Source organism: Trichosurus vulpecula, chromosome 2, assembly GCF_011100635.1.
Source record: "Trichosurus vulpecula isolate mTriVul1 chromosome 2, mTriVul1.pri, whole genome shotgun sequence".
Lineage (NCBI taxonomy): Eukaryota > Metazoa > Chordata > Mammalia > Diprotodontia > Phalangeridae > Trichosurus > Trichosurus vulpecula.
This window is the reverse complement of record NC_050574.1, coordinates 163,837,478-164,414,193: the sequence shown is the minus strand read 5'-3', so window position 1 is coordinate 164,414,193 and position 576,716 is coordinate 163,837,478. Positions and strand designations below refer to the sequence as shown.

At 41.6% G+C, this 576,716-nt stretch overlaps 5 protein-coding genes and 1 non-coding gene across 9 annotated transcripts; 2 read left to right on the top strand and 4 right to left on the bottom strand.

Annotated features, from left to right (window-relative positions):
* Positions 1-3,203: 3,203 nt before the first annotated feature.
* CHEK1 (checkpoint kinase 1) lies at positions 3,204-16,625 on the bottom strand. Its single transcript, XM_036745788.1, has 13 exons — positions 16,551-16,625; positions 15,431-15,517; positions 13,522-13,745; positions 11,976-12,040; positions 11,813-11,882; positions 9,498-9,686; positions 8,791-8,895; positions 8,219-8,314; positions 5,923-6,031; positions 5,557-5,734; positions 5,128-5,259; positions 4,813-4,914; positions 3,204-4,290 (listed from the first exon to the last, which is right to left on the bottom strand). The coding sequence occupies exons 2-13, from the start codon at positions 15,493-15,495 to the stop codon at positions 4,195-4,197; spliced, it is 1,431 nt and encodes a 476-aa protein (XP_036601683.1). The 5' UTR covers positions 15,496-15,517; positions 16,551-16,625; the 3' UTR covers positions 3,204-4,194.
* Positions 16,626-36,490: 19,865 nt separating this feature from the next.
* STT3A (STT3 oligosaccharyltransferase complex catalytic subunit A) lies at positions 36,491-62,545 on the bottom strand. The gene is made up of 18 exons (XM_036743481.1): positions 62,141-62,545; positions 59,747-59,872; positions 58,154-58,214; positions 55,998-56,119; positions 55,504-55,649; positions 53,960-54,050; positions 53,343-53,449; positions 52,378-52,542; positions 51,774-51,954; positions 50,581-50,736; positions 49,945-50,036; positions 44,899-45,054; positions 43,965-44,153; positions 42,535-42,651; positions 42,316-42,418; positions 39,326-39,514; positions 38,712-38,827; positions 36,491-36,771 (listed from the first exon to the last, which is right to left on the bottom strand). Exons 2-18 carry the CDS (start codon positions 59,832-59,834, stop codon positions 36,733-36,735), a joined length of 2,118 nt encoding a protein of 705 aa, XP_036599376.1. The 5' UTR covers positions 59,835-59,872; positions 62,141-62,545; the 3' UTR covers positions 36,491-36,732.
* Positions 62,546-70,317: 7,772 nt separating this feature from the next.
* Positions 70,318-89,197, bottom strand: EI24 (EI24 autophagy associated transmembrane protein). 3 transcript variants are annotated; one of them, XM_036744981.1, is made up of 11 exons: positions 89,112-89,197; positions 84,114-84,259; positions 83,137-83,282; positions 78,767-78,827; positions 77,858-77,924; positions 77,369-77,493; positions 76,404-76,523; positions 76,050-76,161; positions 73,139-73,250; positions 72,803-72,877; positions 70,318-72,396 (listed from the first exon to the last, which is right to left on the bottom strand). In XM_036744981.1, exons 2-11 carry the CDS (start codon positions 84,153-84,155, stop codon positions 72,234-72,236), a joined length of 1,023 nt encoding a protein of 340 aa, XP_036600876.1. In that variant the 5' UTR covers positions 84,156-84,259; positions 89,112-89,197; the 3' UTR covers positions 70,318-72,233. The 3 variants fall into 3 exon arrangements, with proteins under 3 accessions (XP_036600876.1, XP_036600874.1, XP_036600875.1); XM_036744979.1 differs by lacking the exon at positions 89,112-89,197 and adding an exon at positions 87,785-87,942; XM_036744980.1 differs by lacking the exon at positions 89,112-89,197 and adding an exon at positions 87,087-87,119.
* Positions 89,198-89,545: 348 nt separating this feature from the next.
* Positions 89,546-171,843, top strand: FEZ1 (fasciculation and elongation protein zeta 1). 2 transcript variants are annotated; one of them, XM_036747853.1, is made up of 10 exons: positions 89,546-89,564; positions 141,974-142,328; positions 148,534-148,633; positions 154,836-154,922; positions 157,822-157,990; positions 161,507-161,778; positions 162,717-162,797; positions 165,132-165,207; positions 170,689-170,754; positions 171,489-171,843. In XM_036747853.1, the coding sequence occupies exons 2-10, from the start codon at positions 142,018-142,020 to the stop codon at positions 171,503-171,505; spliced, it is 1,179 nt and encodes a 392-aa protein (XP_036603748.1). In that variant the 5' UTR covers positions 89,546-89,564; positions 141,974-142,017; the 3' UTR covers positions 171,506-171,843. The 2 variants fall into 2 exon arrangements, with proteins under 2 accessions (XP_036603748.1, XP_036603749.1); XM_036747854.1 differs by lacking the exon at positions 89,546-89,564 and adding an exon at positions 132,878-133,163.
* A 28,203-nt stretch (positions 171,844-200,046) lies between these two features.
* PKNOX2 (PBX/knotted 1 homeobox 2) lies at positions 200,047-551,213 on the bottom strand. Its single transcript, XM_036747254.1, has 13 exons — positions 551,176-551,213; positions 457,202-457,273; positions 349,288-349,397; positions 312,255-312,363; positions 284,078-284,217; positions 265,726-265,897; positions 251,557-251,745; positions 235,633-235,762; positions 234,780-234,877; positions 228,901-229,020; positions 204,553-204,629; positions 203,291-203,469; positions 200,047-202,334 (listed from the first exon to the last, which is right to left on the bottom strand). Exons 4-13 carry the CDS (start codon positions 312,339-312,341, stop codon positions 202,105-202,107), a joined length of 1,422 nt encoding a protein of 473 aa, XP_036603149.1. The 5' UTR covers positions 312,342-312,363; positions 349,288-349,397; positions 457,202-457,273; positions 551,176-551,213; the 3' UTR covers positions 200,047-202,104.
* LOC118840620 lies at positions 319,002-319,108 on the top strand. Its single transcript, XR_005009790.1, has one exon. It is a non-coding gene; the product is annotated as a U6 spliceosomal RNA (small nuclear RNA).
* Positions 551,214-576,716: the final 25,503 nt, after the last annotated feature.

The window sequence follows — 576,716 nt, the reverse complement described above, 5'->3', positions numbered from 1 at the left end:
GGCCTGCTCTTGGTTTGCTAGGGCCTGGTCTGTGCTTGCACAGCCTGTGCAGGACTGTGCTCCACTTTCACCCCAGTATGACACTTTTCCTGCCAACCTTCTAAGTTGTTTCTGACTGGAAGATTATTTCAAGCTGTCCTTTTGGGGGTTCTGCTGCTCCAAGAATTGTTTTATGGCATTATTTAAGTGTCCAGAGAAGCTTGGAGGAGAGCTCAGGCGAGTCATTGCTTTTCCTCCACCACCTTGGCTCCACCTCAGTAATTTCTTAAAAGATGATGTCTAGGCTCTTTTTTTTGTTGTTTTAGCATGGCAATTGGGGTTAAGTGACTTGCTCAAGGTCACACAGCTAGTAAATGTGTCAAGTGTCTGAGGCCAGATTTGAACTCAGGTCCTCCTGACTCTAGGGCCGGTGCTGTACTCACTGTGCCACCTAGCTGCCCCCCCCCCGGCTTTTTTTGATGGCTTTCTGGAAGTCCAAGAATTCTTAAATTACCTCTTCTTGATCTATTTTCCAAGTCAGTTGTTCAGATTTTTTTTTCTATTTTTTTGATCATTTGACTTTTTTTTTTAATTATTTCTTAATGTCTCATGGAGTCATTGGCTTCAGCATGCCTAATTCTAATTTGTAAGCAACTATTCTCTTCAGTTAGCTTTTGTATTTCCTTTTCTACTTGGCCAATTCTACTTTTTAAATTCTTTTCTTCAGTGAGTTTTTGTACACTTCTTCCATTTGGCCTATTCTGCTTTTTAAGGTGTTATTTTCTCTACTATTTTGCCTCCTTTACCAAGCTGTTGATTCATGGTTATCTTGAATCACCCTCATTTCTTTCCCATTTTTTCCTCTACCTCCCTTATTTGATTTTTTAAAATCCTTTTTGAATTCTTCCAAGAATTCTTTTTGGATCTGAGACCAATTCACATTTTCCTTGAAGATTTGGATACAGCAATTTTGACTTTGTTGTCTTCTTCTGAGTTTGTTTTTATCTTCCCTGTTACCATAGGAACTTTCTACATTCAGTTTCTTTTTTCGTTGTCTGTTCGTTTTTTCAGCCTCGAATTTTAACTTTATGTTAAAGTTGGGCTCTGCTCCCAGAGTGGAGGGGGCACTGTCCCAAGGGTTTTTGTGCAGCTGTTTACAAAACTAGTTCTGGGGGTCTTTAAGTTTTCAGTTTTTCCAAGGTGGTATGATCTAAGGAATGTTTTTACTGCTCTCCTGGCCTATGCTCTCTAGTCTGTACGTGATCATGAGCACTCTTTTCTGCCTTGGAACTGTAACCAGGGTTCCTGCTTACTTGCAGCCACAACCGGTGTGCTGGTGCTCTTCCTCACCTGGGACTGTGACCAGGAGCACCCAGTGCCAGCAAAGGGATATCTTCTGACCAGTTGTCAGACCCCCTTACTATCTATGGGCTCCAGAGGCCGCCGCCACTGCTGATTCAGTTGGCCTGCTGCTGTCCTGCCCAGGCCTTGCCTACACTAGGCTGAGCTCTACTCTCACCCCAGTGCAAAAGACCTTTCTTTATGACCTTCTTAGTCGTTTTGGGCTAGAAAATTGTTTGCCCTTTTTGTAGGTTCTGCCACTCCAGAATTTGTTTTGAGGTGTAATTTTAAAGTGATGATGAGGGAAATTTGAGAGAGCTCAGGCAAGGCCCTGCTGTTCCTCTGCCATTTTGGCTCCACCCCTCCCTACCATTCTAGTTTACTTTTCTATCACAGCCTCTTATATGCTGTGTTTCAAATTGGCCTGTCAGCCATCCCCTTATATATGATATTCCATCCCTGCTGCACAGGCAGTCTTCCAGGTATGGAATACATAATGTCCTCACCTTGAATTATATAATCTGTAGCTTTCTTCAAGAATAGCTCTGATGCCACATCCTACAGGAACCTTTATGGATCCTGAGTTGTTAGTTTCTTCTATTTCTTCAAAGTACTTCATATAATATTTTGTATTTATTTATCTATGTACATTCTGTGTTCCCTATTTAGAATGCAAGTTACTTCAAGGAATCATTTCATTTTTCATCTTTCTGTACACATCTGTAGATCTAACCAAGGCCCTTGATACTGTCAGTCATGAGAACTTATGAAAAATTATTTCAGAATTTGGTTGCCTGGAGAAGTTCATCAGCATTGTATGTCAATTTCATGACAGCATGCTTGCCCAAGCTCTGGATAATGGACAACACTCTCATGCTTTTCCAATCACCAATGGAATGAAACAAGGCTGTGTGCTTGCTCTCATGCTTTTTAGCATGATGTTGTCAGCTACGTTGTCAAATGCTTTTAATGAGGATGAACACAGCATCTTAGGAAGATTATGAAGATCACTTGGCAAGATAAGACACCAGACACCAAGGTTCTTTCTCAAACTAAACTGCCAAGCATTCAAACTCTACTTCAGAGACCATAACTCCAATGGGCTGGCCACATTGTTTGAATGCAAAATGTACACTGGCCAAAAAGATTATTCTATGGAGAACTCACAAAGGGTAAGCGCTCACATGGTGGGTCAGAAAAAGCAATGCAGGGACACTCTCAAGATCTCTCTTAAGAACTTTGGAATTGATTGTGTGACATGGGAGACACTGGCACAGGACCACTCAGCATGGTGTGCCCACATCAGAGAAGGTGCTGTGCTTTATGAGCAAAGCAGAATTGAAACAGCTCAAAGGACACACAGGATGAACAAATTTAGAGAATCCACCCCAAATGTTCATATGGACTATTTGTGCCCGACCTGTGGTAGAGCATTCTGAGCTCATATTGGTCTGATCAGCCACGGTTGAATACACTGAAACTTGACTCTAGCATAATGATGTTATTTCGTTCCCCTTGAGAATGCAGGACAACAACCAACTAACCAACCAATCCCCTGCACTTAGCACAGTGTCATGTACATGTAGGCACTTAATAAATGTTTGGAAATAAATAGCAATCAAAATATCTAAAAGCAAGTATCTGCATAACAAAGAATGAATGCAACAAACTGACTTAAAATGAAGGGCACCTATAGATGGATGGCATCACTAAGATCATCACAGGGAAAGAATCCAATAAACAGTTCAAAGGATTTATATGAATTAAGTTTACTTTATTAAATTTACAAAGCAATACAAGTTACTTCTAATATTTTATTCACAACTGGTTGGTTGGTCAGAAATAAACAATAATAACTGCAAATAGACTTTTTTTTCAAATAGAAAGCAAATTTTTAAAAACTGTTATGATAAGATATCCATAAAAGTCAGAGTACAGTAAAAGTTCACTTCTATCAAAGTTCCATCCCTAGCTCTCCCTAGTTTCATTCCTTCCCACCTACAAGGTTTGGTCATCATTGCATTCTTCAGAGTACCTGAAAATCTGATTTTTGAAGATGTTGTATAATTATAGTGATAGATAAAAATATGTATTAAACTAACCCAGAATATTTAGGATGTGCAAGAGCAAAATGAAGGTGAAAAATGCACTAGATCAGAGGCTTTTGCTCAACCTTTATCTGAAAACATCAACCAATACTTCCAAAAATATAAATTATATTGTGGAAAACACAAGTCTCATGCTATTAAACTCTACCAGATAGTCTCAACCAGCACATTTTAATTGGCAGCATAATGAGGTTAAAACAGACAAACAGGTCTAAATACTAAGAGAGGCACTTTTGAAAATTTAAGTGTAAGAATGTGAATATGTTTCAACAAACAAGATTTACCTTACTTCACATACTGGTAAATTTATTGCCCCAACCACAGGAAGAGAGTTTTTAATACATTCAGGAAATGCAGCATCCAGAAAAATCTCAAAATTTTCTGACTAAACCAAATACCAAGGACATACTAGTGTAACAAATGAACTTATTCATACTCAAAACTCGGTTTGTATACAGTGAATCTTAAATTCAACAAAATGTTTTCTTGAAGAACTTCTGCCCAATCCTCTCCCAAAGTTTTCTTTACAAATTAAATATACATGCTCCTTCTCTGATATTTTGGAAAAATATGTTTTGATATGCTTCTATGCAAAAAAAATTTTTGAACAAAAAGAATTTGAAAAACTTGGTTGGGAAAGGGAATAGATAACTCCTTAGGAACTGTTGCTTTATATTTGAGGTCTGTAAAGCAATGTAAGCTTCTCTAGGAAGAATAGTGTCAACATAGCAGCACTGCATTCACTGGGCCTACCCAGGTATATGGATCATGTGGCAGGAAGCCATACCTTCTGGCTGCTCACCACATCACTCAGCTTCCCTTTAATCTTCAGAAAGTGCCTCTTGAACTCTAAGCCATCACCCTACAGAAAGGATATTAAAAAAATGAAATGTCAAAAAAATAGCAATAAGGTATAACAAACTCTAACCTCCTTTGGAAGTAATAAGAAGCAAACATACTCAAGATAGGATATATCTGTTGCACTTTTTCAGCTTCCTTTAAGAAAGACAAAAGTGCTGATAGATGTTGGAGGAGGCAGCTATATTGTTAAACCTGATACAGTCTCCAACTTCCTCACTTAGAAATATTACGTCTCTTATATTGTGAGTATATTGTCGGTTAATAAATACTTGCCAGGTATAGCACCAGAAGAGTATAAGTCTATTTTTCTTAGATTTATTCCAACGAGATTTAGGTACTGGTTATACCAGAAAGATCCCATGTTTGGTTTCATAGGTGATTTTGTTGCCCAACCTAGATTTGAAGTATAGAATTATAATGAGACTCTAAACTCCATGGTGTGGCCAATCTATTCCTTCTACCTTCTTTAAAACCGAATATACACATCTAGTAGATCAAAAACTGCAACTGTTATTCTGTGTACCTTAGATAGCCGGAAGTCCACTAAGATTTTGTCATCCATTTCTACCAAGTTCACTTTGAAAATCAGTTTATTGTTTCTTCTATCAGTGGTCGATACTGTGACCTAAAATAATAAAGACGTCAACTCAGCTGTAAGAAGAACAATTCGAACCAAAAAAATGTATTTTCAGGTACAGTTTGATCAAAGTTTTTAAGATAAGTCCAAATTAACAAGGGGAAGAAGTAATGTCAATAGTCTAACTGAGAAAACAAAACTTTTAATTTAACCACTTAATATTTTCTTCAGGATAAAATGCAAGAGGAATTGAGATCATACCTGATTCATACAACTCTTCTTCCAATGATAGCCCAATTTCTCACAAGTCTCCTTCAGACAATGATATGACTTGTCAGCATCCAATTTGGTAAAGAACCGTGTCATCCTCTTAACTAAACGCTGCCAAGGATTCTGCATATAAGACAAAAAACATCTGAGTAAATGAATGTTGACACAAAATTCCTATCTCACAATTATTTAAGTCTCTAAGCTTTTAATCACTACTTTTCTTTAATGATGGTTATACAACCTATCTAAATCAATACCTCCTTCTCTTAACTCCCCTAACCTGCTGCAAAATCCAGAGATTATCAAAGCTGAAATTTAAAATAGCTCAACACAAACTATGAGTTAAAAAACACTTAGTTTTCAAGGGAATGAAAAGTAGAGAGCTGTGACAAAATAGTTTAAAAAAATAAATCTCTTTACCTGTGAAGAACCTGGGGTGCCAAGTAACTGACTGTTCAGAAGCATGTGGTCAGGACATGCAGGTTGGGAGAAACTGATCCCTTGTACCAGTTTGTCAATATAAGAAGGACTAGTGTCCCACAAAGAAAGACCAGTTCGAGGCTCTGGTTGAGAGCTGGAGTACTTCACTTTTTCTTCACTGAAGTGTTAAGGGAGAAAAAATTACATTCATAAGCAAAAGGCATCGATTCTTTCTTATACAACACCACTACTAACTTGATATTCATTAATGATATAACCATGTGGTACAAAAAAATAGGAAAACTTTTCTGGACCAGAGTCATTTTCACATGGAATATCACATTCAACAGAGTTTGTAATTCTTACCTGTGAGCACTATTAACTGGTGAGAAGTCCAAATTTGATTGTATGTGCTTAGAAAATCCACCTGGGGAATCTGATACTCCACCTGAAGAAGCTCGAGGCCTCTTTGCACCTATGAAAGAATAAGTCAAGAAAAATAAAAAATTTCACAAGACAACAAAGAATCATCAGCGCAGAAAAAATTTCAAATACCTTTTTATCTTTTGATTTTTTTCATCTACTTCTTAAGTGGGTTTAAGACAGAAATAATAAAAATCTGAAGACCTGAGGCAACAAATTGATGCTCATAATCTACTTTATTTAAAACTGCACACATAAAAAAGAAAAATTTGACAGTGGTTCTTCCTATATAATTTTACTAAGAAATATGCTGAAGTCTTCAACTTATTTGAACTTTTTAGGCTAGGCATCTCTGCTTCAAATACACACACACAGACACACCTACACATATATGTATCATACTGACATAGGTCTATAATATACTGTATAATATATTAATATATAGTATGTAATATATCAATATTAACATTATATAATATATTGTGTTTATAAAATATAAATTGTTTATCATGTAATAATAATAAACACATATATACACACAAGGGTCATTGTGTTACCTATAAGGATTGTAACTTTAAATACAGTCATCTCTGGTGATAGTAAAACAATGTTCTGTGAAGACAGCAACATATCTCAGGACTCCAAACATTCCAAACGTAACATTGAGAAATTGGTTTATGCTATAAATATTTTGCAATAAAAGTAAAAATCTGCTTCACCTAACTTTCTTTGGCAGATATGACAACAGCCCTGGGAATGCTCAAGTAAGGATGACTGTTTCATTTCTAATACAATATTGAATAATAGTGGTGATAATGGACATCCTTACTTCCCTGGTCTTAAAGGAAAGGCTTAGCTTCATTACAAATAAGTTTTGCGCTTGGTTTTACATAAGATATTGCTTATCATTTTGAGGAAAGCTCTGTTTACTTTTATGTGTTCTAGTGTTTTTAACAGGAGTGGGTATGGTATCTTGTCAAAAGCGTTTTCTGCAGCTAGTAATATAATCATAGTTTCTGTTGTTTTTGTCATTAATATGGTTAATAACAATTTCCCCAGGATTGAATTAGCCTTGCTTCCTAGTTTTTGTAATATGCCACTGTATTCTCCTTGCTAATGTTATTAAAATTATTTTTGCATCAATATTCCTTGGGGAAAAAAAAAGAATGAACTATTTCATAGAGAAAATGGAAAATCCAATTACCTACACTAAGGAATTTATAATTCATAAAAATAAGTTGAGTAATAACCAGAGGTAGAGATTGTAAATGTCTGGCAAGCCAATAAGTTTTCTATTTCTACCCATCTAATTATTCAAAACACGGTACCATATTCCCCATGTATAAGATGCACCCTTTTTCAAAAAATTTGGGGTCTAAAAACTGGGTGCATCTTATACAGTGGTTATAGTTTTTTTACTTGCATTTCCTGCTTTTTCCGTGCTTGTTTTTGTGCTCATTGTTGTAGATTTTTTTACTTGCATTTCTTGCTTTTTCATGCTTGTTGTCTTTGCACTCATTGTTTCACATTTGTTACCGGTATATTAGGTTACATTTTGCCACGTTCTGCCCAGAACCGCCTCAGAAAAGATTTTCATACAGTGCTGAATTCAAGTTAAAAGTGATCCAGTTTGCAAAAGTGAATGGAAATTGTGCTGCTGAATGTAAGTTTGGTCCTCCTCCAACTGAGAAAACAATCTGAGACTGGCTACGGGAAGAAGAAACCCTAATGAAAACTCCAGGGCAGAAGAAGGCCATGAGAGGCAAGTCAGCAAAATGGCCTGATTTAGAGAGGGAATTGAAGATATGGATTGAAGAGAAAAGGGCAATTGGAATTCCTGTGTCCACAAAAATGGTTCAGCATGAAGCAAGAAGAATTGCTGATGAAAAAGAAGGTACTGATTTCAAAGGAGGACACAACTGGTGCTTCAAGTTCATGAAACGGAACGGACTAAGCATGCCTACATGCACCAGACTTGCCCAAAAGATGCCTGAAAGCTATGAGCAGATGAATAAAACTTGAGTTCAATAACTTTATCTAGTACATTTTTCTTTTTCAAATTTTGGGCCCCAAAATTAAGGTGCGTCTTATACATGGTGAAACATGGTAGATGTTAATTTAAGAAATTTATCAGTATTTACCTTCTCTCCTAAAACTAGATATATTTCAAAACAACCAATTTACCACATGATAAAAATGAAAAAAGATTATGTTGTTTTATAACTTTCAAGCACTTTACCTTTCTTAAGTACTTTAGTGTACCATCTGTCTTTTTTAATATCTGGTATTGTAATTCTTGATCCTGGATTCTCAGTTAGAATTTTATGCAGCAAGGCTGAAAAAAAAAAGTTAAGACATAAATCATGTAGATCAAAGAAATCCACTTACTTGTAGTAGTAACCACCTTCCTATTTAGCTTCCTTCTTTTTAGAAAATCAGTTCTGGAAAGGGGCCAGAGCTTCTATATTACTACAATTTTTTTGGTATGTACTACCTTTGGGTTACTGACTCTAGGTTCTCAACTTTCAGCAGATAAGAAGAGTAAGAGCCAAACAGAAATCTTTTTTAAAAATTACCCACGTGACATTAACAAAGCTGTAAAATTCACAAATCAATTTCCTATTCAAAATTTATCCAGTATTTATTAATTTTAACTTTATTTCATTATAAGAGCAAAACAAGTCTTCAAACGACTTTACAGGACAATAATATGGCCCATATTTTAATTAAAAATTATCTTGGTAAGAATTCACAAAGGACAAGACTTTATTCCTCTAGAATTCAGTCATTTAAATATGATAACTCAGTTACCTAATGGGGCAGAATCAATTTTCTTCCAAGGTGTGAGGTATATTTTTTTTTCTTTCCAATCACAATACTCCTGGCAACTGTCACTGGGTTGGTCCCATGGCAATTCTAAAACCAAAAGAAATTACACTTTTTAAAGTGGTCATGTCACGTAAATATTACAAATATTAAAGGAGGAGGCAACAATTCTTAAAGTATCAAAGATTTCATTAGTTTTTTTGACTAGTAATAGAAAATGTCAACTTAAAGAAACAATAACAAAATATCACTTTCAGGGGATTTTTGTAACAGAATCATGTCCTTATCTTTCTGGTTATGTTACCTAGACATGGTTGCTGTGACTTTCACAAGAAAAGAGTATCACACTGTTAACAATTCTTTAGCATTACAGTTTCCAAGTATAGCTGCAGAAGAAAGAGTAGCAGAGTAGGAACCAGGAGAGACATAGCTTTTAAGTCTGCCACGAGCTAATTGTCTGACCTTGCAGAAGTTACATATATTTCTCCAGGACTCATTTATAAAACAAAAGTGATAGGCAAGAACTCCTTGTTTTCTCTTTGGTGCCTTCTGGGACTAATATTCTTTGAGTAAATAACTATCACTATCAAAATAATCAATAGCTCAATATAAATACACTGGTTTACATAGTTTCTTTTAATTGACCTGATTTAACATAGGGGAATTTTAATCACAAACTGAGGAGCACTTACCTCCAGCCAGCATTGCAGTAAGTACTATTCCACATGACCAAACATCAACTGGTTCTGCATGGAATTCTTTTCTCTTAAGCAGTTCTGGGGCAACATAGGGCAAAGTGCCACACATCTTATTCAATAAACGCTCACGATTATTATGCCGAAATACTGTTGCTAACCCAAAGTCTGAGATTTTGAGGTTATCTAAAAGAGAAGGCAGGGAGGTCAGTTCTGGGTAAGGCCTTGTCATATGAAAAGAGTAACATTTTTTATTATAAACTTAATGGCTAGCTAAATCAAATAGGCATCAAAAAAAGTACAAAAATCTAACTTAAAACCTATAGCCTTTAACAAAGCAAAATCAAAATTATTAAGTAGACAAAAAAGTACTTTGACCCTGTGTCTCCTAATTCCAAGTCTGACAAAAGTTTCACCAAATTTGGCTATTTTGTTTTTTAAAATATAATAGTAGTGAGCACCTTTTGGCTTTGCTGATAATACTTTGTATCATTTCCTACAGAGCTTTTCATATTTTCTCATTTCTAAAGAATGTTCACTTGAAGAGAAAGGTTATTTCATTTCTGTATTTGTATTAATCAGCACCTAGCAGAGTCTAGTAAAAAGTAGATGCTTAATAAATGCTTGTTGATGAATTCATTGTATGTTATATTTGCTACATAATATTCCATTACATTAATATACATTAGTATATCAAAATTTACTTGGCCATTTTTCAGCTATTACATCTAATTTTTTGCTATCACAAAGAGTAGCTATTAATATTTCTACACAGCTAGGCCCTTTTTTTTCCTTTTTTAATAATATTCCAGTAACCTCAGAAAATTAAAACTGTCTCTCATTTTTCTCTATGTTGTAAAACACCCTATGCATGAGTTATTTTTTCTTTAAGTTTGATAGAATTGAGAGAGCAGAGCCAAGATGGTGGAGAAAAGGCAAGAAGTTGCCTGAGCTCTCCCCAGTTTCCCTCAAAACAACTGTAAATCAACCCTAAAAAATTAATTCTGGAGCAATAGAAACCACAGGGGAAAGTGCGAAACAATTTTCCAGCCCAAGGCAACATAGAAGGATTGCAGGAAATGACTGTCTCACTTGGGTGCAGGTGTCTGGGCAAGCTAGCAGGAGGCTCCTAGTCCAGGACACATCAGCGCCCAAGGCCCCTCAATTCTGGTTCAGCAGGCCAGCTTTGAGGGCTCTGGTCCCAGCACAGTAGGTGAACTGCCAGCCCCCAAACCCCCAGCATAAGAGGCATAACTAGGCTGGGCAAGCTCAATTCAGTGAGCAAACCCGCCAGCCCCACCTGCAGAACAGGTAAGCCACCAGCACTGGAGGTCCCAGCGCAGAAAGCTAGTGATCAGGTCTCTGGCCCCAGTTCAAGAAGCTTGGGACAGTGCTCCCTGTGCCCTAGGAGCAGACCTCAATTTTAAAAATCACGAAATAGTCTGGGAAACAGCCTGGGAAATGAGCAAAAAACCAAAAAATAACTCCTGAACACAGAAAGCTACTATGGCAAGTGGGAAGATCAAAACAAACATTTAACAATGTTAAAAGGTCTCTGCGCAAAACCTCAATGAGAAATGTGAATTGGTCTCAAGCACAAAAAGTCCTGGAAGAGTTCAAAAAAGATTTTAAAAATCAAATAAGAGAAGTAGAAGAAAATTTAAGCAAAGAAATGAGAATGATACAAGAGAATCATGAAAAATGAGCTTGGAAAAATAAAACAACTCCTTAAAAAGTAGAAATGGCAAAATGGAAAAGGAAGTACAAAAGCTCACTGGAGAAAATAATTCTATAAAAGTTAGAATAGGGCAAGTGGAAGCTAATGACTCTATGAAATATAAAAAATCAATCAAACAAAACCAAAAGAATGAAAAAAAATAGAAGAAAATGTAAAATACCTCACTGAAAAAACAACTGACCTTGAAAATAGATCCAAGAAAGAAATTTAAGAATTATTGGACTACCTGAAAGCAATGATCAAAAGTTTGATAGAATACTTATGAATCTGTCTCAGTTCAGCATCCTTCTTGACAAGATATGTTTTAAAAAGTATTACGTTATTGCAGATTATCATGTCTTTATCATTACTAAATAAGTGATTTTCCTAATTCAACTTCAGGATGGACTACGAGTTCTTAATGAGACAAGTATAGAGTTAAAAGAATGGCTGAAATACGGTTACTAAAGATACAGGTTGCCATTTGTTAAATGAAAATACCAATACTTATCCCAAAGATTCTCTTAGTCATGTTGTTTTCATGTTAATAAAGAATATCAAAATGAAGAGACAAATTTTGTTGTAATGAGCTTACCTCTTTCATCTAGTAAAAGATTTTCTGGTTTAATATCCCTGTGGGTTATTCCAATACCATGAAGATACACCTGGGAGGAAAAAATAAGACTTATTTATTCATTATTCTTCATTTGTACTAAAGAATGAATTCAAATAAAAGAAACAAAGTAAACTATACCTACCACCCCTGCCATAAGCTGATGGAAGAACTTCTGAGCATCTTGTTCAGGCATACCTACATCAGGCTCTGAAAAGGTTAAATTTGAAGATGTATTGATCAATCATCAATTGCAAGAACAAGTCTCACATTTAAGATTGAATGTTAGCTACTTCTTGCCTCATGGCAAAGAAGTGGGGAAGTGCTAGGAAGGAACATGGGTATATATTTTCAGACATGGGCTTTGTGTCACATGTTTTTGCTTAACTTTTGTTCTGTCTTCACAAAAAAAAAGCTCAATCTGAAGAGTGGGAGATTGGAAATGACTGATATAAAGACAAAAAAGGTAGCAATAAAACACACACACACACACACACACACACACACACACAGAGAGAGTCTTTAAAACAATGAAGGGTTAACCAGTAATTCTGACATAAAGCAGGAATCTCCTCTCTCACTGTTTTCAAGGGCAGTCACCCATACTCTGACTATCTCTAGAAACAGAAAGATCACTTCTGCTAAAGATAGATCATTTCATTTTTAGACAGCTTTAATTCTTAGCCTAATTACATTTTCCCTCAGCAGTTCTGCTTGGTTTAACTTAAGAGAACATTGGTGCCCCACTCAAGATGAGCTGATCACCTGAAATCTCATCATCAACACTCAACACCTTCTCAACTCCATCAGATGTTTCTCCCCTCTGACTGGAGAGCTGGAGGGTGAAACAGTAAACTCCTCTCAAAGCTTCCCTTTATGGAGATCTCTGCTTGCTTTCACCTCCACAAACTATCATTCCCCTTGCCTGGTATCTTGTGGTTCTCACCTGCTTCCTACTTCCTTTTTTGTGTTGTCTTCCCCTATTAGATTGTAAACTCCTTGAGGGCAGGAACTGTCTTTCTTTTTCTTATTTGTAACCCCGGTGTTTAGCACAGTGCCTGATGCTTAATAAATGTTTATTGAATTGAACAAAGTTCTTTGTCATACTGAACAAAAATATTTCTCCTTATTAAGTTCCATCTGCTGATCTTAGTCCCATCCTTTAGAACTAAGAAGGATATTTAAATCTAAAACACACAACTGACTAAAGTCCCCCCAAAACTCTCTGGGAATTATAAGCATTTTATATAAAAGGAAAAAGAGAGAACTACAAAATCAACTCAGGAATAATTATATATGGTTAGACTATCTCTACAATACAAACAACCATCCATTTAGGCAACAAGGATATCTGACTGGTTACTAAAGTGATATTTATAGTGATTTCCCATAACAATTACTTGTCATAAACTTTACAAACCACAGTGACATTATCCTCAACTAAGATCACATGCAATTTGCAATAGTATATTTTGGGGTACAACTTTCTAGTAAACATAAATTTTTAAAAAAACACAAAGCAAATATTAATGATTTCAATATTTCACGGCTGGAGGCCATACTCAATGGATAAACAATGATCAAAATATAAATCAAATATAAGCTCAAAGGCCAAGAAAAATAAACACTTCTTATTTAGTAGCTCCATTATCTTAATCTTTAGAACATAAATTTGTCACCATTTTCCATACCTATTCGGTCAAAGAGTTCTCCCCCACTGCAGTATTCCAGAAACAGATACTGAATATTGCCTTCTCGCCGATGACCATAGAATTTCACTATGTTCTCATGGTTTAACATTTTATTGATGCAAATCTCTTTCTTAATGTTTTCTGGACAATCTATGGCACGCTTCATGTCCACAATCTTCACTGCAACTGCTTCTTCTGTTCGCCTATTTACAGCAAGCTGAACTCTATAAATTAAGTGGAAAATAATTATCTTTGCATAAATTTTTAAATATTTAAATCATTTATTGATTTCACTGCTTTGACAGTGTCTGGCATGGGGTAGGCATTTGATATGTGCTAGTTGACTAATTTGGGACACTAATGATTTAATTGTCAGTAAATGAATGTACTCTCTTTGATAGGCATTTCTTTTGCAATTTCAAAATTAAACAGAAACTGAGCACAGTGAATAGCATATAGTAGGCACTTGGAAAATGCTTGCTGATTGTTTGAAAAAAAAATTAATTCAAAAATTGCTTTACCCAGGCTAATATCCTCCCCCCAAAAAGGTAAAAAGATTTTTCTTATCACCAGCAGCTTCTGATTATGTGGCACAGGATACCTAAACGGTCCACAAAGATAGCTATGTTGGGCACACAACAGGTACCAAAAGCTTGTTGAATCTGAGTAGCAGGATTCCCAGACTTTATTACCTATAGTCATACATTCTACAGGTTTAAAAGGAAAGAAGCTAAATGAAAGGAAAATCATGATGGCTGAAGTTCTCTTCCAACCCTTTGAAAGTAGAATGTGAAAAACAAAAAAGAGCAACAAAAGGAAAAGACTGTGATACATAAAAGAAAAAAAAAGCCACCATTTTGGCTTGCTTTTCGTTGAGAAAATTCACCTTTTTTTGGCCCATAATCCCCAAATCCTTGACTTTGACAAAGTACCTGGCACAAGGTACATGCTTGATAATGAGAGCTGATTGACCTGGAACTCCTAAATGCTGATAGCTAGTTAGAATGCTACAATAATGGCTTTGACTCCCCTAGGCTAACAAAATAGTACCAACCTAATGGTGGTGTTGTCATAAGGAAAATGTTTCATCACTATTATATTTTATAATCTATACTGGATGGTGTAACATATTTAAAATAAGAGATACAATGTCCCTTCCAACCTTAGTATTCTACAAGAGACAAAATGGAACAGTGTAAGACAATGGCTGTATTGCTAAATAAAACATCATAACATTATATGTAGAGAAAACTCTGAAAGCTTCTACAATAGGAAATGTTTTTGTGATTAATTGGAGAGGGGAAGAAGTAATGATTAAATTTATTTCAAATTAGTATTATGTACCTTGACTTCCCCCAAACCTTAAGTTTAGTCATCTAAATCAGTGGTGTCAAATAGAAACGCATTCCTGCAGGCAATATATTTACTTAGAAACTACAAATGACCATCATCCATGTTGTATTGTATTTTTATTTATTTTATTAAATATTTCCCAATTACATTTTAATCTGGTATGGGGCACATTCAGTAGTTGCCTGGATGACTTTGATACCTCCAACCTAAAATCTATTGGTAGATAGCAAGCACCTAAGAAAGGGAAGGAAACAGGTGATGTAGAGAACACAAGTCTCAAGAGCCAGGAGACTTGAGATTATATCGGGTTCTGCTATTTCTAAAGAAGTCACTTAACCTGTTTAGTCTCAATTTCCACTACCTACCACATCAGGTAGTTGTGAGGATCAAGTGAGACCAAGTATGTTTGTAAACGGGCATGAATTCAGGTCAGCTCTCTTAACGTAGGGAAATCCTATACAAGTCTAAGTGGGTATTATGTATAGTGTCACAAATTTATATCTTGTGCCTGTTGAAGGACAGAAGCACCAGACACAAGAGGGGAGCTCATACTCACTCTCCATAAGCGCCTTCTCCCAAAGTCTGCACCAAATCCCAGTCTTCCACAAAGGGCACGGCCATGGCTCTACCGGTGACAGCCTCCCTGAAGCAGAGATAGCAGACACAGAGGTGGAATGATTACAAGCCTTCATTACGTTAGGGGTCGCTAAGCCACCTGCTAGCCTCTCTACCTCCGGTCCCGCGTCACCTTCAGCATCTCTCTCTCCCTCCCTCCCCAATCTTAAACTAACACGGTCTTTATTAGCGTAAACTCTGACCCCAGCGGTGATTTACCCCGTTAAATATATCCATCCTATGACTTGTATTTATTCATCAAGGAATGCTGGGACGGCTTAGTGGATACAGTGCCAGCCTCCAGGGCCAGAAAGACCTGGGTTCAAGTCCTGCCTCTGACACATTCTGACTGTCTGACTTTGGGCAAGACACTTAAAACCTCTCGGACGACTCTGGAAAAAAAAAAGAGCGTAAACTGCAGAAGTGCAATTTCCTGCTAGGATGAAATCACAGGCGGCAAAAACAAATCCCTGGTTATAAAAGCCAACCCCTCCCCTCTCAAAGCCCTTAAAGGGCAAAGTGGGGAGCCGGGGGGAAGCAGAGGGGCGGGGCTGGATTGAGTCAAGGGATTCGGGTTCGAATCCCGAGATAATGGTTTACCAGCTGTGTGACCTCAGGCAAGACCCTTCCCCTCTCTGGGCCTCGGTTTCCTCACCCGTAAAAAGAGTCGGCTTAGATGAGCTCGGTCACACGGAGAGAGGGCCGAGGCAGCCCCCCACGCCCCACTCCCCAGGGTGGGGGCGGGGCTGGGGGTGGGGGAGGGGAGGATAGGGAAGAAGGGTTGCCCCTCCTCCTCCTCTTCCTCCTCCTCCCCTTCCTCCTTCTCCTCCTCTCCTTGCGGCGCTCCCTCAGGCCGCCGGTCCGGGGGCCTCCAGTCAGGCCCTGACCAGTGAGCGGAGCCCCCACCCCACCCCCGCCCCAGCCCTGGGGCTGGCTCCGAGCCCTTCTCTACAGGCCCCTCTCACTCCCTGCCAGCCTCTGCCCGCGCCTCACAGCCCGAGCCCGCCGCTCCCCCTCCTCACGGAACCAGTCCCGGCCCGGACCCCGAGGTTCCTGCTTACCGAGCCGCCGCGGCCGCCGCTGCCACCGCAGGACGAATCCAAACGCGGAGCCTTTCCCGCCAAAATTCGCAGTCGCCTCACGACTGCGAACGTGCGCGCCGTAAAGCGAGGAGGACGTGCGCGCTCCCGCGGCCGGGGAGGGCGCTGTGCAGGGGAGGGGGCGGGGCGGGGCGGGGTTACTGCCCGAGTAAACGAAGTTGAACTGAGCCCTGGAAAAGGTAGAGTTGAAAGCCATAGCAATGAGAGGCTGGGGAAGAGCGTTTTGCCTTGGGCAGAAGTTGAGGATGACAGGGCTTCTAGAAGCACGCTGGAAGGGCATGTTAGCTGTAGGGGAGAGGGAATGTTGCCTTATTCCAGTTGCTAGGTTCATACGAGCACAGATGCTACACCCGTAGGTATCCGGGCGGTAGAGGTCAGCTGGTTAAGCAGATGCTCAGTCAGTGTGGCCAGGGCATCGCAAAACTAGCGCGTGGGTGGCTGATGCCCTGAAAGCCTCGAGGCCAGGCTGTGTCTACAAAGGCAAGGAAGCAAAGGGGTTACCATTTCCCAGTGAATTTGATCAGCGTAGACAGCCACGCTTGTGAAAGTCAGCAGCTTAGTGTCTCGAGTTCCTCCAAAGTTTTGTCTAAAACGATAATCCCCTCGACTCAGCCATGAGGATTTAGAGTCAGAGTGTCTTTGAGTTGGAAGAGACCTTAAAAATCCTCTAATTCAACCTCTCCTCCTAAGAAGGATTATCCTCCACAAAATAATCTTAAAATCTTTATGATCCTATTTTACTAGTGTCAGTTCTGCTACTTATGAGCTATGAGACCTTAATTTAGAAAGGCCAAGGTCATCCCCTGCATCCTGGGCAACTCTGCCTCACTTCAATCCAGTTCATGAGTAAGACATCACCCTCCCTTCAAGGATGAAGGACCAACTACAACGACAATAATGGAAGCTCAAGGGAGGAAGCCTGAGCCCGGGTCACATGGGCAGGGGCCCAGAGGGAGGCTCCAACGGCCTTGGCTGGTGCTGGGTTAGTCTTCTCCAGTGACCTTTCTTCCCCCGGGATGGACCCTGCCTGTTCTCCATAGCTGACTGTTTTTTCTGACATCAAACCCAAATTTGACTGCAATTTCCACCCTTTGCCCAATGAGGAAGCAAGGGAGGAAGGTGGGGAGGAAAGGAAGAAGAAAGAAAGGAAGCAGGAAAGGAAAAGAAGGAAGCAGGGAGAGAATGGAAGAAGGAAGGCAGGGAAGGAAATTATGGAAGAAGAAAAGCAGGGAGGGAGAGAAGGAAGCAGGGGAGGAAGGAAAGGTGAGCATTTATTAATCACTTATAACTTGCAAAGCAGCGTAAAGCACTGGGGATGCAAATAGAAAAGGAAGGCAGTCCCTGCTGTGAAGGAGTTCATACTCTAATTGGGAGAGACAACACATAATAGGAAGTTTCAGCTGCAAGTCAGATGGAAAGGTCCACTGGTTCCCTAGAGGAACATAGGCAAAGCAGGGGGCAAGTCCTCATCTTTTATTTAATTTCCCCAGATAAAATCATATCATTTCCTGTTGTTGACCTGCTTGACAATGCCAAAGATTTTGGGGGTGTTTTCTGGGCCTTCAGTAGTTACAGCTGTAGCACTCACAGAAACACTTGACAGGCTGCATCTCCAAGGGAGATAGAACTTTCCAAGATCACGGCTGTCCCCATTCTTTAGCCAACCTTTTCTTCCCAACTTAGATGCCCTTTTCTCCTGAAGCCTGAGCTCCTTCATGAGGCATGGGATCAGCAAATATCTTCTTCCTTAGATATCTTGATAGCATTTTATTTTGTCACTTTCATGTAATATTGTATAGTGTAGTCATTCTTGTTTTGTTGTTGTTCAGTCATGTTTGACTCTTCATGACCTCATTTGACATTTTCTTGGCAAAGATACCAGAGTGGTTTGCCATTTTCTTCTCCAGCTCATTTTACAGATGAGGAAACTGAGGCAAATAGGATCAAGTGAATTGGGGTTACACAGCTAGCAACCAATGTCTGAAGTCATATTTGAACTCAGGTTTTCCTGATTCCAGGCCCAATACTCTATCCACTGTGCCCCCTCCCTGCCCCTAGTTATTCTTGTAACTAGAACTAGACTAAGTTCTGTGAGGACAAGGACTTTATATATTCCCCAGGGCCTAGCAGAATGATTTGCATGTCATCATTTATTCTAGTTCAATAAGCATGCATACCATTAAATATTAGGTGGTATTGTAGTGGTAAGAATGAAGGGTTTGGAGTCAAAGGAACAGCTATATTTATTTCTTATGTGACTCGGAGGGAACTCTTTACTCTTATTGGTCTCACATTTCCCCCATCCCTAGAACTAGATCCTTTCCAGTTCTAAATCCTATCTCTGTCACCATCAGTAAGCACTATTCCTAGTTCTGCTATCCAGCAGCTCTGTGCCTTGCCTTCAAGTTGGTGGCTAGAAATCAGAATCCAAGCCTTGAAAAGTTCTTTTCTGAGGAACAATAAGGAGGCCGGTGTCACTGGACTGCAAAGTATATGGCAGATGTAAGATATAAGAAGACTGGAAAGTTGAGGTGGGGAACCAGGTGATAAAGGACTTTGAATGCCAACAAAGTGTTATATTTGATCCTGGAAGTGATATGAAACCACTTGAGTCACTGGGGGGTGGGAGGGGGGAAACAGTGTGAGTGGTCAACCTGCACTTTAGAAAGATAATTTTGGCAGCTGAGTGGTAGATGGCCTGGAGTGGGGAGAGATTTGTGGCAAGGAAAACAACATAGGCTATTACAATAGGCAAGACTTGAGCTGAAGGGCCAATACCAGAATGGTTGCAGTGACATAGAGAAGGAGATGAATGAGAGATTTCGTGATTGTAAGCCTTGGTAACTGGAAGAATGATGTTACTCTTGACAAAAAATAAGGAAGTTAGAGAGAGGGAAGGGTTTTGGGGGCAGCTTTGGAGTTCAGCTTTGGACATCTTGAAATGAAAACATCTATGGGACATCCATTTAGAGATGCCAGTTTGGGGTAAGCAAAGAGTTTAGGGCTAGATGAGTAGATTTGATAATCATTAGAGTAGAGATAATTGAATTCACAGAAGCTGATGAGATTACCAAATGAAATCACATAAAGGGAGAAAAGAAGAGGGTCAAAGACAGAGCCTGGTGGGATACCTATGGATAGCCCTGTGGGACCCGGATGAAAATCTAGCAAATGAGACTGAGAGTAGGTAGTCAAATAGGAAGGAGGAGAACCAAGAGAGAGTCAGGAAAACCTAGAGAGAGAAGTGTCGAGGAGAAGAGGACAATCAACAGTGTCAAAGGCTGCAGGGAAGTCAAGGATAAGAATTGAGGAAAGGTCATTAGATGTGGCAGTTAAGAGTTCATTGGTAACTGGGAGAAGACAGTTTCAATTGAATAATGAGGTCAGAAACCAGACCATAGAGAGTTAAGAAAGGAGTAAATGGAAAGGAAGAGGAGGCACCTATTTAGATGGCCTTCTCAAGGAGTTTAGCCACAAAAGGGAGGAGAGATTTGGTATAGCAACTATGAGGGACGGATGGATGGATCAAGTATTTTTTGAGAATGGGAGAGAAATGAGTATGTTTGTAGGCATTAAAGAGAGAAATTGAAACTGTTGGAAAAGGGGAATGATAGAGGGGGGAAATGTACTGGAGAAGATGGGTTAGAATACAATCACATGTATGTGTAAAGGAGTTGCCTTGACAAGGAAAAGGTCCATCTCATTATGTGAGATGAATAGAGGAGACAGTGGCAGAAAGCATCGGAGAGATGTGACTTGAGTGGGGGGTGGGGGTGGGGAAGCAAGCTCTCAGTAAATGGCCACAATTTTTTCAGTGAAATGAGGTAAAATTTTCAGCTGAGAGGATAAGGGAAAGGGGAGTTATGGGAGTTTTCAGAAGGGATAAAAAGGTTTGGAAAAGTCGCTGTATTGAGTGGGAGAATGAGCTAATCAGGGAGGTACAAAAAGGACTGCCTAGAAGCTGTGTGGGCCTAATTAACATAACTTTGTAATATACACACATACACATATAACATTGGTTGATTGGTTGTTGTCCTTCATTCTCAAAGACCAAAATGACATCACTGAAAGGCTCTTCCACTGGTCTGGGGAATGCACATGGTCCACATGAATGCACATTTGGAGTGGAGATGTCTCTGAATTTGCACGTATCAGATTTCTTTTGAGCTATTGCCATTCTGCTTTATTTTATATGGGCACCCCATGCTGGGAGGTCTTGCATCTTCCATGTCATGCAATAGATTCCAAAGTTCTTCAGAGAGACCTTGGAAATGTCCTTGTATTGCTTCTTCTGACCTCTGTGCGAGATCTCTGTAAAATAGTCTTTTAGGCAACCATACCTTTGACATTTGAACAACATGGCCAGCCCATTGGAGTTGCACTCTCTGCAGTTTAGCTTGACAAAGGACCTTAGTGTCCGGTATCTTATCTTGCCAGGTGATCTTCAGAATCTTCCTAAGACAGGTCAAATGGAAATGATTCAGTTTTCTGGTGTGGTGCTGGTTGTTTCAACAATCTGGCTAGCAGCTTCTATGGGGGTATAAGATTCACCCACAGTCAGCACCCAGAAAGCTGCCAACAGCACAGGTTCTTCCGATCTGCTTAATTAAGGAAAGCAAGTTGAAGGGGTTGACAAGCTTACTTTTAATGCAGCATTCAAATATCATTCAGTTAGTTCAGGGAAAAAAGCCAGCACCTGAACTTCAAAACAAAATGCAAACAAATTACAAACGTCAACAGACTTTGTCTGATTCAAATCCCAACACAGTTACCAGAGTTCAACAAAGTTTCAGCATCCGGGTTTACAAGCTGGAGGGCTCCTTAGCTACAGCTGCCCTGAGTCTCCTCATCAACACCATCTCCAGAGCCCCACACAAATGGCTCTGTCCTCCCTTCTTATAGGGCTTCAGACATCCTCAAACATCATCTGAATCACTAGAGCTCAGGCTCTGGTGATTGGTTCTTGAGTTGGCCCCTCCCCTTAGGACCCTGAGAGGTTCACATCCACATGGATTACGTTAACACCTAATGGGGTTTGGGCCTGGGGCTTAGGACCTAGTAAAGCTCACTGAGATAAATTGAGTCACTCAAAGAAAACAAAGGCCATTCTGGTTACACTGGTATCCTGTCCAGGTTTCACAGGCATACAACAATGAGGTCAGCACAATGGCTCTGTAGACCTTCAATTTGGTAGGCAATCTAATACTTCTTCTTTCCCATACTTTCTTTGTTAGCCTCCCAACCACTGAGCTAGCTCTGTCAATGTGTGCATCCCTGGAAAGTATACTACCAAGATAAGTGAACTTATTCACAGCATTCTAGGTCTCTCCATTTGCTGTAACTGATGGTCCCACGTGTGGATGGTGCAGTGCTAGCTGGTAGAGAACCTCTAACCTCTGTTTTCTTGATGTTAATTGTTAGACAGAGCACAAGCAGCAGAGAAATATTCCATACTTTGTTGCATCTTGGCCTCAGAGGCTGCACTGAGTGCACAATCATCTACAAAGTATCATGCACCAACTCTCTCTCCACTGGATCCTGTCACCATGGCTTTCTGATTTCCAATGCTTAGCAACAGTGCCTGGCACATAGTAGATGCTTTATATTTATCGATCAATTGATTTTTTCCAGATTCATTTGGAAACACATGAATAAGAATGAAGATAGCTAATGGTGGGAGCATTCCAGGGCAGATGTAGCAGGGCAAGACTGCAAGGGTTTCAAGAGAAGACAACAGTGTAAACTTGAACTGGTTTACTAAGGGGTCAAGATAGGAAAAGGAGAAGAGTATCTGCTGTCGGCTTACTGTATTTCGGACACCATGCTTCATATTGCAGATATCAAGTCTTATAAGACTGGCCCTTGCACTTAATGGGCTAAAAGTCTAATCGATAAGACAAGAAATGTAGATTTTTAAAGTATCTAAAAAGGGTTGAACAATCTCTTCACTTCTCCGAACCTTAGTTTACTCATCTTCAAAATGAATGATTTGGTCTCCGGGTCAAATGCTATGATTCCCTAAGGCAGGGGTGGGGCCTCCAGCCCACATGTGGCCTTAGAGGTCTTTGGGTGAGGCTTTTTGACTGAGTCCAAGTTTTACAGAACAAATCCTTTTATTAAGGGATTTGTTCTGTTAAGTTTGGATTCAGTCGAGAGGTGGAACCCAAGGTCCTAGAGTGCCACATGTGGTCCCCCACCCCTGCCCTAAGGTAACACATGGCTAAGTACCAAGTGATAGGCACAGATTCTACCAGGGTTCTGGGACTCCAAAAGAGAACCTTCCTAATCCCTCCAGTTATTAGTGCCCTCACCACCACCAGCAGCACCATATTACTTTTTGCTAACTTTAAAAAAAAAAAAAAACTTTGGATACTTAAAAAGTATCTGAAAAAAAAATTTATCTGTGTTGCCAAGCAAAAGGTACAAAATGCTACAAGCGTTCTGCAACAACTAGAGGAGAACCTTCCTGAGCCCCCCGGGTAGTAGTGCCCTCACCACCACTACCACCACAGCTATATTACTTTATATTTACTTTTTTTTCCTTTGGATTTTTAAAAATTTATCTGTGTATATGTTATTTCTCCCCAGCAGAATGTAAGCTCTTTGAGGGCAAACACCTTCATTCTTGTGTTTGTATCCACAATAAAAAGCCTGGCATATAGTAGGTGCTTAATAAATGCTTAAGTAAATTGAATTGGGAAGCAACTATCAGTGAAAACTGGAGGTCTCAGGTCTCAGAAGGAGGTGAAATAGAAACACAGGACACTTTTGGATTTAGAGGCCCTGTGCTAAAAATTTCTTGAATGAAATTATATAAAAAATAGCACCAAAGAAGAGTGAAAGATAATTTGAACCTAAAAAATAATTTAACTTTTTCTCTGCAAATGTGCTAATTATTGGTCAACAATCTAACTTTTGAGCAAGGAAGCCCAATAGAGAATAATAGTGTGCCCTCACCTTGCATTCATCTTCTGAATTACTACCTTACTCTGAGCCTTAGATGAAGATTTGGAAAGAAAGTAGTATCTGATTGCCCTGACACCTTCATTAGGAGCCCCTCATAATCTCATAATCAACAGGAAGTTGCCTGATAAGAAAGAGAGACATATACCCTATACCCTAGCATCCAAGATTAGCCAATTCTGCTTTCTTCTGCTAACCTTGAGATTTCAACTACCCAGTCATAGTGATGGCATCTAGGGTGTTAGGCAGCTACATTATATTGGGAGGTTTCTATCAGGTTTCCATGAGGCAGCCCAGCCAGAATGGCCAAGATTGTGACTGCAGTGACCTGAGATTCTTTTGGCTGGTGACTAAAACTGCCAGAGATCAGCATTTTATGGGGAGATTCTGGAGCAGATATGTGGATGGGAGCCATAACAAAAGGATATCTCAATTGCTAAAACTGCTAGTGATTATGAATCCAGTTGGACTACTGAGAGAGGAAAGGGAGATCTGTTTTCACTGTGTTCAATAAATGTAAAAAAGTAGAAGTACTGATTCTAGAGTCAGAGGGCCCAGGTTTAAATCTTTCCCCTGGTGACTTACTACCTGTATGATCTTGAACAAGTCATTTGACCACTCTAGGCCTCAGTTTTCTAGTCTCTAAAATGAGGCAGTTAGACTAGATAGTGTCTGAGGTTCCTTCTAACTCTAGGTCCTATGGGATGGGTATGTTGGGTATCTGAGTCCTATGGATGGAGGACAGGGAGTACGGGGAGAGTCAGTGCTCAAAGAAAGGAGAGTATAAAACTGGGATGAGGGCTCTAGAATTATGTACAGACCATAACCTCCATAATTTTATCATTTGAGTAATATTCTATTTCATCCCCTAGCTGAATTCCATTCTCAGCCATTTGAAGTCCTGGGTTCAGTAATGGGGTGCGCAGAATGGAAGAGGGAGAGTGGGCAGTCTAGAAATTGGCAGGCTATGTTCCTTCTGGTGGCCAATGAAGGATGCTACAGCCTTTTAGGAAGGTTCTGTCATGCATGCTCCAGAGATTCAAGACTACTATCTGGTGACAAGTAGAGCTCTACCTGGTGGGCAATTCACATATTGCACTCCTTCAGTGGCTAATTAGTTGCATTTCTATAGGCTTAAAGAAGGCAGCATTCAAACCACATGAGTTTAAATTGCCACAAGTATCACAAGTGTTAACAATAGATTTAAAAACATCCTCTTTTCTCCCTCACCAAACTGCATCTGCTATGACCATAGAGTTCCCTGAAACAAAGAATAGAGTAGGAATTACTCTCTGAAACCAGAATCCAACAATAAGTAGCTTTCAAGAAACACTTGGAACAGAAAGACACACATAAAGTAACACACACAAAGGTAAAAGGCTGGAGTGTAATCTATTATGCTTCAGCTGTGGTAAAAAAAAAAAAAAAAGCATGGGTAGTAATTATGATCTCAGACAAAGCAAAAGCAAAAATAAACCTAAGTCAAAGAGATAAGCAGGGACACTACATTTTGCTAAAGGTACCATAGACAATGAAGTAATATCAACACTAAATAATATATGCACCAAATGGTATAGCATCCAAATTCTTAAAGCAAAAGCTAAATGAGTTACAGGAGGAAATAGTAAAACTATACCAGTGAGACCTCAATTTTCCCCTCTAAGAACTAGATAAGTTTAACTACAAAAATAAACAAGAAATTAGGGAGGTAAACAGAATTTTGGAAAAGTTAGATATGATAGATCTCTGGAAAGAATTGAATGGAAATAGAAAGGAGTAAGGAGTAAGTGAGCGTGTGCTGTATTTCTCCCAATAAATGCTTCCGGCTTTGCACTGGAACTGTGCCTTCATTCCCTTTGTTCAAGCAGATGCTGTGCCTCAATTAAATGGCCTATTAATCAGTGCTAATACCTAAACCAGGAACAGCAAAAACAGAGAACGAAAACTATAGACCAATATCCCTAATGGATACTGATGCAAAAAAAAATTAAATAAAATACTAGTAAGGAAATTACAGCAATATATCACAAAGATCATACACTATAACTAGGTAGGATTTATACCAGGAATGCAAGACTGGTTCGATATTAGAAAAAGTATCAGCATAATTGACCATATCAATAACAAAATAATATAACAAAAATAATATAATCATCTCAAAAGATGTAGAAAAAACTTTTTGACAAAATACAGCACTCATTCTTTAAAAAAAAAAAAAAAAAAAAAAAACCACCAGAAGCATAGGAATAAATGGAGCTTTCCTCAAAATAAATAGCATCTAAAATCATAAGCAAGCATTATCTATAATGGGGATAAGCTTTTCCAATATGATCAGGGATGAAGCAAGGATGCCCACTATCACCACTATTATTCAATATTGTTCTAGAAATGCTAGCTATAGCAATAAGGCAAGAAAAAGAAATTGAAAGAATTAGAATAGGCAACAAGGAAACAAAACTATCACTCCTTGCAGATGATATGATGGTATATTTAGACAATCAAGTAAAAAACTGGTTGAAATAATTAACCACTTAAGCAAAGTTGTGGTATATAAAATAAACCCACCTAAATCAACAGAATTTAATGTTACCACAAAATCCAGCAGCAAGAAATAGAAACCAAAATTCCATTTAAAATAATTTGCAGATAATATAAAATATTTGGGAGTGTACCTGTCAAGACAAACCCAGGAACTATAGAACACAATTAAAAAACATTTTTCACACAGAAAGGCTACAGCTGAAAAAGAAGGGTCATGTGTGAAATATAGAAGAGAAATTGTAAAAGGCAGAATCAACAACTTGGTGACTGACTTGATGTGAGGGGATAGGAAGATTAGATGGACTTGTCGGCAAGCATACTAAGGCCTTCCCCAGCCCACCCCTGCTCCCTCTTAGAAATAGTAAGAAACCTTATTTTCTCAGTGTTTTTGTCTGAAGTCCTTGGGCTAATCTGAATGAGAAACTTCATTAACTACCTTTACTATAAAGTCCAAAATACTATTATGTACTGAAATTTTTTTTACATCATTCATTCTTTTTTTTTTTTTTTTACATCATTCTTAACAAACACCTAACCAGTTTCTAAAGGGAGACACTTGAACAGTTTAGGAAAAATTTCTCCCTGAAATTAGAGTAATGAGCACATTAAGAGGAAGAATGTAATTAATTCAATTAATAGTAATATCTCTTGTATTCACCTTTAACTAGTTGTTTCCTTAGAAAGAGTGGTTAAAGAGGGATTAAATGGTTTTAGGGAAATGATTTTTTGGAGTGCACTGGAAGTTGTTCTTTTGGATGAATCAGAAACTAATTTTTTCCCCCATTTTATCTTGATTAGGTAATTCTGCCCCTATTTTTGATCTCTATGAATTGTATGTGGAGAATAGCTTGGGCAGAAAGATTTCCAAAGGTGGTATGGATCTTTGTTTGTTAGGATTTCTAAGTAAAGATGCTTAGGATAATTTAATTAATACACTTGTTTCAGGCAGAGTTATGTCAAAAATGTGAAATGCTGAATTTTTAATCTACACCTGCAAATTTATAGATTTGGAGAATGGTGTTTTTAATAGATACAAATAGAGATTAAAAGGGAGTAGAAAGGGAAGGAAGGAGTTCAGTTGTAAGATGTTAGAACTTTGTTAGATTAATTATTGAATATTATTCAACACTACATAGTGCATAACAGACTTGTTAGGGAACTTGTTTTCTACTACTCTCACCCCCACCTACTAGGTTTGCAGCAAGGCTTGTGGGGCCGAGTCCTAGGGTTTTTCCTAGGTATGTGAATGTACAACTTAATAGACATTTCTGGGAATAGAACTTTTCAAGGTGAAGAACAGAGAAGTAGCAGACACAAAAGGTCTCTTTCTCTATGCTCTTTGTGCCCAGCAAATAAACTTTTACTTGCAGAGAAGCCACCAGCCATGAACAACAGGGTACAAGTAGAATCCTGTGCAGCCTGACTAGTTCAGGGAGAGGGGGGTGGAATGGAGAGGGAGGTGGAATTGCACATACTGTAGCCTTTTAAGAGCAGTGACTGAAAGGTCTAGTTTCTAGCAGTGCGTATGACTGACACTTTTAATCAATCGAATATTTATTAAGTATATACTGTGTGCTGGGCAAGAGGTAATAATGGTATAACCTGGCTTCAAATCCTGCCTCAGATGTTCACTAGCTATTTGACTCTGAGCAAACCACTTAGCCTAAACCTCAGTTTCTTCATCTGTAGAATGAGAGGAGTTTGATTCCATGTACATACATCCATTTTTCAGATGCTGTGGTCATTTGTTCCTCATGGATACCCCATGAATAATTCCTATGAAGATCAACTCTTCCTATAAAGTGTTTATTCATGGGTGAGTGAATTCAGTATTTAAATGATGTTATTACCTTCTTTACAATCTCATTAAAAAGCTTTTGTTTTGAACTAAGCATGCCATTTAGATGTCTGGCAAAAGTACACATATTGGCAGGAGTGAGCTGGAGTTTGAAAAAGATTCTGCCCCACCCCCCCACCCCCAAATACCCATCACCTTGGAGAGTTAATTGGATGCCCACAGGAAACACAGTTTCTGAGCTGCATTTTATTACATAGCTGTGGTCACTGTGTATATTGATCTTCAGGTTCTGCTTACTTGACTCTGCATCAGTTCATGTCAAAGCTTCCCATGCATCTCTGAATTCTTTAAATTCCCAAGTTCTGACTGCACAATAACATTCCACTATATTCATATATGACGGTTTGTTTAAATCATTTCATTTCTAGTACTTATGAGTTCCCACTTCATTTATCGTTCTTTGCTAACACACACACACACACACACACACACACACACACACACACACAAAAGTGCTGCTCTAAACAACATTTTCATAGATAATGTACCTTTGTTTCTGTCTTTGACTTCCCTGGGGTGTAGCCCAGGACTGGGATTGTTGGGTCAAAGAGTATAAACAATTTAGTCACTTTTCTTGCATAATTTCAAATTATCCAAAATAGCTGAAACAATTCTCGGGCTTTGGAATTCTCTTAGCCTGGAAATCTCTAAAACTAAGAAAGGAATCATTTTCAATGGGACAGTTTAAATAAAGTCCTGCATTAAGGCAGTATAGGATAGACTTAATAAATTAAAGCAGTCCTATATACAACAAGAGTTCTAGAATATTTAATAATAGTACTTCTAATCTTCATTTCCATTTCCATCAGCATCTTTGCTTAGACTCCAGGGAACATCATGTCTGACCCAGGACAAGTTGATCACATAAAATCATGCCACCATGGCTGGCTGACTTAGTTTTTGATACTAAACATTTTTTCTTAACTCCCTGGGTTGCCTTTCCCCTCTAATTGGAAGGCTGGAGGGTGGAGCAGCAAACTCCTCCCAAAGTCTTCCTTTATAAAGGATTTTGAACTTCTAGAACTTTCCAGGTAACTGCATTTTCCATCAGCAGCTCTGATAGTTTTCAGTTCCACAGAATGTTTTGCATGTACCCTTTCGTGCCGCACCCCACCCAACCTTTTCAAGTTTCTTTATGTGTTATCTTCCTCCACTAGACTGTAAGATTCTTGAGGGCAAGGTTTGTCTTTCTTTTCCTTATTTGTATCCCCAGTGCTTAGCACAGTAGCAGGTGCTTAATAAATGAACTGAATTCACTAAAGCAATACTTGAATCACTTCCAGTTTGGTAAGACCAACTAGAGTTTATACTCACTGGCAAAGTCTTAGAGAGCATAGGGCTGCCCCTATGCTATGATGAGGCATCAGAATAAAACTTTACTGGAGTAGCAGAATCCAAGGCCCAGCCTAGCCAAGTTCAAGAGAACCAACACTAAGGTGATTAAAATAAAAAGACCCTTTAATGAGTTGTAGAAAGGTTGTAATCAGTCAGGGGAAAGGAAACCCCCATAAAGGGAATAATAAATCCTTTAAGTATTTAAATAAATAACTTAATGCATCATCTCCTATTATTCACTAACACAGATGTAATTTTCTATTATCATGTCTCAGTCCTTTAGTGAAGAATACAATTTCAAGCATGTTGAAATAATGAAAAGGGGAGAACAAAGAAGAGATAGAGCAACTCAAAACCTAAAAGAGAATACATCCCTCTTTTAATGAAAGTGTTTTCTGATGACTTGCATAAGACAGTAGTAAAAAATAACCAGTTCCAACCTACCTTCTATCACAGAATAGTGATATATGAATATAACTGAAAGATGTAGAGAACACTTCTTATTCAATTTATTTTTGCCCTGGTGATAGTAAGATATGATTCTTCGTTTCATGTTCTTTAGAAACACTGTAAGAAATAACTATCTGCCTACACAGTACTTGTTTATTCATCAAACATTTATTGGATGTCTACCATGTGTAAGGCGCTGCTCCTGTTTACAATTCAGTAGAGGAGATGACAAGTATAAAAACAACCAAAGACAGCCAAGAACACTGGTTTAAACAACTACAGACTCAGAAGTTTGGAGTCTGTCCAATGCCCCAGCCACCTGTGTAATACTAGGCAAGCATGGTCATACCACTGAGTTGTAATTTCCTCATTTCTTGAATGAATTTAAGATGCACTTATAAACTTCAAGGCATATGCTATCACTAGTGAAACAAGGCGGTCCTTTGATAGTAACCCAAGTCATATATCTTTCCCTAGAAATGCAATGTCACTCTGAGCAATAGCTAAGGGAATGACACATTAAGATCATGTTTAAATAGCAAGCTACATTCTACAAAGTTTATTCTGGGAGGAAGAAGTAGGACCAGGGTTCCTATGGAGAAAGTGTGTATCACCCTGGAGGTGGAATGGCTCCTGGGAGGAAGTCCCAGTGGCCTTGTGCCAGTTCACGTTCCCAGCTGGTACTCTAAATAGTAAATCCTTGGCCAGGGAACAATATGTAAACATATTAAATGAAGAACTGAAGCTTGACATTCTCATTATAAAAGAAATCAGGAGATAAAAGAAAGTTGCAACTAAATGGAAAGATGGCTCACAAATCTTCCTCAAGAGAGGCAAATAAAGGAGTTGGCAGAGTTGATTTAATTATGTGCTCAAAAGACACAATGAACACCATTTCAATGGACACTTACTTGGTCATCTCATACTACAGAGCTCAAAATAAGCATCTGCAAAAAGAATGCCATGAAAATAGAGATGACCCAGTACAGAATCAAAGACAAAGCTAGATTCTCTATAGACTGTAAGATCCATCACATGCTCTTGTTGGCAGATGCCATGGTGGCTGATTCTGGGGCGGATCAAGCCCTAGAATACCGTATGGCCTCCAAAACAAGAACCTTAATCATTCAAAAGACTTTAGCCTGTTTACACTGGAAAAACCAAGTAGATAAAGAATGCCTATTGTCTATACCATGATATGCAATTCAAGGTGCAAGAGCTAGTCTATCAGTACACATAATTTGGATAGCCATTGCAGATATGGATAATGAACTAGGTTCAGAATTGACGAAGAAGAGGAAAATTGGCTCAATTGCATTTGGGAAATTGTACTGGTTTTAATGCCACTTTCTCCCTAAAACAAAGGCTTTTCTTTTTAACATCAATAATCTTCTATGTAGCCTTGAGATGTGGAACTACTCTAACTGTAGATCGAGACCATAGTCTTGAAATTAAAAATGAGTATCAATTCAGAGGGCAATGGAGAGTATGTGAGCAGGATATAACACAAGAGACTAAAAGAAATAGAATTATAATAAAGAATATCATCAAAGAAATGTATGATCTAAAAAGTTGGGTTGATCACATAGAGAGTGGGATAACCAGTGGATAGTTATGTGATCCATAAGCCCTTAACTTCATGACGTCAGGGAAAAATTGGAAGGTCCCACAATGTTGAATGGATACCCTGTGGCAAACTTATGGGACATGAACAAGGAAGTATACTACAGGATAGGCATGGATGGGTTACCATCTGCATTGTTGGAGGGAACAGCCACATCAACAAAATCAGAGATCTGGTTGAGTATTCTTGTTAGGACTTCTATGGCCATGTCCAGTGCTTTCAGCTACACTACTTCACTTTCATAAGTTTTTGTATTACAACTGTGTATAAAGTAAGAATAGATTCTGAGCTAGGGGCTTTCAAAAAACTCATGACGCTTAGTGTATGGGATTTTTAACATTCTAGAGAGACAGGGGCCCTTTTCAGAATATTTCCTGGTTCTTAGCTAGTTTTGGATAAGCAAGGATGCCATATAGTCAAATTCCAAATAGGTGAAGTATCACTGTATTGGCTTCAGGGTGGAGTATCTTTGTAGGGTATTCTGGTCGAGTTTCCTCAAAATGTTTCAGAGGAATTCATTCTAAAAATAGTGGAACTTATTGTCTTGCGTAAGGTAGATTGCCCCCCATCTTAAAAAGGGTCAGAGAGCCTCTGAGCATCTGGCTCAAGGCAAATTTAAGTGATGCACATTTTTCTAACCACCTAAGTCCTTTCCTAGTCCTATGGATAGGACAGATGCTCTTCTATCTATCTTCACTTCCTCCATAATAATACTGGGGCTCTCCATATAGGCAACAGATACTAAGTAAATGTTTGAGTTGTTTTAATGTAACTGACTACCTAGTACATTCACAACTCTGTCAACAGTTTGCAACAACAGTTTGCCATGAGTATGCCACAAGAATTACCAAGAATAACAGAGAACTATGGACCTTGTTTCCAAAAGACATATAGGGCAGGGTGAATTTTACAGTAAGCTGTACAATTAAACAATGTTTGTCTTTCTGCCACAGCCAAGTAACTACTATCTCTGTACAAAATGTAACTTGATCTCTCTAGCGATGATAATAGCTAGCATTTTGTAGCACCTACCATGCGCCAGGCACCATACTAAGTGCTTTACAACTATCTCATTTATCTTCACAACCCTGGGAGGTTAAGTGCTGTTATTACCTCCATTTTAGAGCTGAGGAAACCAAGGCAAACAGAGATTAAGTGACTTGCCCAGGGTCACACAGCTAGTAATTATCTAAGGCCAGATCTGAACTCATCTGACTCCAGAACCAGTACTCTATTCACTGTGCCACCTCGTTGCTTCAAGAGAAGGTAAAAGTGCTAAACAAACACCTTTCCACTCACTAGGGTATCAGGCGAAAGAACATTTTTTTTAAAGGACTGGTCTGCTGCATAAGGGAGGTAAAGGGGCACATTCAGAAATGAATGTAATATAAAAACAGACGGATCACTTTAAAAACACACCACTTTATTACAAAGTAGAGAAAAAAAAATCTGAACAGGCAAAAAGGAATTCTGAATGGGTCAGAGGTAGGAAAAGTGGAAGAAAAAATGTGAGAAAGGGAAGCACTAAGTAAAATTTGAGACTTTTCTGGGGGATGGGCAGGGGTTGGAGCAGGATTCTCTGAGGATGAAGCAGTTGTGTGCACTCCAAGGAATGACCCCACTGGGGATACCTCAGGAAGGGTCAAAGGAACAGAGTAGTTGTGGCGGCTGGTAATCCCCTGCTAAGAGGTACCAATTTGCTGACTTGACATTAATGATAGAGGAGTACACTGTCTTCTGGAGAAGTGTATATTGGATGAGACCAAAAACCTATGAGTTGTCAAACCAGATGACTACTACCAATTTCTGGTAATTAGCATGAAATAAGGATTCATATAGCTAGGTATAATCTAGGAAACATAACTATGTATTATTAAGTATTGGATAAAAAATTGAAGAGACAAAGGTGATTTTTTCATTCCTTTTGAAACTTGAGGGTAGAAGGAGCCTTGCAAAAGAAAAGACGATTTAGGCAGTGAACAGTTAGTTAACAATATAGTGCCTGAGAACAGGATTATGGACTATGGCTTAAAATATAGGATTTTTGGCTCTTGGCATGAAATGGAGTATAACAAATGGAAGCTGGTAAAAGCGCATTCGCCTACAATCTTGTGATTCTGACCAAGAGGGTTTGGAACTGAAAAAAGAAAAGAGGAAGAGAAAACTGCTTGTGTATTTATCTATCAAATCGCTAAAACATAAGAATAATAGTAGAAACATCAAGTAATTTCGAGCAGATAAATCCCCAAAAGAGTCAGCCATAAAACTCATAACCTCAAGTCTCCATACAAACGTACAAAATATGGTTAACAAGCAAGATGAGAGATTGTAATACAAGGCAAATTTGACCTTATGGGTATTACTGAGATGTGGTATGATGGAACTCATGACTGGAACATGGCTAAAAGGGTATATCTTAATCTGAAGGAAGAGAGAAGATAAAAAGTAGGAATGGAATATATTAAAATAATCACAAGGAAATCTAGGAACAAAAGCAGGGAACTATGGTGGAGAACATTTAGATGAGGATCAATGCAAAGAGATACAGAAATGTTATTTATCATGGGACTGCACAAATAGGCCACCTAAATAAAGATGAAAGTAGAAGGGAAATTTTGGAAAGATATCACAAGTCCACACTAAGGCATGATAGAGGGATAGAAGATTTGTTATTTAGACTTCTGCTCTAGTTCTACACCAAAAGCAGCACAGTTAATAAAGTCTTGATTTGCTTTAATAATATTTTCCCTCTTTGAAAAGATGGAGGAGAAATTAACTGGGGAACTTCTATCATGAACCTCATTCTAATCAACAAGGAAGAACTGGTTGCTGATGCAGAAACTATGAGGGGTGGATGGGAGGAGAAAGGGAAAGAGAAGCATGGACAGAAGCTCCTACCTTAGAATCTGAGACAGAGAAGAGGAAAACTGGGCATAGTATGACATGCATGGCAAGAGATTTCACAGGATCCAGAGAAAGAATAGGGGGGATCTCATAGCCTAAAATTTTATAAGTGAGATGAGACTAAGAACAGGAAACTCTAGAGAATGAAAAATCCTGTAAAAATAGTGTCGGAGGCACTAAAGATCAAAATGGGCTTAGGCTGGCAGTGAACATCAAGGGCAACAAAAAAGGGCTTTTTGAAAGCTACATTGGGGTCATGAGGAAGATCAAAGAAGGGATAGGAACACCATGATAAGGGCTAACAGAAGGCAGAATTATTTAACTCTTATTTTGTTCCTGTTTTCTCTATCAAGGAGAATTTTTTAAATTAAGAGGTTGATTGTGAAGTTAATAAACAATAGTGGAGTTGAAACCCAAGATAAGAAGAAAATAATAAGAAAAAATCCAGCTATTTTCAGTAAGTTCAGGTTATCAGGCCCAAACAAACTATACTGCAGGATACAGGAAGAAATGCTGGATGAAATGGTTGAGTTTTCAGTGTATCTTTCAATAGATAATAGAAGTATCACAAGCTTAGAGAAGATGGGCAAATATCCCTATTTTCAAGAGGATGGATTCTGCAATGTAGACTAGTGAATTTGACTTCAAATTTAGGCAAAAGTCTAGAACATATTAAAAGTATAAGCATGAATGTTTTAAAAAGGAAGCAATAGAGGCAGCTAGGTGGCCCTGGAGTCAGGAGGACCTGATTTCAAATCCAGCCTCAGACACTTACTAGCTGTGTGACCTTGGGCAAGTCATTTAACCCTGATTGCCTCCAAAAATATTCATTAATTTAAAAAAATATTAAAAAGAAAGCAATCATCACAAAGATCCAGCCTGGCCTTGTTGACAAGTCATGCCACACTAAGCACATTTCCATTTCTGACAAAACTACTAGGTTGATGGATTTCTGCAATGGATTAGATAAAATCTCATATGCTATCATTGTAAATGAGATGGATGGAGAAATGTAAGCTAGACAATGGCATAATTAGGTACATTCAAAACTGGTTGAAATGACCAGACAGACTCCTTGATAGCTTTTTGTCATCTTGGAGAGTGTTCTCAAGTGGAATGTTTCGAGAACTTTTCCACTGCCCTATGTTGTTAACCTTTTTTTTCCCCTGACTTAAATGAAAATATAGATGGCGTGATCAAATTCACAGATGACACAAAGCTAGTAGGGACAGCTAATGGATAAGAGATTCAAGATACAAAAAGATCTCAACATGCTAGAATGATGGACTGAACCAAATAAAATGAAATTCATTAGATATAAAACTAAAGTCTTTTACTTGGGGTTTAAAAAAATCACCTTCACAAATGCAGAATGTGAGGCAAGGCTAGCCAACAATTTGTGTGCAAAAGATCTGGGGATAAACTCAATATGAGTCAACAGTGTGACAAGGCAACCACAAAGCCTAATTTGATCTTAGGCCGCCTTATAAGAGGCAAAGTATCCAGAACAAGAAAGGAAGGCAAGAGTCTTGCTGAACTCTGACCTAGTTACATTAGAGCGACAATACTATACTCAATTCTGGGCAACAAAATTAAGGACTCTGGAGTCTAGCTGGAGAGCATCCAGAAGCAGGGGAACCAGGATGATGAGTGGCCATTATAGGATTAATTGAAGGAACTGGGGATGTTTAACCTGAAGAACAGATGACTTATAAGGAACATGATAATTCACTTCAAATGCTTGAAGGCTTGTAATACAGAAGAGGGATTAGAATTGTTTTTCTTGGCTCTAGAGAGCAGAACTTGGAAAAATGGGTTACAGAAAAGCCAATTTAGGCTCAAAGTTTTTCCTAACAATTAGAGTTCACCAAAAGTAGAATGGGCTGCCTTAGGAGGTAGTGTGTTTCCCCTTACTAATGGTCTTCAAGTGAAGGAAGGTTAGATGACAACTTGTTGGAGATTTAAGGACTGAGTTCCTGTACACGTACACATTTTGGACTAGATGGCCTCTGAGGTCTCTTCCAGCTCTTAGATTTTATGAAGTATCTGATCCAGTCCTTGGCAGTTTGGCTGACTTGAGTGAGTAGGGAATGGCTTTACTCTCAATTTATTTAGGAGAGGCATCTCTGTGCAAATATCAGGCTTAATATCTTCCTTTTTCTCAAAGCAATGAGAATGTCTGCCTGCTATGGGTCAGTCACATTAAGTCAAACCAAATAAGACACATTTAAAAATTTTTCTTCCCCCTTTAATTGACCATGGTAAAGCCATGACATTTCATTTGGTAACCTGCTTATAATTATAAAAATCATTCCACCTGGCCCGAACTATATTGCCCTGGGCAAAACTTCCAGGCAATTCCAATCCCATTCTGCCCTGTTCTTACAAACTGCATATAAAAACAACGTCTGTGGCATCCTAGGTGAAGACGAATTCAGTGCGATGCATATTGGAGGTGAAGATGATGATTATGTCCTTGACAAGCCTCTATTGTCCAGGTCCTTTACCTGCAAGACAAATTAGCTACATTAGCCTTTTGCAGGACCCTTTATAAAATCAGGAAGCATCACTATTCAACAAAAATTGTTAGGAAAACTAGAAAGCAGTCTGGCACAAACTAGATACATTAACATATCACACCATATATACCAAGATAAATTTCAAATGATATAAGGGTAACATCATAAATTAGAGAAGCATGGAAGAAATAACCTATGGATAATGGATCAGTCTATGGATAAGGGAAGAGTTCATAACCAAACAAGAGATAGAGAGGTTCATAGCAGGTAAAAAAGACAATTATGATTACAAAAAATTAAAAAATTTCTGTACCAACAAAACCAATCAAACTAAAATTTATAATAAGAGCCATTTCCCAATTGATAAATAATCAAGGGATATGAATAGGTAGTTTTCAGAGGAAGAAATCCAAGCTATCAATAATCTTTTGAAAAAAAATATTCTAAATCACTAATAATTAGAGAAATGAAAATTAAAACAACTCTAAGGTACCACCTTGCATTCATCAGATTGTCTAAAAAAAGGAAAATGACAAATGCTGGTAGGGCTACTTGTAGAGCTGTGAACTGGTCCAAACGTTATGGAAAACAATTTGGAGCTATTCCCAAAAAGCTACTAAATTGTGCATATCCTTTGACCCAGATAATACTACTAGGTCTATGATGCCCCAAAGTGACCAAAGAAAGAGTAAAAAGACCCGCGTGTTCAAAAATATTTCTAACAGAATTTTTTTGATGGTGACAGAGAACTAGAAACTGAGGAGGTATCCACATCAATTGGGAAATGCCTAAACAAGTTATGGTATATGAAAGTGATGGAATACTACTGTGCTGTAAGAGATAATAAAGGGGATGGTTTCAGAAAAACCTGTGAAGAACTGTATAAACTGATGCAAAGTAAAGTGAACAGAACCAGGAAAATAATTTATACAATAACACCATAAAGACTAACAACTTTAAAAGACTCAGGAACTCTCATCAACACAATGATTAACTATAATTCTAAAAGATTCATGACAAAGCATGCTGGAGACTCAGCAGATTGAGGCATTTTTTTTTGGACATGGCTAACACAGGAATTTGTTTTGCTTGACTATACATATTTACAGCAAGATTTGTTTTTCTTGCTTTCTCAGTGGGGCAAAGGGGAAGATGGTAGAGAGTAAATTTGGAGCTGAAAATGAAATAATATTGAATTTTTTATATTAAAATAAAATCAAAGAACATGTTCTTCCTTTGGTACTAGGAGTGGTTCACCCAAAAGTAACGTGAGTTGCATGTTGATACCCAATGTGGCTTCGCTATTAAGCAAAAATTTTATTTTCGTCTGAGAAACTGACTTCTCATTCCTTACTTTTGAGAATAGCTAGGACAAAATTATAAAATCAATACCCTTTAACATATATGGCCAACTCTCAAAATATATGTAAACAAACCTAATTAGAAAACTAATGCTGCAAGAAATCCTTAAAGCACATTATTTTCTTTCTACTCAACTATAACAACTCAAAATAAAATTACACACATACATATAACACACACACACACACACACACACACACACACACACACACACACATATATTCTGATTTGGTTATAAGCTTTGCTGAGGGTTGCTTATGGGAATTCTCATAAATGAAAAAGGTGAAGCCCATCAAAACCAAAGATTAATCCAAAAAAAACCACAGGAATTAGTACTGACAGAGAAGATATAAAATTCAAAACTAGAAGAGATCTTAGGGATGATCTAATCCAACTTTCTCATTTCACAAATGAGGTAAGTGAAGTCTAGAAAAATGGGTTAAGTCATATGCACCCAAATCACATAAGTAGTAAGTACTGGTACCAGGATTCAAACTCAGGTCTTTTAAACTCGGAGACAATCCCAGTGCTTTTCCCCATAATACAGCACTGTAGTATGCACTAACCTTGTATATCCTGACCAGCCAGTGTTCTGTGGTATATGCTTCTTCTAGGACATCAAGCTCGAAATCTTTGTTACCAATCTCAGCATTTCTGACCCTGTCATAGCCCGGTGGACGCTCTAGGAAAGGCAGGGAAAAAACCATGTGCTATTATTTGCATCTGAAAATATTTGCTGGAGTGTATGTTAATAAAATTATGATAGGCAAAGATGAGAAGGGGATATTACACAAAACATCCTCTCTACAAAAGGATACCCAGCAGAGTGCGGAGCTCATCCTTTCTCAAAAACACAGAACAAGCTAGCCTTCAGCCTCCTTGAGGAATTATGAAGATGATTAAAGACCCAACTAACTAGGGAGAAAGAACATGTAAACACTCCAAAAGATTCCATGAGAAACTCAGGTAGGGGTCTAAATAACATTCTTGGCACTAAAGGTTCCTTTGAGTCAAAGAAGAGATTTCAGATGTCAGGTCCCTAGACCTAGTTGAGATAGTATTAAGATATGCAGTCAACAGATGGTTTTATGGCTAAAGCAGGCACACTTGAGAAATTAGGGCCCTTGTCCTATTCCAGCCCACATCATACCCATTCTTTACCACACTGTCTTTCACTCACTGGCTTCTGTGTAGACCTGTCCAAAGCGGTAGTAACACATCTTGTACATGAGGCAGTTGAGGAGCACTGGGGAACCTTCCCGGTCAACACGGAACTCCCCAGTTGGGGTATAGTAGTCATGTTCCTTGATGTGCTTGCCTGTGTCTGTGCTCCCCCCAATCCGGACCATCCACAGAAACTTGTTAATGTCTACAAAACAAAAAGAAACCAGATTTTTTCAGACTGAAGTCAAAACTAGACAAATAAATTCTCACAAACGTCACTATTTCCAAAGAAATTTCCTCTTGAAATCAAAAGTTTTTCTCTTGCTGGAGAAGAAATATCTAATTCTATCCAGTATACCAAACAGTAGAGGGGGGTAGGGGGAGATAAGATACTATGTTTAGTATTCTATCATAAGACCTCCTTCACAGCATTTGAGACAATAAATCCTTAACATAACATCTTTAAACTGGCACTGAGGAAGAATGCATAATGATTTTCAGCTGGGGACAATGTGTAACTACAAGCCCCTCCCAGGAGATACAAAATAGGTAATAAGTCCATCCTTCCCTTATTAGCCGCAAAACCTAGAATTAGCCTCAGAAATATGAATGTATGATGACTACTGACAAAGTACATACATTAAAAACCATTCCCAACTTCTTAGCCTGTGCTAGTAATCAAGTGAGGCCACTTCATCCCTCTCAATGTTGTCCCTTTCACCAAAAACACCAGACTCAGGATTTGGAGAGTCAGACAAACTTTGTCCAAAAGTTTAGTTTGAAAGTGCTCATTGGCTCTAGCATATTAGAAGAATTGTGCTGCTTCCCACGTACATGCTTTCAGGTAGGCAATATAACATTCAAGTCAACATGACCATCTCTATCTTAACAGATGGAAAAACTGAGGTACAAGATAAGTAATTTGTCCAGATCGTATAGCCAGTTAGGAGCAAAACTAAATCTAGAATCCTAGGGTCCTGAATCCTACTCTCTAGGTATTATTAGACCAGCTGTCCACAGAACACTGGGGTTGTGGCTTCCTGTCTGGTAGTTCCAGGTGCAGAAGTCTGAGTTTATTTAGGGAAGAGAGGGTGTAGAGGATCAAAGACAACATAAAGGATAGTCCTCTACTCAAAGATGAACTGTTTAGAAGACTACAAAAAAGGAAAAGTGTGAAATGTGTGATATCACACTATCTCACACTGCTCAGGGAATCTAGACTTTGATCACATTTTCATTTTGTTTTGTGACCTGTAGGACAGCTAAAAAATAGGTATTCAATAAGAAATGAATAATAATTAAATTAAAGCAAAATATAGCTTGCAGAAATTCAATATTTTTCATGAAAGACATTGAAAGGGACTGAAATTAAGGATATTTAAGAAACCTAATATAAGAGGCATGACTATAAAGTAATTAGACAACCTATCAAGATTTAAACCCCTTGAATGATTATTATTCCCTTTAAAAAGAAGTCCCCCTCAGGATCTATACATTTATTCTAATGCTGTGCCAAAAATCAAACGTCTCTGGAGCCCCTTTTCGAAGTATCTACAGAGACTGTCACCTCCTTGAACAATCTCAGTGGTACTAAATCTTAATCACAAGAGTGGATTTGATTTTCTAAGACAATAAAAAATCATGTGACGTTCAGTCTGATGAATAAGATGGGTGGTCAAACAACACAAAGATACATTTGGTCAAAAACTTTCACAGAGTACTGTTATGGTAGAAAAGCCTATCACTGAGCTATAAGTTCTTTTCTCATTCAAATCCTTTAGAATGTCTACATAATAAGCTTAACTGGCCACAAAAGACAAAATCTGCATGAACAGTGCTAATAAAATCAAAGAAACAGATCTACAATATCATCCCCTAGGATTTTGACCTGGATACTTTACTGAGTCTAATGGATGTTGGAATTTTCCACTGCCAACTTTGACACTACTTTTGGGTTACATTACAACATTATACTTCATCACCAGTTATTATTTTCCTCAAAAAAAGCATTAAGCACATCCAACGTCCCTTGAAAGACAAGTCTTCACCATTTCTGTTTATCAGTTCAAATATATGGCATAATCTGCAGAAATTTTCTTGCAAAAGTCTGCTTCTTTAACTAAAGATAATTTTGTAGCCATCATTCTCACTGTTAATGAGACTTGCTTGAAAACTAAACCTTTAACCTTTCTGACATTCTTGTCAGTCCTATAAGGATGATTGTTTTATGTAGCACCACATTTTCCCCACCTTCTCTAAGACTTCAATGCCACTCATAAGCACTTGCTCTTGACCTACCTACATAGTTTCTTATGTTACATTAAGTATCTTATTTGCAGGTATTTTTTATAAGGCTTTGTCCTAAAACAGACACTCCTTTTAAGGACATAAAAAAGTGTATTTATATTTGGAAAGACAAGCCCAACAATACATATTGCTGCTACATGTCCCTGCTATGATGATCTTTCCTCTACTTCTACACACCCCATAAAGAAAATATCATTATTGTATAGTCACACCTAATACAATACATGAGATCTGGAGGATATAGTTGATCTCTTAAGAACCCTCCTAGCACTAAGTCTGATCCTGTGTTTTTTGTCAGTGCCGTGTGCATCAGGAAGCAGATGACAAATAAATAATGTGAACTATCTTAAGAGCACATGCTCTGATAATGTGTGTTTATTCTATTCCCATAAGGTATTTGAGTAATCTGGAGTATGGACCAGTTACAAGTTATATAGCCAGTTTCAGTACGACAATCCTAAAAATCAGCATTTCAGCACAATGCAGACAAATGGCTTCAGTTTCACCCATATCCTTGCTAGTTATTTATTTTCTATGCTGAGGCAAATACTAAGTAGTGAGCCTTTGGCTACAAATGATCAGCTTTTTCTCTAAGAGAGGCATCATTGGGAAACAAAAAAATAGAAGCTTGAATTTTAAAAGTCCTCTTTAGGAGAGTCGGCCTAGTGAAATCATCCAGAAGAGAATCAAGGACATTACCATCAGAAGAATATCCAGTGAGGCCTCCAAATATGACTAGCACATAGCTGACATCAAGCTCTCTCATGATCTCATAGGCTTTCTCTTCTGTGGATGCCATAGCCTAGAAAAATAAAGAGACATCCAAGTTTCAGATCAAGGTCATATTAATCCCCTCTAAAAAGAAGTATTTCCTACCAGGACACATATTCAGAATATGTGAAGAGTCCTGCCACCTACCTGCCCTACTCGAGAGATGTGAGTATTGTTCCAGGTATTGTTGTCTACTAAGATTGTCCTGTTTGCCATAGCTGTGATCTGGTAGCCATAATCCCACCATGACATGATCTTTGCATCCTGAAAAGACAGGAAAGAGGAAGATTAGAAACTGGGTTCCTGCTTTCATATATGCTGTCATCAGGTATGTGGGGAAATTAAAATGAAGAGAACATGTCAGTAAAAGGTTATCCAATAATCTTGAACTAAGAGCATTTTCATTCAACTATCAATCATATATGAGTATACAACATCCTATCTCTTACAGTGCTACACCCAAACTCACTTTCTGCAAGGGAGATAATGGCATGACAGTGGCTGCACTGTTACAAAGAAAATGAAGCATAGTTGAATGTAAGTCAGGAGTAGAATGTCTGACACGATGGCAACCAAACATTTACCAAGTGTTTAGGTGAAGCTAGGCACTGTGCTAGATGCTAAGATTACACAAAATTAATAATAAAGTATGATCCTGCACTGAAAAATCCAAATAACCCAGGGAGGCAAAAGTCAGGGACATAAATAACAACTGCTACTTTCACCTACATAGCACTTATATTTTCAAATTAGAATATGGCAACTGAATGGAAAAGGTAGAAAATGTTATGAGAAAACAACTTATTAAAAAAAAAAAAAAGAAAACTTGAGGAACTGGAGATATTTAATCTGGAAAAGAGACCATGGGGACAAGAATGCTGTTGTCAAATACTGGAAAGACAGGAATGTAGGAATGACAAAACTTATTTTATGTAATTACAAAGGGTAAAGGTAAATTTCACATTCATTGGTATCTCACAGTGTGACCAAGATCTCATAACTTAACTCAACTATTTTTCATTTACAAAATAATTAGGCTAGATCAGGAGTTCTTAACTTTTTATGTGTCATGGACCCTTTTGGCAGTCCAATGAAGTCAATACACCTTCTCAGGATTATATTTTTAAATGCATAAGATAAAATAAATAGGACTGCAAAGGAAACCAATTATATTGAAATACAGTTATCAAAAACATTTTTTTTAATATATTTTTTTGAAATGTATTTATTTGTGTGGGGGGGGGGGTTTGGGCAGGGCAATTGGGGTTAAGTGACTTGCCCAAGGTCACACAGCTAGTACATGTGTCAAGCGTCTGAGGCTGGATTTGAAGTCAGGTCCTCCTGACTCCAGGGCTGGTACTCTACTCACTGCGCCACCTAGCTGCCCCAGTAGCAAAATTTTTTTTAAAACAAATCGACAGATTCCTGATTAAGAGTTACTGTAATAGATGGCTCCTAATGTCCTTCCAACTGTAAGAATCTATAATTTTATTCAGTCAGAACTTAGTGTAGCTGAAAATTGCTACCCTCACCATCATGACCCATTTTCCCATTCCTTTAACGCCCCAAATCTTTACCTCTGGAGTATTGTGCCTAAGCCAGTAGTATGCCTCTCTGAAGTCATCAAATATGATCCTGCTTCCATCTCCACCTCGTGCAGAAAGCACAATAGAAGGAGAAGAGTAGGCTTCACTGGTGACCCATGTTGAGTGGAAAGTGTAAGTGATAAGGAAAAAAGCCATGACCAAGATCATCCCACTTGCCACCTGGGGAAGAAATAAATTTCTTAGAAAGACATCACCTCAAGTTTCTCATTATTCATTTCTCGAATTCTGCTCTACTACAGCAATCTCCAGGCTGGAAGCTGTCTAGTTTCTTATATATTCAATCATGCATGCTAGATGAATCAAAAAAAAAAAAAAAACTGGATTACATTCCAAATGATACAAAACTGGGTCTCTTTTGAAATAAAACAGAGAAGAAATTCCAAAGACATGAATGCTACCAAAGAAAAACTCCAATTATAATCAGTGTTTAAGAGGTTGTGAAAAGACAGGCATACAAACTGAAATTCAGTGTTAGTAGAGATATAAACTGGTCCTACCATTCTGCCAAGTAATTTCAAATTGTTCTAAGTCACTAAGATGTTCATACTCTTTGACTCTGAGATCCACCACTAGGCATATATACATATACTCAAGGGAAGGTGAGTGATAAGAAGCAAGTACTTGTTGTAGTACTGATATAGTGTGGTGTTTATAAGGCCTTTTTGTAGTGATGAAACACTAGAAATAAAGTAGATTCTCATCAACCGGGGAATGGCTAAACAAACTGTGGCTACATGAATATAATAAATTATATGAATGTAATAGGATTACTGTTGTGCTGTAAAAACATAAGAATATTAAGTATATACAGAAGCATGGGAAAACCTATATGAATTAATGCAAATTGAAGTAAGCAGCATCCGGAAACAATACACACAATGACTATAACAATTCAAACGCTCACCTCATTCTTGATAGGGTAGGTTGAGTCCTGTTGCTTCTTACTCTTCTTATCTGGACGACTGATGTCCAGGTTTTTCATGTAGGTGGAGAGGACCTGGGAGACCCCAATGCCAGAAAGAATGCACATCACAGGGGCAAGGACTAGCATCAAACGTACCTGGGAAGGAAAAAGGAAGAACAAGCAATAACATATCACCTCCACAGATAAGTAAAATTCTTTCTCTTCTCTTTTAATTCTGAGCCTATATACAATCTAGCACTAATCAACCAATCACCAGCAAATTAAATGCCTACTATATGCTACATATTATAAAAGCTGGGAATAGAAAGACAAAAATGAAATTAAGTCTCTACCTTTCAAGGAACTAACATTTCATTAAGGAAAACAATATATATACATATAAATATATACAAATGTGCACAAAGTAAATACAAGTTCATTTCCACCTGAGAGGCACTAGCAACTGAGTATGGGTTGGGAAGGCAGGGCAGAAGAAATCAGAAAGGTCTCATTTAAGAGGAGATACTTAAGCTGACCTTTGAAGGAAGCTAGGGATTCTAAGAGACAGAGGTGAGAGAGAAGTGAATTCCACCCTTGGGGGAGAGTCAGTGAAAAAACACTGAGATGATGAGAGATGGAATGCCATGTGTGAAGAACAGCAAGATCGGTTTGGCTGAACCAGCAAGTACATGAAGGGCAGTAATGTTTAAGTTTGGAAAGGTACAAGCAAGCCTTGACTTTAGATGCCAAACAGAGAAATTTATATTTGATCCTAGAAGGAAAAGGAAACCACTGGAGCTTTTTGCCCAAGGGAGTGACATGGTCGGACCTGTACTTTAAGAATATCGCGTTAGCAGCAGTACGGGTAATAAGACTGGAAGGAGAAGAGAATCGAGACTAGGAGATCAATTAAGAGACTATTACACTAGTCCAGGTGAGAGATAATGAGAACCTCAACTGCGGTATGTGGCCATCTGAGTGACAAAGAAACAGTCAGATATGAAAGATGATGTGGGGGCAATAATAACAAGACTTGCTAACTTTGTATGTGAGGTGAGGGACAGTAAGGAATTGAGAATGATTCTGAGATAAGGGTTTGGTACCCAAAATATATAGCTAATTGGCAGAAATATTTAAGACCAAAAGCCTTTCCCCAAAAGGTAAGTGATCAAAAGATCTGAATAAACAGTTTTCAAAAAAACAGCAAACCATAAACAACCAAATGAAAGAATGCTCCAAATCACTAATAAAGAGAAATGCACATCAAAACAACCCAAGGCTTCACTGCACCCCCTAAGCCCCAGAAAACTGGCAAAGATGACCAAAAATAGATATGGTCAAAGTTGGAGAAAAATGAAAAAACAGGCAAAATAATGTCCCGTTGGTAGAGTAATTAGTACAAGCAATCTGGAATTATGCAAATAAAGCAGCTAAAATGTTCACACTCTTTGACTTAAGGATTCCACTAATAGGTATATACCCCAAGAAGGTCAATGACAAAAAGACAGGCTCTATATACACCAAAATATTTCTAGCAGCTTTTTGTGGTAGTAAAGAACTGGAAACAAAGTAGATGTATATTATCATTTGGGGGAATAGCTAAACAAATTGTGGTACATTAGTGTAATGAGGTATAACTGAGCTATAAGAAATGACAAATATAATGAATATAGAGAAGCATGGAAAGGCTCACAGGAACTGATACAAATTAAAGTAAGCAGAACCAAGAAAATAATATACACAATGACAACAACATAAATGGAAAAACGACCATCACAAAATATGTGAAAATGAATGTAGCAAAATTACAAAGAACAAGCTTGGCTCCAAAGAAGAAATACGAAAAAATATTACCCCCCTATACCTTGAGGGGTGGGGTGTGGGGGGACAGGAGGAGGAGAGGGTAAAGGTCCATGGGTGTAGAACATTGCATATATTCATTGGATTTTTTTTTTTTTTGATGTATGGATCCACTTTGCTGAGCTTCTTTTCAAAAAAAATTATTTGCCATAAAGATGGTTCTCTGGAAGACGGAAGGAATGGAGGGGGAAAATTAAGTGATATAAAAATAAAAGATTATCAATAACAATTTCAAAAAAAGATAATGACTCCAAGGTTGCAAACCTGAGTGACTGGAAGGACGGTGCCCTTGGCAGAAACAGGGTAAACCAAGGTGACTAGTTAACCTTCAAGAACCCTTAGAAATATCACATCCTGATTTCCAAGAGATAGAAAGGAAGTGACTTGCTCTAAAACTCACAGTGAGGAAATACTTGGACAGAGCCTAGTTCTGTGACACAAAGTGGGAGAAAAACCTATGATAAAGAGCAGGTGGCTAACATTAACTCACTGTGCCACCCCATATTATGCTACTGAGCTGCCTTAAGTAAACCTACTACAAGCAAAGACCTCAAACCTCTCACCACTATGGTCAGCTCAGGTCCTGGCCTTGAACCAGAAGGGTGATACCATGGCCCTCTATTACCACCAACCTAGGCAGTAGGGCAGAGCTGTTTTCACTTCTTAGGAATGTTGAGAAAACCGTCTTATGGCTAGCAAATTCCCACCTCCACTTTGAAATCTTTCAGCACTGAAGGCGGCATAGGCAAGAACTTCTTCTCCAGCCACCATTCCCCACTCCTTCAAGCCTATGCTACCTTAAGTCCTATCCTTCTTTTGTCTCTTTCTTCTGGAACCCCAACTCTATCAACTCCCTTTCATATCAGACTATTTCTTACTCCTTCAGTTTTCTTACACTGACAGAAACCCAGCTCTTCCCGCAGCAGACACAGCATCCATGGACCACCAGTAATGGATGTACTTTGTTTCGTCATGCTCCCTGACATAGGTGTACACTCCTTGCTCATTTCTGCTCATAGCCCATCATTCCGTCTTTCTATGTCAGCCCATCTAAAGCTAATTTGATCTTATCAGCTGGCTCCCAGGCATTCTACCTCCTCTCAAGGAATTTAGCAACTGGATCATAGTCTTCCTCTACACCACAACTTTTGTCCTCATACAACATGCATATTAATGTGACCTCAAACACTCTGGCCTCCCAGTTCATCAACCATGCCAAATTCCATAACCCACACCTCCGCTTCACTTTAATCACGCATAGGAACAGTCATACTCTTCATGTCACCTCACCCACAGTTGTCCAGTTCCCATGATGCAGGAATCTGATATTCCTCTCCTTCCACCTCTTTCAGTCACTCCTAATCCTATTCTTCATCCTTATCACAAACTCTAGTTGTTCCCCTAGTCATTGCTCTCTCTCTCTTTAATCACCCCTGCTCTAGGCTCACTTTTCTCCTTTTGAAATATTCATTCTATAGAGTAAGCAGTTGAACTTTACACTGTCCTCTATCCTCAAATCCCCTGAATCTTTATATTACTACCACTCGTGCTTTATCAAATACTAATTCCCAATCTCCTCCATCTTTGAAAAACCTTTACTTGACCCATCTCCATCTCTCTTGCTCCTGTGGACCCCTCCTTTTATTGGGAAATTCTCAAGAATCTCCATTTTGGGGAAGGGCCCCAGACCAGTCATCCCTCATTCTCTAGTCTTAGCTACCATACCCCTGTCCAGGTATTCTTCCTACCTATATCTCCCCACTTCTCACTTTTCAGCTCCCCTTTTATGTGTTGCTTTACCCCGTTAGAATGTAAGCTCCTTGAGGACAAGGACTGGGTATTTCTGGGCTTCTCTCTCTACACTCTCTGTAATCTTATATATGTATTTGTTGTCTATGCCATTAGAACCTAAGTTCCTTGGGAATAGGAATTATTTCATTCTTTATATTTGTATCCCAAGCACAGTGCCTGGAGCATAGTAGGTGCTTAACAAATACTTGTTTATTAATTGTTCAACTATTTCTATGCAGATAACTCCCAACCTAAATATCTAACACTCATCTCTCGAGTTCTAGTTCTTTATTACCAACTACCGGCTAGACATCTACATCTACGGTAGATGTCCCATAGGTACATCAAATTCAATACATCTAAAACAAAAAGCATTCGCTTTCTCTCTAAATTTCCCCCACCCTCCAAATGACCCTGCCTGTTTCAATCACCTAGGTTTACCTCAGCCTCCTTCAACTCGTCACACTCCTTCATCCATTCATTTGCTCACATTTGTCCTCTTATCTCCAGTCATACAGCCACCACCCTAATATATGCCCATATCACCTCTAACCTGGACAACTGCAAGAGATTCCTAAGTGGTCTCCCTGCTTCCAATTCACCTTTAACAGTGCTCTCAAAACAGCCTTCCTAAACACAAGTCTGAATACATCACTCCCCTATCAAGACTTTTAAATGGCTTCCTACTGCCTCTAGAATCCAATACAAATGCCTTTGTTTGGCGATGAAAAGCCTTCAGTCTGTCCACCTTTCCATACACTTTACCGTAACCCCCCACATGCACTTTATGTTCCAGCCAAAGTGGCCTTTTTGTTCTTCATGACATTCCTTCCCTACCTTTGAACCTTAAACCAGGTTTTCTCCATGGATAGAATGCTCTCTATCCTCAACCTTATCTGTCAGTGTCCCCAACTTTTTTCAAGGTTTAGCTCACGCACCACACAGACCATAAGATGCCTTTCCTGATTCCTCCAGTTATGAGTTGTCTACACAACCCCCAAGCCCCCAATGCAAAAATGATTCAATCACTGTATTTACTTAACTGTGTACATGCTGCATTCTAAAACTGTTTTGTTCTTGTACACTTGGTGTACAACAAAATGTCTAGCAGATAGGTGATTAATGAACACATGTTGATTTAAATCATGAATCCAAGAAAGCTAAATGAGATCACTGGGATGTGTCAGTGCCTGAGGGACCATTATGAGATAGGAGTAAGACCAGTAGGACCTTACCCTGGCTTTGCTAAAAAGCTTTAAATCGAAGATCTTTATAAACTCTCAAAGAAGGCACTCTCACAACCATCTGCCAAAAATCTCTGAATATCTGGAGCCTCACCAAGCAGGAAGGAAAACATCAAGGAAATGGGGAAAAGGCACAGAAGATATTTCTCACCATGACAGCTGAGAAGTACATACTGGTCACACCATACATAATGATAAAGATCCGGGCATCGGACAAGTTGCTAAAGCAGTAATAGAGGCCAACTGCAAAAAAAAAAAAGAGAAAAATGTAGCTGAGTCCTCAAGAACTGGACAAGTAGTCATATTCACTGTAAAAAAGACATCTCAGACTGTACCTCTAGAGAGGAAAAGAATATTAAGTTCTAGCCTTAAGATATCATGCTAGGGTCTTCAAAGTTATTTCTATAGAAAGCAGCTTGGCAGGTAACCAAACTTCCTTGTGAAAGGTCCTTTAGACAGGGGCATGGAATTGTGACAATGTCTTTGAACAAATAGAATGAGTTTTGAGAAACAGCCAGAAAATATATCTTGTGCAGGGCCTTTATGGAATAAGAGTTATATGTTCTGTTTTGGATACCTGTCCCAACAAACTTGCTAGTGTTGTTCCCACCCCTCCTTTTCTCTCTCTTATTTCTATTCTCCTTCAATTATTTAAGAAATACTTTTAGACATCCTCTGCGCAACATATGGAAAAGAAAGAGCATGTCTCCTGGGAAGTTTATAGATTTTATTTCTAGTAGTAACTTCTGCCAGGGAGGCCAAGTCAGAGATTTCAAGAAAAACAGACCTGGGAACATGAAGACTAAGAGCTGCAGGTCAAAGTAGTAAGAGGACCAGGTGGTAGGTTGATGCTCAGACACAGAGGCAATGATAGGGATGTTGTTCTTAGCATAAGAAGGATCCAGCAGAGAGTAGAAACGTCCCGTCCAGGGAGAAATTTTTCCTGACAGCAAAGAGAAAAATCAGTATTTCATAAAAACTCCTGAGACAGTAAATATCTAACTCACTCAACCATATCCATTTTCTCATCCACGAAGACAATCTAAAAAGTCATCCAATACCCAAAATTAAGTTATCAGATCAAAATGCTATCAGTTTCTCATATTTTGCTTTGAAGTTTTCACTTTTTTCTCTCCATTTAAGAACAGAATGTCAGCATGCACAGAAAACAGAAAAAGACTGCATAAATAAAATGTTAAGGAAAATGGAATAAAGGGCATGTCCTTTTGTCTGACATATCACCTTCCTAAATTTGGAGGCCATTTTGATCCTAGACTCTCTGAAGAAGAGGCAATAGAGCAAACCTGATCACTGTGCTTGATTACCTTTGAACAAGACAGTAGTACTAGGACTAGGCCAGAATCAACTTTTGGGGTATATGTATATGTATGTATGTGTATGAGTATTCCAAAACATATAGAGGGATTTGGGGATACAGTAAAACAGCTGGTCTATACCACACGGACCTATATATGGAGGCCCCACCTAACCATGAGTAAGAGGAAGATAAGCCAGTATGTAGGTACGGCATAACAGATAAGGCTAAGATACATCCCCCTCCCTAAACCAATTAAAATGGACAGAGAAAATAGAAGGGAAATATCAATAAGGCAGACTAGATAGTTGTCATTCATTTAGCCAGCTACAAGTTTCCTGACATCAGGAGTCAGCCTGACAGGACATTCTCAACTGTACTCAATCCTCAGACAGTAAACAGGGCTGGACTTTGAAGAATTTTGTGTGCTTGGAACCAAATCAGAGTAACTACTCAAAACAATCCTACCTCCCAAATAAAAGGTGAGAGGAGAATGGAGAAAGAGGGAAGGGATGTGTGGAGAGAATTTTCCTTGAAGAAGGAAGGGTCATTCTCCACATAACCAATGTCCTTGAAGCTTATTATATTTCTGTGCCCAAAGAGGTAAATTTACCACTGAATAAAACAGAGATCCTTACCACTTCATGGCTAGAGGTCTTCCCTACCTGTCAGCATGAGAACAGCTCCCAGAGTGAGGAGGACAAAACCAACCAAGGAGATAACACTTCGAAAGAGGACTTCAAATTGCTGAGGATTCAGCTTGCTTCGCAGGTAATCCACAAAAGCGTGGATCTGGCAAAGACCAAAGACCCCAAAGGCTGCCATGTGCTCTGATGATAGGACAGGCTGTGAGGGAGAAGCACTGTGAATAGTAACCAAGGCATAAGGGACAGATGGATATAGCCCTCCAGTTCATGCCTAGATCAAACTCAATCCAGAGGGCTGGGTGTAGGAGTAGATACTAGGTTCCAAGGTTACCTGGAGTGACCACTCCAGAACACTCTGAAATCCATCCCCAAACCTTTCCCAAATCAGATTACTAGCCCAAATAAAAGGTGAAAGAGAAAATGCCCCATCAACAAACTGCCCTAACCAAACCTCAGTGTGTAAAGATGGTTTCCTGGGAGTAACAAAGCAGACAATACAATCCAGAATTATGCAACTATCACTTCACTCCCATCATTAGAAACTAAGTTAGGTTATTAGTCTAATCAGAGCCACCTAGGAAAAGGTTAAAAGGTTGATATTCCTACATAGCCTAAGGCTTACCTGGAAGCCCACAAAAGAGATCTGCATAGAAAGGATGGTCCCTAAGCAGTACACAGTGCAGTAAGCCACATAGATCCTGTGGGAGAAACGCCCTGTCAGCATCAGCACCAGCACGTGAAGAGGGATCAAGTTGATCAGAAACACATAACCTCCCCATGAGGAGACCTGAGCAAAGACAGAAAAAGACAATTTCTTTAAGTTTCTTCCCTTGATTCACAATCCATATGCTCTTGAAAAGTGACTGCTACTGCCCTTCAAACTCTTTGCAGTAACTATTACCTTTCTTCCAAGGAGATTACTATAAACGATGCCTGAACTCATTGGTGGGGATGCTAAATTCTTATCTATGACTATTAATCACCCCCATGCTCTTCTGAGGCTACTAAAGACAAGGCCATGCTCTTCAACTATTCCCACCCATCCCACAGAGCCCCAAGAAAAACAAAAGGTGGAAGGGAAAGGGGAGTCAACAACAATTGTAACTGTTCAATTCTATGGCCTGTACCTCACCCTCAGTGCCAGCCCAGATGCTGCCTACTCTCAGGTCACATGGAGGCCCTAGGGATGTAAGGGAAAGGTATAAGAGTGGAAGACAGAGTGCATGCATATATGCTTGAATAGAAAAAGTAGAGTAAGGAGAAATGTAAAAGAAAAGAGGAAAAGGAACAAGCTAATTAAGCAACCAGTGCCCCCAAGGTGTATAGTGTAGTACCAGATGTGAAGGTATTTAAAAAAAAAAAAGGGAAAGGACCTCCCACCCACATTTACTTACTATTAGGCTTGCTATCCACCCTTCTATTAGACCATGATCCTAGTGGGAACTAAGGAGACAGTCCATATTGTCTGCCTCAGGCCTAATGCACTTCAGGGTCTAGGAGCAATATCTGATCTCTATTAGCATCAGCTCCCAGTTGTACTCCCTTCCCACATCTGAACACAAGGCAGGAAGAAAAGAGGATGGTTACCATGTAGAAATAGGCAAGGGCACATTTGGCAGCCCAGTAGGTAGAGCCTGTCTTTACTGCCTTAATCCACATGTAGTAGGTGAGCAGCATGCAGAAGATGGCAATCCCTGCAAAGAAAGACACCACAATTCATTTGGGGAGGGACTAACATAGTTATTCACCTTCCAAATTCTACTCCCTATCAGGAAAGTCCCTAAAACAAGAGATCGTCATTTAGGAAACCAGTGTCTAACCAGATGCAGATCAGAACTCTGAAGATATCCTTTCAAATCAGACTTCTGGCTAGTCCCTGGTTTCATAAACTTCAAGCTAATTCCTTGGGGTTGAGGTTACAAAATCTTCAGAACATTATAATTGCTAGTCTTATTTCCCTAAGTGGGAGAAATAAGCAACAAATATCTCCTGGGATGATATAACATCAAGGAGATTTAACAAATGATGACCTCTGAGCAACCTCCTAGACCCCATCTGCTCTCTCCTTGTTTTCTCCCAATACCAGACACTATTTTGTTCTTAATGCAGTGTAATGGGCCTGGACCCCACTTCTTACTGCTTTTACTGAAGATATGATTAGGAAGTAGGATGAGCAGACTTCTTCAGCATTTTAAAAGACTTACCTTCATTATCATAGGAACCCGCCACAGATCGGGATATATACCCAGGAACCACAGCAATCATGGCAGCAGCAAGGAGTCCAGCACCTGCATCCTGGAAGAACAGCACAGAAGCACCAAGTTAACAGCACACCACTGGATGACAGGAGTATAGGAGATAGGTCTCTAGGTCTCTCTCTATGCTGAGTTCAGAGACAGCTAATAGGTATTCCAAGTAGTTTCAAAAGCACATATCAGATGACTAGATTAAAGCTAAGAACTACATAACCACTTTCTAAGTCGGTGGTATTACTATGGGAACAGGTGACACACATGCCGAGGACAAACAGGTCATATGATAGCAAATATCATACAAGAAGAGAAGCAGAAGTAAGATGGGCAATCATTTGGGTCATAAAACATCAAAAAATGGATTAGATAACCCACCTAGGATAAAGCTGCCAAATGACTCCTCCAAGGAAAAACTTGTAAATCTTTTAAAAATTCCCCCAAAATATACTAGGTAGGAAAAATTGCATCCTTACATGCACTTGAGCATGTAGAAGGGATGGGTGGGGGTGTGTGTTTGAGGTTCAGCAGTAAGGGTGGGGAAGTAGAGGAGACATAGGGCATGGGCTTGGGATTATAATGTCAGGTCACTATTAGGTAAATTGGGACCTCAGAGCAGATAAGCAGGACTCATAGTTTACACTGCAAAGGATACAGGACAGTGCTCCAAGAAGCTCAGAGCTGATCTGGCCTATGACCAGGACAATGAAGCAGGAGAGAAGTTCACACCAACCTGTCCTATTAATTTGCAAAAATGAAGGAGCTAGAATGTACTAACCCTCAAGTATCACCCCAAAATCATATTTGGCAGCAAGACAGTGCAGCAGAAAGGTCAAACAAATTAAGAACAGAATCTAGGAAGCCACTACTGGCAATGCTGAAATCTAAAAGGGAGGTTAAACAGCATGAAACTCAATACAGATAATAAATGGTTTATAAAATCAATGAACCTACATACATTACAGTGTCTGCTATGTGACGAACACAGCCCTAAAGGTTAACCAAATTAACCAGAAAGTGAAAAAACCCATTCAGGAAGATATCAAAGACTCAGAGTTCAGCTGGGCTGGTCACTTAACCTTTCCTAGCCTAAGGCAACTCTAAAACTAGGAGGTGCTGATCAGCAATAGCAGAAGGCCCTCACCCAGGACTTCCAATAGTGGTGAAATTATAGGTTTAAAACTGGTGTGTGTGTGTGTGTGTGTATGTGTGTGTGTGTGTGTATGAATGTACGTGTGTATATGTATATATATACATATGTATATGTATATATGCATATATATGGTGGGTTTTTTTTTTTAACATATAAATGACCAAATATCCTCTACGTTTTACAGAAAAGAATGCAGGATCACCTAGGAAGCAGCATATCCAAGGGAATAATAGGAAAGAACTCACCAATCCTAGTCTCTAGTTACTAGCCACCATTCCACCCTTTAGCCATGGCTAAACAGACCCAATACTATTCCCAAGAACCCTGCCACCTCCTAATCCTTCACCTTGAGCTCTTTGGTAAGGTGGTATGTGACGATGGTAGTGAAGGAAGAGAAGAGAGGAGCCAGGAAAACGCAGACATTCCGAATGTCAATAGTGATGTGGAAAAAATGTAGCACATGGTAGATTGTAGCAGAAGTGATCATTAAACCTGTAATGAGCAGAAGAAACTTAATTAGACAGTCCAAATTGGTTAGGGGGTTAGGAGGTAGAAAAAGCGAGGTCATTCAGTATCAACTAACTGGCTAGGGAGGTCTTGAGAATCAGAAATACTACTTTACTAAAGTCCAATAGGTTCATTTTCTCTCTTAAGGATTTAATCATACACTTCAAAAGCATGAAAGACCTTCCAATATCCTCTTTGTCTTTATGGAATCCACATTTAGTAATCTACAATCATAATAAAATTAATGAAACCCATGAAGTAAGGGTGTTAAAATTTAAAAGAGGAACTCTAAACTGAAACATGTAAATTCCATATTTGGGATTTCCTGTGCACCTGGATAAATTGTTCCTCCGATGATTCGCCCCAAAGGGTACCAGGCCCGGTCATCGAACCAGTTATGGAATTTATAAAATCCCTCCTCAGTCAGGAACCGGGTAGTTCGATAATTAAAATACCTATAGCAAGAAAGAGAAGCTTATTTCTTTACACTTCTTATACACAAATTCCTGTCACTCTCTGAACAACAAAACAATGGGCTTTGCTTTTCACATGACATGAATGAAGAATTAATCAGAACCACTGTTCTAATAAAAGCTGGTTTAATGGCACTGATGAAGTCAATTATGAAAATCATGTTACATCTTGTCATTCTTATTTTCCAGCTGCTCACCTATAACCAACATACTAATTCTCTACAAAGGAAAAACATAAAACCTTAACACTACAACAACAAAGCAGTCATGCACCTATCTACCAAAATCATGTTTTGGCAGTTACTGGAGCCAACCAGGAACTCACTGAATAACTGAACTGAGATAAGGATTGTGAATAACTCATAGTAGCCACCATGGCATTTTTCCAATGGCCGGGTTCCACAAAATGGGTATCTTACTAATACAGAATGCTGTAATGGTGGGCAGACAACTCTAGAGGGATAGTACCCCAAAGATAATAGTTTACAATCTCAAGATATATGTTATGAAAATGTTAATCCTATTCATAAAAATACTTCCCACTGTGCATGGAAATTTGAAACCTGAGGCATATTTTCATTTTATTTTAAAAACTTCTGCATGCCATATATACCATCAATGTCAACCAATGTTTAGTAAGTCACCACATATATCTAGCCTTCTCCTAGACTCTCTTGGATATATAGGATGTTCAAGGATTACCCAATACAAAATGTTTTAAGCAATACAGTGGGAGTCTAAGGTCTTCAGTTCCAAGAAGAAACTCCTTGACCTTATCTACAAGCTGGCAACAAAGGCACCTCCAATCCTCCCTTCTCTGCAACTTCTATTTAATTGTAACACTTCAAGGATCTATGATTTCCTCAGGGTGGCATACCTTACAGTGACATAGACTGCCTTAGTAGAAGATTTTCGTGAGTTGCCCCATCTAAAAAGAAAAAGTCAGCATCCAGGGGCCAACCTTCTGATGAGGAGTGTCTCTGAACTTGGTTTGGTTCTCGTCCAACAGACAAGGGCTACAGGGCCCATATGTGAAACCTCTTCAGCTTGGTAGGGCCAGCCTGAGCTTGTATACAGCTAGCATAATCTTAGAGAACCCAGGGATGCATTTATGCCACACTAAAGCACCACAGCTGAACTTCAGACCTATTCTGCATCTTGTAACAGGACAAAATGATGACTAATGTTGCCCTTGACAAACTCAGTTTGGATCTAGGAGGGAGATCCAGAATTTGGAAGCCTGATGATATTTTGTATGTTTCAAGGGAAAAATAGCAATAGATTGCCACCGAATTCTAAACTCAGGTTGATTGCCAAATACAGCAAAGACTAAGTTTATAAACAAGTACACAAAAGAGTTATAATATGCTACTGAGAGTTCACAAACATCATCAGGACTAACATATAGTGCTTTAAGATTTACAATGCACCATATATATTATCTCATTTGACCTTCACAGAAACGCTGCTAGGTGCTATTATTAGCCTCATTTTGCATATGGAGAAACTGAGGCTGGGAGACTTGCCAAAGCTCACAGAGCCGTTAAGCATCTAAGGCAGGATTCCAAGTTCAGGGTTCTGTCCTCTGTATAACCTTACTGCCTCTGAGTTCAGAGCAGAAAGGCTTCAAGGAAGATGAAACATCTGAGCTGGGCAAGATTTCAATAGGACGAGACGAGAGGTAAAGGCATGCTAGCCATTAAAAAGAATATCCTGAGCAAAGGCATAAGAATAGAAAAATGCAGAATCTGCCTGAAGAACAGTGACGAGGCCAGGCGGGTTGTCCATTAGAGCGAAACCCTGGCCAAACACAACAGGGCTGCTTCCTACCCGTCTTGAAAGATGTCAGTCTGCAAGCCTGACACCAATGCTTAAAAGCTTTACACTGCTACTTCAAACTGATGTGATAACTTTCTCCCCAAGGAAACAGCTCTCCATCACTGAAAAGTAACTGGAATCTTGACATTAAGTTTGAGAATCTATAAAAATGGCCACAAAATAAGCAAGAGTACTTACGGGTCAAACTCATGGATGACACTTTCAAATCTCAGAACTGCAAACAGGCGTGTGGAAAAAGCTACAGGAACCAGAGAATTAATGTATTAGTGGTCGCATGTGGAGACAGTTACGCTAGGTCAATACTAAGCCTACAATGAACTACAAAACTATCCTTGAACAAAATATCACATATCCTTTTGACCAAATCAAATTTAAAAAAGAAGAAAAATACACAATTCCTCTGTCAATAACCTTTCCAATTTCCCCCACATAAGTAGGATGCTTTATATAGGTATATTATCGGTAGCATGAAAAGGTCACTGGATTTATATTTAGAATATCTGCATTCAAATCCCTGCACTACCACTTAATAATTGTGTAACCTTGTGAAATTAGTTAAACTCTCTAAGGCTCAGTTTCCTCATCTATAAAATGAGGGGATTAAATGAGATGATGTTCTTTCTAATTCTAAGTCTATGATCCCAAGTCCTACTGTAAATAGTTAAACTACTGAAGAGCTTGTTTCTTTACAAAGGAAACCTCAGATTCCCAGAATTTAGAACTGGAAAGAAGGTTAGAGATTGTCTAGTTCAACCCTGTCATTTTATAGACATAGAAACTGAAGCCCAGAAAGGTAGAGTAATTTGCCAAAGGTCATTCAAGTAGCAAATGGTAGGCATGGGATTAGAACATATATCTTCTAATTCTAAATCCACTGCTTTTTCCACTCTGCCATAGATCCTCTTCTATGCTGCCTTAAACAGAATAACTGTAGAGAGAAAGCAGAGATAAGGAAAACAAAATTGTACTAATGCTTCCTGAGGAGCCAAGAAGTATATTCTGGAGGCCAGGACACAGCAGCTTTCTAAAATGTTAAAATAGGTATATGGTTTGAAGATAATTGTTTGTCTTCTTCCTACTTCATGCATCTAAGGCTCATCAGTGGCTATTTCAGAATCAGTACAGGATAGATCTATTCCTGTATACCTCCTATTCTCTCCCAAATGACCACTAGCTTTGGCTTTTATCTATCTCACTTCCTTTCCAATTCAAGTAGAGGGAATAAAAAGCAAACATCTTTTTTACTTATGTATATGCAGCTAAATTAATGAAGAAGTAGGATAATAATTTCTTTTCTTTTTTGGGGGGGAGACAATCAGGGTTAAGTGACTTAACCAGGGTCACATAGCTAGTAAGTGTATGAGGCTCATTTGAACTCGGGTTCTCCTGACTCCAGAGTTGGTGCTCTACCCACTGTGCCCCTTAGCTGCCCCTAGAATATTAATAATAGTAGTTCATTTTACAATATTTTGAGATTTGTGAAGTGCTTTACAACTATTCTCTCATTCAACATTCACATAATAACCCTCTGAGGTAGGGTTTATGAAAAGAAAACTAAGACAGAGAAAGGTTAACTGACTTTCCCAGGGGACACAGAGCTGTTTTGTGTAGGACATGAGATTCAAACCTGTGTCTTACTGAGTCTAAGCCTAAGGTTCCATCTGATGAAAAGGACAGAGTTGAGGGCAGCCTGCTCAAGGAAAAATAGAGCTTCTCTGGCTCAGATACAAGGTCTCTCTACAAACAAGGAAGATCCAGATATACACTCACATAATACAGCGGCCATTGACAGGATAAGAAGCTTCAGAAGAGTGTCTTGCTTCTCGTAGGACAGCCGCAGAAATCCCAGCTTGGTCATCTTGGCATCAAAGATAATGACGGATGGCACTCAAACAGCTAAAAGGGGAAAAAAGAAAACCAAAGATTTTTAAAACCAAGAATTTACGGAAAACTATCAGCCAACCTCCTGACTTTGCTTTTGGGAGGAAGAGACCTCAGCAGAGAAAACAAATACTTAATACTCAAAAGAGATCCAGAGTTAAACTACTGACCTCATGAGTTTTGCCTTCATTAAAAACAAACAAACAAATGAAAAAACATTGACAGAGAAGTTAGTGCAGGTCAGAAAATATAATAGCATTCACCTAAAAAGATTAAAGAGGAGTAACTTGAGCTACACTATCTACACTTCCTTATATCCCAACAACATGTTTAGAAAGTTGGCAACACTTAAGGCGTAATGAGTCTCAGTAGGAGGCACAGGAGTAGAAAAGAGAAGGAATAAGGAGAAGAAAAGGGTAAAATAAGCTCACAAGAAAAGTAAGAATATGTACTTCTTGGAAACATTAGAGGGGATATTATAAAAAGCAGCAAAACTAGGAGGGAGAGAACTAGGCAGCGGTTGCCAAGTCAGCATCATACTCAGCTCTAAATGCAAGCTCCAACTGATGCTACCATCAGTTTTTTTTTTTCCACTTCCCAAAAATCATAAAGACCCAAATGGTGGACATCCAATCTCCAAGCCCACCAAACAGAACCCCTTCAATCCTCTCATGAGTCCTGTTAGTGCACTACATTATAACTAAGCCTCCTAGTTTAAGCATTTGATTCCATGGCATCTAATAACCAGAGTAAAGAGAAGATAAATTTTCTCCCCTGAAGTGGAAAAAGGCTAAATTAACCTCAGAGTAGCTTCTCCAGAAAGCATCGATCTATCTAGCTGCATTAATGTTCAACTTTCACAACAGGTATTCCCTTGTGAGAAAAGTGAGGTGGGTATCTCTTTGCAAATGTAAAGTTGTTAAATGTTGTGATTTCGTTGGCACAGGGAACCAACACAGATCAGCATCTTCTCTGCAATTTATAATCTTAAAGAGCTGTCCAGAGCACTGAGAGATTAAAGTGATTTGTCCCTGGTGACCCCACTATACCACACTGTCTAATTGTTGGATGTACAGTGTTCATCTACATGGAAACAGTCACTAAGGTACTTAAATACATTGGGAAGTGAGCTACCTCTAGAAAATAACAATATTAAGCTTTCATGCCTTAAAACTGTATTCAGAGCTAAACCTAAAGCAATTTGTAGCATTTCATCAAGAATGTACAGAGACTCAGGGTCCTGCATCATGCCATTGATCATCCTGAAGAAAGGTTTCTTTGGACTAGGGTTATGGACATAGAGAATGAAACTGATTTCTACATCCAAAAATGTATAAATTTGAGCATTCTTGAATTTTGAACCATCCCAGTTTCTGAGGAAGCATAACCGACTGATGATCCCAAAGTATTATCACTCTGAGATCAGAAAGGCTAGATACTCCCTGATTCCTGGAATGGCCACATTTCTGCCAGGCCTACGGTAGCTTTGCACAAAACCTGGTATAGTTACTAGTCAACATGGTGACAGGAGCGGTATGCAGACCTGGGAAAACAAGGTGATGGAGAAGGAAATGGGAAGAGCTGAGAAATACCACTTAGGATGCCAGACAGACAAGTAGAAAGCCCTGAAAGAAGGCATTTGCGAACTAGGGACACAACCTACCACCTCCATCCCACCAAAGGGTAAAGAAAATAAATAAGGACATTGACCCAACTGGCTTAATTTTAGTCCTCCTTAAACCAGTGAGTTCTGCATGCCTCTACCACCTACTTTGCCCCTTGCAAGGCCTCAGGCCTCCCTGATCCTTATATCCTTCTTTCTTGTCCCCTGATCTACAAACTTCTCCATACATCGGCTCCCCGATCCCCTCCTCTCCAGCCTTTACCTCTCCTGCAAGCTCAGACCTGCCTAGCCACTACTTCCTCCTCAGAGACCAAAAGCGATTCCTGCCCCACCCCCACCCAGGTAGGGGTTCCCATCTCCCCCTTGCTCCCCTCTTGGGGGCTCCAATCCCCCTCTTCCTCTCCGAGGGGGGAGAGGGGGAAAGTGGACGCTCCCACGCCCTTGCTTCCGCAGTGCCACCTCGTACAACATCCCATTCAATCCCATTCCACTCTCCCATTCCCTCCCCTGCAGCATCCCCAGAGGCCCAGCTTCTCCATTCCCTTCAACCTGCTGACGCCTCACTCTCTAGATCCATCTACCCCAGCATGCCACCCAGCCCGCGCAGCTCTCCGTTGCACCCGCCCCTACTCCTCGGGTTATCCCCTCAGGGTCCTCACCTGGGTTGGGTATTACCGGGCTCAGCTCCTCTCCCTCAGCCATCCGTTTAGCGGCCGGCGCACCCAACCCTGACAGTCTCCTGCTCCGCCCCTCCATTGGCCACCTTAGCGCCCATCTGCCTCTTTCGGCAGTAGATTGGGTAAGATTGCTGTCTGTCAAATGTGGGGGCGGAGAGATAGAGTCTATTCCGCTGTTCCATTAGCTGATGATTGTGCCGCTTAGCAGAAACGAGGCGGGACTTTTCGCTCCCGCCGAGCTTTTATTGGCCCAAAGACGAGGTACCAAGAGAAGCCCAGAACATGCTCTAAAAAGTTTGGTTGAGGCACAAAGAGTGACGTGTCCGTCTGCGGACCGAGCTGGAACCGGGATTAGTGGGTGTGGCGAGCGTGCGCTAATCACGTGACAGGAAACGGAACCGGTACCCGGAAGATGATGGAGGCTGCCTATCCCAGCGAGCCCAGCGGCGCGAGGTTGTTTCAAGGAAGTGAATCTTTTTTTCAGCGCAGCACTCGTAAGTGTTCAGTGCAGAATTACTGCTGGCGATAGAATTCAATTCTCACCCCCTTTGTTTACCTGCACCCCGCAAACGTTTAGGTCAGCAAAAGAAGAACTGCTGCTGAGAAATACCTAATTGAGGTCCTTTCTAAACCTTAAGCTCCTCTGGGGCAGGGGCCCTGCCTGATAACTTTTGTTCGCCCCAAACTCTGGGCGGGGATCGTTGGCATAAGAGACTTATAGAATTAGAGGGAAATTCCCACTTCCTTCTTATTCAGAGGAGGCAAAAGTTGGCAGTCTCATAACACCTGTTACAAGCAGCAGAAGATCCTGCCTCTCTTCAAATTACTGGATCCGGCGGGGTCAGTTTTCTCATTTGAAAAAATGAGGGGGTCAGAGTACAAAGTCTCCGGGATCTCGTCCCAGAATGGATTTAATCAATCAAGAGGTATTTATTAAGCATCTACAATGTTCAGGCGCTAGGTGGCGCAGTGGATCGAGTGCCGGCCCTAGAATCAGGAAGACAATTTTTCTGTGTTCAAATGTGGCCGCAAACATTACTAGCTGTGTGACCATGGGCCAGTCACTTAACATGTTGGCCTCAGTTTCCTCATCCATAAAATGAGCTTGACAAGGAAATGGCAAACCACTCCAGTAACTTTCACAAGAAAACACCAAATGGAGTCACAAGGAGTTTGGACACAACTGAAAACGACTGAACAAATTAATTTTTTCCAATAAACTCTAAATTTCTTGCTGAAATCCAGATGTGCTGGATTAATTTCCTGCCTAATTTAGCTAATAGTAACGCTGACCAATTAAAAAACGTACAGAAGCCAGAGTTCCAAAAGAACTCGGGTCATTTAAGTCAACTTGCTTCTCAACAGTAATTTTCCCCACTACTTCACCTCAGAATCATCATCCATGCTTTTTTTGAAGATCTCCTGTGAGGGGAAACACACCACTATTTTTGAAGCTCATTCCATCCTGGGACAATTTTGGTAAAAATAAAGTTTTTTCATTTACAATGAACCTAAATAGGAGGCCGTGTAAAATTGATTTCTTCAGTATTTATCTCCACTGACTCCTACCCTCTTTCCACAAAAAATGTTCAGGTGTCTTGAGCCTTTAAAAAAGAGGGGGCTTTCCTTAATTTTCCTATTTCATTTAAAGATAATTCCCTCTTCTAACTGCTATACTTGTGGGGTGGGCTGGGGCGGGGAATAAAGTTCTCCAGAGAATTGTTGACTATTTCCTCACCATCTCAGCCCCTTGCAATTTGGTTTGTCCTTAACCCTTCTCCAGAAAATGCCTTCAAAGGTCACTAATGTTTCAGTTCTTGATGGCTTTGCAGAATGACTTGATCACATCCTCCTTAATACTCTTTACTTCCTTTATTTCAGACACTGATTCTCTCAGACTTTTGGGACACTCTATATACAGTCTCACTAGGCAATACCATAAATTCACATGGTTTCCAACTACCATCTTTACGCAAATGATTCTCATATTGATATATCTCAGCCTTGTACAGATGGGGAATCTGATTGTCACACTGCACTTGAAACAAAATTTGGACAATAAGCTTATCATCATTCTCCCTAAACCTGCTCCTTTCAAATTTAGTGGTACCAGTATCCACTCATTCTCCCACCTTTGAAATTCGGTGGTTTTTTTTTTTCTCTTTCCTACACCTCGATTCTACTTAGTCCTATTTTGCAATACCTCTTGCATCTACCCTCTCCCCTCTATTCTCACTACCATCACCCTAGTACAAGTTCATCACCACTCACTTGGCATATTTTTAAGTCTCCTAACAAGTTTCCCTGCCCGTTTCCTCCAATATATCTGGATGCAATTACTCTATCATATATTTAGGGTTGGTGATATCATTTCTCTGCAGTGGCTTCCCATTGTCTCATCAAGTAAGGTCCAGGCTTCCATCGACTTTGAAGGCCTTCTACAATCTGATGCTACTTCATCTTTTCAGCCTTATGTTATTCTCAGCTCTGGTCAAGCCTGACCTCTCACACTGTAGTATTCCCATTTCATGCCTTTGTTCACCTTGTTCCCTGCATTGAGTACCCTAACCTATTTTCCCTTCTTCACTTTCACCTTTAAAACCTAACTCAAATGCCTCCCATAAAGTTTCCTTGATCCCCATCAATAGTACCTTTCCCCCTTAGATCTCACATAGAACAGAACCCCAGAATTTCAGAACTAGAATAGCTCTCTAGTCCAACTCATACGTTAAAAAGAATCCCCTGTATAACACAATAAATGGACATCTAGCCTTTGCTGGAAGATCTCAGATGAGAACTCACTACATCCTAAAGATAACTGATGGGATCTCAAATTGTATTATAAAGCAGTAATTATCAGAACAATCTGATACTGGCTAAGAAACAGAGTGGTGTAAAATAAAAGTGGAATAGATTAACCACATAATACACATTAGTAAATGACCATAGTAATCTAGTGTTTGACAAATGTAAAAATCCAAGATTATGCGATAAAAAAATCACTATTGGACAAAAATTGCTGGGATAACTGGAAAGCAGTTTGGCAGAAACTAGGTATCTCACTGTATACTAACATAAGATCAAAGTGGAAACATCACTAGACATAAAGGATAATTATCAGAAGCAAATTAAGGGATCATGGAATATTTTACCTGTCAGATCCATAGATAAGGGAAGAATTTATGATCAGACAAGAGATAGGGTACATTACAGGATGTAAAATGGATAATTTTGAATATATCAAATTAAAAAGGTTTTGCACAAACAAAAGCGATGCAGCCAAGATTAGAAGGAAAACAGAAATCTGGGGGGAAATTTTTTGCAGCAAATTTCTCTAATAAAGGCCTCATTTCGGAGTCTTCCTTAAAATTAAGTAGCATCTACCTAAAACCATCAACAAGCATTATATGTAATAGTGATAAGCTAGACGCATTCCCAGTAAGATCGGGGGCGAAACAAGCATGTCCGTTATCACCCCTATTACTCAATTTGGTACTAGAAATGTTAGCTTTTGCAATGAGAAGAAAAAGAAATTGAAGGAATTAGAATAGGCAAAGAAGAAACTAAGTTATCACTCTTTGTAGACGATATGATGATTTACTTAGAGAATCAAATAAAAAACTACTTGAAATAATAAAAAACTTTAGCAAAGTTTCAGGATATAAAATAAACCTGCACAAATCCTCGGCATTCCTATATATTACTCACAAAGCCCAACAGCAACAGACACAAAGAGAAATTCTATTTAAAGTAACTGTAGACACTATAAAATATTTGGGAGTCTACCTGCCAAGACAAACCCAGGGCCTATACGAACACAATTACAAAATACTTTTCACACAAATAAAGTCAGATCTAAATAAATGGAAAAATATCAATTGCTCGTGGTTAGGCTGAGCTAATAGAATAAAAATGATAACTTTAACTAAATTAATTTACTTATTCAGTGTTATACCAATCAAACTACCAAAAATATTTTACAGAGTTGATAAAATAACAACAAAATTCAAATGGAAGAATAAAAGGTACAGAATATCGAGAGAATTAATGAAAAGAAATGCTGGGGAAAGTAGCCTAGTCATACCAGATGTTAAACTGTATTATAAAGCAGCAGTCATCAAAACTACTTGGTATTGGCTAAGAAACAGAGTGGTGGATCAGTGGAATAGGTTAGATATGCAAGACTCAGCAGTCAACAACTATAACAATCTACTCTTTGATAAACCCAAAGAATCCAGCTTCTGGGTTAAGAATTCACTATTTCACAAAAACTGCTGGGAAAATTGGAAAATGGTATGGCAGAAACTAGGCATAGACCAATTATCTTAGACCATATACCAAAATAAAGTCAAAATAGGCTCATGATTCAGGAATATAAGCAATTTAGGAGAGCAAGGAATAGTTTACCTGTCAGATTTATGGGAAAGGGAAGAATTCATGACCCAACCAGAGATAGTGTTACAAAATGCAAAATGGGTAATTCTGATTATGTTAAATTGAAAAGCTTTTGTATAAACAAAGTCAATGCAACAAAGATTAGCAGGGAAGCAGAAAATTGGGAGAAAATCTTCACAACCAGTGTCTCTGATAAAAGGCCTCATCTCTAAAATATACTGGGAACTGAACCAAATTTAAAGGAATACAAGTCATTCCCCAATGGAGAAATGGTCAAAGGAAATGAACAGACAGTTTTCAGAGGAAGAAATCAAAGATATCTATAGTCATATGAAAAAATGCTCTAGATCACTATTGATTAGAAAAATGCAAATCAAGACAACTCTTAGGTACCACATCTCTCCTGTCAGATTGGCTAACATGACAAAACAGGAAAATCATAAATGCTGGAGAGGATGTGGGAAAATTGGAATATTGTTACATTGATGGTGGAGTTGTGAACTGATCTAGCCCTTCTGGAGAGCAATTTGGAACTATGCCCAAAGGGCTATAAAAATGTGCATACCCTTTGACCCAGCAATACCACTTATAGGGCTATATCCCAAAAAGATCACTGAGAAAGGGACCTCTATGTACAAAAGTATTTATAGCAGCTCTTTTTGTGGTGGCAAAGAATTGGAAATCAAGGGGATGCCCATCAATTGGGGAATGGCTAAACAAATTATGGTATATGAATGTAATGGAATACTATTGTGCTATAAGAAATGAGCAGCAAATGGATTTCATTATAACCTGGAATGACCTCTATGAACTGATGCTGAGTGAGGGAAGCAGAACCAGATCATTATACATGATTACAGACACACAGTATCTGTAAGGACTTTGATGGACTTGACTCATCTCATCAATGCAAGGTTCAAAGACAGCTCCAAAAGACTCATGACAGAAAAAGCTATGCACATCCAGAAAAAGAACATTTTATGGAGTCTGAATGCAGATTGAGGCAAACTTTTTGCTCTCTTCTTTTTTTGGTTTCGTTTCTCCTTTTTCTAATTCATCCTACTGGTTATAATTCTTATTTACAACTGGACTATTACGTAAATAAGTTCAATGTGAAGGTATATGTAGAACCTACATTGGATTACATGCCGTCTTGGGGGGGGGGGGGGCGGGGAGGGAGGAGGAGAGAGAGGAAGAGAAAAGTTGGAACCCAAAAACTTGTGGAACTGAGAGTTGTAAACTAAAAATAAAAAATAAATTTATTTAAAAAAAAATAAGGGCCTCGTTTCTCAAATATATAGAGAAATGGGTCAAATTTAATACCACTTGTGACAAATGGTCAAAGAATATGTGAACAGGCACTTTTCAGATAAAGAAATCAAAACTATAGTCATATGAAAAAAATATTCTAAATCACTATTGATTAAAGCAAATTTAAAAAAATTGAGATACCATCTCACACCTATCAGATTAGGTAATATGACAAAGGAAAATGATAAATGTTGGAGGGGATGTGGGAAAATTGGGGCACTGATGCACTGTTGGTGGAGTTGAGAACTTATCCAACTATTCTGGAGAGCAACTTAGAACTATCCCTAAAGGGCTATCAAACTCTGCCTACCCTTTGATTCAGCAATACCACTACTAGGTCTGTATCCCAGAGATCATAAAAAAGTTTGGAAAAGGACCCACATGTACAAAAATACAAAAAACAGCTAGGGATGCCTATCAATTTAGGAATGGATAGAAAAGTTGTATACAATTGTAATGGAATATTATTGAGGCATAAGAAAATGATGAGTAGGCTGACTTACACAAACTGATGCAAAGTGAACAGAACCACAACGCTGTACGTAGTAAAACCAATATCGTACGATGAACTGTGAATGACTTCGCTATTCTCAGCATTACAATGATCCAAGACAATTCTGAAGAGCTTACGATGAAAAATGCTAACCACCTCCAGAGAAAGAAGTAATGGATCCTGAATGCAGATTGTGGCATACTTTTACCTTGTTGGGTTTTTTTTTTTTTTGGTCTATTGGGGTTTTTTGGCAATATGGTTAATGTAGAAATGCTTTGGATGACTTCACATGTATAACCTAGGTCAAATTGCTTACTATCTCAGGGAGTGGGGGAGAATTGGAACTCAAAATTAAAAAAACAAATGATAAAAATTGTTTCTACATGTAATTGAGAAAAAAATATTCTAAATTTAAAAAAAAAAGATAGCTTGGATAGACAGACTTTTTCCTTGACATCAAGCCTAAAATTGCCCCTCTGTAACTTCTACACTTTGCTCCTGGTTTCACATTCTGGGTCCAGGGAAGACATATAATTTCTCTTTTAGGTGATAACCCTTCAAATACTGGAGGACAGCTATAGTATAGTCTACCCCACCCAAATCCCCTAATCTTCAAGATAAGGCATCTCCATGTTTTCCAAATATTAGCCCTCTTAAAATAGAAGGTAGCATGTTTCAATGAAGGGAGCAAGTGAGTAAAACTTTTTTTTGGAGGAGGGAAGGCAGGGTAATTGGGGTTAAGTGACTTGCCCAAGGTCACACAGGCAGTGTCAAGTGTCTGAGGCCACATTTGAACTCAGGTCCTCCTGACTCCAGGGCTGGTGCTCTACTCACTGCACCACCTAGCTGCCCCCCCCCCCATTTTTTTTGAGTACAACTTTTAAACTCCTTTTCTGTATGTACTTAAGTAGCTGAAATCTAATATGTAATTTCAAGACAAAATTGTGGAATTAACTACCAACTTATTTCTACCTGTATACAATTTCCATTTTACTACAAAGAGGAACCAGAGGCCCCTTGAAGAGAAGTCACCATTCTGTATCTAGCTATATTCAAGTGCTGCATTTTTCTATTTTTATTTATTGTGTGAAATCTAATAATTAACCACGTTGTGGTGTTAAAAAAAATCTCCAGTCCTTTTAACTTTCTCTGGACACTTATCAGTATCCTTTCTAAGTACCCAGACCTAAACATATTTCATACATGGTCTGACCAAAACACAGGAGGACCATCACCTCCATGCTTCTGGAGGAAATGCCAATCTCCCTGAAGTTTAAGACTAGCCTTCCTGGCTGTCACATCAGCTTGCAATCCATTAAAATCCTAAGGTCTTTCATAGACTGTTAGGTAGCTGTACCCTACCTTACCCTAACCCCACACCACCCCCCTAAAAAAAATCTGACTAGCTTGATGTTTTTTTTCAATCCTAAGTGTAAGACTAGATTTATCCCTATTACATTTCATATTACTTGATATGACCCAATGTTCTAGTCTGTGAGAATCAAGGTATTACCCCCATTTTGCAGATGGGGAAACTGAGGTTATAAGGCCAAGAGGCTCGTCCGTAGTTATACAGCTAGTGTTGGAACTAGGATTCAGACCGGGTCTTTTTGACCCTAAGCAAAGCACTCTGTCCACTACACAACATCGATAATATATTAGGTGTTTGTGTCATCCTTCTACTACACCACAAGGTCCACAAGGAAAAGGACTATCTTTTACAAACTTTTTCTTTTTTCCAGTGCCCAGCATAACAGGGGCTTAATAAAGGTTTACTGCATGAATAAATGGGTGTTGATGGGTTATGTAGGAAAAAAAACCAGGGACAATAGTCCTGTTCCCATAATGCAGCCAAACACATAATACGGATCAGCATGGGGCCCTGCAGCTGGAGTCAGGTAGGTTTGAGTATGACAAAAGTAAATTACTGAACAAACAGTGCAAGTTGAGAACAACAGACTTTGAAGAACTGCTTCCAAAGGGGTTCATTTTATTGCGAAAAAAAATTTCAAAAGTTTATATTATGACTTTTCAAATTACCAAAATGCTTGACAGCTTAAACTCTCTCTCCCAAACCATTGTATAGCAGCAAGGAAAGTCCTATAAGTGGTTCTTCATAATGCTGCCTTAAAATGTTTTGTCAAAACCACAAATGATCTTATTGGAACATACCAGAGGTATTGAAATAGCCCAAGATTTCTTTAACCATATGCTTTACAAATAATTCTTGTGCACAAATTCTCATTGTATATAATTTCCAACTTAGTGCTTCTGCCTGTGAGACAAACTCGCAATCACCCACCCACAATTGTGGACAACTCTAGCATTTTATTTAACATTTGCTTGTGAAAACGTGAGAGAAGAGGTTCATCTGCTAACCAAGAGTAGTTATGTTACAGACCGCCCTCCTCAAAGGCTTTCTTAATGCTCTGAGTAAGCTGCTTCACCTTTTTCCCTTGCCTTATGGGAATTTTAAATGCATGAGGAACACTGGAATCTAAATTGATCTTTCTCCCTTTATGAAACATATACAGCAGAAATGTACATACATAAAGACACTTTACACACACAAAAGTGAATTCACCAATTCCAAACTCATCAGTTTTTGAGAACCAACCACTAAATGAGTGGACATAAGCCAATCCCCATCTATAAACTACATGAAAGAGATGAGACCTGAGTTTCAGATCAACACTTTGCAGAACCATCTCCCCATCAATTATGCTTAGTGCAATAAACTTCCCATTTACTCTAAATTCCCTTTTTCTGAACAAACCCAAACAAGACCTTGTGTTCCTTAAATACCATTATAAACTTCATGATTTTCACCAATCAGTATGTCTATTTCCATGAGAAAACAGAAGCTCCTACTTGTTTAATTTTTTCCTTCTTTTATATTGTACAATTTTTGACATGTGCTGGACCCCCAACCTTACTGTAAAATGACCCCATCCAGCCACAGGTTTAATGTTTTCCATTAAGTTTTCTAACTGTAGTTCCTGATCATGTGAAGCACCTAACATCCCCTTGAAAATCTGGATATAACTGGCAGTGGCCCTGACAAAGTAAATTTCAGAACTCCGCCTCTTTGAGTAACGGAGCTGTATCCAGTGCTTAACAAAAGATTGACTTTTCAGGGCATCCTGTGCTAATGGTGGCACTTGTCCAAAGCTGGTACATCCCCTCGAAATTAGGGAACCCTAAAAGTACCAGTGAGAGAACTCTCCTATGTCCTCTCCTCCTGCAAACAAAGGGATGGAGACACATTAGCTCTCCAAACCAACACATGTGGTGTGAGGTCTGTTCTCTACCTAGTCCTACCTCTTCAGGTTTTTTTTCTTCTTCTTTTCTGCAGTGAAGTAGGAGGGATGAAAACCTAACCTGAGTCACAAGAACCAAAGATGGTGAAGGCTGCAGAAGGAAGTAACCAGGACTAACTGAGAGACTCCCTCTCCCTCTACACCCAATGAGCTTGTTTCACCAACAAACAAACAAAAACACACACACACAAAAACAAACAAACTGGATTTACAAAATCCATTCATCCAAGGGTGGCAGAGCAAAGGGGAGGGATGGCACAGGGAGAAAAGCAAAGTGTTCAAATCAGCACAGGCACAGGGCTGGCAAAGGCTAGAAAACAGCTGCAGAAAAATCTGCGGTCACCGAGACATGTGACAGCATTAAAAATCCACACCTGGCATCAAAAAGATTCTGGCCAACACTCACAAGATAGTAAAACTCCAGATCCCACAGAGAATAACGGGAATGTGCTGAGGGCCCTTGGCAGGGTGGGTCCTGCTTTCCCTGGGTGAGGGGAAACTGAGGAAGCCACCACCAGTGCTTCCCCCCAAAGCCATCCCTCCCCTTGGAGGCAGCTCAGTGGGCTGCAGCAGCCTTCAGTTTGGCAGGAGATGGGTGAGGTGAGGGGAGCTTTTCGGCAGAGGCTGAGCTACTCAGGGCAGACTGCAGGTAGACCGTCTTGTGAAAGAGTCTGTTGCTTAGGAAGACCACCAAGGAGAAGAGGCGTAACTGGAAGAGACTGAAAGGCAAGACAACCATGTTAGACTTTGTATTATATCTGGACCATGTCAGCCCTTGCTCTTCTCACATGCTCTTCCTATGCAAGTCTGAACCTTTAATATGTTGACTGGTATGTTCAGTGTGGCATCCTCAGAGGCAGGAGTTGCACTGGAGGTTTCTCAACAGCTGGCTGACAGACTGCAAAATTCTGAGACTATAAAGGCCTGTGTTCTGATTTGTAAAGAGCCATTAGGTAAGCAGGATCTCTCGTTGGGAGAGTATCATTTGACCTCTCAACACAGGAAAGTCAAAAGAAACACCAAAAACCAAGCCAAATTGTTTATGATTGCCAGTTCTTACTCTGACAGTTAATACCTCGGGTATGGTCTCTGATCCTAGTGACCAAGTAATGGCTAAGTACTTACTACGCTTTCCCAGGGGTCTTCGCTTCATTGGCGCTGATGATGAACAGAGGGAAGAGGATAGAGAAGAGGCAGCCACTGCAGAAAAATAAAAAAAGTGAGATGGATTCACAGAAACCCCAATCTCTAAGTGGGAAGATGTGAGAAGTCAAAAGGACCCCAAAGCGCATCATTCTGACATCTTCTAACTCCCTTGAGAATCTAATGAATATATTATGGGACAGGTTAGGCAGATACTTTCTGAGAGAACAGGGACAAATCTCAAATGATTCTCCTGGATATGTTTAGGGACAAACCCCAGCTTTTATCCTCACTACTTAATTCTTTAATTCAGATTACCTGATGATGTAAGAAGACTGCATTGCTGTGAGGAACGCCAAGGGTAGACCAAATCCAAAGTAGTAAGGCCAATTCCTTTCAATGTTGGATAATCGCTGATGCATTTCAATTCCTGATGAAACACAAGTTTAAAATACAATATCTATACTGAGACAAATAATCTTAGAGACCATGCTTGAAACATTCCTGTCATCTCTAAGTACACAGAATACTTAAGAAATTCAGCTGACTTTAGCAAAGCTCCATTACAGCTATCCTAAGTAAAATCTCATGACAAATATGATCGCAAGCAGTAATCAGACTTCATTTGTTGCACGGTCTATTTTTTTAAAGAAGCAACTGGTACCAGCATGGGCACAGTAATTTAAGATTTTCATTATAATGTTATCTGCCATAACAAATTTCTATTGAAAACCATTATTAGAGAGAATGTGACTACACAGATTTAATGCAGTTAAGAGTGTGTCCTAAAAAAATATAATCTCTAGAAAGAGCCATATGGAAGAACAGAAGTCATTTTGATTCTTCCAGACCAGGATTTCTTGAATATTTCTCTATTCTCCTTTATTGGCTTCATCTCTTCAGATTCCTTGTGGGTGTTCCCTAAATTTCTGTTTACTATTCTTTTCTATTTACTCATTCTCTCTTGACAACTTCATTTACTCTTAGACCTTGAACTATTACATATATGTAAATTACTTTCTCTGTGCCTATTTTCTCTTTTAAGCTCCAGAACAGGACATCTCTAAATGACTTGTACCACTGGCACATCAAACACATTTCCAAAAGTGAATTTATTATCTTTTCCTTTCTTCTACCTCCGAAAGGCAGTTAAGATTAGAACTCAGAAAGGAGACAAGAGCTAGATATATAGATATGGAATAGAGATGTTAATTCGACTCATGGGAATTAATGAGATCACCAAATAAGACAGTTGAGAGGGAAAAGGCAGCCCAGGGCAGAGCCTTAGGAGGTCCACAGTAGGGGTATGTGTGACAAAGATGAAATGGCAGAAAGAAAAATGAAGATCAGACATGTTAAATCAAGAGCATTTAAGTGCTTAATATATGTTAGGTACTGTCCTAAGGACTGGGGATAAAAAGGAAGGCAAAACAGTTCCTACTCTCAAGAAGCCTATAATCCAATAGAGGTAGAAGAACCAACAGAGAGAGCAGGACCACAAAAACACAAGAGGACAGAGTATCCAGGAGGAAGTGGTAGTTAATGGTGAGAAATCCTCCAAGGAAGTAAAAAAAAAAAGGGGGGACCGAGAAAAAGGCCATTAGACTTGGCAATTAAGAGATCACTGGAGTTGAACCGAACCTTCAGGTGGATGGGTTGACATGCAAAGGGCTGAAACAGGCAGGGCAGCGAGGGCTGTGCTACAAGAAGCTAGTCAAATACTAATGGCTTCCCAGAGAAAGATATGGAGTGCTACTGGTGCTGTGAGTCTGGTACAGACCACTAACTAGTACAAGATTCTGGAAAATGTGTACATACATACATGAATAGCAAATTGGGGAACTGAAGACTTCGGTGGGGGGGGGGGGGACTGCTCTTCTCAGGGATTTGGTCATTCACAAGTGTAAACTGCTTAAGTGGACTTCAAGGAACTTGATGTTTAGCAGTGAGCACTTTTGAGGCATCATTTGTATAGGATAATTAAATTCCCATCTGATATATGCTGGCTGCTTATATACTGAACACAGACATAACAATTACAACAAACTGCATTGTGCCAGATTTCACAGTGAGATCAATGTGAAATATTTTTTTAAAAATTACCAAAACAAGAAGAAAGATCACGGTCACTTTGGAGAGTGCAGTTTCAGATAAATAACAAGATCAGAAGTCAGACTGCAAAGGGTTAAGAAATCGAGAGGACAAAAGTAGAGGGGCCTAACGTAGATGGCCTCTTCAATGAGTTTAGTTGTGAAAGGGAGGAGACTTAGACAACAGCTAGCATGGATAGTAGAATTGACCTAGGGTTAAGGGGAGAAGACGGTAGTGGGGACAATCTGCTGAAAATATGGGAGAATGTGATCCAGAATACATGTAGAAAGGTTGACTTTCAAAAGAAAGGCAACTTATTCATCAGAGATTGGTGTGATGTAGGAGATAGTGGGAGATGATCCAGAGGGCTGTGTTATGAAGGGGAGAAGAGAACACTCTCATTAAACAGCCTCAATTCTTTTACTGGTTAAATATGAGGCAAGGTCCTCAGATGAGTGGGCAAGGTGCTATAGAAACCTGCAGAGGTTTGGAAAAGCCACTGTGGCAAGTGACACAAAAAACTGTTAAGGGGATTTCCTTGCTGCAGTGAGGACCCGACTGAGAAGAATAATTGTTACAGCACTCAGCTATGTACTAGGCACTGTGATAAACACTTTACAGATTCTTCTTTCAATCCTTACCATAACCCTGGGAGGTAGGTGTGATTAAAATCCTCATTTTACAGATGAAAAAAACCGAGGCAAACAGAGGTTAAGTGACTTGCCCAGTGTCATACAACACTAAGAGTCTGAGGCTACATTTGAACTCAGGTCTTCCTGATTCCAGAACCAGTCCTCCATCCACTTTACCACCAGTTTCCCCTAGATTAGATAACAAATTTGCAGTGGACCTAGTCAGCATGGCTTCATGACTATATTATACTATACCATACTATACTATATTATGCTATTAACTTCTATCTTTTCCCCTTACTAACCTACAAGTTCCATAAAAGTACTAACCATGCCTTAAATCCTATCATCCATGGCTCAGCCCAAGTTCTAAGACCTGGAGGAAGGAGCCCACCTTTCTGGCAACATTTAGGAATCCCATCTTGCTCAGTAAAAAGGAAAGCCATTAACTTCTTTAAAAAGAACCTATTTAAGATATCATCTCCTCTTGAGTAGTAACCACTCACCTTTGTTGAACCAACGGTACTCAAAACAATAAAGTGAGTAGAGAAGAGACATGTGCAGGAGACTGACCAACTGGCCAATGAGATGGATCGGGAATAGACTGACAAACATGCCCTGCAGAGGAATCACAACCAACTTGAGTTCTTTTCAAGATCCAATGGCAAGAATGCCATCTTCATCCATTCCCCCAATTAATTCCATCTGTAAAGAGAGAGGCTCTCTCACTTTATTACTGAATCAGGCTTCCAGGGGAATAAAATAGACCACATCCTACCTAATGCATCTGGGCAGCACTGACCAAAGACCCCCTCCACTTTGCCACCCCTTCCTGTTTGTCATTAGAAGGGTAGTCTCACCTGGATCAGGAAAAGGGCCTGTAGTAAGAGGTTAAAAAGCATGTCGGCGATGATCTTGCTGACACTTGGGAATGGCTGAGGTTTCCTCCCAGATACCTCGAATGCCAGGTCAGCAATATCCTGCAACATAGTAGGCAGCTTACCAGAACAGAAAAGATCTAGGCCATGACTCTTAATGCAAGTGTTTGTCACCTGGGGTCTGTGAACTTAGCTTTTTAATAAATATTTTGACTAACTGTATTTGAATATAATCAGTCTCCTTTCTAATCTTAAGGTTTTTATTTTATTCACTTAAATAAATTATTCTGAGAAAGGATCAACAGGTTTTACCAACTTGACAAAGGGATTTTTGATTTCCCAAAAAGGTTAAAAACCCTTGCTCTAAAGCAGGCCTGTACAGCATATGGCCTGCAGCCACTTATGGCCCACAGGCACCAAAGCAGGGCGATATGTTGTGAAGGCCTGCCCAAGGGTATTAGGCCTCTTAATCACTCCTTCTTTAAGGGCTATCAAGCCCTATTAGCTCTATCTGATAGTTACATCTGCTACATTTTTCATGGGCCACCCAAAATCCTTTGCCGGGCCACAAACAGCTCAGGCCAAATGTGGTGCAGGCCTGTTCTAAAGCCTCAAGTCCACTGGCTCTACCAGAATTTCTATCTTGGATAGGAATCCCAAGAAAATCTTTCTCCTGATACATGAAGGTATTCAGCAACAACAGGCTGCACTATTCACTTCTAAAATATCCAGTGACTCCATTTAAAAGGAATATTAAGAATTTCCCTGCTTATGAACACAGCTAGGTGTTTCTTGGCAGTGCTATTATGCAGAGGTACATCTAAGGAAATGGCAGCTACCAACAGAACTTGTTTCCAGCTACCAACAGTTCTTGTTTCCAAACTGCTTTGAAGGCTACCAAGTTACATGTTTCAGAACCAAGAGGTTTATTTCTAACCTGGACTTACCTGAAACCATATGGCATTCACCACTTTACTGAGCACAAACAGGGGGAGAACCCACAGAGCACTAAAGATAGAGGTGAGGATAAACTCCAGCCAGGACCAGACATCTCCATGCAAAGAGGGATCTCCTAAGAGATAAAGGAAAAAGTCACTATAAGAAACAGACCTTTAATAACCCACTAGGCTCTCCTGCTTTTCATGCTTTTCTACCTTTCCTCTCCTCCTATTTCTAGCTCAAGAACCATTGAGGGTAAGTTGATCCTAGCTGCCACAATCTTACTTTCATTTTTTTGATTTTTAGTTAAAAGAAGAAAGGATCAGGAGCTTCCCTAACAAAGCAGTGCTTACTTGGAAATAGGATATGGCCTCTTTGGATGTTAGTATAAGACTTGTATAGTTAGTATAAGACTTCCCTCCTCACCCTCAGTACCCAAATGAGGAAAAAAGAAGTGTATACAGACAAAAGCAACAGAAAGCAATTTATGTACTTACCAATAATTTGAGCTGTTACTGACTGAAGCACAGGAATAAATACTCGGTAAAATAAAAGGAGACTCAGCTAAAGAAGAAAGTTAATATGATAAATATGGAAAAGATTTTCACTAAAATTACAGGTTCAAATATTCTAATCAACAGTCCTCTCTCTGGGAAAAAAAAAACAACAACAAACTTCCAACTATACAAACCCTTCTTTCTCCATTTCAAGGATTAGCCTCTACAATAAGTCATCTTTATTTGGGGATTTCTCAGCTTATTTCCACTCCCCAGGTTTCCAAATGAATATGGCTGATGGAAAAGGCAGGTCCAATATTATCCACTTCACTACAAACTAGTGAGAAGTAAATTTTGCGATACAGAAACTTAGTGGTTCAGCTAATGGTCTGGCTGAAGAGCATCTTGCTAATAGGCTGGGAGAGCTAGATCCACAAATAAAAATGCATGCTGTGAACTAAACCCTGAAACCAGGATCTAGTGGCAAAGTAAGAATGTTTGTGTAGTCTCTCAAAGAACAAGATATTTAAGTGAGCAGACTCTTATCTATTATGCATTGATTCCTAGTCCACCATAAAAGGAGCCCAAAGGAGAAATTCAAACACTATCTACCATTAAGAAGTCCAAATTAAATTAATAGTCCTATGTTCATCAATTTTCATTTGACTGTGAGGTACTTGTTCTGCTAGAGGTTTTGATGGTCAGAAGCAGTGAGATCCTTTTCCCTCAACAACATAAACAGACAGATGTAATCAACAGCATGCATATCCTTTATGAAAAATACCAATATGCGGAAGACTTAAACGGTATTTCTACCCCCTAAAGATACAATAAGGCCAAAGAAGCCAGACATTTGGAATACTTGGTTTGTGTTCTAGTCAAGGGAAAGGGTGGCAAAAGCTTACTCACCCAGAATACTCCTCCATTCCAAGCACAGCACTGGAAAATTCTGCTCACTATCCTTGGCTCACTAAAAAAGATCCCACACACAGTCTGTGAAGCAAGCAGGCTGCTCCTCATTACTAAGCAGATCTCTGTTTTTCTCTCGTATTTCTATCATATTGATCTTTCAAAAGATTTTAAAACATTGAATAGCTCACAACAACATTGGAGAGTGATAGAACGATAAGTACGCTAGTACATTTTTGGTGGAGCTGTGAATTGGCACAATCATTTGAAAAGCAACTTGGACATTATACAAATAAAGTGACCAAACGTCCATACTTTTTTAACCCAAAGATTTTACCACTAGGCATATACCAACAATGAGACCATTGATAAGAATCAAGTTCCCATATAAAACAAAAAATTTATAGCAGCATTTTTTCAAAAGTCAAGTACTTGATTGGAGAATGGTTAAATAGTGCTTTTTAAACATATTAGAATATTACTATACTATGAGAAATGATGAATATGAAGAATATACAGAGAAGCATGGGACAACTTACATGAACTGATGCAGAATGAAGTAAGCAAAGCCAAGAAAACAACATACACAATGATTACAACAATGCAAAGAGCCATCAACACAAGACAATCAAAAGTGAATGCAGCAGAATTACAAACAAGCACGGCTGCAAAGAAAAGATATGAGAAGACACCTCTTCCCACTCCTTTGCAGAAGCTGGAGATCCATGGATGTCAAACATTGTATATATTTTCAGATCTTTTTCAATGAAGTTACTGTTTTCACAGATTTCTCTCCCCAGCCCTCTTCCTCTCTTTTATTTAAAAAAAAAAAAAAACAAACCTGTTATTCGGAATGACTAGGGGGTGGAGGGGAAGTGATGCAGGGGGAAATTTACATGATGCAAGTATTTTGATTACAAGTCTATTGAAGACAGAGCATCGAAATGAGGAAGCCATTTATTGAATAGCTGTGAAAATGTTTAAGGTAAAAATGATCTGCCACTTTAATGATTCAGTAGTCACTACCCTAGAATCTCTTAGTCTTGGACCTTGGGAACGTCTGATGCACTGACTCTCAATCCCAGTTAACTCCTATCATCCAGTTCCCTTTTTCCTACTCCTAGAGTGGGAAGGAAGGGAACAGGCATTTAACTAAGCACCTACTGTGCCAGGCACTATATTAAGCACTTTACAATTATCTCTTCTGATCCTCACAACAGCCTTATAAGGTAGATGCTTATTATTATGATCATTTTAATAGTTGAGGAAACTGAGGCAGACGAAAATTAAGTGACTCGCTCAGGGTCACTGGCATCAGGGACACACAACTAGTAAATGTCTGAAGCTAGATCTGAACTCAGTTCTTCCTTCCAGGCCAATCCTTCTACCTTATTCCTGAGGCATATGGCTGCAGTAACACTGGAATCAAGCTGGTTTCATCTACTCCCTCTCCAGCCATCTCTTCCACAGCCTTCTTCACAAACTGCCTTGCTGCAGATACCACAGACCATGCCCTGGGGGACTTCTGCCCTGCCTTGCCCAAACCACCCCTGCTCCACCTATGCCCCCAAAGTGGTAACTGTCTCTCCTGTAACACTATTTCAGGAAAGCCCCACAAGCAGGCTTCAGTTCATGCCCTCTTCTTTGACCTCCTCCAGCAGACTCCTTGCCCCACTGTGAACCTGTATGCCCTTTCCTTTCCTGCACCAGTCCTGGAACCTTGAACAATGATCAAAATCAGCTCTGCTTGGATGGGGGTGTATCAATCAACTGCCCCATTTACCATCCCAGTAACTTTCAATACAAAGTATCCATCCTAGGCCATCATTACCTGTGTTGCTTTCCTCACAAGAATACAAGTTCCTTAAGGGGAAGAGAAGTCTTTGTTTTTATATTTGTAGTCCAGAGTTTAGCACAGTGCTTGGCACATTTTAAGCCCTTATATAATCATTCATTCACTGTATGTTTAAGGCGTATCACCTCAGCTTGACCTTCACTGCTACTTTTAGCAACCCTACTCAACTACTCTATCAACTCTCTACTTCATCCCTATTATTTATTCCAAACTTTTTCTTGTGCCTTGAACTTCCCCAAATACTATCCCTTTACCCATCCCTATCCTTTATAACATATGACTTAGTCTCCTATATAATTAGGATCAGAGATCTAGAGCCAGACATCAGAAGCCATTTATTCCAACCCCTACATTGTACAGACAGGAAAACAAAGGTTATAGGTGAGATCTGAACTTAGGCCTTCTTGATCCCAAGTCTAACTACTATATCATGCTGTTTCCATAAAACTGAAGGTCCCTTAAATGTCCTCCTGTACCCCAACAAACTTATCCTCTTATAGAATGAATTTTCTTTCCCTCCTGTCCCAAAGGAACAAATATCTCAACTCACTGATAAGGTTCAACCTTCTATTTGTATCCCACACCCTCTTGTTCCAGCAACTACCCTCTTTCATGAATAGATGACTTCTCCATCTTCACTGGCTCCTTACCATCTATCTAAATACATGCTCATGAAATGGGTGCTCATTGACTGGGAAAAGGGCCAAACAAGCTGCGGTAAATGAAGAGAAGACTACTGTGTAATAATCAATGACCAAAGGGGAATTCAGAGAAACACAGAAAGACATGCACACTGATGCAGAGCAAAGAAAGCAGCAACAGTCAACTATATGATAACTAACTACAGTAAGAGATGAAAACACTAAAAGGAAGTAATGATCAGTTTGGGTCCCTGAGAACAGATCATGAAACAGGCTCTCCTTCCTCCTGTTGGAAGAGAAAATTTACAGGGAGCAAAGCACTGCACCTACTCTCAGACCAATCACTGTAGCAGTTATTCTTGCTGAACTCCTTTTTTTGTTACAAAGGAATTTCAGCAAACACAATCAGTAAGGCAGATATGGCCAGAAATAACTGATATAAAAATCAAAATCATCGATAAAAGTTTAAAAATAAAATAAAAACTTGCTCAGGACTTAACCAATTCTAAAAAAAGAATACTTTGATCCTTCTATTACATCTAGCAACTGTCCTTTCTCTTCTTCCCTTCATTGGGAACCTTTGAAAATGTAATGCACATATTTCTTCCTCCTTCTCAGAACCTACTTTTTCCAAAACTATGGTTTTCATCCCCACTACTTTACTGAAACTGTTCAAAGATAGCCAATGATCTACTCACTGTCAAATACAAGGGCATTTTCAGTCTGACATCTCTGAAACATCTGATGTTGCTGACCTGCTACTTTTGGGTGATACATTGCCCCTTGGCTTCACAGACACTCTCTTGATTCTCCTCCATTTCTCACCTTTCCACACAACCTGAACTATCTCTTGTATACTCCCAAATCTATAGTTCTATCCTTAAACTCTCCCCCCTCCAAGTTCCAGGCTCCCATTTTTCAACACCTCTTTCCAACCTCATCCACCTCCATGCTCAATCTGTTCTCAATGACTTGGTATGTCTTTCCCTCCACCTATTAAATTCCTATTATTCTTTAAAGCTCATCTCCAATGCTACCTCTTCCAAAAAGCCTTCCCAGATTCATCAATCATTAGTAACCTTCCCCCCTTGACCATCATATTGCACTTTGTAACTGCAGTGAGGTTTAGTGGAAGAAGTGCTAAACTTCAAGTCTGGAGATCTGGGTTAAAATCTCCACCGATATTTTTTAGCTTTGTGACCACGGTCAAGTTATTTTAACTCTCTAAGCCTTGGTTATGGTGTTCTTATTTTATTATTTACAACTTTCACATACTTATGACAGGAATCCTGTCTTTCTCAAACACTGTACCCTACCACTGTGCCTAGCATGCTGTTCTACAAGCAATACGTGATTTATTGTATTTGAGGATTTGATATTCTCTCCAAGGTGGTGATTCCCTGAAGAGTCTACAAAATTGGTTCGTATTCATAAAGATTTTTCAGATAATCAGTGAATGTCAAAATTAAGACAAAGGTTTCTCAAATTTGGTGCTTCATCCATTACCTCATTTGGCCTTTCCCAATAAAAATATTTGCTAATCTGTTACCTAATACTTTATGTAAAGCAGTAATTTCCAATCTTTACAAGACCATATATATCTCTAGGAGTATTGCAGAAGTATCAAAAACATTCAAATGAAAGTTAAATTTATTGTATCTTAAAAATTAAATGGCATGTTATATTTTGTTAGGGAACCAGAAAAATAAATTATAAAAAAGACTCTCAGTGGTAAGGAATTACAACTCCAAAAAGATAGGGAATTATTGTGGGGTTCTCAGTCATCCTCCTCAAATATTCACATCATGTTCTTACTAGGAGCTACCATGTGAACTCCAAAAACTAATCTTACTATAATGATCTGCTCTCCTCACCTCTCCTGCTTCCGCTCCTCACTTTGGGCTCTTCTCTGTGCTAAAACACTGCTTGCCCTTCTTCGACGCTGCTCTTCCCTTTTCTGTTGGATTCGGGCGTCCAATTTGGAGATGGTGCAGATGCCCCAGATGGAGTCCTTGATTCCCTATAAGCAAAGTGTTACAATCTTTTATTTTTAAAGCAAGGAGCACGCTGGCACAACAAGGAAGGCAAGTAAAAGCAGAGGTCAACTAATAAGCAGAAAACTGGAAGCAATTCTACTCACTTCGCTGAAAGAAAAAGGGCTGGAATAGTTTAGTTTTCTCTGTAAGAAAGTTTAGTTTTCTCTGTAAGCTAACACAGAAGAAATCTATATGGATGAGGGCTAATTCATATTCAAATGTTTGCTTAAGTTAATTATTAGTATTTTCTCTCCTTTTGGCCCTCTCAATGGAACCAGCTCCACATGGGTAGAATTTGGTGGTTCTGAGTGGGAAAATGGCATAAAGATAATGGCCAATTTTTCTCTTGACTTCCCTGTTCTTGATCTGATGGGGATCTAGGGACATTTGCTAACCTTACCTAAGAGTTCCTGGCACAAGGAGGTTAAAGGGATCCTAGTTCAGTGAATCACTACAGATTCTGTAAGCTTTGCTCCTCTCATCTAGGGCGGCCACTGAATGAACTGAGTAGTAAGGTGGAGGCAGTGTGAGAGAATCGAAAGAACTGGGCATCAGGAGGCCTGGTTCCAGTCATATTCCAATTAGCTGTGTGACCAAGGAAGATACTTCATCTCTTTGGACCCCAATGTCTCATGTGTAAGAAAAAGGGCTGGAATAGTTGAGTTCTGAGTAATCTTATAGCTCTAACATTCTATGATTCTAAAAAAAAAAAATCAACTAACATGTGCAAGGTTTGGAGACTTTTAAAGTTGACTCCTTCAGCAAAAAGACCAGGAAATATCAATTCCTTCCTGAGGCATGATAGCTTTACTTACCCTGACAAGATCATGGAGAAATGTTTTGACACTGTCAGCCATCTCTACTTCTGCATAACTTCCACCACCCAAACTATCAACTACAGGGAGAAGGGAAGAGAAGAATCCCAAAATCTCTCATCGTGAAGAGCCTGGAAACACAGAGCCTGATGGAGAGAGAAAAATACGATATTGTAAAATACACAGCCAAATGCCTAGCTGAGGGATGGAAAGACCCTGCAAGAAAAGGGAAACAGACTCTGACATGCTCTAGGCCACAAGTCAACTTTTAAACTGTCTCTATAAAATCAACTGTTAGATTTCTCAATTACTCTAACCTTGTTATTGTTGTTGAGTCCTTTCAGTTATGTCCAACTCTTTGTGACCCCATTTGGGGTTTTCTAGGCAAAGATACTGGAGCGGTTTGCCATTTCCTTCTCTAGCTCATTTTACAGATGAGGAAACTGAGGCAAACAGGGTTTAGTGACCTGCCCAAGGTCGCACAGCTAATGAATGTCTGAGGTCATATTTCAACTCAAGTCCTTCTGACTCCGGGTCAGGCCCTCTATCCACTGTGCCACCTAGCCACCCCGAATCTAACGTATAGAAGACACACAGATTTACGTTACTACCTTGAATTTATAAAACACTTTCTTTCTAAAGAGCTCAAAGCAGCTGTTTCTATTTTTTTAAATTTATTTTTATGTCAGACAGGCATCATTTGACTCTATTTTATATACAGATAAAATAAAATCCAGACAGTTTAAGTCACAGAGCCTCTCGCAAGCATTCCCCTGACTGAAAGGGTCTTACTACACAAGCCTGATACCTACCATGATTCCAATGGAGCCCTGCCATATGTAACTGTACCTAAAGCACTCAGTTAACATTTGATAGAGTAAATTGACAGGATTTGTAAAAAATGACCACGAAATGATAAATTTAACCAAAGCGTGAAAAACTATTATTGGATAGTGTATTTAAAAGTCCAGACAAAGCTGAATTTCGATTCATACTGGAACAGACCCCAGACTCACCTATGCAAATGGTGACTAACAGCTTTCTTGCCTAAGAGGGCTGTATTTGTGTCTCCAGGTTCTATTGAGGTAAGATGATGACGTGAACTGTATGTCTAGCTGCTAACAGTCAAACCTTAATGGAACATGATCTCTCTTTTCGTCTCTTATTAAGCACTAACTCTCCCTACAACCACTTAAATTTTCACTTGGAAAAAGTATTCTAGTAGATGAAACACTGAATGGGGGAAGGGGAAAGAGGGGTTATTCACTTTCCCTCTCTGGGCCTTGGTTTACCCATCTATGACCAGGGAGAAGCTGCTGCTTCTCTCTTTCCTCTTATACATCCATGAAGGATTAGCCAGATAGCAGTATTATTGATGAAGAATAAATCAGAGAAATTAAAATCATTACTATTGCCCTGAGAACTTGGAGGAATACAGCCATGTATCAATAATATCTGGGGTAGTACAATAATATATTGTTCAAAAGGGGGGGAATCTATTTTAACCTTTTGTATAACCTCATTACATACGAGGTCGTTACTTCAGGATTTGAGCTCCAGTAATCTGAGCTATGTTCTTATGAAACTACTAATTAACCATACTCCTGCCACAAATAAACCTCTCCAACAAACTGCAGTAGGCACACATGAAGCTGGTCATACAAATGATGTCATCTGCCCTTCAGGGCCTTCTACATTTGAATTTTCATTTTGACATTTGTTGAGTATGTCCAAATTTAATAAGCATGTTAGATCAGATGTAATTTTCTGCAAAGGGTTAACAAAGTTCTGATGTGAAGAGTAGAAAAAGAGTAGAAAAGTCAGACTACATAGCTAAAAATATCCTTCACATTCAACTCCCAAATTCCTTGCCAACCCAAAATCCTTAATATAAAACATGTGACTGCTTTTCTTGTGTGGCTTATTATGGAAGGAAACACCTCGTGTTTCACAGCTCAAGAACAGGAGAAGATCTGTGCCTGGTAACCTTTAACCATCTCACAAAACTGCAACTGAGTTTGACACAGCTGGATATGTGTCACTCGGAACTGAAAGAGCAGGGAACAAAGTCGAGGAGGAAAGCTTGCACAACCAAGCACGTGCCTGCTCACGTCAATATGTATACACACACGTATGTGTGTGTATACATACATATATACATATGCACACACATATTTTCCTCTAGGGAAAAAAAGTTAAGAAAACCACCAGGTCTAGCAAGACTCATTCTGCTCACTACAGATTTTTCAATAAGTGTTTTAGTCATAGTGGCACAGTCATACCATCATAACCTCCTCTTCTCTGGTTGGCCCATTTTCAGTGTCTAAGGTTTTGGCTACTATTCCTTCTCATGTAATTATCTCTCCAACACCAATACCTGGCCTCTCACTCCCACAGGGTAGCATTATGATTCAGGCACTTTTTCACTAAGATAATGAATGCCTTGAGAGTCCTAGATCTGGAGTCAGGAAACACGGACTTCACCCTGTCTCTAAGAATAGTTAGATGTTCATAGAGTTAACCTCTTAAAGCCTCCCTTGTCACACCCCTAATATGGGAATGATCACACCTACAAATCACAGCATAGTTGTGAGACATAAGTCCTTGGCAAACTTTAAAGTACTATGTAAATGGGAGTTATTATTCACTCCAGCATTAAAGCAATTTTTTTCAAGTATGTATTTTCTTAACCTGCTTGATCCCACATCTCCATCAGTAAGTAGAGAGGGAGGTTATTGGCAGGCCTCTAAAATACACAATGGGGACTGCCTGGGTAGCTTCAAGAACCTAAAGACGGATGCCATTTCCTTTTAATTTTACAACAATATCTTCAAGACTTTAGTCTTTCCTCCCACACATCAATGACTGTTTTATAGAGAATGCCCCTCAGACACCTCAAAGTAATCTGGTATAATGGTGGGAAAGCAATGTATTCACCCAGGTTTAAACCTAACTTCTTGAAAATCATGTTACCTCAGAGTAGGAAGGGACCAGAGAGCTCAGTGAGGTCCTTCCTTTTCCATAAGAGAAAAGGAAGGCTCTGAGAAGTTAAATGACTGGTTCAAGGTCATTCAACTAGTTAGTGATGGTCAAGACTGGCCCTTCTCTGGGTTCAGTGCTCTTCCCACAAAAGCTCCAAAGTGAACGCTCACACATAACGCCTGCCCTTCTTTAACGACCTCCACAGCCCTGGCAAGAAAAGAAACCTTCACTTAAAGCCCCGACGCGGGGCTGCCGGGTCGGCTGCCACTGGGCCGGCCATCCCCAGATGCTCCATGGGTGGGTCGTTCCTCGGGGGTTCCGGTTACTGAACCCAAGGGCCTCCCTCCCCCCAATTCCCCTGCCCCGAGGCCTCCCCTCCTTGTCGTAGCTGCCTAGAGGCGGGGGGCGGGGGGAGGTGGGCTGTGCCCTCCAAGTGCGCTTCAATAAATCAACAGGAGCCCGCTTGTGCCCCCACACCCAATTGCACGCGCGCAGACTCAAAGTGCACAACACCACACGCACACACCCACACACACTACACACGCGCGCGCTCACGCGGCCAGCAGAAGCCCAGGGCGTGCAAGCCGTGTCCCTCACCAAGCCCGAGCCCGCCCCGCGGCCCTTCGCCGCCCCGGCCGACCCGCGCGCACGCCCGGCTCATCCCCCCCAGCCTGGCCCCCGCAGTTGACCTGCCCGCGGCCCCGCTCGGCTCCTCTGGCCCCGGCTGCCGCCGCCGCTGTCCGCCGCCTTCCAGCCGGCGCCGCTCCCCAGGCCGGGGCCCGCACCTCCCGCACTGGGCATGCCCGGGCTGCACGGGGCAGGCTGGGAAGCGAGCGGGACCGGCGCTGCGCCGAGCGGCTGCAGGAGGAGGAGGAGGAAGGGGAGGAGGAAGGGGAGGAAGAAAGCGGCGACTGGGGAGCGAGGAGGCGCATGCCCAGTCGCTGCGTGGGAAATGTAGTTCCGAGGTGTCCGCCCCGCCCCCGGCGGCGACGGCTCTGCCCACGTGCGTGTATCCCCGCCCCCTCCACACGTCCGCAGCTTCAGGCTTTCAAAGCTCTGTCTTCCCGTTCTATCTCCGCTTCCATCCTACTGAGTTAGGCAATCAATAAACTTGTATAAAGCGCCTGCCATTTGTCAGGCACTGTGTTAAGCGCTAGCCGAGGCTCTCCTTATCCTGCCTGAGCCTCGGTTTCCTCAAATGTCAATAGACTAGACATCCTCCAAGGCACTTTCCAGCTCCAAATGCGACGATCTTACGGTTCTTCCTCCGTGTCGCTTTTTCCTCCCTTTCGATTAATTTTGAGACCCACTTTCCTCTACGTTGCAAGGACAAAGAGCTTTGTGGGCCCAAAAGGTTGGGGAAGTGGGTATCTGTGACCGTCGGTCGCTATACTATGTCTACAACTTCCCAGAGGGCGGAAGAGAAAACAGACTTAAAAAAAATTCGGGGTAGATAAGAGGAGGAAGAACTGGGATGTATAGAGGTCATTAATGGATCGGGACCAGAGTAGGTGTAGTGCAGGAAATGAGCGAGTACAGTGATGACGGGGGAGAAAAGACCATCGTGGGCCCTAAAGCAGGGGTTCTTAAAGTGGGGAGCACAGACATATCAAGCAGCCCGTGAACTTAGGTGAGAAGGGGAGGAAACCACCTCTTCATTTTCACTAATCCCTAACTGAAAATTTGCATTTCCTTCAAATATTTAAAAATATCATCCCAAGAAGACTAGGTATTGGCAAACGGGCCAATCACACAAAACAGGTAAAAACTCGAAGCCTGAAGCATGAGCGATTCCACTGCCCTGCTGGACATTAACATCTCCCAGCTCTTCCCCAACAGGGCCAGCGACCCAGGGCCCTGGTCACCCTGGGGGGTGTCTTTGCAGTAGTTCCCGCGATGCCACCACAGCCTACCTGATACCCGTACACTTTCCATTTTTCCCCTTCTTTCCCCATTAGAAGATTTTTTTTTGTTGTTCCTAATAAATTTAATAATGAAAAGGAAACACACACTTACCTTCTCTACCTCCTTATTCTTGTTTTTTCTTTACTCTCTCACAACGTTTTTGCCTTACTTTTCATTCACGTGGTGAGAAAAAATGAAATTTCTGAATGAAAAGCAATTCTGGAAGAAGACCAGTAGTTTAAATCCGAGCGTCTCCAGGAGGCGGAGCCAGGATGGTCGAGTAGCAGGAAGCAGTAGAAGGAGTTTCCCCCCCCCACCCCCCACCACCAAATACTCTTCTCCAAATAGACCCAGAAAATGCACCGGATTGAATCCGATGGGAAAACCCCAGAAAAAGTCACGAGTGATTTTTCCAGTCCAGATTTGTAGCATACAGGTAGAGACTACGCACTCAATCAAAAAGAGGGTGCCAGGCCAATATGAGACACCTCCAAACCTATACTTGGACACTACAGTGGGAAAAGGTGACAACTGGCAGCTTTGTTACCCACTATCCAGTTGCAGGTAGGTTACAAATCCCAAGTGGACTGAGGAAGGGGACGGGGGGATGGGGTAGTAGAGAAGGGAATAAAGAGTATGTTAAGCACCTCCTATATGCCTGGCACTGTGCTAAGACCTTTGCAAATATCTCATTTAATTGATGCTCACAACAACTTTGGGACAGTAGGTGTTATTATTATCCCCATTTTAGAGTTAGGAAACTGAGGCAAATGGAGATTAAATGACTTGCTTGCCCAAAGTCACACAGCTAGGACAACTACTAGGCTGCATTTCAACTCATGTCTTCCAGACTCCAGGCCCCTGCTCTACCGCCGCACCACCTATCTAGGGTGAGTGGGATTGAGTTGGGAGCTGTGAAAGGCTCCAGGCAGTTTATGGAGAAGGAGCATCAGAAGCCAACAGTAACTGTGTAGTTCAGATTCCAGGAGAAGAGCAGGATCTCAGTTCTAGCTTCTAGCCTAGTTTGAATCCTGTAGAGGAAGAACCAAAAGAGGAATCCTAGATCAAAGAGAAGCATACAATTCTGTCATTCTAAACCAATTGGCTGATGAGGGTTATGTTTAGCAGGAGTCTACTGTTGCCCAGGCCAAACTCAGGTCAGGAACTTGCAGAGCTCAGATCAGGTGGGAAGCAATCAGACTGCCTTGGATCAGACCACTTTGGGAGCACTGAGAGCTTGTAAATCCCCTGTGATGTCTCACAGGAAATAGAATCTTCACAATTACCTTATTGGGAGGATCAAATGAGATAAAATTTGTACTGCACTCAGCAAAATGCCTGGCACTTAGTAGGTGCTATATAAATATTTATCCCCCCTGCCTCACCCCCTCCCAGTATAGTCACCAACCGTGATTCCCAAGGACTAATGGTGAAACATGCTACCCACCTTCTGATAGAGATGGGAAGGACTCACAGTGCAGAAGGAGACATATACTTTTTGGATATGGCCAATGCAGAAATTTGCTTTGTTGCCTACATATGTTGTCATGCAGAAAAATTAGCTCCGTCTCTGCTTTTATTTTCTGAAGTTCAGATAATGCATAGTTTTTGATTGATTTAGCTTTGTAACTAGACTTTTGGGCAGGAAACCCAGATTAACATTCACTAGATATTTACTATTTATTAAGCATTTTATTGGCTAAGCTAAGTACATTCATCTAAACTTCTAAGGATACCAAAGATCTACTTTTGCCCTCCTAGATTTCCCATTATTATTTCTCCAAAGTTCTCTCATCAATTGATATATTCAGTCACAACCTCTTTTTGAGAGCGTTTGTTAAAACTCGAATTAATAATTTGCCAATTTAATTCACATTTATAAAATGCTTACCAGATGCAGAGAAAGCAGTTGCCTCCTCAAGTACACTTGGAGTAAGCGCTTGAAGACAACAGACAAAACCAGAATAATTCCAACCCTCAAGGAGATTATATTGTATTAGGTGATGGTGGTGGGGACGAGGGAGGTGATGGAAGGGAGTGGGTAGAGAAGAGGAAAGAAAATCATTTAGTACCTACTATGTACCAGGCACTGTGCTAATGGCTTTACAAATTCGACCTTATCTTATCTTCACATCAACCTTGTAAAGTAAGATTTTTTGTTGGGGAAACTGAGTCAAATAGGGGACACATATCTAGAAAGTGTCTGAGGCTGGATGTGAACTCAGGTCTTTCTGACTCCAGACCTCCGCTCCATCTACTATGCCATCTAACTGCCACAAGTAGAGGAATATGCATTCAGGTGGAATGGAGGGAGGTGGGAGATCAGGTAAGGCGGCACCTAAACTAAACCTTGACAAATACAATAATTCTGGGTCCTACTGGTGCCCCTCATTTACACTGTATATGTCTTTGTTGTTGTTGTTCAGTCCTTTGTGGAATGTGGGTGTTCAGGGAGGACCAGCACCTCTGGTGTGAAGGCTTGCCGAGCCCTTTTCAGGACTGCTCATCCACCTTTCGGTCCACCTGATACCCAGCTCTTACCTGTAATTCCAAGAAGCTGTACCATAAGCAGTGGCCACACCCCTGTAAAACCATCTTGCCAGATGGGCTAAACCAGGTTGAGGATAACCAACTTTGAGTTAGGAGGATGTCTACCCCAAGTCTGTGAAAACATCCTGCAGTGTAATGGGTAGATGACAGCAATATGTTCCAATAAGTCATGAAGATGGCTGAAGCAGTCACTGTGGAGCACTTAGAGTTTGTTCAGACATCAGAGGCACCATGGTCTTATGCTACATTCTGGGCAATTGCCAGTCCTCTTGCTACTGAACTTCAATGACTCTGGAAGACAGAGTGTGACTGATGACTTTGCACAACTCTGCCTCACTTAAATCCAATTTACTCACAGGTCAAGACATCACCCATAATCCACTCTTTTACTATTTTATCATATAACTACTGTATTATTTTATTATGTTATTATTTTACTGTTTTACCTACCTTGAAATCCAGTGGCAATGGACAAGTGATGAAGCAACAGGTATAGATTCTCATAAGCCTGCACAGCAGCTCAGAGCATAGGGTCCTCTTCTCATTGGACTGAAACAGCAGTGGGATTAGGCAACCCCCGGGGATCTGAGCAACCCTTTTTTTTTTTGGCTTTTTTTCCCATTAATTTATTTATTTTTAGTTTACAACAATCAGTTTCACAAGCTTTTGAGTTTCAAATTTTCTCCCCCTCCTTCCCCTCCCCCCTCCCCCAGACAGCATGCAATCTGATATAGGCTCTACATATACATTCATATTAAACATATTTTCACATTAGTCATGCCACTTTTTTTTAAGGACAACTCTGCTCACTCCCTGGCAAGAGGAAGGTGCTAGGAAGGTGCTAGAAAGGTGCTCTAAAAATTCTTTCCTTCATCCAACTCTGGCCTGCTTACCAAAGCAGGTGGGGATCTCACTTTGGGGCAGAAACACACAAAAAAATGTCCAAAAATTTTTGCAAAGATGATTCCACTCACCATTGATACATGGAATATGCGCAAGCTCATGGACAGCATGAAATCCGGCAGGCTTGAAAGACAAACATCTTTTGTTTCAATAGAACTCAGAAGATACCACATCCAAATAGCAGCCCTGAGTGAAACAAGGCTGGGAGATGAAAGCCAGCTTACTTACTGAAGTTGGAGCTGGATGCACATTTTTCTAGAGTGGTGTTGTGATGAGGGATGCCATGAAACCACCATAGGTTTCAAAATCAGATCTAATCTAGTCAGCCAGTTTATATGCCTTCCAAAAGGAGTGAATGACAGGTTCATGACAATGAGACTACCACTTGTAGGAAGTGCCATGCCACTATCCTCAGTGCATATTCATGAACCCTGATGAGGTCATCAATGTGCCAAAAGAGGACAAGCTTATAATTCTGGGTGACTTAAATGGCATAGTATGCTCAGACTATTAGACAAGGCAGGGAGTCCTTGGGAGGAATGGAGTCAAAAACAGAAACAGCAGCAGTCACTTACTATTGAAGGTCATGCTTCTTATGACCTTCTTATCACCAACACTGTCTTCCACTCACCTAAGTGCAACAAAATGTCATGGATGCACCCTCACAGCAAGCACTGGCATTTAATGGACTACATCATTGTATGGAGAAGAGACAGGCAGGATGTGAGAGTGACAAAGGCAATGTGTGGCTCAGAGTGCTGGCCTGATCACAGACTTATCTTCTCCAAGCCAAACATTCACATTCAACAAAAGTGGCAGCCCCAAGGCAAAATGACTGTCAGAAGACAACATCAACATGTTAGAGCACTTCCCTGTGTGGGAACAGTTTATTGCTGACCTGGAAGGAAAGCTGAGCCAGCACACAGTTATCAACAGCGGAGCAGAAAAGGAGTGGGCAGTTGTCAGAGACTTGTGGAGCATCACATTTGCTCATCTGGGTCAGAACACTCGAAAACATCAGGATTGGTTTGACAAAAATAATGGGGAAATTCAGAAGCTGCTAAATGAAAAACAAGAACTCCACAGGGTTTATCAGCAGGACCATTTATCCACCTCTAAGAAAGCAGCATTTAACTCTATCAAAAGTAAAGTGCAATAGCTACATGACCCTGGGCAAGTCACTTAACCCTGATTGCCTCTCAAAAAAAAAAAAAAACACCAAACTAACAAACCCAAAACAAACAAAAGCAAAGTGCCAGCAAAGCTCAGAGAGATGCAGGATTCTTGGCTCAGTAAAAAGCAGATGAAAACCAGTTTTATGCAGTTAGGAACAACCAAAGTGCTTCTCTGATGCCCTGAAGACTATCTATGGGCCAAAGGCCTCTGGTGTGTCTCAGCTACTCAGCGCTGATGGAAACAGGCTGATCAGTAATAAGGAAATGATCCTGGAGAGGGAGCTGAACATTTCTAGAGTGTTCTCAATAGATTGTCATCAACCAGTGCTAAAGCCATTGACCTTATACCTTGAGTTGAAGTCAATCTCTCACTAGCCAAACTTCAAGTGAAGAAGAGGTTTTGAATGCTATTAAGCTTCTCTCACGTGGCAAAGTGCCTGATGCTGATTCCATCCCGGTAGAGATCTACAAGGAAGGGGTCCAGGGCTCATACAGAGACTGACTGAAATCTTCTGGGTTATATGCAACTCCCGGGAGATCCAGGATGCCTCTATTGTCCATCTCTATAAGAGAAAAGAAAACAGATTATCCTGTGGACAATCACGGTGGAGGTGGGGCAGGATGTCTTTCTCTTTTTCACTGCCAGCAAGATTCTTGCTAGAGTCCTGAAAGATGGTCATCCACCCAAGAGCCAGTGTGGCTTCAGAAAGGGCCAAGGAGTGGTTGATATAATGTGTCCTGCCTGTCAACTCCAGGAGAATGCCAAGAGCAGAACAGAGGTCTGTATATAGTGTTCAAGGCTTTTGATACTGTCAGTCATGAAGGTTTGTGGAAGATCATCGTGAAATTTGATTGCCTGGAGATGTATTGTACTCCAGTTTCATGATGGCAAGCTTAACCAGGTTCAGGATAAAGGACAATACTCTCACACTTTCACAGTCACCAACAGAAAGAAGCAGGGCTCTGTGCTTGATGTCTTTGCCAATGTTGTTGGATTCCTTCAAGGAGGACAAAAATGGCATCAAGTCAGCTACCACATCGATGGCAAATTATTTAACTTGACAAAACTACAAGCCAACACTAAAGTGGAGGCAGAGTTGGTGCCCAATTTTTTGTTCACAGAGGAATGTGATTGTACACACAATGAAGCTTCTGAGACTGAGATGCAACAGAGTATGGATCCATTCTCTGCCACTTGTGCTTATTTTGTCCTGACAACTAATACCAAGAAAACAACGGTGCTTCACCAGCCAGCACTGCACCATCCATACGTGGAACCATTAGTTATAACAAATGGAGAAGTTTTGAATACTATGGATAAGTTTATTTACCTTGGTAGTATACTTCCCAGGGATGGACACATGGATGATAAGGTTGATGCACGCATTGCCAGAGCTAGTTCAGTGATTGGGAAGTTCTGAAGGAAAGTGTGGGAGAGAAGCGGTATCAGGCTGTTCACCAAACTGAAGGTCTATAGAGCTATTGTGCTGATTTCACTGTTGCATACCTGTGAAACTTGGACAATGTGCCATGCCAGAAAATTGAACCACTTCCATTCAAATTGTCTTGGGAAGATTCTGAGATCACCTGGCAAGATAAGGTATTTGACATTAAGGTCCTCTTTTGAGCTGAACTGCTAGGCATTCAAACTCTACTGCAGAGAGCCCAACTTCAATGGGATGGCCATATTGTTTGAATGCCAAAAGGATATTTACCTAAAAAACTATTTTGTGCAGAACAAGGCAAGCAGTCACAGGGAGGTCAAAAGAAGCGGTGAGTATACTCTCAAGGTGTCTCTGAAGAACTTCAGGATTAATTGTGAGATATGGGAGATGCTGAAACAGGCCCTCCCCGTATAATACGACTGCATCAAAGAAGGTGCTATGCACTATGAACAAAGCAGAATCAAAGCAGCATAAAGAAAACATGAGATGTGCAAACCTAGAGACATCTCCATCCAAAATGTTCAATGGGCTATTTGCGTTCAGCCTAGGAGAGAGCCTTCCAAACTTATATTGGATTGATCAGCCACAGTCAAACACACTATACTTTGATCACGACATCATGATGTCATTGGTCCTCTTCTAGTATATATATATTTGTTGTTGTTTTTGTTCGGTCATTTTCAGTCATGTCCAACTTTTTGATACCCCATTTGGGGTTTTCTTGGCAAAAATACTGGAGTGATTTGCCATTTCCTCCTCCAGCTCATTTTACAGATGAGGAAACTAAGGCAAACAGTGTTGAGACACTTGCCCAGGGTCACACAACTAGTGCCTGAGGCCATATTTGATCTCTGGAAGAGGAGTCTTCCTGACTCCAGACCTATCACTCTGTCTACTGTGCCACCTAGCTGTGGCAATATATATGTGCTGCCATTTAGATGCATGCTTGTATCTATATGGCCTTACATATGTACAAAATTGCATGTTGAAATGCTGGGCCTGGAGTCAGGAAGACTCATCTTTCTGAGTTCAAATCTGGCCTCAGATACTTACTAGTTGTGTGACCCTGGGCAAGTCACTTTACCCTGCTTGCCTCAGTTCCTCATCTGTAGAATGTGTTGAAGAAAGAAACGGCGAACTATTTTAGTATCTTTGCCAAAAAATCCCAAGCAGAGTAACGAAGAGTCAGACATAACTGAACAATAACATCTTACGGTCTCTCTCATTAGAAGGTGAGTTCTTTGAAGGCAAGGACCCTGTTTTTGCCTTTTTGCATCCCCAGCACTTAGTACAGTCCCTGGTACATTGTAATTCTGTAATAAATATCCATTAAGGAGAAAGAGGAAGAGGAAGAGGAGGAGGAGGAGGAGGAGGAGGAAGAGGAAGAGGAGGAGGAAGAAGAGAAGGAGGAGGAGGAGGAGAAGGAGGAGGAGGAGGAATAGAAGGAGGAAAAAGAAGTAGAAAAGGAGGAAATAAGGAGGGAGTTCATTCTAGGTATATAGTGATACAGCTGCTGCTCAAGTATGGAAAGTAGTTTATGAGCCAGATTATGGAAAGCCTTAAATGCTAAACTGAGGAGTTTTTACTCTATTTTTGAAGCAGTGAGCAGCCTTGGTAAGGAGCAAGAGGTTGACATAGCTAGACCTATGCCTTAGTTAGATATTGTAAAAATTATTCTTAAATTAAACACAACCCCCCCCCCCGGAATTTTCATAAACATAGCACAACACAAAAAAGAGATCCTATGTGAAATCTTGAATATCCATTCTATAGCTTGGGTTTAAGTATATAATAAATTCTACATATTGCTTTCAAAACTGTCTTGCCTATCTGTGCTTCCTTCAGAACTTCCTTCTGTCCTCTTCTCTGCTTTTCTTTTCTTTTTTTTTTAAGGGAAACTATGTAGCTCATTGGATAGAGTGCCAGGCCTGAAGTCAGGAGCATTCATTTTCCTGAGTTCAAATCCAGCCTCTGAAACTAGCTGCGTCACCCTAGGCAAGTCACTTAACTCTGCCTCAGTTTCCTCATTTGTAAAATTGATTGGAGAAGGAAATAGCAAACTGCTCTATTATTTTTGCCAAGAAAACCTCAAATGGGGGTCTCAGAGAGTTGGACATAACAACATGCTTTTTAAAAAGGAAGGTTATTTTGTAAAGTGCGCATTGATTGGTAAGAGAAGAGACTGGAAGCAAGAAACTAATTAAGTGTCTATTACATTTGATCAGTATGAGTTGATTATGGGCTGAATTAAAGTGGTAGCCCTGAGAAATGAGAGAAGAGGAGAAAAGCAATCGATGTGAAGGTAGAGTTTAGAAGACTGACAAATGATTAAATGTGGAGGATGAAGGAAGGAGAAAGGAGAGTCAAGAATGACTCCAAGGGGACAAACCTGGGTGATTGGAAGGACGGTGGTGTCCTCAACAGAAAACGCAAAGTTTGGAGGAGAGGAGAGTTTAGGAGTATGGAAGCATATTGAGGGCCTGACCCTCCCCTCCCTCCCCCCACTTTTCTTTTTAAGCTGCGTATCACAATATAATATTATGATAGCACTTTAGTCTGGAGTCCTTGGTCTAATCTGAATATGAAATTTTTATCAATTTTTAACTGCCAAATCCCAAACAATGTCCTACAATGAAATCTTTTAAAATTATTTTGACTAAAGGCCTAGTTTGGTTTCTAAAGAGAACGGACTTATCATCCCAGGATAGGACTTCTTTCTGAAATCATTAGAGTAATGAACAGATTAAGAGAAGGAAGAAGTCTTTTTGTAAGTCTCTTAAGTACAGTTAAGTGGGATAGTGAAGAGCCAACCCTGGGGTAAAGAAAATCTGGGTTCCAAACCGACCTCAGACACTAGCTGTGTGACCCTGGCCAAGTCCCATAACACCATTTGTCTCAGTTTCCTCATCTGTAAAATGAGCTGGAGAAGGAAATGGCAAACTGTTTCAGTATATTTTCTAAGAAAACCCCAAATGGAGTCACAGAGACAGACATAACTAAAAAACGACTGAACAATAAGAAATCTGTTAAGAGAGGTATCTCTTAAGTTAACTTTTGACTAAATGGAAAGGAGAATACTTAAAGTATAGATTCTTAAACCTAAAGTCTGTAAACTTGTATTTAAAATCTTTTTACAATGATATTTCAATATTATTTGTTTTATTGTAATTTGATGTATTTTATTGTACGCATCCCTATCTATTAACAGTGCCTGGCACATAGCGATTAGTTGACTGACTGAAAAGGAAATCATAGGTTTTTACCAAACTGCCAAAGTGGTCTTTAACACCAAAAAGTTTAAGAACTCCTATCTTAGAAGGAGTGGTTAAAGAGGGATCCAATGGTTTTAGGGCCCACCAAAAGTTAAATGATTATTGTTTAGTTTGATGAATCAAAACTGTTAACTAAACTTTCACCTGAACTCTGTATAGTAGTTATTTTTCATTTTATTGTGAAATTTTGTCTTTATTTAGAAATACTATAATTTAAATTTGTCTCTGGTAGGCTTGTGCCCAAAATACAAAGTACTGATTTTTTCTTTAGAAGAAAAAATAGTTTCACTTCTAGCTTATGGAATTTGACATATCTGTAGGAATTCTGGAAATATGTGTCCAGAAGGTAGTTGATTAATGTGGGACTAGAGTCCAGGATAGAAGCTAGGAATGAATATATAGATTTGTGAGTCATCTATGCAAAGATAGTACTTAAAACCATGGGAAGCCAGAGAACATATAGAGAGATAAGAGAAGAGGGTCCAGGACAAAGAATAGGAGAAGGGGATGGATGATGATTTAATAAAGGAGATAAAGAAGAAACAGACATAGAAGGATCAGGAGAGAGCAGTGTCTCAGAAGAGAAGGGAAGAACAAGTATATAGTAGTCATCAGAGTAAAAAGCTACAAAGAAGTCAAGAAGGATGAGGCCTTTGGATTTGGCAATTAAGAAACTTTGAGAGTATTTTTTAAATAGGGTAAATGTTTAACAACCTGCTCTCTTAGGGAAAAAATGTGTGCATAAACTTTTAAGTTAAATTGGTCTTATTATCATTTTTCTCCATCACTTTCTTTAAGTCTAGAAATCAACAAAACTATAAATCAAGCCATGATGTGTGTCTAATGTAAACGCTCACTTTGAAAATTTAGCAGTGGTCTGAGAGCCAGTAAGAACTGGGTCTAACATGGCCTGGGGTGATGGAGTCAGAAGTCAGTTAACAAGGGACTCAGAAATGAATGGGTATCTCCTGAGTTGGAAAGGAAGAAAGTTTTCTTCCATCATGTTTCCTCTACCTTCCCTCAGTACAATCTGTACTATCCTAGACACAACCCTCCCCACTTATTCCCTTTTTAAAAAAAATCTTTGGATAAGGCAGTGAGAGAGGTCAAGAACTTTTCTTATCACCTTCAGAAAACTGGGAGAGCAAATGGAAAGAATGGAAGGATTAGGGGTGCGGATTAAAGCTGGATGGCTCCATGAAGGAGCACTTGGCCTTTTTCCTTTTGTTTTTGAATTGTTTAATCACTATGTAGCCCTGGCACATTGAGGACTTGTGTCTTGTGATTGTGGGATATCGTTGCATGAGAGAGGATATTCTGCTTAGCACAGTGCCTGGCAAATAGTAAGCATTCAATAAATACTTTTTTCTCTCCTTCCTTCCACACGTGGGGTTAGGTCTCAAGAGACATAGATTTCAACTTTTTTATATTTTGGGTAATGTTCCATATCATCTCCCCAGCTAAATTCCAAAGTTAATATGGCTTTAATATGATTATTGCTATCCATAAAGCTAGATGGCTTTGGCAGTTTCAGGATAAATACATTCTTGTGGCCATTGGGCATACTGCAGCCCTTTGGAAGGCTCTCTCACCCATGTGCCAAAGAGACTCCAACAAGACCACTTGGCTGGTGGCTTGAGTAGGGTGCCACCTGGTGCAGAATTCAGATATTACACTCCCTGACTAGATAATTAATCTTTTTGGTTAAGGAAAGCTACCAACTGCCACTGCTTCAGTACCATGGTGCACACAAAAAGTGTTGTAAATGTCTAATGAGAGCAGCGTTATATAATTGATAGAAAACCAGACTTGAAGACAAGAAGATCTGGGTTCAAATCCTGTCTGTGGAACATACTAGCTGCGTGACTTCTGGCAAGTCACTTCTGCTAAGTGAACTAATCATCTCTTTAAGATCTCAAATTACAGAATGTTGCTAATCTGCATTAGTGAACAGAATTCCCTATGCCAATGAAGTCACAGGTCAATATACACACATACAAATCATTTAATTTTTTCCCTTGCATGGAACCTAAACCTGCTTCTTTACCCATTGCTCCTAGTTTTGGCTTCTGGAGCAGAGAAGAACAAGTCTAATCTCTCTTTCCACATAGCAGTCCTTCAAATGATGCTGCTGTTGCTGATGATAGTTGACATTAATATGAGTGTGAAGGGTTTCAAAGCAACATGAAGATGAGGAAACTACATCTGTGGAGGGCATTTATATTCTGGGAGTTCCCCATACTGGTACAATCTGAGATATAGTCCCAGAGAAGACTTTCTAGAGGAAATGACATTTGAGTTGGACTTCAAGAGAGGGTAGGAATTTGGGTTTGAAGTAGGGGTAGCTGACAGAGGAATGAGGGTAAATGTGGATAGCCAGAAGGATATTCTAAGAATAGAGAACAGCATAGGCAAAGGTATGAATTCAGGAAAGGATAGGACATACACCGAGGATGGTAACTTGCCCAGTTTGCTTAAAACGTGGAAAATATGAAGGGAAGTAAGTGCAAGATAAGGCTAGAAAGATAGGCTGGTGCCACATTGTGGGGATCTTTGAATGTTAGGCTGGGCAGTTAGTACTTCATTACATAGGCAGTGAATAACTATTAATGGGATGTAGTGTCATCTTTTAGAGTTCTCAGTCTATGATCCTAGGAGCCCAGGAACCCAGGGATTTTGAGAAGAAAAGTAACGTGGGCATAAAGAAGGAAGTAACCATAAGGAAAACAAGTCTTACTTACAAATGTGAGAAGAACAGTTTGGAGGAGTGGAAGATTATAAGATGAGACCATGCAATGTGGCTGGGAAAATGGTTTGAAGCTATAGGCTTCGTAAGCAAAGATGGCAACTGATCTATTATTTAGTGGACAATGGAGATTCTCTTGAAGTTTTTGAGCAGAGTTTCAGAATCAGAGCTATTCACTTGAAAGCTATTCAGCCATTATGTCCAGGATTAATTGTAGCAAAGAGAAACAGGAGGCAGGGGGACCAGTTACAAGGCTCCTACAATATTCCAGGTGAGATATAATAGGAGTCTAAACCAGGATGGTGACAGTACAAGTGGACAAGATGAACAGATTCCAAAGATACTTGGGTGGAATAATTGACAGACTATGGCAACTGATTAGGTGAGGTGGGGAGAGGATAAATGAGAGGGAAGAGTTAAAGCTGATGCTAAGTTTTAAGTCGGGTGACTGGGAGAATTCTGGTAGTTCCTTTAACAGAAAAAGAGAAGTTGTAAGAATTTAGAGGGAAAGATAAAGAAGAGTTAATTTTAGAAATTTTTATCTTAAGGTGCTGACAAGACACCCGGCAAGACATAAGGAGGAGGTAACTGGAAATGGAGGAACAGAGGTTTGAGTGTCATCTGTGTAGAGGTCATAGTGAAGCCTTGGGAGTAGATAAGACTATTGAAGGAGATTAAAAGGAGAATGAAGACTAAGAAAAAATCTACCACATTTTTTTTGGTCAGTTAGTAGGTCATTGGTGACCTTTAAGAGATCAGCTTCAGTCTAGTGATGGAGGTGGAAGCCAGAGTAAAAGGAGCTGAGAAACAAATGAGTGGGTAGCAGGGAGGTGGAGCCAGCAAGTACAGACTACATTTTCTAGAAAGCTCTCATGGACAGAAAGGAATGAAATATAATGGTAGCATAAAAGTGGGGCTTTTTTAAGGATAGTTATTATAGAAGTATGCTCTAGCTCTATGATATATAATCCTAAGAAGAAGTCAATTTAGAAAGGAAGCTTGAAGGGCAGGAGAGGGCAAATGGTGAATGGGGCAAAATCTCTTAGGAGGGGGCAAGGCATGGGATTAAGGTGACAAGTGGGAAGATTAGTTTAGGCAAAAAAGAAGACCATCTCTTCGAGAACTCTATGTTAGTTCTACTTAGCTCATGCTCCAAATCTTGTCTCAGGGTGACTGAACTCTGCATTACAACAGTGGTTCTAGAGGTGGATAAGAAAATACTAGTATAGTTGGGGGGAAAGCCTGGGACTTGGAATTAGGAGACCTGGTTTCAAATCCTGGACCTGACAGTTACTAGCTATATGAACACTGGCAAATCAGTCCAGCTCTCTGAATTTCAGTTTCTCTATCTGCAAAATGGGAATAATAATATCTATCCAACCTACCTTGAGAGGTCGTGGATAAAGTGCTTGGCAAGCATTATAATTCAATAAAATGTGATCTTTTCAAAAATCATCTTATTGGCTCATTGGATCATAGACAGAACTGAAAGGGACCTTAGAGGTCATCTAGTCCAAATGCCTCTTTTTATATATGAGGAAACTGAGTCTCAGAGATGCTAGTGGTGGTCTAGAAAAGGTGGAGAAAGGGAAGTATATCATGTGGTACAGGGAAATAATAGCAGACTGATGATCTTTCAATTGAATTGGGGAAGGATGGAAGAAATTAAAGCCTCAAAAGGTAAAGAGGTGGAGGGAAAGGATAGGAAGGAGGATGGAAGATGGTGTCCTCTGGGAAGAGCCATGTTTTAGTCAAGGTTAGGAGGTGAAAAAAGAAGAAAATTTAAAATAGTTTGGATGTAAAGATAAAATTGATGGATTCCTATGATGGAAAGAGGATTTATAGCCATGTAGGAGGGGGAAAACAAACTTGGAGTGAAATACTAGTGATCTGGTGGAAGAGTATAAGTTTGAAGCGCATAATAGGACTCAGCGAAAACTAGAACTGCGTGATAAAGTCTGGATTTTTAAAACAATAATAATCATACCTTATATTTACATGGAGCGTTCACATGTATTAACTTATTTCATGTTTATAGCACCCCCTTTGAGGCAGGTAGAAGGCATTATTTTTTCCATTTTAGAGATTAGAAAACAGACACAGAAAAGAAAATGTAGTTTAAAGGTCAGAATACTAGCCTAGGTGTCAGGAGACCTTGCTTTTAGGCCCAGTTACACCACCAACTATCCTTATGAGTTTGAACAAATTGTTTAAGCTCTCTGAGCTTCCATTTCATAATCTAGAAAGTGAGGAAGTTAGACAAGACGATTTCTAAGGTCCTTCCCAGCTCTGAGCACAAAGAGAGTTAATGATATAGTCAGCACTAGCTCCCTTACTTCCAATCCTGGCTTTTTTGTGGACCTTTGTGACTTTTAGTGAAATTTGCTTTGATACTTTTCTAGTCGCAGACATTTTCAATAAAGTCTTCTACCCCAGACCTAGTACACTAATCATCATCACTCCAAATGTCTTTCCATTCCTCAGTACCACCATTCTTCTAGTCCCCCAGGTTCACAACTTTGGCATTATGCTCAACAGCTCTCTCTCCTTCACCTTACTTGGCCAATCAATACCCAAATCTTGTTATTTCTGTCTTCACAACATTTCTCTTATCCTCCTCTGCTCTTTACTCACATGGCCACCACCCTAGTTTGTACCTTTATCACCTCTTGCCTTGATTATTGTATATCCTCCTAATTGGTCTTTGTGCCTCAGGCCTAATCCTCCTCCACATAGCTGCCAAAGTAATTTTGCTGAATTATTGGTCTGACCATGCCACTCCCTACTCGATAAACTCCCGAAGTTCCCTATTACTCCTAGGATCGAAAATAAACTCTCCTGTTTGGCATTTAAGCCCTTTACAACCCGATCCCAACTTACTTTTCCAGTCTTCTCATACACTTTCTCTTTTCCTGAATGTTATAATCCAGTCAATTGGCCTTCTTCCTACTGTTCTTTGCACATGACACTCCATCTTCTATCTTTGTGCCTTTGAGTAGTCTGTCCTCCATACTTGGAATGCATTGCCTCTTCAGCTCCTTCTTTAATAATCTGGAAACTTTTCAGTCAACTGAAAATCTTTTGTAAACAGTGGATTGTAATATATACCAGACTCAGTGTGGGAATTTGATCAGCTTTAGCCCTGCTGAAGCTCAGAATTCCTGAACTTACATGGATACCAGACTCAGCCTTTCTGGCAGCAGGGATTAATGGGCATGGTGCCACCATGTTCAGTCCTTTAAAAAATTAGTTTTGGGATTGGGGGGGTGGTCAGTCAACCAGCATTTATTAAGTGTTTCCTGTGTTTCAATGTACTATGGTACAATACCACATGTACTATGTGCTAAGCTCTGGGGACACAAAGAAAGGTTAAAAATAGTCCCTGCCCTCAGAGAACTCTCACTGTAATGGGGGGAGACAACGTACAAACAACTATGTATAAGCAAGATATAAAAAGGATAACTTGGAGATAATCACAGAGGGAAGGCATTGACTTTAAGGGAGTCCAGGAAAGTGGGATTCGATCTGAGAACTGAAGGAAGCTAGAAGGCAGAGACAAGGAGGGAGAACATTTCAAACACTGAAGAACCAGAGCAAAGACACAGAGTCAAGAGATGGTCTGGGGCCTAGGCTAAGCAGCCAGCCAGTGGTTTTAAGTGGCTTTAGGGCCCCAGGGCTGGATCAGGAATAGTCCAACTTGCTCTGACTCTGTCTGTAGATCTCTGCAGGGAAGGGGACTGGTCTCCCTCAATATTAAGAAAGTACCTTTGGCATGAAGAACTCAAGCTGGCGTGCTTTGTCTCGTTTGCATATTTTAGTCTATAGGCTGGAAGGTAGTGTATAGGGCACTGAGCCCAGCCCTTTCATTTTACATATGAGGAAATTGAGACTGAAAAGTTGTACAACTCTGCCTGATGATAATATCATAACCCTATTATTTGCATAAGACTTTCTAGTTGAAATGTCTACAATGGCTTTTATGTAGCAAGACTTGACCACGTAAATAGAAGCTCTAGTGGGTTAACTTACTGGCAAAACCATTCTGCAAGAAAGAATTAAAAGATAGTATTAACAGGTAGATAAATAACGTGGGTTAAAAAATAGTGTTTGTAGGCTTTCAGTCTCACTTATATCTCCAGTCATGGCCATGATTTAGCATGTTTATTAACAGAAGTAGGCTAAATTTATACAGTACAAATTTTTCCTGCTTCTGTGAAATCCATATCATTGAGGTTTTGATGCTACTCTTCCAATTTTAAGACAGCAGGAACAGAGCTGATGAACAGTATTCTGTTTTCCAAATACAAGATCTGTGTTTCCATGAGAAAGTACTTGCGCAGTGCCATGCATGTGGTAAGGATTTCAGGGACTTAACCAAGGGAGGAATGCTTGAGAAAGCCATCTACCCAGCCTCTTTCTTGCTTTCCTGGCAGATTTGCCTGGCTTTCCCTTTGGTTCTACATGTGTTGGCCTTGGAAAAGTCATTTAAACCTCTGTGAGACTCAGTTTCCTAATATATAAAATGAAGTAGGTGGTTACTGAGGGGTAATATCGTATAGTGGGTAGATTGCTGGGCCTACCATCAGGAAGACCTGAGTTCAAATGCCTTAGTCATTGTGTGACTCTGGGCACATCTCTTAAACCTCTCTGAGTTTCTGCTTCCTCATCTGCAAAATGAGGGGGTTAGGCTAAGTAGCCTCTAGGGGTCTCTTCCACCTCGAAATCTGTGATTCTAGAACTCATCTTTAATGGCCCTTCTAGTTACAAACCCTATAATCCTAAGAAATGAATGAAATAAAATTTTGGTTAACAGGTAAAAATTAGAAATTTGGATCTGAAGTAGCTTAGACCCAAGAACTGAAAGAGAAGTAAAATGGCTTCTCAAAAAGTAACTAGAGGTTGAAAACAAAAGGTCAAGTCTAATTGTTTTTTGTTTTTGCTTTCACTTTTCACTTTAAGCAGCCAGAAGCTTGTTAAGGCCTAATACCCTAGCATTTTGTATAGCCACTTAGGCATCTGAAACAAGCAGGGGGGATGTTTAGCCCATCAGGAGCTCTGAATAAAGTGAAATGTGGCTTCCAAATTTATTGTGTGATCTAAGATGGTCTAAGTTGGGGGTCAGACATTTGAAGGAAAAACAGATGCTTCAACATGATATCTCAGAGAGGGGAGGGTCGGGGAGCACGTTTGGTACTTTGCAATTTTCTTTGTGAGACAAAGAGATTGGATACATTAACATATTCACATATTAACATTATCCTCACAATGAGATGCCTATTTGGACCCCACATCAGGCCAAACAATAGACTTGGGCAAATGCCAGACCTCTCAGCATCTCAAATTTAGATGAAAGGAAACTAGAATGGGCAGGGTTTTGGTTCAGATTCTTCTCTCAAAATGAGATCAATAATAGCAGATTCACCCTCCCATCCCTCTTGTGCCCCCTTCTACCTCTGGGGGGCTAGAACCAATTGGTCCCTTTTTCTCTTTGCTAGTCATGATTCTGCCCTTGGGAATGCAGCAGCCCTTGCTCAGTTACTATGGGAACCCTATTGGCATGGCAACAAGGCTGCCATGTGAGAGGCAGTAGCAGTGTGAGCAGTTGAGGTGGGGGGGGGTGTTGGGAGAGCAGCAGAGTGGAGGAGGGAAGCTGCCATCCAACTGAGGAAAAAGGAAGAGGAGAGATGGCCAGCTGGTCCCTTATCTCTCTGGATGGCCCCTATGAGGAGCCCTGGTGAGTTCAACTCTGTGAAAACCTCTCCCAGCTCTTTTCCCCAGGATGGAAGCAGCCCAGGGCAGGAATATAGACCAGTGGTTGTTTTTGGTTCTTTCCACCCCTATCCTGAGCCACTGGGAAGGGCACAACAACAGTGGGAAAGCTTCATTAGGCTAGCAACAGAGGCTTCGGGGTATGAGTGAAAAAGAACTGAGGACATGTGGGTAGATTTTGACATTAAGTTTAAATTATTATCAAAACCAGATAACTTAATACTTTTTGTTTGGTTGTCAATAGCCTATACTTTTTGAAGCCAATGTCTAGGGCTCAAAATGAAGTGCCTTGATAAAAACTGGTAAACACCTGAAACAAAAAAGCAAGTCTTTAAAGCAGGATAGAATGAGGCTGAACGAGTGGCCAGAGATCCTGGGGAGAAAGCCAGACAGGGCAGCTGATGAAGAAATGTGAGTGATTAGCAAAGCAGGTAGTGGTATCCTTCTTCATGTCTGCTAGCTTCCTTAGAATTTATGCACTGACTCAACTCCTCAGGGAGAGGGAGGTGAGGAAGCTTCCACTACCTCTGGATCCAAAGTACTGGCCCTGATATGCCTCATTTGGAAGGCTGTGTTGGAAATGAAAGCTTTACAATATCATAAAATATTAGAACTAGAAAAGAGCTCATAGGTCATCCTGACTTACAGATGAGGAGAATGAGGCTCCTAAGTTTGGTCTGTCCAAGATCACACGGGAGCAGAAGAGATACTTGAGCCTTCCTGTCCTAACTCCCAGTTCATTGATTTTTCCACTCCATTCCATTGTTTTTTGGGGGCATACCAAATTTTATTGTAGACACAGATTTTGGAAGTGTAGAACCCAGAGTAAGCAGTTGTCTGCCAAGCCACAGGGTTCTTTATAATGTAATTGGTTAAGGGGATGCAGCATGACGAAGGTTTGGCGTCAAAGGCCTTAAGGCTTAAGTCCTATCTGTGCCACTTAATATCTGTATGATTTGGGTAAAGTCATTCACTACTGTAGGCCTCAGATTCCTCAGCTTTAAAATGATGGCATTGTCTAGGCAACTTCTAAGGTCCCTTCCAGCTCTAAATCTATGATTCCAAGGAAGTGACAAATATGAAAAAGATTCTAAGTTCAAATATAAGCGGGTTCTAGGTTCTCAGTCAGAGAGTACACCAGACAAACTATAGTAAACTCTAGAGAATCTTTTTATGGAAATGTATTATCACCTTGATGCATGTAATGCAATCTGCTGAATGAGTAAAGGTATGTTGGCTTTGTGGATAGAATTACTTTTTGATTTTCATAACAGCGTCTCCCTGTGTGTGTATGTATATGAATGTTTCAGACTAGACCTATAATTTCATAGGTTTAGGAAAATCTCTTTACCATTGTAGATAAGCATTTGTTCTGCAACTTAAAGTCTTAGAGAATTGCCTAAGGAACTGAGGTTAGTTGGCTTATACATAGTCAGTATGTGTCAGAGGCAGGACTGAAGCCCTGCCTACTATCCCATGCTTCCCTTCCATGCTTATTTTTAAAATTATTTTATTTTATAATTAACAAGCATTTATTGTCTCTTCTTCACTTTGTCTTCCATCCCTGTATCCCCATGTGGGAAAACAAAAACAAAAACTTTGTAACTAGTATATATAGGCAAATAAAACAAAATTTCCACATTAGCTGTGTCTAAAAATGTATATCTCATCCTGCATCTGGAGTATATCATCTCTCTGTCAGGAAGTAGGAAGTTTGCTTCATTATTAGTTCTCTGGATTTATGGTTAGTTATTGCATCCATCAGAGTTAAGTCTTTCAAAGTTGTCTTTACATTATTATTGTTATTGCATAAATTCTGCTGGTTTTACTCACTTCACTCTGTGTCAGTTCATACAGTCTTCCAGGTTTCACTGAAACCATCCTTTTTATCATTTCTAATGGTACACTAGCACTCCATCATATTCATATGCCATATTTTATTCTCTTCCTCAACTGATGGCAGCCTCTTATTTTCCAGGTCTTTACCAACACAAAAGACCTTATATAAATATTTTTGTATGTACGTCCTTTTCCTTTTTTTTGAGGTATAGGCCTAGTACTGGGTCAAAGGTATACAGTTTAATGACTTTTGGAGCATAGTTCCAAATTAATTTCCAAAATGGCTGGACAATTCACAGCTTTATCAATAGTGCATCAATTTACCTACTTTTTTGCAGCCCCTCCAACATTTATCATTTTCCTCTTTTGTCAGCTTTGCCAATCAAATGGGCGTGTTGCTTTAACTTGCACTTCTCTAATTATTAATAATTCAGAGCATTTTTAAATATAGCTGTTGATAACTTGGATTTCTTCCTTCTAAAACTGCTCGTTTATATCCTTAAACTATCAATTAGGGAGTGGCTCTTAGTCGATAAATTTGAATCGATTCTTCGTATATCTTATATCTTTACCAGAGAAACTTGCTGCATATGTCCATCCTTCCACAATCCCTCCAACAATCATTATATCCATCTTTTGCCATCTTTGCCAATTGACTGAAAACTCGGTTATCTTGATTTGCATTTTTCTTTTTATTAGCGAATTAGAGCATTCTATCATATGATTAGTAGTTTGCAATTCTTCTTTTGAAAACTGTTTGTTCATATCCTTTGAACACTTGTGCATTGAGGGATTACTTTTAGTCTTATGTATTTTTGTTACTTGCCTATGCAGACCCTTATCAGAGATATTTGATTATAAAGATTTTTTTCCTCAGGCTACCTCTTTCTTTTTTATCCTTGTTGCATTAATTTTGTTCATGCGAAAGCTTTATACTTCACTCAGATTAAAAGCAAGCAAACCTTTACTTTTAAATCTACAAATGATTAGACCTTCTTGAAATGTTCATACATACAAGATAGTTTGAACTAGGTTCATCTCCCGTGTAAAACACATCATCTTCTATTCAGCGAAGAATCTAGAATTACTTTTAAGAAATAATTGGTTCTTGGTTAAAAAACAAACAAAAACAATTGGTTCCTCTCCTGAGGACCCATAAAAGTCTGAGTTTGCCTGTTAGAGTCAGTCTAGGCTGTTAGCAGCCATGTGCCTTTGTAGCATATAGGCTTTGAGTTCACTCTCCCAACTCCTCACTCAGAGGTCAGTTGGCTACATTTCTCCTTGGACTTCTAGGGATACCACTTGACAGACTGGGGATAGTTGTCTAGGACTATCGTTCTTCCTTCCATCTGTTGTTTTCCCCCAATATATCTCTCCAGTGTCATCTAACTAGATGATTTCTCTTCAGTATCAATCAACCAATTAACATCACTTAGCTTTCACAAAGGGATATTTCTTAAGAAAGTTTAGTACAAACTGAAGTACAACCATCTCTGAAACTGGAGGCCTACTCCTTTCCACCATCTCCTTTCCAGGAGAGAGTGGACTCAAACTTAAAGTGGTGGTTATCAATCATTACTACTACCAAGTTTACTTCTGGGCAAGGCATAGATAGGGGAATGGTTGTTCCCTTGCTAGCAGGATTCATGTCTCTGCTGCTGCACTGATTTGCCATTGGACTGTGTCAGGCAGGTTGCTCCTCAGGGGTATCTCATCATTTGGCTCAGCTGCTGTGGCTACTGGCAGACTTTGCTATAGACCCTAGTTGCTGGCCCTCTGGTGATTCTTCTGATCTCTCAAAGCTTATAAGGTCACAACCTGGTCCATCTGTCTCTAATACTCATTTACCTAAGATCAAGAAGGAATACAACAATCAATAAAAAAATTTATTAAGCAACTACTATGTGCCTAGCACTGTGATAAGTGCTGGACAGAGACAGAAACAGAGGTGGCACCATGTATCCATGGCTATATGGTGCCTGGGATGGGAGATCAAACAGCTGTTGGTAGCAGGCCACTGTTATCACTGCTCTTATCTCTCCCTGCACCTAGCTGCTTATAGCATTTCTTCCTCTTCACTTGAAAGCTAACTAGAAGGAAGACAATCCTTCTCTTTGTTTAAGTCTTTTTTCACTATGCACAGTCAGTTCCACAGTCAGCACCTAAAAGTCTTTTCATCACAATGTAGTAAATTAGCAAGAAGCAGTTAGAGGGCATCTGCGTATGCTCTCAGTCTGGGAAGGGAAGGGCCTCTCCATCATGCCCTTGTGGCAGTAGATTCACCCCACTTCCAGGTGGTGTGAAGCACAAAGAGAATATTGTATATGCTCCTAAGGACTGAGCTCTTCATTGGCCAACCTTCTATTACACCTATTACCAGAAGAGATGAAAGAGGATTTTCTCTCCTATCTCACCCCCATTAGCACTGGTGTGTTGGTGAAGCCATTCACACAGTAGGAGACATTGCATTCCTCAAGGAGCAGTCACATACTCTCCAATCAGACACAGATATAGAGAAGCAGTATTTAAGTAGCTTCAAGGAGCGAGACTTCTGACAACAAAGAGAATGCCGCGGACTCAAGAGAAAATGAGCTATGGCATTTGAAAGTGGAGCTGCAGAGAGGTGCAAACTATGGAAATCTATCTGAGCAAATTTCTCAGCAGAGACTTCAGAACAAGAGAAAAGATATTGAGATCCTACAGTACCAGAGGCCTAGATTGCCTTGGTCACATAAGTTTTCCTGTATGTGTACCTAACCTTCACTGAGTCTATCATTGGACTCAAAATATGTTCCCACTCTCCCCACTGATGCTTGCTTATATTTGTGAGAAAATGCAACCCAGGTTTATGGGGAAAATCTTTTACAGCAATTTTTATACTGTACTGCCTTCATAAATACCTTTGCTTTGAGCTAATCATGTCTACTTACTGGCTAGTAAAAGGAGGCACACCAAAGGGGGCTTGTGAACTGTATGTAGTGTTAGGAGTACAGGAGTTCCCTGTGAACCTGGGAGTAGTAGCTGCCCTGTGGGGGCCCACCCAGTGAGTACAAGCCCAAGTTGAATGAGTGGCCCAGAAATGCTACTATGCCCGTTTATATGAGGCAAAAGAGATGTTGGAATTTTAGAAATTTCCAAGCCTCCAAATCTTTTGATTTTAGTTGTATTCTTCAACTTTTTTCACTATGGCTATTTCTGAAACAGCTATTGGTGCCATATGAAGCCTCATCCTTCCCTCACATATTCCAGAGATCTGATTAATCTCTCATCTCTGATAGTTTCCATTCTTCCAGCTCTCAGAAACACCAACAAAATAACAACAGCAAAAGCAACAATTAGCAGCAACAATGAATGATAACGGCTCGTATATGTGTAGCTTTGTAGTTTACAAAGCACTTCCATTACTATCCATGGAGAGTGGTAGAAAGAGTCCTGGGCAGGGATTCTTGACCTTCTTGTGGCTTTGATCTCTTTGGCAGCCTGGTGAAACTATGGACCCCTTCTCAGAATAATATTTTTGAATGTATAAAAGGAAAGGAAAACCATTCTAGTGAAATCAATTATCAAAATATTTTTTAAAAACATGTTCCCAGACTCAAGGTTAGGAATCTCTATAAAGACCTAGGCTCATACTCTGGTTTTAATGTTTACTAGTTAGTGTGACCCTAGGCAAGTCACTCAAGTTTCTGAGGCTCAGTTTCCTCATCTGTAAGATGAGGATAATCATACTTTCGCTACTTACTTCTCAAGATTGTTATAAAGAAATTTCACCAGAGTGGAGGGGCACAGAACTAAACATCAAAACAGAAAGGAATTTTTGTACCCTATACCACACCCACAGCAAGCTGCGTAAAAGGTGCCCTCACTTGATAGGGAGACATACAGGATGCCAATCAATAAACCAATATAAAGATACTGCTCAGGAGATTGTGGTAGAGGAGGAGCTAATTCCAGAGCAGTGAAAGATTTCAAGTACTAAATTCCATATCTAAATTTGGTGCCCAGAGGAAAAGTTCTGATCTCCCTGCCCAGTTTATGGCTCTGTTCAACATTTTTAATTTTCAGGGTAGAGAGGCTGTAACGATTCAGGATGTCTTCCTTGAAGAGAATGAAGAGAAGAGCTATAGTTCAAATGCCCGCTTGTCAATGTCTTTTCGATTTAGGAGATCATGGCAAGAATGGCTTTTTTTCCAGGCTAGAATATCATAATGAAATGAAATCCAACCTTAGCATTTTCTTTTTCCCATTTCTGACTCACCAAATGTATTTAAATGAGTCCCCAAAAGGGCTAAAAAGTAAGAAGTTTGGAGAAAAGGATCAGAAATTTCATTGGTAAATGGTGTAGTCATGTGAACTGACCGTTGCAAGTATAACAAAAATATAACCTAGAAATGGATGTAACTCTAAATAAGTGTCACGTGCTCCCTTCTCCATTTAGCTACCTCTGTTCCTCCCTTTGAAAGCAGTGATCCAGTCACTCTGGAGTCTCTTTGGAATGTTGGTAGGTTGGAAGAAGTGGGAATGACAAGACATGACAACTACCTCTTCATGTTAGTCTTTTTCTTGCCAACACCCATCCTCTGAATCCATCCACGTAGGATAGTACAGGTTGACAAATCACTTGATACTACATTATAACTTCTCGATTCTTCCATATTTATTTCCCATAACCTGCTCCTACAACTCCATCTCAGCAACACACAGTGATTATACACTTGATCTTTCCATCAACCCCAACTGTTTGACTCCCATGCTCATGAACACTGAAATCCCTTTTATCTGCTCATACTGTTATCATTCCACCTCTTTCTCTGCCTTGCATCCTCTAAACCTGTCCATCTCCACTATGACCTCCATTCCCTCTACCCTTGAATTCTTTCCTCAGCCAACGTGGCTGCATAGGCTACACTCTCTTCCCTTACTCCTTTTGACCCTGTGGTGAACCAGTTCAATTCCATACTGTCCTCTTCTTTAGGGTATCTTGTCCCCTTATCCTATTGTTCATCTTGCCCTACCAACAAGCTTCAGACTTGGATTACTCTCACCATCTACTTACCTTTTCTCCTGGACCATCTCCACTCGTTCTGATCTATATCTTGCCACTGGATCCAGATGGCTGCAGAGGAGAGAGTGAGGCTAGTGACTTTGCACAGCCCTCCCTTACTTAAATCCAATTCACTTGCAAGTCATAGCATCACCTTCCCGATGTCATGGTCCTCTTCAAGAGTGAAGGAAAAACAACTACTTGTGAGTAGCTGCCCCCCTGGGGATCCAACTGGTCAGTTCCAATTGGGCAATGCAGTTCCTTCCTTCTTTCCTTCCTTGCTTCCTTCCTTCTTTCCTTTTCTCCCTCTCTCTTTCGTTCCCTCCCTCCTTTCCCTCTGTCCATATAGGGTATTATACACTTACCTGCAGGTGCTCTGCCCAAAGGAATATACATTTTGATCACTGAAATCTCACAAGATATCTTAGGGTTTACTGGCACTCTCAGTCCATACTCTCTCTATCTGGAGGTAGATAGCATGTGTCCTCATTGAGTCCTCTGGAATTGTGGTGGGTCATTGTGCTGATCAAGTTCTTAAGTCTTTCAAAGTTGATTATCTTTACAATATTGTTACTATTGTATAAATATTTCTCCTGGTTCTGCATACCTCAGTTCATACAGGTTTTTCTGAAATCATCCCCTTCATTATTTCTTATAGCATAATAGTATTCCATAGAATTTATTTGCCATAATTCATTCAGCCATTCTCTAATGGATGGGCGTTCCATCAGTTTCCAATTCTTTGCCACTACCAAAAGAACTGCTAATATGTACATATATATATATATATATACACATATACATACACACATATTATACACACACACACACACACACACACACACACACACACATGCACAGCTCCTTCTCCCCACCCTTTTAAAAATCTCTTTGGGATATAGCTATAGTAGTGGTATCCCTGGGTCAAAGGATATGCAGTTTTATTGCTTTTTGGGCATAGTTCCAATTGCTTTCCAGAATGGTTGGACTAATTCATAGCTCCATCAACAGTGCATTAATGTACCTGTTTCCCATAACCCCTCCAGCATTCCTCATTTCTTATTTTTTTCTTTCTAGTCAATATGATAGGTGTGAGGTGGGACCTCAGCATTGTTTTAATGCGTGTTTCTCTAATTATTAGGATGCAGAGCATTTTTTTCATATGGCTATTGACAGGTTAGATTTCTTCCTCTGAAAACTGCCTACTCATATCTTTGACCACCTATCAATCGGAGAATGGCTCTTAGTTTTGTAAAATTAATAATTTCCCTATGAGGTGAACATTACAGACTTTACAATTACTTCTGGCTATGAGGGACTGATTTATGGTCAACTCATGAAATTGCATGTTCCTGCTGTGGCAACAGAAATTCATTCACATGCCTGCTGGAAGTGCTCTCAGGTATAAAATAATTACCTACGAGCTAGTTAGATGATGGCAAAGAAGTTTCAAATCTCATGGAATTTGCTATTTCCCCTGTGGAAAGAAATCAGGTTAATCAACCCTGGAGATTAAAGATGGAAAGGAATATAGATCTGAATTAAATGCTGGTTTGTTTGAAGAGGACTGGGGACAGAAAAAAATGAACAGCAGTCTTTACTTCTTATATGGCAGAGACTGGATATTTAAGTACTGCACAGAGCATAATGTCAGTGCTCAACCAGGTTGCTCAATTCCACATTGGAATCTAAAGACTAAGCCTTTTTGTTAAAGTTTTATTGCTGCTTTTGGCTTTTTATAGCAGTCGTTTCTTAATATGTACCTCTCCCTTCCTCTCCCACTGAACCCTCTTTTTATAACCAAGAAAAACAATCATGTACTACAATAGCCATTCCCCAATTGATGGACATTGCCTCAATTTCCAATTCTTTGCCACCACAAAAAGAGCTGCTATAATTTTTTTTTTGTACAAATAGGTTGACACGCCCTTCCCCCTTTTTTTTAACTCTTTGGGATACAAAGCTAGTATTGGTACTGCTGGTTGGAGGAATATGCACAATTTTTTAGCCCTTTGGACATAGTTCCAAATTGCTCTCCCAGAATGGTTGGATCAGTTCACAACTCAACCAATAATGCATTAGTGTCCCAATTTTCCCATATACCCTCCAACATTTATTGTTTTCCCTTTCTGTCATATCAGCCAACCTGATAGGTGTAAGGTGGTATGTTGGTTAGCAAAATGGGCTCCTTAGCACTTAGTTCAACAAGTGCCCTTGAAGAGTTTGGCTTTTGTTTGCTTTGAGTAATTCAGTGTATTTCATTAAGTCTTACTAAGTACTAAGCCCCAGGCCCAAACCCCTATTAGGTATAAAACCTTAGTGGGTGTGGATTGGCAACTAAGGTGGGGCCCAAGGTGGAGCTAACTCCAGGGAGGGCCTAGTTTACATGTCTGGGACAGCAGAGGCTTTTAGACCACGTGGGTTTAAGTCGCCTCTTTGTGACGATTCTAGGTCACATGGGTGAGTCGCATGTATGACTCACCCCTGACGCTGAAAAAGATATAAAACCAGGGGTTGGCCTCCTCTTCCTTGGAGCTCTTTGCTGCAGCAGTTGTGGCGCAAGTGACTCTGGGCCAGCCCTTGTTCCGAGCTTCCGGGCTGAACCTAGAGGTTGGTAACTATAAATCTGTATTTGGTCTGTCTGTTGATGTTTGTAACTTGTTTTGTATTTTGCTCTGAAGTTCAGTGTGCTGGCTTTCCCCCCTGAGCTAAGTGAATGATATTTGTGTGCTGAATTAAAGTAAGCTTGTCAACCCCTTAACCTTGCTTTCCTTAGTTAAGCAGATCAAAAGAACCTGTGCTGTTGGCAGCTTTCTGGGTGCTGGCTGGATCTTGAACCCCCATAGAAGCTGCTAGCCGGATTGTTGAAACAGGTGGTACCTCAGAGTTGTTTTAATTTGCATTTCTCTAATCAATAGTGATTTAGAGCATTTTTTATATGACAATAAATAGTTTTGATTACTTTGTCTGAAAACGGCCTGTTCTTATTTATCATTTGACAATTTATCAATTGGGAAACGACTTGTGTTCTTATAAATCTGATGCAGTTCTCTATGTATTTGAGAAAAGAGGCCTTTATCAGAGATAATCTTTCCCCAGCTTTCTGCTTTCCTTCTAATCTTGGTTGCATTGGTTTTATTTATGCAAAACCATTTTAATTTAATATAATCAAAATTATCCATTTTACATCCTATAATGCACTTACTCCTGTTTGCTCATAAATTCTTCCCTTATCCATAGATCTGACAGATAAACTACTCCTTTAATTTGCTTATGGTTTCACTCTTTATGTCTAAATCACATACCTATTTTGACTTTATCTTGGTATATGGTATAAAAAGTTGGTCTATACCTAATTTCTGCCATGCTGTTTTCAAGTTTTCCAGCAGTCTTTGTCAAATAGTGAGTTCTTGTCCCAAAAGCTTATGTCTTTGGATTTATCAAACACTAGATTACTTTGGTCATTTACTACCATGGATTATGTACCTAATCTATTCTATTGATACACCACTCTATTTCTTAGCCAGTACCAGATATTTTCAATGATTATCACTTTACAATATAGTTTGAGGTCTGGTGCTGCTAGGCTACCTTCTTTCACTTTTTTTATCATTAATTCTCTTGATATTCTTGACATTTTGTTCTTCCAGGTGAATTTTGTTCTTATTTTTTTCTAGCTCTGTAAAATAATTTTTGGAACTTTGATTGGTGTGGCATTGAATGAGTAAATTAATTTAGGTAGAATTGTCATTTTATTACAATGGCTTGGCCTACACATGAACGATTGATATTTTTCCAATTATTTGAAATTGACTTCAATTGTAAAGTTTTGTAATTGTGTTCATGTAGTTGCTGAGTTGGTCTTGGCAGATAGACTCTCAAGAATCTTATATTGTCTGCAACCATTTTAAATGGAATTTCTCTTTATTTCACTTGCTACTGGATTTTATTGGTAATATATAGAAAGGCTGATGATTTATGTGGGTTTATTTTATATCCTCCAACTTTTCTAAAGTTGTTAATTATTTCAACTAGTTTTTTTTTTTGTTTGATTCTCTAGGATTCTCTAAGTATACCATCATATCATCTACAAAGAGGGATAGTTTTGTTTCCTCACTGCCTATTCTAATTCCTTCGATTTCTTTTTCTTCTCTTATTTCTATAGCTAACATTTCTGGTATAATATTGAATAATAGTGGTGATAATATGCATCCTTGTTTCATCCCTGATCTTATTGGGAAAGCTACTGGCTTATCCCCATTACAGCTAAAGCTTGCTAATGGATTTAGATAGATACTACTTATCATTTTACGGAAAGCTCCATTTATTCCTGTGCTCTATGGTGTTTTTAATAGGAATGGGTGTTATATTTTGTCAAAAGTTTTTTCTGCATCTATTGAGATAATCATATGATTTCTGTTGGTTTTGTTATTGATATGGTCCATTATGCTGATAGTTTCCCTAATACTGAACCAACTCTACATTCCTGGTATAAATTCCACCTAGTCATAGTGTATGATCTTTGTGATACATTGCTGTAATCTCCTTGCTAGTATTTTATTTAAATTATTTGCATCAATATGCATTAGGGAAATTGGTCTATAGTTTTCTTTCTCTGTTTTTGCTCTTCTTGATTTAGGTATCAGTACCATGTTTGTGTCATAAAAGGAATTTGGTAGGATTCCTTCATTGTTTATTTTTCCACATAGATAATATAGTATTAGAATTAATTATTCTATAGATATTTGGTAGAATTTACTTATGAATCCATCTGGCCCTGGGGATTTTTTCTTAGGGAGTTCATTAATGGCTTTTTCAATTTCTTTTGCTAAGATAGGGACATCTAAGTATTCTATTTCCTGTTCCATTAATCTGGGCAATTAATTTTTTTGTTAATATTTGTTTCATTTAGATTGCCAAATTTATGGGCATATAATTGGGTAAAATAGCTCCTAATAATTGCTTTAATTTCCTCTTCATTGGTGGTGAATTCACCTTTTTTTCATTTTTTATACTGGTAATTTGGCTTTCTCTTTCTTTTTTTAATCAAATTAACCAATAGTTTATCTATTTTTTTCATAAAACCATCTCCTAGTTTTATTTATTAGTTCAATGGTTTTCTTACTTTCATTTGTATTAATCTCTCCTTTGATTTTCAGGATTCCAACTTGGTGTTTAATTGGGGATTTTTAATTTGTTCTTTTTTCTAGTTTTTTTTTTTTACTTGTACATCTAATTCATTGGTCTGCTCTTTTTCTATTTTATTTATGTAAGCATTGAGAGATATAAAAGTTCCTCTGAGTACTCCTTTGGCTGCATTTTATAAATGTTGGTATGTTTTCTCATTGTTGTCATTCTCTTTAATAAAATTATTGTTTGTTTCTATGATTTCTTTTTGACCCACTCATTCTTTAGGGTAAGATTATTTAGTTTCCAATTAATTTTTAGTCTATCTTTCCATGGCCCTTTAAGGAATGTCATTTTTGTTGCATTATGATCTGAAAATGACACATTTTATTTCTGCTTTTCTGCATTTTATTGCCTTAATACACAGCCAATCTTTTGTACCAATGTACCACTTAGAAAAAACTTTCTCCAGAGGTCTATCATATCTAACTTTTCTAAAATTCTATTCACTTCCCTAACTTCTTTCTTGTTTATTTTGTGGTTAGATTTATACAGTTCTGAGAAGGGAAAGTTGAAATCCCCTATTAGTATACTTTTACTGTCTATTTCTTGTAACTCATTTAGTGTCTCCTTTAAGAATTTGGATGCTATATCATTTAGTGCATTTATGTTTAGTATTGATATTACTTCATTGTCTATGGTACCCATTGGCAAAATGTAGTTTTCATCCTTACCTCTTTTAATTAGATCTGTTTTGTCTTTGCTTTGTCTGAGATCATGATTGCTACCCCCCATTTATGTTTTTGTTTTTAGTTCAGCTGATATGTAATGGAATCTGATCCAGCCCCTTATCTTTATTTTGTGTGTGTCTTTCCTGCTTCAGATGTGTTTATTGTAAACAACATATTGTAGGATTCTTATTTTTAATCTAGTCTGTTATCCACTTCCATTTTATGGGTGAGTTCATCCTATTCACATTCACAGTTATGATTTCAAATTGTGTATTTCTCTCCATTTTATTTTTCCCCTTTTTATGCTTCTCTCTCTTTCTTTCTCAGTGTCTCTGTCTCTCTCTGTCTGTCTCGCCCATGCTCCCTCCCTCTCCTTTCACCCTGTCCATCCTCAAAATTGTTTTGCTTCTGACTACTACCTCTTCCAATCTGCCTTCCCTTCTATCCACTCCCCCTTCTATCATCCCTTTCCCTACTATTTTCCTGTAGTGTAAGACAGATTTTTATACCCACCTGAGTATGTATGCTATTCCCTCTTTGAGACAATTTGGATGAGAGCATTGTCCATCCCACCCCCTATCTTTCCCTCTATTTTAAAATCTCTTTCACATCTCTTCATGTGAGATAATTTACCCCATTCTATCTCTCTCTTCCCTCTCCTCCCAGTGCATTCCTCTTTCTCACCCCTTAATATTGTTTTTGTTTATATCATCCCATCATAGTCAGTTTATACCCTTGCCCTCTGTGTATGTATTCTCCTTCCAACTGCCCTAATAGTGATAAAGTTCTTAAGAGTTACAAGTATTATCTTCCCATTTAGAAATATAAAGAGTTTAACCTTATTGAGTCCCTTATGTTTTAACTTTACTATTTACCTTTTTATGCTTCTCTTAAATCTTATATTTGAAAGTTAAATTTTTTGTTTAGCTTTGGTCTTTTCATTAGGAATGCTTAAAAATCCTCTATTTGTTGAATGTCCATTTTTCCTTTGAAAGATTATACTCAGTTTCACTGGGTAGGTGATTCTTAATTATAATCTTAGTCCCTTTAACTTCTAGAATATGATATTCCAAGCCCTCCATTCCTTCAATGTGGAAGCTGCTAAATCCTGTGTAATCCTGACTGTGGCTCCATGACATATGAATTGTTTCTTTCTGGCTGCTTGCAATATTTTCTCCTTGACCTGGGAGGTCTGGAATTTGGCTATGATACTTCTGGGAGTTTTCATTTGGGATCTCTTTCAGGAGGTGATCCGTGGGATTTATTCCATTTCTATTTTACCCTCTGGTTCTAGGATATCAGGGCAGTTTTCTTTGACTCTTTTTTTGATCGTGACTTTCAGGTAGTCCAATAATTCTTAAATTATTTCTCCTGGTTCTGTTTTCCAGGTTAGTTGTTTTTCTAGTGAGATACTTCACACTTTCTTCTATTTTTTTTATTTTGATTTCAGCTTATTGTTTCTTTTTATTTAATATTTTAATTTTTCCCCAATTACAAATAAAAACAATTTTTAACATTCAGTTTTTGAAAATTTGAGTTTTAAATGCTCTCCCTCCTTCCTTCCCACCCCTGTCTCTTCACTGAGAAGGCAAGCAACTTGATACAGGTTATACATGTGCAGTCATGCAAAACATATTTCCATAATAGTCATGTTGTGAGAGAAAACACAGATCCTCTCAAAATAGAAAAAAAAATTTTTAAAAAGTGTTATTTGATTTACATTGATTTCATCAGCTCTTTTGCTGGAGCTGGATAGCATTTTTCATCATAAGTATTGTCTTGGATCATCGTATTGCTAAGAATAGCTAAGTCATTTGCAGCTGATCGTCGTACAATATTGGTATTACTGTGTGCACTTTTCTCCTTGTTCCACTGCCTTCACTTTGCATCAGTTCATGTAAGTCTTTCCAGGTTTTTTTGAGGACATCCTGCTCATTATTTCTTATAACATAATAGTATTCCATCACAATCATACACCACAACTTGTACATCCATTCCCCAATTGATGGGCATTCCCTCAATGTCCAATTCTTTGCCACCACTAAGAGAGCTGTTATATATAAATATTTTTGTACTTATGAATCCTTTTCCTTTTTGTTTTTTATGTCTTTAGGATGCATTACTAGTAGTGGTATTGCTAGGTCAAATGGTATACACATTTTTATATCCCTTTGGGCATAGTTCCAAATTACAGAATAGTTGGAGCAATTCACAACTCCCCCAACATTGCATTAGTGTCCCAGTTTTCCCACATACCCTCCAACATTTATAATTTTCTTTTTCTGTCATATTAGCCAATCTGATAGGTGTGAAGTGGTACTTCAGACTTGTTTTAATTTGTGTTTCTCTAATCAATAGTGATTTAGAGAAATTTTTCATATGACTATAGATAGCTTTTATTCTTTGTCTAAAAATTGCCTGTTCATATCCTTTGACTGTTTATCAATTGGGGAATGGTTCTTATTTTTATAAATTTTATTCAGTTCTCTATATATTTGAGCAAACTGATTTAATGGAAAATTTGATGGAAAATACTATCCACATTCAGAGAAAGAACTATGAAATCTCAATGCAGATCAAAGCATGCTATTTTCACTTTTTTTTGTTTTTTTTCTTTCCTGTGTTTTTTTCCTTTTGTTCTTATTCTTCTTTTACAACATGACTAATATGAAAATGTGTTTAACATGATCGTACATGTATAATCTATATTAGATTTCTTGCTTTCTTGGGGAGGGGGAGAGAAGGGAGGGGAAGAGAAAATTTGGAAGTCAAAATCATATGAAAGGGAATGCTGAAAACAATCTTTACATGTAATTGGAAAAATAAAATACTATTAAGTAGAAAAAATAAAGTTAAAGCACATATACTTCCTTTTAAAAAATAAATAATAAACTATACTTTTTAGGTATGAAGTATTAATCACAATCATTTCTTTATGGTGTTTTCCTTAACTATTTTCAAATAGAAGGGGGAGGGGCAGCTAGGTGGTGCAGTGGATAGAGCATCAGCCCAGGAGTCAGGAGGATCTGAGTTCAAATTTGACCTCAGACACTTGACACTTACTAGCTATGTGACCCTGGCCAAGTCACTTAACCCTAACTGCTTGCAAAACAAAACAAATAGAAGGGGGATTCTCAGTGCATATTGTGTGTATGTGTGGCCCTAGGAGTCCTCTAATGTAAGGCAAGGCATTCTCAATAGACTGTCATCAGCTAATGCTGAAGACGTTGACACCTCAAGTTGAAGTCAATCCCTCTCTAGCTGAACTTCCAACTGAAGAAGAGATTTTGAATGTCATTAGGCTCTCTTATGTGACACAACACCTGATGTCGATTTTATTCCAGTTGAGATTTACAAGGCAAGGGGTCCACTGCTCATGCAAAAGCTGACTGAAATCTTCTGGGTTATATGGCAACGGGAGGCTATCCCTCAGGAGTTCAAGGATGCCTCCATTGTCCATCTGTATAAAGGAAAAGGAAATAGGTTGTCCAGTGATGATCACTGGGTCTCTCTCTCTCTCTCTCTCTCTCTCTCTCTCTCTCTCTCTCTCTCTCTCTCTCTCTCTCTTTGCCAGCAAGATTCTTTTCAGAGTTCTCCTTAATAGACTGATCCTTCATCTGGAAGATGGTCATCTACTTGAGAGCCAGTGTGGCTTCAGAAAGGGTTGAGGAACACTCAGTGGCCTTTGCTGCCTGTCAACTCCAGGAGAAATGCCAGAAGCAGAACAGTGGTCTATACCCATTTGTTAATCTGACAAAAGTTTTTGATACTGTCAGTTATAAGGGCTTGTGGAAGATCATGGCAAAATTTGGTTGCCTGGAGAAGTTCACGAGTATTGCACACCAGTTCTATGATAGCATGCTTGCATAGGTTCTAGATAATAGATGATGCTCTTTCACTTTCCCAGTTACCAATGGAATGAAGCAGGGCTATGTGCTTGTTCCCATGCTTTTTAGCATGATGTTTTTTGCAATGTTGTCAGACCCCTTTAATGAGAATGAAAATGGCATCAAGATCAGCTACCTCACTGATGGTAAATTATTAACTCGAAAAGGCTACAAGCCAAGACTAAAGTTGAGGGAGAGTTGTTATGTGACTTTTTGTTCACAGATGATTATACTCAATGATGCACTCAGTGCAACTTCTGAGGCTGAGATGCAACAGAGTATGGATCCATTCTCTGCCACTTGTGCTAATTTTGGCCTGACAATTAACACTAAGAAAACAGAGGTCCTCTACCAGCCAGCACCATGCCATCCATATGTGGAACCATTAGTTACAGCAAATGGAGAGATTTTGAAAGCTGCTGATAAGTTAACTTATCTTGGCTGTATTTCCAGGAATGTACACACAGATAATGAGGTTGATACATACATTGGCAGAGCTAGCTTGGTGTTTGGGAGGCTCCAAAAGAAAGTGTGGAAGGGAAGAGGTATTAGTCTGCCTACAAAACTGAAGGTCTGCAGAGCCATTGTTGTGACCTCATTGTTGTGCACCTGTGAAAGCTGGATAGTATACCAGCGCCATGCCAGAAATCTGAATCTCTTCCATTTGAACTGCCTTAAGAAGATTCTGAAGATTACCTGGCAAAATAAGGTACTGGACACTAAGTCCTTTCTCAAGCTGAACTGTCAAGCATTCAAATTCTACTGCAGAGAGAGCAACTCTGATAGATTGGCCATATTGTTTGGATGCCAAACATATATTTGGCTAAAAGACTTTTATGCAGAACCCACACAAGGCAAGTGCTCACACCAAAGTCAGAAGAATAAGTACGAGGACACTCTCTAGGTATCTCTCAAGAGATTACCTGACCAGAAATATATCTATCTGCTGCTCCTAAACATTGTTGGTCTAAAGGAAATCATTTTAGGTTCAAGGCGTACTTCTGATTGCTATCCTTTAATGGGGATGAAGTGCCCCCAACTATATATCCAAAGCCTTGACTCTTTTCCCACCAAATGCCAGTTACACAAAGATCACATATAGCTATGAAGCGAACCCATTTATCTAAGCCAATAAGAAACAGAAATCAGAGAAGTTATACAGATGAGAATGTATCAGACAATATGGTGTGAATGAACTCTCCCACTGGGAGCAAGATAGCTCAACTAAAAGAAAGTCCTAGATCTCATCCAAGAAGACATTCCTCAAAGTCCTTAGAGTGGTAAGCTAGAAATATTCAAGGATGACTAGCTGGTGTGAGGGCTGGCCAAGCCCTTTTCAGGGCTGCTTATCCACCTTTGGTGTCTACCTGGCACTCAGTGCTCACCTGTGGCTCCTAGAAGCTTTAGCACTGGAAGTGGCCACACCCTAGTAAAAACATCTCAGCAGACAGGATAAACCAGGTTGAGGGTAAGAGATAGGCCTCAAACCTAGGGAGTGTGTATGTAAAGCATGTAAAGCATGTAAAGACGGGTGTGGGTGGATGTTGTTCCAACAGCTGGGAAGGTGGCTGAAGCAGGTTCTGTGGAGCACTTAGAGCTCGGTCAGACATCAAAGACACCAAGGTCATCCACTACATCCAGGCAATCGCTAGTCATCCTGACTTTTGTCTTGCTACTGGACTTTGATGTCTCCGGAAGAGACAGTGTGGCTGACAACTTTGTGCAACTCTGCCTCACTTAGATCCAATGATGGTTGAATCAAGACATCACTATGTGATGTCATTGGTCCTCTTCAAAAATGAAGAATAGACAACAATCCACTTCCATTATCTAGCTATACGAAGGATAAATTGGAGATAATCTCAGAGGAAAGGTGCTAACATTAAGGAAAACCAGAAAACCTTATTTTAGCTGAGACTTGAAGGAAAAAAAGGGAATTTATGAGGCAATAAGGAGGAAGAGAATTCCAATCATGGGGGACAGCCAGTGAAAATGTAGAGTTGAGAGATGAAGAGTGTTGTGCAGCAGTACAGAAGGGATAGCAAGGAGGCCAGAGTCTCTGAACCTCAGTTCACATTGGACTGTCTGAGATTTACAAAATTGTAGAAGAATCTCTCTCTCTGTCTCTCTGTCTCTTTGTCTCTGTCTCTCTCTCTCTCCCAGTTTTTTTTTATACCTTCAGTGTATACATTAGGGCAAAGAACAAAATTTATTTTAAACTGGACACAATCTTACTGCTAAACTTGGGCAGCACTGAGTAATCCCTGGGTGGGGGTAGGAGGTGTCCTTTGCATACTCACTCCCACAGCACCAAGTCACCATGAAAATGTGGAACAATCAGTGCTAAAAGACCCCCTCCAGCTACATAAGTATTGTACGTTGGAGGGACTTTCACTATAAGTTTTGGAGGGTTATGCAATGTATCAACACAAAATATATTTTTATGACTTAAGAATATCTATCAGTAGTTGTTAATCTCTCAATTATTTCATTAAGGTGATACCATTCATGATTTTTTCTATTTTCTCAGTAGTTTGCCTTATCCAAAATGTCTTGTAAAGTAAGCCCTAGATGCTCTCAAGATTGTGTTGGATTTCTGTGGTTTATTTTTGGTCTGAAATCACCATTCCTCCTTACTTGCCAACTTCTTAAATGCCACTTTAATTTACTTGTATAGTACATGAGGGATTGAAGTGTTGGGGTCCAAATCTGATGGTTTCACTACCACTGGTGATTAAAATAGATAGTTATAGAAATGCATACAAATTTGTTCCACTTTCCCTCTACTTTTTGTCCTCTTGCCAGTTTCATCTATGAGCGCTCTGGGATGATGTGGCTCATTTGGGTCTTATGCCAAGCTTTCTGTGGACATATTTTTATTTCAACTGCTTTTTACTGTTTTATGAAGTGATGATGATTATAGTTTTCTGCTGTCCTCCTCTGCAATGTTTTACAAGTGGGTTTATACACTAAACTGATGTTGCCCTTGGCTGCTATTTTTCTTGCTCTGGCAAAGAGATTAAGTGTTTGTGGTTGGAGACAGTTACCTGCCTCTTTTGGCCTCCTGGTCATGATGACTACTTTGCACCAATTCGACTGTTGCATGAAATGGTGATAATAAGGGTCACTATCTTTGCTTTTTTCCAATCCCTTTTTTTCATCCTTTGAATAGGTCAGGTTGAAGTTGTACTATTGTTGACAGTCTCATGTCCTTATCTTTATCCTTCTAATGTTATACTGATTTTGATCATTGTTCCAACTAGTCAATAGTCTGACTGCGTGTAGAGAGCTGATACTGATACGACTCCCATCAAAGTAACTGGTTGTTTCATGTCTGTGAAAATATAATAAAGTTCATTTTCATAATGTTATTTGGTGCTCATACTGCATAGTGCCTTCTTACCTCTTTTGGTGGAAAGTGTTTATGACATATAGGTATGCAGTTTCTGAATAGGCTACTAACCTTTGACCACTTTCATTTTTTAAGTCTGAACCATATTTTCAAACATTTTTTCCAACATATTTTTCATGATCCTCCCCTTGGCCCACTTTTGTACTGAAGTTATGAAGTATCAAAGTATATATTGACCTACTTTGGATGACCTTATCAAATTCTTCAAAGAATTTCTCTACCTTTAAATCCTCTGCAATAGGTTATTGCATGTAAGTGCAATTATCTTCATAGTTGTTCCTTTGCAAATGCTCACCATGAGCCCTGTAATGTGAGATGGACAAGTATCCCATGAAATGATATTTCTCTTTCCTTTGAACACATAGTAAAGCCAACTCTTTTGTTATCTTTCCCCAGTGAGAACCTGTGAACTATCTTTCCATTTAGCTGAATCTTTTTTCTATCTGCTGGCTCCATTTACTGCAAGAGTATCAATATTGGCCTGATTCATTTTTAACAGTATTTTATCAGTTTGTTGGTAATTGGAAACATTGCATGTTTAGAATAGGTTCAGTTATTATTTATAGATGATCTGAAAACTGTGATTGTTAGGACCTTCTGCCCACTTTTCTGCTTCTCCATCAGTCAATCAACCAGCATTTATTAAGCACTTACTATATACTGGTCACTATGCTAAGTGCTGAGAATATGGAGACAAAAATAGTCCTTTCCCTCAAAGAGTTTACATTATTATTATGTTTTAAAATAGATGTCATTGCTATCTTTTCTTTTTATATTGACTCAATTTCCTCATGTATCCCTCCCCTGGAGTGGATAGCGTGCCAGGCCTGGAGTCAGGAAAACTCATTGTTCTGAATTCAAATCTTGCCTCAGACACTTACTAGCTGTGTGATCCTGGGGAAGTCACTTAATTCTGTTTGCCTCAGTTTTCTCATCTGTAAAATTAGCTGGAGAAGGAAATGGCAGACCACTCCAGTATCTCAGCCAACGATGTCACAAACAAGTCAGACATGACTGAAAACCAACAACAATTCCTCCTTGACCTCTCTCAGAGAACCATCCCCCATAACAAAGAATTTTAAAAGAAAAAGAGGAAGAAGAGAAAAAATTTGGCAAAATTTATCAATGAATTTTTTTTAAATCCAACATTACATGCAATACCCCATACCTATGGATTCCTCATCTCTGCAAAGAAATCAGAGGAGGTATCTTCTTATATTCTTTAAGGACAATTTTGTTGTTTATAATTTCATAACATTCATTTTTGAATGGTTTGTGGTTATTGTTTTTTCCATTTACGTTGTTGTAGTCATTGTTTATTGTCTTTCTGGATCTGCTTACTTCACTTTGCATCAGTACATTTAAGTCTTTTTATCCCTCTCTCTAGTGTTCATCGTTTCTTAAAACACAGTAATATTTCATTCTATTCACATACAATGATCTGTTTAGTCATTTCCCAAACAATGGGTATCCCCTGTGTTCCCATTTCTTTGCTACCACAAAAAGTGCTGCTATATATATTTTGGTGTCTATGGAGACATATAAAAAGCTGTGTACCTACAAGATATATATATATATATATATATATATATTATATATATATAATATATATATGATGGAAAGCAATAAAAGAGGAGAAGGCATTGGAGGTGGGGAGGATGGAGCAGGACCAGAAAACGCCTCCTACAAGGTGGTGAGACAGCATTCGCAGGGGTGGAGGACAGCCAGTGCAGGGGTACAGATATGAGAGATGGAGCATCATATTTGAGAAACCGCAAGTAGGCCAATATTAATGGGTCATAAAGTACAAATGTTTAAGAAGGCTGAAAATGTAGAAAGGGGGCCAGGTTATGAAAAGACTTAAATGCCTAACAAGAAGTTCAGTTTTGCTCCTGGAAGTCATAGGAAACTCACTGAGCAGTGAATGACATAGTCAGGCCTTCACGTTAGAAAAAATCACCCTGGTGAAGGTGAGTGGATAGATTGGAGTAGAGAGAGAGAGAGACTTGAGGCACAGAGACCCTTTAGAAGGATATTGAGATAGTCCGGTTGAGAGGAGACAAGAGCTTGAACTAAGAGGCTGTGTCTGTATGATTGGAGGGATGGGGATATATACAAGACAATGAAGGCAGAAATAACAAGATGTGGTAACAGATTGCTGATACAGGGTAACAGAGGGAAGAGTTGAGCATGGCACCAAAGATGCTAGCTTGAGTTACTGGGAGAATGATGGTGCCCTTGACAAGGTAGGTGGAAAGATCAAAGGGTAGAAAGATTTGGGAGGAAAGACAAAGGAGTTCTTTTTGGGACATGTTGAGTTTGAAACGTACACAGAACATCCGGTTTGAAATGTGTAATAGGCAATTGATGATGTATGATTATATCAGGAGAGAGGCAAGGGCTGGCTAAATAAATAAATAATAACAACATTAATAGTAATAATAATACTGGAATCAGAAGTGTGTTGGTAAATTTTTAATAACTGGCCCACAAGACACACTTTTAAGTTCAATCTGCATCATTAATATTTTCCCCATCCCTTCCTTAAGCCTAGAGCAGGACTGTCCAAAATACGGCCCAAAGGCCTCATGCGGCCCACAGTGTGATTTTATGCGGCCCGCCTGTGGGTTCTAATTTTCACGAGTGAAAAAAAAATAATAATTTGCATGGAATGTGTATTAGATTTTTTAATTCCGTCACTAATAAATAATCTCATTGATGCTAGTTTTCTTTGGTGTTTTTAAGCAGTATTACGGAAGGAACGTATCGCACGGAATTTTCAATGGATCTGTGGGATACGTTCTGTTTGTACAATGCAGACTAGTCAGTATGCACCTACCTTTATACTGTTGTGTTGTCATTTTGTTGTTTTGTGTTTGCTTTTATGCTTCGCACCTTTGCCTGTCGTATTGATGATGCGCGTTCCCCCACTTTCTGTTAGTGTACCGTATTTTTTATTCTGGGTACAGCCCTCAAATAATTATTTTATTTTAACGCGGCCCTAAGATAACCTAACGTTGCACAGCCCCGGCCTAGACAATCAACAAAACAGTAAGTTAAACCTTGATTTGTAGCTCTGAGATGTCAATGCTCACATGGAAATTTAACATTCAGCTCTCTAGCACACCCCTGGCTAGTACCATTTGTACAGAAATAGTTGAATCTATGGTAACTGATGAGATTAACAATTTAGGACAGAGTGAAAAAAGGTGGCACTAGACAGAGTTCTGGGTGATACCCACAGTTGGTGGACATGGCATGGATGAAAATTCAGCAAAAGAGAATGAACAAGGATGGTCAGACAGCAAGAGAAAGACATATCATGAAAACCTAGAGAGGAGAAAATATCCAGGAGGTGAGGGAGATCAACTATGTCAAATGCTGCAGAGAAGTTTAAAAGGATTAGAATTGAGAAAAGGCTATTAGATTCAGTGATTAAGAGGGTTTTTTTTTAATCTTGGAGAGGACAATTTCAGTTGAATGAGATCAAAAGTCAGATTGCACTGGATTTAGAAGAAAGTGAGAGGAAAGAAAGTGGAAGTGGCAAATATAGCCAGGATGATAACTAATGAGCATGGTGGAGGGCTTTTTTTTTTTTTTTTAAAGAATGAGAGGAAAATGGGCATTTTGTAGGCCTCAGGGAAGGAGTCAGATGATAGAGACTGAAGATAAGAGAGAGAGAATGCCAGGATGATCCATTGAAGAAGTTGAGAGAAGATAAGAGCAAGAGTGCATTAAGAGAGAAGATTTGGCTTTGGCAAGGGTCATCTGAACCTGAGACTGGAAAGGAGGAAAATAGGAGAAGACTAAATGGTGTGAGATGAGCAGAAAGGAAGTAAAGGGGTGGGGGAGCTCTCTAGTTATAGACTCATTTTTTTTTTCACCAAAGTATGAGGTGATATCTTTGGTTGAGAAGTGGGGGTAGGGTATACAGTGGAAGGATTTAGGAGAAATGAGATTTGGAACAGAGGGCGATAGAGAGCCCATTAGGGAGGAATAAAATGTTTGCCTTGCTGCTGTGAGGGTCTAGTTGAGATTAGATGACATACATTTGCAGTAAAATCAATGATAATTTCATAATTTCTTTTTCCTCTGTTCAACAGCATGTGAATAGGAGAGAAGGAGGCAAACAGTGGGAATAATCACACACTTGGGTTTTGTCAAGGCAAGATGGGTGAATTCAAGAACAGAAGGTAGTGTAGTAGTGTAAAATTGAGCTGGTTCATCAGAGGTTGAGACAGGGCAGGGAGAAGAGTATTGTCAGTGTGGTAGTAATGGCCTGAGAAAGAACAGAGAGATGGAGGGAATGGATGCCACAGTGAGGACAAAGAATAGAGTTAGGGGTTATATGACAGAGGAAAAGAGGCAATGATAAAAGATTGTGGTCAAATAAGACTTTTGCGCTTCTCAAAAAAGGAAGTGGAACCCTTGTGGGTGATGGTAAGATCAAGGCTATAACCATCTCTGTGTAGCTGTGTAGCTGAGGTGGAATGGAAGCTACACAGGACCAAAAGACATTTTTTCATGGATTGCCATGATCAAATATTTCATCTCTACCTACTTGCCAGCCTACTGATGATGAACCTGTCTGTATTTGTGAAGGGAAGGGAATAAGAATATAGTACCTACGTACCAGACACTGTGCTGCATGCTTTACAAATATTCTCATGTGACATTTGATCTTTGAACAAACCCTGACAGATAGGTACTGTCATTATCCCCTTTTTACAGCTGAAGAAATTGAGGCAAACAGAGGTTAAGTCCCAGAGCTCTATCCACTGCACCACCAGCTGCCCTACTTGGTTCTCAGACAGGGCACTTGGCCTGACATTTGAAGCCTTTCCTAAATGGCAGAACCTACCAGAGGTGAGGATCCATTGGCTTATTGTTGGATAACACAGAGTCACCTTTGCACCACAACAAAGCTTTGGAGTAGGGCTTTGTGAAGATAGTGGCATAAAGAGCACTGACCTGGGTCAAGATCCAGGCTTTGATGCTCCCTGTGTAATCTTTGTCAAATCCCTTTACTTCTGTGAATGTTTCTTCTTTTGTGAAATAAATGAAAATAGCATCTGTATTACCTTTACACAGTGTTGTTTTACAAAGTATTAGTTATTATTACAACTATTATTATTATGGTGTCCTTTGCCACACAGCTGACTCTTGCTGTCCTCGAGGGGTTTTTAATTTGGGGTTTTGTGAGCTCTTTTTAAAAAAAATATTTTGAAAACTTCATTTCAGTGTAATCAGTTTCCTTTGTATATACTTTTTAAAATATACATTAAAAAACATTATTCCGAGAAGGGTCCTAAGAAGATTAAGAATCCGTGTTCTTCCTGCACCATCTATCACAGCAAGGCTGATCTGCCCTTGGGAAGGTCTCCCTTCATTGTCCTCCTGAATCTCCTATCATCTCAAATCTTCCTTCTCAGCTTTTCCCTTTTGACCCGAAGCTTGCGATTTTAAAGTCTGGATCTTTAACATGAACTGTTTGTTGTGCTTCCGGGTGGCCGAAATACACTTGACCTAGCCTTTTCCCTCGGGATAACGTTTAACCTTAGTTATGTGTGTGCGTGCGTGCGTGCGTGTGTGTGTGTGTGTGTGTGTGTGTGTTCATCAGTTCACAATTTAGCTTCTTTATTGGACCAAGGAGTCAGACATAGATATTGGGGATTCATTGGGCAGTTCCTACCAAATTTTTTCCATGAGGAGCAGAAGAGTCTGGATAGGCAGTTAAAACTACAACTCGGATTTTGTGTAAATGCTAAATACGCATGAATGAAGCTGAGTGACCAACTGCGAGGGAAAGCGTCCATAAACCCATCAGTATTAATAAGAAGAGAAAGGCTAGGGGTTGGAGAAGGGGTGGGGGGAGGGAGTGGTGATAGTGATTGAGGCGCGTCCACGCGAGTCCGCGTGGCCTTGGGAAGTTGATGCATATTAATAACGAGGCGCCGCGGCCAGCTTCGGCTGGGACGTGGTTGCGCGCTCCTGAGAAGCCGGAGCCTGCTAAGGAGAGGGGCTGGGGCCGCCCGAGCTTGCGCGCGCGTTCCTGAAAGCCCGAGTGCGCGCTGAGGGCGGGGAGGGGGAGAGAAGGAAAGGGAGGGGGAGAGAAGTGAAGGGAGGGGGAGAGGAGCTGCTGGTGCAGCTGGGGGGAAGCGCTCTCTCCGCTTGTCACCGCCGCTCCGGCCGCCGCGGCCCCCGTGGATGGAGGTGTCCGGCTGAGCCCCGGGATCCGCCTCCCTCCGCCAGGAGCCTCACAGGTGCCGTCGCTCGTGGGGCCGCCTGGAGTTCGGACCCCCAGCTGCGTTTAGGGAGGGGTGGGGAGAGGGGTGTTGGGAAGCTGAGCGGGGGGCTGAGGAGTCTGGAGTGGGGGGGGGGAATCTCGGGCAGGACCGGCCGGGACCAGCAGCTGCGCTTCCCCCTGCATTCTGGGGCTCGCTCGGGAGGCAAGGGTACCCTCCTCTTCTCGCGGCCTGGGGACGCGCTTCTCGAGGGTCTCTGTGCCCAGAGATGTGACAGGGGGCGGCTCCCAGGGCTTCGGATATCCCAGCCGGGCCCGTTATGCATGTACGTGCATGTGTGTGCGTGTGTGTGTGTGTGTGTGTGTGTGTGCTGGGGGCTGGGGGAGGGGAAGACAAGGATAAGGGGAATGTCAATCTAAGCAGGGGTGATTTGGGGAGAGTGGTAGGGAAAGAAATCCTGTACCTTTATCTCTCTCCGCCCAACACACACCGCAAGGTTCCATCTTTGCTCTCTGGTCCTCCAAAATTCCTTCGCCCACCCATTCTCGTGGTTGGCAGAGCATCCCCCGGGACCATGCATTCCTGCAATGTCAGAACCCGAAGCTGCTGCAGCGGCTGCGGGGGTAGCATTGAGAGTGGAGAGTATTTAAAAACAAAAACACTTCAGGGAAAGGGCCGAGTGTGTTTAGGTGGGAACTGGTTGGCAGGGCCCCCCTGTCCAGTGAGCCACGGAACATGCTTGTGCTGGTCAGAGATCCAGATTTGCAAATTTTACACTCCAGCCATGCCCCTTCTTTTTTCCTCCCATCCCTTCCTCCACTCCCTTGTCTCCACCTTCCCATCTTTAGTTGCTTCTGTCATATTTGGCAAAAAGGGCAGCAGAGGCTCTGCAGCTTATGCAGAATCGTGCTGTGCCTGTTTGGAGCTCCAGCCATTGTACTGCTGGTGGAAAGGGACTCTGTGTGTACTCTAGCCCGACTGAAGCAGAATCGGAGGTGGGGAGAGGAGCAAGCTGGGAGAGAGTAAGGGAGGTCAAAGGAGGAAGAAGGGAGAACCAGAACCAGGGAGGGGTTGCTTTGCTCATTGACAATGAAATGCTCCCTTCTGGTCAAAATGTGTAGCTGTTGGATGTGAAATAAGGCTATTAAATGCTACATAAGCTTTAGAAAGGAGCCCTGGGAAATTTGGGAGTGGAGGGGATGAGGGCAGGTTTCATAGAGGGAACAGAGTGAGGGACATAGGCCCAGAGTCAGGGATGCTGAGGAGCTTGGGAACTATGTAAAGACCTTGGTGAAGCCCCATAGGCCCAGCAAGAGGCTGCTCAACCATGCTCCATTCTGGGAGAAAAGACTCATAATTGGTGCTACAGCTCCAATCTGCAGTTCATTGTCAAGACTGCAGAGAGAAGCCCACATTTTTCTTGCTAGGTCTCTGAAGAGCTCTGTGTTTAACACTTTGTATATTGGGTTTATGAGGAAGTGACTCACTGAATCAAGATGAAATAACACATTTTTTAGATTCTCCCTAGCACTCGTCTTCCCTTCAATAGATTGCAAGGTGTTTGACAGGCAATCTGTATTGCCTGTGATTCCATTGCAAAATATGTTTTCATTTCCATTTTCCACTAGGTAGAGAATAAGTCAGTAACTTGCATAATTCTCTTCTGCCTCAGGACCATACTGAGGGTGGACAGGTGGGGACAAAAGAGTGGAAGAAGGGGTGGGAGGAAAAAGGAATGCCCAAATTAGTTTCACAGAGAATACCTGGAAGCACAGTTTTGCTAGTTATTTTATATTGGGGATGGGGAGGGTGAGAGGAAGATGGCCATCTTCTGGTTATTCAACATTTATTTTTGTTTTGGGAAAATATAGGGAAGAAAGAGGAAGCGCTCTCACTCATTAACTTTGGTTTGGGTAAGAGGAGAGCTTTGAGGTGAGCTCTGAGTGCAGAGGAAGTAAACCTTGGCAGATCAGAAGTGGGAGGTTGATTCTGGCATTTTAGATAACACAAAGGCACTAAAGCTGGGGGTGCAGTGGGGGGAGGGGGTTCAGTTGGGAACAAAGCAAAGATGGCTGAGGGAAGGTTTAGTCGGTGAGAATGAAGGGTATTCTGCATGACAGGCTGGCATGAGAACCCAAAGGTCTAATAATGAAGCAGTGACAGAGAGAGAGACAGAACATTGAATCCTTGCTTCCTGCCTTGGCACAGAGGCCCTCCTGCAAGCATTAGGCCCAGTTTGTGTACTTTGAATTTGTGTGGTATGGTGGAAAGAGGTGTAGGAAGAGCCCTGGATTTGGAGCCAGGAGACCCAGATTTGAGTCTAAAGCTGGGCCCTTGGCCATTTAACATTTTTTATTAATGACTTGGAGAAAGGCATAGATGATGTGCTTATCAAATTTGCAGGTGGCAAAACTAACACACTGGATGTGTTAGGATTCAAAAATGTCTTTGCTAAACAAGGACATTGAGTCAAATCTAAAAATTTGGGGATTCTAGAAATCAGCCTCACAAGTTCAAGATGAGGGAGGTATAGTTAAAACAGAAATAATTAAAGTAGGAATATGCCAGATGGTGGGCTAGGAGCTCTTCCTTCACCCCCCCCCACTTACCCCTACCTCCCTTGTCCTCCCCCCGTCACCCCCACCCCCCTGCTCACCCACACTACTTCTCAGCGTCCTCTCTAGTAGCAGCTCCTGTGGAGGGGTCTCTATCATTTCCTCAGCAGAGGGTATGCTTGGGGCCATTAGTTCTAGGCACATTTTGTGCTACTTGCGCTAAGCACAAAAATTCCTGGTTACTACCAGACTTAGATTGAATTTGCAGACATGGTAGCCAACCTTCAAGAATCTGAAGAGGAATTAGACTTTTTTTTTCAGGTGCAGAGGTCAGAACTAGGAATAGAAGTTGCACAGAAGCAGGTTTGACATAAAGATTTCCTAAAAATCAGAGCTGTTTAAAAGAGGAATGGATTGCACTCAGGAGATAGTGGGTTCTCCCTTCTTGGGAGGGCTTCAAGCAAATGCTTGATGACTACTGGTATGGTTTGTTATGTATGAAAATCTTATTCAGGTATGGGCTAGGCTAGATGGCCTCTGAGCTTCTGTGACTGTGAATCTTACACATACTAGCAGTGTAAGAATAGGATAATCACTTGACCTAACTGTAATAAATGTTTCCTTATCTGTAAAATGAGGATATTTATACTACCTACTTCGCAGGGTTGCTGTGAGTAAAGAGCTTTGTAAATCTTACAAGATATGTTACCTAATTTTGGCATAGAGAATACAGTACGCAAGTTGGGAGTCAGGAAGAACTGAGTTCAAATCCTGTGTTAGACATTTATTAGCTGTGTGAGCCTGGGTAAGTCATTTAACCTCTAAGTTTCCTTAACTATAAAATGGGGAATAATAATACTTCTCAGGGTCGTGAAGATAAAATGAGATTACGTTTGTAAAACGCTTTGTAAACCGTAATGTTATGATTATTGTTGTCATTGTATATAGGAGTATCCAATTCCAAAATTATTCACTGAGTGTTGATTGGCTTCTATGTAATGAGTTCACTGAGACGATAAAAATATATTCAGCTTAAGATAGTGAAAGCAGTTATACATGATACTACTTTTTAAAACCCAGGGTATTGGATAGGTTTCTTCTTCATTTATTGCTTTACTGGTGAGCTAATTTTCTTCTCTGGAATCTTCCTTGGCTAATAATGGTTTAGTTTCAGTGTAGTACTGTAGTCTAGATACTTGAAACTAAATCCTGGACCTAGATGTTAGGTGGGTTGGCTTCTTGTGATGTTATTAGTCAATGGTTAGTGGTTTGGATAGTGTCCAAGGAGCCTCTTTGTAATTCTGGCATTTTCTCTGGTACAGGTTTAAAGGAAGTATGAATACCTGGACCTTTAGCTGGTTAACTTCTTGAATAGTTTCAGCCCTCTAGGATAGCACCAGTGATCCACAGGGACCTGGCTAAAGGAATTTAAAAAAAAATAAGAACTCCTTAATGAAAAAAAAAAGCTAACATTAATTTGGTGTTAATTAATTCAATAAGCCTTTATGAAACATAATTGTGTGTCTTGCATGAAGAATAAAGTATCAGTCAAGATGGGAGCTGCCCATCTTGGGCATTCATTCCTCTCTAATCCCGTATCTCAGGCCTATCCATTCCTCAAGGATGTAGCTTTTATTCCATAAAATCTTCCCAGTTCAGCACATCTATTTCCTTTGAACTCCTATAGCATTTGTTATTTGTATCAGGCTTTTGTTGTTCAGCTTAAGACAATTTTGTGACATCTGTATTGAAGTATTACCTTTTTATTTGTTTGTTCCATGTCTCCCATTAAATTGTAAACTTAAGGGCAGGGATTGCGCCTAGTACAGTAATCTTCCACACAGTAAGTGCTCAATGGCCATTGTTAATTGCTTGAGGTTCAGGGGGTAGCAGGATTATGCCAATGTCATAGGATCTTTTAGCATTATCTCTACCCTGCTCAGACCATATCTGGAGTATGGTGTTCAGTTGTGGGAGTCATATTTTTAGGAAGTTATATTGATAATTTGGAGAGTACCCAGGGGAAGGCATTTTAGATACCACAATTGACATGATGGTAGAGATGGGAGCCACGACCAGAACAGTGGAGAAATTGGAATGAATTATAGAATGACAAATACTCCCTCTAGCAAGGCATCCCATTGACTTCTTATCCTGTGCTATTCTAGCTGCATTCTTATCCATGTGTACTACGCAAGGGATCCACACAACATAAAGAGCCCTTTCTCTAGGACTTTTAACTTTATGTGGGTATGAGTGTAGCAGGCAGGTTGTCATTCTGTGATTCCTTATTCTTATTCCATGCCGAGTCCACCTCTTTTCCCAATCATTCATCTTTTGGATTTCTTTTACACCACATCTTGCTCATAAGTCGTGGGTAATATGCTGCAGCCCATTTACGTTCACTGTTACCCTTTGGGTGACTGACAGTTTTGATACTTCAGAGACTGTGGTGTTCCATGATTCAGAGCCATATAGTATCACCCGAGGAATGGTGAAAAGAGCCATCATGCCACTGATCATTTCCTTTGACCAAGAAGTGATCTGAGTCATTGGCATGCTAATAATTGATATTCTGTGAATAGTTACGAATTAAGATTTACTCAGTCTTGTATGAGAAGCATAATGTAATGTAAAGCACTCTGGATTCGGAGTCAAAGGACTAGCTTCAAATATTGGCTTTATTACTTGCTATCTGTGTAAGTTAAGGCAAGTTACTTAACCTCTGTGGGCCCAAATAGACCAGCCTCTGGCTGCACTAGATAACCTAAGTGCCTTCCAGATCTCAGTTTAAGATCTTGATTATCTAGTTCAATCCTCTTATTTTACAGATGAGGAAACTAAGACCAAGAAAATTCAGGTTTAGGTGTCTTCTTCTGTGATTTAGAATTCAGGTTTTCTTTAATTCCAGGACTCTTCCTTTTTTTTTTTGAACAGCCCTCAGTTTATAGACTGAAGCATTAATGTGGCTACACCATGCATATTACTGTTTCCATGTCTTTGCCAACCCTGTTCCTTCTGAAGTAATACCCACTAGACTCTCCAGTTATCTAAATTCTACCATTTTCCTTCAGGGATCAGCTTAAATCCTACTTCTATGAAGTTTTTCCTGACTTAATTTAGTCTACACTGATGTCCTCTTCCTCTAAACTATGGCAACTTTGATTGTCTTTCACTTCAGTTCAGCAAACATTTATTAAACATCTACTGTGTTTGAAGTACTGTAATAGACAAGGGGACACAAAAACAAAAATAAAAATTTCTCACTTCAAGGAGGTTGCATTCTACTGGAGAGATACAATATGCTGTTGTTGTGTTTGTCCTTTGTTCTCGAAGAGGATCCTGACATCAGGGAAATGATGAAATGACTTGCAGTTGACTTTGATTTGAGTGAGGGAGGGCTGTGCAAAGTCACCAGCCTCACTTTCTCCTCCAGAGCCATCTGGGTCCAGTGGCCAGATATTAATCAGGATGTCTAGAGATAGCCCCTCACAATAGGTACACATAAGTTAGTTCAAGGTAGTTTGAGATGGGAGAAAGTATTAAAAACTGGGGCGGGGGGTGGAGGAGGGGAATCAGGCTTCATACAGGAGGTAGCATCTGAATTGATCATTGAAAGAATGTAGAGGTAAGAGCATTTAAAGTATGGAGTACAGCCTGTAGGAAGGCGTGGAAATGTAAGATGGAATATTGAGTTAATAACTAACAAAACAAGATCATTGCATCGTAGACTTAGAACCAGAAGGAACCTTAGAGGACATCTAGTCCAATTCCATCATTCTGCAAGTGAGCAACTGAGGCCTAGAGAGGTTGAGTAATCTCTCTATGTATTTGTCTCCCCAATTAGACTGTAATTTCATTGAGAGCAAAAACTTCACAGACACAGAACTTTAGAGTTGAAAACATCTTAGATTTTTTTTTTCAGAGGCAGGCTTAAGTGACTTGCCTGGGGTCACGCAGCTAGTAAGTGTCCGAGGCCAAATTTGAACTCAGGTCCTCCTGATTCTAGGGCCAGCACTATATCCACTGTGCCACCTAGCTGCCCTACTTTAGGTCTTATAGTTTAGCTTCCTTATTTTACCAGTAAAGAAACAGGATCCCATAGGAGACATGTGGCTTGCTAAAGATACCCTAGATAGCCAGTGACAGACCGGGGACTAGCTTCTAGTCCATAAACACTACCTCCATACTTTTTTTCTCCCCACAGACTGCCTAGTGTTTTCCACTCTGTAGGTGCTCAGTAAATGTTTCTTGTTGATGGTAATGATATTGACTTAATGCTGGGTAAGAAGATCCATGTGGCTTGTGGAACTGAATGTTGTAAACTAAAAATAAATAAATAAAATAAAAAAAGAATATCTTGTGGTTCTGCCTAGTAACAACAGTAAGTGGCACTGACATAACAATTTATGCTTATAAAATACTTTGTGTATTTTTTCTCATTTGATCCTCATCACAGCCATGGGAAGTAGGTAGTGCAGGTTAATTAATTGGCTCTGTTTAATAGATGATGATACTTGGGGCCAGAGACATTCAGAAAACCAGCTTAAGATCATAGGAGTTAGTGCTTCAGGAAACCTTAGGAAATCCAGTCCAGCCCCCTGGTTTTGCAGCTGAGAAAACAGGTCCAGAGAAGTTAAGTGACTTGTCTAAGCAGCTGAACTGGGATTCAAACCCAGGTCTTTGGGAGTCAAACGTAGTGCTCTTTCCATGACCTCCCAGTTGCCACACCTGCCCTTGGCTTAGTGTCTTCAGAGTTCTATAGTTCACAAATGGAGCCTCTGAGAACAAAGCATATGGTTGTTGATGAATCTGCTTAGCTCTTCTTCTGCAAGGCTGTGACTACAATCATACATACCCAAATAGACTAATTACTATGGGAGCACATATGTAGGCCAGTATGGATTTGATTGCCGTTCTGTATCATAGCAGAGGAATTTGAGTATGTGGAGAGTTTGAGTCTGTTATGCCAAAAAATCTGTCATGCATGTGCCTCTTAATTCAATCAAACAAATTTATTGAACATTTATTTAAGTATCAAGTATGTGTAATGCATTGTACTGGGGTAGGGGAGAAAGATAAATGAAAAATGACACAGTATCTCCCCTCTCATTGGAAGGAAGAGAGGTGTATGCAAATAACTGTAATACTGTGATTATAGGGACACAGGAGAGGTCAACAGAATAGCATTAGAAATTCAAGTATCCCTTCTAATTGGGTGGATCAGGAAAGGGCTTGTGGAAGAGGTACTGGAGCTGCTTTAAAGAGAGAAAAGGATCTCAACAGGTAAAGTCATGGGAGGAGTTTGATCTAGGCATAGAAGGTGGCATGTGCAGATGCACAGAAGTGGGAGAATACTGTATCAAGGAATAGTTAGCAGTCCACAATGAGTGTGAACAAAGGCTAGAAAGGAATGCAGGAGACAACTTGACAAGGGCTTTGAATAATCAGCTAAGGAATTTTATATTTTATTTGCCAGGGAAAAATACTTTTCTCTCTCTCCCAGCTCCCCACCTCCCCCAGTGAAAAAGAAAGAAAAACAAAATCCTTGGAACAAATATGCAACTGTGCATTATTTGAGCTTCTGTGCAAAGACAGAATAGACCAGAAAGCCAATTAGAAGGCTGTTTCAATAGTTCACGCAAGAAGTAATGGGAGACTGAAATAGGGTGCCGATAGGGGGAGTGGAAAGGAGGAGGTACAGAAGTAGAATTGACGGGACTTAGCAACTGATTGGGTGTTTTAGGTGAGGGAGAAGAAATAGTCAAAGGTGACATACACATAGCTTCTCACACATGATGATAATACAAAGAGATACATGGTAAGTGCTGAATGAGTGGTATAGAAAATAAGCCTATAAATAAGTAAAGGCACAGGTTTCCTACAAAGTGCTTACCCGTGTTTCATATTCAGCATGGCTATGAAAGACCTTTATGGGGACATGTAGCTGGCTTAGACTGCCTCCCTACTGATGGTTAGAATCTTCAGTTAAAAAGCAACTTCAAGAAGTTATTTAGTTGTCTTTCATATTGGTGTTATTTACGAAGCCCAAGTAAGTATCCTAAATATGTGTATTACGTGTATAAGAAGTATCCTAAATGCCAAAATAGGCATCTAGAATATATGGAATGCTCAAAAGATGGTTGTTTTTCCTCCAAGGGGAATAAGGCTATTTGCAAATGGATGTTGATAAGGCTTTAGATATCCCTTAGCAGAACATAGAAAAAGAGGCCAGTCCTGGATCATATTGTTTCTTCTTTTTTTAATTTCCAGATAAGGTCAACGTGGAAGTTGCTCTTGGTCCAAACCTGCACAAAATGGAGGCCCCGTTGGTGAGCCTAGATGAAGAATTTGAGGACTTGCGACCCTGCTATACAGAGGACAGGGATGAGAAACCTCGATGTTTCTACGGCTCATCTCCCCACCACCTAGAAGACCCCTCTCTCTCTGAGCTTGAGAATTTCTCCTCTGAAATTATTAGCTTCAAGTCTATGGAGGATCTTGTGAATGAGTTTGATGAGAAGCTCAATGTCTGCTTTCGAAACTATAATGCCAAGACTGAGAACCTGGCCCCTGTGAAGAACCAATTGCAGATCCAGGAGGAGGAAGAGAATCTGCAGGATGAAGAGTAAGAAATCTTACCATACCTCCCCATACCTCCTTTGTCTCAGATTACAGCCTTTCAGCTGAGGCTCCCTGACAAAGGATCATAATGAACCCATAGATTTGTGATTGGTCACGTCCACTCCCAGACTCCCCAACAAAGCCATGCTGCACCCATTGTTCGCTCCAGTCTGTTCTTATGCCGTTGCCACTGATTCTGCCCTATAGCTGTTCTTTTTTTTGTGATCACTTTTTCCAGGGTTGAAGCCTTAGAGGAATGAATTGATTTTTAGTGAGTAAGGTTTTCCTAGCCGTGAAATGCAATGTCAGGAACATTAAATTCAGAGGAAAGTGTGGTACAGTAGACTGAGTGATGGACTTGAAGTTAGAAAGATCTGGGTTTCAATCTCACTTCACACACTAGCTATGTAGCCGTGGACAAGTTATTTAACCTCTCTGTGCCTCAGACACTTTGACCTCTAATGTCCCTTCCAGCACTAAACTGTGATCCTGTTCTCTAGTTGCATTGCACTGTGACTCTCAGAATTCCAGGACCATCTATTTCTTGGAAATTAGAAATCTTTTCCCCTCCTTTCCAAATTCATTGTGATGAAAAAAGGTCAGTCATTTATGATTATTTTTTTCTGGAGAAACACCAGCACTGTGAATTTTCTCTATATAATTAAGATGCTTTAGGGCTAGAAGATCAGTCCCAGAATGTTGTCAGTAAAACATTAAAACAAAATGATATGATAGGTATTATGAAACAAGGTATTAAAGTGTTAGAGCAGTCAAGGAAAGGAAGGATTTGAAGGAGAAGGGGTTAATTTGTTTTGAATAAGTAAGAGGAGGTGATGGAAATGGGAAAAAAAAACCTCCCAGTAAAAAGAAAAGAACATCTAGCAGCTTTCTTAAAATCATTTAAGAAAAAAAAAGTAATTCATGAGTTAGAGAAGTCAGGAACAGTAAGTCCCAGTTTTTCTCTTTTCCATGGCCTTAAGTGGGAAGAGTGTGCCCATCCATAGACTGCAGAGTGAGGAGGTAGGCTCATAGGGAGCAGAAGTTGGGGGAATTAATTAAGTGAGAATATTTCAAACATAACTGACCCATACACTATTTGCTAAAATGACAAAGCCCACTTTGCAGATAGTGTAAGTAAACTAACAGCAGTATTCTGGGGACAGAGTGCTTGACCTGGAGTCAGGAAGATCTGAGTTCAATTCTGACCTCAAAGACTTAGACAAGTCATTTAACCTCTGTTTGACTCAGCTTCTTGATCTATAAAAGGGGGATAATAATTGTACTTACCTCCCAAGGGAATCAAATTATGAGAATCAAATGAAATAACAATTGTAAAGTATGTAGCACAGTGTCTGGCACTTAGTGCTATACAAATGTTAGCTTTTAGCACCATCATTGTCATCATCATCATCATCATCATATACAGGCCTACAACACTATCCCTGTGCCTTCCTATTTTAGCAAATGTCACTGGGAAGACCTGAGCCTGAAGAAGTCCAGTACTAAAGCTGCATCTTTTTAAAATTACAATTCTTGCTCTCACACAGATTTCTCTTAGGCCTTAAGCTTGTGGCGATTTACCTGATTTCTCTTAATAGAGAAGAATAGTTGTGGACTTCATTATTATTAAGAATGATCTGGTGTGGGGAATTCTCCAAATCATTCTCCAAACCACAGGTGACTCTGATAATCTGTCATTGTGGCTCATTAAAAGTTCTGAAGAGCCAACCTCCTCCTGCCTCATCACACTTCTAGCCATCACACAGGGTTAAGAAGCTTGAAACAATGGTTACTGACACAAAGTTGTTCCTTCTTTGTTTAAATATAATTCTTGGGTTAAAGATTTCAATTCATCGGAGTCAGCGCGGTGGTGCAATTTTAAACCTTGGCACCAGTTTATAGTTGAATTTAAGCTGTGACTTAGAAACACACATGCTACCGGTCATAAGCCATAGTGTCCACCTGTGGTTTGGAGAATGATCTGGTGTGGGGAATTCTGGACTAACGGACTTTTTCTCTCTTGCCTCATTTTGTAACCTTAGGAAAATTAGTTCTTCATTTACAGGTTTGATTGTCCCATATGCCAGGCAAAAATAATACTAATCTGTACTGAATGGGAAAGCTTAAAAAGTTATTTTAAGGCATTCATTCATTTGAGGAACATTATCCCTGCCTTGTGTAGCTTACTGTCCAATGGGAGATAAGAGACCAACATAGTTACAAATAATTTAATCTATGTAATCTATGTAATCAGCTCACATTGCACGACATTGCATAGAATCACACATGCCAGTAATCGTTGGTGCTCATTGACTTCTAACATGACTTCAAGATTCCCAGCAGAGAGTATTGTCTATGTCTGGGAGGTCAGTCTTACAAATGAAGTAGGGTAGGTGCCCTAGGACTTATCCTGACAGATGTTTGTTGGGGACCAAGTTAGGATTAGTGTAGGAGTTCCACATGGATTCTTACCATACTTGGCAGGTGTGGGAAATTTCCAAGGAGTAGACAGGTAAGTAGGCCGAGTGGCCACCTTAGGATCCATACCGATCCATTTGCTTATCCCTTTTCTGGCGACTCCCCCCTTTTAGACACATCCCATTCTTCCCTAGCCTTTGGCCAGTTCTACATACATGCTAATCCAAAAGCAAAATGCCTTCAAAATAAGCTCCCTTTGATGTAGAAGGTAGCTGCTGGCTTTAGAGCCTTAGGTAGTGGGATAAAGGTAGTGGTTCAGCTGAGGGCATCTGTTTCATCTTTGTTTTCTTTTTCTTTTTCTTGGTCAGGGCAGTTGGAGTTAAGTGACTTGCCCAAGGTCACACAGCTAGTAAGTGTGTCAAGTGTCTGAGGCCGGATTTGAACTCGGGTCCTCCTGACTCCAGGGCCGGTGCTCTACTCACTGCGCCATCTAGCTGCCCCCATCTTTGTTTTCTATAAGTGTACAGTTTATAGATGCTAAAAATGAATTAAAAGATAGTATTCAAGGTTCTCCTTTCCCTAAGACAATGCCAACTTGAAAGCTCAGCTCCACAGTCCACCTTAAGGCTACCTTTTAATCGGGATAACTCCACTTTTAGAAGCTCTGCCTAGGATGCAATAGAAAGCCAGATGAATACTTCCAGCTCTCTCTTTCTCTCACAAAAAAGCTTTGTACTTCTTGCTCTTGGCCTTTTTCAGTTGGCCTTCCTCCTGCCTCTCCGCCCTCCCTTCACCCACCCCACCCCCAAGTTATTGCTGCTGCTGACTGCCTAATTTGTCTTTGCTTCCTCAGTGACGCTCACTCATTGTACTCTGAAGAGGCCAGTAGCACCCATAAGGCTTTTGCTCTGCCTTTAATAATGCAGTTCACTGCCAGGGGCCCAGGCTAGTGGCTAATGTCTGGGTGTGTATCACACGAGGGACCCCAGGCTAAAAGGGTTAGAGCATAGGTTTGCCAACTGCATACCTAGGTTTTTCTAGTACGTACAGAATTCTAGGTTTTGATTTAGTGTTTTAAAAATGTCTTCTGGAACCACTGATACATGCATGCAAGGTAGATATGAAAAAAAATGATGCAGTTGATTAGGAAGCCCTTGAAAGGTTTTTAAATGTTTTTTTTTTATTTTTAGTTCAGCAGAATCTAAGACCCGAATGAGAAGAAGTAGGGGGAGAGGGGAAGAGAGTGGGATGGAGAGAATGACAGTGTGAAAGAGCAAAATATAAAAAATCCAAAAAAGATAGAAGTGGCAAAACATGCTCAGGAGGAGAAGGCTTAGAAAGCACCATTGCAAGGCCAGAAATTGGAGAAGGAAGGCAGCTGAGTAAAACCTCAGAAAGGAGAAGTGCTCCCCAACGGACTTGAGAGCTCTCTTGGCTACCATCCTAAGGAGGTGAACATTTTCAAGGTGAAGTGAAAGTTGATGCGGTGTAATAAGGCTTTCATCTTCCTTCCTGCCCAGAATAAGGACGAAAGATTTCTGCCTGTTTTGAACTTGACTGAATTTCATTTTTTTCTTTTTGCACTTCCCACAGGGAAGATCCTGAAGGTCATTGCATTGCCCACTACAAAAATGGTTCTTGTACAGCCCTAACAACAATTCGTATAGGAGTAAGGATTTAGAGAAGGAGCTGAAGGGCACTGCTGGTGTTTTAAAAAAAATTCTGTGGGATGGTCAAGAATGGGATTCTGATGTGTGAGTGAGGGAGCCAGGGTCAACTCTGCTGGTGTGAGCACTTCTAGCAAAGTAGCCTTATCTGAGAGAGCTGATCACTTTGGTTTTTCTATACTGGAATGCTAATGGAACTCAAGTTTAAACTCATCAGGGATTGACGCAGTTGAACCAGGACTGATAAAGATTAGGAGATTGGCAATCTGGTAACACCACTGGGTTTGAGAATTCCTTTCTGAAATCTTTCTGAATAGATGTCTAATGAGTATTTGATGAGTTGGTGTCTTAAAGAGCTTCCTTGTAATGGAAGAAAAATAGAGCATAAATGGATGTCCTAAGCACTGCCATTATATTGTTATATTTTCTGGGGTGCCTCTTTTGTTTCTTTGCTAATGGTGGACAGTATGCTTCATGTTTATATATTATGCATGTGTATGATTCCTGTTTTGCATCTGTACAATATCAAATGGTTGTGCTGCAGTTTTTCCTTTGTCCTTGGCTTTTTGGGGGGGGGTGGTATTCACTAGCACATTTTTAAGTGTTTGTATTCAGTATTCTGCATGTGAATCTGCAATTGTGTATATGGCACACTATGTCCATTGAAGCCTTTATGCAGTAAAATGCAGCCATGTTACAGGCGTGCCTTCCAGTGTTATTGTGTATACAATGTTTGTACATATGTAGAATTTAAAACATTTTACATGTGGTTACATGGCACTCTTGTGTGTTCAGGCTGGGTGACAATTTTGTAGCACATTTTGGAAGGCCCTTATAGGTGTACCTTACCTTACATAATTTAACAAAATCATCTGCCTCTTCTTTGTGTGCCATCAACTCTTGGAGGTTGGTGTGTTATTTTGCACATTTAGATTTCTTGGTGTTGGCTTATGTCTGTGCAATGTTGGGACCAACATCACACACACACACACACACATGCACGCACACACACACAATACTTTGTGCCAGGAAAGGGCTATGTGTGTGCATGTAAACCATTGTTATTGCTGTTCATGTTGAATAAATAAGCATGTGCCTGTGACTTCATTTTTTATTCTAATTTGTGTTTGAAACGCTCCTGAAACATCTGTTTTTCAGAGGATGTCTTCTGGATTAGATGTGTTGGATTTTAAGACCTATCTAAAACAATTTTTCCTATAATACGTCAGATTTAAAACAAACATTTTCAACAAATGTTTATTAAGCGTTTCTTATGGATCAGGCTAAGTGCTGAGGATGAAAAGAAAAAGTAAAAACATAAAAATATAAAAGGAGAAGCAGGTCCTTCCCCCCACCCCACCCTCTGTGGAGCTAAAATGAACCGTGAAGAGATAACTGTTTCTATTAGCTGTGCACTTTTTGTGATGTATTGATACCCCGTGTGAGGCATAGAGGGCCTGCTGCTTGAGAATATCAACTTGTAGAGAGGGCAGGGTTACACCATCCCTATGTGTCTTGGGGGCAAGCCATTAATATTAAACAAGAGTTGGAGGGATCTCAATTATGCAGCTTAGCTTCTGTGAGGCAGTTAATTTTCTTGACATATTAGGTAGTAGATCTCTTGGGACCCATGCAAACTGCATGAAGGTCCCGGACCTCAGTGAGAGAGGGTCATTCATCCAGGAAATCTTCCTGCAGCTCTTTACAAACTTCTGCCTACTAATAGAAAAGGAAACCAGTAAGTTACCACCCAGGGCCACAGGATGTGAACCATGCACCTGCTCTAAGGGTAGATTTATGTTCAGGCCCAGATATAAATCACTGTTTATCTGTAGCCTTCATTGTTAGTGATTTATGACAAGAAATTGCCCTGCCTTCGGATACCTCAATCCTGAAATAGCTGACCTGGCACCAGTGTGTCTTGGGCCCTTTAGTATTGTTCCTTCTTGCTATGTTTGCCTTCTAATGTGATTCCTAGGCTGTTTTGACCAACCATGCTGGAAGGCAGATGATCTCAGCCTGGCACACAGAGAAGCCTCTCTCCTTCTCTAGCTGAGTTCTTCCTTCCCCCAGGCGGAGCCAGGCCACAGATGTCTGCTAACAAGAAGCTTTCTTTGTTTTCAGAGTTTGGGATGCTCTGACGGACAATTACATCCCTTCACTTGGGGAAGACTGGAGGGACCCAAACATCGAGGCTCTGAATGGCAACATCTCAGACACTGAGGTACCTCTCTGGGGCCTTGACAGTTGTGCTATATTGAATGGGGTTTGAGGAGATGTTGATTTCTTTAGGTAAAATGATCACCAACATAAGTAATTTGTATTATTAGTGAACAACTTCTAGCAAAAACTGTCAATCATTGCTTGAAGGAAGGGGTAAGATGGGTGGGAAGGTGGGGTAGGAAGGGTGGAAATGGAGAAGTGACAGATCAAGGGTGGCTGCTAGTTATTAGGGGTAGCTATTTTTAAGAGGTATGTATCCAGAGAGCTAACATCATTGACCTTTGTAACACAAAGTGTTACAAAGTGAATAGGTCTGAAGTGTAAGAAATCGGACAAATGTTACAGGCTATTTTTGTGCCTAGGTAATGACATTCCTTGGCAGAAGTATAACGACTCCAGTTCACCTATGTAAGAGAACTGAAGTTATCTCATTTCCCTCTCTTCCATCAAAAACGTTGTCAAAAACATTGCTGGTACTAATTGCTCACAATTATTCTGCAGGCATGATCATAGTTCTGGAGCAAGTTCTCATAGCCAGATAGATATAGGGATGTGTTCTTTAGGAAATCTGGCTGGAAGGCCTTTGAGTGGTTGAGCCAGGGTCAGACGCTTTGGCACTGAAGAGGAAGGTGCCTTGGCAAACTGAGATGAAAATCTCAAGAGAATAGGGAAAATAAAGTACAGGAATCTATTTTGAGTCTTTTGTACAGGATAGCAAGAAGTGAAATCCATCTAGGTCCAAGGTGAACATCTCAGCCAAAGCTACATATAGAAGGAAAAAAAAACATTTATTGGCTTCATTCAGTTGACTCCCTGGAAAAGGTCACTTTTTCTTTGGCTTGTTCTCTAGATTTTGCTGTCAGGGAAAACAGATGTGGCAAACTTGAAATGAACTGAAGAGTTTCATCCTGGCCCAGGTTTCCCCGTGCTGTGTCAATGTGAAATCCATCTGCAAAAATTCCCCTTGCTGGTCTACTGTTTCTGTAGGTTACCTGTCCAGAATAAGTGCTCAACCAGCAACAGGAAAAGATCTGATTTATATCTTGCTTTCTAGTTTACAAGGTCCTTTCCACATCTCAGTCTCCTGAGATAGTGTAAGTGCTACTATCCCTATAATATGGGTGAAGGAACAGAGATTCAGTGAGGTTAAATGACTTGCCTAAGGTTGCCCAGTTAGTAAGTGGGGGATCCAGGCCTTGACCTCAGCAGAACTTCTGTCTCTGAGTCTGGTGTTCCTTCCACCATACCACAGGTAAGCGTTACTGAGAAAAAATGAAATTTGCTTAACTCCTGAAATATAGAATGACACAAGAAACCCCAGACCTCAGAAAAGTTATTTGTTCATCCTTGAGGGGCTTAATTGCTCTGGGTCAGTGGTTTTAATACTTCTAGATTCCTATTAACCTGTTTGGTAAACATCCCAGGGACTGAGTACTAGGTCCTGTCTTGAGCATGAATTCTTTGTGTGACTCTTGGCTACTTGCTTTTTTTCTCTAGGCTACAATTTTTCAGTTGTCTATAGAGAAGATGTAAAGATAACTTGGGTTCATTAGATGGCCAGTACCAAAAACAAATCCTACATGTGAGGGAGCTTAGAGTGGATATATAGTTCATTTGTGTTCTGGAATTAAAATCAAACCCATCCTAGCGCTAAGGCAAATTCTGCTTTGTTATCACTTTTGCCACCTTTCTTGCTCAACCCTGGGTCAAGCTCAAGGAGACACAAGACAGCTCTTCAAAAGAACTCTAATTTATCCTCATTTGCAGATTTCCCTCAGGAGTGTTCATATTTCAGGGTGAATGGAATGACCCTGAGAAAGATGAACTTGAGACCCACACAAAATCCCTTCTATCTAATGTAAAGGAAAAGGTATTTTAAGTGAATGGAGCAAGGCTGCCCTCTTCTTCCTTTATTACTTGGCTATTTCTGACCCTTATTTGATAGAAAGCAGAGGCTGACCTAGAAGGCAAATCAAAATATCTTTTGTCTTCTTCAGGGACCTGAGCAGCCAGCTGAGCCATAGAGCTGGGGTTGGGGTGAGGGGGTGGAGGTGAGGAGAGTAAGATTGAGTCTAGAAAGTGGCATTCTTTAAGGCCTTTACCTTTGGTGTTCTATTCTGTTAGGATAGGATAGTTATCCCTTGGCTCAGGTATTCCCGAGTCGGTCATCAGTAAGAGAAAGACCACATCACTCCTTCATGGGCTGTTTTTTAACATCACAAGATGAAAAATAGATCTTGGGGGATGAATAGCTCCATGGGGCCAAACTGGTAGCTTTCTTTTGTCACCTTTGACATTTTTACCTGAAGATAAGAATTGCATTTTTTTAACTTGGAAGAAGGATGTGCCAAGGGACCTGCTATTTATGGCAATAATATAGGGGAAGGGAAATTTTGTGTAAAAGGCTGAATGTACTATAGAGATGAGTCCTTTTTTATGAATGGAGTGAACTCAAATACTTTCAAAAATAAATTCATTTAACATACCTATTCTTTGAACACAAGTACTCAACCCAGGATGATTTTATTTGCCATTGTGCATCAGGTATTAACAAACATCAGAACCATTAGTACTATTACCATGTATAGAAATTTGCATTCAACTCTATATCTTCCAGGTTCCACAGCTCTAATGAAACTCTCCTAGTCAAATCAAGGAAGGAGAAACTTCTGACTGAAACAGTCAGACACCTTGGACTTCTAGACTCAGCTCTGGGAAGGCATTAATTACTTAGACGAGTATGAATGATTCCCCTTGGAAGAGAATAGTTTATTTCAAATTCTTTTGACTTTGGGGATTGTGTGGAAGCAACTTGCAAGACTCCTCCCATCCCAAAGAGAAATGCAAAGTCTTAAAAATTTTTGATTATTTTCCTATTTTAATATCATTTTCATTTCCATATTAGCCTTTTGGCCTTCTCTACCCAAAGAGCTGTCCTTTGTAACAAAAAAAAATTAAAAAAGAAATAGAAAACAAAAGTAGTTTGGCAAAACTAAACAACACACCAATCAAGTTTGACAATATAAACAATGCAGAAACAAACACCAACTCTTGATGGCCTTGCCTGAATGTTTTTCTGGTCTATAACCACATATTAGACTAGTTCCTGTGATCTGTTTTTGGGTAGCACAGATGAGGGCAGGATTCCCTGTGACCCTTTTTGCACACTGAAATAACAATCCAATTCAGGGCACGTCAAAAGCCATATTTTTACACATGAGACATGTGGTCACATACTGGGATCATCTCATCTGCCATTTTTATACCTCCTGTAAAAGAAATTGCCTCAGGGGTCCAGGGGAGCTGCTGAATCTGTGAGGAGTTAGAGGGCTTGCTGATAAGTGGGTGAGGCAAGAGGAGAATCAGAGTGGAAGCCAAGGAGGTAGTCCAAGGCAGGGTAGAGTGAGCAAGGGAATGACTGCCAGCTTGGAATTGGAGTGTCAGGGCAGAATTGAGGTAGAACCATAGGGAGTATAGGAGCAAGACCCAGGGCTGGTTGAGAAGTGATAGAACACAGTTGAAGGAGAGTCTTCATGTTAAGAAAAGGAATCCATGTTCTAGAGAGTAGTCTGCCTAAATCCTATTCCCTGCATTAAAAAAAAAAAAACAGTGCTAGGAGGAAAAAACAGTAAGTCCAATACCACTCTCTTTTTACTAAGAGCTGCAAGTACATTTCACAGAGTCCTAATTAATTTTCACAGCCTCTTTCCTCAAACCTTGAAGATCAACCCAGTCAGGCTTTGTTTGTGTCTGAGAAACACAAAGATCATCCTTCCTGCTGCATAGCCCCAAGTACATTAACTTATAAACCACAAGGAGGATCCATCCTGAGAAGCTCCCTCCCTGCCTTCAGCAGGAAATGCCGAAACACAGAGAGAGCATCTTAGGAAGGGAAGCAGCATATTTAAAAGCTACATCATTAGTAGCCAATTATGTAAAGTCAGTGTAATTGGCCACATTTAAGAAAACGTAAACATTGCAATTATTTATAGATTTTATGCCAAAGGTTTTTCAGCACACAGAACTGCAGCTGCTGTCACAGGGATATGAGAATCAAACTGTACTTCTCAGCACGGGTCCGACTTTCGCCACAGGACTTTCTGGCCCCAGGAAAGCTCCACCATGTGAATACAGTTCTGAGCAAGTCCTGGTCCTGAGGAGTGCTGTTCTGCTTGATGGAGAACTGCTGTAACCAAGAAGCTAACACAGGTGGTGGGGTTGGCAGAGAGAGGAACATATGGGTTAAACAGCAGAAATAGATGTCACCATCTGGTTCTGTGGTACTTCCATCTCAGCTTCTCAAAATTGGCCTATAGTCTCACTGTCCTGCCTGTTAGCCATGTTCGGTACTAGCGGTGTTTTAGGCAAAAACTATTTATTTTCGTTCATATGAGCTGGCCCTGGATTTAAATGAATCCTTATTATGGGGCTTTATGGGAGCCTAAGCAATCCTCAGGATATGTGGGTGTGGTTTTTAGACTATCAAAGATGCCATACAGTTCCAGGTGCTCAATTTAGGCCTTGACAAGTGATGGATATCATCCAAAAAATGTCAGAAAGTGTGAGAGACATATAGTAGGTCCACTTGGTCTGAAATTATTCTGCTGTGCTATCAGATTAGCAGGTCCCTAGCTCCCTTGATTTTAATCTCGCTTGCTGATTGGTTGTGTTATATGGAGAGTCACTGTTGTGTAGGAGTGTTCCTTTCTGGTCCCATCCCAGAAGAGTGACTAGAAATGTGGATTAAGGCTCTGGGGAGCTGAAATGACTCCATAAGAAGAGGGGGAAAAGTGTATGAGTTGAATTTGTCTCTGGTATTCAGGACTATGGAATAAAGGGGAAAGGTAAAGTAGTTCTAGGGAGGATGGGAAAAATCTAAGTCCTAGGAAGAGCCAGAGGAGCAGCTTACCAAGTCAAAAGCTGCAAGGGTGAAGTGCCACCTCAGTTGTTTTGATGCCTAGTATGAGGGGACTTTTCAAGGAGTGCTGCTTGGGACAGATTTTTAAGTGAACTTAAAGTCAAAGTCTGAAATGTTTATGTAGTTGGGGAAGGTGATGGTTTGAATAATTGGATTTGAGCAGACATTCCCAAAGAGGCTATGAGTATAGAGATTGGAAGCTGCTGTGCTGTGGCTAAATTGTGGCCAGGAACATTGCTTCTTCTCTTCTTCAAGAATTCTCGTGACTCATCCCAGTTACTTTGGAAATAAGGATGAGGAACTCCTTGAATTGGAATGGTAAAATGCTGGCTTCTTGAGATCAGTAACTGCTTTTCATTCTATCTTTTCATCTCTATCACGTAGTACAATGTACACATAGTAGGCACTATACAGCTTACACATAGTAGGCACTTAATAAATTCTCATTGGATTGAATTAGAAATAGCATAGAGAGTAGCTCTGTTGTCTATTGGTGAGTATTTGTTCACCTAGAGTTGCTCTAATTCAGTTGAGCTTTGTTCTGAGCTCCAACCCTTTGCAAAGCCATAGGACATTGAGCTGCCATGGGTTTTCTTAGGATTATATGATCCCAGAGACTCAGAACAAATAGATTAAGTGAGCTTTTAAAATGTCATTTTATTTTTAGCTTAGTTTGACCTTCATTTGATGGTACTGGGTTATTCAGTGGCCTATCCAATGTGGATTCATTGCATGCTCCTTCTGTCATGACACCACACTTGCAACCCAGGAAAGCTATGGTGGGTCCGCACAGTCTAAAAACAGGATTATTCGGCCTGGGGCAATTCCTTCCTTTCTCCCATTTCCCTTTAAAAATACTAATAAAAATGCAATCTGGTGAGACACTCAGATTGGAACTACTCAGTGAGGTAAGTAGTTGAGCCATGATGTAGGGGGTAGTTGCAGTATCATTCACTTTGTGAAGGTACTTTGGGCTCTTTAAAATGCAGGCCCAACATTTTCAGTTTACATTTTTGAGATTTTAATATGGTTCCAAGTTTTGTGATGGGAGAGGAATCTGATAACCACAGATCATCACCAAGAAGAAACTGTCTGTGGTCAGAAGAAAAACTGTCTGTCTTCTTTATCAGAATGGACCTGTCCACACACTGCCGCCTTCCCCCTCTCCTTTTGGGCCAGACTCAGTGATGCATGCTGCGTGATGGGAGTGGAGTTCTAAAGACCAAATGGGAAAACGTGCCCCTATAATGACCAATCAGAATTCTATCTGCGTTTATTCTTTCAGATCCATGAGAAGGAAGAGGAAGAGTTCAATGAGAAGAGTGAAAATGACTCTGGTATTAATGAGGAACCTCTACTCACAGCAGATCAGGTACATTCTAACCAAGTACCTAGAGGCTTCTAATTCTTCTGAGAGAAACTTGCTGTATTCAAGAAGGTCAGAGGGGGGAATTGTGCTCTGGTGGTACTAGCAAGGCCTCAGAGTTAGAAGATTTGACTTTAATCTCTGATTGATCAAAGTCAAATCTCCTAACTCTAAGACCCTGCTAATTGGATCTTGGATGAGCAGCTTAAATCTCTTTGTGCCTCAACTTCCTCTTCTAGTTTGTGAGATCCTTTGAGAGTCATTCAGTAAATACAGACATGATATGAAACTTGACTCAAATAGAGCCACTCTTTGTTAGTAGGCAGACCTTTCCTTTAATTCATTTTGTCCTCTGAACTATAATCCATTTGTTGTACCAGAAGCGAGCGAGACACACCACAGAGTATAAGTTTTAATTGGAGAATTTATTAGCCGGCGGCCATTGGGGCACCACATCGGGCACCACAAATCAATGGCCAATGTGTTGGGGTGATGACTTGGCTTATGTAGGATATGGGGGTACAGAGTGGGGGGGAAAACAGGAACAAAGGTCCTGGCTGATCAAAAGATTCAGTCAGGTTATCGTACTAGTGGGATAATCTCATTTACATTCCTTGGTGGAGTCACGGAGCCCCAGGGATATCTGCTAGACAGGGTCTGCCAGGTCATCCTTCAGTGGGATGGTCCTATCTACTGACATTCCTTGGTGGAGTCATGGAGTCCCAGGGGGTTTGCTAAATGCCAAAGATATCTGAGTCCATTCTTTCTGGGAGTGCTTGTCAGTAGCTAGGGGTTTCTCAGGGGTTCCTAATTTTCCTTGTATTACACATTGCTCTGGGAATTGGGACTCCTTAGATCACAAAGACATCAGGCATTTGCTCTTCTTGTTCTAGATGAAAACAGAAACACACCCAAGTTCCCGATTAGTCTTTCTTTGGATTAATATTTTCCAATATTTAATTATGCATGTCTTTCATGTGTACAATAGTAGTCATAATGAAAAAGAGATGGACTATGAAGGGAAATTCTCAATATTTAGTTGAAGCAATTATATTTTAGCTGTCATAAATTAATACTAAGGGAGGATAGTGGTTAGCCTCCGGAGTCGTTAGAATATATTGTTTCTCAAAGTGGGGTCTGACATAAATTCTGGTCCAGAGGGTATCTTTTAAGAGAAAGGCACAGGGACTATGGGGGAAAGGTGGGAGTTGTCTTTACCTTTACCTGTGGTAAAAATAAAGACTGAAGGGGAGCAGATAAGGAAAGAAAACAGGGACTTATAGTTATTAGGGGGGAAAGTTAGGTCTTCAGATATCATGATTTGGTTAAGGGGGATGATAGAAGTGGAAAAGGGAGGTGTGACAGTATCAGATGCAAAAACAAGATCTTTATTGGCCAAAGACTAGGGAAACTCATAGGAGAAAAAAATGACAGGAACAATTTAGAGAAAAACATGGCTTTTTCTCCCCGAGAATTTTTTTAAAAGCTGGTTCTTTCCTCCCACCCCACCCCCACTACCTCTACCTTTGAATGTGTCTAGCTTTTTTCTAGGCCAGTCTCCTTTTCTGCATATTCTGATACATTTCAAAAAGATCTCACTGATTTCTTTACATATTCTAGCTATGGCAACCCATTGCTAAATCATCGTGTTCTCTCTAAGGATGATTAGTGAAACTTGTGCCTATGGTTCACTGAACCTTGACTTTTGAAATACGCATCTACCTGATGGTTCTCTGTGGTTGGGTTACAGATAATTGTGCTTGATTTCTCTTCCTGTAGCCTCATTGAAGTTCTAGGTTATAACCGTGAAGAAGAAATACTGCTGTTTTCATAGATCTGAACAGGAATATGAGTTGGTCATCCAATTTAACTCTGAATGTAACACTGTTTACCAAAAACAACCCCATTGTTTTGAGGCCATGGAAGTCCATTTGTTAGCCTAATGAATGGGAATAAATAATCCTTGTTTCTTTTTCTTGACCTAATGAATAAATCACATCTCTGAACCTTACTTCTTGTCTTTAAAGCAGCGGTATGTGTCCAGTTTGTATTTATTTTAGCTCTTCACATCCAAATAGCCAGACAAGGTATTATTCATAGAAACATTTTTTTTGCCCCTCCTGTTTGCCCCCTGGTTGCACAGTTGACCCCATTTGGTTTCTGAAACTTTCCTTTTCTCCTCCGTTCATTAACAGTTAATGTAAAAAGAAGTGGTCCTTCCTTAATCTCTTGGGGCACTCCTCCTTAGCACCTGCTGGGGCAAAAACTTTCTCCTATCAAGTGCTTCATTTGAGGCCAGGAACCTAGGTTTTACTTAAATTCAGAAAGCCGCAATTTAACTTTTCTGGCTGTATCATCTTTACTTTCAATTGCTCAGGAAATGGTTTTGGCCTTGCTTCCCTCCCATGTAGGTAGATCTGGATATATAGCCTTCTTCTTTACTTTAAATGTTTTCCAGCCTCTCAAATGCACCAGGAACATTTCTTTTAAGCATTACAGTAACTAATGGATTGAATCCTACCCTGAAGTTGGGTGCGTAATATATTAAAAATAAAGTGCTCAGTGCTTTGAAGTAAATGGTCTCTTCCAGTCAGACCTGCTTGGTTCCTGAAGTGTAGTTCCAGTAAAGCACTCACCTAAATGGTCTTCTTGGAAGAGATTATTATCCCAAATGGACAAGTGCTTCATGTTTGAGGAGCTGTATATTTAAGTCCCTTTAGACATGGAGCAATTTTTATTATTCTTTCATATGAAGCATCAATAATGCTTTGTGAATTTTCCAGACCATCTAATTAGAAGCTTCTTGGACTCATCAAAGTTCAGATCAGAATGACCCTCTGTACAAAGCTGGATCAGCAACTACGCCAACCTGATAACCCCTGTCTGTGTTCTGACTCCTTCCCAGGTAATTGAAGAGATTGAGGAGATGATGCAGAACTCCCCAGACCCTGAGGATGAAGAGGAGGTTTTGGAGGAGGAGGATGGAGGGGAAACTTCATCCCAGGCAGATTCCATCCTCTTGCAAGAGATGCAAGCATTGACACAGACCTTCAACAACAACTGGTCTCATGAAGGTGAAGGCTGCAAGTGGGTTGGAGCAGGGGCCTGGGGTACAGGAAGCTGGGGCATTGTCACAGAGGAGGGCCTGGAGAAATCTGGAGCGCTAGAAGCCAGGTGTGACAGGAATTTCTTACCTTCCTTCAAGAAATAAACCAAGATTAAAATACTTGAAAAAATAAAAGCAACTAAACAAAATAGAAGGGAGAAAATACTGGAAAAGGAAATTAACCAAAGGGTTATTGGAGTAGCATAGTGTAGCAGAAAGAACACTGGGTTTGGAATCAGAGGGCCTATGTTCAAAATCTGACCTTGCTACCTATTTGACCTTGGGCAAAGGTTTATTTCAAATCTCCCTTTTCTCATCTATAAAATGAGCTCTGAGGTTCCTTCCAGCTTCAAATCCTGTGACTCCATGATAAGAATACAGAAGCAAATTAAGTAGAACAATGTAAGTGATAAATACAACATGAACCTGCTACTGCCTTAAAACAGCTAAGTTTCAGGTAAATGGTATGAATAGTGGAAAGCTGACTGCAGAGACATCATAACTATGTCACTTGGAAAATAAAGTCTGGATGAATCATAAAAAGTATGAAACATGGAAAAATGTAAAATACTGGAAAGGGCATGTTTGGTAATAAATTCAGCATGACAAATTCAGGAAGGTGAATCACAACAAGTGACAACAAGGTAGCTGCTGACACAGTGGATAGAGTACTGGGCTTGGAGTCAGGAAGACCTGAGATCAAATTCAGCCTCCTGTTCTTACTAGCTGGGTGACTGACCCTAGGCAAATCACTTAACCCCTGTTTGTATCAGTTTCCTCCTTCTTAGGTGAGGGGGTTAGATTCTGTGGCCTCTAACATCCTTTCTGACTCTAAATCTATGATCCTTTGTTGTTATTGTTTTTAATTATTTTTATTTATTTTGGTAAATATTTTCCCAATTATATGTGAAAAAATTTAACAGTTATTTTTCAGAATTTTGAGTTCCAAATTCTTTCCTTCCCTTCTGCTCCTCCTCCCTTCTTGCTTTGTTAAGTACAAATGTGGGAATGGGAATAGACACTAATTGGGGAGTAAAAATCAAGTACATGAAAATGATTTAGTGTAGTCAGAGTGAGAAGAAAAAGTGTTCTGGCAGACATTGTTGTGATGGGCAGATTGATCCAACAGTGACACTGACTGGCTGACAAAAGTGACCAGTACAAATGTCATATTTAAAATCAAGTCAGAAGTCAGAGAAAGGAAGGAACATAACCCCCACACATTAAAATCAATGACTTTGAACATCAGGAGCCAGACTTATAACAAACAGAAAGACTATTCAGATGGACAGAACAATTTTGTCTGCAGCAATGCTGCATCAGGAACCAACTCCCCTGGCATGATGCCCAGGCACTCAAATATTATAGCAAAGGTAAAAGCACTAAGCAAAAGGACTGGGAAGCAGCTGAAATACATAATTAAATGGCAAAAATGGAGATGGGATGAGGGCCTAGAATAGCTGGATAAAACAGGGGAAATGAGCTCGATCAGCAAGAGATTCAAAAATAAAAACTGAGGATGAATTTAGAAAGAAGCAAGTTGGGAAATGGGAGTAGGGAAATGACTCAGAAAAGCAGCTTTACAAATGAAAAAGCCTAAATGGAAAGTAGGTTTAGTTTTCTCCAGCCCCCTTTTCTCTAAGAGAGCAGAGTTTGCGCCACCTACTGGCCGGGTTTTTATTGTTCATTCCACTTGGAGTTTTAACTCATAAAAGAGCAAAAATAAACTTTACAGTCTCTCCGCGATGTCTGTGGCTCTACGCTATGAATTTCTCTAAAGGTGAATACTATACAAAATATCTACACACATGTATATGCATCTTTCTGTAATCATCTATATAGATATATACATATGTGTGTATGTATATAAATATATAGAGAGAGACACGCAGAGAGAGACAGAGTCAGAAAGAGAGGAAGAATGAAAGAGAGAGAGAGAAGCTGGACCTGTTATTCCACTGGTCTGGGAAATTCCCAAGTGAAGAAACTTCTTCAACAGGTCAGTACCTTCTCTGCAACTTACAATCTTAGAGAGCTGTGTAGATAATGTATGTATACACATACACACAAATAGACACACCTGTGTTTAAAGGAGGCTTCAGGGTATCATGGAGGTCACCACTCAGGTGGGTTCTGTGTATTATATCTTGGTCAACCCCTGGAAATAAACAGCTCTTCCTCATTCCTTTTTAATATGGAATCTGGATTAAGCCAGATAGATATACCTAATTATTGCTCATTTGGACACCAGTGATTTTGAGGAGGTTATCTCCAAAGATTCTACCTCTCTGTTGTTTCTTGAATCCATTCCCCTCTACTCACACTGACATGGCCTGAGTTCAGGCCTTCACCTGGACTACCATAATAGCCTCCTAATTGGTTTTCCTTCTTTCTAGACTCTCCTGTCCCCAGTTCATCAATTAGCATTTATTAAGCTCCTACTGTATACCAGGCACATACTAGGCATATGGGATACAGAGAAACATGAAACAATCCATCTCCAGTTTAGTCGGCAAAATCATCTTCCTAACACAAAAGTCTGACAATGTCACCATCACCACCACTACTACCACCACTGGCACCAACAACCTTCAGTGGTTTCCTTATATTCTATAAGATAAAAACTTAGTCTGATGTTCTAGGCCCTCTGCAATTTGAGTCTGAACTGTCTTTCCAGACTTATTTTATATTACGGTGTCTACATTCCACTTAAACTGTACCATTGGCTGCTTTGGGCAGCTTCCTGCATTTGCACAGGCTTCTCCTTTTAGAATTCCTTCTCTTCTCACTTCTGCCTCTTAGAACCTTTGTCGCTTAGATGCCATCTCCTTCATGCAGCCTTCCCTGATGTTCACAGTGATTATTTGTCTCCCTTGAGTGACAATGCACTTACTTGTCTGTGTCGATTTTGTGTCTCCGCTCTTCACCCTGCCTCTCCTGCCTCCTAGAACGCAAGCTCCTTGAGGGCAGAGACAATATTGCTTTTATACTCCAGGCACAAAGTCACCAAGCCCAGTGCCTTACACATATTAACCACTTAATAGAGCACTTGAAGGAAGCAGAGTGGAAATGCATGTTCTTGCGGATGGTGATCACTCTGGGAAGCGGGTCTAGGACCAGGTTCTGTTCCTGGATCTGTCACTTAGAGAGTCTCAGAATTTGAAGAAGCCTCGGAGATCATCTCATCCAACATCCTCATTTCATAGATGAGGAAGCTGAGAGGTTCGCTGACTTTCCTGAGGTCACACACACAGCTAAGTAGTAACAGCCCCTTCATTCAAAGTCTAGGGCTCTTTTCACTGCAGCACATTGCCTTCTTCTGGGAATGATGCCATTGTCTTCCATAGAAGGTCCGGTGGGCAGTGTCCTCTAGCATGCTCTCCTGCTGTAGATCTAGCCTCACCCAGTAGATGTGTTTCCCACCTCACCTTGGTTAGGGCTGGTTTGGAAAAGGTGTAGATCTTGTTGGCCTTCTTTCTTACAGGACTGAGACATATGTCAGGGTCGGAGCTGGGTGAGCTGTTGGATCGGGTAGAAGGTGCTATCCGAGATTACTCCGAGGAACTGGTACAACAGCTTGCCAGGCGTGATGAGCTGGAGTTTGAGAAGGAAGTGAAGAATTCCTTTATCACCGTGCTTATTGAGGTCCAGAACAAACAGAAAGAGCAGAGAGAGCTGATGAAGAAGAGACGGAAAGAGAAAGGGTTGAGCCTGCAAAGTAGCCGAATAGAGAAAGGAAACCAGATGCCCCTCAAGGTAGGTGAAAAATCCCTGCAAGGGAGAAAACTACTGGGTGCCAGATCCCTCGCCCCAGCAAATGTAGGGGGTTGAGCAGTTCCATTCATCCATAGAAATCCAGGTCCCAATTCAGCCTTACAGCAAATCTGTTATTGGCAAACATTCATTATGCATTATAGGTAAAAAGGACAAAGTATAGTCCTTGATCTCAGAGGCTTCCAATCCAGTTGAAAAAACAGTATGTATGCATATGAAGATGAATAACAAGGGTAACATGTAATGCTCTTCACAAATGAACCTTGAGAAAAACGAGGGTCTTAAGTCTGGCATTTAGTTTACAATGGAGATATATTCCAGGATCCTGTGTCTCTGGCCCTGGGGCAGCTAATAGTCCTGGCTTGTCCACTCAGGCCTGATCAATGCCCCCTTGAGATCTCAAAGGTGAGAAGTGAGTGGAAGGCTGATCAGGACCTTAGCAGGATTATTTGGGCCAATGCTTCCCTGTCAATACAGGTAGGTATTAAAAGACAAGGCCATCCTACAAATAATGGTGGTTAATAATGTGCTATAATAATGGTTTCTTGAATCCTTTTTCTGTCAAAGGGTCTTGTTTCATCTGACCAAATTTTTTGGAAGTATTTATTTTTTTAATGCCCTTGCCTATTCTGAGAGATCTAAAGGAAGCAAGGTCAGAGATTCAGAGTATCCATGTACCCACTGAGATTGGGGGATCTGGCTCTCTGAGGGTGTAATGATTATTCCGGCACATAGGGCCATTCAGGCTTGGTTTGTAGCTTTAGACTGACCCAATGTCCTAAGGTACTTACCCACAGAACAACATGTAGATTGTATATAGTTCTTAGGATTCAGGAAGGACCCAGAAACCTTGAGGGTAGAAAACTGCAAAGCTCAGAAAAGGCTTTGCCTATCTAGAGTCCTGTTCTTGTCTTTTCCAGCGCTTCAGCATGGAGGGTATCTCCAACATCCTGCAGACTGGTATTCGGCAGACCTTTGGCAACTCAGGAACTGATAAACAGGTATGAGCATCATCTCTAGCACCCAGAGTCCTTTCTGGCTCCTGCAATCCAACCTCCCTGAACAAAGGGTGAGAGTGATAGATGATTCAGAAAAGTCTCTACAACATTCCTCTTTCCTTTAAGAAAGAGAATATTCCTTACCAAAAACCTGATGAAAGTCACAAAGCATAGGTGCCACATAAACTGGCTACCAAGGCAGCTTGAGAGAACTACAAGGTGAGTGATGCACCACAGACTAGGCCCAAAGAATCCCCCTTGTCTGAGATTTAGATTCCATATAAGACCTATTCTCTATTACATGAGGTCCCGTGTAGCTCTCCCATGGATCCTACTGGGCCTTCAATCCACACTAGATGTATTTAAAATTCCAAAATCATATTTTTTTAACTCCATTTGGCCATTTTCCCACTGGGGGAGCAACCTTGATATCTTTCTGGTTACTAAGGCAGTATATAAAGGATTAAAAAAATTGAATAAGTTCTTATTTTTCTTATTTTTTAAAAATTAGAATAAGTTCTTATTTGTCTAGGGAATAGACTAGATGGCCTCTCAAGTTCTCTACCAGTCATAGCTGTTAATTTACTGGGGGTCCTTGGGATGCTGGTTCGGTTGCAGAGGCACCAATAAAAACCAGCAGAGGGAGCATATCCAACACTCAGGACTACCGGCATTATTGTGCATCGCTTTCCTGTCATTTTTGACAAAGGAATCATAGATTGTTGAACTTGAGAGATGGAAGAACCTTAGAAAGGATCTGTCCTAATCTTCCCTTTACAGGTGAAGACCCCAAGGTTCACAGAGGCTTCCTCAGTGGCATGCTCAAGGTTACACAGCTAGTCAGCAGCAGGGAAAACAAGAGCTGTCTGTCATATTGTCTGTCATACTCTACTTTGAAACATAAGGAACTGCCCCTAATAAAGCATTAGTATTTTCTGAATGGCTAAAGCAGGGGTGGGAAACCTGCAGCCTTGAGGACACGTGACCATCTAGGTACTCAAGTGCAGCCCTTTGACTGAATACTAACCTCACAAGTTTAGATTCAGTCAGAGGGCCACGCTTGAGAACCTAAAGAGCCACATGTGGCCTCGAGGCTGCAGGTTCCCCATCCCTGGAATAAAGGAGAATTATTTTGTTTTCCAATTTAATTAAAATCATTTGCTGCCTAGAGTGTCCATAGCACACAGTAGGCACTGTGGATTCTGAGGACCTAGGTTTTAGTTGCCACAATAACATTTTAAAAGTTTTATAACTGTGAATCTAAGACTTCATCTCTCCAATTCTGTTTCCTCATCTGTAAAGAGGGGATCAGAATGGTTACACTGCCTCCGTGGGGCGGGGCAGGGGGGAGATAACTATGCTTTACAGAATTTAAAGCCTTATAGAAATGTGAGTTATTCTTAATAAAACAGAGTCTGCATCTGTCTTTCATACTTCTAGGACAGACTTCTACCTCTCTGCCTATTGAAATCCCCTGAAGCACATTTAGATGCTACTTCTGTCTCTACCATGAGGCCCCTCAAGTTGGAAAGATTAGGGATGGTTGCTTCATGTGGAGCCAAAAAGACCTTGGTTCATATGTCACCAACACTGATTAGCTGAGCAGTCTCTTAAGCTCTCAGAGCCTCAGTTTTTTTGTCTGTAAAATGAAGGGGTGGCATTAAGAACCCTTTCATCTCTAAACCAATTATCCTGTGATCCCCAACTCTCATACCTCTTTTGTGTACATTTTCTTTGGTGTTATATACCTTAAATCATATGCTACATTTCCCACTAAATTTTAATCTCCCTAAGGGCAAGCACTGTGTCATTTTCATCTGGGATCCCCACTAACCAGGAAGGTGCTGTGAACATAGTATAAATGTGTGTTGAATTTAAAGGAAGTAGAGAAGATAGCTGTATGAGTTGGCCATCCATCCTTAAATGTGGGCCCCTGAAGATGGGAATGAAATTGTCAGGGATTCTCTTGAAACAGGGATCTGTCATGTTATTATTGCTGTGTTTGGGTTCAGATCGTGGCTGTGTTTGAATCTGTACCCATGTGATGTTGGGCAAGTCACTAAACCTCTCTGGGCTTCCATTTCTTTATAAAATGAGGAAGCTGGATTAAAAGAAGTTTCAGGTCCCTTCCCTCAAAACTCTAAATCTTTGATTCTTTGACCCAGTTGTGAGAATGCCATATTCCCAAAGTACTAGTCTTATCTAGGAAAAAATAGCATCCTGTTCCTGGAAACAAAGAGTCCTAAGACTGTCCAAGAAGACTACAAAAGTTCCCTTCTCAGTTCTCATTCCTTCTGCCTGATTCTCCTCTTAAATGCCCTTGTATTTCCTTTGCAGTATCTGAACACAGTCATCCCCTATGAAAAGAAGGCCTCACCTCCATCAGTGGAAGATCTGCAGATGCTGACAAACAGTAAGTTCTTTTGTCCCTTCTCTGTGACCCCCTACTTTTAAATGCTTCCTCCAGGGCCCCAAGTGAAATCCCTTGGAATCAGGCTTCTGCCGCTCAGAATGTACTCCTCATAAGCTTCATCAGCCTGCTGCTTGAACGTGTAAAATTAGGATAATCAGAAGAGCCCAAGGCTGCTTTCATCTATTGCCCATAGGGGGAAAAAAGTCTTGCTTGGGAAGTCTTTCTCTAGTAGTCCCTTTATTCAGACCAGAGCAATCCATAGCTGAATTGTGTCTCTCAGCACCTGGAAATTCTCTCCCTTGCCAAGTGTTCTTTCGTTGTGTGTAAGTGTATTTAGCTGATCCATTACCAGCTTTCCCATTTCGCCTTTGTAACCTCTTTCCCCCAAAAGGGCAGGGAGCTCAGTGTGAAGAGCTCTTGTTCTGATGGAGGAGCTGGCTGTCTGGGGAGGGGCAGGGGAAGAATAGAAAGGAAAGACTCATTCTTAAGGAAGACAAGGAAAGAAAGTGCCTTTCTTTTCCTTTTTAGCAAATGGCTGTGTCCTCTTTGGGTCTACTTTCAAACATTCACAAACATTCTGAGCTGCAGGAGGAAACAGTATGTCATAAATAGTCTTTTGTAGGCAAAATAGATTTATACACATCAAACATTACAACCCCTCAAAGGGCTTGGTTGGGGGTTGGGGAAGGCATGGTGTTAGCCACTAATGCCAGCTCCACTCTTTTAAGAATAGAAATACCCAAGGCTGAGATGCTGTGACAGGCTGGGTGGATTCTGGAGAGCCTTCATCTCCCTGGCAACCGTGCACTGCAGAGAATGACACAGACCAGGCTGCCTCCCCCATTGAGGCAGTGAGCAAAGTGGGAGGGGAGTGAGCTTTGTGATGGTTTGATACCCCAGGGCTTTCTCAGAAGGAGAGGAAGAAAAGAGGAGCTATCTCTTCGGCAGAGGAAGATGCCTGCTGGGACCTAGTGCTAAAGGTGACCAAACGTTTCCGATTATATCAGTTTGGAGACCTAAAGCAGGAGGCTCCAGTGTGAGGGAAGCTCCGATATGGAAGAAAAATAGACACATCTTCAAGTGGAGAGAAATCAACAGACATCTCGTCCTTGAGAATCTGCAATTTTCATTTCAAAGCACATTGCTGTTTTCTTCTATAGTTTTTAAAGCTCTTTCTTCTGCGTATGCATTCGTAGGAAATATTTTAAGAGGCAGAAGTACAAACTTATGTATGGATGTGTATATGCATTTGTGTTTTTAGAAATTATCCTGAATTGGAAAATCTAGTCCACCTCCTTATTTAATAGGTCCAATATCATATAGATCGTTGCACTAGAACCCAGGTCAATTCTCAATTCATTCCAAGAAGCATTCAGTAAAAAACCTACTGTGTGCTAGTTACTGGGAACACAGAGACAAAACTAAAATGGCCCATGCCCAAAAAATCTTACATTCAATTACAGAGGATTCCCAATTTAATGTTCTTTCCACTACACCCAGGGGTGTGCTGGTAAATGTTCAACAACAGGCATTTTTAGGTTTAATCTGCACTATTTCACTTTTCTCTAGCACTTTCTCAAGTCTAGACAATGAACAAAACAATAACTCAAACCCTGATTTGTGGGGCTTGCCAATTTCTGAGGTGTAAACACACTGAAAATTTAATCATCCCCTTTTCCTCTCCACCCAATCTAACTAGTCTGGATCCAGCATAGTCCTGACTACAGCTATCAACAGGAGCTTAATATTTATAGTTCAACCTTCATCATTATTTAAAAAAAAAGAAATCAATTCATTATAGATAGCAATAAATAATAATTAATTAGGAATACAACATGAAATTATTACCTTTTATGAAGTTTTGTAGGTTTATTTGTATTTCTAGCAAGTTCCCATGTGTTTAAATCTCCTATGGATTATAGGATCATAGACTTGGAGTTAGAAGGAACGTTAAGGATCATGTAACATAGTGGTGGCAAATTCAAACAGGAATAGATCCCTGCAGATTCTTGGATTCACAGATTAACATTATCTGTGTTGTATTGTGGGGCAGCTAGGTAGTGAAATGGATAGAGCTCTGGGCTTAGAATCAGGAAGTTCAGATCTGGCCTTAGACACTTACTAGCTGTGTGACCCTGGGCAAGTCACTTAACCCTGTTTGCCTCAGTTTCCTCATCTGTAAAATGAGCTGGAGAAGGAAATGGCAAATCATTCTAGTATCTTGGCCAAGGAAACCCCAAAATGGAGTCATGAAGAGCCAGGCAGGATTGAAATGACTCAATAACAACAAATGTTGTATTTTTTTCTTTATTTTGCTATAACCATTTCCCAACTACATTTTAATCTGGGGAATTTTGTGGGCTGCACAGAGTTCGACACCTCTGATCTAGGCCAGTCTCTCCTTCCCCCTTTTACAGAAGCACAGAGCATGAAATGACACTGATTTGATGATGATGACAATGATAACTAACACTTATATTTGAACCAGTTGTGTGAGACCCTCTCCCTTGAGCAGCTTCCCTTGTGAATAACATCTCCTCTCTGCCACCCTTGAATCAAGGAGTCAGAGGCCAAAGATGTACACAGCTGCTGCGATGGTACAACTCATCTCAATTTAGAATTTTAAGATGGTCAGCTCTGACAATCACTGTTGGCTAAATGACATCTCTATTTTCACTTCCAGTGGAGATCTACTTTGTTTCTGTCATGCATTCTGCACATGCTGTCTTGACAGGCATTCCCAGTTGAATAGAATACCTGACAGCAGAGAGCAAAAATGGTCTAATAATAATAATAAAAATCCAGAGTTCAACCTACCAGCCGCAAGCTCCTTACTAGAAGTGGACTTAGCTCATGAGCTCTGGGCTTATCCCCAAACTTCTGTTGGCTCAAACGCCCACTTCCGCCCCACTGTAGCCATTCCTGCCTCGGTCTCACTTGGAGGTTCTCCCCTCTTGACCTAAGTTTCATTTTCCTACCTTGAGACTAGGCAAAAAAGAGGAGGCTACAGATTGCAGAAATGCAGTAATTGGGGAATAGAGGCAGAGAGTCCACCACTTTTATTGTTTCCACCCACTGTCTGTCCCCCTTTTGGATACAGCCACCTTCACGAAACATTTTCTGCAGTGACCTTCTTTGTTATGAAAACCTTTGGCAAGATATTTTGTTTAATAGGATGTCTTTCTCAATCACACATGCCCCCAACTGCTAATGCACTCCCTCCCAGACCACTTTGTATTTAACTACTTTATATTTATTTGTATTTGTTCTCTTTTTTTAATCTTTTTTTTTTGAAGGGGGGAAGGAAGGGCAGTTGGGGTTAAGTGACTTGCCCAAGGTCACACAGCTAGCAAGTGTGTCGTGTCTGAGGCCGGATTTGAACTCAGGTCTTCCTGACTTCGGGGCTGGTGGTGCTCTATGCACTGGGCCACCTAGCTGCCCCTGTATTTGTTCTCTTAATATTTATCCTGTATATACTTAGACATGTATTTGTCTCCATCATTAGAATGTAACCTTCTTAAGAATTAGGATTGTTTCATCCTTTGCATTTGTAACCCCACTGCCTGCATAGTGCCTGGCCAAACTAGTAGGTGCTTAATAAATGCTTGCTAATTGATTAAAGTCTACAGAAATAAAAGTTACCAAAACCCTTAGGCTAAAAATTGCTTAGGTTATAACATCTCACCCTTGTGAGTAGTTCTCTCTCCTTAAGAAGACTGTAAACTTGTTCAGAGGGAACTGTGTTTTAGACTTCTCTCGTTATCCTCATAAATCTACCCATGTGCTGGCAAATTGTAAATGCTTAATAATTTAAACATGTTTTTTATTTGATGTCTTTTTTATATCATTGTAATTTTTCCCAGGGTTTCCCCCCTCCCCATCACTGCCCTGAAATCCAGAGATCTACCTCATATAACAAACAGCATTTCTAAAGATTAAAAGAGTTAAAAAGAGGGGGAAAATCAGCATTACTGATCAATAGATGAAAAAAGTTTGAAAATATATGCAATATATTTTGCTAATACTTGTGGACCTCCCAGCTCTGCAAAAGGGAGGGATGGGGGGGAGTGTCATCTTACAGTGCTACTTTTGAGCTATGATGCTTAATACCTTTGTTCAGTTCAATCTCCCTGCTCTTAATGAATATGAGAAAATAATTTTAAAAATAACTTCAAGTAATTGGTCTAATCTTTGAGGATGCCTGCTAATCAGGTATCCAGTGATTTAGAGTTTTATTCTTGTTCAGAGCTTGGGTAACAATCTACAAACTTGGCTTGAGTACCTAATTTTTTTTTTTTTGCTTGTTAGCATGGGGAAAAGGATATATTAGAATTATCAGTTTATTCTCTTTGATTTGAGGTTAATGTATAAGTGTATTTTTTTGCATAGCTTTAATCAACGTATACATGCTATTTCATAATTCTGTTTTTTTCACTTACTTATTTGACATGCACATCTCCAAGTATTAATATAGTTTACATACTTGCCATTTAGTGGTAATATAGTATTTGTATTAATATGTTACAGGGGCAAGTAGGGGGTACAGTGGATAGAGTGCTGAGCCTAGAGTCAGGAAGACGAGTTCAAATTTGGCCTCAGATACTAGTTGTGTACCTTGAGGGAGTCACTTGACCTATTTCCCTCAGTTTCCTCACCTGTAAAATGGGTGGAATAGCATCACCTACCTTGCAGGGTTGTTGTGAGGATCAAATGAGATAATATTTATAAAGCACTTAGCACAGTGCCTACTATAGGTGATATATATGTGTATATATATGTATATATATACATGCATGTGTGCATGTGTGCGTGTGTGTGTGTGTGTGTGTGTGTGTCCTTCCTCCTTCCATAGTTTGAGTAGCCATTCCCTTGTTGCTGGCCACTTAGATTATTTTCAGTTTTCCTATGATATAAACATCATTGCTTTGGATATCACTTTGTATGGATTTTTTTTTCTCTTTTGGATTATTTCTTGTGGTGTATTCCCCAAAAGTGGAGTTACTGGATCAAAGGGTGTGAACCCTTATAAACTCCCAGTTCCTATTGCCAGATCGCTCTCTGGAAAGCCCAAACAGTGCTGCCAGGCGTGTGTAGGTGGATGTTTCCCTGTATCACCAACTTTGGGTTTCAATTTGCTTATTTATTTGTACTGGAGTCCCAAGCAGAGGATGGCACCCTAAGGGTCTTTGAATTTGCATTTCTGAAACTGTACATTTTTGCATTTTAGAGTTCAGCGTTAGCTACTTGTTCCTCTGTAAGCTTTTCCATCTCCTCTAACAACTTAGGATAGCTGATTTGTGACAAAGGGAACATCTTTGAGCTTTGGTGGTTAGATATTTAAGCACTGCTTGGGTTCTCATAATTACTGGCCTGGCAGTCATGCGGCGGTTGGGCAGTTTGTCGGTTGGATAATTGGCCTTAGCAAGTGAACTGCGTGCCATAAGTCAATGTCCTGCTCCATTTCTATCTCCTCTCTCCTAGTTCTCTTTGCCATGAAGGAAGATAATGAGAAGGTGCCTACATTGCTGACGGACTACATTTTAAAAGGTAAGAATAATTTTCCCATGCCACCCTGAGCAGAAGAGTCCCTCAGGGGACCCCTTATGGTTTCCTGTTCCTGGTCTTTGAAGCTAATCTGAGGTTTCTCTAGAACTCAGCAAGGTGAATCTGTGCCGGAAGAAAAGTCCTGAATAAACAGGTTTTACAGAGACAAAGCAGGTTACTCTAGATATTCAGGCTTCTGGGGAACTGAGAAATAGATCCCAGCCCCTCACAGGAGTGAGGCCAAATGTAGAGTAAATAAAATAAGAAACAGCTTGGGGAAATTGGCCAGAAGAGGACAGACAGACTGCAAGACTGAGGGCATTCTAACTTGGAAAAAAAAGCTAAGGCCGACTTTCATAATCATTTTCAAGTATATAGGAAAAACAAACCTGTAGTAAGGCATAGGAACATTGTTTCCATGGTGAGACTAGGTTGAAATTATAATGGAAAAAATTTAATTTAGATTTAGGGAAACATTTCTGCTACAAGGGTTGTAAGACAATGAAACAACTTTTCTGAGGTGACTATGGCATCTCTTTATGGGTTTTATGGGCGTGGTATCTTGCAGAGCTGGCTAATGCTAATCCAGAGGTTAGGTAGGAGTAGTTAGTTAATAGTCTAGGGGACCTCTTAAGGTTCTTTTTGATCTTTGATTCACAGAAATGGTAAATAAATTTATCATTAGCTCTTTAGAACTCCTGTACCCAACCTCATCTATCTCCTCTTCTCTTTTCTAGTGCTCTGTCCTACTTAACCTTGCCCTTTGGAGCACTCCAGCTGCAGGAGGTAGCTGGGCAAGAGTCATTCCATCGCAGGGACTGCATGACACCATGTAACCTCCGACGTGTATTTCAATGTGTATAGCATAACCTGGATTAAACATGAGCAAATGCGGGATCCTTTGCTGTTGGCTTCTAGTCCTAGTAATCATTGGATGCATGAATGAGGGGCAGGGCTAGTGACGTCTATTCCTCTCTGCCTGGGTCGGAGGAAGACAGATGCTTTTACCACTGACTATGTATTCTGGCTCCAGCCCTCAAAACACAGCTTACACTACGAGACTAATTTTGAAATAAACACTCATTTAATTAACCCTTGTCTGATTTATTGAGGTGTTGTTCAGATTTCCATCTTTCTTTCCTCTCCTCTCGATCCTAGGACCTCCATTTTAGGAAGGTCACACAATTGGCTCCTCATACTGGACAGTAGATACTAACACTATTTAGGAATCAGGAAAATATAATGTGGTGCTAAGTATTCAGTGGGGAGATATGTGGGAGGCATTGAGGATCTCTGTGAAATATATGTTGGGATGGAAGCAAGAGAAGTGAACACCATTTTAGGTGAGCCACAGAGTCACAAAAGCAGTGACATGTAATAACATTTTGGTCCTCGGTGACTTTGTGGAGAGCAGCACACCATATTTTTCAGTACCTCATTTAGAAGGCAGGGAAAAGGAGAGGGCTCTCATTTGACTACCCTTCCCTAAGGCTTTACCAAAAAATGCTGGTGGCATATGAAACATGGCAGCACTTCCTACTTGGCTCCTTAGTTTGCCACAGGTAGTAGACAGTTTTCTACTTGTAGTGAAGGTCAAATACCCCAGCTATCCCTAGAGTACATTCCCTTCTCAGCCAAGACTATGGGCAATCAACTCTGCTTTTCCTTCTTCACTACATCTCCCTATAGTGCAGACCCCACCACTTCCTAGCTGCCCTGGGTCACCTCTAGAGGAGTAGTTTCCTCAGCATTGTTTCCTTCCTATATGCTGCCTGCCTCCCCATCTTGCAGTTCTAAAACTTCAGAAGTCTTAACTTCTATTTGCCACCTGTGACATGTACTGGGATAGGAGAGTGCTGGGGGAAATCTAGACAGGTGTGTCCTGTGTTCCCACCCAACATGCAGATCTGACTTTTATCATAGTCTTGATTCCATACATCTAGTTTCCCTGACCAGAGTCCTCTTGATAGAATGTCATGAGCCCAAAGAACTGGGTTTTATTTCTGCACCTGTCACTGATTTAACCTTAGGCAAATCACTTTACCTTTCATTTCCTCATCTGTAAAACAAAGAAGTTGGGTTGGATAATATCAAAGTCTTTCCCAAATCTATTTAGCAGTTCTTTCTACTATTTCTAGCTCTCATCTCTACAACAGCCAGATGAAGGTTAAGAGGTGTGTGCATCCAATTCCCACAGAACAATCTCCAAAGAAGCCATTGTTTACCTCACATCAAGCAACCTCAGCAGAAGGTCATAGGTTACCCATATTGTCACCTAGCATGGCAGTCTTGGAAAATCACTAGTACCCAGAGTGACAGTTCTACATCTCACCTAGCCGGAAACCCTGTCTGCTTCCCTCAGACTAGAGCAGAGGATGATGTAGCCATTCCTGCTGGTTCCAGCCAGATTCTCTATTGTTCCCCTGCAGAACCTGATGCATCCATAAGAAAGGTTGAGAAGCAGCTCCATACCCTTCCCCGATTCCCCTGAGACTTTGCAGATGTAGTGCTATGGATGAAGACTGGACATGGAATCAGAGCATCTGGATCTGAGCCTCAACTCTGATCTCTTTGAATGTCTTTGAGCTTCAGTTTTCTCACTTTTAAAATGGACTAGTTATCTTAGTGTGGTTGTGGGGAAATTATATTGTAAAGAAGGGTGTGAGGGAGAAAACTGTTCAAAAAGCTAGATATCATAGAGAGTAGCTCAATAAAATAAGAAAAACAGGAGAGACTCACAGGAAATCAAGTTTTAAAAGGATCCAGGAATAAAATTGTTTAAAAGTGTGGAATAAAACAATCTTGTTATCAGAGTATGTTGTTTAAGTGAATTATCTCCCCCTATTCTGCTTGAGACTAAATACACAAAACTTGTTTGAATGCCGCCCCCCCATTCTAATGTAGACTGAATACACAAAACTCAGCTACCTTTATTCTGCTCCGACTGAATTCACAAAGCACTCTTTGTCTGCACAAGATGACCCTACAGATGTTGCATACCACTCGCCACTGGTGACTAAAGGTCCAGAGCAACTTCCCCGCAAGGACAGACTGCATTCCCTTAGTTCATTCAAAGCCCCCAAATGCTGCTCTTTAGGTATATATTTTAAGTAGTCCTGGAAAAAGCTACGGAAGCCAAAATCTGGATCCCAGGATGCTGAAACGACTGCCAAGTGTGCAAATCAATTTCTTTTCCTTTCTGTTCGGCTACTCTCTTTATTTTACCTCCATGCTTGCAAACCTGCTGTTGGTAGAATTATCCCTGAGATCTCTAGGAAACTACTCAGAGAGATTCTTTCAACAGAGGCAAGTTGAATTTAGAAAAAAGCCTAATATAAGGAGGTAAATTCACCTCATAGGTATTACTGAGACTTGTAGGGTAGTACCTGTGACCCTCTTTGGGTGGGCATGTTTTATTCAAAAGGAGTGGTAGAGGTAAAGTGGGTTGGGATGGGTAGAGTAATATTATACAAGGTGTCTGTCCCAAAAGTTATGGTGCATAAAACTTCACCAAGACATTTGGGACACCCTGCATCATGAGAATATATATGAGAAAATCTTGGAACCAGAAAAGGAAAGTTTAGCAGAGAACATTTGGGCAAAGATCAGTGAAGGCTGAAACAAAAGTGATATTGTCATCACTTAGTGTAATAAAAACCACCCAGACAGAAAGAGGAACTAGATGAGGGGTTTGGGAAACGGTTCATAAACCGTACACAGAGGCAGCAGACCATAGTGACAGGTGACTTCAATAACCCAGACTAGATGGAGATCCCACTTTGCCAAAAGCAAAGCAGCTAACATGTTTTTAGCTTGCCTTCAAGGTTATTTCATCTTTTAAAAGGGGAAGAATTCAATTCTAGGATGGGATTCTTACTGACAAGGAGGCACTGGTTGCTGGTGTGAAGGGAACGAACATTTATTAAATACCTTCTATAATGTACAAGGGATTGTGCTAAGTGCTTTAAAAATGTTATCTCGTTTGCTCCTCGCCACAACCCTGTGAGGAAAGTGCTGTTATTACTCCATTTTATATATGAGAAAACTAAGGCAGACAGGTTAAGTGACTTACCTAGGGTCACACAGATAATGAATATCTGAGACTGGATTTGAGCTCGGATCTTCTGACTCCAGGCCCAGAATGCCATCCACTGGGTCATCTAGGCTGCAATGATGGGAATCTCCAAGAGGAGTAGTGACTGCTCCATCTTAGAATTTGTGATAGAGGAGGAGAGGAAATCCAGTCACAGTTTGACATGAACCCTACAATTTTGGAGAGTAAATTACAAAATGATTCATGGAAAAGATAGGCGAGACCTCATGAATGAATTCAACCTAGATGGAATGGGAAGTTTTCAAGAAAAAATTCTGATGATGCAAAGTGAAACAATTCCAATAAGAAGAAAAGAGGACCGTTGCCTAATGAGACCAAGGTGGATGCAGTGAATGTATACACCAACTGGGATTTTAAAAGGACATTTATAGAAGGTGTAAAACAAGGGGAGAGGGAGGGAATGACCATTTATTTAGTACCTACTATGTGTCAGGCACTGTGCTAACATTTATTTAGTACCTACTATGTGTCAGGCACTGTGCTAAGCACTTTATGAATACTAACTCATTTGATCCTCACAATAACCCTGGCAAGTAGGAGCTCTTATGATCTTCATTTTGCAGTTGAGGAAACTGAGGCAGAGAGAAGTTAAGTGATTTAAATGTCACATTGGTGACACAATGTCGCACGAGGGCATGTGACAATCATTGAATAGAAAAATTTGGCACCATCCTGTAAGAAAGGTGCTCAAAAGTAGCCGAGACTAGTGAACATAAACAACAAAGAGGGTATTTTTTAAAAAAAGCAACATTTGATTGGGTGGGGAGGGGATCAAAGGTGGGACGGATAGGACCATTGCTTGAACTGAATGGGACAATGATAATGGACAAACCCGTACAACCCTTATTGTTCTGGGTTTGTCTGTTTTCTGCCAAATAGAACGCCTTTGCCTTCTGCAAAGGGACTGTAAGGGACATAATAAAAATGGGAAGTTAATCATAAGATAACTAGGGAGATAGGAAGAGTGCACTTAAGTGCTCTTGATGGGTTTGAATAATCAGACGCAGATGAACTACATCCCAGGGTCCTGAAGGAAATAACTGTTGTAAAGATGGCCATTGTGAAACAACCAGGTGGATCAGTTGATAGAGCTCTAGGCCTGGAGGCAGGAAGACTTGAGTTCAAATGTGACCTCATATACATATTAGCTGTGTAATACTGGGCAAATCATAACTTCTGTGTGTATTTTATAAAAAGACTTTATTTGTTTTAATTTCCTTCCTCCTGCCCCTAAACCAATGGAGAATACAAAGATTAAAGCCAATATGAACACGTATTGTCAATTAAAACACATCTTTACACTCTGCATTTTGAGTCCTTTGCCTCTCCATCAGGAGGTGCGTAACATGTTTCATCACTAGTCTTCTGAATTCCTGGTTGGTTATTATCCTGATAAGAGTTCAGCACAATAATATGCCATCACATTTATAACTTGTTCATTGATCCCCAAACAGCACCTTCTCAGATTCCCATTCTTTGCCACCTCAAAAAGAGCTTTAACTATACTTGTACATCCTTAGAGTTTGCTTAGGACTAATCCTTCCCTTGGGGTGGCTAGGTGGAGAGAGTGCCTGGACTGAAGAAGACTCATCTTCCTGAGTTCAAATCTGGCCTTAGACACTTACTAGCTATGTGACCCTGGGCAAGTCACTTAACCCAGTTTGCCTCAGTTCCTCATCTGTAAAATGAGCTGGAGAAGCAAATGGCAAACCACTCCAGTATCTCTGCCAAGAAAACGGAGTCATAAAGAGTTGGACACAACTGGAAAATGGCTGAATAATGATGCCTCCCTTAATTTACCCTTCATTTGATTCTCTCTCCCTGCTTCTCCCCTTTCCCTCTTCTTTCCTTGTTGAATGAAATGTATTTTTGTACCTAACTCAGTATTCATGTAGTCTTCCTTCTTTTGACCAGTTCAGATGACAACGAATTTTGAGTCTTAGCAATTTCCCCTCAATCTCTTCTTTGTTTGAATAGATGTCTGCTTGTATACCCTGACTGTGAGAGATCATTTTTCCTCCTCTTCCTTTCTCTTCCTCCCCAGTGCTTTCCTCTTCCCTTCTCTTTCCATTCTTAGGATCATCAAGATATAATAGAACCATTCCCAGACCTTGTCTAATTGGACTCCTTCTATGACACCCGATGATGCTAGGTTCCAAAGGGACACATGTATCATTTTCCTATATTTGAATGTAAGCAAATTATCCTTGTTTGGTCCTTTTTCATTGTTCACTCGTGTTTACCTTTTTATGTTTCTAACTTCACTCCTGTGTTTGAACTTCACAATTTCTCCATGGCTCCGATTTTTTCATCAAGAATGTTTAGAAAAACTCTATTTTGTTAAAAATCCATTTTTACCCTGTAGCATAATGCTGAGTTTTGCTGGGTAAGTTATTCTTGGCTGTAACTCAACATCCTTTGCCATCTGGAATATTGTATTCCAAATTCTCTGCTCCTAAATAGCAGTGGCTGCTAAATCATGTGTAATTCTGACTATGAATCCTCTGTACTTGAATTCTTTCTTTGTGTCTTCTTGAAGTATATTTTCTTTGACCTGGAAACTCTGGATTTTGGCTATGATGTTCCTCTGAGTTTTCACTTGGGGATTTCTTTCAGGAAGTGATCAATGGATTCTTTCTATTTCCACTTTGCCCTCAGGTTCTAAGAGCTCTGAGCAGTTTTCCTTTAAGATTTCTTGAAATAGAATGTCTAGACTCTTTTTTTTTTTTGGTCATGGCATTCAGATAGTTCAATGATTGAAAAATTTTTTCTCCCTAATCTTTTTTCCAGGTCAATTGTTTTTATTATGAGATTCTTCAGAATTTCTTCTTTTTTTTCAATCTTTTTATTTTGTTTTAATATTTCTTATTGCCTCATGGAGTCATTGGCTTCCATTTAGACCATTCAAATTTTAAGGGAGTTTATTGCTTGGGCAAGGTCTAATACCTCTTGCACCAAACTATTCCCTTTCCAATTTTTTCTCCATAGCTCTCATTTCTTTTCCAATTTTTCAAGTGCTCTCATTCCATTTATAAAAAATAATTTTAAACTCTTTTTTTCTTAACTCTTGCTTTATGTCTTCTGAGAATTCTCAATGAATTCATACCCAACCTGTATTTTTTTCTAAGGCTTTTCTTATAGATGTTTTGGAGTGATTCTTTTCTTTTGATTTTGTATCTTGAGCTTCTTTGCCCCTGTAATACCTCTTTATGGTGGGGTTCTTTTTTTGTTTGTTTATTCTTCCAGTCAACTTCCTAATGTAGATTTGAGGTTAAGACTAGGTTTTGCAGCATTCCTGGAAAGAAGCGCTGGCCTGGGTCTGTTGCTGCTTTCTTGGGGGTATTTAATGTTGTATTATTCCAAAATCTCAGTGACGGGTTGGAGACCTATAAAATTTCAGTGTTCCCAAAGTAACCATATCAAAGTCTGATTGCTGCCCCTCTCATCTGAGCTCTGTAAATTCCTGACCTGGGTTTGCATCTGAGTAAGAATAGATCACTGCCAGACTCCTCTCCTATCAACCAACTAGAAAGTCCAGAGGGGCAGAATTGTAGGTTCCTCCTTAGTCTTCACTTCCTGCCCTGGTCATTCTTCTGCAGACTGGAGTAGATGCTAGAAATGAGAACCTGTTCTGCACCTTGGGTCTGAGCCACAGCACTGCTGCTGCTGACAGAGGCTTCTGAGCTTTCTCTTTGCTCTATCACCCAAGGTGTCCCCACCTAGGAATGCCACCTCTGGGTGTAGGTCCCTTTCTGGGTTAGCTCTGAATCTGTGACCCAGAAATGAATAGTGGGTGACAAAGCTGCCATCTGGCATCTGTCCCCATCTCAGTGCCTTGGAATGAGTCTGGTGGTGACCCAGCAGGGGTCTGAAAGTTCCTCCGACACTGGTACACAGCCTCTCCCTCTCTGCTGGATTGTTTCAGCTGAGCAATCTTTCAGCCTGACCAATCACAGTGTCTGTAAACCTCCCTCCCCAACTCTCTATGCCAAGCTGGGCTGGACAAATGACTTATTGGGAAGTTTTAAAAAATTTTCCTTATCAGGATTCATTTTAAGGCATTTTCCAGATCTGTTTAAAGGAGGTTTTTTGGAGGTCAGCTTGCATCACTGCTTCTTACTACTTTCTCGTCTTGGCTCTGCCTCTGTCTGTGTTTCTTCAATTATAAAAGAACCTACCTCACAAGGTTGTTTACAAATAAAATAGTATTTGTGAAATACTTAGCACAGTGCCTCACATATAGTAGGTGATTAATAAATGCTTGTTTCCTTCCTTCCTGCGACATTGTCCATCAGTGATCTTTGAAAGGTCACAAAGAATGGGAGAGGAACGGGAGAGGTCCTGCAGGGATAAATAATGGAGTCTGCAAATTATATGCCAGCGACCTTGATTTTGATTTTGGCAGAATTCTACAAAGTATTACTACTAAAGCAATGGTTAATGGATATATGGGAAAGTGATTACATAAATGCGTATTCCAGACTAACTTTTTTTTTGATAGGAATATTAGATTAACAGTTCCAAGAGAATGTGTTGGTTTACCTAGATTTTGACAAAGAATTTGACAAACTCCTTTAGATTAGTCTTGTGCAGAAGATAGAGATCTAGACTAAACAGTACTGAACAGCTGGTGAGTGAACCAAGAACCTGTTGAATGGCTAGAGTTAAAGGGTGATTATTATATTGTGGTTCAATATCAATTAAAAATGTTTCTTCAAGGGATTTGTGTTTAGTCATGTACTTAATTTTTTTTATCAATAACTTGAATAAATAGCATACTTATCAAATTTACAGTGGTCACACAACTGGAAGTTGTTTTTCAGTTGTGTCTGAGTCTTCATGACCCCATTTGAGGTTTTCTTGGCAAAGATACTGGAGTGATTTGCCATTTCTTTCTCCAGCTCATTTTACAGAAGAGAAAATTGAGGCAGACAAGGTTAAGTGACTTACCCAGAGTCACACAGCTAGTAAGAGTTTAAGGCCCTATTTGAACTCATGGAGATGAGTCTCCTTACTCTAGACCCCATGCTTTATCCACTATGCCATCTAGCTGCTCTTCCCACAGCTGGTAAGGCTATATAGCTAATCCACCAGATGACAGTCAGGATTCCAAAAGATCCTGACAATTTAGAACATTGAGCTGGATTTATTAAAATGGAATTTAACAAAGGTAAATGTAAAGTTATCCCTTGGACTCAAAAAATCAACTTCACATGTGTAAGATAGAGGAAGTATGTTCTGATAGCAGTTTGTACAAAAAAAGATCTCTGGGTTTTACTAAACTATACAATATTTGTAAAAGCACTTGGTATACTCTCTGGATCATAGTAGGTGCTATAAAAATGCTTATTCCTTTCCCTCCTTTCCCAGCTACAAGTTCAATGAGGGTCAACAGTGTGACATGGCAACCAAAAACACTAATTTAGGATATGCATGTCATATGAAATACAAAATTCCTGTAGATCCCCAGCCAGACTCCATTCTTCACCTTGTACCACTCAATTCCCCATTCTCATCTGCCTTAAGTCTCCCACCCCAAAGTTTCATCTTAACTCCACCCAGCCCTTCCACTATGCTCTCTGGAATGACTGTTCCATAGGCAAAGAACTTCCCTTAATCTTAAACATATTCCTCTCCTCCTCTTTCCATCTACTAGCTATTACTGAAACCTGGCTTCTACTTGATGGCACAGCTTCCTAGGCTACTTTTTCCAGTGTCTCCCCCTCTTCTTCATCTCCTTTTACTCAGGTGCCTTCAGCCACTATCTCCTCCTTCCCCACTGTCTGACATGATGAAATGGCCTTACTCCTTACCAAGGCTAAGCCCTCTACTTGTTCAAGTGATCCCATTTCATCCTGTCTTCTCTTTTCCAATCTCCTCTGTCATTCCCACTTTTTCACTTATTCTCACTCTCCCTCTCTACTGGATCATTGTCTACTGCCTACAAACATACCCATGTTTCCCCTATCCTGAAAAAACTCTCATTTGTCCCTGCTATCGTCCTCTCTCTGCTATCATCCTATATCTCTTCTGCTCTTTGTAGCTAACTATCATTGTATATCTTTTCTGCCCTTTGTAGCTTAACTCCTCAAAAAGGTCATCTACAAAAGGTGCTTCCCTTTTCTCTCCTGTCACTCATTTCTTCATCCCTTAGAATCTGGCTTCCAATGTCATCATTCTGTCAAAACTGCTTTCTCCAAAGTTACTAATGATCTCTTAGTTGCCAAATCCAATGGGCTCTTCTCAATCCTCATTCTCAATGACCTCTCTGCAGCCTTTGACACAATTGGCCACTCTCTCCTAGATACTCTCATCTCTCTAGGTGCTTTGGGACACCACTCTTTCCTGGCTTTCTTCCTACTTTTTCCTTCTCTGTCTCCTTTGCTGAGTTTTCCAGCAGATCATGCCCTCTAACTGCAGGTATCCCTTAGAGTTCTGTCCTGAGCCCTCTTTTTCCCTGCCTCTGTATTCACTTGGCAATCTCATCAGTTCCCATAGATTTAATTTAATTACCATTTCTATGCTGATGATTTTCAAATCTATGTTTCCTGCTGCAATCTCTACGTTGATCTCACATCTTCCATCTTCAACTCTCTTTCAGACATATGGAACTGTATGTTCAGTGGACATCTTAAATTTAACATTGTCCAAAACAGAACTCATCTGTCCCCCAATCCTCTCCCCTCTCCTACCTTCCCTGTTACTTTAGAAGACAACGCCATCCTCCCAGTCCCTCTGGCTCACAACCTAGAAGTCATCCTGGATTCCTCACTATGTCTTATCCCCTATATCCAAACTATTACTAGGGCCTCTCATTTTCACCTTTGCAACATCTTTTGAATATACCCCCTCTTCTCATCTGATACTGCTACTATTCTAGTTCAGGTCCTTGTCACCTCATGCCTTTATTATTGCAACAGTCAACTGGTGGATCTACCTGCCTCGAGTCTCTCCCCACTCCAATCTATCCTCCATTCAGCCACCAAAGTAATTTTCCTAAAATGCAGATATGATCATGTCATCAATACTCCATAAATTCTAGTGTTCTCCTATTGTCTCCAAGAGCAAATACAAAATACCTTGTATGCCATTCAAAGACATTTATAACCTAGCCCCCTCCTGTGTTTCCAGTCTTCTTACACCTTACTCTCCAACTTACTCTTTGATCTAGTGACATTTGCTTCCTGGCTATTCCATAAAAAAGACACTCTATCTCTCAGTCCCGTCATCCTCTCTGGCTGTTCACCATGCCTCCAATCTCACTACTGACCTTCCAAATGAAATCCCACCTTCTACAGTACCTTCTTCCCTCTGTTAATTATTTCCAATTTATCCTCTCTATAGCTTGCTTTGCACTTATTTGTTTGCATGTTGTCTCCTCCAAGATTGTAAGCTCCTTGAGGCCAGGGAGTGTCTTTTGCCTCTTTCTGTATTTCCAGGGCTCAGCACAGTATCTGGCACGTGGTAGGTGCTTAATAAATGTTTATTGATTGGATATTGATGGATATGAGGGAAAATCGATGGAACTGAAGTTGAGTAGCCTGGAGAAGACTTAGGCAGGTAGATGATGGTTGTCTTCAAGCATTTAAAAAACAATCAAATGAAAGAATGATTCTACTTATTTTGCTTGACCCTAGAAAGCAGAACTAAAGAACAATGGGGGTGGAAGATGAAGAAAAGTTAGGCTTCAGGTGAAGAACACCTAGAACTCTCCAAAAGTGGAACAGGTTGCTTCTGATGGTGGTGTTTTAACTCACTAGAGATCTTCCAGTAAAGATGGGGTGACCATTCTTCAGATATGTAATGGAGTGCCCCAAAGCTCTTTCTAAGCTTTGGGCTGGTTTTTATCCACATATGAAAGAGCCAGGAATGTAGTTCACAGTGGGTGAGGAGATAATGACCTTGCACCCTGGGTTTAGGGTTGTTACTACAGTTTTCTTATCTCCACCCACATAGAAGAATGGAGGCTTAAAAAGAGACTTAGGGTTTGAAAACATGGACACCCTGAATCTCAGAGCTATTTAGTAGTTCTTGGACAAATAACCATTCCTCGTTTATAGTCTAACCTTCAGAGTCAAAAATTGAGAGGCATATGGAATGCGCATTATAATTTGGAATGAGGTCTTTGGCTGAAGGATTCAGGCTCTAGGACCAGAAAGAACAATCAAGGAATTCAAAGAAAAGACCAAGGCTGACTTTCTGAATGATTAATGAAAATGGGCAGTACAGTAGTTCACTGGAAAGAGCTGGCGCCTGGGGCTGAGAATCTCCTGCTGGGGAAGTGAGAAGCTTTAATTGCCATCAGAGCTATTGATCTTCAGAGCCAAGACTCTGGGGAAAACCAGCCTGGAGAACTGGAGGGAAGGCCTTTTGCTGATCCCAGGCCAAGGTTTCTGCCCTTTCTAAAACAGCTGAGAACAAAGCCTGTGCACTTTAAGCCTGAAAGATCTGGATAGTACTGACCCTTTCTGTGAAGTAGAGGTAGCTAAGGATTTAAGCTAAACCAGAAGCTGAGATGGAAGCTCTGGAGCTCCAGCAGAGCAGTGTCTGGTGGAGACTAGGACAAAAGTGGTGAATCATTTCAGTGGGAGCAGCACAATGACATCACTAGACTACATCAGCAGTCCTGCGGCATTGAAGGTGTGAGCCCTAGCCACATATGTTCTCTACGTGGGTGCCCCTTCCCAGGGGCACCCTGACCAGACTTTGTCCATAAATGCCTGGCACCTAGCAAGCACTTAATAAATGTTTAGTGATTGAGTGATTGAAATGTACCCTGGCCAGACTCATTTCCTAATTGTGCACTTCTCCATTTATGTTCTCTATACTTGTCCATCCTTCCCACTGATGTTGGGGGAATTTGTGGAATAATGTACCCCAGGCTTTTGAGGGAAATGTTTTTCTTTAACGTGTCATTTAATTAAATGCTTTTGCTTTGAATTAATTGGTACATATCCTACATGTAGAGTGGGAAGGGACCTCAGATACTATGTAGTCCAAGCCCTTCGCTTTACAGATGAGGAGGCTGAGATGCAGGAAGATTAAGTGATTTTCCCAAAGTTTCATGGGTAGTAGCTTCGGAGGCACTATTTGAATACAGGTTTTCAGACTACAGAGACAACTTGCAGTGCTGTTGTATCATCTGGCTGACTGAAAAATGGGGCCTCGTGAGATCCATCAAAGTTTAGGGGATGCGGGCCCACAGAGTACTTGGTAGTCATTTCCTAGGGCACCTGCCCAGCAAGTTGGGGGAGGGGCATCTTTTGGTGCTACAGGGAATATTCTTGTTTAGAACTAAATGGCCTTTCTGGTCCTTTCCAGTTTTGTGATTTTGTGAAATGGTGAAGCACTACAGAAATGAGGGCTTTTTTCATTATTACTGAGACCATAATAGCACAGAGCATTCAATCTGCCACTGTGATGGAAGAAGACAGAAGCAGGGCAAACTATAGTGCACCCATGCAAATTCTCAGGGACCCAATGATTAGCGTAGACATGGACCCTTGGGCAAAGAAGAATTAGAAAAACAGATGAAAAGGCCACCCTGCGTTCTTCAGGCTGCTGCCCTTCAGTGCCCACCGATTCATCATCCCTGGGATACTGGTGAGTATAAAGTCAATGTCACATTTTGCCAGCTGTTAAATTGTTAGTGTCTCTCAGGGAGGAAGGAACAGTGAACCCCCAAGAGCCTTCCTTCCTTCCTTGAGTTTTTCAAATCTGGGTCAGCCACCCTCCATTTATCCTCCCAGCAGGTGTCTGAAGAGGCAGAGACAGGGTAATCAAAGCTGCTGGCAATTTAAAAATAAATCTGGACTGACACCGAGGAGCCCAGAATAGGGAGAGGTGAGTTCAGAGTGCTGTTTCAATGGCTTCCTTTCTCCTCATTGGAAATTTGGATGAGATAGGGGTCCTGATCAGCAGAGCTTTTCCTTCCCAGGTATGAGCTGCTAGGACCAGAGGGTTCTAGATGGAAGGAAACATGTCTAGAGTCCCGCATACAATGTTTATTGTTCCGTGGTGAACCCAATTTTATTCCCTCCTCCTTCCCTTCTTCCCCGTATTTCCCCAGCCTCTGTGGGAAAGATTTTGGATTATAGTAAGTCCCCAAAGTGAGCTAAGACTCCAGCCTATGGGCTTTATTTCAGTATGTCTCAGGTAGTCTGTACTTAGTAAATAGATAGGTGATTGACTTGGGCTTGCTTCTTCCTCGTAACTGGGAGACTTGGCAGATTGTATGTGGCTCCTGTATGGCTCTGGTGATGAAGTGGATTTCCCCTAACTAAGCAGTAGAGATGGTTTTCCAAGGCCAGTCCTTGACTAAGTTCAAATCTTCTGAAAGCAATTCCACACAGCTGCCAAACTGCCATCACTCAAACATAAGTCTGACCTTGCCACTCCCCTACTACAAAACTTTTAGTGGCTCCCTATTGCTTCTATGTTAAGAGATGAAATACTCACCTTGGCCTTTACAGCCGTTCACATGATAGCTCCTACTTCTTGTAGTCATTTATTATTTCATTGCCTTTTTGAGATGCAGCATAGAGTAGCGGCTAGAATGCTGAACCTGGGATCCAGAAGACCTGGATTTTAATGCTACCTCAGACATTTAATAGCTGTGTGACCCTGGAAAAGTCATTTCATTTCTCCAAGCCTCAATTTTATCATTAGTAAAATGAGGATAATAATAGCATCTCCCTCACAGGGTTGTTGTGAAGATCAAATTAGATAATATATGAAAAGTACTTTGTAAACCTTATCTCTCTATATCCCATATATATATATATATGTATATATATATATATATATATATAATGTACCCATACTATATCTATCGATCTATCTGTCTTCTATCTGTCTCTCTATCCATGAGCGTGCGAGTGCGTGTGTGTGCACACACACACACATACACACACACACACACAAACACACACACACACACACACACTCTTCAAATTGGTTTCGATTGCTGTTACCTGTACATGACATCCCATATCTGACCTCTGTGCTTTTGGGGGAGGGGAGAGAAAAGGAGAGGAAGAAGCATTTATATAGTGTCTACTGTGTGCCAGGTACTGTGCTGAGCACTTTTTACAAATATCTCATTTGATCCTTACAGCAACCCTGTGAAGTTGGTGCTAGTAATTACCCTCATTTCACAGTTGAGGAAACTGAGGCAAACAGATTTTAGATGGCATGCCCAAGGTCACAGAGCCAGTAAGTGACTGAGGTGGAATTTGAACTCAAGTCTTCCCGACTCCAGGCCCAGAACTGTACCCACTGAGGCACTACCTGTTGTTGCTCAGCACTAGCTACCTCTTTTGTACAGCTGACTCCCTACCCAGCCCCCCAAGGACCAGTGGAACGCCTTCCCTCCTTCCCCTCTGAATTAAGGAACCCCTGGCCTCCTTTAAAACATAGTGCAGGTGCTACCTCTTATATTTGGATTTTCTAGTTTTTGCTTTCTCTCTTGGGATATTACTTTATATATACATATGTTTGTACATGGTATATTCTTCCCTCCTCTTCTAAGTAGAAATAAGCTTCCTGAGAGCAGCAATGATCTCTTTTTGTCTTTGTATCCCTGGCCCCTAATACAGTGCCCATGAAGCCTGGTATATAGTGGGAGATGAGGGTACAGTCTCGGGGAACCCCCTTGAACTCTCCTTGAATCTTCCCATTTGATCTGGCCTTCCTCTGAGGCCATAAGCCTTTAGGCCCAAATCTCTACCTGGCCTAGACCTCTATTGTCCAGCTGCTTCCCACCCTTGATCCCATCAAAATCCCATTCCCCTGTTTCCTGGAGTCTTGACCTCTAGTCACCCCAGTCCCATCCAGATCCTCCTTAGACTCCTCCTCAAGACCCTCCCTAAAGCCCTCCTCTAGTCACCCCAGACTACTGGACCACCCCCTCAATCCCTCCCACAATCTTTCTGTATATAAGCTCCATCTTGCTTTCATGAAGGCGCTCATATTCAATCTAGCTCAGATTGAATCTGGCCCGCTTGTGAAAACAAGTGTCACGAATGGTGAGGTTTCTTAAGACAACCCAATATGGCAAATCCTTAATAAACTTTGTCTTTTTCCTTCGCTGAGAAGGCTTGAGTCGAATTCATTCAGCAGGACCCAGTGTGTCAGTGTTTTGGGGTCTTAGGCACCCCTAAAAACGTATGGTTCACTCCCTCATCACGTTTTTCTTTAATCTCATCAGTGGGTGATTAATAAATGTTGAATTGAGGAGGCAGCTAGGTGGCGCAGTGAGTAGAGCACCGGTCCTGGAGTCAGGATGACCTGAGTTCAAATCTGCCCTCAGACATTTGACATACTTACTAGCTGTGTGACCTTGGGCAAGTCACTTAACCCCAATTGCCCTGTCTTCTCCCCTCCAAAAAAATATTAATTAAAAAAATGTTGAATTGAGCCAAGGAAGCAAGATTGTATCAGCATGCATCTGACCCCAAGTCACATTGTTGGAGAAAAAAGAGCTCTTGAGCTAAATATCACGGTCCTGGCCTTGAGGTCTCCCCTTCCCCTCCCCCTTCCCCATGCTCACCCCTCCTCCCTCTGACCCCTTTCCCATGGCGTTTCAGGATGGGGGACAAAAGTGAAGGTGAAGTCTCAGAAGGAGAAAATAGATAATACTTCTTAAAAATCCCTCTAAACCTTTTTCTAACTATACCAGTGGCCTTATTATTATTATTATGAATAATAACACATGGAAAATGACGGGGAAAGAGAGGAGGAAAGAGAAGGAGAGAGAGGGAGAAATGGAGGGAGGGAGAAAGGGAGAATCATTTCCGAGTTAGCAGGGAGAAATGAATCTCATCTTTGCTAGCCTCCACGTGATTAGTATGCACAGAGATGAGAATAATTAGTTGCTACTCTTGGAGAAAAGACATTTGAGTTCTTGATGGAGCCTGATTATTTACTTCCTTGTGAGAATGAGGGAACATTCATTAGGGTTTCTCTTTGATCCCCACAGCTTGTCACTCCTCCCCATTCCCCTCTCCTCTGCAATACAGCCAAGGAAGCTGAGGCAGCTCTCCTGGCCTGAAAGGTCTTTGGGCTTCACATAAATGGCTTTCTTTTTAAAAGAGCTGCACACTCCTTAGCTGGTGCCCACATCCCAGGCCCAGAAACAGTCCCTACCTTTCCGTCCCCCCCCCACCCCCTTCAGCCTAATGCATATTCATCTTGCTTGAAAGAGCACAGCATGAAATATGCAAATTGGCCAGGCAGGAGCGGGTTTGGCATTTTGATAGCTGCTTTGTCTGAAGACCCCAGAGACATACACATTCAGTCACTGGCACGCTGGAATCTCCTCTACCTTTGTCTCACCTCCCCCCTTATCCACCCCCATCCCACTTTTCCCTGGCCCTCCCCGGCCCAGCCTGCAGAAGAACGAGACTAGAATTCCAGACTCCCGGGATCAGGTTAGGGGCACATCCAGGGCTAGAGCCCGGCTCTTTATTTACTGCCCTTTCCATTGTACTCGGCCGGTTTCTCTCCTCTTCTCTTCATTCCATTAATCATTTTGGGAATTTTAAAGGAACACTTAAAGAATGTTCAAGTCAATACAAATTATTGAGCACCTGCTATGTACTTGGTGGTACATTGGATAGAGTACCCAGCCTGGAGTCAGGAAGACTCATCTTTCTGAGTTCAAATCTGGCCTCAGACACTTAGCAGTTGCGTGACCCTGTACAAGTCACTTAGCCCTGTTTGGCTCAGTTTCCTCATCTGTAAAATGAGCTAGTGAAGAAATGACAAACCACTCCAGTATCTTTACCAAGAAACCCCCAAAGGGGTCACAGAGTCAGACATGACTGAACAATAATGATACCGTGGTAGGCTTCAGGGACACAAAAGTGTGTAAGATTTGGTCCGTGCACATGCAGAACATTAAATCATGCCTGCATTTTTTCTTCCATTTGACCAAATTAATTCCCTTCATATTTGTGTTCTGGGCTTTTTTCAAAACGTGGCAGGTGGTTACAGGCTGTGAATGCCCCAGGACTCTTTGAGATTTGTCATGGGCCATCCTCAGGACCTCTTGGCATTGACCAGGTGTGATCCAGACATTAGCCTGGAGATGGTGGTCTTAGGTGTGTGTTGTCACAGCCTAATGACAAATCTTCTGGATTTGGAGCCAGAGAAGAAAGGCTCTAATCCCAGCTGAGGCATTCATTACCTGCGTGACCTTGTGCAAGTCATTGCTATTTTACCTCTTCTGTAAAATGAGGGGGTCAGAGTAGGGCATCTCTGAGGTCTCTTCCAGCTCTAAATGCAAGATCTCATGCTTTTAGAGCCAGAAGGGACCTTAGAGGCTATTGAGTCCAACTACCCAATTTTAAAGGTGAGGAGATGATGAGGATGAGGATGAGGATGAGGATGAGGATGATGAACTAATAATATGTGGCACCATGCAAAGCACGTTACAGTCATTCTCTCATTGAATCCTCACAACAACCCTGGATTCTTGTTGTCATTGCAGTCAAGTCTGACTCTTCACAAGCCCATTTGGGGTTTTCTTGGCAAGGATACCAGAACTAGAGCGATTTGCCATTTCCTTCTCCAGCTCATTTTATAGATGTGGAAATTGAGGCAGAGTTAAGAGACTTGCCCAGGGTCACACAGGTAGTAAATGTCTGAGGCCAGATTTGAACTCAGGAAGATGAATCTTCCTGACTCTAGGCCTGGCACTCTATCTACTGAGCCACCGAACAACTTTTAGAAGTAGGTGCTATTATTATGCCAATTTTACAAATGAGGAAACTGAGGAAAACAGAAGTTAAGTGACTTGCCCACAGTCACACAGTCAGTAATTATTTGAAGCAAGGTTTGAACCTGGGTTTTCTTGACTCCAAGGACAAGAGATGTATGCTATCTCTTGGTGCCTTGAGGGAGAAGCTCCACTTTCCCTTTCTCTCCCTCTCCCTTGCCTGGCGGTAATTTTCAAACCCCTTTGCCCTTAAAATCCAACAAACCAACCAACCAACCAACCAGACTCCACTTGAACTCTTCTCTATTACTGAATGAGAGAGAGAGAGAGAGAGAGAGAGAGAGAGAGAGAGAGACAGAGAGACAGAGACAGAGAGACAGAGATGGGGGGCAGGGAGGATGTAATTAGATGAAAAATTAACCAGGGAAACTGAAAATATAGAAGCCCCATTACTCTACCCTTCTCAATCATCACCCCATCTTTGTTTTCCTTAATTTCTTTCTTCCTCACCTATACATTCTGTATTCACCGCACACAGACCCACCTTTGTGAAAATTTAACAATCCAGTCTTCTGAGCTTTAAGGAGCTGGCTCCAGCACACACCTGATACCTGAGAACCAGAAACCAAATTGTGGTTTCTTCACACCATTAGGAAGTCACCAGCTGCTGATTACAATTCCCATCTCTGACCCTCTAGCTCTAAAGCCGAAGGCTCCTAGCCTGTAGTCAGATGAAGAAAGGAGATGCAAGGTGGGGTTCAAACCTAGAACATTTTATACCAGACTAAATCATTGGTCAATGTTTGGATTTTGACTTAAACAGTTTGGATGTTATGGCCCCTCTGTTCAAAGCTTTCTCAAGGTAGGGAGACTAACAGTTCCTGGGAAAGTACCCTTCATCTGTGCTGGCTGTATAAAGAACACTGGACTTGGAGTCTGAATACCTGATTGGCCTTGTATCTGCCACTTACAAGCTTGTGTGCCCATAGCCAAGTCACTTAATTTCCCTGACTCTCAGTTTCCTTACGGATAAAATGTGCTATCGACCTCACAGTGTTATTGGGAGGGAAGCATTTTGTAAAATGGAAGGAACACTCTAAAGTTGTGAATTATTATAATTATTACTCCTACCCAGCAGCCTCCCACCCCACCCACCTCACACTTGGGCTACTCCTCTGCCACAGAGGTGAGAGGAAGCAGGGAGGAGGAAGAAGAGAACTGGATCGGTCAGTTTGCACTAATTAGCATAGAAAAGCATACTATGGAGAATCCCAAGCCCACATTGTCTTTGTCCTCCAAGCCTGGAAACACAAAAGGAGCTGGGGCTTAGACAGAAATGTGCTCTAAGACCCTTTTTTCTTAGGACAAGCAGAGTTCAAAGTAGTTCCATACACAAAGGACAGTCTGACCATGCATACATGCAGTGGCCCCCGGCAAGAAGGCCAGCCCATCCTTTCTTCCACATTCTTCACATGTCAGAAACTCTCACTTTTTCCCTATTCCAGGGCCAGCTTTCCCCCCAGATCTCCATAGAGGTGTGGGCCAGCCAATGTGCAGATGAGCGCACAGGGACACCATTCTTTGAACTGCCAAAAGAAGGAAGTATTTGACCTCTAGATTATAGAGTTAGAGCTGTAAGTCTTTGCTAAGAGGTTACCCTATGCCAGGCTCTGTGTTAAACCCTGGGGAATACAAAGAAAAAGTGACCTCAAAGAGCTTACATTCTAAAGGGGGTGACATATATTCATATGTGTGTACACATAGGATGTTTCAAAAGTCTTAGTGCAGTTTTAAGCTTTAGTAGCTTGATGCACACACACACAAAATACAAATTCTATGCAAACACCCCTTCCAGAACAAACCTGATCTAGAGGGCACAAAGGCTACTCCAAAACTAAGACAATCTCTCTGCCCCACTCCCCATATCACCAGAAAGCAGTTGAGCAGCCTTACCTGATAACCTTTCTTTTGTTGCCTACAATAAAGCTAGGTAAAACCGTGTGCGTGTGTGTGTGTATGTGTGTGTGTGTGTATATGTGTGTGTGTGTGTCTATCCTTCTGTTCTTGGCAACTACCCATCAAGCTAATGCTAAATAAACCTTTTATCTTCTAGACTTGCCTTTTCATTTATTGAGCTCCAGTCAAATGGACCTAGGTGGGAGGAATTACTCTCTAGGAGAATCTCAGGATCTCTGGGCTGAAGAATTCCCCAACAATTTGGTGTTAGAAGTGGGATCACTAGAAATACTGAGTGGGACAAGTTTCCTGAGGTGACCACTGGGTAAGATTTCTTACCCATATCAGTTTCCTGGAACTGGACTGTCTCTGATGTCCCACTGGGCAGTAAAAGATTCTTTTCCCTCAAATTCTTTGTACTGTATGAGACCAACTAGAAAATAATTTGAGGAGACCTATTAGAAATTAGTCTTCTATTTAAGATAGTTGGTAGTTCCCTGTCTACCCGGAGGATAGCCTAGGCCCTAAGGTATATTTACTATACTGTGGCCCTTACTGTCAAAAGTATTGGGGGAAAATTGCCTTTCTATTTGTGTATACCTGATTACTTCCTATTTCCTCCTTTTTCCCTTTGTGTGGGGTGTGTGTGGGACGAGTGAAGACCTCTCATAAAAGGGAACAAATTAGATAAATAGAAATAAATAGGATAGTGAGTCCCATTTCTCTGCTTAGATATTTTCCTTTCTGTAAAGCTATTTCTCTACTTAGATGTTTTCCCCTCCACAAGCTTAGCTAGTGACCGTAAGGCCCCCGAGGTTAAGAACAGGACACAGGATGCTCGCATCCTGTGTATTTACCTAATGGTGAGAGGCCTGAAAGAAAGAAGGGTTGAGGTGAATTAAGTCAGCAACCATAAAATCCTCTGAAAGCAAGGATAGGACACAGGATGCTCACCCCCTGTGTACTGACCCCAGGATAAGGGACCCTCAGCTCAGCAGAAAAATGAATGAAAAGCCGGAAAGCCAGGTGCAATGTAGATGTGCAATACCAGTCAGGTATGAATGATGGGAGACAAGGTGTAAGGGTGCTGGGGATATCCGTCACAGATGTATGGGTGATGGGAAAGGCTAGTTTGCCACAGATGTGAAGATGAGGTAACCAACAACTGGCTTCTGCCTGTCACAGATAACCAAACTATTTGTTCATTGTTATTGTCATTAAGATAGATTTATCACTTCAGATTGATTGGAGAATGGGATAAGAATGGTGGGAAGTTCATGTCCGTCACCTGCTTGTCAAAATAACCATGCTGTTTGTTCCTTGCCATTGTCCCTGGGTAGATTTATCGCGTCCAGATTGTACCCTCAAAGCTTACGTCTGCAAGCTGAGAGGAAGGAGGTTGGGAGGGGGAATTGCGGTTAGGGACCTATATAAACACCCCAATTTTCTGTGTCCAGCGCGCTCTGACACTGAGAGGACCCTGAGTCCTTTCGATGTCCGGGTTGCCCTTTCCTGCAGGATCGTAATAAATTTTCCTTTCTACTTTCACCTTGAGACGCCTCTGTTGTTAATTTTTGGATTCGTAAAATCCATCCCACACAGGTGGATAACTGTGAAGACTTCACAGGGTATGTCTAAGGAGAGGTTTTGGGATTTGGCCTTGTAATTTTGGGAAGGCATGCCCTTCCCTCTCTCTCTCAGATGTTAGAAGATAATGAACTTCCTGTGAGCTATTTGTTCTCTGCTCTGGGAAGGGTCTCTCCTTCCCCCATCCCATTTCTCCTCCTAGACTTTCAGACGCCACCTTGGCAGTTGAGTTCTGATAGGGAAAAACCTGAACGAACCGGATCAATCTTGGTCCTCTGTGTAGTTTTCGCGCCTAGATTGTAAGCCCACCCCCCCCCCCAGCCAATGGTGAGAAGGGATAGAGGTGGGTGGGAATCTTCTTCATTAAGAGTATAAATTAAGGCAGGTACCCTTTTACCCTGCCTCCTCCCTTATGGAGGTGTGCCCAAGTCTTGCAAGGTTTGTGTAATAAATTTGCTTTGTTTCTCTTAAAGATGTCTCTCCTATTATTTAAAAATTCTGTCCCATACACCTTCAATGAGTTCCTTGCATTTGCAAATCTCTTAAAAACATAAACTGTTGACCAGAGCTGGGACTTTGATTTGGGTCCCATTTCTTGAGGAGCAATGTGAACTGACTCCGAAATAGAAAGGGCTCAAAGAACCCCATTCTCCAACAGGAGGGCCCCCTTGGTTTCTAAGTAACCAACCAAGGCTAGGACTAAGAGAAATCTGAACCTATGAGTGGTCACCTGGCATTCCACAGGTTGATAAGCAAGAGACCCATCTATTCTGTTTTCTCCCACATTCTTAACTTGGAATCTATGTGTTATTGTCTTGAGATGAAGGGAAAAACCTGATGATAGCTTTTTCCATATGAGAGGATTAAAAACCTCTCTGGGACAGTCTCTGAGAACAGGAGTTCTGAATTACTGAATCATGAGTAGGAAACAAAGTAAACCAAATTCGGGGTCTCCTCTGGTCGATAGGGTCAAAATTTTCTCACATTCTCCAACTTTACATTCTCAGGAAAACTCTAGTCAGCAATGGCCAGATGATGGAAGTTTTAATTCAGACAAATTAATCTATTTAGAAGGATTTATGGAAGTTCTACATTCTAAGTAGGATTGACAATATGTCCCTTAATGGTAAAAGAAGATCATAGAATTTAGAATGGAAGGGATCTTTGAGATCACCTTGTCCAATCCTCTCATTTTACAAATAAGTAAACTAAGTCCCCAAAACATGAAGTGACCTGTACAAACTCACACAGATAGTAAGAAAAAGAGCCAGGATTGGATTCAGGCCCTTTGATTCCAAAACTAGGCTCTTTGCACTACACCATTATTTTTTCCATGACCTCAGAAATTATCTGGAGAAGTGCCTGCCAATTGGCTAACTCTTTAAGGCTTACCCTAGTATTGTCCTCTGAATAGAGACCAAGAGGGGTCTGATGGTTTGCTTAGTCTCAATGCTTCCCCTCACCCAATATCTACAATTCCATAGATTGTCCCAGAAGACAATAGAATACTAAAAGAAACATCTATCTTTTCAGAGTTCAACTAAAGTCAGCCTCTCATCCCTATTATGAGCCACCAAGGCCAGTGTAGCGGGGCCTCAGTGAGTTGTTTGGTCGACATTCATCTACAATTGTAGACCCAGTCTCATCGGAGATGTCTCACACAGGTCTCACCTCGAGCTTAGGTACACCTGTAGATGGATACCTATATGGTGTTTCAAGCATTTCGGGAAGTTTCCCCTGGCATACCACCTCTAACCCCAACATCTCCCCATACCACTAGTTAATGCCTGAAATCACACAATTGGAGGCTAAATGCTTTAGAATTACACTGGCATTGTAGGGGATTTGGAGTTTGGATATCTGTCTTAGATTCCTGATTCTGGCATTTACTATCCATATAATCTGGGGCAAGTCATTAAATTTCAGTTTCATCTGTAAAATGGGCACATTAACAATTGTACTACTGCCTCATAAGAGTGTTGTGAGGAAGTTAAATCAATGTAATTATTATAAATTAGCTTACTACTTTGGTCCCTGTTAAAGTGAATATATCCTTGAGAATAGGCATACTCAGGGGCTTATCAGTCATTCACATTTTAATATGAATCCGCACAGATTCAGAGCTGGGAGGGACCTCAGAAATCATCTAGTTCAATAGCCACATTTTATAGATGAGAAAACAGGCCCAGAGAGGTCAAGCTCTCCACCCAAGGTCACACACGGGCAGTAGTGATCTGAAGAGCTGGAATTTGAAATCAGGTTCTCTGCTTCCAAATCCAGGGCCAGATCCCTTCCTAAGAGCCGGTTTAGATGAGATGGTATGGGAGGACAGGGACTAACGGGAACAAGATGACACTGATAAAGAAGGTCCATAAAAACTGGAACGGGTCCCAAACCTGGGAGAATAGGAAGTCAGCAGCTAACCTCAGCTCATCATACAAATTTACAACAGAGCTCTGTCGTGAGTGGAAGTTGTCCCATCTGAGGTTAGTGTCCACCCCCTCTACCCACCAAACAAAGACTCACCTCTTTTGAAGTTAACCTGAGGTTCAGGAGTTAAGTCAGAGGGAGTGTTTAGGAAACCACCAGCATCTCTCACAGGTGATAATTCAATGGGAAAGGGAGAGGTTTGGAACTAGGAAATTTGCCCAGGAATATAGATTCTCTGAGTTCCCTCCCCTCACTCCACTCCTAGGGAGGCAGGACATATAAGGTGTCTAAAGAAAAGGGCCTTTTCCCAGCAAGACCTGAGAAACTGATGGACCAATGTCCAAAGCAACTCACTGACCTGGCCCAGTGCTGCCAACCAAAGAGTGAACTTGCATGCACATCCCGGAAAGGTACTATCATACTGGACACAGTGCTGGCCTTCTGGAGACACAGATCGAGGGTGCCTATCTGAGAGGTGTCGTGCTTTGGTGAGTGGGCAGATAGTGACAGTGAGATGAGGGCAAGTACAGAGAATGAGCAAACCATGAGATTCAGTCTCTCCTTGGCCTCTGTTCAGAGGACAAGACCAGAATAGGCCCTACGAGTCGACAGTTGGCAGACAACCGCCTGGATGATTTCTGAAGCCGTGGAAAAGGCAGTGAGGTAGAGTGCAAAGAGCATAGGTTTTGGAATCAAAGGACCTGGGTTCAGATCCTAGCTGCTTTTTGCTCCCTGTGTGACTCTGAGCAAATCTTTCGCCTCTCTGGGGACCCACTTAAGGAAAATCAGAGTTTGCATGCTACCTCAGATTCTTATTACCTGTATGAACCTGGGCAACTCATTCAGTGATTCAGCCTCAATTCCTCCCTATGTAAAAGAGAAATAGTAATAATAACACCTAATTCACAGGGTGGTTTTTAGGATTAAGTAAAATAATACATGTAAAACTCCATACAAATTTTAGCTATTATCATATCTAGGCAGTGACACTGCGTGACCTTGGACAAAGTTATTTAAACTCTCTGAGCTTGTTTACTCATCTATAAAATGGGGATAATAATTACTCCCATCATCCACTTCATTATAAGGAAAATACATTATAAACCCTTAAAGTACTGCATTAATGCTATTTCTGCTATTGTTGTCTGAAATGGCTGGTTGTAATAAAACGCACGTCATTTCGGAAGGGCTGTAATGAGATGCAAAAATTCAGATTTGCTTGAAAATAACAAGTGAAAATGAGATGTGCACACCTGAAGGGAGTTGTCCAAATTAGGTTTGGGGTGTAATGAGATGCACAAAATTTTCCAGGAGTATAATGAGATTCAAGAAGTCACAACCCTTGTCTGAAAAGGAAAGGGTGTAAGGAGATGGTGCACACCTGAAGGGAATTGTCCTAAGTGTCTAGGTGTAATGAGATCCAATTCTTGCCTGATAATACAGGCTGTAATGCAGACACCTGAAATAAGTTGTCTCAGTGGACCAGAGTAATGAGATGCACATAATTTTCAAGGAATGTAATGAGATGCAAAATAAATCAAACACTTGTCTGAAAAAGAAAGGCTGTAATGAGATGCACACACCTGAAGGGCATTGTCCTAAATGGGCTCAATGTAATGAGATGCATTGAATTTGCAAAAGAACAGAATGAGATTGGTCCAGGGAAAAGCTGAAAATAGCAGTGTGTGATTAGAGGCAGACACCGGAAGGGGGTGTCAGGCTCTGCACATACTTTGGAGGTTACGGGAGGAGATGCCAGGGTGCAGCTAGACAGAGTTCTTTCCTATTGACCTGCCAGGCCTGGCTGATGGCCTTGGGCCTATGTCTCTCTGCAAAGTCACTGAGGGCTAATCTTGGGTGGGCTATGCTCCATGTGACAGCTGTGAAGAAGGCACAGTACCAAAGCAGGGATCTAAAAGAGGGCTTCTGAAACTTCTCCTAGAGGAAGAGCAGAGAGGATAAGTAGATGTCACGGCAATGTCAGAAATGCGATCTCTGTATTGACAATTGGGAAGGAGTCTAGCTCAGGCGGAAATATTGACTGACCACAGCAGAGGCAGAAAAGGGACGCAAGAGTTGGGGGGCTTGTAATGATCTTCCCAACACCTTCTACGAAAAGAGGATTTCAAGATTATAAGGTGTCCCCCATGGGAGGAGAGAAGCCACTTTCACCAGTTCCCAGAGACAGGACTGTAACATCATCATCCTCAGTAGTAGCAGTAGTAATGATGATGCCCTTCATTGTTAGAGTGCTTTACATGTTACAAATAATAACAGACTCCTGTTAGATTGTGAGCTCTTTGGGGGAAAGGCTATCTTTTGCCTCTTTTTGTATCCCCAGTGCTTAGTACAACATCTGGGGCATAACAGGCACTTAATAAATACTTATCGACTGGCATTACTGTAGAGTTTTAAACTTCACAAAATACTTTCCTTTGCGGTAGGTAGTGTGAATATTAAGATCTCCATTTTACCAATTGGGTCTCAGGGAGGCTAAGTGACTGATGACTGACAAACTTGTATGCTCTGGAGTCAGCTTCTTAGCTCCTACGCTGTTTGTCTTCTTTTCTAGGAATGGATGGAAACAGGGAAACCATTACTCTCATACAGGGTGAGATGCATGTGGCACCAGCCACAGGTTGCTGAATGCTGAGGAGAAATCAAGGCTTGAAAGAAAAACATGAGGGGTAGGAGTAGCCCCACAGGGGGACCCTGTGGCCAGATTCAGCAACATCCAAGTGGGGTGATATCAAGGCAGGCTTCATGGTGGGTATTGCTATTCAACTGCTAGGAATAGTTGCTTGAGTTGGGTAGGTTGGGCTACCATGGCTATGCTAGGCTCCGTGAGATTGTTGTGGGCAAATGGCACCTTCTTTCCCCCTGCAATTTGGGGACAAAGCAAGCTGAGGCCTCTTCTTCCTGAGACCCCCTCTTCTACCATCTAAGGAACCACTTCTACCTTGACTTTGCCCTTGAATATCCTCCCCTCCTCGACCCCAGGAGAAGGTTACCTTTTCTTCCTCATATTCCTCCTAGCCCTTCATTGGGAAATATCCTTCGCCCTACCAGGGGTGGGGAACCTGAGGCCTATATTCTCTTATGATTGGTTGTGTACATCTTACTACCCTTCAGAATATAAGCTCCTTCAGAGAAAAGGCTGAGTCACATCTTTATAACCCCAGTGCCTTGCACACAGTAGGAACATGAGAAAAATTTGTTAAATTGAATTGAGTTGGACAGAGTCCTGCTTGGAGGTAGGTAACATCTTGGAAGATAACATCTTGAAAATCTCAAGCTAGTGGCTTCCACTGTGCTAAAATTAGTGTAGGGAGAGATTACAGGCATGTATACTTGCCTCCTACCCCTCTCTCAGTCCCAGGGACACAGGCCATCCAACAAACTTACCTGATCTCACTGACACGATCTCCTATAGACCTGGTATTCATGGCTATGAATGAAAGATTCCTGGTACGGTACTGATCTGCCTCCCCTTTATACCCCTCTGATGGAATCCACTCCCATCTCAGGAGCAGAGGTCACCAAGAAAGTCTTAGCCCTTCTAATATGATGCCGATATATCTGGAATGACAGGGACTCTCTCCATCCTTATTACACAGTCCCTCTATTTACTCCCAGAATAACAATAGCTCACACTTCTACCGTGTTTAAGGCTTTATAAAATGCCGTCTTCACAACAACCCTGTGAGGTAGGTAGGGGAAGTATTATTATTGTCATTTTACAGAGGGGGGAAACTGAGTCTCAGGGAGGAGAGGTCACACAACTAGTTGGGGATTCAAACGCTTCCTGGCTCCAAGACAAACTCTCTTTCCACTATACCACACAGCTTATGGGAAACGGCCCCTTTGTACTAATCACCCTCTCATCACCTCATCCTCATGTCTTGGAGGTCTTTCTCTGGAGAAAGGTGAGAAGAGACGGGCTAGGGCCATGATCAGTGAGGTATGGAATTGAGGAGTCTCTTCATTTACATGAAAGGCAGCAAAAAGTCTCCTAGCTAGTTTCAGGGAGAACAAGAGGGGCAGGTATCACCAGGTCCCCAGAGGAGGGGGCACTTTTCAACTGTTGAAGAAGTGTGTGTGGGGTGGGAGGAAAGCACATCTCAAAAGGGTGGGAAGTGATTTTTATTAAGCACCTACAAAGTGCTTTGGGAGGGGTGATTTTTGCCTCTCCTTGTATCCCCAATGCTTAGTACAGTGCCCGACTCATAGTGAGCATTTAATAAATGCTGTTGACTGACAGACACACGAGGTAATAGTTTCCTAATATGACTGGTCTTTCTTGCCAACAAGGATGACAGTAATCACCAGACCATTCTTTGAAAACCCCTCCCCCCCAACCACTCCCAGCTCCCAACGTTCTACACTCATTAGGCTAAGGCCTGCCAACTTTTCCTCATTTCAAAGGCCACGGTGGTGGGAGGGGAGTCAGGGAACAGCAACAGTAGACAAACAAAGCTGGCCAACAAGGTTAAGATAGGTATTAAGATTTACTGAAAACTCCGCCTTCATGTCCAGTACTTGTTTGGTGGATACATCAGAAGAGGGTTGCATAACATTAGGCAGGGAGTGGGAAGGGGGGCAGGGTGGGGGCTATGTGTGTGTGAGAGAAGGGTGGGAGTGTCGGTCATGTTGTTGGTGGGAGGGTGTGTATGCATGTATGCATGTATGTATGTATGTGTGTATGTTGTGTGCGTGTGTGTTTAACAAGGAATATGAACCAGAAAAAGAAATGTATTTTATCCCACTGCACATTGCAAAAGTCTCACTCCAAAAAAGCTAGACTTTCTCTACCTATGGCATCAAAAGGGAGTAAAAAAAGATTGTTTGGATCACCCAGATTATAAATAAGGTTATTTGTTTTTCAAAAATCCCTATTAAAACATTAAATATCAGCTCTTCTGGGGGAGAAATACATTCATTTCAGGGCGGTCTCAGGAAAGTGACTGACCGTCCTACCAATCCGCCCCCCCTGAAAGTGTATGTGTGGGGGAAGCTAAAGGCCTAAGGTTCCCCTCAGGCTGAGCAACAACACAGCCACCCCACATCCTGCTGCTGAAGATGTCCTAATGCACAATTTACAAATGTAATTGCAAGTCCATTAAATTAAATCCCATGGAAAACACACGTTATGTTCAGTTCTGCCATTCACAGCCATGGGGGTAACAGGGAGGAGAAGAAGAGGGCCACACTCACAGGCCTGGAGACTGGGAAGGAGGGTATGAGGAGCAGGGGAGAGAATGAGGAGGTGAGCAGAACTTGTCCTCCTCCTGAGAGCCCCAGCTGCTCCAGGTGGGTATGTACGTTTTGGTAGGAGTGGGGAGGTGGAGGGAGTGGGGCTGTGGCTCCCTTTTCTCTTGTCTCTCAACAAGCCTGGAGACAAGAGGGGACAGACAGCATCTTCTCTGGCCTCTGGCTCCTCTTTCAAATAGATCCTTCTGCTTTCATGGAGTGTTAAGTAAGGGAGACAAGCCTGATAAGGTTGGGCCAGCCTATGGAGGGGGGCCCTTCTTGCAGAGAGCTAGCCAAAGATATTTTGGGCTGAGTGGAGGGTATGAACAAAATCTCAGTCAAGCCCACCCCACCCCATGCAGGTCCACAAAGAGTTGGAGCACTTAAGAAATTGACCAACTAAGCACCAGGTGGTTATGTGAGACCCCCATGTTTCTGTTGGATCTGGAGTCTTCTGTGCCCAGCTGGAAATGGTCATGGGCCCTACCTTCTTACCTTCTTGTGGACCCTGGCCTGGGTTTTTGCATACTAACTTTTGTCCAAGCCAAAGGGGCTGTTATTTTTCCTTCCATAATCTGAGCCTGTCTTTTACTCATATGCAGCTGTTTTCAGTAGGGTAGGTGAGTCCCCAGTGGGTGAGTCCTGGGTTAGAGTTTGCACTCACTCAGGGATGGGAACCCCCGGGGGAAGCTATCCCAAATCTCATTTGTCCTGTCCAATTCTGAGTTGAATGATTTGTAATTTCCAATTTAAACTCCCACCTCCCCCCAATTTTAACCATCCCCTTGGGCTAATGCCATCGGTCTCTCTTGACCTCGGGGGAATCAAAACATCCTTGGTATAGAGTCCACATACCCTTCAGTTTCTTCATTAGCAGCCCCCACCCCCACCCTCAATTCCTTTCTGGGAATGGCCCATCCCATAAACTGCACAGGGAGAGAACAGAACAAAAAAACCCAAAGCAGTCCCTGGGTCCAGGGCCTGTAAACATGAGTCCTTCACTTTAGTTCAGGAGTCTGTAAGTGCCCCCCAGTTGCCAAGGCTCCATCCAGGTCCACTTCATTGGCTTGCTCGACTGGTACTTTCCAAATGGAGTCCTCTACAGTTCTGGGGAAGGGGGGCTGGGGTCTTTTTGAAGCTTGCTGGCTGGGCAGGGGCAGGGGAACATGTCTGCAATTCCTCAGGCTGCTGATTCTGGGAGGTGAGGGCTACACTTCCTGTAGGGGGCTACCCACCTGTTCCTCCCTCCCCATGCCCTTGTCCCAGTGGGGGAATCAGCGCCAACTAGCCCCCTTGGTTACTCCAAAGAGTCACTGTGTTCCAAGCCCAGGTCACTGACATTCGTTGTCTGTAGCTCATCAGTCTCCTCCTCCAGCTCTTCCTCCTCCTCCTCTTCTTCCATTTCGTCCTCATCCTCTTCCTCCGTCCCATCCAACGAATCTTCATGTGCTGCCATCATTGCCTGCTGCATGGCCATGGTGGCATTGTCTGAGGACAGGGACTGCAGATTGTCCAAATTGATAGAGCCTATGGTGGATTGGAGAAAAGGGTAAAGGTCAGGAAAATGTCCATTTCATTCTATCATCATATACACCTACACCTATATAGAAGCATAAATGTGCAAACAACAGCAACACACTTCTGTAGCACCCTAAGGTTTACTGTCACCATAAGCCTGTAAGGTAGGTAGGGCCAGTGTTGTTACACTCAGTTCTGAGATGAAAAATTGAGGTTTGAAGAAGTTGAATAAATTGCCCAGGATGCTACGTTTGGTGTCAAAGCCGGCGCTGGAATCCAGGTCAGGGAAGCTTCAGACCACCTATGCCACACTGCCTTACACGCACCCTTTTAAGAGGATCATATGCCATACATAGGGGCATACATGAATGCCACATGATACATACATTGCAACAAACAGCCTGTTTCCTGCAAACAATCATCTTTGCATGTTAGCAATAAAATTTCTGGTTCATTGAATTATTCATTGTGTACCAAGGGATAAGCAATTCTCTGTGTGTGAGTGTGTGTGTGTGTCTATGAAGGGAATGATGGGCATAATTGGGAAAACAAAGCTCTTTCTGGCCCCCATTCATAAGCCAGCTGCCACATCATTTGTAGACAGCCACAGTTTCCAAAGAACAGCTTGGCCGCTGAGAGTGCTCAGGAATTTCTGACAGCCAAAGTGTCCTTTACTTTTGTGGTAACACACCTGCATTCTCTCACTGGGTCCCTCCAACAAACCCATTGGACAAATTAGGAAAGTGAAGCACAGGGGCAAAGTGACTTATCTAGATACATGGAATGAGGAGGCAGCAGAGCCTGGCTTTCCTAACTTTGAGCCCAGTGTGCTTTTCACTAACAGACTCTATTTTGGGGTGCCCATACCAAAATTCTCACCAGGCAGACAATTATGTCTGTAGCATTCAACTTCTACCCCTTCTTAACCAGGGCACCCTGCCATGGACTTGATCCCAACTCCTTACCATCAGGATTTGTTCCCGGGGGCCCCCCCTGCTGCTGTAGCACCCCAGCAGCAATCGAGTTGGGCCAGAATCTTTGGGTGGGCCGGTGCTGAGACTTGATCTTCTTGGCTTTGGGGGCAGGGTCTGGGTTGCTGGCATCAAGCATGGGTTGCAGGATACGCCTTCGGGCATTGATGAACCTGCGCAGGGAGAGGTGAAAACATAGTTATTTGGCATGTGTGTGTGTGTGTGTGTGTGTGTGTGTGTGGTTATACACAAACAATATGTACACATATGTAAGCACAACTTAAGGTATGGTGAGGGGGAGAATGGCTACCAGCTCCATTAGAAGGCCAGAAGGGAATGGGAAGTAAAAGGAGAGTATTATTTGAGTCTAAGAAAAGACTCAGGCACAGAGAAGTTTGGTATCTGGTGATGGAGAGCAGTAGGAATAACAGCAAGGTGTCTTAAAGAGCCCAGGGTGCCACCTGATCTTTGGGACTCCAAATAGGGATCAGGGTATACTTGTTTGTTACATTTTGGTCTTGTTTGGAATCAGGACTCTGGGAATGCCCAGGCAAGACAGAGACTGAAACAGCCTTTGGCCGCAGGGAACACAGGGCAGCCTACAATGATGCCCACAGGTCCTCTTAGCTGGCTTCTGTCCACAGATGTGGGGCTCCAAGGACCATGAATCCAGGGCTCCATTTTCTGTGGGTCGGCCTAACCCAGGAGATAGGGAAGGTCAACGTGGCTGGGGCCTTAGAGTTCTTGGTACTATCAGTTCCACAGAGAAATCACTTTCTTTTCTACTCCCTCGCCTGTGTTTCCTGGAGGATGCTGTATCTTTATTTAAATCCAGTATTGCTGAGGGGCAGGCGGATTGACTATATGGCCTCATGTTCTCTCTGGACCAAGAATGCTTACCACTTTTACCTATTTCTAGTGCTGAATTTCCTCTTAGGCAGAACCCAGACAATTTCTTTTCTGCTACATTTGCCCAGCAAGGGGCGCTCAGGAGCTATAGATAGATGCTTTGGAAGCTGGAGTGATTTATGGCTATTTTGGGTTTCAGGGCTGGATCCGGAGGATTAGGAATGGCAGCAATGGCTGAGGACAGAAGGTTAGGGACTGGGCTGGGTTGGATTAAGGTTGGGACTAGGGTTGAGGATGAGTCAGAATATTTCTGCTTGCTGTGGAGGAAGACTCTTAACTAGTCTTTCTCTAGTTGTGCTGTTCCGCTGCCTGGGCAAGAGGTCCCTTGGCAGGTGACATCAACTCACCAGTTATTGACTTGCAAGAGGGTGAGGTTCGTCTGGGCCGCAATCTGCCTCTTCTCGTCCTCTGTAGGATAGGGATGCTGAAATGAGATGTGCCAGAAGAGAAAGTGAGCACAGGTTGAAGTTGAGAATGTTAGTGTGAGCAAGCACACGTTGGCTGTCAGGAAGGGTGACCAGTGCCACATGTGGCCAGGAGCCAATGACCTAGGGACTTTACCTCCAAAGCAGGGTGGACTCTAAAGGCTGGAAGGAGTACCAGTTGTTTGGATATGTGCCCTTTTGCATGACATCCTATGCTGTTTGCAACTAAGCACCCACTCTGCCATCAGTGGGGTTCAGGGGATCTCCAACAATCCCTTCTGCTGGGGACCTCGATGATTTAGGGGCAAGTCTCTTGCCCTCTCTGTGGGAGAGGAAGGGTAGGGGTCTGGGACCTAGATCAATATAATAAACAGCTCAATTGATGTGAATGCTGGGGAAGAGACAAGAGAAGTACAAGATGAGGAGTTTATAAACCTTGTTTGCTGGGAGACAAATTTTACACACACATGGAAAGGCAGCAGGAAGCCAGAGGAGGGAGAGGTTGCTATGGACTGGAGTAGTCAGAGGGATGTTCTCTGTGCCTTTGCAAGGCATGTCCACCACGCACGCAGCCAGGTATCTGCTCCTGTACATGTTATTATCACAGCTACTGAGGACCCAAAAAAGAAAGTTTTTGCCATCAAAGTCCTTGGCACTGTCAAATGGCTCAACTGACATCAGAAACTGACATAAATTTCAGTGGAAATGACATGAAAGAAGATGTGTCACCATCTACTTTGCCGCTGTACGCTAAGGACCATCAGACTTTTCTGACTTGCAGCTTTTGAAACTTTTGACGTGTTGTCTCCCTTATTAGAATGAGGTCCTTGAGAGCAAGGAAAGTCTTACTTTTCTATTTGTATCTCTAGAGCTCAGCAGAATGCTTTGCATATAGAAAGTGATTAATAAAATCTTCCCTCCCCTCCCTCCCTCCCTTCCTCCCTTCCTTCCTTCCTTCCTTCCTTCCTTCCTGGAACGCACTGCTCCCTCACCTCCACTTAGTAGGCTCCCAAGGTCCACCTTCTTTTACACAAGGGCTACTCTAGTACTCCCCAGTTGCTACTGGCCTGCTATCAGAAATTACTATTTCCTCAGCTGTATACATTTTGTTTTCCATGAATAGAATATAAGCTATTTGTATCCTCAACACTTAGTACAGTGCCTAGCACATAGTAGGGGCTTAAAAAGTATTTGATGAATGAACAGAGGTAAGATTTAGCTGGACCTCAAGGGAAGTGTAAAATTTGTCTAGAACGTTTCCGGGTTATAGTCTCTGTCTGGATAGCCAGGGGTCCTAGGGAATCTTCCCCAAGGAATCTGTGAGGCAGAATACATAGATTATTCCAGCCTACCCACTGTCCAGGACTGGACTGATGTCAGGTTGGGGAGCTCTGAAGAAAGGATATGAGATCAGCAGCCCTGTTACTGCTCTCCTCACCAGAGACAAGACAATGACACATGTGCACTTGCCCTCAGCTTCTACCTGATGGGAACAATCAGGACTTTGTGTTGTTTAATTCACAGCTCTGACCCCAACAGCCTCACAGACTGAGATGACACTTATGATTCATACAATATTAAGGCTCTAACAAGGAAGAAATCACAGCGATGTCACAGGAGCCAATTTCTTTCTAATTGGGAAGGAGCAGCTCTAGGGACCCAGAGGAGAAGCTTCTGGCTCTCCTGGGGAGCAGGGGAGACAGAGGCAGCTGCTGAACCCAAGCACTGAGTCCCAGGCATGGGACCTATTTGTTATGAACTGGGTCATGTTATGCTAGAGACAACATGACATACACACTGAATGACATATACACTTTTCTGAAGATGCTGCGGTCCTCACACCAATGTGAAATGCTCCATGGAGCCAACACTCCCAGAGAACCCAGTAACTTCCCATTTCAGGGAAGTCCAATTAGCATACAACTGCAAAGAACAATGAGATAGAACTAACTATTCAAGTAGTGAAAACTGTGTTCTGTAACTCTACTGTGAATCTACAAGGTGTCTACCTCATCATCACTGAACCATCCTGTCACCAAACATTTATTCAGTTGCTCCCTATGCAAGGCACCATGCTAGGCACTCAGAATGATGCTCTCTACATAGTAGGCATTCAACCGATGCTTGTTGAATGAATGACTGGGGACATAGACATGGCCTGGGCACTCAAAGAACTTCTAACCTAATTAGTGAGACAGTATATACACATATTAAAATGGCAACACAAAGCAATGTATACAAAATGCCCAGAGTTTGGTACAAACGATGTGATTGGAGTTCAGAGGAGGGAGCTATCATAGAGCAATGAAACTACCGGTGTTTTTACACAGAAAGCGGAGCTTGAACTTGGCCTTGAAGGCTGGGTAAGAATCACATAAGTGAAGGGAAGGTATTCAAAGCCCAAGTAATGTCAAAGGCAGGAATTTCCTGTGTGTTTCGGAACTCAAAGGTAAAAATCTCTTCTTCTTTAAATGCTTTTAAAGAAAACCATTCCCCAGCCTCCCCTGGATGAATAACATGTGGTATCTCAAGGCAGATATGTAAGTCCCTACATGCCTATATGAGAAGCAGTGTTGAGCCATGAGGGTTGGACTTGCAGTCAGGAATACCAGGGTTCCAACTCTGCCTTTGACCGTAGGCAAGTCACTCAGTATCTCTGGGCCTCAGCCACCTAAGACTTATCTCCTAAGCTATACACTGATAGTGAATCAATTTACCCAATGAAAAAAGCAGATTCTTGACCTATTGACGCATGGTACACACGAACAGACAATATTTCTATGTAAACATAAATACATTTGCATAAACATTTCAGAATCACACCTTAGGAAAATGCTGTGTGTATGATTTTGGGGGGGGGCAGGGCAATTGGGGTTAAGTGACTTGCCCAAGGTCACACAGCTAGCACATGTGTCAAGTGTCTGAGGCCGGATTTGAACTCAGGTCCTCCTGACTCCAGGGCCGCTGCTCTCCTTACCATATCACCTAGCTGCCCCTTGTGGATATGATTAACATAGATTTAAGTAAAGCTTTCGATAAAATCTTGTATTCTTGCGGAGAAGATAGAGATATGGAGCTGATGTGAATACAATCAGATCGAGCACTGATTGGATGACCAGATTCCAGAGAGTAGTTGTTACTGGTTCAGTGTCACCACGGCATTCCACTGAATCTATTAAGATGGAATTCAATAGGGATAAATATAAAGGGACCAAAAAAATCAACTCCACCAATATAAGACAGGAGGTGATACTGTGCTCTGTTCCATTAGACCCCCATCTGGAGTACAGTGCTCAGCTTAGGGCACCTCGGTTTAAGAAGGATATTGATAAGTTGGGGAGTGTCCAAAGGAAGGAGAGAAGGCTGGTGAAGGGCCTTGATTTCATGACGTATGAATCCAGAAGAGCTGTGTTCAAATATTTGAAAGGCTGTCGTGAAGGAGGGATTTGATTTTGTCCCCAAATGGCAGAACTAGGAGTGATGAGTGGAAGATGCAAAGAGGCCAATTAAAGCTTTGATGTTCAGAAAAACTTCCTAAGCACTAAAACTGCCCCAGAGTGGAATGCTGACCTCAAGAGGTGATGGGTTCCTTCTCCCTGGAGACTTTTCAGCAAGGGCTGCACAAACACTTAGCAGAAGCTATGGAATAAGCAGGGAGCAGGCCTATCCAGTGGAGAATATGAGTATAGTAGCAACCTACATCACAGTAACACAATGATACCAATGATAAGCGGCCCGGAAAGAATTAAGAGGTGAGTTGACACTGCGCATGTGTCACCTGAATGTGTGCTCCTTATGTGTGCCCACACTTCTCACTAATGTCATGTACATTTGTGGGAGAGTACAACCCAAGTTCATGGTGGGAATTTTTTGTTGCCACTATTCTTTCTATGCCATTTCATTAGGTGACTTTGCTTCGGACTAACTTGGTCTTCTAGCTAGTAAAGATAAACACATTGGTAAGGGCTCATGAGCTCTGGTTTTAAGGATGCAGAGATTCCTTGAAACTGAGGTGGCTGTTACCTGAGTGACTTGCCTTGCAAGGTGCCCCAAAGCATTATATGATTAAATACTTAGAAGCAGTCAAAGAAGAACATAGTCAGATACCATTCCCAGAACCTAGTAGTCCCCCTCCTTTCACATTTCCAGTACTATGTGAGTACCATATATATATATAAGGGGTGGAAAAATGTTGATGGAGAAGCTGGTCAGACATGCCTGGTGTTGTAAGACATCCAAAGCAACCTAGACTGATTCTTGAGACAAAGTCAAAATAGCTCCTGGCCCTTGGACAGCCCTAGAAGTGGGGTGAGAAGGTTTTATGACCAAGGAAGGGAGGGAAGTTCAAATACTTCACTTCTCTGAAGAACTTCTTTATTGCCCTAGCTTTGGTGATAGTGGAGTTAAGACAAAGAGTGAAGCTTTCAGGATGGAAAGAATCTTTTCAGCTTAGAAAACAGGAATGGATTAAATTTATAGACTTCTCAAACTGTAATGATTTAAGGAGTCATCTAATTCCAGAAATTCTGCTCCATCTTTCTGACTCTGTGCATGATGGTCCCTATCTTTTCCAGACATCTGGTGAGGGGCCTTGACTCCAACAGTAGCCTGAAATGGTAAAAGTTAGTCTGCTCCAGCATGTGCACCTTCAGGCCCCCCCCGAACCAACATCTTGTTCAATCTTCAATGTGACAAACATCTACCCTGATGGTACGAGTTTGGCTGAAGGTCCCTGTTGTCCTGTGATAGTGAATCCCTCAAGTAGACCTCATCTTAGAAGTTAATATCCAGATATATCCTGTGGACTTTGGTGACAAGTTTTGGTTGGTGATAGCTAGTGTCTTATATCCAGGGCTGACCAATTTGAGTATGTGATGATTGGCAAGGTGTAACTGGAATGGCCTTTGTTTTCTTTGAGTGACTCAGCTTACCTCATTGAGCCTCTGGACGCTGTGGCTTGCTCTTCCGGGGCAGGAAGTCCAGCCACCATACCAGGAATCAAAAGCCAGTCATGGGGCTGGCTGAGGGGAGGTGTTAGCTCCAGAACCTGGTCTACCCTAGGGGGAGGGGCCAAGTCAAGAACCAATCGGCCCTGGTCATTCAGGCGGCGCTTGATGATGTCAAAAACTCTGTAAGAGGGGAGAGGGCAGCTTGAAGCTCTCTCTTTCCTTTTCCGGTTGGTGTGGGAGCAAGCAGGGAGCGTGACTCTGGGCCAGCCCTTGCTCTCGGGCCGAGCCCAGATGTTGGTAACTATGAATTGTATTGGGTCTGTCTGTTGATATTTGTAATTTGTTTGTATTTTGGTTTTGAGGTTCGGGGTGCTGGTTTGTTTTCCCCCGAACTAAATGAATGTTTTGAACCTCAGGGTGCTGGTTTTTTCCCCTGAAGTAAGTCAATGAATCTGTATTTGGTCTGTCTCTTGATGCTTGTCTGTATGCTCCCCTGAACTAACTGAATGCTGGCGTTTTCCCCTGAACTAAACGAATGTTGTCTGTATGCTAACTGAATGCTGGATTAAAGTAAGCTGGTCAACCCCTTCACCTTGCTTTCCTTGTTTAAGCAGATAAAAAGAACCTGTGCTTTCCCAGTGTCCCAGAAGCCTCCTGGGTCCCGGCAGCCTCCTGGGTCCCAGCAGCCCCCTGGGTGCTGGCTGTGGGGGAGGGATCTTACGCCCCCATCGAAGCTGCTAGCTGGGTTGTTAAAACACAAGGTACAAAGAAAGAAGAAACTTCCAGTTGAGCAGCACCATGGCTCTCTGTCTCATGGGGGGCCTGCCTATGCCACTCCAAGGAGATGCTAACAAACTGCCTAGTTTTGAAGTGGACTCTAGAGTTTACTAACTGAAGAAGAAATTGACCTTCAGAACCTTAATATAGGTCAAATTTTAACTACATGTAAGGTATGCCATCCTCACTTCTGTTTTTCCTTTCTGGTTTGTTCTGTTGAAGGCACTCCTATTAACTAAGCCTTACTCAAGCCTGAATAATTCTTACTCTTCTTAGTGCACTGTTCAGCTTGTAAGGAAGGTGTCTACTCCTTGGCAGAAATGATTCTTCACTCATCTTGAAGACTTGGTGTCTCTCTTGGTCGGTTTGAACAGAGTGAAAAACTGGCTATGCACCCCAATTTGAAATGGGATTGGAAGAGCTCAAGATAAGCTTGAAGGTGCTTTGTATAATTTTTAAATTAAATGTTGCTTGTTTTGGTAGGGAAAAAAATTAAAAGTTTGAAGACAGTTTCATTATTGTTCTTTAAAATCTGTGTGTGTATGTGTGTGTGTGTGTGTGTGTGTGTGTGTGTCTCACAGTGATTATTGTTAGGAAATTCCTTTTTAGCATCTAACCTAAAGTCTTGCTGCATCTTCAGTCCCTTTGTCTTCACTTATGAAGGCAACTACTTCATTATAATATATCTTTATTCCACACCAGTAGCTCCCCTGGCCCACCCCACCCCCATTTTCCCTTTTTTCACCTCACACTTCCAAGTGATCTCTTACTCAGGATGAAATGAGGTTAAATTTGTCTTTGTCTCTTCCATTTTTCCTTTGCCTTTCAATGACTTCATGCTGCTCAGATGGGAAAACTTTCCAGAGGAAGTGGGCAATTTGTGCTTTTTGCACTTTTTTGAAAGAAAATCATAGCTTCTTCCCTGGTAACTCACCAAGAGTTAATATGCCAGTGTCCAATAAGCAAAAGCGTCAAGCATGTAGCTTGTGGGCTTCATGTAGCCCATGATACTCCTGAGCACTGACCTGAACCAGATTAAAATGTAATTGGGAAACATTTAAAAAAATAAATAAAAATGCAATAAAGCATAGATAATATTAATATGTGGTTTTCCAAGGCAATATGTGGACTGCAGGGATCTTTACGTATGGTTTAGTGGCCTCTGTTTCTATTGGAGTTTGATACCACTGCCATAAGCCATTATACTATATATTATACAGACACCACTGCTCTAGAGAGTGACTTCTTTGATCTACATTACGGTTTCCCTCCTTCAAGGTCAGAGAGCAGCTTTCTTAACAATCTTCATAAAATCTTTAAAGTGAAATACCTCTCCAACTTACAGAGAGAGATATTAGTCCACTCAAGCCACAGAATCATGGAATCAGATTTGGAAGGGATCTGAAAGATCATTTGGATATAGTCCAACATTCTCAACAATATCCTTCTATAGGCTCAGCTTATGGACTTTTAGAACTCAATATGGTCAGTCTGGAGCACAATCAATATGGTGAAAAGAGTGATGAATCTGGAGTCTGGGGAATCTGGGTTCAAATTTCAGCTTTGCTACCTATTATTTGTTTGACACTACAGAAGTCATGTAACCTCTCTAGGCCTCATTATTTTGAATCTGAAAAATACTGGGGTTGGAAATGATATTTAAAGTTTCTTCAAGCTCTAAATCCTGTGACACATACTAAACTTGAAAATCATCGGGCTATTCTTGAAAAGATAAATGGACAAAGGATATGAATAGGCAGTTCTCAAAAGACAAAATCCAAGCTAGCAAAAGCCATATTAAAAAACTGCTTCAAATCATTAATAATTAGAGAAATGCAAATTAAAACAACTCTGAGGTTCCACTTCACACCCATCTAATTGGCAGAGACGACAAAAATGTAGAATGGCTATTGTTGGGGGATTTACAGGAAAATGAACACATTAATGTACAGTTGGTGGAGCTTTGAATTGCTACAGCCATTCTGGAAACCTATTTGGAACTATGCCCCGAAAGTCACAAAACTGTGCAATATCCAATGATATACTTCAAAGAGAGCAAAGAGAGAGGAAAGGCACCCATATACGCAAAAATATTTTTGTCAGCTCTTGTTATATAGCAAAGAACTTAAATCTAAGGGGGTGCCAACCATCAGGGAATAGTTGAATAAGTTGAGGTATATGAAAGTAATGAAATACTACTGTGCTAAAAGAAAGGACAAAAAGGGATAGCACTAGGAAAACTTAGAAAGACTTTCATGAACCAATGCAAAGTAAAGCAAGTAGAACCAGGAGAAAAATTTATACAATTATAACAATGTCGTAAAGACAAACAACTTTGAGACTTAAGAACTCCAATCGATGCAATGACCAACCACAATTCCAGAGGACTGATGATGAAGCATTCTTGCTACCTCCTGACAAAGACATGACGGGCTTGATGTAGAATGAGACATATATTTTTGGACATGGCTAACAAGGGTCTTTATTTTATTTAACTGTGCATATTGATTACAAAGTTTTTGTTTTTCTTTTTTCAATGAGGAGTGGGGGAAAGTGTGATGGCGAGGGGAATTAGCAAAAGAGAGTCATTGAAGCATATTTTCTAAATGCACAGAAGAGAACAGAAGGAAATACAGACAAGCAAGAAAGATTTATAAGCTACATGTTGAACTGATTACAGTTAAAAAGAAAAGGAAGCTGTATGAAATAGAAATTCACAGCTTCGTATGCAATCCTCCTTTTCTATTTTTCACATGGATATGCTCCTTTCGTTGTCATTTAGGTTTATAATAAGAAAAAAAGAAATTTTTAAAAAGAAAAAAAAAACCAAAATCACTGGACTCTGGAGTAGGCCTATAGACTCGTAAAAAATTTTTTACCTCTTATAAGCCGCATTTTATTCTCAGATAGATGGTAATGGCCTTCATGTACCTTTGTTCCCTCCACCCCCACCTCACATACAAATATATTCCATTTTTCAAATGGATTTCATTTCCCTAACACCCTGGGATCCCTCTGTCTCCTGTGCAAATACACCAGGGACATTTTCTTCCAGCTCCTGTCACAGACTCTGTAGACTAATGGCCTCTCTCAGACGCTACTGTGTGGCCCATAAATCTTGATCAGTCCATTTTTCAAACTGAGTCTTCAAGGGCTGCAGCCTCCCCCCACTTTCCCACACTGCTTTAGGCTTCCACACAGGCTGGAATGTGGTCCAGTAGTTGCTAGGTTAGGACCCAAAATTAGAGTTCTCATCTCAGTTCCAACAGTGCTGCTGTGTAGCTTTGGAAAGAATTAAATCCCATATCTGAAATGGAATGGAGGAAAACTGTGTCTCTTTCCCTAGAGGGTTTTTGAGAGACAGAGAGAGAGAGAGAGACAGAGAGAGAGAGAGAGAGAGAGACAGAGACCTGGCATTGTCTATCTTTAGAGGTCAGAGAGAATTTTCCAGATATCAGTTGAACATTTGGATGAATAAAAGCCAGTTTTGCCTTCTGGGATAAAAGAGAATACATCTAATTCCTTTTTCACTTCTTCAAATATTTGAAGACAGAGATCATGCCATACTGATATTCTGTTCTCCAGACTAAACATCACAATTTTCTTCAATCTCTCCACATAGGACACAATTTCTAGACCCCTGACTGTCCTAGTCACACTTTTCTGAACACTGTCACAGCCTTCTTTTAAAATGCAATACCCAAAACAGGACACAATATTACAGATGTTGTCTGGCAAACCATACAATATTGCAGCTGTTGTGTTATAAGAACAGACAAGCGGATTATACCAGCCACATTTATTTCTCATTTATCCGAATTCCTAGAACACATTATCTGCTCCATGTCAGTTAGCACTTGATTATATACTGTCATTTATTGACCTCTCAGTGTTCCACATGTTTATGTCTTTTCAGTCAAACTGTAAGCTCTCTGAGGGCAGGGTCCACATTTATTATACAAGTAACCTCCTAAAGAAGCCCATTTGGCAAGTTATTTGTTTGAAACACAGATCTTATCTTCCTAAAGGAACAGTTAAAATGATAGCTACCTTACACTACTACCCAAAATGAAATATTTACTCTTACTAAACTCAAGTACTAACAGTATAGGCCTCAGTTTTGAGTCAGGGGACTGTGCAATGCAGGAGGTAGGATGCGTTGCAAGGAATGGTTTTATTTTCCCCCAAACTTCCCTGGAAGCAAGGCCATTAGCCCAAGTCAAATTTTGGAAATAGGTGGTTTGTCTTCAGGATCTTTCCACCTCCTTTTCTGAACCTCTTTCCTTCTCACAGTGCCCGGTTCCACAGCTGCCTAGTACCTCCAGGCTGCCCTAAGGACTTCACTATGGCAGCCCACACAATCCTGTATGTGCACACACAAATATACATATTTGCCTATAGGAATATATATACATACAAAATATACACGAATATGTGAAAATAAGATACTGTTTGTGCTCTTTCTACATCTCCTCATAGGCCTAATACTTCCAAGTGCACATAATAGGTACTTGAAAAATATTTATTAATTAATTTATAATCCTTGTCCAGTGAAATGTGTCAGGGTTGAAGTAATTACCAGGATATACTCAATATCCATTTGACATTGGGTTATATCAAAGAGGTGTGAAATGTTAAAAATGAGTAATGGTAAAAAGGCAGGGGTACACCGAAGACAGTTTAGATTGACTGGTAAGAGCCAATTGTTGTATTTTTCAGTGTGGGCATTTATACCTGGGAAATCAGAAAATTATACAAATTTGGACCTGATTCATTATATTATGGTGGTCTAGACTTAAGAAAATGATAGAAAAAAATCTTAATAATAATGTAGATTGAGCTTAAAGAGTGTGGTGTACACACTTTCCGCCAGAGAGAGGGTTTTTAAACACTTACCAGTAGCTCACCCTTGGATATAAGAAAAATGGGCAGCCTAGAATGGACAATACCTGAGTCACCATTATAGTTTGGAGTGTGCAAGAATAAGATTCACATGTGTGCATACAACAATGTCTCTTCCAGCTGCAGCTGTCCAAGCTACAATAAGTAGTTGTTAGAACTAGACAGGCTGAAGGTAGTGCTGCCAAACAAAAACTCATCTACGTATAATCTGTTCCCATAACTTCCCATTACTTGTTTGTGCCAACCCCCTTCCCTCTACCGCCATCATTAAGGCAAAGTAATGAATGTTCACATAAACTCTTCAAGGTACATGTTACTTTTCTGTGGATTATCCCCCCTCCTTCAAGGTTGTTGTAAATATTCATTTGAATCTGATTTCTCAGGGTGGGAGAAAAATAATGGGGAGAAGGATGGTCAGATATGGAAGAGACCCTGTTCTTCCCACCTTTAATGGAATGGTCTCTTATCCCTAGTTCATACTTAGATAATGCTCTAGAGTTTTCAAAAATTATACTTTATATTAACGCCATTTTACTGATAAGGAAACTGAGGCTTAGAGAGGTTAACTGTCAAACCAGACTACTACTTTTAATGATTCATATAGGTGTAAATGATACTGTCAAAAAGAACTTAGAAAGCATTTCTAAAGATTATAAAGCATTGGGAAAGAAACTGAGAACTTGAAACTTGTAGAGTGTTTTCCTCAAATGCTCACTAGCTGTGCGACCCTAGGCAAGTCACCTAAACCTGTGTACCTCAGATCCTCAGCTGTAAAATGATTTGGAAAAGGAAATGGCAAGTATCTTTGCCAAGAAAACCCCAAATGGGGTCATAAAGAGTTGGAAATGACTGAAACAACGGAACAACAAAGTGTTTCCCTCACTGATTCCCATGGAAGATAATGGAATTAGAAGGTCGATTTGGGAAATGAATAGCTGATTAAGGAGATGGTATCTGAAAATGGGATTTGGCTTTCTGAAGAGATCATGGCTAAAACTAGGAATGACAGGTTCCTAAGCCAGGATGGAATGTACTTAACAAGAGTTCATGAGAATGTATTTGTCAAGATTCTTGAAAATGTAATAAAAAAACGGGAAAGAAAGACAGAGGGGCAAAGGGGCGGGGGAGAGAGATTGAGAGAGAGAGAGAGAGAGAGAGAGAGAGAATATATTCTCCATTCTCTATACCATAATGAATAGATACAATTACAATGTTGGAAGGAGAATAGTGATTGAGACAGCTCTCAGGAAACAAAAAACCCAAGGAAGGAGTCAGTAATGAGATCCATGGTCTAAGACACATTTATAAAAATTGACAAAGTGTGAGTAAGAAGATAAACTAGAGATCCTAATGGAGGCAGGCAAATTTGACATCAGTGGTATTATTGAGACTTAACAGTATGATACCCAGATTAGGATATAGCTTTGAAAGAGCATATACTCAAAAGCATAAGGATAGGTAAAGCCAGGTATTAGAGTAGCACTGTATTTTAAGATTTACTTACAGGTTCATGGGAGATAAATCAACAATTTCAATTATATAACCTTAAAAAGTTTTTTCACAATAAAACCAATATAGCTAAAATTAGAAGAGAAGCAGGAAATAGGGAGAAAATCTTTGTAGCAAGTTTCTCTGATAATGTTCTTATTTCTAAGAGGAATTGAATCAAATTTATAAGAGTAAGAACTATTCCTCCATTGATAAATAATCAAAGGATATGAATAGGCAGATTTCAGAGGAACCTAAGTTATCAATAACCATATTAAAGTGCTCTAAGTCAACAATGATTAGAGACATACAAATGAAAACTGAGGCACCACATCACATCCATCAAATTGGTCATGTTGAAAAAAGGAGAATGACAAATGCTGGAGAAGCTGTGAGAAAACAGGTACTTTAATGTACCGCTGGTAGAGCTATGAATTGGTCCAATTATTCTGGAAAGCAATTTGGTGCTACACCCCGAAAGCTATTATACTGGCATAATCTTTAACCTCAGCGAAATTGTTACTAGGTCTGGACCTCCAAAAGAACAAAGAAAAAGAAACTGCATGTACAAAAATATTTATAGCAGCTCTTTTTGTGGTGCCAAAGAATTAGAAACTGGGAGAGGCGGTACCCATTAATTGGGGAATGGTTAATCCAGTTATGGCATATGAATGCAGTGGAATATTTTTGTGCTAGAAGACATGATGAAGGGAATGGTTTCAGAAAACTGGAGAAGACTCATATGAATTGATACAAAGTAAAGTGAGCAGAACCAGAACAATTTATACAATAACAATACTATAAAGACAATCAACTATGAAAGACTTAGCATCTCTGATCAACACAATAACTAAACACAATTCCAGAAAACTGATGATAAAACATGCCTTCTGTTTCCAGTTAGACTCATTTGAAGCAATTTTCATCTATTTCTCTTTCTTTTTTTCTTTCTTATACCTAATGTAGAAATTTGTTTTGCATTACTAAACATATTTTGTAATGAGTTTTTTGTTTTTCTTTTCTTCTCAATAGGTGATGGAAGGGAAGGAGGTGGACAAAGAATTTGGAAAATAAAATAAAACAAAATTGAATTAAAGGAGAAAAAAAAGACATTCCTTTAAGGAAATGCAGGAGTCAGAAGAGGGAAATATGGTAGAGACCATTTTGGTACGGGTCTGTGGAGGTAGAAATGATAATATCATTGACTATAGGCCAACTAGATACAAAGAGGAAATAGATGAGAAGTTTAGAGAGCATCTCATGTCTGGCATCGAGGCATGATATAGTAGAGATGGGGGCTATCAATTATCCAGATAATCTGCTACAGACTTCTCTCTGTAAAAAGCAGAGCAACTAAGAATTTTTTAGGTTAACATCTTAAATATAGTTTAATTCTTCAAAAAGGATGAGCGAACAGAACAGAAAGACCAACAAGGGGAAATACTATCCTAGTTAACATTCTCAGCAACAAGGAGGAATTGATGGAAGGTGTGGAGGTGATAGAAACTTTGCTGACAGGTGACCACTTGATAGTCCAATTTAGAATTTTCGATAAAGTAGGAAATAATTTGATTGGCACTCTAAATTTGGGGAAAACAGATTTCAAACTGTTCAGAGATCATTAATGATACTATGGCCTAAAATTCCATACAGTGTTTAAGGTTAGGGAAGGGATAGGAAGCTCTTAAGAATAAAATTCTGAAAACACAAAAAAGGAGCAATTCTGATAGGGAGAAAAAGAAAAAGCTGTTGAAAGAGGTAAATGTGGATCCAGGGAACCAACTTAGATTTTTAAAAAAAACTGTTAGTCTGAGAAACTCCTCTACCAAAGCTGTTTATTTATAATGGAAGAAATGACTCCTAAGGAGTCTCTTGAGGCACACAGCGTGAGACCAAGGTCACATAGTTAAGTATCAGAGATGGGATTTGAACCTCAACTTCCTCACTCTAAGTCTAGAGTTAAGTACATCAAGTACAACATGCTGCTTATATAATTAAAGAAGCAACATGCAAATTATATGTCAAACAATACGCACTCAAGTATCTAATGCTTTTGGTTAACTACTTTGAACCCTTAAAGAATCACAGACTCTCAGAACTGGAGGGAACCTCTGAGGGCATGTAGGCTAATCCAATCATGATGAGAAATTTCCACTACGGCCTATTTGTTAAGTGGTTATCCAATCTCTAGTAAAATAGGCTCCCACTACATTCCAAGGAAGCCCATTCCGCAGGTAGATAGCTCTAATTATTAGGAAGTTCTTCTTCTCATTGTGTTGACATTTGCCTCCCTACAACTTCCAACCACTGTTCCTAGTTCTGCTTTGTAGGGCTAAGCAGGACAAATTTAATTCTCTTTCTCCTAACAGCCATCAAAATATAGCTATCCTGTCCCTCCTAAGTCTTGTCTTCTCCAGTCCAAACATCCTCAGTTTCTTCACCTGATCCTTATATGGCTTGGTCTTCAGTTCCCTCACCATCTTAGTCATGTGCATCTGGATCTAGGTTCCAGGTTGTCAATGTTCTTCCTAAAATATGGCACCCAGAGCTTAGTATAGTACTCCAGCTGTGGTTTGACCAAGGAAGACAATAGCAGGATGATTACTACAAACCTTGGTCCATTCTAGACAATGTGACTTTATTGATACAGCCAGTACTTTCCTGACTGTATCCAGCCTAGAGGCTGTCTTTTCTAGTCTCAAAGTTCCTTGGGGGCAGATTTCTGAGCCTCTTTGGAATATCAAGGCTCTAAACAAGGATGACTAAGTAGTGACCAAGTCAATAATAATCTTTAAGTGCTTACCATGTGCTAAGTGCTGTGCTGACTGCTGAGGATAGAAAGGAAGGTGGAAATAGTCAATTTTCTTTAGGAGCCCACACTCTAACGTGGGAAAACAGGCAAATGGTATCAATGTATGAACAAGATACAGACAGGATAACTTGGAGGTAATCTCAGAAGGAAGGCACTAGTGTTAAGGAGGTTTTGGAAAGGGGTACCAGTTACAGAAGCCCTCTTTACCCGGAGAGTCATCGAGGTAGATACTAGCTAAGAAAATCTCTCTTCCACTCCCTTAACTACTCATTCTAAAGCTTGACCTAAACTAAAAACCACGGCTGTCCTAGGCACAAAAAACAGTTATACTTACTCTTCCTTACTGTCCAAAAGTATTTTATAATATTTAATTCTCAGACCCACTTAATGCAGTTCTTCTTCTCTACTTGCAAGGGCTGATCTTTGTCTACACTAGAGGGGGTGCTGTAGTCTATTTGTTGAGATGATTAGATAAATCTTAAGTAAATAGTTCATGTTTGTAGTACGTTACAAATATCATCTCATTTTACCCTCACAACAATCATGAGAGGTAGGTGCTATTATTATCCCTGTTTTATAGATTATGAAACTGAGAGAGACATTGGTTAAAGTGACTTGTCCAGGGTCACAAAGTCAGGATGTATCTGAGGCTGGATTTGAACTCAGGACTTCTTGACTTCAAGTCCAGAACTTCTTGCCTTCAAATCCACTGTGCCACCTTGGTGCCTTTAATAGGATGTTTTAACTACTTTTTTTCTTGGGGTGGGGCATGTCTAGTTAACTGACAAATTCTATAGTCATGGGGATAGAGGACCAAAAGTCCACTACGAGGTCAGGACACTTCCTGACTGAGAGGGAGAAAAGAACTATTTCTAAGGTGGTTAATGAGCTTGATTCAACCAGATTAGAGGGTCTAATCTCAAAATCAGCTTGAGGGTGTTCTGGTGAAGATACCATTCTTGTCTGGGGACCAGGTGGAGTCTAGATGCTCCAGTCTAGAGGGAATAGGAATAGTCAAACTGGCCAAGGTAGCTATAACTAGACTCACTGGCTTAGAAGCCAAGTGCCAAATAGTCTGGATGTAGGCAGCTTGATTTTAACCATGCTCCCAATTACCTTTCCCTGGTGTACGATTCCTCAATTTGAACACTCTTCGTTTCCCTTAAAAATAAACTCTGAAAAAAATATATTTACGTGGTGTAGAGTCTGTGGAAGCAGGAGGAGAAGGAAAAGAGGAAAAAGATGCCCCAATTAGGCAATGTGTGTATGTGTGTGTATGAAGTCAAGAGAATGTAAAATCACGAAGAGCTGCTTGATTTTGTCTTATACCCCCAGCCCCTAAAAGAGGTAGGAAAAAGTAGGTACTTAATACATCTTGTGGTTATCTGTAATAGTGGCAGTGACAGGAAAAATGGGAAAGGGGCTCAGATGTGGCAGATATTTGGACCCAGGGAGCCAAAGAGGATGAAGGGCCAGAGAGTTCCATGAGGCATATATGTTCAATAATGTGGGGCAATTTAAAATGTTGTGAAAGGCTCTAGGATCAATGGCAAGGTTTCCTGGACCAGTTCTGAGAATAAGTTGAAATATTTATGAAGTTAAAGCATTTCATGCAGAATTAAGGCACAGTGTTGGCTCCATTATAGCAGCCTCCCAGGGTTTTCCCCTCTCATTGAAGGGGGTGAGGCGGGGAAATCTGAGGGACTGTGAATAAGGGGACTCATCAGAATTACAGGGTAAGTGGGTAGCAGAGACAAGAGATCTGGAAGTTTCAGGATACTGCTTTGCCTCGTTGTCTCCAATAACCTTTCAGCTCGTGTTGCCAAGACTCTTTTCCTGGTTTACTGCTTAGAAAGTCAAGCTCTCCTCCCACCCTCTTCGTTGCTTATAGCTGTCTGCCCCCAGTTAATTAGTTCCCAGAGGTTGCTATGTTTTCTTTTTCATGAAAGGGAGCAAGAAAAAGGGATAAGGGTTTGGAGCAAGGATGGGGAACCTGAGGCTATGTGTGGCCCTTTAGGTCCTAAATGCAGTCCTTTGACTGAATCCAAACTTCACAGAACAAATCCCCTCAATAAAAGGATTTGTTCTGTAAAACTTGGACTCGGTCAAAAGGCCGCACCCAAGGACCTAGAAGGCCACACGTGGCCTTGAGGCAGAAGGTTCCTGAGCCCTGGTTTGGCGTTTGGATCCATATAGCCTGGACTGATGAAGTTTCCTCATCTATGTGGTCTAGCAGAAAACAACCCCTCTCATCTGTCAAGGTCAAGTCAAGCCAAGAAGCATTTATTATGGGTTTACTATGTGTCAGGCACTATGCAAAGTGCTTAAGATAAAAAAAAAAAGCTGAAAAAAGAGTCCCTGCGTCAAGGAACTCACAATCCAATGAAGGAGACAATATGCAAATAACTACATACATACAAGATACATACAGAATAAATTGGGGGGAAAAATTTAGAATAAATTGAAGGTAATCTTAGAAGGAAGGCATTAACACTGAGGGGGACCAGGAAAAACACCTTGTGGAATCTGAGCTGAGACTTGAAGGAAACCAGGGAATACAGGAGGCAGAAATAAGTAGGAAGCATCATGTGTGAGGAAAGGCAAGGAGGCTGATATCAATGGATCACAGAGTATATGGAGGACAGTACAGAATAAATAGACTGGAAAGAAAGGAATGGGTCAGGTTATGATTTATTTGATCGTGACGATAAAAGGGGACTCCTTAAATTTATTGAGTGGTGGGATGACATGATCAGACCTGTGCTTTGGGAAGATCACTGAACTGAAGAGGAAAAGGAACTTGAGTTGTGAGGTGATGAGGGCCTGCTCACCATTGGAGGCCTTGGGAAGGAGAATAATGTACTCCCTCACACCTAGGGACACTGACTGCAGAAGTACTTTAATATCTATGTACAAGTAGGCTATAAAAATGGAGACAGCATTGGAGGAGTGGGTATAATATTTATGTGTATGGTTGTTTGTGAAGCTACTACTCGATCTGGGAGAGTTATCTGTGTTACTTCACTTCCCTTCTTCCAGGGAGCTCAAGGCACCTCCTCTGCTTTCTTTGCTGTGTCTGCACATGTGCATGCACTGGCATACACATGCACACTCACACTCTTACTTTACTAGCAAAAGACTTCCTTTACATGCTCTCTCAATCATTGGCCTCATTTTAGAGCAAAGATAACAGGGAAAAGAGATGGGGGAAGGAAAGATGAAAAAAGAACAATAGAATTGAGAGCTAGAAGTAACTTTTCAGATCTAGTCCAACTTTCTCTTGAAAGATAAGGTGATTGAGACCCAGGGACAGGGGAAAGACTTGTCCAAGGTCATAGAAGCTAGAAGTAGCAGAGCAAGGATTCAAACTCAGGGGCTCTGACCTTAAATCCTATGCTCTTCCCAGTACCTCTCACAACTTTCTCTTTTCTCTTTCCAATCAGTAGCTAAACACCTTAGTGTTTAGCCCTTAGCCCTTAGGCTGATAATTCTTTTTTTTTAAATTCAATTTTATTTTATTTTATTTTCATTTAAAAATTCTCTCTCTCCCCCTCCTCCAACCATTGAGAAGAAAAACAAAACCCATTACAAATGTGTGTGGTCATGAAAAACCAATTTTCAAGTTAGCCATGTCAGAGAGAGAGAGAGAGAGAGAGAGAGAGAGAGAGAGAGAGAGAGCGAGCTCAAGAGAGAATAAACTTCAATTTGCACTCTGAGTCACTCAGTAGGTTTCATGTTTTATTATAAATCCTTTGGAATTCTGCTTGGTCATTTACTGATCAGAATTACAAATCTTTCAAAGTTGATAATCTCTATGATATTGCTGTTATTATATGAATTGTATTCTTGGTTCTGCTCACTTCACTTTGTATTAGTTCATTGAAGTTTTCCCAGGTTTTTCTGGAACCACCTCCTTCATCATTTCTTTTACCACAATAGTATTACATGAGATTCATACACCATAACTTGTGTTCATCCATTCCTCAATTGATGGACATTGCCTTAGTTTCCAACTCTTTGCCACCTCAAAAAGAGCTGCTAGAAATATTTTTGTATGTATAGGTTCTTTTTGTCTTTCTTTGATATTTTGGGGGTACAGACCTAACAGCAGTATCACTAGGTCAAAAAGTATGCAGTTTGATGGCTTTTTGGGCATCATTCCAAATTCCAAGGGCTGATAAACTTGGCAATAACTATACCTCCAGAAATCCAGGGCAACAGAACAACAAGTCTGGGAGGAATTGGGTGACTCATTGGACTCAATCCAAGAATTTAGCTGAAGACACAATCGCATATATGAAACTACAGGAATCTGAATTTGGCATAGCAATAAGATGGAATGATCAGGGCATATAGGTCAGAGGAAAGGATGGGAACCAGAGGGCCAGGACACAGGCATCATGGCTAATAGTGGTCTCCCTTCTTATTCTCATATATCATCAGGTGGCTGGCTGTTACCATCCTCTGTTCCACATTAGGAGAGTAATAAAACCATAATCTCTACAAGTGAAAGGCCAATGGCTATGGCCATGGTTGTATATTTCATTGTGTGTGCACAACATACGAGTGATAACACTCACATCACCCTAAGACACACAGACACAGAATGAACAAGTTATCAGATGTGATGGGAGAGCCTTAAAATCACAGGCCAGTCAAGAGTCTCCTCTTCTCTCTAATAGGTTAATTCATAGAGCTATTGATGCCCTCACTAAAAAGCCTTCTCCTCTTTGGCTGACTTCAATACTCATTGTCAAAGTGTATGGTGTATATACCTTAGGTCTCCTGATTCCAATTTCAGGGCTTACTATATGTGATTCTACTCTAACACATGGGATTTGATTTATCACAAAATAAATACCAAAATCCCATGAAGAGGGAAATTTTCTGTCATTAAGTCAGTTGGTAAATAAACATTTATTAAGCACCTACTATGTTTCAGGCAGTGCCAAGTAAAGTGCTGGGCATGCAAAGAAAGGCAGTTCTTGTTCTTAAGGAACTCACAGTCTAATGGGAGAGACAATATGCAAACAACTATGTCCAAACAAATATATACAGAATGAACTGGAGATAATCCATAAAGGGAAAGTATTAGCTTTAAAAAGGATTAGGAAAGGTTTCTTGTAGAAGGTGGGACTTTAGATGGCACTTGGAGGAGGACGAGGTATCCAGGAGGCTGAGATGAGGAGGGAGAGAATTTCAGGCATGAGGGAAAGGCAGTGAAAATGTTGGCAGCTGAGAGATAGTGTTTTGTTCAAGGAACAGCAGAAAGGCCAGCATCATTGGATTGCAGAGTATGTGGGGGTGGGTAAGGCAAAAGAAAACTGGAAAGGTAGGAAGAAACCAGGTTTCTGAGGTGCTTGAATGCCAAATAGTATTTTATATTTGATGATGGAAATGATAGGGATCCAATGAGATTTGCTGAATGGTGCGTGTGTGTGTGTGTGTGTGTGTGTGTGTGTGTGTGTGTGTGCGCGTGAGAGAGAGGGAGACATGGTCAAACCTAATGGTCATGCCTAATGCATGGCTGTATTGGAAAGATCAGTTTGACAGCAGAGTTGAGGTTGAACTAGAGTGAGGAGAGACTTGAGGGAGAGAGACCAACCAGCAGGCTATTTCAATAGCTGAAGGTGTGAGGTGATGAAGGCCTCCACAAGGGTAGTGGGGGAAGTATATGAGAAAGATCTGAAATGTAAAATGGACAGGCTTTGGTGACACATTGGATGGGAGTGGACTGAGAAAGAATAAGAAGCTGATGATAACACCTAGGTTATGAACTTGGGTGACTGGGAAAATGAGGATACCTTTGATTACAATAGAGAAGGCAGGAAGAAGGGAAGGCTTTAGACTATTCAGTTTTGGATGGAGCCTTGTGGTATACCCACAGTTAGTGAGTGTAATGTGGATAGACGTTCCTGGTTAGTGTGTGTGACATGTATGAAGAACCAGCAAAAGGGAGTGTGAAGGAGCTATCAGATAGGTCATGAAAATCCAGAGAGGAGAGAGCATCCAAGGAGATGATTAATAGTGTCAAATGCTGCTGAGAGGTCAAGAAGGACGAGGACTGAGAAAACCACTAGATTTGGCAATTAGGAAGTCATTGCTAATTTTGAGAGAGTAATTTCAATTGAGTGAAGATGCATATAATCAGATTGAAAAGGATTTAGAAAAAAGTGAAAGGAGAAAGGAACTAAGCATTGATGGCTTTTACAAGAAGTTTGGTTGAGAAACAGAGATGTATAGGGTGATGATGAGCAGGGATGGTGGGATCTAGTGATTTTTTAGGATAGAAGAGACTTTATGTGTATTTGTAAGTATCAGGAAAGGAAATGAGGTAGCTAGGTGGCACAGTGAATAGAGCACTGGCCCTGGAGTCAGGAGGGCCTGACTTCAAATCCAGCCGCAGACACTTGACACACTTACTAGCTGTGTGACCTTGGGCAAGCCACTTAACTCCAATTGCCTTGCCTTCCCCCCCCCCCCAAAAAAAAAGGGAGAGAAAGGAAAAGAATCAGCAGATACCAAAGGAGACAGAGAAGGAGTGGTCACACAGGTAGGAAAAAAATGAGAGTAGTGTCCTGAAAACCTAGAGAGAACAGAGTTTTCAAGGAAAAGAAGGTGATCTACAATGTCGCAGGCTGCAGAGAGGTCAAGAAGGATGAGTACTCAGAATAGGCCATTAGATTTGGTAGTTAAATCATTGGTACCTTTGGAAAGAGCAGTTTCCTGTGGATGATGAGGTCAAAAGCCAGCCCTCAAAGAAGTAACAGGAAAGTGAGAGGAAGAGAAGCAGAGGCATTTGTTGTAGACGGCCTTCAAGGAATTTTGTCAAAAGGATTAGAGCTATGGGATGACAACTATCAGAGATGGACAAATCAAGTAGGCATTTTTTTGAGGATGGGGGAGACAAAGGTAAGATGGTAGACTACAGCGAAGCAGTCAGTAGGCAAGGAGAGATTGAAGATAAGTGAGAGTGGGAATAAGAGGGGGTAATCTGCTGTAAAAGATGGGATGAAGTAGGATCACTTGTGCATGTAGAGGGGCATTTCTCATCAAGGAGAAAGGCCAACTCATTATGTGAGATGGGGTGAAGGTGGAGACAGTGGCAAAGGCATCTGGCAGGTATGAATTGAGGAGGAGGAGAGAAGGGGAAACTCAGTGAATGGCTTCAATTTTTTCAGTGAACTATGAGGCGAAGTTCTCAGTTGAAAGGGGAAGGGGAGGGCAAACTAAGGCAGATTTGAGGAACAATAAAATAGTTGTGGTGAGTGATTCAATTAGAGAAGTATAAAAGGGTTGCCTTGTTGCAGTGAAAGCCTAGTAGTAGATCCAGTTGGCACCATTTTGTGATTTTCTCTGGCTTCATTTGTCAACATGTGAATAGGTTCAAAGGCAGTTGGTGGTGTAAGTTATCCAGAGCTGTGGCCTGGTGGAGCAAGATTGGCAACATGAAAAGGGGCAAGGGATTCAAGAAAACAGGACAGTGTAGATTTGATCTAGTTGACTAAGAGGTCAGGATGGAAAACAGAGAAGAGAGTAGTCAGAGCAGGGGTGATGGCTGGGAAAGAACTAAGCGGTCTAGGGATGGGAAGTGAATTTCAGAGTTCATAAATGTGGAAAGTGTGAAATGTGTAGGTGATAGCAAGATCAAGAGTATGACTTCTTTCTGTGTAGCTGAAGTGGGGTAGAAGAGTCGGTCATAGGAAATGAGCATGAGGAACTGAGAGGTACAGGTATTTGAGGTACTTTCGATATCTCTGTTTTGAAGTTCCCTAGTATGAGGGCAGGATTTGGGAAGGAGAGAATGATTGTGAATCAAGCACAGAGCTCATTGAAGTTTCCTGGAGGCAGTGTCCTGGAGGTCAGTAGCCCACAGCAACCAGAACTTTGACGTGTATAATACAAAGATGTGTATGATAATGGGTGATAGCTATGGATTGAGTGAATTTCAAAGGAAGAGAGATTACTGAGGAAAAGGAGGTAAAGGGAGAAGCTGGAAGTAATGATGAGCTGGAATTTTCTGGACCTAAAAATACATAATTTACAAAAAATATTAAAGATTGGCCCCTGTCATTCCTACTGTATGTATACCCCAGAGGTGGTTACTTGTAGTCCCATCTCAGCTTCTAGGCCATTCCCTGATTAGATGCTTACTTGCTCCCTTGGACACACCAGTTTTTCTGCATTTGCCAACCAATTTTTCTTCCTGGATCTGTTTCTTTAATCAGAGATCTTCCTTTACTCCCTCCCCCAATACTTACACTGGCATTCTGCTCATCCATATTTATGTGGACTGATAAACCATTTCTAGAATTGTAGGATTTACAAAGGGACAAAGAAGTCCATCCATCCCTGTATTCTACACCCCTCCCTACTGGTGCAGACATAGAATCATTGACCCTTTGCTTTAAAATCTCCACAGATGTCAGTCAGTATGAATATGATGCACCAGGGTCTTACCCTGCTCAAGTCATTCCTAATAACTAACTTAAATCCTTCTCATGCAAACAAAGCCTCCATGGTTGTGTGTATGTTCTTACAGGGCAATGTGCGTTTGGCTGTCTTAACACAGAAGGTGGATGGGTACTCTGCAGCACTGAAGCTGTTCTCAGCCAGATTGGACAAAAAGAGGCCTGGCTGGGAAGCTGTCAACTTCTCTTGTCTTTCTCTGGGGGTAGTGGGAGGAGAAGGGAGGATGATGAAGGGAAGAGCGAGAAGTGTTATTTCCAGATCAAAGATCCCTGTACAGTACAGAAACTCACCTTGTTACTACACTCTACATTTGTTTAAGTGCCTTTTAAAAACTTTTCACAGAAATTGGGTCCCAACAGTAATCTTGCAAAGTAGGTTATTTTCATTTTGCAAATGAGGAAGCTATGGATTAAGCAGTTTAAATAAATGACTTAAGGTTAAGTTTAGGAGGAGAGCTGGCACTAGAATTCAGAGGCCATGCATTGCAGTAGAAAACTCACTAGAGTCAGAGCACCTGGGTTCAAGGCATAGGTCTGCCACTTATGAACTGTGTTGACTTTGGGCAAGTCACTTCACTTCTTTGGGCCTCAGTTTCCTCCCTAGAAAATGATGGAGTTAGACAGATAACCTCTATGGTCCCTTCTAGATACAGATCTAGGACTTCTGACAGGGACCCTTCAGGCCCTCTGTCTTAGTACAACATGGCCACTGCTTAAATTATCCTCTCTTCAATGGCCTGGCCCACAAAAGAGGATATCCCTAGAAAACAGGCTCTCTCTGTTAGATCCTTCTCTGAGTGCTTATGAATGTCAACAAGGGCTAGTTCACATGGTGTTCATTCCTTCCCCTCCACCCAGACTTCAGACTCACCATGAGGTGCTGGAAGAGCCAGGAACGCATTATGTTGGTAGCGTGCTTGGGTAGGACTCCCCTTTTGTTCTTGGACTTCTTATCCTCGTTGTCCAGGAGGGAGGTGAGGTCAAGGTTAACCTTCAGGGCAGGTGGAGAGAAAAGCCGCATCAGCAGCCACACAGGGAGGGAAGGACCTGTTGCCATGGTGATGGTGGGCACACAAAGCCAGCTCCCTTTTCTGACCCATTCTCCTGCTCTGGGGACGCTACCTTCTCATGCCCCCTTGATGGAACAGCTACCCTCCCTCCAACCCCTCCTTCTTCTCCTCCCATAACATCAATTGCTTCAAGTCAAAAAGAAGGGAAAATTTGAAGATAGAGAGAAGGGGTGGGGGAAGAGTGGGAACAGGGTTATAAAGAATTTGTGGAGTATGCAGAATCTGTCATGGGATGACCCATAGTCTTTTGTCCTAGTAAGACCAGAATGAGCTCTTGCTCCTACCTCATATTCCAGGAAGAGCCAGGGAAACCTAAATCATTTCCTTAGCGGGTGGTGGAGGAACCTATACATTACTCTATTGTCCCAGGGAAGCAACTCTGTTCTGGGCTCCTGAAAATTCTCCAGTTGACTGACCTCATCAGTGCTACCTCTGTGGAGAAGACAGTCCTACTCTGTGCAGGAATAGGAATAAGGAAACTTCAGGAAGGAGGAATTTCTCCCACTAGAGTTCTGTCCCACCCAGCCCCTTGTCTTTGGATGCTTGAGAAACAAGCTACTATATTTTCTAAAGCAAACTTGACAAAGTCTATTTCTTTTGCGAAGCCTCATTTAAAGTAATTTTCTTTTTTTGATATCAGGATTGTCCCAGGAAATCTGGGATGAATAGTTGCTATAGATACAACCTACCTAACTCTCTGGAAGCCTCTTTACTTGTTTGCCCAGCCCTACGGGAGAACTAGACCCAGCACAAGGTTGCCCAATACATAGCAAGTGATGACAAAGATGTGCATGATGATGAAAAAGGAAAGGATGTGGGGAGGACGGAGGAGAGAGGATGGATGGATGGTAAGTGAGGAAAGGAGCGGGGAGTTTGAGGCTGCAAAAAATTCACTGAAACATCAACTCTAAAATCTCCACCACCACCCACTCCTCTTTTTCCCAGGTTTCATCAAAACATTCCTTCTGTATGAATAAAACATCAGGCTCCAGCCCCATGCCAGGCAGGGAGGGCTCCCTCTGGCCCAGGCTATGATATAAGGTGAGACTGGGGTTGCATACCTTGTGCTGGCATTGCAGGAGGCCTTTGGCCGGACTTGTGCCCCTGCCCTTGTGGTCCCCAAACTCCCTATTAACTATAGAGGCCAAATCTCATTTAGATGCAGTCAAGAATGTGTATCTATATGAGCGGTGGTAGCATAGGGGAAAGGAAGGAGGTTGTTTTTGGACCTTAAGCCTCCGAAAAGGTTCAAAAAGCTAACCAAGGAATCAGGAACAAAGGAAATTGGAAGACAGGAAGATGAGATAAGAATCACAGGATGAGAAGTGTCTCTGGCTGTAAGAGAGGAAGACAGTGTGATATAAAGGGTGCTGAACTTGGAATCCTAGGACCTGAGACTGCACCTCAACTTGGCCATTTCTGGGGGCAAAGTGATCTTGAGGTAATTCACTTAATCCTCTCTGGGCCTCAGCTTTCTCACCTGTAAAATGAGGGAGCTGGACTAGATGACCACTGGCCCTTAGTGCTAGCCTGAAAAGTGATCTTAAACAAAGCATTTAACCTCTCTGTGCTTCAGCTTCTTCCTCTACAAAGTGGGAGGGAACATATCCAGCCTCAAAAGTGCTTCAGAGGTTTCAGTACCAAACATGCTCTAAGAACTAAGGGTGGATTTACTGCCTCACCTACATCTAGCTGGCTTTGGGGCAAACCCATGCTTCCTTTGAGGGAGAGGATTTTCTCAGTCTGGAGGCTGGTAATGACATTAGGGAGGACTCTAGGAGGTTCAGACAACTCCAGAGAAATTCTAGGGCCTTGTCCAAGTAAGCAGACCCAAGAAACCTGTTTCAGTTTCACAGGTCTCAGTTTCCTGTCACTACTCTGTCCCTTCATTTTCTTTTCTTACTGCCCGAAGTACTTTCTTCAAAGCTTCGGAGCTTTTTAAAAATTGCACCAGTGTAAGCACTTCTTCCATCAAGGCAGATCATGCCTTGATAGAAACTTGGTGAGGTGTCATGATGAAAAAAAAAAGAGCTTAAATTAACCTTGACCTTACTTTCCTTCTGGACAACGAGGATATGAGGTTGAAGCCCAGGCTAAGCAACAACAATTAGAGAGGGGAGGGGTGGAATCTTCTGGTGATGAGCCTCCTTGAACCTGAACCTAGCTAGGCTGATCCTCAGAGAAAGACATGCAATCTACTGCTATACCTTGACTCCAACATAGTGATGTCATTTGGGTCCTCTTCTAGAACAAAGGACAACAACCAACAATCTATTGCTGGTCTTGCTAGCCTGGTCAGTGTCTGCCCTGTTGGTGTGTTCCCCGGTCCATGCAGGAGGATTTAGTGAAGGAGTCATCACCATCATGTAGGTGTTTCCTTCTCCCTACTCCACCCCCAAAGCTAGGTGGGAAGAAAATTTCTTCTGAAAAGTCTCCCCCCTCCCCATTTCTAAGGGATCCCAGGAAGCAGTCGGGGCTTAGCCCTCAATCATGTAAAAGGAAAGGAAGTAGACGTAGCATTTAGTCGTTTGCTTAGTCATCCTGGGTGTGATGAGAGAACAACAGCATTTCAGGGGGATATCTGGCTCCCCTCACTGAGAAGTGAGGGGATGGAAAGCTCCTAGGTGGAAATATGCAATAGAGAAAGATGGGGAGGAGGAGATAAAGAGCTCTACCACAGAACTAATCTCAGACTAGATAATGGTGAAAGAGATAAACCTGTTAGACACAGGAAAATTTCAAAGAAGGTTGTACACTCCCTGGGCTTAGCCCTCCCTTTTCCTTCTCATCTTCCTCTTCTCTTGTTCAGATATCATACTAGGAGTATTGGGCAGAATGGGAGCAGTAAACAATAGGCAACAGAAATGGAATACTAACCTCCTTCTGGGGGCTTTTAGGAATCATAGGATTTGACCCTTTTCGGTGAACAAAAATCTACTTTTTATCGACCTCCCACTGTTTGCATTGCAAAAAGACAAAATCCAACCCAACCCCCCAAAATACCCCCAAACTTTTAATGAATAAGTCAAGCAAAACAAATTTCTGAATTAGGTATGTCCAAAAAATATACAACTCAATCTGCACCATGAGTCTATCACCTCACAGTCAGGAAGTAGCTTTGTTTCATCATAAGTCCTCTGGAATGGTAATTGGTCATTATGTTAGGATCACAGATTTATGATAGATTAAAGCTACAATGGACTTTGGAGTCCATCTAGCCCAGTCCCTTTATTTTCTTTATTTTCCAGATGAGGAAACTGAGGCCCTGAAGATTAAATGATCTGTTTAAGGTTACACAGGTATTAAGTATCAAAGGTAAGATTTGAACCCCAGTCCTCTGATTTCAGAGCTACTATCCTTACTACCTTCCTGAAATGTCCTGACTTCTTTTCCTTTGGGATTTTGGACTGTGGGTAACCTTTTTAGTATGAAGAGCTGCTTAGGATCACAGAAAAGATGGTAGTAGTTAGAAGGGGGGTGTGGGGAGACTTTAGAAAACATCTAGCCCAATCCCTTTATGTTAAAAATGAAGTGAGAGAGGCCCAGAGAGGTAAAGGGATTTGCAAAGATCAAGTCACAGGGAAGGAGAAGATGCCCAACTTGAACCGAGATCCTAAGATGCCAAATCCAGGGCTCTCTGCACTTGTTTTACTGTCAAAAGAAAAGATAAAAAGGACTCTTCAAGTTTTCTGTTAGGCAGTTCAGCTCAATTCAACAGAACAGGAAAGGAGACAGACTGGAATTCAGGGCACACACTGACAGGAATAAAGATTGTGCATTGGGCTGCAGCATCCCCCACTATTCATTTTGGTGACTGAATGTGATGGGGCTGCTGGTAGGAACTACAAATGACACCATGGAACTGTCCTTGAATGTTGGCACTTATGCAAAGCTCCTGACCTCGAAGTTTTCCATATGAAGGGCTCCCCCACCTGAGCAGCCCTTTACACACCCAAGTTGAAATAGCATAAGAAGCGGGGTCCGGGCTGAGTAGGGAAGGATACTGACTGAGAGCTGCCCCTGAAAAACAGACTCACTGTAGTGTCAGATCCCTGGTGACATTTTTTTAATCTTAACCAAATGTCAACAGAGGTATAAACCTGTTAGGTCAGGAAGCTCCTCCTTCTCTCATTCCATGAAGTCTTAGGATTCCCCCCAACTCAGCTCAGCTTCTCTTCAAAGGCCAGGCCTCTCTGTGCCAAGGACCCTCAGAGCTGAGGGCCTGTCAGCTCCACCAAAATATTAAAAGCTGGGTGGGGGGGGGGAGGGGGAGGAGAAGGTCTAAAGAAGGGGTAAGAGGATCAGAGAATAATAAAGTAGTTTATCCTTTTCACTTTACAAGTGAAGTGGCAAGGTCACATAGGAACAGATGTAGTGATTGCGAGGTACATCTAGAAGGGCAAAACTTTATATAAAGTTGGTTCTTAATAAATATTTAATAAATTCAGTGCTTAGCACAGTATCTGGCACGTAATAAATGTTTACTAATTAATAAATGTTTAATCGAAAGTGGCAAAAAGGAGATGAGTGACGTGGTTGAGGCTGGAGGGGGCTCCTGAGGCAGAGGAGAGTATAAAGCAGTATCAATTTTAGCAACTGTTTTCTTCCAGTTTAGCCCTAAATCTAGGAAGAGCAGGAAGGGCTGAGCCCAAATGAAAGCGCCATTGTGGATACGCAGGACTGGCTGGTTGGAGGCCAGAGCTAAAGGGAAGGAGACCTGTCAGTTTCCTGTCCCTCCCTCTGCCTCAACCCTCTCTTCCCTCTGGAGCCAGGCCAGTGTTTCCTGGCTTAACCATTAGCAAAGCCTGTCTCCCTAGGTAACAGGGGAAGTGAGGGTAAGGAAGGCTTACAGGACAAAGGGGATTGGTGTGTAAGGAAATGGCCAGGCAGCTTCTCCAGGGGGGCCCTGCTCCTAACTCTAGCAAAAGGGGGAGGGGGAAAGATAATGGTGTTGAGAAAAAAAATCAGCACACAAACCTCAAATCCCATAAAGTCTTGCACTGCAAAGTACAAGGCATATAAGCCTTTCCAGACAGACTCCCAAGAGGGGGGGGAATGGGGAACAGCACCCGCTGCATCCCTCTGGTGACTGGAAGAATGCAGAGGGCTGGACCTGGATTAGACAGGGCTTCACAGCTGAGATCATTCAGAACTCTGGCTCTGGCCTCAAATGACCCTACAGAAAGTGATCCAATCCCAATTACCTGACAGTGCTCCCTTCCCCCCATTCCCCCACACCCCATGACTACCTCTGCCTTTCAGCAACTTCCATTCACTTCACCCACCCTGGAGCCTCACTTTTCTTTCAATTCCCAAGGCAATTGGGAGTGGGGAAGGAAAGCCTTCTGGGGGTTTTTTCTAGTAAACAGATTTTCCCACCTTAGGTCAAGATGGTAGGTTAGTCAGGAAGAGTACAAGCACAGTGGGATGTAATAACCGGGACTGGGCATGGAAGAAGGTACTTAGGGGAAGAGAAGCATTGGCTTCCTTGGGGAAGAGATTTCTGGGCATGGAGTGAACATGCAAATACTATGTAAATGTACATCTGTCCCTTTGGAATTGTTAGCCTAGTCCTCATTTGTACCCAACCTGCAGCCCCACCCTATACCACTGAGAATCCCTTGCTTAGTTGCTTTTTAAGAAGGTCCACCGATAGCTTCTCTCCTCTCACTTAACTTACCTGTGTATTTTGGATCTGGATAGCTCCCTGGGGGATTGCTTGGGTGACCACCTGACCCTGGGAGGTTACCATGGTAACTGGCTGGTACAAGGCTCCACCTGGAAAGAAAAAAGACTTTATATCACCAGCAATGTGGGAGGACAGATTGGCATGGGGTACTCTCCACAAACGTAGCTACTGTTTTGGACTCCCGAGCCTCCCCTGCATTCACAATGGAGACCCTTTAGCCCAACCCTTGAGGGCTCCTGCCCACCATTGACACTGTCCTAGAAAATTGCAGATTTACAGGATTCAGTGTGGGGAACCTAAAGACAGCAAGGCTCTGAGAGTTAAGATGAGGGAGCTCAACCTGGATGTTAAAAGGGGAGTCAGATGGGGGGGAACACTTCATAGCCAATGAGCCATTTGGGGGAAAGTCCCTCCTTTCTGGCTGTAATTGTCTTCATTGGGGGTCTGTGGCATTTATCTCTCAGTTTCTCCAAAGCTGAGACTTGAGGTTTCAAGAAATCTGGCAATACTGCCAACTGGTCTGCTTATACAATGAATATGAACTTCAATCCAAAGGCAGGCTAGAGATTATCTCCTTATCAGTACGTATGTGAGGCCTCCCTGACCTAAGCCCTTTTCTAGTCAGATAGTGAACAGTCAGGCGAGGAATGAACGACTCAGAGATAAATGCTGTAAGATGGATTTCAGTTCCCTCTCTGATCTGAGCCCTAGCTTTGCCTCCCAAACCTGGATTCTAGCCTGTCATCTGCTGAGTTCCCCCCACTAGCCCCATTCCCAATCCCAGCTCATAGGGGTCTCATGTGTCTTTAGTCCATACCCTTTCCTCATCCTTGTTGGTACTTACCTGAAACAACTTGTGAGTTGACTGTTGTCATGGCAATGTTGCCTTGCTGGAGTGCTGAGGCTGGGACTACAATCCCCTGGGGGTTATTGGAGACTCCTGTCATGGAATTGGGGGAATTCTGCAGGAGGTCCTAGGGCGAAGGGAGGTATGGTTTGGGTTTACACACTATTTTCCTAGATTCCACCCAAACCACCCTTGCACAGCCCCAAACTATGAGAAAGGAAAGTCTCACCAAGCCACTTTTCTATACCTCAACACCCTACCCCTATCCAACTCTAAGTTGCATTTCCCCCCATGGTGAGGAGTGTAGAAGAGATGGGCTTTAGGATATTCAGCTAATACTGTGAGCCAAGGGGCAATGGGGTGCGGTTGGGGTTAGTGGACTTCAAGTTCAATGTGAACCCAAAGTGTGACATAGTATTCTGAAGAGCTGATGTTGTATAAGGCTTCACTATGAATAGAGAAACAGTATCTAGAACAAGGGACACCATAATTCTGCTGTCTTATGTCATGGTCAGACTACAGCTGGAACATTGGGTTCACTTCATTTCTGGATTGTATATTTAGGAAGGACATTGACAAACTATGGGGCATGTCCAAAGGATGGCGAATGGGATGGTGAGAAGAATGAAGACCATGCTATATGGAAACTGGCCTAAAAAACTACGGCCGTTTGAAAATCGGCAAGTGTTTATTAAATGCTTACTGTGTTCTGGGCATAGCTTACCTGCAGAGAAGCACAGACTCAAGAAACATGATCACTATCATCAAGTCCTAAAGGGCTGTTGCACTGAAGGGAAATCAGACTTAGAATCCTGGCTTTGCTACCTGCTACTTGCCTGGCTTTGGCTAAATCACAATCTCTCTGTGACTCACTTTCCATATGCATAAAATGGCACGGCCTGGATTAAATGACCTCTTAGGTCCTATCTAACCTAAGAACTAGGGTCAATGGAAAGAAATTATAGCAGAATAGATTTGAGTTGGATATAAAGAAAACCTTCCTAATAATCAGAGTTGATCAAAGGTAGAAAGAGCTGACTTGGGAGGAACCTGAAACTCAGGGAGTAGTTAATTCCCCATCACTAGAGGTCTTGAAGCAGTGGCCATTGACCACTTGTTTCTGGCATGGTGTAGAGAGAATTCCTCTTCAGTTGTGAGTTGGTCTAGATGACTTTTGTAGATCATCACAGGATGTAAGGCTAGAAGGGAATCCATCATTCTTCCTATTATCAGGCTGAGGTCTCTTCTACCTGACGTGTTATGATTCTGCGTAAGTATCTAGGGGATGAGGGTTGGATTGACGCAGGAACTTTCAAGTCTGGGACAAACCTTCATTTCTCAATTCCCTCATAAAAAAAAATCTATGGGCAGAGAGAAATGAACTAGGAGAACAACTTACACAAGGCCAACAACATTATAAAGAAAAACAACTTTGAAAGACTTCACAATTCTGAGAAATACACTGATAAACCACAACTCCAGAGGACCCACCTTTTGAAGCAGGTAACCCGCCTCCTTGCAGAGGTTTAAAATGCAGAATAAGATAGGCATTTTTGACCAATGCAGGAATCTGTTTTGCTAAACTATGCATATTTGTTGTGAGTGTTTTATTCTTTTTAATTGTTCAATTTGGTGGTAATGGTGGGGAGAGCAGTGGGAGGGAGAACATCTTTTCAGCTTATTGCTGGAATTGCCAAAATTTTCTATAGAATTTTCCCTTAGCATGCAGATTTAAGTAGACGCTTCCAAACAATATTAGACAGTAGGAAAAGAGAAATCAGGCAATAAATCTAAAATCAATTTAATAAATTCTTTCTTTCTTTCTTTCTTTCTTCCTTCCTTCATCTCTTTCTTTCTTTTGTTCTTTCTTCCTTCTTTTTTTCTTACTTTTTGTTTTTTTTTTTAAATGGGAAAGACTGTCAGAGGATTCCATATTTGGTGGGTGAGAGAAATGGACTTTGAAGGAAGAAGATATTGGGGTGGGGGGTATCATCTCTGAATTTGCTTTTGTTTGGGTAAAAATAGTGGAAAAAGAACTGGACTCATAATAGTGAGCTCTGGGGCCTCAAACTGATGTGTAAAATGAGGAGGTGGGAGTCAATGTTGTCTAAAATTCCTTCTAGTGTGAAGTCCCATTTCCTTCTCCTTCCTTTATATTCCTGGTAACATCCTCAGATTATTCCCTAGAGTAACTGCAAGGTTTTAGTCATAGGTAAGTAGATAAGAAGAAAACACACACAAAAGAAAACTCCCACACAAAGTCTTCACTCATCTGACCCACCCATATCTTCTGGGAGGTTCAGATCTTTAACCTATAGGGAAGATTAGAGCATGTGGAGCGATGGGGCAGGCAGGAGGCTGGAATGCAGTTTAAGTGAAACCTTAAACTAGCCATCACACACTGCAATAACAAACAAAAGTGTTGCAACTACAGCTTCCCCAACGAACACCTTATAGGACCCAGGCATAGTCACATTAAGCTACCTCTACCTCCCCCTCCCCAATAGAAACCAGGGCAGTGCCCAAAGAGGTGAAGTCACTGATTTTAAATCTTTCTCAATTCAGCTGATTAATCACCTTGGCCTCAACTTTTCCTCTAGAGATGTTTCCCACCCCTTCCCCCTCCCCCTGACCAGGTCTTGGCAATGTGGCTGAATGAGGTTATCCTATAAATAAGAAGCACCAGAACAGGAGGCCTGTGAATGACCCTGCCCATCCACCTGCTCTGGCCCTCTGACTATCCCCTCTCCTTCAAGAGGGGCTGGAAGTCAGGACTCCTGGCTTCTATTCTTGGCTCCCTGTCCTCCCTGATTTGTTGTGACCTTGAGCAAAATGAACTGTCAGCTCCATGCTTTGGCTTCTTTCTCCATGGAGTGTGAGAATGACCTTTTAGTGGCACTTTAAGCATATTGGAGGAAGTAAAAACAGAGAAGGTTTATAATTCCTCAGAGTAGATTTAAGGTCTTTGAGGCCAGGGACAGACACCTGGTACTTCTTGTATCTCCCATAGTTTATAGGTACAAGGGGTGATGAATAAAGAGGTGGAAGAAACCTCAAAGATAATTTAATTCAATTTCCTTTCTACAGAAGGGGAAAGTGAGACCCAGAAAGATTAAATGTCTTGCCCAACACCACAGCAGTAGTGACAAAGTTGGGATTCAAATTTTAGTCCTTGGATTCCAAATCAAAGTTACCGTTTTACTGTGGTGTTCATTCCTCCTTTTGAAATTAATCCAATTCTATTCAGTAGTCTTCCTATTTATCCATCACGGGAGTTATAGAGGGGGAACCCTAAACATTGCTGCATAATATTGGACCAGTCATAATCTTTCTGAATGTGGTTACCTCACTGAAAACGGAAAGATTAGAATAGCAGATCTCAGAGTGGAGTGTAGCCTTGAGTCCATGAACAGCCTATGCATGAATTGCATCGATGTTTCAAGAGATCTGTGATAAGATATAAGCTCCTTTTGGGCAGGATCTGTTTTGCTGTTTGTCTTCATCACCAGAACTGAGAACTTGTGAGGCACATGCATAGTAAAGGCTTAAGAAACGCTTATTGATTGATTTCATCGTTGTGGGTTTTCTCTGGTAGACATAGTAATGGAGTTATACTGCAATCTCTCTCTGCATCGGTGAATCTTCCTAATTATTGACTGCCACAGTTTCATGAGTTACTGTTTAAAAAAATATTCAGCATCTGGTAGGCCAACCTTCCATGGCAGATACACAGTCCACTGCTAGGCCTAACTTGGTCAGACATATCAGGGCCTTCACTCCAAAAGCATATATTACCTTCAAGAACCATCGGTCACCTCCACACCACAGTAGATTATGGTAGAAGATGCCTAGGTTATTTGCCACAAATATTCAATCATAGGCTAGCTTCTTCTGGGTAACAACAGCTGACATTTATGTAGCATGTTATGGTTTGTAAAGCACTTACCTCAAAACCATCCTGAGAGGGTGGCAGTGCAAGTATTCTCGCCCCTGAGTTAGGGATAATGACATCAGGGCTCAGAGAGGTGGGTGAAGTACTTCCCTAAGCACAGCCTAGACTCAGACTCAGGTCTTCTGACTACAAGACTCGTTCTTTCCATTGTGAAATGGTTTGATGGTTAGGTGAAGCCAGATCAAATTAGAAAGGTAAAATTTCTGGAGTGGGGTGGTGAGAGAAGCAAACCTTATACAGTGCATCCTAAAACTTGAACTCAACTCTTGGGTCGTCTATTGTTTGAGATTATTCACGCTGCTCAGGTAGTAGGGAATAACTCAGAATAGTAATAGCTAACATTTATATAAAACCTTTTAAGGTTTGGGAAACACTGCGTATCATACGTTAACTCATTTGACCCTCACGACAACCTTGTGAAGCAGGTGTTAACAGCTCCATTTTACAGGTAGGAAAACTAAGGCTGAGAGAGGTTAAGTGATTTACTCATAGTGACACAGCCAGTAAGTGTCTGAGGCAGGATTAAAACTCAGGTCTTCCTGACAACAAGTCCAGCGCAGAGCTACCTAATCGCTTCATTGTTATCATCTCATGAAAAAGTTCTCCCAGCCAGTTTATTGTACTAGGAAATATCCAGGAATTAAATACAAATTAATAAGATCAGCAAAGTTTGTGATTAAACCATACATAAATTCTTACTAGTTTTGGACATGCAAGCAAGGGTTGATTTGCAAATCTAGCAGGATTCCCCCATAACTCTGGCTGTCTTCTACCTCTCCCTGCTGGGCTGGGATAGTTTTTAGGTATAATTTACCTTATTTGGAAGTGTTGCTGCTATTATTCAGTTGCGTCCAATTCTTCATGATCCCATTTGGGTTTTCCTTGACAAAGATACTGCAGTGGTTTGCCACTTCCTTCTCCAGTTCATTTTACAGATGAGGAAACGGAGGCAGGTTTAAGCGACTTGCCCAGGGTCACATAGCTAGTGTCTAAAGCCAGATTTGAACTCAGGTCTTCCTGATTCCAGGCCAGACACTCTATCCACTGCATCACCTTGGAAGTGTTAGGTTAACTAAAAGCAATTCATACGGCCTGCTCCTCCACAACCCCAAAGTTTGTAAGGTCTCAAATGGAAGGAGCTGAAGCTGCCAATCCCAGGTGCCTGGAGGGGGCCATGTTAGTGAGAAAAAGGCATTCCTGCCCAGCTATCTGACCTTCGGTAGGGGAGGGGGAGGGTGAGGGTCAGGGTTGGGCTTGTATTGGTGGGCGAAGGTAGGAAAGGAGGCAAAAGGAAAGTAAACAATTCCTAGCCACAGGAATGAGTCCCATAAGGAACACACACATTTGGTCCAACACAGCACCCTACTTTTCTGACATACCAATGTTACGAGTAGAGGTGAGTCTGTATGAACTCTCCCAATGACTTTCTCTGGGTAAACTACTGAGGGAATTTAGAGGTTTAGACACAGGATAGAATGTATAGCCTGTCTTAGGCCTTCCTCTTGAACTATGCAGGGATTCTGAAGTAAAGTTAGTGATAAGCTTCAAATTGGAATAAACTACAATGATTTTCAGAGTCCCAGAGTGAACAAAAGCAAAAATCCCCTTTCCCTCAAACCCACCTGGTTAATAACCTTAAACCATAAAATGACACAAGATATTTTGTAAAACTCCTTGTTCTGTGAAGTTTGGCTTCAGTCAAAGGGCTGCACTTGAGGACCTAGAAGGTCACACGTGGCCCTGAGGCTGAAGGTTTCCTATCCCTGCACCCATAGAGCAAAGTTCTCCAAACTAAACCTAAACCAAATCACTGTCAGACTAGGTTCTCATCCCTGTAATAAAATCCTGCAGCACTCTTTACTGAGTGAGCTTGTTGTAATGAAAAGAGCACTGGATTTTAAAGTCTGAAGACCCGGGTTTGAGTGCTGGCTCTCCTGTGTAACTATAAGCAAGCCACCTAACTTCTCCATGACTATTTGCAGTCTCTCTCATCAGGAAAGTGGGGATAATAATATTTTTATCACTTGCTTTTATAGCACTGCTGTGAAAAAAGTATTTTCTAAACCATAAACAGATATACTTACCTCAACGGACTGACATGATGATCAAATGAGATAAATATGGATGCAATGATCATTATTATTTATTAGGCACCCTGCTAAGGGCTGGGGATACAAAAATGAATGACGTAGTCACTGCTTTCCAAGAGCACCTTGCCTTTCTGCCTCACTGTTTCTCAAAACAAAGAACTGCCTCATCTACCACAGTCCTGTAGGAAACTCAACTATGAGCCCCAAATTAGAACAATGATCTATTTAGGGGAGACAAAAAGTAGCCAGATAATGACAGAGGTGCATAAGAAAAATATAAAATGCCATGAGGCTGCAGAGGAGAAAGAGAGCTGGATAGGTGTTCCCCTCTTTGCTGGAGAAGCAGATGTCTGAAGAAGAGCCCATCAACAATCTCTGAGCAAGGGTAGGATGCACAAGTCCTGATTTCCCAGCAGAATAGACTTAATTTTGTTACCATAACAATGTTTGCAAGGTATGACTCCCAAAATTCACTCTGGGTCCCAACCTCTCCCATTCTGAATTTTCATCTTAGATTTGTTTCTGACTCAGGATTAGCAGCTACCTCTTCTCTAGGCTTCAATATCCAACCACGTAGAATGAGGATAAGTATGCCCCTCTCCATCCCTGACATAGGTCAACCCAAAGGTCTGTCCCGGGGTGGAGGTGGGGGTGCATCTAGTGGAGATGTGGTCTAAACACATGGCATTATTCTATTCACAAAAGCTCCCCCTGGGTCCCACCAGACTCTAAACCAGATGAATGTTATTCTGTCTAAACACAAATAAAATAATTTCTTTTCAAGCTCCTTAGCCTCTTTAAGAACATGAGAAGCACATTTTGTAGTTTTCAAACTGAAATTTCCAAGTCACCAGGAAAAGGGGAAGGGAATTTACATAGTGCCTCCTCTGTGCCAGCCATGGTACTAAGTGCTTTTTAAAAATATTACCTTATTTGATCCTCACAAGCCTGTAAGGTAGGTGCTATTCTAACCCTCTAATTTTACAGGTGAAGAAACTGAGGCAAATAGGTTAAATGACTTATCCAGGATTGAACAGCAACTAAGTATATGAGACTGATTTTTTAAAAACAAAAACTTACATTTTATTTTTCCTCAAAGAACAAAAGAGAAAGTAAAACAAGAGTCAGTTCTGAGAAGGATAGTTAACTTTTATTGACCTTATGGTCATTAAAGAGCTTTGTGTAAATAATATGGCTTTTAGCCTTTGCTCATAGTTCAGATTTAGAAGAATCAAATTTAGTTCTTTAAAAAATTTATATATATATAATAAAAATTGAGGCTGAATTTGAACTCAGGCCTTCCTAACTCCAGGCCTCGGGGTTCTTTTTGCTGTGTCACCTGCTGCCTTCCTAGAGGCTGTCCATCCCTCACCCCCCTCGTTCTGACATGCTAGACAACCTAAAGGGAGTCTGCTGTTCGGTTGCTGTCCACTGAAGCCTCCATAAACTCGAGTCTGGGGTCACTGGTTTTGGTCAGGCTCATCACTCATGGCTTAAGCAGCTTTCAGAAAGAATCACAGCAAACTGAACAGCAGAATCATCCTGTAAGAGCAGTGCTCTAGTAATGCTCTAGGACCTGATGACTCACAAGTCATGAATAAACAAGGGTGTTTCTCTACAGCCCCCACCCTGCCCAACTCCCATATCCAGCTCATTTACTGATGCTTAGAGAGGGAAGCCTCCTTTTTAAGGTAGAAGAGCAAAGGTAAGGGTCTAAGGAGGTAAATGGCCTCACAACCTCTGCCTCCCATTCTCAATCAAACTTTGGATCACTCTTCCTTAGAAAATCACTGTGAGACCCTGAAGGGGGGAGGAGAAGGGAGAATAGAGAGGGAAGAGGACAGAAAGAAAGGGGAGAGTTTGGACACCTAGTGCATTTATGGGAGGATGGCATTCGTGACCAGAGTTGGAAATCGGGTTCTAAGTTTCACTCAGCATCTCTTTCATCTAAGTGATAATGATGGAAGGGCTGAAGAGGAAGATATGCGATGAAAAAGGAAAGGAACTGCAATTACTTCAATCCAAAGAACAGAAATTAATCAACATTCAAAGGACCGAAGCAGTGAGAGGCACAGTAGATACAATATTGGACTTGAGAGTCAGGAAAACGCAGGTTTGAATCCTGCTTCAGACAATATCTGGGTGACTTTGTGGGAGTCACTTAGCCTCTCAGTCTCAGTTTCCTTTATCTCTAAAATGAGAATAATGGCACCTGCCACACCGGACTATGAGGATCAAATGAGGTAAAGTACATGAAAGGTTTGGCAAATTGCAAAGCACTATGTAAATGCTAGCTATGCTACTACTCTTATTCATTATTATTGTTGTCGCTGAAAGGTGTGGTGGAGAGAGTTGGTCTCAAAGTCAGGAGGACCTGAATTTAAATCCTGCCTATGGATGCTTGCTGTATGACCCTGGTCAATTCACTTCACTTCTCCTGGTGCTCTGAGTAATGAGGCTGTAAGTTGCAGAGAGGGAGGTGACCTGCAAGGGTAGAGGGAGTTTCCTCACATAAGAGTTCATTATATAAATTAAATTGCGAGTCCTTAAGCTATTAATAGCTTAAAGCTTCAGACTTTGGGGGCATTCTGTCTATTGGACACCTATAAGACCACCTTCATTTCAGCTGTGTTGTTCAAGCCATTTCCCCAGAGGCCACAAGAAGAGGAAATGGACTTCAGCTGGCAAGGTAGGGATGTGACCTGAAGAGTGAGGACAATAATCCACTGAACTAAATGGGCCAATGAGGAAAAGGTAGTAAAAACTGCTTGACTTCATGTCCTTTCAAACAACATCTCGAGGGTAGAAAGGGAGATACAGTGGGCACTATAGGTAATTAATTATAAAAGCTAAACATATCAACAAAATTTATTTTAAAAAAATAATCATTTGTTTGGGATGGCTTGGGTGCCATCATGTCTAGACAGAGGAATAGACTAAATGACCTTATAAGGTCCCTTATAACTGGAGATTTGGGGAAACCAGATACCATTTCCCAGATTTAGTGGTTTTTGAAAAGAAGGCTTCCAGGCCCCAGCTGTTTGCCGTGTACTTCTCAGGCCACTAGATGTCTCTGCCGATCCACCTGGCCAAGCCATGGGCTCAAAGACTGTCTTCAGGGAAGATGGTAAGTCTTCCAGAATGAGTCAGGCTCCCAGGCCATTGGGATCCTTGCCAGGGCTCATCGTGATATCTTGAGTTCTCTAGGGAATTAGCTCAAGTCCTCCCCTTTTTTGGAAAGTTTCCCCTAACCAACACAATTTGTAGTGTTCGTAGGATAATAGTTCCACAGTATCTTTAGTACAGAGACCTTCAACCATCTAATTCAATTCCCTTACTTTACAGAGGAGGGAAACTGAGGCCCAGAAAGATGGAGTGACTTGCCAAATGTTATTAAGATAGTAAGAAGCCAAATGCAGGATTTGAACTCAGGACTTCTAACTCCTCTATCTTCCAATCTACTTCTCTCCTCCCTTTAAAATTTCAAAATACCTTATTCCCCAATAGAAAGAAAATACCTTGAGACTCAGCATTGTATAATTTGTGGTCTTTGTATCCCTAGCACATAGTGAAGAAAAGTTTGATTTCTTGACTAATGCCTGTATCCATCTGGCACACACCTCACACTGCTTCCTACTGAATATTGCTTTGTATTTGTATCCCAATCCAATTCAACAAGCATTTTTCAAGCCTCTTGGGTGCCAGGCACTGTAGGCAAAATATAAAAAGCAGTCCTTGGCTTCAAAGGGCTTACATTCTCTAGGGGAGAGGGAGAATCCAAGATGTGAAGAGATGAGCACAGCTATGATAACTTGAGGAGGGACAAAGCACTAACAAACAGGGGGCAACAGATAGAGCTTTCAACAGTAGGTGACTCAAAAACTCAGCCTTGATGGAAGACAGGGATTCTAAGAGACAGCAGTGAGGAGGGAGTGCATCCCAGGCATGGGGAACAGCCGGTGCAAAGGTGTGGGGGATGGAAGGTAGTATCAAAAGTTAAGGGACAGGAAATAGGTGAGTTTGGATGGAATGTGGTATGTGAGGAGGAGTAATGTGAAATAAGCCCAGGATGGGAAGCTGTGAAGTACTTTGGATGCCAAACTGAGTAAGTTATATTTTATCTTAAGGGGCAAGAAGTAGACCCTGAAGAGTCTTGAGCAAGGGAGTAATATTACTGGAATTGTAATTTGGGAAGATTATTTTGGCAGTGAGGAGGAAGATGGGTTGGAGGGGGCAGAGACTGGAAGCTGGAAGTCCAATTAGGAGGCTGTTACAACAGTTTAGATGAGAGGTGATGAGGAATTGAACTAGGTTGAGGCTGTGGGAGCAGACGGAAGGGGATAGAGGGCAGAGATGTTACAGAGAAAGAATCAACCAACTCAGCAACTGGCTGGATAAGAGGGAGATTCCTTATGTACCATGCAGAGCTTGTCTCTTGAGCTCAACTGTGGAATCCTTAAGAAAAAGGACTTTGTCCTTCACTTCCTTACATCTCTTCTAATATCTTGCATAATGCTTGGAACACAGTGGGTGCTTAATATTTATTTGTACATTGATCAGCTAGGAAGCTCTGGCTATCTAGTCAGCCTTTTTTTTTTTTGCCAGTCTCCCCCTCCTCTCTTTCTCTTCCCTGGGTCCAGCCAGAGGCCCCTCTAAGGCCAGGATAGGTTCCCAACCAAGAAGCCAAATGCCTATAAACAAGCCACCTAATCCTCTTTCTGTATTGCTCTGGCCAGGAGCTCTAGCCTCAAGGGAAAGGCAGCTCTGGACTGTAGGGACAAGAAACAGCTGCTGCTCTTAAGGAACATTCCTTCCCGGAAGGCTCTGCTCAGGTTTCACTGACTGAAAAGGGCTACTCTCCCTCTCTCCTGGTGTTGGGTTTGGGGAGGGAGTAAATCGGAGGGGTGGGGGGAGGAGGGAAGAGCATGGTGAGGGGCAAGGGCTTGGAGGATGGCGAACTTCATGCCTGCAAAGTATCAGGCAGCTACAGAGGTAGAGAGAGGGAGCTCCAAATGCTCAGGGGTATTGGTTGATTTGAACGTCTGACCATTTTGTAACTTCTGTCCTAGAGAGGTGTTTCTCTCCACCTCCTGCTCTATATGTTCCGCACAGAGCCCCACAACCAGTCAGGAAACTTCCCAGGATGGATAGCTTCCCCAAAGCTTGTTGGGCAGATTCTCAGAAGGTAAACTGAGTGGCTTTGACAGAGCAGTAGCATGTTTATTCCTTGAGGACAAGGGTTTTTTCATGTTTGTTTTTATATCCCGTCTGTCTAACACAATGCTCAGTACATGGTAGGTGTTTAATAAGTGCTCATTAGGTCCGATTAGATTGCACTGGATAAAAGCTGACACTATTCCCTCTTCCCATCCCTGCAAGTCCAAGGTTGCCTCATAGGCCACTGAACCAGTTCCACCATGAAACTACCTCCTCCTTCCTGGGCAGGAGATTTCTTGATCAAGCTGGTGTCTGGCCTCACAAATAGGAAGCTGCCCCTTCTTTGGTTCCCTCTGCCCACAGTCTCAGTATTGATGCTCCCTCTGTTGCTCCATGGACACCCCAGCATTGGTTGAGGTTAAGTTGTGCACCCTTTGCCCCAGGACAGGGGTATAACTTAGTGCTACTCGCCTTCAGCACACAGTTTGCTAGTTAGTGACTTGCTTGGTCCTCACAACACAAGAATTATGAGCCCATTTTGCAGGAAAGAAACTAAAATTCAATGAGATTCGATAACTTTCCTAAGGTCACACAATTAGTCGCAGAGATGGGATTCAAACTCAAGTCTTTTGATTCTGGAGTTCAATTATATTTTCTCTAAACTACAGTTCCACAATGCCAAATGCCCACTGCCTCGATAAGCAGCCTGCTCTGAGCTTCTGGCTTCTCCTACTTGGAGCGAGCCTAGGAAACCGCTGCTCTCCATGATTCATTCCCCTTCATCCACTGAAAAGAATGCCTTAGGAGAAGCAAAGTCATTCATTCAGTGGGTACATAATAAGTGTCTTCTACATACTCAGTGCTGTGGAAAAGAAAAGGAAATCTAAGACAGCACTTACTTTCAAGGAAGTTACAATCTCCTTGGACAGGCAGGACATCCAAATACAAAGATGGGAAATTCCCCTGCACTTGCTAGGCTGGGATTTTCCCAGAGAGCAAAGCAATGACAGACTCATAGAATAGTTTATTTGTAAGGGACCTTGGAGATCATTCTGTCACAATCTTACCTAAAGCATGAATTCTTTCCATAGTATCCCCGACAACAGGAAACCCAGACCCCACTCAGATCCTGCCAGGGGCAAGTATTCTTTTATTTCCCATTCCACGTTTGGACAGCCTAGTGGTCTGTATCAAAAACCACATGTTTTTTGTACTAGTTCAATTGAATTCAACTACTACTTACTGGGGAAGAGGATATAAATGATGTCTTGAGGGAGGCCCTGCCCAGGAGGAGCCTATAATTTGACTAGGACAGGAGACTAGCATTCAAGGAGTAGTTAAATAACTTTTGATAGGTATGACCTAATGCTGAATAAGTACTTTAATTGTTGAGAGAAGAAAGGGAAGGATCACCGTAGGCTGAAGTAAGCTTCATGGACAGGCCTGTGGGAGGCAGCAACAGTAGCCTGAGTCTCTTGACCCTGCTTCTGTAACCTGGCATCACCAGGAAGATACTTGTGCCCCACAAAAGAAACTTAACCTCCTTGCCTGCCCTGCCCGCCCCCTTCAATTCCCAATCAGAAAAGTCAGTAGTAGATGCAAATAGCTAAGGAGGAGGGAGCCAAAAGAGAGGTAATGTAGTGGGAGGACTGGTTTAAAAAAAACTGAAATTTCTTTCATTTTTTAACACCAATGTACAAAATTAACATATGGAGGCAAACTATGAGCCAGCATTTTGCAACAAAGCTGGCGGGGCTGGGGGCGGAAGGGGGTACAGGGAGAGAGAAGAGAGGAGTGCTGGGGGAGGGGCAGGGGGAGGAATAGGAATGTTGATCCCTTCAGATCATGTTCCAAAGGGGAGAGACCCCTCCCCAAGCCAGCCAGGCAGTGCTGCTATTTTAGGCTGGGGGGATTAAGGCTGAACCATGACGAATGTCACAGAGTACTTTTTCTTTTTCCTCTGGGGCACCCCTCCTTCCCCCAGCTCAAAAGCTCAGATCTTTACTTCTAGCTTCTACCCAGGAAAGCCACCACTCCCATTTCATAGTGTTTTCGAAGTTCATGGGAAACTCATTAAGTCAGATTCTGGTCCTTCCCAGAAAAGGACTATCCTAGCTTCCTCCTAACTCTCTTTATCTGCCTCATCCTGTCTCCCTTTCTCTGTTCCTGGCTATTTCCTAGCCTCCTTTCTTTGAGGAGATTTGAGGTTTTTGCAACTTCCGTCCTTAGGATCAGATATTTTCCCCCAGTCAGTGGTGTGAAGCTTGAAATGATAGTGATAAAAGTTGCCTCTTGCTTTTCCCAAAGATCTAAAGTCCTATGGCTAACCAGTAGGACAAGTTTTCTTGGAGATTCTGTTTACCCATAGCCCATCTTGTCTTCTCCCCTAAAGCTTCACTCCCTCAGACAACCCTGCCAGATTCTGGTCCCTAGCCCCTGAGTAGGATTCCAAAGAGGCTCTTAAACTGCTTTTGCTCACTTATTGCCTGCCCAGAAGTCATATCACTTCTCTCTTCCCCCTCCACAGTATAGCTCCTCATTGGACCTCGCCCCCCCCCCCCCCCCCCCCCCCCACTGCAGACCTAGAGGTAGAGTTGGAGGGCCCAGGAGGGGGAATCCAGTGCCTCTCTAAGGGCCTGATTATTTCCAAAGACTTGTGCTAATTTTCTGATATGATCCTCACATCTCTGTGAGGCACTAAATCCTCATTACTTTTCCTGACTGATGCATTCTAATTAGATCAACACTTAAAAAAAATTCACAATAGCCACAGGATGGCTTTCCATCTCATTAACTCCTCACTTATTATTTTCATGAAAATTACTGATAAAAATGTGCATCTCCATTTGGTGAGGCCTCACAGCCTCCTCAGCTCCTATCTCGAATCTCTCCCGTCACCGGGGCTGCGCACCGTTGCTATAGCAACCCACAATAATAGAAACTAATAAATTACAAACGAGATGCTCGTTGAGCAATTATTGTCCTCTTTTATGCAAGTTTCTTGCTAATTTTGATCATAAGGGAAAGTACAATAAGACTCTGAAGGAATGAGTCTATTTCAAGAGAATATTAGCAAACAGAAGCCTGGGCGGCTTCTTCAGATCTGTGATAAAATGATTTGGTTATTTCAGGCAATCGAAAGAGGAAATAAACTTCTTGTCCCACACTCCGTATTATCCAAAGTCTCCACCCCACACCTTTCACTTTCTCCCAGTTCCAAAAAGGTCTTACATAGCAGGGATGGTATTTGTTTGCAGGGTGAGAATCTCAGGAGATGTGACTCACTATCAAAGAAATATTCTCTTAAAAGTCATCCCCTCCTTTTGGCTGTCTCCATCCAATCTAAAAGTACCCTGGAAATATGGCTGTATGTATACAAGAGGGCTCCTGTTCTAAAAGACCTCCTGGGAATTAGATGGCACAGTCTTTCTCTGTCACCCCTTCCAGCATTTCACAGTTTGTACCCACTCCTCACCTCTCTCACCCCACCAGATGGGGTGCTTGAAGAGAATGAGTCATCACAAAGCTTCTTCAGAAGATATTTCAATATGTTTAGATTAGGAGATAAAGTCATCTTTCTACCCTTTCTCCTACAAATATCCCCAAAGTGGAGCAGGGAGAATCCAAGAAGGGAGGTATTATTCATAGGATTATAGATTCATAGTTAGAAGGGACCTTAGAAAGTCACCTGTTCCAACCCTCATTATACAGACAAGGACACTGAGCTTTAGAGAGGGTTAATACTTTGGATGAGGTGACACAGGTACTAAATGGTACAGTTGGGATTTCTACCCGAGAACTAGGACCCCTGTGCCATACTTTCTAGGAAAGGAGCCAGTTGTTGCATATAAGTAGCAAACATCACCAAAGTGAGGCTCATCCTTGGATAGAAGGTTGGTGAACAGATGTCATTAGATTTTTCCCTTACATGATGGGTTGGAGGGGTCAGCAGAGCTTTCTTTTGATGGACTTCTTAAGCTATGGGTTGAAGAATACAAGAGGGATCTATCCCAACTGGGAATACAGAATCTGCCCTTCTTCCTGCCTCCTAGCTTCTCTGAAACTGGAGTAGAGAGAGCTGAAGAGGTGGTATTGGACAATCACAATGAGCAAAGTTTTGGGGACATGTGTTGTGTGAACCCAAAATTAAACACTGATGAAGCAGTAATGGGGTGAGAAGAGGTGAGAACCATCAGAAGAGAGTGGTCAAGGAGAGATGAACTGTCCAGTAGGCAGAAAGGAGCTGAAGAATGGTCAGTTTGCCCACAGCAGCCACCACCAAGAACGTGGGCTGCCCAAGGTACTTCAGCATTAGGGTTGAAGGTATGCTGCTTGTAGTATAATCAGGAACCTGGCTACCTGGATATGAGTCTCAGTTTTGTCCCTGCTTGAGAAAAGACACTCTCCTTCTCCAAGAGAGTTGTTTCACCTATAAATAGCAACATTTTGCTCAGCATTATTTAGGAGACTTCACTCACAGCATCCCCTCTTCAGAGGCTCTTAACTACCCTCAGCTGTCAGCCGTAGGAGAGTAGATGAGATGGGGTGGGGGGAGGGCCTTGACAACTAAAGGAGCCAATGAGGCAGATACCTCTTAAAGCATCCTCAAGTATTTTCATGATGCCCACCCATTATTTTGCCAGGTCCAGGTTAGGAGTCAAAGGAGAGAGAGGGCCCCAACAACGCTGAGTGGGAGGAAGCCAGTCATGAGATGTATATTACCTGTGGGTGCAGGTTTATGGAAGGTTGGTTGGGGGAATAGGGACCTCCAAGGTCGTTCCTGAGCAGGTTGTCACTGTGCATCTTAGTCTTGAGGCAGGTGATATAACGGTTACAAAAGTCCTTGCAGAGTTCATTCACTTTCTCCAGCTCCAGCAGGTGGATTCTCAGAACCTGGATTGCTTTCACCATCTGGAGAGATGGGGAATGCAGGGAAGAAGTGAGAGGTGAGGTCACGGCATCAATTCTGATATCATGCATACCCATTCATGCCCTCCCCATTCCATCTCTAGGACCCCAAGGTCACGGGAGGAGAAGGAGCATCACTCACTGCAGCAGTAGCCAAGGGAACTGTGTGGCTTCTTAAAGAGGCCCTGTCTTCAGAAAAGCTGCCAGGGACTGGAGCAGGAGATGTAGAGATTCTCTATCTCTGAGCTAGTATGTTCTAATCCAACCTCTTCCAGGAAGCCTTCTTAGATTAACCTTATCTAATTCTCCAAAATATCCAAATAATTTCTAATCTTCAGCCCCACCCCATACATCAACATACTTTTTACAGTAATTATGTATTTTGATAACCTTTTAGGAGTTTTTGTCTCCTGGAGCCCTTTGTAAGCCCTTTGAGGTCAGTGACATGTTTGTTCTTTAAAGAAATAAAATTATTGGGGCCCTTTGTCTTTATATCACAGCCATTTCAACTTCTCCTGACTGAAGCCTCCTTTGTGAAATGAATAATATCTAATAACAATAGCTAATTATTTTGAAAGTGCTTTAAGGCATATAAAGAACTTTATAGGTTATGTCAATTGGTCCTTACAACAACCCTGTAATATAGTAGCTATTACTATCATCCCCATTTTACAGATGAGAAAAGTGAGGCTGAGAGCTGTTAAGTGACTTGTCTAGGGTCACACAGCTACATGAACACCTGAGACAGGATTCAATCTAGGTCTTCCTAAATCCACGTCCAGCACTCTACATACCACCAAATTGCAAAATTAGAACAACTAAGCAAAAAAGTTTGCTAGTCACCACATCATATTCTGTTCTAGTAGTCCCCTATTTCTCTGCTACGGGGGAACGTGATGCTTCATTATCAGTTGTCTGGGATCTTTATGGATTTTTCATTTCCTCAGTTCATCTTCTTTTATGACCTTTTGATTTACATTGTTGTAGACATGTCTAACTGGTCTCTTTGTATTGCCTATTTAAGGTGACACAGTACAGGAAGCACAGGACCTAGAATCAGCAACACCTGAGTCAAAATCCTTCCCCACATACTAATTCTGTGACCTTGGGTAAGTTACTTAACTACTGTCTGCCTCAGTTTCCTCATTTGTAAAATTGGGGTGATAGCACCTACATCCTAAGGTTGTTTTGAGGATCAAATGAAATACTAATTGTAAAGTGCTTAGCTCAGTCCTGGCACATAGTAGGCACTATGCAAATGCTATCATTATCATCATCATTATTATTATAATTCTGAATTGAAATCTAGAATATTTCAGCTGCACCACCAACAGTGTATCAATGTACCTTTCTTCTTACAGCCCCTACAACATTACCTCTTTGTCACATCATTGTGAGATGGAAACTCAGAGCTGTTTTAATTTTAATTTCTCTTATGATCAGTCATCTGGAGCATGTTTTGCTTTGTCCATGGTAACTCTTCTTTCAAAGTTCTGGATGGCTCTGGATGACACATGCTTGTTTTTGGATATCAGAATTTAATCAGTGATGTTTGATGTGACTGTGTTTGTTTTTAAATCTGTATCCTAAGCTTCTGACACAGTACTACTTCCCTTGCAGGCACTCAGTCAATATTTGTCGCACTGACTCCACTTTGGGCCAAAGGGACAGAAGTGGTCAAGAATTTAGCACTATATGATTGTCCTTAACATTATAGGTACTTATGTATCCTTGCCTACATTTGTTGCCTGTATATCTGTAATAGCAATTTATATTTGAAGGTCTTTCCCACCCATTAATAGGCCATGTGACCTGCTTACATCACAGGAAATACTGAGAGAGCAGTTACAACAGTTAGAGCTGAGGGAAAGAGCAGATGTGTGCTGGGCTGTAAGTTTGCAGCAGGGGCTGATGGTTTTGGAATGGTGAGGCTCCATATTGTGATATTGTGTTTTAAGTTCCTTGCTGTTATGACAAAGTGGGCTTATTGGTTGTGGGAGTTGGTTGCTTGGTTATGGGATCTGGTTATCTGGTGTCTGAATAAATGTTTTATTTCTTCTACCTTCTATGCGGAGAGTCTTTCATATTTTGCAATACAGAACCACATAGGCGTATTCATGATTATCGTCAATGTTCTGTTTATTGCCTTGCTGATACAGTATCTTTGTATGATTGTATGAAAGTAGTGAGGTATGTATTGGCAATTATCAGCCTCCAACTGGGCTCTGTGATTTAGGGCTGGAAGAGATGAGAAAAATCTAGTCTATGCATCTCTTTCTTACAGATTAGGAAACTGAGGCCTAGCGAGGAGAGGTGACTTGCCCAAAGTTACAGTTATTGAGTGACAAAGCTAAGATTCGAATGCGGGTTTCCTGATTCCAAATTCAGTGCTCTTCCCATTCTATCACCCTAGCACTCATTGAGATCAATCATTTGGAAAGACTATTGAACTAGATGGAAAATTCTCCAAGGGCTAAGACTGTCGACTATTTCTTTGGTTTTGTCTTAAGAGTGTTTCCCAGGGCTCTCTCTGGCTGGGGTGAGCCCTCAGGCCATGATATAGATGGACTGACAGACTGGAGGATAAAAATTCTGTCTTGCACGAAGGTCAGGTTAAAAAAAGCCAGAGGATAAACTGAGGTTATAATGAGTATTAATTTTCTGAAAAAAGTAGGGTTTGGATGAGCCTGGGCTGTTGCCTTAATTTGCCTTTTTCTGGGAGTGGAACTCTTTCTTATATGTGTCATAATGCCTAGAACGCTGCTGGGCACAAAACTGGGATATGGTCATTTGTAGCATAAAGGAATGGAATAGAAAAGCATTTAAGTGCCTACTATATGCCAAGTAAAGTGCCAAACACTTTTCTAATATTATCTAATTTGACCCTCACAAAAACCCTGGGTGGCAGATCCTATTACAATTGCCATTTTGTAGTTGAAGAAACTCAGGCAGAAAGAGAAGTAGCTTGCCCAGAGACCCAGAGCTAGTAAGTGAGGCCACATTTGAACTCAGGTCTTCCTGACTCCAGGCCCAGCAGTCTATCTCTTGTTCCACCTACCTTTTTCTGGCAAGACGATGGAATAAGAAGAAGTAAGGATCTAGGTCAGGAACACAAGATCCCGGGGTACCTAAACAGCTGTAAAGCCATCCTCATTTCTCCCATCTCTTCCATCTATTCTCCAGGCACCCTCCTTCTTCTTTTCCAGTCTTCCCTCCCTCACGTCTGGCCCAACAACTTCATAATAATTGCTCCCTTCCTCTCTCTGGTATCCTCTGAATGGCCCAGACACTGGTCTGGAAGACACTATGGTGGATCATGTGACCCAGCCCCTTGCCTTTAGGTTGATAAATATCTAAATAGTCTAGCACAGATGGTTGTCACTTCCCCTCTCGATACTATCTAGGAATAGAGACTTAGAGCCTCAGTAGGCCTCTCAAGGTTTTATCACACTGTTGGTTAAGAAGAGCATGTTTTTATGTCCAGTTAAAATCCTCCCAGCTTTAAGTTAAGCTCCTTTCCTCTTATTCAGTCTTTCCTAAACATGGAAAACAACTGATAAGCACTTCACTTATAAAATCTTCCTATGGTAGAAGATAGTGTTCAAGTCACCTTTGAGCAGCTCCTGTCTTAGAAAAAGAATTTGTTTCACTTTCTTCTCATAGAAAAGGCAGTGTGGTATGATGGAAGGAGCAAAGGATATGGAATCAAAGTACCTCAATTCAGATCCTGATCCTGCTTCTTATCACCCAGAAGCAACAATTTCTCTGGGCCACAGACCTTCTTTCACAGCTCTAAATGCTATGATCTTTGTCTACTCCCTAATCATCTTGGATGTTCTTGGCAACCTCTCTAGTTTCTCCATGTTCTTTTTAAAAGTACAATAAATGAAATGAGACATAATACGCTAGTTTGGGTCCAACCAAGAAATACAGCAGAAGGCATACAACCAACATCTTAGTATAGGGTCTGACACATAGTGAGCACCTAATAAACTAACTCTCTCTCTCTCTCCCCTCCCTTTCCCTCTCTCCCTTTTGTTCTGTCTGTATCTGTACCCCCTCCCCAGCCTTGCCATTTCCCACAACAGAAGGTCAACTATTAGCCCTAATCTTCCTCATTCTGCATTTGTGTTGTCAAGCTTTTGCTCCTAAGAATAGATCACTCTGTACCAGTTCCTGCTGAATTTCATCCTGATATGACTAGTTTTCCATGATTATTTTGAATATTGCTTTCATCTTTCAGTATAGCAACAATCCCATAGAAGACAGTATTCCCTGTAAATCTGTTAAGCATAATCCCATTTCTTTGTCCAATTATTTTTCTTTTTCCTATAAAACTTCCATACCATAAAATAGTTTTGTGACCTTGGATAAGTCAATGAGCCTCACTTTTTCTTCACCCAGAAAATGGTTAACCTAAATGTCCTTTGAGATCGCTTCCAACTATAAACTTATCATCTCTATGTTCCCTATGAAATACTTACTGCTTCCCCGTTCCCCCCCCCTGCCCATCATAGTGCAGGATTTTAGAAGCACTGAATCTTAGAATTCCAAGGGACTTCAGAGTCATTTAGTTATAATCTGCTACCGCACATAGGAATTGTCTTTACAACATCCCTGTGGGGGTTTAGCCAGCCTCTACTTGAACATTTCCAGTGAGAGGGTAGCCACTATCTTATATGGCAGCCCACTCTTCTGCCAAATGGTTCTAATAATTAAAAGTTCTTCTTCATAATGAATTTTGTCATAAAGTCATATGATATGCTACATCATATGATATAATCTCAGAGTGTTGTAGTCCAACACCTGAACCTAAGGAAGAATTCCTTCCACAATATTGCCAACAAGGGGTCATCCTGCCTCTCTGTGAAGACCTCCAGGGAGAAGGGGCTCACTGCTTCTCAAGTCCACCCATTCTACTTTCAAATAATCTAAATTTTTACCTGAAGGAAACTCTTCCTCTCTGTAACTTCCACTATTTGGTTTGAGTTTGGCAAAATAAATTAAGCTCTTATTCCATATGACATCTCTTTCAGTACTTAAAGACAATTGTCACAATCACCTCCTCTCCATTATTCCAACCCCTTCCTTTATTTTCCCTCCATTGGTTTTCGCTTTGGAGCTACTCGGAGCAAATTTAAATGCTATTTCACATGCTATCTCTTCAGATACTAGAAAACAGCTATACTGTTCTTTCTAAGAGGGAAAGGCTAAATACTCCTAGTTTCTTTACTTATTTCTCATATGACATTCTATCCTGGTTGCCCTCCTCTGGACTCATGATAAATTGTTGATGTCCCTCTTAGATTGTGGTACTCCAAACTTAAACACAGTATTCCATACGTGGTCTGACCAAAGCAAAATGCAGTTTAACTACATCTCCCTTATTTGGGATACTATGCTTCTATTAATTATTCAACCAACAAGTATTTATGAAGTGCCTACTATGTGCCGGGCTCTATGCCAAGCACTGATACAAAGAAAGGTTAAAACATCGGGTCAGCATTTTTGGCTGCCATATCATGGTAGTAAATCATGTTAAAGTTGTGGTCCACTAAGTCCCTCAGGTCTTTCTCACATGAACTGTTCTCTGGCTATGTCTTCCCCATCCAGTACTTATGTGATTAACCTTACGTGCAGGAATTTACATTTATCTCTATTAAATTTAGTCTTGTTTCCAGCCCATCATTCAAGGCTTTAGCTACTTCTCCCACATTTGTGTTATTTGAGAATTTGTTGTGTGACACGTCTTTATTTAAGTTATTAATAAAAATATTGAACCAGATAGAGGAGAAAACAGTCCCATGTCTAAAGATGTGCATCTAGGCTAACACCTATTCAATCAATACTTTGGCCATAGTTGTACAAATAAATAAGAATCCACCCACCTGTACTGGTGAAACTGGCTATCTAGTTTCCATCAATCATTCAACAAATATTACATGCTTACTATGTGCCTAGCATTGGGAATACAAAGAAAAACTGAAATATTCCCATCCCTCAAACAGCTTACATCCTATTTGGGGAGGTTTTGTTCACAAGGATATTATAAATGACTTCCTTAAATCTCAGCATATTTTCTACAGTATTTCTCTTATGTAACAGAATCAAAAACATATTTTTTTTAAAAAAGTATCTATGTTCACATATTCACAACTAGCAATTTGGCAATGATGGCAAAGGAGGAATATAGTCAATGCTGGAGGGACTGTGGAAAGACAGGCACATCAATCCACAATTGATAGAGCTTCAAATTAGTCTAGAAAGCAATTGGAATTACATTAAAAAGAAAAGGACTAAAATTTTCTTCTTACATTTTCACCAAAAGATCCCATTGCTAGACATATAACCCAATAAGGTCAAAGACAAAAAGAAAGTCCTGTATGAACCAAATATTCATATTATATTCACTTTATGGGGTAACAAAGAACTGGAACCAATAAGAACACCTATCTTTTGGGGAATGTTTAAATATTCGGGTAGAGCTTAAATGGATATTACTGTGCTCTAACAAATGCTATGGGAAGAATTCTTAGGAGTATAGAAAGACAGATAAATTGATGTTGGGTGAAATAAAAAGAACCAGGAAAATAATCCATACACGATGACTACCAAAGTGTAAAGAGAACAAAAAAAATTAAAATAAGTGCTAAATAATTACGATGGCAAAGCTCAGCCCATGAGAAGAGCTGATGAAATTTACTTTCCCCATTTCTTTGCAGAGGCGGGGGACAGGGGAACTATGGGTATGAAATATTGCACATACTATCAGATATAAGTGATGTATTTGTTGTTTTCTGCATCTTTTTTCACTTTTTTATTGATATAAGGCATGGCTTGATTTCCAGGGAAGTGGGGAGGGATATATATAGAAATGATGGACATGTGAAAAAAAGATACCCATAAAGATTTTAAAGAAAAAAGTGTTTATATTTATAGTTATCCCAATCTGAGTTTCATGTCTATTTGTTTTCCGTCCCCGTAATCCCTTAAGGTGTTAAAATCTTAGAAGGTAGGAGCTGAATTTTTTTTTCCTGTAAAATCTCCATATTGCGGCACCTAAATACTTCACAATGTGCCTTCTCCAAAATGGAAACTCAACAAATGTTTGATTGACAAAAGAATGGTTGATGGGATGGATGGATGAGTGGGTGAACGAATTTGACCTTGCAAAAAGCCCATATGCATGCTTGCCCAGTTACTCTAGGCCAGTGCGGGAAAAAAGAGGAGAGAGTTTACTCCTTATGAGTATTCTGGAAGGCTAAGATCTCTTTAAAGGTTGTTGGTGAGGTGGGCACAGATCTATCATTATTAGGGGCCCAAGAAGGGTTCAGTAAGAGGAAGAAGCAGGAGCAGGAATAATCACAGTACTCCTTTCCAAGGCAGATCTTAAAGCATCATGGAGACAGCAACAACTTGCAATACTGATTCCCAGGGTTATCTGAAAAAAAAAACTATGACATGGGGAAGTATCATGAGACAAGGCCAGAACTGAGCCAGTGGCAGGTACAGAGCTGAGTAGAGCTCAGTCTGAGGAATTGTGTTCTTCCTAAGGGTAAGGCAGCTTTACAGAGTGATCCTGGGAGTCATGAGAACTGAATTCCATTTCTGGCTCTGATTCTTGCTGTGACCCTAATCTCTGTTGATCCCAGTTTCCTGATCTGGAAAATGGGAATGAAAATAATATATGTACTATACAGCTTGCAGGGGAGCTGTGAGGAAAAGGTTTCATTAAACCCTTTAAAGCGCTATATAAAAGCAGGCTCCTTTTATATATTCCAAATGACCCACAGAGGTTTCTTCTAGTCTCATCTTTACCCACAAAGATAATACTAGCTTTCTATTCCTATGAAGGAGAGTTTATATCCATCAAAAATCTATGGCGTGCCCGTGCCCTGAGCTCTCTCTCTTTGTAAGAAGTGTTGGCAGTAAAATAATCTGCAGCCTGAGTGTAGCAATGGACAATGCCTATAAGCCACTGGTGCCATCAAAGCTGTAATGCAACTAGCAACTCCCCCAGACATCAGAGCTGAAGTAGCCTTGGAGCTAAAGAGAAATAATCATAAAATCAGAGACGCAGAGCTGAAAGGGACCTTATAGAGTATCTAGTCAAACCCCCTCATTTAACCGGAAAGGAAACCGAGGCCCAGACAGAGGATGTAACTAGCCTGAAATCACACAAGCAGTAAATGGAGGGTCCATGATTTGAAGCGAATCATCTAACTTTAAATGCAGGTTTGGAAAGGGGAAGGGGAAAGAAAAGAACAGGAATTAGAGACATTTCAGAGGATTTGGAAATCAATGTAAGAATGGACTTGTGGTAGGTTGGAAATAATTAAGAAGCATAGGTTCTAATCTCAATACTGCCACAAACTAGCTGTGTGATTTTGAATAAGTCACTTGGCCTCCCTAGCGTGTTTCTTCATCTGTAAAATGAGAGGGTGGATTAGATTACCTAAAGTTCTTAGAGATAAATTTCACAGAAGTCAGTACAGGTTTTTCTTAGGTGAAAATCTGAGATATTTTTACCTATATCACCCCTGGGCCTCAGGCTCTCTGGAGCATGAAGTAGTTTCTGACCCAGTAGGAACAATTGCCCAGACAAGGAAAGGCCTGAGCAAGGACTAAAATGAGCTGTCTCTGGGCAAGGCTCGTGAGACCCTTTACCCTGTCCTGGACCTCCTACGAAGTTGTGGTCAGGGGGCCAGCAGGCCTGAAAGTTGAGGCCCCTGCTCCAAGGCTGGCTCTGTGGTCAGGAACCATAACCTGTCCCCTGAGTCACACTGGAGCCTCATTAAAACGGGCCTCATAAATGTTAAAAAATTTACACATAAAAAAATGCCATGCATGAAACTGAACTGTACGTTTTACAGCCCTGGTTTGAAATCTTGCATAATCTATAAAACTTCGGCCCTGTTCCACCGGGGCCTGTAAATCAGATTTTATAAAACAAAAAGCCTTTACCTTTCAAAGGGGTTTGGGGAAGTTGCAAATTTTACAAACTTTACCAAGTGCCAGCCAGTGGCTTCTGGGGGGTGAAGGAGGAGGGAAGGGAGGGTAGAGAAGGTAGGGGGAAAGGAACTGGATGGGACAGACTGAAGAAGAGGTCTGTAGTTCAGGTAAAGAGGTGGTCAGATGGCCATAGGACCAGAAAGTGGGCAAGAATGAACCCTTGTCCAGAGGAGGCCACCCAAGGACAAATCGGTTAATGTCCTAGAAGAAGCACAGTTAAGGTCCTAGTATAGGTTATGAAAAATTTATTACAAGGACCTCAAGGGTTTAAATACCCTCGGGCAGATGAACATCAACCTAGAATACTGGAGACTTGAATTCAACTCTACCTTGTCAACAATCCACATTTATATAGTGCTTCGAAATGCACTTTTCCTACAACAGTCCTGTGAAGTAGGGAGTTGCAAGCAGTATCATTCCTCTGTTACAGATGAAGAAACTGAGTGAAGTATCTTGCCCAGGATCACCAAGATGGCCAGCATCTGAAGCAAGATTCAACCCCATGTTTCCTGATGATGTATGTAGTAAATGCATAATAAATGCTTGCTGATTCATTGACTCCAGGTCCAACATTCTTTCTGTTTTACCATGCTGCTCATTACATGACCTTGGGCGAGTCACTGACCTTTTCTAGGCCTCGTTTTCCTCAACTATAAAAAGAGGAGCCTGTCTCTAAGGCTCCTTCCTATTCTGACCAGGTCCCTAAGGGTGATGGATAATAGGGGGCAGATGGAAATCTCTAAGAGAGAAGGTTCTTCTGAATCCTAGGAAGCCCTACTGGATTTTCTTGGCAGCTCTGGAAAGAACTCAGCCATTCTTGGCTGGAGGCTGCTATTGCTGAGAAAATTTAGAGCATGGAAGGGATGTGGGGAAGGGAGGTATTAGGAGAGAGAAGAGAATGATAGCAGGTCGGGGAGAGAGGGGGGTGTGTTCAAATGATAATGGGAAGGAGGCGACTCCAAGCCTTACTGGACTTGGGGAAAAAATGAGGTCTAGAGGGAGGCCCAGGGTCTGGCAATGAGGTATTTCAGAGGGCCAAAGTTTCCCCAGACCCAAGTGTCCCCCTGACAATCCCATTTATGAAAGTCAATATTCAAGGGCAAAGGAAAGCTGCCCTGACACACATATATATAAAAAATAAATCTCTCAATTATCTCAGCTCATTTGCTTGGGGTCTCTCATTTTATGTCCCTGCTCGGCTGCGCAGTATATCTGTCCGGATAAAGAGTTACAGTCCGCTGGGCTACGTGTGCGGGGTTGTAAAAAATACAGATGCCAAATTAACTGACTGTGGCACTCGGCAGCTGATTGAGCTGATAATGACGCGATCTGACCTTTTTCTAATTTCTAATTATGTGCATCTCGGCTGTGCTGGCGACATGATTCTTGTTCTAATGATGGCCCCTGTGGCTGGCCTTTTCATCTCCTCCCTGACCATGTCAAGGCAGAGGATGGGAGGGGGTGGTAGGCACTGGCTGATCACCCAAAAGAAAGCCCTCACTCCCAGGCCCAGGACAGGACCCTGGTGGGTGGACAACTAAGGTGAGAGGACCAGGAAGTATGCCTAATTAATCAATCAGTCTACACAATCACCAAATCAAGTAATTGTCCAGGGAAAGCAAAAGCAGGCCTTTGGTTCCTCAGCTAGATTCTTCTATGCCCATGAGTAGACAATTTATCCACACGGACCAAAGAATTGCCCAAAGAATTAGTTGGCTATCTGTCTAGGAGGTCAAAACCCAGACCAAGCAAGCACTTAGGACATAAAACCAAGGACCAACAGAGTTTCTAGGGAAGCAGAATATTAGGATATTGGAGCTGGAAGAAACCTAAGGGAATATCTAGTTTGGATCCTCCATTTTACAGATGAAGATCCTGAGGCCTAAAAAGGGGAATTGACTTGTCTAAGGTCATACTGCCAGTTAGTAACAGATTATTCATTTCTGGTGTCTGATGCCCAACCATGCACCATCTCTCCCCTGAGGCAGGAATCTGATTCTATAGACTAGAAAAGGGTCCATACAGTCCTCTGAAATCCAGAGAGAGATGAGAAAAAAGTGCTTAGGTGATAAATTATTCGTAGTTGCCAGGCTGCAATAGGACTGTGACTAGACCATAAGCCACTGTTTCAGGGACAGTAAGAGAAGAGGTCTGAGCTCCTCATAGCGGTATCACAAGTCATGAAAGCCCAGCTTCCACAGGACTCTTGCTTTGCATTTTAGGTCTTCCTCATTACTCTGCAAATAGTGGGTTATGATCATGGCAGGGTACCAGGCATTTCCCAGTGACCTATAGGGACACATTTCTAGGGAGAGCAAAAGCAGAACAATGGTGGACACCCCTGGACAATAGGCACAGCACAGGTGCCTGGAGTTTTCTCTGGAGATACCTGTCTCTTACCATCCACAAAAGCTCCCATGCATCTATTTCACTCCTTTGCACCATGCCACACTAACCCATGAGCTTTAGGGGCTAGTCCCAGTTATTGGGCCTTGATCATTATGATAGCTAGCACTTTTATCTTCTAAACAACCCTGGGAGGTAGGTGCTATTATTATCCTAATTTCATAGTTGAGGAAACTGAGGCAAATAGAGGTAAGATGATTTGGCCAGGGTCAGAGGGTTAGTATCTTCAGGTAGCATTTGAACTCAGGTCTTCCTGATTCCAAATCCAACACTCTAGCTACTATGCCACCTAGCTGCCTTGTTCATGGACAGAGGACCCAAGGAGTGGAACAGGTTTACCTGTTGGGCCCTTAGCAGAAATTGGTAAAACTGACCTCAACAGTATGGCTCCAACCCTTCCTTTCCAGACACTTGCTGGTATTCCCCTTCGTGTATTTTACATTTCAGTCCAATTAATTAATCACTGCCCCTACTGTTCTTACTCTGCCCTCTTCACTCTTCTTGGTTTTGCTTATAATGTCCTCTATGCCTAGAATGGACATTCTTCCCTATCTCTGCAAGCTGAAATATATTCTTTCAAAACCCAAAGGCTCCTCCATGAAGCCTTCCCTGATTGAACTGGAAAAATTCCAGTTCCTTGAATTGCTCACAATGGAGACTTCTCATTTATATTTATTATATTTATATTAATAGGCTCCTTGGGGCCAGTGACTGTGTGCTTGGCTTTACTTTTATATAACACTGTACATTATAACAGACATCAGTCTAGTGCCTAACACTCTGTCCTGCACATAGTACATGCTTAATACATGCTGGTTGAATTGGGTTTAGTTGCCCTGATTGTAGAAGAACACCTCCAATCGTCATCTCAAACACTCTTTCTGGTTCATCTTCTTCCCCAGTCCAAGTTTCCAAAACTGTGAGGTCTCCTTTGCATGGAAGCTCTTTCCATAAGTACTAAGAAGTTATTTAATAACCTTTCACTCTCTGCAAAAACCAAGTGGCATGGATGATACAGAAGCCCCAGATAATCCCAAACCAACTGTATTTGTGTCTGGTTTGAGGATGCACTGGTATATGTATTTTTAAAAGTGTGCTTTCCTCATTTGGTTTTGTTTGAATGAATATTAACATGCCATTGCATGTTCTGGCTAGACAGTGGCTCAATGGTAGATGAAGACAGTTACCAACATGACAGGCTTGAGGAGAGAGATGGTCACCTAAAGATGTACTAAACATCCGTGGAAAATGAAGAGTTTGAACAATTCGACCTTGACTATTTATGAAAATTGTAAGCAGAACACATGTGTATGTGCTCTCTCTCTCTCTCTCTCTCTCTCTCTCTCTCAGAACCTCAATGGAGAGAGAAGAAGCCTTGAAAATCCATCCTGGGAAAGACCTCTCTAGGCTTTCCCTTGACTTATTTGGCTGTCTAGGTTTCTCTCTCCTGTTCGCAAATGCTCACACATTCCTGTTCTACTCTCTGCATCACACCACACTCGCTCTGGGTTCTAGGCCTAGCTCTGCTCCTAGCTAGCTATGCCAGTCAATAAGCATTTATGGCAAATAACTTCCCCTCTCTGAGACTCTGTTTCCTTATCTGTGAAGTGAGATGAGTGACCTCTGCCACTTGAACTTTCTATGAGAACATTCTATAGTTCTTCTTAAGAGCCCGTGGAGTGCAATGGTCAGAGAGTCAGCCTCAGAGTCAGCAAGACCTTGAATCAAGTCCCACTTGTCACACATACTAGCTTTGTGCCCCAGGCTAAGTCACTTAACTTGCAACTAGGTGGCACAATGGATGGAGAAATGGTCATAGAGTCAGGAAGACCTGAGCTCAAACCCAGCCTCAATCACTTAGTAGCTGTGTGGCCCTGGGCAAGTCATTTAACCTGTCCCTCAATTTCCTGAACTGTAAAATGGAGGGTAATAATAGCACATATTTCCCAGGGTTGTTGTGAAGATCAAATGAGACATTTGTAAAGCACTTAGCTCAGTGTCTGGTACATCCTAGGGGATTAATCGATGCTTGTTCCGCTTCATCCTCCAAAAAACTTTAAGACCAGATAAACTGCAGAACAGTTGCTGATCTGCACTGGGGCAAGAGTTTCCTTAATAGCTCACAGAAAAGACAAAAAAAAATTCTTTCTTGGGAGAGGAAAATGGTACTTATCCAAGCTGGGGGTAGCAGAAGAGCTCCCCACTCCACTATAGTCACCTCTATTGCATCTCTCCTCTTCAGCTACAGACACTAAGAATCACATGATCACAGATTTAGAACCCGATAGGACCTTCAAGATAAAGCCCAGCCTTGCTCTGTGTTTCACAAATGAAGAAAGCAAGTTCCAAAGAGGTGAACTAGCCCAATGGCAGCAGAGGAGAGCAGGTGGCCCATAATCAGGATTTCTTAAGTGCTTACAAGGGAAAACCTTTGCAGTCAGACCTGTGGCTGGTGCGGGGGCCTGATGGTGACTTCAGTTTCAGGGAGTAATAAGGATAAGGGCAGTGGCTTTGGGAAGGGGTTGGGGACGAGGAGCCTGCCTGCAGGGAGAAAGAAGACTTTACCAGGTTGTCCAGTTCCGGGTCATCACTGAAGAAGGGCTTATGCTCCTGCTCTTGCTGATGAACGAAGTTCTCGATGTCCACGTCAAAGCTGGCTGAGGTGATGCACTCAGAGCCCTGGGTGGCCTGTTCACACTTCTCAAACAGCAGCGTCAGGAGTGGGAAGAGAGGGTGCCTGTAGGGGACACCAACAGTGCACACACACAGACACACAGAGGCCATATTGCTTAGTAGGCAATCCCAGGGTCTCCTTACCACCCTGGAGACTCTTACCCTCACTTCTGCAACCTCTCCTCCCTTAGAAGGAAGCCCTATAATCCTGGCTCATCCTCTCAAGTATTTAAGAATGTGCTGAAGGAATGCATTCTCTCCCCTGGATATGGATGGGTCCAGGCTGGATGACCCTAGCAAGGGATCAGAAGTTCCTGAAGCCTGGCTGGCTGAGCAGCTCCCAGGAGGCTTCAGCTGTTGCTCAACTGGTACCTCTATTTTTTATCTTTAAAGACGTTTCAGGAGTCAAGAACCCACCAATGGAGGAAGTGCCTAATTTTTGTACAGTCAACCCCAGAAGGAAATAATATGGGCACCCACCTGCAGGATAAAATTAAAACTTGGTATTCAAGGCCCTCCACAATTAGGGGCTAACCTACCTATCTAGTCTCATCTTACAGCCTCCTCTGGCCACCAAATCCTGCTTCTTTCTCTGTGGATAATCCCTAGCTGCTATGAGAAAGGGAAGTGTATATCTACAGAGGTCTACAGAACATCTCCCTACTAAACACAAATTCCTGGTCAACAGAAGCAGACCTTCCCTCTTCCCTATAACTCTACACCTTGGGAAAAATGGAGCATTAACTATCCCATGAACATACCCCATGCTCTCCTACTTCTATGACTTCTCTCCTAGCACCATTCTCTACACTAAAAGGAGCCTCCCAGATTCTGATTGCTCTCTCTCTCATATCCACTTTTCAAATCTAGTTCTGAGAACAATAATCAACTCTCCTAAACACTCCTAAAAAGGATGTATCAGCAATTCCCCCTCTGAATTCAATCACCATCCCCTCTGTCTAAAACAATCTATGGATACTATTCACTTGTAGCTTTCTTCCCCTATAAGAACGTAGAGACTATTTTACTTGCTTGTATTTATATCCATAGCACTTAGTACGGTGTTGGGCATATAGAGTAATTGCTTAAAACTTTTTCAGCCATTCATTCCAACTATTGAAATTGTATTTGTTCTTTAAGGCCCAACTGTGGGAACACTTCCTCCTGACAGTCCTTCCTAGTCCTATCAGATGGAAGTGAGACCTTCCTCCTGTAATCTCAATACCCTCCATATGTGTCTCTTATATACTTATATTCTATTTTATATAATCATTATTTGTGTCCCTGTCTTATCTTCACCTCGAATATAAGCTCTTGAAGGTAGACACCATGTCTTACTCACTTTGAATTTTCCTCAGCACCTAGTGCATTTCATAGATAATCCATTTTTTAAGACCAGGCGAGGGCAGGCACTCCCTCCATTGAAACCAACCTGGCAATAAGCCTCTCCAAACTTAGTTGGGTTTTTCCTTGAGCAGCAGATATAACATATCACTAGACCTGTACCCCAAGGTGGGGCTGGCCAGAGTTTCGCTGACATAGCTTTTGATAACTCAGTCTCATCTCCATTCCACAGGAGGTATTGGATGAGGACTCTAGGAAGTGATTAATAGGGTACACACTAGGTGCTTAATAAATGCTCATTGAATTACCAAATTGAAGCTCCAGAACTGAGCACAGTGGGAAGTCAGAAATCTGACTAGTCATTGGTTATCTGGAGCTACCTGTTCTTGAGGCTTTGGATGTGGAAGAGCACATCTGTATGTGGATGTGTGTCCACTTAGACACTTCCTCTGCAGACTTAGGTGGCTGTGATCTTGCTGTCCATAGACAGTCACTGTTATTGCTTGTATATGCACACGTGTGAGCATGAGTTCAGGTATTTGCACAAACGAATGCAAGCATGGCATTTTGGCAGCTTCTGTACTGCATTCATGTCTATATGGACATTTGTAGTATATATGCCTGTGCTTGCTTGCATGTCTAGTTCACATTTCTATTGAATGAATAAAAGTCCAACATATCTCAAAATCAGAGAGAGAGAAAGAGAGAGAGAGTGTGTACATGTGCGTGTGTGTGTGTGTGTGTGTGTGTGTGTGACCTTGGATACTTCCATTATTAATAGCCCATTCCCTTCCCTGGGGTTCAGAAAAGCATCTGCAAATCCCTCCCTAGCCTATCTCCTCAGCCTCCTGTGGCCGCCAAATCCTGCTCCTTTCTCTCTGGCTAATCCCTAGCTGCTTGGAGAAAGGGAGGTGTGCATGGGAGTCTATGGAGCATCTCCCTACCAAACACAAATTCCCCGTCCACAGAAGCAGATGATGTGTTGTTTATCTACTGTTGTCTATCTTCTTTCCACATATACTGAATAACTGAACACAGGAAGGAGGAGAGAGCATCTTGTCTGGTGAGGCAAGGCCTAGGAGCCCAGGGAGGGTGTGGAGAAAACAGGGAGAAGAGGAAGAGGAAAGAGGACCTCCATGATCTCTTCTAAGTCTAAGAGACTATTACTGAGAAAAAAGAATAGAGAACCCTTCAATCATCCCTATAGCCACTCTCCCCAAACACTCCAACACACCTGGCTGGTTGGACCCAGGGACAGTGGGGAATGAGGAACAATAAATTCCTGCCTTCCGCTGAACTGCTTAGCTTGGCAGAGAGCATCCCTGTGACACCAGCTTCCCTCTAGTTTGGGGGAGGGGGTGGTACAGTGCATAAACAGCTGGGCATTGAGGCTATAAGCAGGTGTGCATCCCGCAGTTAAAGGGCTGGCATCTCGGGGCGGCCCAACCCTGCCATCCATCGAGCTGGGAGAACTATTCAGCACAGGCAGGAGAGTCCTGAGGGAAGGTGGGGGAAAACAATGGCTTAGACGACCAACAGGCTGAAGACAAAGGGAGAACCAGGTGAAGGGTTAAACTCCAGTATAAGTCTTCATTTGCAGCCACTAATACCACAGCATATTATAGTCTAATCTAACCTGATCCCAGTTTAATGCAAGATTCTCAGGGCCCTGAGCAGAATACCAAAGAAAGCCTCAGTGGCTGTAATTTAAGCAGAGCCCTGCAGTGGTTTAGCTGAGGGACATGAAAGGCAAATTCCAGACGGTGTTATGAATTATTGCGCCTTATGAACCTTTCTACTCTCAACAGATGCCTGCTGCCATTTAAACAGCCACTAGATCAATTAGGAATGAAAGGCACAAATCGACTCTGTACAAGGGCACTAAATTACCAGGAACTAATAATCCGCAGCAGTCATGCCAGGTGGTGGGAGTGCAGCCCCGAGCCCCCCAACCTTACCACTGCTCTCCACACTTTCTTTTTCTATTGGGCAGAGCCGACTGTGTGCGCTTCTACCCAGCAGTGTGTGTGTGTGTGTGTGTGTGTGTGTGTGTGTGTGTGTGTTTGTGTAGGGTTGTGTGTGTGCGGTATATGAAGTACGGTATATGCTGTGGGTTGTAGTATGTGTAACGAGGTGTTGTGTGGCGTATGTATTCAATGTACTTGTATACTGGGTATGTCATACGTGATGTGTGGTGTTATTGGATTTTGAGTCAGAGATCCTGGGTTCTAATCCTGGCTTTGCTACTCTGTACCTATGTGCCAGTCACTTATTCTCTCTGGACCCATTTTCTGATCTGTAAAGTAAGTTGGTGGGGCTGGGTAACAAGCTCTGGGGACCCCTTTAAGTGTGAAGCTATGATTCTGACGTACATGAGGCTGTACAGAGACATGGTGTGTGGATGTTATATTTGCCTGGAGCATGTTATTTAGGTCTGTATCTAGTTTGGGGTAGAACGCACGCGTCCCACAAGCTGCTCCTTGTCCTCCTCGGCCCCTGGGAGCTTGTTCCTCAGCTGGATTTAGAACCTTTAGCAGCCCGATTGCCTTTAAAATGAATGGCCCTACACCAAGGCAGGGCAATGGAGGCTAAGCGGCAGAGAGAAGGGTGATGTTATACTCTCATCCACCCTCCCTAGGGGACTGCCTGGAAGAGCAGGGCTGGGGCTAAGGTTGTGCTAAGGGATTGATTATCTCTAACTGGTAGCCTAGGGGCAGGTAGGTGGTCAGGAGCTCATCTTCCTGAATTCAAATCCGGCATGGGACACTTACTAGCTGTGTGGTCCTAGGTAAGTCACTTAACCCTGTTTGCCAGAGTCCTCATCTGTAAAATGAGTTGGAGAAGGAAATGGCGAACCACTCCAGGATCTTTGCAAGAAAACCCCAAATGGGGTCATGAGGAGTCGAAAACGACTGAACAACAACTAATAGCCTGCCTTACTAGTTGAAGGAAGTCATGCTCATGGGGTAGATAGAAACTAGCAAGAGGTTTAGGGGTAGTTGGGATGGCTATGCTGTTAACTCATCCCATCACCACAGAGTGATAGTACTGGAGCATAATAATAGCATTTTATAGTATGTTTAACCACTCCAAAGGGATCTTGCATAGTAAGTAGTGTGGTTCAGTGGAAAGACCAATGGCTTTGAGGGATCTGGGTTCAAATCCCAGTTTAGCCATTTATTTCCTGTGTGACTTGAAGCAAATCACTTCACCTTTTTAGGCCTCAGTTTCTTCAAGTTTAAAGTGAGCTGACTGGATGAGGTGACCTCTAAGGTCATTTTAATTCTAAATTCTCATTTTACTAACCTTGCCTCCCTTACATGCCTAAAAGTCAGTCTGGATCTGAATTAGTTCTGAGGTATAGGAGTGGACTGGGGAATTTGGGGAGTTCCCATATGGAAGACTGGGATGGTTCCCCAGGTCCCCACGGCACTACAAAGCTAGGGAGCCAAATCAAGGGTCTAGTTCAATTTAGAAGTCTCAGGCTCAACTCTCTGATCATGAACTTCATGGGCTGGTTACTCTGTAAAGAAGCAGTTAACATAGCATGGGCCAGCTTGAGAGGCCATGGAGGCCTTAGAATGAGGAGCCCAGCTGGGCAGAGGCAATCACTGAGTATCTTGGCATTCAGGGAACCATTCTGCAGTGAGCTTAGTGAAGTCTGGAAGTCTGCCACTCTGGGCTGCTGGGCAGGCAGGCTGGGCTCACACTATGCATCAGGAGCAGCCAGGCAGTAAGTAAGGGGCATCATCCCTCATTTTAGCCCAGGGTCTGGTGATGGGGAATGTGCTTACAGGTAACATCATGCTTTCAGGGGTGCCAGGGGAAGGGTTCATTTTTAACTCTTCTCAAGCTAGGCACCTTTGGCTTCAAGGCAGAAATTGCATGGATATTGATAAAGCACCCTCTCTGCACCCCCTGTCCCCTACCAAACCTCAAACTCATTCCCAGTCCAACCTCATTCTCTGCTAAGTATCACAGAAAAAAAGACCCAAGAAAACATGGGTTTTAGTACCGGTAGTGGCTGGCACTTATTAACTATGTGACATCGGGCATTTAACTTCTTGAGGCCTCAATTTCCTGATCTGAAAATAATAATGCTATGTGACTTATTTACTTCACAGAGTGGTTGTTGAGGAAAGTGTTCTGTAAACTTTAAAGAACCATGTAAAAAGCAGTTATTATTCTTATCTTGTGACTTAAGGTTCATAAAGTTAAGCTCTGCTGAATATTACACCCAACCTAAGAGCCAATAGGTATTTTTCCCTCACATTTTTTCCGGCATTGGAAGGTTCCAGCGTTTACCTCTTGCTCAGTAACAGGGAATAAATGGGGAATGAATAGCCGTTGGCTTCTCTCTGCCTCAGTCTGTCCATCTGTAAAATGGGCCCAAACCAATTTCACTTCCCGATGGCCCCCACCACAACTCTCCATAAAGGGCTGGAAAAACAAACATGGGAATATAGTACAAACCCCTTGAAAGAAGATGTGAGAGATCTGGAGGATGATCATTAGGTTTTATTTCTTGGGTCTTCAGAGCATTTGACCTCCACCAGAGCTCAACCAAGCCTCTCCCCCTCCCTACTTTCTTCCATCTCTCCTCGTTCCTCACTCCCGACTCTCTCCCTCCCACTCTACCCTCTCTTAAGCCGTTCAAAATTTGGAGGAAATAAATCTCACAGCACTAATTCAGGGAGAGTTTGAGCCTCGTCAGTGCAGAACAAATAAAAGGGCTGAACTGGCATGACATTTTACTGCAGAAGAGAGGTCGTTTCCAGCCACTAATAAAAAGGATTTGACACAGACTAATAAAGAGAAATGAATTTCTCTAATGGCCTAATTTAGCACATTCAGCACTGTGCTGCTGCTGCCTGGGATCCGGGAGGGGAATGGAACAGTGAGTGTGGATGGAGGTAGGAGGGGAGACCAAGAGACAGCTTGCTCATGGGAGGAAGGTAGAAAGAAATTATTTCAAATAATGTTTTATTATTTCTTTTTCCATTTGCATCCTGTCCCCTTCCCCTTTCCCTCCCCCCTCACGAGGAGCATCTGAACGAAAATCAAGCTCAGGATATTGTGAGGGCCTGATGATTCAAAGAAAGAGCCCCTTCAACAGAACTGTAGTACTAGCTTAAGAAAGTGATTAAACTGGATATGTTGATTTCTATGGGGGTTTAAGCTATAGTTTGGTTTAATTACATCGGACATTTTTTTTCTTTTGACTTCTGTACATCTCATCTAAACTTCCCAGCTAGGTCTGCCCAGCCTGGAGGCAGGTCATGGGCTGGGGCCTTCAAGGCTGCCTGGGAGAGGGGCAAGACCCTGTGACTGCAGCCCTTAAGGCAGTATTAAGAGTACAGGTCTATGGTTGGTCCCCTTCTTTTCCTATGCCTTATAAAGGTTTTGACTTTTCACCCCATGTCTATTTTTCACTCTGGGCAAAGTGGTCCTGACCTTCTTGGTTAAGATTCACTAAAAGTTCCTCAGGCAAGGAAAAGAACTCCTCAAAGGTCATCTGGTCCCTCCCCCTGGCTCTGAGGAGCTGTCCTTAACAGAGACTTGACAGAGAGAGCTCTTGACCATTTTCATAAACCTACAGAAAACTAACTGTCACAACATCCCTTGGTTAGGAACTCTCTCTATATATATATACTATCTAAGCAAGAAACATCAGGGTGTAGTGGAGGAGAAAAGCAATGCACTTGGAGTTAGGAAGTACGCGTTTAGATCCTGTATCTTCTGTTCCAAGAGTCATAAGCAATAGCATTTAAGGTTGAAATGAATCTTAGAAATCGTTTAACACAGCATCCTTACACCGTAGATAAGAAAACTTGGACCAAAAAAGTTTAAGTTGCCTTTTCCAATGTCCCAGATGATACATGGGAGACTCAGAATTCAAACCCAAGAACTCTGAGTCCAAACGCCTGCTTTTCCCACTACGTTATACTGGTGTGTGACCTTTGGAAAATCATTCATCCTCGTTGAGTGCCAGTGTCCTCATCTATAGAAGGGAGACAATAATACTCCTACCACCTACCTCACAGGTTTGTTATTAGGAAAGTATTTTCTAAGCCTTAAAGTGCTATAGGGACAAGAGTTGTTACTATCTGGAAGTCCATTCATAAGTCAAACTAAAATCCCTCTATAATGGCTTAAGTCCATTTTCTCGTGTTCAAGACTCAGTGAAGGAAAGCTGAGACCTCTTCAAACTGTCCCAACTTCATCCCCAATCCAAGCCGGTGTTAATTAAGCCTTTGCTATACTCTGTAGGAGAGACGAAAAGATAATGTCATACCTTAGAAGCAAGGGATGGAGACAGCGAGACAGAGATAGAAAAAGACAGAGACAGAGGCAAAGATAGAATAAAGTCAGAGAGATTTTTTTTTTTATAAAAAGGGAGAGAAAGAAAGGATGAGAGGCAGAGTCAAAGAGAGACTGGTCATACACAGGGGGAGACATTAACGTTGAGTTCTCTTTCTGGGTGATAAACCTCATGATTCACGGTCACACGGCGCCGTCCCTTCCGAATCGCTCAGCCATCCCCTCCATCACGACCTTGGCCAGGACGGCAGACCTCAATTACAGGCCCAGCCAACTGTGTGGCAGTCTGCCCACCCAGCCTACATCCTTGGCTCTCCCTGTACCTGACCTTGGGGGCTCCCTGAAAAAGCTAACACTTCTCCCCATAGGAGCACTAGAAGTAGGGAAGGGTAGCAGAGGAATGGGGAACTCCCAGAGCCCCCAACATCATTCACCTCATCTGGGTAGCTCATAGTTAGTTCAGTGGATAGGGATACAGAATTCTTGGGCTGTCTGGAGTCTCTTAGTGACTAGAATAATGGGGTGGGATGAGGCTAGTGGAGAGAGTCAGGCTCAGAGGGTATTTGTCTAATGGCCTATGAAGTGTCCTTTTTAGGGATGAAGGAGGACTAGTCAGTGACCAAACTTGACCCCTGACAGTGATATGTGTTAGCCTTTTTCTCCAGCAAAACTCAGTGCCACACCCCCCCCCCCACCCTAAAACATCATAATCATTCTGAAGGCTCAATTCAAAACCACCTCCATTACCAATATTCTCTTCCTTCTTCTCATCTCTTTCCAGTGGCATGGCAATATAAGACTATCCGGGAAACATTGGAGACTATTCTGGAACAAATACGCCCTGATCAACTCTTATTAGTTACTTATATTTTCATGGTACTTTTAGGGTTTACAGAGCACTTTGCTCACAGGAATTTGGAATCAGATGGCTTGGGTTCAAATCCTAGTTCTGCTATTTATAACCTTTATGACCTTGGACAAGTCACTTCAATGACCTAGGCCTCAATTTCCTCCTTTGCAAAACTGAGGAGGTTGGGTTAGACAATCTCCAAGTTTCCTCCCAGCTCTAAATACGTTGATCCTATGGGTATGCTTATGAGGAAGCCTAGCCCAAATGTTATCATTCTCCTTTTCCCAATGAGGACAGTAAAGCTCAGAGAGCCTAGTTAAATGACAAACCTGCAGTCACTGAGGCAGGGTTCATACTGAGAACTTTTGGACTCCTAAGGCCAATGCTCTTCCTCTACTCCACGCTCATCTATCTAGCTCCTCTGGGCTGTGCTTCCATTCACTGTGCCGACACTGCCCTCACCCTCCCCCCCCCCCATCTGAGAACACAAAGCAGCTGCCAACTCTGAGACTTCAACAACAGGATCCACCCTGGCACTGTGCCGCTCCTTTCCTCTCCAAAGGCAACATTTCAAGGCCGTAGGCTCAGATTTCAGCTTCTAAAGGGCCATGGAATGGGCCTGGTTTCTGATGAGCTTTGCTGGACTGAAGCAAGCCGGGAGGAGAGGGAGAAGTTGAAAATGTCCCAGAGGCTTTGCTTAGCCCTTGGCCCCCACCCCTGCCCCTAACCCTAGCTCATATACACATCTACAACAGATAGGGAATGGTGAGCGGAGGCAGTGTGAATGAGGGAGAGCTAGGCAAATGGTAACAGGTCATATTTTTATCCCAGGTATGACGCTGTAGCCATGAGGGTGTATTTTTAGAGAGTACATTTTTAGATGTGTATGGTGGGCGGTTGGTTCCCCCAGGTTTCCTTGGAGAGGGCATCTTCTCTGCTGTTAAGATGGAGTGGTATGTTGGAAATATGATGTATTGGAAAATAATGCTGGATTTGGTGTTAGAAGAACTGACTTCAAATACCAACTCTGCTAACCTACTACCCGTGTGACTCTGGGCAAATCTGAGGCCTTTACTTGGCCTCAAGCTTCCTCTTCTGCAAAATGAGGGTATCAGAGCAAATGGTCCCTAAAATTATTTCCTGAACCATCTATAATGTTCCAGGAACCTATAGAGTTAAATGAGTTTTATCTTTTTGGAGCCCAAACACCCCTGGGTCAGAGGTTAGAAAAATTCCCTTTCAGACACTTCATTAGGAAGCTCTAGTTCCCAGAGAGCAGACCAAAGAGATTTCATGGGAGCAAAATCACAGGAGGGTCTTTGTTTCTCCTTTGTCCTCACTTGCTTGGGCTGGTGCTGCCCAATACCTCCCTCCCCCCTCCACCTAGAGTTTCTATCTCCAGCTCTTCTGGGGCTCATTCATTCATTCATTCATTCATTCATTCATTCATCCATTATTTTAACAACAGGCAGCATGGATAAAGAGATGACTTCAGCATCAGACAAAAGTTAAGGGCTCAAGTCCACTGCTGACATAAAGTGGTTGAATGACCCTAGGCAAGTCACAAATTCTCAGTGCCCCCAGGCAACTCTCCAAGACTGGAAGCAGCAGACCAGTAGTCGCATTAATTTTTTTTTTTAAAGATTAGTCATTGGTTTTTTGTGGGGGAGGGGAGGGGAGGAGGCAATCAAAGTTAAGTGACTTGCCCAGAGTCACACAGTTGGTAAGTGTCTGAGGCCAGATTTGAACTCAGGCTCTCCTGACTCTGGGGCTGGTGCTACCTTCTTTGAATGAGTGAAGTAAGTTATGACAAATCAAAGTTCTAGATTCCTTTCCCCTTCTGGGATTAAAAAAAAGACTACTGCCTACCCCCAAAAGTGGATCAATTAAACCCCTTTCAGTTAATAAATGTCCCAAGGGGACCTTGAGCCACAATTAGAATCACATAATATCCATAAAGACTTGGATCTAAACAAAATTTCTCTACAATTTTCCCCTGGAGCAGGGGTGGGGAACCTGCCTTGAGGGCACATGTGGCCTTCTTGGTGCTTGGGTGTGGCTTTTTGACTGAGTCCAAGTTTTCAGAACAAATCCTTTTATTAAAGGGATTTCTTCAGTGAAATTTGGATTCCTTCAAAGGGCTGCACTTGAGCACTTAGAGGGCCCAGGTTCCCCACTCCCGCCCTGGAGCATTTGGAGTCTGGTTAGAGACTACTCTGTAGAGTAGTTCTCCTTGTGGCCTAAGTCATGGGATCAGGTTCAGAGATCTTCACCAATTATCAATGCCATTCATGGCTGGGAACCAAAAATGAGCGCTGAAGAAGAGTCCTGAGTTCCAAGAAACAGAGAACCTCAAAGTCTCAAGATCCTACATCAGAACCTAAATCTAAATTCCTTTGCCTTGCTATGAAGAACCTTCTATAATCTGGCTTCACTTCAGCCTTCCAACTTTCTCTCCAGCATACACATTTCACTGTAACAGGACGGTCTCCTATGTTGTCCTATGAAAACATTGCTGATTTTCAATCACTTTTTCTCCCTGACCTGAAATGTCCTATTCTTTCCTGTGCTGTTCCAAAATCTACCTACTATTAAGCCCTGCCTCAAATCTCACTGCATTTGTGCTTCTTCCAGCCTTCATTGACATCCCTCCTGATTTCCTTGGAACTCTTAAGGTAAATATTAGATTCTGGATTCATCATTTCTTACCTATATATTATAGGGACCTCCTAAATGGCCTCTCTGTTTCCACAAAATTTTCCCTTTCCAATTTATCTTTCACATAATTGTCAAAATAGTATTCCTAATACTCCTCTCTAATCATGTCACTCTTCAACTTAAAAACCTCCGGTGATTCCCAAGTAAAATATAAATTACTTATCTTGGCATTCAAGATCCTACCTAATCTGTACTGTGATAATAACCTACCTTTTTAGCTTTAGGGTTCCTCTTCCAGATTGTATGCTTCAGCCAAGGAGGACTAGCTGTTTGTTTCCTGATCTTGACCTTATGTATACCATCACCCTCCTCTGCCTTCTGCCACCATCTTTACTGATATCTTTGTTCTTTTCTGAAGACTAGCTCAAATGCCACCTCTTTACTGATGCTTTCATTGATCCCTGAAAAGGAATTCTTCCTTTCTTGAATTTCTCAGATCATTCTATGCTGATCATTTCTAACTTTCTATGTCTAGAGTAAGTTTTAAGCTCCCTGAGAGGAATCACTGTGCCTAGCTGCCTAGTCCAGTTCCTTGCACACAGCAGGCCCTTAATAAATGTTTGCTTAATAGAAGTATGTTTTTTCTAAACTCCACAGTACAGTATCAGATCTTAAAACTACATTATAAAGCAGCAATCATCAAAACTATCTTGTAGTGGCTGAGAAGTACAGTAGTAGATCAGTGGAATAGGTTAGGTACACAAGACACAGCAGTAAATGACTGTAGCAGTCTGTTTGATAAACCCAAAGACCCCAGCTTATGGGACAAAAACTATTTGACAAAAACTGCTGGGAAAATTGGAAAACAGTATGGCAGAAACTAGGTATAGACCAACATTTTACATTATATACTAAGATGAGGTCAAAATGGGTACATGATTTAGACATAAAGGGTGATATCATAAGCAAATTAGGAGAGTAAGAAAGAGTTTATCTGTCAGATCTATGGAGAACAGAAGCATATGTGACCAAACAAGAGATAGAGAGCATTATAAGATATAAAATGGATACAATTTTGATTATATTAAAAAAGGTTTGCACAAACAAAACTAATGTAGCCAAAATTAGAAGGAAAGCAGAACGCTAGGAAACAATTTTGACAGCAAGTATGTCTGATAAAGGCCACATTTCTCAAAAATATAGACAATTGAGTCAAATTTATAAGAATACAAGTCACTCCCCAATTGATAAAGGGTCAGAGGATATGAATAGGCAGTTTTCAGAATAAGAAATCAAAGCTAGCTATAGTCCTCTGAAAAATGCTCTAAATCACTATGGATTAGAGAAATGCAGATTAAAACAACTCTGAGGTACTACTTCACACCCATCAGATTAGCTAATATGACAGAAAAAAAATGATAAATGTTGGAGGGGATGTGGGGAAACTGGGACACTAAAGCACTGTTGGTAGAGTTGTGAACTGATCCAACTATTGTGGAGAGCAATTTGGAACTATGCCCAAAGGGCTATCAAACTATTCATACCCTATGATCCAGCAATACCACTCCTAGTTCTGTACCCCAAAGACACCCTCCAAAAGGGAAAAGAAACTATTTGTAAAAAAAAATACTTATGGCAGCTCTTTTTGTGATGGCAAAAAATTAGAAATTGAGGGGATGTCTATTAATTGGGGAATGGCTGAAGAGACTGTGGTATATGTATGTAATGGAATACTATTCTGCTATAAGAAATGACAAGCAGGCAGATTTCAGAAAAAACTGGAAAGACATACACGAACTGATGCAATGTGAAGAAAACCAGGAGAACATGATACAGAGTAACAGCTGCACCATACAATGATCAGCTATGAATGACTTAGCTATTATTCTCAGCAATACAATGATCCAAGACTATTCCAATAGACTTGTGATGAAAAATGCTATCCATATCCGGAGAAAGAACTGACAGAGTCTGAATGCAGATCGAAGCATACTATTTTTACTTTATTATTTTTTATGTCTTTTTTTCCTTTTGGTCTGTTTCTTCTTTCACAATATGACCAACAAGGAAACATGTTTTACATGAACACACACATACACATAAAAATTGGGAACTCAAAATTTTTAAAAAATAAATTTTAAAAATTGTTTTTACATGTAACTGGAAAAAAATATTATTAAAAATAAACTCCACAGCAGAGTGGGGCATCTACCATAGTGCAAAGCACCTAGTAAGCACTCAAGAAATAACTCATGTGTAAATAACACTTACATCTCTGCAGAGCACTTCATACATATATATATATATATATATATATATATATATATATATATATTGCCTCATTTGATCCTCACAACAACCCTGAGGTAAAGACTATTATTATCCCCACATAACAGATAAGGAAAGTGGGGCTCAGAAAGGCCTTGATCCAGGATCGCACAGCTAGTCTGAGGTAACAGTCTTCTAGACTCTTAATCCAAGACTATCTACTGCTCTAGGCTTTTTTTTCTTGTCTGTTGATTAACCTCAGTTGAATGAAAGTAAATGAAAACTTATCATATCCCACACATGGATTAGTTTACCTTATTCTGAGGCTGGGAGCTATTAATCAGCTATTTCCTATAGATGCTATAATGAATAACTTCCTCAGACTCTACAGACAGAGGGGATGAGCCAGGGGGTCTAGGGGTTCTGAAGGGTCCACCTGGCTCAGTACGACCCATCCAATGGGACAAACCTGAGGACAGCCAGGCGTCTAGCTGGTGGCCAAAAGAAAATCTATACTTTTCATTCTTTTCCAGGAAAAGAAAGAACAAGAATGGGTGGGAGGTGAGTTGTTTTAATATGATGAAAATTTCCTTTCCTACATATATGTGTTTGTTTGGGTGGGGCAAAAAGAACCTTAGAAAAGTAAAAATGTGAACTGCATTAGAATGAACTGAATATGGACTACTGAGTGTACACGTAATAAGAGACCTGGAAATGTGATAATAGTTGAGGAGATAGACATAAGATTATACAGAAGCAATGTTCAGAAAGGAGTGCAGAAAGCAAGAGAAAGTGAAAAGAAAATAGCATTATGATTTGGTGTCAGTTTTAGGCTGCTAAGGCAGCAAGGAGGGGTATATCAACTAGAAAAGGCTTGAAAGCATTGGGGTCACTTGGGGACTTGTCCTAGCTGACAAAATGCCATAAAAAGACTTGACTTGATAAAGGAGGGCAGGGTGAAATCCAGGGGAGGACAGAACCAGTAATTTGGGAGTACAAGTAGATTCAGAGTTTCCACTTGGAACCCTGATTGGGGGCAGCAAGGAAAAACTAATTCCTAGGAGGAGTATGGCTAAGAGCGAGCATCTCACCCTTGCAATGAAACCTGGAAGGAAGGAAACAAGTATTTATTAAGCACCTATTGTGTGCCAGGGCCAAATATTATTTCATTTGATCCTCACAACAACCCTGGGAGATAGATGCTATTATTATCCTCATTTCACAGTAGGGGAAACTGAGGCAAATGCAAGTTAAGTGACTTGCACACGGTTGATAAGTGTCTGTGGCTGATTTGAATTCAAGTCTTCCTGAGCTCTGTTCACTAAGCCAACAAGCTGCACCTAGGGTAGCTGGTTTAAGTAACAACACCTGTAAATTGCATATAGACTATTTTTAAACCTTAAGAAGCTGTGTGTTGTGCTGAAGACATGATGAAGGGAAGAAGGAAAGAAAAAAATTGGAGAAAGGCTACAGTACCAAGGTCTTTGGAAGAAGACGATAACCTATTCCCTTGTGTAATGACAGGATGAAATTACCATCAGTGAAAAGCAGGGGAAGTTGTCTCTCTGGGGTTTGTCCGCACCTGGCAATGTGGGAAGCTGTCTCGCCAATTCTGGCGGTCACCCTACCCTAGTGACCTGGCCCTGTGGGTCTTTTATCTAGTACCTTTCAGCGGAGAAGCTAAATAGGTGCTAATGTCTATTATTCTCTTGTTTTTGTTGCTGGCTCCTAGATGACATGAAGCTAGCATTCATTTATCAAAAGTAGGATCCTATAGTGGACCATCCCCAGGGTTCTCAGGGCATTGTGTAAACTTTAATGATCGAATGGTCAGGCCTTAGGGGAGAAGTTGGGGCTTAGGAGATAAATTCTCTGGAGAGTCATCCTCCCCCTCACTACCCCCAACACCTGGTCATGCCCAGCTCCTTGCCACTCAGCTCCTCCCCAGGAAATCACAGTTTCCATGGGAACCTACACACTTCAAAGGGGAAAGAAGGAGACTAGAAGAGAGAGAAGAGAGGAAGCCGGATTAACCTCACCTTCTTTGCCCCCCTCACCAAGCAGCCAGCAGTCTAATTTGTATGTGCCAGCTAGCGCTTGACATGCTCTGGGCGCTGGATCAACATTACCCATTACCACAATGTAAGAGGGAGAATGGGCAGGCCATGCTGTGTGTTTTCACCTGTTTGGGAAAAACCCTGAGGTGTAGTGTTTGAAGGAGGGAAGTAGAGGGGGCTCCTCAGCTAGGTCCAAACCTGTAGCAACCCACCATGCTGGGCTTCCTCTCCTCAGGCCACCCCTCCACCTCACTTGGGGGCCTATAAATGCAATTAGCCTCGATGTGCATCCAATCATCAGATCCGCTCAGATTATATTGCAATCATTAATCTGAGCTGGGGAGCTCCTTGTGTTGCCTTGCTGATTAGCCTCGATGATGCTCTGGTATGATCCAATTAAAGGAGGCCCCTGCTTTCCCTCCCCTCCCCACCCCCACCTCCAATCTGCACCTCCTCCAGTTTCTCTGTCAGAGGGGAAGCAATTCATTCCATTCTGATACCCAAATAAAACCTTCCTGCTACCACACATATGCTGTATATACATGCACATATCCACCCACTTTTGTCAGCACTCCTCCTCCTGCCTTCCTCCCTCACAGAGCCAGGAAGAGGTGGAAGGGGGACGGGCAGATGCGAGCACCAAGGCTCGGCTGACTTTTCTTCATCTGGGCCTCTGGGATATATATGGAGAGAGGCACAAAAGCCAGTGCCCAAACACTAATATGAATTGAAAGGGTCTTGTTACATTTATTGACATGAAATGCTGACTCCCCAACGTGGTTTGAAGTAGTCACGCTTCCTGGAGGCAGGCAAATCTAATTAAAATTACCCTGAGCTCCTAGACCTTACAGGAGTGCCGGACTGCACTCCCAGCTAAACCCTCCCGCCAGTCCCACTCAATGGCTGCCGAAGAGAAGTCAAGTTTTAATAGAAGCAGGGATGAGTTGAGATAGAGCCCTCCGGGTTAACTGTAGCAGGAAGCCAGAGGCAGACAAAACGGACAGTGGTGGGGTAGGTGCAGCTGCTACCAGAGAGTGCTCACTGATTTTGTTTCCATGTAGTTATAAGCGTTATAATAAGCACTCACTGTATGTCAGGCTTCATGCTAGGTACTAGTGATATTCTCTAGAACCAGTGATGCTCCAAAAATGAAAACATTCTTTATTCTTTAGGAGTTTATATTCTAGGATACAGTGCTGAAGTGAAATGGGAGCCTATGCCAGGAGATGGAAAGTACCACCATAGAGTCTAATGCTCCCACAGGGTATTTCCTAGAATCAGAGAATCTCAGAGTTGGAAGCTATCTAGAAGAGCTTACTGGAATATAACATTTCCAACAAGGAACCATTCAGTTTCTTCCTAAAGACCTCCAGTAAAGGGAAGGGAAACCTAATCACTTCTATAGTCAGCCCATTCCATTTCTGGAATGAGTTCTAATTATGAGGATATTTTCCCATTATATTTAGCTGAAAAAGTGGCTCCTTGCATTTTCCATCCATGATTCCTGGTTCTGGCCTCTTGGTTAAGCAAAATGCATCTAACCTTGCTACCAAATGATAGCAGGTGCAGTTGCTTGAAGATAGCTACCCTATCTTTCCCTAAGTCTTTTCTTCTTCACACTAAATATTCTCAGTTCTCATCGATTCCTTCTCATATTGCAAGGTCTCCAGTCATTCCACCATCCCAATCCTTCCTCCTGAAGGTGGACTCCAGTTTATCATCATCTTTTCTAAAATATGCAATGGCCTATGGAAGAACCTGCACTTTCTCTCGTCATGGAGGTAGGGGTTAGGGGTGGGGAATAGAAAAAGGATAAGAAGACAGGAGGGGTGGTAGGAGAGCTTTCTTTCCACAGGTTGTATAACAGGGGGAGATAGCCAATCTTGGGAAGCCTTGCCACCTACAAGTTCAAATGTTAGGCTATAAGTAATCAGTTTGCTGAGGGGATTTAACACATATATCCTATGGTACTGTTTCTTTTTTTGGAGAAGAAGGAAGGAAAGAAGGAAGGAATGAAAGAAGAAAGGAAGGAAGAGCATTGAGCTCTTAACTATGTGCCAAGCACCTGCCAAGTTCTGGGGTACAATTTGAATTGATGAGAGCTGAATTGCCCAATGAGCAATGGTGGAAGGAGGGTTGAAAGAGGATTCCTGCTGGGCGAATATTGCAGAGATCTCCAACCTTCTTAATAAAAACCTCCTGTGGCACCAGAGCCAACCCCAGGCTGAAGTGCCTTAGTGGATAACGGTTTGAATCATCTTTGGTCTACTCTTCCCTTCTCTGAAGGACTTCCCAAACTTCCTTCAAATCTTCTAACAGTTGGGAAAACTGGAAGAGCAGGTGTTCTTCATCTCCATGTTGTTCTCAGAACAACAAAGAATGAGATAGGATGGTATACAGGTAGGATAGGTATCAGGAAGGGTTCCCAAAGGTTAGTATCAAACACTGGAACTAGACCAAGTGAAGCTATAATTGCTTTATCTCTCAAAAGCTAATCTAATCAGCAGGATTTGAGAAACTCCTGACTAGTGTTAGAGGGATAAACTAGATGATTTTTAGAAGGCCAAACGAACCCAGGAAATCTGTGAATCTAAAGAAGGAGGAAGGAAAATGTAGTTCTTGCCTTAATGGCTCCCTCCCTGCAATGGCCACCATCCCCATCTCAGAGGATGAAGGGGTGGGGGGAGAGGCAGTAGTGGTAGACCTCCTAATAAAGCTGGATCTCGAGAACTGCAGTGTCTCTTACCTATATACAGCACGCTTGTCAGCCTCCAGCTGAGCCTGGGGGTCGATGGGGGCACTGGGAACTGGGGTGCTGGCAGCAGCTGAAGGTGCTGAGATATGGACGGCCTGAGCCTTGGTGGGTGGCTGGGCGGTCGCCGTCATCTGCAGAGAAAAGAACGGCAGGGGAAGAGGAAAGGAAGTTAATACATTTAAGATAGCTGGCCTCCTTATGGATAAAGTTTGGAGGGAGCATGTCCATCCTGATATGCAAAAAAGATGATATATAGGAACATGAAATAAGTTATGAGTAAAATAATATATGCGTAAATGGTTTAATTTACAGTACTAGCTAGACTTGGAGCCAGGATTGCCTGGCTCTGACACTTTCCACATCTGTGACCCTGAAGAACAAATCACTGAACCTCCCTCAGCTCGTTCCGTCATCTGTGAAATATCAATAATAGTGCCTACATCCCAGGGCTGTTACAAGGCAGAAATGAGCTAATCTATGCAGAGTTTTTGCAAATTTTAGAGCTTTCTATATACGTTCCATTTTGTTTTGCTTTTTAAAAGGCACTTGTGAGACATTCAGGTCTTAAGACCTTAGCTTACAGTCACTTTGAAAACCAATGAAATGAAGCTGAAGTAGTTCCCATTTGAGTGAGGACTTGTTTCTTCTGTTTGCTTTAAGTCAGAGTTAAAAGTTTCAATTGTTTTAATTGCCCCTAAATGATTCTACAACTGCACGAAGAATTCATATAGTCATTTGAAGAGATGTAGGTCTTATTGGAAAATAAGCATACTTTAAAAATATGATCATATAACCAGTACATGCCAAGGCCTCATGCTTTTATGTTACCTTAGCATACTTTCTATAGAAACGATCCCTCTGAGTATGCATGTGAGGGCAACTGCAAGAATCATACTCTTGGTGGGGCAGCTAGGTGGCATAGTTAATAGGATGCCATACTTAAAGTGAGAAAGACCTGGGTTCAAATCCTACTGAGATATAGACCAGCTGTGACATTGGATAAGTCACTTTATCTCACTTTTCTCATTTGTAAAATGAGAGGGTTAGACTAGATGACCTTTAAGGTTCTTTCTAGTTGTAAATCTATGATCTGGAAAACTTCTCAGCCTCAGTTTCCTCATCTGTAACAGAGGGATAATAGAAAAATCATATGATTGTTGTGAGCATAGAATCAAATAAGCTAATTTATGTAAAGTGCTCTACCAGCCTCAAAACAGTGTATAAATGTTAACTACTAAAAATACCATAGATCCTAAATTTAAGAAAATATACTTCCAGAAATCATGTGGTCCAGTACTTGCTTTCACTTGGGAGTTGAAGTACATATTCAGATGAGCCCAAACCCACTATTTCTAGTGTAGAGAGGAGGGATGAGGGAAGAGGATATAAAAGGAATTTGTCCACTATGTCATCTTCCATCACAAGCAATATTATACGCAGAGACAGAAGGAAAAACACAGCTTTGGCTGATTGGATACATCCATCATTTTTACCAGAGAAAAGACAGTGATACAGATATCATCATCACTGTAGGTTAGGAAATCTGCATAGCTCTTTACTGTGGATTGGGCACTGTTACCACTCTAACACTGAGAAATCATAACAGGCTCCTACCACCTTGACTGGGCATGTCCAAAAAGCACCCATCTACCTCTAACATTTTATAATCAAGAGTAGAAAGGTCAGCACAAACCCTATTGGGCAGTGGCAGACCAAACTGGAGAGTGCCCCCCAAAGCTGGTTCATCCCAAGCAAGAAATCCAGCAAGAAAGACAAACTCAAGTTCCTCCCACGGTCTCTGCTGCTGGGAAAAACATGGCCCCCAAGCAAGAAAAACTCATGGGGTTCAGCAAACTGGAATTGATGAGGGAACCCAAGAGGCCTGACAGGAGGTGTCAGCCCTTTTCCTGTTATTACTCCTGTATTAGTTTTACTACCTGGTCAGTCCTCACAGATACAACAGACAATATGATAGCCCCACATGAGGAGAGGCAAGCCCAAGAGTTCAGTGGCTAAGACTGAATATAGCATAGGAAAAAAAACAAAACAAAAAACTTTAAGGAAACCAGCCACTCTTTCCCCAGCAGGGGAATAAAGCCAATTACCTCAGTTTTTATTAACCACTGGCCTAGACTCATTTGTACCACCTGACAGTGATGTGTCCCAAGAGAGTGGAGCAAGCAACCATAGGCATAACCTACCTTAAGAAAACCCAAAGTGTAAAAATCCTAGTTCACAAAACAGAAATGGCGGGGGTGGGGGGAGGTGTGGGGGGTGTCTGAGAAAAAAGGAATGATTTGATTTTCTCAAGCAAGAAATCTTTGCTTTGTGGAAGGGAATGCCATTTAAAATGTGATTTGATTTCTAAAAGAGTCGAGTTATGCACAAGTTCAGGATTTCAGCAAGGAGTACTACTTCTTTCACAGAGTAAAGGATTCTGGTTTCTACAGGGTTCCTTAATAAGAAATGCAAATTGGGCAGGTAACTCCTTTTAAGCCATCCAGGCATGAGTAGTTTTTAGCCCCTTCTCAAGTGACCTATGACTGAGATCAAGAATCTGGTTCCTCTTTCTCTCATACTTCCTCTCAAGATGGAGGTCCAGATCAGGCATTTAAAAGGAAAACTTGGAATAAAATGCAAATCAAAGCCGGTCACTTTCCTCATCCCAATAGGCATCAGTAGTTATCCTAATAACTAGAGAGGGAGGAAGGCTGAAAGCAGAGTTAGGGGAGGGTGATGACTCAAATTTATAAAACTCCTGGGGGCCAATTCGGCAAACTCTGCATTTCCTTGGGGTTTGGGGAGTGAGTGTTTATCTCTAAATAGATTTCCTTTTATAGCCAGAAACCTCCATTTCCCAACAGCTGGAGCTCAAAGGCAGAGAGGATGACCTGCAGCTGTCAGCAGGGCCTGGGGGTGGAGAAGGGGGGGGGGGAATGGGGTGGAGAAGAAGGGGGGTGGGGTGGAAAGAGAATCAGGGGCTGGGAGGAGGGGAGTGATAGGAGAGGCGCTTAAAAAATCCCAGTGGGGGTAGGGCAAGAGCCACTGATTCCACTTTAGTTTTCTTCCTCAACCTGTCCTGTTTCTTTCTTCTCTCCATAGTGTGTGGAGGGCTCCCTGTTTGTTTACTACATTGCACTAGGGATCCTCTGACCTGTCCAGACACTCCTGGCTCTAAGGTTCAATTGGCCAGAGTTCTTGGCTTCTGGCAACTGTCCAAACGGTTGAGTCCTGAAGTTCACCATTTCCTTCTTGAAATCTCACTTGGATTTATGGATGGATCAATGTCTCTTTGAGGGGATGAGGGAAGAGGAGAAGGAAGGAATCTTAAAAGTTGTCCTTTTTCAGGATGGGATGGCCTTCAGATAACAGTCTGGGCCACCAGCCATTGCTGTTCTCGGTCTGTCTTTCTTTCTCTCTCCTCTCTTTTTCACCCTGCCCCATCCTGTCCCTTCCCTTTCCATCATAAAATTTGGGATAGTGAGCCCACCACTTACCATCTTAAATTTAGAGCTGAAAGGAGATTTAAAAGACTCTTTTGAAGCTTTTTTTTTTACCACCCACCTCCCCCCCCCATTATTTTCATGGTATTAAGTATTGTCCTCTCTTTTCTGTTAAGTAGTAAATATAACCGAAATCACTAATATCTAGGTGTGAATAAGTGTATTAAATAGATCTCCCTGGACTGACTGAGCTGAAAGTTGAAGAGAAGGTTCATGATTTTTGCATAGGACACAGGCCTCTTGGCCTCTGCTAGATATCCTTTTGCTTCCCTGTGCAGTGCTGGCTGGAGATCCCGCTGGTTCTGGTTGCCTTTTCCCCAGTCCAAGTCCTTTACCTAATGAGGTAGAATTGCTGAGGGGTCAGTGTACGACTGGAGACTTCATGGATTAAGGGGCAGGGTCCCCCCCTCAATCTAGAGTTCTGGTTAAAAAAAAGAAGTCAAATTGATCCCCTAAGAAAAAGAATTCCTTAACACCAGGGGACAAACAGTGTCAAATCTGAAGAAGGACTGCTCCACCCACACCCCACGGAGGCACAGATGGCTTGAGAAAAAGCCTTTCCTAAAGAGGGGCCTGGTTCAGGAAGACACTGGTCGCTGATCAATGAAAGGAGGGAAGTTGGTTTGTTCTGCCTTCTCACCATAATGCTCCAGGGGAGCCCAGAGACTGAAAAAAGAGCTCAAAGAAATTGATATAGGCTGTCTCCTTTTTTCAGTCAAGTCCCAATTATTTGGGAGAGGAGTGAAAGAATTAAAGATAGCAAGTAATATTCACAGTTCTAACCCCCTTTAGAGTTTACAGATTGTGTGCCTCACAACCATCTTTTAGGCAGGGAGTATTTCCATTTTGCTGATGAACAAACTGAGACTTGGGGAGGTAACATGACATGGCTTGCTCAGAAAGGATCACATTACTAGGGATTTGAACTCAGGTCTCCAGACTCCAGCTCCACTGTTCTTTCTGGCACAGTACATCAAGCTGTTTCTCAACACCTGCCCCTTGATGACGCCAAAGCCACTTTTGTTGAACTTTGGATTACATCACACAGTTACTCCTTCTTTGCTATCTTCACTCTTTTCAATTTGGGCCAATGCTGCGGTGCTTCCAAGAAAAGCACCTGTGATTCACCCTGTTGGCATGAGGAGTTTCTGGAGCTGGGTTTCTGGAGCTCTCCCTCTGGCACTTCCAGCATGGTGGATGAGCTTCCGCAGCAGGCCCCATAGCAGACTATCTGTGAGAACCAGCCTAGCTCACTTTGGAGAGGCTCTCCAAGCAAAAGGTTGGCTACCAGGTGATAGGGATTCTTTGGCCAGAACACTGAATGAAGATGACCTACTAAGATATGGAGGATTTAGCATCCACTCGTGTACAGGGAACATCTGCACCAATGAAATCACTGACCAATGTTTGGGCATTTTTTTTCTTGCGGGCACAGTTTGGCTTCTCAGGAACCCAGCCAAACAGGTCTCTGATTTGAGGATTTCTCTCAACCCTTCCCTCTCCGGGGGTAGGAGTGGGTTTGGGGAGGAGTAGCTAAAGATGCAGGTATGTTGTGCAGCAGGGGAATTAGACGTTTGCTACCAATAATCCACAAAACATGTAAATCACAGACATAACCCATGTTTACAAAATGATTTATCATTACAAAGCACCGTCAATATGTTATCTCAGTTGAAACTCACAATGTTAGATGGGTAGTACACATATATTATTACCACTTTACAGATGAGAAAACAAAGTACAACCTCTTTATTTTATTGTAATTGAATTCTGTTCAACTCTTTGTGACCCTGTTTGGGGTTTTCTGGGCAAAGATATTGAAGTGACTTGCCATCTCCTACTCCAGCTCATTTTACAGATGAGGAACTAAGGCAAACAGGGTTAAGTGACTTGTCCAGGGTCACACAGCTAGTAAGTGTCTAAGGTCATAAACAGATAGTAAGCAGCAGGATCTGTTAATGAATTGTGTCTTCCGGTTCCAAATTCCTGTTCTTTCCACTTAGACATTTTCTACCTATGTGATCTTGGTCAAGTAAACCCACCTTTGTGAGCCTCTATTTCCCAACCTATAAAACAGGGATAATGATATACTAGCTATCTCACAGGTGTGTGAGGAGAGCACTTGGTAAACCATGTAAATGTGAGTTGTTATTGTTTCCTGCAACCCCACAGGTAGGCCCAACACCAAGCAAATTTCTGTTCTGAGAGACCTGAAGTACCACTTTTCTACCTGATGGGTTGTCTAAAGAAAATGAGGTAAGCAGGTTCTGTGCTCAGGACTTACCCCTTGGTGGGTCACTATTCCCTAGGTCCCTGTAGTCACTGTATTATTTGTGATGGGGAGTAGAGGAATGACAGACTGGCCAAATTGTATGATACACTAGGATTCCCCAAAATTGCTCATGCAAAAGCCTTATGGTCAGAGGGAGGTTCTCTGGGTCTCTAAAGCTTTAAAATACCACTGCTGGTCTGCTCCAGTAACTAGTTGTTACTCCTGCACTATGGGGGGGGGGTCACCACAGCAAGTTATGGCAAATGTCAGAGTCCTCCCATCCACTCCTAATGATATTAAGTCACATGATATTGTCACATGGGAATTCTAAGGGTCTGGGTAACTTTGAGGAACATGGGAGCTCTCATACCAGTGGGGAAACCTCAAAGCCCTGCGTTTTCTGAACATGTGATGAATGTAACTTTGGAGGCCTAGTATTGTATCAGAAGTAGCCAATACATCTTAGGCTCAGGCTTATGAACAACCTTCACAATTGCTGGGTGAACTAGACATAGAGACCAGGTTTCCTGGCAGCCAGGGGGAATTTCAAGGACCTAGGGAAAGCTGAGGCCTTTAAGTAGATTTTCATGGGACAGCTGGCAGTCAGCAGGATGTCCTTTCTCAGGGATAGAGGCCAGGTGGTTCTAACGTGGGGGCCCCTTACTACACTGTAGGGGAAGCAAAGGGGAGAAGGATGCTGATGCATTTGTATTCTAAGAAGAGTAACCAGGATAGTGAGAGGACTAGAGGTCATGAATACAAGGAATAATCCAAGGAATTGGGGATATTATATTGAAAAAGAGGAATACAAAGTGGGATGTGATAGGGGTCTTGCTGCATTTGAAGACATTTAACATGAAAGAAGGATTAGATTTGTTCTGCCTGGCCCCTGACAGCAGAACTAGAAACCATGGATATAGGTTTCAGAGAAGCAGATGTAGGCTGGACATAAAGAAAAGCTTTCTAAAAATTAGAGCTGTCTAAAAGTGGAATGAGTGACCTTGAGAAGTACTGGGTTCCCTATCAATAGATGTCTTTAGGCAGAGGCTGTATGGCCAATTTTAAAAAATTCAATTTTATTTTATTCAGTTCTAAATTCTTCCCTTTCCTCCACCTCTCACTCACCTGTTGATAAGGCAAGAAAAATAAAACCCATTACAAATATGTATCGTGAATCAAATAAACTCCATGTTCCCCCATTCCCTCCCCACCCCCCCTCCAAAAAAAGGAAAGGAAAAAAAGAAAATATGGAGATAGAGGTGAAGCATGCTTCATCACGAATGCTTTGAATTTGTGGTTGGTCATTGTATTGATCAGAACTCCTAAACCTTTCAAAGCCGCTTTTCCTTACAATATTATTGTTATTGTAGAAATCATTCTGGTTCTACTCATTTTATGTCTTCCTAGCTTTTTCTGGAGCCTTTCCCTTCATCATTTTTATTTTTTACAGCAAAAGAGTATTCAATTACCTTCCTATCCATACCTTGTTCCACTTTTCCCAAATTGATTGATTCCTTAATTTCCACTTCTTTAACACCACAAAAAGAGCTGCTTTAAGTATATTTTGTATATATGGGTTGTTTTCCTCTCCCTTTGTTCTCTTTGGGTGGGGGTGGGGGTACACAATTGAATAACTCGCTGGTCATGGTTCCAAACTACTTACCAGAATGGCCACTTCACTTCACAGTTTCAACACTGCAATATTATTAAGTACTTGCTTCCCCACAGTTTCTCTAGCTTTTGTCATTTTCTGTTTTGGTCAGCTTTGTTTGTGGCCACGTGGTGATGCGATAGAGGGGATTCCTGAGGATTCTGTGATTCGGTGTCAAGCATTTGAGGTCCTCTAAACCTGACCCCTTCCCCAACTCAGTCTCCTTGAGAAGAGGAAAGGCTAAATTATAGGATCGGAGACTTAGAACAGGACGGAGTCTCAGAAGTCATGAAGTCCAACCCCCTCACAGTACAGATGAGGAAACTTGAGGCCAGGAGATGTCAAATGACTTGCCCAATGTCACATAGGTAGGAAGTAGCAGAGACAGGATTTGAACTCAGGACCTCTGACTCCAAATTCAGCACTCTTTCCATTGCTCCACCTGGAGTAACAATCAGGTCAGGCTAAATCTAGCTACTTGGATGGATTGTGGGGTACTCGGACTTTTACAAATCCCAAATATGTTATTAATTCATTAGTCTATGGTCTGAATGAATGAAAAAAAAAACTGAGGGAGAATTCAAAAGCAGGACATGAAGGGATGGATATTTTTTGTTTGAAAAATTGCTATTTTTAAATACTTCTAAATAAATGCTTAGCTTGCAAAATCTTCATGGGCCTTGATCTTCTTTCCCAATAAAATAAAAAAAAAACCATCAACTAACACTAATTTCTATACTTTTAAAAGCTTTTCACATTTATTATTTCATTTGATTCCCACAAAAAGCCTGTGAGGTAGATAAAGTATTTTGCCCTATTTTAAAAAGAAACAAACTGAAGCACAGAGAAGTGAGAGTAACTATTTAACGCTGCATAGAACCCAATAGTAAAGCTAGAACAAAAGCCCCGAATTGCCATCATACTCCTGCTTCTTTTTTTCTCCCTCTCATTTCTGTTAATCACTAAGCTCTAAGAATACCAGAATCTGCCTACAACAAACATTTAGAATCCTCTAGCACTTTGCCCTTATTCCCACCCTGCCCATGAAGACCAAAGGAAAGGAGGAAAGAACATAAGAAATTTCTCCTGAGGCTCACTGTGTGATTTTTATTAGGTCCACCCAGATTTCTTTTTAAGCCTTGTACCTATGGACTCATGCTTACTTCCATGACTGGTTAAAGGACAGATGATACGACAGCAGGATTTGGGGTCTAGGTGAAGAAAAGAATTATCTAAGGAAAAGCACAGCCAGGTCATTCAACAATGGACTTTTTCCACATTTAAAAGTAAATTTGCTGACTGTATACCAAACAAGGAACATAAAGAGCTCACGAATTATGCCTAAAGTTGAAGTTCTGAAGCTTCTTCAGTCAACACAGCCACAGGGTGGTCAGGCATCTGAGTGAGCCAAGTCAAGAAGGACCTTGCTCAATATTTTAAAAAAAAAAAAGATGGCAACAGACCAGATAGAGATAGAGCCATGCACAAAGAGAAGAAAGACCCGACAGGAAAAAAAGAAAAGAAAGAAAAGGAAAAAAAGATGAGAAAAGTCAGTGTTGATATGTCAAAGAGAGAGAAGGTAAGTTCCTAAACAGGGTCCCTGGGGTATTGCCCTTGGGGCCACAGGGAGCTGTCAATCACAGCCACAGAAAAGGCTCAGGGGAACTTTGAAATTGGCTGAATTCACTGTATTGCTGCAAAGTGAGTGTTTCACCAGCAGCCTGGAAGGCAGGGGGCTCTGCAGCCCTTAAAGAGATGAGAGGAATGTAAAGCAAGTGTGAAAACATCTGAACCCAGGGCTGCCTGTCACAGCTGCATGGCCTGGATGGAGGCCATTCACAGCCAGGGGCCCCAGCTGCCCCCTCCTGCCTCTGAGTTAATGAAACCAGCATGGGGATTCTAATGACTGATCAAAGCCTAGTCCAGCTTCTCAATACTGTCTGTCCAGTCTGGCCAGAGTGGGGTGGAATGAAGTGAAATGGGAGGAGGGAGAAGCAGTAGAAAGCACAAGAGAGGCATGCCTAGGCCACTGTCAATGGGGTGGGTCCCTTCCTCTAAAGCTCCTCTCCCCTCCCCAGCAGAAGCTCAGATCTATCCCTCAAAGAGTGGAACAAGCTTCCCAAAGTAGAAGGGAGAAGATATTAAGATATCAGGCCTCTAAGCAGATCATTCAAGGGCTCAGGACCTTCCAGCTGTCCCTTCAACTTGGAAAACTATAGAAAGTATGTTTCTCCCACCCAGACCACCCATCAAATCTCAGATTGCCTTCTGGGAAAATTTCCTAGGAGCTGGAGTTGTCATGTCTCAGAGTTCTCTCCAGACTTCATCGGGGAATAGGGAAAGCTTTAGTCCATAATAATTAGGGATATGGAAATCCTTTTATTATCATCCAGCAGGTGATTCCTACTGTGTAGCTATGATATACAGGCTATTGTGTCTCCAACTACCTGTTATATTTAAAAGGTAATATGAGGGGAGAGGAGACAGAAGAGGGAAAAGCATTGGTCTGAGAATTGGGAGATCTGGATTCTCTCTAGTCGTGGTTTTTTTGCTAACTACCTGTGTTATCTTAGGCAAGGCACGTCACTACTCTGAGTCTCACTTGCCTCATATGTCTAAAAGGAATAGAAAATCTCTAAAGCCCTTTCCAAAGTTAACATTCTGTGATTCCTTATACAAAATACATGTTTTAGTTCCCAATTTTGTATGGGGCTGTGTCTAAAGAGTTAGGCAAAAAAGTTCTTTACCATTCTTTCTAGCCTAATAATCAAATAGACAGACAGCTGAAGCCTAATACTGCATAAGTAGGCCAGATAAAATATCTAGTTTGGTAGCTATAGGTGGTACAGAGGAGAGAATGTTTGATTTGGAGTCAGGAAGGCCTGAGTTTGAATCTGGCTCCAAAGTATGACACAGGGAAAGTCACAACTTCTCAGTTTCCACATCTGAAAAATGGGGGTAATAATAGCACCCACTTCCCAGGACTGGTTTGAGAATCGAGTGAGATAACAGATAAAAATCTTTGCTAACTTTAAAGTGCTACAAAAATGCTATTATTATGAAAGTGCTATGCAATGCTACATTAATACCATTACTACTCTTATAGCCATCTTGTACAAAAGTTAAGAAGAGAATTTGTGAAATAGTTTGTGGGCATAGGGGCAATGGGAATTCCATGGTTGAAAGGCTCTCTTCCACCTAAAGTGGGAAGGATTCCTGGAGGAAGTAGGCTTTCGGGAGGTGCTTGAGTAATACAAAAGAGAATGCTTACAGGTAGCAATCGAAGTGCTGAGAAGCTCATAGGGGAAAGGGACTTCAGGCCAATGGGTCCAGTCTCCTCAGGAAGATAACATTACCCAAAGTCACACAGAAGTACTTAAATTGAGAATGCTGGGATTCAAACCTGAGGCCTATCAAGGAGTTCTTCCATGCTGCCTCTATGGGACAGCTTGGGAAACACAGACTCACACCATGTTGGAGCCAGGATCACAATCCAACCCTCTGTCCAGTCTCCTTTCTACTATACTATAAATATCAGAAGCAGAAGTGGGATAAATTGAATAATGGAGTTACAGAGCCGGTTTTCCTGAAAGTCATTCAGTTAACAAACATTTATTAAGCACCTACCTCTGTGCCAGGTACTATGGTAGAGGAAAAGGTCTAGACTGGGATGTGTGCTCCTCCACAAGCAAGAAAATGGCCAGTGGAGGCAACTGAAGCTATGTAATAAAGAGAAAACCAAAATCAGAGCTCTCATTCTGAGGCCTAAGAAAATACTACAGTGCAAAATGGGTCTATTAGGACCTTAAGAAGGGGGCATAGTGGTCAAAGTAACAAAAAGAGAAGACATCTTTGGTAACTGGGTTAAAGGTCATTCCACAGATACTAGAGGCAAGAAGCCCAGAGAGGAAGAGGTTGTAATCATCCAAGTGGCAAATAGCCAGGCTGAAGGAGTGGAAAATATATGATTCAGAGAATGAACACGTTAGATTGAATGGATAGATGGACCACACATTTGACCCTTGTTAGGGATATCTTTTCACTGAGACAATAGACTGACTCTTGGTACCTTCTGAGAGCTTCTAAATTCTATTTGCATTTTGTAGGCCAAGAAGGAGCATGCCAGGGACTGGTTGATAGATAGGATCTCTAATTGCACTGTTGGCAGCTATAGGTGCAGCTAAATTGTGTGTCAAGTTTAACAGGGGCACCTCCTGCAAAAGGAAGTGTTAAGGGGGTCGGATGGCCTTGTTGCTGTTGCCCTTCCTTTATCCACATTTCCTTCTCGTTGCGTAGTAAACCCAGTGGCCCAGTCCAGGCAACTAAGAACAGGTTCCCCAAGACAGAATGAGGGCAACCAGCCAGAAGTGTCTGAAATCACAGGAGAAAGCTACTTTGCCATCTCATCAGTTGGCCTGGTCTCAAATAGGATGGTATGTTGCCATTAATGCTTTTCTGTTAAAAAGAAGGGAGGAAAAAAAACCCATTCGTTTAATAACTTTATTCCCCAAACTTCAAGAATGAAATTGCTAAGAAAGAACGTCCCTTGAAAAAAATTCTAATTTACTACGAAGAAGGTCCGGGGCTTGGGAATATTTTAATTCGGATTCCTAATTTTCGAAAGTGAGATCCTCCTGTGCATTTGAATAGATTATGCTAGCCCTTAGCACAAGGAGAACATTATTAAAATGGTTGCTCTAGTCTCTGAGGGAAGGCTCTGGGTTTGGTTTCTTCTTTATTTTCAGAAGCTTCAGTTGCCTCCACTGGCCATTCTCTTACTTGCGGTAGAACCTGGGACTCAGAGAAAGTGGTCTCAGGATATTATGCTACCAAGTCACACAGGACTAGAAAGGAGTGAGGCCAGGGAATGAAAGAAAATGCAGAGTCTCTGAATCTCTATGCTTAGAAAGGGCTCCCTTGAGGGCCTTGACTGAGGTTACTTTCCTTTTGCTTATGGTTTCCAGACATTCTAACACCTAAAAGTTTCCAGCTTTTTATGACAAATGAGCATCATGAGGAAGCCAATGGAGCAAAGGTAGCCAGGAGGGGAGGGTAGAAAGCAAACGGTGGCAGGTAGATGAAAAGAGAGGAGAAAAAGAAATAGAATGGGGAAAGAGATTGGGGAGGAAAGAGAAAAGGGAGAGGGAGAGAGGGAGTGAGGGAGGGAGGGAGAGAGAGAGAGAGAGAGAGAGAGAGAGAGGGAGACTAGCTTCTCTGGGATCAGAAAATATATTGAAGGGCCAGTCACAAAAAGAAGCCATTCCTAAAAGACACAGCAGGGGAAGAAGGGAAAGGGAAAGGGCTCAAAAAGCCCCAGGCCAACTGGCCTCAGAGTCCAGCCTGGCTTAAAAGAGATGAAAATGGGACCAACCCCTCCCCCATCTACCAGATGCTTTTGTTTCCTGCACTTCCCCCTCTAGCCTCCTCCAGCATGTGTCTAGGAGTCAGCTCAGTAGGGGGTTTCTGGAAGTCTATCTGGTCCCCAGGAATGATACCATCAATACCGCATTGCCCAGTGAAGTAAGAGATCAGTGAAACATTAATCAACTAATAAGCATATTTATAAAGTGCTTACTACGTGCCAGCCACTGTGCTACATGCTGAGACTACAAAGAGATATTCGCTTCACTGATGATGCTGCATCTTTCTTCTTCTTCTTCTTTTTTTTTTTTTTTGGTGAAATAGACCATCAGAAATGATACTGGTCTGTAAAAAACAGAATGTCAGTGGCCATTGCAGTGTTAATTCCAGGCCAAAATTATTTCTTTGCAGGAAAAAAAGCTACGAATTTTTCAATAGAGGCATCCTTGAAGATCAAGCCTGGTGTATGGCATTTGAGTCAGAAGAACTGGGTTTGGGTCCTGGTTCTCTGTTCAAGACCATGTGTCCTTGGACAAACTACTTTAGCTCTCTGAGCCTTCAACCTCCTAAGATGAGGGGGCTGAATCATGATTTCTAGCCTGCTTACGTACTTTAACAGCCCGTAATTCTATAATCTTCAGATCAGAGGTCTTGGAGATCAATCCAAAAGCAAATTTCCCAAATCAGCCCCCATTCCCCTATTCCCTGCTAATGGCTTTTAGAAGTCTTCAAGCAATCTCACCCTCCCCTAGGCCCATACAGCTCTTGATCCATAGGGGGCTAAGTACCTGGGGCTGCAGCAGCCTCCTCCTCCTCCCCACAGCAGATGTGATTTGTTAATCTGGCAGTATAATGTGAATTAAATTAGTCTCTTCACACTTAACTACCCTCCGACCGACATTCTTGGGCAGCACAGGCTGCAGCTCTCCAATTAATCCCTGCCAGGCCAAAACTTCTCCCAGCTGCCCCAGCTGGTAAAACTTTGCAAAGGAAGGAACATGGTTAGGCTAACCCCAGAATTCTCAAGAGGGAGAGGAACCAGGAAACCAGTCTCCCCAGCCTACATGCTATCTCCACCCAGCATGGAGGCTAAGAGCGCTGGGGGCTCAGGCAGGAGAGGATAGGACTTCTTTTCCTTACACCTGCTTAATGACTTCTCCTCATAGAATATGAAATAGATAGAATATCTTCTTTCCACGTGTTGGGTCAAGAAGATACCATATATAGTATTGTGATCCACAGAAGGTGAAGTATAAGTCTTTGGGAATAAAGTGATAGGATCATAGACTTCATTGGAGGCTGTCAACGTCCATCTACTAATTTTAAAGATGAAGAAACTGAGACCCAGAGACGCATCTGATCACAGGAGGCAGACATACGTTAAAACCCAGACTCTCGAATTCCAAAGAAAGTGCTTTTTTAAACTGTACCATCCTCCCTGTCAATCAATTCCCCAATAAGAATTAAGTTCCTACTATGTGTCAGGCACTGTGCTAAGTGTTGGAAATACAAATACAAAGAATTTAACAATCCCTACTCTAAAGGAGCTTACATTCTAATGGGATAGACAGCAAATTCATATATAAGTAGATGAAGTATAAATACATAATGAATGAATGCAAATATGTACTATATATGACAATGTCCTTATTTTTCATCCTCTTCCCTCAATGCTGCTCATTCTTCCCTGATACTGACACAGGAGGTGGGAGAAGGAACGATGGAGAAAACTCTCCTGATTCCGGGGGACCAAAGAGGCCCAGAGATGTTCTCCAACTCACAATAATAAAAACTAATATTTACATAGAATGTTAAAGTTTGCCAAGTATTTTACATGCTATCTTATTTATCCTCACAACAACCCTAGAGGGTAAGATGTTACTATTGTCCTCACTTTATAGACCAGGAAACTAGCTGAGAAAGGTTAATCAACTTGCCCAGAATCACAAAGCTAGTAAGTTTCTGGGGCAGAATTTGAACTTAGGCATTCCTGAGGTCAGATGGAAGACAAAGGACAAGGCAGCCTTGTGCCACAGTATGAAAGTCTTACCCAGATAGGGAGGGGAAACACAGGGGGGTTTTATCCCTCTCCAAGTCAGGGCCAGACTAGCATATAAGCAGTTCATGGCTTAAACTAGCCAACCCAAATCCAACCCAGAATCCAAGCAACCTGGGACTGAATTACAGCAAGAGGAAGGGCAGACAATTCTGCCAAAAGTCAGGATCTAGTCTTAGCCACCTAAATTTTTGATTAAGTAGGGCCTACCCACACCATCCAGAAGCATGGGAGTAGAGTTTGATACAAGAACAAGCCCCCAGTCCAGAAACTGAGGCTGATGAGATAAATAAAGAGAAGGAAAAAAAAGACCTTGAATACAATGAAAAAACACTTTGGGGTTTCATTTCCCTTTAAGGGGGAAGAGAGAAAATAAAATTTTGTTAATTGAAAAAAATAGTTAAAAAAAGAAAGCAAACACCAAATAATACTGTAAACCCATAAGAAGTCTAAGTAGACCCTTGGAGAAAAGAATGTTCTGGCTACAAAGACTAAAAGAAATTAAGAGAAACTAAATAGAATAGCTAGGGAGGAAAAAATGGCAAGGAGAATTAATACTTTAATAGAGTGGATGATAGAGCTTACTGGAGAACTGACCTCCTTAAAAATTAGAATGAGTCAAATAGAGAAAAAATAACTTTGAGGCAATAAGAAATGTTAACACTGAATTACAAGATGGAAAAAGCAAAAGAAAATGTAAGGTATATATACAAAAACATCTAAGGTGGGAAATAGGTCAAGGAGAGATAATCTAAGACTCACCAAATTACCTGAAAATCATGACCAAAAGAACCTTGGATACTCTATTTAAAGAAATCATAAATGAAAAGTACCCAGATTTCTCAGAGCCAGAGGGCAAAATGAAAATAGAAACCACCAGTCATTTCCTGAACAAAACACCAAAATAGAAATTCCCAGGAACACCATAGCCAAAATCTGAAACTTCCAATGCAAAGATAAAATGCTACAAGTAGCAAAAAGAAAAAAATTCAAGTACTATGGAACCACAGTCAAGATCACATAAGACTTGGTAGCTGGAAATTTAAAGAATAAGAGAGCTTGGAATATGATATTCCAAAAAAACAAAATATAAAAGCTGAGCAAAACTGACTATAATCCTCAAAGGGGGGAAAATGTATCTTTAATGCAATAGAGACCACCAAACATTCCTGATGAAAAGGTCAAAAATTTAGTAGACATTTTAAAATTTATTTTAGTAGATACTTTAAAATATAAATGCAGAACTCAAGAGAAACATAGGTAACACAATAAATTAATTTTAAGAGGCTATTTAAGGATGAGTTATTTACATGTTATAGGAGAAGAAGTAACAAATGTCTTTTCAGAACTCTAATGTCTTCAAGACATAAAGTTAAAGAGTTAAGAGGCAATACTAGGGAAGAAGGGAAGGAAAAGGGAAGGTAATTCATTATCTCATATATTTGGGGTAAATGAGAAAAAGTATACACACACAGATGAAACAGTGAAAAGAACAGGTATCCTGAACAAAGGAAGGTTAAAACAAAGGAAGGTTAAAAAACACTCATATAGACACAGTTACAAACACATACTTATTCTATTTGGGGTTTAAGTTCAAAATGAAAATAATATTTAACTTATATTTTTAAAAAGAAATTAATTTAGTTAAATTAATTTCAATGAAAAAATTAATTTTAATTTAATTTTTAAAAAAGAAAGATCATGGGGGCAGCTAGGTGGTACAGTGAATAGAGCACTGGCCCTGGAGTCAGGAGGACCTGAGTTCAAATCCAGCCTCAGACACTTGACACATTTACTAGCTGTGTGACCTTGGGCAAGTGTAGCCAGAATGGCCTTTGTTTTCTTTGAATGACTCAGCTTACCTCATTGAGCCTCTGGACACTGTGGCTTGCTCTTCCGGGGCAGGAGGCCCAAGGAGCATTCCAGGAAGCAGACAACTTCCTGTGTGATGAGTCATGGGGCTGGCTGAGGGGAGGTGTTAACGGCTACGCTAGGGGGAGGGGCCAAGTCAAGAACCAATCGGCCCTGGTCGTTCAGGTGGTGCTTGATGATGTCAAAAACTCTATAAGAGGGGAGAGGACAGCTTGAAGATCCTCTTTTCCTTTTCCGGTTGGAGCCAGAGACAGTTACAGCGACAGTTACAGCGACAGTTACAGTTACAGCCACAGCCACAGCTGAAGCAGGAGCTGCCAGTAGCGGAGCTGACCTACGGGAGGAAGCTGAACAAAGACTTCAGGCCATTACAGCGACAGTTACAGCGACAGTTACAGCTACTGTTACAGCGACAGTTACAGTTACAGCCACAGACACAGCTGAAGCAGGAGCTGCCAGTAGCAGAGCTGACCTACGGGAGGAAGCTGAACAAAGACTTCAGGCCAGTGGGTAATCTTATTACCATCGAGGGGGAAGCATGATTTTGCTTTACGCAATCATGCTTCTCTGTAGCCTCCTGGTTACTCTTGCAAGGCGTACTTATTGGGCCTGGAAGCTTTTGATCAACATATCAAAATGGGGCTGCTGGTTCATGGGTTGGTTACTGTGGAGCCTAAATAAATGTTTTGATTCTTCTGCCTTCTACTTTGAGAGTTTCTTATATCCGGCGATTCCGAACGTTTCAGACATGTTTATGATCCTCTTTGAGATTATAAACTCTGCCCTCCTGTTACATTTGGCGACGAGGATGGGATCGCTAGGTATAAGATCTCTATTTAGAAGCAGAACAATTCCAGAGGAAGAGATGAATATCCCAGGATGGGAGGATCCATTTTATTCCTCCCTAGCAAAAGAATTGGCTAAAAAAGCTGGACCCTGTGAAAACTGGGAACCAAGGCTACGGAGAGGAGATCCTAGGGATTTGGAAAAGTGTTTACGAGAAGTTGGGATTCAGTCAGGGGCATCACTATCTAGGCAAAGCTGGATAGTGTTATCAGCCTACCGGCTAGTATACGAAAGATTGAGATTAAGTGAAAGACATGGGGGCACTCCTACCCCACAGGAAGAAGGGGAATCTCAGATAGCAGGAGACCAAACTGACTCAAATGAGAACTTTTCTATTAATGTGGCTAAGAGCAACAGGAGACCAAAAAAGCCCAGAGTGCATTTCAACCCAGCCCAGAAAGAGCCTGACTGCCTGCTTCGTCCTAGCCATGGTGGCAGAGGAAGTGAGTGGGGAGAGAATGAGACAATGTTAGGGGCTGAGGCACAAAACACTACTGGGGTTCAGGATGTGCCTCACACAGAGAATAGGAGATGGTTAAATGATCAGACAAGGGCTCGACCCATACAAAGGAGGAAGACAGAAACCCGAGGTGAAGATTCAGTTACAAGGGAAATTCAGGAAGATTTCTCACCGCAAGAGGTCACAGATATTTTGAGTAGATTCAGCCAAAGAATAGGAGAACCATTGATATCTTGGATGGTAAGACTCAGTGATCAAGGGGCCAGTGGAATATCAGTGGATAGGACAGACTGCATGAGATTCATAGGTATCAGCCATGATCCTCTAGTTCAACAAGCTTTTAGGGAACATCATCAGCAAGGAGATGGTGATAGCAGGACTACTCTGTTGGCATTAGCCGCTGTGGGATGCAATAAGAGATATGCTACTGATTCTATGTGGCCCACTGAGCACAGACCCTGGTATTCACTTAGAGATTGTATCATGAGACTAAAGGAGGAGGTGATGAAGACTGCCATTATGATAGGAACTGCAGACAAATATTACAATGATCCAATGGAACTGCCTCATAGGAATTTAATAATTAGGACAGCTCCCCCTGCTTATAAACAACTAATTTTGAATTTATTACTTGGAGAAGTAGGGAGCCGTCTTACAACAGTGATAAATAAGATTTTACAGTTACATGACTTAGGTGACTGGGGAAGGGATAGATCTCCTCGAGAGAGAAGGGTGAATAACCAGCAAACTTGGCGCCAGAGGAGAGTAACAAGGAAAGAAATGTTTACTGCTTTATTGAGAGCAGGGGTAGGTTTTGAAATGATAGATGGAATTCCAACCAATGAATTATATAGAATGTACAGAGATAAAGGCCTTGATAACAGGAGAACTAGGGAAATAAGAACTGCTCCTGCAAGCCCACAAGCCACTCAGAGTGAAGGTGACCTTGTGTGATTAACAGATGAAAACTTGTACATTTGGGGAAAGGCTGGGAGGACAATCTTAGTCTCTATCTAGGGTGGGATCCTCTTGGCTTCCTCATTATGTTCCTTTTGAAAAGAAACATTTCCCACCTGAGTTTGGCTCTGATGTTGGATCTTTGCATAACTGAAATCTCAACCAAACTTGAGATGATTTTATTTGAAGAATTATAGTCCATACTTGTCTATTCTTTTTGTCCTTTGTTTTGGCTAACCTTGTTGCTAGTTTTGTTTCCTTCAGGCTTAAGCACCCTGCACTTTCCGGTGACTGCCTAAGCATGTAGCATTCTTGGAATTCCTGCCAGCTCGTTAAAGAAATGACCTCTGGAATGGGACTTTTTGGGGGCAGGGCCATCTCTACATCCAATTTCAGCATGAAGAAGCTATGGAAAATGAGACCTTCACCCCTCACCCCAAGATTTTGAGCCCCAATCGTTCAAGGGGGGTGGAAATGATGACAGTGTTCTGTTTACTTATTTTGTGTTATCCTTGCTGTGTTGTTTTATTGTTATGATATTATTGATCCTATGTAATGGATACAAGGATTTAGGGGTGGACATTTGAATTATTAATAATTATTTTGGGGATGATTGATTGAAGAGATTATCTTGCTGGGACCTAGGGGTGGATCACATTTGAATCGTAAACCAATATTTAGGAATGTCACCAAATGATATGTTTTGCTTTATAATGAATGATATGTTTTAGTTTCCTTTGTAATTGGATCACAATGTATGTTCTAGGATACATGGCTGATTAGATTATGTATCCTATAACAAGGGGTGGAGTGTAGCCAGAATGGCCTTTGTTTTCTTTGAATGACTCAGCTTACCTCATTGAGCCTCTGGACACTGTGGCTTGCTCTTCCGGGGCAGGAGGCCCAAGGAGCATTCCAGGAAGCAGACAACTTCCTGTGTGATGAGTCATGGGGCTGGCTGAGGGGAGGTGTTAACGGCTACGCTAGGGGGAGGGGCCAAGTCAAGAACCAATCGGCCCTGGTCGTTCAGGTGGTGCTTGATGATGTCAAAAACTCTATAAGAGGGGAGAGGACAGCTTGAAGATCCTCTTTTCCTTTTCCGGTTGGAGCCAGAGACAGTTACAGCGACAGTTACAGCGACAGTTACAGTTACAGCCACAGCCACAGCTGAAGCAGGAGCTGCCAGTAGCGGAGCTGACCTACGGGAGGAAGCTGAACAAAGACTTCAGGCCATTACAGCGACAGTTACAGCGACAGTTACAGCTACTGTTACAGCGACAGTTACAGTTACAGCCACAGACACAGCTGAAGCAGGAGCTGCCAGTAGCAGAGCTGACCTACGGGAGGAAGCTGAACAAAGACTTCAGGCCAGTGGGTAATCTTATTACCATCGAGGGGGAAGCATGATTTTGCTTTACGCAATCATGCTTCTCTGTAGCCTCCTGGTTACTCTTGCAAGGCGTACTTATTGGGCCTGGAAGCTTTTGATCAACATATCAAAATGGGGCTGCTGGTTCATGGGTTGGTTACTGTGGAGCCTAAATAAATGTTTTGATTCTTCTGCCTTCTACTTTGAGAGTTTCTTATATCCGGCGATTCCGAACGTTTCAGACATGTTTATGATCCTCTTTGAGATTATAAACTCTGCCCTCCTGTTACAGCAAGTCACTTAACCCCAATTGCCTTACCTTCCCCTTGTGGAATGGGAAAGGTACTGCAGAGTTGTAGAAGGGCAATTATTCCCATTTTGGAAAAAGGGAATAGAGTATAGCTAGAAAAATGTCACTAAGGGATGGTTTGTGATTATCTAGAAAAGGAAATTTCAAGAACAAAGAGTCAGCATGCCTTCATCAAGAACAGGTCATGCCAGAATAACCCCTTTTCCTTCTTTGACAGGGTAACTAGGCTGGTTGATGAGAGGACTGATTTATATATAGCTTATGTAGATTTTAGTAAAATATTTGAGAACATCTCATGTTATTTTAAATGGAGAAGTTGAAGAAATGTGGGCTAGATACTAGTATTTAAAAGTCCACAGGCCATATGTGGCCTACAACACTCCTGAATGTGGCATGAACCAGATGAAAATGTATTTAATTTTAATGTGTTAATGTATTAATAAAAGAAAAATATAAACATGTGTGGTTTTCTAAGTCAATATGTGGCCTGCAGGCATCCTTATGTAAGGTTTAGTGGCTCCTGTTTCTATTTGAGTTTGACACCACTGCTTTGAGGTATATTCAGAACTAGTTGAAGATTTGGACCCAAAGAAATTAATGGTTTGATGCTAACTCGCAAGGATGTCTGCAGTGGAGACAGCGATCTGTGCTTCACCATATACTGTCTTAACATTTTTATCATTTACTTAATCAGAGACTTAAAACCAGAAGAGACTGGTTATTAAGTCTACCCCCATAATTTTAATAAAGAAGTGAGGCCCAGAGAGGTTAAATAACTTATCCAAGGTCACACAGGTACAAATGTTAGGGCTAGAGTTCTCTGATTCAAAATCTAATAACTTGGAGAAAAAAAAAACATCAGTGATAGTCTCATTAAATTTGCAGCTAATACAAATGAAGGAGTGATAGGTAATATGGTGGATGAGAGAATCAAGATCCTCAAAGAAGCTGACAGTTTACAACTGGGATGAATCTAATAAGATCAAATTCAATAGGGATATAGGGATATATACAAAATCTTAACCTTGGGCTCAGAAGATAAATTTCACAAGCCCAAAATGAGAGGTGGAAATGGGGGTGATTGGAGTGGGGAGTGGCTAAACCATAGTTCACTGGAAAAAGATCTGGGAGTTTTAATGGATTGAAACCATGTCAACAATGCTACATGGCAGCCAAAAAAGGACATGTGACCTCAAAGTGCATTTAGAAAGACATAGTGTCCCAGGACTAGAGACATGATGATTTTACTTTCTCTGCCCTGGTCAGAACACATATGGAGTAAATTTTTTCTATTCTGGATGCCACATTTCAGGAAAGACATTTATGAATGAAGGAATGAATGCCTACAGGAAGGCAGCTAGGAGGGTAAAGGGATTCCAGATCATGCTATATGAAGACAAGATGAGGGAGCTATGAATGTTTTAACCTAGAAAAGAGCAGAGTTAGGAACATGATGGCTGATTTTAAAGATTTGATGGATTGTCACATAGAAGAGGATTCAATTTTTTTGGTTTGACCCCAGAGGCCATAATGTGGCACAATAGGCAGACATCACACAGAAGCAAGTTTAGGCTTTAATATAAAGAAAATTTCCCCAAAATTAGAGCTGTCCCTAAGATGGCAGCTGGAAAGCAGGGACTAGTGTGAGCTCCCCACCAAGTCCCTCCAAAAACCTATAAAAATGGCTCTGAACCAATTCTAGAACTGCAGAACCCACAAAATAGCAGAGGGAAGCAGGGCTCCAGCCCAGGACAGCCTGGATGAGGTGAGGTCTTTCGTGCAGGGAGCTGTGAGTGGAGTGGAGCGGAGCAGAGCCCAGCATGGGCAGCACGGACCAACCAGACCAGGAGCCAGGCAGAGCGTGCCCTAGCACCCTGAATCAGTGAGCTGCAGCAGTTACCAGACTTCTCAACCCACAAACACCAAAGACAACAGAGAAGGTTAGTGGGAAAAGCTGCTGGGGACAGAGTGAAAGAAGGAGTTCACGGTTAGGCTACTGCCCCAGGGGCAGCGGAGGTAGGGCAGCTACAGAACTGCAGCTGCAGTTGCTTCCAGCCCCAGGCCCACCTGGTGGGAGGAATTAAGTGGCGGATCAGAGCAGGAGTGTAGAGCCTGCTGAAGATCTGAGTCCAGTCTGGGTTGGGGGTTCTTGGGGAAGGAGGAGTGCTGGTGTGGCAGCGCATCCCCTCAAACTTGGAACATAGTACTCTTTACTCTACAAGCAGTCATACCCCACTGAAAAACTCAAGGGTCAAGTAAGTTGGCTTGGAACATGGCCAGGCAGTGAAAACGCACCCAGATTCAGTCTCAGACTTTGGAATCTTTCTTTGGTGACAAAGAAGACCAAAACCTACAGCCAGAAGAAGTCAACAAAGTCAAAGGGCCTACAACAAAAGCCTCCAAGAAAAACATGCAACTAGAAAATAAGATACACAGACAATGGGGTGTAGAAATTTATCTTGCCCTACAAGAAAGGAAGGGAAAAGGGGATGGGAGGGGAGTGGGGTGACAGAAGGGAGGGCTGACTGGGGAACAGGGCAACCAGAATATACACCATCTTGGAGTGGGGGGGAGGGTAGAAATGGGGAGAAAATTTGTAATTCAAACTCTTGTGAAAATCATTGATGAAAACTAAATATATTAAATAAATTAAATTAAAAAAAAACAAAAATGCAAAATTAGAGCTGTCCAAATGTGAATTTCCCTGGAAAGTGGTGAAGCTTCCTCTCACAAGAGATCTCCAGGCTAGGGCTACATCACCTCTTCTCCAGTATACTTTTGACAAGATTCTTGTTCAGTTATGGGATATACTATTTGGCCTGTGAGTTCCCTTCCATTCAAATATTCTGTGACTTCCTAAGAACTTGAAGATTCCTATAGGATTCATTGTCTGGTTCATTCACTGTAGCATTTAATCATATGCTGCCTAGAATTGTCATTTAACTGTTTCATGTGTCTAAAGCATTTTAACTTTGACCTTGTAAGTTCATTGAGGGCAGAGAATTAGCATTTGTGGGCACAGGGAGGAAAAGCATGACATAGTAAAAGAAAGTACTGAACTTGTACTTAGGAGATCTGAGTTTTATTCTCATTTCTACCACTTTCTAGCTATGTGAATTTCAGGAAATTAACCTTCCAGAGCCTCAATTTCACCACTTATAAATTACAAAAAATAAGTCATCCCCTAGAATTCTTCATAGGGAGTTATAAGGAAAATGCTCATCAAACCTAAAACACCATATGAATGTGTTATTTTTTTAAGATTTTTTTTATTTTTAGTTTACAACACTGAGTTCCACAAGTTTTTGAGTTCCAAATTTTAGGTAAGTTATCTTGGTGAATTTATGAGTAAAGAGGCAGAGAGAAAGGAGAAGCCAAGGCAGAGAAACTATTATCTCTGGTACATTGGAACCATAGTCATTAAAAAAATCGTTACTTTGAGAAAGGAAATTTTATATAGAAGGAATATTTCCTTCAAGAGTTTAGCCCTACATTCTGCCTTGACCCATCTCTCCCCTCCCAACCATGTCTTGACATCTGAAGAGGGTACCTAACAGCCATCAAAGTGGTTTCCAGTGCCTTTTCTGGTTTTGACCCACATAGATCAAGGTACCCTGCTGACAATTGCCCAGAGAGAAGAAGGAATTGAGACTCCACCCAAGTCTATGTAGATAGGATCTTTTGAAAGCCTCAGAGAGGGAGCTGAATTCAAGAAGTTTATTTTCTGTCTCCTTTCTGTTGCCAGCAGTGCAGCATCTTTCCTAAACTATAGAAGAAAATGCCAACTGGAGAAGATTGACCTGCCTCACTTACAGGACCTTGTGATAGTGAGGAGAAGAAAAAGTCAGGGAAGCAAAGGAGAGATGGTAAGACTGTGAGAGAAAGGTATGGATTCTGAGTCATAAGTACATATGAACAAGGAGTCATATCTCCTTTTTGTGGCTCCCTGTTTCCATGCGCTATCCCAGTGATTATCTTTAGGTGAAGATCTCCCCATATCACTTTTCTATTCAATAAAACCCCAGTGGCTTCCTATTGTCACTAGGATAAAACATAAACTTCTTTTTTTTTTAGTTTGTAAAACCCTTCACAGCCTGGCTGCAACCTATCAAACAGTTACTTCCCTTCCTACGCTCTTTGATCCAGCCAAACTGGACTTCTCATGCCTGGAATGCATTCCCTTCTCACTTCTGTCTCATAGAATCCCTTTCTTCCTTCAAGACTTCTCAAGCATTACTTTCTAGTGAAGCATTTCTTGAGCCCCAAGCTACTAGGGTTCTCTCTCTCTCCAACTAGCTTGTATTTAATCTCTTTATATTTATCCTATACACCTCTATATGCTCCTATTATCTCTTCCATTAGAGTTCAAGTTCCTTGAGGGTAGGAATTATTTCATTTATTGTATTTATATCCCTAGCACCTAGCACAATGCCAGACATTCAGTAAGTTTATTGACTGATTTAATACATAAGCAATGTGAATTCTTTTTTTTTTTCCCTGCAGATTGTTGCATTTCAGAGCTTGAAAGGATCTTAGAAACCACATGGTTCAATCCTCTTCTAAGGGGTGAGTTCCTGAAGAATTTCTAGGGCAAGAAGTCCATGACCTCTGTGGTAGTATCACATCTTTTACTACTGGGAAATTCAAGCTTATAGCTAAAACGCATCCCTACTGTGGAGATTCTCTCCTATTGTACCCTGTGCAGATACATCCACTCACCAGTTATTTATTGTTTCCATATAATAAATAACCATTTATGGTCTTAAATATAGTGAACAAATCCCAGAATTTTACAACTAGCCTTCCCTTATCCAAGACAAATTATTTTCATCCCTTTTACTTATTTCTCAAGTTGGCCAATCTATGTCTTTCCATGCCCTGGCGATAAGAAGAACTACAATGAGCTGAATACAGAGGCTATTAACAAATTTCCAGTTCAGTTCCAATTTCCTGGGACAGAAGCAGTGTAGGAGACAGAATGTATACAATACTTCAGTTAGAGAGCCAGGCTGAACAAAGAGTCTCCCTTGGTCAGACTGCTACCTGACCCTGGTCAGCGGAATTATATTCGGGCAGTGGTATGAACATGGCCAGGTGACCTCTGTTATCTGGAGCTAGTTAGAGACCTAATTGACTCTCTAGGTTGCATACTTCCTGGTGGTCAGAATAAAAGAGACTATGCTAATTAAGCTTGCTGAAGCCTCTATCCCGATGCTGGAAGTATCCTGTATGGATTATCTTTTTGCAGGGTCTTTCTTGGGGCTTCTTCCTGATTCTGGAAATGTGAGCCTATGTCCTTCAATAAAGTTCTTTTCTACCATGGCATTGTATATCTTGTTGCCTTGGTGCATCCACACAATTTGAACCAAGGTACATAAGCAAGAATAATGTCTATGGACAGGACCAACGATCTGTTTCTCTCAGTGACCACCTGGCACAAGGTCAATATGATATCTCCTTTTATTGGGCTTAGGAAATTCAAGGAGAGGGGTGGAGGTCACAAAAAAGCCAAACAGAAAACAGAGTTGAGACTATAAGATATTCATTCAACAAACTTTTATTAAGTACTTCCTATTTGACCAGTGCTGTCCAAGGTGCTGGGAAAATACAAATACAAAATTCAGTTAAGACATGGTCCCTACCATCGTGAAGCTTAAAATCTAGTTGGAGAATAAGACAGAAGTACAGATAATTTCAATATATAACATTCCATGATAAATATCTTAGAGATATTCACACAATGGCCCATGATGATTTCAGAGGACCCATGATGAAATATGCTGCCCCTCTCCTCATGGACATGAGTGCAGATTGAGACATTTTTTTTGGACATTGCCATTTCAAGAATTTGCTTTGCTTGCCTATACACATTTGTTCATACAGGTAGTGTTTTTCTTGCTTTCTCAATGGGGGTAGGGAGGAAAGGTAGGAGGAAGAGAGGGGAGACCTTCATTTGAAAATAAAATTTAATTGTAAAAGAATCAAAAAAAGTACATTAAGGAGAAGTAAAACAAAATGCTAGCTGATATATGTGGAGAGGGTCAATCTCTGATGGATACAAGAGAAGTATGAGTTGGGGAAAAAGCAGTCCCCTGAGTACATGAATACTTTTTGTTGTTGCTATAATGTGATATTTTGTTGTATACAACGGATGACTCTGTGTGAATAGAAAGATGGCAGTGCCATTAGCAAAAATGTGGAAGTCAGGAAGAAGAGCAGGGTTGGAGTTACTTGGGAGTGAAAGACATGATAATAAAATTAGTTCTAGACATGATAAGGTTGAAGTACCAATTGAATATTATGGTAGAGACAGAAATGTGGAGATGAGAAAAAGTGATGACTGAGCTAAGAAGAAAAGATGGATTTGTTTAGTAAGATAGAGAACAAACAATATTGCAAAGAAGTTGGATTTTGGTGACTGAGTAGAACAATCTAGAACTGATGGATCTCTAATATAAGGGTTTTTAACCTGGGGCCTCTTAACCTTTTTTTTTTTTTACATATTTGGATAACCGTATTTCAGTAATTGGCTTCCTTCATAATCCTACATATTTTATGCATTTAAAAACATTATTCTGAGATCACAGGTTTCAATCAGAATGACAAAGGGGTCCATGAGGCAACAAGGTTAAAAACCTGTGCTCTAACAACATGTATCTTCAGAACAGGACAAAGATGGATTCTGTAACTTTGCTGGATATTTATCATTGCTTGTTTCTATGTAACTCATATTTGGTCAGTAGTCACAAATATACTGTTAATTTTGTTGCATTTAAGTCTTGCTCCTTAATTCCTTCCTGTTCAGGAGAGATATCGAACCAATATAAGACAGTGGGACTATCTCTAGAGACTATTGCCCCCAGGAAGGAGTTTCTGAGTCTTTAGGTGGTAGCCATAGAAACAATAGGAAAAGAAAGCAACGGCATGAGCTGGTTATTTTATCACATGTGATCCTTGTCCCCAGGACACAGCAGGAAGGTTGTCCAATCCAGATGATAATAACTGAAATGCATCTACCGCTTTAAAGCTTGCAAACTGTTTTATATACATTATCTCATAAGATTCTCTTAAAAACTCTGTGAGTAGGCATTGAGGGTACTATTGTATCCATATTGCAGATGAAGAAATAGAAGCTCAAGGAGAATGGTTACAAAATTAATAAATATCCAAGATTGAATTTTAACCTAAGTGTTCTTGATTCAAAATCACTCCAAGTCCTCTACAACATAGGGAGGTGGGAGTGGGAAGTATCAATGGAAAAAATGCCAACAGCTAATAGCTGAAAGGCAGTTGGTTCTGCTTAACCTTGACATTGTGACTTTGGCCCCAGTGTTACACTAAGTATCTAGCTAAGGTGGTTGCTTCTGCTGCCAGTGTCAGGAAGTCTCACTTTTTAGGTTCTAGGTTACTATATTCCTTTTACCTGTTTATTGCTTAGTGGCAGAAACACCAGTCAATGCTTGGCTCTCGTAGGACAAAGATGGGGAGCGGGGCAGGAGCTGCACACTCACCTGCGGGGTGTCCTGGTAAGGTGGCGGGGGGACATTCTGCGTGGCCATCATTGTCAGAGCTGGGGCTGGGGAGGCATGTTGCATCATGGGATTGATTCACATCGAGGACCTGTGGGTGGGAGAAATGGGCCACACCATTAACAACACCAAGCACTTGGGGATCCCCCAGAGCCCAAGAAGCCATTTTTCAAGGCTGGCCAGCAGTGGCTGGAGGCCCTTCATGAAAGGAGCAGTAGCTCTGTGTGTGTGTAAATAGGAGTGGGGGTGGAGGGTGGGGTGAAGGAGGATTGCTATGCAATTTCGACATGAAATAAACAATATTCAAATCATATGCAAAGCAGCTGCACATTAGTAGCAATGCTTTGTTCATCAGCATTTCTGGCCTTGTGGGTGGGTGAGGGGACAGACTGCAGCCTGGCTGATGGGAGTAGAGAAAAATGGGGGATGGGAGACTCTGGGCAGCACCCCAGGCCTCCAGTGGCATTGATTCCTGCCATGCTCACAGCCCCTTTCCCAATTACTCTACAAGAGGGGGACTAGGGCATGGTCTGGAAGGAAGAACCCACTCACATAGTTTTTGAGTTATCTCTTTCCTGGAATCCTATGGCTCAGATTCCCTTACTCCTTCTGGGCCCCTCAGATACTTAAGTCCATTTGATTGACACCCTGGTGAAGAGGGGCAAAGGGAACAGGTTGCTACTGCTATTATTCAGTGACCATCTTGGGGTGGGACAGTGCAATTATAAAAATAATAACAATTATATTTATGTAGCCTACTGTTCAGTATAGTAGAAAGACAGCTGGACCAAGAGCCAGGCAACCTGGGTCCTAGTCCCAATTCTGCCACTGATGGTGTATATGATATTAGGCAGGTTACTACATCTATCTTTTTATCCCCCAAATCCTGTGAGATAGGCAATACAAGTACTATTATCCACATTTTACAGATAAAGAGACTGGGGTGAACGCCCGACTTCCCAAGTACACAGGAAAAGAAAGGGGAAGGTGTACCTCACCTTGGGAAGGGAATATGGAAAAGAGAGACAGAAAGACAGAGATAGACAGAGAATGACACACAGAGAGACAGAGGCTATGCTAGGCACAGCTCTCCAGGTTCACTATTGTTTTGCATATATCTGAATATATGTGTATATATGAGTGTTTTTATGTATTTGTACAAAAACATATATGTGTACTTAGCTAGTAATTCAAGTCCTTGGTGAGTAAGTTGCACCCAGGGACTCCCTGTAAGTAAAGCCAGCCTGGCAGTGCCACCCAAGGAAACAGAATGCTGTCCACACAGATACCCTGAAATATTTAGAACCACGGGGCTGGCTATACAGCTTGACTGTCCATGGGCTGTGGGGATACCTAACCTCTCAGGGACTTATTTTGCTCAGCTGTAAAAACAAGTAAATAAATAAAAAATAAGGAGATTCTAGTAGGTGATCTCAAAGATTCTGTCTAACTTGTGATCTATAATCTATGAACCACAGCATTGAGCCATACTGGCCAATTTACCTACCATTCTTTGGGTCAAGAGATACTTTCCTCATTAACAAAATACTGTGCTGAAATCTCCCTTCTCCCATACCAGATGGAAGCCCAAACTGAGATGCTTGGGCTGTACCCTCCTTCCCCAAGGACTTCCACAAATTTACCAAACTGTGAAGGGAAAGTGAGGCATGAACTTGTAATGTGGATTTATACCCTTAATGAAACAGAAGGGGGAGGATTCCCACTGAAGACAATGGGGCATTTATATATTGGCCTATGGGAAAACATACATATTTTGTGCTTTTTCAGGAAGAAAAGGGGAACATTAGTAACTCGAGCTTCTAAATGATTCTGCTACCTGATACCCTGCAGTATGTACCCAGTCTGCTTTGGGAAAAGCATCCCACTACAGTTCCAAGAATGGGAAAGAGTTAAGAAGTGGGACTTAATAGAGTTATTACATTGAAGAACTGTTGCTTGGGAAATGTAACATTGGACAAGTTTGCCTCTGGTCTTAAGCTGCTTTGAGAGGCCTAGTGTGCAGAAATAAAAAATTATAGATGTGCCACATTCTGCCTTGGTCACACCAAATCTGGAGTTCTTGTTGAGACATTTGAGAATCAACAATGATAAGCTAGAGGTCCAGGAGGGCAACTAGGAAAGTGAAGAACTTTGTGATGAAAGGTTCATGCTTATGAGCATTAGTTGAAGGAACTGTGGTTATTTGGCCTAGAGAAGAAAAGACTTCAGGGGATCATGATATCTATGTTCAAGCATATGAAGGGCTGTCATAGGAAAAAGGGGATTTTTGATTTATTCAAATTAGCCCCAGAGGGTAGGACTAGAAGGAATTTTCAGGCAATAAAAAGAAACAAATTGAGGTTTGATATAAAAAATCTGCCTAACAACAGTCATCGAAAACTGGAATAAGCCACCTTAGGAAGCAGTGTGTTCTCTCTCCCAGGATACCTACAAGTAAAGACTGGATGACTGTTTGCAAGGCATATTGTAGGATGGATTCTTTGTCAGATATGGGTTTGACTAAGGGGCCCTTGACGTCACATTCAACTTTGAATTCTATGACTTCGGGCTATACCTTCTGAAGATTCCATTTCCTCATCTATAAAATGAAGGAATTTTATTAGATGATTTCTAAGCTTCTTATGATCCTACTGTGCACATATAGCATGAAGAAGTGTATATGGTCTGTGTTAGTCCCTCCCTTCATTTCCCACATAGTCTTCCAGATCTACATCTTTGAGGGCTCAAAAAATACTCAAAAAATGTCCAAGAGTCTAGCCCCTGTTGGATGAGTTATGGAAAGGTAGGAACACTTGGTATATTATTATAGATGGAGCTGTGAATTGGTCTTAACCATTCTGGAAGGAAATTTGGAATTATTCCTAAAAGCAACTAAAATTTTTTTAAAAAGTGACCATGTCCACAGATCTCACTGCTAGGCGCATAGTCCAAGTAGATAAAAAATGATAAAGAAATTGAGGTACCATATACAAAATATTCATAGCAGCACTTTTTAATAAAAAAAAATATCAAAGCACTAAAAACAAAATAGATGCCCATAAACTTGGGAATAGCTAAACAAACTGAAGCACATTAACGTGGTATAATATTACTTCGCCATAAGAAATTATAAATATAAGAAATTCAGAGAAGCACAGAAAAACTTATATAAACCGATGCAAAGTGAATTAAGTAGATCTAGGGAAATGATATGCAAAATGACTAGAAAAATACAAATAGAAACATACAAAACTGAATACTGTGTAATAGTCTCCCCCTTTTGTAGAAGATGGGGGGCTATGGGTGTGGAATATCACATATACCATCAGACTCAATTGATGTTTTGATTAGTTATAATAAACTGCTTTTTTCCCCCTTTCTTTTTTATTCTTTGTTAGAAGAGATTGCTCTCTGGTGATGTATTATAGGGGAGAATGATGTATTTGGAAATGAAGATGATGTAAAACCAAAAGCTATCACTATACTATATTTTTTCGTAATAGCTAGCATTTGTAGTGTTCAGGTTTGCAAAGTGCTTTACAGATATAATTTCATTTTACTCTCACAACAACCTTAAGAGGAAGGCACTATTAATATCCTTATTTTGCAGATGAGAGAACTGAGGCAGAGAGTTTAAGTGACTTGACATGGGTCATACCTAATAAATATCTGAGGCCAGATTTGAACTCAGATCTCCCTGACTCCAGGTTTAGTGTTCCATCCACTGTGCCATGTTTGACAGTGCCTTTTAAAAAAGTTGGCTCCTTGTGCTTACCATAAGCCTATACACCAGACATAGTCTCAGGAATATCAAGGATCAAGAGATAAGAAAGGGAGTATAAAGGAGATTGCTGATGTTATTTTAAATCCACTGCCTCATTTCATTCAGTCCTTTAAGCCCAGAAGAAAATGCGTGGTTTATGTGAGTAGTGGAGAGTGGGAGCTCTCCATAAGGACAGAGGGCAAGAGCAGAAAGGAGTAGAGTTCCCCTGACATAGGAAGGAATCAAGTTAGACCTCAGAGAGAACTTCCTAGGAGTGAGATTGCTTGGGAGACATTGGAATGGGTATGCAATCTGCCTTCCCTACAAATAATAAAAATAAAATAGATGAATAATCTGAAAGAATTGTGTAAGGGATATTATTGATTGAAGTAAGAGAACAAAGGAAAAGTGACCTTTGGCTGAACCAGTGTCTGTTTTTGCCATTAAGAGAGCCAGTCTTGGGGTAGGCACTAAGGAATAAAACTGTAGTACCAGTAGTCACCAGAAGAGGGAGTATGGGCCATAGTCCCTGGGGTTAAAAGTATTTACATTAACAGATTAGTTTCACCCCAGAAAAGGATAGCTAAGATCCCTTTCACCAAATCTCAGGTTTCAGGCTTTGGGTAGGAATTACCTGCCCAATAATTAAGAAAGAATCTAGACACAGGCTGATTTTATAGAGCGGGGATTCTAACCCAGAGTCCATGAGCTTATTTATTTTTAATATTCTAACTACATTTCAATATAATTGGTTTCATTAGTAATCCTGTATATTTTATTTTATACATTTAAAAACATTATTTTGAGAAGGGCTCCTGTGGCTGTACCAGCCTGCCAAAGTGGTCCAACATACAACACGCGCACACACACACACACACACACACACACACACACACACACCAGAGCATGAAGAGACATACTACAGTGAGAAGGAATTAAGTCAGATAAAAAGTCTGTTTTCTGACTTCCAACTTGTTTTCAGTTTTGTTTTAATGTTTTATTGATACTTTTCCTTTTTCACAACACAATCACTTACCAGTAACTCCCAGAGGACTCTCCCTTACAGCTACAACAAAATTAAGCAAAGCTGACAGTCACTACCATGTCTGCAAAAGTGTACAACATTCTGGGCCTTTAGTCCCTCACCTTCCTACCAAGAGAAAAGCATGACTTCTAGCTGCTTTCCATTCATTCCAGATAATGAAGAGATGCCTGAAAGAGTGGCTAATATTTATAAAACTATGAGGAGTTAAGCTGTACTGCCTGGAGATGATTGGTGGTTGTGGGAATGGTCTAGAAAAACCTCAGAAAACTCTGCCACCCATAATGCCAGACCATGTCCAGATCAGGGTAGGAACTTGTATTTTGTGCCCTCTAGGTAGCAGGCAGAACCTCGGCCCATTAGAACTCTGCTCAAGTGTCCTGACCATAACAGTTTATCAATGCACTCTTGATAGAGATGTGATTTGGTCCAGCCATTCAGGAAAGCAATTTGGAACTACATCCCAAAAATCACTCAACTGTGCATACCCTTTGATCCAGCAAAACTACTGAGTAAAACTGTACTCCAAAGATATCAAGGAAAGAGGAAAAAGGTCCATATGTATAAAAATATTTATAGTGGCAAAGAATTGGAAACTAAGGTGGTGCCCATAAACTAGGAGACTGGCTGAACATAATGAATAACAAAAGAAAGAGACAGCTTCCTTGAAACCTGGGAAGACATGCATGAACTGATGCAGAGTGAAGTGAACAGAACCAAACAATGGTAACAATGTTATAAAGAAAAACTTTGAAAGACTTAAGAACTTTGATCAGTGCAAAGAACAAATATAATTTCAGAAGACAGGTGATGAAGGCATGCTATCACCTCCTGATGGAGAGAGGATGGGCTCCAAATCCAGAATAAGACATACATTTTCAGATAAAGTCAACGAAGGAATTGTTTTACTTGAATATATATAATTACTTCATGAGTTTTCTTTTCCTTTCCTTTTCTTTTTTTCCAATTTGTGGTGGGGGAGGGTAAATACAAAGGTAGCCCAAAAAGAAAAAAGAAAAACAAAAGAGGATTATGAAAAGGCCAAATAGAATGATAAACAAGTAGGACAGCTTTCAAAGTTCCATATTGAGTTTATTCTATTTTTTTAAAAAAAGGCTGTGCATAATAGAAATTCATATATTTATGTACAATTTTTTTCTGTTCCACTATGTAAATGACAATTTACATAATAGAACAGTGGCATTTTCTGATGTTTATTAAGGTCAAAATTTAAAAATAAATTGTAAAAAGTTTACTAGCCTCTCCTGGGAAGGTATCTGACCTCCATGCTGTCCACAGACTTCCTTCCCCACGCCCCAAGTTATGTTTACCAGATACTAAAAGGACAGCAGGCAAATCTATAAATGGAAGACATGAGAGAAACAATTTAGCATAATGACAAAATATACATATATTAAAGGATTGTAGATAATTTACCATACTTTATTTCAAAATATCTATGATTTCTTTAGCAAAGGTGATTGCTTCACTGAGAAATCAAAAACCTCAATGCCTTAGTAGATACCCTTTGTGGGTCACTTACTGGCCAACCATAGATGATAATCTCTGAATTCACCCACACTGATTGTCAGACAACAGATACACAGTCCATCCACAGCCTGTAATTAATGTCTTTTGAGATTAATAGGACGTGCCAAAGCTTGTGCTGTGCAGATAGGGTCTTCACAAACCCAAGGCCACCTCTGTTCCAAGATGAGGCCACATCAGAGTCTAAAGCTAAGGATGAAAGGGTGAAATCTATTCCTTTTCCAGATAAGGAAACCAAGTCCCAGGAATTCAAGGGACTGGCCCAAGATCGTATAGGTAAAGGAAAGATTTGAACCCAGATCCTCAGACTCCAGAGCCAGTATTCTTTCTACTGTACCACAGGATTTGTTAGAAAGTTATATTAAAAATGAAAGGTGTGCTTGCTTTGGCAGCACATACACTAAAATTGGAACAACACAGAGAAGATTAGCATGGCCCCTGCACAAGGATGACACGCAAATTCGTGAAGCATTCCATATTTTTAAAAAAATTTAAAAAATAAAAAAACCCCCAAAATGAAAGGTGGCTTTTAAATACTGACTATATCAATGAGTTAGAAGAAATGATAAACTCTAACCCTATAGTTTCTACAAAGAAATATTTTTTTCTCAATGATATATTAGACATAGGATTCTCCTCTAGGTAGTAGAACTTAGGTAGTCTAGATCTAATTCTTTCTATCTCTCTCCCTCCCTCTCTCTCTCTCTCTCTCTCTCTCTCTCTTTCTCCCCTTCCTCCTCCAACTACTCCATAGCCCTGGTCAGCCAGGTCCACAGCACAGGGCTAGATGCACATGCACATATGCACTGACAAACAGGTCCAGAAAAATAACAAGCTCGTTAGGAGGAGAGCTCATTAAGACTTGTTGACATGAAACCCATTAGGCCAATTAACATTCCATTAACAGCTTAGGGCACCAAGGGGTTAATGCTGTCCAGCAGTAATTGGGCCAGGGGTGTTGGGGTTGGGGGCTTTGGGCTCAAGGATGAGAAGCAAAGTCTAATTGGGAGCTCTCCAGCCAGCTGGCCATGCCAGCCTTCAATTCTCCTGTTATATACCCTGATCCCCAGTGCGACTCAAGCTAAGCCATACTTTGTGCTTGCAGTGAGGGAATGGGGTAGGGAACACAACTCTTCTGTTCTCCAACCGCTCATCTAAGTTTAAGGAAACTGATGCTGGGGAGGCATGAAGCAAGAAAGTGTTCTAATCCTGACTGAGCACTGCTTCTCTAATAGATTTAGTCTCTTACTTCCCTAGGCTACCAGTGGCTTTCTGGGGTTGAGTCTCTGATCAAGATTGGGTAACTCCTTGGAGAGACTGAAATCTACCAGGCCATAGAGCCTCATTGTCATTGTCTTTGTCATTGTCAGAATATAGTCCCAGAGGACTGATGAAGGGGACCAGGATTGGGACTCTTTTCCCTATAGTAGGCCGAGAGTGGATGCCCAGGGCTTGGGACTTATCAACCTTAAGAAACCTCTCTCCAACTCCATAATGCAAGGCCTAAAAGAAGCCATACAATCCCACTTTTGATGGAAATTTCATGACCCTCATAATCTGTCCGACTGACTGGAAACTTTGTGACCCTCATAGTCTGTTTGGCTCACCAAGAGGAGTGATTAGAAGAAATCCTCATGAGGTTTGACTCTGTGAACATCAGCTGGGCAGGATAGAGGGATGAGTGGCACAGACAGTAAGAGAAAGAGGGTAAGAAAGACACATATGTCTGGTCACAAGTCTACGTTTTTTACATGCTTTACAGTTGCAAAACACCTTCATATTCATGATCTCCCTTGATATCCTTATGAGAATGTTGTGGATGTAGGGCGGAGATTATCCTCGTTCACAGGGGATGAAAATGAAGCTCAGAGAACTCACAAGACTTGCTTAAGACACCAAGGCTTGTAAGTGATGGAGCTGGGTCTGAAACCCAGATCTGACTTGTAATTGGAGGAAGAGGAGAAGAAAAATAAAAAGGGGAGGGAGAAGAAGAGAGAGAGACAGTCAGAGAAACAGGGCATGGCGGCAGGCTTAGGGACAAAAAGAATCAAGACAGAGACAGTACAAGTGAGAGAGGGGTAAAACATGCACAAAGAGAGAGGAACAGAAAACTGTTTGTGGACAAGTTTTCACTGGCCATGCAATATTTCTCATATTGTTCCTGCCTTTGAACTAGGCCATGGAACAAGCTGGTAATGCCACTCTCCCTCTCTGGGCCTCAGTTTCCTTACACGTAAAATGAGAGGAGTAGAATAGATTATATCTAAAGTCCATCCCAGCTTGAAGATTCGATGACTAGAGCCTGGCATAGCTTTAAGGAGAGATTAGGGAAGCTTCATTCCCAAGTCCAGAAGCTCTGAGCTCCTTCTCCCCCACAGTGAGGGGGTGGGGGCTGGGAAAGAAGGGCAGAGAGGAATAATCAGGTGACTCCTTTAGAGCCAGGCTCACCTCCCCACCCAGACGCCCTCTAACTCCCTGGCTGTGGCCCTCCCCCCTACAGGGGCAAGCTCTGAAGTCTAGACAGATTCGTGGGGGGTTGAAATAATACAGAAAACTCAGCTGGAGAGAGCAACTGCCCTCCCCCCAGCATTAGTAACCTGGCTGGCTTCAACTTTTCCCTCTGGAGCAGCTGTCTCAACCTTGGTGCAATCCCATTTATTTTCCATCAGTGGAGAATGCCAGGCCAAATTGATACTTTGTCTCCTGACGACTCCCTTCTAGCCCGGCGCCAGCAGGTGGCACCACAGAGCCCTGTTTTAATTGCATTATATAATATAACCTGTTTACTAAATCTTGTAATCAGTCGCCTCAGGATTTACAGCTTCTGATGTGTAGGGAGAATTGGACTTCAAGTCAAATATAAAAACAAATAAAAATGAGAGGCAGCTGTTGCTGATAGTGTGATATTCATTTTTTGGAAACAAATTCACCCTAGTGCTATAAATTATGCCTAGAAAAAAGTGTTGTTGGTGGGAAGGAGTTGGCTAGGTCTCCACTGCTGGCAACTTAGAGCGATGAATCTTGAAATAACGGTGTCAACCTGTCACTGATTTCATGTGACTCTGTGGATTTATCTAAAGAAATTCGGGCGCGCACGCCCATGAGCGCACTACACACACACACACACACACACACACACACACACACACACACACACGGCTCTGCTACAAAACCAGCATTGCTGAGAATCAAGTGGAATGAAGAGCTGAATCTGGTGCAACTAAATGGTCACTGAGACACAACAAATGGGAACACTGGAATTACACAGAAGGAAAGTAAAGGAATAAGCATTCATACAGTGCCTACTATGTGGCATGTATGACTCAAAGAGAATTTCTTTTTTAAACAAATATGATCTCATTTGATACTCACAACCCCAACAAGGCTTATGCATTTATTGTCCCCATCTTACAATTGAGGGAACTGAGGCAGGTCAAGTGACTTGCCCAGGGTCACACAGAAGGTGTGCCATTGGCTAAAGGGTACATAGGAGCCCAGGGTAGGGATGGACACTGAGATAAATCCTTTAGGATTGGGTGAATTTTAGAGTATGAGTAAAGACATATTCTCATAGGTCAACCAGCTAAAAAAATTTTTTTTAAGAAAAATCACACACCCTGAGGTAGAAGTTAAGGACACAGATTTCTCAGTAGAATAGAAAGAACGCAGCATCTAGAGTAAGGCTTCCTGGATTTAGGGCTCTAAGGGTAGTATTTATTATTGAGTCTGATCTTATTTTACAAAAGAAGAAAACAGGTAAGTGATTTGCTCAAGGTCACAGTGATAAATAGCAGAGCCTGGATTCAAAACAAGCTCCAAACCCAGTGATCTTTCCAGTAAAACCCATTCAGGGCTGGTTCAGCTGCTTAATATCTATGTGACCTTGGACAAGTCATTTTCCTTTTCTGAGTTTCAGATTCCTTAAGTGTAAAATGAAGGAGGAAGTTAGATTAGATGTGATTTTTAAGGTCCCTTCTAACACTAAATCCTATGCTCTTATAACGAGGTGAGCACTGGTGTTTCAACAATTCGGCTAGCAGCTGCTGTGGGGGGTATAAAACCAACAAGAACCAGCTCACAAAACACTGCAAGCCCAGGTTCTTTTGATCTGCTTTACTAAGGAAAGCAATGTTAAGGCGTTAACAATCTTACTTTAATCCAACATACAAATATCATTCACTCAGGTCAGCGGGAAAAGCCAGCACCCTGAACTTCAGAACATATACAATCAAATTACAAACATCAACAGACCAAATACAATTCATAGTTACCAAGAAAACCATCAACATCTGAATTCAATGAGAAGGCCCTTAGAGCCCAGCCTCAGGAGTGACAGCCTTAAGAAAATAGCTCTGTCTTCCCTTTTTATGCACACTTTAGCTGTCATTAAATGTCATCTGAGTGACCAGAACTTAAACTGTTACTATTGGCTCTGGTGTTAGCACCTCCCTTCATTGGCCCCACCTGGAGCCCCACCTTAGTTACCAATTCACACCCACATAGGCTTAGCACTTAGTAAGATTCAATCAAAGACACTGAATTAATCAAAGGAAACAAAGGCCAAACTCTTCAAGGATCTTCAATACAACTGGTCCATCCCCTCTCATGTCTCCCCCCCACTTAGGGCCTAGAGAAAGCTTCCATGTGTTACAGGGGAGGGGAACCAAGGAATGGAAGTCCTCCAGCCCAAGATCAGAGATAGTAACAGCCCAGCCTCTTTCTGGCACCTGGAAAAGCAGAAATCCTGAAAACTGAGCCACAGCTGATTTTCAGTTGGCTCTGGGGAATAGGAGTCAGGAGCAATGGAGATCCAGGCAGTATTTGCATTTAGGCTTCTCATCCCTTCCTTCTCTGCTGGGTGCTTTGGAGGTTGGTAAGCCAAAGGAGACTTCAGAGTTCCTTGATTATACTCCTAGGCCTGTCACAACTTAGTGGTTTCATTAACTGACTGGGCCCTAGCAAGCATTCGGTTTGGCAGAAAGCACCTCAGTGATCCCTGAAGACTGAATCTTCCAGGGTAGATGACATCTCCTACAGCTAATCGATATCAATCAGTTAAAATTTATTAAGAACTTACTAGGTGCTATTTACAAAAAGAGGCAAAAAACAGTCCCTGACCTCAAGAAGTTCACCATCACCCAGCCTTACAAGTAAGGTCCTTTGACCCTAGGAATAGGACATTGCCTTGCCTCCTCAGTCTCCTCCCCATAGCCTTCCTTGTACCCTGGGTCCCCAAGTAGAGAATGTTGGGTCACTGCAGACTCTAAGCCCAGGCAATTAATCTATAAGCACAAATAATTTTTATGTCCTAGGTACTATATGTGCTAGATGGTGGGGATACAAAAACAAAAGGGAGACAATCTTGGCCATCAATGTACTTACAAATGGGACAATGGACGCAAGAGCAGGTCTAGACACATAGGACCCCCAGGTCCTCCAGTCGCCCCTCAGTTCTCACACTGGTTGCCCTTCATCTCGTGGGAAGCCTCCTAGAGAAGTGCTACCAAGCTCTTCCCTGTGATCATCCTGCCTGACCTCTGGTTTAAAGCCTTCTATTTTGTATTTCCTTGAAGACCTTAATCTCTCCCTCCTTTCTGCACCAAGCTCTGCATTCCTTGAAAGAGGTATGGGAGGGGGGACAAAAGTATGACCCTAAAGAGGAACTGGGAGATAGATCAAGGAGTCTGAATATTTCAGTCCTGGGGGCCTCCACCTCCTTCACTTTCCCTGTACCCGTCCTTTCTCTCACTATCCCCAACCAATTTTCTTTTTTGCCCTGTAGACAGAACAACAAAATATTTAATGTGAGTCTAGGACAATGGACTATTTCCCCTCTTATTGCTCTGAGTATTTGGCTAAGTAAAGAAAATATTCCTATAATGACTGAAAAAGGAACCTATTTATGAGGGGGGAAGAGTCATTTCCTGCTCCTTTTCTCCACTTCCACCTCTCAGTTATCAAGCAAGATACAGAGGCAGCATGACACTGGCTAAAGCATGAGAAAGAAAGTCCTTGGACCACAAATACAAGTTATGTGTCCATGGGCAAGTCATTCAACCTATCTCTCATCTTCAAGTTCCTCATCTGTGAAATGGGGAGATTAATAGCACCTACTTCACAGGGTTGTGGCAAGAATTAAATCGTGTGTGTGTGCCCCCCCCCCACGTGTTGTAAACCTTAGAAGTGCCAAATAAATGTGAGCTATTAATAGCAACTTTCAGGATAGGTGTGTGGATAAGGGTTGATGAGCCACTTGCTATGTTGACAAGTCAGAAGACACTGAAGTCTTTGAATCTCAGGTAATACCAGAGAGATACCTTTCCATGAGAAAATGCTACTTAGTCAAGTAGTATTCTAGGAGGTGACTCCTCCCTACTAGGGTATACAGCGATGGCCTATCAGAAATCAGCATCATCCCCCATCTGCCCTTATCCAAACACCCAAACTTCCCCATGGGACAAGGCCCAGTTTCTCAGCAGTGGAATTTGTGTCACCTTATCGTATTCATTGACTTCTGAAATGATTCTATTCCTTCCAATCTTTCTCTGGAGATGGTAAAGGGTTCAGGAGCTCAGTACTCTGGTCCTCCTTCATCACTTTCCACTTCCTGCCCTGCCCTTACCCCTCCGCATCCCCAGTTCCCACAGGGCCTAGTTGCCTGACACTTCCAGGGCCTTTCTCCTCCCTGCCTAAGCTGTCACACACCTTTTCTGGCTTCAAAAAGCAGCTGATATATTTTACAAACTGAAACAGCAATTTAATTCCCCCTGATAGCGGCAATTGTCCATTAGATCTTCCTACTGAGGAGCTTAACAATAATTCCTTTCATCCAACTGCTTGCTTCTTCTTGATCTGAGAATCAATCCCATAAATAGCAGGCAAGAGTTTTCACATTACTTTCCCCCTCCAGCTTTTAGCATTTTGATGAAGATTCTCATCTCCTCTTTAAGCACTTAACAACTTGGCATTTTTTCCCCCTTGGTTCCTTTAAACAAAACAAAAAACTGAAAGGAAGCCTTAGCGTTCCTTTCAGATGGAGCCTTTGGGCTCCATCCCACCTGGCAGCAGGAGGTGAGCTGTGATAACCCCTCCATGCCCTGGAAAAAGGCTCTAGAGATGACTTCTCCCCTGAACTCTGAATTCCCAATCCTCAGATCGACCCAGAAGTCTGGCCTTTTGGCAGGGATGCCTCACATTTCTAGCTTTTCATCTTTTTAAGTAGACCCCTTTTTCTGTCTCTGCACCAAAGGAAAAAGGCCTGGCTCTCACAATCACTACTTTGATGGAGCTAGGCTATACAGTTGTCCAAAGGGTCCTAGTCATCCTGACCTCTTGCCCTGCCTCTACGCTGGACCCAGAGCGTGGACTAGCAACTACTGCAACCCCCCGTTTGTTATCAGTAGTGCTGAGTTGCCTGTAGTCCTCTGCCTAGCCCATCCTCCAAATAACATGGATTTGGGCTCAGAGGACCTGTGTTTGTAGTCTAGCTCTGGTATTTACTACCTTGTTACCTTGGGCAAGTCACTCAGACTCTTTGCGGCTCAGTTTCCTCATTTGTAAAATGAGGGAAGGGGATGAGTTGAACCCTGAGGTCCCTTCCTGTTCTTTATCTATGATGAGCCAAGAGACTAATGGCAAGTAGGGAAGAAACCCTGTTCTTCCTCTATACATAAGCAGAAAATGAACAAGAGTGGAGGGGAGAGGAAAGGGAGTACAGGATAGGGGAAGGACTTACTGCTTCATTTCATTCTCTTTTTCTTTCTTTCATTCTTTTTTTTTCCCCCATCGAGGGTGACAGTGAGGGAGGTGGAGCAGAAAAGAGTCTCCAGCTCTCCTTTGGGAATGAAAGACAGGGTAGATTGCCAGGGCATCTGGGAGCCCCAGGGTCCCTGCTCCCCATCTCCTGAGGGATATGGGACACCATCATGTGTTCTATTGTCTGTACACACAGTGAGAAACAAATCTAAAAATGAACCCGGGGACTGAAATCCCCCACGACAGCCCTGATTCCCAGGTTTATTATTATTTGCTGAAAGCTGACAGCAGACACAGTGCATGGGAACCGTGCCGAGAAAACAACACCGGCCCTCACCCCTGAGGCTCACAACTCAGCAGAGACAGACAAACAACTCAGACACCTGGGAATCAGAATCCAAAACCCCCTAGCCTGAAAGGGGTAGGGCAGCTAGCTCCCTCCTCAACAGCTACATCCTCACACCTTACTACTTTCCCATACCTGCCCTTCACTCCCTCCTCTTCCTTTCCCCTAAGGGCTGCAGGGAAGGTTCCACTTCTCAGGGGTGAGGAGAAGAGGCAGGGGCAGGAGACTTAAGGGGTTAATGGAGATGCAGAAGAAGGCTGAGGCCATAGCTCTGGAAGCCAAGCTGAGGGAAGAGGAGGGAATCAGCACAAATACATTTTGTAGAGGGTTGGTGAGGTGGAAGAGGGTAAAGCAGAAAAGGGGTAGGAGAAGGTAAAGGGGAAAGGACCTGAAAGCTGAAGTCGAGTTCATTCTCACCCATGGAATTAAAGTGTCTCTGTAATCCTTCACTGCCTAGAGACTTTCATACAACCACAGGTTCATAGGCTCATGGATTTAGAGTTGGAAGGGACCTCAGAGATCATGTTGTCTAACTCAGTCATTTCACAGATGAGGAAACTGAGATCCAGAGAGAGAGGCAAGTGACTTGGCCAAGGTCCCAGAGATTATAGGGGACTGAACCAGGACTTGAAACCATATCCCTCTGATTCCAACTCCAGCGCTGCTTTTATTGGCCTGCATTGCTTCAGAGCCTATGTCTAATACCATCTTTCTCATATTATCAAAAAATATTTACCGCAGCCTACTTTATTTAAGACACAGGGTTACGTAGTAGGAGATTCAAGGATGAAGAAAACTCTTTCCCAGACTCCTAGAATTCTCTTCTGTCATCAAGTCCGTTGCCTGTCTCCAAAGTGGCATCAGATTCAGCCCAGCCACACGACACACTATCTTGTTTTTATGTCTTGTAAAACACTGGGTCATGGTTCAGGGAGTTAGACCCTCTCTGGGCTCAATTCCCCACCTGCAGTGTTCCTGTGATTTCTCTCTCCACCTCAAGGATGCCCTTTTCCTATCTAGAATGGCCTCCTCACTTCTGGCTGCCTGTCTAAACTCAAAACATCCTTCAATGTTCAGTTCAGATTCCATTTCCTCTGTGAAGTGTTTGTTGATGTCCTGAGTCGTCATCGACATTTCCCTCTTCTGCCCTCACATGAAGAGACGCAAAAGGGGAGAGCAATGGATTTAGATATGGAAGATGTTTGTTCACAATCTGGCTCTTTTACTTCATACCTGAATAATATTTAGCAAGCCCCTTGACGTCTGGAAGCCTCAATTTTTCACCTATAAAACATGGTGGTTGAACTAGATGACTTCTAATGTCTTTCCACTTTAAATCTACGATCCTGATCTTATGTCTGTAGGAAGTACTTACTATCTGTGCCATTCATGTGGGCAGTTATGTATTAGCCTGTATTCTTAATTGTATTTTCACATTTACATGTTCTATCAACCCAAAAAGATTATAAGATTTTTTAGGATGGGGACCATATCTTATTCTTCCTAATGGCTTTTAGACACTTAGGTTTTTTGTTTAGCCATATTAGTCGTGTGACTCTTCATGACCCCATTTGGGGTTTTCTTGGCAAAGATGTTGGACTGGTTTGCCATCTCCTTCTCCAGCCCGTTTTACAGATGAGGAAACTGAGGCAAACCACATTAAGTGGCTTGCCCAGGGTCACACAGTTAATAAATGTCTGAAGCTAGATTTGAACTCAGGAAAATGAGTCTTCCTGACTCCAGGACTGGCACGATAGCTACTTCATTACTTAGCTGCCCCCACAATAGTAATAGCTTGTACTTGCACAGCACTTGAAAGTTTACAAAGCAGCTTCCTGACAACAACTCTGTGAGGCAGATAGAGCAAATATTATCATCCTTATTTTTCAAGAGGAAAATCAGCTGATGCTCAAGAATTAAATCCTTAGATCTGGAAAAGAAAAATTAAGAGTTCCTCTAGCTCCTCATGTTTTCCCAATAAGGCACTTTGACTGATTGACTGGAGGAGATGGGGGAGAATTACATGGAGAAAAAAGAATTGCAGATCCCAAGGCCCCTTAGCTATGCTGACCACGAATCTAAAGAGTGAGTCATAAGGAAAATGGGAGGACCCTCAGTGGTCACAAAGGGATAAAAAGGGATTAAAAATGAAGGCCAGATCTCAAAGTGAACATGAAGGCAGCTCAGAGAACACAACAGGTGCTGCCAAGACTGAGGAAAGGATGGTGACGTGGGTTGGAACACAGCTGCAGACACTTGTCCAGATGAGAGCCTCCCAGCATGACTCAGTGACGCATTCTCAGGTGGAGCTGAGGGTGAAAGTAAACGAGGATCCAGTCCAGGTTCAACAGCACGTTAGCATATAAGATGTGGAGCGTCAAAGTTGTTAAAGAGTGGGAGAGAGGCTCCCCCTAAGAGAGTCTAAGCCCCTTTATTCCCAACACTGGCTGAGCTCAAAGGAAAGGAGTCAGGAAAATGTGGTTTTTTTCCCTTGAATTCTCTGGATTGGCTGCAGGAGAGCTTACTGGGAAAAAAGATATGGTCATGCTATAAAGAGATGGAGGGAAGGAAGGGCAACTACTGTCAAAGAATGGTAGAGGAATGCATTCCTAGTTGACTGCTTGGCAAAAACTTGAGAAGAAAAATCACTTGTTCCAAGCCTTTGTTGTGTGTTGTCTCTTCCTCTGGACTGGAGTATCATCCTTCCCATTGAACAATATCCCTTCCCTCTTTCTAAATCCCACCCTCTACAAAGAAGTTCAAAGACAGGAAAAAGGTCCCATGTCTACCAAAATACTTAAACCAGCATTTTTGTGGTAGGAAAGCACTGGAAACAAAAGTGGGTATTCATCACTTGGGTAATCACTAAAGAAATTATGGCAGATCAATTATTTCATAAAGGACTCAGAGAAACATGGGAAGACATCTATGAAGTGAGGCACTGTGAAATAAGCAAAATATGGATAAAGGTAATGGAATATTTATCATTTGAAGAACACTACAGATCTCCTAGAAAGAAAGAGGAACTCAAGGAGAAGTTCAGCAAACAGATCACAAGCCTAGAACAGAGGCTTGATACTGTAATGAAAGGAGGTTTCAATTATCCAGACATCTGCCAGAGTGCTCTCTACCAAAAACAGAGCAACTAATGACTTCTCGACTTGTTAAATGATAATTTCATCTTTTAAAAGGTGGAAGAACTAATGGGAAGTTCTATTGTGGATCAGATTCTCATCACAGAGAAGAACTGGTTGGTGAGATAGAAATGATAGGAATCTTGGGGAGGTGGACAAAGTAGTAGCTTGAGAAGGCTCAACTCTTGAATGCCCTCTCCTAGTTACTTACAAAAAAAAAGTATTGGTAAAGTCCATGTGGCACAGTTTTAGAAAAATCCAAAAATTAAGTTTTCCATTAGGGTCTAGGCCTGTCATAATCATTGGGACTGGAGGTTACATTTATATCTAAAAACATGGTTATGCCACTTAAGAAAGACATCATTTTATAAAATTTTCAAAGGTTCTTTATCATGATACTTGCAAAGGATGGCCATGAACAATAAAATAAATAAAAAAGGGCAATAAAAAAAGGAGAAAAAAAGAGCTTCTCCTCTTAGAGGAAAATTGGGCTCCCAATAAGGAACCCAACAGGATCCTGGGGTTGACTAGAAGTCACACTTTACTTTCAAGTGAAGAATTAATGGTCATTTCCTATGTATGTATGTATATATGTATGTATGTATGCATACAGGGGACCCCGATTTTCTCCAGTAGACCTCTGCAACAATATTGTAGGGAATTCCAGGTGGAGATTAAAACTCACCACTCAATGGGATAAGCAAGTTACCTTAAAAACAAATCAAACAAACCCAGAAAGTCCCCAAAGAAGTATAGGACTACCAAAAAGAAATTAAGCACTTAGGGTTGATTACTCAAAATCCTTACACCATCAAGAACTTCATGCCATTATAAGATAAGCAGTCTTGATCTACAGAAAAGTAAAACAAAAATCAACACAGATGATCTCCTAAGTGTACTCTAGAGATACATCTATACTGCTCATGTTATCAGTACATAAACATTCAACCAAACAAGAGTTTTCTCAGACAAACTGGTTCAACTTGAAAAAGAAATATGCCAGGAAACTTACTGTCCCACAACAGTCTGAGAACAAAACAAAAATACTAATCTTTCTCCTGTGGACCCCTGGAAAACCATCATGTCCAAGAAAGAAAATGCCAAATAGAGAATTTCTCCAATGGATTTTGGTGTTTAGGGTACCCACAATAAAACCTGGATAAGTCTCACAGTGTGCTTACCTTTAATAGTCAGCTAACAGACACAAGAAGCTGAAAGTAAGAGCATTTATTAAGATGGCATAATATGAGCAGTAACTACAAAATACCACCCCATCCCCCCATGACACAAACCTTGAACACACTCTTTGAAAAATGCATGTAATACCAGTGGGAAGAATGGGCACAGAGCTCACTGGTAGAAAGGCACACGTATAGGGAACATCTGTTGCCAAGATAAGTTATGTCTATAGCACTTCAGGACCCCAATATCCTTTCTTTTTTGGTGGTGCAGTCATCATCACTTCCCACCCCTTTGGCACAACATCTCTGCCGGGCAGGTCCTTTAGGCAAGTTCCTTGGGTTTACTTGTTGCCACTGCTCAACTACTAACTGCCAGGGCTAGCTCTTTCTTGAATCCATTAGTTGGGTCTTTTTCTTGTCAGGGATGCCACCTCATGGGGACTCCCTTCACTGATTCTACTTCTCTCTGTTACCTTTGCTGAATCCAGTGTCTCCTTTTGTGTAAGAGCAGCTCTGATGCAAAGTATCATGGATGGAGGAAAGAGGGAGGGATGAAGAGAGAGAAATCCCATTTCTACCCTCTTGCCTTCTTCTATAGGTACAAGGAAAAGTGCAAAATCTCACTGCCTGTCAAGAATTGGGTTCCCCCTCCACAGCTGTCTATCCTCTACTCTGCAAAACTTCCCCTGCCTTAACTCTGAGAAGAGCTGACAAGCTTTTTAAAGGCTACCAGGGGTGTGGTCCATCTTCTGCTAACCAATGACAAACATGCCTTTTGATTCCAACAGGGAAAACTTCTTCCTACCTTCTAAAGGGGTTTCAGGGTTTAGGCATTTTCTTTTTGTACTTTACTTAACCCACTGATCCCTTGTTATCTGTTACCTGTCCCTTCTGTGATTTCATCAACTGGATTTGGGAGAAAACAAAAATCAATGGATCAGGGGCTCCTGATTCTGATCTTCTACACACCACTTTTATCTGAACTTAAGGAAGGAAGATTGAAAAAGGCATAATAAACAAACAAAAACACAACTCAAAAACCATGGCTTCTGGTGTACGCAAAAAATTATAATCAACCACAGAGAGCACGTAGAACTACTTATTTCTTCTTCTATTTCTCATTTTTTTTTTTGTCAACAAGAATGAGCATTAGATTGGAAAGGACAGAAAAAAAATAGCTATCAAGGAGTTAAGACCGAAGATAAGCAAGGCTTAGAACCAGAGTACCTAGTTGTCAAGGATAAATTCAAGCAACCTGGCTCAGATGAGCTAAATCCTCCAGTACTGAAGGAACTGGCGGGGGTGGGAGCAATACTACAGTTCCTTAAACCGATGAAAGTAAGGCTAGTTTTCCATAAAAGGTACTGAAAATGTCCTTGATATTTGATTGGCTCAGGGGACTAAAGGTTTGGGCTGTTGCTTTCTGGTCCCCTAAGTACAAAACAACCACGTGGAGTCTCAGCTTCACTTGGAGGCTTGGAGGGCAGACTATAAGGGGCAACTCAGAGGCAGGCGAACTTCATTCAACCGAATCAACTTCGGGTGTCCTTGATGCATATCTTTGTTGAATATCCTTTCCTCCTTATGGATAAGTAAATCTCCTTCTGTTAACTGTTGACTGACCTATGAGGATTTCATTTCAAAATGAATCTACTAGGCAAGTGGCCTGGGTCAGGCCTAGACCAGTGACATGTAGCAATGCCACTAAAGCAGTGGCAGATGTGACTGCCGAGCTGTCAGAAATATTGGGAAGATCATGGAAAATGTCACAGGTGCCACAGGGCTCCACAGGACAGGAAAATGGCACATACTGCTCTGATTTTCAAAAAAGGTTAGAGAACAGAATGTGCAAACTACAGATTAACTTGATTTGATTCCTAGGAACATTCTAGAATGGATCATTGAAGAGGTGGTTAGTGAACGTATAGAAAAGAAGCAGTGATCACAAGGATTCAGCATGACTTCATCAAGAAAAGGACATGCCAAACTAACCTTATTTCCTTCTTTCGCAGGGTTGCTAAGCTAGTAGTAGAACCAGAAAATAATTTACATATGGTTTACCTTGATTTAATAAAAGTATTTGATAAATTCTTGTGGAAAACACAGAAAGATGTGAACTACATAATAATACAATTAGATATCAAGTGAAGAAAACAAGCATTTACTAAAGTACCTCCTGTGTGCCAGGCACTGTGCTAAATGAGAGGGATACAAAGAAAGGCAAAGATTGGTCCCTGATCTCAAGGAGTTAATTGTTTTATGGGAAAAACAACATGCAAAAAGCTATGTACAAAACATTCAAGATCAACTGGAGATGTTCAAAAGAAGGAAGGCATTAACTCATTAAGGGGGACTGGGAAAACCTTCTTGTGGGAGGTGGGCTTTTATCTGGGACCTGAAGGAAGCCCACAGGTGAGGATGAGGAGGTAGACAATTTCGGGCATAGTTAAAATTCACAGATGTACTTGGAAGTGGCTGAATGGCTGGACAGTCTCAAAGAGTAATTGTTAAAGGCTCAATATCAGTTTGGTAGGAAGTCACCAATGGAGTGCCATAGGGGCTTGGCTGTTTAACATATTTACCAATGGCTTAGCTCATGACATATATGGTAGGTAAGTGCCAGAATGGATAGAGTTCTGCATCTGGAGTCAGCAAGACAGACCTGAGTTCAAATTCAGCCTCGGATACTTATTAGCTTGTAACCATGGGTAATCACTTAAACCTCTGTTTGCCTCAGTTATAAAATGGTGATTTCAAAAGTAACTACCTTCCAGGGTTGTTATGAGGCTCAGACGAGATAACATTTGTAATATTCCCTTCTCTTCCCTTCCCTTCCCTTTCCTTTTCCCCCTAGATGGCATGTCAGTCAAATTCAAAAATGGAACAAAGCTGGGAGGAACAGCTAACGGATGACAGAGTGAGGATTCAAGCAGATCTTGATGGGTTCAAGCATTGTGCTGAATCTAAGAAGAGAAATTCAATGGGGATAAATGTAATTTCATAAGTGAGTTCAAAAAAGTCAACTTCAAAAGTATAAGATAGGGAAGGCATAGTTAGATAGCAGCTTGGAAATAATCACTGCAAGCTCAGTGAGTCAACAGAATGATGTAAGCCAAAGGAAAAAAAAAAGAACAACCAAACCCCCCAAAACAACCAAAAAAAATCCAAAACCAAAAACAACCACTAAACTCTAATTCGACCTTAGGGTAGCATTGAGTGGCACAGATTTTCGGGATAAGGAGGTAACAATTACCTCATATTTCATCCCGGGTAGGCCATATCTGAAGTATTGTGTTCGATTCTAGTAACCACAGTTTGAGAAACATATTGGTAAGCTGGAAAATGTCCAGAGGAGAGAGAGCGATCAAGATGGTGAATAGTCTTGAGTCCATATGACGACTATCTGGAGGAATAGGAGATGTCTGGCTTGGAAAAGAAAAGTTTTGGGGGAGGGGGTGGGGAAGTGATAATAGCTGTCTCCAAGGATTTGAAGAAATGTTGTATAGAAGAGGAAATAAACGTGTTCTATTTGGCCCCAAAGGATGGAAGTGAGAGTAATGGGTGGGTGTTGCAAAGGCAAATTTAGGCTTGATTTTAAGGCAAATTTCCCCCAAATTAAAGTTTGAATGTAGAATGGCCTGCCTCAGAAAGCAATAGCTTTTTCTCACTAGAATTCTCGAAATAGAGATTAGATGACCAACTGTTTGTGTTAGAGTCAGAATTATTTTCACATATGAAGGGAACTAGATGGCTACTGAGGTGAAGAAATACGGTGCATTGGAAAAACCGATGAATTTGGAAGTCAGAGAATGGGGGTTCAAATGCTAGCTCTGATACTATCTTTGAGACTTTGGGCTTATTTATTATGCTTCCCAAGTCTCAGTTTCCTCTTTTTGAAAAATGAGGTAATTGGACATTGAGGCCCCTTTTCATCCTTTAAATCTATGATCCCTTTCAGCAGAGTGGTGGGGGAATATGGGTACAAAAGACTACACAAAATTGCAGATGAGGTGATTATGTCTGATTAACTTGTCAGAGGTTTCTTGTATATGGAAGGAAGGCGTTCCATCTAGAAATTACTTTGACATAAAACAAAAAGCATTAATGAAGTTTATTTAATTTTTTTAAATTACTCTGCTCAAAGATCATTTCCCCTAAGAAGGCGTCTCACATTAATCCCACCCTGTTCTAGGCTTACACTTGTGTAGAGCTCACTGTAGTTATAATTAGCTATGCAGCTCTTTCCACAGTGCTAGGTATCTTAGGTTTATTTCCTCTGTGTGTGCTCCATTTACTTATCCCCAGTATGGGGACTTCTGAAGGTATATACTACTGTCTCTTCTTTCTCTGGTCTCGCTCCACCTACTAGCTGGCCTTAGAGTCTCAAAGAACAGAATTCACAGGCACAGAATTTCGGAGTGGGAAAGGAGATCAGAGGCCTCTGCACCACGTATCTGTTACGTGATCACCTGACCTTCGATTAAAAACTTCTAGAAAGAGGAAAGCAGCTCAGTCCACTTTGGGATTCAGCTGCTTCCCCCCTCCCCACCCCAGAGCTGTGTCAAAAAGGTTCTTAGTGGTCATCAGACCAACACCCATTTGCTTAGAAATTTTCTATATCATCCTGCCTCCACTGAATATTTCTAGTTAAAAGATACTCCGCCATGTCAGCAGACAAATAAACTATTCCATTGTTGCAGGGATCTACTTTCTAACAAAAGTGCTGCCTTACATTGATCTGAAAATTGCCTCCCTGTAACTTGAAGCCAATGGTCCTTGCTCTGCCCTCATGAGCAATTCAGAATCTCTTATTCCTTTCCCATGTGATGCAAGCCCTTCAAATATATGAAGATAGTGCCATGTTTCCACTCCTCTGCTCTTTTCCAGCTTAAACATTCCCAGTTCCTTCGATAAGTCTTCATTTGACATGGTTTTGGGTGTGATTTCAACAAAATGGGAAGGTCTACCCTCTCCTGAAAATACTGCAGCCATCTTTTCCTGGCTACTTAAAATTATACCATTACCACTTCATTTCTTTGGCTTTCTGTATGATCCTTCTTAAAATAACAACAGGCCGGGAAGGTTAATGCCTTAAGTCTTAGTATCATTTTGTCAAATGTTTGTTAAATCTTTACTGAGTTCAGATTTGGAGATCGGGTAGACAAGAGACGGCAAAGAAGGCACTTGGAAGGTGGTAGGGATTGAAAGAATAAAAAAGGAGATTGATGCTTAGGAAAATAAACTTTAGGATTTAACCATTTCCTGCAGGCCTGGTCATGATCCCCACCACATAGGCAGCAGGGCTCAGTACCAGGTGGGTGCTCATTCCCTAGTGCTGACTGATTGAATGGGGCCATCTGGGATTGGGTCAGTGCCTCCAGTTTGCCTGGCTGGACCTCAGAGGCCCTGGTTCACCCCCCACTCCCTTTTGGCCAGGGAGAGAAGCATGCAGTGGAGCCGTGAATATCTTTCTCCATGTGTGTTTCTCTCCCCACCCCACCCACCCGACTTCCAGGGACCACACGCAGCTGCTGCAAAGCAGTCCCTGTTCTGAAGGAAAACTTACCCATGACTCACATGCCAAGAGGTTCCTAGTTTTTACCCCTGGAAAGTATGCCAGCCTCTGAAGCTTTATGTTATTTGGGGCAGGCCACTCCCACCTCTTCTTCCACGCCTACCCTTCATTTCCTCCATCCCCTCATTCCACTAAAACACCATGCCTTCCCTCCCATCCTTCCCTGGCTGAATTTTCTCTCCCCAATCTCCTTCCTCTCTTCAAGCCCTGGGAGATTCTAGACAACAGTCTGGGCAGGAAGCCAGCTAGTACAAATTTGGAGGCCAGCAATAGGGTCATTACCCCAGCCTCCTCTGCAGACAGCAATTAAAGAGAGATGCAAAACCCTGGAGCAGCGTCCTACCTCCCACCAAACACAGAGGGAACCCTGTGTCTCGTGCCAGGGCCCATCCCCCTCACCCTCCAGTCCTAGAGATAGGGGTCTCCAGCTCTTTAGGTCCAAGCGTTGAAACCATCTATCATGCTTTAGTCTTTACAGCCACACTCACACATGGTAGAGAGTGAGTGGTGTGAACAGCACATCTCCAAGTACAAGCAATGGTAGGAGGGGGGCCTTGAATCTACCCTCCATGCCTTTTGTTAGCCCATATGCTTTTGTGGACAGAGAAAATCGTTGGCTACATTATTTTTAAAATAATGCTCTGTGGACAGTGTGAGCAGTATCCCAACACTCCAATCAAAAAGTAGGGTTATTCCCTCCATTAAAATAAGCCCAACTCCTGGTCAGGCTCTTAGAAGTCATTTAATCATTGTACTAAAGAGGTTGAGAGACTAGCCAAAGATCCGACAGTAAGTAGAGGTGTCACAATTTGAACCCAGTTGTCCTGACTCTAAATCAGGTATTCTCTCCATTATGTTGCCCTTCTTGAGAAAATGCAAGAGTGCTGCTGCACAATGGATACTTAGCATCGAAGACCTACACAGATTCTCTGAATTAAAGGACATTTAATTCTCTGAACCTTTAGGAGGCAGCAGTTAATAAAAGATTATATGTATATACACACACACACACACACACACACTCACACACATACACACACACACATACATGAGCTTCCTTTAAGTGCCCTTAAGTGAAATTCTTCACATACATGATCTCATTTGATTTTCAAAATCATTTTACACATGAGGAAACAGAGGCATGAAGATATTAAATGGCATGTCCAGACTCACACAATCGGTAAGCTGTCTCAGCCAGTATTCAACCCAGTTATTTCTTATTCCAATCCAGCACTCTGTACACTTTACCATACTGGGGGGGGAACCCCAAAACAAAAACTATGGATGGGAAACCAAGGCTCAGGAGAGAATGCTCAGGTAAGAGAAGCCAGATATCCAGATGCCTGCCCCTCAGTTGTGCTAAGGAAATATTAGCTACAGCTGGTCGATAGGACAAAAGTGGATGGCAGGCAGCTGGGTATGTGATGACACCTCCTAGAGCTTAGAAGGCTGTTAGGGTCACATTACCCATGGGGCCAAATTTTGCTTGAAGGTCTGCACTGTCCAGTAGGCCTACAGCCAGGCTTGCTCTTGGACTGCTGTCTTTGAATCATTAATTCTCTTTTAAATGCTTGTGTCACTGGAGTTAAAAAGCCCAGGAATGGGGAGAGTGAGTTGTTCACTCCTAGCAGCCACCGTTAGAGAAAATGAAAGTGCCCTCAAGTCAATAAGAAGCTTCGGAGCCTCAGTTCAGGGCTTGTCCAAAAAATAAGGTTGGGTGGGTGAAGTTCCTGTATGTGTTCATGTATGTGTATGACTGGGGGTGGGAGTGGTAAAGAGGAAGCTGCAAGGGAAGAGGGAGGAAATGGAGCCCATTTAAGAATGATTGGGATGGATCCAGTCAAGGAGGGGCTCATATGGTCATGGTTTTAGGAAAAATCCTGCCCCCGCAGCAGAGATGGAGAAGCTCAAAGGGAAGAAGATGGCTGCAAACTTCTCGGTGCTGTCCAGAGAAGGAAGCTCTCAGTTGGGCCCCAGCTTCCTATACATTTCTCATCCTCATGGTCGGTCTCGTTGTTTAGTTGTTTTTCAGTCCTGTCCAATTCTTTGTGACCCGTTTTGGGGGTTTTCTTGGCAGAGACACTGGAGTGGTTTGCCATTTCCTTCTCCAGCTCATTTTACAGGTTGAGGAATGGAAGCAAACAAGGTTAAGTGACTCATCCAGGGTCACATAGCTAGTGAGTGTCTAAGGACGGAATTGAATTCAGGTGTTAAAACACCAACACAGATGTGTAATACATAGTATTACATTATAAATGCAGGAGAGAGGTATGAAACTAAATGCTACCTCAAGTTTCAGGGAAAGATTATAATAACCAGAATAATCAGTGAAGGCTTCCTGGAAGAGGTGACATTTGCATTAGGATTTAAAGTATGCTTAGGTAGTGCCTATAAGCCTTAGGAAATGCCTATGAACAAGGACAGCGAGTTGAGATGGCACCTAATATGTGGTAAGGACAGAAAATCGACAAGTTTAGATACAATCTAATTCAATAAAAATTGATTGAGCTTCTGCTAATATACAAAGCACCATGCCACCCTTTGCCCCGATAGCACTACAATGCCTGTGTATCAAAGAGAGCAAAGAAAGAGGAAAAGGACCCACGTGCACAAAAATATTAATAGCAGTACTTTTTGTTTTGACAAAGAACTGGAAATTAAGGAGTATACCTCAGTTAGAGGATGGTATGTACACATATACACACACAAATATGTGTGTGTTTATTTGATCAAGCTCCTTAATACAAAAAGCAACGGCACCAGGAGGACCTTGACTCTTACCTCAATCCTTTCCATTCGTCTATATGCTTTTGTTTTCTATTTTGTGGACAGAAAATTGTTTCGACTACACTATAGCTGACAAGTCCCAATTTCTTTGGGCCTTAATTTTCTCATGTAAAATGAAGTTTCTAGGGGCAGCTAGGTGGCTCAATGAGTAGAGCACTGGCCCTGGAGTCAGGAGGACCTGAGTTCAAATCCGGACTCAGACACTTGACACACATACTAGCTGTGTGACCTTGGGCAAATCACTTAACCCCAATTGCCCTGCCAAAAAGCAAAAAAAAAAAAAAGTTTCTAATAGTTCTGAAATTCTGTAAAGACTTTGCAGAGTGAAGTGAACCGAACCAGGAGAACAATCTATGTAATAACAAAATTGTAAAGAAAAACATTTTTTGATTCAAGAACTTTTACCAACTCAATAACCAACTACTATTCTGGAGGACCAATGATCAGGCACACTACCTACCTCTTGCCAGACAAATAATGGACTCAGAAGTAAAATCATTATCAAACATGGCTCATTGGCATATTTATGACCAGGTTTTTTTTCTTTTCTTTTTCTCAATGAGGGTCAAGGTAGAAAGGAAGGGGGCTTAGCAATAGGATTGCCAAAATGAAAAAAAAAAAAAGAGGATCGTTGAAGCATTTTTTAATCCTCAGAAAATAAAAAGCCAGAAGGAAATTGAGACAAACAGGACAGCTTCAAAAGTTAAATATTGAATATATTATATACTTAAAACAAAGAATAAGCTGAGTCTACTGTCAGATTTTCATGTAAAATCTTCTTTTTCTGTTCCACTCTGTATCTGAAAGTGCTCTTTTTATTCTGTCGGTTTTTAATAATTTCAGAATAAAAAAATAGCACCCATTACTACAATTCTTATTATTGTTCAGAGTCATACAGTCAGGCGGTAGCAGAGAAAAGGCAAGGATTGGGAGGAGTAGAATCAAAGTTGAGAGGAAGGCATTTTTGGCCTCAAAAGAGGCCAAAATTAAAAGAGGCTCAAGTGGAACTTGGAAAAAGCTAGTTCATGGAGGATTTTGTAAGTAGATGATTAGGAAAACGCTACCATTTGGGCTATCAGATGCTTGCTGGAATGTAGAGCAGCATGAGTCAAAGAATAAGACTTCCCGAAACTAGAATTTGCATCTTCAGTGTCCAGGTAAAAAGGAAATGACTCTAACACAGGCAGAGGGCAAGTTAGGACTAGGAAGAGAAACCAGATTTTGGAGGAACTTTGGCCAGCAATAGGCAAGATTCAGTCACGAGAGTGTATCCTTACAATGTCTAGCCCAATAGTTCTCATACTAAGGTTGTTTCTTGTACTCTAAATAGCTGAACATGATGTTTCTGTGCCTTACTATTGCAGAGGAGAAAGAGAGCAAACAAGGGGGTCACTAGGCCAGTATACCCAAGGCAATAACCCATATCTGGGTCTTCAGCAGTGGCGAAAAGAAAAACCACTGACCAAAGCAGAAAGGTTGACATTATAGCCTCACTTTACCTTTCTCCCCAATTTTATCACACTGTCCAGGAAAAAGAGAAGTGACCAGGAGGGATCAGAAGCAAGGAATGGCATCTGAGAACCTAGTTCCTTCCCAAACGGCAATAAAGAGCTTTATACCCTGGTCCTATTGCAGCTTCTTGGGAGCCATAAATCTCAGAACCAGGTTGATTAGAAGCCAAAATCTTGTAGCCAAAATTGCCAGGCTCAGTTGAGTCATGGTTCCCCTCCCATCATGCTCCTTTAGACTATGAACTCCTCCAGAGCAGGGACTGCCTTGCACATAGTAGGTGTTTAATAAATGTTTACTGACTCACTGACTTAATGACCTCTCTTGGTCAGGTCTGGGACCAAACTTAGCTCTAACCAAAAGCCAATTCAAGTGGTGATGGGGTAAAAGCCGATCACAGAGAGCTAAAAGCTAAGCCCAGAGGCAAGGCAGAGGAAAGAAAGGGCAGTTCTCCTCACGTATCTCAGCCTTCAAGGTGACTAGCAGGAACATTAGAAGAAAAATACCCCCTTTCACTAAATGGATTCATTATTGCTCTTCCTAAAACTGATCAGCTTAATCCAGCTTGGAAAACAGTTGATAACATGGAGATGGAGATTTGCTGTATGCTGCTTTTGGCCCACAGACTCAACTATTCACTTAGGATCCTAGTGCCTATAAGATAAAGTCTGAACTTCTTAACCATGCAGGCATTCAAGGCTCTCTTCGCTCTAGCTCCAATCCCCATCTTCCTACAATCGCCTAGGTAAATCACCCCTTCTAGTCATACTAGTCTCCCTTTTGTCCCTCAGAGATCTGTTCCATATTCCTACTCCCTCACCTTTGCCAATAATATTTCTCCCCACCATGAATGCTGCTTTTGCAACTACTTAAATTCTACCCATTACTCAAGTCCCAGCTCAAAACCTACATCTTTAGTGAAGCAAACCTTCCAACCTGAAATAACTTCATTTTGTTCTGAACTAGCCAATACCAATGCCTTACACAGAGTAGGTATTCAATAAAGGTTTATTGATTAGCTGATCACCACTCATTTGGCACTGATTATATGCTATCTTGTAACATTATTGATATTATAGTTAAATTTCAGTAATACAAATAAAACGTATTGATCACCTGTTGCATGGAAACACTGTATAGGCCATGAAATGAAAACAGGATCTAGCCCCAGGCTGCAAGAATTTTGCCTTGTTTCATCCTAGACTATAAGCCTCCTGAGGTCTGAGACTGCTTTTTTTATTTCTTACCTGTCTCTGTACCTAGTTCACTACTGGACACACAGTAGGCAGGACTCACCAAGCAGTATGTGACAGTGGAAAGGGCTCCAATCTTGGAGTGCAGAGACCAGGCTTCTAGTCTTGGCTCTGCCTCTAGTAGCTACAAATGAGTGTGGGCAAGTCCATTACTCTTTTCTGAACCTCAATTTCCTGCTGTATAAAATGGAGTTTAAAATAGATGGGTCTCTAACATTCCTTCCATGTGTTCCAAAAATGTCATTTGATTGACAGAAGAGGAAGGTCTTTCCTAGAGCTGAGATGTACCCAAGCCAGATCAGTCACTAGACCCTGCTCAGTTCCAGGGTTTGGAGACACGGGCTGGGGAGGGGGATTCCATTATGGCTTAATTCTGACCAAGGGAAGAAGGTTCTGAAAACCCTACCCTAGAGGATTTCAATGATGAGAGTACTCATCCTTCTCAACTCTGAGCAATGCTTCTTCTCCCCACCCCCACCCCCTCCCCCACCTGCCTTCTGAAGGTATATGCAGGGAGGCTGTTGGGAGGGGATTCTGGGGAAGAATTCTGTAGACTGAGATAGGACTCCCAAAGAGATGCTGAGTGGATTAAACTCTAGGCTTGTATTGTTTTTCTAAGACAAAGAAACAAACACGTATTAAGCACCTCTTGGGGCAGAGTATGGTGGTAGACATCAAGACAGATGAGAGTGTTAGAGAAGAAATGGTTCTTGCCCTCCAAGAGTTCATAGTTTAATAGGGAGAATACGGCTCATATACACATAATGCACAGTATGTGTATTAGAGAGAGCCAAAACAACTTAACATATGAGATGCTGGGGAAAGGTCATCCCAGGTGATCTTCATCCCCCTTCCCATCCTGGACATGCCATCTTTGAAACTACCTAGGTAGCCCACTTGCTCTAGTGCCCAGGGCAGTCGTGCACGGGCCCTACCCCTTCCTCCCTGCACACTGTGCTTCCCCCCACCCGCCCCTGGGTGTGCAGGCACTAGAGAGTTGTGCTGGGGTTTTGTTGCTTCCACGAGGAGATCATTAACAAGGCTTATTTTTAAATCGTAATTGCAAAATGTAAATGCTCCCCAAACTGATGTGTAATTGCTACCCCCTCCACCCCAGCCCTTCCTCTTTGGTGCCAGCTTCACAAGGAGAAAATTAGAAAATAAAAAGGGGGTGGATTATGTAAGCAAAACGTTTTTTAAAAAAAGAGAGCGAGAGCGCTGAGAATGTAAGCAAGACAGCTGGTGGCTTCTCTGATTGCCACACACACACTTCCCAGCATTAGTAGCAAAAAAAACCCCCACCCTTGCCAATTGTGCCCATCAAAGGCACAGTGTCAACTGTAGAGTCCCCAGAACAGACTGTACCGACAAAAAAGGGACAAAGGGGGACCATGGACCACCGGATGGAAAGCTGATATTGGCTGCCTGGAGAGAGGCTGTTGGGATAGGGATCAGTAGATTCAAACGTCTCTTCTCATAGGAGAATTAGGGCTATGCCCTGGGCTCTGAAAAGCATTTCAGTTTTCTTCAAAACCCAGAAAACTCTATGGGAGGTAGGCACCTTTCCTGGTACAATTTATTTAGGGTTCAAATCTTCTGCACCTTCTTTCTGCCTCCCGTGCTGCTCAGTCACCATTACGGCATATCACATCAGTTTACCACACTTGTGAGCCAATGTGGTGGAAGGGAAAGAGCCTGGACTTAGAACCAGGAGAAAAAGTCTCAATTCCTGGTTCTGACGCTTGTTAGCTGTGTGACTTTGTGCAAGTCATTTAACCCCTGAACTATCTAAAATGGAGATGATATTTGTACTACCTGCCTGACAAGGTCATTGTGAGGAAACTGCTTTGTACATCTTCAAGTGCCACATACATGTAAAATATTGATATTAATCCCCACCCCCTCAAATTTGATAGTACACGAAGAACTGAATAAAAGAGTCTGATGTACCAGGTATGAGAGCACTAGGTTGGAATCTCAGTGCTTATGTTTAACTAGTTATGTGATCTTGGGCAGAAAACTTCCTATCTCTAAGCCTTGGTTTTCTCATTTGTAAAGTGAGATGGTTGGACTTTGAAGGGCCGTTCTAGCCCTCTAAGTCTTATGTATGACTCTCCAAGGGAAATTGCCAGAAGAGATGGAAAAAAAAGCTGGGGACCCTGTAAAATTTTCCAAACTTCATGCCTTCTCTGGCCACACCCTTCAATTCAGCCCTGAGCTCAGGGAACCCCAAACACACAGCAATATCCTCTTTCCCTCATACATCTCACAATGTCCTCCCTCTTAATTCCTGGTCCAAATGCAGCAGAGTTTGCCCACAAAGAAAACAAAAATGGGTGTTGTTGTTTGCCCAAACCCTTCAAATCCCAGGCATCTAGAGGACCTTTGGGCCCATATTTGGGTTCATGACTGTATTAACCTAGTTCCTTGTCTTTTTATTGCCTGGAGACATAGTGTTGCCCTTAGAACTGGAGACTGGCCCAGGGATGTATTTTTCCTGACTGTTCCACAATTTAGAACTCTGATTTCTCCCTACAGGGAAACCAGACAGGGCCTTTGAGAGCAATGGGGCAAGGAGCCGAAATGGTGTTTGGGGATCATAAGAGGAAATGATGAGGAGATTGTGGAAATACTTCTTAGGAGTCCCTGGTAAGGGGGTAGAATGGAGAGAGTGGGAGAGTCAATCTCACTCTCTCAGTCTCAGCTCTCTCTTAGCTAATTGGGTCTCTGGGTGTAGCAATGCCTTCTGTGTAGCTATCATGATCGTTGTCAATATAATCGACAAAAACTTAACAAAGCATCAACACAGGGCACTGTTCAAAACAGTGGGGATATAGAGGAAATCTAGGACACAGTTCCTATCTTTGAACATGTTAAAATCTTGTTTAATAGCTTCCAAAGTGCAGGCCCAGACTTCACTACGATATGTGATCTCACACTATCCAAAACAGCTAATGAAGGAGTTGGTCACAACACAACCACAGCTGCCCTTCACCCATTATAGCTGAATGCATCCCTACTCAGTCCCCAATCTCCACTACACAAAATTTTAAGCACTCACTTTGTATAACAGCTGTCATCCCCTCAGGGCAGTTATAACCTAATCCCTACCCATAACAGCCAATGCACAGGTATTACAGGGACAATCCATCTGTAACATCCCCACTAGGGCTCACCCTCTAACCTTCCTTGACCTCAAGACAGCCCTTGGGAATGCAGACTGTGTAGCAGTGACTGGGAGAGCTCTATTTCCTCCATCTTGTTCCCCACAGGACAGAATGTGTCAAGCTATAGTACAGGTATAGAGCCAGGGCCCGAGACTTCATTGATACAGAAAACTCACTCTATTAATGCAGACCAACAACTTCTCTGCAACTTTTTTTTTTTGGAGGGGGGAAGGCAGGGCAATTGGGGTTAAGTGACTTGCCCAAGGTCATACAGCTAGTAAGTGTGTGTCAAGTGACTGAGGCCAAATTTGAACTCAAGTCCTCACGACTCCAGGGCTGGTGCTCTACTCACTGTGCCACCCAGCTGCCCCCTTCTCTGCAACTTTTACTCAAGAAGGTTGCCTAGAACAGTTGTGTCAAATTTAAAAAAGAAATAGTAGACACTAACCAACAAATAAAGATTCCTACAGGCAGCATATTGACTTAATTTAAAAGGTAATGTTACCTATGTTTTTATCATATTTTAATTTATTTTGTTAAATAGCTTCCAACTGCATTTTAATCTGCCTTGATGAGTTTGACACATCTGAGACATAGAGGATGAGTGACTTTCCTAAGGTCACACACATGCTACTTGTATCCAAAGCCAGCTCTCTACCCATCATGCAACACTGCCTCTCCATGGATGTATGCAATTTAGAAATCAACACATACTGCAGGTGCATGCTCAAAAACTTTTCATTAATTATGGATACCTGACCAAAAAAGTTTGGAGACAACTAATTTTAGAGAAAGAAAAAAAATGAATAAAATTGTTATTAGCAATAGGAATGGTCAATGTTGAAGGTGCTGTAGAAAGATAAGGAACAGAAAAGGATTGTGGGGAAGCTGTGAATCGGTACAACCACTTTGAAAAGTGAATTGGTATTATAAAAATAAAATGACTAAAATGTTCATACCCTTTGACTCAGATATTCTACTACTAGGCTTATACCCCAAAGAGTGATTGATAAGAAGAAAGTCTCCATATACACCAAAATATTTATAACGGCACTTTCTGTGGTAGCAAAGAATTGGAAACAAAGCAGAGTCCAATTGGGGAATGCTAAACAAATCGTGGTATAAGAACATAATGGTTTAGTATTTAGCTATAAAGCAGTGGTGTCAAACTCAGAGGAATGGGGCCACTAAATCAGATTTCTGTATATTGACTTAAGAAAGCCACACATTAACATTATCTATGGCTTATTGTATTTTTATTCATTTTGTCATTTCCCGACTACATTTTAATCTTGTTCAGACCATACTTGGAAGTGTTGCCAGCTGCAATGTAATGCAGACTGGCCACATGTTTGACATGTTTGCTTTAAGAAATGATGTAATATGATGAATACAGAGAAGCAAGGAACGCTTTACATAATTAGATGAAGAGTGAATAAGCAGAACAAAGAAAATAACATACACAATGACTACAACAATGTAATTAGAAAGAAGCACCACAAAACTATCAAAAATAAATGTTGTAAAATTATGAAGAAGTTTGGGTCTAAGAAGTGATATGAGAAGTACCAACTCTCACTCCATTGTAGAAATGGGAGTCTCACAGGTATGGAACATTACATACATTTTTAGACTTTTTCAATGTATTGACCAGTTTTGCTAGTTCTCCTCCCCTTTCTTACTTTCTTTTAAATAAATACACAGACATGTATAATCAGTTATATTGGATGGCTTTCTAAGAAAGGGAAGGGGGAGGCATACTGTTGGAAATTGTAGTGATGTAAAAAAAAAGATACCAATAAAAATTTATTTTAAAATATACAGACTGAAAAACGGATAACTAGCAATACAAGGTAGCATGTGATGACAATAGCTTGCATATATAGGGTTTTTTGGTTACAAAATACTTAACATACATTATGTCATTTGAATTTATTAATTCTGAGAGATAGAACCTATTAGGATTTAAGATGTTTAAGGGTAGGGACGATTCCTTATTTATCATTTTATCATCTCCCAGCCCTTCTAGAACAACCCACTGAATGTAGATGGTGCTTAATAATGAAACATTTTACAAGTGAAGAAACAGAAGCCCAGAGAGATGAAGGAACATGCTTAAGCCAGCTTCAGCCAGCTAATAAACAATAAAGCCAGGAACTTGAACCCAGTTCTTTTGACTTCAAGTCTAGTGCTTTTGTTGATATCACTATCAAAAATGTGTTACAGATAGCAAGTAGCTTCCCTTCATGCAGTGTTTTACCTGTTTTATATTATTTGATCCTCACAATTGATAAAGTAGTTTAATTGCACAATGGGTAGAATACTGGATTCAAAAATCAGAAAGACCTAAATTCAAATCCTGACTCTAGCACTTACTAACTGTGTGACCCTAGTCACTTAACTGCTCTCTGCCTCAGTTTCCTCACTTGTAAAATGCAGCCAAAAACAGCACCTATGACAAAGGTTTTTTGTGAAGACCAAGTGAGATAAAAAAGTACTTTGCTGGTGTTAAAAGACTATGTAAATGCTACCTGCTGCTGCTACCACCACCACCACTATTTTAGACTTAAGCAAATCGAAGCCCAAAGAAGTTATGATTTGCCCATGAGCATATCATCCATTAGAGTCAGTGTTAGAATTCAAGTTCAAGTCCCTCATGATTCTAACTGCAATGATTTTTTAGTGGACCTATCTAGGTATCATCCTAGACTCTTAACTCTCATCTCTTGTATCACGTCAGGTAAGAGTTTTATCATCCTTATCAATCAATCTAGATTTATTAAGCACCTACTATGTGCCAGGCATCCAGTTAAGCACCGGGGATACAAAAAGAGCCAAAGAAAGTCCCTGCCCTCAAGGAGCTTACAATCTATCTCCTTAATCTCTGTCATCTATACTACCCCCTTCTTTCCTTTAACAGTGCTGTCACCCTGTTGTAGGTCTTTATTGCCTCACCTCTGAACTATTTCAATGGCACCCTGGTTGGGCTCCCTGCCTCATTTCTCTCACCATTCCAGTCCATGCTCCATTCAGGTGTCAAATTAATATTCCTAAAACACAAATCTGACCATGTCAACCTGTCCCCCACCCTCAAGCACACACTTGATAAATTCTAGTGGCTACTCATTGCCTCCAAAATCAAACATGAAATCCGCTCTTTGGTTTTTAAAGCCCTCCATCACCCGAGTCTTTCCTACCCTTCCAATCGTCTTATCCTCTATATCTCCTGGACTCTGTGATCCAGTGACATCGAACTCCTCACCATTTACACTAGACACTCTATGTCTGAATTCTAGGCATTGTCACTTGTCCCTGATGCCTCAGACTCTCTGCCTTTCTCTCTAACTCCTACCTTCCTTGGCCTCCTTCCAGCCACACCTGAAGTCTCTCACCTTATGAAAGAAGCCTTTCTCAGTTCTTCTTAATACTATTGACTTCCTTCTGTTGATTATCTCCAATTTATCCTGAATATGTCTTTTTTGTATATAGTTGCTTGAATGTTGTCTCTTCCGTTCATCTGTTAGCTTCTTCAGAGCATAAATATCTTTTGCCTTTCTTAGAATTCTCCGTCGTTAGCACACTGTCTACTATATAGTAGTTGCTTAATAAATGCTTGTTGACTGTTGACTGACTGGCCACACTTCTGACTCACCCCACTTCTAAGTCATTCAAATCAATGAACGTCTTAAAGTACAGACTATGTCTAAGTGTATGGTACAGCCAATTGCCCTCATTCAGGATGCCTGGGATCCAGCTGGAAAATCCTCCTCCTGATTAACTATACTTTGGTCTGGTCCATAACTATGTCTTAGGCCCTTTAGCACAACATTCTTTCAGAGGGCTCTGTAAGCAGCAGTTAGGGAAGGGCTGGTTGGGGGAGGTTGGGGTGGGGGAGGGGAAGGGAAGTGTTATGAGTCGTGCACTTTGTCTTAAAAGGTACAAAGACATTTCTTACTGTTTGTGGTGCTCCCAGGTTGCCTCTGGGACTGTCCACAGGAGTGTTACTCCTCTCCTCTCACTTCAAGCTGGGCTGGAAATCCTTTCTTTCCACCAAAGCCAAAACACCTGCAAAGGAAGTAACAATTAATGGTCAAAGAAATAGAGATGAGACATAAAGGGGGATGATTCCCCAGTAGTGACACCCTCCTCCTAGTGTTGCTCATCAACCTCCCCAAAGGTGTAAGTCAAAATTTAAAAAAGTCACCATAACCAAAGTTTCTATGGTGTTTTAGGTTTTGCAAACTCTTTTCCTCACAATAGCCCGGGGGTAACAAATATTACTGTGCCCATTTGATAGGTAAGAAAACTGAAGTTCAGGGACATTAAGTAACTTGCCTCTACTCAAACAGCCACTGAATATCAAAGCTTGGCAAGATCCTCTACCTGCAGATTCATCCTCTCATTTTACAACTGAGGGAGGCCCAGATAAGTTAAATAACTAATCCAACATCTTACAGGTGACAGTAACAGAAACAGAGCAGGTCAGCTGCCTCCAAATCCAGTGGACTTTTGCAATGCCATATCTGCCTACCATACCCTTGTAAATCAAAGAGCTCCAAGACCTTAGGCCTAGGGCTACCTTTGGAGAATGGAGTTAATTGCAAATGTTTCAGACCTTTGGCACATGGAGCTAGGTTTCGGAGAAGTCTGAATCCCTAGAACACTGATCTCTACTTTTTTTTGAGCTCTGAAACCCTATTATTGTCTGTTTGATTTCTAGACCCCCAGACTCACATGTGACCTCAATCTTTAAAGGACATGCATAGCCTGCTTAAGACCTGGGATTTCAGGATCACTACGAAAGCCGCTAATTTCCTTCTTTTTCCCCCCACCCCCAATACTTCTGCTATTGTCTGAATCCTCAGTGGAAAATTCATTTCTTTATGTTAAAGATTTATACCCCTAGCAAACTACAAATGCCCAATGAGAATTCTCCAAGTTATCAGTCAATTTAATTCAACACACATTTATTAAGTGCTTACTGTGTCCCTGGCACTGGGCTATAGTGCCCTGAAACAAAACAGTCTTTGGCCTCAAGAAGCTAACATTCGATTGGGGGAAAGAGCACGTGCAGAGAAAATTAAATGCAAAATATTTACAAAGTAATTTCTTGGAGGACACAGATCTAATATGAAGGGAAGTTTGTTAATAATAGAATGGGTTCCAGATAGCACACTGGAAAGGTAGGATAAAGTGGAATAGGTACAGGGATGGGGCTGAGCTGGATGGGTGTGAGAGAGTAATGTTCAGGGCAGGGAGCTTCTGCTGAGGCAGCCTTCAACTTAGGATCATAAGGACTCAAGTGGAGAAATACGGCAGTAGTTGGTCACACCCTTCACAATTACCAAGGTTATATTGATTTGATCATCCATTTGATGAAGAAGTGATGGTAGGTAGAGGGAGAAGAGATGTCAAATCTCTGGTCTTGCCTGACGGCCAAGAAAGTAGTCTGTGGAATCCCGAGACCAGGCTAGATGGAGCAGGATGAAGCATGTTTGAGATGCTCACCTTCTAATCTTCAGGCAAGTATAGCGAAAGACAGCTGTTATGGGAGGGCAAAGAGCAGTAGAAATCCTGACCAAAATGAGGGTAATGAATAGCCAGTGGGGTCCTGAGACCTGGCCTTCAATGTCAAGCCGGTCAGCTCTGAATCAGGGCTAAATCCAAGACTGAGCAGACAATCGTGGAGTAGGGGTGAGGGTTGGGGGAGTGCTCTGGAAAAGATCGTGGCAGCTTTCAAGGAAGAGGGGATGCAGGACTGAATTGATGGTAGGAAGAGGGGCCGCAGGAAGGCAGAGTCCCTGGTCCTGCCTGATGAATGAGGCAATGACTTGCAGATCCTCTCCTGAGAGCAGTTTTTGATGGGGAGGCAGGGAGACCCTAGAAGGCAAGTCTTAGAGGTGTTTAGAGACTAGTGAAAGAGGTTAGAGACCCAGAGCTTTCATACTTTGAATAGACAATGTTCTAGGCCTCTCTTATGGCACTGTGTTGTTCTACCTGAGATTTTCCCAGCATATAGTAGGCATTTAATAAATGCTGATTGATTATAATTACTTGTGAATATATATGCCTTCTCTCATCTACTTAGACCCCTGAAGGGCTCTAATTCTTTGTTTTTCTATCACTGGGATTATGCTCCACTCACAGCTGGTGCTCAGTAAATGCTTATTTATTTCAGCCAGTGTAACACAGTGTAAAGCATCTGAGATTCACAATTAGGAATCTTGGGTTCCAATCCCATCTCCCATACCTATTAGCTGTGAGATCAATCAGGTCATTGAGGATCAGTTTCCCCATCTGTAAGATGGGGTAAGTAATGCAGTGCTTTCTCATAAGGAAAGCACAAACCTTAAATTGCTAAATAAATGTGAGTTATTATTAATTTAATGAACAGATAAATAAAAATGTATTGAGTGCGCTGTATGTGCCAAGCACTGTGCTAAGAGTTGGAGACAGAACACTAAATGCTTCTTCTGGGCTTTATAAACCATCCTCCAGAGTGTTCTATTCCCCCTAACGGCTGGCTGGAGCTACTGGGGATGAAAGTTTGAGTTGAATTAGAATTGCTCAGCTTTTGAGGGCTTTACCAGAAGAGTCCCTCCCACTGGCATCCTCACCCACTCCTCCAGCTAGAAGCCCCACTGCCTCAGCCCCAACCTAGCACCAGGAGTAAAAGCATCTTTAACTGAACAGCTCCTTTCTAGTTAACACCATCCTAGTCTCGTGTTAAAACACATTTGCACCTCAGTAAAGAATGTAATTAACTAGTGACTGACAACAGGAAGAGCTAAATATCAGCACAGATAGCAGGGAAATGTAAATTTAGAAATTTGCCTGAACAAGACTTTTCCCCACCCACTTCCCACTCCCCACCAGAGTCTGAGCTTTGTCTTCAGGGTGGGGAAAGGAGGGCATAGGGGATCACGAGGGAGGCCAGATTCCCATGGAGCAAAGGAGAGGAAACCAGGGCATAGCTTGGTTGGGCTAAACTGGGAGAGAAGAGGCAGACTTGTTAATGAATTCCCATTCACACAAAGAAAGGTTGAAACAAAAAGCCAGAACAGCAGCCTGCCCTCCCCCTTCCCTACCCTCCAACTAAGCTCTTCCAGCAACAGGGTAAAGACAGTCATACACTGACAGGAAAGGAGGACCACATGAGAGGAGAGCCCAAAATGCTCAGTGGAAAAACAGGCACAAGGCTCATTCCTGGGGGATACACCCTTGCCCCCGATATTTGTCATAGAGGTGAAATCGGATCACAACGAACATCATGAACAACCTCGAAAGGGCAGCGTGCAGCCTGAGGTTCTGTGCAAAAGGGAGAAGAGGAAGGGTAACTTATTTAACTCAAGGGTTTCAGCTTCCTCACCTGAATAGTTAGAATTTATTTAGCATTCACTCAACAAGTATTTATTAAGCACCTAGTATGTGCCAGGTAGTAGCAATGTATGACCATGAGGGTCGGACCACAAAGACAGCTGAGAGCAGCAGAATTGATGCTTTGGAATTATGGTGCTGGAGAAGACTTTGAGAGTCTCTTGGACAGCAAGGAGATCAAAACAGTCAATAGCTAAAGAAATTAATTCGGACCATTCACTGGAAGGTCAAATACTGAAGATGAAGCTTGAAGACTTTGACCACATAATGAGAAGACAGGACTCATTGGAAAAGATACCGATGGTGGGAAAGATTGAAGACAAGAGGAGAAGGGGATGACAAAGGATGAGATGGAGAGGTGGTGTCACGGAAACAACATGAACGTGGACAGACCTCAAGAGGTAGTGGAGGACAGAAGCCTGGTGTGCTACGGTTGATGGGGTTACAACTGAAAGACAGAACAACAAATGTGCCAGGTATTTGATCTACAGAGATCTAAACCAAACAATCCCTACCCTCAAGAAGCTTATATTCTAATGGTGAAAATCATATATACATAGAAAAGTAAATACAAGATAGACATAAAGTAATTTCAAGGCAAAAGGCACAAGGAGTGAGGTCAGTTTAGGCTTCCTACAGGGGTTAACACTTGAGATTAAATTTGAGGGGAACTAGGAATCCTAAAAGAAGGAGGTTGATGAGGGAGTGCATTCTGGGTATAAGGACAGTCCTGTGAGAAGACATAGAGAAGGGTGATGGAAGATCATGAAGGTAAGTGGAACAGGAAGCAGGCCAATGTCAAGTGCATGAAAGAAAGTAAAATGCAATGTCTGGAAAGATAGGCTGAGCTGGGTTGTAAACAACTTGAAACAGGAGAGTTTGTATTTCATCCTAGAGGGAATAGGGAGGTATTGATGTTTCCTGAGGAGAGTGCAAAGGAATATAAATTTAGAGCACTGGCCCTGGAGTCAGGAGAACCTGAGTTCAAATCCGACCTCAGACACTTGACACACTAGCTGTGCGACTTTGGGCAAGTCACTTAACCCCAATTGCCCTCCAAACCTCCCCCCCCCCAAAAGGAATATAAATTTGACATCTGAATGGAAGATGACTTGAAGAGAGGAGTGACTAGAGGCAAGAAAGAACAATTAGAAGATTGTGACAACAGTTGGGGTAATGAGGGTCTGAACCAGGGTGGTGGCTGTGTGAGAGCAGAGAAGGGGACAGATGTCAGAAGAGGGTGTGTGTGTGTGTGTGTGTGTGTGTGTGTGTAAGAGATAGATAATAATACTTGAACTACTTACTCTATTTCACAGGATGGGATAATAGGTTACTATGAGGAAAGCACATAATTATGAGCTTTTTAGGTAACATCATTATTATTAACAAGTCAAGCATCTGTGATTTCATCCATTTTTAACTCAGAGTGGCCCACAGAGGTGAGTAGACAGGCCCCTGGTGACACAGCTAATTGAGTGTCAGAAGCAGGATTTGAACCAGGTATTCCTGGCTCCAAGTTTAGCACTCTATCCACTATACCACATTGCCTTTAAATAATGATAACAACATCATATGTTTGGAGGAGAAGGATAGACTGTATATAAGCAGCTTGGCTCGCTGGCTTTTTTTTTTTAAGCTCCACCTGAAGGGGACTCCTCCTTATCTCCTACAAGTTGCTCCCAGTCAATGCCTAAATGTATGATGATGCGCCTTCAGATAGATGCTGGGGACTGACCCTATTTTCCATCTTAGCTAAGTAGAGACATACCTTGACTATGATCAGGAACTCACAGAATCTCAAAGTAGAAAAGAAGCCACCTAGTCCATCCAAGGGTAACTGATACCCTTCCACAACACTTCCAACAAAACGGCCATTCAACACTTACTGGAAGGCCTCCAGGAAGCCAGACCTCACTAACTCCCAATGTTCTGTTCCATTTCTGTATGGTTCACTTCTTAAAGTTTTTACAGCAAACCAGTCTTCCTTTAATATTTGATAGTTTTTAAAAATATGAATTAAATTTATTTTTATGTTTTGTTTCTTTCCCCAATTACATGTTAAAACAATTTTTAAAAGCAATTTTAAGTTTTGAGTTGCAGATTCTCCTACCTCCTCCCTGACATAGTAAACAATCTGATATAGGTTATACATGTGCAATCATGTAAAACATTTCCATTTTTGTTATTTTGTACAAGAAGACTTGAATTTCTATACTGTTCTAATCAAGGTCATGCAAAAGCCAGCTTTAACCAGATGGAGAGAGCTGAATGTTAAAATGCTACAAATCAGGAATTGATTTATTGTTTTGTTGATTGTTTAGACCAGAGGTGTCAAAATGGCCAATCAACTGCATCCCAAACCAAATTAAATTGGAAATGGGAAATATTTACCAAAAAAAAAAATGCAATTGAACATAGGCAATGTTACTATGTGGTTTTCTAAGTCAATTAGCCAGGCAGGCCCAGTTTCCATATTTGACGCCACTGGATTTCTGCCAGCTTATACCATTTATTAATATTATCTGTGCTCTATTGTATTTCAATTTATTTTATTCAACAACTTCCAATTAAATTTTAATCTGATTCAGGTTGCACTGGGAATTTTGGAGGTTGCTGGCCATGAGTTTGACACTTCTGGCCTAGACTTAAGATAATGTTAATAATGCAGATCAAAGTTAAAAGCTATTCTTTTGCCTTGAGAGATAGTTATTAAACATTTCCCAGCACACTCCTGGTTCTAATTGTTAGAAAGTTTGAGCTTCCGTCAAGGCTAAATGTCCCACTTTGTAATTTCTTACCTCTGTTCTCTGGGACCAAGTAGAACAAGTCTTGTCCTACCACACATGACAATCCTTCAAATGCCTGAAGCTAACCACCGTTTCTTCTCCAGGCTAAACACTCCTAGATTCTTAAGCAAATTTTCGTATGACATGGATTTTAGGTGGCCACTACACTGGTCACCCTCATTTGAACACTCTCCAATTTATCAGTGTCCTTCCTAAAGATGGTGCCCAGAAATGAACAAAAGTCAGAAGTAGCCTGACTAATTACCTCTGTAGTCTCAATCACCTTAGCTTTTATGGATGCCATATTATACTGTTGACTCTCATTGACCTTAAACTTCACTAAACCTCCCAAATCTTCCATTTATTGGTCATCTATTAAGCACCTACTGTATACAATAGTGTTAGGCATTGAAGATTTTTGGGAGGATTTTGCCGTAAGGAAATGCCTGGTGAAGAGACTTCTTCTACCAATGCAGACCAGAAAATGTTCTGTAATTTATAGTCTTGCCCAGGATCAATCAATTTGTAAGCATTTATTAAGTAACTATATACCAAGTACTCACCTGAATAATGAGAATTCATTTATCATTCACTCAACAAGCATTTATTAAGCACCTACTATCTGCCAGGCAGTAGCAATGTATGGCTATGAGAGTTGGACTACAAGGAAAGCTGAGAGCTGCAGAATTGTTGCTTTTGAATTATGGTTAAGGGCAGCTAGGTGGCACAGTGGATGCAATGCTGGGCCTGGAGTGAGGAAGAATCATCTTCCTGAGTTCAAATCTGGCCTCAGACACTTACTAGCTGTGTGAGCCTGGGCAAGTCATTCAACCCTGTTTGCCTCAGTTTCCTTATCTGTAAAATAAGCTGAAGAAGGAAACCACTACAGTATCTTTGCCAAGAAAATCCCAAATGGGGTTCAAATAACTGAACAAGGGGTAAACAACTGGAGATTCAAAAGACAATGAATGAAAAAAGTCCCCGTTTTCAAGAGTATAAGTAGGGAGCTTACATTCTAATGCAAAAGAGAACAAGAGCAGAGTACAAGCACATAAATGAGCATATACAAAATGAGGAAGGAAAATAAATACAAGGTAGTTAGAGAAGGGAGTTAGTTATCAGAATTTGGTGGTGGGAATGGGGAGGACTGATGAGGAGGGAGGATATTCAAGACTTCATATATCAAGGAAGAGAAGGATCCTATAAGGTGGAGATAAGGAAGAAAGGCACACGGGCACACTCCAGGCATAGGGAGTGGGAGTATGTATGAGAGAAGGTCAGTGTGGTTGGACTGAAGGAGAGAAGGGAACGTTCATTAAGGATGGAAGGATTTTGTGGGGCCCAGTTGGGAAGGGCTTTAAAAGCTAAACAGAGGAGTTAATGTCTTATCCTAGAAGCAATAGGGGAACACTAGAATTAACTGAGAAGGGGAACGACAAGGTCGGATCTGTGTTTAAGGACTGGGGTAGTGAGAGGTTTGAGGCAGGAAGGGTCTCTCTCTCTCTCTCTCTCTGTCTGTCTGTCTGTCTCTCTCTCTCACACACACACACACACAGTCTCATACCCCACGTGGTATCAGAGGTGAGACTTAAACCCAGGTCTATTTGACTTGAAGTTTGGTTCTTTGTATTTTGTGCAGGGTATTTCTAAGGCACTAGGAAATATAAAGACAAAAATGAAGAAAGTGTGCAAGGTGCTCAGGTAGTCATTCTAGTGACTGTTCTTCAAGAAAACTGTTTGTTGTCTAACAACTCTTCCCCCATCTGTGAAATGGACTTTTTGTACCCAACTATCAGTTTTTATAGTTTACTCCTTCATATTTCATCTTATTAAATTTTGGCCCACCATTTTGATGTCTTTTGGGGTCTCAGCTGGAAACCGTACAGAATTTCCACAGTCTCAGGGAACCGCTATTCCCTCCCTTGTTTGGAAGGTTGGATGACAATCTAATGTTAGCCATCCTAATTTTTGTGTCATCTAATTTAATAAGCATACCAGATTATTTATTATTTCTGAAGAAGCATAGTGTTAGGTAATGCAACATTATAGGGAGCAGTTGTTTCCACAGGATGATAGGGATGACCAGGAAAAGATCTGGTTACAATATATTTAAAATATTATTGTGAAATGCACTGTGGTATAATGGACAGGTAGACAGCTTCTGATTAGGAAGCATGGGTTTAGAAACATCCTACTTCTGACACAATACTGACTGTGTGACTCACATTTAAAAGAGAAGGGTAGAGATTGAATCTGCAATTTAATTGGAATAGTGAAGTGCTAGGTAAGGAAGCTTCCTCTACAATTCAGGTCAACACTTCCTCTGAAACTTAAAGTTTTACAGTTACCGAGAGGTTAAGTGACTTAAGGGTAATATAGCTAGGATGCATCAGAGGCAGGGCCAACTCTATCCACTGTAACACACTATTCTGTGTGTGTGGGCATGAATGTCTGTGTGAGCGTGTGCATGTGCATGTGCACATACATATTAATGATTAAAATGTTTAGAACGATGTGATTATCCAAGGTCTATACGCCATGAGATTTCCCTTCTACTTCAACCCTTGGATCTTCTTGTCTCTAAAAGACCGATCCATGAGATTCACTTAGAAGCACAGATAATGCCAGTGGTATTTCTGATCAGAGGATTCAGTATCACATTCATCTAAGGTCTTAGAGAGGCTACAAGAAACTGAAGAGGAAACATTATCTCCTGGGGCAGTCCTTAGCCAGATCCTGGCAACATCACAGATCATTACAGAGGCAAGACCTGCATGGGGGCCGTGGGGACGAAGAGAAAATACAAGAGTGAAATGCCATAGCCAGATCTTAGGACACAACCCTGGATGGAACAGTGACTGGGACCAGAAAGCTGAGGTATATGGAACCCCTGTGCTTCTGAGCATAGGGTGTTAATGTTCAGCAAGTGAAGAAACCGACCATGCTCAAGCCCCATCTCCCCGCCTCACCTAAGTCCCCAAAGGCTGCTCTCAGGATAGAGCTGAAATTTCCTACTTCTCAGAGGTCTGGCAAGGTACTTCAAGCCTTTGCCAGTGGGAATGCAATGATCTTGGTCCAAGGCTAGGCTACTTTTATCATAAGATTAAGCTGTAGAAACTGAAATACAGAGCAGGCAAGACACTTTTCCCCCAAAGTCACAGACCCAGAGAATCATGAGCAGAAAACAGAACCTAAGAATTCTGAAACTCACTAAGTCAGCTCTTGAAGTCCCTTCAATTCTCTAAATAGGGGACTCATCTGGAAATTACCCAGGGGACAGCTCTGCTCTAAAGGTGGTCCCACAAGTGAGGTGCTTGGGAATTTTACCTGAGAGAAGAAAAAGTTGCTTGCTCACTCCTCTTCTCTCCCTGTGAGAATTGATTCAGTATGGCACTGAAGACGAAGCCTTCTGGAGAGAGTGATGTTGAGGATGCCCAAAGGCTCAGTCCCATACTGTTCTCTCCTTCGTCTGGAGAAGTAGAAAATGCACAGGCTGCCCTCTAACCCATCGGGCAAACGTGTCATTTTTTCTTCTAGTGATTTGACCTTCACTCACTTCTGGACAGGGACAATGATTCCTGAGTCTGGCTCACTTTCTCCTTTTTTTTTTCTCTCCCACCTGTTCTCCTCCTCCCTCAAAATGACGGTGGTTGGGGGGAAAAGCAAGTTTAACTAAGGGAGGGAAAGTTCTACCTGCTTGACTTCATAAAATGTTCTAAGAGTCTATCTAGTGAAGCAGCTCACAACCTAGGATGCAAGTGGAAAAATCTCAAGGGGTCCACAAATCCATATGTGTATCCATAAACAAGCAAACATATAGTTTGTAGATTGAATAAATAAATCTGATAAATATGTATACTACTCTTTTCAAAAGTATATAAATTCAATTTGGGTTAATAAAATGCACATTTATTTAAATGCATTATATAGTAGTGTTGTGTCACCAGGTATTTTCTCAACCAATACATACTAATAGCACAACAACCATCATATAGAAAACTGCAAAAAAAATTTGACCTTAAAAAGCAACTTGAAGAGATTGGGAAGGACTGAGTTAGATACAAGACTGTAGACCTAGAACATGAAGGAGCCTCAGAGTCTACCTAGTCTGAACTCTTCTTTTTATAGCTAAGGAAACAGAGTGTCCAAGAGAGATGACACGATTTGCCCAACATCACAAAGTGACCATGATATGGAGCTAAGACTTGAACCCAAGTCTATGTGACTGAGTCTAGCGCCCCTTCCACCTTTTCTATTTTCTTGCCCTTTCTAACACTAAGACAGCAGTTTCTCCCAAGGGTCCCTAAACATTTTGCTCTAACAGCCAAGTCAATTCTTTCTCCTCTTCTCTCTCTCATGTCCTCTCTCTCCCCTCCCCCTCCTACTTGTCTTTTCCAAGGCTCTGCATTAAAGAGCATGTATCATACTATACTGTACTACATCATACCAGTATTGGGAAAGAAAAATCAGGGTTGACTCCCCACTTGGGAATTAATAAAATACACGACTGAGAGAAGAAATAAGATCAGAGGTGACACCAACATTTCACCTCCAGGGCTCTACTGAAATAAATAGATTTTCTCCCCCATAACTAACAACTTACCGTGTTTGACTTGTTTTCCAACAGCCTGGAGAAGGCTTGAAGGCAGAAATATCACCTCTAATCTCCTTTCTATCACTGCTAGCTATTCCACTGAGTATAAGGAGAGCAACTGACATGACAGAGAAGAGAGGAGAATGAGAGGCAGGCTGGGAGGAGGGAGATGAGGAAGCTGCCGCTTCAATACAACCATCCAGATTTAAAAGCCCATAGCCATTAGGCAACATTTGTACCCCCACCAACTGTCTCCCTTTAGGAGGCAGAAGGGGAGCTGGGGCACTCTTTCTCAGAATGTGAGAGGAGAGAGCCCCTCCTCTGTTTCATCCCTTCCCAAGTCTTTTCCCTCTAAGAAGCCAGCAAGCAGTCTGCTCCCCTGTAGCCCTTTGACCGGGAGGCTAAGCTCCAGCCCTGGCTCCCTGAACACCCAATTAACAGTCAGCCTGACAGGCACTTCCAGGTTCCAGAGGAGGTAGCCAGAGAGACTAAAGTAGCAATAGATGCTATAGACATTGGGCCCAATGTGACCTGACTGGCCTGGGTACCCAGGAGAGGAGGAGGGGAAAAGTCTGGAAATATAATACTTCTCATCATCCATCACATGTGCAGAAACAGATTCACTTCTAAAGAGCTGCCCACAATAGTCAGCTCCCAGGAATTGGAAGGCTGGGGCAGTCCTGGGAGGGCAACGTCTCCAAAGAGCAATTGGACATTTGCTCTATTTGGCCGACGAGCAGTGGAACACGCTTCATGTTTCCCAGACAAAGGATGAGGTAGCAGAGGCCTGAACAACTGGAAACTTTCTTAACTGGCCTAGGATAATGAGGATTTGCCCAATTTGCATCGGGAAGGATGAACCACACTTATAACTACACGCAACCACAGTCCAAACTCCCTGAACAAAAAAACGTCTACAGCACATGTGTAGCTGGCTGGACCAGTACTAATTCTATTCATTACGGCATTTAGTCACAAACTGCCTATTAATCTTCTCCCTTTCATGTGTGTGAATTTAGTCGCTCTAATGGTACCGTAATCCCACAAAGAAAAGGGTTTGTATCTTAAATTTCATTCATTCATTCAACATACATGAATTAAGTACTAACCGTGCGCAGAACGTTATGCTAGGCACTGAGGGAGATACAACACCTAGACAAAACAAGGACTCTGCATTTAAGGAACTTACAGCCTAGTTGGTAGAAAATCTACACATAGGGATAAGTATAATACAAAATATCCCATGATACAAACTTGAGTATTATGTAAGCTATGAAATCAGGAGACGCTTCCTGGAGGAGGTAGAATTTGAAGTAGGAGGAACACAACAGGTAAAGAGGTGGTGCATTGTGGTGCATTGAGAACTATGAGAAAAGGGTGACAGACTTGTCCCAAGTGGTCAGATTGTAGAGTATATGGAAAGGAGTAATAGGAAATAAGGGTAGAATGTCAGAGGAGTATACATTGGCGGATAGGCATCCTTGAACACCAGGCAAAGGAGTTTAAATTTTACTTTCTAGGCAATTAGAAGTGCTGGAAAAACTTTTAATAGATAAGTGACATGGTCAGATCTATGCATAATAAAGGTATGAATGGAAGTAGTTTGAAGGACAGAGAAAACAGATGCAAAATAAGTTGTGGAGACCAAATAGACAGGATTTAGTACTCGAGTGGATATGCAAAATGAGGGGGCTAGGAAGAGTCAGAGAGGCCTCAAGGGTTCAAATTTGGGAGACTGAGAAAGCAGCCATTAGCCTGCCTTCCTGGACTTCATCATCTCCAAGAACTCATCATTCTTCAAGCTGAAATCAACTCAGTAAGTCACATGTCCTGGTCAGGTAAACTCCACCCCACACCCACACATTTTTCAACTTTTTTTTAATGTGTTGTCTCTTCTCTTAGATGGAGAAGGAAATGACAAACCATTCCAGTTTCTTTGTCAAGAAAATACCAAATGGAGTCTCAAAGAATCAGGCACAGCTAACTGACACAACCACCACCACCACCACCACAACAACAACCTCTATTAGATTGTAAAGCTCCCTGAGGCCAGTGACTGTTGTGTGGCTTTCTTTGTATGCCCAGCACTTAGCATAGTACCTGGCACATAGTAGGTACTTAATAAATGTTTACTAAATGAATTAATTAATAAATGGTGGTTCACTGAAGGAGCTAGTCAGTTCAGAAAGAGCAAGCTTAGCAGGGAAAAAAAAAATTACAAGTTCTGTTTGGAACATATTGAATTTAAGTTACGGGAGGCATATCCGGGTGGAAATGTCTTGGAGGGAGTTGGATATTTGGGTCTGTGGCTCAGCAGAGATGTCGGATCTAAAGCTTTGGAGTCAGAAGACATAGAGCTGGTAGTTGAACCAAGAGAATGAGATTGCTAAGGAAGAGGGTGTAGTGAGATCAAAAACAAAACCTTTGTGAACAATCACCTTAAGGGTCATGGAAGAAGATAAAGAGCTAATGGGAGAGACAGAGAAGGGATAGTTAAGAGTTGGAAGGGGAGCCTGGACAGTTTGGTTCCTTTGAAACCAGAGAAGCAAGCAGTTATCTAGTAGGATATTGGGTAGGGAGAGGTGAGGAGGGAAATTGTCAATAGTGCCCTATGCTGCATAAAGATCATGAAAAATAAGGGATGAGAGAAAGGTCATTGGATTTGTTTGGTGACTTTAAAGAATGCAGTTACAATAGAATGGTGGGAAGAAGTCAAAGGGTAAGGGGGTGAAGAGAGAATAAATGGTGAGGAAGTATAGAACATTTTTTCAAGCTTAGTGATGATGGGGAAGAGAGATATGGAACAGCAGTTGGATGGGATTCAAAGGTCTTTTTAAAAGTTGGATAGGTCTAAGCCTGTTTGTAAGTAGATAGGAAGGAAGCAGAAAATGAGAGGAATCCGACACAGATATAGAGAAAGTGACAATGACAGGGACATAGAGACAGAGAAAGAGAGACACAGACACAGACACAGACACAGACAACACCAACACTGCCAACACACATATACACATGTAGAGTGCCAGAGTAAGGTACTGGAAGAGGCAAGTGATAATGAGATCAGTCAGTCAATAAACATTTTATTAAGTGCCGACTATGTACAAGCACTAAGTGCTAGATCAAAGAAGTTGTTAGACAGACTAGCTTTAATGAAGAATAGGGATATCTTTTCTTCCATAAAGAGAAAAAAGAAAAACAATGAGTGATGATGCTGAAAAAATTGAAGTAGAGCTGAGAGAGCTGACATCAGATGACCTCAATCTTCTCAATGAAGTAGAAGGCTAAGTTATCAGCTTTAAATGTAAGACTTTCTCTCGTAGCCTCCCCAACACTTACAGAATATGCTTGTTGAATGGAATTATCCTTTTAATTGTAGGTAGGACTTAACCTGGCAACATGAAATTTGATGAATACTTTATCATTCAACTGATAGTGGTGATCACTTAAAGTTCTGTAAAATTGCTTATCCCTTGAAAGCTACCTGAAAAAATCATGAATAAGAACTTCCAGTTGGATAACCAATTGTAGGGGATGTTGTATAAGGCATTAACCTTTTTGTTGACTGTAACAGATGACCTTTGAGGTCCATTACAACTCTAGGATTCTGTGGATTTTGGAACTCGGACCTTGGGCCCAGGATAGCATGACTGCTGGGAGCAGATGTGAGGTCCAAGTTTGACAGTGATGTGATGTTCAGACAAGGATGACAAGCTGGGAAAGGGAGTCTTATTTACTCACAGGGAAGCTGCGATAAGGCTTGGGGTGGGGAGTGGTGGTGGAAGGGAAGCCAGTACAATGGAAAATTTTCAGTTGAAAGTAAGTATCCCTTGTAGCTCCACAAACAACTTCTCCCAACAGGATTCTTTCTCTTGGGGAAACCCTTCAGTCCCACTAAGCCCACTGACATTTCCTCCACTCCATGGAGAACACATCAGTCTTTTTGCCTGTCACTCTCTCTTATCTCCATCTGCTCCTTCAAGCCATTGCCTCTGTTCAGCTAAGTGACTCCTGGTTCCCCCTCCCAAAGCAAAACCCAGAAACCCTAGGCTGCTAGGGATGAAGTACTAATAGGCTGATCTGAGAAACTAGACTCGGAGTTACCCTTTTTGGCACCAGGAACTCTCTCTAGCTATTATGGAATGGGGCTACATCTTAGTACAGCTCAACTATTCCTTTCAGCTTTGATGCCCCGGAGCTGGGTGCCGCTGGTTGGAATGCACAGGGCAGATTCAAAAGAGCACTGGACCTAAAGCCAGTGGCAAGAGTTCAAATCCCAGGTGTGTCCTTGATGGGTTCCAATTCCCCTCCAGTTGTTTAATAAACAACCAGATGATCTAGAGAGTCTTTTCTAAGGGTCCCTTCCTGTTTCTGTATAGTCTATAAGATGTATAATCCCACAACAGAATAACCTTCGTTTCTTCTCCTAAGCACTGGATTTGGAATCAGAATGATTGTGTTCGAATCTTTCCTTAGAAATTTACTAGCTGCATGACCCTGGGAAAGTCTCTCCCACTCTCTTGAGCCTCAATTTTCTCATCTGTGAAATGAGACAAATAATAACACCTTCCTCATGAGGGGATTGTGAAAATAACCATGTAAAGCACTTTGCAAACTTTCAAGTGTATGTAAATGTTAGACATTATTACTTTAGCTCTAATATTTCATGATTCTATGAGATTTCTACGTATTTTTACATGAAATAAGCAACATACAAGGAACATGACAAAAAATTCTAATCCACATCTGATATTTGGAAGGAAGTTAACATCTTCAGGTCTTTTGGAAGGAGGATTGCAGTACTGTCTTTCAGGAAGTAACCATAGTTGGAGCATGTCTCACCTCCCCAGCCTGTTGGGAGGGGACAAACTAGGAAGGAGGCAGCTTCTTTCTGTGCCTCACTTAGGAAATAAATAGGAAGAATTCTTCTCATCATTTGGTGAGTCGGTGACATTTCATTTGACAAAGAATCTTGGAAAAACCTCTCCTGGGACTAGTTTTGGGGCCAGGCCCTGATTATATTGCTTTATTGAAAGAGATGCAGGGAACTGAGCTCTGGATGGCCTTTTATATTGCAGTAATTTATGCAGGAAATGAGAAATCATTTTCTTCTTAGGAAACACGCACACAAACACACACATAGTCACTGAGGCACCCCATTTCACATATACACAATTACACTCAATCACACTCACAGAGCTACTGTCATAGCCACCTACAGACACTCAGTGTCACACATATTCCTTGTCACAATCACAGCCACACACACAGAGTTGCAAACCAAGAGACTCAATAACAGACTGGCAGCCACTCACACACACACACACACAGGAACCAACACACCCAACTTGCCAAACTGTCACTTCAGGCAGGCTTCTTCCTTTAACTATGCCTTCCAGGGGAAATTGAGATTTTCCCCTCACATGTAAATTTCAGTCATTAAGAAAGGAATAAGAAGCATGACATTGAAGAAATTAATCTCTCTGTGCCTCTCCCCCTTTCTCAGGCCCCTTTTCCCTCCTGCAATGATCACACTTAATATGGAGATGCTGCAGCCTCGGTGACCTGCAGCCAAAGGCACAACTTTCAATTGAAGAAAGATTTATACCTGATCCCTTAAAGAGATTTCAGTCATAGTAGGCTTCTTTAGGATATCAAAAAAGGAATAGTTAAGAAAGAAAAAATGTGTATAAAATTCCCTTTTCATCCCTCTCCCCACCCAAAATGCCTCTTTCGCTACTGAAGTTGGGACACATGCCTATAGGACATGAGAAAGTCAAAAGTTCAACGCTACATTGGGCACGATGAAGTCAACCAGGCTCAGAGCAGAGCCAAGGAAACCAACTTCCAAATGGCTTCAAAACCTGAGCAACTTATGGAAAGGTAAAGTAAGATCATTAAACTGGGGCTCCTGGTTTTAGTTCAAGTTTCATCATTAACTAGTCATGTTACTTGGGGCAAATGACTTTACTTCTCTAGGCTTCAGCATCTGTATCCACAGAATGAGGCAGTGGGATGGCATGGACTCTTGGGGCAAATGACTTTATTTCTCTAGGCTTCAGCATCTGTTTCCACAGAATGAGGCAGTGGGATGGCATGGACTCTTCAGATTCTTTCCATCTCTAACCTTCTACATATTTCTATGAATCCACACAGGTCACACACCCTGGGATAGTAATAGCCACCTCCCTGTATGGCACTCACTCTTCCTCTGGCACAAGATAGGACAATATCCCCAGGGCTGGTCCAAGTGAACCTCAGAGATGCCTTCTAACAAGACTGTCCACAGATTCAGGACATTTAGAGTCCCAGCTGGGTAAACTGCACGAATTTCCCATAGGTAATGGTACAAAAATGATTGTTAATTGTTTTGTGGTTATTTCTGTCAAGATGAAGGGACAGCAATGATGGCAAAGAATTATATAATACTACTAATATTTTAATGGCATTTTATGCTTTTTGGTAGTTTTTTTTTTTGAGACTGAAGATTACTCTAGTGACAATTTCCCAAACTCACCTTCCTCAGGGTCACATAGCCTATATGATTCGTGGAAACAGGACTTGAACTCAAGTCTTCCTGACTCTGAAACCAACTCTCCAAACATTATAGTACTCTAAACGACCTTCAAAACACTCTACTCTTTCCCAAGCTGGCCCAGTTCTCCCAACCCACAAAGGAGATGAAGCACATGAGAGTGGTAGACCCTCCTCCAGCTTCCCAAAATTTGTTTCCTGCCAATGAAAGTTTGAATGGTCCTTAGAAATCCTTTTCTTATTTTACAAATGAGGAAATTGAGGCCCAGAGAAGTTATACAACTTTCCCAAGGTCACACAAGTAATACTGGAATCAAACCAGTCTGGAATGGAAGTCTGCTGATGCCATTAGCCAGTGCTCCTTCCCTTCCCTCCATCATGCCTCTTAGATCAGTCTTGTGTATTTTCATGATTTAAAGGAGGATCCTCAGGTGTGCCATGCTGCGTATGGCTGCAGTGGGAGCAACATTAGATCCCTGCCCCCCATGCCCACTCCCAGTATAACACTGTGAATAATTTATCAGAAGTGGGGGGGATGGTCTCTCTGCTACATGTCTCTGATCTGATTGTTACTGGCTCTTCCTGAAGCCTTCTAGAGGAAATCCTTACTGGCTGCCAGCCCCTCTCTCAAAGTCCCTCAGGGAGAGGGAAGGAAGGGACACAGTCTGGTAACTTGGTCCAAACTAAAGAAGTCAGTGTAATTCAGGGCACTCAATCCTACGCACTCAGTGAATACATAAGGTGAATAGCTTGCAGTCTTAAATGATTGACTGAATATTGGTTGAACGCTTACCATTGAAGGGAAAAACCTATCAAAAGAATCTTCACTATCTTTCCCACTTGAGTTCACTCTACACGCAGCAGCAATTGTCAAATGTTGTTTTAATCTTTTCCTGCTCCAGACTCCAACACTACAATGCCTCCCAATTGCCTTTCATGGGAAACTCAAACTTCTCCTGATGGGTGTCAAGATTCTGCTACCAACTCACAGTTTATCCCTCTGGCCCTACACCCCTTTCTTAAGCCTGGAAGAATTTCTTTCCCCCTTGATCAAGACTGTGATTTGATAGAGTAGACAGGTAGTGCTGGGGCATGTTAACTATTGGGGAGAAGAAAATTATTCCCTCTTTAGAATATCTCAGTTTTCCCTTTTGTAGAATGAAGTCAAACAGTAGCAGCTGTCCTAATTAATATTGTCCTAATATTGGATATTATTATTATAATCATGATTAACAGTTCATATTTATCTAACACTTTAAAGTTCTTTACTGCACTTTCTTTGTATCAGCCCTCTTAGGTAGCTATACCCATTTTGCAGAGGAGGAAACTGTGGCTCAGAGAAATGATATGACTTCCCCAGGGGTGAGGGTTGAGGGATGGGGAATGGGGGTGGTGTCACATAGCTATTCAGTATCAGAGCCACAAGTCAAATTCAACCCTTCTGACTCCGAGTTCACAGTCTTTCCATGACACTGGGTTAGCTTTCACTAATGAAAAAGATTGGATGTCACCATGCAAATATAGATCCATACCGGAGAAAATACTACTAGTGTTAATGATATCTTATATTTAGTCATTTCTTGTATCTCTATAGTGCTTTACACTTTTGAAAGTCACATGAGCCTCACAATTTTACAGATGAGAAGACCCACGTAAGTGACCTACTCAGTGACATAGCAAGGCATTGTGGAATCAAATCACTTGGAGGCAAATTAGCCTCTCCAAGCATGCCCAGAGTGCTATGTTACCTATACATCCTTCAAAATTTTTAAGCAAAGTATTGAAACCATGGAAGTACCACAACCAAAAGTGGATTCTGAAAGGGAATTGCTAGTCTGGCATGGACCTAATGGAGAAGAGGAGGAAAAGGCTGGAGCAGTGACTGTTTGGATTGATCTCAGTTAGAATCAGGCTTCTCTGTGTTGGGGTATGTGGGTGGATAGTCAGCAGAATGAAAGGGAATACCTACACAAAGCTACAGTTGGAGATGACATAGATCCACAGTTGGAAATCCACCTGGATTTCAGCATTGGGCTTAATACTCCAGTTCTTTCCCCCAAAGGAGCAGAGCAGGGAGTAGGCAGAAGATATAAAGCTGCATCACAATCTTAAAATGAGGGAGGTCATCATCCTGCTCTACAGTGTCCTGATCATAGCACAGCTAGACTACTACACTCAGCTGTGGGAGCCATTTTTTAGGAGGATACTGACAAACTGCAGTGAAGTCAGAGGAATGTAATCAGGATGGTGAATGGTCTAAGAATGCCACATGAGGAATCTTTGAAGGAACTAGAGGTGTTCAGCCTAGAGAAGAGAAGCCTTAGGAAGGACACAAGACCTGTGCCCAAGTATCTAAAGAGCTATCATGAGGAAGGGAGGCAGCTAGGTGGTTTAGTGGATACAGCCTGGAAGACCTGAGTAAAAATCTGGCCTCAGATACTTACTAGGTGTGTGACCCTAGGCAAGTACTTAAATTCAGTTTGCCTTAATCCAATGGAGAATGAAATCACAAACCATTTCATTTCTTTGCCAAGAAAGCCCAATAGACAGTACAGTTCACAGGGTCATGAACAATAAAACACAAGTGAACAACAACAAATCCCATGGAAGAGGGACTAAATGAATTCTCTTGGGCTTCAGAATAAATATGGATAGAATGAATAATGATAGGTAGAAGTCAGAAAGAGGCAGATTTAGGGTCAATATAAGGAAAAAAAATCCCAGCAATTAGAGCTGACCAAAAGTGGAATGAGCTGCCTGGAAATGTACTGAGTTTTCCCTCAATGATGGTTTTCAAGGAATGGTTGGATGACCACTTTTTAAAGGATACTGTGGAGGGGATTTATGTTTAGGTATGAGTTAGTCTAGATGAGTAAGGTCCCAAATCACATTTCTCTGTGCTCTTGCTATTTATTATTATTGCTCTCCTTTCTTCTTTCCCGTGCGCTCTCTGCCCTCCAATAAATACCCAAGGATGTAAGGGATATAAGAAGAATATAATAATATATAATAATAATAAGAAGAAATATATAATATATATTATATATATATATTATATATTATATATATATATAATTATATATATATATAATAATAATAATAAGAAACTAATGGCAAAAAGCAGATCTTCTAGCTTAAGGCCAGACAGAAACAATCCTTTAGAGGTGGCTGGTAGGGATCACTAGGGACATGAGAGGTGTTAGCACAAACAAATAGGAGGCTCTTGATGCAAATGGAAGAATTAATACTCCTGTATATATGTACATGCATATGTGTGAGCACCAAATTTGAGCATTAACCATATGCCAAGGGTACCCCTGATTCCCTGCCACTTATCCTTTGCTACTCTCCTAAACTTTCTTCTTTGTCTTTTTCAAGAACCACTTTCAAATCTTTGGGGTTAGGGAAGCTGGAATACATTTGCTACCCAATGGCAAAATATGGACCAGAAAGAGGCAAAGCATTAATGACCACCCAAACAGTCCTATATGGTATCTGAAGACCCATAAAAGGAAGAGAGTTCTGACCAATTATTTTAGAGTACAGAATACCCTCGTGTGGCCTATAAAAGTACTTTATATCATTGCCTCAACTGAAACTCAGGCAATCCTATGAAGTAGATGGTATATTGTCATACCTATTTCAGAGGTGAGGAAACTGAGGTTCCAATGAGATTAAGTTACTTGCTCAAGTCAAGTGTTCTTTCTACTATGCCTTGCATATCATCACAAAGCATCAATTTGTTGCCCCAATTTACATGATCCTCGGTGCTGGGCATTACACAAAGAAAAGTTACAAAAACACAGTCCTTGGCTTCTAAGTGTTTACAGGTTAGGAGAGGTGATACTGATGCATGTAGGTATGGATAGGACAGAACTAGCCAAATGAAAATATTAAAACATATCTCAAGACTGAACAGGAATTAGGTCTTGACATTCATGGCTTAGCTGTCAACCACCTCAGTCTGATGAGCCCTTTCCTTTGAACTAACTCCAGCACTATATTGGATCCACATTTGTCCCTTATGATATATTGACCCACAGCCCTATTAATTAAGTTTGCGTATGTGTGTGTGTGTGTGTGTGTGTGTGTGTGTGTCTGCCTGTCTGTCTGTCTATCTGTCTGTGCTGTCTTTTCAACTGGACTATAAGCTACAAGGGTAAAGACTAGGTCTTATTAACAAAACTTTCTATTCCTCATACCCAGCATTGGCATCAGTACATATTTACTCATTAGCTGATTAATGTCCCAACAGGAAATAGTGACAGCTGAGGGGTACAGCATTGGAAACAGAGGTGCCAGCCATGGGAGTGCCTGGTCTCTGTCAGGTGGGGCCAGGGAAACCCTGAAGCCACTGAGGAATGTCCTACATCTACATTGCAGTAAGGGGCTGGATGGCTGCCCAGGCATCCACCATGCTTCACTCCACCCTTGCTCTCTTACTAGGCAAGGAATAAATTATTGATACTATCATCAGTCACCAGATCCCGACCTTGGATTAGGGTTCAGGCATTACCTACACAGGGTAGAAATGTTCACAAAAATGCAGCCCTGCACTTGGGGACAGAAAAAGGGCCACCCAGGTCATGTGTCCTCCTCCTCAACCCACATGGCCATTAAAGTAAGGATCCCTACTTAAAAGAACCACTATCACAACACAAGAAACAAAGTGACTGTTTCCAAGCCAGGAGATTGGCACTCCTCACCAAGACTATGCCTCTGCTCTAGGCCAATAAATAATAGAAAGGCAAGGTAGCCTGGAGGTAGTGTACTCCATGCCGGTTGGCCTCCGGCTGCATGGAAGAGACTCAGACCTGTGGGGTTGGGAACTAAGGGATTAACAACACATCAATTTTAATGTAGAGAGGGTTTTTTCTTTCCTTTTTTTTCTGCTTCACAAACAGCAAAGTGAATGTTTGAGCATCCCAGCAGGGGGTTAATGAGGACTCTGATTAGTTATTCGGGTTTCTCTATACTGCCTCGATCCATCCTAGTAGGGAGGAGAAAGGAAAAGAAGCAGAAATGGAAGAGGAAGATGATGGAAAGGGGAGGAAGAAGAAGAGCAAGTTGCAGGGTAGAGTGAGAAGGTGTATTTCAGAGGGAGGTTAAACCAAAGGCCTCACAGATTTCAGAGTTAATCTATGATGACTTCTAGAGATCACTTTGTCTAAACACCTTATTTCACAATAGAAAAAAAAAACCCAGCAAAAAAGCAAGGCTTAGAGAAGTAAACTGACTTATTCAAGGTCACACAGCAAATTAATGGCTAAAGTGCTCACTCCTATTATACCATATTCCTCTCCCCTACTTTTCACCCTAACTGAAGTGAACTTTTGGGCCATCTGCCTCCTTGTGCCTTCTTTTCTTAGGCCTTCTTCTGTTTCCATCCAGAGGGCAATGAGTGGATAGAGGAGAATGGAAATTCATCTTAGCTCCTCTGATAGGAGAGGGCTCAGAATCTGAGCTAACATGGATTAGATTGGACCAAAGGACCTCCCAAAGGTAAAAATAATCTTTCTCCTTTGGCACAAGATTTTATTCTCCAGAAACCCCAGAAGTCCCTGGTCTTTGGTTAGTAAACAAGAAAGCCAAGACACCCATAGGGCCAGGACCAGGAAATGGGAAGCCACAGGCTGATAGTGGCATAACTAAGAATTTTAAAACCTATCTAGGCTGCAAACCACTCTCATCCTGGGACCAAGCTAAAGCAAAGGCATTGCAAATCTACCCAGTCCTTCCTTTATCAGCCAACAACCTGGCCCAGCTAGGAGGGGGGACAGAACCACACTCCACAGCCTTGGAGTTTAACTAAGACCACTAGGCAGAGACAGAACCTCCATACAGTGTCCTAAGATTTAAGCCCCTCCGTGAACTCTTTCTTCACTTTGAGGTGTGAGATCCCCTGCAAAACTAGACTAATCTTTATGAAATAAAGATTTTAGTGCCTCAGAGATAATCTCCCACTGAAAACCAACCCACTCATCAGTTCCTGTGCACAGTCTTCTGCAACCTCCAACCCATCTCTTATGCTGCTCCCTGTAGCTTGGAATGCCACCTGTCTTTGCATGGAATCATAGAATGATAAGATTTGGAAGGGGCTATGGAGATGGTTTACTTCAACTTCACAGCTGGGCAAAAATCCACCCCCTAACATCCTGACAGGTAACTTTCCAGTCTTTGTTCAAACACTTCCATTCACGATATATTCCCCACCCCACAAGTCAGACTATTCTAGTCTTGGCCAAATAAAGTTCTTAGGATAGAACTTCTTCCATATATTGAGCTGAAATCTGCCTCTCTGTAACTTGTACACGCTGGTACTAGTTCTGTCCACTGGGACAACTGGTTAAGTCTAATCCTTCCAAACTCATTATGATAATATCAGACCTGAGAAGAACTTTATAGAGAAGGCATAAGCACTTATTACCCATTTACTATGGGACTACGCATACAAGCAAAAACTAAACATAATCCCTGCTTTTGAGGGGTTCCCATTCTAATAGGGGAAGAAAATGTTGGGGGGAGGAGAAGGGGAGGGTGGGGAGGAAGGAAGGTGCTGTTTAATCCAACAAGCTCATTTTATTTTTATGCATTAAGAAACTGAGGTCCAGAGACATTAGATGACTTAACCAAGGCAAGAGAGAGATCATAGTAGAAGAGCTAGGATAAAAATCAAGATCCTTTCTTTTTTCTCTACCTTATCCAAGTTCTGTTCTTCCCTTACTACATCCTTAAGCCCTGTGCTAAGCACCGAAGATACAAAAATAAAATCAAGACAGTTTGTGATTTTCAGGAGTTCATACTCTAATTTAGGGAAACAACATTTTCAGGAGAGGTTTGGTTTCTGGGTGGATGAAAAGGTTCAGTGGTTCTTGGGCCCAAGGGCCCTTAGGGAACATCAGCAGGTTAGAGAGCAAAGCCTGGGGGGTTTGGAGGGTGCAGCCTTCACACCATAAGGCTCAGTGGTTCTCCATATTACAAAAGGGATTATAGTTAGTGATTTCCTTATTCAGCAAAGTGGTTTGTGTCCACATCAGCCTTTCAGCTGTTTGGGGAAGAGAAGACAATCCTGGATCCTTGATAACTGGAAAGGGAAGAGCAAACTTGAAAATGAGAGCAAAAAGGAGGATTCAGGGTACCTAACAGGGTAGGGATGGGGAGGGAGATCTTCGATGTGATGGGGCAGGGGAGAGGACTTGATCTGGCAGTACCCTCCTCATCACTCCTATTTGACATTTTCTAGTATTCTGGAAGGTAGTTTCTCCAGAGACAGCAATTTTACCTCATCTAGATCCTGTCTTAGTATTTCCTTACGTATTTTAAATTTCAACTTGCTAACAGTCATTTTTGTTTTGTTCTCTCCAGTTTAAGGGAAAAAAAACAGAAAAAAAATTGAGTCAAGTAGTTCTGCCTTCTCTCCATCATCTATTATCAACATATATTACAAGTAGTAGTCCTATCCCTTCGTTAATGCTACTTCCCCACCCCACCCTCACCTGCCCCAATATAGCTTTTAAAAAGCCACCAAACTTTTGATGTCCTTGCAATTCATTACTGGTCTCAGTTCATCATGATTTTAATGATGCCACTGTTGTTACAGGATCATGCAATGCTTTTACATTTCATTTTTATAACATCTCTGCAATATACCTCTTTGTATCTCCTCTGAAAATGCCACCACTCTGGTACAGGCCCTTATCACCTGGCACCTAGATTATTGCAGTAGCCTGATGGTGGGTCTGTTGCCCGTCCCAAGTCTCTCCCCACTGCAATCCATCCTCCCTTCAGCTACTACCAAAATGATTCTCGTAAGGTGCAGGAATGGCCGTGTCACCTCCCCTCCTTCTTTTCCCCTCCCCAATAAACTCCAATGGCTCCTTATAACCTTCAGGATCAAATACAAAATTTGGTTTGGCATTCAAAGACCCTTATAGTAAACGAACCCCTCTACCTTCCAGGCTTCTTATACTTACTCCCCACCATGTAGTTTTTGACTCAGTGACACTGGTCTCCTGGCTATTCCATGAACAAGGCACTCCACTTCTCAATTCCAGGTATTTTCTCTGGCTGTTCCCCATGCCTGTTACGCTTTCCCTCCTCAACTCTGCCTATTGACTTCACTGGCTTCAAGTTCCCACAAAAAATCCTACCTTTTACAGGAAATCTTTCCCAACTCCTTTTAACTCTATTGCCTTCCATCTTTTACTTATTTCCTATTTGTCCTCCTTCCAAGCTACCTTGTTTTAAATATATTTGTTTGCATACTGTCTGCCCCATTATATTGTAATCTCTTTCAGGACAAAGACTATCTTTTGCTTCTTTTTGTATCCTCAGCACTTAGCACAGTGCCTGGCACATAGTAGATGCTTAATAAATGTTTATTGATTGGTTGGTTCTCCCCACCGTGGCTTCCATCTTCTGTACATGTCTTTTAAAAATCTAAGTTGTTCTATGAATTTCTTGTATATTCACACTAGTCTCTTCATCTTCTGTTTATATCTTTACTCTTGAGCACTTCCCATCCCTCCTTTGTTGACTTGCCTCGGACAACTTTAGGCCATCTGATTCTATTTACACTTTCTCTGAAACCTTTAAAACTCATTCTCGGAAAATCAAGTGTAGGACCCTTCACCCATTTTAAGATGTTATCACTGGAGATGAACATCTACTGGCCAGGGAGGAAGTTCCCATAACTTGTCTCTCTTTGACCTTCAAGGGATTAACCCTCACACAAACTGATGTGAACATCCTGTGATTGACAGGAGAGACTTCCTTCCTATCACCAATGAAATGGAAGCTAGAAGATACAACCCAGAAACTTAACATGAATTTTGAGAAAGGCCAGAAAGACAGATGGAAGTACAGAGCCAATGAGGCTGGTATCGGAGTAGACATCAGGGCCAATAACAAGAGGCATTGTCAGGATGGGTCAGTTTCTGCCAAATTGTCCATTCAAAAGAATGAATGCTACACAGTGGATAATTTTTGCTAGTCCTTCTCCTTTCCCCTCTCATGTTAAGCCCAAAGCTTATCTGGGTTTTTTTTAAAGTTGTCTTTTTTTTTAACATAAAAGATGATCACAGCAATTTCTGATTTCTATCAGGAATGGTAGCTAAGAGAGGGAAGACGAATGATCAAATCAGCATGGAAGAAAATAGGAAGGAGTGAGAGAAAACACTGTCAGAAGTCACCAGGATTTGACTCAGCTAGGAGAAAAATTAAAAGAGATCATTTTTGATTTGTATTCTGTAACTTCCCAAAAGCAGGGGGGAAGATTAAGTAAAGAGGGGAGAGTACTCCAGAGGACAGGCAAAAACTAGAAGCAGAGAAAGAATGAGAAAGAGCTTTCACTATTCATAATGAGCTAGGGATGCAAGCCTTAGTGTTATAATAGATGACATTTACATAACACTTTTAGTTTTATAAAACAGTTTATGCATATATATTTACAATTTGTTCCTTATAATAATCTATAGGACACGTATTGCAGGCATGTTATTATTCCTATTTTGTGGACGAAGAGAATGAAGTTCAGAAAGGGTGAAATAGAGATAACTATTTCTAGAAAAAAAACCATATAGTAGTGTTGAAGAAGGCGGGAGGAGACAGATTCTCTCTCTCTCTCTCTCTCCCTCTCTCTCTCTGTCTCTCTCTCTCTCCCTCTTCCTCTCCAACTATATTTCAGGCCAATTATATTTTTTCCCTTAATAACCTTCTCCCAGCTTCTTGCTGTTTCAACAAGACTGAGTAAGGGTCCTACAATGCCTTAGGATGATACTTTTTCCTATGATTCCCCCATGTTATTGTGGATCCTCTTGGAGTTAAAGACTCCTTTAGCCATTGCCCATTACTACTGCAACTCAACAAGCATTTATTAAATACTTTAAATGTGCAAGGCATTGTGTGTCTAGCTGGGTAGCCAGATACAAAACAAACAAAAAAACCCCTACCCTCAAGGAGCTTATGATTCTTTTGGGGATACAGTGTAGAAAAAATAAATGCAAAGTAATTTGAGGAAAGACAGAACACAGCTAGGGGAATATTTCTATTGCCACTCCCCAGAGAATCATGAGTTCTCCTTCAAAGATCATTAACCTGGGATCATAGCCTTTACCTGCAGCTTTCTTATGGAATACCACGGCTATAACTGTTTAGGGAGCACCAACTACTTTACAATGTATGGTGATCCTACAGAACCAACTATATACTGATAGAAAAATAAAAAATTTAGCTGCAATACTCCTCTCACCCTGGCACAGGTTTAACATTTGGAGGGATAGAAAAAAAGGATGAGATTTGTATGAAATAGAAATATGGAAAGCAAAAAGATTTTTTTAATAGCTCATAGTGAGTGAGTTAAGGGCCAGGGTCAGGGTTAGCAGCCAGACCCCTCCATGCTTCAGCCGGCTGATCCAGGGCCTCCCAGGTCCTGTGCCTGCATTTTCAAGCTGCTCACCTCTCCCCCAGCTCTCCACCGCAGCATACTTGGCAAGTCATTTATTCCTCCATAACATTTGCTCGAAGGAACGTTAGAGCTGAATTATAGCTGGGACCATTATCTCACAATAACTGTCTGGGAAATGTTAATGCATGGATCATGCAGAATGCCACATTAGGGGTTTTATGGTGGACATAACATTTTTATGAACTTTTTCTCTGGTAGCACCAGCTTTTGCTAGAAAGGAAAGAAAAGAAAGAAAAGGGAGAAAAAAAAAGCCACAAGGAGAAGAAACCCTGGTACTAGCAGTGTCATTTGATAGCACCTTTGCAAGAGCCATTAGCCATACCAGGGCTTGGGCCCCCTGGGTGGAGGCACTACTTGGAACTACTCCAGTATATTGAATATGTTTAACGCTAGGTAAACATTAAGTTATTTGTAAGTGGGGAGCAACTGGCCGTGTTGGTGACTGGTGGGGTAAAGGACCCATTGAGGCAGACCCATAAAACTTTCCAGCCACCTCAACCACCTGCTGCCTAGCTAGCATTGGTGCCAGTTAGCTGGCAGAAGGAGTGGGCGGAAGGGATAGATACATCTGGGTGGGGGTTGGCAATGAGATGATGCTGTTATGTACTACTTTGATGATTCAAAGTATCTCTGGCTCCACTTTGGGATCCGTCTGTAGGCAGAGTTGGGTAACCGTATAAAGTGATTTTAATTTCCACCCAAGAAAAAAGGAAAAAAAAAGGGGGGGGGGGCTAAGAACCCAATTTTCCAAGCAGCAATATTTTATATCAGCTTTCAGAAAGGGCTAATAAAGGCGGCGCTTAGCATTTTATATCCTTTCTCAAAAATAATGATCTTTGGTCCTCGGCTCAGAAATATTTTAAGTGGGTTTGGGTCTCCCACCTCCAGAACACTCTTTAAGGAGACTGGATTTATAGTTTTGTTCTTTGCCTGCCCTCAGCTCCAATTTAAGACCGATAACTAGTGCATTATGGGCAGTGTGGCTCTCTCCTTCCACTTCTAACTTCCTGCTCCATTCTCAGCACATCCACCAAGGGAACCTATGATACTCCATTCTTCTTCTGGACAGACTGTTGTTTAGTTCCTGACCCTGTGAGATACCTGAGATCTTTTTATAGCCAGTGGGCTAAAACCATAAGAAGGGATAGGAGAAAGAGACACATGTTGCTCCCAGGGCCTCTTCAGAGTCAGTCACTTCCCAGACCTTGGAGGAGGTTCGGGGAATTCAGCTAGACCACCCATTCTGGTAGGAATGTGGACTAATGCCCAGACACTGAGTCAGAGTCAGGGTCAATAAACATTTATTAAGCGCCTACTATGTGCCAGATAGTGTGCTAAGTGCTGGAGATACAATGAAGGGCACATCACAGTCCCTGTCCTTGAGGAGCTCATAAGCTAATGGGGAACACTGCAAAGCGGGGGTGGGGGGGGTGGGAGCTTACTGGCAGGGGGGCATGATGAAGTCCTGCAGCCAAGGTGGGAAATCATCTGCGGAGGTGAGAATTGCTGAGTTGATTTCATCTTGCAAAATAAGTTTCTGGAGATGAAGAAAAGTCTAGGAAACCAGACAGGTGTGAAACGATGAGAACTCCCTAGGTGTCCTTAAATGGTGGAGGATCGGGGAGGAGCTCTCCAACATCCACCCCCCACCCTCTTCAATCTGAGGGAGGGAGAAGCCCCCAGGGGTAGGAGGATGCTGAGAAGGGATGAATTTCAGAGTTGATTTTATCTTGCAGAATAATGAGCTTCTAAAGATGATGAAGTCTGGGAAATGATAGAAAGGATAGAGCAGGTGAGGAGGATGACCTCAACCAGCCCAGGAGTTAAGAACACCTCACAGAGAGAGTTCAGGAGAGCAAAGAATCAGAGGTGAGACAGGCTCTTTTCCATAGTACAGTCCCAAAGCAACATAACTGGTGCATTGGAAGAGCACTGGATGGGGAGTCAAGAGTTCTAGTCCTAGCTGTGTCTAGGCTATGCCACTAAATGAGTGTGACCTTAGGCAAAATATTTAACTTCTCAGTGCCTTTGCATCCTCCCCTATTAGATGAAGAATTAGATAAGATGACGTCTGAGGTCTACAGCTATGGTTATGATTGCTATAAGTTTGCCCTCAGGGGATGCTCTTCAGAGCAAAAAAATCAGAGGCTGGTCAGGTGGACAGAAATCAGCTTATCCATCCCTGTTTCTAGGAATATAGTTCCTACACCAATCCAGACAGCTGGACATCTGCCTGAAGATCTCTTGGGAAGAACATTCCAAAAAGTCCCAGGGGCATCTTAGAATCCTGGGCATCAAAATGTTCTTAAGGAGGTTCATTTGAGACCTGGGTTCATTTGAGACCTGAGAATGGAAAAGGAATTTAACTGGGACTAGTTCAGTTTTCTCAAACTGCCGGGAAGCAGGTGCACCTGTTCAAGCAGCCTGGGCTCACCACCCTCCCTCTTCCATCCCCCACTAGCTCCCTTCCTCTCCAAACCAACATGAAGAAACTTGCTGCCTACATGCACTCCTGGGGACCCCCTTCCATATGTTTCATTCCATCTCTCAACTGCACACTGATTGTTCTGAATGAAGAGCTCCAGCTGCAAAAGCAGGCCAGCATTTTACAGACCTTAAGATAACACCCAGCTTCCCGTAAATAGGGAGAGTTTCCAGGGAATTGGAATGGAAATTATTGGGGGGGGGAGGAAGGGAGAGGTGCACCATTGCACCTGGAGGGCTTAGCCTTGACAGGCCAGGGCACTATTTCTTCCTGGCCTTCAACGAGGTTGAAATAAATCCTGGAGAATTCCATCCAACCCACAGAATCCTGAACCTCAAATAAAATCTCCCTTTCTAAATTACCGTCCACTGATCCACTCTCAGGATCATTGAACTTAAAAGTTGGAAGAGACTCTAAAGGCAGTCTATTCCAATCCCCACATTTAACAGATGAGGAAACTGAAACACAGAAAAGGGACTTTTCCGAAGTAATGAAGGTTATAAATAATAATAGCTAACATTTGTGTAATGCTTATCCTATGCCAAACACTGTGCTGAATGCTGTAGTTATCCTCTTGATTGCTCCTCACAGTAACCCTTGCAGATATGCACTATTATCATCTCCATTTTACAAGTGAGGAAACTGAGGCAAACAGGTTAAATGACTTGCCCAGGGTCACATAGCTACTAAGTGTCTGAAGCTGGATTTGAACTCAGGTCTTCCTGACCTCAAGCCCAGCCCTCTATCTACTAAGCCATGTAGCTGCCTCTATCACACATTGTTCCCTAGCATAATAATAGCTTGATAATAACAGCATCTGAGGCTAGGTTTGAACTTGGGGCCATGAATTCTAACTACTATGCCACCTAGCTGCCCCCTAATATGATATGAATTTGAACTCAGGTCTTCTGACTTCAAATCAATCACTGTTTCACACAATCCTTCTAAAGTGCCTTTTAAAACCCTGTTATATTTCCCATTTAAGGGCCCGTGTCGAGAGGGCCATGTGTAACATGAGTATGACTAGAATACAGGATTTGGAATTAGCAGAACCTGGCTTTGAACCCTGGCTCTTCTATTTCCTGCTCATGTGGCTTTGTTCAAGTTACTTCACCTTTGGAGTAATTTAGTTTTCTCATCTATAAAAATGAGGAAAAACTAGACCAAATCCCCTGGTCCCATGAGGATACATTCCATTTGGTTTCTAGGCGAGTGGCTGTCCAGGTCCATCAGTCCAGTCTTTCCTTTCTGCTTCTAAGTCTCTTGATGCTGAAGACTGAGTCCCTTTCTATCTCAGCCTCCCAAAACCTTCTAGGGCCTCACAGGGAGCAGGCAGACACCGGGGACTGTCCTCCAGAAACTCCAGAAAAATTAGAAGCTTTCTGTGCAATCGGCTTTGGATGGAGAAGGAGAATGTACACCAAGAGAATTCAAATCAACCCTCTAGGTGGCCTCCTCACCCACTTATCTATCACTTATTCCCAGCTTTATCAGGGAAGAATTATACAACTTTGTACCTGAGGCATTCTCCATACCAGCTGCTGCTTAAGACTGGGCTGGAGACCCAAGTTCTTGTCTCATCTCTGCTATGAGCTAGTTGTGCAATTTTAGTCACCTCACTTCCCTGGGCTTCAGTTTCTTCATTTATACAATGAAGATTACAATACCTACCACACAGAATCATTAGAATGTAATGAGATAATAGATGAGAAAGAGCATTAGAAAGGTGAACATACTACGTTAAGAGTCTTTTTCCCCTACCCAGGGTTCTAGGTTGCTCCTTGAGAAAGAAGAGCAGGTTTAAGAACTAAGGATAAAGGAAGATGTTGAGATCATAGAATCACAAAATGTCAGAGCTTGAAGGGAATGCAGAGATTCTCTATTCCAATACCTTTATTTTATAGCTGAAGAAACTGAGACCCAGAGGAGTGGTCCTCTGTTTTCCCACCTATAAAATAAGAGCATTGTTAACTCGTAGGTCCCTTCCAACTGCTAAGTCCTATTATCCCAGGTAATAGGACTAAGTTTTCACCAGCCATGTTTTTGCTGCCCCCTTTATACTCTACCCAGCACTACCACCTACCCACCTCAGTAAGTAGGACAAGATACTCAGAACACCTAATCCAATTTGCTGGCCACTTGTTATATGGTCTCCCCAACCAGGATAAAGGGGTTAGCCAAGAGGCACCCTACAATCTATTCCCTTGCCAGCAAATAGGAGAAGTATGCCATAGACTAATTCCCTCTCTCTGGACATCTGAGTCCAGTTTGGGGTTTGAGCCAAGCTACAGGAGGTTCAGGGGAAAGGGGGTACAATGTAATCTTGCCCAAGTAGAGAATTACACCCAGATCAGTGAAAGAGGGAAGGATCTGAAATCAGATCTCTGATTAGAAATGGCCTCAGTTACTCAGATACTGTATCTTCTGGGGCCCTGTGTAAAACTATGGGGCAAAACAAGGTGAATATATAGTTCTTTTGTCCCATGCAGCACAATTCCCAGGTCTAATGACAAAATTTTAAGTTTCAATTTGGTTTTTTCCCCTTAATCAATAATAATCTGGGTACCTTCTCCAGCTTTAATTACATTTGTAGATGTTTCTAAAATAAAGACCCTATGGCCAGGACCCCTGTAGGTCAGTCCTGTAGAAATCCTGCTACTTCCTGTACTATTAGGTTTCTAACCCCTCAACCATACTATTGAGTGACTGAGTCATTACCCCCACCAAACCCCAAATCATTTTATTGATGATGAAACAATAGATGATCTTTTGACATCTCCAGTGGTGTTTGCAGGAAGAAAAGATAAGTTAGAATAAATTCATATATTTCTGTGTGTTTCTTGGCTTCAGCAGCTAGAATTTCCATCTCTTTATGCAGAAGTCCTGGGGAGCTGAAATCCACGATAATGCTAAACAATTTGGCACTTTATTCTCTCTTTACTCTGTCTGTACAACACAAAATAAAGACTTCAAGCTTCCAGCTGCTGAAAGTGAACCCAGATGCCACGTTCCCTTCTGTAGCAGGAAGGAACCTCCCTACCCATGAGGGTCTACCATATTTAAGAACTCTTTAGGATTCTTGAGGTCAGAGCCATGTGTCTTGGCTAGGATCCAGGGAAGACTTGCTTAGAGCCTGGGAAACAGACTTGACGACCCTCAGAAAGAACTTCTGAGAGCAGTGGGTCTGGAGGGAGCTTACTAGAAGAACTGCTAGATCTGGAGTCAGAGGACTTAGGCTCTGATCCTAGCTCTGTTATTTACTCTGTATATATGAGCTTGGCCAAGTCATGAAAGTAACATACCCAATATGAGAAGCTCTTGCAAAGGTCTATTCTACTTGAGCCTTTGATGCTATAAATTACAACTGCAATGGAGAGCAGGGTAAGGAATAGGTTGGGGTAGAATGGAACTTTCAAATATGTATGGGTGACCACCATTTGGGAAAAAAAAACAAAATAAAATAAAACAACAACCTTCCCTAATTTCCATAGCTCTCCTCCCTCTGATCCTCTGTACCTAGGATATGGAGGGCTTTAATGTGAACTGAACAAGTGAACTGAAAGTTATCATTAGGATAATAGCCAATAGGCCTCATGGAAGTAGTCCATGACCTATCACTGGAACGAAAAAGATCCTTCTGCTATAAACAAAACCAAACCAAAAAAACTGTGGCACTGACTAGATCAGAAGAGAACTTCCCAGCTCGTTTCTGATATTATCTAGACTAGAAAGTCTGGCGATATCTCGACAGTCAAAAGATGTGAATAAGAACATAGAACCTCTGCAGAAAGGGATGGATTCAAGAGAGGCAGCTGACCAAGTGAAGAGGCATTGGCCAATAGGGAGTTAGGGCACTAGACATGAATCTCAGTTAGTTGTGAGTGATTTCATGGGGCAAGGCCACAGAATGAAAATTCTTTGCTTAAATGACTTGAGCTGTGAGTGCATGCAAATGGAGATACCCTTCCCCCCAGGCTTTCTAATAAGATATATTTCCAAAATTTCCCCAGAGAATAACCTTGTTTCTTTCATGCTAAGGTTCCTCTGGTACAGGGTTACATACTCAAGTACCAAAATGAAGGGTATAGATAAGTACACATTGATACTAAGTCCATCAGGAAATGATTAATGTTGGCTGGAGTTAAATCCAATGTCCTATTTCCAGGCCGCATTGTCCTTGACCGTAGCCGCTTGATACCACTGACCAGTCAGTCCTTGATATACTTCCACCTTATCTTGATTCTCCCTCTATCTTTCCTATAGACTGTTTTCTGTCTTTTGCTATAACCTCTTCTTCCTCAGTCCTAAAGTCCTATTCTCTATATCCTCTGACGTGGAGGTAATATATTTTCGTGTATTTGATTGTTAATTTGTGACTTCCTAAGTCTCTAGCCCTGGCTTCTCTCTTGAATTCTAGCACCATAGTTCTAATCATCTGCTAGACGGTTCTGCCTGGATTTCATAGTGTTACTTTAAACTTAATATATCCCCAACTGGCTTATCATCTTCCTGGCTATTTATCGTATTCTTCTGTCTTGGCTATTTCCTGTCCGTGGCATTGAGTTTGGACAACTTCCAGTTATCTGTGCCTTTGACTTCTTATTTATTCCCTATGCTCATTAAGGTGCTGTGTCCTATAAATTTTTCCTTGGAAAGGTTTCTCAGATCTGTCCCTTCCTTTCTATGCCTGCTGTCATCACTGCAGTTTAGTTCTATCGTAATATGGAGAGAGGCAGCTAGGTGGCGCAGTGGAGAGCGCCAGGCCTGGAGTCAGGAAGACGCCTCTTCCTGAGTTCAAATCTGGTCTCAGACACTATCTGTGTGACTCCAGCAAGTCACTTAACTCCATTTGCCTCAGTTTCCTGGAGAAGGATATGGCAAACCACTCTTTGCCAAGAAAACCCCAAATGGGGTCACAGAGTCAGACACAATTGAAAAAAGTGACAAAAACAAATATGAAGAGAATTAGAAACAATAGTGAGCAGTCCAGTGGAAAAACCTACCTGACAATTATCCCCCCCCCAAAACCTGAATTGCCTTGGGAAACAGTGAATTCTCCATCAGTAGAGTTATTAAAGCAGAGGCTAGATCCTTACCTGTTGCGGATTTTGCAGAAGAAATTGATATACTTGGCAGAAAGTTAGAATAAATGATCTTCTAAATTCCTTCACTGGATCATCAGATTTAAGAGTTGGTAACCGACCTCAGCAGCCATCTAGACCAAACCACACATAGAAAGAATCTCCACTATAACATACCCAAATGGTCATACCCTTCCAAATGTAAGACTATCAATTCTATTTAAAACATGGAATGGGCTGCCTAGAAGTATTTTTTGACCTCTTACCACTAGAAATATTCAGTCAAGGACTGGATATTGACCTGTGGGAGACACTCTAGATTAGAGAACATTCCTGGATAGAGCAGGAGGATGGATTCAATGACCTCTAATGTCTTTTTGAATCTAAGATTGCGTAATTGGCCACAAGTAACTTCACCCTACTTAGCCAGTCTTATCTTTCCTTCTTCCCTCCACAAATCCCAATCTTCAGGCAGGCCTGTCTTTTCACTATCTTCAATATACACAATACTCCTTCCGGGTACCAAATACTTATGATCTTTCTATTGAAAATGCCTTGTTCCCCTCCCTCCCTATCCAAATCCTACAAATGATTGAAAGTCAAACTTATGACCCACTTCTTCCCTAAGGCTTTAAATCCTTCAGTGGGAAAGAGTCCACTTAGAATTAGAGTGAGAAAGAGGCCCTTGGTTAAAATCTTAGTCCTCCTTACTAGTGGGCAACTCATGACATTTCCCTATGTCTCAGTTTCTTTATCTATAAAGAAGGCTGGAATAGATGATTCCTTTCCAGTTTTAAATTCTGTGATTTTAGTCTAGGCCCTTTTTCTATAAACTGCTACATTGACTGTGCTACTTATTTGGATTTTAGTCATGAGGACTTTTATTTTTATCTATTCCATTGTGTGTCATCTTCAAAACTGAATCATCCACTGCTTAATGGTAGGTCCATATATTATACTTCTTTATAACTCACACCAAGCTTAAAGTAGTGCTAAAGATATGGGTGTTCAACCAAGGAACTTGGGGAATTGAAATGGACATAATATCAAGAAAAAGCCACTGGTTCCTTAAAAGAAACAATGCAGAGCAAATGCCATTTTAATTTTTGCTCAGTGTGCTAATTTCCTTAAGTTAGCATGGAATAATCTGCAATTACAGCTTAAGTAAGAAATTTAACATGGGGAAGCTTTTTTATTTAAGAAAATATTATTCTAACATCAATGGCAGTGAACAACAGAGCTCAGTTTGTGAGACAACTTCCTTCCTATCACAGTTTCCCACTGTTCATAATGCTCTGAAAGATTGTAATTATTTGCCTCCCTCACTCAATTTGGGGGAAAATGAGGTTAAAGAAAAATTGTCTCAGGCAGTTCTAAGAAAAACAACATAAAACCAACTCCATAAAAATAAAAATAACAAAGAAAACCCCCACGTAATTTGTGCAGTCACACAGGACTTAGAGAGTAGGGGTTTCTTTTGTTATTTTTATATCCCAGCTACTATTCTTTCTCCCAGGCACTGTAATACTATTTTCTAGTTTGCATAAATGAAAGAGGAGGAAAACTTTTACATTTCCCCAATGACAAAGCTGTCTCTGAGCCAATGAGCATGGGAACAGGGTTTTGGGATGGTATGTGTGCATAATTATACAATTTGTTTGGACCTGTTTTCATCAATGTGGAGAACTTCAACCCTCCACTAACATCGATCAGCAACTCTTTGTCCATGGTCACATAGCTGCCACATGTCAGAGGCAGTACTTGAACCCAGGTCACCCCTGACACTAAGATCCACTCCTCAAGTGGACACTGTACTTTGTCTCTCATTCACAATAATACCCAAACAAAAGAAGAATTCTGACAAGTGGTTGGGCCTCAGTGGGAATGATTCTGTGTATGGCCTCAGAGAGTAGTAAGTTCTCCATTGCTACAAGGATTCAAGCAGAGGCTAAAAGATTTATCAGGAAAATTGAAGAAGAGATCCAGCCATTGGGCATGAGTGAAGTAGATGACTTCTAAGATTCCTTCTTACTCTAGGACTCTAGGTGAAAAACAAGGTGGCTAGAGGCTGGCAACACCACCATTCCATGGGCCTCAAGTGGTGCTCAAGACAGAACAAGCTCCAAAAGCCAGAAAGAGCTGGTAAAATTTCAACAGATTGGGAAGGGGAAGCCAAGAAAGTTAGGAATAGTCTTAACAGTCTGGTCTGGGCCTTTCCTTCACAATATCCAATTGAATCCTAGGATCATAGATTTAGAGTCAGAAGGACTTTAAAGGGGCAGCTAGGGGGCACAGTGGATAGAGTGTCAAGCCTGAAATCAGGATTCAAATTTACCCTCAGACACTTCCTAGCTGGGTATGCCTGAACAGTTTCCACAACTGGAAAATGAGGATTTAAATAGCTTCTGCCTCACAAGATTGTTGTGAGGATCAACTGAGGGACTACTCGTAAAGCATTCAACACAGTGCCCAGTGCATAGTAGGTGTTTAATAAATGCTTATTCCCTTCTACCCTTATAGGACATTGAGTCCAATCACTTCATTTGACAGATTTGGAAACTGAGGCATAGAAAAGATAATGACCTGGACAAGAACACAGGGCTAGTAAGTATCCGAGTTGATATTTGAATTCAGGTTTTCTTAAACTCCAAGGCAAGGGTGCTAACCACTATGCACATTGCCTCTCACATCGATGACAGGGGCATTCATGTTGCCCCCAGCGTCAGAACCATTGCATTTCCATTCTCTCTCAGCTAGAGATTTGCAGTCTCACCAACATGTCTTGTCAAACAGCATTTTTGAGGCACAAGGCAATGCCAGGCAGGGGCATGGGGGATAATCATGAGCCACCTCTGTGGGAGCAGTATGTCCTGACAGAGGAGGAAAGGAGAAAAGAGATATTCCCACATCACCCTGCCAAAAGGCCGCCCCATTCTTGTTCACCCTCTAGGGTTCCAACTGGCTGAGGTTTCCTCAGAGCCCAGTGTGGGTGCTACCAACAGAAAGATTTTCTTGGGAATGAGCCCCAGACATGGCCAGCATCTCACTGCTGCCCTGGGCTGTCCCCACTGCACCAACAGTAAATCAGTTCCTGGTCAGAACGCAAAGCTGCTGCCTGCATGGCCGGCACCTGCTCTCTTTCCTTGCTGCTACCAAGCTGCCAGAGAGATGATCAGCATAACTCCCATCCCCAGCCCTCTGATTTACATGTACAAATAATCTCTGTCAGGGGCATGAGCCCCAGAGAGCAGTAATAGATTTCAGTGGGAGCAGATGCGGAGGCAGATGCAGACGCAGGAAATAAGAACGGAACACATCAGCCTGGCAGAAAGTGATGGCTGGAGAAGCCTGAAGAGCCAGAGGGAGATAAAGACTTGCTTGGGGAGTGGGGGAGGGGGCTGGCAGGAGAGGCCTCCATCAGATCAAATATTGATTGGTCAGCTATGGCTCTGCTTCTGTAAGAGCTGGCTGGAGATTTAAGAGAGACAATTTCACTTCCTGCTCTGGGGCCCCAGGTTCTCTGTTTCTGCTCTTGACAGGCCTAAACAGCATACCTAGGCCTAGTTCATTCCAACCCAGAAGGAAGAGGGGGACAATAAGGTGGAGGGGAGGGAATGGAAGGGTAAGTTCTGGACTAGGGAGCAATCTTACAGGATTTATTTCTTATTGCCAAACAGCCCCTTTCCTAGAAGGACCCCCTCTGGACAGCTCTGGCACTATCTATCATAAGATTTAGTTTTAAAAGACCTTAGAAATTATCTAATCTAGATTCTTCATTTTGTAAAAGAAAAACAAAAACTGGAGCCCTATGAAGGACAATGACTTAACCAAGTTCACAAAGTAATAAGTAGAATCATTAGGATTCCAGTCCAGATCCTCTGACCCCTCTTTTCACTACACCTAGCTAGTTCTCACTGAGTCAAGGACCAAAGAGACCATCTAGCCCTATTTGACTGATGAGAACTTTAAAACTGCCTTACAAATCAGAACCCCTAGGGTCATGCGCTATGGACTCAGCCACAGAAATAGTATCTTTAGACTGTGAGCTCTTTGACAGCAGGGACTTTTTTTTTTTTAAAACCTTCCTTTGTGTCCTCAGTGCTAAGGGCATAGAGCCCTTAACAAATGCTTGTTGACTTTACTTGAAATCAAAGTGGCCAGGGGATTCAAAGAAGAAAAAAAATATCTAGCCAGTTTTTCCTTGCTTGACCTGGAAGCAGCCAACTTGAGTTTTCGAGCACAAGTAGGGCTTCTTGGAGTTGGCAAAGGAGGAGGGCAGACAGCCTACCTGACCCTGACAAGGAACAGGGATCCACCAAGTGAATGTGCCACTGGAGCGGACAAAGAAGTACCTGGGAGTCTAGAAGAGGGTGGTAGAGGGGCCTCAGATTTCAGGGTGACCAAGTCACTGAATGAGCCTCCTTCTCCCTCTAGCACCAGTCTCTTAGGATTGGCAGAAGGGAAATGAATCGGAATTGGAAGCAAGAGTAGCAGCAGTGGCGGAGACAGCAACTGAAGGTCCCCAGAGACTAGGAAAACCGCATCTGTCCCCAGGGCACTCTAGAAATCAGTAGCCTCACCTTGGCAAGAGGACTGTCTGCTGGTATGCTAGATAAGGTGTGCCAGGGCATACCCTGCAGATGCCCTATGAATAACTGTGTCCTCAGGCTTGTGGTTTTTCCATCAGACCACATTACTAAAGCCTGGATAAATCTAAAGCTGAAGGTGGAAAGACACAGAGCAAAAAACCAAAAAAGATCATTGGTATAACATAGAGAGAGAATCACTATGGAGGGAAGAACAGCCCGTAGCTGGGGTCTTATGAGCACGGCCTCTCCCACTGAGAAATACCTGGGGGTATGCATTAAGTCAAGACACTGAAGTATTGTTGGGCACATCTGGCTTACAGAGGAGAATCTGATTAGGATGAAGAGCATACCCATTCAAAGCTGCTCCGAGGATCCAGGGGCTAAAGAATTAACAAGGAGGATCTCTGGAGCTCTCAGAGCACAGCCCAAATACAGCCCACATCAGACACTGGGCCTGAGCAAGACACCAACCTATGAAAAAGCCCCTCTCTGACTTCCCACAGTTCCCCATTGGGGAATTCTCTCTGCAGAGCCGGTTAATTTTTCATCAGTTTGGGTGGAAAGCTCCCATCCTCTAGTCTTTCATGTTTGGGATAGGGAAAGAGGGATAGGGGCATGGGGGAGGAAGTCAAAACATACTATTCATTTAATTTTTTTAGATGAAATTGGAAAGGATCGTGGTTGCCAGGTGAGACCCAGTCTTTGCAGGGCTGGAGGCACTGTTATTGGCTGATTAACGGTTATTGTGGCAAAGGATAAAATTGCCCAGATCTTCAAGGTCCCCCAGTGGAACTGCTTAAACGTTTAATTAGCACCAGACAACGTGGTGGAGGTGAGCAATTTTTTGAAAAAGTGATTTAAAGTTCAATTGCTAACGCCTATTTTGTTCTCCTCTTGCCAGCAGGGCAATGCCAACCTAGATCTTGTGCCCCAGAAGGCTTCGCTTTGCTCCTATTTGAACACTCACTTCTTCCCTGGAGTTTTCTATTGTAGGAGGGTCTTCTACCTCTCCCCTTAACCACACTAATGGATGATATTTCTGCTGACCCAGAGAAAGAGACCATTGGGCTAGAGGAAGAGTACCTTTGCTTTCTGGGCCCAATGAGGAAATGGGGAGCATTACATTTCCATACAATAATAATAAAAACAACATATATTTTTAGCACTTCATACCTTACAAAAAACAAAGTTGAAGCAAATAGCATGATCCTAACTTCATTGACAAGGAAAAAAGGGAATTTATTTGCCCAAGGACACACAGCAGATCTGTGACAAAGGCATGACAACAATGGACGTAAGAATCAGGAAGACCTGAGTTCAAATTCTACCTCAGAAATTTATTTGACAAGTCAATTTTGAAATTTATTTGACAAGTCACTTAATGACTTTGAGCCTTAGTTGCTTCAGATGTAAAATGAGAGAAGTAACATCTCTACTATTTCACAAGATTGTTGTGAGGCTCAAATGATGTATCTTTTAACATAGATTTCTATATAGCATTTTGCAATCTCAAAGTACTGTATCAACCAATCCAAAACCACTTCTTAACTACCTACTATGTGCATATTCAACACGGTGCAGATACCAAGTACCACAAGACACAGAAGTATCAGAAAAAGGATGTAAGCTCTTTGAGGGCAGGGATTGGTTTGCTTTTCTCTTTGTATCTCTAGCACTTAGTACAGGGCCCAGCCTACAGAAGGTGTTTAATAAATATTTATTTAATGAATTAATAAATGAGTGAAAAGATAGGGTTCCTGCCTTCAAATAGTTTACATTCTAGCTGGAGAAAGAAGACTAGCAAACATGAAAGAGAGAATAACATAAGACAGTATAAGTGTCAAAATGTGTGGGACAGACTATATGTGCTATGGTACAAATTCCATGCTCCAGGGCCTAGCACAGAGCTCTCTGCAAAGGAGGATAATTGCTAATTGAATTGCATTTTACTGAATTTAATAGGAGGTCAGAGTAGGAAGGTTGGGAAATGCCTGAATGTTATCTCTTTATCAATTCTCTTGTAATAAATCACTTGTGTTTTTCCTTTACCCCATCACACTCTATCTTGTGTCGTGCTTACTAGTATTTATGTTATATACATGTTGTATTAGGATGTAAGTTTTCTGGGGGGGGGCAAGAACTTGTCTTGAATACAGCAGGTACATATTTTTTGTTGGAAAGAATTGAATGAGTAGCAGGTTTTAGGTAGGACATTAGGTAGCACTGTACACAGATAAAAGCAGTTGGTAGGTTAACAAAGCTAGAGATCATTCCATACAAGAGTTGATTGAAGGAACTAAAAATGTTTAACTAGAGAAGATTTAGGAAAGAAATGATAGCTATCTTGGAATATTTGAAGGACTGAAATATGAAAGAGGGAATAAACACATTCTGTTTGGCCCCTGAGGGCAGAACTGTGAGCAGATTTTGGCTACAGATAAGGAAAAGAGTTCTAAAAATTAGAGCTATGCTAAAGTAGAATGGAATGCCTTGTCAGAGAGTGGGAAGACTTTCATTAGGGGTCTTCAAGCAGAGGCTGAATGATCATAACTCATCCTTATTTGGGTATTTGGTTGTGTCAGATGAGTTGTGGGGTCCCTTACAACTCTTAACATTCTGTGTGACTCTAAGTCTGTGAATGCTCTTAAGCCCAGCTCAGGTCTCATCTCTTCTATGGAGTTATCATTCATTCTATAACTCACAGAGATCTTTCCTTTCTTTGAACTAATATGCTTAGTTGTTCTCTAATTGTTTCATTTGCATTAATTAGTAACTTTCTGATAGATTATAAGATCCTATAGGTTAAATACCCTGTCTATTAATTCTGTATCCCTCATAACACTTAGGATGGAATCTTGCACATGGTAAACATTTAGTGAATTTCCATTTATTGACTGAGAGCAGAACAGGAAGGAACTTTTTTATCTAGTCTGAGAAGATGACCACAGAGGGAAAAAACTGGAATGGCAGTCCAGATAGCTGAAGGAAGCAGACTTCCAAAGTAGAGAGGAAGTCCACATTACCTGAGTACCCATTATATGTCTAGAAGAAGCTCTTGACCTTTAGGAGTTCACAGTCCAATGAGGAGGACAGGACATATACTCATGAACCCTCCCCTCAGAAAGACACATAAAAATAAGTACAAATTACTAAAGCACAAACTACATACAGGAACAATTTTTGGAATTTATTTCAAATGCCACTTATTAAGGACTTGCTATGAGTAAGGCACTGTGATAACAAAGACAAAACAAGACAGGGCTAACTCTCAGTTTTTTTTTCCCTCTGTAGGATTACAGAACTATATGGCTAGAAGGTGCTCCAGAGGCCATCTAGATACAGGATATAGGTTTAGAACTAGAGAGACCTTGGAAGCCATCAAGTCCAACCCTCTCTTTATATAGATGAGAAAACTGAGGCCCAAGGTTAAGTAACTTCTCCAAGGTCATTCATGCATCAAAGGTTGGATTTGAACCCTTGTCTCCTGATTCCATTATATCAAGCCATATATTGTGGTGGGGAAAGGAACTATATTATGTGGGACACAGCATAAATACATAGGAGCATACATACAAAATGAATTGAGGCTGAAGAAAGCTGTAGCCAGTGGGAAGATCGAGAGGCTTCACAGAGAAGATGGCAACTAAATGGAACCTTGGAGGAAGACAAGATTCCAGGAAGTGGGGGTAAAAAGGGAGTAATCGGGAGTAATCAAGGAAGGCTCCCCAGAAGGGATGAGTTTTAAGCCTCCTTCAAAGGGAGGAAAGGTATGTGGACTGTCACTTGGAACCTTTAGAAAAACATCCCCAGAACCATGGGCTACTGGATAGAGAAAATCAGGATTTCCAGTTCTTCCTAGTACTTTTCTTAGCTCTACTACACATCACATGGACAAATAGCTTCTCTCTGCATTATTCAGGATGAATAGAAAGCACATGGAAAGAGGCTGGGGGCACAAAGGTGCTGAAGAAGTACCAAGAAATGAGTATGAAAATCCTCATCCCAATGCTGGTAATCCAAGCATTTCCCTTGTGGAAAAACCCAGGTGGAGGGGCCGTGCTGCCCCATCTGGTCCCCATTAGTTTCAGGGCATGTTTCCTATCCCCAGCAGGTACTTAGAGCTGGGAGCAACCCCCTGGGTGGCCCCTCATCAGGGAGTCTTTCAAGCAGAGCCCTGCTGACATGACAGAGAGCTGTGCTGGGCCCTGATGGCTTCTAAGTCATCTTGACCCCTGGGGCGAGGAGAATCCCCAAGCAAATTAGAAACCAAAGATGAGGGAAAAATAAATTTTTTTTAAAAATCCACTTTCTTCCAATCCTGTCACAAACTGTAAACAGATCCAATAAATTCAGCAGCTTAGCAGCTGCCGGGGAAGACATTGGAGAAAGGTTTGTTTTCCGGAAAAGAGAATCTTCAGGAATTTCAAACTCCGTTTGCCTCTCTCCCCTCACACACACACATCCACTTGGCTGAGGAACATGGCCAACAGCCACATGTTTCTTGTCTGGGTTAGTGCTGCTATAGTCTCTCAGGTGCTATATGAGGGCAGTAGGAAGGGATAGGAGAAAGGTGTTCTAAGAAATCCCCTTTATTCCACCTCCTATCAGGGATTATTTTATCCTAGCGGTAATGAAAAATTTGTTCAATAGCTATGGGGTGTCATGCATTCTTTCAAAGGAGATAGCAATGAAGATTGCATAATGGTCTAACCTCCTAGGACTTTTCCCAGTTGGTTTTATGGGAATTAAAAATAAAACAATATAGTATTTAGAGCTAGAAGATTGTGTAGTGCAACTGAGGCTCAGAAAGATCACACGGGTAGTGTCAGTAGGAGGAACAGGATCTAAACCTAGATCCTCAGACTAAAGTCACTGGTCTCTTCACTACATCATGATACCTTCTACCCAAAACATAATGTGCTGAAGCAGAATGAGGGGTTAGCACAATGAGCAGGAGGGCAGAGAGGAAAGGACACAACCAAATCAGAAATAGCCTTGACTTGGCCTCACTCTCTTCCCATTCTACTGGCAGCGGTGACAATTAATGGTGGAAGAAGATGAGGACGTCATCCTGGTTTTAAGTACACTCGCAGGAAGCATTTTGTAAGTGCTTATTAAAGTGAATTCAGACCATGCTAAAAGTATCAGTACTACTTTTCACTGACCTCTCCCTCCCTCAAGACAGGCAAAAGTGGCTTGAAGCCTTCCCTTCCCTCCTTGCCCCTTCCCTAACCACTCCTCCTCCCACCAGCATTTCAGCTGAAAAGTCAAATGGCCCCGACAAGATGCTGCTTAAGCAGGAACACCAGCCACTGAGGAATGGACATGGTTAAGTGAAGATCTCCAGATGTCCTGAAAACAGCTCTGTGCTCTAGGCCAGGGTCATGAAGGAAGCAAGAGGCCTTTGTTTAGATACAAAGTCAGTGCCTGTCAGCACCTGGTCAGGGCAAGGAAAAGGCTGACCCCTCCTGATCTTTTCCTTTCCTTAACCCCCAGGCCAGCTGGGAGGTAGAAGGCCAGGGGAAGAACAAAGACAACTGGGACAGATAAAACAGGCCTCTGCCAGACTCTGACCAGGCCCCTGGTATCACTTGGCAACTTCACCACTGCAAGGATTATACACATTTGCATAGATAACTTCATTCATTTATTCATTTCTTCAAGAAATTGTTAATGAATACATTATCTACAAGGCCTTGAGCTTGGGAATGGGGGAGATAAAAAGATGAATAAGACACCCAGTCTCTCCCCCCAAGACACTTACAATCTAGTGAGCAAAGTGAGTGGATACCTGGTAGTTTCAACCTACCCTAACTACATTGGAGGGACAGAAGACTTGCCATGTTGTCGTGGTGTGGTCATGACATGGTTATCTGACCTTGGCTGCCTCATGATCCCAGCTTTCTCCAGAGTGGCTCTGTGTGCATGTGTGTATGTGAATGTATGTTTGCATGCACATATCCATGTGCACGTGTTTGCTCCAGCTATAGCAAAACAGAATGTGATGATCATAAACCAAATACTATGGTGACCTAGAGGAAGGAGAGGCTGTTCCTGGTAAGGGGGAGCAAGGAAAGTTTCTTGAAGAATGGGTAGGGTTTTGACAACAAATAAGAGAGGGCCTTCCAGATATAGGGGACAGCAGAAGAGCATGGAGGCAGAAAAGTACATGGATGGTAAGAGGAATAGCAAGCAATCCTAACTGAGTTGTTTAGTGGGTAAAAGGGAATGACTGAAGGTTTGGGGCAGGGGAATGACAGATCAGAGCTACACATTAGATGAGAGCAGCCGGGGATAGTAGAGAGAGCACAACTCTAAGAGTCAGAAGATGCCAGTTCTAGTTCTGAATCTACCACTTACTCTGCTCTATGGTCTTAAACCTTTCTAAATTTCCTTACTCAACCGTAAAACGAGGGCCTTAAATTAGAAGAAATCTAAGGTTGCTTCCTACTCTAATGTTCTGTGATTCTAAGATTAATCTAACATCAAAAAGGAGATTAGAGAAGGAAAAAAGGGAAGCAGTGAGATCGCTCAGGTGGCCATTACAATAATCAAGGCAAGAGATAATGGCAGCACATAACCTGTTTTTCTCTGCTGCCTGACACAATAGAAAAGATACTTGTACCACCACCTCTTCTTCCTCCCTCTGTCTGTCTCTTCCTTTCTAAATATTTTTTCTTTCCCCCTTTCCTTCATAGAGTTCAACAGACCTTGATGACTGCTGTAGTCCTATCCCCTGTCCATATACGTATATGTATGTAAATGTGTGCGCATGGACATGTGCATGCATACATACATCGACGTACATACACACAGAGCTGTTCAGACTGGATTTGACCTGGCAGGTTCAGAGAGAGAGCTGGGATCACGAGCCAGCCAAGGTCAGATAACCATGTCATGACCACACCACGACAACATGGCAAGTCTTCTGTCCCTCCAATGTAGTTAGGGTAGGTTGAAGCTACCAAGTATCCACTCATTTTTCCTTGCGTTCTCTCCCAGGATCCCACTGCTAGCACAGGCATTCAATAAATACTTGGTAACTGACGCGTCATTTGAACCAATCTGGAGATCCCACCGGCAGGGCCAAGCTAAATAGTGAATGGGAAGGCAGACCTAGAAAAATCTCCACTGAGGCCCTGGCTATGAATAATGTTCTTTCACCACTGGGGATGGTTAGAGGAGCACAGTATAAATAGGATTCAGGGTAGGTCTTCCCCAACTTCCTCATGAGCTTGACATCACCCTTGAGAAACATACAAGGTATAGCAGAAGAGCACACAGGCCTGGAAGAAAGGCACTCGAGTGTAGACGTAGAACTACAAATCATTGGCTGTAGGATCACAAGCAAGTCACTTGTGTGTCTTTAGGCTTCAGTCTTCTTATCTACACAATGAAGGGGATGGACTAGACTTTTAAATCTCTACCCTCCTCTGGCATTCTAGGGGTCTATGATGGATGCTCCTGAATAGCAGACACTCCTAGGTTCTTCTCTGTGATGTGTAGCTGATTCCCTCCCAGATGGGGCACTAGTTCCTCAATTGCTCTCGGTTGGGCCAAATCTATCTATTTAGCTGATTCTCCAGTGGATGGACTTGGACAGCTGAAAACTCCTGAACTGAGTGTGCAGTGACCTCACTTAAGATAGTCAGGGAAGAAAGAAGAAGGACTCACATCAACAACAAACATTCAATCACCTGTTATGTGCAGAGGAACATGCTAGATTCTGGGAATACAAAGATCATACACACCCTTCTCTCAAGGAGTTTACATGTATGTATGTATATATATATATATATATATGTATATATAGGGGTAGGGGAAGCATGTCCACAAATAACAATGATGTCAAAGAATGTAAGTTTAATATATATAGGAAAGGTTCAGAACAAGTGCTATAAGGAATTTGAAAAGGGAGGGGGGAAGGTCAAAGATAGTTTCATGGAAGAGACAGTACCTGAGTTGGGCCTTGAAGGAAGGGAGTACTGTAAAAGGTGGATGGCAGAAGGGGGAGGAGGGAATCCATTACAGCAGGGGAAGTGTGAGGCATGAGCAAAGGCACAGACACAGGCAAAAGCAGAATGAATAGGAAGAGCACAGAAGTCCAGATGGGTGGATCAAAATATATGAAGGTGAATTATATGAGATAAGGATAAAAGGTAGAACTGGATTATAGAGGGCCTTGAGTGCCAGCTGCAGGACTTTACATTTTATTCAGAGGCAATGAGGAGCAAAGGACTGATGATAAGGGATATGGCCAGTAGGCAGGCAGACTGATCAGGAGGCTTCTGCAATAATCTGGACAAAAGATAATGACACGGGGAATGGAAAAGCAGTTTGATGAGAGAGAAGTAGCTACTGCACTGGTAGAATCAACAGGACTTGGCAAGTGATTAGAAGTTGGGGGGAGGGGAGGGATGAAGGAAAAGGGAAGAGTCAAAGATGACTCTGTTTGCAAGCCTGAATGCCAGGAGGATGGTAGTAGCATCAGCAGAAACAAGTTACAGGAGCAGGTTTTTTGAGGGGAAGATAATGAGTTTAGTTTTGGACATGTTGAGTTTGAGATGTTGGCAGCAGAGACAGTGCAAAACAGCAAGAAATGGGAAAAAGGGAATAGGAACAATACTTAGCCATCTGTAATTGTTTAGGGGAGGCCAGCTTGGAGACAGGGGGATACATCAGATGACCTCCAGAGAGTCTTCTCCTCCTCTACTATGGAGACAGAGAATGTTTCTAGGCTAGTATTGTGGTTTTCACTATAGAAACAGATTCCAACCCTAGAGTCCATCACCCTTGTCATAATACAAATAATCACCAAATGTGCGTAAGCGTCTGGTAGCCTGGATACTCATTCTAGCAATTCTCGGTGTGGACGGTGATTAGACCATCATTATCTTAATGCTTCTTAATTTATCTTTCTGATTAGCAACTTACCATTTTATTTGCAAAAAATAGCTTTCTGCTGGGTAGAAACCAGCCGAGCACAGCAGCTGTCATTTTTCCCTGTACTAAATCAGGCCAGGCTTAACTTGGTACTCTGGTGATGCAATTTCTTATGTCTCTATTCTGGAGAGCATCACCATCCATCAGGGACATGGCACACACAAGGTCCACTGGCACAGTACCGGGATGAATGGCCAAGTAGACAATTGCCAAGTAGTCACTAGAGGCCAGAGGCAGGCCATGGTGCCTTCCCCTTGCACTTATCCAAGAAAAATCTCCAACAGTCAAAGCCCCAATACTTCTACCCCCAGTTCCTTATGGCATAATAGTTCACAGAAAGATTTATTCTGGTTGTATAAACGATTGATCCCAGAATCAAGTCTTGTGCTTTGGGTAAATTCTTCAATTTGTAGACATTTATTAGGTGCCCATCATGGGCTAGATACAAGTAGTGCTGCGAAGACAAAGAGAAAGTGTCTAAAGTAGTTTACACTCCTATAGAGGATAGAGATGATAGGCACCAATAGCCAAAATATAAAACTGAATGCTATTTAAGTGCATAGAAAGCATAAAAATAATATTGGATGAATGATAAATTCTGATTGCAGGGATCAAAAAAGGCTTCATAGAAGAAGTAACAAGCATGCAAACACATGTGGAGATGCGATCCATGATGAGGCATAGCAAAATATAGTGCAAAAAGCACTGGATTTGAAAGCGGTAACCCAAGTTCAAATTTCACCTCAGACACTAGAAGTGTTTGTGGGCCAGTCATTTTATCTAAGATTCAGTTTCTGCATCTGTAAAATGGGGATAACAATACTTCTATTACCTATCTTACAGGTTTGCTCTTCGGAAAATATTTTGTAAATAGGAAAGTGTGATATCAATGTGCTATTATGAAAGAGTACAAGGAAATCTAAAAAGGAAGGGACTCTGTGTTCTGATAACTTTTTCTGCTCTCATCATAAGAGAAAAGGTGATGAGTGAGGAGGTACCAGGATTCTTTTCCAGAGAATGATGCATCCATGATGTAGTGCAGCATGAAGAAATCTTAGAATATGCATATATTCTGGTAGGCCATTCCTAGACATAATAATTGTTGCATTCAGCTTGGCTTACTTTAAACGCCACTCGGAGTTAAAAGTCACTTCCAATTTCAGTTACTAATCCTATCCCCAGTTCAGAGAAAGTGCTCTCAGCATTCACGGTCGCTAAGGAAAGCAAGGCCCTTTCTGTCTCATTTCTATAGGTCTTAACCCTGATGTTCAGACCAGACTACATGCCAGGCAGCCACTGACCTCCTCAGCAATAATACTCCCTTGGTTTCCTACAACTCACACAAATCTCCCTGAATTAGTCTCTTTGGGGGGCACCTAGCAACTCCACCTCTGCTCCCAACACCACTACCTCTGCCCCCCTAAGCTGCTTTTATTTCTATCATGTCTCTCCTAGCTGGCTTGACTCTAGCCAGTTAACTACTCTTTTCTGGCTGCCCCTGAAGGTACTCTGTATCCCTCATGGAGTCCTGATGCTTTCAGCGCTCTTATTTTTTTCCACACACATTTTCCTTTGTTCTCTATTCCTCTCACAATTTGGAACATACAGAAACCCAGAATCTCAAAGTTAGAAGGGACCTAAAGGTCCTCTAATCCACCCTGTGGCTGAATAATAATTGTCCCCATCCCAATGCCCATATACCCGTACAATAGCTTCAGCAAGTGGTCATTTGGCCTTTGTTTGAAGATCTCAGGGAAATCACCACCTCCCCCTGCAGCCCATTCCATTTTCATTAGTTCTAATTGTCAGGAAGATCTTTATAATTAATATGTAGCTGAAATCTGCCTCCATGCAACTTCTACCTATTAGTCCTAGTTATGACTCCTGGGGTCAAGTGGACCAAGTTGAACACTTCCACATCGCACTCCTTCAAATACCGTCAGTTCTACCACAACGCTTGCTTCCAGAATGCCAATATGATTGATATATTAGAGGACATTTTGAGCATAATTTGAATTTCCAGTTTGCTGGTGAGCAAAAAATACCCCAGAGAATGCAGAAAACTGCCCCACTTTACAGTAACTCACAAGCTGCCACCCCTCTGACACCCACTTCCACAAGCCGACTTCAGGTCTTTGTCCAAAGGTGCCCAATGTACTGTATATATCTTCTGGTGTAGTAGGAATTGTGGGCAGAGAAGGGATGGTCCGAACCACCTGCCATAGCCTCTGTTCCCTCTCCCACCCACCAGGCCCAGAGTTTTAACTCGCCTGATTTGTGTGAGGCTTTCCCAGGCTGGCCTGGAACAGGTGAGCAGCAGGCCAAAAGAAAACTCAAAATCTGAGTCATGTTCAAAATGTTTCCTACTACATCATCCTATTGATGTTTTCAAAACAAGTGTTATAGCAAAACAAAATATTTTTAGGGTTGTGAAGTGGAAGATGTGTTGCACTTGGTCAGCAGGCAAACCATTACTTATTGCAGTATTGATATAGTTCTTAATCATTTAACATGCATAAAACCATGCTACCATTTTTATTAGGTTTTTATTATTTTTAATGCGTCACTAACTAAACTCTTGAGTGGTGTGCTCCTAACCCCATTTTCCCCATAAGACCTGTGATTTATTTTGTGTGATTCTGCAGAGCATAGTGCTTTGGGAGAATGCATATGTCACAGAAAAGCTGACCTTATTTGAAGACAATTACTGTGTCACACACTTAAGACTTCTTTTCTTCAGGACAAATATCCCCAGTTCCTTTGACCAATCCTCATGTGACATCATTTCACCAACCTGGGACCCTTTCTCTGAATCTGTTACACTGTGTCAAGGTACTTCCTGAAGTGTGGTGCCCTGAACAAAAACACAGCACTCCCAAAGAAGACTACAGTGGAGTACAGTAAGAATATGACATTCATTTAACAAGCATTTCTTAGGTGCTTATATGTCAGTTACTGTGCTAGGTTCTACCAATAATAAAAACTAAACACTTTCTACCATCAAGAAGCTCCCATTCTCCTGAGGGAAAATAATTTGTATATAAGTAAGTTTAAAAAAAGCTATATAGAAAGTCAGTTTGCGAGAGAGCGCAAATAACTTGAGGGAATCAGGAGAAGTCTCCTGCATAAGGTGGCACTTAAGTTAACTTCCAGAAGGAAGACAGAAATTCTACCAGGTAAAGGCCACAGGAGAAGGCATTTTAAACACAGGGGATAGGGATCGTCTATATAGAGGAAGGGTTAAAGCAGGAAATGGAATGTCATGTACAAGGAACAGTCAGCAGTCCAATTTGGCTGCAACATATTATATGGAAGGGAAGCGATATGAAAAGAAATCTGGAAAGGTAGGTTGGAACCAGATTGTAAAGGGTTTTAAATGTCAAATTAGGAATTTGTATTTTATTCTAGAAGCAGCAATGACCCCCAGGAGTTTCTTGAAAATTCAATAAGCATGCCACATGAAGCAGCTAGGTGGCACAGTGGATAGGGAATTGGTCCTGGAGTCAGGAAGATCTGAATTCAAATCCCACCTTGGACACTTAGAGCTGTGTGAACCTGGGCAAGTCGTCTAGCCTGTCTGCCAAGTTTCCTCTGCTGCAAAATAGAGAAAGGAATAGTAGCTACTGCCCAGGGTAGCTGTGAGGGTCAAATGAAAGTGCTTAGCACTCTGCCTGGCACATAGTAGGTACTTTATAAATGCTTATTCCCTGCCCCCTGCCCCTTTCCCTTCCTTTCCCATATATGCATCTTCTTCTAAGTCACTGGAGAAGAGATTTAACAGAACAGGTCAAAACACTGTCTTGTGGCATGTCATTACAGATTTTCAACCATGTTGCAATGAAACAATGGTTGATTTAATCATAGATCTGGAGCTAGAAGGGAAGGCTCTCAGAGGCTATCTAATCCAGCCTCTCATTTTACAGATCCCATATTTTGCATCCATCTCTTATAATCTATTCCTGCCCTGGAGCTCTGACTTTGCCCCCAAAACACCTATTACTACTGTCTTCCCCTTACAAGATCAGAATGCTTAAAGCGTCTCTTTATGTCATGATGTTCCTATCTCAATGAGACAGAGGTCCGCCTAGGTACACATAAATTGAAGAGAGGGATTTTCAAAGAGCCCGCTGACAGTTTCTGCGCTAGGATCCCAGGGGGTTAATCAATAAAGCAACACCTGGATGCAGTAATGTGTCTGACCTCTGTCCAAGGAGACAGAAGGAATGACCAAGGGACCATTATTAATTTTGTCACTCAGAATTTGCCTTCATTATGCTACTTCTACAAGAATCTGGATAGTCCAGGTCCCCAAATCCATTCCAAGGTATGAATTATAAATATTGGCTATCTACAGTGATCAAATTTAACTAGCTCATTTCTATCTTGACTCAAATAGACAGTGCCTTGGGTAAGGTCAGGGAAACAGAATGACTGTTTCGCCGAATTTTAGATTGGCAGAATGACCAATATTCCTTTGAATGTGACCTGAGTAACTGTTGTGATTTTACATATTAAGAAATCAAGCCAAAACAATTGTTACTGACCATTGAAATCCCTCTAGAGCTAACGAAGGATCAAGGACCTACTGCACAGGCAATATAGAGGTGAGCAATAGTTCTAAGTTGGAAAGTGATTGGAACAGGCAGAAGCCAAAAGTCAGAATTGCTTTGCCAAGTTATTAATCTCAGTAAGCTGCTGAGTGGCCTTTTCCTGGGACTCTGAAGGCCAAGTTAGACACCTGAGAACCATGAATTAAAGTAGCATGAGGTTTCAGAAGGACTGGATTGCTTTAAAGAAGACTAAATTTTGACTCCAGACAACTGCAAATTTGCTTTTCTTAAGAGTTCAGGAAAACTTCCAATAGGGGTATTATGGGATTAGAATGAGAAATTACTATTTACTCTTTAACCTCAGCACCAGTCCACAGACTGGTTGGATGGAAAGGAAGCTTATGGGTATAGATAGGTGTACTTCACTTTATACTCATGAAATATCGGTACTTAAAGAAATATTAAACTCAAATAATAGCTATATTCCTGAAAAGGCACATATAAATCTTCAGAAAAGAAAATGATGACCAATGGGAAAAAATTAAAGGGAGACAAATTTTAACACAACACAGAGAATTCCATGAACATTAGAGCTGTGTAATAATCGAGCGGGCTGCATCTTTGCAATATTAAATTTGCTATCACGGAGAGATTTAAACAATACGGATGCCCACTTGTGGAAGATGTTGAAAGAATTGTTGAAAGGCGAGTTAAAACTCTGGGCCTGGAATTGGATTAGAAGTTCCCAGGTCCCTTCCAACTCTGAAATTTTGTGAATCTGGGAAATTGAATTTTTAAAATAGCTTCAGTGCTCTAGAGGACCTTGCTATAATGGAATCCTGTGATGATTATTTTTCATTTATAATGTGAAAAATCACCCCTAAGTTTTAATTTTGGCCTTACATTTATGAGGAATTCTTAAAATGGGGCACACCTGTGGAGAGTTTCTGGATTCAATAAAGTAGCCTTCTAGGCAGACTCAGGAATTCCAGACTCATCTGAAATTTTACTTATTTGCCCTAACTCTCTGCCTAACTTGTTTGTAGCTTGACTAACTGTAATCAGAGAAGCAACCAAAGCGTCAACAAATTCAAAAGCATTTATTAAGCTCCTACTATGTACAAGGCACTGTGCTAGGCCCTGGTAGGGATACAAAGATGGAAAAATAAAACCTAAACCCACAATCTAGCACATTTTCTCAGCAGGAAAGAGAAAGGACCTGGATTATATTTGTTTCTATGAAAAGGAGAGATGGGTAAGATATATGGAAATGAAATTGATAGGACTTGGCCACGAACTGGATAAGGGAAGTGAGATTGAAGGCACCCCACATCTTCACAATTTCCTTACTCTGTTTTATGAATTTTGCATTGGAGTGGGGCTCCTCTAGGATCCAAGAAAAAGAAGATTCATCTTCATGGCCTCAATTGCCCAGGGGCTTGTTGCCTACTTGGTTCCTGTAACTTTTGCTATCACTTTTACTTTCTAACATGCCAGTGGGCAGGACCCACAGAAAGGAAGTCAGGCCTAGAGAAAGTCATGCTACAAACTGGAAGGACTGGAATAGCTAACGGAAAGTAAATACATTCCTCCAGTTTTGGTCTTGCCTTCTTCTTTCAATAAATGCTCACTTAGCAATCTCATTAATTCCCATGGCTCCAAATACCATCCCCACACATGACTTTCAAATTTTTATCTTTAGACTGGATTCTTTCCTGAATCCTGGACTCACATCTCCAGTTGCCTTCAGAATAATCACCATCAGGATGTCCCTAATAGTATTTCAAACTTAACAGGTCCCAAGTTATATTTTTTCCTCTAACACTGCCCTTCCTTCCAACTTTGCTATTTCTATCAATGGCACCACCTCTGATAGTAGAGTGTCTAACACTGATAATGCCTCCAATATTCACAATTTTATGGTTACCTTTGGCTAGTCTCTCTCACTTTCCTCTTGTATCCAATCAGTAATCAGGTCCCATTGATTCCATATTTACAATATCTCTTAGATTTGTCCCCTCCTCTAGCTCCACTTCCACCATCTTAGCACAGACTCTCATTATCACACCCTGAACTATCACAACGACCTCCTAATAGATCCATCCTCTGTAAATCACTGCTACTCTAATCCTCCTTATGCATTGATCTGGCTGTGCCATTTCCTTACTCAAAAACATTCAGTGGCTCCTTATTACCTGCCAAGGAAATTCCAGGTTCCTGTGGATGGCATTCAAGATCTTCCATTATTAGTGTCACCCTGCTTTCCCAGTCTTATCTCCTACTATTTATTTCTTCTACAGTCTATGCTATGTTCCTGCCTACGCTACCATTTGCCATCTATCTACCCCTTGAAAATATGCCATGTGCTCATGACAAATACACTTCTTCTTAGCAGGTTCAATTGTTACCCAACCTCCTACTCCTAGCCAGCACCTTGCCACCTGGAGAAACCTACACCCTGAGGCCCACTCCCTTGATATATAGACAACTATTTCAAAAGGGGCCCGCCTCCATTATCCAAATTTCTTTTCTTCCTCCTCACAAGGTGTCCACTTTCCAGCTCCCTTTTATGTATTGTCTTCTCCCATTAGAATGTAAGCTCCCTTGAAAGCAAGGAATGTCTTACATGCTCATGCTTGTATCCCTCCTGCTTAGGATAGCACCTGGAACACGGCAAGTGCCTAATGAATGCTTTATCTATTGATTGAATGATCTACTTTCTAAAGCTCAAATCAAATACTGTCTTCTCTATGAAGCCTTCTCCTGGTTGATAATGACTGTTTTCCCACAGATTTCATAAAGTAATTTGGTTTTTTTAAACTTTTTAAACGTATTTTTAATATAGCATTGAGTATTATAGCTGTCTTATTTTGGTATCATCCTTCTACAATACTAAAAACTGTGAGGGCCTTAGACATTGACCTAAGGCAAGCCACTCACCCACCTTAAGCATCAGTTTTCTCCTCTGTTAAATGGAATAATAATAACTTACATTTATGTAGCACTTTTCATTTTACAAAGTAGGAGATAATAACTTCCTTGCTTATCTCTCATGTTTGTCGAATAAAATGAAATAATGGGCAGGAAAGCATTTTGAAAGGAAAAGTATTACTTTACTGCAAGGATTTGTTAGAGTAAAACCTCTACAGTCAGACTGTCAGTCCTGAAAGAGATCTTGGTGGGCAATTCTTTTGTTTTGCAGATGAGGAAGTTGAGACCCAGAGAGGTGATGGGACTTGCCTAAAGTCACACAGCTGGTTGGGGCTGGGACTAGAAGGCAAAACTGTTGCTAGATGTATGCTGGAGGAGGTGAGCTGCAGTTTTCTACATTCCCTGTCATGCTAATACCTGGAGCTTTCAGAGGCTAACCACCTCTGTGCCCCCTGCTGTCATTTACAGGAGAAGCCCTAGAGAATCTTTACTTGAGAAGGGAGCTGTCCTTTGAAACCATCTTTTAAGATTCAAGGGGGCACTGAATTCTTAAGCAGGGACCATTTCTTTTTCTTTCAGTATCTTTTACCAACCATGACAAGCATACATCCCTGGACTAGGAGGCATCATTTCCCACCAACTTCAGTGGGGATTTTCCCAAAATCCTTCTGGATAATCTCAAACTTGGTAGAAGTCCAAGGAAGACCATGTCCTAGTCACTAGCTAAGAAGTGATCCATCCCCATCAACATTTCTGATATAGAAGTCCAAGTAGAGAGCCTCCAAGTGGTGTATAGTGGGACATTTTTTTGAAGACATCCTCTCTTTCCATCCATGGAGAGGCAACAGCCCCAGCCTTAATCTTCCTCTAAACACCCCAAGCGCTGTTCCCCAGATACCCACAGGTTAAGAGGAATGGTTATAAGCTGATCTTCAAGCAGCCCCAGGAGTCTGGGTGCAGGTTCAGGCTGTCATGAGGCGCATATCAAAGCCGGAGTTTAAAGACTGTACTGGGAATAGTGCAATTATCTCGCTTCACCACATTTCTCAGCCCCGACTGAGGTTTAATTAAAGCCAAGTAAAAACACAGAGTCGCCATTTCAGATATCACCTCACTGCATGCTGGTTTAAAAAAAAAAGAAGAAAAATAAAAACCTTTATCAGGGACTTTTAAAAAATTTTCAGCGGTTAGCTTCCAGCTCAGTTGGATATTTATTCCTTCATAACATTTCCTTTAAAGAATTATATATGTATATATAATACACACACATACACACACATATACACACACACACACATATATATAAAATTAGTTAATCCCCCATAATCTCCTTGAGTTGCACCTAAAACACAGTTTCTTGCAGGTGACCTTTTCAGAAGAGGCTGTTACTATGGCAACCACATTGTTTGATTCAGTCAAGAGAAAAATGCTGCATGGAAACGTATTTAATTTTGCTTAATTTGATGCCATATTTAACACTTGCACAAGACAAGAGGAGCAGAGTAGTAGTCCAGTTCCCCAGGGGCCATGGCAAGTGGCTGGCCAGTTTTCGCAGAAAGGCAGTTTTTCTGGGAAGGAAAAGAAATGCCACCTCAAATACCATGAACCACCTTCTACTGACTCACTGACCTGGGGAACAGGAATTTGAGACGGAAGTGAAAGAGGACTGTTTTGAATAAGTGAGTGTGCATGAAGAAAGGGACAGGGCACCTGGAGGAGCATCCTATACACAGTACCAGAAGTTTGAATGATCATGTACAACGAGGTACAGAAGGGTCTTGTGGAAGGAGCAGAGCACCAGACTAGAAGTCAATGAATTTGAGTTTGAATTCTGAAGGTCCTGTCTCCCCTTCTCTATGGGAAGTATTCAATCAGGTGTAGAATGAGGAAATTCAATGAGATAACCTATAGGATCTCTTCCTGGTCTATACTTCTATAAGCACAAGTCTCATCTCTGCAAGTGTAGTAGAACATTCTTAACAGCAGGGACCATGAATTATGCCATTTCTGGGTCTTTCCCCTAGCCTCCAAGCCTGCCAAGCCACAGTGCTGTGCATATGAGTGGTGCTCCATAAATACCTATTGATTTACTGACCCATTTTTGATGCTACTTCAAGGATCTCAGAGCTCATTCCTAGAGACCACAGCCTAGCCCCTTGAAAATATGGAGGCAAAAAAAGAAAAAAAAAAGAAAATATGGAGGCAGGCCAGTCCAATAGAAAGAACTTGGAAATAGGGGTCAAAGGACAGGAGTTTGAATGCTATCTCTCCACTTACTATTTGTGTGAGTTTGAGCAACTCGTTTAACATGATCTCAATTTCCTGAAGTAAAATGAGGGGATCAGACTAGATATCTAAGGCCTTTACCAACTCTTTGATCCTGAGAACCTTGAACAGGACTTTTCTCCATCCCAGTTCATTGTACCTATATCAATAAGGATAGCTCTGTTGTCACAAGTGAGGAAAGTGAAGGATAAATAGGGAGCAAGGAGACCAAGAGAGGTGGGGGAGATGAAATTCCTTGTTGTGTGCACTGGTCTCAAAAATATCTATTAACCAGGTAGATTCCCTAATTCGTGATTAAGCATGGATACCAACATGAAAGGCAGCAAACACAGCAAGGGAAAGAGTTCTTCTTATGAGACCTTGGAGCAGGTTGAGAACACCCAGCCCAGACCTTAAGAGTTATGGCCATACTGAGAGAATTCCCCACCCCCACTTAAAGTCCCCTTCTTCAGCTATGGGCAAGGGATATGGTGCTAGCTCCATCAATTTTCCTGAGTTCTTATCTCCTTGGCATACTACTGTATGCATTGGAAAACAACACTTAGGTCATTAGGTCCCCCAGGGGCAGAGGAGATTAACCTTGGAGTCTGGAAAGATGCCTGATTAGGTGATCAAACCATGCAGAGTGAGAGGGGCTTTGATAGTGATCAAGCTCACAGAGAAGTGCTTCACAAGCAGGAGAGAGGCTCAACAATGAAGGGAAAGGAAGAAGGAAGAAGGGCATGGAATGAGGGAAATCCTGGGAAGCAGGAAGCCAACATAGTTTTCTTCTGTTCTTCATCCTCATGATTAATTTGAATCTTCTCAGAAATGATTCTGTACTGGATATGATACAAAGGGGGGTGAACAGCTTATCCTACATGTTTTCAATAAGAATAATTCTGAATTCCCAGCTAGGGAAATTGAGGCCCAAAGACTGCCAAAGGTCTTGAACTGGTGACATTCAGAAGTAGTAAGGATGCCCTTTCCTTTTGCCAGCTTCCTGGCATCAATGTGAACATACATAAATGAACTTAAATTGAGACTAGCTTTTTTGTAGTTAAATTAAGAATAAAATGGAACATAGGTTTAATACTGAGAGGGATCTAAGAGGTCATGAAGTCCAGGAAAATCATAAAACTTTAGACCTGGTTATCATCTAGCCCAACACCTTCTTTTGAGGCCCACAGAAGTTAAATGATTTCCCAAAGTCACATAAGGGCCTCTCATTTTTAGATATTCAATAAAGAAACCTTGAGACTAGTTAAGGGACAATGGGCCATTCCTCCTAGGATACTGCCCCAAGACCTGGCCTAGTCACCAATAACACTGAGGTAGAGTTGCCCAGCTCCACTGGAGAATATGGAAGAGAAAGGTCCTTTTCTCATCACCTCAGTCATACCTTCCTGGACCGACTTACATGCCACTATTACAATTTCCCATATTCCTGGTCTTACAGTAACTGCTACACAATGTATTCTCCAGCTTCTTTATTAAAAGGCGCATGCACAAATATATGGGATCAGTTAACTGTCAGTCCATAACATCAGAAATAACTTTCCTGCAAATAAAGTTTAGCTTATACTCCTCTCTTCCTTATTCTTCTCTATGCCAGTTAAACTGGACTGCTCTCTATACTGGTTCTTATCCCTCTTTACAGGTCTTGGACCCCTTGGGCAATCTGATAAAGTTAATTGTTTCTCAGAATCATGTCCATAAATGTGGAAAATAAATGATAGAGGATTTATAAAGGAAATCAATTATACAGAAATACAGTTATCAAAATATTTTTAAAAATAAGTTGAAAGAGCTCAGGTTAAGAATCCCTATATCTTCCCCAGCCCCTCCCCTGGTAAATATGTTCTGTGCTTTACATTTTCCTTGTTTTCTCATAATGATCCCTATGCATGGAATCTCCCTCTCTTCACCAAATGAATTCCTGTTCAATATTGAAAGCTCAACTAAAACTCAACCTATACCAAAGAACCTTCCCTTATCTCTTCTAGTTGGAAAATTGCCTTCCCTCAACCTACAGACATCACAAAGCACCTCTCTGATGCATGTATCATGTATGCTTTTGTATGATTATGTGTTTTATCTCCCTACTATACTGAAACCTCCAGAGGGTCTTAACTAAGCTTTCCATCTGCCTCAGTGCCTAGGACTCATTGTAGTGCCCTGTATGTAGTAAGCAATTAAGAAACAATAGATGCCTTTTTATTTAACCAAACTCAATTGAACTTTGGTGCACCAAGATGCCAGAAGAAAGTAGTACCATGGAAAGGAAAGCCTTTTAACTTCATGAATCTGTGGCCTGACTAGGGGAAAAATTCTGCACAAGGAGCCAGGGTTCCTGAGTTTTATTTATTCCACACACCAATAAGCCATTCCCTCTTATTCTGACTCAGACTACTCCCATGTGAATCAGTCACCCTCCATTCTACCCTCATTGCACCAATATTTGAATTTTTACAAGGGCTATAAGCTCTCCTTTCACCCAACTCAATCCCTAATATTCTACTCAATAATTGCTAACATTTATATAGTGCCTACTATGTGCCAGGCACTGTGCTATTCTCTCATTTAATTCTCACAACAACCCTGAGAGGTAGGTGTTATTATAATCCTCACTTTATAGATGAGGAAACTGATGCAAACGGCTTATGTAGCTTGCCCAGGTTTACACAGCTGATAACTGTCTGTAGCTGGATTTGAACTCCACGTCCAACACTCTATCCACTGTACCTCCTACCTGCCTAATAATGATAATGATAGCCTTCATTTATATCGTCCTTTACTCAACGTCTTTCTCCAAAGCTTTCGAATGATATAAAAGCTACCTTGGATTCACAAAGGCTATGCCAGCAGAACACAAGCTCCCATAGGTTCTATCTTACTACAAAGACCCTGAGTGTATTCCTAATAATATCCAGAGACTGTTTTTTGAAGACCAGCCTAACTAAGCAGGGAGAACCTAATTACCAGTAGATTAGCTTAGGCACCTCATGAAACAAAGAAAAATCCAAAAGGACCCCAAGTTTTGTGTTCTAGCAATGAGAATGGCAGTGGTGGGAAAAGGTACATAAGATGCAAAGAATCATGGTATTAGACTCTCTACGAACTTTAATTTGGCTGCTAATACTCTAAATGTGAGGATCCTTGTCCAATGACCGGTGAATGAACATAGTAACTAAAGGAATTCAGTTATATCAGTATTGACATACCTGCTATAAATTAAAATAGAAGGAAAAAGTAAAATTTAGCTCAATGAAAGGACGGTTTACAGATTCTCTTTGCAGAAGAAAATAAAAGAATTGAAAGAGTTGTTTTTTATCATGCATCCAAAGGCAATATTCATGGGACATTTCACATCGTAGAGCTCCTAATAATTATCTTCAAAAGACCACCACACAAATAATTGCAGTCTATGTACCAACATCTGTGGCAGAGGATTAAGAGACAGACAAATTCCACAAAGACCTTGATAAGACTCTACAAATTAAATCAACATCTATACCTTGATACCTGATGACTTCAATGCAAAGGTAGGAATCAATGAAGATGGTAAGAAATATATTAGAAAACATGTCAGGAATAAGAAATGAGAGAGACTAAAGACCAAAGTCTTATGAAGTACATTGAAGCCTCATGCCTATGCACTCTGAATCGATTCAAGAAAATAATTAGTAATTACTAGATACAGTAAGCATTGAATAAAGTTGTAAAAAATACAATTGATTGTATTTCAGCAAGTAAGAAATTATATTATTGGCATTGAATTCACACTGGAATTAGCTTTGTAGTGAGACCACTGACCTATTAGAGCAAAGATCAAAATTGGTACAAAGTTAGAAGAATAAAAATGAGGAAAAAATATAGGGTACAACTGAAAGAACCCAATCCTGACCCATTCCAATTAGTCATTTTTAATGAAATCAAGAAAAGAGATGAAAGAAGGGCTATAGATAGAGTCTAAAATAATTAAGTACAATAGTTTAACCTATGAAAATTAAATGCCATAGTAAGGGGACCTTTGGTCCTAAAAGATCCTAAAAAGTACATTAGTGAATACACAAACAACCAAAAAAGGAAAACACTTGATTTACTTTTGAAGTTGAGAAGGCTGGCAGCCAAAGGCAATACTTGGTTGGAATATAAAATCATTTGTAAAATCTTACAAAGAATGATGAAACATTATGAAAAGTATTGTCTCAAAATGCAAAGAAGCAGTAGAAGGTGAAATCAATTTAAAGAAACATTAGTGAGAGATACTACTAAGCAAAATTATCCTGAGGGCATTTAAGGATGAAAAGGGAAGGAGGACAACAAACCAGAGAAAAAATGGAAAAGATCTACAAAGACTTTTATAATATACTGTTTTCACCATCAAGAACAGTAGGGCTGTCATGACATTTAGTCTGTAATACCATGATTCCAGATGTGCTTACAGAGGACAAATGAAAGTGGTAATAAATGGAAAAAAGAGAGAGAAAACAGGCAGATTAGGCAAAGTATTTATAATTGCTGGAAGGGAACATAATAGTGAGGATTTTGAGGGAAAAATTCACAAGGTATCTGAAGGGGAAAATTACAAAGGTAAGGGGGGAAGGGGAGATACCTCAGCCCTTATTAAATAGGCCCCCTCCTCAAAGGTGACATAGGGAACACCAGCAACTACTAACTATATGTCAACTTTTCCAACTCTATATAAAATCTTTTAAAAATCATCAATATACATATCAAGGATATCCTCAAATGAGACCAGTTTTTACAAGCTAATACTCTACAGTAAACCACATCTTTACCATCACACAATTGACTAAAAGTTGTGAAGAATACAAAATCCACCAGTGCTTATTATTTGTTGTTGATTGTTTTTTTTTAAAGAAGCAGCCGGGTGTCATAGTGCGTAGAATGGTGTACCAGTTTGAAGACCTGCATTCACATCCTGCCTTGGACACTTAGAAGCCATGTGAGTTTGGACAAGTCACTTAACCTCTCTGTGCCTCTGATTCTTCATCTATAAAATGTTATGATAGCACCTACTTCACAGGATTGTTGTATCAAATAACACACATAGTCTTTTATAAACATTAAAGCACTATATAAATGCTAGCTATTATTACTACTAGTACACTACTACTATTAGAGAGAGCGAAATACTACATTAAAAGTTCTTTTCCCATCCATGAAATAAAAATACTGAAGATTCCTTGAAAGATAAAACAAATAATTTTCTTTACCTTCTAATTTTAATTACTGGGTATTTTTAGATAGATCCTATTTTTAATCATCTGTGAATATGTTGTCTTCCCCAGTAGAATATAATAAGCTCCTTGAGGGTAGAAACTCACTTTTGCATTTGTACCCCCAGAGCACAGCACAGGATTACAAATGCCTATTTATTGATTAATTTTGATACTACTATTCTAGAATCTAAAGAGGCAAAAAACAGGGAGGCACAGTCTCACCAAAAGTATTAGTCACTTCAGTGGAGAAGATTCAGTGTAATTTTCAAGTTTAAGATGAATTCTATGTGGATGGTGAGGTATCATAGATATTCCTGTTTAGAAATGACTTCAAGTTGATTGCATCAAGCCCTAGACCTTCACAAAGCCTCCTGGAAGATGATGGAGGGCAAAGGCATGAGGTATTTGCCTCACAAAATAGATTTCCATCCAACCCAGAGGTTAGCTTGAGTTTGCCCTATCCTTGGAACTTTCCTGAAAATCCTGTGTGAATATATAGGAAAAACCAATTGGATGAAAAAGATATGTTGCCCAGATAATAACATACAGTTAGATAACTTATAGTGCTTGTCAGTTTACACATATGCATGAGTGTATATGTGTATGAATGTATGCATGATAACCAATAGAACTGGCTGAATTGTCTTTAGGAAATTGCAGAGCTTCATTAATGAGTCTAAAACTTCCCCCCAAACAAATGCCCATTTTTAAAATTCTAATATCCTTTTGGTGTTATTGGTTGATTATGAGACGTGAAACACAAATATCTCAGAAGAATTAAAAATGAGTGTCACAAAGAAGGCAATGGAGAGGTATACATTGGGTGTGAACAAGAAGAAAGTGGAGAAAAACAGGAATAAAGGATGTTATCCAAGAAGCATAAGACCTTAAAAGTTGGGTAATTCATGCAGTGCTCCATATGGAAACTCACAATGTCTGGAAAAAGGAAGGCCTTTTCAGTACACTGCATGGACTCTCTGAGGTGAATTTATGGAAGGACTTGAACCAGAGTCACATTGAATAGTCAGGCACCAGTGAGGCTTGGTATGCATTGTTGGAGGCAATATCTTAGTCAATAAGATCACAGATCCATGAGTACAGCTATATCTTGATTAGTACGAATATGGAATTCCCCTGAACTAGTTATATGCATTCAAATTCACACTATTTGAAGTTATAATTATGTAAAAATATAGTAATTGGTTCCAGTCCAATTGAAATAGGCAATGCATATTTGAATAATGAGATCACTTCAGGGGATTCATTATAATCACTTATCTGGACCTGGCAGTACAACTAAAAAGGTAGTCCAAGTAGTACTATTCTCCTTTTACAGATGGGAAAATGGAGGCAAAGTAGCTTGCCCGAGGCCATTTAGCTAGTCAAGTATTAGAACCAAGAAGTGAATCCAGGCCTTCAGACTCAAGTTATTAGCACAAAGCCTCTTGACCCAAACCAATTATGCACTAGGTCACTCTATTCACACATTATTTTTATGTTGGTTCCCAGTTGCATGTCTGTCCTAGTCAGGATGTCTGTCTTAGGTCAATAGTTCCCAGGGGACAAGAACTTTTAGTAATGTACATGTATTTAGGCATTTAACAGTGTCTTTGAAGATGAGCTCTAAGGGACCTTAAAAATCTAGTCCAGGCCTGCATAACCCAGGTGTGCCAAAGGATTTTCAGGCAGCCTGCAAAAAACATCAAGGGTGTTTTGCTGTACATTTTTCGCCGGCCACCCAAAATCCTTGTGGGCCACAGGGTTGTGCAGGCCTGATCTAGTCCAACATCTTTCATTTCAAAGATGAGAATACTGAGGCCCAGAGACATTAAATTATTTTCTCAAGGTTACATAGCAGAGCTGGGATGAGCACCTCAGTTTCCTGACTACTGCAAGCATATTACCCACGCCTATTTGTATTTGTTCTCTTCCCAGGTGACTATTATACTTCCTTGCAACTGAATAAACTGAGGCATAAGATGTTCCTCTCCACCTCACCTCCACCCTCACAAAATGTTTTTCCATCCAGCCTCAGACATTCAGTTCCTATTTCCTTAGAGCTTTGCTGTCATGTCAGCTCCCAGAAAGCTGGGTGACATTCAAGTCCCTGAGGCCACCAAGGAGAGTGAAAAGTTCAAAGGCAAGGGCTCCTAGTGCTGAGATGACTGCACCACATTTCTCCTTGCCTCCCTCACCCCACCTGCTCACCCTGCTCCTTTATTCTTGCTTTCTTTTCCCTTTCTGAGGTTGTCTACAGGCCTGGCTATTTGCTCAGAAGCTGGGCTGTGTTTGCTCAGCTTTAATTCATTTTCATATTACCTGGAATATTTTCAGCTGCTCCTCTGGGTTTTGGGGAGAATTTCCAAAGGCAAGAGGCAAAGTGGGCTGGGAAAGTAAATATAGCCTCCATGAACTTTGTACACAGCCCAGGAAAAGTGTTTCCCTCATCAGCCTCTCTCCTCTCTGCCACCCTGGGTGAAGCTACTCCGTTCTCCAGTCTAGCAATGCCTGCCTTTCACTGAATGCTTCCAGGTGCATGGGCTTCATTTTGTGCACACAAGAGACTCCACTCCAGGTCTCCTTACAGATGAGGTTTACTCAGGCAGCTCATTTGCTTAGGTTTCTAAAGAGTTTGGCCAATGGTTTGCGTGCAATTCTGTTCCTTTCGCCTACAGAAATGGCAGGTGAAAAGAAGCAATTCAAATTCAGGAGGGTCAAGGGAGAGGTCTCGGGGTACACCACCCCACACTGGGATAGTGCAGGGAAAAAGCATGGGATGTGGAGCAAAAGGGGCCATGTTCAAAGTCTAGCTAATGTGAACTTGAGCAACAGCAACAAAAATAGGTAACGTTTATATAGTGCTTTAAAGTTTGTAAAACATTTTTCATGTTATCCCATTTGATCCTCACAATAATCTGTAAAGTAGCTGCTATTATCCCTAATTTTCAAAATAGGAAACCGAGGCTGAGAGCGATTAAGTGACTTGTGGAGGCTCACACAACTAGTAAGCACGAGGCAGGATGTGACCTCCAATCTACCTGACTACTCCTAGACCAGCACTTTATCCATCTCACCACCTCACTGACTCATTTCTCACATGACTGCACTACTTTGGGACATCTTAGTGTCTTTTTGTTTTTGTTTGGGAAGGGGGAAGGCAGGGCAATTGGGGTTAAGTGACTTATCCAAGGTCACACGGCTAATAAGCATGTCAAGTGTCTGAAACCGGATTTGAACTCAGGTCCTCCTGACTCCAGGACCAGTGCTCTACTCACTGCACCACCTAGCTGTCCCTTCTTTGGGACTTCTTTTCCATCATGTCCCAGAAGCTCATTACTGGGAAAACCTCAACGTCCTTCAAGATCTCATCAATCTCAGTACTCCTCATCACCGTCCTCTGTCTTTCTGACTGGAGGCTGGAGTCATGAACTCCAAAATCTCCTTTTCGGAAGGAAGTGCGGTTCAGAACATATCATTTCTCATCTGGCCGCATTATTTTTCCACCATGTCCCTCCCCCTCTACTTTTCGGCTTCTTTTACGTGTTGTTTTCCCCCACTAGATTGTAATTTACCTGAGGGGAGGGATTATCTTTCTTTTTTTATATTTGTATTCCCAGCTCTTAGCCCAGTGTCTGGCACATAGTAGGCTCCTAATAAATATTTATTGACTGACAGATTGCTTTCAAACTGCTTTAAGTCACTTAACATCCCTGGGGTTCAGTTTCCTCATATAAAATTCAGGGGTTGGGCTAAATTGTCACTGTTTCTTCCCAGCTCTAAAGGCTATTTCATTCCTATAATGATGATAGATTATATCTCTAGTGTTTGATGGTTACAAAGAGTTTTACTTACAATATTTCATTTGATTCTCATAGTAATCCTGTACAATAGTAAAAGGATTATTATCCTCATTAAACAAATCAAGAATTGGAGGTAAAGTGACTTGTTCAAGGTTATACAACTAATTAAACAGCAGAACAAGGACTTGAATTCAAGTTTTCTCATTGTACATCTAAGTGTGCTCTTTTCATACTCTCCAGTGCTTCTCTGAGCTGTGTGTGCCCAAGTTCAAGGCCAAGTGTCCTATGAAATAGAGCTCTGCCATAGATGAGCAGAGGAGAGACCGAGAGGGTCCCAACTCACAGTAGCATGTTGTGTCTCATTTTTTCTATCATTCTGTTTGCTTTAGTCAAAGCTACAGAAGCATCATACTTGGACAGGAATATAACAAGAGTCTGAAGGAACACTATACAACTTCAAGACCTTAATCTGAAAGATGAAGACATGACAACCCACCTCTCCAGAGCAGCAGCATCAGAAAAATGGTACTATTGCTCTTTCCCTTACAACAGCTAATATCTGACACATACTCCACGGCTGAGCCCAGAGCCTAAAGCCAGAAATTCCATTCCCTTCAATTAAACAAATCTTTATTAAAGTTCTGCAATGTGCCAGGCCTTGTGTTCAAGGATGGAGAAACAAAGCTAAAAGCTAAATGGGGCCTGCTATTCTACTGAAGATCAACAAGCATGCGTGCGTGCAGGCGTGCATACACACACACACACACACACACACACACACAAAGAAATAAAAGATAATGAGGAGAGAGTATACTAAAAATGAGGGAGATCAGAAAGCTATTGAGTTGGAGTTGGTAGCTAAGTTGAGGCTTGAACTAAGCTAAGAGAGCTGAGGATCTCTGCCTATTCCCAATGTTGCATGCACCACCATCCCCACCACCACCCATAATAAACTCCACAAGAGCAGGGACCATTGCATTTCCCACACAGATCAGAAGAGTATTTTAAACAAAAGGCATTTAATAGATTTTGGATTAAAGAATGGAACTAGATGTTTATGTATGTATACATAAAACACTCAGGCATATTACTACAATGCAAATAAAGTGCATTCATTTATTCATTCAGCTAACAACTATTTATTGAGTGCCCAGGATATGCAAAGTAATTCCAGCACTGGGGCAGGTGTGGTAGGCAAAGGGAGCAACAAAGAAGATCAAGAAAGGGGTCCTTGCCCCTTCCATTGAAAATCAGAAGATCCTAGATTTAGAGCTGGAAAAGACATAAAAGATCTCCTGGTCCAAACCCCGTCATTTTTACAGATGAGGAACTAAGGTGCAGAGAAATTAAAAGCTATTCCCTAAGGTCACTAAGATAGAGGGAAAAACTGCTTCCAGCTGGGGGAATCAGGAAACACTTCCTAGACTCCTTTGAGCTCTGAATAGAGCAGGCAAAGCTGATGACACCCCAGGTGAAGGGACTGTGTGTACAAACAAGTAGCTGAAAGCTTTACAACTGAAGATTCTTCCAACAAGAAAGTGGCTGAAGGGGACTGAAGGGGGCGAGGGGGAACCATGCTCAGTGACATTTGTCCCCTGTGCCGGCTTTACTTGACTGAATCAAAGCCTCAGAGCATCTATCTTGCTATTATCCTTTTTAATAATAACAGATATCATAGAGCATTTTGCAGTTACTGCTTTACGTATACAACCTCACTTGATGTCCCCATCAACCCTGTGAGGTAGAAGCTAGAAATATCAAAATTTCCACTCCATAGATGAGGGAATTTGGGTTAAGAAAGGCTAGTTTGTTGAACATCACAACGGAGTTACAAATGATAGAATCAGGACCCAAATCTTGGTCTTCCAACTCCCAAAGACTATGGAATAGGTCATCCTACAATTCTAGACCTTATGAGTACAGATGAGCTGAGGAAAAGAAAAATTTCTTAGAGGGTAAGGGATTCATCCTGATTCAGATACTAAGCCAAGGATAAGAACCCAGGTGTCCTACCCCAAATCACAATGAGTCGGCTTTCCAGGAATACCACCTTGCCATCCTCACTGCCTTAGACACAACCAGCAATTCTCCCCACTTAAAATGATCAGCCTTTGCCTCCACACAATTTATTTTAAATGTTCTAGGAGGGGAAAAGAAGCCATAAGGGTTACTCATTATTTGTCAGCTTTAATAAAAGGCTCAGAATGACTCTGACCCCCTAGTGTTCTTAGGGGTTTGTTATTGTGGTGCCTTGTCAGCCCATGGCTTAGCTACCCCAGGCATCAGATATTAGGAAAACAAGAGCAGATTTTATTAACTGAACTGAGTGAACAGCCTGGCTTGGCCTGCATGGGGCTCCAAGGGAAAAGAAAATGAGTAAATGCGCACATCTTATTTTCATGTAAACCAGCCCTGAATAACAGCACCAAGTTGGCATGACTATATTTCTGGGCAGTTCCACGAGGAACTAAGAACTATCTCTGGATGGCAGGCAAAGAGCAGGATCTAGAAGGAGGAGATTATGGGATTTAGAGATTCTTTTTTTTCCTTTTCACAGTCATGAAGCAACTTCTCATTCTCTTTCTAACTCTACCTCTCCAAATTCCCATAAGGGAGCACCTCTTGCCTATAGTATGTAATGGAAATCCAGATCTTGGTTAGCAGGGCCCGGTATAAATACTCTAGTATGTTTAAGAGACCTCAGATCATTCATTTCTGTCATTTCACTTGGAAGATAGCAAATCAACTCTGAACCCAACCTACAGCATCTACGCACACTCAGATACAGCTATTTCCAATAAGGAAAATGCTGGCAGTGCTTCGAAGCTGTCCACGGCTAAACTTCATTTATAGGAACAAAGAGGGTGGGGTTAGCAGCAAGGGATGCAGGCATCCATCATGATCAAGTATGCAAGCTGAGAACTTGATCAGTGTTCAGTTTCTCACAAATCTAGCTTCACTTCAGACTGGGTCTCCTGCTTCCCCAGTGGATCTCATTGACACCATATTATCAGTCCACTCTTCCTGCCTCAGGCCCCTGTTTGCTTTGCATGCTCACTACGGTAGTAATTGAGCCTTTTACTCAAAACAGCTTTCCTCTTGTTTGTGGCCAATCATGAACTGAGCCCTTCTAACCAAGCTTAGGCCTTTGAGAAATCAGCCAACAACACAGCAGACTCTCGGCTATAGCCCTTGGCCAGCTATTCCCACTGGTTAACCTTAGAAGTGCCAAGGGAATAACACTTATGGGTCTTTCTCAAACCATAGTGACCTCTGAAAGGCCTCACCTGATACATAGGATATGAATGGCTGAAGAAGAGTAGAGTGCCTAATAATGGTGTCTTGTTCCTTCCCAAACTTCCTCTCCTGGGAGAGAAAAAAGCTCCCTTCAGTGAGTGTCAAGAGCACTAAAGAAAGAATGATGGGTAAAGAGTTCTATTTAAAAAAAATTTTTCTCCCCCCACAATTCAAATTGTAGACCGAGAAAACTTCACTTGTCTTTTCAAACAAAGAATAGCAAATTGCTAGTTGCAAAATAAAGATTTTTCTAGGGTATTAGCTGTCCTCTCATCACTCTGTACTCCATGAACCAATTAAAAGGATTCTGGGCCACAAATGAATGAGCCCTCCTCTCAGCCTGGGAACACATACTGAATGATACTAGGCATGGGGACAATTAAAGTGGATATTCAGTGGAGGAAAAAAGATCTGTGAATGCCATGTTAAGTCAGAAATTAAAATCCCCTAAAGCCTCCAGCTTTAAGTACAGTGCCTTCAGTGTCAGGTAGAAAAGTAGGAAACAGGATCTGAAAAGATTAACTCGACCCTCGATAGAGCTGCTCGTGTCTCTACCCAGGGAGAGGCACAATTTGTGCTTTAGGTGAGGAGAAAAGGATGCTGGAATCAATCTTTTGTCTTCCCAGGAAAGTATGAATTGGTGATAGCCTCATTCTTAGATGCAAAGCTGACTTAAGTCCATTGAAATCAAAAAACACAAAGATGCTAGGCTATTTGGACACCGGCAACTAGTTGTTAAGAGTGAGAAGTTATGTTAGTAGAGCCGTGAACTGGTCCAACTATTCTGGAAAACAAACCAAAAAAAAAGTCTGTAAACTGTTTATACCTTTTGACCTAGCAAAATCCCTACTAGGCTAATGTACACTAAGGAGGCCAAAGAGAGAAAGGTCCCATATATACAAAGAGTTGTAGCAACAATGTTTTTAATACATGAAATTTGAATAATCTCATTATTTTTAATTTTTAAAAATGTTTTATTTCCCCCATTACATGTAAAAAGTTTTTAACATTTTTTTTCTTTTAAATTTCAAGTTCCAAATTCTCTCCCACCCCTCCCCTCCCCCCTTCCTGAGATGGTAAGCAATCTGATATAGGTTATACATGTGCAAACATGTAAAACATATTTCCATATTAGTCATTTTGTAGAAGAAAACTCAAACCAGAAGAAGGAAAAAAAGAAAGACAAAAAATAATATGCTTCAGTCTACATTCAAACTTTGTCAGTTCCTTTTCTGGAGGTAGATAGCATTTTCATGAGTCCTTTGGGATTATCTTGTGCTGCTGAGAATAGCCAAGTCATTCATAATTGTTCATTGTACAATGTTGTTGTTACTGTGTACAATGTTCTCCTGGTTCTGCTTGCTTCACCAATTCATGTAAGTCTTTCCAGGTTTTTCTGAAACCATACTGCTCATCATTTCTTACAGCACAATAGTGTTCCATTACATTCATATACCACAGCTTGTTCAGGCATTCCCCAACTGATGGGCATTCCCTCAATTTCCAATTCTTAGCCACTACAAAAAGAGCTGCTATAAATATCCTTGTACAAATAGATCCCTTTGCCTGTTTTTTTTAAAGACTCTTTGGGATGTCAGCCATACTATTCAATATTGTTTTAGACTATTTAAAATAAGTAGATAATATATATATACCTGCCAAAACAGATGCAGGAGGTAATATTTATTATTCATGGGTAGGTAAAGCCAATATAATTTTTAAAAATGACAATTTTACCTAACTAATCTATTTATACAATGCCATCCCAATTAAATTACTAAATTACTAAAAAATTATCTTACTGAGTTAGAAAAAATAATAACAGAGTTCATTAGGAAGAACAAAAGGTCAGGAACTTCAAAGAAACCAGGGGGAAAGGATGTAAAGGAACCAGATTCAGTAGTATCAGGCCTTAAACCATATTATAAGGTAAGAACATTGTTGAAGGATAAAATGGATAATTTTGATTATTTTAAACTAAAATTTTCTTGTATAAATAAAACCTATGCAGGCAAGAATAGAAGGAATGCAGAAAATTGGGGGGAAACTTTCATAGACAATCTCTCAGAGAGAATGTGGTTGGATTGGAATATTGCTGTGGTGTAGGAAAGGATGGGTTGGCTGATTTAGAAAAGCATGGAAAGACTTGGACTTATGAAGGAAGATGCTGTCCACCTGCAGAGAAACAGACGACAAGTAGAAATAACCATGGTGTGACCTTACATATGTGTGTATCAGTGTATTTGTGTATGTTTACAGATAGCTATGTGTGTATATATAAAAATAAACATACATATATGCATATGCATAAATATATTATATGTCTGTATATGTGTATATGTCTCCATATTGATGTTGACATAGATATAGCTATATCTTTGCTCTTAATTGTAACCTTGGGGGGAAGGAGGGGAAAAAAACTTTTAAGTGTACAACAGAGAACAAAAGGAGACCTACAAGAAAGCAAGGAAAAGCTGGATAGCTTTGAAAACAACATGTAGTACTTATTATACTTTTTTTATATTATACTCTTTAATGAAACGAAAATTTATTGTTTAATACTGAATCCCCTCTTAGATTCTGCTGTGTACATGGAAATGGTTTTTTCCTTCTTTTCTTATTTTATATTTAAGATTAGAACAAATTTTTAAAAATTTAAAAATAAAATACATAGGATTATAAAGAAAAAAAACTTTGGGATACAGACTTAGTACTAGTATTGCTGGATCAAAGGATATGTACAGTTTGATAGCCCTTTGGGCATAGTTCCAAATTGCTCTCCAGAAATGGTTGGGTCAGTTCACAACTCTACCAACCGTATAGCAGTAATTTTTGTAGTAACAAAGAAATGATAACAAAAAAAGTGTCTACTGATTGGGCAATGGCTGAACAAATTGTAATATGTGCATGTAATGGAATATTATTGCAATGTAAGAAATTATAAGTATGGAAATTTTAGAGTAACTTGGGGTTTTTAATAAGAATTATAATGGCTACAATTTGTGTAAAGGAAAACAACACTAGAATACTTCAAAAGCCTGATCAAAGCCATAATGCAGTTAAGAAAACTGATGGGGAACCATTCTTCTAGCCTCTCAGCAGAGAGGTGGTAGACCAAAGGTGAGGAGCAAGGCTTGCATTTTCCAATGTGGCCAATGTGTTCATTTGTTTTGTTTCATTAATTTGTTAGAAGGGAGGGTTTTGTTCAGGGCAGGGGACTGGGAATCAGTGGGAAGTGACAATGATATAAAAACAAATAACATCGATAACACCTTTTTTTTTGTTCAGTGGAAAACTATGTAGACAACCAGAAAAAAAAAAAGAGGAGTACTTGACAGTAGTGGAGTTTTCCAAACCAATTCCTGTTGCTCATAAAGTAGCCAGGGACTTCCTGGGGACTCCACCACTTGCCTACCCATCTAATAGAACACTTTGGATTCTCATCCAAACACTAAGATACCTGCCACGGGGATATGTGTCTACTAGCCTGCATCCTTTCCCACAAATTCTTCTACAACCTGAGCTGTGTTCAGACAGATGAGCCCAGACTGGAAAAATATCATGTTCCATTTTACCTAGGCATTTCTGCAGGCTTACCCTTTGGTATTGTCCTTTGGCATTGTCCATGTCCACCTCCATCACATATTTAACAAATAGTGGGGTGATGTTAGTAGATACTACTTCAGAGTTGCTGCTATCACTGAATCTGTTTGGTTCAGTGAATGTTAAGAGTCATTCTGTATCTCCTTATCCCAACATTAATTGTAGACTGTGCTCCATGATTATGAAACAGAATTAAATGACATGCCAAATTAAAGAGTTATTTTTTCTAATAAATATTTTGCATAGGATGTGTTTATAATAGCATCAATTATTTATACTGTCATATAGAGAAAGCATAAATATAAAGAGAGGGCTCAGATTGTTGCTGTAGAAGAAATAATGAACATTTCCATCAGGATGATGAATACCTGCAGTCTCATTTTGGGCCGAGGTGGGGGGATGGACAGGGACATCTCATGAACAAATCTTCAATGAGCCTTGTTGCCAGAGCTTTTGAGAGTGGAATATGTTAAAAATGAAAGTGACTACAGAAAGTTTAAATATTTAATAACTGCATTAATTCTTATTCACACTTTCTTTATTTTTCAGATTAAAAATTTACAAGAATCCCCATCCCTTTCATCCTCCTTTGCCACCGCAGGGTAACATGTTCCCAGGAACACTGTGAGCTGCACCAAGGAGAGGACGGCTCCCTGGAGCCAGCTTCCCCTGCTGCAGCCCTCACACTAGTGCCAAGGTGACTGAGAGTACCAAAGCCACTTCCTGGCTGCTATTGCTCTGGCTCTGGCAAGGGCAGGAGAGTCCTCAGAAGCAATGCAGCTATTCTGTGAGCTTAAAATGTAGTATTCATCTGAGCAGATAGATGTTGGGTGGGGTCTAGACAGTGCAAGTAGAGGAGTGTTGATCACTCCCCAAACCTCTGGGTCCCTGCCGTTCAAGGGTTGAGTTCTAAGTAAAAAATGGGCAACCTAGCCTATATTTTCCCCTGAAATTTTACTGGGAATGGGGTCAGAGACTAGAAGGGAACTATATATTAGAATTAGGAAATTTTCTGACAGAGAGAGTGGTCACAGTGACACGCATGAATGATTTCAGATGCTCCTGCCACATGAACTCATACCCTTGATTCGGCTGAGTTGGCCCTCACATACTACCCTAGGCAAGCCAGCTCAGCTTTGATAGCTGACCCTGAAACAACACCCTAACACACTTCCCCTTCATCATAGAGTCCCAATCAAGTCAGACATAAATGGAAGAGAGACAGCTGGGCAGAACTGACTAAAGTTCTTTTAACCCCACTTCCTAATTTCTGTTAGGCTAACCTGCATGGTTAACCAGTGGAACGTATTCAGGGTGGTACATCCAGTCCAGGGTTGTGGAGCCTCAGCTTTGGCCGGCCCTCAGTGTCCTTGCTTAGTAAGCTTCTCTGAGGCAGCAGGTAAAGGACACTCTGTCACTTCAGTCAGCCACAGAATGATGGGACCCTCAGAGGGCAGCTCCTCCCCAAACCCCTTTGTCCCCCTGTGCTTTTAATTGTCAGAGACTGGCAAGATATTCTCTTCCTTCTTGCTCTAGCCCGTGCTCCCCCTTCTACCCCCACCCTCAATCACTTACCACAAATTCCTGTATAAAACACCTTCATAAACACAGTGCTGATTAGTTCCTCACTCTAATCAGGCCTCTGCTCAGACAATTCCCTCCCCCACAACCCCCCACCTCCTGCCCACACCACCACTGAGCCACAATGGGAGTACAAGCCAGCAGTTTATGGATGCATGTGTGCGTACACACACACACACACACACACACACACACACACACACACACACGAGTCAGCTCCGGAAATACTAAACAGCAAATCGTCCATGGTAGGGATCTAAGCTATCAGTTTGGCTCTGAGAAGTGCTTGGCTTGAGTGCGTATGTGTGTGGGTTTGGTTTTCTTTAATATTTTTGTTGAGGGTTTTTCTTTTTTGGGGGGCGGGGGGAGAAACGTTATTATCAAGTATCTGCTGAAGCCAATCTACCTTTTCAAATAAGAGCAGAGTAAGAAATAATATCTCCTTTATGTCCAGAGAGCACAGTCCTTCTGGGTTACCCAGCACCTTGTTCCTCCCCCAGGCATGAATGAAAGTCTCCTTCTGAAAACTCAAGAGTCCAGGAACAGAAAAAGTAGCCATACTCAGAAGTGACAACTTCAGCCTTCTGGACCAACACACCTCGACTCTTCCATGGTGAAGACCAAGGTACTATCCGGCAAACACACAAATACACTCACAGAGTTAAAAGGTCATCTAAAGGAAATGAAACAAGCCTGCCCATCAAGCACACTTTTTCCCATTACCCATCTCCCCTGGTTGAGCAAATAAGGAGATATTTGAGAGTCAAAGGTAAGTAAGAGGAAGTGACTTACTCTTACCAAAATAAGGACACAAATCGTTGGGAGAGAAGATTAAGGAGTGAACCCCTGAAGCTGATGATTATGATGATGGAAGTACAGTAATAATGATAACAATACTTTGAATAGCCTTTCTACCAAAAAACCCAAAGTTATTTGCATAATACAAAAGAAACAACTGCTAACTCCTTGCATAGAAGAGGGAGTACTATCCTAATATCAGTTATTTTCTCTTTGCCTTCTCTTTCATTTTCCCCAGGAAAACCAATGCAAGAATGGGAAGTATAATATCTTCCTCTACTTCTTGACCATGCCTCAAGAACTTAGAGTTGGTGTTTAGGAAGCAGTTGGGGAAGGAAATGGTGAGGCACTTGCTGTCCTGGAGACCCAGAAGCCACTGAGTAGCTTTCCTGATGGAGAAAAGCATAGGGGAAAGGGAAGGGCCTTTTTTGAATTGGATGTGTGTGCTTGGAGTCAAGACCCTAAAAAAACATAGACATTAATCATCAGAGGCTTGGCTCAGAGTCTGTTTGGATCAGAATTGACAAGGAGAGAGAAGAATAAAATCAAAATGTGCTTATTTCTTATGCAGAGGATTATGAAATTGAAGTTGTTTATTGCAAATAAATAAATAAATAGATAGATGAATGAATGAATAAATGAATAACAAGCAAAAAACTGAGCAGTCCCCAAAAGGGCACTCTCTCTCTCTCCCTCACTCCCTCTCTCTCTCTCTCTCACTCCCTCCCTCCCTCTCTCTCTCTCCCTCTCTCTCTCTCTCTCTCTCTCTCTCTCTCTCTCTTTCTCTCTCTCTCTCTCCCTCTCTCCCTCTCTCTCGCTGACCCATACAAGAAAAATAACAAAACTTCCTTGGGGAAAGCAAAGGGACCAGTAGAGAAGAAAATCATCTGAGCTCAACTCTCTCTGAAGGGAAGCACATTGTGCATCTGGAGACTTCTCCTGAGAGGCCACATAGCACTTTAGTAGGTAGAGCAAAGGACTGACAGTCTGGAGACCTGGTTTCTAGCCCCAGTTCCAAGTAGCTACCTGGTTGATCTACAGTAAGATATTTCATCTCTTTATGCCTTAGCTTCTTCATCTATCAAATGAGACAATGATCCTCAGCCTGGCCACCTTAAAGGATTGTTGTAAAGATTTCATGAGGTGATACACGGAAAAACTCTCTGAAAAGTTCAAAGCGCCACAATATGAGGTGTTTTCTCTCTAAAGGCCTCTTTGGCCTCCTCTAGATTTTTCCAGAGTAGAGGTTAGAGGCAGTAGTAGTGACTAGTAGGACTCACAATGTTCTGCCCTATGACTAGGAGCATGGGAATTTGCCTAGCCCTGTCTGTGAATGAGCAGGATTAGTCATCTATAGTTAGGTAACCCTAGCTATCCATAGAATGTCTACATTCTGAAGGGGATGGGCTGATAGATCCTCTCTCCCTTTTTAAAATGGTTAGGATAAGCAAAAGACCTTATTGTCGAGAGCTTCCCGGAAGGAAGGAAGGAAGGAAGGAAGGAAAACAAGCATTTATTAAGTACCAATTACATTCCACTACATAGAGCATTCAGCTAAGCACTTTACAATGGAGGAAACTAAGACAGAGGTTAAGTTACTTGCCCAAAGTCACACAGCTAGATGTGTCTGAGGCTAGATTTGAATGTCGGTCTTCTTGCTCTATCCACTGTGAGACCCATATATAGTATTACAGTATTCAGCAATGTGGCTGCTGTTCTTCCTATCAATTTTTGAAATGGGGTTGGGAGTGTGTGCGTGTGTGTGTGGGGGGGGGGGGGGGTGCATATGCGAGTGCATGTTCGTGTGTGTGTGTGTGTGTGTGTGTGTGTGTGTGTGTGTGTGTAGTAATACAGAGAAGGCAAGGGAAGAACAGGCTTCAGGCACCAGTATGTGATCAAAGTCAGTAAAAAGGATAAAACAAGGGGTCTCTTATAGGTCTTCTATGATCCCAGGATTTAGGGTATAAGCATTTATACTGCAACACCAATCTTTACAGGATTGTCCACGTCTCCCTATGTCTATGTATGAAGTGTGAGACTGAAAAGGTTAACCTAAACCCTTTTCTGAAACCTAGGAGATAGTCTTTGGATATAACTATAGAACAGAGACAAGGCATCTTTCTTCTCCTTTCAAAAAGTCCAGGGTATGAATGAATTGGGGGGCTGAAGGCAGGGAAGGAGAAGGAGGGGTAGGGAAAAAGGGAGGACCTAAGCAGACTGCAAAGTGGAGAGCCACTCGACAGAGTCAAGAAGTACTACAGTGTAACGGGAGATCAAGGACAGAGAAAGAGCTTGGCTGCTTCCCACAGTGATCTGGAGCCTTGTGTCCCAGGGACCTCCTAGGCAATGGAAATTGAGTTCTGGCTCTCCATCTCCGGGCAGCTCAGGCTGAAGGTAGCAGTTATGCTGCATCTCTGTCCCTGACCTCGCTATCCTCATTTGGCAAATACAGGGATCTACCACTCTTGACAGGGAAGGAATTGACACAGGGAAAGGCCTGGGAAGGTCCTAAAGGGCAAAACCCTCAAGGAAGCAGCAGTATCAGAAGGACATCTTCATTGCAAAACCAGAAACTTGAATTGGTGACCAACACTGGAGAAATAAGTTCTTAGCTACAAAAAAAAAAAAAAAAAGGTTTGCCATACCCCTACCTCTTTCTGTGAGGCATGTTATTTTTCAGTATCCTGAATTAATCAATTAAGAAAACCCTCCTCTTCTGAGCATCTTTAAGAAAGGTTAATGTGTCCAGGCCAGGTCCAGTAATGCTCAGAGACATACATGGGGTAAACTAGATAATTTGCTAAAGGCCTGAAGAATGAACAACTTTCATTCCCTAATTTTCTATATGAAATAGAACACACACACACACACACACACACACACACACCATGGACAGTGATGTGTGTGAGGTGATCTCTTTGGAGCTCCAGGTGGCACTGGAGAAGTTAGGAGATGGTAAAGAGATGAAAAAGAGACGATGGCTTCCCAGACTCCTCTGGGGGGCTTGCCTCCCAGCTCCTTGTCTCTGAGTCCTGCCAAGGCAGCTGTTGTCCAGACAAAGAGCCAACTCTCCTTCCAGCTAGGCCAACCCTGAGAGGTGACAGGATAGGAGAAGGATGGGAGGTCTGAAAGGATGGAGATAGGAAAAGAGTGCCAGGACAGGAAGAGAGTCTACAGCTCTTGGCCTCCTGGTGCGTTTGTTGAAGTTCAAACAGGCTGAGACCTCAGGGTTAGGACAAGAGGAGACAAGACGAGAGATAGCCACTTTCCACAGCCCCCCTCCTCGCCCTCAGGCAGCCTCCTCCCCTCCAGCCTTACTCCTTAGCCACATGCCCTTGGGCTGAGCTAACTCCAGAACCCGGCTGAGTAGGGGAATTGTTCTGAGAAAGTGGCCCGTTGGCTGGTTGCTATGGAAACCGACATACCACAGCTCTGACCCCGGAGAGGTTTAGCACGCTCCCCCAGCAGGGATGCCAGCAGCTGGACTGCAGCTGTTACGGCATAAGTGGGGGCTGGAGCAGCAGCCAGCAATCCCTGCTGCTTGACTAAGCCAGTCCCTTTGGCCTACCCCCACCATTCCTTCCCTGGTTCCTCCCACCCCAACTCCCACACACCCTTCCCTTTTCTGAAGCAGAGAAGGGAGAGGCTACGTGCACCCGGGGAAGCTCTGGACAGATAGACAGTTCCGCTCCAAATTTAGGATTTCCTCTGTGTCCTCAAGACATCCTATTTCTGAAAAACCATGAATCCCAGAATTTTAGAATTGGAAGGGATCTTAGAAGTCATGTAATCCAATTTCTTTACTTTATAGATGAAGAAACTGAGGCTGAGAAAAGTGAACAATGAAATAAAACCCAGGTCACCCATGTTCCAATCCAGTACTGCTCTATCCCACCAATCCAACAATCACTTGAACTGACAGCTGTTACAAGGACATACAGCTTTACCCAGACACATGTGTTTAACCAATACCATCCATCCTCTTTGAGAGAGGGGGAGATAAAAAGGCAAGAGAAAACTGAAGGTGGAAACTTATAGAAAGAGCCAGAGAACTCCCAAGAGAAAGACACAGATAGGAAGGAGAGAAAATAAGGATGGGAGAAGCAAGGGAAAAATGGGAGAAAGTCAGGGAAGAAAGTCAGAGGCAGAGAAGGGTGGAGAAAGGAGTGCAAGAGAGAATGAAACATCAAGAATAAGGGGCATTGAATGGGACAAGGCCACTTCTTTGCAACCTTCCTCAAACAAGCAGGAATTTGAAGAGAAAATTGTGGGATAATGGCATCAATGGTGGCTGGGGGAGGGCAGAGGATGGATATTAAAATTGGTTTCAGGAAGGCATCTTCTGCTATCCCATAATGCTTTGAGTTTCCCAAGTGGCCTCTAAAACAAACACAGTCAACCTTCCTCCCCATAGCAATGTGAAACTGCAGGGCTCTGGCCAGGCTAATCTGAGCTGGGATACTAAATAAACACCCCAGGGGCAAGGAGAGGTGAGATAACTTTCACACCGAAGAGGAGCCTATATCAGTCATCCATCGGCAGTGGCCAGAACTATAGGCCTCTTATTCATTCCTCCTGTACACCCTGTCTCTCCCTCCATTCATTCTGACGCTCATCCTCAAAGCCTCCAAGGTCATCACTCTGGCCTGCCCCTGGTAACACTTCAGCCAAAAAAGGGGGACATAAGGAGTGGGGCCTCAACCTTCCAGTTTCCTCTTCTTCCAGTACCCCATTCTCCATGCACAGTTCTGCCCAACCCCCAGCTTTCCCCAAACAGAACTGGGTCAATATCCAAAGGATCTTGTGAGCTGACTGCCCAGCCTCCCCTCCTAGAGTGCGCCCATCTCACTGCTCACAATTAATTAACACCCTTTTTAATATACTTCCCCTCCAGCCACCCAAAAATATCTGGTTGCAGGCCACTGGCGGACTGCTTTGCATCCTCTCGTCCTTTCAAGCTGTTGGGAAGTTGTTCTCGTTATGAAGGCTTCGCTCCACAGACACCAGGACTCTGAGAACAGCTCGGGAATGTGCCAACATCATTACACTCAATAATTGAAGACCTGGCTCCGCGATGGGCCGGCAGATTGCTTTTGCACTTACCACCTTTTTAATAAAAATTTGGTATCTCAGGTGAGTTATTTATATTGTGCTCTCAGTTCCGACAAGGACAATATTAGAGTTGTAGGGCTGCTCCTCTAGATCCCCCTCCCTCCACTCCTGTGCACAATACAGGTATGTAATTTATGGACACTTAGCCTTGAAATTGGGTGAGAGGAAATCGACATTGAATGGCTTTGGGATATCTTCACTCAGACAATCAATCAGGCAACATCTATCTAAGCCTAGTGGTGCAGAAGCCAGAAGTATGAGACAAGGTACCTCCCTTCAAGATGCTCACACTCTCATTGGGGAGACAGGACTAACTCCCATGAATCAGGGAGAAAAAAATTAAGTACTAAAGGATGTGGTCTCCATGGTAAAGGCAATAAGGGTTTCAGCCACTCCCACTCCCTAGAGTGCTTGCTCAGACAATAGATTGCTGGTAAGGGACAAGAACTGATTTTAGGAAGCCAGTCAGACACCACAGTCTCACAGCTCCTTCACATCAGAACAAAAACATTAAAATGCTAGGAATGGCCTCCACCTCATCTCATTTTGAAGAGACAGGTAGCAGTGTCATTTGCCTCTCAACCGCCTCTCCAAATCACATTCCAAAGTGAGTGATAGGACATGAGTGCAAATTTATAGTTGATGGTCCACATTTTGACGATTAATCCCATAGGGTCATGTAATAACAATTGACATTACAAAGTACTTTAAGGAAGGCAGAGGGTTTTGTGTACATTATCTAAGTTGATCATCACAGCAGCCCAAGAGGTGAGTACTACAGTTGTTTTGATCCCTGTTTTACAGATGAGGATACAGGTGCTCAAAGGTATAAGTGATTTGATGAAGGTTACATGACAAGGAAGGATCAAAGGAGATTTGAACCAAGGTCTTTCTGACTCTAAATCCACCATTCCATTCACCATACCACTATTCTTCTGTTTCATATCTGCAAGCCTTGTTTTCCAATGAGGGCAAGGACTATGCCTTAAAATTTTTCTATCTCCTCCCACCATGCTGGAGAATTTTCACATATAGATTATGAATGTGTGTATACATATATATATATATATACACACACACACATATATGTATATATAATATATATACACAGTACACACATACATATATAAATACTTGTTGAATTAATAGGCTCATCTGCTACATCAGGGTCCAAACTAAACTTGTTTGTATACCTAAGAATGGCTTATTAAGCTGTTGTTGGAGGAGGTGGTAGTTTGGAATATTGCAAATGTTATAACAGTCTATACAATTAATTCATTATCAGGGAGGAAAACTGTCTCCCAAAATCGTATTGCCATTTTGTAGTTGGACAGTGAAAAAAGGCAGCAAACAGGAGTTGCTGTGAACAGATTTTAACACAAACATGCCCAGCCCTGTGTGAAAGTGGAATGGAAAGGGAAGTCAGCAGAGAAGAGGCTATATTGCAAAAAAGTCGCTTAAGAGGTTAGGTTGGCACTGGAGTCAGCTCCCCCAAAAAGTTAGATCAGCCTACAAAATGTTGCTTCCTAGGTCCAAGAAACAGGGAATTGCAGTCCCTTCACCTAAGGAAGGAGAAAAAGGCCTGGCCTCAAGGATACCCTTTAAATCACCACTGGGAGGCAGGGGAGGCAGTGGGTACAGGAACATGATAGGTCAGCCTTAGATTGAACTATACAGGAAAAGAAGGATGATTGGCTTGAGGGCTAGAAGGGACCTCAGACAGCTCTTAACCTTTCTTTGTGTCATGGATCCCTTTAGCAGTCTGGTGAAGCCAAATGGACCCCTACTCAGAATAATGCTTTTAAATGCACAAAACACATAGGAATGCAAAGGAAACAAATTATATTGAAATACACTCATTAAAATTTTTTTTTAAAGTTCTTAGGCCTCAGGTTAAAAAGCCTTGATCTAGGCCAATCTCCAAATTTTTCAGGAGGAACTATGCTTATGCTTAAACTAACACTTTTATTAATAATATGGATAAAGGCAGAGATGGCATGCTTATCAAACTGGCAGACGACACAAAGCTGGGAAAGCTAGCTAACACACTGAATAACAGAGTCAGGATCCAAAAGGAAGGATCTTGACAGACTAGAACTCTGGGCTGAATCTAATAAGGTGGAATATAATGAGGATCTATCAACAAACACTAAATGTCTAATATGTGCTAGGTGCTGGGCATACAGAGGTGAGACAGCATATTCACAGATGAATAAATAGAGGTATAAAGGATTTACAAACTATAAACATTCTTCAAATCACTAATAGTAAGAGGAATGGAAATTAAAACAATTGTGGTTTCAATTTACCAAAGAGTCAAAAAAAAGGAATAATAGATAGCAGAGAAGCTTTGAGAAGAGAGGCATACTAGTACACTCTTAGTGAAGCTGTGCATTTGTCCAACTGTTTTGGACGTCAATTGGAAATTATGCAAGAAAAGTAGATAAATTTTGGTCTTGCAATCCCACTACTGGGCACATATACCAAGAAGGTCAAAGACAGAAACAAAGGTCCAATACGTACCAAAATCTTCATAGCACAACTCTTTGTGGTAGCCAAGAAATGGAAAAGAGTGGTTGCCAAAAAGTCAGGGAATGGTTGGGAAAAAATAAACAAATTGTGGTAAGTGTAACATCTTTATGGAGTAAGAAATGCTGAAAAAGGAAGTCAGAGAAATGAGAAAATTTTATGAACTGATAGAAGAATGAAATAAACAGAACCAAAAGAATAAACATTAGGAACAAGATAGAAAAGATGTGGTTAGATAACAGTTCAGAAAAGATTTGGGGTTTTTAGTGAACTACAAGTTCAAGAGCTCAACAGTGTGATGTAACAGCCAAAAAAGGCAAAATGGATCTTGGATGCATTAAGAGAAGCACAGCTCCTTTTTGTGATGGCAAAGAACTAGAAATCAAAGGGATGCCCACCAATCGGAGAATGGCTAAAAAAGCCAATATAATGGAATATTATTGTGCTATTAAGAAATGACAAGTAAGATGATTTCAGAAAATCCTGGAAAGACTTACATGAACTGATGCATAGTGAAGTGAACAGAACCAGGAGAACGGTTGTATACAGTAAGAGTAATATTGTTCAATGAAGAATTGTGAATGACTTAGCTATTCTCACCAATATTATGATCCAAGACAATCTCAAAGAATTAATGATGAAGCATACTAACCACCCCCAGAGAAAGAACTGATATTGTTTGAATACAGACTGAAGCATGCTATTTTTCACTTTCTTTATTTTTTTTCTTTTATTAGAGTCTTCTTGTACAAAATGACTAATATGGAAATGTTTTACATAATTACACATGTATAATCTATCTAATTGCTTACCGTCTCAGGGAGGGGAGAGGAGAGGAAGAGAAGGATAGAATTTGGAGCTCAAAATCTTAAATAAAAATGTTAAAAATTGAAAAAAAAGAGAGAGAGAAAGAAAAGCACAGCTCTCAGGAATAAAGAAGTACAAATCCTTCTGTACTCTCCCCCGGTTAAACCACATCTAAAGTATTGTGTTCAGTTCTGGGTGCCACAGTTTGGAGGACATATATAATCTGGAGAACATTCAGAAAAAGAGGACAGGGACTACACCACAATAGTCATATGAGGATCTTTTGAAGGAACGAGGGAATATTTAGCCTGAAGAAGTGAGGACTTGTTGGGAATATGACATCTGCCTTTAAGTATTTGAAAAGCTCTCTGGTGGAAGGGGAAATTAAACTTGTTCTCTTTAGCCCTTGAGAGCAGAACCAGGAATAGATAGAAATTTTAAACTCCAAACTTATGCTTGGTGAAGGAAAACAAAACAAAACAAAACAAAACTTCCCAAAGATTAGAGCCAGTCTACTTGGGAGGGATGTCTCCCTTGGGAGAGAGTGGGGCTTCCCCCTTCTTCAGTGAAGGTCTCCAAGCAATGGCTGCTTGGCTACTTACTGAGTATGTTATAGCAAGGATTCCCTTTTGGGGGTATGGTAGGGGGAGGCAGTCGGGGTTGAGAGGCAGTCGGGGTTGAGAGGCAATTGGGGTTAAGGAACTTGCCCAGGGTCACACAGCTAGTAAGTGTTTGAGGCTGGATTTAAACTTAGATCCTCCTGACTCAAGGGCTGGTGCTCTATCCACTGTGCCACCTAGCTACCCCTAAGGATTCCTTTTGAGGATGGGTTGGACCCCCTTCCAACTCTAAAATTCTGTGATTCCCAGAGAAGTGAAATGTCTTGGCCCGGGACACAAAGATAATATGAAACAGAGCCAGGATTCAGATCCACTTCTACAGAAAATGAGACAGAAGTCTCTACTTTCTTGCTCTGTGACAATAATAATAAACAATAACAGCTAGCAATTACATAACACTGTAAGATGTGCAAAGTGCTACACATGTTACTTCATTTGAGCTTCACAACTGTGTGAGATAGGTACTATGATTATCCCCATTGTACAATTGAGGAAACTGAGGCAGAGAGGTTAAGTAATTTGCCCACAATGACACAGCTAGTGTCTGAGGCTAGAATTGAACTGAGGTCTGCTGACTCTAGGACCATCAATCTTAGCCATTAGTTTCAATAAGACTAGGAAAGGTAAGGACCAAGAAGGCTTTTCTACTCAGAGAAGCAGGAAGCTCCAGAGGCAGAGGTAATGTTCCCTCACTTTTCATTTAGTCCAACCTCCTCATTTTACAGATAAGGAAACTGAGGCTGGGAGAAGTAAAGTAAAGTAATTTGCCTAAGGTCACAGTGGCAAAGGCAGGTCTCAGACTAAGGTTTTCTGAATCTAAATCTAGTGTTCTTTCATCTAACCATGGAGAACAGGTAAACCTCTATTCAGAGATGAGGAAGATAAAAAACAAAGCTCCTAAATACACAGAAAGGACTAATAGTAGAGACCGTGTTATTAAAACAGAATATATGAAAAAAAATAGTTCATTCAGCATTATATAGTAGAGTAATGAAGTCATAGAATATTAGGCCTAGAAAGCAACCTTAGAGATTACCTAACCCCCATGCCTGCCACCCTGCAATTTTATAGATAACCAGAACTCCTAATAACTGCCACTGAAGGACAATGACCATTGGTACTCATAATGATTTTTCCCAAGGCCCTGAAAAAATCCAAAGCACTTTTTAAATCATCAAGAAGTAACTTCTGCCAGTGCAGTTTGATTTATGTTTGCATTCTTTGAAAATTAACGTTATGCATATAGGGAGACATGGTACCTCTCTATGAACCATAATACCTCGCCACCACTACCACCACACACACCCCAAATATCTAGGCAGCATGCTGAATTACACTGTATTCATTACTCTGCAATTGTGAAAAGGTGTCTAATAAGGTTGACTAAAGCCAAGGTCAGGCTTTATCAAGGATTCCCATTGAATAAAAGGGACAGAAGCACCCTTTGCACCTCCAGGAGTCTTTCCCTGCCCTTGATCAGGATCAAAATCCTGGAGACAATTTAACTGCACCCCTTTCTCTCCTCTACCCCCTGCCCAATCCCAAGCCCTCCATCCCACTGTGGACTGATGGAGGCGGGCAGGGGGGATGCTGCCACAAAGCCTGTCTCCCCTGCCATTTCATCTGCAGCTCCCTCCCTGGCCCTGTTTTTCAAACCTCCAGTAATAAAAACAAGCCAATAAAATGAACATGAAAATATATTCATTAGGATTTATAATGCTCATTAAAACTGCCTGTGTACGAAAGCATGACTTAGCTTCATATAAGTGGGAAAAAAATGCAAATTATACTGCATGCAAAGAGGATATTTCCCTAATCGTCCAATCAAATGCCAGCCCAATTATCTGTGGCCAACCCAATGGGTTAAAATGATCCTCTCCTTCCTTGGACACAGTGAGGCGCCTGAAAGTGTTTCATTTTAATAAAAATGAAATCTGGACCCTGCAGAAAACCAGCTTCACTAATGACGTGTTTACACAGAGAAAGACAATTTCTAGTTAATGGTGATTACTACCGAGAACAAATTAAACTTCCCGGAGTATATGGGTTAGAGATAATGGGAAAGGAAAAAAAAAGTTATGGTTTTAGTATGTGCGTGGTGGCTTGGGGGGGACCAGAGTGACAAAAGGAGACAAAGCTAGGAAAACTCCAGGAGGAAGAGGCAGGGAGTAAGCTAGAGTGAGAGAAATGGGAGAAATCCGCTTGCTAGGCTGCGGGCACTGCCAAAGCTGCTCAGCAGTCTGGCTCAATAAGTGGGCATCTGGTTCTTGGCACCCTGAAGTCAGGGTGTCTTTTTTCTGCTGGAGATGGGGCCCAGACAGAGCGCAGTTGCCCTCTGCTACGCAGTTAACTAATTCCCACTGTTAAGACCATCATTGCTAGAATGTGCACAGGGCTTCCTGCCCCACTCTGCTAGTTCCATAATGACACTGGAGGTCAGGCCCTGGATGCCCCCCAGGGCCAGTGGAGCTCAGAAGCAAAGCCAAGAAAAGAAGGCCTGGAGGATGTCTGATGGATGAGGCCAATGGGAGAGAAGAGATAAAGCCCCTTTGCTCCTGAGCTTCTGGATGTTACAAAGCCAGCCACCCCCTGTAGCTCTTCTCTTCACCTGTCCTTGAGGGGACAGCAGAGCTACAAGCTCCCAGCCCCCACCTCAGAACTTTGTACTGGCTGCAAACTATAACACTGACCTGTTAGATGCAAGCTATAGCCCCGGTCTATCAGTACAGGTTGGGAGGGCCATGGAATTAATTCTGATACTGGGCTTTAATGTATGTTCTTTTGTAAACAAGAACAATCATTTGTGAACCAGCCCAGATGCAAACAGAATGAGCCCAAATGCAAACAGGCCCCAAATCAGGAATTTCAGTTCAGAGGCACAGAATAATGCAGCTTTGGGGAAGATTTAATAATAGTAAAATTAAAATTGTAACTGAAGCATAATGAAGAATGTAGTACAAACAAGCAAGCAAGTTTAAAAAAAAAACCATACAGATTAGCCCCTATGGAATAGTGATTGGTTTAGAGCAACAGTAAACAATGCACAGATATGCAACTTAATTATCTCTTGATTCTTAACATTCTACCAAAGCCACACAAAGCTTTGATTGAGAGAACTGTGGCACCAATAGCCACAGTAGTTCCTCCCTCTGCTTGGCTCGACAAGGAGGGCCATTACTAAGAAATTTACATTTACTATAGAAGCCAAAATCAGGACTTACCGGCTGAGAACAGGAAAACCAAGAGATACCTGGGAGGAAAACATCTCCCTGCCTGCTCCAAGGTTGGTGGGGATTGTGGAGGTGCCGGGAGGGTGAGGGAGCACACCTAGGGAGAATTTCAGCCTAATTGATTAAGAAGCTGCGGACATTTGGTCAAAATCGGAGACTGAAAACTGGTAGGAAGAGCCTCAGCTAGAAAGCAGTCTCTAGGATTTATGTAAGGAAATCTTCAAGGAGCCCAGATTGGGGCCATCCTCTGGGCTAGGTTAGCTGGGGAAGGAGTGATCAGAGCCCTGGATGCGCTTAATGGAATATTCTGTGTTCTCATTCTGTGTTACCAGGCCAGAGATGCCTACAATTCATCTAGTCAGTTGTACCCTGCTGGTTATCATGCCTTGGCCTGGATGCCATTGGGACATACAAAGGAAAGAGGACACAAAGTCCCTACTCTTGAAGAAGCTACAGTCTGATGGCATCTTTCACAATGCTTCCTGATTGCCTTCTGAGGGGGTGGGCTCAATGTCCCTGCTCCACTTCCTAACACACACACACACACACACACACACACACACAAAACTGAAAGAGATTTAAAGTTATGATTTGGAGAAGACCTTGGGTTCTCAAAGCTGTGCCAGTAATGCATGCTCTGGCAGAGCTTCAAATTTAGGCTGAGGCAAGGGGTGCTTGTATATCACTTAGGTCTGGCCTAGCTAGGTTTGGAGAAGTTCATCACCAGAAACTTGTCTTATCAGTTGATGAATCTTTTTGGTCAAGTTATCTGGGGAGGGAAAGGGTGGTATGCAAATGGGGACTGAGTTTGGCCTAGGATGAGAGAGAATCCACACTAATGAACAGTCATGGTACTTATGAAGTTTTGAAATGTTGAGGATCAAAGAACCAGCTTCTTCTGTTCTAAACTTTCTTAACTGGAGGGCCACATCACATTAAGTTAACAGATCATCTCAATGGATAGGTTTAGATGCCATCCTGTCTGGAGGCAGGAGCATGAATAAAACAACCTTTACAAGTCCCAAGGACACTGTGAGGTACAGCATATTCATGATTTCTGAGCCCTCTAGCCCCTGAACTGGGCTCCCCATGATAATAGTGACTCGAGCACACAGCTGGTTCACACACTTGAGTGGTGCCCTTGGGCTTTGGCTTTTAAAGGGCTTTCCAGAAGCCTGGAAAGAAAAAAGGTGTGACAAGAGAGGAAGAGGGGGCCCCCCTACACATGGACTTGGTTCCCTAGAATAAAGGCCACATAGCCAAACAACCCCTACAGGGAACCACATGATCCTAGGGCTGGCTGTGGAGGGATGCAGCAGTGGAGAATTACTCCTGAGCCAAGCTAGGAGCTCCAGGAATTCAAACCAGAAACAGTTTTTTGCCTTTAATTTTGTTCCTTTTTGAGAAGGAGAAGTCAGTAGTGTAGCACTCATCCTTTTATGTATCCAGAAGGTCCCTTGGAAACATCAGGTTTTGACCCATGTTTAGGTAAAGGGGCCTCTAAATCCAATGCAAGGCCTCGGACTAACAAAACATCAAATATCAGGTAAGTTTTATTTTACCCTAAAGAAAATGAGAGGGATTCATAACCAAAGCCATAAAGAAATAAGCCACTTCCTCTTCCCTTTTTAGTAGGCCTATGTCTTCCACAGAGACCCACAGCCACTTCATTCAGGTCTCCCAAATGACCACCACGGTCTGGTGGATCCTAGAGTACAATCAGGACCGTTCTTGTCATTGTAGTGCAATAGAAAGAGTGATAAATTTAAAGGCAGGGACCGAGGTTTGTATGTGACTTTGGATTCCTTTACTCTCACTGGATCTCAAAGTCCTTATTAGGAAAGTGAGGGGATTGGACAGGATGTTCTCTAGGATCCCTTACAGCTCTAAGTATATGATCCTAAGTTATCATGTTATAATACGAAAAGACTTGGCTCTAGTGAGACCAGGAATTGGGGATTCACAAAGAGTAGCCTTGTGACAATGTTCTCCCAAGATACCACTCCACTGGCCTATCCTGGACAGCACTTCCCCCAAAGTGATGGCTGGACTAATATGGAAGGAAACCACTCCTTAGAAGAATTAGGTGATTAATAATATGCTATTAAAATGGAGTTATTATTACAATTAAGGTTTATAAAAGCCCTGTCTTCACAATAATCCTATGAGATTGGCAGAGCAAAAGTTATTATTTCCAATTTACAAATGGGGAAAGTACAACTCAGGAATGATTTCCCCAAGTGTTCACAGCAAATAAGTGTCGGAAGTGGAACATGAACCCTGAGTCTTCTGATTCCAAATTAGCCAAGTGTTTTGTGGTTCTTCTCTACTAGCAATCTTACCCCATGATGTCTGGCATGACAATCTCCATTTTCATAGACAGTAAAGGACAAATACCTTCCCCTATTTCACTGATGGAAAAACTAGCCTAGAGGACATTCAGTGGGATGGATGTGACCCTGGACTCTTAGTGTATCTTTGGCCATTTGTCCTATGTATTTGTAGAATCAACCAACAAAGACTTATTAAGCACCTGCTGATTGGCAAGCACTGGAAATCACAAAGGTGAAACAGTCTTGCTCTCAAGAAGTTTACATTCAAAGGGGAGAAATAAAAAATAAATGTATAAGAACCTACATATATATAGTATATACAAAATGACTACAAGGTAGATTGGGGAAGTATAGCCAGGTAGCCCAGTGGATAGATTACTGGGCTCTAGAGTCAAACAGACTTGAGTTCAAATCTGGTCTCAGAGACTTCTTTGCTCTGTGAACCTGGGTAAGTCACTTAACTTCTGATTGCCTCAGTTTCTTCATCTGTAAAATGAGGATAATAATAGCACCCACCTCCCAGAGTTGTTGTGAGGATCAAATGAGATAATATTTGTACAGCGTCTGGCACAGAATAGGCATTACATACATGCTAGTTATTATTATCATCATTATTAGCATTGAGGAGTATAAGGAAAGACTACAAGGGTGAAATAGTTCTCAGCAGTTAGCATAGAAAGAATGCCCCTGGGTACAGGGCTCTCTATTTACTATCTACTGTAAGGGGTGAAGGACATTTAAAAAAAAGACATGTTCACGAACGCTGTTTTCTTTCCCAGCACTTACAGTTTAGCTGCAAAGATAGAAGGTGCACCTGTGAGAAATGCTTGTCCAAAGCAACATATAAACCAGTACTTATGGCTACGGCACCAACTCGCAGAATCTCAAAAGTTAGAAAAGACCTCAAAGGTCATCTAGTGCTACCTGCTCCTCTGTAACAAAACCCTCTACAACACCCCCCCTAAGAAGTGACCTCCAGGTGCTTCCCAAGGCCACCCATTTCACTTGAGCAAATATGATTTAGAACTGGAAAGGACCACAAAGATCACCTAATGCAAAACCATTAATAGATTAGGAAACTGAGGTTCAGAGAAGAAGCTACTTGCCAAAGATCATAGAAACAGAGCTGGAAGATACCCAAAATCTGTGAGTCAAACTGTCCTCATTTTACAGATATGGAAACTGAGTCACAGTAAAGTAAAAGTGATTTGCCCAGCATCACATAGATAGTAAGTATCTGAGGAGGAATTAGAAACCAGGTCTTCCTCTGACTCTAGTGCCCATCCTCTATGGGGTCTTTCCACAACCCTATGTCACCTCTGTTAAGAAATTTTTTCCTTTTATTGAACCTAAATCTGCCCCTACAATTTCCACACATTGGTCCTAGAGCTGTCCTCTAGGGCCAAGGTAGAACAAAGTCTAATCCCTCTTCCTTATAATAAATAATTGAAGACTTCTATCAAGTCCCCACTAAGTCTTCTTTTCTTCAGGCTACACACCTAAATCATTTTAGCACAAAGGAAAAGTGAGATGTAGAAATCTAGAGTCATCCATCCCAAATGTCCAAACGGACTATTCGTGCCCAACCTGTGGTAGAGCCTTCCAAGCTTGTACTGGACTGATCTGCCACCGCTGAACACACTGTACCTGACCCAACATTGTGATGTCATTGGTCTCCTCTTCCAGTACGAAAGATGACAATAACAAATAGTTGAAGACTTCTATTGTAACTGAAGTCTTCTTTTCTTCAGGCTAAACACCTAAAATTTCTTCAATTATAAATTTCATCTAATCCCCTTACCGTGGTAGCTGCCCTACTCTGGAGGAGAACCAGTTTGTCCATGTTTTTCAATAAATCTAACATAATTTCATACAGGCCTAAAGCTTTGAAAATATAAATATACAACAACAACAAGAAGAAGGGCATCCAATGGGTATGAGCTTCCCACAATTCGGTGCCCAAAATGAACAATCCTTCTGATGAGGGCAGAGTATACTGGGAAAATCACCTCCCTCCCCATTTCTGGACATCATGCCTCCCTTGATGCAGCCTAAGATGACACTATTTTTTTTGGCTGCCACGTTACATTGTTGTCTCAGATTAATCTTGTCATTGCCTACAATCCTACAATAATCTATTTAATTGCTGAGTCAGGGTGGAATGACAGTGAAGTGACAAAATCCTAAGTTGGGTTGCTTTAACCTGAGTTGGTTTCCTAGAAGAGTTAAGTTTAGAGTCAGGTTGGGAAAGATTATGACATCTAGGCCCTGGAAGGATCGTAGCAATCATCCATTCCACAAATCCCATCATATTACTGATGAGGAAAATTCAGACAGGGTAACTTTGCCCAAGGTCAAGTGGGCTTTTGATGACACAGATAGTGAGTGTTGGAGACAGAATCTGAAACGAAGTCTTTTGAGGAGCAATGGAATGAACGGCAGAGGAGAAGAAGATGGTCCCCAACACTCAGAAGTTTCTCACCAATCTCCTCAGCCAGGAGCCCATCTTGTCCCTCAAAATCAAACCCATCAAAAAACCAGAAAAAGCAACTCTGAGATTTAACAACAAGGAGGTTTATGCTATTTCATAAACTTGCCTTAAATTAAAATCAGGCACCACACACACATGCACCACCACAGACATCTTCTGTCACTGAAAAGTTGCTCCCTATAAAATAAAAGAAGCTGTTTAAATGTCTCCCTTCCAAGCTAGCCCCACAGAGCTAGAGCTGAGAATACATTAGCCTTTAATGAAGTGAAACTCTCATCTTCCAGGAGACACCTCATTTAGCGCAATTGTTTCAGAGCCATTACAGAAAGACAATTACAAGGAAGCGGGGAGAGTAATTGGAAATGCTGGCAGGAGTTGGGCGAAATGATAATAAATAAAAATATTCAACCTAATAAGCTTCCAGGAGGGGGTGGGATGAAGAAAATCAACATAATTAGAACTGAACCTTAGCAAGGAAAAACAGACAGCAGGGTGGCAAGTGCTCAACTTGTACAGGAAAAGAAAAAGTAAAAGGATGGAAAGGATGGTGAGCCTGGGGCAGTGGTGGGGGAGCTGGTCAGCCTCCTCTGGAGGCCTCAGGGAGGTCTGAAGGAGCCTCCCTCCTCCTCAGCCCTGAGCCCTTCGGGCACTTTGTGGAGCTCTGGAGGGTCCTGACCACTGGAAGCTGGGTCTGTGAGAGAGGAAGCATGCAGCAGAGTTGAGCGCTGGGCTGGGAGTCAGGAGTCCAAGGATCTAGTCCTGCCTCAGCCTATGCCCCCAAGGCAAGTTGCTTTGCCTCTCAGGGTAGGTCTGTGAGGTATATTCTAAGGCACCTTTCACTTCCAACATTGGATGATTGTATGAAAGGATTATAATGTCCCTCACAGCTTCATAACTTGCCTGTTGAGAGGGTCTCCTCCTTTCCCCTACTCTCCCCTCCTGTTCTCCACCCCACCCCTCACATATAAAGACTCCCTCTCTAGACAATATTAACTCAACAAACATTTATTGGGCTTGGTGTTAGAGTAGCTACAAGACAAATAATAATAAGTGCTTACGTGTCTATACCATTTATATTTTATAATAATAGCTAGCATTTATATAGCACCTTGAGATGGGCAAAGCACTTTACAAATAAAGATTGTCCATCTTAACTTCACAACAACCCTGGGGGAGGGGTGTTATTATAGCTCCCATTTGACAGAGGAAGAAACTGAAGCAGATAGAAGTTAAATGACCTGCCCAGGGTCATATGGTCTGAGGCCAGCTTTGAACTCAGGTCTTCTTGACTCATAGTCCAGTACTCTATCTCCTGTAGGACATAACTGCCTCCAAAAGTACTTTCCCTACAACAAGCATTATTATTATCATTCCCATTTTAAATATTGGTAAACTGAGACCCAGAGAGGGTAAATGATTTTCTCAAAGTCAGTTAGCTAATAATTGTTAGGGCTGGCATTCAAACTACCTTGGCGCCTCAATTAAGATCCAGACTCTGCACTCAGGAAGTTCACAATCTAGTGTCCTAAGGGCTATACGTAGTAGTAACTCCTGCCCAAGTAGTCCATTAGATTAGAGAGTTAAGATGGTTTTTTTGCCCTTTTTTTGTATCCCCAAAACTTAACACAGTTTCCGGCACATTCAGGTGCTTAATAAATGCTTGGTGACCGACAAATTAGAGGTTGCTTTTCTGAAGAAAAGGATAGAGAAGTTAAGTATTGGGGAGATTGTCACAGAAAATAAAGGGCTTCTCTGAGCTAGAAATCTGCCTCTTGTAGTGGTTCCTAACCTTTCAAAGTATAAAGACCTTTTTTGAACATAAAAGATTTTTATGAGTTTAGGAGCTTCAAACTAGAAATCTCCGCCAAGTTGAGAAAGACAGCCATGTGTGACCAGTAAATTTGGAACTCAAAAACTTGTGGAACTGAGTGTTGTAAACCAAAAATAAAAAATAAATTAAAAAAAAAACAACAAAGCACATCCCAAGAAGACAACCTGGGCTATTCTTTACTCCTAAAGACCAGATCCACACAATCGATGAATCAATAATCATTTATTAAGAACCTACTATGAGCTAAGTGCTTGAAATACAAAGACGAAAGTGAAGAATTTCAATTTGTTACTAGAAGTAATAGTCATTAGAGAGGAGAAAAGCAACACGGTCAGTTCTGCACTTTAGGAAAACCACTTTGGCAGAGGGGTGAGGAGATATGTAGATTGGAGTATGGCACTTGGTGCAGAGATGTGATATAGGGAAACCAATTAAGAAGTGAGAGGGAATGAGGACCTGAAATAGGATGGTGGCTCCTCTATGGGTGAAGAGCAGGGGACAAATTCAAGAAATACTGTGAAGGAAATTCAAGACTTGGAAATTGTTTCCATCTGAGAGATGAGTGAAAGTGAGAAGTTAAGAATAACACCAAGTTTGCAAATCTGGGTGACTGCAAGCATTCTTATGCTCTTGATAAAATAGGAGGCAATGAACTCTGCTTTAGACATGTTGAATTTGAGATGTTTTTGATAGAAACAGACTAAAAAATAAAGCAGATGTGAAAAGTACGTTCTGATCTGAACTCTGAGAAACTAAGGAGGAAACTTATTCTCAAAAAGGGGAAGTAGGGTTGGCTAGGTGGCGAAATAGATACAGCACTGGCTCTGGAATCAGGAGGATCTGAGTTCAAATGCAGCCTGAGACAGGTGTTAGCTGTGTAACCCTGGGCAAGTCACTTAATCCCAATTGCCTTCAAAAAAATGGGGCAGGGAGTGACTGTGACTTACCTATGATTCTGTGGCTGGTTAATATTAGAAAACATATCCTGACTTCTAGGGTAAGAAATCTTTCCACAGTAAGGTTATAGAACAGAAGAGTACTCCCCAGACTGAGCTAGGTGGAAAGATGGAATAGAAGACTTAACTTCTCAAAGCCTTTTCATAGATCAAGGTTCTAGATTTTAGGTTTCTTGACCATAGAACTCCAAATGGCTAGTCATGTCCAGTCCTGGTTCTTCACAAATAAGAGGTAATTAATGAATGTTTGTTGCATTTGAATGATTTTAATTTGACATGGGCCCAAGATGGTTACGAGTTAGTCCTTAAGGAAGGAGATATCCTGGGCTCAGGAGCTGGTCCGGGTTGCAAGGAAACAAAGATGCAGCAAAATACCACCCTCCCTCATTTCTTCGTTTCTATGCCTTTTGAAATTTTAAAATAAATAATGCTGGGAAAGATAGATGAACTTGGGGTCCTAGAAGAAGAATTTCCACTTCTGTGGAGAGATAGCCTCTTCCTTAGATTGGAAAGGCAGAAGACTGGGGTCCTGAGTTAAGAAAGGAGATACAAAGTGAGGGCAGGGACCATGCTAGATTGCCATTCATCAGGCAAATGGTATTCCTAACATCTAATAGAACATAAGCTCCTTAAGGGCAATAATCATGTCATTTTTTATCTTTGTACCTCCAATTCCTATCATATTGTCTTGCTCACAGTTAATTATTCAATACTCCATGGACTTGTAATTTCTTTGGGGTGGGTACTCCCTCTATCAACCCAAATTGCAATTCTTCTATAATGTTAGTACCACAGATTTAAAGCTGGAAGAGACTTTAGAGGTCATCTAAATTCCCAGTGAGGAAACTGAGGCCAAGACAGGTGAAGTGATCTGCCCAAGGTTACACAGCGAGTAACACCAGACCTGAGTGAGCAGATGGTCTTCAGGGGGACTGCGGCTAAAATCTCATCACTGGTGCCACTTGGGGATAGGCAGCCCTACATCTAGTGAAGACGGTCCTCAGACAGGGGTTGTGAAGTTTATTGCCCAAGCTTTGGAAGGACCTGTCTGAGCTTTAGCTCTGCTGGCAGGGCCTTCAAAGATCCAGACGATATTGTGGCATCAGAGGACATTTTACTTCTCTTGCATGTAACAGGTACTAAATAAGTACTTGTGGGATGAGTAAATGAATTCTACAGAAGCCCCCAAAAGTTCAGTGAAGTGACTTTCCTAAGGTAACACAGTCAAAAAGTTGGTGGTACAAGTGGAACTAAAAGCCAGGTGTCCTGACTCCCATTCTAGAGTTCTTTCCACTGTGCCAGGCTACCTCTCCTACTGATAAACCTGGGGCCAGATCCCTGGGAACCCTAGGCCTTATAAACTGTTTGGGAAGGCATCCAGAGATCTGAAACAGGGAGACTAGAGTAGCGGACTTTGTAAGGGACAGTGACCCTTGGCAATGAGCCCAGAGTGTGCTGAGCAGGAAGCTAAGAAAAAGTAACTGGAGTGCCAAGTGGCCTGTCCAACATGGTAGGAGCACTCTTAGGAGCACTAGATCCCTGTGGAAACAGCATGGCTCTGACTAGGCCTCAGAAAACACAGGTTCAAATCCAGCTCTTATATTTACTAACTATATAATCCCAGTAACTCATTTAACCTATGTAGGTCTCAGTTTTCTCATCTATAAAAAGATAATCCTATTTGCTATCTACTTCACAGGGTTATTCAGAAGACCATATTAGATACTGAATGTGAAAGTTCTAGTATGAAGAGTAATATAATTATAATGTATTGTTATTTGGCAAATATTCATTCTTGATTGTCTTATATCTCAATTAGAACAAGGTTACTCCCCATTACAGAAAAGGAAACTTTGACCTAAGAAGCTGAAGTTAAAACCAGGGCCTGAGCTGGTGCCCTAACATGAAAACATATCCTAGCCAATGTTTTCTGTTTTCTGTCTGGGATCCCAGCTTGGAGAGATGGGAGGGGAAGAACACCACATCTAATCAGTCTCTGTTTTGGAGCAGATTCAGAGTAGACAATACCACCCACCAAACCTTATAGATGCTCCCAGGGGCATCCTGTGACCTTTTTACAGCTTCTTATATGGGGGCGTTGAGGGCAGAAGTCATTTGGAGAGAACAACAAGGAACTCCTACACTGGAAACTCTGTGCCATAGGAAGGGATGGAACGTTTATGTAGCCTTCTCTTTGTCCTCTTCCTTTCCTCCATCAAGCCTAGTTCACATGGACAGGAACCATTTCGAGGGGAGACTTTCCTATTAGGGGATGGCCATCCTAAAGTTCAGATCACTCTGCTCCCCAACACAGGGTGGGGAAGGAAAGAGAAGGGTAGGGGGAAGGTTCTGTAATAATGGCTAGCTTGTTCCTCTACATTTTCCTGTCTGGTTCCAGGCTGCCCAGGAGGTAGAGCTGCCTAGTGGAACTACAAAACACCCCCTCCCTTGCTTCCCCCTCCCACCCCAACCTAGTCCTAATTTGGTCCTAAGTATTCCTAAGGTGCCTTCCAATTTCCCGCTGTAACAAATGGCACAGAATGCAAATAGAGGTGGATGTGGGACACAGATGTTTGCACTAATTTAATTGAGGGAACACCTTGGATTAAACACTTTGCAAAACACTCACAAATAGGTTCAGTGCATCCGATAATGAAAAGCTTCCCAACCCCATGGCATTTGCTGGAGCTGCCTGCAGGCTCCTTGAAGATGCACTGGGGAGGGGCCAAGATGGGAGGAGAGGCCTGGAGCAGACGCTGGAAGAACCAGGAGGGGCCCAGGGAGCAGCAGGCAAGCAGGTGGGCAAGCCAAGCTCTTCCTGAGGAAGGGGGAAGGGAGTAGGGTGGGATTCACAGCTGATTATTAGCCAGCTGGAGCTATATCCTAGGCAAGACATTTAAATCCCTGGGGGTGGCTTATTCACTATAGGGATCAGTAATGACCACATCCCCTCCCCTGTCCATGTATCTTTGATCCCTGCCCCAATGAATGGCAGCAATCACCCAACCTTGCCTAAGACCAGTAATCTATTCTTATAAAACATATACCCAGCTGACTTCAAATGAATATGGATCCATTTGACTTTCCTACCCTCCCAAGAAGCATCTCTGCAGCTAGTAAGTTCTGTTCTTTATTTGGAGGGCCCTCCTAATTGGCTGGGTTTTAGATGCTAAACACCAATGAATTTTCACATTCCCTCATCCCTTTCTCACAAAGAGCATAGTAGCACTCTAGCTGAAGAGAACATAGTACCATCTAGCTGGGCCAGTGGCTTAAAGTAGTAAAGCTACTAATCAAACAGTGAGGCCAGGGAGTTCAATGGATCAACCCCATTCAGCAAAGACTCCCTACAATGAAAAGAGCTACAGGGGTGGGGAACCTGCAGTCTTGAGGCCACATGTGGACCTCTAGGTCCTCAAGCATGGCCCTTTGACTGAATCCAAACTTCACAGGACAAACACCCTTAATAAAAGGATTTGTTCTGTAGAACTTGGATTCAGTCAAAAGGCTGCACCCAAGGACCTAGGAGGCCACATGTGGCCTCAAGGTCACAGTTCTCCACCCCTGGCTAGCAGCCAAATAGCCTGCCCATGCCCAGCCCAGCCTGGCAGCAGTCCTACAGCCAATCATTCTGCCTGGTCTAGAATAGTAGCAGATTGACCTGTTCAGTCAAAGACATTACCCGATGAGCAACAAGCCCTGTTGACTAAACATTCCACAGAGACACTGTGCCCTGAAAGGAGTCAGCCTGGTCTAGCAATGGAGCTGAACAACAGAGTGATTCGCCCATCATCAGTTCCAGATCACACAGTGAATTTCATGAAGATCCTTTGAAGAAAGAAAAGATATCTAGGTCCTAGAGTTCTGGACTTGTCCGGCCGTGTTTGCTTTGCACATATGTCTCAATGACATTCAGTTTAAGTCCATGCCTACTCTTCCCCTAATGGACTCTATTTGTGTTTGTGGGAAAGTATGTCCCATGTTTGTTGGGAAATGCTTTGTAACTAGTGTTCTTACTATGACATTTAAATTAAATGCCTTTGCTAAAGAACTATCTAAATCTATTGGCTGATTGTTAGGGAGAAACCCAGTAGTGGGGGCTTATAAATTAGTGCAAGCAAGATAGCTAGCTACCCACAGTGTTACTTCTAGAACCTGAAAGTAATAGCAGCTGCCTTCTAGAGCCCAACCTGCCAGTAATAGTTTGAACTGGGAAATTAAATCTAAAGTGAATATTACATGGCTAAGTTCAAACCCAGGGAACTCCCAGGAGATGATTAGAAAAAGGCAGTCAGTAGGAAAAAACTGAAAATGATCTGTCCCTTTAAAACAACTTTCTTATCTCTGTCTTTCCTGTCATCCTCTAACATTCCCAAAATATACTCATGGAACGAATGACATTCAAACCTTGATATTATAGAAGATCTGAACAGTTGAGAGGTAATCCTAACCTAGAGATTTAGGGACATAAATTCAGTTTCTCTCAGAGCTGGCTTCTTTCTTTTCTCTCAGTCCATGGAATGTGTAGACTCTTCTATCTCCCGACTTCCTCAATTCCAGCCTTCAAGAGTTCAGATAATAAAGCCTGTTGATGGTCACCTTTGTGAGAATGCTGAGACCTCACTTACATCCCACACAGACTCACACCAAGGCAGATCCAGGTAAATGAGCAACACCGTCACAGAAAGGGAGATGTGACTACTTCCTGACATGTTTCATTACAACGCAGTGGGGCGATGGCTTTGGGGATGAACTGGAAAACATAAGGACTTTCTTCTGGCCTAACTAGATATAGCCCCAGAATGTGAGATAGTTTTAGATCACTAGGCAAATGCTCTCTAACCTTCTGAGGCAATTGTGCTTTAATCCTCAGGGAAGCATTACTTGCTTCCCTGGACCTCCAGCCTCCTCATTTATAAAATGGGAAATTAGATTGTGCATGGGGGAAGATGAAAGGAAACCCATGGTTATCTGCAACTACAGAGACCCTCAGTCTCCTGAAGCCTCCAGGATCCCAGAGGTTAAAGTAAAAGCACCCCACCCTCCACCTGCAAGAGGAGCCAGGTTGGCTAGTGGTAGAGGTAAAGAGGCTTGTTTTTCTTTATCTTTAGTTGATGGGTACAGTGTAGCTAAAGATCTCTGGAAAGGACTTGGGAGGAGGGGGTCAGGCAGGAGTTATATGTTATATACATAAGGTTTTGACAAACATGTAAAGCTTGATTTAGAACACTTATGCCCATAGGCTAAAGGAAACCCTAGGTTTCTAAGGGTCTGGTAAGGGCTATCGCGATAAGGTCACAAGCAATAGGAAGGTAGGAGGTAATAGGATTTGGAACTAGAAGGTGTCCTAGAGATCATTTAGTCTAAATCACTCATGGTACAGTTGAGGAAACAGTCCCAGAGAGGTGCTAAGACTTGACTAAGGTAATGGAGATAAGGAGGTGAACCAAGATCCAAGGCTAGATCCTCCAGCTCCGAACCCGGTGCCTTCACTGAACCACAGGTGAGGTGATGAGAACACCCTTATGTGTTCCAAACTCTAACTATAAAACCTTCTTCTAGCACTTCTCAATCCCGTCAAGTTAGAGCTATGGCAGATCTGCCCTCCCTTCCCTTTCCCTCTCTTCCCCAGAAAGGTTTAGGGAAGCAGCTGGGGAGAGGGAAGGCTCCACAAACAGGCCCCTCTCTCCTGCAGGCAGAGTCACACCAACCGAAAGGAGATTTAATTAGCAAAATCTCGTTAGGCAAACGAAATTATCCGTAAGACAATACTCCTCTGGACAGGGGGTATGATTAAACAAAGCCATTAATTGAGAGAGTGGCAGCCACAGTTTCCTAGATCCATTCATCTCGGACAGGCTCTATTTTGTCTCCTTGGGCCAGTTGAATAGACCCTTTCCTTTCCCCTTCCCCCACCCCCATTTAATCGATGATCCCTCCAAGCTCCCAGAACCCCTTGAGTTGGGGGGCTGCAGACCTCAGCTTATCTCATCAGCAGCTTCTCCTCAGCCAGATTCCTGCTAAAGTGCCTTGATTGCATAATGTCTATTTGCATAATGTAAATTGCAGTCTCCTAGCTCTGGAGGCAGGATTCACAGAACAGCCATTATTTTTTACCACTCCACAAAAATTCTGCATTTAGGAAGCAGATTTGCAGCTCAGAATGCCATATAAATCTGAATCCGCCATAGACTCCATTAAATCATGCCAATTAAGATGGACCAACCAAGAGTCTTATGTCATTCCAGTCCACATATGCAAGGACCTCAGTCTAGACCAAGGAACAAGGGGGAAGGGGAATTGGGGTGGGGACATAAGGATAGAAAAAAGGGGTGAGAAGAGCTCATCTGGTGCTAGGGGGAGGGGAGGAATTATAAAGATGGAAATTCTAGCTAAGGCTATATTTTTATTCATATAGTACTTTCTCTAGCCCTCTTCCTCCCCCCACCATAAACGTATAACACAAATATTCCAGAGCTCACTCCACAAATCCATCCAGCAGATGCAGAGGGGAAAACACAGAATCATACATTTAAAGTTGGAAAAGACCTTAGAGTTCCACTAGTCCAATCCTCCCATTTTATAGATAAGAACACTGAAGCTCAGAGATGTGAAATACACACAACTTATACAACTGTTAAGTAGCAAATACAGGGTTTGAACTTAGACCCTCTGACTCCAAGTGTAGCATTCTTCCAATTATACCTTATCCAATTTAGGCTTGCTGCCTAAATTCTTCTGAGCCTACTATGGGCTGGTAGACTGCTAATTTGAGTGAAAAAATGTAAAGGTTGTTGTTGTTCAGTTGTGTCCAACTCTTTGTGACCCCATTTGGGGTTTTCTTGGCAAAGACACTGGAGTGATTTGCCATTTCCTTCTCTGGCTCATTTTATAGATGAGGAAACTGAAGTAAATAGGGTTAAGTGACTTGCCCAGGGTCACACAGCTAATAAGTATCTAAGCCCAGATTTGAACTCAGGTCTTTCTGACTCCAGACTGGGCACTCTATCCATTGGGCCACCTAGCTGCCCCTAGAGCCAATGGGAAAAGGTTATTATGTTAGGGAGACTCAAGGTATTGCTCAGATATGTGAAATGTCCCATAGGCTCTTTCCTTTAAATATTCTTAACATTTTCCAGGATCCCTCCTTGGAGGAATGATGAGATTTAAAGTTAACTAAGAGACAGGTTGCTCAGTAAAACTTACATCTTACTCCTTTCCTTAACGGCCAAAGCGTAGCTTAGACAGGACTGAAATTGGTTGCAGACTTTGAAATCCAGAAGGCAGAAAAATTCCCTGTCTGCTTTCTAACCCACTGTGTGATTCTGAATCCATGTCTCATGGAAAGAACTTGGAATCAGAAGCCCTGTGATCAAATCTTGGTTCTGCTACTAGTTACACAACATGACTTTGAGCAAGTCACTTACCTTGGTCTCAGCCTTGTTTTCTTCATCTGTAAAAATAGGATAACAATGCTTGCCCAACCCACCTGAAGGGGACTGTTATGAAGACTGAATCAGATAATGCCCATGAGTGTGGTATAACTATAAATTATTTTTATGAATCTGAATTAATACATATGGGGTCGGAGGAGAATTTACAAGGTCCCCTGAAAGAGGGGCATTGCCTCAGAAAATTGTCCAGGATTCCAGTTTCTCCATGGTCTGGCACCTGGACTACCTCTTTGATACTCTATTGCTTATTCAATATTCATTTGTCTAAGGATGAGATGCTAATATGGATTATTAAAATATCAATAGTTTATGAGTGAATTTTGATATATGGTATACAGGATTTTTGCTTTATATGTGAAGAGCAGCTGAGTGAATGTCTTTAGTTCCCAACAAGATTATTTCTTTATTAGGTGGTGGGAAGGGGTCAGACTCAGGTATAGAAATGACTTCTGTGTTGTTTGCCTTCTAGCCCTACGGCCAAATGCCATCTCTTCCCCACACCCACACCCCCACCCCCACCCCCATCCCTTTAGTACTTTCTGACCTGCTTTTAAGGGAAACAGAAGAGAAATTGTGCCAAATTTCCATGCAGAAACTGTTGTTAGTCTCCCAGGAAATAGACCTGTCCCTCCAGATGCATCAAAATAAATCACCATCTTCTTTCTATTCTGTTAAAACCAGAGAATGTCAAAGTTGGAGGAGACCTCAGAGATCATCTAATCCAACCTCCTCCTACTACAGATGAGGAAACTCAGGCCCAGAAAAGGAAGTGCCTTGTACAAAAACATAGAATCACACAGAACCACAGTCTCAGAGACATTCCCAAATAAGAATCTTCTTCAGCAGACCTGGGAAAGGATCTCACAGCAAAGTTACTTCAGAGCTGAGACCAGACCCTATATTCCCTCAACACACTGCTTGTAGCCTCCTTGTCCACAACTCTTGGCTAAAACCTAAAACCTGGTTGCCATAGGGAGCACTGATAGTTTGGGTGGGACCTCAGAATGGAACTGAGGGGTTATGAGTTTTGTTCCTGGGGACTACTTGTCTCTGTGGAACTAATGAGATTCTAGAAATCCATGCTTTTGGAAATTTGGAATTTCAAGCTATATGTCACAGATCTACATAGTCATCCTCTAGGATGCTTACCCTTAATGCTAACAAGATAACTGCCATAGGAGAGGTTCTACACTAAATGCTAGCACCCTCAGCACCCAATTATTTTAGGGATGCTATATCAGAGAATCCTGCGTTAGGTGTCAAGTTGGTCTAATAGATCCTTAAAGGTCCCTTCCAACATAAAGACTCTATAATGCTGGGGCTTTCTTCACCCTTGTATCACAAGACTCTCTTAGCATACCTTCCAGGAGTTTCAGGGCACCTTGATAATTTAGGCTGTGTCCCTTTAAATACTTCAAGATACCCTCTACAACCTTCCAATATATCTACAGCCATGCACCACTGTGCAATAAAGTTTTAGTTCATATCAGGCCATGTCCTTATGCTCTGCTCTAAGTCAGGGAAGATGTCCAGAAACAAGGCTTTCTTTTCTCAATCCTGAGAACAATACCAAAGACTTTTTCATTCTTTCTAGAGAAAATAAGCAAGTTTCATAGTACTCAGTGCCTGGCATAGTGCTGAATTTATAGTAAACAGTCAGCATGAATGGAATAAAATGAAATTGTTGAATTCATAGATTCCCTCAAAAATTCCACCTCTACCTGGAACAGAACCTCATATCCACTTCTTTTTCTAGCTTGAATTTCTTTTCTCTGCTATCTCTATATTCTTCTGTTCTTCTTCCTCCTCCTTCCACCGGTCAGGCAGCCAGCCAGTAATACTAACGAGCTAGGACTCTGAAGGGAATCAAGGTCTTTTTTTGCTGCCTTGGTCCAGCCAGCCCTCCTGATCTTGTATAGAAATCTTGACAAAACACTCCCTAAGGAGGAAAAAAACTTAAACCTTCTTGATTGAGATCTGAGAGGCCACAAGAAAACAAACCAGTCAGTCTGTCCCACCCCGCTTCAGGAGCTGTCCCCAAGGGTGGTCATCAGAAGTCTGGGGCTTCCCTGGAGTAGAACCCAGGGGGATGCCTGCAACTAGGTATCATAGCCCAGACAGAGAGGGACTTCTAATACTCCCTCTGCACTCTCCTTTCTTCTTAAGCATTCCCATTAAGGTTCACGCTCAGCTTGCTCCTCTCATACTTGACTTGACTTATGAGGTCCCTCTAACCTCCGGTGCGAGGAGACATCGATTCTTGCAAAGGTCATTTTCTTTCCGCCCCCACTCTCGCTTTCCATTCCCTGTCTCTTGGGCAGGCTTTCCTGGAACAGGACTGTGAAGGGGGGCGGTTACCTTCCTCTTCCCACCCCTAGTCCACTGATCTGACCACTCCCCTAACAGTAGCTCAGTGGAGGTGTCTGGGCAGTAGAAATCTTTCAATAAGAGTCTGCAAATGCAGAAAACAGTAAGCCATTAGGTGGGGAGGCCAGGCGCCCTGCTTGCTCACTGAGCAGTCATCTGCAGGATGTTAGAGAGATAGCAGGTCAGCCATTCTTATGATTTATTCAAATACTCATTACAGTCAATCTATTTTTACACAGAGGTGAAGATATGCGCTGATAACGGTTAATCATTTATAATTCCACGGACTGGTTGGAAGCCAATGTACTATCAAAGCCAAGGAGCTCACATCAGCGACGCCACCAGTCCCCCCTGAAGGTGGGCAGAGGAGGCGCCAAGTGAGGCCATTCATCTATTCATTCAACAAACATTTATTGAGCACTTGCTGTGTCCTAGGCACCCTGGGGGGCTACAGAGATGAGTAAGACACAGGACCCTACCTTCCAAAAGTTTATAATACAGTTGATGAGAACATGCACAAAAATAACCAAAACAGAAAACAATCTGTAAGTACTGCATGAGTGTTATAGATAATAAATATTAAGAGTTCAGAAGAGGAAGAGATCACTTCTAGGCAGAGTAATTCAGGAAGGAGGTGGCATTTGAGCTGAGGCCAGAAGAATGGGTAGGATTTCAGTAAGCTGAAATCAAGCAAGGAGGGCATTCCAGGTTGGGGAGGGTGATGGGGCAGGCAGGCATGAGCAAAGTCCAGGTCCACGAAGGCTAGGGAGATGTGGCTCCCAGGGCCCCCCACCCAACCCTTCAGAAACAAGAGAATAGAAAGCACCTACAAACTATAGCTCACACTGCTATCGTCTCTGCTCCGTGCCATTCAAACTCATGCCACAGATCACAGCAGCTGGGCCTGAGCTCCCGTCTTTAAACTCAAGGAGTTTCCCCTCTCCTGTACTCATTACATGGGTAACCCATGAAGTCCACCTTAATGCACAATCAATAAGGCCTAATTAAATAGGATGTCATATTACAGGGCTCTTTTGTCACATTCAGACATAATCTAATTAGATTTCCACTGTCTTTTACATTCTGACCAGCTCCTTGTTGAATGTTTCTCTTTCACAATGCAGGGCTCATGCAAGAAGATCAGGTTCCCTAGCTGACCTTTAACCTCTAACCTCATTGAGACCGGGTAGAAGATGCCAATCAAAGTTACTTACAGTTCAGGGCCTCTTTTCTGGCAAGCGACATAGGCGATAGAAAGCCTCAGGACCCAGCCACACACACGTCACCTGCCAAAAAAAGAGAATATCTTTATAGACTGTGTGTTATCATGCCAGGAGCAAGAGTCAAAGTGGGAATGGACCCAAGCGGGTAGATATGGCATGGAAGGGAGCCGTGGACTGGTGGCTTAGATCACCCACAGTGCAAAGTGGGAAAAAAGTCTTTATTGAGAAACTGACATAGAATATTAGCTGATAATTAGTTAGGAACTGGGAATCAGGATTACTACCAGATCTTCTTCAACTCTTGCCCTTTATGTATTGTGCCTCAGTTTCCTCCTTCCTATATAAATTTTATCTCCCTCTCTATAAAGACCTTGGAAAGGAAAGAACTTTCTCCTATTAAACAGTGTATGGTCAGAAGGCAGACAAGTTAATGGCATAATCCTTTTCTAGGGTCAAATAGAAGGAACAAGTATTTATTAAAACCTAGTTTGTGCTAAGCATTGAGGGAGATAAGATATAAAGTCTAAAATGGTCTCTTTTAAAAGTGCTCACAGTCTAGTTGGGACTATACGAAGGCACAACAAATGGCAAATGGCAATATATAATTAAGTACTAAATTTTTGGGTATAGATTGCAAGTGCTGTGGGAATTCTGAGAAGGAAATAAGTAAGAATTGAACCAGTCAAGGCAGACTTCAAGAAGAAGGTGAGGCTTGAACCTGGACTTAAAGGACACTTGAAGGAAAAAGAGAGGGCATTCCAAACAGAAGGCACAGCATAAACCAAGGTACAAAGGCCTGGGGCAGTGAGAAACTTAGAATAAGTATATTTTGGGTCCCATCAGAAGTTGACACCGAAAGAGGGTGGCAAGAATAGGGAGGGCCTAGAAATGGGAGCCACTGAAAGTGATTCATGAAAGAAGTGGCAAAATGAAGGTAACTCCGCCTTTGTCACCATCAGCCAGTCTCAGCCCCAGACCTCTACTGATTAGCCAGTATGGCTTCTGGATGGAAGCAGATTTCAAGCAGCAACTCAATTTAACAATCATTTATTACAAACCTAAACTATAGAAATCATAGCTAGTTGCTAGGGGAGATAGAAAGTTTAGATAAGGAATGGTCTTTCCTCTTTGCCTCTAAGTAATTTATAATTTGAAGGGATGGGGGAATGACATATATACCAATAGATATAAATAGAAAATAATACATAATAAAGACAAAAATAATCTCACATTTTAATAGCACTTTGTAGCAAAGAACTTTTCTCGCAGCAACTCTGTGAGATAGGTAATAGAGATAACATTAACCTCATCTTACAGATGTAGAAATTAAAGTTTGGAGAGCCCGAGGTCACACACCTAGTAAGCAGCCGACCTCAAATTTGAACCCAGAGTCGTGAGACTAAATCCAGGAGGCCAGACACCACCTTACATTGCTTCCATTTACTTTCGTAGAAGTCAGGTGTGAGCAAAGTACAACTCTGGACAAGGAAGATCATTATCATCTGGAAGAATCAGGGACAGCATCCTGGAGGAGGTAGAATTTGAGCTGGCCTTTACAGGATGCATAGTAATCCAACAAAGTGGGGAAGAAAAATGTTCCTAGGTACAGATGTTCTAATAAGGCACTGGGCAGCACAGATAGGCGAACTGTCAGAGGTTCAGAAAACTATGGTACTGTTGAAGATACATCTAGGAATGTAGCTGAGAAAATGCAGGTCAGTCAGAAGACTAGGTTCTAGCTCTAACTTGAGCCTACCCTACCTGTTTGACTTGGGGCTTAGTTTTGCTACCAGTAAAATGAAGAAGATGGACTAGAGACTATATGTATAATCCTTCTAAAAGCAAAACAATCACTAAGAAAGGCCCCAAGCCACTTAGAAAGGCAGTTCAAGACAGAGCCAGAATCCTAGTACTTATAGCATTGTCCTTCTTCTTTCCCCCAACCTCTATCAGATCTCAAACCAGGGCCTCTGAATAAAGGGTGCAAAAATGTGCTCAGATAGAGAGGCTCACTCTGACTACTGCCATTTCTGCAGCCTCAGGAGGGTACCTGGAATTGAACACTCCCCTAAAGGGCTTCACCAAAGCAGAGCTCCAAAAAGAGAATAAAAACTGTCTGGAAAATCTGAGTAAGACAGAATGTCCAGGGAGGAAACACCTGACAGAACACAGACCCCTCCAAACACAGGTGCCTGTGTCTTTCCCTCTTGCTGCCCATGGTTTTCTCCCTTTGCTCTCCTCCTCACAGTGTCCCACTCCACCCCCTACCACAGATTCCTTCCCTCATTGCCTGAGAAAAGCTACTGCCAAGGGATAGCTTTTGTGTGTCCTGAACTGTGGTGGGGATCCAGCACTCCAGCCCCTGACTGCTGGGCTCTAAATTACACAATAACTGGGTAATTTAATAAAGATATAATTACCTGGCATCAGACACTTGGCTCCAAGTTATTTTCCCACCCAGCACCAAGTGTTATTGTAATGTCTCACTCTAAGCTGGGCAAGCACCAGTGCTAATTGTAGGACCTCAGGCAGCCACAGTGACCAGTGTTGGCTGGGGATGGCGCTTCTGCACTGCATGACCCTCTCCAGCCCAAGCAAATTCTACACCTCTGCCCAGAGACAAAGCACTGAGACAGGTTTCTGGGACACCCCAATGATGTGGCTCTGAATAAGGGGAAAAGGGCGGAATTGAGAAATAGCCACTGATTGCTTCTACTCAGAGACAAGGAGTTCTGCTTTCCCTTTACACTTAGACAAGAATTCTATTTAGGAAGACATCTGGGACTGCCATAAAACTGACTGGATTTGGAGTCTGAGGACCTGGGTTCACATCTCAGCTCTAACACTACTGGTGTTACCTAGGATAAGTTACTTAAGAGACGGCAAGAGGAAAGAGGAAGGGAAAGAAATAAGCATTTATAGAGCACCTACTATGTACCAGGCACCAAGTACTTTTTATAAATATTGTCTTATTTAATCCTTAATCTTTCAGGGCCTCAATTTCCTCACATATAAAATAAATTTCCAGGGTGTTGATCTACATGACCTCCAAAAGCCCTTCCAGTTCTCTAGATGATCACATGACTGCTAGAGGGCAGGAAGACTCAAAGAAGAGAAAAATCACAGAGAGGTAAGTAGTTATGAAGTGTAATGCTGCCAACTCCTCCCATGTAGTCCACACTACATGGTTTTGAGGCATGTTTATAACTTCTAGGCTCATGCAAACTAAAGACCAAAGCAGTTAGCCCTTTGGAGGGAAGGGAGGCTGACACTGACTCCTCCGGGAAGGAATAAATGGATTTGTGTTGAGAGAACAATGAGCCCCAAGAGTAGTCCAACTTCTGGGTGAAAGACCAAAAAAAAATCATATTAGCTCATACGAGGATTTTAATTTGGAAGAGAACAACATCTGCAGAAAACAAAGGATTTAACTAAGTTTGGACCTGGAAACTAAGGAGAAATAGTGAAAAAAGCACTGAACTTGGAGTCACCAGAAACCTGGATCCGAACCAAATCTTTTAATGCTTTTCATGCTTAGTAGCTGCATGAATCTGGGCAAGTCATTTAAATTCTCTAACCTTCCATCTCCTTATTTGCCAAATGAGCATTATAACAATTCTCTCACCAGCTACCTCACAGGGTTGAGAAAAGCATGTTGTAAACCTTTAAGTGATATATGAATATGAATCATTATTATTTTTGACTCACAGAGAACCAAAATATTAGTGGTCTTCTGGAACTCAGCAAACTGTACAGAGATACCCAGAATGAGTGCAATGTGAAACATTTTCAATTCAAAGTTATATGCTGTATCTATGTAGAGTGATCTAATTGCTTAACTTGTAAATAGTTTGCTTTACAGCTTCTTTCTTGCCCATAAACTCAATAAGGCTGACCTGCAAACCTGTGGCAAAGTAATTTATCTTAACAAGGAGCGATACAGAGGGAGATAGGGGTAAAGGGTGATGCTTTTGAGGTTGTAGCAGGCCCTTGGGACACAGCAGCAAAAGCAGGCAGCACATAACTAGCCAGCTATCATATCATGCAGCCACAAGTGATATCCCATTTGGAAGTGTCCCAGGATGGAATTACACACTCTCTCTCTTTTTTTTAATCAATGACAGAGGTTGTACAAGAGAGACTACTATGTAAGACTGTGGAAAGGGAAGGGTCCTGCGCTTGGAGTCGTAAGGCTTGGGTTCAGGCCTGGCTCTTCGACTTGCTATGGCCTTTGACAAGTCATGTATTTGATTTTAGCCTCCATTTTCATCTATAAAATGGGAATAATGATATTGGTACTACCTCCTTAGGAGGTTTGTTGCGAGAATCAAAAGGAAACAACATATGTGAAAGCGCTCTTTAAAATTATAAGGCATCAAACAACTGCTCTCATTATAAGTATCATCATTATCATAAGATTGGTGGCATTAAGACTACAAGAATAAAATTAAAATGATCCTAACCTACTCCCAAACGATGAAGTTTTGAAATCATAATGAAGGTCCTAAAGTGGACAGATAAGATAAATTATGAATTATACAGCTATAATTCCTCTGATTAATAAATGTACCTCAGAAAGAGACCTGAAGGGCACAGTGGACCATAGTTTTAATATTAATCAATAGTGTAAAGGTGTTCATTCTTTCACTTTACAGACACTTATTGAGTATTTAATTATGTGCACAATGCTGCACTGAGCACCACGAGGGCTACAAAGAATTATCACTTGTGGTCCTTGACCTCAAGAAGCTTAATTAGGAGACATAAGACACATGCACGTGAAAAGGTGATTAAAAATACCAAACAATAAAAGCATTGTCTCTTTGTGTAAGAAGGGTCAGATGTGTAAGCTGTCTCTTGTGTAAGAAGGGCCAGATGAAAGGTAGGAGTAGTAAGTGCTATGGAGTTAAGGGGGAAGGAGACATCACTGTGGGCAAGAGAAGTCAGATAAGGCTTCACAAGGAACTTGGTACTTCCTCACAGCCTTTAAAGGGTGTAGATAAGCAGAGAGAAGGGGAAAGCTCACATTAGCTGAGAGAAAACATCATGAGTAAACGATGTAAGTTTTCATGTGTATGTTGATATACTCACTGGACTTTGGACTGGAAGGGGTATCATCGAATTTTAATTCCTTCATGTTAAAGATGAGGAAACTGAAAGGTGAAGCACCACCCAAGGTCACATGATTAGTAAGCTTTAGTGTAAGATTCAAGCCCAGGTCTTCTGATCCCAGTTAGCCTAAAAACATTTATTAAGTGCCTACTGGATGCCAAGTAGTGTGCTAAGGGAAGGCAAAAAATAGTCCTTGACCCCAAGGAGTTCACCATTTAATGGGGAAGAACATGCAAAAACCTATGTACAAACAAGATACATAAAGGATCGATTGGAAATAAATCAACAGAGGGAAGAAACTCACATTAAAGGGTATCGGGAAAGGCTTCCTGTAGAAGTGGGGACTTGTGGGACTTGAAGGAAGCCAGGGAGACCAGGAGATGGAGATGAGGAGAGATTTCCAGGTATGAAGGACAGCAAGTGAAAATGCCTAGAGTAGGGAGATGAAGTGTCATATTTGAAGAATAGTAAGGAAGCTACTGTCCCTGGATTGCATAGTATGTTGGAGAGAATAAAGTATAAGAAGACAAAAGGTAGGAAAAGGCCAGGTTATGAAGAGCTTTAAATGCTAAACAGAGGACTTTATATTTGATCCTGGAGGTGACAGGGAACCAACAGTTTACTGACTAGCGGGGCTGGGTGATAAGATTAGGTTGTATGATAAGATTAGACCTGTGTTTTAGGAAGATCAATTTGATAGCTAAATGGAGGATGGGCTTGAGTCAGAAACAACTTTGTTAATAGAATTGTTATTCTTGCTGTTGTTCGTCTTTCATTTTTGAAGAGGACCAGTGACATCGCGGGTGATGTCTTGATTTGTGCTTGAATAGGATTAAATGAGGTAGAGTTGCACAAAGTCACCAGCCTCACTCTCCCTTCCAGAGTCATCAAACTCCAGTGGCAAGACAAAAGTCAGGCCAACAGGCAATGGCCTGGGATGCAGTGAATGATCTTGGCGTCTTCATCCTTGACCAAGCTCTCCATAGGACCTACTTTAGCTGCCTTCATAGCTATTGGAACAAATTGTTCTCATCTGCCCATTTTGCTAGGAGTCTTCACATGCTTGGGGTGGACATTCCCCTAATTCACTGATGGGTTTGAGGCCTGTCATTTACCTTCAACCTGGTTTAGCTCATCTGCCAAGACAGTTATACTAGGATGTGTCCACTGCGTATACTACAGTTTCTTGGAGCTACAGGTGAGAGTTGAGTACCAGCTGGACACTAAAGGTAGATGAGTACCCTTGAAAAGGGCTTGGCAAGCCCTCACACCAGAGGTGCTAATTCTTCCTGAACAAAATGTTCCTACTGTATTAAACCTCATATAGTACCAACTTACTGCAGTATCAGCTCTGCTGTTTTAACAGAGATCAAGTCAAATTAAAGATAACCCAGAGAAGACCTACCATATTATCACATTAGAACTCATTAAAGATGCCTAAAGGGCTATAAAACTGTGCATACTCTTTGAGGCAGTAATACCACTACAAAGAGATCAAAGGGGAAAGGACTTACTTGTACAAAACCACAGCTGCTCCTTTTGTGGTGATAAAAATTAAAAACTGAGGGGATGCCCATCAACTGGGGAATGGTTAGACAAGTTGAGGTATACGATTGTGATGGAATACCATTGTGCTATAAGAAATGATGAGCAGGATGGTCTTCAGAAAAACCTGGGAAGTCCTATATGAACCGATGCAAAAGTGAAGAGATCAGAGTAATGGCAATATTATAATGACCAACTGTGAAAGACTTAGCTATGGGGCAGCTAGGTGGCTAAGTCAGTAGAGCACCAGCCCTGGAGTCAGGAGGACCTGAGTTCAAATCCATCCTCAGACACTTGACACACTTACTAGCCATGTGATCTTGGGTAAGTCACTTAACCCCAATTGCCCTGCTTTCCCCCCCTCCAAAAAAAAAAAAAAAGAAAAAAAAAGACTTGGCTACTCTGGTCAAGGCAATGATCTAAAACAATTCCAAAAGACCCATGATGAAAAATTCTATCCACCTCTAGAGAGAGAACTGATGAATACTGAACACAGATTAAAACATACTTTTTTCACTTTTTAAATTTTTCTGGGTTTTTTTTGTGTTGGTGGGTTGTTGGTTTGGTTTTTTTTTTTTTGCAACATGGCTAATATAGAAATGTTTTGCATGGCTTCACATGTATAATTGATATGCTTTCTGAAGGGATGGGAGAGGAGTGGGAGGGAGAGAATTTGAAACTCACAATTTAAAAAAATAAAAGTATATTTTAAAAAACTGATTAAGGAAACAGGAAGGAGATGGTATTATTTATCCCAAAAAGAACTGAGGAGGAACATAACTATCTTCAGGTCAGGCACAGTTGTGAACTCTTAGTTCACAGCTTAAAGTCAGGAAGGTCAGAGTTCAAATTCAGCTTCTGACACTCAAAACATTGGTAAGGCTGGTGAAGTCACTTAACCTCTAGGTGCCTCAGGCAGTGTAATCTAAGTTTTATATCTGTGGAGGGAGTTCCCACATAAGGAGCTTCTTACACAGAGGAAATCATGGATCATTGAATATGTATATGGCACAGTGCAGGGTGCTAGGCATACAAGGATAAAAAACAACACAATTTGCCCTCACACAAATAAATACAGGATAAGTCATACTGTGATAAATGAAAGGAAAGGCTAAAATCATAGATTTAGGGCAAGAAGGAAACTACAAGGTCATTAAGTCCAACTTCATTTTACAGATCAGGAAACTGAGGCATATAGAAGTTAGATGACTTGCCTAGGATCACAGAGGTATTAAGTGGATAAGAAGGGATTCAAGTCTAGGTTGTCCTGACTCCAAATACAGCATTCTGTCTACTACTACACTATAGCGCTACTCTTTATAAATGAGCTACTGGGCTGGGCACAGACTTTCAAGAATTCTCACAAACGGAAAACGGCCAAACCTCCACGCTGCAAAGGTGGCAAGATACAAGAACAGCAATATCCTCCCTCGCTAGAGGCAAGCTTCTACCACTAGCTACGGCTGGCAGGATTTGGCCACAAACTAAGTGTGTGGATTGAGGGCAGGGAGCTAATCCCAAGAGGAGAGGTACAAAACCTTTCACGGACTTTTTCTAGCCCTAAATGGAAAGAATTTTCTAATGGTCTCAAGACTGCAACCACATTGTGACCATCTGAGGGACCTGCCCCGTTTGGAGGAGGGAGGGAATGGTAACTAGGACCCCACCTGGAGGGTCCATAGACACAAACAACCATACCTGAAACTGACGCCTGCTTCTGTTTCAAGGTTACAGGTGGAAGGGACAAAGCTGAGCGGCACTTTGCCTAGGGCTGAGTGTGAGCCAGGAAAATGCCAGCCCTTGCCTCCCTCACTCCACTCCTTCTCTCAATTTTCAACCCAAGAACGGGAAAGGTTTTACAACAGTTTTGCCAGGAATACCAATGACTGAAAGGGATGGGGGCTGAGGAGGTCTCCCCCCATCATCTCTCCCTTGGCCCAACCTCCCTCCCCCCACACTCTGTGTGGCTGTCATTTCCCCGGTTTATTTCCATCCCACTGTTCCTATCAAAGCCCTAACAGCACATATTTTGTTAATTGTACAAACCTAATGGGGGAATGCATTGGCAAAAAAGGGTAATGACCATCAGACCAGCAATAAAACAAAATTAATGGCCCATAGGAAGAAATCATGTCCACTTAATCCCAGCTCTGAAACTCTAATAGAATAATGGAATACCGAAGGAGGGTTTTTTTTTTCTTCTCTCTATGCAGATTGCTTACACCATGTTAATCACTTGCAAAGCAGGCCACATACCACTCCAGCTCACATGACCCTCCAGGGAAAGTAGCAGACCAGAAACATTTAGAGGAAGGCTCATTACCAGCATGCATTGCTAACCAGCTACTCAGTTCCCTAGTGACTCAGAGACAACTGATATAGGGTGTCGCCACTGGCAGGTCCAGGGCCTATCTTTCAAAGCCCAGCTGAAAAGCTACTTCATCCAAGAAGACCTCCTTGGTTCCTCCAAATGGCAATGACGTTTTCTTTCTCAAACCTCATACACAGCACTTTGTATGAGCCTCTCATGCACATGTTCCATGATAACTTATGTTTATATAACATTTTAAGGTTTACAAAGCTCTTTAAATATGGCAGCTTTAGATAGGCAGCTAGGTGACATAATATCTAGAGTTCTATTGCTATATTTATGTGTCATACCCTCCTACGGGTGACGAATTTCATGAGAGTAGGTAGGGATTGTGTCTTATGAGACATGGCATAGACTCAGAGAATGAGCATATTACCAGCATAAGATGCGGGGGTCAGAGCACCAAGTTCTGACTGCCACCTCTGCCATGCATGACCTTAGCTAGACGAGTCACTCACCCACTCTGGGCCCATTTTTCTCATCTGTTAAATGGAGATCATAATCTTTGCTCTCCTTATCTGCTTACCTCACAAAGATGCTATAAGGATCATCATCCTCATCCTCCTAACAGCTAGCATTTACATAGCGTTTATTATGTACCAGGCACGGTGCTAAGCACCCTACAAACGTGATCTCATTGGATCCTCACAACCCTAGGAGGTAAGTGCTATTACTCTCCCCACTTTGCAGTTGAGGAAACAAAGGTTAAAAGACTTGAGTCTGAAGCCACATTTGAACTCGGGTCTTCCTGACTCTAGGCTCAGCACTCTCACCATTATATCACCCAGATACCTATCTAAAGCTGCCATATTGAAAGAGTTTTGTAAACCTTAAGATGTTATATAAACATGTTATTATTATTATTATTAAGGTTTTTAACTCATCCATTGTCTATGTGCTCTGTACCCAGTAAGTGGTTAATAAATTTTTGCTAAAGTTGAATTTGTACAGCAATTTAGTTTTCAAAGCACTTTCATCTCCATTCTATCATCTGATTCTAAGATACGGGGGGCTCAGTTTCCTGATTTATAAAATGAAAGGGTTGTACTTAGTGTTAATATATATTTCTCACTAATAAAAATTTTTAAAACAATTACAATAAAATCTGACCTAAAAAAAGTCTCTTTGCCCCTGGGAGTGAGAGAAGAAAGAGAGACATACAGAAAAACAGAGACAGAGGGAGGGAGAGAGGGAGGAAGGAAGGAAGGAAGGGAGGGAGGAAGGAGGGGAGGGAGGGAGGAAGGGAAGAAGGGAAGGAGGAAGGGAGGGAGGGAGGAAGGAAGGAAGAAAGGAAAGAAGGGAGGGAGGAAGGAAGAAAGGAAGGGAGGGAGGGAGGAAGGAAGGGAAGAAGGGAAGAAAGAAGGGAAGGAGGAAGGGAGGGAGGAAGAAAGGAAGAAAGGAAGGGAGGGAGGGAGGAAGAAAGGAAGAAAGGAAGGAAGGGAGGGAGGGAGGAAGGAAGGAAGGAGTGTTGGGGAGAAAGGGAAAAGGGAGATTGTAAATGTGGTGCTGGCCTCAAAAAAAAGAGGAATGTTGAGGAATCCTAGCAATTATCATCTAAGTCCAATTTTCCTACTTAGAAAAATAGATCTTTCCTCTTGATATTCCATTACTGCTAAAAAGAATAGAAACACCCTGAGTTAATTTATTAACTAATCAGGCCAAGCCAGGCCCGCTTAATCACTTCACTATCACCTCCCCTCAACCCTCCTTCCCCCCCATGGAGGAAGCAAGCAGAGAGCTCCCTCCTCCTGTGAGGATTACAGAGCATGCAGAACAAGTGTGAGAGCTAAGGTGAGGGCCACCCTCTGCCCCCTTTGCCTCCTGTGGACATTCCCAGGGAGCAGCTTCCATGCTGAACTCCCCTATATATCTATACTCCTTTCTGGTCTAATAATTTAATATGTCACAGCAAATACAGCTCTTCACCCTCCCCTTGCCATTCCATTTGGGAACAGTGATCACAGGGGTCTCCTTAGCAGGAAAAATGGCAAAATGCCTGGAAAACCAGCTCCTCAACCTAGGCCCTCAGACCTTGGGCTCACAGTGGATAATGTCAAACTTTTGAGTCCCCAGCCCCAAGAGCCTAAAGACATTGCAAGAGGCTCATTGAATGAGATTAGATCAGGGCCAGCTTTACACAGGGTGACTAAGGTAACTGCCCAGATGATGTGATTTCAGCACCAAGAGCCCCTGTCTTCCCCCACACCCAGATCTTCTTCTAACCTATTACTACACTTCCACTGACAGAATTTCCTAATTAGGGTATATGGGGACAGGTGAACTCCGTAGGGAGACAGGAAGGGATATCAGAGAGAGGGTAAAGAAGGGACTCAGCAATGCAGTGTTCCTTTGAGGGATGGAAGGAGTGCTTATCCCTGAGAGGCCAGGGTCATATCACATTAGGGTGGTACTCACTTAAATGGCAAACAGGTGTTCTCCTGGTAATGTGTGGGAAAATCTCACTAATTTACTGTCTGGGAGAAAAGAAAAGTAGTAAGGGACTGGTGGGGAGATGGGGAATAGGGATAGGGATAGGGATGGGGTACATGGAAGGAAAAGTAGTGGAAAGAGTACTGTAAAAATACAACCTATGGAAAGGTGTGACCAAGTAATAGCCATTGCAAAAGACCCCCTCCCTAACAAGCTCAATGTAATTCTAAATTGTGACATGGCAACCATTAATAGTCAATATTATCTTTCTTCAATCCTATCCTAAGCTGTGTTAATAGAACCACAGGAATACTGAAAAGAGAATTTCAGAGTTGGACAGCCCCTAGGATTCCGTTGGATCTAACTTCTTTTGATTAAGGGTCCTCTCTAAAACATGCCTGACAAGGCATCATCTGCTCTCTCACAGAAGCCCTACAGTGAGGGGGGCGCTTACTACTCCAAGTTTCACTTTGGGTATCAGGAATGGTTAAGAAGTTTACATCAAGCATAAATACGTTTCTTTGCTATTTTGAAATATCCATTGCTCTTGTGTGTAGAACAGACAAGGTGATCCCGCAACTGTACTGCATCCTAGTCAGGAATCATCTGAAGTTCCGAGTTTGTTTCTGGGCACTATATTTTTAGGAAAGGAGGAGGAAGACCAGAATGCTGAATAGACTAGACACTATGCCATATGAGGGCTGGTTGAAGGAACTGGGAATATTTGGCATAGAAAATGAGGAGGAGGCTGAAAACGAATGTGCCATAAGATAGTGAAAAGAGCAATCACGCTTGAGTCAGAGGACCAAGACTTAACTCTTGGCTCCACCATTCTCTACTGATGGTGACCTTCACCTTCACCTTCACCTCTGCAGAAAGGTCTCTGATCTCTCTGGGCCTCAATTTCCTCATCTATAAATGTAGGGGCTTGGGCAGTAGTGAGACTCAGCCAGAACTGGTACCTAATTTTAGGTTGAGTTTGGTGAACTGGTTGTTAGCGGGGTGGGACCTTGGCTAGGTTCTATGGAAAACCGGTTGTTAATTTATTTGAATCCCACCACCGGGCTTGGGCTAAATGATATCTCAAGTCCCTGTTCACTCTCTCTCAAATATTTGAAACGTCGATGGAACGAATCACAGATCAAGGATTTAAAGCTTGAAAAAAAATTTGAGATTATTTAATCCAACTCCTTCATTTTACAGATGAGGAAACTGAGGGAAAAGTAATTTGGCCAAGGCTACACTACTAACAGGTAGCAGTAAGAATTGCAGCTTGGGTCTTCCTGACTCCAAGTACATTCTTTTTTCCAGTATAGCTCAAGGTCCTTTCCACACCAGGGATTAAGCAAATTTTGGCTCAATTAAAAGAAAATTTCCTAACAATTAGAACTGTCCAACTCTAGAAAAAACTGCCTTGAAGGGTAGTGAGGTTTGCTATCACTACAACCGAAGGCTGGATGACCACTTGTCAAAGACTTTAGAGGGACAATTCCGTGCTAATGAGGTTACACTAGGTGACCTCTGAATCCCATTTTTCCTCTAAAATTCTCTGATCTGAGTTCAGTTGCTAAATGCCACTTACTAGTTATGTGATCTTGGACTGATTATTAATCTCTCTGAGCATCAATTTCAATTATCTGTAAAATAGGGATCATATTTACACTAACTGCCCTGGTGGAGGGAAGACAAAAGGAGAAGCACTTACCTACCCACACTAGTCTCTGAAGTCCATTAACCTTAAATGCTTGGTAGCTGCTTGGTTCCTCTGGCTCTTAGCACACTAAGAGAGAACGATGGGTCTGGTCAAGACTCTCTGGTTGCAGCTGACTCTGTCACGAACTCCCTTTCTGACCTTGGGCAAGTTAGTCCCTGAGCCTCAGTTTTCTCCTCTGTAAAATGGGGCCTGGGACTTGGTCTAGATGAGATGTTCCCCCTTTTAAAAAAAATTACTCAGTGCCCCCCTGGAAATCTACTTTCTTTAACCCTTTAACAGTTTTTTTTTAATTTGCATCATTTCAAAAAATATGAAATATATTTTTTGAAATGATGCATCTTAAATTTAATAATTTATTGCAAATTTGGGTTTTTTTCCTGCACTGAAATTTTGATGATGCAATATTGTGTCATATAGCCATACTGCAAACAAGTCATCGCATACACATATTCCTGCTGATGCATGCTGGACTTCCCAAAAATATGCTACACCATCACCTGCCAACACTTGCTTGTTAAGACCTGTCAGTGGACTTGACCACTAATTGGTTATAACTTGCATTTTGTGTGTTTATCTAGAAAATAATGTAATCATTATGACTTTAACTAGTTACATAACAGATGAAACATGTACAAAAATTTCTTATTTTCTCTTTTTCCCTTAAGCTTCCACCACCCCATTATTTTTATTCAATGCCCCCAATTGCATCTGAGGTTACTACCACCGCCCTGGATCATTTTAGTGCCTCCCTTTGGGAACCTCTGAAAATAGAAAGGTTAAATGACTTGCCCTACGCTGGGCCTGGGGCCTGGAGTTCAAGAAGACTCATCTTTTCTGAGTTCAAATCTGGACTCAGACACTTATTAGCTGTCACATTACCCTCAATCATATCTCTTAATACCAGTGGAATGCTTGGAGGTCACAACTTCATGGGACAGCCCATTTCATTTTTTTAATAGCACTAATTGTTAGATGGAGCATCTAGATGGCGCAGTGGACAGAGTACTGAAGTCAAGAAGACTCACCTTCCTGAGTTCAAATTTAGCCTCAGACACTTACTACCTGTGTGGCCCCAGGCAAATCACTTTACCCTGTTTGCCTCAGTTTCCTCATTGGTAAAATGAGGTAGAGAAGGAAATGGCAAACCACTCCAGTATCCTTGCCAAGGAAACCCCAAATGGGGGCATGAAGAGTCAAATAAGACTAAACAACAACAGATTTGCCCTAGGTCATCCAGCTAGTAAATAGGAGAAACCTCATTTAAACCTCAGTCCTCTTGATTCCAAATGGACTCATTTGGCTCAGTAGAAGGAACTTTCTAAAAATTAAAGTGATCTGAAAATGGGACTGTCTTAGTAGGTAGTGCGTACCCTGTTGTTATAGGAGGCTAGATTGGATAAAGCATTCATGCTGTTGGTCAGGGAATGGGCTAAAAGTCTGAAGCTCCTTCTGATTTTAAGTTTTTTAAGAGACAAAGGTACCTACTTCACGAAATTGTTCTTTAGATAGTTATAAAGTGCTCTGCAGACTAAAAATCACTGTATAAATGAGTTGCTATTTCAATCATTGCCAAAGCATTCATCGTCCGAAGAGAATTTCCATAGCAGGAGAAAAAAAGTCCATATCCTAGCAAACATAGGCAGTGGAGGGAGCTGGAAATGGATACCTGTCTAGGACTCACTCCTCATGGTACCCTCTTCTGATTCTGGTGTTACCTCTTTGTCAGCTGGATTCACTTACTGCAGAGTGGGTAAATCATTCCAATAGAAGAAAATGCTGGGGAAGTCTCATGGAAATAGAACGTTTCAGCACCAACTCTTAGCCAAACCACAGCAATTGTCCACCCTCATCTGATTCTTCTGTTCCAGTTAGTGTAATTCCCTTCCTCATCCTCTATCTCTTCTGCCCTTTGTGTCCAAACTCCTTGGAAAAAAACCTGCCCTTGGGGCAGCTAGGTGGCACCATGAGTACAGCTCCAGCCTTGGAGTCAGGAGGACCTGAGTTCAAATCTGGCCTCAGACACTTGACACACTAGCTGTGTGACCTTGGGCAAGTCACTTAACCCCAATTGCTCTGCCTTCCTCCCTCAAAAAAAAAAAAAAGAAAGAGAGAGAGAGAGAGAAACCTGCCCACAAAATGTTTGCTCACTTCTTAACACCTTACAGTCTGGCTTCTGACCTCATCATTCCATCGAAACTGCTCTCTCCAAAGTTAACAATGATCTCTTAATTGGCCTTTTCTCAGTCCTCAACCTTTTTCACTTTTCTGCAGCCTTTGACACTGCCAATCATCCTCCTTGATACTTTTTTTCTCTCTAGGTTTTCTAAATACCACTTTTTCCTGGTTCTCCTATTCTTCATTCTGTTCCTTCTCAGTTATTTTTGCTGGATCTTCATCCAGGTCATTCCCTGTGGTGTCCTACAAGGTTCTGTCCTGAGACCTCTTCTCTTCTCTTCTCTTCTCTTGTCTCCCGATACTATTTTGCTTAATGATCTCACTGGCTCCCATGAATTTAATTACCATCTCCATGCTCATAATTCTCATATCTATCTATCTACAGTATATTGCCTTAACTTCTCTGCTGACTTCCAATCTCACATTTCCAACTGCCATCTTCTCTGCTTCCAAACTTCCTTATTACCATTAAGAGTACTCTCTCCCTCCCAGTCCTCCTCACTACATCTCACTCCCCTTCCCCACAGGCCTGTTGATTTCACCTTTACAACATCTCTTGAACATACCCTCTTCTCTCCTCTATTACTAACACCCTGGGGTACAGGCCCTCATCATCTCATGCACCCAGTAGCCCGCTGGTGGATCTACCTGCCATGAGTCTCTCCTAACTTCAGCCCATCCTCCATTCATCCACCAAACTGATTTTCCTAAGGTGCAGATCCAACCATTTATTTTTTTTTCTTCCTTCCCCAACTCCAGTAAACAAACTGCAATGGTTCCCTAGCCCCTCCAGGATCAGACACAAAATCCTTTTTGGCATTCAAAGCCCTTCATAACCTACTCCCACCCCACCTACACACATATATATACCTTTCCATTCTTCTTACCCCTTACTCCTCATCACTTACTCTTCTATCCAGTGACACTAGCCTCCTGCTGTTCCTCAAACACTCACTCAGCTCTGGGCATTTTCTCTGGCTGTTTCCTATGCCTAGAATGTTCTCCCTCCTCATTTCTACCTGCTGGTTTCCTTCAAGTCCCAACTAAAAATCTCATCTTCCACAGGAAGCCTTTCCCAAACCCTCTTAATCCTAGTAACTTCTCTCTTTTCCTATTTATCCTGTTAAGTAGCTTGTTTGTATATATCTACTTGTTGTCTCCCCATTAGACTGTGAACTTGAGACCAAGGACTGTCTTTTGCCTTTCTGTATCCCCAGTACTTAGCATAGTGTCTGGCACATAGTAGGTGAATAATAAATGTTTACTGACTGACTAATGTCACAGTGAATGTCTCTGGAGGACCAAGGCCTTGAAAAGTAGTCTAGTATAGTGGAGTAACCCAAAAGAATCCCTGTAAGTAACTAGTTGTGTAACCACCTCAGGTCACTTAACCCCTCTGAGCCTGACTTTTCTCCTTTGTAAAGTGGGATTAAAACTTTTACTAGTTAACTCACAAGGTTGTAGGTAGAATAAAATGTGAAAAAGTCCAAACCATAAAATTTGGTGGCAGCCATTAAAGACAGGCCAAGAGAATGGTTCCTTCCATCTCCCACTTGAAACCATAGAACCTATGGTGGGGAGTGGGTGTCTCCTCCCTTCATACATGAGATTGAAGCTCCCCTCCCAACATCAATCAGCAGACCAGTTTCAAAAGTGTTAGAATCCTTCCCATTCATTACTTCCTGACACACCTCCCAAGACCGATGTTGTATGTGGTTTCATAAATAACTTAATAGGGATACAGCTTGTTTAACTAAGGCTAGGCAGATGTGCACTGTGTGGAATGATTAGGAGGAAATTTGGCTGCACTGAATGAGCCTGTAATGCTGATTCTCCATGGAGGGGCAGCTTATCAGAGAGGCTGGGACTCTGCTGGTGTCCCCACCTGGATCTCTCGATCACAGCAGGATCCTAAATAGCATTTGTTTCCAAGGTTTTTAACCACTAATTCTGCCCCAGAGTATAACACCAATCTGAGAATAAACGGTCTAGGAAGACAGCAGAATCTCTAAAATAGCCCCAATTCTTCCACAAAACAGCAGTGACTTCTAGGGATACACACCACATCTATAGGGACCCAGGAATGATGCCAGAGTGGAATTCTGCCCACCTCCTCCAGCTCCAGCTTTGCACCAGGCAAACTTAGACCAGACAAACTGGATCCATTATTATTCAGAGCTATTCCTTTCCCAACCATTCCTTTTTTCTACCTAGCTGCTGTTGCTACAAATACTCAGAGACTGATCTTTGCCAGGAAGCATCAGAGAAGATAGATGGGCATGCCTTCTCTGATTACAACATCCAAAAGAGTCCACTATGTATTATTCAGTTCTTCATTTCAGAGGTGGGATGCAGATTTTTAGGAAGACCTTGATTTAAGATTTAAGATTATCAGCCTTGAATTAACTTCAGTCTTAGGCTGCATTAAGAAGGGCATAGTATACAGAAGGAGGGAGATGATAGTCCCACTGTATTCTGGCTATGGTCAGACCTGTCTGGAGTACCATGTTTATTTCTTCAAAAGGTCACTGATACAATTTATAAATTACTTGGGTAAGTTGATAAGAAACTATTCCAACCGAGAACTAGTTGAAGGTATTAAAGACCTTTAGACTAGAACAGAAGAATAAGAGGACATAGATGAAGAACTGTCATGTGGAAGAGTGATTAGTCTTGTTCTCCCTAGCACTAAAAAGACATATCTAGAAAAAATGAACCGATGTTGTGAAAGCTCTATAAGCAAATGCTTCCTATGAATTAGAGATGTCCAAAAGTGAGGGGGAGCCTCTAAAAGTGGTGGGTTCCCCATTATTGAATGTCCTCAAAGGGAGGATGGATGACTCGGAGCTGTAGAAGGGATGCATATGCAGGTTATGGTTGAGACTAGATGGCCTGTAAGGCTCCTTTTAGCTCTGAAATTCTATTGTTCTGAGAAGTGGACCCACATGAAAACAATGAGAACAGCAAGGTCCAAATCCAAAATGAGGTAAGTGATCCCTGCTGGATTATATCCAGAAAGAATCCACCCCGTAGTTGTTCCTATTCTGGAGGGGCCGTGTCTAAATTCTCTCTGGTCTATTTAAAGCTTTTCAGTAATTTCACTGTATCTTTTCATCAGAAAATTATTGTATTACTCATCTCCAGACATCTACTGAGAAAGATGAGCTTCTCCATTTCTCAAAGAGGAATATTAAAGGCCACAGAAAGAAGAGGACTTGCCCTAGGATCCCGGAGGATTTTTGCACTATGGCCAAAGAGCTTAAGGAAGGAACTAAGACACTCGCCAAGAGAAAGGATGAGGGTTACTTCACCCTTAAGCTTTTGGCAAGGTAAGTAGCTAGCACCCTCCTAGAAGTCAAAGAGGAAACCAAGATCATTGCATATTAGTGGATGGGGCCATTTGTTTTTTTTTTAATCTTAGAATGAAGCCATCATAGGAAGTGTTCTCAAGGAAACTGATGAACAAAATGAAAATAGTTACTCTTCATTTTATTAAACTAACTTTTGATGATGCTGAATCAGAATTGTTGAAGCTAGAAAGAGCCTTAGAGGGAGATGTAATATGAAAGAGCAGTAGCTCAAGACTCAGGAGCCTGGCACTGACAAATAATGTGACCTTGGGAAAAATCATTTCCCCTCTTTCAGCCTGTTTCCTCTTCTATAAAATGAACAGTGGATTAGACTAGGGATTCTTAAGCTCTTTTGTGTCATCGACCCTTCTGGGAGGCTGGTGAAACCTATGGACCTCTCAAAATAATGACTTTAAATGAATAAAATAATACACATAGAAACACAAAGGAAACCAATTATACTGAAATATGGTTATCAAAATATCATTTTAAAAGTTCACAGACAACAGGGTAAGAACTCTTGTACTAAATAATCTCTGAAGTCCCTTCTAGTTCAAAATTCTGAGGTTTTAGATAATCTCATACAAGCAGCTGAATGTAACCTTTAAGATAAATCTTCACCTACCCGGAGAAACCTTCTCTGACTTGACTCCAAACTCAACACATTTTACATAGCTTATAACACAATAAAATCCCACTTTTTAAAAAGCTGCTAGTATAACCACTATGCAAGCAAAAAACACTTTGGATTCGCCCAAAGAGATCTCATAAAATCCATTCACTAAAGTTCAAGCAAGACATTCCTTTAGGCCCTCTTTCTGGGTAGAGAGCTTGACCTAGAACAAGGAAGACTGAGTTTGAATCATCCCTCAGATGTCTATGACCTTGGGCCAGTCATTAAACGTAGCTCAGCATCCGTTTCCTCACATAACAAAACAAATGAGATGCATAAATCACTTTGCAAATCATAAATCTATCATTTAAATATTGGCTATTATTTATCTATTCTCACTTTTCGAAAAAGTTTAACAAGCTTGGTAATCTGATGTCCAAACCCAGAACAGATTAGAAGCAACAAACGAAATGTAGAAATGGTAAGCCCACTATAGTCAAAGATTATACAGATTTAAATGACAAGTGAGAGGACACAGAAAAACAAAAACATACAAAAGAATTCAAAAAGCCCAGCAGTTTTCATGTAGTATGGAGACAAATAGCACTATGTACCTCTAAAGGCTCTATGGCATCGATATATTACAGCGTAATATAATAACTGATGTTCATAATGATGACCCTGAGTCATCAAGAAAAAATTAAATTATCTTTAATCTTCTCTTATGGAGAAGATGGCCAGATTAATCTTCCTCAGGTAGAGAACTGATCCTGTCACTCAATCATCAACTCAAAACTCCTAGATGTCTCCCTATTGCCTACAGAATAAAGTTGAAAGTTTTTTTCAACCAAGCATTCAAGGCCCTTCCCAATCTGGCACCACCTTTTGGCCTCTATGCCTTGACTGACTGTTCCTTATGTTAGTAATAATGTTCTTCCTAACCCATGCCTATTGAAATCTTTCACAGCCAGGTCATATGCCGACTCCATCAGGAATCTTCCCACCATTCCTGCTCATTCCCACCTTCCCCCCACCCCCCCGCCCCAGCCCCCGCTTGTTTCTTCGTTCTCAGACAGCATATTAAAATTTGATTTATAATTCTCTCATTTACCACAGATACATCAAGTCAATCAATCAATCAAATGACTAGCATTTATTGTGCCAAGCATTGTGCTGAATTCTGGAGATGTAAAGCCAAGAATGAAACAGCTTTGGCTCCCAAGGAGCTTACATTCTGTCAGGGAATACAGTGTGTAAATAACAAGTAGATACAATAACAAGGTAATGAGGGGAGGGGAGAGAGCGAGACAGGTGTGAAAGTGTCTTTTGAGTTTTGAAGGAAATAAAGAGGCTGAGGTGAGAGTGATGCTGGATTGCATTCCCTGCACTAGAACAGCCCAGTACAAAAGAAAGAAGATGGGAGCATTGGAATGCTCTGAGTGAGGAACAGCCAAAGCCAGTTTGGGTGGACTATAGGAGAAGCTTAATAATAATGCATATAGTATGTGACCCCATTCCACCCCATCCCCATCTGTCGTCCCCACTCTATAATTTATTTTCAATCTCTCTCCACTGGCTCATTCTTTACCGCTTCAAACATGCTCATGTCTCTCCATTCTTGAAAAAACCCTCACTTGATGCTTTCATCCCCATAGTTAGCCTAGTCTTCCATGGTCTGGTTACCTCTGGAAGGTGTCCTGCTGGTTCCCACCCTAGATCCTATCAAAATATCTATACCCATGTCTGTTACCCTAGCTCTCCATAGTCCATCATCTCCAGGTAGCCTTCAGCTATTTTCCACCCTGGAGTCTGACCTCACCCCAGTCCCCCATCACCCCAGTTCCATCAAGATCTACCCTAAACCCCTCCTCCCATCACCCCAGACTACTCTACCACCCTAGATTCCTCCCCACAACCTTTCTGTCTAAGATCCATCTTGCCTCCATGAAGGTGCTCAGATTCAATCTACTTCAGATTCAATCTGGCCCGCTTGTCAAAACGAACATCACAAATGGTGAGATTTCTTAAGACTCTACCCAATTTGGCAAATCTTTAATAAACTTTGTTTTTCTTTGGCTGAGAGAAGGCTTGAGTCGAGTTCTTTCAAGTAGGACCCGGGATGTTGGTATTTTGGGGTCTCGAGCACCCCTAAACCTAAGCATATGGTTCCCTAAACCTCAACATTAGGGTTCCCTAAACCTCAACGTTGTGGTTCTCTAAACTCATCAATATCTCTTCTGCCCTTTGTAGCTAAACTCCTTAAGAAAGCTGTCTACAATAGGTTCCACAACTTTCTCTCCTCACTCTCTTCTTAATCCCTTTCAGTCCGGCTTCTAACCATATCATTCCATCCAAACTGCTCCCTCCAAAGTTACCAATGATCTATTAGTTGCCAAATACAACGGCCTTTTCTCTTTATCCTTGACCTCTCTGAAACTTTTGACACTGTTGATGTTCTTTGATACTACACTCCCCTCTATAGATTTCCCAGGAACCACTCACTCCTGGTTCTCTTACCTTTCTCGATCCTTATGTTTCCTTTGCTGAATCCTCATCCAAATTACACTCTCTATCTGTAGGTGTCCCTCAGGGATGTCCAGGGCCCTCTTCTCTTCTCCCTCTATACTATTTCATTTAGTGATCTCATCAGCTCCCAGGGATTCAATGATCCTCTCTATGATGTTGGTTCTCAGATCTGTTATCTAGCCCTGACCTCTCTGCTGACCTCCAGCCTCCAGTTGTCTGTCAGATATCTTAAATTAAACAAACCCAAAATGTAAATGATTATCTTTCCCCAAATCCTCTCCATTTTCGCGTCTTCCCTATTATTGCTGAGGGTAACACCATCCTTCCAGTCCCTCAGGCTCATACCCTAGAAGTCATCCTGCACTCCTTACTATATCTCATCCCCAATATCCAAGCTGTTGGTGAGGCCTGTTGATTTCACCTTTGCAACATCTCTTAAATATACCCCTTCTCTTCCCTGATACTGATAACACCCTGGGGTACAGGCCCTCATCATCTCATGCTTAGACTATTCAGCAGCCTGCTGGTAGATCTATCTGCCACAAGTCTCTCCCAATGTCAACCCATCCTCCATTCATCACCAAAGTGATTTTCTTAAAGCACAGGTCAAACCAAGTCACTCCCCTACTCAATACACCTCCAGTGGCTCCCTCTTGACTCCAGGATTAAATACAAAATGTTCTGTTTGGCATTCAAAGCCTTTCATAACCTAGCCCCCTCCTACCTTTCCAGTCTTCTTATACTTTACTCTCTAAGCATGTATTCCTTGATCCAGAGACACTGGCAAGATGTTCAGTCACTCAGCTCTGGGTATTTTCTCTGACAGTCCCCAGTGTTTGGAAAGTTCTCCATCTTCCACAGCCTATGGACTTCCTAGGCAGCCTTTAAGTCGCAACTAAAATCCTTTACTGGAAGTCTTTCACCACCTCACTTAATTCTAGTGCCTCCCTTCTATTAATTATTTTCTATTATCTTGTAGGTGGCTTGCTTTGTTTGTCTGAGTCACCCCCATTAAGATAGTAAGTTTCTAAAGGGCAGGGACTTGGCCTCTTTTTTTATTCCCCACCCTTAGGCACATAGTAGGAGCTTAATAATTGCTTCCTAGTTGTTTACTATTTCCTTAGCATTCCCTTTCCCACAAAAAACTTCCCTTAGTCTGGATTATTCCTGGATTGTGATAGATAAGCTTTTACCTTATCTTGCCTCTTCCAGGCCTCCACTTCCTAGTCACTTTCAAATCTGAAGCAACCCATAGCTAGTAGCCCCACCTCTCCCCACTTCAAGATCCCCAGTATGGGACATCTTCCCTCCCAAAATGTTATCTCCATGAGAGTGGAGATAGTCTTACTTTTGGTATTTGTAGAAATGCTTTATTGTCATTCAATTAAGGAGTTACTAAGGCTAGAAGAGTATCCTTTTTCTTCTGTTCACCTGATACGGTGCTCAATGTTTACTGAATGACCACTCCTTCCACGTATAAAGAGCACTGGACTTAGACATCAGAAAAAATGGATTCAAAATCCTGTTCTATCTTATACTAGTTAAATGAACCAGGGCAAATTTTTTAAGGCTGTAGGTTCTCAGTTTCTCCACTGGAAACTGGATAAAATAATTCTCATGATCACCCATCTATTTGACCACTCACAAGTGGAGTGAGGAAAGTCCTTGGCAGACTGAAAATCACATCTAAAAAGAAGTTATTCTCTAAGGAGTGCAAAATGTCCATGAGCCTCTACTTCTCAGTTTCTCAGAGATATGCTCCAGTTCCAACTCATAGCTCTGCACAGGGAGTCAGGAGGTGAAAAGGAAAAAAGGACCATCTTTAATTCAAGGGCTTACTTGCCCATAAGCTAGATTTCTTTCAGGCCCAGAGCTCCTTTTTATAGCAGCCAAGAAAAGAAAGGGCTTCCAGTAAATGAATATCCTGTAAATGAATATCAGTAGTGATTGGCAATCCTTCCCCACCCCCACCTCTCAGCCCCACACCCTAAAGCATCAGCCAATGTTGCCTTTCAAGCTTTGGTCACACTCAATACTAATCAGGTGACCCAATAGTAGTGACCCAGAGACTCTTCATTGTAAATGCCTTGCTGGGCTCAGAGACCAGGGTAAGAGGTGGTATCATCATTTAGGTAGAAGACATTTTTATCAAAGTGAGGAGTAATCTGTCATTTCTAGTCTAAAGGAAGAATAAAGGTTAATAATTTATGTATAACTAGATATATATATATATACATATATATATATGTGTGTGTGTGTGTGTGTGTGTGTGTGTGTATATATTTTTTTTTTTACAACCTCGAAACAAATTGCATACAAAGCTTGTGTGACATTGGAGGGAATTTTGCCAGTGTTGCTCAGTGAAGCATAATTAAATATATGCAGCCCATAATAATAAGTTACTTAAACTCAGGGCACTAAATGATTTATTAATTGTCTTCTAATCCTTTCCAGCTAAAACTAAAACTGAAAGTGCAGCCATATTTCATCAACTGTATCATAACATCTCCGGCACCCACAGCAGCCATTGGTGATCTGGCCCATTTCTTGTACTGGCCTGCAGCACTGCAGAAGGGACCAGGGCTGTGGCTGGAGACAAGCACCTACTACAAAATTACCACCATGTCGGCTGGTATCAAAAGGGCTCCTGCCCCTCCAGGTTAAATACCTGTAGCAGCAAGTTCATTTTGCCAGCTTTTTGGGCAGACACCACTCAACCCTACACATGTCAAAGAATCCCTATATTATCCATTCATACTGACAAGTATTTATAGTACACCTCACAACAAAATAGCTTATGCCCTTAAGCAGGAGAGGGTGGGGGGAGGGCTGTCTAATACAATTCAGAAAGCAGAGATTGGAGATCTATTCTAACCCAATCCAAAGAATATTTATTAAGAGCCTACCATGTGTCAAGCACCGTTAGCATAATGGAAGATACAAAAGATGCAGGAAAATACAAAAATGAAAGACTCTGCACTTGAGCTTATATGTTCTAGTGAGGGATGCAACCAGGTAAATACAAAGATGTTAGGAGGAGGAGTTTCCTCCTAACAGGGAAAAAACAGTTAACAAATGGAGACATTAGGGAAATAACACACAGAGTGGACAGGGCAGGTCCTACCAAGCATCCCTGGCTGGGATGGGCTTGAAGTGGGCAGAACTCTGCTGCAGTAGCTAATAAAATGGAGGGTGTAACTAAGAAAGCCTAGAAAACCAGTGGAGTTTAAGGGAGGGTCATGTCATCCAGAGGGAGACTTCTTCCAAAGCAGAACAAAGTTAGACTTGAAGTCTGTAATGAATGAATTGAATGAATTTGAAAAAGCTTTATTTAAGCTGCCAACTATAGGCTAAGAACAATATGCTAACACAGTGGGAAAATGAATACAAAAGTCCTGGCCCTTTAAGGAGCTTACATTCTAACCTCACTGCTACCCATACCACCACCACCACCACCACCACCCACAAAGGGCAGTGTTGGCCTAGGGAGAGGTATTCGGGGTGAATTTTGAGTAGATTAATACTCCACTCCTTCAGGTAGGGTTGGCCATATAGAGTTGACAATGGTTCCAATACAGAAAAGGAAGGGACAGATAGGTAAATATAAAATAAGTGGAAAAGTGAGAGGACCAGCACATTGAGGAATGTAGCAGGAAGACTAACCTGGAGCTAAAAGAACCTTCATTATTGAGCAGAGGAGGAACCTAGTCAGACAAAGAAAACTTGACGGGCAAAGCTGTCATGTCATTATGGCTGACATCTACACTGCTAGCCACCTCAAGATGAGGCCTCATTTGGGTTCTGCAGAGTTGCCAGAAAATTTTTTAAGCAATCAAAAAGGCTATGTCTTTAAATGGGATAGGTATGGGATTAGCAAAACAGGAAGATTTTCATACTCTATTCTTACAGGCCAAAGACCCATTCCTGGGGAGTTTAATGCACCCTCTCCCCCACCCACTTTCTGGTTGGGAAAAACTCCTCCCACTTTTTAATTAATTGAAGGACAGGGTTTACAATCTAAGGATTAACTGAGCAAAAAGATGGTGGGGTTAAGAGTCAGTAGTTTCAGAGATCTAGAAATTAAGTGACTAGAAGACTTTATGAAGAGAGAGGTCTGCAACTAAAATGACTCTTTAGGGTTTTATTCTCTTGGTAAACCAAAAACAAAATCACACACACACACACACACACACACACACATCTTTTACTCCCTTCTCTCCTCTGCCAGCTTCATTTCTTAGTAGATGAAGATTCTCAGTCCCCTCCTGATAAGCCACAAACAAAGTAGTAAGTGGTACCTACTTAGATTCAATGGGCTACCTGATCTAACTTTTGCAGAGTCTGTCAGAGGTTTTGCTCTCTGGAAAGTGAGAGTTAATTTATTTATTTATTTTCTAATCTGAAAGGCCAAGATTAGTGTGGGCCCCAGTAGAATGTAAACACCTTCAAGCCATTTTGTCTTTATAGCCCCAGGGCACAGCCTAGGCAATCAAACAATCATTAAATGATCATTGTAAACTGGGCCCAGGACTAACTAGCAGAGAAATAAAAGCAAAACTAGTCCCTGCCCACAAGGAGCTTATATTCTAATGGAAAATTTTTAATTCCAGTAAGCACTTAAATGATAGTTGAGCTAAATTTGGATTGGCCCAAGGGGTGCCATTAAAAAAAACTATAGGGTTTAGGGGATGTAAACTCTCCTTTTCACCAAGGCGGCAACCATACCCCACAAATAATAGTAAATAGTAACTGTTTCTCTTTTAGCCAACAACCCTGAGGGTCTTCCTCTCCCAGTGTGATTTTTTTTTTTTTATTAAAGGGGACATCCCTTGATTCACTTCTTAAAGAGGCCTATTCACTGAATGGATGTTACCTCATTCAAATTGAGAACCTGAAAGGATCTTAGACCAAAAGGGCCAGGATCTCCCGTTGCATCCTGGGCCATCTCCCATCATGCTGATGAATATCAGGTCACTGGACCCAGATGGCTCTGGGGGAGAAGGTGAGGCTGGTGACCTTGCACAGCCCTCCCTCACTCAAATCAAAGTCAACTGCAAGTCAGGTCATCATTCCCTGATGTCATGGTCCTCTTCGAGAATGAAGGACAAACACAACAACAAGCCCCACAGAGTGGATAAAACCATTTTTTAAAAGCAGGTCCCATTCCCTCTCTAAGATGGGCCTCTCTTGCAGCTCAACTACAAACCATGAGCTTCAAGATGGGTTGGGAAAACACTTGTCAACCTCTTCAACTATATACGTATATGTATGTAGGGAGGTAGGTAGGTACGTGTATATTTGCTAGATACGTATGTCTGTGCTTCTCAGGAGATACATGAGAAAAGGAAAAGAACAATGGTGAGGTAGCCTGGTCTTCTTCATACATGCCCTCTGACATTTATTAAGGGTATACGAAGTGCAAGACACAGGCTATGAATACAGGCAAACTAGAATGTCTTTGCCCTCAAGAAGTTTTACATTCTAATGAAGACAAAAAAAATCGTAAGCTGGCAAGGGTTTGGGGAGGTGGTGAGGATAATGACAGCACAGTCTGAAGAAGGCCAAACCGACACCATAGCCACTAGTGGCTGACCCTAAATTTGCCCCTTATTAAATCCCTCCATGGCTTAAAGCGGGAAACTCAAACTATTAATGGGCTCCGAACAATGTTCCCCTTGTTGTTCAGCAAGACAGAGCTGGCCATGTGATATCAGTGTTATCATCTCTGTTATTAGCCCATGACTGACCCTGAAAAGCCCTTGCAAAGGCCAGGGGGGTGGGGAGAGGGGAGGATGCAGTCCCTTATTCCTAATTCGTTTAGGATTTCCCCTTCACGTCCTCCCAAAGCCAGGCATGTGATTCTCCTTGAAGCCAAAGGGAGAGCTTGGGGGAAGGGCTTGGGATACATAGGGCTCCTTTGAATGCAAAGAAGTACTTTGCTTAGGGAAAAAAAACCCATGGGTATGGACACGAGCACAGGCACACCATCCAGATATACCATCCTCGGGTGGCACAAGAGAGGAGACACTCAGGGCTCTAGAGAAACTGAGCTGGAAACTGGGAGCTGGGGCTCTGAGAGGAAGGGGAGCAGAAAAAGGATAGGCCCATATCAGTTGCCCCCTGTACCTCCTCTTCCTGGCTGTTTAATGAAGGATTTGTACAGCAGCTTCAGTTTACTCACAGAGCCCTGCAACTGTTTATGTTAAAACTTCTAAATCCTGGGGCAGCTGAAAGAGGCCCTAGGAAAAAGTATTTTACCCTCATTCTAAATCACACCGAGTGGGGGGAAATGGGCACCCAGAGAGGAGGAGAAACTAGCCCAAGGTCACACAGCACTTCCAGATAAGGGGAATTAGAAATCCTAGCTCTGAAGTTCCAGTCCTCAACTTAATCCCTCTGGCCACCAGCTGTTATGAAATTCTCTAAGTGCTGTGAGAAGGCCCCAGTGATAAAGGATTTTTTTCTTCTGAGTAGAGCAGAAGAAGCCTAGCCTGTGGGCCTTAGTCACTAAATGGAATTTTTGCCCTTTCCACCCAGACTCCCAGAAAATATAACATCTTTGGCCATATTTAACATAAAAGTATTCCAGCCACAGGGTAAATTTTCATTTACCTCTCTGTTCTCCAAACCCAGTGAGGACACAGCATCTGAAAATCTATTTGGAGGGAAGGAGAATGATTTGACAATTCAACCCTAAAAGCCTGCTCCCATCCTGTACCTTAGAGAACCAAGCTTCATTTGAACCCAAACCACTAACTGTTCTAAGGTTATCAATATCAAACTAGACCAGGTTACACAAGAGAGGCTGATGTCTTACCAGCTAACATCAAAGTATGATCACAAAACTTGACATTCTAATTCAAAGCATTATTCACATTGCACCAGTCTTCCTCTTTTCCTGCCAATGAAGGAACTATTATCATACTGACTTTATAGATGATCAACAGAGAAGGCAAGAGATTTGACTATAGCAATTCACTTGCAGGGTCAGGAAAAGCTGTAGCTAGGTTTTCCGACTCCCAGCCCAAGGCCCATTCCATCCACACGACCACACTGCCCTTTTCTTATTTCCAGCTTCAATAAGCTAGTCAGCCACTACCAGGCTAATTCTCCAACAATCTTATTTGTATTCTTAATAGGAAAAAAATGCACGGTTATTTAGACAATCCAACCACTCCGGAAGAAACAACCTTTCCATCCCAGGATTTAGAAAGCTCGCCAATACAAGAAGAGAAACTCTCCAACAAAAGTTTGTTTTCATAGTTATTTTATTTCCTTTGCTACTGCCACCATAGATTTCTCTTTGTCCAAGCTCACATTCAGAAGTCACCAGATCCGAAGCCCCTTGACCTTTGGAGGCCCTCAGGGATTTCCCGCCTTTATCATCCTCCCAATCCCACAAGCAGCCTGGTTCCTGGCTCAAAAGCCCTTTGAGACACTCAGGAATAAGTGAGAGGGCCCCTCTGAGAGGACAGAGAAGAGAGGCCTCCATTTCCCTAGTCACACAGCTGCAGTGGGGTGGAGCCTCTATATCAGGAATGTTGGTGGGGTGAGGGGGTTCTCAAACACAATTTTGGTCTCTGTGCCTCACTCTAGTGACTCTGACCAGCACGAAGAGTGTTGTTATGAACAGTAAGAGCCTCTAGACATGGAGATGGGGGACAAGCTTACACAGCATAGTCAGGGCTGGTAAAGGAAGAATTCATAATTAAGTTTATCTTAGTGTGCCCCCCTTCCCCTTTCATTTTCTCTTTTGGTACACTTTTAATATTGCCTGCCTATCCTTCACCGGCAAAACACTGGGTTTATTCACCTCATGTGTTAAGCATTTAATGCAATATTCTCCTTAAGGGTATTTGGATTTTAAGGGAATAATAGCAAGAGAAGGACAATGTTCAATCCAAAGGAATACAACTCTAAAATCTTGGGGAAGTTGGGTTTGGAGAGTGGCAGAGACAGTGAGGGTGGGGGGCAGGGTTGGAAGGACTTCAAATTAGGGTTAAAGGATTAGGACTAGGCTCAAATCTCATCTTGTTACCTGTATGAACCTTGGGTCTCAGTTTCCTCTTTAGTAATGAAGAGTTTAAATTAGATGACATAGGATCACCTGTCCAGAAGGGAACTCAAAGGCTGTCCTGTCCAACTGGCTCATTTTACAGATGAGGAAATAGGGCAGCCCTGTCCAATGCCACATCACTGAGGCCTCCAACAGGACCTCCCACCACCCTTGAAGCTGAGGCCCTATCCTCATTCATACCTTAAAGAAAAAAAGAATCAGTCTGAGAACTTCCTCTTCTCCTGTCCTCTTTGTCTCTCAGCCCCTTCACTTCATCCTGTCATTTTCTCCTTTCCTTTAATTCCAGATAAAGAAGTAGCTCTCTAAGGAGGGCCATTAGAATCCTTGATTCCATTTCTACTCCCCTTCCTTCTCTTTAAGATCTCTCTCTCTCTCTCTCTCTCTCTCTCTCTCTCCACCTATATTTCCCTACCTACTTACTAGTTCCTTCCCAGCTGCCCACAAACACACCCAAGTTGATATTATCCTTAAAAAAAAAATACCTAGATACTCACTATCCATGCCACCTACAATCCTATATCTTACCTATATTTCTTGGCCAAAGTCTTCAAAAAATCTGTCTACCCCCTTGCTGTCCACCGATTTGCCTCAAACTCTCTTTTTAACCCTATCCTACTTGGCTTCTAATTTTATCACTCAATTAAAACTGTTCTTTTTCAAAGTCACCAGTGATCTTTTAATTGTCAAATCTAATGATCTCTAACTTCTTCCTTCTTGACTTCTTGGTAGCTTTTGACACTGTCGAGCTCCCTCTTCTTCATGATATTCTCTCCTGGATTTTCATGATCTTGCCATCTCCTGGTTCTCCTTTTACTTAACTGATCCATCCTTATTCCCCTCTGCCTGTTTCTTATCCATGTCTTCTTACCCCGGAACTGTGAATGTCCTGGGCTCTCCTCTTTTGTCTCTTTACACTCTCTCAATTGAAGATCTCATCAGTTTCCATAGGTTCAGGAACCATTCTTCAAGTAACTCTCAGATCTACATATCTAATCCTAGTCTCTCCCCTGAACTCTAGTCCTTCACCACCAGCTGCCGATCCAGTTTCAAACTGGATGCTTCTCAAACTCAACATATACAAACAGAACTTATTGTCTTTCTCTCAAAACCTATCCCTCTTCTAAACTTCCATATTACCTTCGAGGGCACCCCAATCCCCTGTTACTCTTTACTTTGATGTCTGTCATTCACTAATCCTCACTCTCAGTTATTTGACCATCAGTTGCCAAATCTTGTAGCTTTCACCTCCACAATATCTCTCCCAAGTCTCCTCCTCTATATTCGAGTAATTACTGCTCAAGTTAAGGAAGGATAACATTTCCTTTCACCCATACTATTACCAATAGCCTCCTAGTTGGTCTTCATACCTTAGAATCTCACATCATCCCAAACCATTCTCCACACAGTCAAAATAATTTTCCTAAAGGCAGATCTGATTATATCACACCCCTTCCCTTAACAAACTCCATTACCTCCATATTACCTCCAGGATGAAATATTACTCCTCTGTTTAGTATTAAGAGGTCTTCACAGCCTCTTTTCTTCCTACTTTTCCAGTGTTCTTACACAGGATGCAGCTAAGTGGCATAGTAGATAGGATGCTGAATTAATAGTTGGGAAGACTTTATTTCAGATCCTTTCTCCAACACTTACCAGCAATGTTGTCCTGGACAAATTGATTAATCACTATCTGCCTGAATTTCCTCATCAGGAAAATGAGGATAACAATAGCATCTACCTCACAGGCTTGTTTTGAGTGTGTGTGTGTGTGTGTGTGTGTGTGTGTGTGTGTGTGTGTGTGTACAGGGTGTTCCCAAAGTCTGGACACAGGCAATTGATGACAATGTGGAGTTATTGCATCGAGTTCACATGAATCTTGCAAAGCACATCAACCTTTGCATCACAAATGATGGAAATCATATTGAAGATGTTATTTGTTAATATTCCAATTAAATAAAAATTTCATTCATTTCATTTCTTGAAAATATGCATTATTTTCCTATGTGTCCAGACTTGAGGAACACCGTGTGTGTGTGTGTGTGTGTGTGTGTGTGTGTGTATGTATGTATCTTTAGCACAGTGCTTGGCACATAGCAGGTGCTTAATCAAAACTTGTTTCCTTCCCACTACCACCACCAAAGGCCTACCCAGAAATAGCTACCACCACTCTCCTAGTTCTACAGTTCAGCAATACTGACCTACTACTCAAAATTCCCCACACAAGACACCACCTCCCATGGCTATAATATACTCCTTCCTCACTTCTGCCTCTAAGAATACATATACACTTTATCTCTCCTATTAGAATGTAAGATGCCCGAAGGCAAGAACTATTTTACTTCTGTCTTTGTAATCCCAATACTTAGCACCATAGTTGGCACATAAAAAGTATTTAATAAATGCTTGTTGACTTAAGTATGGCCACTGCCCCATAACAATGCTAGGAAAACAGTGGCAGGCTCAAACCTGATCTCTGAACCAGTTCTCCTCTTCTTGATCCTTGAACAGAACACTTGAACTTCTTATGTTTATTTAAAGGTATAGTTAGTTGTCTTTCCTGTCTGTACCTAATAGTGTAAAAAAAAATGTTAAGGAACCATACTTTCTTCAGTGTGGCTACTCCCTCTACTTATCAAGATCTCAATTTCTCAATGACTGAGTTTCTGGGGCTATCCTGCTGCCAATTTGGTGATGAGCTTCTCTGAAAAACAGGTATGCCTTTGATAAGCCTGTATACAAAGCCTTTCCAGCTTGGCAGAACATGCACAGTTTATGCTTAGCTGGCATAGACTTCAAGAAACCCAGGATCATGTCTAATCTCCAATGAGGCATCAGAGGAGTTGAAAACAAACAAATTCCCTCCCTATTCCATGTAGTTGAGAGGAATCTCAGCTTTTGGACCAGAATACTTAAAACACAATTGGGTTTTAGATGCTAATGGTTGTATTAGCATTGGGAAGACCTCAGTTCAAATCCTGCTTCCAACACTTATTAGAGATGTTACCCTGGGCACATGACATCTGAACCTATGTCTAAGAACTCTCTGTTACCCAGATTGGTTAAGGATACTAGATAGGAGGAAGTAAAAAGGCAAATCAGAAACGTAAAGAACCTTTAGGCTTTTAGAGAGACTGAAGTTAGAAAGCTCAAAAAAGTAACAAGAGTGTAAAGAGGTAAAAGGCTTAGGGATACCTTAAGAAGAGTAAAGGAAGATTCCTCAGCTTTTTCTCAGGCCTCTCTCCGAAGATTTGTGCCAAGAAAAGGTAAGATAGTTCAAAGGAATTCTGTGGGGAAAAACCAAGTACACCACTAAGCCGGCATTCACTTACCTTTGTGGACAGCTGTGGACAGCCATCTTTATGTGGAGCTAAGAGTAGATTTGGAGACCAGTGAGAATGACCTTACTAACCAACGACCAGAAAAGCTAGATGAAGAAGTCTGAACTGGAAATAAAAGTTACAATGAACTAAGAAGTATGACTAAAGGCCACTGTGAAAGTCCTATTTATATCTTAACTTGAACCATGTTGAAGTGAATAATAGTATTAGACAAACAGTTCCTTAGCCACATACCTTTAGATGTCCACGTTGTAATAGCTTTTGCACTCTAAACACAGGACTATGAGCAGTGTATAAGGAGCATATTAGAGAAATAGTGTTAACGAAAAGGCCAAGGAAAGGATACGGACTGAAGGCAGAATTCTAAGACTATAAACCCCAGCTCCCTGTATAGTGGCAACATAACAAGACCAGTTGAGAGCTTTCCATGTGGGGCCTGCCCTGGGTCATATTTCATCACATGCATTCGTCTTCTATCTACCCTTTTTGACCCAGCACATCTCAAAGCCTAGAATTGCAGCTTCTCAGGATCATGGATCTAGAACTGGAGGGCATTTTAAAGGCCATCTAGTCAAACCCCTTCATGTTACAGATGTGAAGAAACCGATGTCCAGGAATGTAGTCATACCCAAATTCATATAGGAAATAACCATCAGAGATAGGATTTGATGACATCCGGCTCTTTATCTTTTATATATCTATGTAACAAGTTGCCTTTCCAATTAGTATGTAAACTCTTCAAGGATGGTGACTTTGTACCCCCCAGGGCTTAGCCCAGTGCCTGGAATATAATAAGGATTTAATAAATGTTTGTTGTTGGATTAACTGAATCCAGTTCCTTGGATTCTAGAGCTACCACTCTTTCAACTGTACCAGCTGACTTTCTAGTTTACTAGGGCTGGATGAGAATTCACCATTAATTAGCTGGGTGACCCAACAGTAAGAAGCCTGGTGTAAATGTAAGCTTTTATCATAACCTAATCCAAATCCTACACTTCAGGGATGAATGAAAAAGCATTTATCAAGTGCTTGCTACACGCCTCTCCAGCACTAATGGTATACAAATTCAAAAGAAAAGATAGCCCTTACCCTGAAGGAATTATATTCCAAGGGTAGGAGAATGTCATAGACATAAAGCCCCTACCCTACCCTGAAGGAATTACATTCTAAGGGTAGGAGGCCCCCATACACGGAGAGAAGTGGTGGCCATGGAAGAACATTTTTGATAAGAAAATTACGGAAATAGTGAACTGGCCCACTGGGCAGTAGATTAACTCATATCATAAAATGGACCATTGTGATATCATAAAGTTGATCATTCTGATTACATAAAATTCAAAATTCAGTTTTTTTGTATCAACACACCCTAATGCTATTAAAATTATAAGAGAAATGAATATCTGGGGGGAAGAAGCTGCATAGTAAGTTTCTCTAATAAAGATCTCATATCCAAGATTTGTAAAGAACTGATTCAAATTTATAAGAACAAGAGGCATGACTCAAAAGATAAATGGTCCAAAGATATAAACAGGTTTCGAAAGAAGAAATCCAGGCTATCAACAAACATATGAAAAAATGATCTAAATCACTAATAATTAGAGGAAATGCAAATCAAAGCAATTTTGACAGGAAAGGACACATCCTACCCAGGAATAATGGCAGAGTTGATCTGATGGTGGTTCAAGGTTCTAGAACCGGGGGAGGTAGGGGATCAAGGAGTTGGTAAAACTGTTCAGGTGGTATCCAGGAAAGAGGAAGGGAAATATGGTAGTTGGAACAGTTGTGAAATAGTAGTCAGGGAGAAGCAGTCACCAATTTGGAGAATAGGCCCCAACAAGGAAGTTCCTCTAGGATTAGGGTCCATGAGTTTGCTTAAAAACATACTGACACCCATATTTCTATATAGTTGGTTTCTTCTGTACTTTATTTTATGCATATAAAACATTCTGAGACAGGGTCCACAGTTTCACCAGACTGCCAAAGAGGTCCATGACAGAACAATGTCTCTAGGGCACAGTGTCTGGGCTGTCCAGAAATAGCGATTCTGTGTGAGGCCCAAAGAGGCTACATAATTTGTCCAAGGTCACATAGCAAATGAAAAGCAGAGTTGAGACTGGAACTTGAGCCTCCTGACTTTCAGTCCACTGTCCTCCTTCCCACTACACCACCACTGCTTCTCTGGGGACTCCATCAATGACATCACGTGACTTCAAGGTGATGAGTCTTAACACTGGCCTTTCTAGAGGTCTTCTGCCACACTTCTTTCTTGGATGATGAGTCTCAACACCGGCCCTCCTAGGGATCTTCCTCCATCCTTCTTCCTTGTTCCCAGGATGTTATGTTATCTTGGCCTGCATCTAATCTGATCCTTTCATTCCCTTGTGCCAAAGAAAGTCTAACAAAGTGAAACTGGACAGATCCCCTGGAGCCCAGGGAAGCTGAAGGTTCACCACTGGGGAGCACTTTTAAGGCATTCTCTTAGCACTTTCAAATGTTCTCAGAACTACAGAATATTAGCACCAAAAGAGACTTTAGAGATCATCTAAGCCAAATCTTCCCCTCCCCTCATTTCACAGAGGAAGAAACTGAGTCTCAGAGAGGTGACATCATCAAGTTATAGAAAGGCAATTTGAAGTCATGAAGAACACTAGCCCAGTTCAGACACTTACTAGTTGGGTGACCATGAGGGTATCACTTGCATTCCCCGAGCCTTAAGACTCCTCTGTGTAATGGATATAATAATACTTTATTACCTAGCTCACAGGGTTATTTTGAAGAAAGTGTTTTGTAAACTTTAAAGCTTGAGAAGAATGTGAACTATTCTTATTAAGCAGCGGTCAGGATCTGAACTAATATCTTCTGACTCCCACTCCACTGAACCACACAGCCACCCCTGGAATCAGCTTGAAAAGGACTGCAAGGGCTTGAACTTCTACAAGTAGGATTAACTGGAAGAGTAACTTTCACAAATCATTTAGCACATTCCAACTAGGGGCATCTTTTTTCTTAAAGGTAAAGGCAGTGCAAAACCAATTAAATCATTAAGTAACAATCAGCTACCTAGGAACAAATGCCAGGGTGACAGAATGTGAGATTTGGGGACCCTCTGAGGAAGGCAGGGCATTTCATTTATAAAATTTTCATTTTGTAACCTGACCCACAATAGAGATTCACTAGTGTCAGGTTCTCTAGCCTAGCTAGTCCTGCAGAAGAACAGCTGACAACAACAGCTGCATCCCCACCTACCCCTTCTGACTGAAATCTGGGGCCTAAAGTCTCCCCTTATCAGCTGACACTGCACTGGAGCAGCTGCCGCCTGAGCTTGGAAGTTCAGAACGAGAGGGTGCTTCAGGCACTGCTGAAAATAGGCTACTTAAAAAGGCTCCTGCCCCCTTAGCTGGGGTGTGTGTGTGTGGAGCAAGGAGATCACCGCTTCAGGAGTGAAATCTCCTAAGCAGCAGAGATAGGCTAGGATAATGGCTGGCCCCAGTTTAGACTTGCTCTGTGTCCCTGGGTGAGGTGTTTCTTCAGCTCAGGCCTCAGTTTCTTTACCTACAAAATGGGCACCATCACATCCAACTCAAGATGGTTGTGTGAACTGAGAGCTTCCTGGTCTCTACCTTTGTTACTCATTAATTAAACTTTAGGCACTGCTAACTCAAATATTTAAGGAGTTCTTGATCTATGCAGAGAATGATGCTCCTCTGCTGAGCACAGAGAGAAACAGAAAATTGAAGTAAACCAGGTCCAGCCTTCATGGAGGTTACACTGTACTACATCTCATACAAAAGGAAGGGGAGAGGGAATGGACTGGAACAGACCCTAAGGACTATTCCTGAGGGTAAGCCTGGGGACTTATCCCATGGAACATGTATAGAGCTACACCTATGCCCTGGCCACTTAGGCTTGCACTTTGGGATTATGTGGTAATCCCTATTTGGTCCTCTTAGTCTTGGTGACAGGAGCTGGGGGAAAGAGGATGGCCACACAGAGAGGAAGAGGCCCACTCAGTAGTCTTTAAAGGGAGTAACTACACCCTCACCCAGGCTCTCTCTTCCCATTAATCAAAAACTCTTTGGAGTTTTCCTTCTGATCTCCATCTGGGGGAAAGGAATTATCCTTTGACAACTCTGGTGGATGCTCAAAGATGACAGTGACCTGGAAGGGAATTGAGAGGTTACCCAGTCCTCCCATTTTACAGAGGAGGAAACTGAGTCTCATAGAGGTGAGAAGACTTGCCCAAAGCCACACAGGTGATAAGCAGCAGAATCAAGGCACTGACAACTTTTGCTTTGTTTTTCTTTCCCTGGGCAATTACCCCAAGGTGGATGTTCCTAGCCTTGGTAGCAACTTCATGAATTCAAAATCCAAGCTCCCAGGTCAGAGTGCTAGTTACCCTAGCAAGGGATTATCTCTACCACTTCTTAGAGAAGATGATCATGACCAAAAGGATTCCACAGTTAAAAGGACTAAGAGACCCGAGCCAGGACCTGTCTTGCCAGGAGATTTAGACTGGAGAGCTGAGAAGATGAAGCAAGACAGTTGACCACTCTAGTGTCCTAGGTATGGCTCTGCCTTCACTAGTAGAGGTAAGGTAAGTCTTCCCACCTGGGAGTTGCCTATGCCATTGATATAAGGCTTCCCTTCTCTCTCCTATGCTTCCTCATAACAATCTTGTGATAGAAAGTGCAACTATTACTATCATCTCCATTTTGCAGAAGAAGTTCAGTGCTAATATACATCAGAGCTTAGATTCAAACAGTGCCTCCAGATGCCAGATCCAATTCTCTTTCCACTATTCCTCAAGTTTTTCACATAATTTAGCCTTTACATTTATTGTATTTGCCCTTTATCAGTTAGGTACATCATGTGCTTTCCCTCCCTTTCAATATATTGTTATTTTTAATATATTTCTTCCCTGAAATTAGATTGTAAGCTTCTTGAGAGCAGAGTTTATGTCCATTCTCTTTCTAAACTCACCACCTAACAAACACTATGCCCTCTGCACATAAGCGTATCCAAATACACCAAGGAGCTAGGATTTCCTTAGCATCTAGAACTCCTGATCACAATTTATCTAGAAGTTAATAGAGATATACCCAGGGATATACTATAAGTATCAGAGGTGAAATAAGTACAGAGAATGTGCTTATAAACTTTTGTTGAATGAAATACACTGTAGCTGTCTCTGAACATTCTGCCTGGTGCTGTGGGGACCATGGGGATTTGCTTGGCCTGATTTGGGAAGGTTTTCTAACCCTAACTAACTAACAGTGGCATCTGTTTTAAACAGTTAGCTACTAGGCCATCTCTGCCTAACTTGTATGGTACCCAGTACAGCTCAGCACTCAACATACATGTACAGATGCTTAACAAGTGCTATTTTGTGGTTGTTCCACTGATGAGGGAGAAGGAGAAAGCCCTGACAAATTATCCTCTACACTTAGGAAGGACTTTGGCTTCGGAAAAAGAACACCACAGTCTCCTTCCCTCAGATTACTGTACCCATCAGAATGGGATGATCTCCCCACAGCAAGCAGGACAAATTCCCATGACCTCTAAGGACACTGGGCACTGAGGAAAATTTCTCAGGTACTATTGCCTTCCCTCTTCCTATAAACAAAAAAATACTGGTTCTCCCATAGTCCCTCAGAAAAGTACCCACTGCCCTCTGGAAGGGGACTTTCACACACAAGGAATATCCCCCTAAAACACTTCAAAGACAGCAAGACAGCAAATACGGGAAAAGATGGCTTCTATTATGCACCCATTTTGTTTCATTTCTATAATGGCTCTACCACTTGCTAGGTAATGTGACCTTGGACAAGGTACATCAATGCTCTTGGACCTGTTTCCTAACATATAAAATGAGAGGTTTGAATGAGAAGATCTAAGGTGCTTCTAACTCTGATAATCTGTGCTTTTGGGAAAACTGTTCCAGAGTCTTAACCCACTGAGATTACCTCCCAACTACTCCTGAGTCTGACATTCTCTCTTTCCCTTTCCAGAGGGGAATAGAGATACAGGCCTGCATCCTGAGAGCAGAGAGAACCCCTGTAAGGAAGGAGGAAAGATCCCCCAAACAAGGCTCAACCCTGGAGTTCAATATTGTGCCAACAATTAATGAATGGTCTTCCAAGCACTTGCCCTATTTTTCCTTATCATACTATGTTAGATAATTTAGATATATTAAGCATCTTTAGCACAGTATAGTCTGGTTTGGGAACTCTTGGACCATAGGTCTCTCTTAGATCCACTTAGCATTTTTCCCCTCTATAAGCAGCTTTCAGAGGCTTGTGGTGGGGACGGGACCACCAAAAAAAGGAAGAAGCCTTTTATTGAGAAGATACAGGGAGGATAAAGAAAAGGAATCAATATTTTGAGTTTATAAGGTTTTAATAAGTAAGATTCTTTGTAAAATAGCAATTGGGAAAAAAAAATCCTTGTACCGTGTCTCTCTAATAAAGTTCTGATATCTGAGATAGGAAGAGAATTATCATATATATAAGACCAAAAGCCATTTTCTAAAAGATGTTGTCGAAGGATATGAACAAATATTTCTCAAAAGAATTGCAAACTATTTAACAGCCATATAAAAGATTGTTTCAAATCACCAATAATGAGAAATATAAATTAAAACAGCTCCAAGGTTTTACCTTATAACCGGAAAATTGATAAAGATGACAAAAGATCGAAATTAAGTTGGAGGGACTATAAAAAAAACACGCTAAGTAATACATTGTTGGTAGAGCAGTGAATTGCTTCAATCATTCTGGAAAAACATTTGGAGTTGTGACAAAAAGTGACTAAAGTGTCCATACCCTTTGACCCAGAGATCCCACGTAGGCATAGAAGAGTAACAAAGGATTCCATATATATCAAAATATTCATAGCAGCACTTTACGCCTCCTGGTTTCCCTGGCTCCCTTCAAGTCTCAGATAAAATCCCATTTTCTGCAAGCAGCCTTTCCCAATCCCCCCTAATGCCTTCCCCCAGGATTATCTCCAATTCATTTCATATACATCTTGCCTGTACATAGTTGTTTTCATGCTCTCTCCTCATTAAATTGCAAGCTCCTTAAAGGCAGGGACTATTTTTGCCTTTCTTTGTGTCTCCTGCACTTAGCAAAGTGCCTGGTACATAGTAGGTGCTAAAAAATGCTTATTGACTTTTTGTGGTAGCAAAAGCTAGAAACAAAGCGGGTTCCCCTAAACTGGAGAATGTTTAAATTAACTATAGTATTATATCTAAGCCATGGAGTCTTCAGAAAGTCTGGCCATTATCTACCTACCTCCTCTCCTTCTGGAAATTGGACTCTTCCCCTGGAACGACCCTTGGGGCTTCGACAGGCCACTTTGGATTCATTTTACTAGTTTCCAAGTTTCCATAGCATTTCCTCTATGCCGTGTTACCTGGGGCACAACCCCTCTATCTCATACCCTCCCTCCTCCTCTCTCTCGTGTTCTGCTCTTCCCTCTGTATTCAGAGACTCAGTTCATGTTCTACTATTTGATGAGCGTGAGTTTGGATGGCATGCTCTCAGAGGGCAAGGACCATTGTTCTTTGTTTCCTGGCAATTCTCAGTAGTGCCCCAGTACAGGGCACTAAAACATAGTGAGCTCTTAATCCGTCACTGTAGGTGATGAGCTAACCAACATCCTCTCCCTGCCCCAAAGGTCACAAAGCAAACCCAAGGACATCTGGAATGTCCAACTTTAACCTTAACGGACGAGCTTTTCCTTTGGCATTTACTCATTCCCACGTCAGACATTCAGAAATTGTTAGAGCTGCAAGACTATCTAGCCTAGTCTCTACCCTAGCCCAAGATTACACAGTCTGTAAGGAAGCAGCAAAGCTGGGCCTCTGCCCCAGGTCTTCTGACTATTAGTCCAATGTTCTTTCCACTATGCCACACTCCAGCCCAAGCAGGCATCTTTCTCCTTGGAAGTCCTGTAGTTTATGCTTGGAATTTGGCAATTATTTACATGCCTTATGCCATTTTATTTATTGCTTTTTTAGTGTTTGTACTATTATTTACCTTTCGGTTCAATTCAGCAACCATTAGTTAAGTTCCTACTATGTATGTGCAAAGCACTCAGTTTGGACTCAAGGAGCATGAATTCTTTTTTTTTTAAATTTTTTATGCCTTTGTTCTAAAAGCAATTTATTTTTGTGTTCTCCTAGAGCTTATTTCATTTTATGCAAATATTCCTCTCAGTCCAAGGATATACAGCAACATTAACCAAATTTAATACCCCATAGAATTCTCTCTCTAACCCCGCCACCATTGTCTTTGACAGAACTAGGTGGAAACTAAGCCAATGATACTGAAAATTCTCAAATTCTTCCATATGATAAGAGATCAATAACCATTTAATAAATGCTTATTGATTGATTTATTAACATAATACAATGATATCTGGAGCTCACAGGATATTCACATTGAAACAGGGGTTCTTCCTACTGTCTACACCTTTGATTCATGGAGTCAATGGGGATAGGGACAAAGATAGGATTGTCATCTTTGTCCCATGGAATCAGTGGGAATAGGGACGAGAACTGGATGGAACTTACCTCTCCTAGGCAAGCTATACATGCCCAGGGGTTAAATGAAGGTGATACTTAGAGAGAGAGATTCAAAGAAGTGGTAACCATAGTGGTAATCATTCCTGACCGGAGTGAAAAAGGTAATCCAGTGACTCTGCAAGTGTTTTCATATGGACATGATAAAATGCAGAATTCAGCTTCCAGATTTGGTGGCTCAAATCACAGAGTATGAACCAAAGCCAAGAATATCCCTCTCTGGCCTCAGCCAAGAAACCACCTGCCTGGACCTACCTATACCCGCTCTAGCCATTCCCCTACCAAAGAGAAAACAGGCACTGGGAGAAACTGGGAAGAAGAAAAACTGATGTGGACCCTGAAGGTGCAAAACTGGTGCCTGGCCCCGTTCTCCATAACTCAAGATTGCAACCAAGGAGCTTCAACTAAACAGCCTCTGAAGTTCCTTTCACCTCTGCATCTTAACTTAAAAAGGAAAACAATAGGATGCATTGGGGTACAATGGGAAGTGTGAGACTGGGATTGAGGATACTTGGTTTCTGATCTTAGCTCTATTATTAACTCATTGTGTGACCCTGGATGGACAAGTCACTTCACCTCTCTAGGACCTCAATGCTTTCACCTGTAATAAAAACGGTTTGGAGTAAATGGTTTCTAATGTCCCTCGCATTTCTAATACCATATGATAATACAAAATAATAACAGTGAAATTCATTCTCAAGCATAGGTGCATAAAGTATATTTCATTAGGGCATGTACCCAGGCAATCAAAAAAATTTGAGGTGAATATTTATTGAATGTTCAATCATAAAAGACATTTTTTATTTATAAACTAGAAAAACTAAACTTAATTTCTTAAAAATTAACAACTTTAGATAATAAAAACAAAAAATAAGACACAAAACAAACAAAAATGAGACACTAGAGTGTGCTCCTAGGCACTCCTGGCACAAATAAGCATATGTTATCAAGCATCTGTCCTTGATACCCTCATAATTAATCTCTCTGCCAGCAACTCTGACCTCATTCTGATCTACCTCCTCCAGGACTTTCCCCCAGCCAGCCATTCCCCCTCATGCATCTTCAGTTTCTCCCTCCCTTGTCATCTGATTCCTTGTCATCTGCTTAGAAACATCCTTAATTTTTCCCAATCCTGTAAAAGCCTTCCTTTGAGCTTTCAACCCAATTTCTCAATGCTAATCTTCTCCAGTAAAGTTGCCATTAAACTGGAAGCTCCATGAGAGCAAGGACTATCTTTTGCCTTTCTTTGTATCCCTAGTGCTTAGCACAGTGCCTGACATGCAGTAGGTGCTTAATAAATGACTGACTGACTAATGCCCAGATTTCCTCATAGCCTACTCTCCTTAACTCTTTGCAACCAGGCATCTGATCCCACTACTATACTGAACATTTTTCTCTCGACAGTCTTCAATGACTTCCTAATTGCCAATTCAGATAACTTTTAGTCCTTACTCTCATCCTCCTGGTCCTATCTAGTTCTTGACACAATTGTCCAATCGCCTCCTCCAAAAAACCTTCCCTGACTCCCGAAGTCAACAACTTTCAATCAAATCAATCAGCCAGCATTTAGAAGTATCTACTCTGTGCCAGTCACTGTGCTAGATGCCGGGGAGACATAGTCAAAAATGAAATAGTCTCTGCCCTCAAGAAGTTTATATTCTACAGTGGGAGACAATGTGTGTGTGTGTGTGTGTGTGTGTGTGTGTGTGTGTGTGTGTACACAATATATGCAAAATAAATACAATGCAATTTTAGGGGGAAAGTACTAGCAGCTGGATGGATCAGGAAAAGCTTCATTACACACTCTTAAAAATGATTGAGATAAAGAAAAAAAAGATTGAATACCACTTTCCCTAAAGAGTTTATGTGGGTTATATCTGCTGATATTAACTGTACTAGAAATTAAAAACATCTTCAAGTTGTTATGAAAATAGTTTTGATCTCACCAACCCCTTGAAATCATTTCTAGGACCCAGAGATGCCCAGGACCATCCTTTGAGAACCATTGTTCTACACCACAAAGTGCATGAAAGGGAGGAACAACGATTGGTGAGAGCTCATTATATCTACCTGGTCCCAGCTAAATTTTCTTCTCCTTCCCCAGTGTTTCTCACCTCTTTCTCAGGGAATAGCAATCAGATTAAAACACTGCGTCTGGAAGGGAGGTAGAGTTTACACATCTTGGCAACTCATTGAATATGAAGGGTACAAACACGTGCTACTGGAATTTTGGTGTTGGCCTCAACAGAAATAGAGAAGTCAGGAAGAAGGGAGGGTTTGGAGGTCAAGATCATTCATCTCTTTTGGTATATTGAGTTTTAAATGTCTGCTTGATACGATTAAATGCTTGAGGCAGGACAGGTATAATATGATTTCCATTTTTTAGGGGAGGAACCTGAATCTCAGGGATGTTTAGTGTTCCAACAACAGTCACAGAGTTCCTATGAGAGCCTAGACTTGAACCCAGGTTCATTGGCTACAAATCCAGAGTTATTTCCATTACCCAACCTTCCCTTCAAAATCATCTAGTCCAATGATTGTCAGATGTTTTTCGTTCATATTACAGAGTTATTCTCTGCCTGAAGAATCCTGGCTCAGTATATGGACACGTAAGACTCTCTGGCTTCAATTCTAAGTTCTGTATGATTCAAGGTACAGCTAGCTGAAACTTAAAGACATGTGCCTCTGGACATGTTTTGAGAACCACTGATCTAGAATAGTTTTCTCATTTTTACATATGAGGAAAATGAATCACAGAGAAAAAGAAAGTGACTTGCTTAAAGGTCACAAAATAAGCTAGTGACAATTCCAGGACTAAAAGCCTTGTCTACTGAATCTCTGTTCAGTACTCTGGGAAATAAGAAAAGATCATCTACCTTAATATCAACCTGGCTTCTGCCCCTGAAGTAAAAGGAAAATTTGGAGTAGGGACTTTGTTCTTGAGATTTTTTTATTCTATGCCAGCAGTGTTCTTGAAACATGGAAACATGTAGGACAAAGAGATCACGGGACAGTAAGCACTGAGAAGACAATATGAGGGTATATACCTGGTGGCCTACAACCTGTGCTTTTCCAGAAGGCAGCAGCAATAGCTTAAAACTGCCTAGTTGCTACATAAAAGGGGCCTACATGGTGGGGTTTGCCTGATATAAGGTGCTTTTCCATCATGCTTCTTACCAGAAGGGCAGCTGGGTTAAACAGAAAGAGCCCTAGACTTAGACTGAGAAAACCTGGGTTTGAATCCCTCCTTTGTGACTTAGTACTTGTATGACCTAAGGAAAATCACTTCAACAATGTGGATATGGGCCTTGACTACCCAACCTCTGAAGTCCCATCCAGCTCTGGGTCTGTGATTACCATTCATTAAATAAATATTTGTTAAGAACCTCTAATGTGCAAATGCTCAAGTTCCAGAAAGACCAAACTGAGTTGTCTAAGAGGTGGATCTTTATATGACCAGTATGTAGCACTTGTACATTGTGCATCATGAGTTAAAAAACATGGCCCCTGCCTTCAAGGGGTGGATGTCTTTCCAGGGCTCTTCACCATTTTTGTGTGTCATAGACCTGCTACCTTAGTAGTATGGTGAAGCCCAAGAACCCCTTCATAGAATCATGTTTTTAAATACACAAAGGAAATCAATTATATTGACATGGAGTTATCAAAATATATTTTTTAAAAGTTCATAGCCACCAAGTGAAGATCTCTTGCTCCAGAGGTACAGACAACTGTACGTTACAGCTGTTAGCTCTGTTTTTCTCTCTCTCCTCTTCTTCCTCCCCTCTCAAGTGTGGGATTTTATATCTAGAATCAGTCATTGAGGCTTCCCAAGAGACAATCTGAAATTTTGCCTGGTCCACCTATAGTTTCCTTGAGCCTCTTTATGGAAGAAACCCCTGCTCATCATAAGGTTAATGGAGACTAAGATCTTCCCCACCCGTCAATAGGCCTCATGTGGAGCCCATTAAGGGAAGCTTACTTGCTTGTAAGAAAGCTTACACACCTTTTGTTAATTTCTAATTAGGCACTGAGCCTAAAGAGTATATAGTCTGAGAGGTGAGCTTTTGCTTTGGGGGCTCGCTTATGAGAAAGATGTGATTCTCTGGTCGAGACTCTGAATGGCTGTATGTTCTGAGCTCCCCGACTCCCCAGAGGTAATGGCTCTCTCCATTCAGTGGTGGATGTAAAGCTTTGATTCAGGCAGTAGAGAAGACTACTGACCCCTTTTAAGCTGCTTTCCTAGTAAAACAGATAAAAGAACCTGCACTAGCAGCCATCCTGGGTATGCCAGTGTGGTTGCCGTTACACTCATATGCAGCTCACTAAGTCTTAGTCTTCCTGGTCTATCTTTCCTTAAGATAAGATGTCCAGCAATGAAGAGAGATTTTAGAAAGCAGGGAAGAAAGCTGAAGATGACTCCTGGGGAAATGGTGGCCAACAATTGGGAGCCCAATCATTAGTTCCTTAAAGTAGCTCCCTGGCCCTACCCCAGAATCCAGGGTGTTAAAAATGGAGTTATAACATCCTGCTGAGGGGACCTGCAAAGGCAGGGGCAGGCATACACAGCAAGGCGCATCAGCAGCTGTGGCCTAGCAGCTCCCTGGGCCCCCTACTCCAGCATGTGGGAGGGGGGCTCCTCTAGGGGAGCCCATTCAGGCCCTGTCTTTTAAAAAAAAGGCCAAAGAAAAACATGTATTTATAACATGAACTTCCCTCCTCTCCTTCCCCTCAGCTAACTGATTAATTAAATGAATACAAAGGCAGTCTTGTTGGGAGCCCCAGCCGCAGGGACCCTCTGTGTTTTCTTTAAGCTGGCCTAGCAAACAGGAAACAAAAGGCTTAATTCTGTCTGGTTTCATGAAGGGGGCTGTATGTCACAGCCAGGTGCTGGGGGTCCGCCAAATCCTGTAGAGCAGCCACAAGACAGACCATGACCCCCCTCGCCTCCTAGCCCTGGTCCTCTCCATTACTACTTCCAAAGCTGGAGCTAACGCCCTAGCTGCCACCCCTTAGCCCTTGGGGGAAATACCTGCACCACAGAAGAGCAGAGAAGGAAGAGGAACATGTTAGATAGAGTTCTAAAAGAGGAACCCAGCAGAGGCAAGGTTGAGGAATTCTGTCCATAGGGTCACTAATAATGGTAGAGGGTAAAGGATCTAAGGTTCCCAATACTCTGATGTTTTAAGACTGAAAACAACTGTATTCCAGCTGTCACACCTCCTACTTCCAATGAACCTTTCAGTCACCAGAAACCTTGGCAGCAATACAGGCTTCATGGCCCCCTTTTTATGAATGGGAAAACCAGTGCTCAGAGAGGGGGCAGAAATTGGCCCAGTCACACAGCAGTCAACCCCTTCCCACCCCCCATCTTTTGATGTCCTGACTTCTGATTCCTAGGCCCTTTATTGCCTCCTAAACAGCTGGTTGGCTGATTTGGTTTTCTTCTCTCTCCTCTCTGCTTGCCCCTCTTTTGAAACTTTCCATTTCTTTCCTTTCTCCCCAGAGCCTTTTATGGGCCAAATGGAATAAACAAATGTCTCTGATGGGGGGGAATAAAGAATACTGTGGTTCCATCTGGATGCAAAGCCCAGGCACAAGGAAGTCTCCAAGACCCTTCCAGGCCAAAGGCCCAGTGCCACATCACCTCAACCAAATGCCAAAGGAGGGGCACGTGTTGTAGGCCCCGGGTAGGAGTACTTCAGGAAGTCATCCTCCAACATCTCAGAAAGACCTAGGCACCACTCTTACTGACATGAGGTCCCCGACCCACCTCATCAAGAAGAACTTTGGCCTGGATGTCTCTGCCCAACCTTTCCCCAGCATCCTACTTGCTAGCATTAATTTAGGCTACCTCTCACTAAATATTTCTCCCAGAACTCCTAACACTCTCCCTATGTCTGGCCCCAACACCCATGTCTGCTGCAACAATCTCTTCCTAGCATCTGTCGTGTTAATAACAACCACTCACATTCACATAGCACTTTAAGTTTTACAGTGGTTTCCTCATAATGACCTTGTTAGGCAGGTAGTATAAGTACTCAGCATCATCTGTTCCTTCTCCTTCGCTTTACTTTGGGAGGATAAGGTGCACCTTCTCCTGCCAAGTCAGCCCCTCTACTTGTGCCACTGATTCCATCCCTCTTCTGTCTCTTCTAAGACCTTGCCCCATCCATCATCCTCTCTCACTCTCCCTAATTTTCCACCTTTCCTTATCTACTCACTCCTTCCTCAGCGCCTAAGAGCCCACTCAGGTCCTACCTTATCTTTAAAAAACTGTTACTTAATCCTATATCCATTGTATTATATTAGCCTTTCACTGCCAAGCACCTAGAAAAAGCTATTGAGATGTTGCTCACACTTTTTCACTTTTTATTCCTTTTTTTTAACCCTTTGTAATCTCACTCCTGCCTCCATCACTCTCCCACTCAATTGAAACTACCCTCTCTTTGCTGCTAGATCCAAAGGTCTTTTCTGAGTCCTTAGCCTTATTAACCTCCCTGTAGCATTCTCTATTGTCGACCACCTCTTCCTTCTGTAAACTCTCCCCTTCCCAGGTTTTTGTGACACTACTTTGTTGTAATTCTCTTCCTACTTGTCAGAGCAACCCTTGGTCTCCAGAAGATCAGCATCCACATCCCACCCTCTATGCACAGGTACCAGGCTCTGTCTCTCATTCTTTCCTCTTACCTCCACTCCCATGGATTTAACTGTCTTCTCTGTGCAGAAGATTCTCAGACCTATATATCCATCCAACATCTCTCTCCTAAGATGATCTCTCTTCTCCTTTTCAACTGCCTGCTGGACATTTCCATCTGCATATTCCATAGATATCTCAAACTTAGAATGTCCATCTAAATCCACCCTTCTTCCTCACTGCACCATTTCTCTTAAGCACATCACCATTTTTCAGGTGTCCATCCACAACTTTTCACTCTATCTTACCGTATCTCCCCTCCCACCCCCATATCCAATTAATTCTCAAGTCTTACCAGTTGTATTTCTTCAACATCTCTTCCATCAGTTCCCCTTCTTTCTACTACCTACACCACAAGCACTCTAGGCTCTTATCACTTCTTGTGTATAGAAGAGTATCACTTTTGCATGTGGCCACAGTGCTTAGCATAGCACCTGGCACAAAGTATGCTTGTTAAATGTTTGTTGGTTGATATTATCCTCATTTTACAGAAGAAGAAGCCAAGGTCAAGACATGAAATAATTTCTTCAAGGTCACACAGATAATAAATGGTACCCTTTCTCTATTGATTCCTGATGTTGTAATATTCTTCTCCCTATTAACCTCATATAAGCTTGTCCCTAATATGTATGCCCCAGCACATTTTTCACTGGGGTCTATCCTAGCATATTTCACTGTGATATCCCCCAGATACAACTCTCTCTAGTACTAGCTATAAGTGCTTTTCCCCAGTGTCTTGCTGACACAGCTCTCCATGATATCTCTGTGACATCCTTCTCCTATAACCCTCAATACCCTTCTCTCGAGTTCCCTCCAGACATACTTTTCCCAAATGTGCCCTGATATCTCTTGTAGGTGTTTTAGTGTTAACAATATAAGATGGATCTTTTTCACAGACTAGAACTAATCTCCAAAACTAAAAAAGAGTAAGGAAAAACAGTTTCTAGAACGACCATTGCATACTTTTAATCCTGAATTTGCTGAAAACACCAGGATAAACTCACAATATTCCTCAACTAGAAACAGCTTGTCCCCAAGGTTTACTCACTGAAGCCAAGCCACATTGGGCACTAAAACCATCTATATGTGTTGGAATAGAGTGGATGAGAAAGAAAACAGGTATCCTGCTGGAAGAGCTGAGAAAGTAGAAAAAGGAAAAGTCAACATGTAAGCAATTAGCTTCTGAATGAAAGAAATCTCCCCCCATACACACATTTATAAACCTCGGGAGGTAGCAGAAAAGAGGGAGCATGAGACTTAGCTGACTGTGCTCATGGGGAGATCTAGCCATAAAGCAGACAGTGGTGCAGTGGAAAAAATGATGAACTTGGAGGCAGAGGACCTCAGTTTCGAATCTTAGTTCTACAAGTTATTTCATCTCTCCAGGCATTTTATCCTCAAGTGTAAAATGAGGGGGTTAGATGACATGCTCTCTAAGGTCCCTTCCAGGTCTAGATCTCGGATCCTGTGTTAAACTCAGTGTTGATTAATGCCTCAACAGCCCTTTTGAACTGTCTCCACTTCAGTCTGTCTTCAGCACAATTCTGCTCAACAGTGTCATAAATGACTTGGCAGGATAGCACAGGAGAAAGAAAGCTAGACTAGGAGTCAGGAGAAACAAATTCCATTCCCAACACCATGTGACCATGGGTAAGCCACTTAATATCTCTAAGCCTCAGTTTCCTCATCCACAAAATGGAATAACATCTCTAGGGTATTCAGGATCAAATGAGAGAATAAGTGTAAAGTGCTTTACAGATCCTAATTTTATTATTATTATTAAAGCATAGTAGGTACGCTTATCAAATATGTAGATGACAAAAAGCTAAGACGAATAAGTAATATGTAGGATAACAGTTAATCTGTAGTTTATCACTGAAGTTGGGGTTGGGGGGGAGTTTGGCAGAAGGGGAGAAGATAACATGAAACAGGTTCAGTCTTGAAGACCATGGAATCCTGGCCGTGCCACTTACTGCCTATGATCTTAAGGGAAGTCATCGCATCTCTTATCAACAGTTTTATCATTTATAAAATGATGGGATTAAGTTCTATAACCTCTAGAGTCCGTTCCAACTCTAAATCTATGGTCCTATGAGTCTAATCATAACTCATTATGGCTTTTGCCTCCACTCAGGGTATCCCCTGGGAATATAAGAATGTGGCTTATACTTAAGTCAACACAAAAAAAGGAAAGGGCTTTCAGATCCCATGTAAACACATTCAGGTTATTAAGAAACTGAATATCAGGCAGGATTTATTTAATCTGAAAGAAAGGACAAAGGACTCATATCAGAGTTCCTAAATAGTCAAGACAATTCACTTCCCTCTGGTGGGTCTCTTCTTCCTCAGGCACCTATATAGTTGCTCTGACTTACAGCACTTACCCTGAATGGACAAGGGAGAAGAATATAGAGTTGCTTAAGAGCTAAGCAATTTGAGAAGTTTCTACAGAAACAAAACTAATGCATCAAGGTTAAGAAGGAAAGCAGTCAAATGAGGGAGGAAAAATCTCTGTATTAAATTTCTCAGATAAGGGTTTGGTATGCAACATACATAATAAAACTATGTATACATAGATACATACACAAATATATATATATATATATACATAATTTATATACACTTAAATATACACAAATATATATATGTATATTTACGCCCACTCACACACCCCCACACCACCACCACCACCAAAAACTATTCCCCAACAGATAAGTGATCAAAAGACATGAATAAACAATTCACAAAAGAAGAATTGCAAACTATTAACAACCATAGGAAAGAATGCTCCAAATCACTAATAAGAAAAATGCAAACGGAAACAACCCTGAGGTTTTACCTCACACACTACAAATTGGTCAAAGATGAAAAAAGATAGAAAGAGTCCATGTTGGAGGGGTTGTGGGAAGAAAGGCACCACGTTTGGTTTAGCCACTCCCCAACTGTGTTTCATTCAATCCTCACACCAACTTTGTAAGGTAGGTACTACAGGTATCATTATTTCTATTTTACAGATGAGAAAACACGCTTGGAGGTGGTAAATGACCTACTTGCCTGCGATCACATGGTTAATAAATGGAAGATTCAGAATCTGAGTTCCAGTTTCTTCTGAGGTCTAGGTGGTCTCCTGAGCCCCCTCACCACTGTATCATGCTGCCTGCACATAGGAACAATGGGGTCAAGCCCAAGAATGAAATTTAATAGAGATAAATGTGAACTCTTACATTTTGCTTTAATGAGCACGCGATGGGAGTGGTATGGCTGGATGACCATTTCTCTAAAGACATCTGAGAGATTTAGTGTTCCATGAGCTCAGTGAGTCAACAGTGTGACCTGACTGGGACTAAGGGGAAGGGTCAGGAGAGTCACTTCCGAATTCTTGAAGGGTTGTCAAGTGGAAAGCTTAGACTAACTCTGGGTAGCTCCACAGGCATAGAGCTAGAACCGACAAGGGAAGGAGGAAGGTTTGACCTTGATAAAGAAACTTTTAGTTACTAGAACTGGCCAGAAATGGATGGATCATGATTGAGTTACCCGTCATAGGAAGTACTCAAATAGAGGTTTGATGACCACTTGTTAGAGACATCATGAAGGAATTTCTTTCATTAGGGATGGGGTAGAAACTAAATAAACTTCAAGGTCATAAGACCACAGGATCACTGGTATAGAGCAAGGAACCTCTAAGTTAATCTAGTCCAATCTCTTCATTTTACAGATGAAGAAATTGAGGCTTAGACAGGTTGAGTGAGTTACTCAAGGTTACATAGAGAAAGCATCAGAAGCAAGATTTGAATCCGGGTCCTCTGACTTCAGAGCCAGCACTTGTTCTACTGTAATATGGTCCTTTTCTACTAAGACTGTAGGAGTCTAGCCTGGATATACCCTTAACAGAGAAATATCTGGGACAAATCTCATGCTACTGAGCCAGGTCAGCATAGGTAAGCTAAGCTTAGCCCTCCTCATTCCCATTCCTGGTGAGGGGCTAGAATGTGGGGCAGGGAGGAGGAGCCAGTGATTCCTCCAGTGACACCTCTGAGGCCAGGGATTATGTGCCGAATCATGGGGATGGAAAGCGCCAATTAATTCCAAGAGCAAAAGCTAATGTAGTTCGTGGAGAGATAACAGCCGGATTTCCCAGCGGCCTCCATCTGAGAGAGAGCCTTCACTGAGCACAGAAATTGCTACAGAATAGGAGGGAGGGTTGGGAGGGAGAGAAAATGAAGAGATGACCTACCTTGAGATCACCTTGGCTACTTTATAGGTATACTTCTAGCTTCCTGACAAGCCAGGTGCCCTTAAAACATGCCCCCATAGCCCCAATATTGAGCCGACCTTACTTCTAGTTTCTAGTGACACTTGATCCCATGGGGAATCTCTCTTCTTCCACTGGGGAGATGCAGGCAAGCCCTGAAGCTATTCTCAGTTATGTCATTGTCTGCTGATTCACTTTTTGAGGGGAATGCTGAAGGTTCAGCTCATTAATTATTATGACATCCTTGCCCAAAAGGACTCCCTACTGGGAGTGTCAACCCAGAAGCTAGGGAAACCCTTTTAGAGACTGAAGGGATAGATAGATAGATAGATAGATAGATAGATAGATAGATAGACAGAGAGATAGACAGAGAGATAGAGGTAGATAGATAGATAGATAGATAGATAGATAGATAGATAGATAGATAGCAGTTAGACAGATAGACAGAGAGAGAGATAGTAGATACCCTGTCCTTGACAGCTATGGGGTCAAGGGACCAGGTTTTTCTAGAGTCCTAGCTAATGATGCAAGGAGTACACAAGCATTCCAAATTGGAATACTTCAGTAGCTGCTGATCCTTTGTTTGAAGGACATGGGAATCTGTGTTGGACCCATAGGGAGGGTGGCAGATGAACAGCTCTCTATTCACCACCCTGCCCACCCCTGAAAGCCCAACCATTAATTAAATGTTTAGCAATGAATCTTGATGGTCGTGATCATGATGGCTATAATTAACTGAGAAATCTCAGCTCCCTGAGCTGAGGTTTGTGATCACCTCCCCCTCCCTCCTCAGAGGTAATTACTGAATGACAAAAGTCTCTCCCTGCTTGTCCCTCTTCGTCTGCCTCTCCTTTACACTATTACCAGCCTTCTCAAACTAAGTCAGAGTCTATGTTTTCCCTCAACCACTAGGAGCTGGGTCCTGGATTAGTGAGTAGAGGCCCCCTTCAAGGAATATCTAACAGAGTAAAATCAGGTGAGGCTGAAAAACAAAACTCTATGGAGATGACTTTCTTGTACATGGAGTAGCCTTGGGCACCCTTCTTCGGGCACCCTCCTTTCACAGGCCTCAGGAAAACACAGAAAAATGTCTTATTACCCCTTCTCCTCTTCTTCATTTGCATGAAATAAAGTTCATAGAATCAACAGAGCTTAAGATCTTTGAACTTAAGAGCTGGAAGGGACCACTTATTATAACCCTCTCCTTTTACAGATAAGGAAATTGGGACCCAGGAAGATAAACTGACATCTTCCTGCCTGTTATCTGTACAACACTTCTTTCCATAGCCCCAGCTGGAAGTGAAAGGACTGTGATCTTGATGGTCTCCACTAGTTAGGATCCTTTTCCTGGTTCCTGCTCTGAGCAGCTACTGGGAACCTCCACTGCTGAGCCAGAGTTAGGGCCCATGATGAAACAAGGGATAAAAGTGAGACCTCTGGAGGAAAATTCTCACACAATCTAGACAGCTCTGCCAACCCTTTCCATTCTGGTTATTTCTCCTACTCTATTAGATAATGGCCATCTACTCTCTCATGAAAAGGACAATGTCCCATAAGGAATCTTAATTACAAGATATTAGAGGTAGAAGGGGCCTTTGAGATTGTCTATTCCATCCCCTTCATTGTACAGGTGGGAAAATTGAAGCCCAGAAAAGAGATTGTCCAAAAAATCAGTCACTTGCTTACAAGTTAGCATAGTGCTTAGAAAATAGTAGGTGCTTAATAAATGCTTATTTATTGATTGACTAGTAAGTGCTAAGCTTAATATCAACTTACATTTGAGTTGTTTACATACTGTAGGAAATAGAAAAAAGGGCCAGACTAAGTTCAGTATAGAAAAAAAAAGCATAGCATTTGGGCAAGAAGGGAGCAAAAGGGATTAATGATGATGATGAAGATGATGATGATGACTAACATCTACATAGTGCTTACTATATGCCAGGTGCTATGCGAAACACTTCGAAAAATATCTCATTTGATCCTCACAACAACCCTGGGAGGGAAATATTATTATAGCCACTTTAAAGTTGAGGAAACTGAGGCAAACAGAGGTTAAGTAACTTGCCCAGTGTCACAGAGATAGCAAGTGTCTGAGGCTGAATTTAAATTCAAAGTCTTCCAGACTCTGGATCCTGTACTCTATCCACCTAGCTGTCCTAGGATTATACCTATGATTCCCTTCATTTTCTGACTCCAGCTCGGGTGCCCATTCTCCTATATGACACTTATTGGCACTTTACTCCAATCCCTACAGTATGTAAACAGCTCAGGGACTTAAGCCAACAGCAAGGTTAGCATGAGTCAATCAATAAACAAGAATTTATTAAGTACCTACTATTTTCCAGGCACCGTGCTAAGCTCTGGGGTTACAAAGGGTAATACGAAGAAAACTATGAACAGTATATCATAGATACCAAAGAAACTAACGGAATCTTTACGTTCACTGGTTAAAGTGTAGTTCCCAGAAGGACTCTGCCCTGGTCAGACCACATCTGCAGTATAGTGTTCTGTTCTGGGCACAATATCTTAAGAGAGATATCAACAAGATGAGAACCATCCAAGATGGTGAGAAGCTTCCAGACATATTCTATGGAGATTGGCTGAAGGAACAGGGTAGATTTAGCCTAGAGAACAGAAAACTTCTGGATGACATGATGGCTGTCTTCAGAACTTGAAGGCCTGTCATGAGGAAGGAAGAATAGACATTCTGAGTGGTTCCAGAGGGAAGGCAGAACTAGAACCAATGGATATAAATTAAAGAAGGTGGATTTCAACCGGACATAAAAAGAAGAATTTTCTAACAATTGTTGCTGAGTTGTTTCAGTCTTGTCCAATTCTTCCTGACCCCATTTGGAGTTTTCTTGGCAAAGGTACTGGAGTGGTTTACCACTTCCTTCTCCAGCTCCTTTTACAGATGAGAAAACTGAGGCAAACAGAGTTAAGTGACTTGCCCAGGGTCACACAGAGAGTAAGCATCTGAGGCTAAATTTGAACTCAGGAAGGTGAGTCTTCCTGATTTCAGTACTCTGTCCACTACATCACCTAGCTGCTCCATTAAATTGTTAATTCCTAACAATTAGTGCTATCAAAAAAATGAAATGGGCTGTCCCATGAAGTTGTGACCTCCAAGCATTCCACAGGTGTTAAGGAATGTGATTCAATGACATTCTGACCAGGGGTCTTCACTGTGCTTAGCACTGGGATTACAAAGACAAAAAAATAAGAGTCCGTGTACTCAAGAAGCCTACATTCTAGTGAGGAGATGAAGCATGTGTATAAACAAGTAAATATAAAGTATATGCAAAGTAATTACAAGGAGAGAGTGCCAATAACTGGGAAGACAAAGTAAGTTTCATAGGGGGTAGCACCCGAGCTCTGCTTTGAAGAAAGCTAAGGATTGAAATTAGGAGGCAAATGTAATAGTCTGAGCAACAGGAGATAAAGGGCTTGAACTAGAGTAGAGGTGGTGTGGAGGTAGAGAAGAAGACAGCTACAAGCAAGATTGTGGAAGTGTGATCTACAAGATTTGGCAACTGATTGCATATAGTGTTTGGTGGCAGAGGGAGGTGAGAGAAAGGAAAGAGTCAAGGATGATTCCAAAGGTTACAAAACTGGGTGACTAGAAGAATGGTGGTGTCATCATCAGAAATGGAAAACTTGAGAGGAGTAAATGAGATAACATATGTACAATACTTTGAAAGCTTAAAGTACTATATAGATATTATTATTAATTATTATTTATTGTAGAAATCATTTAGGCAAAAATATAATTGATTCTGTTGCAAACATGTTGAATTTGAGATGTCTGTGAACTATACACCAATGAAAGTGTCCAGCAAGTAACTGGTACCATGGTGGGGCTATATAATTTTGGGAGTCATCTGTACAGAGATGGTAATTGAACCATGAGAGCTCTCTAGATCACCTAGGGAGAGAGTGTACAAAGAGCAGAGGACCTTAGAGAGAATGGTTTCAGTTAAGTGGTAGGGTCAGAAAATCAGAAGTCAGAAATCAATGAGAGTCAAGGAAATAGAGGCCATGAGTGGGAGACATCCCTAACTGGATTTAGAGAGTATTAGAACTAGAAAATCCCTTGGAGATCATCTAGTCCAAGGTAGGGGAACTTGCGGCCTCAAGGCCACATGTGGCCCTTTAGGCCCTCAAGTGCAGCCCTTTAACTGAATCCAAACTTCAAAGGGCAGCACTTGAGGTCCTAGAGGGCCACATGTGGCCTTGAGGCAGATGGTTCCCCACCCCTGATTCTAGTCCAAAGATTTTGCAGATAAGGAAACTGAAGCCAAGAGCACCTAATCTACTTAACAAAGGTCATATGGCTCACTTCATCAGAGTAGTATTAGCTGGCCTCTGGCAGAGGACAGTGTGTCCAATGATAAAACAATGATTTAAAAAAAAAGTGGGAAGGTGAATAATTACCAAACACCTCTTTGTACCAGTAAGGCACCACCCCCTGTCAATAAGGCATCTCCATCAGGATGTTCCACCAATATCGAAAATCTTGAATATCAAGAACTTGGGGATGATTTCCTAGGTGTGAGAACCCCCTCTACCAAAGCAGAGCAAAATAGTTAATGAATATCAGAGAAAGGATTTGAATCCAGGCCTTCCCAACTACAAGTGCAAAGCTCTATTCACTCTCAAACATGCCTAAAACTGAATTCATCCTCTTCTCCCCTCCCCAAAACCAGCTTCTCTTCTTTTTATGCCTATTTCTGTTTATGGGAGGACAATCCTCCTGTCACAAGTTTAAAGCTACAGAGACGTGTTTCACTCTTTTTTTCCTTCCTCCCCTTCCATTTAAAGTTAGTCACCAAGTCCTGTCAGTTCACCAGAGTCCCATCATCCCAGCCAAAACTGATCTCTCATACCCTTCTCTCATACATTTAACACTTACTTTAACTGCAATGTACTGCTAATTTTTCTCATGTGTATGCCTTGCCTCCCCAGTTAGACTGTAAGCTCCCTGAAGACAGGGACCGTATACATCTTATCAATTTCTATATTTCCTGTAGCTCAATAGAATAAAAGAATGTTGGAGTAGGAAAGGTAAGATCATCTTGAGTCCAACACCTTTATTTTACAGAGGAAGAAACTGAGGTAGAGAGAGATAAATTGACTAGTCCCAGTTCATACAGCTGGTTAGTAGCAGAGCTATTATTAGAACCCAGGTTATCCATTCATTCATGCAACAGCATTCACTGGGTACCTACTAATCACCGTCACTTGTGCTAGGGACTGACTGAGGTACAAAGTTTGGATTTGACATGGTCTCTGCCCTCATGGAGCTCACAATTTAGTTGGGTGATAAGATACAGTGGTAACTGCAATGCACATTATTACATGATGAGTGCAATAGAAAGATGGAAAAACGTGCTACATAAGGTCAGAGAGGAAAAGTCATCATTGGGAAATCAGTCATGGAAGGCTTCATGGAGGAAGCAGAATTTGAATTGGGTTTTAATGGATGGGAAAGAATTGAACAGGTTAAAAAGGAGATGAAAAGACATTCTATGCATAGCAGAAAATGAGCAAAGTTCAGAAAGTAGAATGGATTTGGGAGATGGGAACAGGGAGGAAGAAGTGGGGTAGGAGGGAAAACAACACAACTGGAGTACAGAGAGTGATGGCAGATTGTGGAGGGCCCTGAATACCAAGTAAAAGGGTTTGAACTTTATTTGGTAGTGATAGAAGTCACTGAAGATTTTTTTAATCGGATATCCCAACTTCCAGTTGAATGCTTTATAAAAAACTGTTCCACACTGCTCCCTAGAAATAATCAGCAAATTTTGGTTGATTAGTTGAAAGATTAATTGCATTTATTCATTTTCCTTATCTGTAAAATGGGAATACTTGTATCACCTACTTCACAGGGCTGTTGTCAGGAAAATGCTCTGTAAACCTTAAAGTACTATATAAGCTAGAAATGGTATTGTTGCTATTTTTTTAAATGACTAACGAGGGAGTTACCCCTCACCAATTATAGAAGCCATACTTGTTTCTTCAAGTGGGTTGACAAGCAACACATGAGTTCTTTCTGCCATGTCTTGATGACTGGTACTCTTTCAGCCATGGTGTAGATAGGGCATGGTTTTGATTTAAACACATTTCTGTGACTTGGTGGTGGTTGTATTCTGGGACAGTGAGAAGAGCAACTGGACCTTGGTCCAATTCCCAGTGCCACCATTAACCCAGCTGTATGACCTTTGGGAAACCATATCACCTCTCTGGTCTATAAAAAAGGGATAAATGACAATGCCTACCTTTTCTGCCTGATGGTGTTGGTCAGAGACAACATGATACAGAAGAAAGAACCCTGGATTTTGCCTAGGAAATCTGGGTTCAAATCCCAGTCCTGCTACTTACTCAGTTAATACTCATCTGTAAAAGGAAGGTAGGGAAGTTGTATAAAATGACTTAGTATCCTGGAGAAGTAGTGAGCTCCCTGTCACTGAAAGTCTTTAAGTAAAGGCTGAACATAGATTTGTAAACAGGATTCATGATTTGGTTGATATTAGACTAGTTAAACTCTGAGGTCCCTTCTCACTCTGAGATGCTAGGATTCTAGATAGCTAGACTGGCTCCAAATACTGGTTAGGACCTGAACAAAATCTAGATAACTGCCTCAAAAGATGCAACCACCCCTGGAGAGAACCTGGATTAATGAAACAAAGATACTTCCATAGTGGAAGTCTAACTACAAAGCTCCTTTGCTTGGCCATTAGGCCCTATGTTCAGCAACTCTGGATGTGCCACTTGGTCAGTAGGCTCCGTAATTCTTGATTTGAGAGCATATTTCAGTTGGAGAAGCACAAGAAGATATCACTGACCTTAATGGTCTTTGTCTTGATGTGAAAGATCCAAGAAGTCCAGAGAGGAGGATTCTTCCTCCTGAGAAAGGGGACCAAGATATAAGAGCTAGCTAGTTGCTTAATGAGATGATCAAAAGTTTTGAGAGGGGCCAAATACCCTTTGCCCTAAACATCCAACTGTATCTTAGGAGGCCAGTTAGCCTCCAGAGACTCAGGTTAGATCATCCCAACACTCCTAAAACAGTTTGAGTGAGAAAATGAAGGTCTGGGACTGTTGAGTTTCTATCAGTTGGCTGAATGTGAATATAAACATGTTTCCTATAAAGCAACCTCTTCAAAGTGTCCTTAAATGACAGAAGAAATGAAGGAAATGATCCAGGCGCTTTGCTAAGCACTTTAGGAATAGTATCTCATTTGATCCCCACAACAACCCTGAGAGATTTCGCTGTTGAAGAAGCAAGCCGACAGACCCAGCACTAGTCAATGTCTAAGGCTGGATTTGAACTCAGAACTTCCTGACTCTAGGACCAGTAATCTATCCTCTGAACCAACCAGTAAGAAAGGAGAGGGAAAGATGATGCAAAACCAACGGAAAATCCCAATCATTTCTTTTTGTCTGTTTTATATGTTGCCAGACAAATAACCATATATTTGACTTGGAAATGTATTCAGACACCTTTGTAGAGTGTATCTCTCTCCAAAGGGTACAGACACCAGTTGAAGTTCTGGCTGGGCAGCAGAAGGACATTACCAATACACTAGCTCAGATAAACTACAAAGCAGATGAGCTGCTCGGGGACAGGCAAAGAGTTGGCTGTATATCATATACACATTTGGAAATTATGTGCATTCCAGAGTGGGAAAGAGGTATATAAATTAAAGCACATGCACGCACATATTCACTCACACACACACACGCATAGACTCATTAGCAGAGACAGAAGGCTGGGTTTAATGGAAAAAATTAGCAGCTTGAAACAGTAAAAACCTAAACTTTGCCACCAAAAGATGCAGGGCAACTTCACAGAATTTTTTATGTGGCCCATAAATTAGAGCAGAATGGTGGCTCTGCAGCGCTCCTTGGTAGAGAGAGGGAGCTTTTTTCCTTCCCATGCAGATTTCCAGACCGTGTGGCAGCATTACAAATGTCCTGAGCAGTTTACATACAGCAGCACAGCATGAGTTTGCTGGGGGATATTGGAGCTGGTAATTGCTATTCTAAAACTGGCCTTGTAAGCTTGAGGAAAAAAAATTTTTAAAGGCATTATAAGAGCTTTATAAAGCCATAAAGTGCCTTCTAAGCAAACCAAATGCAATCTATCAAGAGAGACAGGTCTCTCAAACCCAAGTGGCAGACCCCAAAATGCACAGTACAATTGAGAAGTAAGCCCAGGAAGAGGATGCACACATTTCATTTAGAGTGGCACAGTATGATGGAAAGAACACCAGAGAGGCTTGGAATCAAAAGCCCCAAACTCAAAGTCCTAGCCTTGCCATATTCTGGCTGTGTGACTTTGAATAAGTCACTTGACTTGTCTGAGTTTTAGTTTCCTCATGTTAAAATGCAGTATAATGATACCTACCTTGTTGACCACAAAGGGTTATTGTGAGACTTAAATGAGGTAACATATATATTTTGACACATTGTAAACAATAAGGGGCTATTTCAAATATTTAGTGTCATCTTCATCATGGCAGGAACCTGGATAGATGATCACATGAGGTCTATTATAAGCACAATAAATTCTGTGATTCCCTACTAGCTCTGGCAAAGTGGACTTTTGAAATGTTTCAATGCTGAGGGCCTAGACTAAGTCTGTCCCAGCTAAAGTGACTTCTTAGCCAGCAGATCTTTGTGCTGCCCAATGGCTCCTCTTCTATAAGCTGTACTCAGATATCCATAGGGAAAACTCAATACATATGCTAGGGTAGCAGAGGTTCAGAGTCCTCAGTATCTGTTCAGGAGGTACACTAGGTCAAACCTATTTTCATAATAATACTAAGACATTATTTGCCAATTAAAATACTTCTCCTTTTTCCAACTACATAGCTGTGTGAGGCCAAGATTTTCATCGTATATTTCCATGAAAACAACATATCACAACAGATTGAATGTAGAAACAGATAAGAATCCAGCTGTCTTCTATTAAGCTAGACATGAGATTTTTGTGAAAATAGGTATAACCACTCCACTCTCCTTACTAATTTTTAAAGAAATATCGTTGTTTTTCATTTAAAATGTTAATATAATTGGTTATTTTAAATGAATTCCTACATTTTTAAATTAGCAGTTTAAATTTCTAATATGGTAAATATTGATAACTATGACCCACATAAACCAAAGCTTTTTTGAGGTTCTCAATAATTTTTAAGAGTGTAAAGAAGTCCTTTGACCAAAAAGTCAGAGATCTACTGCTCTTTGGGTTTCCTACCTATGGTCTTTCCATTGTGCATTTGGCCTTCCAAGATAAGGCAGATCTTGTGAATATAGTGGCAATGAAAAGACGCTTCTATCTACCTTCTTAAGAACCAACCACGATGGGCAAGTCAGATCATCTACTTCCTAGCTAGGACTTAGTGTTCTCCTCTATAAAATGGGAGGATTGGACTAAGTAATTTCTAAGATCCCCTCTAACTCTAAATCTATGATCCTATGTGTAAAATAGTTAAGTAACTGTGTCACAACCCCATTTTTCTAGAATCAGTTCCTACTTGAGTGAATTACATCAAGAGATGTTATTCATGAATCCCACCAACAGCATTATCTGTTCTTCAACACAGCCCTATGTTGATTTTCATTGCTTTTATCCTGACTTCATTTTCTCTTATCTACCTTCAGCTTGGCCTTCAGACACATTCTCTGGTAGCTCTGAGGATAAAAGAAGTATCCTTCATCTTTCATGTCTATTGCTATACTATTCCAAGGACCCCAGGGAGTTCTAGGTCCTGTAAAGAGTGTCTCAGGCACTCCTCTCCATATATAGAAGGGTATCTTTCTCCCAGATTTAGAGGTTAGGAAAATAAAGACCCATAGTCCCACCACACCGAGGGCAGCACTAGAACTAGAACCCAGGTTCCTTGATGTCTAGTCTCTTCTTTTATTCAGTCTCCTCCCCCTCCCACATATGCCCCCAGTTCCTTTCAAAGTGCCCTTCGACACAATAATCTCACTCTTTTCATACCTCAATATTTCATAGCGGAAAACAAAAGCTATATAACGCACAATTACCCACTTTCCATTGTATTTTAACAGCTTTATTGACAGCACAAAGTACCGCACAGGAGCAGTAGAAAAGGAGCTGAAACCATGCTCCCTGGGAAATGTGTTTTTAGTTATGTGTATTTTCATAGTTTTTGCAACACCTTATTAAAGTTGAAAGCTATATATAACAGCATTACCGGTGGTGCTTTTCAACTCCACTGAAGCCGGATTTCGTTACAACCCTACACAAATGCGACCTGGCTGCCGAATACATCTGTTCAGGCATTTTTTTCCATGTCCTCTGCTGGCTCTCAGGTATCTTTCCCTCAACCTCTCTGGACAGTGGAATCAACACACACAGATCAAAGCTCATGCTCAGGTGGCCTGAGCTGTGATGCAAAGCCAAGTTGTCCACACTTCAAGGCTTTCCAACTTGAAGGCCTTTCACAAACTGCCACCCCCCTCACCTAACCAACCCCACACATACAATCAAATGAGACAGCAAGTAATGCACTCTGAAAGTCTTAACACACTATATAAATAATAATAGCTAGCATTTATATAACTAATATAAATTCTTATATAAATACAATTATCTTTTTTTTTGTTTTTGCATAGCACTGTAAACAATAAGACATTTAATTATTACTTCTTGAGTAGAATTGCTGTTCAGTCTTTCAGTCATGTCAGACTTGTCATGACCCTGTGAACTATGGCATGTCAATACTGTCCTGTCTGCCTCAGTTTCCTCATCTGTAAAATGAGCTAGAGAAGGGAAATAGCAAACCATTCCAGTATCTTTGCCAGGAAAACCTCAAATGGGGTCACGAAGAGTTGGACATGACCAAAACAACTGAACAACAGCAAAAACTGTCTATAAGGTTTTCTTGGCAAAGATTCTAGAGTGGTTCACCATTTCCTTTTCCAGTGGATTGAGGCAGGCAAAGGTTAAGTGATTTGCCCAGGGTCACACAACTAGTAAGTGTTGTGAGGATGGATTTGAATTCAGGTCTTCCTGACTCCAGGTCCAAGGTTTGATCCACTGAGTCATATAGTTGCCTCCAATTAGAATTATGTCCTGCCAATCTGAGACTACTACCTCAAGGACACTAGCTACCATTGACCGTAGGATCTATCATGGATGATTGATCTAGAGCTGGAAGACGCTCACTCAGAAGTCATCCCATCCAGGACTCTCATTTCCCAGTTGAGGAAACTGAGGATGAAAGAAGTTAAATATCTTGCCTATGGTTAATTCACTTGCAATGTCAAGGCCTCACCTCCATGATATCATCCTGGTTCTCTTCCAGAATGAAGGACAAACAACGGCAAGGTGACACAGACAGGTGGGTGGCACCGTGGATAGAGCACCAGGCCTGAAGTCAGGAAGATCAGAGTTCAAATAAGACTCAGAGGCTTACTAGCTGTGTGACCTTGGGCAAGCTACCCAAGTTAACCCTGTTTGCCTCAGTTCCTTATCTGTAAAATGAGCTGGAGAAGGAAACAGCAAGCACCTCCAGTATCTTTGCCAAGGAAACCCCAAACGGGGTCACAAACAGTCGGACACAACTGAATAACAACAACAAGGTGACACAGGTAGTAAGCAGCAGAAGCAGGAGTTGAACCCAGGTCTTCTGAGTCTGAAACTGGTGATCTCTACCCTGCTACATGCTGCCTCCCAGCCCTGTATTCTTTACCCCCAGTGGCATCTGCAATGGGCACTACATATCGAGGTGCTCGATTAGATTCAGTTTACCTATTGCCTAGAAAAGGTTTGACTATAAAGTAATTCAATTGATTTCCCAAGTCACATATGAAAATGTGGCTCACAGCCATAAGTTACATCTCAGAGGAAAACCAAAGCCATGTGGTCAGTGGAAAGAGACCTGGGCTTGGAGTCAGAAGATCTGGCCTCCACCCCGGAGGCTGTAAGTTCAGAGCTGCATTCAATTCAATTCGATAAACATGTACTAAGATTGAAAGCAAAAGGAAAAGGGGGAGACACAGAGGATGAGATGGATGGATAGTGTCAAGAAAACAACAAACATGAGCTTGGACAGACTGAACACAATGGAGGACAGAAGGGCCTGGCATACTATGGTCCATGGGGTCATGAAGAGTCAGACACGAAAGAATGACCGAAGAACAAAATGGGCCAGGAAAAGCCTGGAGGTACGAAAAGGAACTTCCAATCTATTGGAGGAGACAACATGCAAACAAACATATACAAAGTGAGCTATACGCAGGATAAATAAGAAATAATTAACAGAGGAAAGGTGCTGGAATAAAGAATGGTTGGGGAAGACTTTCTGTAGAAGGTGGGACCTTGAGCAAGTGATTCAACCTTTCTGAGTCTCAGTGTCCCCATCTGTAAAGTGGCAATTATAACCTCTGATCAGCCTCAGCCCGATAGAGACAGTCCAGGACTCTGAGCCTATCCAGGCTCTGCTTCTGACTTCACCACTATGACTCTCCTGAAGTTTCCTCAGGGTCTGTGGCTTTCTTTACTGAGATATCTCTCCATCCCTCCATCAGGTGATCGATGATCAACAATAATAGCGATAGCTAGCATTTATATAGTATTTTAAGGTTTGCAAAACGCTTTCCATAAGTTATCTCATTTGGTCCTTACCACAGTCTAGTAAGGTAGGCGTTATTTATTACTTCCATTACAGATAAGGAAACTGAGTTTGAGAGAGGTAAAGTAACTTGCCCAGCATCACACAACTTGTAGGTATCTGAAGCAGGATTTGAACTCAGGTTTTCCTAACTCCAACTCTAGCCTTCTATTGACCATACCACCTAGCAGATATCAGATGATAGATGTAAAGAGCATATGTTTGGATTTGTAAACTGTAAAACACTACAAAAATACAGTATCATACTTTGCCTTTTATTTTCTAACAAAACATGACAACATATAATTTCCTGTGCTGTCTTGTCTCCTCTCTTCTGGAGGTTCAGAAGTATCTTTTAATCCCCATAGCCCTGGTATGGTACTGATCAAATAATAAGACCAGAGTCAATGGTTGTTAAATTAAATTAAGAGAAAGGTGTGTGTTTGTGCTAGGAGAAGGGAGGAGAGGGAATTCCCCTTTTGTTTTGGTTGGGGTTTTGCCCCAAGTAAAAATCCTTCTTGGTTAGGCTTGTCCCTGCAGTGCCAGTAGCTCTGGGAGGTCTCATTATGTACTAATGATTATAACCGCACCTTGAAAACATAAAAGCTTTATGTAAGTGGGTAATCCTGGTAATAGAGGCTTAACAAACCCAGCTCCAGGCAGGACAGAAGGAACTGGAAATGAAATTCACCCACTTCCCTTCTCCCCAACTGAAGTGCAGAAAATGAGGCAGAATTAAAGAGGAAAGCTAAATGTAAATCATGACAGTTAAAATCCAACTTTCACCTGCCTGCCTTTGTTGAGAATGCCCAGCATGGGGCTCTGGGGAACTAGGCTCTCCCCTACTTCCCCCCAAAGCTACAGGAGAATGACAGAAATTAACCACTTAAAGTCTCTACCCCAACTTGGGATCCTACACACGAAGGCAAGAACTCTAGAGGATTTTTTGGTTGGGAAAGTTCCTGCCTATGTTCTTCCCCCATCCAATATCAGGACTCAAAAGTCCTTCCCGAGCCCCATCAGGCATGTCTTTAAAAACTTTGCACTCTATTGTGGTATGCTAGTCAATTCCAGAAACACCCCTCTTTCAGGGCAGGGTCTATACAGCTCCAATCACCCAGGAAATCCAGGCATATATTAAGCACTGTCTCTGAATTATCCGAGTAATTGTGAATGCATAGTCCTGGAGTGAAACATCTGTTGACCATCAATCCCTGTAATGTAGTTTAGGAAATAGCATCCATTACTTCTAAGTCAATGGCTCAAGCACTTCCTGTAAAATAACAACAGTGTGGTCCAGCAGCCTTCCTTTAGCGTCACAGACTAACAGACTCGGAAGGCCCCTTGGAGCCTATCTAGTCCAGCATCCTAGTTTTACCACATAGAGTAAACTGAGGCCCCAAAAGGGTTAGTGATTGACCTAAGGTCACATGGCTAGTTATCGACAGAGTCACAACTGGTTGCCTCTGTGATGTGAGGTGAGGAACTTCTTGAGTGGCCAAGAGTATTCTTCCATCTCTATGTCAGATTTACTCCTCAGAGGCTTCTGACAGGACCTGAGGCATGGGAAGACCTCACAATAAGGCTCTTTCCTACTGATCTATCGGGACCAGTGTCCCTAGTGGCAGACAAGGTCCTTAGTTTTCCACAATGCCCATAATTATCTTTTGGGGGGCATTATTTTTCGTTCAGCTGAAATCTTAACAGTCTGACTAATGATGCCATGAAATATTCTTTTTTTCCAATTAGTGAGTATTTGTTCTTAACGGGATTCCAAATACAATTCTCATTAGGGGAAAATCTGCTCAGCATGTACTAATAATGCATGTGGGCCTCTACACTCCTCTAAGTGCTCCCTACTGTCAGCAAAGCTCAATATGGCTTTCCCTTTGGGGGAGTATTGGGGGAGGAGGGGAAAAAAGGTTAAGGGGAAGAAGGAGGCAGGTTGAAAAAAATAATTTAGAATTTAATTACTCAATTTCACATGTGAAACTAAATCGAACCTAAAGTGCCTAACCCTGAGCAATTAAACCTGGACTTAATTTAGCCTAAAACACAACAGCTGAAAAAACAAACATCCCTCTCCTTCAACCCCTTCCAGACCATGGGACAGAGTCCCTGAGGGAGGTCACCAGATGAGCTACTTAATTTTTAGGGGAATGCAGAGGTCAGATGCCCCCTTACCAGGATTCCCCCAGAAGGCAGCTAGGCATTCCCCTAGAATCCATTCTCTGCTATTCTCTAAGCAAAAATTATCTTGCCATTTCATATGGGCTAGAACACTAGTGTCAGATGGACCTGGGTTTGAGTACCAGCTCCACTATGAAGTGCACCGGGCACATCCCTTCACCTCTCTGGTCTCCAGTTTCCTCCTCTGTAAAATGAGGGAATTGAGCGCGATGATCTCCCAACCAACTCCAAATTTATGGACATAGGATCCTATGCAAATACCTATAACCTGCACATTGAGCGTATTTCGAAATAAGTTTGAGTAAAAGTGTCCTGAGCCCTGATAGTTTGTTTAGTGATACAGTCTTTCAGGTCTGCTTCAGTCTGTTGAGCCAAGACCCCAACTTGAGAGACTGGAGAGAGTAAAGATACGAAGGGCAGGAAGTTCCTATCTGCCCAGACATAGAAAGGGGTTGGCATAGATCAGAATGTTATTTTCAGATTAGGATCCTACTTGTCTTCAGTGACCTTCTGCTCCAGAGAAATGGGCATCTTCAGTTTTTCCTGTCTTCCCTCCCTTTCTCCTCTCAATCTAACTCTTCACAAATATACCTTTCACTTTCCTTCCTCCCAGTCTCAGTTCTTCCTCTCCTTTCCATTTCTTTAATCTAAACCACATGCATCCTTTCAGACATGACTCAAATCCTACTTTCCTTCATAGGGCTTTCCTGGATCATTTCACCCCTACTGAATCTTTCCCTATGCAAAATTCATGGTAGTTCCAGCCTGCCATTTTGTTAACCTCAAAACATTACATAAATTTGTGGGATTGGGTTGTTTGTTCCTCCCTTCCCCAAGACCTGTGATTTCATCTCTGTGGGGAATTCCCCATATGGAAACTTCCTCCTTCCATACAGGTAAGGGGAAGGGAACAAATATTTATTAAGGACCTGCTATGTGCCAAGCACTGAACAAGTATTTTACAAATATTGTCTCCTTTCATCCTCACAACAACCCTAATATAATAAGTTAAGTGCTAATATAATAAGTTAAGTGAGGCTGACAATCTTATCACTAACTTTAGCTCTTAAAGGGCTGCCAGGAGGGAGCATTGAATAGTTAAGTGACTTACCCATAATAACATTGTCTGGATCGTAGGCAGGACTTCAGCCCTTATCTTCCTGATTCCAAAGGTAGCCTTCTAGCCACTACCCCAAGCTGCCTAAATATGAGGTGTTATAATCATCACCCTTATCAACATCCTTATTACAAACTACCTGCAAGTATTTTTTTTAGTATTGTCTTTTAATCTGAACATTGAACATATTTCCAAAGGCTTGGAAAAGAAGTAAACTTAACTGTTTCTTACATAGTTAATTAGCCTTCCCTAGGAATGTGTTTTAATGCCTCAACTGGATTACAAAGTTGCTTGAAGTCAGAGAAGAGTTGAGGATGATCAACTAGGGTATGACCTTGGGGGACTAGTAATATAGTAGTATTCTCACCTATAGTAGGAAGATGAGAAAAGGGGAAGGTTTGGAGTAAAGATAAACAGTTGAGTTTTGGACATGTTGAGTTTAAGGTGTCTGTGGGACATCCAGCTCAAGAAGCCCAATAGACAGTTGGAGATGCAAGACTGGAAGTAAGCAGAGAAGTCAGGGTTGGATAAATAGATTTGAAAATCATCAACATGGAGATGATCATTGAATCCATGGGGGCTGATAATATCACCAACTGAAATAGTATAGAGAGAGAAAAGAGAACAGAACAGAGCCCTGGGGGACACCCACAGTTAGTGGACATGTCCTAGAAGAAGATCCAGTAAAGTAGACTGAGAAGGAATGGTCAGATAGGTCCAATTAGAACCAAGAGAGAATGGCGTCATGAAAACCTACCAAGAAGGGAGTACTAAAGAGAAGAGGGTGATAATGACAAAGGCTGCATAGAGAGAAGTCGAGAAGGATGAGGACTAAAAAAAGGCCACTGGGTTCAGTGATTAAGAGGTCATTGGTAACTTTAGAGAGTAGTTGGTTAAATGGTGAGGTCAGAAGCCATTCTGTAGAGAGTTAAAAAGAGAGAGGAGGGGAAGTAGATACCCCTATTATAGTCAGCCTTCTCAAGGAGGTTAGTTACAAAAAGCAGGAGAGATATGGGACTATAGGTAGCAGGGATGGATGGATCAAGTGAGGGTTTTTGGAGAATTGGAAGACATGGGCATGTTTATAGGCCAGTCTTATTACATATTACTCTCCTTCTTGCATTCTTCAGTCCAGCTAAAATGGCCTTGAGGATCCTTGGACAGTCCTTCTTCCAATTCAGTGCCCTTGCATAGGTTGTTTACCATGTCCAAAATGTACCCCCTCCTTACCTCTGCCTCTAAGAATCCCTGGTTTCCTGCAAAGCCTTCTTGTTCTGAAATACTACTTCCTATATAAGGCCGCACCCCACCTCGCATCTCCTTTGCATTTTGAATGTTTTGTATATACTAATATAAATATGTGTTTCATGACCTGATAGAATGAGCACTTTTTATGGGCAGGGATCATTTCCTTTTTATCACTGTATCCCCAGAACCTTACACAATGCTTGATACATAGTGGCACTTAATAAGTGCTTGTCATTTGATTGATCACTGTGTAGTTAAGATTCAGCTCTCCACCTTCAAGAAGGGCAGCTGTAGTGTAGATAATCTAGAATAGCTGGTAATCGATCTCATAATTTGAGAGTATTTTAGCTGATGCTTTTTCTAGAACATATTTACGATTCTGATTGTGACTGTTAAATTGGATTCCTTGAGCAAAGCTCATCTGACAGTCAAAGGCAGAGGCCCAAAATCAAACTGGAGTATCAGAGAGGAAGTCATCCAGAGATTAAAAATTTGTCACATAACATTTAAAAAGTGGATAATCCATGGAAAGATAAAGAGATTTGTTACACTTTATATCTACCTCTCCATCAGTCTCCCAAATGGTTTTACAAATGAACTTTTATCCTCTGCCACTCCCTAAATAGGGATTCAAATTTTCATTTTCTAGACAGGAAAAATGAAAGGACTTCTTAAAAGAACTATGTATTTTGTGCCAAACAATAAACCATAGGGCGCAGGGTCCCAGAGTCCCAGAGGCTGATTCCCAGTCAGATATTCTTTTCACAAAGCCATTCCTAACATAAAAGTGGGCAGCCCAGTCAAATAGCCCCGGGACACCTTACCTCCTGGGCTTAGACTTCTGTCTCCAGTGCCACATTTGACTCGGGTTAACTCCACCACATGCTTCTCAGGAATTGTAAGCACCAATGTATCAGGAGCCAAGAGGTCTCCTCAGACCAGACTAGCCACCAAGCTGACCAGTCCAGCAGCCTTTATCCAATTGCTTTCTGCCCAAGGCCACTACTGAGATCTGTCAAAATTCCATTCTTGATTTTTATGCCTAAATTTTCCTCTTCTCAGGGTCAGGCTGGCAACCTATGAGGAAGTCTGCTTTTCTTATCCTTTTCTAGTAGGAAGAAGCAGCAGCAGTGTTTCAGAGCTCCAGATACTTTGTCTAGCAGCCTGGTCTCATAGGAACATGCTTGACCTGCTTGGTGAAGGTCACTTAGCCTGGTGTCTTCTCATATATAATGTTTTAATCCTTTCACAGACCCCTCACCCATGGCCTTAGTCTGAGCAAAGCTGGGAAGAAGCATGGAATAAGAGAAATCACACCAGGTTAGGAGTCTGAAGTCCTGAACCTAGGTCCTAGACCTGGTTTTATGATATTGGCCACCTTATGCTTTTATGATATTGGGAAAAAATCATTTCTCCTCCCTGAGCTTCAGTTTCTTCATCTGTAAAACGAGATTGGATTGGATTAGCTAGTCTCTAACTACCCAGCTCTAATATATCCTTATTCTAGGGAAACACAACAAATGCAACTGATTTGGGTGGGGAGATGGGAAGATTAGGGCAGCCCTGGCCACACTTAATACCCCTAAACAATCCCGGGGAGTCACAGAAGCCAGAGTGAAGCTAGGACTCAGGAATCCTTTAGTGAATGCATAATTCCCCAGATCTAACCCTACTTTACCTTTCCCTCCCTCTGCTTTGTAAATAGTAAGCACTTAATAAATGCTTGTTAATTAATTGATTCCTTACAGCCCCAGAAGTAATAGGAAAGGATCATAGGACATAGGAGTGGGAGGGATCTTAAAGATCACACCGTCCAATCCTTTCATTTTACTGAAATCAGTCAATCAATAAGCCTTTATTAAGTGCCTCCTGTCTGCCTGACAGGGCCACTAGGTGGTGCAGTAGATAGAGCCCTAGGCTGAAAATCAGGAAAATCTGAGTTCAAATCCAAACTCAGACACTAGCTGTGTGACCTTAGGCAAGTCACTTAAAGCACTGTTTGCTTCAGTTTCCTCATCTGTAAAATGAGCTGGAGAAAGTCATGGCAAACCACTGTAACATCTCTGCACACTCACAAAAAAAGAAAAAACCAAATGGGGAGTCTGAAACAACTGAACAACAAAACGTGTCAGACACTGTGCTAACTGCTGGGGCATAGATACAAAAGTCCCTGCCCTAGGGGAGTTTACATTTTACTAGAAGTTCCGAGGAAGTGTAGGTTGAGGGATACATAATGAGCTGTTTTAACATACTGCCTTTGAGAAGACTATAGGTCACCCAAATGGAGATGACCAGCAGACAAAAGAGATATAGGACTAGAATTCAGGAGAGATGCCTGCTGGGCAATGTAGTTCCATCTGTACATCTATACAGAGATAGCTGAATGCATGGAAGCTGATAAGGTCACCAAAGGAAAAAGATAGTATCAAGGGAGAAGAAACAATGCAGGACAGAGCCCTGGGGCATGTATACCCAGGCCTAGGGGTTCAACATAGATGATAAACTTGCCAAGGACTTTAGACATGACCTAGTCCAATCCTCTCATCAAATACGTACTTGTTTCCTTCATCGTACAAGTGAAGGAATAGAGGTTACAACAGTTTAAGAAACTTACCCAGGGTAGGCAGATAATAAGAAAATGTACCAGGGCCAGGATTCAAACCCAGGTTGTCTGACTCCAAATCTTATGCTTCCTTAACGCTGTACTGCCCAAGAATCCAAGTGCAATCAATAGCTCTTCTCTAGACCATCGTCCAAGTAGAGCTTTTTCTCTCCTCTAACATAGCCCTAAGGAACATCACACTGCTCAACAAAACACATCTTCTTCTTTTTGGAGGAGGGGGTGTCCTGGGGTAAGAATGGTGGAGGCGTTTCTTCCCCCCTTCTTTTGGCCCAAGACAATATGTGGACAATTTAATTTAAGCAGCTGGGACTGTTAAGGGAAGGCACTCAGGGACTGCAGGTAAATACAACTTTGGGGAGGCTTAACTGGTATTTTGCTGCCTCTGAATGCAATAGATTTGCTAAGGGACCAGGAGACAGCTAACAACTGCATAGCATCTCCTGATCGATGCCCCTACTTAATCAGATCTCTGTAGAGCTCTAGCAAAGGCAGAATAATCTTTTTTTATTTTATACTTATTTCTAAATGTTTTTCACCCAACCTCTTGCTGCCCTTGCCCCTGTTCTACAAAGCCAAATTGATATTTCTAAAGCTCAGTTCTTCTCACCGCACTACTCCATTGCTCAAAAAAATTTCTGTGGCTTTCTGTTGCCTCTAGAATAAAATACAAATTCCTCTGTCTGGCATTTAAAATCCCTCAGTTTCTCTCCAGGCTCTTTTTTTAGACTAATCACATCTTTTCAGACTAATCACAAATTACTATCCTTTACCCACTACATTCTGGTCAAACTAGACTATTTACTGTTCCCTATTCACAAAATCTCATTTCTGGACTCTGCAATAGGTTGAACCTACAAATGTTCTCATACTCTCCTCACCCCTGAAATTATATAACATACATATATATACTCTACATATATTTTATCAATACTTATGTGTTTGATATTTCTTCCCCATTGAATTTAAGTTCCTTCAGCCAGGGAAACTGTTCCATTGTTGTCTTATCCCCAATGCCTTGGTATATGGTAGTCATTAATTAATGCTTCTTAATTGAATTGGAATGTCCTGGCCATAACAACATATCTTGGAGCTATCACCAGAGTCCCACAGTTTTCTCAACTCAAGGAACCTTTTAGAGGTTCTTTCCTGGAATGTACCAATGACTTAAGAAGACTGGATCACCAAGGGATCAATCAGAAGATATGAATAGGGGAATTGATCAACCTACCCACAGCAGACTAGAATGTGCCACCATGTGACATGTAACATCATGCCAGGCCATTACCAGGGGAGAAGTGCATTTCCAGAGAGAAACACACCATTGATGCTTCTTTCCTTCATCTCTAATAAAGCAAATTACCCCACAAGCCACAAGGGAAAGTCTCACTTGCCTTTAAGATCAAATGATGTTCTTCCATGGGAAGCCAATATAATCCACAATCATTCCTGTTTACTAGAACAAGAACATTGGACTGAAAATATGAAAACTTCATTCTGCCATTTACTGGCTATGTAATGTGGAAAAAATTGCTTAACCCCTCTGATCTTCATTTTTCTACTCTTTAGAGATAATAATCATAGGATCTTGTCATTAGAAGGGATCTCAGAGGCTATCTGGTCCAAACCATATCTGATTAATCTTCTCAATAACATAGTAAACAAACAAAAAACATAATGAACAAATAGTCATCTAACCTTTGAATGAGGACCTCAAAGGTGCCCCCACCTCTTCCTAAGACATCCCATTCTATTTTTAGACAGCTCCTAAATTTTAAGAAGTTTTTCCCAACATCTTAACATGAGCTCCTTCACTCAATACACAAGCTTCCTCTTAGAAAACTAAAGTTGTCCCATTAATCAGAGATGTTTCTTCTCCTGCTGGAAAAGTATTTAGCTGCCTTTAAAGATGGGGGCAAACCAGACTATGAGACTCAGACATTCTACCTGAAGTATGGCTTATCAATTGAGTATAAATTCTCCCCAGCAGATCATCCAGCCCACTTCAGATGCCCAAACAGAGGTAGAATGGGGAAGTGGGAAGAGGAGCCTATCTAAGGGCACAAAATGGTAAGAGAAGGAAAGAAGGAAACAAAAGTTTTATTAAACACTTACAATGGGCTACGTTTCTGCCTCCCTCACAGAATTTTGGGGAGGAGCAAATGAAATAAAGTTTGCAAAGTGCTTTACAACTGTAAACCACAATATAAATGAGTTGTGATGATCATAATCATCATTATAAAAGAAAAGGTATGTAGAATTGGGGAAGGGCAACAACCAGACTTGCTCCCAGGGAGCTCATAATTCTGGTCATAGTTTTCTTCTGTTTTCCCTAAACAATTGAAAGTACAAGGTAGGCAAGTTTGTTGCTGTCCTATTCAGTCCTTGGGCTAGTCAGCCTCACTATTTAGAAGATGACCCCTTAAAGGTCCTTTCCAACTCTGACACTTTATGAGTATGAGGCTTTGAGGCCAACTCGGATGAATTTAATCCTTGGACAAGCCAATAGTTTTGCCGCATTCCACAAATGCAGGTTGTACTGCTGTCCCTAGTAGCCATCTGATCGTCACGAGGACAAGGCAAGAGAGTGAGGGTTGACTCAGTACAACTCATCACCCCCCCTGCAAAGGTGTCCATAAGGATATTACCTGCTGATTAGATGGATGTACAGGCAGTGTATGACCTGCTTACTCCCCTTCTTAAATATGGTGTGAGCCTCTTATATTTGTGCATTTCCTATCTTGTTTCCCCACCTGGAATTCCTGCCCTCTGCCTACCTAAAATCCATCTTTCAAAGGTTAGCTGAAGTTCCTCTTTTTCCTCCATGAAACTTTCTCCAACTACTCCATATCTTTCCTTCCTCTGAACTCATAGCACTTTTTGTCTGTACCGCTCATTAATCATGCAATGACTTGGCAAGGCTTTTATTGTCTGATGTGGTCATGACTTGTGCATTAAATAGACAAGAAGTGTTTTGAGGACAGAACCATACTTCTTTGTGTCTTGGAAGTGATGTGATCCAATAGAAAGCTTACTGCACTAAGAATCAAAAAAGATTTGGGTTTAAATCCCAGCTCTCATACTTACTAGTTACATGACCCTGGGGTAACTCATTTTTACTCTCTTTCTCTCTGTGAGTCAGTTTGTAAAATGAGGACAATGATATTTGTACCCCCCACCTTACCAAGCTGATGTGAGGAAAATGTATTGTAAAATTTAAAGTATTATGGAAAGGTAGGTTGTTAACATCTCCCCCTGTTGTACCACAAAGTGGGTATATGATCAATGATTGCTAATTAATTAATCCTGACCTATGACAGACAGTAAATTTATTCATCTTCCTGGGAGATTAGACTAGAAACATGTCACAGGCTAAGGCCATTATGAATGGCCTATAGGAGCAGTTCCAAAGTACCTCTAAAATAAGAAGAATGAGACCTAACCTAGAGGTATGGTGTACCCAGGACACCAGACTGGAATTATAGTCTCTTACACCTTGTAGCTAAAGCAAAACCAAGAAATTATTGTAAGGCATCTAGAGGGCTACCTATCATTAGGGTGCTTCTCAAGCATGAATCTGGGGACACTGGGCACTGTGGACACTGGATGCCAGAATTCCTCCATGGAATGAAGGACAAAGTCAGAGGGAATTATAGGTTAACCAATATTGGCAATGACATCTTCAAATGGACCTACATTTCACATCAGATGTACAAATAAATAGCAAATTATAATCAGGCATACAGGTTCTCATGCCTGGCCCAAAGGTACCTTAGCTGTAAAATAAAACTGGACTTAGAATCACAGAATGTTTGACTTGGAAAAGACTTTAAAGGTCATCTAATCAAATCCTCTCATTGGAAACTGAGGCCCAGAAAAGTTCATATAGTCAACACTTTTCACTTAGTAAGAGTCATTATTCATCCCAGGTTAAAGACTGAGGGGCTACTTGCATTAGCATGGTCACCTTTACTGCCTGCAATGGGTGAGGCATCCTTTTTTTATATCCTTTATTATCATCTCCCTCATTTACCAGGCAAGGAAACTGAGTCACCAAGCAAAGAATGACTCTAGAACCAGTCAAGTCTCTCAGCATCCTTGCTGATACCAGCCCCTCAACACAACCTTTCCTCAGGCACATGGTCAAAATTTAGACGACTACCTTGGCCTAAATGCTGACAGCCAGTAATGTGGAAGCCACACAACTGTGCATGTGCTTTGACCCAAGTTCTCTGAGGACAGGATTTAGATCTTGTACTTTTTTATATCTTTGAGAAGCAACATGGTATCATAGAAAGCTCTCACTTGGAGTCAGAAATGATACAGATAGCAGGGTATAAATAAAAATGGAACTGTATTTGGAGTTGAAGAGCCCCCAAGTTTCAATCACAGCTTTCTGCTGACTAGCTGCATGATCTTAGGAACATATGGTGAGGACCTATGGCGGGGACTATGACTTTGCAGCTGCCATCTCTACTAGCTGGTGGAGGAGTCAGGCATGACTTTAAAAGGGTTAGTCACTCAAGCTATATAAAATTAGAACATAGAGACAGGAGAAAATAGTCAAGGATCTTCATTCTCTCCAGTCAAAGAACTTCATCATTGGTGGTGGTGGTGGTAGTGGTTGTTAGGCAACTCACTTCATTTCTCTGTATCTCAGTTTCTGCATCTACAAAATGGGAATTATAATGCCCCTTCTTTCTAATTACTTCTTACCTTTTTCAATGCCAAGATCCTTAATTAAGTAGTGAAAGGATTTTAAGTTGTTTCATTTCATCTCTCGACTTTAGTTTCCAACAACATAACCTCTAAAAGGAGAGGGTTGGACTGGATGATCAAGGTCCCTTCTAGCTCTAAATACCTATAAGAGTGCTGGAGCCATATCAAAGGTGGAGCCAGGATAACTAAGGCCATGGATTGTCTTTTCAGAGACAGAGAGAGGGGGATGCTAATGCTAAAATGGAGAGCATTTAAAGATGGAGAATTCTAGATGCCCAGTTGATCAAAATTGTTCAAAGCACCTATTTTCTGTATACATGTTCCATGGGATAGGATCAGGAGAGACAGGTACAGGCCAAGAACAACTCTGCATAGTCTCTGAAATACCTAGTTCTCACACATCCATCTTCAAGGGCCTCATCTTAATGCCTTGTGACTCTGACACAGTTTGATTTACTTCGATGTTTCCATGGGGACGGATATGACTTTGGCCCTGGTGCCAGAACCTAGTAGATAGTGGCTGGAGGTGAATCATTCTAGCCTGGCAGGAGGTGGTACAAACCTGTGAAAGTCTCTTCTTTCTAACAACAATCTTTCCCAGGAGAAAATAAGGTTGTCTCATTTTTTTCCCCTGTTGTCTCAGCTATATCAGGTATTTCCTGACAGCAAGGTTCATGTGAAGGTTCATTGATATGAACGCGTTAAATTTAAATGATATGAACACTCAGAGGCTTTTCATAATAAGAATAATCTGGGTGCCAATAGGTTTGTGAGGAAAATTTGAGGATGGGAATGTAGAACACGAAAGAAAAAAAAGCCCCCAACACCCTCTTATCTCATTTCTGACCTCTAGCCAGGTGAGCTTGCATACAGTCCAAGTTTGATTCACTGACCTCTAGTTTGACAGACTGAAGCCTTCTGTGGGTCTGAGTGCTGGTGGATTTTCATAGCCCCTGCCCAACAAGGCAGACAGTGCCCATGAAAAGGAAATGGGACTCAGAAGCAGTTTTTCCCCAGGAAAACATCCCACAAGTGAAAATGCTTTCTGAGAGGGGAGATTGTAGGAGCTAGAGGTCTGGGCTTACCCTGATTTAATGAAAAAAAAATATTTATCGAGTGTGTAGTATGAATCCAGCACTGAGCTGTAGAGGATTCAAAAACATAGAATCATGGATTTAGAACTGGATGGACCTTCAAGATCATCTAGTCCAAGCTCACCATTTTACAGATGAGCAAACTGAAACCTAGAGAAATGAAGTGATTTTCCCAACCTCTCTAGCATCAAACTCAGGACCTCTCATCCTAAACTCAGGGGCTCTTCCTAATGTCCCACCTGGCCCAAGCTCACATAAGGAGCATGGGGCAAAGTCAGATTCCAACCCAGGACCTCCACCCAATTCAAAATCTAGCACTTTTTCCACTGCATCACATGGTCTTTGTCCACAAGGAATTTCAAGCTCAGTTAAGGAGATAAGAAAGGGATACACGCAAATTCCCAAGCAATGCCAAGAAGATAGTAAGTGTCCAGTAAGTGGTATGTGCAAGTCCTATGTGGGCTGGAGTGATTAGGGAAGACTCTCTGGGGGAGGGGAGATTTGAATTAAGCTTTAAAGGAAAATAACCACAGCTGACATTTATACAGCTCTTAAAGGTTTACATGATGCTTTACATACGTTATCTCATTTCATCCTCACAACAAGGCAGACAAACACTACATATGTTATCATTCCCAAGTTACGGATGAAAATTAAAGCCCAGAAAGATTAGTTGATTTATTGATGCTCATACAAATAGTGTCAGGGGCAGGATTTGAACTTGAGTCTCTCTCAACTATAAGTGCAGGCCTCTTTCCATAATACATACTGCTTCCAGATGAGGGTTAGTGGGAGGAAGAAAGGAATGAAAGGAGAAAGAAGAGAAGGGTTTTTCTGAACCCACACCCACTTCTGTCTCTGGAGATGATGAGAATCCAGAAGAGTACCAGACATATAATTCATCAGAGAAGCACCAGGTTGTTGTGTTTGTCCTTTTTTCTTGAAGAATACCCTGATATCAGGGAAATGATGACATGACTTGCAGTTGACTTTGATTTGAGTGAGGGAGGGCTGTGCAACTTCACTTTCTTCTCCAGAGTCATCTGGATCCAGTGGCCTGATATTCACCAGGATGACTGGAGATGGCCCAGGATGCAATGGGAGACCCTGGACCTTTTAGGCTAAGGCCTTTTCAGGTTCTCACTTTGAGTGAGGTAATGCCCATACAATGAATAGCCCTCTTTAAGAAGTTAATCAAGGCATCGCTCCTTTAATCAAAACTCAAAAAAAAAAAATCAAAGTGAGAGAGGAAGACCCTCAGGGTTGCTGGCCAAAAGAGAAAGTTACTATTTACTATAGTTTCCAGTCATGTCCTGAAGTTCCCAATTTTTAAAGGCTAGACACTTAAGAGATCAGGAAAGCGCAAGAGTATTCCAAATCATTTCGTATGATCTGTGAATCTAGTCTGAATTTTAGAGTTCCAATGGGAACAGAAATGCCTAACAGAATCTTCTACTAATCACTGGTACCAACTCTGGTCATCTTGCTTGCTCTCAAACCTCCAAAAGCCTCTCACTTGGTACAGAATAAAGTCCAAAGTCCTCACCCTATTATTCAGGCTCTTGCTTCTTTTCCTCATCATTCCCTAAGTGTCAAGATAAATTGATAATCTAAGAAAGGTTAGCCCCTCAGGCTACAATCAAGGAAGAATAAGGAGGCCAGTGGCTCAAAATGACAAAGAATCTCACCCTACAGTCTCCTTAAGTATCAGGTAGTCTAGACAAGCAAACAAAGTTAAGTGTTAGTATTTCTTCCTTCTTCAAATTAACCTTTTATTTCCTTATTCTCCACCATCCCACCCCCAAATCAAAGCTCCCTGAAGGCTGGTAGTTTTGGTTTTGCATAACCGTTCTTCCAGCAGAGTCCAGTCTGACCCTCAAATCCCACCCACATCCCCCAAAGTAAGTGATTAAGTAAAGTTGAAATAGTACCTATACTACCTCCCAGGCTAGACATCCCATTGTATTGGATGACAGGAAAAATACACTCAAAATACAGATATTTGGTTCTGACAGAGGGTCTGTTGGTCTATAGAAGGTGAAGAATTCCATCTTGCATGGTCTTCTGGGTAAACAAACTAGCTACTTCTCTGTGAGGCAAACTCTACAAAACTAGTCTGGAATTACTTAAGCAGAAAGGCTGTGGTTGTGAGCATATGTAGGCTGTATTTTAGATTTATTAATAAATCGCAGTCCATACTTCCAAGCCAACCAATTTCTCCTATCAGATATGATAATCATGCTTTATCCTTCTATTAAGCACAAAAATGTCACCTTTCATTACAAATCTGGGAAAACATTTTGACTAAGCAAATATTTAATCCTTAGGATAGAAAGTAGAGTCCTCCTGGAAAAAGCACTAGAGGCCTGGATTCAAGTTCTAGCTACAAAATTTCTTAACACAGTGATGATGGGCAACTCATATCACTTCTCTGAGCCTTTAGATAATTAGGATAATACTTGTACCATCTGCCTCTCTAGTTATTCTGGGAAGTAATATAAATTTATGCTGGGAAAATGACTAAAATGTCTCCATTGTCTTACCCAGAGACCCCACTACCTAGCATGTACCTCAAGAAGGTTGAGGTTTGAAAGAAAGGTTTTATATACCAAAATATCCATAGCACTTTTTGCATCTTCAATCTCCTGATTGACGAATGGCTAAATAAGTTGCAGTACATGAATGTAATGGAATTACTGCATCATAAGAAATGAACATGAAGAATACAGGGAGGCATGGAAACTCATGGAAAGTAAAGTAAGCTGAATCAAGAGAAAATACATACATAATGACTACAAAAATATAAATGGAAAGAACAAAACAAATCCAAACTGGACACTGTATGATTATAATGACTAGCTTTGGCCCCAGAGAAGAGATGTGAGAATTTACCTCCTCCCCTTCATTATAGACTTAGGAGACTGTAGGTGGAACATAGTAGATACTTGACTGATAGGTCAGTGATTTTTGCTGGACTGCTTTTTATCCCTCTTTCTTTTTTATTTTTTGCTATAAAGGACACCTATGCCTCTATGGCTATGGGATAATGACATATTGGGAAATGAAGATGAGGTTAACGCAAGAGATCAGTAAAGAAAATTAAAGTAAAATCTCAAAAAAAAATTTGCCCTCTCTACCTTGCAGGGTTTTTTGGTGAGTAATTCACTTTGTAAACTCTAATTGCAAAGTATATATACTACTGTAACAATAATATTATAACAAATATAAATGGTATAGATCAAATAAGGATAGCTTGGTTGGTGTAGTAGATAGAGTGTTGGGAAGAGTCAGGTAGACACTTCTTTCTGAGTTTGAATCTGGCCTCAGATACTAGCTGTATGACTGTGGGCAAGTCACTTGAACCTGTTTGCCTCAGGTCCTCATCTTTTTAAATGATCTGGAAAAGGAAATTTCAAACCACTCCAGCATCTTTGCCAAGAAAACCCCAAACAGGGTCTTGAAGAGTCAGATATGAATGAATAGCTGAATAACAATAGATAAAATATATTATCTTCAGCTCAGATTCACTGACAATAGCCTCAGACTAACTGAGCTACACACCTACACACAGGGATGTGGAGATGAGAAAGAGGGAAGAAAGAGGATCCAAGGACTTGTCCAAAGTAAAAGAAATCCCTCATCTGTCCCTCATCATGCCAATGGACTTCAGTTACCACTTTTCCTGGTAGAGTTCAGCCTCTTTCCATCGCTCTTTGTGATAAATAAACACTTTGAAGTAGAAAGGAACTTCAGATTTCAGGGAAGGCCCTTTCCCTTGCCTTTGTTTCCAACTTTGACAGACCTTTCCTTTTCTCCTCCAACATTCTGCTCCCAACCACAGGAAGAACCTAGACAGAGTTATTAACCTTTTCCCTGTTTATATCCCTGAGTCTGTCAAAGAATTTCTTAAGGAAATATCTTTCACTTCCCAGATCTAATCATAATCATGTTGGGATAGTGATGAGATCTACCTTAGAGTAGATCCTGACAAGGCAGCCTGGAAGTCAACAAGAAGAAATCATTCTTCTATCTTATTGCCATGAGTATATTCTCCAAATAGGGGCTCCTCCTTAGAGAGATCCCATGCCAAAGCCAAAAGCTAAGTAATTCCCCCCATTAACAGACTCCAGGGAAGGCTGGGGGAATCCCACCAAGCTGTTTGGCTCTCCCCCAGAATGGTAATTGACAAGTGAAGGATGGCTTCCCTAGGGGACAGCTCCCTGCCATGTGTCTGGCTTTTTCCTTCCAGAGTTGGGAGAGACGGGGAGTCTTGACTCCCATTATAACAGAACCAGAGGCTACCCCCAGAGCCTTCAAATAAAGGCTTTTTTGAGTTTCTAAGTCCCTGAGGGTTCCTAGAGCTCTATACCCCCCTTGGGTCAGGAAATTCTCCCCAGATCTGTTTTCAACTCCCACAGCCTGGACACACACCAGCCCTTAAAGGAGAGCTGAGGGAACCATGAAGAAATGACTCACCGGACCACAGAATCCAAATGAGTATGCCAAAAGAAGGAGGAGACCTCTAGGTCTGGAGGAGGAGACCTCCTTCAAGAGACTCAGTAGACTCCTGTCCCCTTCTCTTAGATTTTTAGAAGTGGAAGGGATATTAGATGTCCTCTAATACAACTTACTCGTTTCTATAATTGAGGACACTGTGGCTCAGAGAGGTTAAATGACTTGCCCAAAGTCACAGTGTGACTTTAATGGCACTGCTTTTTCTATTACATCATGCAATTTGTCTAAATCCTATCCATCCTTCAGGGCACAGCTCAAGTTCCATCTCTTCCTTGAAGCCTTCATAGCTGTAGCCCACAGTGATTTCTCTGTCTCTCCCTCATTCTCCCTGTCTCTGTCTTTCCTTCTCTGTCTCCATCTCTCTCTCCCTCTCCCCTCATTAACTCATAATCAGAATCTCAAAGAGAAGCCATAAGGAATAATGCAAAAAGCACTGGATTTGAATCCAGACCCTGCTCCTTACTAGTTATGTGGCCTTAGACAAGTCAGTACCTTGCTGGGACTCAGCTTCCCCATTTATAAAATGACAGGATGATCTCTAAGGTTCTTTCCAGCTTTCTGTGATACTAAGTTAACCTTTAATTATTCTCTATTTGTCTCAAACTGTAAACTCCTTGAAAGCAGGGACATCATTTTCACTTGCGTTTATTACTCTGCTGATCCACAAGATCCACAACACAGCACAGAACATACAGTAGATGCTCAATAAAGACATGTTGACTCATTGATACTTTGAGGACTCATACTGTAAGTATGGCTAAGTTTTCTTCTTTCCAACATGGAGCCCTCTATGTTTTTCTGAGCCTCTATTTCCCCTTCTCTAACCTGAAACCAATGCTAGTAATCTACACAGTAAGCAGACCAAACAGGATGTTCTCCCTTCTGAACATGCCCTGAGAGGACCTCAGAGGTAATTTATTTCAACCCCAACCCAAATAATAAATTCTATATGTAACAATGACAAGTGGTCATTCAGCCTCCATAATGAGGTAGGGGACTCACAGGCCCGAAGGCCACCCATTCCATTCTGAGACAGTTCTAAAGGTTAAGAAGTTTTTCAAGGGACTCCTAGAGATAGCACGCCCCCAGAGTTATCACTGAAACCTTAATTTCAGTTCTACTTGTGAACCACTAAATCAACCAATACTGAGAAACAAGGATGTCTGAAACATGTCCCTTGCCTTTGAGATGAAATCATGAAGGACAGACCATAATCTCTCACTGAATGACCCTCACTTAATATCACTGTCAGAGACAGAATCCTAGATAAAATGAACCATAGGTTTGGTTGAATGTGTGATCCTTTAAAAATACTTAATTTAGGGATTCCCAGCTTGTCCATTTTAAAGTTTAATTTGTTTGGTTATAGAGTCAACCCTACCTCCACTGTTCACAAGTAGCCATTACCCACAATATCCCCAATTCTTACCACTTTGTTCCATTGATCACACCACATCCCTATCTAACTTCATAGAAATCAAAAGTAGATTCTCCTTTGGATAAGGTCATGGAGCCCTCACTTTACCTTTCTAGATACTGATTTTTCCTCCTTGTCCAAGAGGAGAAATAATTTCAGCTAATTCAGACAAAGGAGTTGGAAGTAGGAGGAAGGTATCTAAGATCAGGAGGAAATCCTTGTCACTTAATAAAAGGGTATTGGTTGTGGGAGTCAAGGGACTTGAGTTTGAGTTCCAGCTCTGACACTTTTTAAAATGTGACCTTGGGGTGGTCTCTGAACATCACTGAGCCTCTATTTTTACCATCTGCAAAAATACTTGCATTAACCTTACAGGGTTGCTACAAATCTTAATGTGTTATATAAATATGAATTGTTTTCAGTGTTATTGCTTGAGCCATATAAAGCTGAGGAAGCATCCACCTTTATTAAAAAATGGGTTTAAGCCTGCTTTGAGGGATACTCCTGAAAGGTCATTTGGTCTCGACCCCAGGATCTCTGCCATATGCTGATCTGGGAAGAAAGAGGTTGAAAGCCAGCTTACTTCTCATCCCAACCACTATCCTCTCTCATAAGAACCCATGAACGACACTGGCAGCCATTATATCCTGGCAGAACTTAGCCAACAACACACTCTTATGGCTTCGATGGGGCTCTCCAGCTTGGATAAACATGTGTTTATACAAAGACTGAACCAGTAAATAAAAATTATGGAAAATGGGAGGTGAGGGGAGGGGAACTGTAGAAATCATCCTTTCCAATGATTACATTTTACAAATGAAGTGACATCTAACATCAAGCATTCATTATTAATGAAAGCTTGCTCATAGGGGTAAAGAACTCTAAAGTTTACAAAGGACTTTACCCATAACAATCCTGTGAGATGTGCAGAGCTGGGATTACTAGTCCCATTTTACAGATGAAGAAAGTACACCTCCAAATTTGAATGACTTGTCCATAGTCACAAAGCTCAGAAATGCCTGATCCAAGAGTTGAATCTGGGTCTCTTGACTCTAGCTCCAATGTTCTTTTCACTATGTCACGTAACAGCTCTGCTGACATCAAATTCCCTTCACAGAGTGCTAGGAGGGTTATGGTCAAGAGTGTTGCCAGTACTTTTTGTCCTTTGTATTTAAGCACAACAAAAGGGTAGCAAAGGCCAAGAGGGGTGGGGGTTGACCCTGTTAAGACTGTCAGGGACCTCCCCATGAGGCAGCTCTAACTTGGCCTATAGTTAAACCTGTATATGCTAAGTCACTGGCATTGGTTACCAGAAATTTGGTTTAACCAATATGCCTTCAAATGCAAAAAGAACACAGTCATTTAACAAGCATTTATTAAGTACCTGGGTGCCAGGCACCGTGCTAAGCACTGCTTAGTGAACAAATTCCATACACTACAGGACCTACAGGATAAAAAACTTAGATTTGCCGGCTATTTAAGGATTACAAAGCACTTTTCTCACAACACCCAGTATCTACTGTCTCCCCTAATTAGAATGGGAACAGAGACTATCTCAATTTTCTATCTGTATCCCCAGTGCGTACATAGCACAGCGCTTAGCACATACTGAGCTCCCAATAAATTCTTTTCCATTCCATTTTGTAGATGAGAAAACTGAGGGTGAAAGAAATTAAGTGGTTTGCCCAGGTTCATACAATTGTAAAGTGGAAGAACCAGGTCTCTTGGCTCTAAATCCAGTGTTCTTTACTCTTCAAGAATTGCTAAGATTGGAGGGGAAAGGAGAAACAAAGATCAATGAATTCTAGCTTAACAAAAATACTGTACTTTTTTCACTTTGTCCCCTCTGGTGACCTCAATTAGCACAAAAGGCTGATCTCACTTTCAACTTTTTCCCCCTCATCTCTCACAGTATCATTTCCCTCCTTTAAAACTGCTCAAGGCCTACCTCCAATGCTTAGCATAGTGCCTAGCACATAGGCACTCTCGATAAATGCTTGTTGACTCCAGAAAGGCCATTCTGATGAAACCCACTCAATTATGGTTACTTCATTATTCTGTACCTCCCTTCCCACTGGTTTAGAAACTTGATACATTAGTTTGCACTTGTTCTAAGTGAACTTAGGTCTTTTTCATGTGGAAAAAGCACTGGATTTGTCTTCAAAGACCGGAGGTTTAGATCTGTGCTTTGCCACTTATTACTGGTATGACCCTTTGCAAATCAATCTGGGCCTCAGTTTCCTCATTTGCAAAATGAAGGTTGGACTAGATGACTCCTAGGGTCCTTCTCAACTCTGCAACTATGAGACTGTGTTTATGTATGTCTAGTTTGCCCACTTGATACTTTTTTCCTCTTTCTTCACTGTAGTACCTATCTCTACATTTATTAGGCAACAAAGTACAGTGTTCAGCTTTTGATGGTGGTGATGAACTGGGAAAGGACCAAAAACCAGGGCAGTGAGACAGAAAGAAGAGAAGCAAAGAGCCTGGATGGGTAATAAACCATCTGGGATGACCAAGAACAAGTTTAACAGAATCACAGAATCTGAATGAGAAGGGACCTCAGCAGTGAGACTAACTCCCCCAGTGAGGCTATACAGAGGCTCACAATACTGGGAGGCAAAGTTCACAGGAATTCTGGCCACTACTGCTCCTTTTCCACACCCAGAAAAGCAAAAGTATGCTCAAGTTCCCTTCACAGGTCACCTGAAAAATGCTGATTGTTCTCAAGGGAAGTCACTCCAGATGGAAAGTTGACTGAAGGAAGGGATTTGCCAGAAATGGGATGGGGGAGGCTGGGTAGGGTGTCATTGAAGCCAGGGGTATTTGGAAGGAGAAAAGATACCACTGAGGTGGTAACAAAGCATTCCCATTGCACAGTGACCCACTGATTTTTACCCCCTGTTCCCAGTGACCTGGATTTGGCACAGGCAGGGCCTTCCTCTGACACTGGCCACTGGCACTGCTTCTGCTGAGCTGTGTTGCAACTGGTCATGTTAATATTAAATAGCAAAACTAACCGTTACTACCATCACCCAATCCAGCCCCATCCGAACCCTCTCGAGTCTGGTCAGGGCGCCGGGGCCAGCTGCTTTTCCCCACATTCCAGCCAAAAATAATACCAGAATGGAGCTGTTTGGTGGAGACTTAATCTAATCTTCATTGCTTCAGTTTTAAAATATCCTGCCCGGTTTAGGGTTTCTGATTACACACAGGGATGTGTTTTTAGTGAGATGGGTCTTAGCAGAAACGTCCTTCTTGTAATTAGAAACCCAGGCAAGCCAGCCCTGCTGTGCAGCATCCAAGCCAAACACCAGATCCCCCAGAAGACAACACGTTTGCAACAAACTCTTCCCAGGCCCTATTTGCTGGCGTTCTTGGTTCTCCTAACTCATGGAGACTCTGGAAACCCAGAAAAGTTCCTCCAAAAGTATCATGTCCTCCAAATTATGTGAGTTCCTCCAACAAACCAAACTGTTGCTCCTCTCTTCTCACAAGTTTTCAAAATGGAGACAAAAACGAAGGCAAGAAGGTTGGAAAAACACATGGCAGATCCCTCCCCCTCCCCCTGAAACATGTAAAGGCCAAAGAAAAAGTTAAGAGTTACAGTAGTTCTACAGGGGATATCCCTCCTTAACTCACAATGCCTTATGGATTAATAGATTTGCAGGAACTAAAAATAAAAGGGATTTCTAATCTGGTTCCATGAATTATTTCAATAAACACAGGTGATTTCTCAGGTGTTCTGGCCAAGAATCTACTTTCATTTATTTGTCAGCATAAATACCTCCCAAGTGAGGTACAGAGCACAGATCAGGAATAGGAACATACAGCTGGAAGAGACTTCAGAAATCCAGCCTGCTCATTTTACAGATGAGGAAGCCGAGGTTCAGAAGTGACATGACTTGCCCAAGGTCACAGAAATGGTAAGTGGCAGAACTGATCCTATATTCAGTTTTCTTTTCACTGTACCAGGTACAAAGGGAATGTGGGGGATTAGCATCTCAGTTCCTTCTTGATTGCCCCTTTTGATAACTGATGAGTGGCTTTCAAATCCTTGGATGCAAAGGAGGGCATTTCAGTTCCTTCTTCAAAGTATAAAAAACAACTCCTTAAAGTTGTGGGGAAGGAAGACTGGCCAATCCCAGAAGGAAAACACACATACCAACTAATGCAGCTGGTCGGCTCAGACACTTGCTCCCATTTCCTTTATTAGTTAGCATGGATACAGTGCTGTTTGGGGACAAAGCATCCCTTCCATGTTTATTAGCAAGTCCTCACAACAACCCTGTGAGGTAGGTATATGGAATTCATCCCACTTTACAGATGAAAAATCTGAGGCCCAGAGTAATGCAACTTGGTAGGAGATCAGAGGCTTAAAACTCCCAGTTCCCACACTTTTCATTATAAACAAGAGCTCATCTCCCATGTACTGCCAGCCTGTCTCCTCTAACCACCTCCATCCCCTACTATTCCTTCCCAAACCTCACCAGGTATTTGTTTTAATTAAATTAGTAGTTCCCAGTTAAAACATGATTTGGCAATACAACTTGGACAGTGAAATGTGATTTTAGCTCCTCCCTAAAAAGTCAGTCTTTCAATATCATTCAGTCTACAATAAATCATGGATTTTATATGAAGTGTTTGTATAAACCATAGCATGTTTGCCAAAATACAGGGCTAGCAGCAGCTTCTGCAGATTTCATTTTCCAAAACTTCTTCCACTTTTCTCCTTTTTTTTCTCCTTCCTTTAATTTGTGCCCTCCCCATACTTTGCTCTGAATTTCATTTGATCCAGACACTTTTCTTCACATCCCCTCCATCGTCACCTCTAACAATTGCATCACACATTTATATATATCTTACAGCACAGCCGTCCTTGTGAGGCACAGCCTAGGAAACAGGAAAACTCAAGAAAGTGCTGCTCACCCTCCTCAATTTGATATACCAAAAAAAAAAAAAGCCATACTGGATTAACCAGAAACAAAGGACAGAAATTGAGGGCCAGTTTTCAGAAGGATGGAGCTGAGAGTTTAATACATGGCTGGGAAATCTAGAAACATGTTGGAAACCTATACATTTTATAGGTTGTTTCTTTAATAAAGCATACTTGACAGCTAACAACTTCGTACTTATATTAAATTGCAAACATTTTTAAAAATCTAATTTGTTCCTGTTCTGTTGCTGTTTACTTAGTGCATTTCATTCCTACTGAGGAAACCAAATTGATTCATTTGCTTTTGTTCATAAAGCAAGTTGAGAAAAGGGGCCCTTTAAAATGGGTAATTCTGCTTTCTAGGCATGCATTGGTCTCTAATGAGTTACAGCACCAGGTTGAAGATGGACACTGTAGGGGAAAAAAATGTTAACATACAATCTGGCACACCCATAAACATCAAGGCCAAGGCAGAGGTATGTTTCCAGTTAAGTTAGAACTTCATGAATTCAGGATTCTCCATTCGCAAGACAGTAATACTCCTTATTTCATCACTAACTTACTTCAAATGTGTTTATACAATTTATTGCTACTGAACTTCCAGGCAACTGGTGTAGAGTTAATGAAACCCAGCTTGGAGAAGCTTTGAGCTTTAAACGAGTAACCACAGTTTAAATGGTTATGACATGCGGTCAAAGCCACAGCCCAGCCGGCTGCAGTTTCTGTGTTAGGAGCTAGTCAAAAAACTTGTAATCTCGCCTTTTGTGCCAGCTAAACAGAAAAAAGAAATATAGCTCAAAGTCAGTCTACCATAGTCTTTCCCTGTTTTTCTTGCAAGTCATTTTTAACATATTCACCTTCCCAAATTGATAGGTTCTCCTCCCTAATCTCCACTCCCCACCAAGTCAGTGTTTCAGGGGGCCCTCAGAAATATTTAGCAATACTGCTTGAAATAAGTTCGGATTTGGAATAATGATAATGTCAGGCGCAGCAACAACTACCCTTGGAAAAAACAACCCCAACTGACATTTTAAAATGTCTTAGGAAAGTCTCTTATGTCCACAGAGGGACCTGAAAGAGGACTGAAAATCATCCACAAGTCTTCTTGTTCACTTAAAAACTGGCTTTTATTCTATCCTCACTGTTGTCCAGTGGAGTTCTCTCATCCTTCTCTTCTCCCCGCACCACCCCCCTTCACTCCCCTTTAATCTCTTTCCATTTCGGAGCTCCAGTAAGCTCCCTCTTGTTAAAAAGAAACATTTTGGGAAGGGTAAAAGGTAGGCACTGGACTCCGCCACTGCAACACAATAAAAGCCTCCTTTCAAAGCAGCACTTTCATTAACTTAAAGCAATCTATAGACTTAAAAGCAGAGAGCAGTAAACTCTCAGAAAGGATCATAAAACAGCCAGGCTCAAGTTGGGTACACTTCAGTGCAATTTGCACGATGCATTTTACTGCTGAGAGGTGGTTGGGCTGCTCTCCTTTAACCCTCTGCCCCTTATTCTGAAGCAAACTTTCTTTCTCTCCCCTTGAATTCCTTTCTCCAACACAATGGATAAACAGTGACTGGGGGACCCTCCTGGGGTCATGTCTCCCTCCCCCTAGTGCCCCTCTCCGCGGGAGAGGACGCATACACATTCCAGGCCAGGAAAACAACAGGAGAGAAAGCCCCCCCCCCCCCATGTCTAGCCCAGCCTCCTGCTTCTACTCATGGATCCCCAGGCTGCCTGCCGAGCTCTTGGGCTGGTTTGGAAATGGAGGGAGAGCCAGATTTCGAGTTTTGGATTTATTTGCCTATTTCAAAGGACATTTCATGTCACCACCTCGCACACAGTTACTTTAGGATTCATCTCTCCCTTCTTCTGGACCTAGGGACTTAATCTCTGCACCTCCCCACCCTAGGGTTCTACAGGGAGAAGACGGGAGGAGGATGGAGTGAGGGCAACTAGAGGGACTTCGCCGCTCCAAAGGTCCAGAGGGCTGAATCCGACGCCCAGTTCGCCAGGATGGGCACTCTGGGTATTTAATGTTCAAAAACTATTATTCCACAGATTTAGAAAGCTAACTTTAAGTGGTCTAAACCTGCCCAAAATTCGAAGCTATCTTGAATTCAGTGAACTGGAAAATATGAAATGATAAAAAAAAAGTCAACAGTAACAACCCGGCAGTGTCTCGAAAGGAGGCTCCATAGATTTTTGGTGGATTGAATTGTTGAAGCACTCGTGTAATCGAGTGGGGTTTGATCAGCCCTCCCATCCAAAACAAAGTGGCTCAGGATTACCGGGTTGGGTTAGGCACCGGGTGGGGGTGAAAAAAACCTGCCCTGTGAGAATAGATCTCTGAGAGAGGATGGCTGCTGTGGGATGAGGGACAATTATAGAGAAGAAAGCTTCTGGCGTCTAGTATCCGCATCCAGATTCACAGCCCAATATCTCAACCGCAGCTTCGGAATGAGCCCTGCAGCCCAACCACACTTCTGAATCACAAATCCCGCATCCCAAACGCAAGTTAACACCCCAACTACAGTCTTTCTAGCCCCAGTCCAAGCTCTCAGGACGTACCAAAGCGGCCCCATGCCCCTAATACAACCTTAAAGCTGACCCAAAATCCTACCACTGCGTAGACAGAAAAGCGCTTCAGGGACTAGGTCCGGCCAGCAGCGCCAGTGCCCCAGGATCTACCCCAGAGTTGTGAGCAGCTAAGCTGCCCCTTTCTAATTCGCCTAAGACTCTGCCCAACCCAGGGCTCTGGATCTAGGCCAGTCCCGGTCTGTTTTCCCCACAGAATCTGAGAATCTCTCGCCCCAGCCCTGGAGTCCTTAAGTCCCCAAATCGCCTTGGCCAACTCAAGGATGCTGCGTGGACCCGAGATCAGGGCAAGGAACAACCAGAAACATGGATTCATCAGTCGTGGGGCGCGAGCAACTACTTTCATCATTTCTCAAAAACGTTTTCCCTACCTACCCCGAATGGCAGTGAGACTCCACGATAGCCTCAAACTACCTAGCCCAAAGGGCAATTTCCAGTGATGGTCTCAAACCCAGAATCAGCCTTGATGCTATTTCATCTTAAATTCAGACCAAGTCTTCCTCCGACTTCGATTCAAAATGTGTGAAGGACCCAAACCTAAATTCGGCCCCAGTCTTCCAACTCCAATCTCAAATGCGTTTTCAATGTTTCAATCCTTACCCCAATCACCAACTTTGGCCTAGGTCCTACCATTTCAATCCCTATGAAATCTTCACCTTTTAACCTTAATCTTACATTCAGCCCCAGTCCTACAACAACCCTGTCCTGGCCCTACAACGCTAATTCTTTATCCGAGCTGGTTCGATACCCCAACTTCCAGTCCTGATCTTCCAGTCCTGTCTGGGAAGTGCAATGAGCCGCCCTCGGTCTTGGTTACCGTGCCCCTCCGAGAAGGGCAGGCCAGTTCGGCTCCTATCTCCACAGGGACTGGGAGGTTGCTACGCCTAGCCCAGAGGGAGCGCAAACTTTGCGCAGTGGACTGGAAAGGGACCCATCACCACTCTTCCCGCTGTTGCCCCCTGGGGCACCCCCATCCTTCCCCGGGGGCCAAGAGGGCACTGATCCCCAGTCTTCCTTCACCCACAGGAGGGCAGACTCCCCTCCCCCTTCACAGAAACCCCCCACCCCCCAGTAATTCACGGCGAGCCTTCGACATCACTGATCCCGCTTCTTCCCAGTCCAGAGACTCTCCAGCTCCTTAGAGCCTAGTTTTCTTGCCCCACGCAGCGTTGACCCCCTAGTCTCACGAATACCTAGCCCATCCCTCCGCAACCCCCCCACCCCATTTCCTGACCCTGACACACAGACCTCTACCCCCTCTTCGATACCCTGCTTCTAGGGTCCAACCCCGAAACACCTCGGGCTGCTAGACTCCGAGAGCCCGGCCCGAATCTTCTCCTAGTCACGCAGCCGAAGCGAAACCCCGCCTGGTTGAGCCGAGTAAACGCCAGCCCGAGACGTTCCCCCAAGCTCGGAGAACGCCAGTGCAGGGCCGGATCTCAGTGAGGAATACTGAACCCAGAGCCGCCTCCACCCGGTTCCCCAGACTCAACCACGGCTCCCAGTTGTCCAATACGATCCCCCAAAGCCCCAGATCCTGAACTCCTGGCCCTTTGCTCTAAAATGCCAGCCTGCCCGCCCACCCCCACCCCACAGTTGTCCTTAAAGTGACGCTCCACCCACCCCGCCAGGCTCCTCGAACCCTGGGACAATGCATACGGGGGGCAAGCGGCCCCGAGCAGCCGAGGTTGAGGCAGCAACGGCTGCGGCGGCGCCCGGAAAGAGAGCTTAGCCCGGCCCGATGCACGGTGCAGGGAGCGGGCTTCCTAGCCACCTCCTTCCCCCGCAGCCTCGCCACGGTTCCGCGTTGTCTAGTTTGTCTCAGTCCTTCCCCCTGCTTCTCTCCTCTCTCCCCGCTCTCCTTGTCTCTCCCTTCTCCGCTCCCTGCTTCCCTCCTCCCTACTGCCTGCCTCGCTCTCTCCTCCCTGCTTCCTCCCTCTCTCCCTCTCTCCTCCTTGCCCTGTCGCAATGAATAATACTCTGGCTTGGGGACTGGAATAAAACACACGCGCTCTGAGGCAGCCGCCCGCAGCAGCAGCAGCAGCCGCCGCCTGCAAAAGCGTCTCTGACATGGAAATGAATGACAGCTTACCTGATGCCAATCTTCATCAGACTGACACCGGCGTGACAACACAGCCTATACTTCCCAGCACTGCTCTGGACGTCAGCAGCACAGGGACCCGCCCCCTGGAGCCCCCCCCCTCCTCACACACACCTCCCCTATCCCCACTCCCCCTTCTCTTCCCACCCCCCACCACCCCCACCCACTCCAGGCCCCAGCAGCATCCAAATAAGAGGAGCCGCCAGGGTGTCTCCCTCTACTGGAAGCTTTTCAGAGACCAGACTGACTATTGCTTTCTCCTTTACTGTCTCTACCATGGAAGGCAAGGAACAGTGTTTTAGAAAAAGAACATTTGCAGGTTCTGGAAGATCTAGGACCTCCAACCAAGCCGCTCATTTACAATTTACCACCTCCTACATCCCACTGCCCCCCCTCCCCCGCACTTCCCCCGCACCTTTGGATTCTTGGAAGAAAAAAGTTGAGGCAGACCTCCAATGAAACCTCGGAGGGGATTGGGCAGTTTTTAAATTTTTCCATGGACCCTAGGAAAAGAACTGCACGGAAAATCACAAAACTTAGCGCAAACTAGAAATCCTCCCCATCCTTCATTCCTCCTTGCCTGGCCTAATTTTTATGATTACATTTGAATAATTCTCATTACCCTAGCCCCATAAAAGGTGTTCAGGTGATGCTCTGGTTAGTTATTAGGATTTCTTTCTTGGGGAGAGTGAAGACATATGTAGATTCACCATGTTGGGGAGGGGGAAGCAGGGAAATGCATAAAAGCTTTTGGAGGCTTTTGTCGATGATTCAGCTCTTTGCAAATGTATGCCAAGCTTGTTCATCAGTTACTGCTATTTTCATTATAAAAAAAAAAGTCTTCAGTAAACTATTTGAGTTCAGATGATAAGGAGTGTTGCCATTGGCTGGCAGTTTCAAGCTGGGTCTCACAGGAAGACTTCAACACAAAGAGGAATTTGGCCCCTCAGATACCTGTTACAGAGACAGATAAACGCACACATACAACATACATGTACATGAATGTGCATATGAACTTCTGTAACAAGCACTAGGATGCTTATGGAGCCTATTTTACTTTGTGATCCCCAGAGTTCCCTGTTTTTGGTGCAAGTCAGAACAGGGGGGGGGGTGTATTATGATCTAAACCACAGGAATTAGTACCTGATACTCCTCTAGCCTGTGCACAACGTCACTGAAGAACAGTGCCTATCTGAGCAGGGAATACTGAAAATGAAATTTAGCTCACTAAGCCTAATCTATAGTCCAGCATCTTAACAGAAAATCACCCAGGAAACCAAGACCTGGACCTTTAAATGAATAGCTTCCTAGCCCTTTTCCATTCTTCCACCAACATCAATCCCCTACAGCACTCAAGAACAAGGAATATCAGTTTTCTGTAAATCAGAGGAGAAAATTGAAGGTTCTATCTTACCACCCCAAAGCACACTTATTACCCTTCAGTTAGGTTCTCCCATTAGTTACAACAGACAACACACCCCTCCCCACAAGACTCTGTACTGCTTCCTATTAGAGAACTGAGTTCTCCCTATTTGGGGACATTAGAAAACTATTATGTGTATATCTCCCAGTCTCCAATCTTTAAGTCAGAGAACCAGGTTTGCAACATGCAATATAAGTAGCAGTGTGATTATTAGAGATCATAGTAATAAAAGTGTACTTATCCTTTTTTTAAAAAAATAAAGCACATGTTTCCTAATTCTCTGGCTGACAGGCACAAAGTCAGATTGTTGCAAACACAGAAGAAACCCTTAAGTTCACGTTAAAGGTGAGAGGATATTTGTTGGCCTTTGTCCATGGAGGGTTTTCACTCATAACTACTACTGTGGAGGATAAATTGCTGTATCCCTCAGTCAAAAGGGAAAATCACACTGGATATAAATACTTAACCCCATTAGAAAGGTGCCTGTGAGTCAGCTGTAAATCCTAATACAGACAACAGCCAGGCATTAATGATTCACACATGTCACATCATTCATTTTCTGAAATCAAGTTTGATGTCCAAGTCTTTCTTGACATATGAAACCAGGGATCACAAACTGTTATTTACTGGTATTCCTGTACCTCTTAAGTGTGAAAAATTATATGTTATTTTATATAAATGTATTTTCCATTGATTTTTGTATGTTACAAGAAGTAGAGGATGGTTATTTGGAATGCAACAATACTACTTATTGCTCAAAGTTTTGATTTACTTTGACATCAAATCAACAAATGTTTCTTGGATCTTGTAGAAAATACAAAAGAATGTAAGATCCAGTCAATCTAGTTGAGAAAATGGCATTTACACCAAAAAGTTAAATAACAATCTAAGAGTTAAATCAGAATAAACACACAAATATAAGAACTGTCATGGGCAGTACATGCTTAATTGACAAATGAGTGGTACAGATGTCAGGAATAGAGAAGAGGGACATATTACTTATGTTAGCTCAGGTTTATAATTCTGATTTAAATTAAAAGCTCTTGAAAGGCAGAAACCAGGTTTATGAATAATTGTTTGCGATGGGTACTTGTGACAAACTGGGAAAGGTGAGAATATAGTCAATGGGAAGGGAAATAGGAGGAAAGTAGAAGAGAGCCTTCCCTACCCAGACTTTTCATCTCCCTATCTCTCTGGTAGCAGCTGGGGCTATTGATGGTTAAGGGAATCAGGGCTAAAGAGGGAGGCTTCTCCCTGATTAAGGGCATGAGGGTTACTCACATCCCCAGCCTGTATCTTAATTTTCCCCTTTGGGAAAATATCCATGGAGAGAATGAGATGGGAATGAATAGAAGAAGCTTAAATTTCTTGTACAACCATGGTTCCAGGATAATGCTCTAAGCTAGATATCAGGATGCATGAGTCCCTTGTGGTACTGTGTATCTCCAGGTAAAATTGGGGAAGCCCCTCAGTTCACCCACCTTACAACATGAAAGACACCTGTCCTCTAGCTATACTGTAGGGACTTAACTGGACCATGTCTCTAACATGCTTTGAGCTTCTCCAAAATAGAGGAACAACATAATGACAAGGACATTTATAAAAAGCCCTTCTCTCTCGTATTGAATGAAATGTCTTAAGTAACTCGAACACCTCACATCTTCTCCTAGTGTACATACACACACACACAACACATATACAATACACTACCCCTACACACAGTATCTCAAAAATGCACACTGCCTAACTGCATACAGATTTCCTACCAATACACACATTATTACACACAGGAGAAGGGGTTTCTTCTTGTCTCTGCCCTGCTCCAGATTTCTTCTTTGGATCAACTCAAAATGACAATCCTTAGGGGGAGGCAGCCCTCCTACACCAGCTCTCTTTTCAGGGAGGAGGGAAGGAATGAATGAAAGCTATTGGAATGACTGTGCAGTGCTTCTTCATAGTATCCTGGCAAGGAACTAGAAGTTTCACAGACAGCTTGACAGAATCAGAAAAAAAAAAGGAAAGAAAGGGAAATAAACAGGGCGTCTTTAGCAAGTATTTAGGAAGGAAAATTAAATGCTTAACCTGTAACTTTTCAAAACAGGTGACTTCTCTGCATTGGTGTTCAAGTGTTTCACCATGATACTTGACAAAAGAAGGTATAGAGATTGTGTCTCTATCAGATTTCATTTCTGTCTTGGTAGAAAAAAACAAAAACTATGTTCATATCTAAAGACATTTCTTTTTCATAATTCTCTCCCTTTGGCTCACCTTTCTTTCTCCCCACCATCACCTATTCTTTGTTTATCCCCTAAATCTGTCCCCATCACAATCAGTCAAACAATTAATGAGAAGGGCTATTGAGGCATTTCAATGACTTACTCATACCTCATAACACTGTTGTTGTAAATCTATTCATAGCTAAATGGATTCTGCCCGCACTCCAGCAACAAGATGCTTTCCCTACTGTTTGTGTAATCAGATTACCCCCATTCCATTTAAAGTAAGTGATCAAATGCCCTAACACCTTAACTAGGTGAGAATATGTTTCAATTAAACAATTGATCATAGATGGTAGACATTAGACTAAATGTGAAAGGTCTCCATTTCCTCTCCCCCAACATCTTAACTAGGAGTACCTAATCATTACCTTTGCTGGTCAGGAAGCCTTCTTATTTTCCCATCAATGTCCTAGCAGCATCCCCAGATGGGCTGAAAGTAGTGTTTGCATTAGGAGTCAAGGACAAACTCGATATAAATTCAAAGCTCTAGAAAGGATCCAGCAGAAAAACTACACATACCTAAGGAGAACATCTCAAGGACCCCAGTAAAAGGACTTCCAAGAGCTGTTACTCCTTTACCATATGTCCTCTCTAAGCCTGAACCCACTTTCCCCAGATTCTGTATATATTTGTGGGAAAATGTGTCACAGACTTCTGGGGGGATGTTTTGTACCAACTGTACTATTGTAGTAAATACCCCTTTTTAAAGGCTGTCTGGCAATTTGTTATCAATTGATAGTCATAGTGGGAAACACACTGGTGGAGGTTCCTGGGCTGTAGCATTTAAGAAGAATCTCATAATCCTTTAGGGTTACCCCCCTTGAACCCTATGGGTGATATATAGTGCTGGAGATCAAACTCTTCAGTTAAAGTGGGAGTTGGGAGAAGGTTCCCCAAAGCTTATAAAGGCTACATTGATAACAAGTGAAGACAACACCATCAGTCAATCAATCAAAGAGTATTTATTAAGCACCTACTATGTTCTAGGTACCATGCTAGGTTCTGGGTGAAATGGTCCCTGCCCTCAAGGTGCTTACAATTTTTAATTTTAATTTTTTTTGAGGGAGGAAGGCAGGGCAATTGGGGTTAAGTGACTTGCCCAAGGTCACACAGCTAGTAAGTGTGTCAAGTATCTGAGACTGGATTTGAACTCAGGTCCTCCTGACTCCAGGGCCGGTACTCTACTCACTGTGCCACCTAGCTGCCCCAAGGTGCTTACAATTTAATAGGTAAATACAAGTATTTTCATAATACAGAGTATCCCAAAAGTCTTAAAAGGTTTAAGGTTTTTTGGACACCCCATAAAAATAAAATAAATACAAGATAGTTTTAGGAAAGTGGATCTTAATTTGGGGGGATCAGGGAAGGCTTCAAGTAGAAAGTGGTGTTTGAACTGAGTTGTAAGGGAAACCATTCTACAATCTCCATTTCTGTTTCCACCATCATGGCTGCAGCAGTGGCTGCTTCCAGAGCTCCAGGCCTACAGACAGTGGGGGGATCAAGTAGTAGATCAAAGTGGGAATGTAGGGATCTCTTTGCTGCTGCTGAGGCAGGATTCTCTGGCTTTGCTCTGCTTAGATCTGGGTCACAATCCTGAGTGGCAATTCTGGGGTGAGGAGGAGCACTGGTGTGGAAGAGCTTGTGGTAGCTGTGGAGAGTGAGTTCTCCTCACAGTTCCAAGGCAGAAAAGAGTGCTTGAGGTCACTTACAGACCAGAGCACAGGCCAGGAGAGGAGTAAACACCTCTACTTGGATCATACCATCTCAGAAGAACTGAAAATTTACAGTTGCCTATAAGTAGCTCAGAAATCAGCAGAGCAAAACCCCTGGAGCTTAAACAGAGCACTCTCCACTCTGGAAGCAGTCATACCTTGACAAAGAGATCAAAACTCAAGTAATTGGCTGGGAAAATGAGCAGACAGTGTAAAAAACTCAGACTATAGAATCTTACTTTGCTGACAAAGAAGATCAAAACTTACAACCAGAAGAAGACAACAAAGTTAAAGATCCTACATCAAAAGCCTCCAAGAAAAATCTGAATTGGTCACAGACCATGGAAGAGCTCAAAAAGGATTTTGAAAATCAAGTAAGAGAAGTAGAGAAAAAATTGGGAAAAGAAATGTCAGTAATGCAAGAAAACCATGAAAAACGAGTCAACAGCTTGCTAAAGGAGACCCAAAAAAATACTGAAGAAAATAACACATCAAAAAATAGACTAACCCAAATGGCAAAAGAGCTCCAAAAAGCCAATGAGGAGATGAATGCCTTAAAAAGCAGAATTGGCCAAATGGAAAAGGAGCTCCAAAAGCTCACTGAAGAAAACAATTTCTTAAAAATTATAATGGAGCAAATGGAAGCAAATGACTTTATGAGAAATCAAGAAATTATAAAAGAGAACCAAAAGAATGAAAAATGTGAAATATCTCATTGGAAAAACCACCGACCTGGAAAATAGAGCCAAGAGAGATAATTTTAAAATTATTGGATTATCTGTTTCCACCATCATCCCCTATCTTCTCTACCATTCCCTGAATCCTTACTACTCTCACTACTACCATTCTCACTATTACTGTTCCCTCCTCCATATTTTCTGCATACACTTACTATTTCCACATCCTACCATTCCCATTACTACCATCCCTATTAGTACGATCCTCACCACTACAAATCCCACCAGCAACTTTCTCATTAACATCATTCCCATTGCAATACCCAACATCATCACCCCTACCAACCCTACCATTCACAGAGCTACCCTGAACATCTTACCATACCCAGCGTATCACCCCCTAATAGTATGCAAAGGTGAATCCAGTTTGAAACTGGTGCCTTCAATGCTCAGACACCTCACCCCTCTATGGCTAAGGTTTCTGCACAGTTGGACTCTTAGCTCAGCCTTCATGCTATTAGTCAATTCTTCTAGAAGCTGGGCTTCAAGGTATCAACTTGTGAGAATATGCAGGCCTGATTTCATATCAATAACTGTTTCTTTCTTATCTTGGGGGCGGGGGTGAGGGGGAAGGAGAGAAGGTAGTCCACTGAGAGAGACATTTCTAGTTTGTTTTGGCTAAGTAGAGATAGTTTGAGATCTCTCTCAGTCTTCTCTTCTTTAGGACATACCTCCCTAGGAAATGCCAATGATAAAGTACTGTTTGTGAATATCCAAAGCACAGGAGATATGAGGGGTAAAGACAGATCCTTTCCTGGACTCCATTGTCATTCTATGGGTGGGAATCTTCCCAATCAGAACTTTCTTTATCGTATTTCCCACCATCAGGTACACCCACCCAAAACTGTAGCAAAGATACAGAAAGGCCAAAGGATGAATCCTGAGTTTTTCCTGATCCACAAGAAGTAAAAACTAATCAATCAATAAGAACTTATTAAGTACTTACTATGTGCCAGGCACTGAGGATGCAAAGACAAAAATGGTAGTCACTGTCCTCAAGGGGCTTATGTTGGAGTCAACATATATGCATATATATGGGTATATACAAAAATGTATACAAGGTAATTCTTGTGGGGTGGTGGTGAAGAATGCTAGCAGCTATAAGGATAGGAAAGACCTTATATGGGAGATTACACCTGAACCGAATTTGGGAGGAAACTAAAGGGTTAGCCTAGGTTTATTGGCTTGGAACCAAGGCAGGTCCATTCATTATTGCAAAAGCTTTGGCAACATGTTGTATCACAGTGTAGCATTGCTTACAATCCAGAACGACAATTTCTACCCCTTTACCATACATCCCCTTCCATTCCCACTATATGGCTTCACCCTGGGTTAAAGTCATAGTAATAAACTCCAAACCCACCTTAAAACACTTCTTCCATAAAGCGATCTCTGATTAATCCTATCCAGCATGTTGATCACTCCTTTATTCTGTATCTTTTCTAAACTTGTGCATTGTTTCTACTATATTTCTATACTTATGTTATTTTTAATTTAAATTTGATTTTTTTCAGTTAACAAGCATCTATTTTCTTTCCCTCTCACTCTCCTTACATTGAAAAAGATAAAGAAAACCCTTATAATAAATATTCATAATCAAGCAAAACAAATTCCTGCATTGGTCATGTTCCAAATGTATATGTCCTCTCTTTCATTAGGTGATTAGCGTGTTTCATCCTTGTTCCTCTGAAATCATGGCTGTTCATTGCAGTGATCAAAAATTCTTAAGTCTTTCAAACGTTGTTTGCTATACATACAGTTCTGTTGGTTCTGCTCACTCACTTCATTTTGCAGCAATTCATTCAAGTCTTTTGAGGTTTCACTGAAACTGTCTCTTTCATCATTTCCTATGGCACAACAGCCTACCATTACATTCATATACCATAAAATCGTCATCCATTCACCAACTGATAGGTACTCCCTTAGTTTCCAGCTCTTTGCCACTACAAAAAGAGCTGCTATAAGCATTTTGTACACATGGGTCCTTTTCCTCTTTCTTTGATCTAGTTAGGCTATAGACCTATGCATGCATATGGTTTCTTATCTAGAAAGAGCTGGAAGGGAATTTAGATATCTTCCTCCCCTTCCTCCCCCAAACTCCTTCATTTTACAGGCCAGAATCCTGAGGCCCAGTGAGCTAACACAACTAATAAACAGCAGAACTACATTATATTCAGTCTTCTTTGCCTGTATTTTTGCTAGGCAGTTAACATGGTTCAGTGGCTGGAGTTTAGGATAGACCTCAGTTCAAATCTATCCTTTGACACTTATTAGATGTGTGATGCTGGGCAAGTCACTCAACCTTTATCTACCTCAGTTTCTTCATCTGTAAAATAAGAATAAAAACAGCACCTGCCTGCTAGGGCTGCTGTGAGGATAAAAGGAGGCATTATTTGTAAAGTACTTAGCAAACCTTAAACTGTTATGTAAAAACTAGCTATTATTATTTCTTTTTTTAAGTCTTCATAAATGTCACATATATTCATATTCCGTGTCCCAACTTGAGTGTAAATATGTCTAGGGGACAGAAGCCACCTGTGCATCTCTTTGGCATTCCACTGGCTCCTCCATGCTATCCCTGCTAATCTCTTATCACTAACCATTTCCCCAGCCTCCAGAATCTTCGCCATACTTCATCTGAACCAAAAAATGTCTGAGAAGCTCTAATACATTAGATACTTAATAAATGTTCTTAGCTTGATTTGACAGAAGCAGCATGGAATAGTAGATAGAGAATAAGCCTTGGACTCAAAAAGACTTGGGTTCAAATCCCACCTCTGACACATACTGGCTGTGTGACCCTGGGCACAACATCTCTTTGTGCACCATGAAACTCACTGAGATTAGAAATTGAAGAAAAAGAGCTGCTCCATGTTGGTAGAAAAAGCTCCTCATGGGGAATCCTCTATACCAGTGAAATCATGGGTCTGGTTTAAAACAAACAAATGAGCTTGATTTAATGTACACAGTATGTCTATGATGGCAGGACATGCCCCATTATATAGGGTGATAGGAGCATAGATCTAGAGCTGAAAGGGACCTCAAAGGCCATCCAGTTCAACCTCCTTATTGTACAGATAAGGAGACTGAAGCCCAGGGAGACTAAGTGACTTGCCCAGGGTCACAAAGAAAGGAGGTATTCAGAGACAGAGTCTGAACCCAGATTTGAACTCCAAAGTCAATACTTTTTCCACTAGAACGTGTGCAAGTATAGGTACAAATATATGCCCTTTTTGTGTATACGTGTGTGTTTTTGTCTGTATGTGTGTGTGTTTGTGTGTGTGTGCATGTGCATGCATGCATGCATGTGTTCAAATCCTCCAGCTATTACAGTGCTGAAGGCTTAGACACACATCAGTGCAATCTGTCAATTTCTAGACATTATCTCTCATGATAATTTCCTGCCAAATCTTTGAGTTGCAATTAAGAAAGTAGATAATTTGCAACATTTTCCTCTGTACGTTGAGATGGATTATAATCCTAATTTGATAAAGACTCTTAATGACTCATTAGCCACCCTTGGCTTCTCCTCAGGTCAGCTAACATCCCAAGGGCTAGAAGGCAGCTGGCAGCAGAGAGACAGAAGTACTCAGGTCATTAGATATTATTGCTCCAGCAGCACTGAAACAGAAAGACACAACAAGCCCCTCATTGGCTCCAAAGCACTGACTTTCTTCTCTTTTTGCCTCCCAGATTTCAGCAGCAGTTTTCTTGTCCTGGCATTGAACAAAAACTCTTAATTTCAAATCACTTACAATCCTCACTCAAGAATTTCTTAACCCTGCTAGACCCTGCTAGACCCTACCAGACCCTGCCAGACCCTCATGATACAGTCTCTCCTCTTCATAGCCATAGTCAAAGTGAATCATGTAAGCCCTACGAGGCTTACATGGTCTCTGCTCCTTCCCATCACTCCTCTCCCAGGAAGTCGGACCTATGCTACAACATGGGTGGTAATCTCCTGTGGGATATGATCAAGATGAACCTGATTTCAGATCTCCCCTCTGCCACTTACTAACTGTGTGATGTGAGCAATGTTTTACTTTCCTGGGTCTCAGTTTCCTTATTGGCAAAATAAGGCATTTGGACTAGATGGTCTGTAAGGTTCCTTCTAGTTTTAAACTGATGATTCTGTGATTCTATGAACCCTTGACATGAAAGATGAAAATCTAAATTGCCTGCTACATTGGAGACTTTCTGTGGGTTGTGGAGTTCTGGGGTAGACAGGCATGGTACTATGAGTTCTAGATTTGAATAAGGAGACCCAAATTCCTGACATCAACATTTATTAGCTGTGCAACCATGAGCAAATCACTTAATCTCTCTGAACCTCAGTTTTTTTTCATCTTAAAATGCAGATAACAATACTATGCACTAGTACCTCAGTGTTTTATGTGAGAGGAAAGCATTTTATAAATCTTAAACTTCTAGAAATTTGAGTTATTAGTCATTGTTAGAGATTATTCAGTCCAATGACTCCTAGTGAATAAGCTTCGAAAGAAGGGTAGGCAGACAGTGATTTCAGAGATTATTAAAGCTATCCAGTGGAAGGAAATGTCGTGTCCTCCTTTAGTCACTCACCTTAGCATTAAAGAACTCTTTTTGGCAGAAAGATACTCTTTATTACACACACATAACAAATGTGTGCCCTTTACAAAACATATACTAGTTTAAGCACAATTATAGATACATACTTCTACTTACGCACATATGACCAAAACTTAACAGAATTTCATACAAATAGTCACATAGACACAAAAGCTCAAGTGGATTATAATAGGTAATAATGGCTCGTATGTGTATCCATATCTTTTTATGGTTACAAAGTGTTTTATACACATTGTGTGGTTCGTATGACCAAATACAGTGGTCTTTAACATTGAAATTACAGTGCATTCAAGGCTCTACTGAACCCCCCAAACCAAAAAGGCAAACTTAATGTAGAACTGGGGCTTAAAATAAGATGCCTTGGAATTCAGAGTAGCTGAAAAGATATGTCCCCTGTCTATAGCTCATTGTTTTTGTCCTTTACCAGGGAAGATTCAAGGCATAGACATAGTACCTTCCATGCAATTCACAAGAAGTTATATGGGTTTGACAAATGCCCTTTGGGCAGAAGGCTCTGGGGTTCTCTTCCTCTGTATCTGCCCATCTTCCTTTCTGATGAGTACAGAGAGACCTGGGGGGTGGTAGTGAGTGAGGGGTGCAGATTGTGATGGATAATCTCGTTTCATTCTTTCAGGGTAGGAAGCCTATAAGAGGCTGGGATAGCTGTATAAATCAGGGCCCCAGGCTGGTCTCTCACCCACATAATAACTCTACAAGAAGAACGGAAAGCTGGGTGCATGTTACATATACTTCAACAATGGGCATTATTTGACCATATGAATAACTGCTTCTCTCATTTTTCCTGAAGTATCATAAGTAACCTTTCTCAATAATCAAATAGGCCTGTCATTGCTGCCACAGCATACTAAGTTGTAAGATGGCCCAGAGTCTAGGGGTGGGGAACCTGCAGCTTCCAGCCTACATGCAGCCCTCTAGGTCCTCAAGTGCAGCCCTTTGACTGAATCCAAACTTCACAGAACAAATCCCATTAATAAAAGGATTTGTTGTGTAAAACTTGGACTCAGTCAAAAGGCCGTACCCAAGGATCTAGAAGGCTACATGTGGCCTCGAGGCCACGGGTTCCTCACCCCTGGTCCAGACCATCAGCATCCACAAGTCCTAAGACCTAGTCCTGAGTGTGAGGGCTATCTCCAGTCACCCTGATCTATTATCTTGCCACTGGACCCAGATGACTCCAGAGGGAAAAGTGAGACTGGTGACTTTGCACAGCCCTCCTTCACTTAAATCCAATTCACTTGCATGCCATGGCAATGGTTCTCTTCAAGAATGAAGGACAAACAACAACTTCTGTGAGTATTACTAGTTGCTGTCCCACTGGGGATCCAACTGGAACTGGCCGTTTGGGCAATACAGCTCCTCCCTTCCCTCCTTCCTTCCTCATAGACTCAGTTGACATCCCTGATGCCTAGGAGTATACCACTTATATTCTTCCTTACCTGTATCATTGTTCTTCAAGGTATAATCTCAGCATATATAGGCTATAATCAGACAATCTGACTGAAACATGTGGGTGTCTTCCTATTCTCAGAATATGCTTGGGTTGCTCTCCATTTCTTCTTTCCTCCTTAGCATTCAAGAGTCTAACTATTCCCAAATAGGTGGTTGTAAAGTATGTCTTTTCTGGCCCTTTACCATTGTATGGAATTACCATGTAGACTGCCAAGTTACTCAGTCTTTCAAGTGTTTGGTAAGGGATAGTTTTTTTAATGGTCTCCTAGCTCCTTTGTTCCACACCAAGATTTCTTAGCAGACATCTATGTCCTTTCTGAAGATCTTGACATCAAACTTGATCACTATATGTTCATTTTCTTTTTCCCATCACACCCTATTTAAACTGAGACCACAATGGCCTCCTTCAGCCATTCTTTTAGCCAAGAGGCATCCTAGTTGTGAGTATATGCCTAATCCATCTTTTGTGACTCAAAAAATACAAATCAATAGATACATATAACTCACATTCAAACATAGCAAGTACAGAGTAAAGTTTATCTCATCACTCTTATTAGTATTATATGTTTGCACTAGAAATACCACGTACTGATGACAATGACCCTTATGCTTAGGTCTTAGTCCCCAGTCTTTTCAGTACTATATGATTTAAATGCTCAGGTGTCAGGATCCCTGCGGGCAATCAGGTATAGTTCTAGATTTCTCTTGAAAAAGCTAACAACTTCTTAGATAGCTTGTTCTTAAAGTCTATCCACTTTGCTCACAGTGTGTCTTGGAAGGAAAGCTATATAAAGAAAATGGCAGGGGGGAGGGCGGAGCCAAGATGGCAGCTGGAAAGCAGGGACTAGAGTGAGCTCCCTGCCAAGTCCCTCCAAAAACCTATAAAAAATGGCTGTGAACCAATACTAGAACTGCAGAACCCACAAAACAGCAAAGCGAAGCAGGGCTCCAGCCCAGGACAGCCTGGATGGTCTCTGGGTGAGGTCTATCCCGCACGGAGCTGGGAGCAGAGTGGAGCGGAGCAGAGCGAAGCCCAGCATGAGTGGCGCAGACCAACCAGACCAGGAGCCGGGCGGAGTGTGCCCTAGCACCCTGAATCAGTGAGCTGCAGCAGTTACCAGACTTTTCAACCCACAAACACCAAAGACAACAGAGAAGATTAGTGGGAAAAGCTGCAGGAGTTCATGGTTTGGCTACCGCCCTGGGGGCAGCAGAGGTGGGGCAGCTACAAAAGTACAGCTGCAGTTGCTTCTGGCCCCAGGCCCACCTGGTGGGAGGAATTAAGTGGCAGATCAGAGCAGGAGTGAAGAGCCTGCTGAAGATCTAAGTCCAGTCCGGGTTGGGGGTTCTTGGGGAAGGAGGAGTGCTGGTGTGGCACAGCTGGCGCATCCCCCCAGGCATGGAACATAGTTCTCTTAACTCCACAAGCAGTCATACCCCGCTGAAAAACTCAAGGGTCAAGTTAGTTGGCTGGGAATATGGCCAGGCAGTGAAAATGCACCCAGATTCAGTCTCAGACTTTGGATTCCTTCTTTGGTGACAAAGAAGACCAAAACATACAGGCAGAAGAAGTTAACAAAGTCAAAGAGCCTACAACAAAAGCCTCCAAGAAAAACAGGAACTGGTCCCAGGCCATGGAAGAGCTCAAAAAGGATTTGGAGAAGCAGGTTAGAGAAGTAGAGGAAAAATTGGGAAGAGAAATGAGAACGATGCGAGAAAACCATGAAAAACAAGTCAATGACTTGCTAAAGGAGACCCAAAAAAATACTAAAAAAATATACTGAAGAAAACAAAACCTTTAAAAATAGACTAACTCAAATGGCAAAAGAGCTCCGAAAAGCCAATGAGGAGAAGAATGCCTTGAAAGGCAGAATTAGACAAATGGAAAAGGAGGTCCAAAAGACCACTGAAGAAAATACTACCTTAAAAATTAGATTGGAGCAAGTGGAAGCTAGTGACATTATGAGAAATCAAGAAATTATAAAACAGAACCAAAGGAATGAAAATATGGAAAGACAATGTGAAATACCTCATTGGAAAAACCACTGACCTGGAAAATAGATCCGGGAGAGATAATTTAAAAATTATTGGACTACCGGAAAGCCATGATCAAAAAAAGAACCTAGATATCATCTTTCAAGAAATTAGCAAGGAGAACTGCCCTGATATTCTAGAGCCACAGGGCAAAATAGAAATTGAAAGAATCCATCGATCGCCTCCTCAAATAGATCCCAAAAAGAAATCTCTTAGTAATATTGTCACCAAATTCCAGAGCTCCCAGATCAAGGAGAAAATACTGCAAGAAGCCAGAAAGAAACAATTTGAGTATTGTGGAAACCCAATCAGAATAACCCAAAATCTGGCAGCTTCTACATTAAGAGATTGAAGGGCTTGGAATACGATATTCTGGAGGTCAATGGAGCTAGGATTAAAACCAAGAATCATCTATCCAGCAAAACTGAGTATCATGCTCCAAGGCAAAATATGGGCTTTCAATAAAATAGAGGACTTTCAAGCTTTCTCAGTGAAAAGACCAGAGCTGAATAGAAAATTTGACTTTCAAAAACAAGAATCAAGAGAAGCATGAAAAGGTAAAGAAGAAAATCATAAGGGACTTACGAAAGTTGAACTGTTTTGTTTACATTCCTACATGGAAAGATGATGTGTATGATTCATGAGACCTCAGTATTAGGGTAGCTGAAGGGAATATGCATATATATATATATATATATATATATATATATATATATATATATGTGTGTGTGTGTGTGTGTGTGTGTTTATGTGTATATATATGTTTATGTATATATATAAGTGAATGTGTATGCATGTACATACGTATGTGCGTGTGTATATATATACATACATACATACATACATATATATGTGTATATGTATGTGTATATATATATATATATATATATATATATATATATATATATATATATATATATATGGAAAGAGAGAGAGAGTAGACACAGGGTGAATTGAAGATGAAGGGAAGATATCTAAAAGAAATAAAATGAAATTAAGGGATGAGAGAGGAAGAAAGGAATATATCGAGAGAGGGAGATAGGGAGAGATAGAATGGGGTGGATTGCCTCGCATAAAGGTTGCAAGAGGAAGCAGTTCTGTGGGAGGAGGGGAGAGGGCAGGTGAGGGGGGAATGGGTGAATCTTGCTCTCATCAGATTTGGCCTGAGGAGAGAATACCATACATACTCAATTGGGTATCTTACCCCACAGGAAAGAAGAGGGAAAAAGATAAAAAAGGGGGGGGGATGATGGAGGGGAGGACAGATACAGGGGGGGAGGTAATCAAAAACAAACACTTTTGAAAGGGGACAGGGTCAAGGGAGAAAATTCAGTAAAGGGGGATGGGTTGGGAAGGAGCAAAATATAGTTAGTCTTTCACAACATGAGTATTGTGGAAGGGTTATACATAATGATACACATGTGGCCTATGTTGAATTGCTTCACTTCTTAGGGAGAGTGGGTGGGAAGGGAAGAGGGGAGAGAATTTGGAACTCAAAGTTTTAAAATCAGATGTTCAAAAACAACAAAAAAAAAGTTTTTTGCATGCAACTAGAAAATAAGATACACAGGCAATGGGGCGTAGAAATGTATCTTGCCTTACAAGAAAGGAAGGGAAAAGGGGATGAGAGGGGAGTGGGGTGACAGAAGGGAGGGCTGACTGGGGAAAAGGGCAACCAGAATATAGGCCATCTTGGAGTGGAGGGGGAGGGTAGAAATGGGGAGAAAATTTGTAATTCAAACTGTTGTGAAAATCAATGCTGAAAACTAAATATATTAAATAAATAAATTTTTTTAAAAAAAGAAAATGGCAGGGTAGGGGGGAGGAGAAGCCAAGAGGGTGGGGAAAAAGGGCAGGGACTTACCTGAGCTCTCCCAAATTCTCTTTCAAACAACTTTAAATAAGGTCTCAAAACAAATCCTGGAGCAGCAGAAACCACAAAAGGACAGGGTGAAACAATTTTCTAGCTCAAGATAACTTAAAGGTCAGCAGGAAAAGTCTGTCACACTGGGGTGAGAATGGAGTGTAGTCCAGCATAGACAGTACCCCAGCAAGACAGCCAACAGTAGGCTGATCCCCATGAGTCAGGATCCAGCCTTGGGGATAACTGAATCAGCAGCAGTAGCTTCTAGAGCTCTCAGATCATAGATGGTAAGGGGATTGGACAACTGTTCAAAAGGAGATTACAGGGAATCCTTTTACTGGCACTAGGTGCAAGACTGTGGTATTGCCCCTACATAGATTCAGGTCATAGTCCTGGATCATAGTCCCAGGGCGAGGAGGAGCACTAGCACACCAGAACTCATGGCAGCAGGGGAGCAGGGACCCTGGACCCTGTTCTAGGGCTGAAAAGAATGTTTGTGGTTGCTCACAGATCAGAGCATAAGCCAGGAGAGGAGTGACCACACCTCTCCTTAGACCATACCACCTTGGAAGAAATGAAAATTTACAGACCTCCCAGAATTATCTCTAAATATAGCTTCACAAAAAAACCTAAAGCTTAGGCCAATGTACTCTATACCCTATGAGTAGAGCTCAACTTTAACATAAAGTTAAAAGTTCAATAAATAGGCTGGAAAAATGAGCAAACAACAACAAAAAAGAACTTGACCATAGAAACTTACCATGGTGACTGTGAAAATCAAAACATAACTTAGAAAAAGACAACAAAATTAAAATTGCCACACCCAAGGCCTCAAGAAAAATGTGAATTGGTTTCAGGCCCAAAAAGAATTCCTAGAAGAGCTCAAAAGAGATTTTTAAAATGAAATGAGGGTCAGAAGAAAAATTGGGAAAAAGTAATGAGAGTGATGCAAGACACTCATGAAAAAAGAGTCAACAGCTTGGTAAAGGAGGCACAAAAAAATACTGAAGAAAATAACACCTTAAAAAATAAAATAGGCCAAATGGTAAAAGAGGCACAAATCTCCACTGAAGAAAATTCCTTAAGAAACAGAATTGGCCACATGGAAAAAGATATAGAAAAATTAACTGAAGAACTCCTTAAAAAGCAGAATTAATGACATGGGAGAAGAGGTACAAAAATTCACCGAAGAAAATAATTTGTTAAAAATGAAAACTGGGCAAGCTAATGACTGTGAGACATCAAGAAACAATAAAACAAAATTTAAAAAATAAAAAAATAGAAGAAAATGTGAAATGTCTCATTGGAAAAACAACTCACCTTGGAAATACATTAAGGAGAGATATTTTTTTTTTCTTGAGGACTGATTTTTTTTTGTTTTATTTTCTTTTTTTTATTTAAATTTATTTATTTAACATATTTGGTTTTCAGCATTGATTTTCACAACAGTTTGAATTACAAATTTTCTCCCCATTTCTACCCTCTCCCCCACTCCAAGATGGCTTATATTCTGGTTGCCCTGTTCTCCAGTCAGCCCTCCCCTCTATCACCCCCCTCCCCTCTCATCCCCTTTTCCCTTCCTTTCTTGTAGGGCAAGATACATTTCTACGCCCCATTGCCTGTGTATCTTATTTTCTAGTTGCATGCAAAAAACTTTTTTTTTGTTGTTTTTGAACATCTGATTTTAAAACTTTGAGTTCCAAATTCTCTCCCCTCTTCCCTTCCCACCCACCCTCCCTAAGAAGTCGAGCAATTCAACCTAGGCCACACATGTATCATTATGTATAACCCTTCCACAATACTCATGTTGTGAAAGGCTAACTACATTTTGCTCCTTCCCAACCCATCCCGCTTTATTGAATTTTCTCCCTTGACCCTGTCCCCTTTCCAAAGTGTTTGTTTTGATTACCTCCACCCCCATCTGCCCTCCCCTCCATCATCACCCCCCCTTTTATTTTTTTTTATCTTCCTCCCTGTTCTTTCCTGTGGGGTAAGATACCCAACTGAGTATGTATGGTATTCCCCCTCAGGCCAGATCTGATGAGAGCAAGGTTCACTCATTCCCCCCTCACCTGCCCTCTCCCCTCCTCCCACAAAACTGCTTCCTCTTGCCACCTTTATGCGAGATAATCCACCTCATTCTATCTCTCCCCATCTCCCTCTCTCAGTATGTTGCTCTCTCATCCCTTAATTTCATTTTATTTCTTTTAGATATCTTCTCTTCATCTTCAACTAACCCTGTGTCTGCTCTCTCTCTTTTACATATATATATATATACACACATATAAATATACATATACACATACATACACATACATACATATACACATAGATATATACATACATACACATTCACTTATATATATACATAAACATATATATATATATATGCATATTCCCTTCAGCTACCCTAATACTGAGGTCTCATGAATCATACACATCATCTTTCCATGTAGGAATGTAAACAAAGCAGTTCAACTTTAGTAAGTCCCTTGCAATTTCCATTTCTTGATTACCTTTTCATGCTTCTCTTGATTCTTGTGTTTGAAAGTCAAATTTTCTATTCAGCTCTGGTCTTTTCACTGAGAAAGCTTGAAAGTCCTCTATTTTATTGAAAATCCATATTTTGCCTTGGATAAGGAGAGATAATTTAAGAGTTATTGGAATACCTGAAATCCATGATAAAAAAAAACCCTACACATCATCTTTCAACACATTATCAAGGAAAACTGCCCTGATATTCTGGAACCAGAGGGTAAAATAGAAATTGAAAGAATCCACCAATCACCTCCTGAAAGATCCCAAAATGAAAACTCCCAGGAATATTATAGCCAAATTCCAGAGCTTCCAGGTCAAGGAGAAACTATTGCAAGCAGTCAGAAAGAAACCATTCAAATATTGTGGAGCCACAGTCAGTATAACACAAGATTTAGCAGCTTCTACATTAAAGTATAATAAGGCTTGTAATATGAAGTTCTAGAAGGCAACAGAGCTGGGATTGCAACCAAGAATCACCTACCCAGCAAAACTGAGTATAATCCTTCAGGGCAGAAATGGATATTCAGTGAAATAGAGGCCTTCCTGATGAAAAGACCAGAGCTGAATAGAAAATTTCACTTTCTTTTTGTTGTCGTTGTTGTTGTCAAAATGTTTTTATTATTTAATATTTTTAGTTTTCAACATTGATTTCCACAAGATTTTGAGTTACAAATATTTTCCCCATTTCTACCCTCCCCTCACTCCAAGATGGCATATATTCTGATTGCCCTTTTCTCCAGTCTGCCCTCCCTTCTGTCACCCCACTCCCCTCAATCCCCTTTCTCCTTACTTTCTTGTAGGGAAAGATAAATTTCTATACCCCATTGTCTGTACATCTTGTTTCCCAGTTGCACATAAAAAAACAACTTTTTTTTTGAGCATTTGCTTTCAGAACTTTGAGTTCCAAATTCTCTCCCTTCTTCCCTCCCCACCCACCCTCCTTGAGAAGGCAAGCAATTCAACATAGACCACACCTGTATCATCATGCAAAATACTTCCATAATTGTCATGTTGTGAAAGACTAACTATATTTCCCTCCATCCTATCCTGTTCCCTTTATTCAATTTTCTCCCTTGACCCTGTCCCTTTTCAAAAGTGTTTGGTTTTGATTACCTCCTCCCCCAATCTGCCCTCCCTTCCACCATCCCTCCTCTTCTATCCCCTTCCCCCCTACTTTCCTGTGTGATAAGATACCCAATTGAATGTGTATGTTATTCCCTCAAGTCAAATCCAATGATAGCAAGATTCACTCATTCCTTTTCACCTGTCCCCTCTTCCCTTCCAACAGAACTGATTTTTCTTGCCACTTTTATGTGAGATAATTTACCCCATTCTCTCTCTCCCTTTCTCCTTCTCCCAATATATTCTCTCACCCCTTGATTTTATTTTATTTTTTTAGATATCATCCCTCCATATTCGACTCACCCTGTGCCCTCTGTCTATATATATGTATATGCCCTTCAACTACCCTAATACTGAGAAAATTCTCATTAGTTATAAATAACATGTTTCCATGTAGGAATATAAACAAAACAGTTCAGCCTTAGTAAGTCCCTTATGATTTCTCTTTCCTGTTTACCTTTTCATGCTTCTCTTGATTGTTGTATTTGAAAGTCAAATTTTCTATTCAGCTCTGGTCTTTTCATTGAGAAAGCTTGAAAGTCTTCTATTTTATTGAAAATCCATGTTTTGCCTTGGAGCATTATACTCAGTTTTGCTGGGTAGGTGATTCTTGGTTTTAATCCTAGCTCCTTTGACCTCTGGAATATCATATTCCAAGCCCTTCAATTCCTTAATGTAGAAACTACTAGATCTTGTGCTATCCTGATTGTGTTTCCACAATACTCAAATTGTTTCTTTCTAGATGCTTGCAATATTTTCTCCTTGACCTGGGAACTCTGGAATTTGGCTACAATATTCCTAGAAGTTTTCTTTTTGGGATCTTTTTCAAGAGGTGATCAGTGGATACTTCCAATTTCTATTTTTACCCTCTGGTTCTAGAATATCAGGGCAATTTTCCCTGATAATTTCTTGAAAGGCTCTTTCTTTGATCATGGCTTTCAGGTAGTCCAATAATTTTTAAATTATCTCTCCTGGATCTATTTTCCAGGTCAGTGGTTTTTCCAATGAGGTATTTCAAATTGTCTTCCATTTTTTTCATTCTTTTGGTTTCTGTTTTATAACTTCTTGATTTCTCATAAGCGTTTGTGAGTTGAGAAGTCTGGTAACTGCCACAGTTCAGTGATTCATGGTCCTGATGCCTGCTCCACCCCCCACCCCCCACTCCAGGTCTGATTGGTCCTGGCTCACTCTGCTCCCAGTACAGTGTGATAGACCCTTCCCAGTGACCATCCTGGCCATCTTGGGCTGGAGACTTGTTTCCCTCTGTTATTTAATGGGTTCTGTGGCTCTAGAATTTGTTCAGAGTCATTTTTACAGGTATTTGGAGGGATTGGGGAAGAGCTTGAGTGAGTCACTGTTTTCAAGCTGCCATCTTTGAAAATTTGACTTTCAAATACAAGACTCAAGAGAAGTATAAACTGGTAAACAGGAAAGAGAAATGATAAGAGATTCAATAAGGTTAAACTGTTTATATCCTTATATAGGAAGATGATACTTGTAACATCTAAGAACTTTATCATTTTTAAGGCAGTTAGAAAGAGTATACACAGAGTGTACCAGTGTGAGTTGATTATGATGGGATGGTACCTAAAAAAAATAAAGAGGAATGCACTGAGAGAAGGGGAAAAGGAGAGATAAAATGGGGTAAATTATCTCATATAAAAAGGACGTGGTGCAAAAGAGCTTTTATACTAGAGGTGAAGATCAGTAAGGGAGAGTGCACTTGAACCTTACTCTTACTGGAGCTGACTCAAAGAGGAAATAATATATATACTTGGTTGGGTATTGAAATCTGTCTTACCCTACGAGAAAATAGGAGAGGGGCTGATAGAAGGGAGAGCAGACTGGGGAAGGCAATAGTCAGAAGCAACATACTTTTGAGAATGGACAAGGTGAAAGGAGAGAGAGCAGCATAAATGGGGCAGGGAGAGGGGAAAGTAGGATGGAGGGAAATACACACTGAGTAATCATAATTGTAAAAATTTTTTACAAGTCTCTTGGATAAAGGCCTCATTTCTCAAATACATAGAGAACTGAGTCAAATTTATAAAAATAAGAGCCATTCCCCAACTGATAAATGATCAAAGGATAGAAACAGGCAGTTTTCAGAAAAAGTAATCAAAGCCATCTATAGTCGTATTAAAAAATGCCCTAAATCACTATTGATTAGAGAAATGCAAATCAAACAACACTGAGGTACCACCTCACACCTATCAGATTGGCTAATATGACAGAAAAGGGAAATGACAAATATTGGAGGGGATGTGTGAAAATTGTGACATGAATGTACTGTTGGTGGAGTTGTGAACTTATTCAATTATTCTGCAGAGCAATTTGGAACTATGCCCAAAGGGCTGTAAAATCAAGCATACTACTACTAAGTCTGTATCCCAAAGAGAAACAAAAAGGAAAAAAAGACCTTTATGTACAAAAATACTTATAGCAGCTCTTTCTGTGGTGGTAAAGAATTGGAAATTGAGGGGATGCCCTACAATTGGGCAGGTCTGCTTTAGCTTTACACCAGTTCTTGATCTGTTCCTATGCTAGTTTCCTTTTCATTTCCACCACATTGGATTTTAGGTTCTGTTTAAAACCCGGAAAATTGGTGTTTCAGGATTTGGTACTATGAAGTGCATAGTTGAAAATAAAATTCAGCTTGGGTGAAAGAGGTTGTGATACCTGAAACGACATTTTTTTCTCCATTTCATAAACTTCACAACTACTTTCATTTGTAGATGACAGTGTAAGCCTCACATGCTGAGAGAAGGGATTCTGATTCAGTTTGCATTACCTTCCATCTTCTTGAGCAAAAAAAGGTTTTTTACTGGCTATGTAGCTTTTGGCTGATTATTACTCTGGCACATTTGCTTAGTGCTTTGTGGTATCTACCTTGCATGCTTCTTCAGTGTTCTGTTCAGATCTATAGAGTTGGGTTTGATTTATCTTAATGACATAGGAATAGAAGGAAATTTCTTTCTTAAGATCACCTCCCCCTCTTAATAGATGCCTAGCAAACCCAGATACTGCTGTTATTTGTATGCTTCAGGCAAGTGAAACCACCTCATGTATTACTGGTTAAAAGAATATGTACATGGGGTTTTCTGTTCAAATCTCCTTAATATCATTCTCTCTGCCCTTAGTCAGTAGGATCCTGCAAAACATTAAGATGTTCCATTCGAGGGCTGTTTCTCACTGATTTAAGATTGGACCAATAGTATCCATAGCTGTTCTATTGGAGTATTATTCTTCCTTCCACCATACTCTGAACCAGCGTGATTTTCTTTGTCAGAAACCTTGGAACACATGATGTCCTGTTTTCTGAACAAGCAGTGGATATACGATTGTGATGGAATAAAATTGCACTATAAGAAATTATGAACAGGATGCTTTCAGAAAAACCTGGAAAGATTTACACAGACTGATGAAAAGTGAAGTGAGCAGAACCAAGAGAACATTGTACACAGTAACAGCAATATTATAAGATGACCACCTGTGAATGACTTAGTTATTCTCAGCAGTTCAATGATCCAAGATAATTCCTAAGGATTTATGATGAAAAAATGCTATCCATCTTCAGAGAAAGACCTGATGGAGTCTGGGTGTAAGTTGAAGCATAATTTTAAAAAAAGTTTTTATTTTTTCTTGGGTTTCTTTTGGACAGTTTTCTTTCACAATATGACTAATACAGAAATATGCTTTGCATGACTGCACATGTATCAAATTGCTTGCCTTCTCAATAAAGGGGGGTGGGGATGGAGGGAGAGAATTTGGAACTCAAAATTAAAAAAAAAACCCAAATGATAAAAAATTGCTTTTACATATAATTAGAAAAAAGTAATATATTAAATAATTGTTTTTAAAAAGAAAATTATGTGTTCTATACCACTTTAGCAACTATAGAAGCTTGCTGATTCTTGATGGGATATATCTGTGCTTATTAGATTAAATGGTTTGTTACCACAAAGCTACTGCTTATGGTTGTTTTCTTTTAATCTCCTTCCAGAGATTAAAAAACTAACTATTCACACAAGCTTCTGTGGTTTGCTAGTATTCTCCAAGTATGTAACATGAGTTGGTAGCACTTTCTCTTGAACATATCCAACTGAAGTTCCAGGTTTGTTTTTTGTTTTTTTTTTTTTTATAATTTGCTGCCATTTTAGGCTAGTAGAATGTTTCTTATTAGCCCAAATATTCCCTCTGATCTGAGTGTCCAAAATCATCATGTGGAATTTTATGTCCATAAAGCAAAATTCCTTGGACAGAACAAACAGCTTCATAATAGGATACTGTAGGATTAATTACAATATATTAAGTATAGAATTCCACTCGAATTTTTTACTTTTTCTCAACGGTAAACTATCCCTTGGGGAACAAAGCTGAGCCTTCTGAGGATCACTCCCTAAATTCTTGGCTTGTATCACTTGTATCACAAAGGCAAAGAGGATTGCTTCAATGCATTGATTGCATACTCTCTAGTGGAAGTCCCAACCTTAATTATACTTTCATATGATGAAGATCCAGTATCTTTCACGACCCCTTCTGTCATCCTCCCTCTCTCACTTATCTTCAATCTCTACTTGTCTAATAATGGCTGCTTTTGTATTGCCTACAAACATATCTCTATCTCCCCCATTCTCAAAAAACCCTCATTTGATCGTTCCATCCCTCCTTTCACCAAATATCTCTTCTGCCTTTTGTGGCTAAACTCTTTGAGAAGGCTTCCTCTTTCTCTCTTCTCACTCTCTTCCTAACTCTACAATCTGGCGCCTGACCTCATCATTTAACCAGAAATGCTCTTCCGAAGTTACCAATGATCTCTTAATCACCAAATTTAATGGCCTTTTCTCAATCCTCATTCTTCTTGACCTCTCTGCAGCCTTTGATACTATCACCCTCATCTCATCTCCTTGATACTCTCCTCTCTCTAGGTTTTCAGGACACTAGGTTCTTCTTCTACTTCCCACCTACTACTTCTCAATTTCCTGTGCTGGATCTTCATCCAGGTCACACCCATAATCCATGAGTAGCCCATAGGGCTATGTTCTAAACCCTCTTCTCTTGTCCTTTTATATCACTTTACTTGGCAATCTCATCAGACCCCATGGATTAAATTATCATTTCTATGCTGATAAAGATCAAATCTATTTATCCAGCCCTAACCTCTCTGTTGACCTCCAGATTCATATCTACATATCTACATATCTGCCTATCATCCATCTCAAATTGTATGTCTTGTAGACAACTTAAACTCAACAAGTCCAAAACTGAATTCATTGTCTTTATCCCAAACCCTGACCCCTTCTAAACTTCTCTATTACCTTTGAGGATACTTCCATCCTTTCAGTCCCCTAGGCTTGCAACCTAGGTGTCATCATCAATTCTTCATTATTGCTCACCTCCCTCCCATATCCAATCTGTTGCCAAAGTCTGTTGATCTCACCTTTACAACATCTCTCAAATACACCTCCTTCTCTCCTCTGGATGGGGTTTAGACTCTGACAGCCACCTTGAACTCTCCTTGAATCTTCCCACTTGATCTGGCCTTCACCTGAGGCCATAAGCCTTTCATTATTCCTAGGCTCAAATCTCTACCTAGCCTAGCCCTCGGTTGTCCAGCTACTTCCCACACTGGATCTTATCAAAATATCTATGACCAAATCTGTTACCCTACCTCCAATTGCCTCCAGCAACTTCCCACCCTTAATCCCATTCCTGGAGTCTGACCTCACCCCAGTCACCCCAGTC

What these genes read in the sequence shown, in the direction of transcription:
- FEZ1 (XM_036747853.1), top strand. Translation starts at nt 142,018, where the DNA reads ATGGAGGCCCCGTTGGTGAGCCTAGATGAAGAATTTGAGGACTTGCGA. An exon ending in GAGAATCTGCAGGATGAAGA is followed by an intron (nt 142,329 to 148,533) that starts GTAAGAAATCTT and finishes CTTTGTTTTCAG; the next exon opens with AGTTTGGGATGCTCTGACGG. An exon ending in CTCTACTCACAGCAGATCAG is followed by an intron (nt 154,923 to 157,821) that starts GTACATTCTAAC and finishes ACTCCTTCCCAG; the next exon opens with GTAATTGAAGAGATTGAGGA.
- CHEK1 (XM_036745788.1), bottom strand. Translation starts at nt 15,495, where the DNA reads ATGGCCGTGCCCTTTGTGGAAGACTGGGATTTGGTGCAGACTTTGGGA. An exon ending in CACTAAAGTACTTAAGAAAG is followed by an intron (nt 6,032 to 8,218) that starts GTAAAGTGCTTG and finishes ATTCTTTCATAG; the next exon opens with GTGCAAAGAGGCCTCGAGCT. An exon ending in TGGACTTCCGGCTATCTAAG is followed by an intron (nt 4,291 to 4,812) that starts GTACACAGAATA and finishes TCCTTTCTGTAG; the next exon opens with GGTGATGGCTTAGAGTTCAA.
- EI24 (XM_036744981.1), bottom strand. Translation starts at nt 84,155, where the DNA reads ATGGCTGACAGTGTCAAAACATTTCTCCATGATCTTGTCAGG. An exon ending in GAGGAGCGGAAGCAGGAGAG is followed by an intron (nt 78,828 to 83,136) that starts GTGAGGAGAGCA and finishes GATCTTTTTTAG; the next exon opens with TGAGCCAAGGATAGTGAGCA. An exon ending in AGTAACAGCTCAAATTATTG is followed by an intron (nt 77,494 to 77,857) that starts GTAAGTACATAA and finishes TTTATCTCTTAG; the next exon opens with GAGATCCCTCTTTGCATGGA.
- PKNOX2 (XM_036747254.1), bottom strand. Translation starts at nt 312,341, where the DNA reads ATGATGCAACATGCCTCCCCAGCCCCAGCTCTGACAATGATGGCCACG. An exon ending in ACCCGGAACTGGACAACCTG is followed by an intron (nt 251,746 to 265,725) that starts GTAAAGTCTTCT and finishes CCATCTCTCCAG; the next exon opens with ATGGTGAAAGCAATCCAGGT. An exon ending in CTCTTGCAAGTCAATAACTG is followed by an intron (nt 203,470 to 204,552) that starts GTGAGTTGATGT and finishes CTCCCTGCGCAG; the next exon opens with GTTCATCAATGCCCGAAGGC.
- STT3A (XM_036743481.1), bottom strand. Translation starts at nt 59,834, where the DNA reads ATGACCAAGCTGGGATTTCTGCGGCTGTCCTACGAGAAGCAAGACACT. An exon ending in GGGTTCCTATGATAATGAAG is followed by an intron (nt 53,450 to 53,959) that starts GTAAGTCTTTTA and finishes CTTTCTTTGCAG; the next exon opens with GGATTGCCATCTTCTGCATG. An exon ending in TCTCTTTTGTGGGCTTCCAG is followed by an intron (nt 51,955 to 52,377) that starts GTAAGCCTTAGG and finishes TCTCCCTCACAG; the next exon opens with CCTGTCCTATCATCAGAGCA.